This window comes from Panthera tigris, chromosome C2, assembly GCF_018350195.1.
Source record: "Panthera tigris isolate Pti1 chromosome C2, P.tigris_Pti1_mat1.1, whole genome shotgun sequence".
Lineage (NCBI taxonomy): Eukaryota > Metazoa > Chordata > Mammalia > Carnivora > Felidae > Panthera > Panthera tigris.
In genome coordinates, this window is record NC_056668.1 from 119,828,736 (window position 1) to 120,268,193 (window position 439,458).

General features: G+C 36.5%; 4 protein-coding genes, 2 long non-coding RNA genes and 1 pseudogene across 18 annotated transcripts; 3 read left to right on the forward strand and 4 right to left on the reverse strand.

The window, feature by feature from the left end:
* Positions 1 to 263: 263 nt before the first annotated feature.
* Positions 264 to 64,706, reverse strand: TRPC1 (transient receptor potential cation channel subfamily C member 1). 7 transcript variants are annotated; one of them, XM_042999030.1, is made up of 14 exons: positions 64,155 to 64,207; positions 52,775 to 52,972; positions 50,095 to 50,249; positions 43,721 to 43,822; positions 39,108 to 39,310; positions 25,461 to 25,592; positions 22,538 to 22,733; positions 18,563 to 18,899; positions 16,615 to 16,754; positions 14,794 to 14,937; positions 4,180 to 4,355; positions 2,317 to 2,518; positions 1,533 to 1,727; positions 264 to 546 (listed from the first exon to the last, which is right to left on the reverse strand). In XM_042999030.1, exons 2-14 carry the CDS (start codon positions 52,821 to 52,823, stop codon positions 319 to 321), a joined length of 2,259 nt encoding a protein of 752 aa, XP_042854964.1. In that variant the 5' UTR covers positions 52,824 to 52,972; positions 64,155 to 64,207; the 3' UTR covers positions 264 to 318. The 7 variants fall into 7 exon arrangements, with proteins under 7 accessions (XP_042854964.1, XP_042854966.1, XP_042854968.1 ...); XM_042999032.1 differs by lacking the exon at positions 52,775 to 52,972 and having other exon boundaries at positions 64,155 to 64,706; XM_042999034.1 differs by lacking the exons at positions 43,721 to 43,822; positions 52,775 to 52,972 and having other exon boundaries at positions 64,155 to 64,706.
* LOC122242036 lies at positions 64,635 to 93,847 on the forward strand. Its single transcript, XR_006222172.1, has 3 exons — positions 64,635 to 65,011; positions 84,767 to 84,894; positions 93,404 to 93,847. It is a non-coding gene; the product is annotated as an uncharacterized LOC122242036 (long non-coding RNA).
* On the reverse strand, positions 69,395 to 192,134 carry PLS1 (plastin 1). 3 transcript variants are annotated; one of them, XM_042999038.1, is made up of 16 exons: positions 192,012 to 192,134; positions 111,507 to 111,610; positions 108,024 to 108,187; positions 105,584 to 105,713; positions 101,273 to 101,405; positions 99,404 to 99,485; positions 96,457 to 96,622; positions 96,233 to 96,375; positions 93,932 to 94,027; positions 91,395 to 91,590; positions 86,464 to 86,542; positions 83,773 to 83,887; positions 77,812 to 77,945; positions 76,515 to 76,638; positions 70,088 to 70,212; positions 69,395 to 69,618 (listed from the first exon to the last, which is right to left on the reverse strand). In XM_042999038.1, exons 1-16 carry the CDS (start codon positions 192,047 to 192,049, stop codon positions 69,483 to 69,485), a joined length of 1,965 nt encoding a protein of 654 aa, XP_042854972.1. In that variant the 5' UTR covers positions 192,050 to 192,134; the 3' UTR covers positions 69,395 to 69,482. The 3 variants fall into 3 exon arrangements, with proteins under 3 accessions (XP_042854972.1, XP_042854973.1, XP_007086398.1); XM_042999039.1 differs by having other exon boundaries at positions 191,907 to 192,124; XM_007086336.3 differs by lacking the exon at positions 192,012 to 192,134 and adding an exon at positions 171,896 to 171,953.
* Positions 192,135 to 192,338: 204 nt separating this feature from the next.
* On the forward strand, positions 192,339 to 291,903 carry ATR (ATR serine/threonine kinase). Its single transcript, XM_042999215.1, has 47 exons — positions 192,339 to 192,482; positions 201,804 to 201,895; positions 203,296 to 203,442; positions 205,193 to 206,070; positions 206,867 to 207,045; positions 207,519 to 207,710; positions 208,928 to 209,118; positions 209,427 to 209,579; positions 210,232 to 210,424; positions 210,658 to 210,920; positions 212,681 to 212,871; positions 212,955 to 213,055; positions 213,221 to 213,392; positions 216,411 to 216,581; positions 218,401 to 218,595; positions 220,825 to 221,010; positions 225,678 to 225,770; positions 227,619 to 227,749; positions 229,336 to 229,479; positions 231,863 to 231,956; positions 232,395 to 232,520; positions 237,852 to 238,058; positions 239,438 to 239,551; positions 242,590 to 242,705; positions 244,372 to 244,492; positions 245,847 to 245,984; positions 248,175 to 248,385; positions 251,367 to 251,545; positions 254,950 to 255,114; positions 256,158 to 256,249; positions 261,649 to 261,740; positions 261,963 to 262,140; positions 263,408 to 263,587; positions 264,028 to 264,187; positions 266,763 to 266,942; positions 268,702 to 268,844; positions 269,649 to 269,746; positions 270,176 to 270,408; positions 271,345 to 271,479; positions 273,022 to 273,222; positions 275,754 to 275,897; positions 278,458 to 278,608; positions 281,604 to 281,760; positions 281,997 to 282,150; positions 283,332 to 283,483; positions 290,532 to 290,637; positions 291,532 to 291,903. The coding sequence occupies exons 1-47, from the start codon at positions 192,424 to 192,426 to the stop codon at positions 291,703 to 291,705; spliced, it is 7,932 nt and encodes a 2,643-aa protein (XP_042855149.1). The 5' UTR covers positions 192,339 to 192,423; the 3' UTR covers positions 291,706 to 291,903.
* On the reverse strand, positions 224,613 to 224,923 carry LOC102972579 (annotated as a pseudogene).
* A 1,442-nt stretch (positions 291,904 to 293,345) lies between the features above and the next one.
* Positions 293,346 to 413,997, forward strand: XRN1 (5'-3' exoribonuclease 1). 4 transcript variants are annotated; one of them, XM_007086338.3, is made up of 43 exons: positions 293,346 to 293,478; positions 302,151 to 302,383; positions 307,383 to 307,480; positions 308,665 to 308,774; positions 308,864 to 308,974; positions 310,673 to 310,755; positions 313,433 to 313,520; positions 313,605 to 313,773; positions 314,817 to 314,884; positions 315,197 to 315,334; positions 319,623 to 319,689; positions 319,899 to 320,004; positions 322,992 to 323,081; positions 328,071 to 328,227; positions 329,812 to 329,931; positions 334,237 to 334,406; positions 336,032 to 336,152; positions 336,249 to 336,347; positions 340,025 to 340,128; positions 343,254 to 343,385; positions 357,078 to 357,240; positions 360,692 to 360,805; positions 362,520 to 362,618; positions 365,025 to 365,140; positions 365,670 to 365,816; positions 370,602 to 370,691; positions 371,232 to 371,367; positions 374,746 to 374,802; positions 374,936 to 375,068; positions 383,380 to 383,449; positions 385,789 to 385,996; positions 387,289 to 387,384; positions 392,636 to 392,744; positions 397,346 to 397,407; positions 398,907 to 399,017; positions 399,175 to 399,297; positions 399,754 to 399,913; positions 402,061 to 402,242; positions 403,842 to 403,955; positions 404,050 to 404,152; positions 407,589 to 407,627; positions 407,980 to 408,140; positions 409,116 to 413,997. In XM_007086338.3, exons 1-43 carry the CDS (start codon positions 293,404 to 293,406, stop codon positions 409,416 to 409,418), a joined length of 5,235 nt encoding a protein of 1,744 aa, XP_007086400.2. In that variant the 5' UTR covers positions 293,346 to 293,403; the 3' UTR covers positions 409,419 to 413,997. The 4 variants fall into 4 exon arrangements, with proteins under 4 accessions (XP_007086400.2, XP_007086401.2, XP_042813055.1 ...); XM_007086339.3 differs by lacking the exon at positions 407,589 to 407,627; XM_042957119.1 differs by lacking the exons at positions 293,346 to 293,478; positions 302,151 to 302,383 and adding an exon at positions 308,083 to 308,226 and having other exon boundaries at positions 307,413 to 307,480.
* Positions 383,466 to 415,560, reverse strand: LOC122230737. Of its 2 annotated transcripts, XR_006207800.1 has the most exons (6): positions 414,887 to 415,107; positions 412,878 to 413,020; positions 408,006 to 408,147; positions 403,066 to 403,135; positions 385,797 to 385,862; positions 383,466 to 384,133 (listed from the first exon to the last, which is right to left on the reverse strand). It is a non-coding gene; the product is annotated as an uncharacterized LOC122230737 (long non-coding RNA). The 2 variants fall into 2 exon arrangements; XR_006207801.1 differs by lacking the exons at positions 412,878 to 413,020; positions 414,887 to 415,107 and adding an exon at positions 415,172 to 415,560.
* Between the last annotated feature and the right edge of the window lie 23,898 nt (positions 415,561 to 439,458).

Sequence of the window (439,458 nt, forward strand, 5' to 3'; positions counted from 1 at the left end):
AACTGCCCTTCTTAAACATAAAAAGAAAAAAATTTAAAGCACTGTTCAAGTAAGAAAACCAAGCAGCATGCTAACAAAATCTATCTACTTAATCTGTTTTGCACCTGCAAAAAAGCTACTAATAGAGGGTTTTAAAAAACTAATCCTATATACATATTTTACATAATATATTTATGCTATAAATATTTTAAAGAATGGCTTTTACATAATTCTTCATTTTAATTCAATATATATCTAACTGATTTAATTGCAAATTATGCAAATCCAATCTTTCAGATTTATTACTGAAAATTATTCTCTACATGGTTTAGAAAATGGTTAATTTCTTGGGTAAAACATAGCATATTTAGAAGTCCGAAAGCCAAGTAAATCCCTTATTTCATTTCGGAATTTTGAAAGATCTTGGCGTAGTTCATTTAGATTTTCCACGGTTGCCTGATCTGTACTTTGCATCTTCTGTCTCATGGATGTCAAGTAACGATGCACTAGGCAGCACATCACTTTTTGGTAGTTTTCATCTCTCTTTTGTTTCAAATTTCTCCATTCCTTCAAAACAAACAATTATATGATACAATTTTATAAACAATATTTAAATGAGGTGAATTTTTAAGATTTTTCACAGATACAAACACATGTTTTATTGGGCTATATTTTTGGGACTATGTGTTACAAAATAATATTCATCACTTGTTTAAAACAGATACAGCCTGCCTATTTGTTTTATTCATTCACCTATATGCTTCTCTGGATTTAAAAATATTCTTAGGAATCCTCAATTTATAGGAAGGATTAGCAAACTACAACCCACAGGACAAGTACGTCCTGTTTCCTATTTTTTAATGGCCTGTGAGCAAAGAGTGGTTTTTTACAGATGAATATTTATAATTAATTTGATGATAGGGAATACTGATTTTGAGACCCAATTAAACAAAATGTTATTCCCCCCCAAAATGGAATTCCATTCTTTTCATTAGATCTGTATTACAAAAAATTATTAAATTATTACTCAATTAAGGTTACATTTTAAATTTCACCAATAAAAATTTTGTGGAAATTTGTGTTCTTTCTTGTTATATTACTTATTATAGTCATAAAGTATTTTTGATTTTGTCTCAGTCTGCTAAGTCCAAAATATTTACTAATAGGCCCTTTAAAGAAAAGTTTGCCAACCTCTGGTTTATAGCAACATGAACTGAATTATTCATGTAATGAATAACTTTCAAGAAAAACTAGAAAAATGAGATGGCTCCAGTAGTCAATCTTTATCTATGCTGACAGAGTTGGCATTCTAAATATTTCCCATGTTTTAAAACTTGAGACAAGATTTCATCAAAAAAAAAAAAATCATAGCTGTCTCTCTCACATATTGAATCCTTACTTTATGTTAGATACTATGCCATGCATTAGGGATATATGAGTAAAAAAAAAAATCAGACAGTCCCAGGCCTTAAGGAGCCTGCATATTTACACTCTAGGAAACATCAGTGATTAGGAATTGTTAAAATTTCCAAGTTGCAATTTTAATATCTTACCTTTAAACTGTTTTGCCGTTTAACCTTGCCTTTTGATGTATGAGAGCAAATCCACTTACTGAGGCTACTAATCATATAGCAAATAGTCTTTGGTGAAGGAATGATATTGAAAGGTGGGGGTAACGTACATTTGTCATCAAAGTAGCTAAGCCACAACTTTGCTCGAGCAAACTTCCATTCCTTGTCTTCATGATTCTGTAAGAGCCAAATGAAAAAGCAACACAGAATGTGAACACACACACACACACACACACACACACACACACACACACACACACACGGGGTAGGGAAGGGCAAAGGAGAGAGAGATGGGGAGGGGGGGATATCATTTTACATGGTCCAAATGTTTGATGTCCAAATGTTTACACGGCTTGTAGGTAAAAATTTGGTTCAAGAGTTGTAGTTAATATACATTACTTACATTTAAAAAATCTATATTTAGGGGCGCCTGAGTGGCTCAGTTGGTTAAGCATCCAACTTCAGCTCAGGTCATGATCTCGCGATTCAGGAGTTCGAGCCATGTGTCAGGCTCTGTGCTGACAGCTCAGAGCTTAGAGCCTGCTTCAGATTCTGTGTCTCCCTCTCTCTCTAACCTTCCCTCACTTGTGCACTCTCTCTCTCTCTCTCAAAAATAAATAAAAACGTTAAAAAGTTTTTTTTAATCTGTATTTAATTTTAAAATAATACTAATTCTTATTTCTTATAATCTTTGGCTGCCTTATCTACTACATACATTTGGTATGATCTGAAAGAATATAAAGTTTTTACAAGAATGAATACTTACTGCTATCAACTGAAAGCTTTTATGAAGCATTGCCACCAGCAGCTTGGTAAGCACGATCACAACCACGACATTGTATGTCCCAACAATAACAGCTCCAACAAAGGACTGCAATTCTTCTCCATAACTAAATCTTGTGACAAAGATTGCCACATGTGCTAAGGAGAAAATATACCAGAACAAAGCAAAGCAAGTGCCAATGAACCTGTAAAGACAATTACATTTCTGTTTAAAAGAAAATTAAAGCACTTAATTAGCAAAAATGAAGAACTCATTCATATTAACATTCCATAAGTAAAACATTGATAATCCAAGAATACATTTTAAAATGAGTGAGATTGAACCCAACAGTTTACATATGTCTTAAACAAAGAAATACACTTAAAAGGATAAATTATTTTGTTTAACCTCCTACTGCTTTTCTATTATCAACAAAGCAGCCTCTAAGATCCTGTTTGTGCCTAATTAGATGTTGCCACTCCTCTGCTTAAAAACTTCAAATGGCTCTCAATCTCAATAGCCCAAAGTCCTTACAAAGATCACAGATCAACAACATTCTACATGATCCTCATTACCTTTTGGACCCCATCTCTTACAACTTGCTCTCATTCACTACATTCCATCCACACTGGCCTCCTGGTTTTTCCTTGAACAGCCAGCCACACTCCCATCCCAGGGCATTTGCCTTTGCCATTCCTTGGATCGGTGAATGCTCTTCCTCCAACTATCTTCTTCATGGCTTGATCCTTCATCAACTTAGTATCTTTACCTGAATGTCATCTCTTGCGAGGCCTTCCCTAGTCTATTTAAAATTGCAACCTCTAACACATAGGGAGAAGCCTGGCCAAGCTTTGTCTCTTTGGTCCTTTTTATTGTGTAATATATATTTTATTTCTCTTTTTATTGACTATATCACCTCACTGTAATATAAACTCTATGAGGCAGTTTTGCTCACTGGTACTTCATTCATTCAGTACTTTGAACAGTGTCTGTTATATAGAAGGTGTTAAATAAATACTTATTATTCATTTAATCTTAAATAAGATGACATCCAAGTATCTGAAGAATAGTTGGTACATAACAAACACAACAAATACCTAATTCCACACCCCTTCTCCATTATGTTACTTAAAAATGAGGGGAGGTATTTTGTCTGCCTCACAACTGGTTGTTTAAGTTCTTAGGATACAGTAAATTAGAGAAAAAAATTGTTTATGAAGCTCTAATGATTCTCAATTCTATTGACCTCCTACTGAAGTGTTGAAAATATGAGAGATGGTTTTACCTGTAACAATAATGGACAGTTGCTGACATTTAATATGTGAAAAGTATGGGGTGCCTGGGTGGCTCAGTCGGTTAAGCATCCAACTTCGGTTCAGGTCATGATCTCACAATTCGGGATTTCGAGCCCTGAGTTGGGCTCTGTGCTGACAGCTCAGAGCCTAGAGCCTGCTGCAGATGCTGTGTTTCCCTCACTCTTTGCCCCTCCCCTGCTCATGCTCTGTCTCTCAAAAATAAATAAATGTTAAAAAAAATTTTATTAAAAAATATGTGAAGAGCAGAGACATCTTTCAATACGCAGGACTGACAGAAAACTGTCCTGCCCCAAATCCTAACAGTGTACAAAATGCCAAGAACTCCTCTGTTAAGACAAGCAGCAGGGGAAACAATATAATATCGTGGGCCTGTTAATTGCTTAAGATTCTATTTGTGTAAAGAAAACTACAACATGATTAATGAAAAACTAAGTATTTATTAAAAAGGAATATCTTAAAGAAAATTTGAAGTTCTATTTCTATAGGTACTAATTCATATGTAATACAATAGAGAGAAATATATTTACTAAAAATTTAAAAAGACACTCACGAATGGAAGGTATCATTACTTTGCTGTTCACAGAAGATGCCCACACAGTCCTTCTGTTCTTTTGGGGTATAGCCTTTATCATACAGTTGTGTCAGTCCAATTGTGAAAGAAAACAAAACAAGAAGGAACATCCCAAGAAATTTTCCAAAATCTTGTAACATCTGTCCCATTGAAATCTGTGGAATATATTATATAGGTGTTCATTAAAATTATCAGGAAAACAAAATATTAAGTATTAAATGACCAGGCAATAAAAGTAAAACAAACATATGATTCCTTTTATTCCATCTGGTTAAGATAGTTCCATACTTTTAAAACATCAAAAGTCTCACTGACAAACAAAAAGCCATTCTAGGGGCGCCTGTGTGGCTCAGTTGGTTAAGCTACCGACTCTTGATCTCAGCTCAGGTCTTGTTGTCAGGGGTGTGAGTTCAAGCCCACGCTGGGCTTTGTACTAGGTGTGAAGCCTACTTTAAAAAAAAAGAAAAAAAAAAAAAAAGGCTGCCTGGGTGGTTCAGTTGGTTAAGCATCTGACTTCAGCTCAGGTCATGATCTCGCAATTCATGGGTTCTAGCCCCATGTCCGGCTCTGTGCTGACAGCTCAGAACCTGGAGCCTGCTTCAGATTCTGTGTCTCCCTCTCCCTCTGCCCCTCGCCTGCTCACACTGTCTCTCTCTCTTTCTCTCTCTCAAAAATAAATAAACATTAAAAAAAAAAAAAAAAGCCATCCTAATCATGCCAGCACTTTGAGTGTTGGATGGCACATTTCTTGAATCTGGACCAGGTCTGCAGAGGACACTGCTGGGAAGAAATAAGAGGCTGAGACATGGAGATTTAAGAAAAGGCCTAATTTGCAAGGAATAGGGGCGCCTGGGTGGCTCAGTCCGTTGAGCGTCCGACTTCAGCTCAGGTCACGATCTCGCGATCTCACGGTCCGTGAGTTCGAGCCCCGCGTCAGGCTCTGGGCTGATGGCTCAGAGCCTGGAGCCTGCTTCCGATTCTGTGTCTCCCTCTCTCTCTGCTCCTCCCCCGTTCATGCTCTGTCTCTCTCTCTATCTCAAAAATAAATAAACGTTAAAAAAAAAAAATTAAAAAAAAAAAAAGGTTGCCTGGGTGGTTCAGTTGGTTAAGCATCTGACTTCAGCTCAGGTCATGATCTCGCAATTCATGGGTTCTAACCCCATGTCCGGCTCTGTGCTGACAGCTCAGAACCTGGAGCCTGCTTCAGATTCTGTGTCTCCCTCTCTCTCTGCCCCTCGCCTGCTCACACTGTCTCTCTCTCTCTCTCAAAAATAAATAAACATTAAAAAAAAAAAAAGCCATCCTAATCATGCCAGCACTTTGAGTGTTGGATGGCACATTTCTTGAATCTGGACCAGGTCTGCAGAGGACACTGCTGGGAAGAAGTAAGAGGCTGAGACATGGAGATTTAAGAAAAGGCCTAATTTGCAAGGAATAGAAGGAAAATTCCTTGCTCAAGCCTAAAGGGAAATAAACGCTTATGTTTTTTATGGCTTCTTAAAGTTTACAACTATAAAATCATATGACAAAGTATTTAATTTGCTTTTTGTGACCAATTCTAAACCAATTCTCCAAAGATAGCATTTCCTCCTCTAGGACTGCCCTAATCTTTTTTTGCCAAGGTGGTCAATTTTCTTTCATTTTAGGTCAATTATAAGAAAATATGTGTGCAAACCAAATGAATAGGTCTAATTAACATGGGTATCTTTTGTAATGCAGTCACATGTAGTATGTCTGGGAGCTTTATTCAAGCCTAATTTCATTGTCCTCCAATACTCTTTCAAAATCTGGGTGATAGGTAGTTTTCATAAATTCTTGGTATTTAAATTAGCATACAAATTTGGAGAATAATTTGACATTATCCTTTTGACCCAACAATTCTATCCCTTGGCATTTAGCCAATAGATAGGAAATATGCAAAATGCACGTATATACATGGATTTTCACTGCAGCACTGTTAGAGGTCACAAAAAAATTAGAACGTCTTAAATGTTGTTAAAAAGAATGAAGTACATCTATATGTGCTGGTGTAGAAAAATGTCTATAAAATATTAAGTCAAAAAAGCTGGGTATAGAACAGTATTATAACAGATCCCATTTCTATTTCTTTAAAGTATAAATCAGACATATATTTCATATAGATAGGATTTAATACGCACAGTACATTTCTGGAAGTTTACACAAGAGACTGTTTAATAGTGCTTAAATATGGAAGGTAGGACTTGGGGTTGGAAGGCAGACTTTCTTCCTTTGAATTTTCTTTACTGTATGCATTTCTTTCTTTCTTTCTTTCTTTCTTTCTTTCTTTCTTTCTTTCTTTCTTTCTTTCTTTCTTTTTTTCATTTATACTTATAAGATACAAAATATAGGGTTTAAAAATAACCCTTCCTCAAAACTTACCAGATCAATTTTACACAGTTAATTAAATCCAGCTTCAAATAAAATGTCTAAATGCCTCAAACCTACCAAAATAAAATATGCCACTTACCACTGATACAAAATGGTAATGACATTGAGCAAGTGGCCAAACCTCTCTAACCCACTAAAGTGAGCCAGCCAATTAAGTAAAAGAGGGGTGCTAAAATTTTTTAGGCACACCACAGCCTGGTAAACTGGACTCTGCAACAGTGAAGAGGTCCAATATGCATGGCTTGCACATTTGACTAGGCCATGTAGTACCTTTTGAAGTCTTGTGCTTTCCTCACTTCCCACTCCAAAATTTTGAGAGAAGAAATAGGGAGCTTTTAAACTCAGCAAGTTTTACATGTGTGAGAAAGAGAAGAAATACATTTCCTTCTTAATCAATGATAGCTTTATACCGAAGTACCTTGGAAAGAAATCATTTTTAATGTTTATTTTTGAGAGAGAGAGAGAGAGAGAGAGAGAGAGAGAGAGAGAGACACGGAGACAGAGCGGGAGTGGGGGAAGGGCAGAGAGAGAGGGAAACACAGAATCCGAAATAGGCTCTAGGCTCTGAGCTGTCAGCACAGAGCCCGGTACAGGGCTCAGAGACTGACGTGGGGCTCAAACCCACAAACGTGAGATCATGACCTGAGCTGAAGTCAGACACTTAATCCACTGAGCCACTCAGGCGCCCCTACTGGAGATTTATCCTTAGGAGATAATTTAAAAGAGGCAAAGACCCTACATACGGAGCACTGTGTAGAACAGCAAAAACATGCCAAATATCTGATAGGGTGAAGGCTGGTATCGTTAGGGTTCATATCATGTGTTAAATTATAAAACTTGCTGAAAAAATGAAGCAATAATAATGACAACTTCTAGTCATTCTCCTTCCAAATCTTCCTCCAGAAAAAACCAAAATTACCTGTCTAAAAATTCTATCTGATCAAGCCATTCATACTCAAAACCTCCTTTGCATGTATGATAATATTCAAATTCCTGGCACAGAGGCCTTCAGAGTCCAGCCCAGTCTATTTTTTTCAGCCTCATCTTCCCAACTGCCACCCACTGTCCAAATACGAAAGACATCCTGTCTTCTCTAAGCACGCCATGCTTTTATGACTCCATGTTTCTGTACATGTAACTTTGTTCTTTGCCAGGAAAGCTTTTTATCCCTTCAAGGCCCAGATCAAATGTCACCTTTTCTAAGAAGCTGTCCAGATTCTCTCCAAGCACCCCCTCAGTTATGCTCCAAAGTACTTTGTCCATAATCTCTAAAATCATATTTTTCACTTTATACCAATATTTACGTTTGTCTCTTCTAGCAGGCTGTAAGAGCAGCACCATATCAATAAGCTTCAAAGCCCAGCATATTAGTTAAAATGTTGAACACATAGCTACTTTTTATATGCCTTATAACTCTCTACCATTTTCCAAGAGGTATCATGTATTTTTATTTATCCTGTAGGATCAGAAAGGCTAGTATTATCTCTCTTTTTCCAAGTGACAAACTGAAGCTCAAAGAGATTGTGACTTGCTCAGGGTAACAGAATAGATGGCAGAGGTAGAATTCAATTCTTGCTTCTAACTCCTTGCAAGAGCTTTTCTGAAACATCACTTTGTGATTTTTATCTTAGCTCTCCCATTAAAAATTTGGGGCTGTGCCACTCTGGAAAACAGTGCGGACGTTCCTCAAAAAATTAAAAACAGAACTACCCTAAGACCCAGCAATTGCACTACTAGGAATTTAGCCAAGGGATACAGGAGTGCTGATTCATAGGGGCACATGTACCCCAAAGTTTACAGCAGTGCTTTCAACAATACCCAAATTATGGAAAGAGCCTAAATGTCTATCAACTGACAAATGGAAAAAGAAGATGTGGTTTATATATACAATGGAATACTACCTGGCAATGAGAAAGAATGAAATCATGCCATTTGCAGCAACATGGATGAAACTGGAGGGTATTATGCTAAGTGAAATAAGTCAGTCAGAGAAAGACAGGTTATCATATGTTTTCACTCAGATGTGGATCTTGAGCAACCTAACAGAAAACCATGGGGGAAGGAAAGGGGGGAAAATAGTTACAAATAGGGAGGGAGGGAGGCAAACCATAAGAGACTCTTAAATACAGAGAACAAACTCAGGGTTGATGGGAGGGTGGGGGAAAGGGGAAAGTGGGTGATGGGCATTGATGAAGGCACTCGTTGGGATGAGCACTAGGTGATGTATGTAAGCCAATTTGACAATAAATTATATTTAAAAAATTGGGGGCTGTGTGCAATTAAGGAGTTCATTCTCATGTAATGAGCTTATTGAATTAATACATGAATAAATATCCAAAAAAGATGTAACTATTAACATTTTACACCAAGTCTTTTTTTCTAACATTGTGTGACCTGGGCCATAGTTTCCTGACCTATAAAAGGGATGGTCATATGCTACATCAAACTCACTCATCTACATGCTATTAAAACTTGGCCAGATTTTATGCCAATCTATTTAATCAGCATCTCTGAGGGCAGGACTTAGATATACAGATTTTATGTGCAACCCTAGTGATTCTGAGCCTCACCAACCTGGGAACTCCTAGACTAATGACCTCTAAGTTTCCCTCTAAGTGTAACATTTATGCTTCCAAAGAAAAATGTCCATCCCCAGTATACCCTAAAATGCAAGGCACTTTGAAATGAAATCACCCTTTACTCACTGCAAATGACAACAATATGCCATTTATGTGATACAGAACACTAAATTAAATCTATTAATTATTCAGTAAAGCCAAATGATTCACTATGAATAAAGTATGCGTTTATTTGTCAGATGCTACACTTATTTTCCAAGTTTCTTTGTATTATTTTTCAGATTTGCGACAGTTAACTCCACTAACTATAAAGGAAATGAAGAAATGGCTCTAATGATTTATGTAAAGTTCATCATGTGTCAGGAAACCTGCTATGAGATGCATCTTATATATACTGACCCATTTAATCCTCACAACAATGACACAGAACCTGAGACTCACAGAGATGAGTAACAGTAACAGTAAGTTACAGAGCAAAATTTGAACCCAGTTGGTTGGTTCTGTCTTGTTCTTTCTGTCTAATGACCCAACTACAAGTGCTTAATTCATTTGAAACATGTGGATAAATCAGGAAGAATTTTTAAGATCTGTAAATTATTAAAGCCTGCCCAAAGAAGTATTGTACAATAAAAGTTAACGAGGGAATCATATTACTCTGTAGCAATGAAAACAGAGAGGCAAGTTGGCAGATTGGTGAAGATCTTTAGCTCTGGAGCCAAACCACTGGGTTAGAATCCCAGTTTGGCTACTTACCAGCTGTGTGACCTTGTGCAAGTTACTTAATATCTCTATGCCTCAGTTTCTTCCTCTGTAAAATGGAAATAAAAGAGTCTGACTCTTAGAACAACTGTGAGGATTAAATGAGGTAATAAATGTAAATAAAGATCTTAGAATAGTATCCATGGTAAGGGCCCATATGTTAACAGTTATTATTATAATTACCAATTTATTTTTAGATTCTATCTTTACGTCTTTTTTTGTTAAAACGTGTAACATTACTGATTTATGTCCAATCATGACTCTTACATTTGCTGAAGCATATTAGCTAGCATCCTTCTTTTATAAAAGCAGAAGAACTAACTTTGAAGAGCAGGTTGGTCTGTGGATTCAGACAGACTCAGGTTCAGCTCTTGACTACTTCTTTCTAGTTCTGTGAACTACTTAACCTCTCTAAGCCTTAGATCCCCCATTTGTAAAATGGAAATAAAAATAACAAGGGTTGTGATGAGGATGAAATAAGGCGAAAACACTTAGCACAGTGCCTGGCCCACATGAAATGTTAAACAAATGTGGTGGTTGTTATTGTTTTGAATAAGCAGCTCCAGTAACAGGTAGTAGATATAGCCCAACAGCTTTATTCTTCTCACACACCAATCAGCACTTGTCTTTACCCAAGACCATTTAATTTATCAAACAGTAAGTGACTACTATGGCAAGGCAGTAAGTAAAGTGCAGATGAAAAAATAAAGATACAGTCCCTATCCTCAAGGAATTTTTAATTTAGTAGAGACAACACCGTCTATAATTTAAGACAAGCTAAATTTTAATTGTCTTACAATTAAGACAAGCTTTAGGAAGTGCTCATTGGAGGTTCAAAGTACCAAGTTCACTGGATGGAGTTATTCATTAGCAGGGGAGCAAGAGCATAGGAATGGATTTTCCAGAGGCAGGAGCTCTAACACTGGCACATGTTCCCTCTCCCTGGAATGCCTAACCCGCCTCCATTCTACTCATCTTTCAAGGCTTAATTCCAGTGTCATCTCTCCTGGTAAGTGCCTTAAACTGAAGTGAGTGCCCTTTCTATGAGCTGTGCCTATGACAGCAATTACCACTGTAAATGTCATGCTTGCTTGTCACCCTCAGTGTACTTGAGTTCTTTAAGGAGATATTGGAGCATATTAATTTTTTTTTCAGATTTATTTACTTACTTAAAGTAATCTCTATATCCAACACTGAACCCATGATCCCAAGATCAAAGAGTTGCATGGTCTTCTGACTGAGCCAGCTAGGTGCCCCAGAGCTTACTCATTTTAGTACTTTCAGTGTCTAGTACTTACCAGGCACTCAAAAACTGTTTACTGAATGAACAAATAAAATTTTGACAAGTAGAGGAGTGGGTGGGACATTCTAAACAGGGTAATAACATAAACAATGTCATGGAATTGGGATAGCATGGGACATGTGTGAGATTACTGACTGGTCTTGGCCCAGATGGAGAAGTGCTTCAGTAAGGGACAGAGATGAGTTTAGCGACAGATGGCTACAAAGTAAGTAGGGCCAGATGTAGAAAGCCACCTTCCAGAGTCTACCTACGACATAAGTTACAAATTTAATGAGCATAATCATAAAAATGTCAAGTACTAAAATAGAGGATTCAACCACTGCTGAATATAGAACCATTTTATATATTCCACTATATGATATTCCTGTGACCTTGATTTGCCTAGGACAGTCCCAGTTTCCACTTGTTTTCCCAAGTTAGTAATAAATAACATTCCTTTCATTCCCCAAAGTGTCTCCATTTGGATGATAAAATATGGTCACTCTAACCAAGGGAGTAATCTATACCCCTACCACAGGTTATATAACCAGTTAAAATAAAAGTCTGTCAACTTCTGCAAATATTTGGAAGGAAAATATGTTAATGGAGATAATCACAGTAATCACATAAAAACATTATCTGACATAACAGGTTATATATATAAAGGAATAAAGTTGCTCTTTTGCTAAAGTAATTAACTTATTGTCAATATTTTTTTGCATTTTACTTCTAGTTTTACATTCATAACTGGATTACTCCCTTTCAATTGAGTTCCTTACTTATGAACAAAATGGAAGAAAAATGTATTCTAAATTTTCTACAAGAACTTTTTCTAGAATATTTTGGAAGAACTATGCAATACAAATCTGTCATGTTAGTAAGACTACACTGTAACACAAATGTCTTTATTTGAAAACATCTTTAAGTAAAAGCCTGAAAATATGAATCTATAGATTCCTATTCAATATCTATTCTTTGCTCTCTTCCTGACTAACCAGACCTTGATTTTTTGGGGGGCAATTGAAAGTACTCGTCTCCTCAGACTTCCTTGTAGCAACAAATGACCATATGACCAAATTCTGGCCAATGAGTTATAAGTGGAAATATGTGGTAGGGCTCCAGGAAAAATGATTGCTCTCTTGATAAAAAGAGAAAGACAGTTGGCCCATATTTTCTGGCTTTTGCCCTCTGTCTCTCCCCTTCTCTCTGTAGGATACAGACTTGATATAATGACTTGGAACAGGGAGCTTGCAACCATGAGGAACAGTAACACTGTAAAAATTGCAGACAACCTTCTGTCTGGGAAGATTTGCTTTGCAATACTAACTAATTCTATTTGTATTTCCAAATCCTTCAGTTCTGAGACTAGCCTATACCAGACAACAGTGGTCTGGGGTGAGGGTAAGGGGAGTTTTAAATGCAAAAAGGTGTCAAGAAACTTTTTGGGGTGATGCACATGCTAACTTGATTATGGTAGTGATTAAACAAATTTATACTTTTGAAAAACTCATCGAACTATATATTTAAGATGGGTTTATTTTACTGTATGCAAAGCATATCTTGCTAAAGATTATTTATTCTATTTATTTTTTTGAATCTTTCTTTCTTTCTTTTGAGAGAGAGAGGGAATGAGCAGGGGAGGGGGGACAGGGACGGAGAGGGAGAGAGAGGGGGGAAGGAGGTGGGGGGGGGGGAGAGAGAGAGAGAGAGAGAGAGAGAGAGAGAGAGAGAGAGAGAGAATGAATCCCAAGCAGGCTCCATGCTGTCAGTGCAGAGCCCGAGGTGGGGCTTGATCTCACAAGCCTTCAGATCATGACCTGAGCTGCAATCAAGAGTCAGATGTTTAACTGACTGAGCCACCAGGTGCCCCAATAAAGATAATGTTAAAAAATCATTTGCTTAACTAAATCCTAATGTTTAAGCATATATTATGAGTAACCAGCAGACCTTTTTAAAAAAGAGAACACAATAAATATTTGTTGGCTTCACCTAAATCATCTGTCAGTTCTATGGCCATTGCGACAATCTAAATTGTCCTGCTGGAGAAGAAAAACACAACAGCTGAAATGACAAAAACCTACTTATTCAGTATTTGTATACACATCTATATAGTTCTTTGGGGAAGAGATTAAGTCAGAAGACCTGACTCAATAGTTCTAAGAAAAATAGATAATTCATTAAGAAACAGTAGCATACTTTTTCCTTTTTAACTCTTTGTAGAAATATATTAAAAAAAATACAGAAACTTGGTGATACATATAAAAAAAGAAAGAAACTTAGTGATATCATCACCTTTTAGCTAAGAAAAAAATAAAAAAACAACAAAACAACACGCATGTAAAAATACTGTTGACTATTGACTAAAACAGTCATAGAAGATATTAGTGGCAAAATTAAATCAAAATAACAGTCTAAATCAGTGTTTCACATACTATTTTTTGGAGAAAAACAGAGACCTGAACATATCTCATGAAAAATGAGTATCGCATTAAATGAGTTTATGTCATGATAGTTTGAACAAGGTTAAACAAGTTTCTTTATCTCTTTCTCACAAGCTTTAATGTGATAATGTGCACTATGAATTAATCAGGACTTGGTTAAGGAACTCACACTCCAGGAAATACTGTCGCACGATGATAGCACAAGCCAAATCAAACCAAGTTTTTCCTACATATTTTATTTTCATATCTCTATTTGGAGAACATAATTATGCCTTTTCTTTAAAAATATCTCCTTTAAAAATGTTTTTAAAATCTACATTCCTAACAACTTTCGACTCATCAAGAAAAATTGAATAGTGCTCAGATTCTCAGACTCATAACTCACAATATATGTAGAGCTACTCACCTACCAGAGTTGATCCCCTTTCTCTAAAAACAATCACTATTACAATCTGTGGTAAATTCAAACAATTATGAGTCCTTTCTTTAATGTAAAGGGACTTAGCATTTAGTCCTGGACCCTCATGCATAATAACCATTCTACTCTGAACAAATCACCATCTCAAAAGCTCAATTTCTTGAGCTATAAAGTAGTTTAAGGCATAAAGCTGGACTACATGAACTCTATGAAATTTGTTAGCCTAAAAATGTCATTTTCCAACTTATTACATTTAATATTTATTAAACAAAGTGAAAGAGTATTTTAGAAATATAGCTTACATATTTTCAAAATCATCAAGTATGAATTCTTTGTGCACAACACCTCCCTCATATATACTATTTAAAACTTTAAATGTGAGATTCATTTTGTCAAAACACAAGATTTTCATGTTCCTCTACTGTCTTAAGTATAACTACGTTTTAAACACATCTATGTCTATGAACTGAGGGGAGAGGGACAATGGGCCACAGCTTAATAAAGTCTGAATACCTGAAAGCATAGGATTATCATTCAGTCAAAAGCGAATTAGGTGAACATGCAGTGTCCTCTCAATTGTTAATTATTTTCAAAAGCAAAGTTTAACTTTAACATCATGAGAGAACAATGTTCTAGTGGATCAATAGAAAAATATAGTAATAATGACATCTAACAAATATTCTTTAAGAAATATTAATTATTTACCTGTAATGGACCCAATATGGAGCTTGTTGTATACATAAAAAAGAGACGAAGATAACTTAGAACATTTGCAAATGCAAAAAGCCCTTCTGCCACCAGAGTAGGATGGAATGCATCCCAGTCCTTCCGATCAGCAAAATCATGAAACTAAAGTTAGGAACAAAAGGCAAAGATAGATAGCTCTCTCAACTTAGGAAAATAAAAACCAGTATTCTGACTATTGAAAGAAAACTATTTATGTCTATTTTAGGAGATCTCCTTTTATGTTTTATGAGGTTCTCTTCTTTTAATACAAATAGCATTGTTTTAAGTAAATAAAAGATCTCTACATACATGAGGCAATATCACTCTATATAATAAGAGGTTTTCTCAGAAATTCTTGGGTTTTAAAAAATTAAATATTTTTTTTAAAAATGTTATTAAACTTTTTTATGAATGAAATGTTTACTGGTTTTCCTTAAATTTTACAACACAAACTTTAAGCATTAAGTAAAATTTAAGTATGGTTGCTCTCAGTTAATTAGCTATCATATTAAATTAACCCTTAAATTAGCCCTTTAACTCAGGTTTCTAGTATGAACCCTAGAAGTTCTTCTCTCTTCCAAATACCAAGGGAGAGAGAGTGCATTATTATACCCAGACATAGAGTGACCACATGTTCCAATTGTCTGGAATAGTTCCAAATTATATACCAGTTTTCCTGGCATAATCATTAATGCCCCCTTATACTCTCAAAGTGTCCTGGTTTGGATAAAAAGTTATATGAGCACTCCACTTCTAGAACTAAAGAGATCAAAGACACCAATGACCCTCAACCTCTTTATTGAGCCATTTATCTATGTATGATCATTTTTTAATTTTCTTAGTAATTTCACAAATCTGGTCATTGAAAATACGTAATAAACATGTTCCATACTACTGGTCATTTAAAAGTATGCAGTTTTCTTTTAACAAAGTAAAATGATGTGTAAGTGAATCAGTGTTCTTTTTCTATAGTCCATAAATTAGTTCAAAAACAAGAAAATATTATTATCTCTTAGTTCTTGACTGTGACACCCTAGAAGAATTCTAAACTTAGGGCTTAAACAAAGATAATTAAAATCTATTATCTTTTCTGGGCTCGAAGTAGCTTACATCTTGGTAAAATTATAAGATGCATATAAAACTAAATTTTTGTCAAATTCTGAATTTAAAAAGAGGCATCAAAAAATAATCACATTTACATCACTCTTTAATAATCATGATTTGGAATGTGTACAACACTATAATGAATTCTTAAAGATAAAACTTTTTTCTGGCAGGTATAAAGAGGACTAACACTAATCAATTTAAGTATCTTTGTGTTCTCACTTTAAGTAGATACACGTTAATGAGGTAAATGAACCTAACTCAGATATAAGGAATTGGCATTTGGTAGAAAGAAAATGCCTAGACAGACCTGGATTTAAATCCAGTCTTGGTTTCTTACTGTGTGGTCTTGGATAAATTACTTAATATCTCTGAGCTTCCTTTTCCTTACTTGCAAAATGGGGATAAGGACATCTGTCTCATAGAGTCCCTGTGAGGATAAAATGAGATAAAGTATAGCAAGTAGCAACCATGGAGCCTGGCATATAATAGGTAACCAACATTTAAAAGTTATTAACATCCTTTAAACTACTGGAAGGGAGGAAACAACACATACTATTCCCTTACACTGGGATAGTGAAATTAAAATGAAAACACATCAGGTACAGATTTGGGCCAATGTTAACTTTGAGTTATATAGCTACGTTTCCTACACAAACTTCATTTATGTCTCCAATTAACATAGCTAATAGTCACCTTGTTGTGAGCAACCACTTTGAGGGCAAAAGTTGCCAAATAAAGTGAATTCATGACAAAACTGAGTTGATTACGGGATTCTTCTAAAAAGTCTTCCAACCCTTCATACCAGAGTCTTTTAATGTCTGACCAAATCATCCCTAAAAAAAGGAAGAAAAAAAATCAGATAATGTTCTTAATTCAATAATAAACTAAAAAATAATTAAAACTCAAAATATTAAATAAACAGCAACTTACATCAAACTATAGTCTCATCCGGAAGAAAAAATAAGAAGTTTTTAGTGAAAAGTTCTCAAAATTTGAAAGAAAAAAACCTTAAGTTTTATATGACAATATCTTTCCCAGAGATTTTAATAAATGATGCTTGTGAGACAAGCATAAGAAAAATAAGGAAACACACACACACAAACACACCACAATAGCTTAGTTCCTGACTCTTTTCTCTATTATGCTCACTCCTACAGTGACTTTATTCAGTCTAGCCTAATGGCTTTAAATACTATCTGTGGGCAGACTTTCAAATATATACCTCTAAATTTGACCTGTATTTATATAATAAATAATATCTCTAAACCCCTCTTCAAAACTCAACAATGTTCTTGACTGCTCTGCATCACCAACTGAATGTTTTAACATATCCAAGATGTGTATTATTTTTACTTTATCTACCTAATTTTAAACATTAATGCATAATGGATTGAACACCACTAAAAGTAAAAGTTCTGACTGAAATCAAGTTACTTGAAATTAACTAACTTCCAAAAAAAATTAAAGTTCCAAAACATGCAGATTAATTTTATAGCTGAAGGAGAACTAAAAGTTAAAATGATACTTTAATTTTTCTCAACTTATTTATTAAATCAATAAAGAACATACTGATCAACCAATGCTTTATACCATAGAAGACTAAATTTTAACATCCTTTTACTCTATAGCAAATAGTGAAAAGACAGGTGAGAAATGCTGAGTTTAAAAACAAGGCTGAAGATCCAGAGGGAAATAAAGACGTCATTAAAAGACCATAAATAGGGGCTCAGTTGGTTAAGCGTCTGACTCCAGCTCAGGTCATGAACTTGTGGTTTGTTAGTTTGAGCCCCGTGTAGGGCTCTGTGCTGACAGCTCAGAGCCTGGAGCCTACTTCGGAATCTTTGTCTTCCTCTCTCTCTCTGTTCCTCCCCCCCATTCATACTCTGTCTCTCCCTCTCTCTCAAAAATAAATAAAGATTAAAAAAAAAAAAAAAAAAAAGACCATAAATAGACAATGTGATTATACCTCAACTTTCCTCCATTCCCCACAGAAAAGGGCAAGAATTATAAAAACTACAGGTCATTTCAAATTTGTATCATACAGCATAATACTTACAAAAATAATTTTCAGAAAATAAAGTATCTTATATTAAAAACTCTGTCATTTCTAAAGAGATCTGGCTATCATTACAAAGAACTGATTTATATAGAGTGAGTCACCAGGGAAACCTTTAAAGTTAAATTTAAATAATGTTTCTATAACAGATAAAAATGTAACCTCATAAGTTCATGGGTTCTTAAAAGGAAAACTAATGATACAATAAAACAAAATAGTTAACTCTTAAAATGCAACCAAGTATAATATGTATCACATTTCAAAATACCTAAGATTCATACCCTTATACCAAAAAAAGCATTCATCAGCAAAATTTTTCTTTTTTAATGATCATGAACAATTTTAGAGACTGAAAATAAAGAATTTTTAACTTCCATGTAATTAAGTAATAATAAATAAGTTCAGGATCATATAGCATTAGAATAGGGTTAGATAAGTCTTCCATGATCATGAAAGTGTTCGAATTCTTGCTGTATAAACAGTGTAAAATTATAAACCGAACACAGATGTTTATAATGCCACCAAGCAAAGGAGAATTAAATGGTTAAATAAAAGCAGAACTTTCTGGACAAACTTGACACTTACCAATAATCCACAGTATAAGAAGATAGTCTATTCTTTCAAGGGCTGGCCCCATTGTGTTTTTCTTATCCTCATTGTAGACAAGAGAATATAGGTTTAGTAACAGCAGGAATGTGAAATACGATGCTCCATGAATAATAAATTTCATAAAAGGAGTGTGAATGATTCTGCCAAACTGAGATTTGGGAGCTATCAAATAACAAAGTGACAAAACTGGCCAAAAGATACCAACTGTCAAAACAGTCATTATCTTCTTACAGGTGGGCTTACGTCGGTAGCCTGACATCTGTCCAAACCAAACAGTGTTCAGGAACTGCTGGCAGTTAGACTGGGAGACAAACTGAAAATGACACACACACATACAAAAAAAGAAAAAAGAAAACCTCTAAATACAATCTGATAATACCATTATTTGACATTCAAAGTTTTAATAATAGTTTAAAATCAATTCTATATAATCCACATAATTTTTGTTTTTTGTTTTTCTTACATGTAATAAAAGAATGTAGAGATTGAGAGCACAGACTCTGGAGCCAGATTACCTGGATTCAAATCCAGGCTCTGCCATTTAATAATTGACCTGTAGCAAGTCTTTATTTTTTTTTTTATTTAAAAAAAAAAATTTTTTTTTAACATTTATTTATTTTTGAGATAGAGACAGAGCATGAACAGGGGAGGGGCAGAGAGAGAGGGAGACACAGAATCTGAAACAGGCTCCAGGCTCTGAGCAGTCAGCACAGAGCCCGACATGGGGCTCGAACTCCCAGACCGCGAGATCATGACCTGAGCCGAAGTCAGACGCTTAACCGACCGAGCTACCCAGGCGCCCCATGTAGCAAGTCTTTAAACCTCTTTTTTTTTTTTTTTTTAATGTTTATTTATTTTTGAGAGAGAGAGAGAGATAGAGCATGAGCAGGGAAGGGGCAGAGAGAGAGCGGAGACACAGAATCTGAAGCAGGCTCCAGGCTCTGAGCTGTCAGCACAGAGCTCGACAAGGGGCTTAAACTCACAGACTGTGAGATCATGATCTGAGCCAAAGTCAGATGCTTAACCGACTGAGCCACCCAGGCGTCCCAAGTCTCTAAACCTCTTTAAGCCTCAAATTTCCCACCTATTAAATGGTGATAATAGTCTCTGCTCATAAACTTATTAGCAAGGATTAAAAGTAAAGCTCTTAGAATAATAATGCCTGATTCATAGCATGCAGCATATAAGTATTATATTATCACTTACTTAGTCATTACTTAATGATTATTACTAGCCTACTTAGCCATTTTGCAAATTTTAATTTATAGACAGTCTCATAATGTTTGTGAAATTTCAAAGTTAACAAGCACAATCCAAAGAAAAAAACTGATCTCAAAGAACTAATAGGATTTCAATTATAAGAAACCAAGATACGAAGATAGCAATCAAAGTCTAAACATGAGACATATTTACGCTTCACGAAAACATTGAAAACTTCTTAAAATGTATTATACTCTTATATCTGCTTAAGACTGAATTCTATGTAAGGAAAAAAAAGGAAAAATATTGCCAAATAAGAGGGAAATTCTAGTTTAAGTACAGGAATAAATTTACCAAAGTTTACAAAGGCTTCTGAGTTTACAAATTTCAGAAGCAGTATTTTCTCAATATAATGTGCATGCTGTGCAGGACAACACCAGGGTTCTGAACTCTGGACATAATAATGTGATCAGGTTTGAAATTACCAAAGCACAAGAGATCATAATGTCATTCAGATATCTAAATACTAACAGGCCAATCTTCTGTTTTAAAATGATTTACCCTGGGGGCGCCTGGGTGGCTCAGTCGGTTAAGTGTCTGACTTTGACTCAGGTCATGATCTCACTGTTCATGAGTTTGAGCCCCGCATCTGTGCTGACAGCTCAGAGCCCGAAGCCTGCTTCGGATTCTATGTCTCCCTCTCTCTCTGCCCCTCCCCACCCCTCTCTCAACAATAAATAAACATTTTTAAAAATCTTAAAAAAAAATAAATTTCCTAATATACTATACTTGTTTTGGCATTGAAGTCTTATTTCATTCTCCATTCTTCTGCACAGATTGCAGTGCTCTTAGGGAATCTTAATTTGTCTCTAAGATGAAATACTAGGGAGAGAAATAGCTTTTCCTCTCACAAACTATCCAGTTTAGTAGCATCCCAAACTTAGTGGTTTCCCCTTCCCCCAAATATCAAAGCAATCTCAGAACTGATTGCTGTCCTTGTCATCCCTCTCTCTAATGACGATTTAATTAAGAGTAATGTTAAATATGTAATTGGAAGAACAAAATTTCAACTGGAAATGTTTTAAGTTTGTGGTGGTTTTAAAACATTGAAACAAATTTTTTGCTACTCCTCTCATCAAGAGGTGGATTATCAGTGTTTCCTACCCTTCAATTCAACAAGGTTTGATTGCTTTAATCAGCTGGAAGATGTGATGCTATGTGACTTCTGAGGGTAGGTTTCAAAAGGCCATTGAGCTTCCACCTTGTTTGATGAACATTTGCTCTCGGAGCCATTAACAGCCATATAAAGTGTCCTGAAGCTACCATGCTGTGAGGAAGCCTAGGCTACATGCAGGCACTCTGGGCAGCCCTCAGAGGCTTCTCAGACCATCTCCTCATAGTCAACTCACCATCATGGCTATGCCCCTCCATGATTCCAGTAGTAAGTGCTCAGGTGGCCCACCCTCTATGGATCCACCCACCTGAGCACCCAGCCCCTCATGAGTTCCCTGTCTCAGTCCTCAGCTGTTGCTCAGGCACCAGATATTTGAGTGACGAAGACTCCAGATGATTGTAGCCCCCAATCATCTGAGCTATCACCAGCTGAGACCCTAAACATAGAGAAGCAAGGACAAATTATCCATCCTTGCTGTGCCCTTTCCTAATTCCTGGCCCAAACAATCCAAGAGCATAATAAAATGATTATGAAATTATTACAAAAGAGTATGAAATAATGAGTCTTATGTTAAGAATTTACCCAAGGGATACAGGAGTACTGATGCATAGGGGCACTTGTACCCCAATGTTTATAGCAGCACTCTTAACAATAGCCAAATGATGGAAAGAGCCTAAATGTCCATCAACTGATGAATGGATAAAGAAATTGTGGTTTATATACACAATGGAGTACTATGTGGCAATGAGAAAGAACGAAATATGGCTCTTTGTAGCAACGTGGACGGAACTGGAGAGTGTGATGCTAAGTGAAATAAGCCATACAGAGAAAGACAGATACCATATGTTTTCACTCTTATGTGGATCCTGAGAAACTTAACAGGAACCCATGGGGGAGGGGAAGGGAAAAAAAAAAAAAAAGAGAGAGGTTAGAGTGGGAGAGAGCCAAAGCATAAGGGACTCTTAAAAACTGAGAACAAACTGAGGGTTGATGGGGGGTGGGAGGGAAGGGAGGGTAGGTGATGGGCATTGAAGAGGGCATCTTTTGGGATGAGCACTGGGTGTTGTATGGAAACCAATTTGACAATAAATTTCATATATTAAAAAAATGAATAAATAAATAAATAAAAATAAAAATAAAAATGAGTCTTAGAAGAAATATCTTAAAACCACCATTTACCAATACCTCATACTATTAATTGGATATCATTATCTACAAATAAACACTCATTGCTAGTAAATTGTCTCAAAAAATAAAATTTAAAATGCATACCTTCCTTCGTCAAGTTCCTGAATCATGTGTGTGTGTGGATTAGAAATAGGTATTTCCCTTAATAAGAAGGGATGATGCCAGTAGAGCCAGATTCAATTTAGTTATCATATCATGTGCCTCTCCACCTTTGGGTTTCAATGAATTAACAAATAAGAACCAGAAAATATGATATCTGATACTTTATTTTTAAACAGTAAGCCATTATTACTGTAAGTCACAACCTTAATTAATTCTTAAGTAATTGCTCTGAGTCACTCCACTACTGTGGAGGAAATAATTTATGTATATCACAGAAAACCTCATACCTCCTTTTGGTTATATTTGATAGCAAGTTTTAGACGACTTAAATTCATTCTTTCTTCTAGTAATCCCCGTTTGTCAAGAGGTTCATCACTAGATGTATGGTTTAGGATAACTTCCAATTCTCGTGAATTCCGGGCTTGTGCAAGCAAATCTTTAGCAAACATTTTACATTGCCGGGCTAATTCCTCATAATCATTCCTGCAAGATGCAACAGTCTATTATTAGAAATGTCACTTCTAGTCTCTAAGCTGTTTTCAATAGAAAATTATTTACTTGGTAACATTTTAATTCTAATAGGGTCATACAAAATCTGAAGTCATTTTGTGCTGATGGTCAGAAGAATCTACTGGTGCATAAATTCTCCAAAGCTTTGGGGAAAACTGTAACACAATTATACTGCCTGTGCTCACACTGATAATTTTAGATGAGCACAGTATTTCCTTACATATACTGATTTTCTTAGAAGTTCGGATTATAGTTGTCAACCAGTTCTTCACTTAACTCATTTGCTCTTCTTCTCTGTAAGTTTGGTATAAAACTTCCTTTTACATTACTTATCTAAACAATAGATAATAATAAGGCTATCAATAAATATTACTATGTAACGCAACCAGAGGTGCTTTCAATAATAGTCTATAACATGTTCTATGCTACTTCTGATATTAAAATAGTATTCTGATTCACTTTTAAAGTGTTCACTTGAACAAAATTCAAGTTGGGAAGAAAAGACATTGAAATACTCCTACTAAAGAATTTTCTTTCAGAATCACTGTTTCTTGAAACTTAGGATTTAACTGCTGGTTAAAGGCAGGCCTAAATCAACCAATTTGTGAGAAATTAAGTTTTAGCAGATAATCCTCTTTAAAAACATCAAATATATATGAATCAATTAGGGTCAGATTTCAGAAAATAATTTTTATTCAGTTTTTGTTTCCTTAATGGGAGAAGAAGGGAAAATAGAAAAATTTCCCAATGATTACAATAGGATTGTATACAATAGGATTTTCTATGACCAGCTTACAGAAAATCATAACTCAAAGAATTAAAAAATTTCCTCAGAGGCTAACATTTTTCTCATCCACTCTTTGCATTTACTATATAACCAAAACTACATAAGAATACTAATTGGATTTCTTAAACAAATGAAATATTACTGCTTCTTAGTCTAGGAATCTCATTACAGATAGGAATATTCATCAAAAGTGTATGTTGTTACACAGAGGTCCCATCTTTAGGTAAACAGTGACAGACCACTAAATTCAGAGGTAAAACTAATACATTGTATTAATCTAATTTGCTTAATCTTGAACAAATTACTAGAAAACTAGTAAATGGCTGTATAGTTTAGCTGGAAATACAGTAAACAAGAAGCCAAGAGTCCTATGTTCTAGTTACAACTCTGTTCCTAATTAGATGCTGTTATCAGTAAGATATCTAACTTATATAGATCACTTTTCCTGTCTATAAAAACCAGGAGCAAGTAAAACAAGTAAATGATCACTTCTATGATCACTTCAAAACCTAACTTTGTTATCCTATGATTACAGTATAATCTTGGCAATTGCTTTAAATCCTTTTTGGAAGGAGGTGAATAAATTCTATTTTACATGGTAACTCAGAACTCCAATTATAAGACTATAACAGGAAGTCCTTCATATTTAAAAGGAATAATTTACTAACAGCTTCATGTGCTAATAAAGTTAAAAGTACCAACAAGTTACATTTTAATCATGTGTTCATCAAAATATATACTTTATGTAATAACAGGTTTAAATAAATTTTAATTTATCCAAATTGAAATATACTAGTTCCAAACCTGAACACTTATGAACAGGTATATTTAAAAAGTTTCTAGAACGCAGAGCTATCAAGAACACACTGCTTCTTAGTCAAGGACTTAACTGCTATTAAGGCATAAGACAACTGCAAGCTTCTTATTGACCTTCCAGTAAATAAAAGTTTGAATTTTTCCAATCTTGACAAGTCACTAGAGGAGTATAATGCAAGACATGGGGCTCCCACAGCAGCTACACTTAAAAGGAAAGGTAGGGATAGGCATAGCCTGCCCCCCAGAAACCTTACAGCAGGAACTGGCAAGAAATGTTGATCAATTCCTCCTTCTTTGGAGAGCACCAGGGATACTTTAACACAAGGGGAAGTCTCAAAGCTTTTCCTCAAGTCTACAAAATGTAGTTTTCTAAGGACTATTTTTTTTTTAATATTTAAATCAGTAGTTTAATAGGCTGGTTTTTCCAAAGCCTTTTTCTGTACCTCCGATTTAACTATCTGAGAGAAACTGTAACAATGATTCTTTGAGTATACAAAGTGCCAAAATTACATTTAACTCTTTGTTTCAGAAGAAAACTCAGAGTGGCATTCGTCCCTCTTAACCAGTATTATTTTAATGTCTGCATGTTATGTGTCTCCTAATAGAAAATCGCACCAAACGGTGAAAAGGGACTATGTCTGTGTGTGTGGAATGGCCCTGAAACACAGAAAGCATTCTATATGCTTCTGAAAGTGATGAAGGATCAGGCTCCAGGTATGATTACAGAATCTGGGAATGAGGGGAGGTAGAACACAGAGGAGTTATAAATAAATTTGCTCTTGCTTAAGGCTATCACTTCCACTATTCTTTACACTGTCCTAGAATGCCTTTGGCAACATTAAATAAAGGTGGGGGGTGGGGAGCTTAAGGATGGTGCAAGAATGGCAAAGGGCAGGTGGGGAAGGAGTGACCTAAGTAATACCAAGGTCTATTCCATTGAATCTGAAGGTAAATCCCAAATAGGTGGCAGCAAGGTCTGGTTCCCTTGGATCAGAAGTAAATAAAAATAAACATTAATTTGGTCTATGAAAAAAACTCAGGCTGAAGAGATTCTGAAAAAAAAAAAGATGTAATTTACAATTTCCAATCATTCCCACCTGAATTCCACCTCCACAAGGCTTAATTCTTTTAAATCAGCACTAAGTTCAAATGCTCTCAGAATTGGATCCTCCTCTGTTAACATTATTAGAGCTGGACTGGCCAAACAGCGATATATATCAAGACGAAACCTGTGATAAAATTCGATTCCGTAATGTAAAATAAATGTATTATACACATATAATTAGTATTTTTAACCTATGATTTTCATAAATTTGAAGTACTGTAAAATTAAAAGAAAACAACTATAATATACTTATTACAGGATAACCTGCATAAGAAGACTTAAAAAAAATAAGTCTTTGTATTCTACAATCCAATTTAATTAAAAAATTTCTATTCCTGAACCCAATATTATTTTAAATGAAATATGCTAATAACTAATACATTTTGAATATGATGTGAATGATTATTAAATTTTTCTTTCCTCAGTGATGAGACTGCTTTCATATGCTAGATATATGTAACATATGACTTATTCAACCAGGTTATTTTTTTAAAGATATTTTGAATCTTAAGAATGAAATCATTGGGGTGTCTGCGTGGCTCAGTTGGTTAAGTGTCCGACTCTTGATTTCAGCTCAGGGCATGATTTCACAGTGGTGGATGTGGAACCTGCTTAAGGTTCTCTCCCTCTCTCCCTCCCTCCCTCCCTCCCTCTCTCCCTCCCTCCCTCCCTCCCTCCCTCCCTCTCTCTCTCTCCTTCTGTCCCTCCCCCACTAGTGCTCTCTCTCTCCTTTAAAAAAAAAAAAAAAGAACGAAATCATTCATTTATGCACATTCTCTAACAGAAAAGCATGTCCCTTTACCTTCTGTAAACTAATTAGGTTTCATGTTCAATACATAAATAGGAAGCAAAGCAGAAAATTTTTGCTATATATCTTTAATTTGTAAGCATATAATTCTTAATTTCTCAATTTGGTAGATATTATATAATGTGTATTTTCTTTTAAACATAATTAATACATGTTTGTTATTAAAAACAGCAAGCAGTTAGAAACATGATGGTCCCTAATTCTCCTTCCACCACTCTACTCTTCAAAGATGGTCACATTATGGAGAATTGTCAATATCCTTCCTGATATTTTCAATTCACACACAAACATAATCAGACATACTATGTAAAGGAACAACTCTATGTCACTACATATAGAGTCATGTCATTTTTTCCTAAAACTGGATGGTTTTCCATTTGATGGCAGCTCATCAGATCTCCATTAATGGAAATTTCAGTTGCTTCTAATTGTTTACTTCTATAAATAATGCAGCAATGAATATTCTTTAGTTCACATATCTTTTGCATACTAGAATTGCTGGATAAAATGGCATGTGTATTTTAAATTCTAACATGTTTCCAAAGCACTAACAATAAGGAGAGCTCATTTCTCCCTACATCATCATCAATATTTTGCCACTCTCACAGATAAAAACTGGAATTCTAGAGTTGTTTTATTCTGAATTTCTTTATAAGCTTAAGCATCCTTGTATGTTCACTATCCATTATACTTCTTCTGTAAACTGCCTGTTCATTTTCATTAGCCTATTTTTCTGATAATTGTTTTTTTTAATCAATTTGTAAGATCTACATATCAAAGAAATTAGCCCTCTGTCTAGTCAAAGTGTTCTAAATACTTTTTCCCAGTTTCTTGTTTGTCTTTTTCCTTTGTTTGCAATTGAACTTTCCTATGTGGGAATTTAAATTTTTTTAAATGTTTATTTATTTTTGAGAGAGAGAAATATTGCATGCACAGGAGAGGGGCAGAGAGAGATGGGGACAGAGGATATGATGCTAAACCGACTGAGCCACTGAGGTGCCCATAAATTTTTATTTAAACAAACTTATTGAAATATTCCTTATTTACCGTATAGGTTTCAGGTCTTACTTAAGATATAAAAGTAAATTTTGTATAATGCATTTTTAAGAAAACAGTATTTGTGAAATCCAATTATAAGTTAGCTATTCAATAAAACAAGTATAGCTGTCTTAAGGATTTCTAAAGAGATATTTGCCGACAACAAAACTGTCCAAAAACTTGAGAAAAATTTGTATAACTAAGCAACTGTTCGGTTTCTACCAATATTTCTATATTAATTTTATCAGATTATGTCTAAAAAAATGACTTCTGTATTAACCAACATTATCATGTCTCAAAATATATTAAGGATTAATGACAAAATGCACAGCAAGAGTGACAGCTAGTAATGGTGGCAACCAATTGTGTTAGAGTAATAATCAAGTACTGTTGTATAGAAAGTACTTAGATGGAATCTGACAAGTAATGGGGCTGACTCATTTTATAAAATCTATCAATTTGGTATTCAAAATACTATCAAAGTAATGGTGGTGTGAAGAGGTCAATGATTCCACTACACACAAAAAATATGTATACAAATGGATACAATTACAGTTGTCCCTTGAACAACATGGGTTTGACCTCTATGGATTCACTTTTACGTGGGATTTAAAAAAAATTTTTTTTAAGTTTTTGAGAGAGACAAAGCAAGTAGGGGAGGGGTAGAGTGAGAGGGAGACAGAGAATCTCAAGCGGACTCCACACTGCCAGCACAGAGCCCAATGAAGGGCTCAAACCCACAAAACCACGAGATCATGACCTGAGCTGAAACCAAGAGTCAGATGCTAAACCGACTAAGCCACCCAGGCACCTCTGTGGGTTTTTTTGATACAGTACAGTACTATCAATGTATTTTGTCTTCTTTATGATTTTCTTAACAACATTTTCTTTTCTCTAGCTTACTTTATTATAAGAATATAGTACATAATACATATAACATACAAGATATGTGTTGACTGACTGTGCTATCAGTAAGGCTTCCAGTCAACAGTAGACTAATTAGTAGTTAAGCTTCTGCGAAGTCAAAAGTTATACAGGGATTTTTTTGCTGCACAGGGGGTTGGTGCCCCTACCTCCCACAGTGCTCAAGAGTTAACTGTATTTTTAAAAAATCAACCTTTTCAGGGCAGTGGAAATTATCTACTGAGAATCAATTACCGAAAAACTGCTAGAGCTTCAGGTAAGAATGGTTCGAATCTGTGGTCTTCTTGCCTGAGGCTACCTCCATCACCTCTGCCCCCCCGAGTTCCAGCAGGGAGAACTGCAGTTTTCCAGCCTGAGACTGGTAAACCTGTACTTTTGTGCTTAAAGGGGAAAATCAATTTAACTGGAGGCAAAAACCTACAGTTCTGATGGCTGAAAGGGTTGGACTTAGAGGAGATGAACAAGGAAAACCTGCAGTTTTATAAGACCAAGCTTGGAGTCTGAGTAGAAACAAACAGTAGACAAACTAGAAATTTAACAGCGAGATCTTGGAAGTGAAAAAAGCCATAAAATAATTCATACAAGGTCTCCAGAGATCTCTGGCAGACTAACGTATTAGGCATATGTGGAGAACATCAGACAGTTTGGTAAAAAGAAAAGACAAGAACTATTGAGAAATGGCTGCAACTTTGACTAACCCAGAGATTCATCAGGAGACAGCAGAACTCTTATAGGCCCAAAGTGTATTAACATAACTTCTACCAAATTAGTGGCTCACCTACAGAGACCCTAAAATGACCCTTAAGAATCAAAGCTAAGGGGCACCTGGGTGGTTCAGTCAGTTGAGCATCTGACATGATCTCTTGGTTCGGGAGTTTGAGCCTCACATTGGGCTCACTGCTGTCAGCCTGTCAGCATACAGCCTGCTTCACATCCTCTGTCCCCCTCTCTCTGCCCCTCCCTCACTTGTGCTCTCCCAAAAAAATAAATATGAAAAAAAAAGAATCAAAGCTAAAAAATAAAAATAAGAAAAAAAAATAAGCTAAGCACAGAGATCAATGATTGTACCTCACAGGGAGACAAGATTCAGCAGACCAGAAAAATAATTTTTAAAAAACCTTAGAAAAGTAAAAGAGTATTGAGACTTGCTATAATATATACTAGACTATCCAGATTTCAAACAAAGAAATACTAGATGTGCAAGAAAAAGTCAAGCTGTCCCTCACCAAACAGCAACTAAGGGGGAAAATAGATTTCACTAAAATAATCCAGACAGTTGCTAAAAAAATAAAATAAAATAAACAAACAAATAACAGCAATAGGCCCCTGAAAATGGAGGGGACTGGCACACAGAGTTGCTATAATATATTATCTAAAATGTCTAGTTTCCAGTAAAAAATTAAGAGACATGAAAAGAAATAAGAAAACATGTCTCATACCCAAGGAGAAAAAGAAAAAAAAAAAAAACCCAGGTAATGGAAACTGCCTTTGAGAGCAACCAGAAGTCATATTTAACAGAAAAAGATTACAAAGTGGCCATTATAAATATATTCCAAAACTAAAGGAAGTATGATTAAAGAAGTAAAAGAGGGCATGATGACAATGTTGCATCAAACAGAGAATATCAATAAATAGAAATTATGAAAAAGAACAAAATGGAAATTATGGAATTGAAATGTACAATAACTGCATTTTCAATTCATTAGAGGAGCTTGCAATAGGTTGAGATGTGTACCCCTAGAATTCATATGTTGAAGTCTATCCACCAGTATCTCAAAATGTGACCTTATTTGTAGACAGGGTCTTTACAAAGGTAATCAAGTAACAATGAGACATTAAGGTGGGCCTAAATCCAATATAATTAGTGTTTTTATAACAACGTGGGGGGTAGTGTGGAGACAGGTACACATGCAGGGAGAATACTCTCTGAACATGAAGGTGGCCATCTACAAGCCAGTAACAGTGGCCTGGAACAGATCCCTCCTTCAGAGTCCTCCGAATAAATGAATCATACCAATACCTTGACTTTGGATTCATAGGCTACAGAACTGTAAGACAATAAATTTCTGTTAAGTCATCCAATGTGGTATCTTATTATGACAGCCCTAAGCAAAATAATGCAGGACGTAACAGAAAGAACTACAAAACTTGAAGATATATCAATAGAGATTACGCAAGCCAAGGAACAAAGAGGAAAAAAAAAGAATGAAGAAAAATGAACAGAAATTCACAGAGATATGTAATACTTTTAAGTACAACAACATACTCATAATGGGTACACCAGGACACAAGAAAAAGAAGAAAAAAAGTTTTGAAAAAATAACGGCTAACAACTTACCAAAATTTACCAAGTACTGAAAAACAACAACTTGCATGTCTAAGAAACTCAACAAATTCTGAGAAGGATGTATACAAAGAGACTCAAACAGAAATATCATGATAAATATGCTGAAAGTCAAAGGCAAGGAGAAAAATATGAAAACAACAAGATGAAAATGATGAGGCATTTACAAGGGAACCCCAATAAGGCTAACAGCAGACTTCTCAGTAGAAACAATAGAGGGAGCATTCAACATTCAAAACACTCAAAGAAAAAACTACCAAAAATACTATAACCACCCAAATTATTCTTTAAAAGTAAAAGCAAAATAAGAACTTTAACTGAAAAACAAAAACTGATTAAATATGTTCCTAGCAGACCTGCCTTAGAAGAAATACTAAAGAAAGCTCTTAAAAGCAAGTGATCCCAGATGGGTAATACAAGTTCACATGAACAAAGAGCACCAGCAAAATTATATAATTATAAAAGACACTATAAATACAGATTTTTCTCTGTTAACTGATTTTAAAAAGCAATTATATAAAATAATAATGTACTGTTTGGCCTATGATAACACAGAGAAATGTAATACATTTGTAATGTATTCACCAACAGCAGCGCAAAATAAGTGATCAGGACTACAGCTATAATAGACTAAGGAAATGATGACAGTAAAATAATAACAATACACTGCTGGGTTTATAACATTAATAGATGAAAAATGTATAACAATAATACAATTAAAGGGATAGAAAAGAGACTATATATATATATACACACACACACACACACATATATAGCATTCCATATATTAGAATTAAGCTAGTATAAATCTGAAGCTGATTCTGATAAGATGCATATGATAAGCTCTGGGGCAACCAGTAAAAAAAAAAAAAAACCTGAAAACATATAATAAATAATTCATTAATAATATTAAAATGCTACATTACAAAATATACACTCATGGTGCCTCATGGCTCAGTCAACTTAGCACCCGACTCTTGATTTCGGCTCAGGTCATGATCTCATGGTGCATGAGATCAAGCCCCATGCTGGGCTGAGTGCTGACAGCACAGAGCCTACTTGGGATATCCTCTCTCCCTCTCTCTCTCTGCCCCTCTTCCATTCTCTTTCTCACTCTAAAATAAATAAGTAGGGGCACCTGGGTGACTCAGTCGGTTAAGTGTCTGACTTTGGCTCAAGTCATGATCTCATGATTTGTGAGTTCGAGCCCCGCATCAGGCTCTATGCAGATAGCTCAGAGCCTGGAGCTGGCTTCCTATTCTGTGTCTCTGTCTCTCTCAGCCCCTCCCCTGCTTGTGCTCTTTCTCCCTCTCTCCCAAAAATAAATAAAAATTTTAAAAAAACAAAAACAAAACTTTAAAATAAATAAATAAAATATACACTCAATGTAAAAGGAAGCACTAATGAAGGAATAGAGGAACAAGAAAGATATAAGACACATAGAAAACAAAAAAGGAGACATACAGAAAGCAAAAAGAAAAATGACATATGTGAATACAACTATGTTAATAACATTAAATGTGTATGGTTTAAACAATCGAATCAAAAGTAGAAGTTGTCAGACTAGATTTTAAAAAAAAGCATAATCTAACTATATGTTGTCTTAAGATTCAAAGATACAAATAGATTGAAAGTAAAAGTCTGGAAAAAGATATATCATGCAAACAGCAACCACAGGAAAGCTAGAGTAGCCACATTAACATCAGAGTTTAAAACAAACAAAAAAAAACTGTTACTAGTGATAAGACGGACATTTTATAATGATAAAAGGTGAACCTTTTCAAGAAGATACAACATTTATAAACACATTTATAACACTAAGTACTAAAATTATGAAGAAAAAATGAACAGAAACGAAATAGACACTGAACAATAACAATTAGAAATTTTAATACCCCACTTTCAAAAACGGATAGAACAACCAGACAAAAGATATAAAGAAAAAGGAAAGAGAAAAATTAAACAAGACCATTAACCAACTAGACATCTACAGAACACTGCACCTGACAAGGATAAATTATATATTCTGATACATTCTGAGATTTAATATTCCTCTCCCAGAAATTGATAGAATAAATGGATAGAAAACCAGTAGGGATAAGGAAGACTCAAATGCTATGAAAGAATATATGTTCAAACTGATATTTATTGAATGTTTACCCCAAAACAGCAAATATGCATTATTTCAAAAGTACATAGAATATTCTCTATGTTAGACTACAAAGTAGGCCATAGGACTAGTCTTAATACGTTTAAAAAAAAAGAACAAAATCATAAAAAGTGCATTCTCCAAATTAAGCAATGGTATCTTAGCTATAATTTCAAAATTGAGATCAACTGGACTCCACCAAAATATAAGACTTCCATGCTTCAAAGTACACCATCCAGAAAGTAAAAATATAACTGACAGGATCTGAAAAAAGATTTACAAATCATGTATCTGATGAGGGACTTGTATCCAAAATATATAAAGAACTCTTACAATTCAGCCATAAAAAGGCAGATAACCAATTAAAAACTGGGAAAAGGATTTGAACAGACATCTCCAAAGAAGATAAGCAAATGACCAATAAGATGGTCAGCTTGAAAGATCTCACTTATATGAAATATACAGAATAGGCAAACCCACAAGAACAGAAAGTAAATTTAGTGGTTCCAGGAGCTGGGAGAGTAACTGCTAATGAGCATGGTGTTTCTTCTTGAAGTGATAAGATGCTCTGGAATTAGATAATGATGGTCAATGTCCAACTCTGTGCATATTACAGAAGGGTGAATTTTATTATATAAGAATTATACTTCAATAAAGTTATTTACAAATTACAGTAGGGGCACCTGGGTGGCTCAGTAGGTTAAGCGTCCGACTTCAGCTCAGGTCATGATCTCGCAGTTCGTGAGTTCGAGCCCCATGTCAGGCTCTGTGCTCAGAGCTCAGAGCCTGGAGCATACTTCAGATTCTGTGTCTCTCTCTTTCTCTCTGCTCCTCCCCCACTCATGCTCTGTCTCTGTCTCTGTCTCTCTCTCTCAAAAATAAACATTAAAAAAATGCTTTTTTAAATACAGTATATTCTCCAATCAATTAATTACATTAGAAATTAAATTAGAAGTCACCAGTAGAAGGAAATCTGGGAAATCCCCAAATATGTTCAAGTACAACAACACACTTTAAAATAACCCAGGGGGCACCTGGGTGGCTCAGTTGATTAATTGTCCTACTCTTGGTTTTGGCTCAGGTCATAATCTCATGGGTTCCTGAGATCAAGCCCCACGTGGGGCTCTGCACTGACAGAAAGAAGCCTGCTTGGGAGTCTCTCTCTCCTTCTTTCTCTGCCCCTTCCCCGCTTGCATGTGCTAGCTCTCTTTCTCTCTCAAGATAAATAAATAAACATTTAAATAAATAAGATAGATAAATAAACAAATAAATAGACCATGAATGAAGAGAATGAAAAGACAAGGCACAGGCTGAGAGAAATATTTGCAAAAAATATATCTGATAATGGACTCTGTATATAAAGTATACAAAGAACACTTAAAACTCAATAATAAGAAAACAAACAACACAATTAAAAAATAAGCAACAAGGGTGCCTGGGTGGCTCAGTCGGTTAAGCATCTGACTTTGGCTCAGGTGGTGATCCCATGGTTTGTGGGTTTGAGCCCCACGTCGGGCTCTGTGCTGACAGCTCGGAGCCTGGAGCCTGCTTCAGATTCTGTGTCTCCCTCTCTCTCTGCCCCTCCCCCATTCATGCTCTGCCTCTCAATCTCTCTCTCTTAAAAATAAATAAACATTAAAAACATTAAAAAATAAATAAAAAAATAAGCAACAGATCTGAACAGACATCTCACAAAAGAAGATATACAGATGGCAAATAAGTATATAAAGAGATGTACAACATCATATGTCACTAGGGAACTGCAATTAAAGCAACAATGAGTACCATTACATACCAATTAGAAAGGCTAAAATCCAAACCCTAACAATATCAAATGCTGGTAAGGATGTGGAGCAACATCAACTCTCATTCTTTGTTGGTAGGAATGCTGAATGGTGTGGGTACTTTGGAAGATAGTTTCTTGTAAAAGTAAACATATTCTTACCATATGATCCAGCAATCACACTTCTTGGTATTTATCTAATGAATTGAAAACTTATGTCCACACAAAAACCTGTACATGAATGTTTCTAACAGCTTTATTCATAACTGCCAAAATTTGGAAGCAATTAAGATGTCTTTCAGTAGGTGAATGGATAAACTGTAGAAAATTCATACAATAAAATATTGTTCAATATTAAAAAGATATGCACTGTCAAGCCATGAAAACATGTGAGGGAAACTTACATGAGGGAAACTTACGTGTATGACTAAGTGAAAGAATCCAATGTGAAAAGGCTACTTACTATATATGACTCCAATTATATGACATTACAGAAAAGTTAAAACCATTGAGACAATAAAAAAAAAAAAAAAAAAAAATCAGTGGTTGCCAGGGGTTTGAGGTGAGGCAGGGACAAATAGGTGTAATGTAGGGGATTTTTAGGGTAGTAAAACTATTTTCTATGAAACTATGAATGGTGGCTACATGTCCTTATACATTTGTCAAAACCTTTGGAATGTACAACACCAAGAGTAAACCCTAATTATCTGGGTGATAATTATGGGCCAATGTTTGTTCATCTATTGAATCAAAGATATCACACAAGTGAGGAATGCTGATCTTCAGAAAGCTGGGGAGGGAGTGAATTTGGTAGTATGTAGGAACTCTGTACTTTCTGCTCAGTTTTGTTAAACCTAAAACTTCTCTTAAAAATGAAGTATAATAATAATAATATTAATAATCAAAGAAATCACAAAATAATTAGAAAATATCTTGAACATACTTACATTAAAAATAAAGAAAATCTAAAATCAATAAGCTAAATTCTAACTTAAGAAGCTAGAAAAAGAAGAGCAAATCAAACCCAAAATAAATAGAAAGAGATAATAAAAATCCAAGCAGAAGCAATAAAAAAGAAAAACAGCAGAGAAGAATGAAATTAATGTTTCTTGGAAGAGATCAATAAAACTGACAAGCCTTTAGGTAGATTAGGAATCAGCAAACTCATTCTGTAAATGGCTTGATAATAACCATTTTAGGCTTTGAGAAATACTCTACTGTTATATAGTGATAGCAGCAACAGACAATAAATTAACGAATGGTTGGCTATATCTCAATAAAACTTTATTTATAAAAACTGTTGGTGGGCTGGATTTGACCTGAAGACTGTAGCTGGGCAATTTCTGGGCTATAATGACCAATAAAAAAAGAGAAGACACAAATAAGAAAATAAAAAGAGATCCTACAGAAAGGAAAAATATTAAAGGAATATGAGCAACTTTATGCCAAATTAGACAACATAGATGGAATGGAAAAATTTCTAGTCCATCACAAATTATCAAACAGGTTCAAGAATAAGCAGAAAATCCAAAGAACCCTATATTAAGAAAATTGACTTAGAAATTAAAAGCCATCCTGCCAAGAAGGAATCTAGATCCAAATGGCTTCACTGATGAATTCTATCAAACATGTAAGGAAGGAACAAATAGTGTCTGTCCTAAACAATACTGTGTCAGAAAATAGAGGAGGTGGAAATATTTCAAAACTTATTTTATGAGACCAGTGTTCTCCTGATGTCAAAGCAAGACAAGACATAGGAAAAAGATGTTATAGAACACTATCCCTCATGAACATGCACACAAAAATACTTAACATACTAGCACAATGAATTCAGTAACCCCTAAGATGTATTATATAACACAACCAAGTGGAGTTTATCCCAGGAATGCAAGGTTAGTTTGACATCTGAACATAATATAATACATCATATAAATAGAATAAAGAACAAATACCATATGAGCAACTTAATAGATGCAAAAAAGCATTTCGCAAAAATCCCAAATCAATTCTTGATTAAAAAAAAAAAAACCCTCAAAAACTAGAAATATAAAGGAATTTACTTATTCTTATAAAGGAAATCAATGAAAAACTTATAGCTAACATCATACTTAATGTTAAAAGACTGAATTCTTTCCCAAATAGAAAGTCCAGAAAAGGCAAGGATATTCAGTCTTACTTACATTCAACATCACCCTGGATAATAAAGCAAGAAAATGTAAGTGTAATAAAGCAAGAAAAATGAAGGCCCAAAGACTGGAAAAGAAGTAAAACTATCTCTATTTACAGATGATATAATCTTATATGTAAAAAATCCTTGGGAATCTAAAAAGCAAGCAAGCAAACAAACAAAACACCCTATTAGAACTAATAAGTGAGTTTAGTGAGATCACAAGATACAAAACCTGTATACAAAAAATCTGTTTTATTTCTATATACTAGCAATGAACCATCTGCAAATGAAAGTAAGAAAGCAACTCATGTGCAGTATTATCAAAACAGATAAAATACTTAGGAATGAATTGTAAACAAGAAGTATAAGACCTATACAATGAAGACTAGAAAACACTGCTGAGTAATTAGGAAGATCTAATAAAATGGAGAGATATACCATGTTCACAGTTTGAATGATTTAATATTATTAACACGCCAATTCTCTCCAAATTGGTTTAATGCAACTTCTCTTAAAAATTTGGGGTGCCTGGCTGGCTTAGTCAGTAGAGCACATGACTTTTAATCTCAGAGTTATGAGTTTGAGCCCCACGTTGGGTGTGGAGCCTACTTAAAAAAAAAAAAATTCTGGGGCGCCTGGGTGGCTCAGTCGGTTGAGCGTCCGACTTCGGCTCAGGTCACGATCTCACAGTCCATGAGTTCGAGCCCCGCGTCAGGCTCTGGGCTGATGGCTCAGAGCCTGGAGCCTGCTTCCGATTCTGTGTCTCCCTCTCTCTCTGCCCCTCCTCCATTCATGCTCTGTCTCTCTCTGTCTCAAAAATAAATAAATGTTAAAAAAAAAAAAAAAAAAAATTAAAAAAAAAAATTCAAGCAAGTATTTTTATAAAAAATGATAATTCATTCTAAGCTTTATCTACAAATGCAAAGGGCACAGTATAACCAAAAATATTAAAAAAAAACATAAAAGATGAAAGACATTACCTGATTTTATTTCATCTTACTTTATTTTGTTTTGTTTCAAGTTTTAATTTAAATTCCAGTTAGTTAACATATAGTGTAATATTAGTTTCAGGAGTAGAAGTTAGTGATTCATCACTTACATATAATAAACACCCAGCGCTCATTACAAGTGTCCTCCTTAACACCCATCTCCCATTTAACCCATCCCCCCGCCAACCTCCTCTCTGGCAACCCTCAGTATGTTCTCTATAGTTAAGAGTCTGTTTTATGGTTTCCTTTCTCTTTTCTTTCTCTAAAAGATTTCAGAACAAAGCATCCTCCCCGCCTCAAACGAAGCCAGGCTGAGTGTTCTCTCCAGCTCCAACTCCTCTACCCTCAGCTGCTTCAACTACACACCTATCTAACAAGCATACAATCTGGAAATATTTATATTTAATATTAATAAAGGATTTCAAAACTAGAAGAGGCCTTAAAGATCATTTCTGTTGGTCATCTTATAGACTAGTCATTTTAAAACTAAAAAGTAAATGATAAAGCCATAGCTATCAACCTGATCTTATCAAAAAGAAACACAGATCTCACTGTAAATCAACTTGAAAATAAAAAATTTTTCAGCTCAACCTCTGCAAATAAACATTAAATTGATTCCCAGGAGACTTTCTCAATTTATGGATTGTCACTATCTGTCAATCTACCAAAGATCTGTTCTTAAGGTAAGGAAGAAGTAAGGGTGAATACTTTGCATCTTTAAAGCTAATTTCATATACTGTAAGAACAGCTTGTCAACAGGCTTCTTAGGACTTCGAGACCACATTTCCACAGTAAATATTATATGTGATACAATTTCAACTATATTTGATTACTACATAGATGATTTATATATAGGCTTATGCTGAAAATTAGATCTCAAGTCTAGCCCAGAACCTTATACAACATGCCTATGTATGTGATCTTGCTCAACCTGTCCAAAATGGGATACTCTCTTGTTCATTTTCTCCTCAGTTGTTCTTAACATTTTGACTGGGGATAATGGGAAGAGAAAAAAACTTGCATACTGTGTGAAAGGGGAAGTAAGAGGCATAATAAGTTAAATATTTAGTCAGACAGAAAATATTTATTTCCTTATAAATAAGAAGGGGTATCTCCACCCCTTCCATTATTTGAAAATTCTCTTAGATTAATAAACTCTGCTTTCAAAAAGCAAATAGTGTCTTCAAGCCCCACCAGTAGAAGTATGAGGTTAACCTTTCATAATTTGAAGGATTTTGCTAATTATTCATCATTTAGTGAACATTTTTTAAAAATGTAAAACTCATACTAAGCAAAAGAACTAGAAGTTTAGCTTTCATAAGGCATCCCAGCACCATATTTCTTAAAAGCTGCATAGAAAGATAAACAACAAAAATTTCACTGACATACCTTACTGTATCACACACCTATTCATCAAAACCTTAACTTTCTAACCTGGAATGTCGGAGGCTGTCCTTTTTGTTTTTTGCAGAGCACAATGTGCATTCACAGCCAACTGCATGGGGCTTGGGTAGAGATACATCCTGTTTTAACAGCATTGTAAGAATTTCATAGTTGTTACGATGAGCAGCTAAAATGACAGGTGCAACATCCATAGTTGTTGAATACTCAGGATTCTGAATTCGCTCCATTAGTTTCTGAAAAATATTTATATAAATGTCCAAAATTATTATTTATGACTGCAAAACAACACATTTATCTGAAAATGAAATGAAAAAATCAGAATGCACAAAGAACTTAAGAATTATATTAAGAAATATAACATTTTACCAGGACTAAATTTTTTTTGAAACCTGAAAACTCAATTTTAATTAATAAATACAATAAATCATGACAGTCAAAAATCTTCAATAGGATACATTCATACATCTGGAGTTCTATTTTTGTAACAAAGAAGTGAAGATACCTAGAGAAATACTTTAGAAAAAAGTGTTTAATTTTCACAAGATTATGGAAACATGCATGACAATGATAACAAGAATCTTAGAAAAAGAATATAAAGGAAAAACAGAAATGTTAAAAATAGGCAGAGTATAAATGCATGAGAAAAATTTTAAAAATTCCACCTCTATGGCAAATCTTGCCACATTGATAGCAGTGAAGCTGCCTGAAAGGGATAAGTAAATAGGAAGCACTCTTCATTTTGTAGAATTCTCTACATATTCCCAATCAATACCTATACTACTTCCTGTTACAAAGGCACGAAAACACTAACAATCATAACTACTATTAATGAGTCACTCCTGAAACTGTTAGGCACTTTACATTTATCACCTCATTTCATCCCCATATTAGCCCGCAAAATTGAGCATTATAATCCCCATGAAGAAACTGAGGCTCAGAGAAGTTAATGTGCCCAAGCTATGCAACAGAGTGGCAAAATGCAGATCAGAACTCAGGTCTGTATTACACCGGAGCCTTCTTTTATGAATAGTTTCTTTCTGCTTTCACTACATGGGCTCATGGGCCTGGTGATGGCATGACATGAAAAAAGAAACTATGTAAATAAAGAATCAGGGTTAAATAAAATGGTTGATTATTTTATGACTATTGCATACTCTTCCCAATACTTCTCACTTTTTCACACACATTTCCGGGAGAGCTGTTTGATTCCATTGCATAAGCTTATCAAGTTCACAGAATTTTTTTGGAAATTTTTATTAATATCATAAAAGTAATACATACACATTATAAAATATCTGAACAATATAGAAAAGCAGAAAGAATAAAAATTCCCATATTCCTCCAAAGCAACAAACATTTTATAATATCTCCTTCTAGACCTCTATTACACCTCCTTTTAGGGACATCTTTGATATAAGTGATTTGGCATCAATGATTAAAAACAATGGTCCTTGGGGCACTTGGAGTGCTCAGTCTGTTGACCATCTGACTTCGGCTCAGGTCATGATCTCACGGTTCGGTTGGTGAATTTGAGCCCTGCATTGGGCTCTGTGCTGACAGCTTGGAGCCTGGACCGTGTTTTTGCATTCTGTGTCTCCCTCTCTCTGCCCCTCCCCTGTTCACTGTCTCTCTCTCTCAAAAATAAAAAATAAAACATTAAACAAAACAAAACAAAACAATGGTCCTTAATATTTTGAAGTCCAAGGACCCTTTTAATAATCTCATAAAGGTACAGCCCAGGGGCTCCATGATGATTCAGCCAGTTGTCTGACTATTGGTTTCCACTCAGGTCATAATCTCACGGTTCATGGGGTTAAGACCCGCATCAGGCTCCATGCTGACAGCATGGACCCTGCTTGGGATTCTCTCTCTCCCTTTCTCTCTGTCCCTCCCCCATTTGAACTCTCTCTCTCTCTCTCTCACCCTCTGTTAAAAAAAAAAGGTGGGGGGGGGGGCAAAAAAAAGCTACAGCCCAGAATTTCTGGGAAATAAAATTCGTGTATTTAGAATTTAGTATGCAATTTAAGAAAATTCATAGATCTATGCTCAAGATATTTTATTTTCTTTATTTAAACAACCTACCACAAACATCTTTATGAATACAGCTTTTTTGAAATTTAGGATAAACTCATTAACCACAGAACCCCTGAAGTCGAATAATAGGTCTAAAGGCCATGAACAGTTTTGAAGCTTTTGATATATATTACCAAAATTCTTTTCATATTTTACACTGCCAATAATATAGGAATGTACCCATTTCACACTTTAGCTAGGCAGCACTAGGCACAGTCATTCCCAATTTATAACACACAAAAAAAACCTACCATGAAATATTAATTTACTAGTTAAATTTTACTATTTTTTGACATACTTAAGCTGTTTTCCTCTTCTTTTATGAATAGTTTCTTTACGTACTTCCCATTTATTTATTGGGGACTTTAAATTAATGAATTTATTTAAAAATAAGAAAGAAGTCTAAAAATTTAGCCCTTTCTCTCCTTATTACTGGTTATAGAGAAGAAAATTATATTTATTCTCTTAAAAGAAAAATGTCCTCAGTTTTCCTATAAAACATACTTAACATGAAAAACATTATTAGAAGATTAAAATTCATAATTTAATTGCTCATTATACAATCTACATACTACCAAAAAAAAACACCCCACCTGTATTAGAAAGTCAAAATTTATCAATAGACAATTTTGATAAGCCAAGAATACAGAATGAATTCACTGAAATGATAAAAAAAAAAAAGTGTATAAAAATATTTGACATTGCCTGTCAAAAAGTATTAGGGCTGTTAAAATGTGATCCTGCCCTCACTGGAAGTACTCAAGCAAAGGCTGGATAAGCCTTTTGGTTACAGATGAAGTACAAAGTGTTTTTCATGGAGTACAACTCAAGATTCGACTGACAGTGGTAATGGTGATAAAAGAATGCCAGTCAGCTGCTCCAGTACCCTGGCAGGTTACACCCCTACTCCCTGCCAAAAAAGTAAAGGGGTTAAAAGGCTAGAAAGTGGAATAAGTATACCAAAATATAATCATGACTGCAAGACAGGTGACAGAAAATTGAATAGGAGTCTAGATATTTCTGACCCTTTGGACAGGGGCTGTATTCTTGGCCTTTTTTTCTCTGCTCCTGTTGGTCTCTCGCCACAACTTAAACTAGTTGGTACACTCCTCTGGAGAAAGTCATGCTTACACAAACTTTGTAATATCTAAATTAAAGTAAAATATTTCAGTTAATATGTGATAAAGTATGCAATTTAGCAGAGTTTCTCATTGTTCTCAGATAATGGCAGATAATCTGTAACCAAGTTATAATTCTTTTGTAAAACAATATTTTTCTGAGTATAGCCAGTTTACACAACCAGCAATTATTTAAACTGCTTGTCTTACTACCTCCTCACCAATAATGAAGGTTGTAATTGTTAAATTTTGATATATAACAAATATATCATTTTTAAAGTAGAATTTGATTAGTGGCTATCTTCCTAATTACAAAAGCAATAAAGAAAAAAGGAGTAACACAAAAAATACTCTTAATTTAGCAATGAGATGACTGCTGTGAGGTAACATTTTGTTACATTTCATAGTTCCTTGTCTGTGCATGTTTTTAACTTTGGACTATATATTGTATGCCCAGTTTACTATTCTCATTTTTTGACTTCTTATGTGATATTTGTTCAGGTTTGTATATATTCTTTGAAAAATACCATTTTAATATATATATAATTATTACTATTTCCCATCTTTTATTTGGGGGTGTTTAAATTGTGTCATATGGTTTTTTCATTGCTACAAATAAGATCACAATTAACATTTTTGTCCACATTTCTGACCAGCTTCTAGAGAAGGAAGCACTAAAAAATATGAGCATCTTTCTTGTTTATGACACATTCTGCCAAATTGCTTCCCAAAATACCCTACCAATTGTGTGTGAGACTGTACTACTCCCTTGCCATCAATGATCATTATTTTTAAAAATGTTTGCTAATTTGACAAGCAAAAATTAGTATTTCATGTTTTATTAGTAGTAACTTTTAATCTTTTTCTGAGATGTTTTTCATGTCCTTTTCTCATCTTGATATTTTTCATCAATTTGTCAATTATTAAGATTAATTTGTGATATATAGGAAATATATTTTCCAATTATCCATCTGCTTTCTAAATTTTTTCAATGTCTGAATTTCAGAGATCTAACTTCTATACAGCCAATGGTTGTGCCATTGCTTTTTATGATTTTTGTCCTTTGCTTTTAAGTTTACAAAGTCTTTCCACTCCTAATCACTTAAATATTCACCTACATTTTCTTCCAGTTTTATGGTTTCACTGTATATATTTAATTTGTAAATCCATTTGGAAACTAACCTGAATTTTCAACTTTATCTATAGAATGTTCAAAACTAAAAATACTGATCCACACTGACAAAGTTATGGAAATATCACTAACTTTAAAAAGGTTTCCTGAAAGCAATATTAATTATTCTTCAAAGTGTCTACTTACTTTAAGGCAATACCTTACAGTAGAAAAAACTATTTCTTTAGAACAAAATAAATTTGGGGGAAGAAAAAAATGGCAATGGGGCAGATCTATTTTGGTTTAAAAATCCAAATTAATAAATAGTTAAGAGTACTAACTACTATAGTTGGTCTTGATGATCGTTTTGGTCGATGATTAAGTAGTATATCAACAGCTCCCACTACTTCAGAGTCGATTGCCACCAAAAGTGCATCTGCGGACTTCAAAAAAAAAAAAAAGGTTAAAAATGAAAATGGAGGATAAAAAGGTAAACTATTTATTTTTACTAATTCCTAAATAAAACTCTTTAAATTTAAACTGTATTATATACAGTAATATTAAATATTTAAAAATTTAGACTATCCAAATAAATAGTACATTTGCTGGCCTTAGCAGTACTTTTGTGTACCACAACACACACAAATTTCTGTCCTGGTTTCATTGCATAAACTGGTGAAATAATAAATGCTTGAAGAGAAGGGTTTATTAATGGATCCATGCCATATTTAAAGTTGAAAATTTTTTTCAAGATCTTTACTTTTGAACTTTGAACCAAAAGAATCTTAACATTCCAGATGTATTAAAGAAATTGCCAAGGACTATTACTACTGGTACAGGGTATGTTCAGTCTAATAAAAATTACCATCAATGCAACCATGAGGATAAGGGGAGCCCTCTGTTCTCAACTTTAAAACATACATGGCTGACTGAAATGGCACAAATTTGACATTGATATTAGCAATCTTATCAAGTAAAAGCCACAAAAAACTAGGCCACCAATGTCCTTAGAGACAAGATGGAGAAGTGACTTTATAGTTTTAAAAATCCCAAACTATAGTTCATTTTGAAACTCCAACTTTGACTGGAAGAATAAGTAAATAGAAGCTGAGAATAGGGACTTTCCAACACTGCAACAAAGTCTACAGTCCTATTATTATACTTGGCAACTGTGACATCAGGTTTCTGTGTTTCTTTTTGTTTTGTTTTGTTTTGTTTTGTTTTCTTAAAGAAAGCTATAAAGAGAGAAGGGAAACATGGGGATAAATAATGTTTTAATCTTAAAAAATGACTCGATTATTTTCAATTTGTACACTTGAAAAACTGTCATAGTCTTTGACAACCATCTATATCAACATCCTCTCTCTTTTGAAAATGAAACTCTATCAGATCTTTAGTATTCTTTGTAGCCGAAAAGAATAAAACTTCCATTCACTTTCTCTAGATGTCAAAAATAGGACTAAAAATGGAAGACTTTATTTGGATATCTAAAAATAGGACTAAGCACACCAAAGAAAGAATTGGGGGCCACATTCAATCATTAGGAACTGCCTATATATTGCCACAGGAAAACCCCCCCACTCTAATGAGAAATGTAATTATTTTATCCCTTAAAACTTTTAGGGTTCACTGGGCTGTAGCCTATTCTTTGAATTTAACATCATTCTTCTTCTACTTTGCAAACATTTCTCTTCAGTTTTTACCATACTTGGTCAGGTGAAGCAAACAAAAAGAATTATGTATTCATTACTACTAAACATTTCACTTATGATTAATTTTAACCTATAAAGCTAATTATAGTAATGGCACTGCTCTTCAAGTCAAAGTACCAGTCAACTCCAACTATCTGAAACATAGCCATGGATCCAACTGCAAATTTCCAAAATAACTATATTGAGCTGTCACAAACTAACTTCATGGGCATTATTTCCCAGGAGGAATTGCCTCAATCATACTGACTTAAGAGTTGTCTATAAATGAAGGAAAACTGGCTTTCCCAAGTATTCTCCAAGTCTTTACTGAATAAGGAAACAGCTAGGTTAAAACTAACGAAGTAGAAAGAAGTGAAAAAATTGCTAAAAGCTGACCAATGAAAAGATAAAATATCAATATAGCAAAATCGCTATCAATACAGAGCAGTCTGAAGCCATATAATGTAAGGACAAACGTTAATATTTTCAGATTATATAAAGCAAAATAAAACAAATATATTCTCAACGATTCCCACTTATGATGGTAAAGTTAAATTATATTCAGATACACTATTTTGTGAAGAATAAAGAAAGATTCATGTTAAATCTTTCAATGCTTAAAAGGATAAGCTTCAGGAATAAAAACTATTTGTGTAAAAAAAATCATGTAAATAAGGAGTTACGATTAACTTATTCTGCACAAATCATATTTATTTGATAAAGGAAGTTCTGAATGAAAAAGTTTCAAATAATTTTTAAAATATTGTTAGGACAAAAGGTCATTAGTTTTGCTTCCCAATTTCTCACAAATATTTGACCATCCCTCCCTTATACCAATGTATTCAATATGTATACTTATTATGTATTAACGAGGGTGCTTGCTATATTCCTTCCCATCTCAGAATGTCTTTTCAACAATTCCCATACTCTTTCCCCTAAGCTCAAAGTAAGAAGCTTCTTATTTTCTTTCCAAAGCTGTTTTCCACCTTGGTATTCTACTTAATGTTTTTCTGTCTTCTATAGGAACTTGGTCCTTCATTTACAGAAAAAACAGTCCTAGCTCCCATCTCCCAAAACATGAAATACTTCCCCACTCTTTGCTAAGCTGACTTGATCCTGTCTTTCTTTTCACCACTCAAGTTTTCTTTCTCTCACTTTGTCAAATTTCTCAAACCCATGCATATCATGTTCTCTAACTCTACTGATGCCAGTTTCAAAATCCAGTGCCTTTTCTACTCCTTCATTTTCTTTGATTTCTAAGCAACACATTAAAACTCTTTCTTTGGTGTTCACAATGCTGCACTATCCCAAACTCCTTTAATGGAACCCTTTCCTTCTATTGCCTTTATTAGCATAGATGTTCCCTGAGAAAGAATCAGCACGAGCCCTTTGCTCTCCTCGGTAATTTCATCCACTTTCATGATGCAGGTGATCATCCCATGTCCATGACTGCTCTATCTCTCCAGTCTGACCTCTCCCTAGAGATTTAATCTTCATGTGTAACTGTGTATTGGAGACTGCCTGATACCCCCTAAATAAATAGGACTAAAACCAGAATTCACATTTCTCTGCCCCACGCTTGACTTAACTTCTTTCATCCTTCTCCCAGCCACCTATGTTTAACATTTCCAAATCATCCTAGACTTTTTAAATTCTCCCCTCCAAATTTAAATACTAAGTTCTATCAACTCTTCCTTCATAACATCTTTCACATCTGCCATTTTTCCTCCTATTCTTGTAGCTACTATTCTAGTTCAGGCTTTAACCTCTTCATATCTGGATTACTGTAAAAACTGTTCACCCAAGCTATGGCCTTCCCCACTTTCCATTTTTTAATCTATACTGAACACAGCCACTACAATGGTTTTCCTAAAATATTACTGGACACATCACATTCTTCCTCAAAAATCATTTAATGACCCCACTATCTATACACCCAAATTCCTTAGCCTGGCATTCAGGCCCTTTTTATTAGTTTTGTTTTAGTTATTTTTCCAGATATTTCCCACTACCATCCAGCCCAAATAATTTCCTCAGAAGGCTAAATTATCCATTGTCTCAAAAATATACATTGCATGTGTTTTTGTTTACATCCTTTTCCACATCTCCTATTCCAGAGCTATCTGTACATTTTTGAGAGTAGTTTCAGTAGTAGGTAAAAGCATGGACCCTGGAGCCAGAACCTGGGTTCAAATTCCAAGTCTGCCATTTGTGTTGTACCTTTGGGCATGTTACTTAACCTTTTTGTATACTGGTTCTCTCCACTATAATATGGAAATAATAATAGTACCTATCTCATAGGGCTGTGGTGAGGACTAAGGAAGAGAATATATTTAAGATTCCTAGCATACAATAGCACTACATAAATATTGATAATTATTAATGTTTGAAAGCTGAGCTCAAGTGACACTCTTCCATGAAACCTTGATAGCAGATACACAGTGACTTTCTCTTTTCTATGTTTCCAAAACATCTGTTGTAAAGCACAAAAGTTTAACCATAAAACATGGTTTTTCAATAGTGACGTTATTGACATTTGGGGCCCGATAATTCTTTGTTGTGGGGCTGTCTTGTGCACTGCAGGATGTTTAGCTGTATCCCTACCCTCCACCTACCACATGCCAGTGGTGGTCCATCCACCAGATGCGAAACCAAAAATTATCAAATGTCCCCTGGAGAGCAAAATTGTCCAGCTGAGAGCCACTAGCATAACACAAGATAAAATACATAATAGCACTTTTTAACCTCAAAGTAATACACAAGGGTCAAGTATTATAATACACTCAGTACTTATCAAATACACTTCTGCATTATTTAACTGATTAGAAATTCATATGTACAGTTGAAAAATACAGGGGTTAGGTAGGGGTGTCCACCCCCCACATACTCAAAAATCTGCATATAACTTTGACACCCCCAAAATTCAATTACTAATAGCATGTTGACCAAAGCCTCACCAATAACAGTCAATTAACATATATTTTGCATATTATGTGTACTATATACTGTATTCTAACAATAAAGTAAGCTAGAAAAAAGAACGTTATTACAAAAATCATAAGGTAGAGAAAATACATTTACAGTACTACACTGTAAAAAATCCACATATAAATGGACCCATGCAGTTCAAATTTGTATTGTTCAAGGGTCAACTATACTTTCATTGTCCAATTAGTTTTAATATCCTTTAGTACAGACCTCATGTTTTACTTATTCATTTCCACAATCACACCCAACCAAAGGCTTTGGACATCTGTTGATTGATAGGTAAGACGGAGATAACCTGAGACAGAACACAGTGAACTGGAAAGAGCATGGGATTTGCAGTCAGAAGATCAGGTTCAAATCTTGGCTTTCCTCTCACTCACTTTAGAACTTTGGGCAATTCATTAAAGTCTATGAGCCTCAGTTTTCCAGTCTATAAAATATAACAGCTATATAGGCTGGCTATGATGTTCAAATGTGATCAGGAACCATGTATACTGCAGAATTATTATATACACAGGATCATGTATGTAAAAAGATAAAAATGATTATCATACTATAATATTTCTTTTATCCAGAATCATCAGGGTCCTTCTTTATAACTATTTTCTAGGTCACTGAAGCTTATGCCTTTAAGTGTTTCACTTTGAAATTTAAACTATTTTGATGGAAGCTTTCTGCTTTCAGAAGTACTATACATATTCTTCTTTCTTCCAAAACAATAGGTACTGAATATAATTTAACTTTTCCTCACTTATTCTGGGCCATTGTTATAAACATTGATTACCATCCCAACATACAACTTCTTCAGAGATTATCAGATATGTAATGCTTTTGACCTCTTTATTAAAGAGTCAGAGGTACTGTGCCCCATTTTGCTTTTCTGCAGCCCTCATGTCCCTTCTGTTGCCCCTCTAATTCTCTATGGATTAGAAGAGTAAGTATTATAAGTTTGTTAAAGTTGAAGGAGAGCTCCAGTACTCTATTGACTAAAGTTCATAAATGGAAAAATTCACGGCACCTACTGCTCAGAGATGTTTTTTTGTTACTTTCTGGTTCTCAGGGGTGTTCTAGATAACTGGAATTGCTGGGAAGGCAATTTCTTTTTCTACTCCAAATATGCATGTACACTGGAAGTGCCATATATTGTAATGCATATGTATATATACACACAGTAAAAATACACATAAAACTTACTTATATTTTTTAAATTTTCTGTGAGTGCTTCCTGATGCCACTAAAATAAAAAGCCTCATTAATTTGAAGCTCCAACAGAGCAAACAATCATACTATTTGAAAGAAAAAAAAAGAAGTGCAAGAATTCATGTGCTCCCATCATAAGCAAACCCAAAAGAAAAGGAAAATAATATTATTAAATTTCCTTCACAATCTCTTGGCTGAATTCTTTCAAGACTTATATGCATGCCTGCTTTTCTACCTGAATTGATACGAAGACAAACAGAAAGGTCTATATTTTCCAGTTAAAATTTTTTTTTCACTTTTAGTTATAAGCAAACACTAAACTTCAGACAAAAAGGAAAAATTAATAAAATTTAAAAGGACAAAATAAAAGTCAAGTTAAAAATTGCATTGTGAGTCAGGAGCATTTTGTTCTTTTGTTTGTAAATTAAACGGGCCACAGAAAAATCTGTTTCCCTGACACTTCCAGAACATTTGTACTATTTTTAGATATATAATATAAATAGTAATAACATAAGTAATAAAAACAAAGCCATCTTTAATAAGTCATGATAATTTACCTGTCAGATGTTATAAAACATTTATAAGGAAGGAAAAAGTCAAAATTTGGAGGAAAAAGATAAATCAAGTCAAAATACACTTTTTATAAAAAGGCTTTTTCATGGTTTGTTTTTAAAACTTTTAGTGGCTCAAGACCAAATAAAGGGTGAAAGAAAGAAAGAAAAAAAAAAGAAGGAAGAAAGGGAGGGGGGAGTGGAAGAAAACTAGAAAGAAAGAAGAAAATATGGCATATCTAACAGTACTTAGAAGCTACTGGATAGAATTATCTAGCCTTGTACCTGACAACCGTAGTCCAAAAGAAGCTGTAGTATATCCAAGTTTTCGTTTTCAATAGTTATGGTAACAGCATTTCTCCCAAGCACATCTACGCAATTTATGTTCAAGTCACCTGAACTGTTTTCCTCCAAAATCTTTTTAACCATATAATAGTCACCTAAATAACAATATACAAACATAATTTAATATCCAAGACATATTAGATAAGAATGACTGTAAAAACTTAGCCTGGTGATTTCAAAGAAAATTTAAAAATCTAAACTCATTTTGCATATGGAAATGTGCAAAGAAAATGGGAACATTTCCTTGCTGAAAAACTTATATCCTGATAAAATAGTATGCACACCAACTGCAAACATAAGGAGTAAAATTTTAAGTGTGCAGTTTGAAATAAAAGTTGTTAAGTTTAAAATTCATAATTGACTGACTATAAGTAAGGAAAGAAACTTTTAGAAGATATTTAAATAATACAGAATGTCCAAAAGTACAGACTGGAAGCTAGAAAAATAAAAGAAGCTTAACGGATTTAGTTTTACATCTCATATACACATTTACTAGCACATAACAATGGTTAAAAATAAGATCTAACAACAAGCATAGAATATTAAGAAGTGGTTTTACAGGGGAAAACCTAGTTTGGAAAAGCAGTGTGAATGTATACATGCTAGTAGGTATGCATACTAAGAGGAAAGGATGCCAGAGATTCCTATCCTCTTCTCCCCACTCTCCACACACACACACACACACACACACACACACACACACACACACACACACACACTGTACACACACTCACTCACTCACTCACTCACCTCATCATCTGCTTACATGACCAGGGAATGTTCACTTCATAAATTAATAAATAATTAATGCTGGTAAGGGCTGAAGTCAGAATATTTCAAAGTGAAGTTTGACGTGTTGGGAGCATGCAGATTACCTTCCGCCTAACTCCAGCCCACATCAAAACAGTTGACCCAACAGGGTAAATGAGATTATTTATGGAGGTAATCATTTTCACCGAGGGCCCATTATATTTATCTGTTGACTAGCTAGTGCAGTAATATAATAATAAGGTGGAATAAATAAAAAAAAGAAGGGCTAATTAAATAAAGCAAGGTGGGTTTTGTTTAACTTCTGAAACAAAGGAGGAATAAACTATTTTAAGTGACTTGCAAATATAGTTCTTCCTCAAAAGTGTACGAAAAATAAACAGGAAAAGAACAATCAGAATGGAAACCACAAGGAAAAAGAAATGAGTAATTTCATGATACAGAAAGAAAAAATCCTAAAAGTGAACTAAATGAGTGGACAAGAAGGAAAAGTAACAGATTTTTGTTAAAACTTTTCAAAGATTTGCTACTATTTTTAGTCAATGACTTTAAAGTTCCCACACATTTTGGAAGAAGTTGAATGGTAGTTATTTGATGGCATATTTCATTAGATTCCTCAATAAGAAAACTAGTCGCGAAAAGAAATATTTTCCTCATAGCACTGCTAATTAATATTTAGATACTAATGTTCCATGGCAAAAACTTATAAAAAAACTTCACAAAGTGAAGCTCTTAGTCACAAGATGAATAGTGAATATACAGATAGACCAGTGAAAATTTCAGATTGTTACTGGAAAGTAACATCTTAAACCTTATTTAAGGTGAATTTATTTCAATATCTTAGTGGTAGGAAAATGCTACCCATAAAAACTCTATTTTTTTTAGTTTCATGAGGTGTCTAGGGGAGGATTAATTTTTTATTTATCCTGTTAGGGACTCATTAGGCTTGCTGAATCTAAGGACTTCTGCCCTTCATTAATTCTGCAATATTTTCAGCCATTATCTCTTCAAATATTACTTTGTCTCCATATTACTCTGTTTCTATTGGAACTTCCATTAAGCATTATTTTGGAGGGGCATCTGGGTGGCTCAGTTGGTTAAGCGTCAACTTCGGCTCAGGTCATGATCTCATGGTTCATGGGACAATGCAGAGACTGCTTCGGATCCTTGGTCTCCCTCTCTGTGACCCTCCCCCCATCATGTGCGTGCTTTCTCTCTCTCTCTAATAAACATAAAAAACACACACACACACACACACACATTATGTTGGATCATCTCATTCCAATTTGTGTCTCTAAACATTTCTTATTTTTCCTCTTTCTTGCTCTCTCTCTTGCATTCTTGATACTGTGTCCAAATCTCACTTATTCCTTATTCAATCACTTTAACCCATTTATTTTTTTAATGACTTTTTTTTTCTCTAAGTTTTACTGGATTACTTTCCAAATCTTTTGTTTTACTTCCTTATGTTTTCATTTCCTTAAGATTTTAGTCATTTTAAACATACTTATTTTATGGTTTTTATATGATACTTATCAGGTCTTAAGGATTTAATCCTATTTGTTGTGCCTAGTGATTATCAATAATGGGTGACTGTCTCCTGAATTTTTAAATTGAGCATTGCAAACTCATCTTTATGCAGCTTAACTGTGGGAATCCTGGCAACCTAGTTTGAAAGCTTGTCACATCAAGGATGTTTTAAGTTTGCTTCTTCCACATAACTCAGAGGTTTTGCTCCCCTATCAATCCTTTTCATTATTTATTTCTCAGTTTAGGTTTTCATGGACCAAGTAGGTAATATTAAACTCCAAGCCAACAAGAGACAGGACTATATCTGCAGATTCTTACTTACAAGCTTCTCTGTAGTCTCCCAGTGCTGGTGGATGGATTCTTTTCTTCATCTACAGCTTTGCTACAGGTATAGGGTTTTAAGGACACTCCTCTGTTTTTCAGTCTTTTTCTCACTTTTGGATCCTGAGTGTTTCCCTTAATTTCCTGAAAGCTCAACTATTCATTTAAATGGTTGTTTGTTGTATTTTAGCTAGCATTCCTAGGTGATTTGAAGCAAGAGGGTTTTCGGATTATCTAGTCAGCCTTTTGATACAGCCAGAAAAGTATAAAGAATTGTATAAATACAATTCTTACAAAATTTTATAAACTGTAGGTACAGCAAATGGACAGAAACAACTGCTACGTTTTAAAACTTTAGATTGCTGTTTAAAGAGTAATTTATTGCAAATGTCAGATACTCTAGCTTTAAGGTTTCAAAGACTATTTCCATTATACTCAGGGGGCTATACAAGAAAAAGGAAACTTAAAAATCAAAACCAAATCAGTAAATTTCATCCCTAAAGATAATAAAAAGTACCACCTTGAGATAGCTGACACACATATGCAAATGAAATATTACATACTATAGTCACAGAACCTATAGGAAACTATAGTTTAGGTTTCTAAGTATTCCACCTAAGTTTACCTTTGCAAGCCATTTAAAACAATGTGCTATACTGTTAAACCCAGAACAATCCTAAAATTTAGGATGAGCGTATATGTAGAAAACAGATTAGTAAATTCAAAATATATAGGAAGAAGCTAGTTATAGAGCAAGGATTACAATTTAAATGCCTTTTTATGTCAGACAAATATATAAATTTCATTTTATATTAAAGTTGCTTTTAATAATTACATGCATCTTTTATCTTTTAAAATATAATATATAGAAGAAAATGCAACATAATCTGTTTACTTTTTGGCTAGATGGTTCCTTTTTCAGTAAAGGAAAAATAACTTTTCAATCAATTCCACCCATATGCCAATTCAATAGCAAGCCTTCTTAGCCCCCTCTCCAAAATAGTTCCCATACTCATCCCCTTGTATTCATGTATACTGCTACCCTAGTCCAAACCACTATCATCTCTTTCCTGAACTCTGCAATAGATTCTTTATTGATAATAGCTGCTTACACTTCTAATACAAGGGTCAACATACTTTTTCCATAGAGGGCCACAGAGTAAATATTTTAGGCTTTATGGGCAAATACCCCAGTCTGCCTTACTGCAGAAAAGTGATTACAAACTATATGTACACAGGTGAACTCCAATGTGTTCCAACAAAACTTTATTTGTGAACACTTAAGTTCAAACTTTATATAATTTTCATATTATAAAATATTATTCTTCTTTTGCTTCATTCCCAATAACTTGAAATGCAAAGTGTGAAAACTATTCTTAGCTTGCAGGCCTCAGAAAAACAGGTGGTGAGGATTTGGCCTGTGGGCCATTTTGTCCACCTTGTTCTAGCCCCACTCCTTTAATCCACTGTCCACCCAGCAGCCAGAGTTGATCTTTTTAAAATTCCTATCATTCAAATCAAAAATCTTGAGGATTGGGGCACCTGGGTGGCTCAGTCCGTTGAGCTTCTGACTTAGGCTCAGGTCATGATCTCGCGGTCTGTGAGCACAAGCCCCGCGTTGGGCTCTGTGCTGACAGCTCAGAGCCTGGAGCCTGCTTCAGATTCTGTGTCTCCCTCTCTCTCTGCCTTTCCCCCACTCATGCTCTGTCTCTCTGTCAAAAATAAATAAAACATTAAAAATTTTTAGGGGCACCTGGGTGGCTCAGTTAGCTGAGTGTCGGACTTCAGCTCAGGTCATGATCTCACAGTTCGTGAGTTCGAGCCCCCCGTTGGGCTCTGCGCTGACAGCTTGGAGCCTGCTTCAGGTTCTGTGTCTCCCTCTCTCTCTGCTCCTCCCCTATTCACATGCTGTCTCTCTCAAAAATAAATAAATAAATAAATAAATAAATAAATAAATAAATAAATATTTAAAAAAAAATCTTGAGGATTGTCATAATTTTCCATCACACCTAAAATAAGTGCCAAAATCTTTATTGTGGCTTATTAATCCCTATGGGACCTGAGCTTCACAACCATTCTCCATTAACCTTATGCAACTCTCCTGTTTACTCAGTATGATCTTTCTAGACTAATGTTTTCCAAAATGCAGGCTGCAACCCCACCAGCAGTCATAAAAACAATGTAGTGAGTCCTAAATAGCAATTTAAAAAAATAAATACTATTAGGGTGCCTGGGTGTCCCAGTCGGTTAAGCATCCAACTTTGGCTCAGGTCACTATCTCCCAATTCGCCAGCTTGAGCCCCACATTGGGCTCTCCACTATCAGCATGGAGCCTGCTTCAGATCCTCTGTCTCTCTCTCTCCCTGCCCCTCCCCTGCTTGCCTGCACATGCACACATACTCGCTTTCTCTCTAAAAAATAAACATTTAAAAAAATGAAATAGTATTGGGGGCACCTAGCTAGTTCAGTTGGTGGAGCATTTGACTCTTGATCTTGGAGTTGTGAGTTCAAGCCCCACATTGGGTGTAGAGAATAAAAATAAAATCTTTAAAAATAAATAAACAAAATAAATAAATAAATTAAATTAAATAGTATATAAAATACCAAGGTAACTCATGGATCCTTAGCAACAACCAAAGCAGCAGAATATACTTTCTTTTCGAGTGCACATGGAACATTCTCCAAGACAGATCACATACTGGGTCACAAAACAGCCCTCAATAAATATAAAAGAATTGAGATCATACTATGCACACTTTCAGACCACAATGCTATGAAACTTAAATCAACTACAGGAAAAAGTCTGAAACACCTCCAAAAGCATGGAGGTTAAAGAACATCCTGCTAAAGAATGAATGGATCAACCAGGCAATTAGAGAAGAAATTTAAAAATATATGGAAACAAATGAAAATGAAAATACAACAATCTAAACACTTTGGGATGCAGCGAAGGCAGTCCTGAGAGGAAAATACATTGCAATCCAGGCCTATCTCAAGAAACAAGAAAAATCCCAAATACAAAATCTAACAGCACACCTAAAGGAACTAGAAGCAGAACAGCAAAGGCACTCCAAACCCAGCAGAAGAGAAAGAATAAAGATCAGAGCAGAAATAAACAACACAGAGTCCAAAAAAACCAGTAGAACAGATCAATGAAACCAAGAGTTGGCTTTTTGAAAAGATAAACAAAATTGATAAACCTCTAGCCAGGCTTCTCCAAAAGAAAAGAGAGGACCCAAATAGATAAAATCATGAATGAAAATGGATTTATTACAACCAATCCCTCAGAAATACAAGCAATTATCAGGGAATACTATGAAAACTTATATGCCAACAAACTGGACAACCTGGAAGAAATGGACAAATTCCTAAAGACCCACACACTACCAAAACTCAAACAGGAAGAAACAGAAAATTTGAACAGACCCATAACTAGTGAAGAAATTCAATAAGTTATCAAAAATCTCCCAACAAATAAGAGTCCTGGACCAGATGGCTTCCCTGGGGAATTCTACCAGACATTTAAAGCAGAGGTAGTACCTATCCCTCTCAAGCTGTTCCAAAAAATAAAAATGGAAGGAAAACTTCCAGACTCATTCTATGAAGCCAGCATTACTTTGATTCCCAAACCAGAGATCCAGCATAAAGAGAGAAGCACAGGCCAATATCCCTGATGAACATGGATGCAAAAACTCTCAATAAGATACTAGCAAATCGAATTCAACAGCATATAAAAAGAATTATTCACTATGATCAAGTGGGATTCATTCCTGGGCTGCAGGGCTGGTTCACTATTCGCAAATCAATCAATGTGATACATCACGTTATTAAAGGAAAAGAACTAGGAGATCCTGTCAATAGATGCAGAAAAAGCATTTGACAAAATACAGCATCCTTTCTTAATAAAAACCCTCAAGAAAGTTGCGATAGAAGGAATACTTAAACATCATAAAAGCCATTTATGAAAAGCCCACAGCTAATATCATCCTCAATGGGGAAAAACTGAGAACCTTTCCCCCTGAGATCAGGAACACGACAGGGATGTCCACTCTCACCACTGTTGTTTAACATAGTGTTGGAAGTCCTAGCATCAGCAATCGGAAAACAAAATGAAATAAAAGGCATCAAAATTGGCAAAGATGAAGCCAAACTTTCACTTTTTGCAAACAACATGGTACTCTACATGGAAAACCCGACAGACTCCACCAAAAGTCTGCTAGAATTGATACATGAATGCAAAGTTGCAGGGTACAAAATCAACGTACAGAAATTGGTTGCATTTTTATGCACCAATAACGAAGCAACAGAAAGAGAAATAAAGAAACTGATCCCATTCACAACTGCACCAAGAACCATAAAATAGCAAGGAATAAACCTAACCAAAGATGTAAAAGATCTGTATGCTGAAAACTATAGAAAGCTTATGAAGAAAATTGAAGAAGACACAAAGAAATGGAAGAACATTCCATGCTCATGGATTGGAACAACAAATATTGCCAAAATGTCAATACTACCCAAAGCAATCTACACATTCAATGCAATCCCAATCAAAATCGCACCAGCATTCTTCTCAAAGCTAAAGCAAGCAATCCTAAAATTTGTATGGAACCACAAAGACCCCAAATAGCCAAAGTAATAATATTGAAGAAGAAAACCAAAATGGGAGGCATCACAATCCCAGACTTTAGCCTCTACTACGAAGCTGTAATCATCAAGACAGTATAGTATTGGCACAAAAACAGACACACAGACCAATGCAATAGAATAGAGAACCAGAATTGGACCCACAAATGCATTGCCAACTAATCTTTGATAAAGCAGTAAACAGTATCCAATGGAAAGAAGACAGTCTCTTTAACAAATGGTACTGGGAGAACTAGAGAGCCACATGCAGAAGAATGAAATTAGACCACTTTCTTACACTATACACAAAAATAAACTCAAAATGGAGGAAGGACCTGAATGTGAGACAGGAAACCATCAAAACCCTAGAGGAGAAAGCAGGAAAAAAACGTCTTTGACCTCAGCCACAGCAATTTCTTACTTGACACATCTTCAAAGTCAAGGAAATTAAAAGCAAAAATGAACTGTTGGGACCTCATCAAGATAAAAAGCTTCTGCACTGCAAAGGAAACAGTCAACAAAACTAAAAGGCAACCCAAGGAATGGGAAAAGATATTTGCAAATGACATATCGGATAAAGGGTTAGTATCCAAAATATATAAAGAACTCACCAAACTCCACACCCAAAAAACAAATAATCCAGTAAAGAAATGGGCAGAAGACATGAATAGACACTTTTCCAAAGAAGACATCCAGATGGCCAAACAGACACATGAAAAGATGCTCAACGTCACTCACCAGGGAAATAAAAATCAAAACCACACTGAGATATCACCTTACACCTGTCAGAATGGCTAAGATTAACAACTCAGGCAACAAGAGATGTTGGCGAAGATAAGGAGAAAGAGGATCTCTTTTGCATTGCTGGTGGGAATGCAAGCTGGTGCAGCCACTCTGGAAAACAGTACAGAGGTTCCTCAAAAATTAAAAACAGAACTACCTCATGACCCAGCAATAGTACTGCTGGGAATTTACCCAAGGGATACAGGAGTGCTGATGCACAGGGGCGCACATACCCCAATGTTTATAGCAGCACTTTTAACAATAGCCAAATTATGGTAAGAACCTAAATGTCCATCAACTGATGAATGGATAAAGAAGATGTGGTTTATATATACAATGGAATGCTATTTGGCAATGAGAAAGAATGAAATCTGGCCATTTGCAGGAATGTGGATGGAACTGGAAGGTATTATGCTAAGTGAAATAAGTCAGTCATACAAAGACAGATATCGTATGCTTTCACTCATATGTGGATCTTGAGAAACTTAACAGAAGACCATGGGGCAGAGGGAGGGGGAAAAAAAGGTACCCAGAGGGAGGGAAGCAAACCATAAGAGACTCTTAAGGAAGGAGAACAATCTGAGGGTTGATGGCGAGGTGGGGGAGAAGGGAAAGTGGGTGATCAGCATTGAGGAGAGCACTTGTTGGGATAAGCACTGGATGTTGTATGGAAACCAATGTGACAATAAATTATATTAAAAAAATAAATATAAATAAATAAATAAAAATGAAATAGTATATAAATACCAGAGTAATTCATGAATCCTTAGCAACAAATTCACCTTGGCCAACTTAAACTCTTAAGAAAGACAGTGGAGAAAAATTACAATATTAATTAAGAATAGGTGATTCCATTTTTTTCTTCATTAGCACCTCATTTTATTTTCAGGCATATGACAGTAAATTTCAGTATCACTAAAATGGGAGCATTAATGTTGCTCAGTTTAGTTTAATTTTATAGTATCCAAATTTTCAGTTAGTTGTGAAGTATGGGAGAATTTATCAGTCAAAAAAAAATTGTAAAGCTACTGAAACCAAGTTTCTGTAACAAACTTTTTGAGTGTGTCAACCACAGCATTCTTTAAAATTTTTTTTTAATCTTTATTTATTTTTGAGAGAGTGAGACACCGTGTAAGCAGGGGAGAAGCAGAGAGAGAGGGAGACACAGAATCTGAAGCAAGCTCCAGGCTCTGAGCTGTCAGCACAGAGCCTGATGTGGGGCTCGAATTCAAGAAGTGTGAGATCATGACCTGAGCCGAAGTTGGACACTCAACCGACTGAGTCATCCAGGCGTCCCTCAACAGCAGCATTCAAATTGAACTATTAACTGAAGACACTTAAAAGATTTTATTAAAAGGAAAAAAATGACGAAATAAAAAAATACAAAGACATGATCAAATTCAGTTACTGGATCTATAAATACAAATAGTGACAACACCGATTAAAATGTTAACTCTATAGCAAACTTCAAATTAGCTTGAACCAGATCTTAAAAAAATAAAATAAAATACCCACAAGACTTTTACAGTGGAGATGACTTAAAAATGTAGTTTTCCCCAGAAGCACCTGGGTGGCTCATTCAGTTAAGCATCCAACTTCTGCTCAGGTCATGATCTCATGGTCATGGTTCGTGGGCTCGAGCCACAAGTCGGGCTCTATGCTGACAGTGAAGAGCCTGCTTGGGATTCTCTCTCCCTCTCTCTGCCCCTCTACCGCTCAGGCACGTGCACATGCACTCTCTTTCTCTTTCTCTCTAAAAATAAACTTATTTAAAAAATGTAGTTTTACCCAAATGTGCAAACCCCACTATTTATCATAGATGCCCCCCATGTGTTGTAATCATGTTGTTATAAGTGAAACCTTCAAAATTAAAGATACTCATAAATATGGTATGTTTGAATATTTTTAAAAAAGAAATTACTATAATTTCTTAGCCATTTATGACTGTTAATGAAGACTATTAATGATAATGAATATCATCTGGCAAAAAAGATTCAATCTGCTATAGGAAAAAATTACACAGCATAGAAGGTGATACATTTTTTTATAGTAAGTTGATAAATTAAGAATTATTAACAGTATATTCTTGAGTCTATTAGAAAAACAATTAGAAGCAATGTTTACTTTGTAATGAGAGTCTGGTACATGACTTGAGACCCAATTCACAGTGATGCTGCAAGTTGAATAAAACTTTAGTTTATATCCCTTATGAGTTTATATAAAATTTATTTTACATCAAATAGCTAAAAAAAAAAAGCCCCATTAAATATATTAAGGTGTTATTAATACGGCAGCTTGGTATTACTTCTCCCAAAAATGTCACCCATCTTAAAAGCATGCTTAGCCCAAACATATGCAAAGTTCATGTAAGCATTCAGTCATCAAGGAGCCCTCCCACACAATGCAGCAAAATCCTACCACAAAGGTGACCCAAGACTTTAGATTGAGCCCAAGGGCAGCTCTCTCCATCCCTCCTGTGCCCCCATACTGAAATTTCAAGGGCATCCTGACTCATTAATTGCACATAGAATTTCCTGAAAATGCCCTTCATGGGAAGCTGACAGGGAATGAATCCAGACTAAGGTCTTTTCATCACTCCATTTTTCTGCACAAGAACTGATCGTCAGCAAATTAAAGGGTTCATGCTTAGCTCATGAATGCATACTAAAAGCTACCATCCTCTCCAGTTGCGTTAAAAGAGCCTAAACAAATTAACCCTTTCTCCAGCCAGCAGGCCTGAGTAAACCACAGGCTCCACATATAAAAGTGGCTCATTATCACATTAACTCTCAAAGAGAGAGGAAAGGGGCAGGTGATAAGAATCTTGCTTAATATTTCATAAAATAGCCAGCCCTTGTTTCAATTAACTTTCACCTGAGTTGCAGCATTCTGTCTATAAAGAATATGAGTGTGCTTGCTGAGAATTTTACTAGGGACGGGGTGGGGGGGAGGGGAGGGTGAGAACAGACTTAATTTGATGTCACTGGTACAGGAACTTTGACTTTTTCTTCTAAATTTTACACTAAGAACCAATGATACATGCTTCTGACCTACTTTCAAGATAAATAACAGCCACTATTAAGTAGCCACTACCTGATCAGCACTTGCCTGTATCTATTGAGCTCATTTACATAAAAGCCAGCTATACAAACCATAAAATCAAACATAAAATCTTTTTCTTTCCTACGTTTTTTCTTTGCTCTTCAATCTGTACAGACCTTTCAAAAAGCCACCCACCCACTAACGTACACAATGACCACTTTATCTTTTAGGAATTCTCCCTAAGTGGAATATATTATAATCATTTTGTACATGTAGAGTAGGATTGCTAAATGAAAAGGAAGATAAATATAGATATTCTAGAATGGATCTGTTCTAGTGCTATTAAAGCTTTTTACTTTTATTGGATAAATAGAATCCACAGAAACAAGGTTTATAAAACATTCGTAGGAGAGCAAGTTTAATCATTAACTAACAAGTCCAAATTTAGATGTCTTCTCTAATACGAATTATTTTCATTCATTCAGCTACAACTAGATTAATGTAACACAGTGGCTAAGAGCGGAGGCTCAATATAGATCTCAATTCTACCATTTCCTAGCTAATGTAACCTTGGGCAAAGTGATTTTAAAATATTGCTAAGCCTCATTTTCCTCATTTGTAAAATAGGTGTAACAACAGATTTGGCTAATGGGGTTGTCAGGATGAAATGAAATCATCTTTGAAAGTATATGCAATCTACCCTAATGGCTGTTTTAGTAAATGTTTGCCATTTGATTTGGTGAAAGCTCCAACAGTGGAAGCTATAGCTACTTCAGCAAACTTCTCACTTTTAGATTTGGTTCAGGTACACTAAAAAAAGTTTAACACTATTAGTGAATACAAACATGTAAACAAAAAAGTACTGCTATAACTCCAATTTATTTTTCCAATGTAAACATACCATAAATATATGTAATTTAAGCCATTTTTTCCAAATCTAAGCCAAGAATTTAACACACCTGAAACAGAAAATACCTATTTAATTGCACTCATTTAAAAAAATTCTAGGAGTGCCTGGGTGGCTCAGTTGGTTAAGCAGCAGACTCTTGATTTTAGCTCAGGTCATGATCTCACAGTTCCTGGGATCAAGCCTGGCATCGGGCTCTGTGCTGACAGCATGGAGCCTGCTTGGGATAAGCAAAAAAAAAAATTTTTTTTGTCTCTACTATAGAGGGGGGAAAAAAAGCATGCTTATTTACTTTTCACCCCAGCCCCAAAAATCCAAACCTCTCCAAGAATCTTAATGATTTTACAAAATGGGAAACTGACAAAGAATTGGAAGCTATTTCAACTGACACTACTAGATAGGCTTCAAAACTATTATATATTAAAACTTTAATTTGAGGTATACCATGCAATAATTCTAAATATACATATAAGTACCTACTCCAACCACATATGGCATTCCTCTGTCCTCAATTTGACAGCAACATTAAATGCCCTTTCTTGACATACTTTGCTTGCTTTAAAATAACCACAGCTCAGTAAGCTGGGGTAGATGCAGCAGCCACTTACTCATTCTAGTGTAACACAATCTTGTCCCTTCCCCTCTCGGAGAATCCTTGAGGGAAGAGAACTCAGATAACCCACTTCAGTAATACTAAGTAACTTTACATAATCGACAATGACTTTTGTGAGGTTATAAACATATATCCTATGTTTCTTTACATTTCCAAGACTATTCAAAGCTGTGTCCATGGTGGACTTTAACAAAGGCTTTCCTAATTTAATACTATTACATAAGAACGTAAAAGTGTCTGACAACACACATAGGTAGACTTTGTTTACATGTGAATGTGTTTTCAAAAAGTTGTGTAAATAAAATCCTATTTCAAAAGTGGTAAGAAGTTAGAGAGGCTGTGATTTATTAAAAACACGCTCATACATACAGACAAAAAAAAAATCCTCTGTAGTTAATCCTTTCACAGTGTAAGCTGCTCTTTGGGTTTGTTTTGGAAGTTTGCATGATCCTAAACAGTGTGCCTAAGTGAGCATGGCCATTGTAAGGCAACTTAATAAATTTAGAAAGAGAAAAATCACAGCTCTTTCTTACATGTAGGAAATAAAAGCTGTCTTAGGGCAATTTCCCATTCCTATTATTATACGTACCAACAGAAAGCATGCTTAAATGAAGAGATTTTATTATGGCCATAAAAACAATTGATTTCTAGGTTTTTATTTTCTTTTTAAAGAAAACTCATTAAATATATTTCACATTTTTGCCCTGTAACTGTTTTGCACTACCATTTTTCCCCCGAAGACGACTCAGGAGCAATAAACTTTCTTCTCCAATGAAAAGCACGAACAAAGTTCCGTAAATTAAAAAAAAAGTTTGGCACTAACGCATAATTTCTCCACGCCTGCGTTTATCTCCCCCTAGGATATTGACATACCGAATGCCATTCAACAGTCCATGAACACCAAGGCACTGGGTGGCTGAAGCTAATTAATACAAGTATGGCTGAGAGCCCATAAACACGAGGAACCTTAAACAAGGTCATGGAATTTTCGGACTACAAGATCCAAAACTAGACAAACCCTCTGGGCTTCCAGAGAGAAAGAACAGAAGCCCCGAGAGGGAGACCAAGTCATTCAGGGGGTTAGTAGCAGAGGCGGGGGCTAAAACCCTAGGGTCTGGGTTCCCACATCGCTACCTAAATACGGAACCCCACAAAGGGAGGCCACGGCCAGAACCGCCGCCCCAGGTGCGGCGCTCGGAGGGCTGCTCGCCGGCTGCTCCCGCCCGCCAGCTCCACTCTCAGAGGCGGCGCCCGGCGGCCGGGGCGAGACAACGGACGGGGCGAGACAACGGACGCGGCGGGTACAGACGCTCGGCGCGTGAGGAAAGAGTGCCCCAAAGTGAGGCTGGGGAGAGGGCGAAGGGTGTGCAGGGCAGGGGCGCCCTGAAGTGGAGAAAGGGGCCTAGCTCTCACCCTTGTCGCACGCCAGCAAGAAAAGCTTCTCATTCAGGGTGTTCTCCTCCTTCACCTCCCGCACATCCTTCAGCGCCATCACTTCGTTCGGCGACGAAGAGGAGGATGGGGAGGAAGGTAGGGAGGAGGAGGAAGCGCCCGAGAGGTCCGTGCTCGGGTAGAGGGCCGCCATCATCGCGGCCCATGAAGGGGGCAGGCCAGGAGACGGAGGCGGGGCCCCCACCAGCCCCGACCCCGACCCCAGCCCCGCCCCAGGGCTGGAAAAGGGATGAGTCGTTCCCACAGCCGCCTCAGCGCGCGGCCCGTTGGCCCCAAAGGGCGTCGCCTCCCCTCGAAACCAGCACTCGCCCTCCACCGACAGCCCCAGATTGGTGGCGGCGCATGCGCGGCCCCGGGGCCAGCGCCCCCTCCCCAGCCTCCGGCGCCCGGGCCGAGCCGGTCCGCGCCCCTCCGGGGACGACAGAGTGGCGCGCGCCAGGGCGGCAGCCGAGCGCGGGGCCGTGCCAGGAGCCGCAGGGGCCGCGCTGGGGGCGGCCCGGCCCGGGAGGAGGATGAGAGATCTGTGGGAAAGGAGCTCCTAGAGCGATTCTGCGCACGTCGGGCTCCCGGGATGTGGGAACCGCCAGCCCAGCTGCGCCTGGAGATGTTCGCGACTCTCCTCACGTCATCTTCCGCTCCGCTATAGCGACGACAACGGGCCGTTTCGATGGTAGGCGGGGCCTGTTGTGGGGGCGGGGTCTATTGCGTCCCGCCCCCCGTTCCTCGTCTGCCAGCTGCGGCCTCTGAAGGCTTCTAATTGCTAAGGAAAAGGCGAAGCCCCCAGTGCGTCCTCCCCACACCTGGGTTTCTGATTTGAGGTAATTTACCGTCTCCTGCTGCACATAAATACGCATGGGTATGGTTAATTGAGCCTCTGACGACTTAACGTTTAGTCGACCCCGCCTATGGAATTGTCTGAATATTTCGTGTTTGGGTCCTCTGCCTGGCCACGCCACCAGACTTGACCTTGTCTGTGTGTTTGGGCTAGCTATACTCATTTCTAGACTATTTTTTAACAACTTGCCTGTGATATAAAATTGGCATAACATTCCTGATGGTATACCTTTATTCACATGTAATTCAAGTGTACCAACACGTAACCATTGGATAAGCATATTTTTAGGATCTCCTCTAATTACAGTCCTTCCAGAGGTTTGTCTTCACATTTATAAATTTGATTTTATAAATGTGTGTTGAGCAAAAGCTGACTGAAGCGCTAACTGAAATACTACGTACCTGAATAATTATCTTTAAAGCAAAGTTATTTAAAGCAGATTCGAGGCTGGGGGTGGGGGGCTGGCCTGGGTAGCTGTCTGTTAATCGTTGAGCGTCTGACTTCCGCTTAGGTCATGAGATCATGATCTCACTGTTGGTGGGTTTGAGCCCCAAGTCTGGCTTTGGGGTGACAGCGCCCAGCCTGCTTCGGATTCTATGTCTCCCTTTCTCTCTCTCTCTCTGTCCCTCCCCCACTCGTTCTACTCCCCGCCCCCCATCTCTCTCTCTCTCTCTGTCTCTCAAAGATAAACATTAAAAATTCTTCTTAAACTGCTTTGAAAAAGTAGATTTTTTCACCTTTAAAACTAGGGGGTAAAACTACAAATTATATCTCTCGAATAATTCTTATTGCTTCTCACAACAACTATACAAAAATCAAAAATGTGCCCTTGGTGCTTTAGGTTTTTAAAGCCAATACATAAATTTACTTCAGAATATCTTATATTTGAGGGAAGTACTTCCTATTCTATTCAGGTTGATTTGCTCTATATCTGTTCTTGTCAACACTACCAAATTTTCTAAATATAAATCTTTCTTACCATTCAAAGTCTTATTTAGATCTTCCCTAAGAGGCCCTAGGTAGATGACAAGATTGGCCACCTTTCCAAACATTGTCATGTGTTTACTCCAAAATGGCCGATTACCTATTGAATCATTTTAGCTTATCTCTATCACAAATCTCCCCCATTCTATACCGTTTCCAAGTTTGTATATTTGGTGGAATACCAAAATTTTTCAGTGTTAATTTGTGGCCACTGAACACAGAAATACATATGTGGGTTTATATATATGTGCTTACTTACACATTTTGTTTATATATGTCGTTACAGTCTTCATAGTCTAGTAAAATTTTTACTCAGTAGCAGAACAACTCTAACCCTGATCCATCCAAAAGTTCCAGAGTGTTGGAGGGTAAAAATTCAGATGGTTCAAAAGTACAAAAAACATTTTAATCTGGTCTTTTCAAGCTTCTGGGTTTGTGATTTCTCATCCATAAGAACTCTCACAGCAGCTGGATTAGTTTCTTAGATTCAGAGGAATTCCACCCTATGTTCATAGATAATCCTAGGAGGCAAAGTATTCGAGGATTTTTCCTTTTTCAAAGTAAGCCAGTATTGCAAATGCATTCTGTTCCTTAGAAAACTTTTTGAATCATCTCAGATGCAGCATATTTTTCTCTCTTGCCTCACTGGTACATATTTTATGCAGCATAAATTGGAGTATTTTAACATCCCCTATATGATGAGTTTATTGTGCATTGGTGATAGTAAGATCAATAACAGAGTTATGGGGAACAATGGCATGTAAGATTCAGAAGCAACACATTACTTAAAGCAATTCACCAACCTGCAGGTACAAAAGAAGAGCCAACAACTTCAGTTGGAGAAGAGAAAAATCCAGATTCAGAGCTGGTCTTAAAAGTAGGACAGACCAGGGGCGCCTGGGTGGCTCAGCCGGTTAAGCGTCCGACTTCGGCTCAGGTCATGATCTCATGGTCTGTGAGTTCGAGCCCCGAGTCGGGCTCTGTGCTGACAGCTCAGAGCCTGGAGCCTGCTTTAGATTCTGTGTCTCCCTCTCTCTCTGACCCTCCCCCATTCATGCTCTGTCTCTCTCTGTCTCAAGAATAAACATTAAAAAAAATTAAAAAAAAATTAAAAAGTAGGACAGATCCTATCTACGTCTCCAAACTCTGTGCCTCTCCCTCACTCTTCTTAGGCCATATTTACCTATTTCTTTTCCTTAAATGCCTACGACTTTTCCTGGCTCAGAGCCTTTGTATTTTGTTCCCTCTGCTGAACATGTATCACCTGTCTCCTCCTCATTCCTATTTCAGTCAATATCACATCCTCACAGAGACCATTCCTGAGCATCCAAACTAAAGTCTTCACCCCCATTCCCAAGTCAGTCTCTATCACATTACTATTTTATTTACCCTACTGCATTTTATCACTACCTAAAATTCCTATTTATTATCTCTCTCCACTCGGATGCAAGATTTATGAAGTCAGGAAACTGTCTATATTTTTCTCAGCTGAATCCCCATATTTCTAGCATTTTACCTGATTCATAACAAATGTATATTAATGAACTGGTTACCTCAAATTATTTCAGTACAAACTAAATTGTAGTAATAATGCAGTTTTCTTTACTAAAAAACTTCATATTAAAGAACCAGAAGGCAGTATGATTTGGTAAAAAAAAACAAAAACAAAAACAAAACAGAGAACCACCTTCATTCCCCCAAAAAAATCTAATACAAATTTTATTTTACTAATTAAAAAAAGTTATTTTCTTTTCTTGAAAATAAACTTATGATAGATTAATTTTCAAGATTGTATATTCTTTAAATGAAATAAACACTGACACATTTGTACATACACAGAATTTTTATTATTTTAGGAGAAAAAGAACACTCTAAAGTGCCAAATCTCATGTAAATCAGATAACTTAGTAAATATAATGGTGAAAAAAATCAAAAGGGAAAACATTAATTAATTTCTTAGAGCAAGAACATATCTTAATCTTCATGTAAGAAAACAATCACTAAAATATAAAAGGAAAGGAAATCTCTTTTGTAGAAGAATATATTTCAAAGTTCCACTTGTTGATTTCATTTAAAAAATTCTATTCTAAACACATGAGTAGTCTCACTCTTACCAACATGTATGGTTTTCAATGGTAGAAGAGGGATTTAGACTACTCATTCACACTGAGACAAAGTGACAGCATTTCTGTTGCAAAGCAGTATTGCTCACTTACACTAACAGTGGAAGATGGAGAAAATAGATTTCTGAATTCAATTTTTAGCAGCAGAATCTGTCTACTGATAAAAATTCACACAAAAATAGGTCTGAAGGTTAGTTGTTCCCAAGTAACACAAGCAGTAACCAAACACTGCCAATTTGTAGGAGGCTGTGGAAAAAACATTTGAAAATACTCTATGTTCAATATTAGCTTTGTGTTACTTTCTACTAAAGATATTCAGTGGGCATATTCTAAATTAGGGCTTCCTATAGATCAAAATTAACATGTGTAATATGAAGCTAACAGTATAGTGTCAACATGTCTTGAGATGTTCTAGCCAATTTTTTGCTATAAATACGTGGAAGAAGTCAGTTGGAAAATAACTGTATGCACATCCAAAATGAATATTTCTAAAAGAAATCTTCATGTACCAGATATCTACATAATGACAAGTGTTACACACATCGTGGGACTACAATAAACACTTAATGGTTGGCTGACTGACTAGTTTTATATACCATTTAAGAAAACCTGGGTAATTCAGATGCAAAAAATACATATGTACACAGATCTTTCTGTAATAACAATCTACCAACATATATGCTGCATGTCATAGTTAAAGTTCTATTACCAAACTAGCATATGTAGTATCTACAATTAAAATTAAGTTTTAAGTAAAAAGCTCCTGCTACTTCTACAAGAGAATGTACTTTGGGGTTTCTTCAAGAGTTAGTTCTCATATATAAAAAAGTTTAATGTTAATGAACAATACTTGTCACTTAAAAATTTGAGACCATATAGAAATTTACAGAAAAGTTAAGGTTCATATAGTTGGAGGAAAAAATAAAATAAACTGGATTATGACTTTGAATACATTTATGATCAAAATTAACACACACACACACGCACCCACAAACAAAACACAGCAGGACCTGCAAAAAATTTTTGTATTGATCTTTTTGAACCATGAGAAACAATGAATTAGTCTTGCTTTTAATAAGACTTTCAGGAAATGAAAATAATTTAATTATGAAATATCGACTTGATAATGAACATATCAGTATCTACTGGTAAATTAACTGTGTTATCCAAAAAGGTTGAAAGATTCTAACCAGTAGAAACAAGATATTTAATTCATTAATGAATTATACAACTATTTTAAGCATACAAATAATCTCTGGTTTTATACCCACTACATTTCAGAAATCTGTAAACTGTGAGGCATTCAATGTGTTTAATGTGGCAGAAAGTCATATTAAATGTTTCTCATTATTTTATTCTATTCAGTCCTTTTCCCATTAAGCATGCAAACACGGTCATAACCATCTTTGGTTTCACTTCTACGAGGTCATCAGGTAAGGCATATATCCGGGCACCAATCTTTCGAGCAACTGAAATGGCGTATCTTCAAACGACAAGAAAAATATCTTAGTATTTGTTATCTACTATGTTCTCACTTAATATATGTTAATAAAAGAATGAAATATTTTGATAAGATTAACTTTACAAGAATGTTAAGTTTGAAAGTCTTTAATCATATTCCCCATTTAAGTTGTACTTAAAAATGTTATAAAGACATAGTAACCTTATGTGTAAGGATTTAAGAAATTAAAGAGCCACTGTGTTAAACCATAAAAGGCAGGGCGCCTGGGTGGATCAGTTGGATCAGTGCCCAAATCTTGATTTCGGCTCAGGTCACAATCCCAGGATCATGGGATTGAGCCCCAACATCAGGGTCCATGATGAGTGCAAAGCCTGCTTGGGATTCTCTCTCTCCCTTGGCCCCTGTCCCTCTACCCGCCCCCCGCTCTCAAACTAATAACTAACTAAATAAACAAACACACAAGCCAACCAACCAACCATAAAAGGCTTACTTAGCATTGTTTAGCTTGTCTTCTTCAGATAAGTCTTCTCTCTTGATCATTTCTTGACGAACTGCATTTGGTGCGATGGCATCTATTAAGTCTAGGACAGGTAAGCTTGTGCTGATAGATTTGTCCTAGAAAATAAAGAATTGATGAATATTCATAAACATCTTACTTTTAATTTTCCTAAATGGCAGACCAGGTCATAACCATATAACTGAGAGCAACATAAATTTTCTTGATACTGAACGTTCAGCTTTTCTGCAAACAGCACACATCATAAACCATTTAAAATATGCTTTTCCTTCAGTCTTTACAGAGCTTACATGTAGAGTTGTCACCATATCCAAATAAGGCTTGCAGATGTGACAGTTCCTAAAGTATGCTAACTACAGTATCCATTCTGCAAAAAATAAACAACTTTTGAAAGGGAATAGGAGATGAATTTTAAATTAATAGTTTTGCAAGTTCTAGTAATATATATGTCTTAGACCATGAATTCCTAAGTCTTCACTTAAAATTCAGAAACAAAACTGAAAATAGTCGTGGAAAGGAACTAACATTTACAAAGGCATTATTCTTGTTGCTTTACATGTTCAGCTTGTTTAATTCTCCTAACAGCCTGATAATAAAGAAATTATAATCTCTCTTAGAGAGGAATTAAATGTAGTTCACAGAGCTCAAGTGACTTGTTTACACAACCAGTAAGTACAAAACCAATAACCGAACCCATGACTGTCTGACTCTAATGCCCAAGATTCTCTCCATTTTTGAAGTTACCTCCAAGGTGAACTAAAAATGAACAACTGAATTCTAGTGGATAGATTACTGCAGTTCAAATCAGAAATCCTGGTCAATTGATTTTACCACTTACCAGTACTTGAAAAAAAAATTACTTGTTCTGTGTCTCAGCTTGAATAGTGGCCACTGTTGCTTGCTTACCCAGAATTTACTCATTCCTTACTACTTTCTCCATCCTAACAGAACCCACATCCATACCTCCCTCACATGGACATGTGCTTCAAGGAAAGCTGACCCAATCCACAGCTCCAAGGGTGATCCTGAATTAGTCTAGGCCATGCATTCTGGGGGTAGGGTAATAAACTTACTCTTTTTTATGTATAAAGCATAAAGTGTATAAACATACAGTAATATCTATGGCATTAAAATTTCATGGGGAGGAGTATTTAGGGAGAAAACGTCTAAAAAGACTCCTTAGATTAACAAAAACACTAGTCTGAACCAAATAGAGTAATCTCATCTTATTAGCACAGTGATTTAATTTGGGCCTAATTTAATTTCATGTGAGGCCCTTGCTATTTTCTGGAAGAGCTATGGAAAACCAGAAACCTTCCTCTTGGATGTGAATGAGAGGATGAAACCTTTGTCACAACCAGCAGTTATCCTATAACCAAGTGGAAAACCAGCTTTGGGTGAAATTGGCACTGTAAATGGCAAAGCAGAGATGGACAAAAACCTCAGTCCTACATGAAATTCTTCAAATACTGGCTCAACCAACCCTGAAATCTACGATACCTCTGGATTTCTGCTACTCTGTACCTTTCCTTTTGGTTTAAACCACTTTAAATTGGGTTTCTGTTACCTGAAGTCAAAAGCAAGCACCATTGCTTGCTAGGTGTTTGCTAGGCAGCATCCTAATCGCCGCCAAGAGACTGTCACAGGATTCTTGGGACTATTAATATAAGTGAAATCATCTACTATAGTTCCTAGACAAATTAATAAATTTTTTGAAAAAAAACAATTTGAAGCCATGTGAAGAAGGCTACTTTTTTGGGCCCTGATCTATGAGCCACTACATTTATTAATTTTAGAAAAATTTATATTGTTTACTTTCAGGAATGTTCTGTTTTGTGAAACAGATTTTTTTTGGGGGGGGGAATAGAAGTAGAGGGGTAAAAATAATTAGGGTCCTTAAATCTATTTGATGCTGGTAATCTGGATCTGGTTTTTTTGGCATCTTCCTTATTTCTGAAAATTTTTCCTATTTTTGCCTCAATGTGTGGTCTGCAGGCCACCTACATGAAAACCACCTGACACGCTGTTAAAAGCACAAATTTATTCCTATACTCAAATTAATGAGTCAGGTTATCTGTGGATGGGGTTAGGAATCTACATTTTTAATACGATTTCTAGATGACTCTAATGTACACCATTATTCTTCCTAAAATTAAACTTAACATTTATGTCATTCTATAATAAATTTTAATTTTCTGTGTACTTCCTTTTCATATAATATTTCTATGATGATTCAAAAACAGACAATTGGTTTAACTGTGCTGTATTTTGATTAGTTATTTACATATGTGTGAGGTTTTTTGTAAGATTGGGGAAAATTATTTTGTTCTTTTGTTTTTTCAGCTTCATTGAAGTATAATTACCAAATAAAATTGTAAGACATTTAAAGTGTACATCCTGAATATTTGATATACCTATATGTTGTGAAAGGATTACTCCCATTAGTTAATTAACACATCAATCACCTACATATATGTGTGTGTGTGTGTGTGTGTATTTTTTTTTTGTAAAAACATTTAATTTCTATTCTAGCAAATTTCAATTATACTATATAGTGTTAACTATAGTCACCATGTAATACATAAGATCCTCAGACTTTACTCATAGCTGAAAGTATATAATATTTTGTGGTATTTTATTTTATTTTATTTTTTATTTTATTTTGTGGTATTTTAAACATTTCTTCACTTAGATGTAAGGAAACAATGTTTTCATCTATTTCCTTATGGGAAAAACTTTATTGAATTGAATGAAAGATTTAAGTTTCAAGGGTTATATTGGATCCCTTATCTTCCTATTTCCAAGAAAACAGGCCTATCTTTCAACTCTTCTGATCTGTGTATTATCAGTAAAAGACATTTTACTTTTGCAAAGGGGACAGGGCCTATAGTAAAATCCTCAGTTTAGCATATACATTTTCATCATCTTTCCTTAAGTTATTATAAATAAATTACATAAGCAAAAATGTCTAGACTCTCAAAGACAGCCTAGAGTTTGGCTTGATTTTCAAGATAATGAATTGTATCTTAATGTGATACACATTACTATTAGAACATTGCATGTCATTGTTCTTTCTGTCATTATTGAAAATAGAAGTGCAAACACAGTGATGTGGCAGCCAGAGTTCTCGAAATAGCTCAACAGGAAACTCTCCACATATGATGCCCTTTATATATTGCCATACCAGTAGTGTAGTAAACCCTTTTACTGAGCCCTTAATATGTACCAGGTATTGTTGAGCTCTTTATATTCGTTAACTTATTTAGTCTGACACAAACTCAGAAGATAGGTATTATTAATATCTCCATTTTAAATATGGGGAAACTGAGGAATAGAGAAATTAATAACCTGCCCACAGTCACAAAGACACTGAATGGTGAGCCAGAAGTAAATTCAATTTTATTCATCAAGAGGTGTAGTCCAGCTGTTAGTATAAACTACTAAGGTTTTTACGAAACACATGCCCTCTCATGTTCTCCTTACTCCCCTGGTTTTTATAGTATTGCTGACACCCCACACAGTGATTCCTGTTTTCTTATTTGCTTTCTTTACTGAACAGTGAGCACTTTGAGGGCATTATGTAGTCACAGTGACTAGCAAAGCACCTACTACAGGGTAAGCTTTGAATATTTATGAGATGAATGAGCAGTGTGTCACACAACTAATAAGTATCTGAGCTGAAGTCAAATCCAGGGTCATACAACTCTAAAGCCTGGCTTTCAACCTGCAGTTAGATCTGGAAATGAAATCCAGCTTTTCTGCTCAATAGTTGTATGACCGTGGGCAAGTTGTTTAACTTTTCTAAAGTTCTCCTTTTTGCTTATAGAATTATTGAGAGAATTAAAAGAAACTGTGTAAAGTGCTTAGCATGGTGACATAGAGCACTCACTGGTAATTATGATTATTGTTATGGCTGATATTCCACTTACTTATCTTCTTTTATTTGTATTTTATTTTAATTCCAGTGTAGTTTGACACAGTGTTATATTAGTTTCAGGTGTGCAATATAGTGATTCAATAATTCCACATATTACTCAGTGTTCGTACACTTCCTTATCTTCCTGCTGAGGGAAAATTACTTTGCAACTGAAAAGGGTAAATTTGTCTTTTCTAAAATTTCTCAGTATAGCGCTGCCTTGATTATAATTAATAGATTCTTATGAGTACCATTTATGGTAGCCTTCAAATATAATGTCTTCTACAGTTGGAAAAAAAAAAAAAGCCTCCCCACCCCAACTATTTTTTAGCATTTGCTGCCACATTTCTTAACTACAGTCTCTTTAAAGGTTTTATTATTGAGCATCTACTAAATAAATGCCAAGCACATTTGCATTATGTTTCTGTTACCTCGGATCTAAGTACAACTCTCAAGTTTGCCTCTGTGAGTTCTCTCCCTTAAAGGATCTGTGTACTCACATTTTTCAACTATCTCTTCTATTCAACTGATCACCAAGTCTATATTCCCAGTTTTAATATTTCCTTTCATCCAGCTTATTTCCTGAACATTACTTCAAATTCAACAAGCTTAAAATTGAACTCATCACCTTTTCCAGAAAGCAACTGTACCTCCTGACATTCCCATTTGTTAGTGTTACCTGTTTCTCAATTACCCAGGCCTAAAACATCAAGTTTTAACTCCTCTCTCTCCTGTGCTTCCTTAAATCAAGAAGCCAAATCCTACCTGTTCTTTTGCAATAGATAACAAATAGCAAATAACTATCTATTCTTAACATTCCCAGTGCCCACCCTCAACTCCAATCAGATTTTTATCATTTCACACCTGCTTCAGCTTCTTAGGCATTGTCCTAGCATTTACACCTTTCTTAGTCTAATCCATCCTGCCCACCACATTCAGAAGAGTATTTCTAAAAACAGTCACTTTTCTTACATTAGTCCTTATACCAGTACACTTTTATTAAGGCCAGACTCCCCCACAATCTTGACTCAGACTATATCCAGCACTACTCCCTTAGGAACCATCCTCTCCAGCCAAACTATTTCTCCTAACCTTTGAGTTGCCTTTGTTCAAGATGGACCTTCTTCTAGCTTGTTATGAAAATGCCAATTATGAAAATTTTGTTCTTCAAATAAATGGTGAACACTATGAGGGACAAATTAATTTGTTATATTCTGTATCTTTTTCTTTACCTATAAATGTTACTTAATAGTAAAAGCTTAATAAGTATTTGTTTCTAAATATTTTATTATTGTATTTGATTTAATTATATACATGCTTATTTTTCATCAACTAATGTACAATGTGTAAAATTTCATTACAACAACTTTGATAACTATCAATTAGAGAATTTTATACGTCCCCTTTCCTGTTTTACATTTTTAAGTTGTAATTTATGCCTAAAATATATAAAAACATATCATGGACTGAAAATTCTTGTGTTTTTTTTTTTAACAAGCAACAACAAAAACTCAAAGTCATTAGTTCCTTCCAAGATGGCAAAAAGAGAAACACACTTGAATTAGGACTCAGGTAACATCTCTGACTTATTCTAGTTGTCATGTTAAAATCCCTTTGGGGCTCACTATTTAGTAAAGATTGAATTTATCAATTTCTGAAATTTTTTCTGCTCTAAAATGTTGTTAAGCATATAGAACAAAGCCAAAGAAAAAATTAAAGATGGATAGATAACTCTTAGGAGAGCTTAGGGTTTCATCTGTTTGCACTCTTAATCACTAAAAAAAAATTTGCTGATTTTTCACATATTTTTCACATAATAAAAGCACAAACACAAGGCTCACTGAATGAATGTATACAAGCAGACATGCTTAGTTGTAGCTAACATCACCTTGCATGCAAAAGCGAAACACAATGGAAATGCATGAAAATTAGTGGGTATATATGTACAGATTACGTTTTAAGTGCTTTATGAATCATCCACAAATGCTCAAAAGTGAGTGTTAAGTGCCATTATGAAGCCAGATGACAAGATATTTTTTTTCCTACCAGTTTTCTCAATTCCCACTTGAATCGGTTTGGCTGGCTCTGTTATGCCTTGGAAATGATGTCAATACAATTCTGAGACTGCTGCTAGGGAGCACAAAACATTATAGGTCCTATATAAACAATGGTTTTTTTATCTTTCTTTTTCATTTGACAATTGGGTTTTTTGGCTCTATTCTATTTTTTTAAGATTAGATGACCAGAGTTGATAATATTAATCTGCATTTATACTCAATAGGACAACCAGTCAAAAATATAAGAGTTCAAACTATACTTTTGCTTTACACATGCCAAATAACTAGCAGGCCTAAGTTCATAAATTGTGTTTCTGAGATATAATGTTAATGTAATTCTGAGTCTAAACCAATGTAATTTCTAATAAAAATTCCTTCCTACACTTACTTTCTTACAAAAACAAAATTTTAAATAGCTTTTGATTACCTTGAAGCTGGAAATAGAAGTATGTTTTTTTGCACTTTTAAGAGTCTGATTGACCCATTTAATAATAATTTCATCATTTACTTTTTCACCTTCTCCAAGATCTGACAACACATTCAATGTGTACCTATAACAGAAAAGATGTACATTTGACAGGGAAAGGGGAGAGAAAAGAGGTGAAATTTGCTCTCACATCATTTATATCAACATTTAAATATTTAAGAAACATTTTGGTTCTAATAAATATTTCTAATTTTACTCTGCTATTTGCACTTAGTCCCATTCTAAAGTTACAAAGCTCAGTAATCAGAAACAAAAACTACCATATGGTATTTTTAAAAAAACAACCCCTAACAAAGCAGTTTTTAAGAGGAATTAATAAAAGTGATTAGTTTTAGAGACTGACCCACTTAAAAAAATTTTTTTTTTAATTTATTTATTTTTGAGAGAGAGAGAGAGAAACAGAGCTTAAGTGGGGCAGGGGCATGAAGAGAGGGAGGCACAGAAACCAAAGCAGGCTCCAAACTCTGAGCTGTCAGCACAGAGCCCAACGTGGGACTCGAACCCACAGACTGCAAAATCATGAACTGAGACGAAGTCACACACTTAACCGACTGAGCCACCCAGGCACCCCTAGATTGACCCACTTTTATTTCATTTTATTTATTAAAAAAAACCTTTTTAATGTTTATTTTTGAGAGAGAGAGAAAGAGACAGAACATGATGGGGGGAGGGGCAGAGAGAGAGGGAGACACAAAAACGGAAGCAGGCTTGAGGCTCTGAGCTGTCAGCACAGAGCCCCAGGTGGGGCTCGAGCCCACAAACCGTGAAATCATGACCTGAGCCACAGTTGCACATTTAACAGATGGAACCATACAGGCGCTCCTAGACTGAACCACTTTTAAACAAAATATATTATCAACAGTAAGTCATTTAAAAATATATTTTGCATTGTATATTTCTTGTTTGTTACTCTTTTTTAAAATGTTTATTTATTTTTGAGAGAAAGAGAGCATGCAAACATGCAGAGGGGGAGAGGGGTAGAAGGAGAGGTAGAGAGAGAATCCCAAGTGGGCTCCAGGCTGTTAGTACGGAGCCCAGTGCAGGGCTGGATCTCATGAACCAGGACATCATGACCTGAGCCGAAATCAAGAGTCAGCTGCTTAACCGCCTGAGCCACCCACTTAATTGACTGAACCACCCAGGCCCCCCTGTTTTTTATTCTTCAAAAATAGATAAAATACTAGTTCATATGACTTGTTGAAGGAAAAAGTGTTGCTATAAACATATCAGCTTTTACCTTCTCATCAGCTGCCATACCAATGCCAGAGTAAGTGTTGCATTCCCTTCATTTAGGTCCTGCCCAGCAATGCCAACCAAGGAGAATTTAGCCTTATTCTTCCCAAGCTCCACTGCATAGTTACAGTTTTCGATCTACAAATAATAAGTAAAAGTTTTAGTATAAAAACGGGTTTTAAAACTATATCTCTTGAATATGCTAGCCTTGTTCAGTTATCTGAAAAATAATTATGAAGATATCTTTAGTTTATATGACAGAATATCATTTCATAATAACACTGAAATTAAGGAAATAATTATTATTCCCATTTTATAACTATTCCCATTTTATAGCTGAAGATATCAGAGCTCTGAGGAGTATGCATTTTTTTAAAATACAAGGAGACAATAATTTTCAATTCTTTCTTTTTCCTAGTAATCATACTATAGATTTAGTCTACGTAATAAGAAATGTATGCTATAGAAATGCACAGAATTAAAAAGAAATTGGATAGATTCCTAATTTGTAGAAAATAGCATCAAAGTCCTGATTATGTAACAGTGTGAACAGGAGGGAGAAAAACCAACATATTTGCCACTGATACCTGTTTCATCGGGAGAATTTTCTAGCAAATTATAATAATAATCACTTAGGTGTAAAATGTGTTTCAATGAAGGGCCGTCTGTTTTATAGTTAGTTTGACCAAAATTCTTAAGGGAAATGATGGGGAGAAGGGTGCTCAGGGTTACTAGAGGCCTAACATGTTGATTCGACCACAATAAAAGGGTACCTGGAAATGGATGTTACCATTAGGGAAAAGATGTGTTCTATTTTCTGGCAACAGTTGATTCCAAATTGGCAAAACCTCTAAGATCTGGAGAGGTACCAACTAGAGAAAGAGTAAGAAATGCAGCTTTCCTATGTTTATGGTACTACTAAAGACTCTTAAAATGGATCTGCTCTCTGAGGATGTAAATATAGAAAGTTAAGAGCACTGGGCCAAGAACTGAGCCTTGGAAATTCCAGAGGTGTCAGGCTAACACATGAAGAACCTGTGAGAGGTAAGAATAAACACAAAGAAAGCAAGAAAAAATTGGAGAGTGCAGTTTCATGGAGTTAAGGGGAGAAATGATTACCAAGCACTTCAAATGCTTTAGAAACATGAATCTTAGATCATTGGGAAAATGAGAAAAATTACACAATAGGATACAGGGTTCCAAGTGAAAAGAAATACTGAAGAAATAATGAAAAAAGACTATTTAAGTGGCACAACTTTATGAACTTTACAAATGAAGTAAAGTGATGTCTGCTGATGAATGCCCAAAGTCTATAAAATTAGACCCTGTGAGACTGTTAAAAACTGAGAACAAACTGAGGGTTGATGGGGGGTGGGAGGGAGGGGAGGGTGGGTGATGGGTATTGAGGAGGGCACCTTTTGGGATGAGCACTGGGTGTTGTATGGAAACCAATTTGACAATAAATTTCATATATTAAAAAAATAATAATAAAATAAAAAAATAAAAGTAAAAAAAAAATTAGACTCTGTGATACTTTGTTGGGTAGGTACTCCTTCATTTTTTAAACATTTTAAATTTATTACAGGTGTTATGTTTCATTCTATAAGTAGCTAGTATATGGTGAAAGGAAGAATTTTACATAATCACTTGTGACGTCGCATATTTAAAATTCCAGATAAAATGAGTAGTTTGTTTTCCTGTTATATTTTGCATCTGCTTACTCCTAAAGAAACTAGAAAAAGAACAAACATCATAGTTAATAGAAAGAATGAAAATAACCAATTTGACAATAAATTTCATATATTAAAAAAAAAGAATGAAAATAATAAATATCAGAACAGAAATAAATGATATAAGAGAATAAAAACAAAAATAGAAAAGATCAAAGAAACCAAGAGTTGGTCTTTGAAAAGGTAAACACAATTGATAAACCTTAATCCAGACTCTTCAAAAGAGAGAGGAACCAAATAAATAAAGCCAGAAATCAAAGAGAAATAATAACTGACACCACAGAAACACAAAGGATTGTAAGAGACAACTACATAAATCATATGCCAAAAAATTGAACAACCTAGAAAAAATGGATAAATTCCTAGAAATATACAATCTTATATAAACTGAATCAGGAAGAATTCTGAACAAATCAGTTAGTAGTAATAAAATTAAATCAGTAATCAAAAATCCCCCAACAAACAAAAGTCCAGGACCAGATGGATTCACAGGTGAATTCTACCAAACATTTAAAGAAGAGTAATACCTATTTTTCCCAAACTATTCCAAAAAAAAAAAAAAAAAAAATAGAAAAATACAGGAAATAACAAGTGTTGGTTAGGATGTGGAAAAATAGCAATGTTTGTACACAGTCGGTGGGAATGTAAATTGGTGCAGCCACTGTGGAAAATAAGTATGGAGGGTCTTCAAAATATTAAAAATATAAACACCATACAATCCAATAATTCCATTACTGGTATTTACACAAAGACAATGAAAACACCAATTCAAAAAGATCTATGCACTCTTATGTTTATTACAGTTATTATTTACAAAAGCCAAGATATGGAAGTGCCCATCAGTAGATGGTACAAAGAAGATGTGGTACCTATATACAATGGGATATTAGCCATAAAAAAGAATGAGATCTTGCCTTCTGCGACAATATGGACAGACCTAGAGGGTATTATGCTAAATGAAATAAGTCAGCCAGAGAAGACAAATATGATCTCACATATATTTAGACTCTAAAAAACAAGTGAGCAAAAACAAACAAAATAAATGCAAAAACAAAATAAATACAGAGAACTGGTGGTTGTACAGGGGAGGAGGGGGATGGATAAAAAGGGTTAAAGAGAGTAGGTAATACAGGCTTCCTGTTATGGAATGAACTGGTCACCGGGATGAAAGATACAGTATAGGGAATATAATTAATGGGACTGTAATAGCATTGTATGGTGATAGATGGCAATTATACTTGTGGTGAGCATAGTATAGTTGTCTAATCATTATGTTGTACACCTAAAACTACTGTAACATTGTGTGTCAACTATACTTCAATTTAAAAAAAAAAATTGCACCTGACATTTTGATTTTGAAACATTACATAAAATTAGTTAACAAAATTTTCTGAATTCTACTCACAAAAGAATTACAGGCAAATCAAATAACATGTTAACTGTAGGTGGTCCAATCCCTAGAAATACTGAAAAATATAAATATAAATCTCTTATAATTACACTACCCATTTACTTCACTATTATGATATAGTCCCTTTAACAAATAATTTAATTATAAAGTCTATACATACATAGTCATTCTAGAGATTTGAAGAATAGAAGTCCTTTTTGAATGTGTGTGTGTATTTTAAACAAATTTGATTCCTATGTATATATGCAATTTTGTATCCTGTTCATTTCCATGTCACTATTATTAAAACACTAAAAATACTACTACTTTTTAATGGTATATTTTACTTCATCATGTGGGTTTTCTAGTTTTTTTTTTTTTCTCTATAAACATTGCTAAGATAAGCAATTTGGTATACAACTTCTGGTCTGACTGATTATTTCATTAGAAAAGATAATAAGAAGTGAAACCATTAAGTCAAAGGACTTTTTTGGAGATAGCGATCAGTATTACCAAACTGATTCTAGAAAAGTTATATAAATGTAATACTTTCTCTAATATTGGATGCAATGTAATCCAATTGTTTATTTGAATTGCATTTTTAAAAAAATGTTTATTTTTGAGAGAGACAGAGCATGAGCGGGGGAGGGGCAGAGAGAGAAGGAGACACAGAATCTGAAGCAGGCTCCAGGCTCTAAGCTGTCAGCACAGAGCCCAACTCTAGGCTCAAACCCACGAACCTACAGGACCATGACCTGAGCTGAAATCGGATGTTTAGACTGAGCTACCCAGGTGCCCATGAAATTGCATTTCTTTATTGCAGGTACAAAGTTTTCATAAGTGTATTATCCATCATTCTTTTTCTGTGAACTGTTCATTCACATTGTTCAAGTTCACATTTTGCTATTACAATTTTAGTAATAGCAATTGAGTTTCAGTAATTAATTTGTATGGACTACTTACATGTTAAGAATATTAACTACTTACCATAGTTGTTGCAAATAATTTACCAAGTTTATTGTTTTTAATTATGATGTTTATTTTTGCACAGATGTTTTAAATTTATATGTAATCTATTATATCAATTTTTTGTAGTTTTTTAAATCATTCCAAGAGTAATCATTTTTTTATTACATTTAATCCTTTAATTGTTTACCTTAATCCATTTGGAATTCATTCTGTTTGGTTAATGGTGAAGACCACTTTTTCCCCTAACAAAGTAGTTAACTAGTTGTTCTGGCATCATTTTTTGGGTGATCTTTCCTTTCCCTATTATCAAATTTAGCAAGAATCTTGTCATATATTAAGTTCTTATATTTTAGGTTTCTAGACTACTCTATTCTGTTTCATTCTTATATATGTATTAAACTATTTCAGTTATTTTAGCTTTATAATAAAATTATATATTTTTTCTAACACCTCCTGCCTCAATATTCTCAGAAAATGTTCTTGATGTTTTGGGCCTGTTTCTTCTTGCATCGGAATTTTAGAATAACTTTATCAATCCCAACCTGCAACACACGTATATATCCCCATATATACACAAAAGGAGACTTAATGGAATTCTAACTGGAATTATTTTCCACCTATAAATTAATTTGCAAAAATGTAATATCTTCATAAGATTTAATGTTTCTATACAGGAGTATGGTTATATTTCCATTTATTCAACTAGAGATAGTTTTTAAATCATGAGGATGCAGATCAGTTTCAAAATAGCCATACTGATAAATTATAGCAATGTGAGTTCATAATTTGTATTATGTATTCAAATTATTCATACTTTAAAAGATAAAGTTAAAATACAAAAATTTTAAAGTCCTACATAATTTTACTTTAGAAAGCAAATAATCCTGATACAGATGTTAAAAAGGAAAAGCAAAAACAAAACTAAAGTTGAATATTAAAGCAGCAATTCAAGAGGACAGACATGAACATGAAGGACACCACATATCCCCTATTTGAGGAAGAATACTGGAAGACAACCACTTCTCTTTATCATTCATCTGCCACTGATAGTCTCCCACCGACTGTAATCAAGTCACTGTCCTGCCCAAAAATGTTTAATCGCTTCCTATTGTTTCTAGTGTAAAGCACAAGCTCAAGGTTCTCAACATCTGGCTCCAATCAAAATTTTTAGTGTTCATACTTCTTACCTATCGGAATCCTCTGTTATAGCCAACCTATTCTCCCCAATTCCCAGAAACGCATTTTATATTTTCCCATCACTATTCCTTTTCCTCATCCTCAGCCCCTCTCCAGTTCCCTTCTCACAAAATTCTATCCATTTCTCAAACTCGTATCTCAGATTACACCTCCTGCATGAAGCTTCTCATAATAAGCGTGGCCTGTGGCCTTTTCTTCCTTAGAACTCATATTTACTTCTATGTATTCTGCACTATATTGTAGTTGTTTACACACATATCTAATTTTTTAGGCTTCTTGAGGACCATGCCTTGTATTATTCTGTACCCTACACTGCACTGTACAGGTAGTAGGTAATCAATAAATATCTGTTGAAAGATATTAACAAAATAACCAGTAAAGATTTAGCAAGTTCTGATGTTTATAAAACAGGAATGCACTTATGATGTACCTCAAAGAACATTACGTACTATAACCTGTTAAAGATAAAAACAGTAAAAGTGTCTGGCTGAGAGAATTGTCTTCATCTTTCCACACATTTATTAAAGCACACTTATAAAAGGCCTAGTAAGCTTAACACATTTTGGGTTGAATCAGAGTCATGGAGACAGACCACAAATTACCAAGCTTTATGAAACTCCAAATCCTCTGGTTTATATTAGAACAATAATAACACATATTTGGTGATTATCTCATTCACCTTCTTCATGTTCCCTCCAAGAGCAGGATAAGGAGGTTTGTTGACATGGCTCCAGTCGACTGGCACACGGATCATTTCATAGAGCTGAAAGATCACTAAAGCATCTGCAAGGTCACTAAAACAAGAGGAAAAGATGACGAAGGAGGAGGAATTTTATTAAGCACAATGGAGATAGGCTTAGGTCTTCAAAAATACAACAGGGTCATTTAATGCTTAAAAAAAATGACAGGATGTATCATATAACCCAGAACTTCTAATCTAGGAATCTGTCCAAAATTTTTTCTAAATGTTTACAAAGATACATGTACAAAGACATTCATTGCGACAGTATTCATACATTTGGAAGCAACTTAAATGCCTGGCAATAGCGGGCTGTTGAATAAACTATCCATACTATTGACTCCTGGACCACCATGAAAAATAAGGTATATCTCTATGTATGGACATGAAAAGTTTTACAAGACATATTATATTCAAAAAAGCAAGTGGCAGAACACTACATGCAGTTTACTATGTATAAAATTTATTTTCAAAATCGAGAGTATTTAAGTATCTATATGTGCTATGGACTGTTAATAGCAATTACCTCTGGGCAGGAAAAAAGGAATAGAGGAGATATAAAGAAAGTATCAGCATGTTTTATTTTATTCTACATACATACTTCCTGAAACTTGTACAGTGAGAATAAGTGCATGTATTACATATGATTTTCAAAACTTTTTAAAAATTCATAAAAATCGCAATAGCTACAAAGTAGGCAGCTGTTCACGTTAAATAATGAAGGTTAAGAGGAAAGAATTTATGAGCAAGTAGGCGTTCTTAAAGTAAGAATAGTAGTATTTTGGATTCAGAAAAACACATTCTTCTGAAGTGCTCAAAGTATATCCGTTGAGTCTGTTTTCAATTCTGTATGCTAAGGATGTAAAGAAACAGCAATTGATTTTTTTAAATTGCTAGCTCTATGATGTATTGCATGGCTTTTCTCCCTCAACAGCTTGTTCATGGAGTTGTTTTGCTAAGATTCATATGACAGTTTACTTTGCAACTCTGAGCACACACCTATGGCAATGAAGGGGACTGGGCTCTGTGCTGAATGATGGAAGAATAAAGTCTATTATGAAGGTAATTAAGAGCTGACTGGGATATTTATAAAAGCGCACGGAAAATTTTGTATTAAAAAAATTTCTAAAGGGGCACCTGGTTGGCTCAGCCAGTTAAGCACCAACTCTTGATTTTGGCTCAGGTCATGATCTCACAGTTCATGAGTTTGAGCCTCACATTGGTCTCTACACTGACAATGCACAGTCTGCTTGGGATTCTCTCTCTCCCTCTCTCTCTGCCTCTCCCCTGCTCACACTCTCTCTCAAAATAAACAAACATTTAAAAAAAAAAGCTTTTTAAAAATAAATAAATTACTAAAGTATTTGTATTGGTTCTGGACTCTCCTCTATTTCATGAATTTTTCTTTTTTACTTTAAATGAATTCATATTTCTATTTAGTATGGTATCATTATTCATATTTTGCAAATAGGGAAACTGAAGCCCAGACAGTTTGAAATGATTTCCAGAGAATTCAAGATGCTTTCCTGAACCAACTTTTTAAAGTTTATTTATTTATTGAGAGAGAGAGAGAGAGAGAACAAGTAGGGGAGCAGCAGAGAGAATGGGAGAGAGAATCCCAAGCAGGTTCTGTGCTGTCAGCAGGGAGCCCAATGTGGGGCTCGATCCTACAAACTGTGAGATCACATGACCTGAACCAAAATCAAGAGTCAGATGCTCAACCAACTGAGCCACCCAGGCAACCCTCTTTTGCATTTTTAAAGGCAGGCTGGTAGATCCTATAATAAAGAAAGAAGAAAGGTTTCCTCTTATCCAAACCTAGAAAGACACATTGTTAGCACTACCAGAGAGTGTGGGAAATGATTCAGTAAAATATTTTCTTAGTCCTACCAATGTTGATAATGTGTTGTCACTTTTGAAGAAGAAAAGACAAGATAAATTACAATTACTCATAACAAGTTATTTCTATAAATTAAATAAAAATATACACAACAAATTACAGAATAATTGAGGTAGATTTTGGCAAAAATAGAAAGTGAATTATAGTTAAAAATACTGATATAATGATAAGAACAATTTGTAAAACATCACTATTCTGTTACAGTTGAAATAATTTATTATTTTTCTCCTTTTAAAGTTTATTTATTTATTTTGAGACAGAGAGAGTACAAGCCAAGAGAAGAGAGAGGGAGAGAGGGAATCCCAGACAGACTCCACACTGTCAGCATGGAGCCCGATATGGGGCTGGAACTCACAAACCGTGAGATCATGACCTGAGCTAAAATCAAGAGTGGGATGCTTAACCGACTGAGACACATGGGCATCCCTGAAACAATTTATTATTTTTCTCATCAATAATTATGAAAGAGTAAGATGGATTATCTTTACCAAAGGTAAAGTTGGTTGCTTATGTCATCAAAAATTATAACCAATATTGTCATATTCTGGTCTTTTTAAAATAATACTTTCTTCAAATATCCATCGTATTGCCAATCCCTAGCATTCTGAATTTCTAAATGTTGGTTAAAATTCTCGTGATCTTTAGAAAATGTTCTAATGTAAACATACCTGTGGTTTGAAACTAGAAAAGTTGGACTCTGGCCATTAAGCTAAACACAATAAAATATTTACCTGTACAAATGATTAATATATGGGTTGACCCCCAGGGAATTCATCCAGTTCCGAAACGTCCTCTCTTCCTTGCTCTCTCCTAGAGTAGACACAATTTCATACTGATGATTCAGGACAAAAGGCATCAAAGAATATGTTTTAAACCATCCCAGCAGGTTCAAACTAGCAATACATATTTTGCTGTGGTTTCTGTGATACTACAATTTCTTGGGAGTTAGGGGAGGGGGAACCTCTTATTGCCAAAGTCCCTTTTTGCCCTCTGTCTAGAATTCCATTTGCTCTAAATTTCTCTATCTAGAGTCCTAACTTGATGTCTGTGAACTACTGAGTTATGGGTTTCTCTGTCCAGAAAGTAACAGAGAAACTTACATGGTCATATCTGTAGTTATTATATGCAAAAAGAATTGGCTAAAAATTAATGAAACAAAATCTTTTAGCAGTCAAGGCAACATAGCAGTCAAGGCAACAAAAGCTATGCCTTTCCCAATGCAGTGTTTCCAAATTTATATAGGTTTTGGTTTTACACAGAGAAGTTTCTGGACACACAAACCTACATTTTCATCACAACAAACAGCAATAAAGGGGAGAGGCAATTACAGATAATATAAAAATAAGCAGTGAAGTGGGATCCTGGGTGGCTCAGTCAGTTGAGCATCCAACACTTGATTTCGGCTCAGGTCATGGGATCACACCCTGTGCTGAGCGTGGAGCCTGCTTAGATTCTCTCTCTCTCTCTCTCTCTCTCTCTCTCTGCCCCTCTCCCCCACTGGCACATGCTCACTCGCTCTCTCTCAAATAAAAAATTAAATTAAAAAAATAAGCAATGAAGGGATATAACTATTTTACAGGCTTACTGAGTTATTTTAGATTGTCACTACTGAAATTACATGAGGGGCACAGCCCCACACACAGGGTGCTAAGAGAAAGACATCATAGTTAAGTCCCTAGGTCTCAAAGATCACCTCAGTAAGAAACTCCAGCAGGCACTGTTATTTAACCTGTGATTACCTAACCTCCCTGATCATCCCCTTCATAGCAGTGCTCATACCATCTATAAGGAAAACATGAGCTATAGTGTACCACAAAGCGGGCAGACAGCAAGATGGACTCTCCCTGCCATGTCTACACGCTAGTCATCCCCTTAGATTACAAACAGTCCTAAGTGACTATCTGCAATATTATTTGCTTTCAGCAAAGGTAGGGGACAATGCAATGGTCTAACCTGCATCTCATCACTCCTGAAAAGCTAGAACATTTACACCTCTCATCACCTCTAAACCATAGGCAAGTTCAGGTCACTCTCCAGACTTTGACTCATGTGGGATTCCCAGGATGATTTGGCATTCTACATCTATAACTGTCTCAGCTTCAGGGCCCATTCCAGTAGAGCCATCCCTGCAGTCATCTTCAGACTAAGTGCCACAGACAGTACAAACCTGCATACCCAGAAGAGCAACCAAACCTTGTAAATTCTAAAAGATTCTGGGTTGTTTTTTTGTTGTTTTTGTTTTTGTTTTTGTTTTTTTGTGACAGCTGTTCAGGAAATAATCTGTCCACTGTATTTTTATTTGATTTTCTACGTTAATACCTAACAGCTTTCCCAGAATCTACTTTAATTCTTGCCCTATTAAATGATATAGCCATATAATTTCTTAAATTTTGTCTTCTCTGGCCTGCATAAAAGGTAACTGGCCAGTCTGTTGTATCTGCCACTATCACTTTATGATAAATAACCTATGTGAAAATTTTTTTAAAAAGTTAACCAAGTTAAACTAAATATTCCCAGACACCATGCTTGCCTGCTTATAGGAGTTATTAAACAACTGCAAATTAAGTATCTGACTTTCCCTAAAGCGACATAAATATAAACATACCATCATCAACAGTTTGATACATGTGACTTGGATTTACCTTGTAGTTTACCTTTCTTTATTACAATCTATAATAGATTTCTTTCTAGTAATTAGAGGATTTTTGCATTATTTCCTTCTAGGAAAATCCAAGTTCTGTTTTAAAATTACAAACATTGATAGTATAACAACAGTCTAATTTTCAATTGAAACAATATGCAAACTCTGCTGAACCTGATAATACAGCAAATAATATTAAAAAGACACTCATATTTTGACTGAGTTCTGAAACTGTTATAAGCTTCAGGGGTTTGTATTTCTTCCCACTGTTCTCTACTAATTATAGTTATTATTTTAATTTCTTATGCCTGGAAAGTAAAATAGATTATATATGTGAGCATTTATTTATCTAATACCATTTCCAGTTGTCTTGGTAAATAAATGCTCAAAGCCAGAAGCACTATGCATTTGTGCAAGAGCCATGGTAAAGCATTACAAAAACATATGTATTCCAGATTGTAAGGGTTGTCTGTATTGCAGACAACTAAAGCAATCTTAGAAGTAAAATCTTAATTGCTGATATAAAAGATAGAAAGAACTATAAGACATTTCATTTTCAGGGTCAAACTTATCTGCAATTGAAAAAGTTTCAGAAAAACATAATATATTACAAGCAGACTAAGAGGAAAGAAAAGGAACTAACATATATTTAACACTCACTAAATGTGCTAAGTGATATGTTAAGTGTTTTCCTCTTCCCAACCTGACTATTACTGAGCACATACTGTATGCTCAATCCTTTCATTCATGAAAGGTCATTTTAACCTGCTCTGTAATTCTTCAAAATTAGTATTATTAATCTGTTTTTACAGATGAAAAAACCAAGGCTGACAGAAGTCACTCGGATACTAAATGGTGGACCCATAGTTTGAACAAAGTGTAATTCAATGGCCTATATATTTTCTATCACCACCAATGGATTCTGAGATTCAGAATTTGGCTCAATTTAATGTGAAGTTTTTATATTTAGTTGGGCTTTTAATTTTCTCAATTCCATACAAAGTTCTTTGCCAATGAGGACATACTAATATATGAATATGGGATGTGATAAGGTCAAGCTTCAAATTTCATAAGGATCTATAAAAACAAATTTATAGAGGAAAAATTCCAATGACAGTCGAAGTCACATACATTTTTGGCAAATGTATCAGGATATACATATGTTATAAATAAAGATGATTGATAAATATTTCCCATAGTATCTTCTTATATAAATAAATACTAATGGAAATATTTAGCAATCCTATTCACACTGAAAAATTCCAAAAGCATGCTGAACACTAGCAAAAGAATTCAAACATGACAAATAGGAAAGCGAGCAAGTTGGAAAAGATATCTAGCAAGAATTCAGTGACTATAAAAAGCAGATCATATTTAATATGCCACTCTAAACAATGCCTTCTATTGTAAGATACAGAGGGATTTTGAAATTTTCCAGACTTATAAAAACTTAGCAGTCTTCCTTTTTATTTAATTTTTTTAAAGTTCTAATCCCTCACCCTAAATGTCTCTGCTGAAAGATATACACTTTTATCTATGCTCCCTCTCAAGTACAAATCTATGTAAAGAATATAGTCTTTATTTTACGGACCTCAGGAAGAGTGAACTGAATTAATCATATTCCTCAAAGAATATATTTATTAAATCTGAAACTTTTTTCATTAATCAAAAACATGTAATTATAAAGCATCAAGGAAATTGGACCTCTGGTTGCAGCAGTCAGAGAAGAACATGAAACTGATTTCTCAGTCTATCTCCCCAGGGAGGGAAGGGAGTACGGTGGGCAACGTGAGAGAATGAGCACTGCAACATCGAATTCTCCCCACCAAGAATCCCTACTTGAAGACTGCCTTCTCCAAACCAGGGCAACTAGTGAGAATATTTTAGAATCAGTCCCTAGCTCTGAATGTTGCCATTGTTTTTACCTTTAGTTCTGATACTACTGTGGGTTTGGGTGTATCTGTGAGAGTGTGAGAATGAGAGAAGAAGAGAAGAGAGGCTAGGAAACAAAGATGGGGACAAAGAACTAGATGGTGAGAATGTTTTTGTTGTTATGATTCATATACTATAAGCTTCAATGACATTCAAGAAATGTACCATAGCTAAATAATACCAAAAAAAATGTTATAGAACCTAAATAGATCCTTTCAAAGATTACTTGTGTTGAAAGGTAAGTTTGTTTATTCACGGGAGAGGGATAAAGGCTTTACATCATGAAATCCAATTGTCAAAACTGATTTTAAATGTATTTACAACTATAATATCCCAGCATTATAGAAGGCAAATTCGGTGGAGAGTTTACATAATCAAACCTTGCTCTGATATTCTAAGTAAGTTTCATTTGTGTTTCTTCCTTGTCATCATTCTTTAGGCATATTAAGAGAGAAAAAACACAGCATGAACAATGCAAAAAATAAATATCAACTCAGATAGAAAGAATAAATAGTACTAATAAAAAGAATTTCAGAATGAATATATTTAGAGTATAGAAAAGTACTAAATACAGTACCTACATTAGGAGGGGTCAAATCTGCATTTCATGAAGCAAAATAGGAAAGTATTATAAATTATGAGACAGATAACAGTAGCCCACACACGACAAGTAATGAATATTTAAAATTTTTTCATGTACATTAAAAACATTAAAAAGAGAACAATACTGGAGTCAAACTGTAGCTTTCAAAGGAGAAAAAAAGCTACAAAATGATTATTTTTTCCAATAGATAATTCATTGTCCATATTGGTGGTGGAGTTATGTGGTCATTTAAGAGACTATTTTAAACGTATGATAGTTTTCACTAAACTCTTATGCAGAAATGACAGACAAGTAAGATTTACCCCAGCATTCTCTCTGAACCAAAACCAATAACCACTTTCCCTATTTGAACGTTTTAATGGATGCACATGCCTACACACAGTAAACTTCATCTCCCACCATCATTCCCTACCTCTGACACTGAAGCAGGTCAACACTACAAGAAGATACATACAGTGAAGCAATTTAAGGCAAAAAGAACATACCTTCCAATAAATTCATATCGATGTCATTATTATCAGGCTTATGGAGGCATGGGTATGTGTTAAACAGATTAGCTACAAAAGCTAAATTAAGTTTAGGATTGCCTGAAACCACATCTGCAGGAGTAACAAACTGTCTGCAGCCCAGTTTATCTGCTTCTTGAAGCATGAATCCAGCACGCTTCAGGTCATTTTTCTCCTAAATAACAAAATAAGACAAAAATGGTCAAACTTTTGATTGGCATAATTGTTTACTGATATACATATTTATAAGCAATCACGTTTCTGGAAATATATTAAATGATAGGTGAAAATAAGGTCAGAATGTGCAGAAATTCTAAATCAATTTCTCTTGAGTTTTCTTGCTGGGATCAGAGGAATACTTCTCCCTCATTGCTGCAATACTCAACAAAACTCTCAAATATCATATCAAACAGCTCCTACTGGTCAAATTATTGATAATTTGGTCAAGGCCATATACTGGAGTGCCTTTTGGCTAAGAGGCTTAGTTGTCTCACCCATTCTACCCTGAATAATATTTTCAATAAATTCTTTTCTCAATGAAAACCAAGCTGGGATACAAATAAAATCATATTAAAATCAGAAGGACAGCACTTTTCACAAGTGCAAAATCCTGGAAACAAACCAAATACTTGTCAACAGGAAAGCAGATGAATAAACTGTGTTATATGTACACAGTGATATACAACAATATGAGTGACTCTTAGCAATATAATATGTTCAAAATAAGTATTAGTAATTTAAATACAAGATAATAAATTTCATGTGAAGTTAAAAAGTAAAATGAAAAAGGTAATTTTTTAAGGAATATATTTGTTTGAAAGAAAACTATATAAAAAAAAGCAAAAGAACAATGAACATAAGATTCAAGGTGGTGATTATCATATTAAGGTGAGGCAGAAAGATGGAATAGGGAAGTATAGAGCTAAATGTAAGTTAATATCGAGGTCTTAGCTTTCTTGGATTGAGGGTTCATACGGACGGACTTGTTATAATTTTAAAACAAACAACTACAAATAAAGATAAATAAAAAAAGGGACATGAATGGGTCCATGATGAGCATATATTATGACCAAGAATTTTACCTCATTCTATGCATCAGTTACAAAAAAGTAAAAATGTAAACAAAATCAGAGAAAGTGATAGATTCAATGCTATTAAACAACAATAAAAAGTTCCTAATGTAGACATGAACAAATTATAATATGTGGATCTTATTTAGATCTTGATTCAAATAAACTATGAAAAGAAAATCTGACATTTATGAGGCAATTGGAAATGTCAGTGTTGACTAAATATTTTGATAATATTACAGATTATTGTTAATGTTTTAGGTATGATAAGGTATTATGGTTATATCTTTAAAGGTTTTTTTTTTAATCTTTTAGAAATACATATTGAAATACTTATCAATGAAATGATATGATGTCCAGGATTTGATTCAAAAAAACATGGGAGAGGAAGGATAGGTGATAGACAAAAGAAGATTGACCATGAGTTGATACTTGTTGAACCTGGGGCATGAGCACATTATATTGGGTTTATTCATTTTTTATTATGTTTGAAATTTTCCATAGGTTTTTTAATTTCCTAATTTTTTACTCAAACTAATTTGTAAATTTTGCAGTTTTGCAATACTTTCTCAAATGTTTTATTGTAATAATGTAAAGTATGATTAACTTGTAATGGCTCAATTTGCCTTTAAAATGATTATGGATGTTGCACTTAAAGTACTTAATAGATTATCATACAAACTATAGTCTTATCGATTTTATTATTTAGATAGAACCATCCCCAGTATTTACAACTTATGCTAAAAAATGGGATTCCTGGGAAATGTGTTAGATGAGTCAGGAGTTGCATCAGTCCTCCCTACACTGTAAACACTAAGAACAGCCATCTTTTATTTTGTAGATTTCTGAACAGAAGTTGAAAGAACTGATAATCAGTTGCTTAGCAATCTAATAATGGCTTGTTGCTCCCTTTCCTAGGACACGGTGATAGCCACAAAAGCACCCTGGTGAGTTCCGGTTATGTTGCACCAGGAAAATGTGGATGTAGGGTTGATTCCACACATACTCAAGATTAGAATCCTGCAATTCTTTTTCGTCAGTTATGACCGCCAGATGGCTTAGCATGGAGATGTGAAGCCTAAGGCATGAAAAAACTTGAGAAAAGCAAAGGGCCAAGGTTTAATGAAGAGCTAAGGGCTCCACCAGGGAATGCTGCCTATAGAAAATTACACTCTAAATTTGACTGGACTCACTAGTCAAATTCATAGAGATAGAAAGTAGAACAGTGGTTACCAGGGACTTGGGGGAGAAGGGAATAGTTATTGTGTAATGCGTACAGATTTCACTATTGAATGATCAAAGTTTCAGAGATGGACAGTGGTGATGGCTGTACACAATGCAAATGTACTTAATGCCAATGAAATGTACACTTAAAATGGTTAAAATGGTAAATGTTGTTATGTATATTTTATCAAAATAAAAATTTTAATCAAAAACTGTACTTACATTAAATCCTGAAAGATCAATGGTAATGGCAGGTCCATCATCCCGGTCACCTTTAGGTGCAATCTGATTAAGCAGATGAAAATAGGCTCTTGAATCCTTCAAGGGAAGAAATGAAATAGAACTTTTAAAATGAATAAAAGCATCATTTGATTTAGGAAAACAGTACTCAAACTGAAGAAACTGTCCTCATCTTGAAGAATGGAATAACTTTGTAACTTTACTTATAAACTTATATAGGCTCCTGAATACACTATGCTGTTTTGCACCTCAAAGCTTCTAGCAACACTGTTCCCTATACTTGGAATATCCTTCCTCACTTTTTCATTTGTTTACGCTCTGAAGCATCAGCATTGGTTAAGATTAGGGTCAAGCATTATCTTCTGGAACCCTCCAGCCATTAACCCTCCAAGAACCCTGTTGTTCTGAACAACAGAATGCAGTGAAAGTGATATTCTGGGGTTTCCAAGCTCAAGCCTTAATAGCTTCTGCTTCCTCCCTCTTGAAGTTAGCCTCCATGTAGGAAGTCCCAACCATCTGAGACTATCAGACTGTGAGGAAGCCCAGTCTAGCCATGTGGAAAGGCCTCATGGAGACACAGTGAAGCACTACACATGTGCGTGGTGGCCTCGTGCACCCTCCAGACCAGTCCAACTGACAGCTGAATGCCAATGAGTTAGTGATCCCAACCAAAACCATCTGAAGTAGGACCACTCAACCAAGCTGCATGAACCCACAGAATCATGAGAAACAATATTATTTTAAGCTGTTAAGTTTTCTTTTTTAAGGGTAAAGTGAATTCATTTATTTCTGCAGTAGACCTTTGGGCTTCTGTATCATCCTAACCTTTTGAAAGGAAGATACACAGTACATAATATAACTTTATGAGCATCATATTAGACATCATTTGGGTTTATTTCTAGATTCCCTATTTCCAAATAATGCTTCTTAACAGTGTTGACATACTCATTTATTAATTAAGGCATTGAAGAGAAACAGGGGAAAAAACTCCCTATAGGTAAAAACAAAATCCCAAAATAAGTTTTCTGGGTATACCGATAAATATAAAAATTAAGCTATTACATTTTGAGTGGCTTATTATATAGCAATAGATAACTGAAACATCCATCTACTAGTGTGTACCTGCCTGTGTAACTGGTAAGCTTCTCAAGCATCCCCTGTGCCTGGCAGAATACCCCACGGGAGGGGTTTAATAAATATCTGATGAAATGAATTTTAAAATGAGAGCACCCCAAAATAAAATTTTATTTTTTTTCACAGAATATCAGCTCTTTTATAATCATCAAGTGATTAAATTTTAAATAAGCATGTGATAGATGAAAGAGAAATATAATATCATTTCAAAGAAAGAGACTGTCATCTAAGCCCATTATGACAAAAACATAATCTGATTGAAGGTGTTAATATATCTACAGAAAATACAAATAAATGCTAATGCTGATTAGTCTGGGGTTGGAGGGTGGGAAACATAGAGAAGAAGGAGTCACAGGGACCGAGTTTGGCAATGCATGCCAGGGAAGTGACCATGGGAGAGCTGTTAGGCATACTGAATGTTACAGTTTCCTCAACAAGCTCTCCCAGTAGGGAGGGAAGCATTGCAGGCTACTTTGGTTGAGAAACATACCTGAAGAATTCCTTTGGTCTACCGATTCCCTGTGCCCTCAGATATTTGGTCTTCTGTTAGCTGGTTATTGGCAAAGTGGGAGTAAGAGTGTTGGACTGGAGAGGTCCACGAGGGCCTCTCGTCCAGTGAACAGATGAATTTTTAGTTCAAATTAACAGACTGACATCTTCATTATAATTTAGTCTTTCTGTGGCATATGAAATGGGAAAGTACTTTATCTGCTAGCACAGTGCCTTCTCACAGCTAGTTGTATTTCTTCTTAAATATCAATAAACCAATTTTTTTATTGCAAAAAGAGTATTCTGTCCTTTTTATTTTTTAAGCCTTTATTGAAATTCTAGTTAGTTAACATACAGTTAATACTACTTTCAGGTATACAACAACACAACAACCCTAAACCTCCATACAACACCTGGTGCTCATCACCCATTCCCCCATCCTCTTTCTTTCTGGTAACCATCAGTTGAAACTCATTTTTTTTTAAAGAAAAGATTTTGCAATTATAATTGGGAGCTCCACTTCAGACAGAAAAACACAAAGTTTCATTTTCTACACTGTGTCGTTATGAATTACACCTCAAGTTTATGTCTGAACACCTTTTGCGTTTTTACATTCTATGTCCTTGTCTATGTCACAACGTTGAGCATTAAAATATAAACCTTAATGTCGCTGCTGAAGTTGTTGATGGTACGCCATCCTGCATTGGTCAGATGGTAGTTCACCCATCGCAGCAATAATTCCTCTGGAGAAAGCTTCATCAGCTCTTCTAGATCCTCACCCTCATTTAGTAATGCAATTAGAGCTGAGAGGAAAACAATGAAATATAAATTCTTCCCATAGTAAGTAGATGTCAATGAAAAGTAAATATTTTTTATGGTTCTACCTTCATTCCTGGAAATCTCAATATCGGCAAAAAGACCAACTTTGATGATCTGCCAGAGAAGTCCCAAGACCAGGTGAGGTTTTCCTTCTTTGAGATCCTGTGCACCAATGTTGACCACTGTGCAACCAATGGCTGAGGCAGAATTCAAGGCCAGGTTTAAATTTTCCTGAATTGCCACAAGGAAAAATACATGTGAGAAAGTACTTTTCAAGTCTTATCAACTAGTTTTGAAAGTAAATTAGAAACAATAGATTGTGAAAATTCAGATTTTAAAATATACGTAGTATTTACAAAAGCAAAATACCCTAGTCAAGAAAAAAAAAACCTATGGTTTTAACTGTCTCTTTACTACTCAATCTCTCTCCCTTGCACTCATAGATATTATATGTCAATTTCATCCTATCATATTTCTCTTCTTTCATACATCACGATACTACATAAACCCATCATCATGAGGTAAAAAACTAGATTATCGCAACTTTTCAGTCCTTTACAAATTGAATGAGGCTTCTTTGGGATAAAGTTTCATGGGAAACTGGTAGTATCCCAGCAGATCTATTCCCAGAGCTCTAAAATTACTGATTCAATATGACAGATTTAATATCCAAATTAACACTTTGCTCCTTTTCAGAGATCTGTCTTTTCCCATTCTATTTTGGAATACTCTTTCAAGCCTCCTAAAGATCTAGACTATTATCCCCTACTCATATTGGAAGAATGTTATCTCTAAAAATAAAACTGTAAAAGATTTAGGCCTCAGGCCCATCCTGTAGTTATTGCAAAATAGCTAGATAATATTTTTTATTTTCTTTAACACACAGCATACAAATGTTAAAAGTAAAACCAAACAATAAATTTATACAACAGTGAGAAACATTTCAGGGTCAGTGCCATAAAAAATTATGTGACACATGTATTCTATGATATATATGAATATTTTCAGCAATCATTAGATACTAAACAAAGCATCCTGACACAAGATGTGAAAGAAAATAAACTTCTCGGAACTGTAATTGGAAATGGCTTCTTCAAGAATTCCTGCCAGGATTATGCAATATTATTGGCTTATTGGAAAGTGGGAGACAAGAAAGCCATGTTAGTCAACAGTCAATTCAATACTTCTCAAGGATAACAGGAAATGGGAGTACCCCTTAATAATCCAAGATAAACCATGTACCAACTGCCCCAAGGTTGTAGCTTCCTCATAAAAGAGACTAAACAACTTCAGCAGAATCAAGGATTGTATTTGCCAATAGAAATGAAGGATAGAGCTTAGCAGTAGCTCATTTTTAATAGCTGCAGCTGTGGCTAGTGTATTAACTAGTTGCTATTGCTACCATGATACAAGAGTGGCAGTATACCATAGTGATTATAAGGATGGGCTCTAGATCTAGACCACTGGGATCATATCCTGGGTAATTTCTCAGTACCTCAATTTTCTCATCCGTAAAAATGTAGGTATCTTATTTTAAGAGTGCTGGGAAGAGTCAAAGAGGTAATTCATCAGTTTGTTTAGAACAGTGACTGGTAAATAGTACTTAGTAAATACTAATATCTACCACTGCTCTAGAGATTTTGAGGGGAAAAGTGTGGTGACTATAAATTCCTGAGTTCAATAAGACTTGAATGGAGAAGCTGACTACAGAACAATATAGTAAAAAAGAATAACCCAAATTCTGTGAAATAGTAAAACAGGTGGTAAAACTATACAGTACTCTTATTTCAACCAAGAACAACAGTATCAAGCAAATATTTGTTAATAAAAGCAACTTGGGGGCACTTGGGTGGCTCAGTCGGTTAAGCGTCCAACTTTGGCGCAGGTCATGATCTCACAGGTCATGAATTCCAGCCACATGTCAGGCTCTGCGCTGACAGCACGGAGGCTGCTTGGGTTTCTCTCTTTCCCTGTCTCTCTCTGCCTCTCCTCTGCTTGTGTGTGCTTTCTCTCTCTCAAAAATAAGTAAACAAACATTAAAAAGAAAAAAGAAAAAATTGTATTAGAAAAGCAACTCGGGGCATCTGGGTGGCTCAGGCAATTAAGTGTCAAACTCTTGATTTTGGATCCATGGGTTTGTGGGGTAGAGCCCATAGTGCAGACAGCACAGAGCCTGCTTGGGATTCTCTCTCTCCCTGTCTCTCTGCCCTTCCCCTGCTCACATGCATGTGCATGCACTCTCTCTTTCAAAAATAAACTTAAAAAAATAAAAATAAATAAAAACAACTGAATGATTACAATTATATAACTTGAATACTACTACCTTAAGTTCATTCAAAGCACTTTGAATCTTAATTTCATTCAGTACAAAATGCAGCTGAATTTTATTTAATAAAAACCTAGTTTTTATGGAAACTGAAATTACGTTAAATCAAACATTTTACATGAATGGACCTTGAACCCATTATGTTAGGTGAAATAAGTCAGAGAAAGACAAATACTATATGACCTCACTTATATGTGGAATTTAAAACAAAACAAAACAAAAAATACCAAATTCATAGAGAAAGAGATCAGACTTGCAGTGATCAGAGGCAAAGTGTGAGGGGAGGAAAAATTGGAGAAAGGTGGTCAAAAGGTACAAACTTCCAGTTATAAGATAATTAAGCACTAGGGATGTAATGTACAACATGATGACTATAGCTAACACTGCTGTATGATATCCAGGAAAGTTTTTAAGAGAGTAGATCCTCTGAGTTCTCATTGCAAGGAGAAAATTTTTGTCCTTGTTTCTTTTTATTGTATCTCTATGAAAAGATGGATATTAGCTGAACTTATTGTGGTAATCGTTTCACAATATATGTAAGTCAAGCCATCGCAGTAATGTATGTCAATTATTTCTCAATAAAACTGGAGTAAAAAAAGGTTTCACCTGGGCCTAACCACCCATTAATAAAGGCCTTACATTTTACAGCACAGTAACATGATTACTAGCAAAGGACAAATACTTACAGAAATAGTGAAATGGGTGAGTTTTTTCTTATTAATGGCTCTTTCATCAATTGTATCTGGTTCAGATAAGTTGATCATCTTGCTAAAGAGAAAATGACAATAATTTAGTTTAAGACTCCCAGTTTATTTAAGATAAATAATTTAAGTTAAATAATTTAAGACTTTTTAGTTTGTTTTTGCAAGTAGACAAAACAGTTAAATTTTGAAAAGTAATAACAATCCATTTCTTTAAATATTATACTGTGATTCACATCAGGGACTTACTTTTTAAAACTTAAGAAATATTCCCTAACCTAAAAAAAATCCATCACCCACTACAATAGTAATCTTAGCATTTCCTCCTAAGTTTTTAAAACTTGCATTTTCTTTATGTGAGTCCTGTCTTTATGTCATTTAATGACCATCAACATTCAGCAATCTGAAATGTAAAACAAAGAAATCCTCAAAAAGCCACGTTTCATAAAGTGGTATCAACAGTGTCAAAATTACTGTTGCAGAAAGAGCCAGAGACATGGTTTTTCTAAAACTTCAATAATTCAAACATTTAAAAGAAATTAATATAAAATTTATCTCTAGATTTTAGAATCTATTTTACATTTTAAAATACAGATAGGATGGGGCGCTGGGGTGGCTCAGTTGGTTAAGCATCCAACTTCAGCTCAGGTCATGATCTCACAGTTCATGATTTCGAGCCCTGCATCGGGTGGGCTCGAGCCCCGCTTTGGGTGAGCCCCACTTCCCTCTCTCTCTCTCTGCCCCTCGGGATTCTGTCTCTCTCTCTGCCCCTTGCTCACTTGTGCCCTCTTTTTCTCTTAAAAATAAAAAATAAAAATAAACAAAAAATAAAGACAGGAAAATATCCATTCAGCTCATAATAGGAATCTCCTCTGAAGGTCAGAGGAAGATATCAGCATTACAGGTGGAGGTCAAGGTCTATTGTACATATTATATTCTAAAAACTAGTACCTTGTACTTGAGGGTAGGTTGGGTTTTTTTTTCTTTTTAAGTAAAAACACAGAAAAAAGACTGAAAGAAATATGCCAGAATATTAATGATAGATAATTATGGGTAATAAGAATATCTGTGATACTTATTCTCTTCTTTGTAAGTTTTCTCTATTTTTATAAACTTAAAAAAAAAAGACACCTGCTTTGTACAAAGAAGTATGCTGGAACTATAGTTACAGTACACACAACAGAGACAAAGAAATGCTCTGAGAGAGTTTACAGCCTAGTGAGCAGAAACATACTGCAAGGAGCCAAGGATATGACAAGATTGATTTAAAACATTAATTTCATTTAAGCACAAATGAGATCTTTCTTTTACATGTCCTCATGTCCCTGTCCCAGTCAATACTTCCTTATTGAAAGTGAAAAAAAAAAACCCTTTGAACGTTTTTATTTATTTATTTTTTTAATGTTTAGTTTTGAGAGAGAAAGAGACAGAGTATGAATGGGGGAGGGGCAGAGAGAGAGGGAGACAGAGAATCCAAAGCAGGCTCCGGGCTCTGAGCTGTCAGCACGGAGCCCCATATGGGGCAGAACCCGTGAACCACAAGATCATGACCTGAGCCAAGGCTGGATGCTTAACCAACTGAGCCACCCAGGTGCCCCCTGTGAATGTTTTTAAATACATCCGAGGAATAACTCAAAGTTTTCCTGGGATCATTAAGGAAATAGATGGAAAAGTCACCAGAAAAAGAAGACATTGCTTTTGAAGAAAAATGTGGGGACACTTTGGTACTTAATTTTCTATGTAATATGAATTCTTTAATACCTACACACTTGTTCGCAGAACTGTAGTTTTCATGGAATGCTCATCAATGGAGACAGAAAGAACATATCTCCCTGAACCTAAAGTTTGACTCACCAAAGAAGGATGCCATCCGCAAGTGATTTGAAAAGACTGCCATCATGAGGATTCATGGGTAGGAGATGTTTACAGTCAGGGTCATCCTCCAGAGCTTTGTTTATCCAGTTAACAAAAGCCACTTTTTCTTCCTCTGGAAACAGAAAATCTTAGTTATCAAACCTCACTGCACAAAATTAACCATACTACAAAAACATACTTTTTAACTTATGTTCAGAGATAATAAATGCTTATTATTAAAACTCTACTAAAATACTAAAGGGTTTAAGAGGGCATAAGGGCTTAAAGAGAAAGGGGAATTCATTCCACTTTTTCATCTGATATATTAGGGGACAGGAAGATGTATAGCTTAAATGAGCACAATAAATATTCTATTTGATTCTAAAATCTTTACTAATACATATTGTTCCTGAAAGCTAATGAATCAGAAGCTGACTCTCAGAGTTCAGATTACACACACACACACACACACACACACACACACACACACACACACCAGGGTTAAAAATACAAGAAACAAATTTCCACAACAATAAACTCCACAACCCCCACCAAAATTTACAGAGTTGTGATCTGGGGCTTATGACAGAAATATTAATTTCAATCAAGAGTTATTTGAATGAATAAAACAGCTTCATTTCTGTGGAATTCCTACTATAAGAAAGCTGATGCAAGTCTAGATATGAGGATTCTCAGTCATCTGCATCCTCAGCTTCTCAACATATCATTTCTTCTGTGGGTACACTGATCTTTAGACAGAAAATATCGTTGAGCTAAGCAGTGGGAAGAATAGGAAGAAAACTTAAAAGAAAAATGTTCTACTGCTTTATTATTACTCTGTAAATATAAAAATCATTTAACAACATAAATCTTCAAAGAAAATAGTTCCCTTTTTTTAAGGTTTGTTTATTTTGAGACAGAGAACAAGAGTAGAGAGGGAGAGAGAGAGGGAGAGAGAGAATCCCAAGCAGGCTCCATGCTGTCAGTGCAGAGCCCAAGGTGGGACTCAATCCCACAAACCATGATCATGACCCAAGCTGAAATCAAGAGTCAGCTGCTTAACCGACTGAGCCACCCAGGTGCCCCATAATTCCCATTTCTATCACAGAGTAGCATATGGTGACTTGACCTTCCCCAATTCCTAGAATTAGGTAATTTTCCTAAGGGCATATTTGGCAGGCATTCCCAAAATGTTATCTATCACTCACTCACACACACACACACACACAGACGCAGTTACTAATATTTCTCTTTTGTACATATCATAATCTGCCTTTTAAGATTATCTTCTTGCTTCACCATACATACCTCCTCAGAGACTTAGAATATAGGGATTTTTTTTTAATTTTTTTTTTTAACGTTTATTTTTGAGACAGAGAGAGACAGAGCATGAACGGGGGAGGGGCAGAGAGAGAGGGAGACACAGAATTGGAAGCAGGCTCCAGGCTCTGAGCCATCAGCCCAGAGCCCGACGCGGGGCTCGAACCCACAGACCGTGAGATCGTGACCTGAGCTGAAGTTGGACGCTTAACCGACTGAGCCACCCAGGCGCCCCAGAATATAGGGATTTAAACATCAATGGGATATGGTACCTTCCATTTTAGTTCCAGTTGTGGTAACTTTGTATCTTTATGATAAAGATATACAAAGAAATACAACATAAGGGATATAAATACACCACAAGAGAGATATAAGCAATGTTTTAGAGAATTTAAAGAAAGAAAGAATCACTTCCAGTTGGGGTGGTCAAGAAAAGGCTTTATGGAGAAGGTACGATTTGAAAGATGGATTTTAAAGATGGATTTTTAAGATGGACAGGGAAAGGAAAGATGTTCCAGGTATAGGAACTGGGATTGAGAAACTGTTTCACAACTACTAGGATGGCTATAATAAGCAAAATGGACAATCACAAGTGTTGGTGAGAATGTGAAGAATTGGAACTTTTCATACATTGCTAGTGGGAATGCAAAATGGTGCGGCACTTTGTAAAACAGTTTGGTAGCTTTTAAAAATGTTAAACACAGAGTTACCAAAAGACCTAGCAATTCCACTCCTAGGTATTAAGATAAGTTAAAGCATATGTCCACACAAAAATGTGTATACAAATGTTCATACAGCATTATTCATAATAGCCGAGACAACCTGAACGTCTATCAATAGACAAAAGAACAAACTGTGATATCATCCAAAAAACAAAATATTGTACAGCAATAAAAAAATGCCATATAATATATGTCACAACATGGGTGATCCTTGAAAATATTATGCCAGTGAAGGAGCCTGTCAACTCTCAAGTGAAAGGCCACTGCTGTATGATTTCATTTACATGAAATTTCCACAATAGGCAAATCTACAGAAATAGAAACTAGAGTAATGGCTGCCAGAGGCTAGGGGAAGGAGGAATTGGGAGGGACTGCTAATGAGCATAGGGTTTCTCCTTGGGGTAATGAAAGTGTTCTCAAATTAGACAGTGGTGATGACTGTACAACTCTGTGAGTGTGCTAAGAACTAATGAACTGTACACTTTCTTTTTTAAATGTCTATTTATTTATTTTGAGAGAGGGAGAGAGAGTGGGTGGGGGAGGGGCAGGGAGCGAGGAGAATCCCACGCAGGCTCTGCACTGCCTGCACAGACATTCAATCGACTGAGCCACCCAGGCGCCCCTGAACTATACACTTTTAAAGGGTGAATTTCATAGCATCTCAATTATATCTCAATAAAGCTGCTCTTTTTTTTTTAATTTTTTTTTCTTTTTTCAACGTTTTTTATTTATTTTTGGGACAGAGAGAGACAGAGCATGAACGGGGGAGGGGCAGAGAGAGAGGGAGACACAGAATCGGAAACAGGCTCCAGGCTCCGAGCCATCAGCCCAGAGCCTGACACGGGGCTCGAACTCACGGACCGCGAGGTCGTGACCTGGCTGAAGTCGGACGCTTAACCGACTGCGCCACCCAGGCGCCCCAAGCTGCTCTTTTTTAAAAGCTACTAAATACTCCACACCTAGTTCTAGGTAATATTTACATGGGTAATCGTTTACACATGTACATATTCCTATGTAAAAAAAAAATCATCAACCATCAAGCCATATACTTAAAAATAGTACACTGTATGCTCTTACTATGTGCCTCTTATACCACAATAAATGAGAAAAAAATATATATGGTGACAGACATCAGAAAGGTGGTTTCCTCTGGGGAGAAACAGTTCCTGTTCGAGGCATGAAGGAACCAGTGAAAGTGATGAAATGTGTTCTCTTGATCTGGTGGCAGTTACATGGATGTTTACACATGCAAATATTCACTGAGCTGTACGGTAAGATTATAGCACTTTGCTATATGCATATTATATCTCAATAAAAAGATCTTTTAAAATCTTTTAAAATTTGACAACATTTTCATTAGAATGCATAGGTAGAAATGGAATTAAGGACTGAATCCCTATCAAAAAATAGACGTAGCATTTACAGGCCACTGACTTTAACCACACTTCTCTAGTGGGAAAAGGATAGAAAAAAATTACAATGGGTGGGAAAAGTGTGAGTATATTGCTATAGAAAAATCCAGTTAGAAAGGAAACCAATCAAGAGGACAATTAACAGATTCAGATCTCAAAGGAAAAGAGGGAAAAGTTACAATGAGTTTTTGTTAATAATTTAAAAAGCACAGTTCGAATTATACTCCTATGGACAAAAGGAACTGGGCCAAAGGTTCTCAGACATCTCGCCCACGAGAAGTAAGCTTAACATGGGGTAAGACATATCATCTTAAGAGTTAATGTGACTCTGGATTTCCCACCGGGCAACAATCCAGTGATTCTATCAGATTCAGCAAATCAGGTACTGTGCTCTCTAGTCACCCAGTTGCTTGATAATCAGGAATCTCAGGTCCTGGAAAATGGAAGGAAAACGTCCTTGCAATAAACCTCTCCATAAATTCTCAGATCAGGCCTAAAAGCAAACTCAGTTCACCAGTCAAGATGAAAAATCCATTCAGAGGTCATGACTGAACACAGTCAATGCCGAAATGTAAACAATTTTTATTTTGTTCTTTCTAATCTCTTTGCTGTGTGCTGTGTGCTGTGCCTGACACAGTAGGGACCCACTGGTTTCAGTGATTCTACAATTTTTCATCCTGACAGCTCTGAAACTGAGAGGCATGTCAAATTTGATGGCACATTATAGTCTGATTTTCTTTCAATGGTACATAAAACAATGGTGTGAATTACAATGAACGGCATCTTAGATTTGATGAAATACGAGACTCAGTGAATGAGTCAATGAATGAAAGATCAAACTTAGAGTTGGAAGTTACCTGAATAAGAATGCTGTGTGCCCTCACTGGAAATGGATGATGTTCCTCCAATAGCAGTAATCCCTTCCCTCTTGTTAATTATTTTGCGGAACGTCTTACTGATGTCTTTGCTTTTTAACTCTTGCATCAGCTGGAATGGAATATAAGTAAAATTGAGCCTTGGCCAAATCATCATAAAAAACCTTTCAACATGAAGAATTACAAGTTATTTAGACTTCTTTGTTTATTTGGAATGACATCAAAATAAATCCTCATCTGGGATTCTCACCCTTATTGCTTGTGTGCATAGACAGCACTCATGTCATTTTACCCATAACACAAAATGTACAAACGTTTGCACTGCAAGGACTAAAAGAAACTTTGTTATTATTAAGCTTAAATTGAATGCATTGAAATTATTCTCCTACACTTGCCATGATCTTTTGTATTGAAAACTAAAGAATAACTAACTACATGATGAAGATTTTTAAATGCTTTAGTGAAGATATTTGCTTGTCTGAACATTGCAAATGCATACAGGTTAAAATAAATAAGTCAGATGTCATAGGAAATAACGTAGCTTGGACAAACACCCTCTCCCAATCACTCTTGTGACTGGCCAGACTGAATTTAATCAGTACTCTAAGCAGCAGCCAGAGTGAAGTATTTTTGGGTTTTTTGTTTTTTAATTTTAAAAATTTTTTTAAAGTTTATTCATTTGGGGTGGGGGAGGGCATGCATGGGGGTAAGGGTGGAGAGAAGGAGAGAGAGAGAATCCCAAGCAGGCTCTGTGCCAACAGTGTGGAGCCCGACGCAGGGCTCCATCTCATGAACTGTGAAATTATGACCTGAGCAGAGATCAAGAGTCGGGTGCTTAACTAACTGGGCCATGCAGGTGACTCCAGAGTGAGTTTTTAAAATTTCGCATCTGATCATGTCACCTCACACTCTCTTCCTCCTACATCACTGGCTTCCTATTGTACTTACGATAAAAATGAAAATCCTACAAGATCCTGCATGACCTGACCCCAACTTATTTCTCTAGCTGTATTCCTTACCTTCACCATCTCCCCCCATCCACGCTCAACTTGTTTCCAAGTGCTTGAGAGTATCCACCAACCCTGAAGCCAGCCTGTCTCGCACATCGTTCATTTCTCCCACTCAACCCCTTTTACCTGTTTAACATCTTACTTCAGATCTCAGCTCGGTCTTCATAGTTTCCGACACGTTCTCTGCATCCCTGGGATCTCTAGCCTCACCAGCAAGTTCAGCTCCTTCTACTGTGAATTCTCAAGGGACCCATACTGCTCTACCATAGCAATTATCATAGATCTCTTTTAGCCATTTGTGTGACCCTGCTTCCCCACATGTAAAGCCCCTGAAGGCAGGGATCATCTCTCTTTTTGTTCATTGCATTATTCACACACAGTGCCTAGCAGAACCTAGCAAGAAAGGAGCTCAAATCTTTGCTTAGTGAACAAAGGATGCAAAACCAGACAGTTCACATTTCACAAATATTTAATCAATTACATTAATGGTTATATTTTCATATGAAAAATACAGTCATGGCGGTGGTGGTGGTGGAAGGGTGTGGCAGCTCACTCAACTGCTGGCTGGCAATAGCAGTGTGGCCATCTCTCTTGGCCTGAACTTTTGAAACACAACATATTCAATATTCAGTGCTACAATCTACTTTTCTTTTGTCAGTTGAGTCATGTATTATTTTTCATCTTGTTCGGTTCCCTGAGCCTTGAGGTACTTTTTAATAATGACACCATGTATCATAGCCAGCATTGGGATTTACCTGGCGGTATTTGCTGAAACTAAAGATATCACTTAGCATGAGGAAATAACCAGTTTCCAGGAGGTATAGCTTCCATACCTTAGCTATTTCAGTCACACACAAAAATATTCCATTTCTCAAGACCAAGTACTGAGACATTAAAACATTGCATACACACAGATAGTCAATAAGCACTGAACTCAACTGTAGTCTTACTAGCACATGAGCTATTGCTATTTAAATCTGACTTCCAACAACTTGAGAATTTTTTTTCCCTCTGTTTTATGAATTACTTGTGGACACTATTGTTGTTGTCATCCTACTCGTCATTTAAAAAAAATTTTTTTTTTAACATGTATTTATTTTTGAGACAGAGAGAGACAGAGCATGAACGGGGGAGGGTCAGAGAGAGGGAGACACAGAATCTGAAACAGGCTCCAGGCCCTGAGCTGTCAGCACAGAGCCCGACGCGGGGCTCGAACTCACAGACTGCGAGATCATGACCTGAGCCGAAGTGGGCCGCTTAACCGACTGAGCCACCCAGGTGCCCCCCTACTCGTCATTTTAAAGCAGTGTTTTTTTCTGGTCTCTGAAGCCAGATTTGACCAGAGAGCAATGACATTACTAAAACTCTTCTCAAAGCAAAAAGATCAGTAACCAGAAAACTGAATTACTTACTGACACAAATTCTTCAAAACTGATTTTGCCATCTTTGTTGTTGTCAGCCACTGATAGAATTTTCTCCACAATCTCGCGCACCTTGTAGCCAGGCAGAGGAAGGCTTGCTTCCTTAAACAGGTCCTGTAGTTCATAGTCACTAACATACCCACTGTTGTCAATATCTGTAAAGATAAATTACGAATTGTCAAATCTCATTTGCACTCTTTATTCAAGGTGTGCACCCTGAAGGCCTCATGGGAGATTCACAGGCAGGTAGAACCTTTCAGGTTTGTCTCACAAGTGGCAGTAACCTTTTCTCTTGCACCTGAACTGTACAAGGGAGTCTATATACTTTATCAAAATATTCGTAGTAAATGGACTTTATCCCCATAGGTTTAGGACTACCATGTGTATTTTAAGTGCACAGTTTGAACAATGCTCTGACAGATGAAAAACTCAGGTTTAGCAGAACACCCATCCAGACTTTAACCTCACAGAATTTACAAAATGGATCTGCAGGCCCCACATTCTCTATAAAATATGTGCATCATATTAAATACACATAAGGTATCTCTGTTCTACATTTCACTTGGTGGCACTTCTGTTTCATTTGTTAATAATTCATTGCTTCTTCATTATGTATTTATGATACCATTATGTAGGCCGAATCATGTTTGATGGCGTTTTTCCATCAAGTGTTCAAGAAATAATTTCACACCTATATTTGGACTCTTGGAAGGGTTTCCAGGTGTTTTCACGTTATCGCTGAGATTCCCTTCCCTGGGTTTTCCCTAGAGACTAGATAACACTTCTTGACACAGAACAAAGGCAACACAAAACACTTCTGCCCAGAGTTGGCAACATGGCTTTGGACTGTCTGATTAGTTGCCTGGATCCACCTTGTTATATAGGCTTTATTTGTTCATCTGGTAACAGTTGCTGTGTTTCCTGTATTTTACTTTTTCCTTTCAGTAAAAGAGCTGTCCTCACTATACTCAATTAATTATAAAGACAAAAACTTTTAGACTTAATAGTGTGCAGAACAAGTGGAAAGTTTCTAAAATAGAATCTACCAATAACCAAAATACTGCTATAATCTCAAAAGTCAGCTAATAAGCTAAACTACTGGACATTGCAATAAAAATATCACTTTCTTCGAACTTAGAGCAAAATATCATTATTTAGTACAAGTTCAGAATTGTTTCCTATATTTTGAGATAGACAAATGTTGTTCATAGCAACGTTATTTACAGTAGCAAAAAAGTAGAAACAACTCAAGATGTCCTTCAACAGATGAATGGATAAACAAAATGTGGTACAGACATAAAATAGAATGTTATTCATGATGGGGGGTTGGTATTTATTGGGTAGAGAGTTTCAGTTTAGGGAAATGAAAGAGTTCTAAAGATAGAGATAGTGGTATGGTTGCATACAACATGAATGTACTTAATGCCACTGAACTGGACACTTACAAATTCTTAAAATAGTAAATTTTATGTCTATTTTACCATAACTTACAAAGGAAAAAAAAAAAGAAAAAAAGACAAATATTTTCACCTCTCATCTCTCCCTAGAGACCCCAAAATATCCCATCTAGTAAGGTTGGATGGGCATGTCCCTCTGCCTCTGGGAAAGGTTGTTTCGTACAAATTATCAGAGGGAATAGTAGGTTCTTAAGGAACAATTTATCTGGTCAATAAAGCTAGTACATATTATGCGAGTGTTAGCACTGCCTTCATACAGAGTAAATTATCTGGCTGTCAGATTTGTTCCATCAGTGAATTATTTATTCAAAATATCATTAAATAAATATTGCAGGATTATATGTCCATGAGTCATAAAGAGTAAAGTTCATGTACTAAACAAAGAAGAGATTACTAATTCATTCATTTCTACCAAGACCTAGGCAGCACTTTTATTCAAGCTACCAAACTGCACCTATAAAATAACACCAATAGCAGACTAGGGATACATTTTTATTATTTCCTCTGTTTCAACACTCAAAATGAGCAGAATGTCCTAATAATTGCCTAATTTTTGACTTGAAAAGACTCTGGGCACTGCATATAATACTCTATAAAATTTATTATTAAAAATAATCTTTTAGAGGCCATACCATATTCATGCAATGCTCTAATGACAAATATATTGTCCTCAAAAAAACAAAAAACAAAAACAAACAAAAAAAAAACGAGATTAAGGCATTCACTATGAGCCTAATTCAGCCACCACACAGACTGTATTCGGAAGGTTTGAGTTACTCTGGGGATGGCTGTGCAGGGAGAAGTGGAAGGGTCCAGAGATTTGTACAACTCACTTCACTTCATAGCAATAATGTGTAAGTTGTGAGCTTCCTGACAGCTTTACTTTTTCTTTCTGGAGAGGCTTTCTTTTTCAAACTTCGATCTTTCTTTTCTCTTTATATTGGTCTCTAAAATTCTGTACCACATCTCATTTACATGAATTTTAGTCATGATTCACTAGGTTTGTGAGAAATCTAGGCCCAAGATCAACTGTGATCATATGTCCACCCCAGTCTATTATCTGACCGTTTCTCACAGACTGTCTTTTTTTTTTTTTTTTAACGTTTATTTATTTTTGAGAGTGAGAAAGAGTGCAAGTGGGAGAGGGGTAGAGAGAAAGAGGGAGAGACACAGAATCTGAATGTGAGCTGTCAGCACAGAGCCTGGCACGGGGCTCAAACTCACGGACGGAGAGATCATGACCTGAGCTGAAGTCAGATGCTTAACCAACTGAGCTACCCAGGCGCCCCACAGACTGCTCCTCTGTACCAGAGAAGGAGCCTACTATGGGAGGAGCAGGATTGGTGGTGTCACCATTCCAAGATCCTTTCACTGGGCTCGCCTTTCACTTGCATGCGTTTGCAGACTAGAGCAAAAGATATTTATCTTCTTGTTTGCCACAGGTTTCCTAGGAGCAAAGCGCAGAAGAATTGTGATCCAAAAGAGTATGAGGGAATTTTTTTGGAAGAAAAATACAAAGCCATCAAATGATAATGTTATAAAGACAAAACAATGAATGGCTTTAAAAAGTGAAAGAAGAAAAATAAGACACACAGCCCTTAAAAACAATATTCAGATTTTAAAATGTTCTGCGCGAAGTCAGAAAGTGTTACTGTTAGCAACAAACGTGAAGGCCAGAGTTCAGTTTATAAACAAGGAAGTGTTTCTATATTTTCTTTCTGTAATGAGGATATCATGTTAAACGTATTCAGTTACACTGTCATTCATTAACCTGGATTACTCTCAGCAAAGAAATTATCAAAGAATTCAAAGTCCAATTCTCTTAGAAATTCAAGCCAGTCTTAATTTATCTTTCAGAAAGAAAGAATCCAGTGAAACCTAGATGGGGGTGGGGGGGAGAAACAGGATAAAGCTAGGGGTAAATGGGTGGTAGTAAAACCAATAGAGGGTATTCCATTCCTGGAAGTCTGACATCAAGCAGAATAGCAATGTCGTATTTAGTTTTTCTCAAGCATACCTATTTTATTAAATGCTTCCTGTAGCTCTTCCAGCTCTTCCCGAGAAATGGTAGTGGTACTGTTTTCCATCTTCGAAGAAAAGACTACCTTCAGGTCTTTATAGCTAGAAAAAACAATGTTATAAAAAGAACATTAGCCCTTTGAAAACATTTATCTAAGCAATACAGAATACACAGGCAGTAAAATCTCTAGAAGAAATCACCTGAGAAGTCTGCCTGACAAGGAACAAATAGGAACAGATACCCCATAACACTATTTCCCAGCATAGGTGGGCCAGACAATAAGAGAGTCCGCAGAGGGAAGGAATGGAAGGAATGCCTGTCTTTTATGCCTTGTCCTTACACAGGGCATACATGTCTCCCGGTAGCCTGTACAATTTTCATTTACATTTTACCCCACTCCTTCAGTAAAATAAACATTTCAAGTTTGAGAGAAGGGTAGCATTTATAAATGTAAAGGACGTGGTCAGGAAGTAAAATGTTAAGACATGAATAATGTCCACAAAAAGAATAAAGTAAGCACATAATTTTTCAAATAATTTATACATTAACATTTTCACTGATCAGTTAAAAATCGTTTTAAATTGTGTGAAGTCCTCGAAGAGTGTTACGGCTCATTTGTCACTTGTATACATACTTGCTTGGGAATTTGGGGGGGTTCTTCCCCAAATTTCTGTACCTTACAGTTATTCTGGGGCCTGGTTCTAATTAAAGTATAATTAAATCTTTGGGTTTTAAAAAATATACCATTGCCCACTATTTAATTTTTAATTTTTTTGAATGTTTATTTATTTTTGAGAAAGAGAGACACAGCATGAGTGGGGTAGGAGCAGAGTGAGAGGGAGACACAGAATCCAAAGCAGGGTCCAGGCTCTGAGCTGTGAGCACAGAGCCCGACACGGGGCTCGAACCCATACACCATGAGATCATGACCTAAGCTGAAGTCCGACGTTTAACCGACTGAACCACCCAGGTGCCCCTATTTAATTTTTAAATAAATTAAATAGTCATGAGTAACTTTTTCAAGGTGTGAAAGTGAGTAACTCATTGCTTCATCACTAAGCTGTCATCGAACCAAACTGTGTTTCATTCTTGTCTCTAGGTCCGGGTACTCTGCAGTCTCCCAAATATAATGTGGTCACAAGCCATATAAACACATACATATGTATTTGAATAATAATACACATTACTTATGTAATAATATATAAAGTATATATTATATACTTGTGAAATAAAAATTTGCATTTTAAAAGAAAGCTGCCTTTGTAAAATTCTTAGTAAAGTTTCGGAGGAAGAATTCTTGCTAGATCAACTCATATTTACCAGGCACATCATTTGTCAGTCCTGAAACCCTCCAGAAGGCAGTTACTAGAATTCACTTTGCAATTTTAGAAATGAGGAACACAGCATTTAACCAGTTTCCAAACACCTGGCATGGAAGGAGTCCTACCTGGATGCCTGAGACAGCTCAGAAGAGCACAGTATTTCAGAGTCATCTTGAAAGATGCAGCCCAAAGGCAGCCAGGATCACTGACCAGAGACTCACCAACAGGGCAGGTTATGTTGAATTCTATAGACAGATGTATCTTCCCATAGATTTTGTTATGTGCCATATATTTCTTCAGTAATTCCAAAACTGCTTTCCTTCTCCGCTTTGTTTTTTTAGCCCATATAATTTAAAAAACTTTCTTTCACCAATTAAAGTCTTTCTCCCCCCGCTCCTAGTCCTCAAGGGTATCCTGACATAACAAAGTATATATTTAGAAAGTTAAGGAAGTATATTCTAAAAATGAACTTCCCAATTAGATGAAATGGGATCTGATCTTTTATCCTCCCTCAAATTTCTAACTTCCATGAACGTCTAAAAGCTTTACCAAAATTGGGGCACCCGGGTGGCTCAGTCAGTTGAGTGTCTGACTTTGGCTCAGGTCATGATCTCACGGTTTGTTGGGTTCAAGTCCCGCAGCTAGCTCTGTGCTGACAGCTCAGAGCCTGGAGCCTGCTTCCGATTCTGTGTCTCCTTCTCTCCCTCTCTCTGCCCCTCCCCACCCTCAAAAATTTAAAAAAAAAAAAAAATTACAAAAATTTTTAAAAAACTTTACCAAATTAGTCTAAGCAGCCATTTATAATTTATAGGATCTAAAACCCCAGGATCCAGAACAGTTTCAGCGAAAAGGCATTAAGAACAGCCCTTGAGACCAAGAAGATTCTGAAACCTTTCTCCTTTCCCTACCAAACTGTTACTTCATCAGATTTTCTCTAGTTAACTGGAATGTCTACTGACTTTCTAATATAAATATGAACTGGGAGACCACTGACTTTATTAAATATTACACACCAGCCTGACCCCTCTTTGGACAGAGAAAGCTATTAAATGGGTATGACATAATTCACATTTCTCCTGAGCATCCTTCTGCACTGAAAGAACTGAGCTCCATTTTTTTTTATTCATTTTACAAGGGGCAGCTATGCTGGCGAACTTTCCTGATAAGTCATCAACTGGATGGCCAACAAGCCTAAACTGGCAAAATCCCAAACTGTCTTAAAAGGGTAACTGTTATAAAAATGTAACTTTATTCTCAGATAAGCAAAACCAATTGCCTAAGTGCCTGCACAATCGTAGAGACCATAATCAGCACCAATATGAAGAGTTAAGCCAGGTATAACACATCTGTGAGGCAGTGACACTTAGTTCCAAACTAACTCATTTGTGACTTCTTTTTAAAGGGCGGCCTAGCAATCTACAAAAACAAACATGACAAAAAATAATAATATACAGATATCTTAATGTTGGGGATTTTTTCTACTTCAGTTCCAAGGATTAACCATTTCATCAGTCCCCACACCACCTATCTCATGTGCCTTCTGCCCCCTACTCTCCATTCCATGGTCTGCCCGCCACACTCATGTCCTTACCTCCTTCCCACCTGCATTAGCATCATAGCCTGTTTTCACCTTGGCTCTTATATGTTATTCAGCTCACATGCATTAACTTATTCTTGATCATGTACTGCCTTGTGATAGTCACATTTTGTTAATCTCATTCACCTTCCTAAACTCACTTCTTGCTCTATACAGGTAAAAGATGCAGTTTTCTGATTTTTATGTTTTCAATAGCCTTAATGTGTTACACATGTGGGGAAAATTTACTAAAATTCACTAATGGTAATACTTCTCTTCATAGAGCAGGGAGAGTACTAGGTAAAAAGGTGCCAAACAGAACAGTTGTCTGTGCAAAATGTGTCACCAACAGGTGAGTGAAGAGACTGAAAGAATCTCCATACCTCAATCACCGGTTCTCTTCATTCACTCACCCACTTACTCATTATTTATTCACAACTTACGGAGCACCTGTTCACCCTACCCAGTATTAGGGGCACAAAGATGGTATTCAAAATTTTGAGCCCACTTGGCTATATATAGCAGGTGTTTTTTCTAAATCTTTCAAAAATAATTTTTGTCCATTTCCCCCAAATTCCTTTACAAAGGAGTAAATATATATATATATATATATATATATATATATATATATGTATATATGTGAAAAAATATATATATATATATGTATGTATGTAAATACCCTCAATTCTTCCCTGGATGAATCTTTTAAGTGCCAATGCTCTTGTGCAAACACCAGATGTCTAAATAAGGAAATCTGCTGAGCAAAGCAGAAAACAGAGAGGACTTGCCTACATCTTCTCCCCACTCACTGCCTTACTGCATGAGCCACTGCCATGGTCATCTCCATGACCAGCCACAATTATAGTGATAATACTACTGCGCATTTGTACATTTGGGCACTGAGTTTGGTGCTGACCTGAGCATTCATCGGCTGCTAAAGTTGCCACCAAGACCTTTCTGTACCCATTCACTTAAAAGCCTCAATATGTAGCCCATAGTAAGAGAGTTTAAAATCATTTAGTCAAGTATTCAGCAAATACAATTTGAACTAAGCATGAAGGTTTAAAGATTAATAAGAATTAATTTCTTCTAGAACTATACTTTTTTTTTAAAATTTTTTTTTAACGTTTATTTTTGAGACAGGGAGAGACAGAGCATGAACAGGGGAGGGTCAGAGAGAGGGAGACACAGAATATGAAGCAGGCTCCAGGCTCTGAGCTGTCAGCTCAGAGCCCGACGCGGGGCTAGAACTCACGGACCGCAAGATCATGACCTGAGCCGAAGTCGGCCGCCTAACCGACTGAGCCACCCAGGCGCCCCTAGAACTATACTTAATATAATGCTGATTGGGGTCAACTATAAATGCCTAAGTTTAATTAAAACTGATTTTTTGGTAAATGATATAAAGGAATATTATGATTATTTCTCTTTTCATAAACAAATTAGAATTGTCCCCTAATTTGTTTGTTGTTTAAATCTAGATTTAAAGGGACCTCTTTGAATACTATATATTATTTACTGTCAAGCTCATGGAAACTATGTGATTCTAGGTTGGAAGTTTCTGGACTAATTGCAGCCAAGGCAATAGCAGTATATAGAGCAGCAATATGAGAAGGAAGGCTAGAAGGGGGTTGTGCATGCTTGTGCACGTGCAAACCACGCTTAGTAATTTTTCAGTTGAGAAATAGGAAATTGCATTAAACGTATACACAAAAGGTCTAAAGTAGAGTTTACTGATCAAAGTTTAGGTCAAGACTATCCATAGAAGACTGATTGGAACCATTTGGGGATGTGAAAGAAAGGGGAAGACAGGCCCCAGTACCTTCCTGAAGTCTCAAGCTCTAAGTTCAACATTAAGTGAATGCAGCTAACTTGTAAGCTGAGGAAATTACAGTCTATCAAGTGGGAATCAGTTCTTGGGACCTGCTGATCAATGTTGTCCCATGGCCCCAAGCTCAGCAACACTTCTGCCCAGCAGCCCATGAAAAGCCTTCCTGGTTCCTGAAGTCCTGGAGGAGGACGGAGGCCCTTATATCTGACTCCCTAGACTTTAGCCTTTTCCTGATGTGTACATGATGCCAGCCAGGGCTCTGAAAGGGGAAGCTGCTGCTGAGCCACAGTGGACTGCTGCCAACAGGAATCAGGCCCAAGGTCACCACATCTTCTGACTTTTAAAGAAAAGCCAGAAATCCATATTTTTATGTGAAATTTTATTTTCAGTTTTTGCAAACGACGTGAATCCTTTTATAAAACACCATGTGTGTCAGATTAAAACTCTGGTCTATTAATTTTGCTTCTACACCTCCCTAATTCCATGTGACCTCACTTGGTCTCCCAAGGGAACCTGGTAGAACTATGTTTCTCTAGAAACACTCGCAGGGGGCGCCTGGGTGGCTCAGTCGGTTAAGTGGCCGACTTCGGCTCAGGTCATGATCTCACGGTCTGTGAGTTCGAGCCCCGCGTCAGGCTCTGTGCTGACAGCTCAGAGCCTGGAGCCTGTTTCAGATTCTGTGTCTCCCTCTCTCTCTGCCCCTCTCCTGTTCACGCTCTGTCTCTCTCTGTCTCAAAAAATAAATAAACATTAAAAAAAAAAAAATTAAAAAAAAAAAAAAAAAAAAAAAAGAAACACTCGCATAACATTAGCTCAGTCTAAAAGCCCGAAGAACACATTTTGTCCCTTAATGTGTCAAAACCCAACCTCTGCTATGCACCACTCACCACATCCCTGCTCCCAGTAAGGGATATTTCTAAGTGTCAGCTTCTCTGAAAGAAGAGGAGCCAGCAGGTCAGGAGCCCACTAATCACAGATTCCCAGCTCAGGTAACTGGACCTGCCCATCATCCCAGGATCTTTTCCTTCTCGTTTATTATTTATATCCCACCTACTCTCCCCCACTCCCACCTCCACTTTAGAACTTCTCTTTCTGAGAAAATTCACCATAGTAATGTTCCCCAAACTGCTATCATATAATGTTACAATACCATCAATACTTCGAATATCATTTCCCAATGTTTTGTTTTGTTTTCTTCTCCAGTAACCATTTCCCTTCTCCTGGTAACAGCACCAATTTTAGTTTTGGGGTTCCGCTCATTCCATATAATCCACATATAACAGTTGAGTGAAGTTCCAGGTCCAAGCCAATCAATACATCATATTCTCTGCTGGAGGGATTTGGTTTAGGGATAGGCATGCAACACAGTTGGAGCCAATGAGACATTAAGAAAGCTTTTGTGGAACTTTCTGTAATAAGAGTCCCACAAACTCCCCTGGATCAGTTTTCATGAAGAAGTACAGGCCAGAACAGCCACATCAATATTGCCTCCAGAAGGGGAAGACCTGAAGCAGAGAATTAAGCCAAAACCAACATAGCAGAGAGCAGAGCCAGTGGGTGAAGAGAAAACCTGTCTGGGCAGAGTTAAGTGCTAAATCCCACTGGGCTAAAGCCTTTATGTCTTTAGTTACTTGAAACAATTTTTCTTTAAAGCCAGTTAAACTAAGTTTCTATTGCTTGCAACCAAGAGTCCAAACTGATATATGAGGAGTAATAACAGACATAGTTTACAAAAAGAAAATGTAAGGGGGGGGGGGCGTCAATTCCTCAAACAATAGAAAATATTTAAACATTCCGAACTGGGAAAGAAAATTAATCATAATTATATTTTCTAAGTTTACATGTAGATAAGAAGCATAATAGTTTTAAGGTTTTTGTTGTTGTTGTTGTTGTTGTTTGGTTGACACACAATGTTACATTAGTGTCAGGTGCACAGCATAGTGATTCAGCATCTCTATATGTTGTGCTGTGCTCACCACAACTGTAGCTTCCATCTGTCACCACTCAACACTATCACAGTATCATTGGTATTTGTCATAATTTGTATTTTATCACCACCACCACACCTGATCTCAGAAAGCTCAGTGCACTAGTGAAGTACAAAAAAGTTAGATTATGGTTCCTCCCACAGCAATCAGCAGCACTGAAGATTACATTCATAGCCTAAAGGCCCCAGGCTTATGGCTTCTGTGTACCTTTTTTCCCTTCCCTTTATCCAGAAAGATTCTCCTTCCCATTTCTGTTAATTCGTTTCTAGGTAAAGATGAAAAACTCAGGGGAGCCTGGGTGGCTTAGTTGGTTAAGCTGCTGACTTCGGCTCAGGTCATGATCTCTCAGTTCGTGGGTTTGAGCCCCCCATCGGGTTCTGTGCTGACAGCTCAGAGCCTGGAGCCTGCTTTGGATTCTGCATCTCCCTCTCTCTCTGCTGCTCCCCCATTTGCTCCCCCATCTCTCTCTCTCTCTCTCTCTCTCTCTCTCTCTCTCTCAAAAAATGAATAAACATTAAAAAAAATTTTTTTTAAAAGATGACAAACTCAGTAGTAATATATTATGCGGAATGGCAGGCCTTTTTGTTGTGAGGCAGGGCAGGGCAATCCAGCTACAGTAAAAAAACATTCAGAGTCAAGAAATCATTAAAGTCAGGAAATTACTAATGCAGTGCAGGTAACGGGGCGGGTGCGGGGTGGTGGGGAGAGCAACTTACCAAACACCTGACAGTAAAAAAACAGACATCTAAGATGTTTGCAGGTTTATCCAACAGCTCACTGAAAGCAGGTACCCCCAAGTATCAAGACCCTGTAAGTTAGTTCAATTTCCAAAGGGGTACTTCATCTAAACCTCAATGGGACCCACATTATAATTTGCTGCATGGCACAGTAATGTGCTTCCAAAGTACAAAGGGAACAAGGAAGATATATGGCAGACAGGAATTCAGGAATGAATGAAGATGAAAAAACCAAAACTCTCCATCTAGTCTTTTTTTTTTTTAAGTTTATTTATTTATTTTTAAGTAATCTCTACACCAAGTGTGGGGCTCGAACTCATGACCCTGAGATCAAGAGTTGCATGCTCTTCCGACTGAGCCAGTGAGGCATCCCTCCATCTTGCCTTGTAATGGCATTTTTTTTTTTTTACATGATTAGTGGTCTAATGTAGTTACAGATGCTGAAAGAAAGTGGCCTGAAATAAACTTTAAGTAGGAACATTAGAAACAACAGGTTTTTAAATCAAATCTATTTGCTGCTTTTATTGTTGTTTTGGATTCCAGTTTACAATCATTCCATGAGATGTCACTATATCACTATTCGAAATTATACAAGCTGCCTAATTATTCTCTATTTTTAAATTCTAGAAGAAACCATTCCAAAAGCTGATGTCTTCCATAATTCTCTCTCTCTCTCTCTCTCTCTCTTTTTGGTTGTTGTTCCTTAATACTACCATTTCCTTCTTCAGAATATAGCCTCAATAATTTTTGGCTGTAAAACTATGCCTCCAGACTCCAATCCCTCCCTGTTAACAATTCTTCTTTCCCAATCTACCCTGAGAAAGACCTCTTTCTCCCAAGGCCTCTTCCTGGTTGTCCCATAACTTCCCTTCATGTCTTTTCCTGTCCCGAGAAACTCTACTCTTTCACATTCAATTCTTCATGTGCCCTCCAAGCAGAGCTCAAATTCCACCATAAATTTCTCCATTGGCCTCATTGCGTCTCAGCACACTTACTGGAAACATCTAAGGTGCTAGGTGTTGTTCCAAATGTTGGAGGTAATCTACTGGTGACTCACATATGGAACTGGCTCTCAAAGAATTTACAATCTAGTAAGGGAGCCAATAAACCCCAGATGACAGCAATGGCAAGCACATGATACTCCTTCACCCACTGCAGACGTCATTCACCAATCACAGCTCTTTCCCACAAGGCCTTGAGTTGCCTCAGGGTCCCCTTTTCAACATGGCCCCTGACAGAGCCCCTACCAAAGAGTCAGCCCTCAAAATGAGCTAGGATGCCACCTCCAGAACCACAATGCAAGCCAGAATGAAATAAGTAGGAAAGGAAGAATCTTCTGACGGCTTCTAGTCTTCAAAGAAGACTTTACAGAGCAGGTGCCATCTGAGCTGAACCTTGAAACAGGAAAAGGCAAAGAAAGATGAAAATTGCAGCTAAGGAAGAAAATTCTTAGTGGTCTCCCCACAGAGTACTCAGATAACTCCAATTTCTCAGACTTAGTATCTATATTGTATTACAGCACCTTATCACCTTGCAATTTTTAATTTTTTGAGAGCAATGGTGTATCTTCTATTTCTTCTCTAATTAAAAATTTCAAGGTGGTAAAATGATACAATACAATATAAATACTTAAAAACTCTACTTTTAACCTCTTGGTGACAGTGATGGTGAGTGATCTTATTCAAAAGATGTCACTCCTCTGAAAGCCTTTTTCTTAAAAAAAGAAATCCACTTAATATCTTTACTAATTCTATTATTTCTAAATCCTTCCACAAAAGGGTGTTACAGTTCTTCAGTTTATTGCATATATATATATTTTTTTTTTAAGTCAGTCCTAATGTTGAAGTTATAATACAAATTTTTAGTTCCTGGCACTATACCATGAAGCACAATGAAGATCATCTTATTTAAATAAAGCAAGCTTGTCTTTTTGCCTATTGGTAATAGCTACTTCTGACATGAAAAATAACCCCTGCGATCTCCAAAGATGCCTGCATGCTACATCTTCTAATCGGAGCAGGCCAATGCTGGCCAGCCCAAAGATTCTTTCTTTTTCCATTCAAATAGGTCAACAATTCACTCCTTATGCACCTCAGAAAACAACTTACTGTCTCACTGTAAGCCATACTCTCTAAAAAGATATTTTCTATGATTTCCAAGACTTTTGGCTTCACCTGTATCCCCTTACCTATTGACGATGGAAACATTTAATCTTCCTACCTGGTATTTGTGCCAGCTAAGGTATTTTCATTGTAAGCAACAAAGACTGGTAAAATTTGCCCAAAAAGAAACACACTGGAACACTCTGGCTCAAAGAGGAAGGGAGGGCTGAACAAGAAGCCTCTGGAAGGACAGGTGCCAGGCAGTTTTAAGGAGCTCCGCAGTGGAAACTACAATGTGCCACTTTAGAGCTCTGTCTCCAGATGCTTCAACCATCACCAGCTGTGAATGACAGTCTAATCCCCAGGATGTTTGGCAGGGCTCAGGCCACATGCCCAACCCTGTGTTCAGGGGGTATCAAGAAGACCTACAGCTGTAGAGAATCTCTTTGTCCTAGGTTCATTTGCCTTCTGCACAAGCTCTGTGTTTGCATGACGCAAAAAAGCAAGGTTTAATTCTGACTCCCAAGCAAATGCAAGCATGCCATTCTAACAGTCTTCTCCTGACCTGAACTCATCCCACCCAGTTAAGAACATCTGAAGGTCAAATGAACAAGACTCATAAAATCTCCCCCAAACTCTCCATCCAAGAAAACCCCACAAAACACAGCACTCATACACAACAGCAGTCCAAAAAAGGCAAGGGAGACTTCCCCTACCCCTTTGATAGTAATAAACATTCATAGGTGCTCATCATACACCAAACACTGTTCTAAGTAGTACATATATTGTCTCAATCCACACAGCAATTCCCTGAGGTTGGTAATTTTATAATTCCCATTTTACAGTTAGAGAAATTGAGGCCCAAAACTTCCCAGTAAGTGGCAGAGCTGGGATCCACGCCTAGGGAGTTTTCCAAGTCCAGGCCCTTAATTACGTTTCATAGTGGTGGTCTTCATACATCTCTTTCTGCCCCTATATCTCAAGTTATACACCCTGTGATTGTTCTCTATTAGAAGCTGCCCTACAACCTGGCTTTCCAGCATGGTAGCATTAGGGCGAAGTGTGGACAGTGTGATCCGTCTTGCTAAAACGTTAGAGAATGTATGGAAGGATTTAAATGAGTTTTGTGAGAACTGTATGAATTCTTTTACATTACATTTTTTTCTGTCTGTACAAAAGTACCTTGTTCCTATTTTCCATGTATTATTTATTCACTGGAAATTATATATTAGGGAGGTAATTACCCAGACTGTAACCGCCTATGATGCCAAATATTTCATTCAGAATAAATGCCTCAATACAAACACCAGGGAGCTGTCAGAGAAAAGGAAGCTGTGAGTCACTTTCGAGGGCTCTAGAATAATCCAGGCATTACTTCCTAGTTTATAATCCTTTCCCACCATTTCCACCCAAGAATTTCCAAGTAAATGATTCACAGCAACAGACATTCTTGTCCAACTTGTGCCCAAGTGAGCAGAGGAGTCCTATCCAGGGTGTTTCCATGTCAGGGTTTGAGCTTTAGCCTCCAAAACACACATCAGTTTAAACGTGAAGTGTTTCACTTTTTATACCAATAAATTAAAACAGTGTTGTCAGGAGCTGAAACCTGGAGGCACTTCACAACTTGCAGAAACTAACTCTGCCCTCTTTATTAACTGACAAAGGAAGGAATTATCATATATGTGTGTTTTCAAGCACCCATAGAAATCTTTCCTAAAATCCCAAATTTCTATAAATTATGGCTAAAAAGCATTAGTGCCAGAAAATATTTTCCAACAATTGCAAAGGATGCCATATCACGAAGAATTAAAACTATCATCACGGTTTTTTTTAAGAGTACAACAGTTAACACGTCTATGGTTTTCTCATTCTTCTAATAGTCTACATGCTACCACAGAAGGATTCTACTAGCTGACCATAACAGGTTAGGGCCTTTGTTACTCATAAGAGATGGATGCTTCCACAATGCAATTAGATACCTGCCCAAGAACTATGAGGTATCTGTACCCTTTGCTTTGGAGAATGGAAGGAAGCAGTGCCCACTACCAGCTCTGGAAATTTTCTCACACCAGAATCTTGGCATTAGTCAAATTAAACAGTACTTTATATTTATTGAGTATTTTATACTTTCCAAGCATCCATTTTACCTCTTTAACTCATTATTAGACATAGGTCTCCCAACAGAGAAACTGAGACACAGTGAATTTTAATGACTTATAAAATTTATAAAATCTGGTCCACACTCCTCCAAAGATGACAGAACGGGCATCTACACTGAGGAGTAAATGCTATGCTCAGAACTCAAGAACATGTCTTTGGCAATGCTGGTTGAAAGTATTTACAACCAAAGAGGACCTGAAGCAAAAACCACTAACCACAAATGCAGTCAAAATTAAGACACACTGACATCAATGTTTATATGCCATGGGTTGTATAACTTTAGAAATAAAGGAAGAAATTAACAAGAGCACAACTACTATAGGAAATGTTAACTTCTGATAGTTTAATGAGTCAAAAGTAAATAAGGATAAAGAAAATTTGAATAATAAGTTGTAAAGGTATAATTTTTTTTTTTACAACTCTCACATTATAATCCTTATTTTCTTGAATTCAATCAAAGTTAGCTCTAAGGCCTACTCAATACGATTATTTGAGAAGACAAATGCTAGTTGTTATAGAAATCCCTCTCATTCTCTGGGCCAAACCAGAACCCCAGACCTTATAAGAGAAGAGGAACAATGGGGAAGACTCTTCTGTCCAGTGAGCAAGACAGATACATACCCTTCTGGGCTCACGTCATCCATTCAAAATCACTAGCATTCACACCCCCAAATACAAGCCTGGAAACAGTGACTTTTCTTCCCCAGGTCAGTCCCACTCATCTGAGACATCTCCTATGTATGCAGTCTCTCACACTGTAAGACTCAAGGTCATCTTGACGCCACTACCTTCTCCCTGCAAAAACCTGTAACTTACCACCAAATCCTACCTCCAAATTCTGGAATACCCCCTCCTCTCCACCGTCACTTGTCACTGCCTTAGTCCAGCACCCTGGTGTCTTGTCAGGGCTACTTCAGGAGGTCCAGCTCTCCCTGACTCTCCCCATCCAGTACTTGGCTCTTACACTATGCCCATCAGCTTCAACGTATTCTCCAATAGACCCAGCCTAACAAGCATTTAATGAGAAACTTTTTACTTAAGATTTTGTGGAGAGGTGGAGAAGAAAATTGACAATGCATACCATTGGACAAAACTCGGCACATTTTTATTTAATTACCACATCTTTCCCCAAAACTCCTCTCTGAGATAGCACCTCCTTCTGTGCTACAAATCCTGGACCACCCTCTTTAGGTCTCAGCCTCCCTTCCTACAAGGTATTTCTTTCCTTAACCTCCATTCCAACAACTTTTCTTATATTGAGCAATTCAACTCTTTGCTCACCTTCTGCAATTTGCACTCTTTCACCCATCATCCTGTCACCAAACACACCTTCCACCTAAGGATCTGATTTTCTTAGAAGACAGAATGGGAAAAGCAAATAACAAAGAAGGGCAAGTTAGCAGCCACTCTAGCTCCTGAAGACTGAGAAAAAAACTAAACTGAAAAATCACTGACCTACTCAAAATACCCTTTTAAAAGAGCCACTAGGCAGACTTCAAGCTGTATTACACAGCTGTAATCATCAAGACAGCATGGCACTGGCACAAAAACAGACACTCCGATCAATGGAACAGAATAGAGAACCCAGAAATGGACCCACAAACCTATGGCCAACTAATCTTTGACAAAGCAGGAAAGAATATCCAATGGAATAAAGACAGTCTCTTCAGCAAGTGGTGCTGGGAAAACCGGACAGTGACATGCAGAAAAACAAACCTGGACCACTATCGTACACCATACACAAAAATAAGCTCAAAATGGATGAAAGACCTCAATGTAAGACAGGAAGCCATCAAAATCCTCGAGGAGAAAGCAGGCAAAAACCTCTTTGATCTTGGCCGCAGCAACTTCTTACTCAACACATCTCCAGAGGCAAGGGAAACAAAAGCAAACATGAACTATTGGGACCTCATCAAAATAAAAAGCTTCTGCACAGCGAAGCAAACAATCAGCAAAACCAAAAGGCAACCGACAGAATGGGAGAAGACATTTGCAAATGACATATCAGATAAAGGGTTAGTATCCAAAATCTATAAAGAACTTATCACACTCAACACCCAAAACACAAAGAATCCAGTGAAGAAATGGACAAAAGACAGGAATAGACACTTCTCCAAAGAAGACATCCAGATGGCCAACTGACACATGAAAAAATGCTCAACATCACTCATCATCAGGGAAGTAAAATCAAAACCACAATGAGATACCACCTTACACCTGTCAGAATGGCTAACATTAACAACTCAGGCAACAACAGATGTTGGCAAGGATGCGGAGAAAGAGGATCTCTTTTGCATTGCTGGTGGGAATGCAAGCTGGTAGAGTCCACTCTGGAAAATAGTATGGTGGTTCCTCAAAAAATTAAAAATAGAACTACCCTATGACCCAGCAATTGCACTACTAGGCATTTATCCAAGGTATACAGGTATCCTGTTTCCAAGGGACACATGAACACCAATGTTTATAGCAGCACTATCAACAATAGCCAAAGTATGGAAAGAGCCCAAATGTCCACTGATGGATGAATGGATAAAGATGTGGTATATATATATGTGTGTGTGTGTGTGTGTGTGTGTGTGTGTATATATACACACACACACACACACACACACACACACACACACACACACATTCAATAGAGTATTACTCAGCAATCAAAAAGAATGAAATCTTGCCATTTGCAACTACGTGGATGGAACTAGAGAGTATTATGCTAAGCGAAATTAATCAGTCAGAGAAAGACAAATAGCATATGACTTCTTTCACATGAGGACTTTAAGATATACAACAGATGAATATAAGGGAAGGAAAGCAAAAATAATATAAAAACAGGGAGGGGTACAAAACATAAGAGACTCTTAAGTATGGAGAACAAACAGAAGGTTACTGGGAGGGGTTGTAGGAGGGGGGATGGGCTAAATGGGTAAGGGGCATTAAGGAATCTACTCCTGTACAGGTGTGCTGTTTTGAAGGGACACATGCACCCCCATGTTTATAGCAGCACTATCAACAATAGCCAAAGTATGGAAAGAGCCCAAATGTCCATCGATGGATGAATGGATAAAGAAGATGTGGTATATATATACCATGGAGTATTACTCAGCAATCAAAAAGAATGAAATCTTGCCATTTGCAGCTATGTGGATGGAACTGGAGGGTATTATGCTAAGTGAAATTAGTCAGAGAAAGACAAAAACCATTTGACTTCACTCACATGAGGACTTTAAGAGACAAAACAGATGAACATAAGGGAAGGGAAACAAAAATAATATAAAAACAGGGAGGGGGCAAAACAGAAGAGACTCATAAATATGGAGAACAAACTGAGGGCTACTGGAGGGGTTGTGGGAGGGGGAATGGGCTAAATGGGTAAGGGGCACTAAGGAATCTACTCCTGAAATCATTGTGGCACTATATGCTGACTAATTTGCTTGTAAATTAAAAAAAAAATTTTTTAATTAAAAAAATAAAAGGAATCTACTCCTGAAATCATTGTTGCACTTTATGCTAACGGACTTGGAGGTCAATTAAAAAAATAAATTAAAAAAAAATAGTAACAAAATAATAAAAAATAAAACAGCCACGAGGGGTGCCTGGATGGCTCAATCGGTTGCACGTAGGACTTCTGCTCAGGTCACAATCTCACTGTTCGTGAGTTCAAGCCCCACATCGGGTTCTGTGCTGACATCTTGGAGCCTGGAGCCTGCGTTGGATTCTGTGTCTCCTTCTTTCCCCAGCTTGCACTCCTCTCTCTCTCTCTCAAAATAAATAAGCATTAAAAAAGTTTGTTTAAATAAAAATAAAAGTAATGTCCTCAAAGAATATGAGAAAAAACTCACAATATATTATCAGGTTAAAAACAAAGGAGATATCAATATGTGTAATATATTCCCAACTTTGTTTAAAGTCTATATCTGCACAAAGAAAAAGAGTGGACAGCTAAAATGACAGAGGCAATAGGTTAAGTTCCTCCTGCTGCTTCAAACACATAGAAATGTTGGATAAAATATAAATCTTTGCATTTTTTCAATATGTATGTAAGCCTGAGCAAGCAAAAGAAATCTCCTGGTACCAGAAATGAAGTGGGAAATCAAGCAAGAGCAGGTCCTAAGAAACCAATGAAACCACGTGGATCTGGCAAGCAGAAGGAACACTGCCCCATAGGAACACCTGGACTGCCTACAGCATACACCGAACTCCACTAAAGAAAAGAAAATGCTCTGAAGATGAGCTCACAGTTGTAAATCAGGTAAGAACCCATCATCACAGCAGACAGTAAAAGACTTTCAAACTGGAAATCATGAAAGAGACTTTAAGTGTGGCTGAAATATTCAGAGATAAAAGAAAGAATTCATTTATAAGCAAAACAAAAACAAAAACAAAAAAAAAACAGGGCATAATTTTTTTTTTTAATTTTTAAGAGAGAGAGGGAGGGAGCATGAGCAGGAGAGAGGCAGAGAGAGAGGGAGACGCAGAATCCGAAGCAGGCTCCAGCACAGAGCCTGACATGGGGCTCAAACCCATAAATTGTGAGATCATGACCTGAGCTGAAGTCGGATGCTTAATGGACTGAACCACCAGGTGCCCATAATTTTTTAAAAGAAAGAAAGTATTTTTGAACATAAAACTGGTAACAGGAGCTATCTGGGAGGAGAGGGTGGTGAGACTGAGTGATTTATTTCTATATAGTTACCTATTTTCGACAATGATCATATATTACTTTTATAATAGATTCAGAAGTGAAGGAAGGAAAAAAGTAGAGATTCACATTTAACCATTCCTACATAGCAGTTAATAATTTTGAAAACTGGAGGGGATAAACTTGGATGTACTACTAGAATAAATCCAAGCTGGTATCTAATGAAATGTCCCTATACCACAAGATATCACCCTGCCCACACTACATGCCACAGTCATACTGAGCACACCAGCAGATCCTGTACGCATTAGTTCTTCCTTAATACCGACTCTCTGCACATGCCCTTTTCTAAGAATTCTCATCAGCCTTTCTATATCCTGCAGATTCCTGGTAATCATTCCGGATCCAGGTAAATACCATTTCTTGGTGAAGTCTTCCTCACCTCCCTCAGACCAAGCAGCTATGTCCCCTAGCAATGCCAAAGAAACTCATTCAACACTCTGTGGTGAATGCCAGTTTGCACACTGTATCTTCTGTCGATCCTACCTCTACCAAGGACTATGCATTCCTCCGATCATTTCTGAATATGAGTGTCCAATACCTTGCTTACCCATAGATGGTGTTCAATAAAAATTATTTATTTGAATGCAAGTGTAGAAAATCAATAAAATACTACCAAATATATGCTCAGTAGAGTTTTTTTTCCCTTTGCCTCAGAGAAGTGAATTAGAGTCATAGACCCTCTGTTTGCTAACATCCTCTTGAACAACTCACATCATAAATACTACTGGCCAGGTCTTTGATTTTTCTGGCCTTGTATTTATATCCTATCCCTGACATACCATGCATGTAATTACACTCATTTTATCTTCTCTATTCTATAAAATTTTCCCAGTTGATTTTTTAAGCTTTATTTTTTATTTATTATTTTTTTAAGTAATCTTCACATCCGTCATGGAGCTCGAACTCACAACCCCAAGATCAAGAACTGCATATTCAACCAACTGAGCCAGCCAGGTGCCCCTCCTAGCTGATTTGAATCAATACCTTAAGTCATTTGCATGTAGCAGACACGATTGTTCTAGGCTTCCTTGGGCACTAGAAATACATGTAGAAAGAATAACATAAAGGGGCGTCTGGATGGCTCAGTCACTTAAGTATCTGACTCTTGATCTCAGCTCAGGTCTGGATCTCAGCGTCATGAGTTCAAGCCCTGCATTGAGCACCGCACTGGGTGAGAACCCTGCTTAAAAAAAAAAAAAAAAGATAATAGATTTATTCTCTGTACTCAAAAAGTTTAAATCTATTTGTTAATTCAGTCAGTATTTACTGAGAACCAGCTATGCTCTTAGCCCAATGCTAAGAACTGTGAAAAGCATTAAGACATTTAATATCTGGTCTAGGCATTTCAGAAACTTACAAACTAGTTGGGGGAAAGATGTGAGAAACACAAATAGAAAGTTAAATAGCAATGTTAGTATTATGTGTGTAAGCAATAAAATTCAGGAAAAAATGTCAAAAGATGTTAAAATGATGTTACACTCATTTTATCTTATTTTAAGATGTTATTTTTTTTTAATTTAAGATGTTATAAGAAGCATCACAGGGTAGATGGTGTGTTCTGGACACTAAGAATTAACGGATGAGAGAGAGGCTTCTATACACCTAAGTGATTCATAGAGTGTTCCAGGGAGGACCAAGAACTGGGGGGAGAGATGCAATCTCACATATAATGGGGTGAGATTGCTCACTAGTAACTTAACTTACTGTTTTACAATCCCCCTACCCCATACCCTCCACCATTCCACTAATAAGCCAGGTGGATTTGACGAGGATTCAGGATTTTTTTTTTTTAAGATTTTATTTTTAAGTAATCTCCATACCCAGTGTGGGGCTCACACAACCCACACAACCCAAGATTAAAGGTCACGTGCTCTACCAACTGAGCCAGCCAGGTGCCCCAGGGATTCAGGACCTTAATGAAGGGACACCACATGGGCCACAGACCAACTGGTAATTCAGGTATTTCAGCAGATGTCAGCAAAGAGAGACATCCACGTCCAGGGACTATACAGGAGCCTAAGTCTCATCAGAAGCCAATGTCAGAGAAACAACAGTTCTGAACTTAGCTCCTTACCCTCAAACCCATGCCATGACACGATGAAATTTCTGAAAACTTAAATACCACCAGGGAAGAAGACCACCAAGTTTAGCCTTAGATGACTGTTTCACCCTGTATGACTAGAAAAGCATTCCACTATATGGGTACTGATAATAGAAACTGTGTTGTACAAAAATAAAGATATTTTATACACACCTAAATTTTGAGGCCTGAGAATTCATCCTTGTTACAGAGGCTTAAAAAAATCCAATCTATTTGACAAAGCAGGAAAGAATATCCTATGGGAAAAAAAACCAGTCTCTTCAACAAATGCTGTGGGGAAAACTGGTCAGCTACATGCAAGAAAATGAAACTGGACCACTTTCTTATACCAGTGGATTAAAGACCTAAATGGAGACTTAAAACCATAAAAATCCAAGAGGATACAGGCAGTAACTTCTCGGACATCAACCATCGCAACATTGTTCTAAATAGGTACCCCTTAAGCAAGGGAAATAAAAGCAAAAATAAACTATTGAGGCTACATCAAAATAAAAAACTTGTGCACAGTAAAAGAAACAATAAACAAAACTAAAAGGCAACCTATGGAATGGTTGCAAGATATTTGCAAATGGCATATCTGATAATGGGTTAGTATCCAAAACATATAAAGAACTGATACAAGTCCACACCCAAAACAACAAATAATCCAATTAAAAAATGGGCAGAAGACATGAATAGACATTTCTCCAAAGAAGATATCCAGATGGTCAACAGACACATGAAAAGATGCTCAATATCACTCATCACCAGGGAAATGCAAATCAAAACTACAATATCACCTCACACCTGTCAGAATGGCTAAAATCAAAAACACAAGAAAAAGCAGGTGTTGGTGAGGATGTGGAGAAAAAGGAACCCTTGTGCACCATTGATGGGAATGTATAGAGGTGCAGCCACTGTGGAAAACAGTATGGAGGTCCTCAAAAAGTTAAAAATAGAACTACCCTATGATTCAGTAATGGCACCACTGGGTATTTACCCAAAAAATACAAAACACTAAATCAAAGGGATACATGCACCCCCATTTATTGCAGCATTATTTACAACAGCCAAACTATGTAAAGAGCCCAAGTATCTGCTGATAGATGAATGGATAAAGAAGATATTGATACACACACACACACACACACACACACACACACAGAAATATTATTCAGCCATAAATTTCATTTTGTCATTTGCAATGATATGGATGGAGCTAGAAACTATAATGCTACATGAAATTAAGTCAGAGAAAGACAAATATAATATGATTTCACCCGTATGTGAAATTTAAGAAACAAAACAAGTGAGAGGGGTGGGGGCAAACTAAGAAACAGACTCTTAACTATAGAAAACAAACTGTTGGTCACCAGAGGGGAGGGGATGTGGTGGGGGTGGTAGTGAAATATGTGACGGGGATTAAGGAGTATACTTGTGATGAGCACTGAGTGATGTATGAACTTGTTGAATCACTATATTGTACACCTGACACTAATACAATACTGTATGTTAACGATACTGGAATTAAAATAAATAAAACATTTTAAAAAATCTCATACAAGGTAATACATCATTACATTCCAAAATGAGCCTCAAAGACACAGATGCTATGGCTGGATTTTAACACATATACTAAACACCACATCTCAGAAGTCTTTTTAAAGCAGGTATGTTTCTGCCAGCTCTGAAATATTACTGTTGTCCCTATGTTCTAAAGAAAGTGCTCACGGACCAGTTAAGTGGGCCATGGATTGTTGAAGAGGCCAACCTTTCAAGCCAGCATTTCTGCCCTAACTCAGGGTAGCAGCCCAGCCTTCCTTCTCAGCATCCTGTGCCTTCTTGCCTTCCACTGAGCTATAAAACCTGACAAATCTAAGAATCAAGGCTGGATTTACCTCTCACTGCCTATAGACTCTTGGGTACCTGACCTCTCTGGATCTGCCTCGTAATACCGGAAATAATACCTACACCTCACAGGGTTGTCAGGATCAAGTGGAAGAGTGTATGTGAAAGGCCAGGCATTACTTTATCACCTCTTTCAGGAGATTATATGCTTTAAACTACTTTTATAATTTATAGAATAAACAGCTGTATTCTCTTTCTAAAAATTTCAGAGTCTCAGGTGGATTGAACAGAGAGGAAGGCTGGGGGAGAGAGGTCTCCTGGCTCCCATACTCACACTTGGTACGCTAATTGTACCTGATCACATCTGATGAGGCTAGCCAGCCTCTTTGGGAGGAGTGACAGCAGGGGAGTAAGAAGAGGGAAAAGAATGGAGAAAGATAAAGTTTGCATTTAAAACAGCTCCACATTTTATATACGTAGAAATATCTGGAATGATGTTTACCCATGATAAAAAGTAATGGCACAGTGATGGGGTTTTTGGATAACCTTTAACTTTCTGCTTTGTTCTTTTCTATATTTAATTCGTGTACTAAAAATACACACATACCTGAAAACTACAGTTAATTTTTTGGACTATACCTGCATAAGCTTTTCGTAAGCATCATTCATAATAGCTAAGATGACCAAAATGCCTGTCAACCGATGAAATAACAAAATGTGATACTATCCATAGAATGGCGTATTAGTCAGCAATAAGAAGGAATGCAATACAATATATGTCACAACATGAATGATCCTTGAAAATGTTCTGCCAGTAAAAGAGCATAACTTACGCATAAAACTATCCACTTTTTTTGAGAGACAGAGAGAGAGAGAGCGAGGTGAAGAGGGGAAGAGGGAAGCAGACTTAAGATCTAAAGCAGGCTTGGGGCTCCTGGGTGGCTCAGTCGGTCGAGCATCTGACTTCGGCTCAGGTCATGATCTTGCAGTCTGTGAGTTCGAGCACCGCGTCAGGCTCTGTGCTGACAGCTCAGAGCCGGGAGCCTGCTTCAGATTCTGTGTGTGTGTCTCTCTCTCTGCCCCTCCCCCGCTCATGCTCTGTCTCTCTCTGTCAAAAATAAACATTAAAAAAAATTTTTTTTTAAAGATCTGAAGCAGGCTCTGTGCTGACAGCAAAGAGCCCAACATGGGGCCCGAACTCACCAACTGCAAGATCATGACCTGAGCTGAACTCAGATGCTTAACCGACTGAGCCATCCAGGCACCCCACCCCTATCCACATCCTCCCCAATGATCTTACAACTTTTCATGAACAACTTTTCTAAACTATACATTTATTTTTGATAGCTTTATTGAGATATAATTAACAAACACTGAAGTATATATATTTAAAGTACAAGATTTGAAGTTTTGATATACTATCCCCATCACTATAATCAAGACACTGAACATAAGACTCCTGTAAGTTTCCTCACGCTCTTTGTAATACCTCACTCCCATCTCTCCCTGTTCCCAGGCAACCAATAATGGGTTTAATGGCACTACAGATTAGTTTGCATTTTCTAGATTTTCATATAAATAGAATCATGTATACATACTCTTTTCTTCTGACTTCTTTTATTCAGCATAAATATTTTTAGGTTTATCTATGTTGCTGTTTTAACAGTTTATTCCTTTATATTCCTGAGTGGGATTCCTTTGTATGCACAAATCACAGATATTCATGTTGCTTATAGATTTAGACTGCTACATAAGAGCTGCTATGAACATAAGTATAAAAGTCTGACTATGGATATATATTTTCATTTTCCTTTAGTAAATGTTTATTCTTTAGGGGTATTTTTGGTAATTTCTTTGTCTGGCTTTGGATCAGAATCGTTTTGGTCTCGTCAACGAATTGAGAAGTATGCTCTCCTACAAGTCGGAAGAAGTTTGTATAGAATTGTTATTATTTGTTCCTTAAATGTTTGTTTGAAGCTACCTAGGCCTAGAGTTTTCTTTGCAAGCATGTTTTTAATTACAAAGTCAATTTCTTTAATAGATAAAGAGCATATATAGATATCTGTAGAGTCTATAGTGATGTCACTTCTCTCATTCCTTATATTGATATTTGTCTTTTTTATTTAAAAAAAAAATTTTTTTTTTAACGTTTATTTATTTTTGAGACAGAGAGAGACAGAGCATGAACAGGGGAGGGGCAGAGAGAGAGGGAGACACAGAATCGGAAGCAGGCTCCAGGCTCTGAGCCATCAGCCCAGAGCCCGATGCGGGGCTCAAACTCACGACCGTGAGATCGTGACCTGAGCTGAAGTCGGACGCTTAACCGACTGAGCCACCCAGGCGCCCCTTTTATTATTTTTTTTAAATCAGTGTGGCCAGGTGTTTATCAGTTTTATTGATCATCTCAAAAACTAGGTTTTAGGGGCACCTTGGTGGCTCAGTTAGATAAGGGTTCGACTTTGGCTCAGGTCATGATCTTACGGTTGACAAGTTCAAGCCCAGCGTCGGGCTCTGTGTGATGGCTCAAAGCCTGGAGGTTGTTTCATATTCTGTGTCTCCCTCTCTCTCTCTGTCCCTCCTCCACTCACACTGTGTCTCTCTCAAAAATAAACATTAAAAAAATTTTTTTAAACTAGGCTTTAGTTTCATTGATTTTTCTCTATTGTTTTTGTTTTCAATTTTGTTGACATTTGCTCTGATCATTATTTTCTTTACTCTGCTTTTGGATTTATTTTGTTCCCCTTTTACTAGTTTCTATTTTTTTTAAGTTTATTTATTTAAAAAATTTTTTTAATGTTTATTTATTTTTGACAGAGAGAGAGAGAGAGACAGAGACAGAGACAGAGCATGAGCGAGGGAGGGGCAGAGAGAGAGGGAGACACAGAATACGAAGCAGGCTCCAGGCTCTGAGCTGTCAGCACAGAGCCCGACACAGGGCTCGAACTCACAGGATACCTGTATGCCTTGGATAAATGCCTAGTAGTGCAATTGCTGGGTCATAGGGTAGTTCTATTTTTAATTTTTTGAGGAACCACCATACTATTTTCCAGAGTGGACTGTACCAGCTTGCATTCCCAACAGCAATGCAAAAGAGATCCTCTTTCTCCGCATCCTTGCCAACATCTGTTGTTGCCTGAGTTGTTAATGTTAGCCATTCTGACAGGTGTAAGGTGGTATCTCATTGTGGTTTTGATTTGTACTTCCCTGATGATGAGTGATGTTGAGCATTTTTTCATGTGTCGGTTGGCCATCTGGATGTCTTCTTTGGAGAAGTGTCTATTCCTGTCTTTTGTCCATTTCTTCACTGGATTCTTTGTGTTTTGGGTGTTGAGTGTGATAAGTTCTTCATAGATTTTGGATACTAACCCTTTATCTGATATGTCATTTGCAAATGTCTTCTCCCATTCTGTCGGTTGCCTTTTGGTTTTGCTGATTGTTTGCTTCGCTGTGCAGAAGCTTTTTATTTTGATGAGGTCCCAATAGTTCAGGTTTGCTTTTGTTTCCCTTGCCTCTGGAGATGTGTTGAGTAAGAAGTTGCTGCGGCCAAGATCAAAGAGGTTTTTGCCTGCTTTCTCCTCGAGGATTTTGATGGCTTCCTGTCTTACATTGAGGTCTTTCATCCATTTTGAGCTTATTTTTGTGTATGGTGTAAGATAGTGGTCCAGGTTTGTTTTTCTGCATGTCACTGTCCGGTTTTCCCAGCACCACTTGCTGAAGAGACTGTCTTTATTCCATTGGATATTCTTTCCTGCTTTGTCAAAGATTAGTTGGCCATAGGTTTGTGGGTCCATTTCTGGGTTCTCTATTCTGTTCCATTGATCTGAGTGTCTGTTCTTGTGCCACCACACATTTTGGTATGTTGCATTTTCAGTTTTCATTTTCATTCAGGTCAAAATACTTAATTCCCTTTTTAATTTCTTTTTTCATCACTGGGCTATTAAGTGGTTACTCAGTTTCCAAATACTTGTGTATTTCTCTAATTTGATTTTGAATTTAATTCCATTATGGTGAGAGAACATGCTTCATTTGACTTGTATTGAGGATTGTTTTATGGCCTAGCACATGACCTAATTTGGTAAACACTGGGTGTACTTTAAAAGAAAGTATATTCTGCTGCTATTGGGTGGAGTGTTCTATAAATACCAAAAAGGTCCAGCTGGATGATAGCATTAAGTCTTCTATATCCTTACTAAGTTTCTGTCCACTGCTTCTATTCAGTTGAAATCTTCAACTGTAATTGTGGATGTATTTCTTATTGCAGTTGAATCAAGTTATGCTTCATTTATCTTAAAGAGCTGCTATTAAGTAGATAACTAGAATTGACCCCTTTGTCATTACGAAATTACCTTCTTTATCCCTAGAAATAGTCTTTGCTCTGAAATATACTTTGCTTGATGTTAACAGAGCTAGGGTCAGCATTCTTTTGGTTTGTAATATCATGGTGTATTTTTTTCAATCCCATTACGTTTAACCTATCTATGTTTTTATATTTAAAGGGTGTGGCTTCAATGCAACATTTGGCTGGGTCTTGTGTTTTCACCCAATCTGAACTATCTCTGCTTTTTAACTGGGGTGTTCAGACCATTAACCTTATAATGTGATTATTGATATGGTTAGGTTTAAGTCTCTTATCTTGCTATTTGTCCCACCTGTTCTTTGTTTCCTTTCTTCCTCTTTTTCTATTTGCTTTTGGGTTACTCAAATATTATTTATAATTCCATTTTATCTCCTTTCTTGGCTTACCATGGTTGCTTTAGGGTGTGTACTATACATCTTTAACTCATCACAGCTTATCCTCAAGTGCTATTACACCATTCCACACATAGTATAAGGATGTTACAATGATATACTTTCACTTTTCCCCACCAATCCTTTAGGCTATTTTTGCCATGCATTTTACATATGTTACAAACCCCATACTTCACCGTACTATTTTACTTAAATAATCACCTTTTCAATAGATTTAAATAATAAGAAAAAAATCTTATAGTTTACCTATACAGTACCGTTTCTGGTGCTCTTCATTCCTTTGTATAGATCTGTATTTCCTTATGGTATCATTTTCTTTCTGCCTCATGGTCTTCCTATGACCTTTCTGTAGTGAAGGTCTACCCTTGAATTTTTCCACTTTTTACATGTCTGAAAACTCTTTATCTCATTTTTGGTTTTGAAAGATATTTTGTTGGGTGTAGAATTCCAAGTTGACAGTTTTCCTTTCAGTATTTAATAGTGTTCCTCCACTATCTTATGCACATTGTTTCCAATGAGAAATTTACATTATCTTTCTTCCTCTGTATGTAATTATGTAAGTTGTCTTTTTTTTTTTTCTTTGGCTTCTTTTAAGATTTTATCCTTAGCACTGGTTTTAAGCAATTTAATTACAATGTGTTTTGATACAGTTTTCTTCATGTATCTTTTTGCTTTGGTTAACTGAGCTTGTTGGATCTGTAGGTTTATACATTTTGTCAAATTTGGAAAAAAATTTTACCATGATTTCTTCAAATATTTTTTCTGTTTTTCTTCCTCCTGAGGAACTCTAAGTACATGTATATTAGGTCACTTGAAGTCCCACAGATCACTGAGGATATTTTTAATTTTTTTGTAATTTCTTTTCTCTGTTTCATTTTGGATAGTTTCTACTGCTGTGTCTTCAAGAACACTGTTCTTTTCTTCTACAATGTCTAATCTGTCATAAACCATCCAGTGCATTGCTCATCTTACATTTTATAGTTTTCATCTCTAGAAGTTCAATGTAAGTCTTTTAAAGTATTTTCAATGTCTTCACTTAACTCTTTTAAGCATATGGAATACAGTTGTAATAATTGTTTTAATGTCATTATCTGATAATTCTAACATCTATGTCAATTTTAGGTCAGTTTTGGTTGATAGTCCCTATAATTATGGGTCAAATTTTCCTGTTTTGCTCACGTATTTCATGATCAGTATAAAAATCTAACACAACTGCAGTACTTGGAAGGTAGCCTTCTGGACTATTTTAATTTACAAATACTCACGTATACTTAACATACCTAGATACGTGTATGATTTTTTTAATGGGGTTATGCCACAGATTTTAAACATTATTTTAATAACTACATATAATGGAAAAGGCAAATGAAAACAATGACCTAACATTACACCACATTGCTCTCCAAAGCGGTGTATATCTGAAAGAGATGAAGAGCATATTCTACGACCCACAATTCCACTTCTAGAAATTTATCACAGAGAAACTCTTATATAAATAAACCAAAATAAAAGTAAAAGCACAGCCTTGTTAACAGTATCAAAAAAAAATAAAAATAAAAATAAAAAGGAAACCACCCGAATTCCTTCATCAGGTAACTAGATAATTATAGGATACTCACTTAGTGAAATACTACACAACAGTTAAAATGAAGTAGGTATTTGTTTTAACATGAGAGATATAAATGAGAAAAAGTATATAGCAAAGAATTTGTGAAAAATTTTAAAGCATTTAAAATGGTACTTTATATTATTAGTGGAAAAATATAAAAAGACGGGTGGGAAAAATAATTAACATGCCAACTTCAGGACTGTTGGTTTACTGTTGACTCATGGTTTACTCCTTACAGAAAGTAAAGAGCTGATACATTAAATAAATGGCAAATTGCTGACATTCTTGAATCTGGGCAGAGAAAAATGTATGTATATTATATTATTTTCACTATTCTTTTGCACTATTTTATAACTAGAAACATGAAAGAAAACTGAAGTGGAATAATATCACATTAGGGCATATCCTACAACTGTATGTAGTGATCCTTCTTTCTATAACACATTTTACTTTTACTTAACCATCCTCTCCATCTGGTTTTAAGAAAATATAACAGAAAATATGTTTTCAAAGCAAATTAGATAGCAACTCCCCTAAGTTAACATTTCAATTTCTGAATACAGAGGAAAAAGCTTAAGTATGTCAGGCTTTGCTCTTCAGCTTAAGTAAAGAGCACCCAGAATGAAAGGTTAAATGATGAATGGGGTCTAAAACTGACCAGCCTGGACACAGGAATACACAAACCTAGAATTAACATGATAATTTTTTAAGTTAGTAATACTGAACATACGAAGAGAATCTACTGTGTGCAAGGCACTTTAGATAAATTATCTCTAATTCTTGAAACAACCTCCAGAAGTAGAAGTTTATATCCATTTTACAGATAAAGACACTCAAGCTCACTAAGGTCAAGTAACTCACCCAATACCACTCAGCTAATAAGTGCTAGAGTGGTATAATTCAAACAAGAGTGTCAAGGTCCACATTTCTACTTCTCCATATAAGGTTAGGCCCAGGAAGGCACTCGGGAGCTCCCACAGGGTAATTTAATTATTCTGCTTACAGAGTTAGACTGACCCTTACTCAGCTTTTGCAATCTTAGAAAAATCTTACTTTAGTTAATTTCAGTATCTTAAAGTAACATTCATGTTTTTTATTTGTGTGTTTTCATGTGAGTCTGTTTATTCACTTAATATAAGTGTCTCAGGGCAAACTCATTACACGTTTCATTCTTAGCTAATAATAATGACCTAGCTTTGTGAAAGAAAAAATACATTTGAAATGGATTCTTTATGGTGGCCTAAAACCAAAGACTAAGGAAGACCACCATGACATTGTAAGGAACAGGTGCCATTATCAAGAGAAACAGTCTCACATTTAAGTGCTTTCTAATTTATAAAGCACTTTCACATACATGATCACATTTGACCTACGTCAATCTGGTCAGCAGAACTGAAAATACTAATTTTATATGTGATAGTATTATCTGTTTCCCTATATTATTTTACTTCCATTTCACACATAAGGAAACAGATTCCAAGAGGTCAACCTACATAGCATAGCTCATCTGCTGCTCAGGGTCAAAGCTGGTACTGTTGACAGTGTGCTTCAGTCCCAATCCTATATTCCTTTGGATAAACCACAATGAGTTTTGAATGTCCAAGAGCAATGGAGACATGAAATAGTATGTCAGGGAAAGCAGGGAATCATTTTTCCACATGATATTCAAGGAAGATATCTGAGCCTCTTTTATATAGACATTGAAATTAGATGACTTAGCATAGAGGTTTACAAAACAGTTCCATATGTGGTTCTTTTTACTTTCTTCATTCTAATTTAACACCAAATTCTCCTTTTTTTTTAAGAAGTAATATATTCACTTATTACATTCAATAAGAATTATCATTACTAAGTAAGATAATGCCAGGAGTATGCAATTAGTAGGAAATACAGCGTGGCATTTTCAAGGTTATGCTATTAAGTATCGTTATAAATATTGATTTGCATGGTAAGGCCACAAAACGCTGTAGAGAAGTGAAAACATACAAAAGTGATGAAAATCCAGTCAGGAAGTAAATATAAATTTAGATGAAGAGTTTATATTTGAAATGCCTACATTTTCCCTGTGACATTGATTCTTGAATGTCTTTTGATTTTTAGCCTTTATTGATAAAAAGCTATGGGCACTGTGCCCAGAAAAATGCACACAGATCTCAATTTTGCATATGATTTCAGGGGGTCTGTAGAAGCCCATTCATGGACCTCCTAGAGGTTTATAGACTCCCAGATAAGAACTCCAGCCCCAACATTTACCCAAAAAGTTTCCTTGGAAGAAAACATTTTAGAGTAATTTCCTGGAGAACATGTTCTCAACAGCTTTCTTCAACATTTTCAGTGGAAAACAAGAAATGATTCAGCAAGGCTTGCTGATATTGCTGAGCAATAAATAACTGTGCCTCACGAAAGGCAAACATGTACACGTAGAACCATAGTTCACATCTACTGATAAAAATGTACAGACTTATACAGGAGGAAAAAAAGAGGAAGTAAATATGGGTCTGACAAAGATTTTCCTGAGGGGATAATATTTAAACTCAGCAGGACTTGAAGAGTAAGGAGACTTTTAAAGTTATGTTTTGGTGTCACAGATATGTCTAAAGTTTTAACTTAAAAAGCATATCCTAATACTGTCATTTTTATTTCTGAAAATTATTCCTTACAGAAATAACTACCAAGCAGTGACAGTTACTTACTTATGAGGATGAGTTAATAGGCATGTACAAGAAAAAAAAAAGATGAAAAATTAAACGGGATAAAAATCTCAGATAAAAAAACCTTAAAAGTCATCCAGTCCAACCCCTTCAATTTACAGATGAAAAGACTGAGGTGACACCCTTAGCTCCTCAAAAGACACCAAGAACAAAGATCTCCACCAGAGAGCAGGAAATATTAGAAACAAGTATTAGGGATGAAATTAGATTTAGAAATATTTAACATACGTACTTTCACAAGCAGCCTAACTTGGTCCTTACAACACAGGATCCCATGTCACAAATAGTTCAAGAGACACCCCAAGAGAGGAGTGATATTCCACAGAGCAGAAGCTGGACAGCGGGCCATTGCGCCTTTAACCATCTCCAGTATTTCTGACATCCTGAGATTTATGTATGCCTGGGTGAGTGGATTAGTGAATTATATAATTTAGCTGATAGCAAGCCTACCTTCACTAAATGAACAAGTAATTTTAAATGATGCCTGCACAGAAACTGGGTACTGAAAATATATTAAGCATACAAGCGTAAGAAAATGGAGAAGCAGACACCTCCACTCTTAATGAGACTTCACCAGCTACATTAGAAAATAAAACAGAGGCAAATGTGACCACAAGTTGGACAAATGATTCAAAATTATCAAGACTATGTAAAATACAGTTTTACACTGTCACTGACAATAAATAGTACCCTACGTGTATACTGTACCATGAGATATTAGTTATTACAAATATGTTCTTGGAAGTGGCATATATAAAACGTTTTTACTGATGGGAGTAGCACAATGAAAAAAAGGCTGGAGACCACTGTTCCAAGAAGAAAGAGCTCAGTGTCCAGCCTCAACTGGAATAGGTAAAAGGAGAATTCTTCCCACCATTTGCTACTTCTGGTTAATGATAGCATCTCTTCTATCCTGCAAGACTGAGAACTGGGTTAGAAACATTTGGAAGGAAAGAAACAGAAGTAATTCTAAAACCTGAGTTCTGATATAAAGGATGTAGTCAGAAAAGGCCAGTAAACTTTTATAATTCTTAAAGTAGTTCAGGCCTAGACACAATGGGGATTAGAGATTAAAATAACTACTTAGAAAAAACAGGCAGCCAAGCACTCAGTGGACTATTTTCAGGAGTTCGCGATGTATGCTCACAGTGCATACCTAACCCCAAGTGCCACTCTGTTCTCCACAGGCTCATATTCCTGGGGTCTTTAGCAATAGGTCCTTTTATAGCACTGAAAGTAAGTTGGCATGAACTTGGACTTTTTTAATGGCTAGATAAGGCCACGCCATTAGTAACATTTGTAGCTATGCAAAGTAACATAATAAGGGTAATCAAATATCATGCTTTGGGTGGTAAGCTGATCTAAACTAAGGATCATAAAGGAATGTTATCCCCCTCCTCTACAAGAACACAATTGAGCATTTGGCTGGTTCATTACGAAAGGACTGGCACAAGGGCACAGCCTTTGTTGGACTCCGTGCATAATACAGAAAAGGGAATTCTGGCTCCTTAGAAAGCCAGAAAAGGTTTTTTAAGAACTATGTGAAATTTGTCCATGGCACTTACTTTCTAGGACTCACTGGTCATGATGTGTTTGTTTCTCTAAGAAGAGCCGCAGAGTAATTCTATTCTATGATGCATACAAATAAATTTAAGTGGTTGACTCCTTCACAAAGCTGAGCAGATAAGTCTTAACTTACTACTTAGGTTTGAGAGCTCAAGTCACTGCACAAAGGAAACATACTTAACTTTTTAGAAGCTGGCCCCTTTTAAGAAAACTTAAGAGTCTTTAATTCTTCGTCACTAAGAGCTATGCAAACTGCCAGCGGTATCAGTATCCAAGTTTCCTCGACATGCATCATTCAAGACCTTCTCAGCTTTACATGGGCTGGGAACTGCTCATTTTCTGTTTTACTAAGAAAAGAGCTCAGGTGAGGCTGCTAGGGTAAAGATATATGGTTCTCCAGCCAATTTGCAGAAACCATTAAAAATGCTCACAGTGAAAGGCAACAATGCTTATTTGTACACTATATAAGGAAATTTTCTGAAAGCCTTCAGCCTCTTCCCAAATTCTACGAAACAGTGATGGGAAAAAAAGCTTTTAAGTGAGAGCACTATCTCCAAGTACATTCTGGTACTTAAAAATGTAGAAGAGTGAAAATAATGGTAAAGGATTTATTTCAATGAGTTTTTTCAGACTCCATATGGTTAGATATTATCTCACCACATCCCAATACTGGCAACATCTTCTATTACCATTTATTTTACTTATCTGTGGAATTCTTTTAAAAAAAGAAAAGTTTTGTTTATCCATGATTAAACCATAGATTGGAAGAGGTGTTTCATTAGACTGACTCAAGCTTTGAAGCAATTATACATACACATTCTAAAGGGCACAGAAAGAATGTATGTTAGCATATTCCTAAGAATTTATATACATTTCTAAAGGAAAAATTAAAGCCAAATCAAAAAATTACAAACTGAATTTTAACCAACCCTGAATAAACCAAAACAGCAGTTTCTTACCTAACAAGTATTACTTAAGGAAGAAATAGTTTTCAAAACAGAAATATTAAAAGAGAACAAAGAATTATGTGACCCTCACACCAAGGTTACTATTTGCATTGATTATGCAAAGCAATCTAGCATCCCAAAGTAAAAATGCACTAAAACGAAACAAAACATGAGGGATTTATCTCAATTTAACAAATATATCTAAAAAAGCAGTTTCAGAATCTGAAGCCTGATGACTGCTATTAACATAAAGGAAAATTTTGCATACCTGCTTCTGTTGGTCTTATATCTTTAGATTTGGAGATCCAAGAAAACAATCCAGAAGGTTTAAAATTCAGTGTAAGATGTGTCTATCCTTCAATTAATCCTCTGTCAAAGTCAGTGTTTGGCCAAAGAAAATAAGCAAGGCCAAACTGAAGTATTCTGCCTACTACTAAGATTTTAATCTCAAAAGAACTTCGTCTCAAGTAGAAAGGCCAACTTACAACATGGGTGTGGTTTGGAGCTATAAAAAAATCAAGAGGCAAAATGTAGATGTCATCATCACTTGCTTGATTATGAATATGGCTTAAAATATACCAGGATTTTCAGTTTAGTCTTTAGATTCCATTCAAGCAGATCTTCTCCCCATGGAATGGGACTGTCCTGTGAGGTCTTATATCTGCCACTTTAAATTTTGAAATGGCAACTTTGCTTTCACCATGTGAAAAGTCATTAAGCAATGAAGTATACATGGAGAGTATCCTGAAAATAACTAGGAAATTGCATTAAACCTAGAAACAAAACAAATCCTACATCCTACTGAATTTTTTTTATAATCACTGAACTCATTTCAAGGAAATGTACAAAATTTACCTTTGAATACTAACTGGAAGCATTATATAGACATATACATCATTAAAGCTAGAAAGTGCCTCAAAGGTTATAGTCCAGTTCCACTTTAAAAAAAAATGTTTGTTTGTTTATTTATTTATTTAAAGAGAGAGAGAGCTGGAGAGTGGCAGAGAGAGAGTGCCAAACAGGCTCCAAGCTGTCATCACAGAGCCCGAGGCAGGGCTTGAACCCATAAACTATGAGATCTTGACCTGAGCCAAAGTCAAGAGTCGGATGCTTAACTGACTGAGCCACCCAGGCGCCCCACTCCAGTTCCACTTTTAAGTGTGGCAAGAATAGGTTCATTTATAAAATCTATAATCCATTTTTGCTGAATGGTTAATTCCCTGAGGAGGAAGTGTGAGACACATTTTATGATGCCTCCATAAAAGTAAAGAATGGCTGTTATAAAACTGCTTCACAAAGTGAAAGAAAAAGTTAAGGGTTTGTATGGTACCAGCCAGTTTAAAAAAAAAAAAAGTATCTACCGTATGATCCTGTTTATATCAAATTCTAGAAAATGCAAACTAAGCTATGGAGACAGAAATCAGATGAATGGTTGCCTGGAATAGGGGTGGAAGGAGGGACAGACTGCAAAGGGGCATGAAGAAACTTTGGAAGGTAATGAAAACGCTCTGCACCTTGATTGCAGTGATGATTTTGTGAGTGTATACATCTATCAAAACATATCAAATTGTCTGTTCTAAATGGGTGAGGTCTACTATACCTAAATTCTACCCCAGTGATTGTTAAAAACACACTGACATATATTTAAAAGGCACTTACATTGAAGAAGGCTTACTCTTGCTCTACATGGCCACAGAATGGCCGAATTAGAACCATTAGGCCAAAATAGCAAAAAATTTATGCATTGATACAAGGAAATATATGCTGTCCAAGTGGGTCCAGAGCCAACCTGGGCTACCTCTGGAACAGTGAAGTTCTCTTCACTGGGCATGTTCCAACACAGGCTCAAAGTACATTTTGGGGGTACAATGTTCTCTTTAGGGATTCCTACACAGAAAGTTGCATGAAGTAACCACTAATGATTCTCGCATCAAAAAATTACATTATTTTAAGGAGGACTATCTATGGATGTTTGTGACCCTGCTGTTGTTGTGTGGAATCCTGCTAACTTCCTGACTAAAACAAGGATTTGCTGTGTCTGATTTCCCTCAAGGACTTCACTTCACAGGAAAAGTCAGTTACTTGCCCAATGCAGCCTTTTTAAAAAAATGGATCCTATATGGCTATTTTCTGATTTTTGAAAAGTAATTTGTAAAGTGGAAAATACTTGGAAAACAAGAAAATTTAAATTGCTCTCAAGCACACCATTCAGAAACAACCAGGGGGCCAATATATTATGAATTTCTAGTCTTTCTTCTACACACATGTGCGTGAATATATTTTTCTTTTAACAAAGTTCGTATCTTTCAATATATAGTTTTACTTAACGTTACTAAGGCCTTTCCCCTACCATTAAGCATTTTTTTGAAAACATGCCTTTCATGTTTCATTAACAGTCCATGTTATGACTGTACCATGATTTATTTAAGTATTCATGTTGGTAACTAAGGTGGTTTCCAATGTTTTACTTTTAGAAATAATGCTTCAACATCCCTGAACAGAGAAAATGAATGGGCCATGAATAACCCGGAATTAGACTTCTCTAATATTTTATCCATCCATTTTTTTACAAGCAACTTCACTTTCCCTTCTGCTGGGAGGTGCTGTGGGAGACAGTTACGACATGCAGTATGGTGACCGCCACCTTTGCTGACAAGAGTTTTTTCTTGGAGTATCTACTATGAACCTCAGCCAAAATTCCAGAGAGAATATACTGATTTGATCTCAATAAAAACTACTATCGCAGAAAGCGATACAGTGCCAAGACACTGCTCAGGGCCAACAACATGGTGTGCTTTTAACGACTTGTGAATATTCAAGGCAAAAGTGTTGTTGGAACAAATGCAGAATCAATAAATATTGGAAAATAATAACCTGACTCCAAGTTGCTTATGTAACTGAAACTACTTGATAAAGCAAGAACATTTAGAAAAGAATGTACTGTTTTGTGTTACAATGCACCTTCAGGGCAAGAGCCACATTTTTTTACATCTCTAGAAACCCACGTATTCTTACTTGGAGAACTGTTTTCACAATGTAAGAATTTTTTCCTGTATCTTAAAAATAGCTCATTTGTCAAACTTCTCAAATGTCAGGATAATGGTTACTCTTGAGATTAATGATAATTGGAAGGAAGCAGGAGGGTTTGGGGGATGGGGGTAATAATTCCGGTGTCTTGATATAGGTGCTTATTTCATGGGAATATCATTTTGTGAAAACTCATCAAGTTATACATACACTCATGATTTGTACAGTTGTCTGCATGTGTACTGCCTGTCAGTTATAGACTCAGAAATGGACAAAAAACAAAAAGCCCACCCCTCTGCCCCCACTATACTACACTGGGTAATCTGACAGAATAGAAATTAACATAGTCAATAAAAGATGAATTGGAAACCTCACCACTAACAATTCCAGTTCTATTCCTGAAATTAGACATTCTTTAGCAACGTCCTTTTGTTGACAACATGAAATAATAAATGCACATATCTTGCAGAATTTTAGAGTATCGATAATATAAGCAGTCACTAAAGTTTGCTACTTTGAATCAATTCAATAAGTAGTTCAGAGTACCTACTACGTCCAAGATGTTGTAAGGGCATCTTTTAATGCTGTGCAGATTTATGGAAGAAGACATGAGAGAGAATTTAAAATGCCCTTTGAAAGAATGACAGATGACATGGATTCTTTTTATTACTTTAAGTCATCTACTGGGGAAAACGAGTAGATGCCATACAGTCAGCACCTTGGAAAATGTTTTCTAGAATGACTAGGTGTCAAAACCTGTCATACACGGGTATTATTATAGATAAGTGGAAAGAAAAGACAGGAGGGCACACCAGGCAGTTAAGAGGGCATGAACAAAGGTGTGGAAGTATGACAGCATAGGGCATACAATGATGAACTAAAAGCAAATATCCTGGTTGAATGAGTGTCCCTATTTCACATCATAATTTTCCCCTGAATCTAAACTACCCTAGAAACAGGCACAATGTGAATGACTTCCCTTTGTAACACACAGAGAGAAGTGCCACCATAGCTCTCCTTGACTATACAAAAGTCCTGAAATATCCTTTACAAAACTACTTGTTTTGGAATCTGGCCCTGAGATGATTTCAATTTAGAAAAATAGCCAGTTAAATCACATTTTCCCAGACACATCAACATTAATGCCTGTAACCCTGCTGGCAGTGATAACCACTGCTGTCTTATCTGTCAGCAAAGGCATACAATGCTTTGGTCAGTGGCAGGCAGAATAATTCCCCTCAAATTCGCTCATGCCCTAATCCTCAGAACCTGTGAATATGTTACCTTACATGACAAAAGGGATTTTGCAGATGTGCTTAAAGGTATGGGCCTTGGGATGGGGCAAATTATCCTAGATAATTTAGACAGACCAAATCTAATCACATGAATTCATTAAGAGCAGAGAACCTTCCCCTTCAGGGTAAGAAAGGAGGAGGAGGAGGAGGAGGAGGAGGAGGAGGAGGAGGAGGAGGAGGAGGAGGAAGAGTGGGGGGAGGGGGAGGAAGGGGAGGAAGTGGAGGAGCAGGAAGGGGAGGGGGAGGAGGAGGAGAAGGAGGTGGGATTCTAAATGTAAAAAGACTGGATTCTCTAGTGCTGGCTTAGAAGATGGAAGGGGCCATGAGCCAAGGAACACAGGTGGCCTCCAGAAGCTGGGAATGGCCTTCAGTTTATATCCAATTAAAAAAATGAGGATCTCAGGTCTACCACCTCAAGAAACTGAATTCTTCCAAAAATCTGAATGAGCCATGGAAAAGATCCTCCCCCTAGGACCTTCAGAGAGGAACAGACCTCCAACACCTTGATTTTAGCCCGGTGAGGAGACCCATGACTTCCGGCCTACAGAACTGTAAGGTAACAAATGTGTTGTAGAAGTCACTAAATTGGTGGCATCTCACTAGGGGAGCAAAAGAACACTAACACAGGCTCACACGGTCTTATTCAGAACAGGATGTTCTTACCACTTTGGCCTTGGATTACCCACAAGAGAGAACAGCTATCATTTAGGAGAAGCAGAGGGAAAAGAATAGTATGTTCATAAGGAAGGGCCACTGTTGGCTTTAAGACTCTCCTTAAATAAGTATTCCCTTCAATAGGATATACACACATATTGGAATTTAGTCAAATATTTGGTTTAGCAGCTTAAAAAGAAAAACACTACAAAAATGAAAAGATTCAAGATTCTACCAATAATGATGAACAGGGTGCCTTATTCTTAACCCTAATAGACTGGGGCCCAGGGATAACTGCAAACGACAGTAAAGGCCACCCAGTAATTAGGTGCAATGGTTCTCATCAGCAGTCACAAACTCAGCCTGTGGAGCTTATGTTAAATGTAGTTTCCCGGGTCTCCTCCCCAAAGATTATCATTCAGAAGTTTTAGGGTAGGACCTAGAAGTCTGAATAATATCAAAATGCAGAATTTCAAAATTTTGTCCCCTAATGAATGATTAATGCTGCTGAAGTATTCCCATCAACCGTTCTCTCACCAACCACCTAAGATCTCTCCCATTCTGACTGAAGCCCAGTGCAATTCTTGTCAGGAGTTAGCCCAGGAGCGAGCCCATCTAGCCAAGTAGGCAGTTAACAGTATGTACAATTTTGGTACAAACAGACTTAAGACTTGATTTTGCTCTTGCTCTTGCTGACAGAGTGTTCTGGGCAAGTCACTTAAGGTCCCTGAACCTCAGTTTCTTCATCTGTATAAAGGGAATGACAAGGCCTTCCTACCCATAGAGTTGTTACCCCAATTTAGCACAGCTCTTGGAACATAGTAACTATTCAGTTACTGTGATTATTAACACCACCATTAATTCCATTTTTAGATGAAGTCTGCACAAAATATTTATCAGCAGAGGTAATTTTAATTCTTTAGCATTTTTCATTCCTGTAACAGTATCTGGAAAGATTAAATATTCAATGGAAATAAGCTTCCACTCTGGACTGCATGGAATTGAGTGTGTTTAAAAGATGCTGTATTGTTGGTGAGGGGGAATAAATAAGTAAAAGTAACCATAACATCCCTATCTCTTTGAGGCTATATGTACCTAATGAGGCACAATTTTATTTCAAACCTCTAAAAAGCCTGGCTCAAGCAAAACAAAAACAAAAATAAAACAAAACACACACACACACAAAAAAAAAACCACCATTTTTCCCAGCACAAGCAGTTAGGGAATTTATCTCTTTTTCACCTTAGAACATAAAATCCCAACCACATGGATTGTTTGAGACCAGCCCTTGCCAGTGCTGAGTATTTTAATGGCTAACCAGGCCTCCATTCTAATATGAAGACTCTGAACAACCTGTTCAAGGTCACAAAGCAAGTTAAACAGTCTCAACATCCAGGTGAATAAGAACATACACAATCATGTCACTGAACAATATACACAATTCAGTAACATGAAACTGAATAGACACAAACTGGAAGCAAAGAGCCCAGCGTTCTTGAGTCCATGCTGATGACAGATGATACTATCATCATTAAATGGCCTGTAGTTGGGGTCACAACTAGGAAAATAAATCAGAGAGTAAAAACTTAGTAAAATACAGATATATGAAGAGTAAATTGTAAAGAATGATGTTGGAATACAGTACCTATTCCATTACTTTCTTCCTATATATTTTAGTGTTCTCCCTCTCCCTGCTTGTATTCTTTCCTCTGCCTCTCCTTTATTCTTTAGAGAAAAGGTAGGCAATGTTAACAGATGAGAAAAGGGGCATTTAAAGAAAGTCTTCATGCTTGTACCTGCTGGTCCTTCTCAGTCTACAGTCCTCTGGAGAGAAGAGGATTATCAGTTGGGGGGAAGGCCATTCTCCTATCTTCTGTTTCCATAAGGGCCTATTATAAAAGCAGCACTTCTGGCTTCTTCTCTACACTCCTTTCTCACTTTCCTGAGAAGAAAGGGAACTGACTTAGCTCACTGGTGAGAGGGTAAGTGTCTGGGGTCCACTGAAACTTATTTCTCTACTGTAGTGATTCTCATGCTTTAACTGCACCATAATCACAAGGAGGGCTTATTAAAATACAGACTTTTGAGCCCTACACCCCAGAGTCTCTGCTTCAGTTCATCTGGGTTGGAGATCACAGATCTGCATTTCTAACAAGTTTTGAGGCAACGCTGATGCTGCTTGTCTGGGGACCACACTTAGGGAACCCACTGCTTTGCTGAATGAGTTTAAAGTATTCAATGTCATGGTCCTGATGTGCCTTGCCCCTTTTCTCTTTAGCAGTAGCTTGTCCTCAGGACACAAGATCTCCCATCCCTCCATCTGGTAAGCAACCCCAGGGCAAACGTCCAGCAAGTCTGCCTGGAATGAGGTAGACAGAAGTTAAAATTTGGGGATAAAAGGTATGAGGAAGACCATTTGGCCACAGGCTGCAATCATGGTCCAGTTCCATCAGTAATAAAGTGGTATTCTGAACTCCGAGAGGTCTGTATTTATTTCTCAATCAGTTCAGAGAATAAAGACAACAATAGTATGAATTATCAGCCCCTTCAACCTAAGAGCGTTCAGCATTATGATCGTGGCAATGACTAGGAATTCCAAAAGCTGTGCCCTCATTTTGCAAGCAGTGACCCTGTCTTGCCTAAGCCATAATGCTAAAGCCAAATGACACCAAGTGTGCATACTGAATAATGTTCCTGCTCTTGAAGAACATGTAGGTATCACCAAAGTGGAGAAAAGATATAGGGCCTTCAGGAAATTCAGCCTCGATTACTTCTCTGGGTCAATCACCAACAATTGTCCAGACCAGGTTGGCTGGCTTAATAGCTCCCTCCCTACTCACAGCTAAGCAAAGCTCCCCCCAACCCCACCACCCCACTGGGCACTTCCTGATCACCCCTTCTACACATTTTCCATCCTTGGGTCCAGCAGCTCTGATTCTCTGCTATGTCCTGCCCCTCCTGCAGATGATGCTTTTGAGTCTCAACTCTCAAGTGACACCTTGGCTTCAAACCCTAACGTGTAGCTAGTCTTGCCCCATCTGAGTTCAGTTTCACACAGCTCCTGGAGCCCTTAACAGGGCTCAATATCCCCAGTCCCTCTTTATCTAGGAGAGAAATCTGGATAGCAAAAGGTTTTCCTTAAGAAGAGCAGAAAATTAAAACACAGTCTCTCAGCAAACAGAAAAGACAGGAAATAGTGAAACCCATGCCAAGTCTTGCAGGTTATAACCTCACTGCTCCCAGGGAGCCCATCTCAGGGCTTTTGTAACTTCTTTTTCACCAACCTAAAAGGCTCTCCTGGCCGCCGAGAGACAAAATGGCACCCAGGGACCACATCCTGCCTGGATGTGGCTCATTAAGTATCTTTTAAATTTTGGAGTGAACACATAAAATTAGGGATTAACATAAAACTCAGATTTCTATTTTCTCTTTTAGAATCAGGAAGTCTAGCAATACTGAGGCCACATTTCTACCTGGTAGCACTGGGCTAGGCCAGTGACAGCTGCACCCTTTAGATAGGTGTAAACAGCATGCCACAATCCTATGATCCCTGGCTACTCTCATTTCCCATAGAGCATACATAAATGAACAGTGGTTAAGCATAAGCTCTATTACTTGCCATTGTTAATTTCCTGAGCTACCCCTGAACTCAAATTATTAGTACTGTGCTGTTGAGAGACCAAAATACATGCATTTTTTTTTTCCTCCTCAGTTGGTAGTTGCTTCCATTCTCAGTCCTGAAGCCATAATTGTAGGAATCATGAACAAATGGACAAGTACTTACCCCAAAGTGGCACAGGCTCATGGAGGGTGTAGGTGAGGACAAAGAGGGTAAAAGGTCTCAAAATAAAAAGACAACCAATCTCCTTTTCAACATCTCTAGCTCCCTGATAGATAAGGACTCAAGAAAGAAAAAGTAGCCACATCCTGTGTTGTTTAGGGCAGAAATTCCATAATCAAAAGTGACCAAGTATAGAAATTTATAGCAGACTTAATTTTAAATTACATATAAAGCAAATAAAAGTTGTTTTTGGAAAAAGCGTCACCTGGCAACCCTTTCCATTTAGAAATAAGCTAGACCAAAAACAAAAATAAAGAAAGAGACAGACCACTGAGAAAGGAGAATCATTACCTAATTAGGAAATTATCACAGTGAAATAAAAGCATACAAAGATCTTTCTTTGTCTTGAATCATCTGTTATTTGCATGTACAATGAACCAGTTGAAAGTCCTGCTAATCCACCATCAAATGACCACAGTGTCATGGCCAGAGACTTGCCCCAGAGTGGCACAAGTTTGGGTACCTTTTGAATTCTTGGTCTTTGCCCATAAGATTAGATTAGTGGGGGGGCGCCTGGGTGGCTCAGTCGGTTGGGCGTCCGACTTCGGCTCAGGTCATGATCTCACAGTCCGTGAGTTCGAGCCCCGTGTCAGGCTCTGTGCTGTCAGTTCAGAGCCTGGAGCCTGCTTCAGATTCTGTCTCTCTCTCTCTCTTTCCCTCCCCCACTCACGATCTGTCTCCATCAAAAAAATGAATAAACGTTAAAAAAATTAAAAAGAAAAGATTAGATTAGTGGGTCAGTGGTCAAGGGGAATATTTGATTTTTAAAATTCGTCCTTCTCTTTTTCACTTCTCTCCTTCCAAGGCCAGCACTTCAGTGGGAAAATAAAATATATTATAACTACTTCGCTTTTTGTCTTAGAGACTTTCCAGGACAAGAATGGATTCCACAGTGCTTTTCCTCCTAGTTCAACATAAAACAGATCCAAAAGTGAATCAGGAGAAATTTTCAGTAGTCTACTAGGAATCTCTCACAGGTTGTGTTCACTTTGGGATCTAACTTTTCCATGGATCCACCTGAAGAAACAATGCAAGGAGGACTAATACTGTATCTACAGTGGAATAGCCAGCCCACTGTGAATACTAACAAGATCCCTTGGGAATATAATTACAGAGGGCTTCCACATAATGTGTCACATGCAGGAGGGTGTTTTGTAAACTCTATACACAAATATAAAGTATCTATGGTTTTTTGAGCTGGACATGATACAACACTCTGTAAATCTGGTATTGCCCTGATTCTCAGTGAAGATTCAGTTCAGAAGAGAAGATCTCAGCGCACTGTTTATCCCAGATTAGAATCTGAGTTGATTAACTTTGCTCACAGACAGAAGCAAGTAAAATTAAATCAGTGAAAACTATTAGAATACTTGCTTCCTAAATGTTTCTTTTTTCAATTATATACTTACTTCTTAGGAAAAATAGTTTTTTTTTAATGTTCATTTATTTTTGGGAGACAAAGAAACAGAGCATGAGAGGGGGAACACCAGAGAGGGAGGAAGACACAGAATCCGAAGCAGGCTCCAGGCTCCCAACTGTCAGCACAGAGCCCCACGCAGGGCTGGAACCCATGAACCATGAGATCATGACCTGAGCCGAAGTCAGACGCTTAACTGAATGAGCCACACAGGTGCCCAGGAAAAATAGTTTTTTAATTTTAGTCACCGTTTCTATTTTCTTACACTGTAATAATTAAAAAAAAAAAAGTTTAATTTAGTAAAGATATTTCAGTCCCCAAAAAGCCATAAGAGAGCATTAGGAGCCCTGACTCTTTGGGAATGAATATAGACTCTGCTTTTCATTAATTATATCACTTTGGGCAAGTTGTTCTGAGACTTGGTTTTCAGAGCCAAAAAATTAAGACAATGAGAATAATACCAACCTCATGGAGTTTAGGGAAGGATTAATAAATAGCAAAGGGCTTAAGAAAGGGCCTGACATTTTGGTAAGGGCCCAACAGATCCTAGGTATTATTTTAAATGTTAGTGATTCATGATTTTCATAAAATCAGCAGTCCCAAAAGTAATATATGTGGGGATGCCTGGGTAGTTCAGTTGGTTAAGCATCCAACTTCGGCTCAGATCATGATCTCACCATCCGTGGGTTCAAGCCCCGCATCAGACTCTGTGCAGACAGCTTGGAGCCTGGAGCCTCCTTCAAATTCTGTGTCCACTCTCTGCTCCTCCCCTGCTTACGCACTCTCTCTCTCTCAAAAATAATGAATAAACATTAAAAAAAATGTTAAGTAATATATGTGTGTGCACACTGCATATTATATGTATATTATAGGCATATAATTTTAATTTGCAGAAATGACATTCACCAATAACTGATGGGAGAGTTGTTTATTAAATAAATGCCTAGATGAGGTTAATTATGTTCAAACACTGAATTTGAATAATTTAAGTAATCAATGAAGCAGTTCACTATCTATTTGTAAGACTAAAACCATACAGAGCTGGTTCAGCCCAAGAGTAAATAAATTCAGGTTACTCATCAAGGGTTTTTTTAAACACAGATATGGCCCACTGCCTGCTTGCATACAACCTTGACCTCTAAATGGTTTTCATGTATTTAAACAGTTGAAAAAATCAAAAGAATAATTTGTGACATGAAAATTACAGTAATTATTATTTTAGCACCCATAAATAAACTTCATTGGAGCACAAACAAGCTTATTCATTTACTATTGTCTATGGCTGCTTTCTTGCTACAAGAGCAGAGTAAGGTAGTTGAAACAGAGACCACATGACCCACAAAACCTAAAATATTTGTTATCTGGCCCTTTATAGGAAAAGTTTCCCAACCCTTGGTCTAGACTGTCATTTCTATGAGGGTAGAAACTGCTGGAACCTATCTCAATGTCTGACCTAAACTATTTTCAGTAAATATCTGATGAATAAATATGATATCAACATGAAGGTGGAGCTCCTCCTATATCTTAAGGATAGTTGTTCTCAAACAACAAAGAGCCTTTTTCAAACAGAGACCAAGAGAGGACTGCTCCAGTCCATACAGCCCAACTAGGGTCTTTGTTATCCTATACTTTTAATGGTGGAATTTTAGGCTACACCTAATAACAAGGTCAGATCATAAAGACAAACTAACACAGGAGTTCTGCATTCATCAGTAGTATATTTTTTAATTTTTATTTGAGAGAGAGAGGAAAAAAAACACCAGTGGGGGAGGGGCAGAGAGAAAGAGGGAGAGAGGGGAGAGAGGGGAGAGAGGGGAGAGAGGGGAGAGAGGGGAGAGAGAGAGAGAGAGAGAGAGAGAGAGAGAGAGAGAGAGAGAATCCCAAGCAGGCTCCTAGCTGTCAGCAGAGTCTGACGTGGAGCTCAATCTCACAAACTGTGAGATCATGAACTGAGCTGAAATCAAGAGTCTGATGCTCAACCAACTGAGCCACCCAGATGCCCTAGTAGTATATTTTTAAGAAAAGGAAAAAATGGCATCACAAAGTCACAACTGAGGAGAATTCATTTGGAGAAAAAAAAACATTTATAAAAAAAAATTCCTATGGGCTTACTTCACTACAAACTTATTTCTAAATATGGCTATAAAAAGTTTGCAGGAGAGGCACCTGGGTGGCTGAGTGGGTTAAGCGTCCTACTCTTGATTTCACCTCAGCTCATGATCTCCTGGTCATGAGATCAAGCCCCGTCTCAGCCATGGAACCTGCTAAGATTCTCTCTTTCCTGTCCCTGATCAGGTGCTCTCTCTCTCTTGCTCTCAAAAAAAAGAAAAATTGTTAAGGGGCACCTGGGTGGCTCAGTAGGTTATGCATGTGACTTCGGCTCAGGTCATGATTCTCAAAGTTCATGGGTTCGGGCCCCACATCGGGCTCCATGCTCAGAGCCTGGAACCCGCTTTGGATTCTGTGTCTCCCTCACTGTCTGCTCCTTCCCTGATCATACTCTGTGTCTCGAAAAATAAATAAACATTAAAACAATGTTTTTATGTTAAAAAAAATAAGGGTTTGCAGGTGTGTTGACTGGCTCAAACAGTTCAGTCTCCCTCCAATTCTTGATTTTGGCTCAGGTCATGATCTCAGGACCATGGGATCTGGCTCCACACTCAGTGTGGAGCCTACTTAAGATATTCTCTCTCTCTCTCTCTCTCTCTCTCTCTCTCTCTCCCTCCCTCCCTCCCTCCCTCCCTCTCCCTCTGCCCCTCTCCCCCAGTCACACTCCCCCTCCCCTAAAATTATTTTTTTAAGTCTGCAAAGTCTAAAGTGGCAAAAACAAGTATAAATCCAAATCACAGTAAATATTGGATCTCACTGCAATCTATGTTAGTCTGACAACATCCAGAGTGCCACCTTCAATCTAGGGAGCATCAACTATAAAAGTATAGTGACAACCTGGTTTCTAGAGGAAAGCTATCAGCATGGTGATGGGTCTAATCTAGGCATCATTTCAAACAAGGCAAGTTGCTGGAACTGGAGAATATTTATCATGGACATGAAATCACAGTCCTCAATCTGAATTATTTAATTCATGTAAAACATTTAATAGAATACCTCAATAAATATAAGCTTTAATCATCATCACCTGAAGAATTATAATGTAAAAAAGCAAATTTTTCTTATAAGTTTTTCTTTATTCCCTTAGAAGATTCAACCTTGATATACACAAATGTATATCAAGTTACTGAATCAGCCATACCTAAATTATTATTAATTTGTTAGTTTATGTCAAAGTTCATTTGGAATTTAGTATCAAGTAATTATCTATATTTTTCTCTCTTTACTAGAGTTTTTTGGGGTTTTTTGGGGGGGTGGGTTAGGTTTTGGGGGTTTTTTTGTTTTGTTTTGTTGTCAAACTGACGAATTCTCTTGCTCTAAAGAAGACAAAGCAAAGACATTTACTGTTCATGAAGAGTCATGTGTTTGTCACTTCCAGCAGGAATGTGATTAGTTCTATCCAATGGGTTGTGAGTAGAAGTGATGTATGTCACTCTAAGCCAAAGCAATTCAGAGCTATTATGTGACCCTCTAGCTCCTCTTCCCCTGCTAAGATGGTTTGGAAGCCCCCTGTTAAAACAGCAAAATCACAAAAATCGCAGCAGCCTGGGTCTCTGAGTCACTGCATATAGAACAGCTAGCTGTTCCGGAAAACAGCCAGAGCACACTGACATTTGTGTAACAAGAAATCAATGGAGATTTCAGGGTCATTTGTCACTGCAATATAGCCTACCCTATCTTAACTCACACAGAAAATCTGTGCAGAAGGAAAACTTGTGTCAGTCTGTGATCAACCAATTTGGGCCATTTACAAGGATTAGTTGAATCAAGTAGGGAAATTTCCCAAACCTTCCTCAGATTTTCTGTGCATCTTTATTATTTCATTTCAAGTGCATTTAAAGGTTATTACCACACCTACCCTTTTTCAAAGGTAAGTATTTAAGACCAAATTCTCTGTGTTATTCACTTATTACTAAAACTCAAGATCTTACTGAGACATACAATAAGCGATGTACATTGAGTAATGTAACCACTGACAAATCTTAGCTGAATATATTGTTCTCCCACGTGGTTCTTTTCCTGTTTTATGACCCTCAGGCTTCATTTCAGGAGACACATGTGGCAGTGGAACTACTAGGCCACAGGCAGACAAGATGGCGTAGTGACCTGAGCAAAACTGGCTCAGTTCTCCTTTGTTAGCAAGCAATCAACAAGTATGCTGTTAATTGGACAGACTGATTTCAATGGGGCCGTGAACACAGAGACATGCTATCTCCTCCAGCTGGCAGTAAAAATATCCAGTAAGATAAGGACTCAAGCCTATGTCCTTCAATACATTCCTGATTTAAAACCACTGGAAATTCTGGAGCCTGGCCCGGACAACAGTAAGGTATAAACTTCTACAGTCCTGGGTTCAAATCTCAGCTCAACTACTGACAGCTGTGTGACTCAGGCCAAGAGACACAGCCTCCCTATTCCTCAGTTCCCTGCCCCCTTCACAGAGCCTCTGAGAGGATTTACTGGAATTGATGGTGGTCGGAATAGTCATTATACATTATACCCTTGTTGCCTCAGAACCATGGAATTTTTAAAGTCAATCTGAATTTCTATTAACTTTGTGTTTTATTACAAGCAAAACGTTATTCTTCGGTACATATAAGGCAGTGAAAAATATATCTTTGGCTTTACCCTTAGATTAGATGCTGTCTAATGACTATCACAATGATAAATTCTATCACTTTATCTAATCATCTTCCAATGTGATCAAGTCCTTGCCAGAAAAAAAAATATCTGGAGTTAAATGTCTGTTCATTCCCCAGAGGAAACTGAATTTTTTGAATTCCTAAGAATTTCCTATTAATTATATACTTTTGCCGCTTTCCAATTCTGATTATGTATTTTTATACTCCAAGTACACTCCCCCATGTAATAATTTTTATACTAAAAACCAATATCAATGCAGCCTAATCACAAAAAATAAAATTCAGACAAATTCCAACAGAGGGGCATGTTACAACCTACCTGACTACTACTCAAAACTCTGAAGGTCATCAGAAAAAAAACAAAGAAAAGCAGAGAAACTATCACAGCCAAGAGGAGCCTAAGAAATGTTAATTAAATGTAATGTGCTATCCTCAATGGGATCCTGGAATGGAAACAGGATTTTATATAAAAACTAAGGAAATATAAATACAGAGTTTCGCTAATAATGATGTAACAATATTGGTTCATTAATTATAACAAATGTACCACACTAGTATAAGACCTTAATAGGGTAATCCATGTGTCAGTGTGGGGCACGTGGAAAGTCTCTGTACCATCTACCTAATTTCTCTGTAAATCTAAAACTGGACTGAAAAATAAAGTTTATTAATTTAAAAAAATGTTACCACAATTAGATACCATTTTCACATCAAAATGGACGTAATCAAAAACAAATTGCAATTGCTGGTGAGGATCAGACACTGGAACTCTCATACATTGCTGGTAGGAATGTAAAATGGTGCTGTCACTTTGGAAAACAGTCTGGTGGTTCCTCAAAATGTTAAACAAATTACCATATGACCCAGAAATTCCACTTCTAGATATATGCCCAAGATAAATGAAAACAAATGCCCCCCAAAATACTTGTTCACAAATATTCATAGCAGCAATGTTCATAATAGCCAAAATGTGGTAACCACTCAGATGCCCATCAACTGATCAATAAATGTGGTAGGAACCACACAATGGACTATTATTCAGCCATAAAGAGTGAAATTTTGATGCTACAACATGGATGAACCTTGAAAACAATATGCTAAGAGAAATAAGCCAGACACAAGAGGCAACATATTGTATGACTCCATTTATATGAAATTTCAAGAATATGCAAATCTACAGGGAAAGAAAGTAGATTTGCCATTGCCTAAGCAGGGGATGGGTATGAAATGAGGAGTGTTAATGGATATAGTAAAATATCCTAAAATGGATTTATACTTTAAATGAGTGAATTGAATGGTATGTAAATTAAACCTCAATAAAGCTGTCATGTTAAAAAAAAAAAAAGGCAACGTCATCATGAGCACCAAGAACACTGATGGAACACTGTTTAATCCTAGTCAAGGCAAAGGTTTTAACAATGTCCGGTTAATATGAAAACTTTAATTTCCCTGAGAAGTCTTGCTGCTTGATTTTGTAATACCCTTAGTAAAATGCCTAAGGGCATAACATAATGGAAAGAACCTATGCACACAGAAGGCATGAATGAGTCTTTTTAGATTAAATGAACAATATCTTTAACATAAGGCCTTCCTAAAGTGTGCCTGAGATGTGAAATAGGATGCAAAAGAATATTCCCACTGATATTTAATAAATTAACTTGCAAAAACGAGTATCATGGTCCACTCTATCAGTACACTACCTTAGAATGCAGTCATTTCCTCTGAATTACTAGAAAATTACAATGTTTTTAGTCTCCCATTAATTGTCCCAGTCCTATGAGAAATTGAATACTAACCTTGCAGAAAACTTCAATTAAGGTTTTGTCGCCCACAGCACAATACATAACACACAGGGAGAATATAACTCAGTAAAAATTCAGCAACATGAATTTTTTTTATCCTACACATTTCAGATTTATATTAACAGGAAATACAATAATTTCAAAAACCAAACTACTTTGTTCAAAATTAAAAAGATGAATTTTTGCCCATATTAATCAAGTCTAATTTCATGAATCAAGAACTGAATTACAATTGACCCTTGAACAACAGAGGTTTGAACTGCATGGGTCCACTTATAGGCAGATTTTTTTTGTCGATACAGTACAGTACTGTAAATGTATTTTCTCTTCCTTGTAATTTACTTAATAACATTTTCTTTTCTCTACCTTATTCTTCTGTAAGAATATAGCATTATAATACATATAACCTCCAAAATATGTGTTCACTAACAGTTCATGTGATCAGTAAGACTTTATTTTATTTATTTTTTTTTAAGTTTTATTTGGTTATTTCGTGAGTGAGAGAGAGCATGCATGAAGGGGGGCTGGGGGAGGAGCAAAGAGAGAGGGGGAGAGAGAGTATCCCAGGTAGGCTCTGCACTGTCAGCACAAGCCTGATGACGATGATGTAGGGCTCAAAGCCATGACCATGAGATCATGACCTGAGCCAAAATCAAGAGTCGGATGCTTAATCAACTGAGCCACCCAGGCGCCCCTCAGTAAGGCTATTATGTTATCAGTAAGGTTTCTGGTCAACAGTAGGCTATCATCAGTAAAGTTTTTGGGAATTCAGAAGTTATATGTGGATTTTCCACTGCAGGGGAGAATGAGAGAATAGGTAGGCATCCCTAACCTCCAAGTTGTTTAAGGGTCAACTGTACTGTTAACATTAGACAAACTGTGAAACTCAGGTAGAATAAAGTTACTTACGGTTCTTGTTTCATTGACCTGCAGGAAAAACAGGCATCCAAGTCTCTAGTAGATCAGTGTATTAATATACATTTCTTTGAGCATCTTTATAAGCCACTCTCTTACTCCTAATTTGATTCCTTGTAAAACAATATAAAGTAGTTCAAAAGGAATATAACTTCAACTTATATGTGTCAGTTTATTTTAGAGGTAAAATGAGTTTTATATAATCTACAAGTAAAACATTATTATATATTATTATTTAATTCATTTCTGGAATTAGTTCAGAATTCATGTGAATCTACAAAGATCCTTATATTTTAACTCAAGCTATGCATCTGTCTCCTGAAAACGGACAGGGTATCTCTCAAGATTTACGGTCAGTAAAACACAGACAAGGGGTTAGCAGTCTAAAAATAAGGCACCAGGGGGTGCCTTGTTGGCTTATTCAGTAGAACATGGGACTCTGGATCTTGAGGTCATGAATTTGAGCCCCACATTTGGTGTAGAGCTTGATATCTAGATAGATATCTAGATAGATAGATAGATAGATAGATAAAATAAGGCACCATAGATTTTAAGTCTCTATAAGCAAGTAGAAGCTAGAAAGTACTAAATATGTAGTGGGGAGGCTGTGGGTATAGATTCATCCATTCATTAATTCCTTTTTATCTTATATTCATTCAACAACTTATCAAGTTCTGACTATGCATTAGGCAATGGAGACACAAAGTTAGATATAACCTTGTCCTCAAGAAGCTTACACTCAAAAAGAAAAAAAAAAAAAAAAAGCGGCAGCAGTTCACATTCTACATGGCCATCCACATCTGTGGCCCCAAGAACTTAAAATAAATCTTAGTGTTATTAGATTTTATTTTTAAAAAAAGTTACATTCTTTTTTGTTTAATTATTTATTTATTTATTCATTTAAATAATCTCTAAACCCAACATGGGGCTCGAACTCATGACCCCAAGATTAAGCGAGACATGCCCTCTTGATTAAGCCACCCAGGAGCCCCTATTAGAAGATTTTAATCTAAAATGTGTATGATACCTTTCAATTTAACTATTTAATCTTATTTAATTCACAGCAAAATACAAACCACCACCACCACCACCAAGGTTCAAATGGGCTGCGTTACTCCCCCACCTAGTGTACCTCTTAGCTGTAGATTGTAGGCAAAGGGGAGTCAGTTAGCTCTGTCCCACTCACTATGCTGCTTCTTTTATCAGTCAGCTAGCAAGTGGTAGCACCAGGGTAGCAACTTCTACTCACAAATCCACATTTTTTTGCTTTTCCAAGAACAATGTAGTTCTCAGGACAGGATACTTTTTAGGGGATACACACGGAAGATTCTCAAAATCTCCAATGAGACATAAATGTCTTTCCCATTTGTGAGTATCCCCCAGAAAGATGAACAAAAGGGACCACATGGTCTTAGTGCTCTTTAACGCCCAGACACAAGCTCTTCTAAACCAGTACTAAACCAGTAGACATTGCCCCATTTATAGCTAAAGCAATTCTGAAGAGACACCACATTGTCATTTACCCTAATCTTTCAGCACTTGAAGTCAGCTTCAAAGTATCTGCTGAGGACACCATACTGATATCTTTAGCCTTAACTTTTGAATTCCCTTGTCTTCCCAGAACAATCCAGAACAAGTACTACAATCACTAGACCTAGCAATTTATTTATTTTTGTTTCATTTTTATCATCTGTCTCAGAAATTCAAACCAGTTGACCTTTTACATTTTACATATTTTTTGAAAGACATTAATGATAATTTTTGCAAATCCAAAAGATGACCTATTAAAATCAAAACCAAGGAAAAGTATTTTTAGGTATTTATCTAAGAGAGTATGAACTATAGATTAATGCACTGTAAGAAAGAGGGTTCCTCCTCTTCTGATGTGTTTGGGGGTTAGGAGGGAACTGACAGAGTAAGCCAAGGTAAGTCTATGACCCAACACTGCCTGAAGACTGAAGTCCAAATCCCGATAACCTCATACTCAAAATGCTCCACAACATTCCCTAAATGCCTTTCCAGTCTTATCACCCTGCACTTCCCCAAAGTGAACCAGAGTATTCATCCCCAACTGGACCTGCACTTCCCTGCTACACCTCCATTCTGAGGTTCAGTCACCCCTTGTCTGGAATGCCTCTTCCTCTCCCTGCTGACCATTCTCTCCCTGGTGAGCATCTGCCAACCTTCAATGACCACCCACTTCAAATGCCCCCTCCTTCATTATTTGCTATATGTAGACTAATGCTCCCTCATTTCAGCTGGCTTTCAAAGATGCATAAAACATCAGAAGATGGCATAAATCATCACTCCCTCAACTCTGTCCTGCCTCCCCTACTTGTTACAATGGAAAGAGAGCCTTCCTTCATCTCAGCCCCATCACTCTTGGCTTCGATCATTCCTACAGCACGTGGCACCAGCTGCCCTGTACTGGAGCCATGAATTCATGCATCTCAACTCTCCTATAAGACTACACATTTTCTAAGGGCAGGGAAGGAACTTTTTGCAATTGTGTACATCCCACCTCTTAGCTCAGAGCTTACAAACTATTCCAATAATACTTGCTGAATAAAGTTTAACATTATATCCAGATTAGCAAAAATAAAACCCAAGTATGTACCCCTTGAATATACCAGTGGTCCATACTTGGTTTGGGATTCACTCCTAACATCATCTAGCTGATACTGGCTGTTCAGCTTTCCATGGTGGAATGGCCATACTGACTAAACAGAAGTTATTTAAAAATATGTGATATAAGAAAAGGACTGGGGCGCCTGGGTGGCGCAGTCGGTTAAGCGTCCGACTTCAGCCAGGTCACAATCTCGCGGTCCGTGAGTTCGAGCCCCGCGTCAGGCTCTGGGCTGATGGCTCGGAGCCTGGAGCCTGTTTCCGATTCTGTGTCTCCCTCTCTCTCTGCCCCTCCCCCGTTCATGCTCTGTCTCTCTCTGTCCCAAAAATAAATAAAAAACGTTGAAAAAAAAATTTTTATAAAAAAAGAAAAGGACTGATTTCTAGCGAGAACTGGGTAGTGGGGGTCTAGAGTGGATAAGGAACTTCTAGAGGACAGACAGCAAGGGGCACAAGGCACTTGGTAAACGAGACTAAAAAACAAAACAAAAAAAAAAAACTTGAAACATCAATTTTGTGAAGGCAGTACAGTCTCAAAAGAAAACTATTTTTTCCCTAGCTCATCTATTTCACACTTCCTTTATTCCAGCCCATTGTTTCTCAAAGTGTGGTTCCCAGATTATCAGCCTTACTTGGGAACTTGCAGAAATGAAATTCTCCAACCCCATCACAGACCCAAAGAATAAGCAACTCTAGAGATGGGACCTAGCAGTCTGTTTTTCAACATGCTCTCCAGGCGATTCTTACGCATGCTTACATTTTAGAACACATTCAAGTACCTGCAGTTTCCCAAAGAGGTCAGCTCTTTCTTGTCTCCACGCTTTTGCTCCTGCTGTCACTGCTCCACGGAATGCTTTTTCCTCCATCTATTCTCAATAGACTGAACTTGTGTTTTCAAGGCTCAGCTCAAAAGTCTTGACACCTTCCTCAACCCAGTGAACAGAATTAATGGCTCTCCCAAAGCTTCATTCTGCCCTTCCTCCTGGTGTTTACTCCTGTCACAGGCTGTCCCTGTGTCTGCTTCCTCCATCTGACTGCAAACACATGAGTACAAAGGACATGTCTCACTGACAGCTCTGCCCCCAACTCACCTTCCTTTATTCAACTGCAGCCCTTTGATTTGGTAGAGGAAAGAAAATTATTCTTCTGCAATAAGCCTCTGATTGACAATGAGCAGCCTGCTGAGAGTCATCCAAGCCCTCTAGCCCTAATGAAGATTAATAAATATCCTTATCAAGGAACATCTGAAGTCCAGGAGGCAGTTGTTGAAGGCCCCTCTGGCAATGGAGAAATCTCTTGAAGAGCACCATAGTCAAGGCTTAGCCACAAACATATTTAGGATTTTATAAAAAATATAAATTTCATTGAGAAATTATTCCCTCTGCTCAGTAAAATATGGATTGGTTGGATGAGCACTGGATTTGGAGTTAGATGAAGCCCCAGGAGGACAGGGCCTTGTATCTGTCTTGGCTAGCACTATGGTCCCATGCTGAGCTCAGACATTTTGTCAGATGCTGAAATTAGAAGACACAGATAGGAGTTCCATCTTTGTCCCTTTTAACTAGGTACCCTCAAGCAGGCAAGTCAATCTCACAGTCTTGGCCATTTATCAGTGAAAGACTAGGTACCCTCAAGCAGGCAAGTCAATCTCACAGTCTTGGCCATTTATCAGTGAAAGACAGCAAAGTCAGAAAATTATTACAACTATCAATGAATACCTTACCTCCTTATCTTATAGTTTACTAATTGCTTTCACATTCACTGCCTTGTTTGATCATTAAACTAGAAGGCCTCCCTTCTCATCAGGTCAGACTTTGCCTCTTCATCCACAGCCCTGAACACAAGCCAAATGATTTCAGGTATCGAAACTTTAAATTACCCGAAGGAGCTCATTCTGATTAACCATTATGCATTCAGAGATTCTCAGATTACCTTTCTCCAGTGACAGTGATCTTTTTTTTTTTTAATTTGTTTATGTTTTGAGAGAGAGGGAGAAAGTGGGCGCACAACCACGAGCACACGAGGAGGGAAGGGGCAAAGAGAGAGGGAGAGAGAGAGAATCCCAAGCAGGCTCCATGCTGTCACCACAGAGCGTGACTCGGGGCTCAAACCCACAAACTATGAGATCATGACCTGATCCGAAATCAAGAGTTGGACGCTTAACCAACCGAGCCACCCGGGCACCCCTCCATTCATAGTGATCTTGAGTTTAACTTGGGCTATTTGAGGATAAGAAAAGGGATAAAACAAATTGCTATTATTGTTGTTTTTCCAAAATTAGTTCACTTGCATGACAACTTTGCTAAAAAAAACATCATTGAATTTATGTGAGCTGTGTTTCATGGCTGACACCTTACTGACCTGATAACACTTAAACTCTACAAGAACTAAGCCACTCTTGAAAATACCACCTGGACCAAAAGAATGTCCCAATGAACCTAAACCTGAGGACAGAGAAAGGAAAAAGGGACACTTCACCAGAATAAAATGCTAAGAGAGCCTTCAGATGAAAGATTCAGGAGTATGAAAATTTTGGGTTTGTTCCCAAAGGTTATAAATACTAACTTGATATTGAGCTAAAGGTTCAATTATGTACTAACTTGGTACTGTCTTTCCACCAAATTATTGATGAATAGCATTAAAACCTAAGCAGAGGCTCATTTATCAAACCTCAAAATTCTGTTTTGCATTGATTTTTATCTATAAACAGTACACTTTGAGCATGTATCATCAAGGACAAAAAAAAGAGGAACCAATATAGCTACAAAGGATGGCATTTAAGATGACAAAGTGAAATGAGACAAAAAGTCTACTTGTGACTTTGATCATTCACTGGAAATGAGCTGGTTCTGAACCTGCTTTTCTTTCATTTCAACAGTTTAATCTAGATTCTGAGCACCAGCTATGGGAACAATGTGTGAATGCAGCTGGTACTTTCTAGCTAAGGCATTCAAATTGCTTGATCAACATCAGTTTGAGGTCACAGATTGTCATGCATCACTTTGGATTTTACAACTGTGATCTGTGGGGTAGGTTTACTCTTTTATTCATAGAGTGCAGAGGGCCCCAACTGGGAATTTGTTGTAGGGAATAAGGTTTAGACAAGTAGACCTTGGTCCAATGCTTAATTACCATTCCTGGTCCTCTTACACACATTTACCAATGTTTTAAACTCAAATTCAACCCAAATTCTATTATGACGGCAACTGCTAAAATCACTTGTTTCTTGGTTCTCCAGCAAATTGAAGGGGATTTTCATCACTTTTTAACTTAGAAAAAAAAGGTGTTATTTCTTGGATCTTTAAACTATTTATTGAATTTATCAATAATAAAGTAAATAAATGTCAACTATTTCCCCAAAAACCTTTTGCTTTTTATCATGAAGAAGGCACCCTACAAACCTTCCATCTTACAAAGACCATCCATCCACCTCACCATTGGAAAAGACAGTTTCTCATGTTTCCTCTGTGGTTGGCTTAGATTTTTTGAAGGAGGCATGTCTGTGTGCAGTGAGTTATCATTCAAATATTCTTGTAGCTTTATAGCTCTGAATTGCTTAAAAGTAAATAAAAATTTAGTTTCTTATCAAGTCTAAAGTTCTTTCACAATTGGGCTTTATGAGCAAACTATCTGTAACTCTACTGAAAGATAAAATACCTTCTGATGAAACAAGTGTTTTAAATAAGAAACTCCCCAATCATCACTCTAACATGTGCCCTTTCTGTGCTCATGGTATTACTAAAAAGCAACTTGCTTTTACAGAAGCCATGTTACATGCTTCTCACCAAAAACAGGCAATAAGTAGTTTGAGACAGAATAGTACAGAAAAGATCATTAAAGCCGAAAGACCCTCACATCCTGTGATCTTTTATGTCAGCAAAATTTCCAGCAATCAAGCTTGTGTAACCATTTTATAACCCATAAACTTGCACATAGTACAAAGGCCTCTTTCTCATTCTCCTTGATTTTCATCATCATCAAGAAGAAATGTGGAATTGGATCTTTGTTCAGGGAAAGAGCTGGGTGATAATGATGACTTCTTGGATGTTGTGATGGGTTGAAATGGATGGAGGCCAAAAGCTAGGGGCCTTTCCTTTCATATCCATACCACATGCCCTGGGAAAGCACAAACGAGGAGAAAGTGAAACAGAAGCGAGAATTGACAGGACTCAGCACAGAGAGGGGAAGAATGCTTTCAGTTGGATTCCATGTTGAGACTCCCATGAGAGAGTAATTAGGTTCATCAAGGAGGTGGATGGGAGGCATTTTCTCAAGGGCAACTCACTGGTCAAATTTGGGGACTGCCAGTTCTGACTCTAAACTATTGTCTCTGGGGGCACCTGGGTAGCTCAGTTGGTTACGTGCCTGATTCTTGATTTCAGCTCAGGTATGATCTCACAGTTAGTAGGATTGTCTCTCTCTCTCTCTCTCTCTCTCTCTCTCACTCTCTGGCCCTCCCCTGCTCGAGTGTGTGCGCACACATGCACTCTCTCTCAAAACAAACATTATTTTTAAAAAGTAAATTGTTATCTCTTACCTGGGGGCCTTCCCTGAGGTATCTATGCTCACCTCCAACCACAACAAGTCCACACTGACATCAATTTTGACTGATGTCATAATAAAAAAAAGAGAAGTAATCCCTCTATACTTGGCCAAACCTCCCCCTCTACCCTGGTAAATCATCTCTCAAGCTCTGTCCTCTCAGCTGCTCTCTCTTCTTAACTGCTTTGTAAGAATAAGCATCACTACCAGTTGAAGACGGTGATCAACTACATTATGAATGTCAGTGGAAGAGATGTGCCATCAACAACTCCCTCAATGCTGTGTGCACAATGAAAAGGCTGTGTTTTGATTTGCAAAATGGCTATTTGCAACATCTGTTCCAAGTAAACAAATATTTCAAACCACCTTTTGAACTGAGATTTTGAATTCAGAACCACTGCCTTCTGTCTTGTTTTTCCAAGTAGACAGTCTGATCACAATTCTCTCTTAAACCTACTCCCACAGTCATCACCTTCCACCTCGTGGTAGTGTAAAATATATCTCCCCAATACACTCAGTCCAAGGTCTTCTGCCCCAGAGAAGCGAGGCTACCATATTCTTTCCAGACTCAACTCCATTGTGTGCAGACTCTCAGGACTGCAGCCTGACCCCTCCTCACTCTGTGTACTCAACCTGGAAACGGCCATTTATGGCTTGTGTCTTATCTCTTCTGATGATGCAGACACCCTCCCAGTGGCCACCAAGTTCCCCCATACCTCCTTTTACATTGTTCTCTGAGGTTTTTTGATCCAAAGAACATCTCAAACTGGAGTGCCCTGCTGCCAACTCAAATTAAACTTGAGTCTAATAACCGCAAAAAGTTAATGAAATGAGCTAATAGTGAGGAGATGTGAACAGAGGCTCTGCCTACACCACCAACTAGCTTATTAGTTAAGCATAACTCATTTTCTCTTCTTATAATAAGGGAATGGTCTAGATAAAGTAAGTAGGATAGGTCTATGATTTTAAATGCCTACCTTTGCTTCCGATTCTGTGTCTCCCTCTCTCTCTGCCCCTCCCCCGTTCATGCTCTGTCTCTCTCTGTCTCAAAAATAAATAAAACCTTAAAAAAAAAATTTAAATGCCTACCTTCCCCAAGCCAAAATACACTTATTTATTCATGTAATAACTACTGTCTAATATTGCAAAGCTATTTGCCTAGCATTGTGAAGAGTTAACCATTCCCCAAAGAGCTTATCATCTAGAATGGGAAACAACCATATCAATAACTATAAGAAACAGAAAGAGATAATGTCACAACTGGAGGTATTTATAAGATAAAAACATTACAAGCCCATTACCAACACACCAAGCCTGAAACTCATTTTCAGTAGATCTTTTCTCCTCTGCATCTAGTCTTTTACCAAACCTTTTTCCGGAGTGCCTGAGTGGCTCAGTCAGTTAAGCATCTTACCTTTGATTTGGGCTCAGGTCATGACCTCACGCTTGGTGAGACTGAGCCCTGCATTGGGGTCTGCACTGACAGTGTGGAACCTGCTTGGGATTCTCTCTCTCTCTCTCTCTGCCCCTCCTCTGCTTGTGCACATGCTCCCTCTCTCAAAATAAATAAACTTTTAAAAAATGTTCAAAAAAAAAAAAAAAAAGAGCCAACATGCTTAAATGCAGGCCTGGGCAACTCTCCCCTATTATGATTTTACCCCTTCCCCAGCACTCTCCAAACTGATCCATAATCTGTCATCAGAATATGAGAATCACCCAATAGGCTGGTTTGACTTGGCCACTGTCTTGCTACAGGTCTAAGGTGGCCTCCTCCATATTATACAATATCCACATCAAATCACTTTACAAAATGGTCCATACTTCAACTCCCTCCCACAAATGGTGGCTGAGAACATACTTAGTGCTGGATGAGATGTCGAAGTCATAGGCTTTAAGCTCTAAAAGCTTACAAACTGTTGGGAAGTTGGAACACATGCTAATATACAATAATCAGGGATACTAAAGATGAGGGGGACACTAGCAGCACAGACAACAGTAATAAATGCTATAGGGTTCAGAAGAGGGAGAGCTACTTTCTGGCTGCAGTAATCAAGAAAGGCTTCTAAGACAAGATCACACGTGACCTACACCTTGCAGTATGGGCAGGACTTCAGGGAAGGAGGCAAAAAGACATTCTGGGCCAAAGGCCCAATGTGACTGAGGCAAGAAAAGGAGGGAGGTTTCAAAACCACCAAATTGTTAGGTGGGGCCTGAGTGAGAGGGCATTTTTTGAAAGGTGTTTACAAGGTACTATCAAGCTTCGTAATAAGCAATGACTAATTTTCTGCTTCAACTAGACTACATGTAAGAAGGTAGAAGAGAAAAATAAAGTTTAATAATCTACCCAAACTGGGAAGAGAGTATCAGCAGGGTTAAAAGAGCCCTAAAATCAGAAAACCTGGGCCCAAGGCCCAGCTTTTGCCAAGGAGGGGCTCTAGCAGCAACAGCAAGTCATTTAACCTCATAGGTCTCGGTTTTCTTATTTGTAAACTGAAGCAGCTGAACTGGCTGACCTCGATGGTCTCTATAGTCCAAAACTAAACCAACTGTATATTATTTCTGTATTAAAACATTCATCATGGGAAAGGGGGGGGAGTGAAGGGAAAGGAAAGTATCTGTATTCCCTTTCCATATAGGTTTCTCTTCCTGAACTAAAAATTTCTTTTTCTTAAACTCATTAATTCTATGTATATGTCTCCCACATCATAAATGTAATACTTTACCTAAATAATGTTCAGTGTGTGCCCCCTTACCTAAAATTCTGTGGCTCATGAGTTATCCAACAAATTTGTGCAGCAGGGCCTTAGCTTCCTACAAGTGTATCCAATACCGCAGCTCCAGGGTAAAATATCTCTGGATGAGCCATAAGATGTGACCGGATAAATAAAGGACAGAAAAGTGAGAACTCGTTACTCACCTAAAAGAGCACTTCGTTTTAATAGCACTAAATGAAGCCTGAAACAGAAGTAATGGAGAAAAAGTAAGGGGTGGGGGGAGTCTTATCTTTCATTAAGTTTCTACTTTAAAATGCAGCTGAAATGCTTGAAGTGTCTGGCACGGAAATTCGCTGAAAGTTGACATTTTTTGTACTGCATCCAGGGGCCCCTTGCTCCAGGAACGGCACCAAAACCAGAAACCACGGATGCGATTTCACTCCAGCCCTATTGATCTTATGCACCAAAAGGCCAAAGGCAAATAAACCACTCGCAGAATTGAAGTGAAACAGGCTGGATCAGAAAGCCTCGTCAAGCAGCCACCCAAAGTTTAAGAGACAGAGAGGAATATAGAAAAGTTAACAAAATGCCTAACTTCAAGCAGGGAATCATAATTCAATTCTCAGGGTTACTGTGTAAGCAGCATAAATACATGATTTAACACCTGCCCGCACTCCAGGCTGCCGGACTGGGCAGGTGCACACCCGGAGGTCTGCTGGCGCCGCACTGCACAGCCGGGCGCGGGGAGCCGCCTCTCGAGCGAGGGAAACCGGAGAGACTCCCCTCGAGCGGCTGTGCTACAGAGAAAAAGTGAAACTTTGGTTTCTGCCTATTCTTCCAGCCTTCCTCTCGGACCCCACCACCGCGCCCCGTACCTGCCGCAGGCGTCGAGCGCGCAGCTCCCGCTCGGTATCCAAACACTCCCGGCTCCACTCTGCGGATACCACGCCGGGGCCACCTAGCTGCTGCGCTCGCACCACTACGCATGCCCGGCCGGCACCCAAGCCAGCAAACTCTAAATCCACTTGCCGGGTTTTAGCTGCGGTTCCTAGGGGAGAGGACCAGAACCCGGGAGCCGGAGTTCTGCCCGGGAGTGGAAGAGGAGTTGCAGGTGCTGGGAGAGGTGAATGGGCGCTGCTGCAACGTTATCCCTATTGCCCACAGTTACCCAGAAAGTACCCTGCTCCAAGCCTAAAGCTGACCGTCTACACATTTGGAAAGAGCTTAGTAGAGTGGTCCTCAAACTTGAGCATGAATCAGAATCAGCCGGAGGGCTTGGTAAAGCATAGATCACACATCCAGAATTTCAGATTCAGTTGGTCTATAGTGAGGCCCAACAATGTACATTTCTAACACTTTCTAGGGTAAACTGATGCTACTAGTCCTGGTACCGCTCTTTGCGAACCCTTGGTCTAGAGAAAAGATATTTGGTATTAAAACAGGGAAGTTTTCTCACCACCAAACCCCCTTTTAGGATTTCACATAACACTTCCTCTTCATTTAACAGCCACACCTGCTTTAAAAATAAATAAATAACTACAGCTCACACTCAAACAAAGGTGGGATATTTCCTCTAGCATGTGAGCCAAGTAAATGGGATGCAGCCTCAGGAGTTTGGGCATACTTTGCCTGTAGCATAATCTACAGCTTTGATCCCTCCAGTTCTGTCCAGGCAACACGAGGGGTCCCTATTTTGTTGCCTCTTTAACTCAAAGTCCTATGTGGTCCCTTAGTGTCTAGTGCAGTACTGGGTACAAAATAGGTACACAAGAAATCCTGAAATGGTATCAGCAGGGCTGGAGAGACGAAGAAGAAGGCTGTTGAAATCATTTTAGGAACCCAAAGTAAGTGATAAGCAATTAAATATGGAAATAAATGGGCTGATAAGGATTTCTACTTGCCTTCCACCTAGAGAAATCAGTGGATTTAGTATCCTTATCTGAGCCCAGATACACAGGAAGACTTGAGTACATAAGTTCTCACAAAATATTTCTTAAAAAATTAAACACACCTCTGCCATGTAACTCAGCCATTCCACTCATAGGTATTACCCAAGAGAAATTAAAACGAATATTTACACAAAGACTTAAACACCAATGTTCATAGCAGCTTTGTTTCACAATAGCCCCAAACCAGAAGGAACCCAACAGGTGAATGGCTAAACAAACTGTGGTATATCTATGCAATACAATACTACTCCACAAAAAAGGAAAGAATTACTCATAGAGTCTTCAATATAGATAAATCTCAAAATTATTACACTAAGTGGAAGAATCCAGAGACAAAAGTATGATTGATTCCATTTACATGAAGTCCCAACTAACCTATAGTGACAAAAAGCAAATCAATATTCCCCTGCAGCCACGGATGGAGGGAGGGATGAGCTGTAAAATGGCAGTAAAAATCTTTTGGAGATGATGGAAATCTTGTCTTAATTGTAGTGGAGATTTCAAAGGAATATACAACTGTCAAAACTAAATTGGGCATTTTAAATTTATGAAACTTATTTTACATAAATTATTCCCTAATAAAGATAAGAATATAATTAATCAAATATTCCTATGAGTCTTTACTTGGTGGGAATATTGACCAAGATAAGTTCATGAGGAAGTATAGAACTCAGATATGGTGTAATCTGATTTGAAAGGAAAACAAAACAAAAAAAAAAAAAAACAAGAAAGAAAGAAAGAAAGAGAACTCATCCTCTGTGGAAGAAGAAAAAATAATCAGTATAAACTATCTGAAACAACCCATCTCTAAAAGTAAACAACCCCAAGATGTGATTTGCAAATGTATTGCTGATTAAAGTATTTCCCAAGAGTATCTACAAACATAAAATAGCAAATAAAGTATATCATTAGAAATGCACAACCAGGGCATAATAACTATAAAGAAAACCATTATCTGCTGAGCTGATTATATCTCTAACAATAAGAAATAAAGTTTTCAAACTGTGTTTCTGGAGCCTGAGGTATCATGGAGATGATAAATAGGCAGGGCTGTGGGTCAAGGACTACAGTTCCAAGAACCCACTATCATTCTCATATTGAGGTATTCTCTGAGATTTTATTTGATAAAAGAGTTCCCCTGATAATTAAAAAAGCAATAGTTTGAAATCAACATACTTCAGATTGATCAAAAATCAACAGAAATAATGGCATCAGGTAGGAAGAATTTACAGAGAAGATGCTATAATTGGTGGGCACAAGTATTATTATGATCATCAAAAATATATACTCTAGTTATAATAGCCATATGTCCCAATTTTTTCATAATAGTCCCAATTTTAATATTTTTTTATCATGTGAATTTATGTCCAATCATGTGTTCCAACTTTTGGTTGAAAAAAAAAAGCACCAACATAAATCAAAATAGGGATAGTTTTCTGTCTCTTCTACAGTGTATATAAAATATTAGTAATATATTAATATTAATAATAACATAGCGAAGTTATTGTGCTCTTAATATGTGCCAGTCCCTGTTTTAAGCACTTTATAATGTTTTCTCATTGAATATCCATGACAACCTTAATAAGCTATCCTCATTTTATAGGTGAGAAAACAGAGGCACAAAATAGTAATTATTTTTCTTGAAATAAAGACAACTAAATGAAAATTAAATAAAAATTAAATTGAAAATTGTACTTTATTTAAAGACCATCTTTGCTGATTCCACATTTCCCAAGGAGCCTCTGGATTATTAATTTATTTTCCAGGCTTATTGATACTGGGAAGGAGACCAGAAAGAGCAGAAATTTACCACCACCATCATCTTCACCACCATCTCTAATGCCTGTTCCATGTTTTCTATGTGCTAGCTGCTCCAAGAACCTTTTGTTCTTCACCACATTTTAATGCTCACAAGGACAAAAGTGGAGATTCAGAAATATTGAGTAACAGAGTGTGAACAAACAGTGAAGAAAGGATTCCAGCTCGAATCCTACTCCAAATATGTGTTATTATCACAAGTAATCCCTCCAAGTTATAATATATCCCAAACTCTAAATGGAAAAAAAAAAACCCACCAAGAATTCTGGGTTATAAAGTGAGTCTATGTGAATGTGGTCAGTGTTAGTTCCCTAGAGCCTGAGAGTTTCTGAAATGTTTATGACGATAATACCCAACTGCTACCCAGCCCTGATCCTAATCGAGGACTACTTATGGGTACCAATTTTACCTCCCATTTCAGGAAAAGTAGGTGTGTTTTGAATGACCCTGGGTAATACCAGGAAGTATGTAGGAACATATTTACTTTATTTGACCCCCCCCCCTTTTTTTTCCTAGAATAAGGGACTAGAGAAGAAAACTATATGTGAAAAGGGCTAATATTCAGTTCATCTCTGGCTTTATTATTATTTTTTTACATCATTGGGAGGAAAAAGAATAATCTGATAAATAAAACAGAAAATAATGCAAATCTCCCCCCCCCCTCTCTCTCTCTTCCTGTCTCTCTCTCTCTCTCTCTCTCTCTCTCTCTCTCTCTCTCTCTCACACACACACACACACACACACACACACACAAACACAACTTAAAATAGATTGGATCAAAATAGTTAACCAAGCACATACATCTATATCCTACTTACCATATAAAAACCTTTGAAAATTAGAGAAGATACCTTTTATTTTTATTTTTTTTTAATGTTTATTTATTTTTGAGAGAGAGAGAGTGCTGGCAGGGGAGGGGCAGAGAGCAACTGAAGCGGGCTCCAGGCTCCAAGCTGTCAGCACAGAACCTGATGTGGGGCTCAAACTCATGAACCATGAGATCATGATCTGAGTTGAAGTCAGATGCTTAACTGACTGAGCCACCCAGGCACCCCAAGAAGATAACTTTTAAAAGTAAAAAATATCCTAGGAAAAGAATAAAAACTGCCATCAGCAAACCAGCAATGTTGAGAAAAGACAGTCTACAGATAGGGTCATATCTCAGTAAAAGGAAGGGAAATTCATCTCAAATCTTATTGAGGAGTCCAGAGCAAAGGAAGAAGCAGTGAGGGGAAGGCTGTGCACTCTCAAAATTAACAGATCAAGAATTGAGGGGCAGGCACTGAGGAACTCATTAGAGACAGAAATCAGGGAAAGAGGCTTAGAGTAGGTCAGCTAGTCAACAACTTTCACCTCCCCAACTGGTTCTAAATGGTGACCAAGGTACCTACAGACTTCCAGGAAGAACATGAGTCTCTCACACCTTAAAGATAAACTGCCATCGTATCCTTACTTCTCCAGTGCTCTTCCTTACACCAAACTGGCAGAGGACAGCTATAGTTAACCAAAAGGCAAAGTGAACAGAGATTCTAAAATATAAAACTGAACAGATAACTAAATATTACCACACATTTGGCAGGAAGGATCAACATAAGAGAGACACCATTTGTATATTTCTACTACTAATATTAGAGAAAACAGAGCTAGAGATCAGAAGACATTTGAAAAGTATAATTAATACCACTAGAGAAACACGAGATGTTGCATGTACAAAAAGTGTAACTAGATATTTAGGAATTTAAAATTTTGATGACTGAGATAAAAAAATTAAATGGATGGTCAAGATATCAGAACAAAGACGATCAGAAATTAAAAATTGATAAAGATCAAGCTGAGTAATTATCCCAGAATGAAGTTAGCCTAACAGGCATTGGAAAAAACAGCTTGAGTGCATAGAAGGATGATCAGGGGCAGCTCACTACCTTCCCCATCCTCCCCCGACACCTTGACCATCCTTACCTGAAAAAAATAAAATCATGTACAACATCAACTGAAGAGATAGAAAATGGGAAAAAGAGTTTTGGAATTTGGCAGAGACTACTGACTGTCCCCAAATATATTTTCATCTATGAAGACAAGGGCACACAGATTAATGAGAAATTACGGATCAGTCAGTAACATATTAACAGATTCTGTGGATTGCCCCAACTCTCTTCTTGGATACCTTCCTGGAAAGCCAGACTCTACATTTCCCACATGCATCTGTAGATAGGGTTCCAGATATGATTTAGGTTCCACCAAGTCATATAAGGCATTGGTTGAAAATAAATTGTATGAGAAGAGAGGCAAGCACCATCTTTTAGCAGCCTTCCTGATCCTTTCAGAGTTAGTGCTGCCTGATAGGCAATTTGGGGAGTACTTGTATCCTCATGATGAAGTCCCAAAGATTCTGTAAATTATCTATATCTCTTAACAAACCTCTTTATTCTTAAACTAGCAAAAGAGACTTCAATCCTGACGAATGCACTATCCATCTGTTTAACAAGTTGTCTTTCTCAACATTGATCAGTAAATCAGTAAATAAATGAGAAAACGAATACTACGGAATTAAAGTAAAAAGTACAGAAAAACACGTTTAACTATGAGGTTAACCTTCCTAAGCAAGACTCAAAACCCAGAAGATATAAAAGAAGATATATTTGATATAATAAAAATTAAAGTTTCTGTGACAAGAACCAAGTGACAGACTGAGAGTAAATATTCTCAGAATATAAATCAGAAAATAGTTAATATCTATAATACATTAAAATGTTTCTATAAATCAATAAAAAGACACAACCAAGTTAAAAACACATACAGTCCTGAGTAGGTAATTTAGAGAAAAAGAAATCCAAATGACAATAGACATACAACCAGATGCTTGAACTTGCTGATAACTAGAGAAATGCATATAAATATATACCTAAGTACCTTACCCTAAACCAATCAAATCAAAATCTCTGGAAGTGCCCAAATACTTTTTAAAAGCTTCCCACCCACATAATTTCAATGTGTAGTCAAGGTTGAGAACCACTGCTCTAACACAGTGCTAACTCAAAGTGTGGTCTACGGACAAGCAGCATCAGCATCATGTGAAAGCAAAATTACTGAGTTCCCTTTCAGACCCACTGAATCAGAATCTCTGGAGCTGAGACTCAGGAATCCATTTTAATAAGCCCTCCAGGTGATTCTAAAGCATGCCCAAGCTGGAGAACTCAGAATCTGCTTCCTTCTGGCTTTATTTACATTATAATTTTTTTTAATGTTTATTTATTTTTGAGAGAGATAGAGTGTGAGCAGGGGAGGGGCAGAGAGAGAGAGACACACACACACAGAATCCGAGGCAGGCTCCAGGCTCTGAAGTGTCAGCACAGATCCCAACATGGGGCTCAAACCCATGAACCATGAGATCATGACCTGAACTGAAGTCGGACGCTCAACTGACTGAGCCACCCAGGTGCCCCATATTTACATTAAAGAATTAGTGGGAGGATAATGACATTTGTAACAGATAAAAGTATATTGAGAAAAGTAAAAGTGATGACTGCAAATACAAATAATCACTACCTGCACAGGGCACCTGGGTGGCTGAGGTGGTTAAGCGTCTGACTCTTGATCTCAGTTCAGGTCTTGATCTCAGGGTTGTGAGTTCAAGCCCTGTATTGGGCTCCATGCTGGGCATGGAGCCTACTTAAAAATTAAATTAAAAAAACAAAAAACCCCAAATAATCACTATCACTCAAACAAATTTGATATAATCTTAAGGTCATACTTAAGAGTTTAGCAATAAAAATGATAACAATTCATTACTGAGATAAAGATATCCTTGATACATGAGAAAGTATTCCATGGCTTTATTTCTGAATCATCTCCAAATACACTAGTTCTATTATATAGCCTTAGTAGATGTGAGATTGCCACAATGATAGAAAGACAAACAGCTTTACGCTTAAGTTTTTTAAATATTGTAAGTTCCTCTGTGAGAACTAGATGGTTTTTGTAATTTGTTTTTTTCAGTGTTTCTACTAAATGGGACAAGTCTGTTAATGCAGTTTGGCTGTACAGGATCATTCACTCTGAGTTATTAAGTTTCAGAATGTTGACCTGCTATGTCAATGTAGGCTTTATCCTATTACAACCAATAGATATGTGCCCCCTTTTACCCATCAATCTGTCTGACAATATTCAACACATATTGTCAAAATTATTTTTGAAGCAGGGGAATGGCATAATCGTATTTTGGTTGTAAAAGTGTGCTCTGTCTGCTGTGTAAAACAACTCCAGGGGCACCTGGGTGGCTCGGCTGGTTGAGTGTCTGACTCTCGATTTAGGCTCAGGTCATGATCTCACTGTTCATGAGATCAAACCCTGAGTCAGGCTCTGTGCTGACAGTGAGGAGCCTGCATGGGATTCTCTCTCTCCCTCCCTCTCTGCTCCCCACCAGCTCCTACTCTCTCTCTCTCTCCCAAAATAAATAAATAAACTTAAAAGAAATAAAAATTGGGATGCCTGGATGGTTCAGTTGGTTGAGTGTCTGACTCTTGATTTTGGCTCAGGTCATGATCCCAGGGTCATGGGATCGAGCCCAGTGTGTGGCTCTGTGCTGAGCGTGGAGTCTGCTTAAGATTCTCTCTTCCTCTGTCCCTCTCCCCCACTCATGCATGCTCTCTCTGTCTAAAATAAAACTAAATGAAGTATTGATTAAAAGAATAATAAATTAAAATAAAATAAAATGAAAATGAAAATTATTAGAGTGATGTCACTAAGATAGCAACATAAGTTGTTCCTGACACCGTTCCCCTTCACAAGAAGAGCAACCAACATTCTATTCAAGAACAAGACACCATTGAGAGAATCCTAGAACACAGGGGTTAGGCTGAAACACCCTCATGCACCTCAGAGACCAAGACAGACTGCATTAGAAAAGAGAAGCAGCTACACGTTGAATGCATTGCCACTCGGGAAAGTCCAGCACCATGTGGTGCAGCCTCTCCTGACCTTTCAGTTCTTCCAATGGGAAAAGAAAGCCCCAAGGGAAAACCAGCCTTCCCCAGCACTGTGGGTCACTTTTGGGGAGTCCCTACTCTGATCTTACACCACAGGAATTACAGGGAAATCTGTGGGGCCCAGCACGGGGAATATGACTGTGATGAAGAAGGAGGAAGGGCTTGCAACAACCAGCACATGGATCTTGGCAAACCATGTCCGTAACTGCTGTGCCCAGGTAGTAATCCCAACCAGTGGATTTGCTCATCTGCAGAACCAAGTCAGGAACATGCTGACCAGGGAACCTCGTGAAGTACAGACCTGCCTGATTTGGATCCTCAAATGAGGAGTTTTGCTGGCCCTAGAACCCAATTTGTCATGCCCAAGAAAGGAGATGAGCCACAGCCCTACCCACTTTGGAGAGTGACTCCCAGCCCCATTTGACCAGAAGGTCTAGTGAAAACACCTGAAAGCTGTGTGGCCCAGGGGCACTCAAGCAGAGAGAGAGGCAAACAAAGCTGACAATTTGCAGAGCAAAGCTAATAGCACTATTTAGCCAGAGAACATGGGGTATAGGTTGCCTTGATCTGGGACAACAAACAAAGAGCTTTACCAGTTTTAGAGCTTCTGCTGCCCTCTGGGCAGGAAATCTAATTCATAGCCCTGCTCATTGCTGATTACAGCTTTCAACCTGTCTGATCAGGAAGCTTAACCGGAGCACACAGGAAGCTGCACAGCCCATTTAACAGCCCTACATACAGTGGCGCATGAATAATGAGCACAGCCCATGACTTCCTCATCTGCACAGCAAAAACGGCCTTCTCACCTGACCAGGGAATTCACAGCATACTCAGGCCTGATTTGAGCCCCCAAACAATGAAGTACACAGGCCCTGGGCTCTGGCCTGCTACTCTGCCAGGGCAGGGAAGCTAATTCATAGCCCTATCTACTACTGAATATACCCAACCATTTAATTAGCCTGGCTAGAGAATTTAGGCATCCTCAGAACCCATCCTGCAACCTTACTTGGTTAGAGAGCCAAGCCTGCAATCCTACCCAACTGTTCTCAGTCAGTGGCATACACCCCCTTCCTCATCCTTAGAGCTCAAACACTTGCCTTCTTCCAAACTATACTGTAATAGCCGGCCCCATCCACCCAGACATCACAAGCAGATATACCCAGAAACCAAACTGAGCTAGTGAAGAGAACTGTTTCTGCCAAAGCAAACCTGAGAAGTCTAGAAGGGGAGCCCCATCTCTCAAATGCAGAGATACAATGTAAGGAATCAAAGATCACAAAAAATCATCTATATACAATACCAGCAAGGAAATCAATAAAGGTCCAATAATTGACCCTAAAGAAATGGAGATTTATGAGCTGTAAGACAAAGAATTCAGAATAATCCTCTTAAGGATGTTTTGTGAACTACAGGAAAACACAGATAACTAAACAAAATTAGAAAAACTATGCGTGAACAAAGCAAGAGAATTGACAAAAAATAGCAACCATTAAACAAACAAACAAAAAACACAGAAATCCTAAAGCTGAAAAATACAATAACTGAATTGAAAAATTTAATAGTTTCAAAAATAGACTTGACCATAGAGAAGAAAGAATCAGTGACCCAGAGGATAGGACATTTGAAATAACTCAGAGGAGGGGGAAAAAAAAAAGAATGAAAAAGAGTAAAGAAAGCCTATGGCAATTATGGGACACAATGAAAAGAAACAACATTCACATTATGGGAATTCTAGAAGAAGAAGAGAAAGAGAAAGGGACAGGAAGTATATTTAAAACAATAATGATGGAAAACCTCCTGAACCTGAGGAGAGAAATGAACATCTAGATTCATGAGGCCCAAAGGATTCCAAATATGTTGACCCTGAATAAAGTTAACAATGAGACATTATAATTAAAGTGTCAAAAGTCAAAGACAAAGAATTTTAAGAGCAGCAAGAGAAAAAAGGATGTGACATATAAGGAAACTCCATAAGACTGTAGGTGGGTTTCTCAACAGAAACTTTTCAGGCCAGGAAGAGAATGGGATGACATATTCAAAAATTGAAAGAAAGTAACTGTTAACCAAGACTTCTCTAACTAGAGGTGCCTGGATGGCTCAGTCAGTTGAGCGTAAGACTTCAGCTTAGGTCATGATCTCTTGATTTGTGAGTTAGAGCCTCACACTGGGCTCTGCACTAACAGCTCACAGCCTGGAGTCTGCTTTGGATTCTGTCTCCCTCTGTATCTGCCCCTTCCCTGCTTGTGCACGTGCTCTCTCTCTCTCTCTCTCTCTCCCCCCCTTCTCTCTCTCTCAAAAGTAAATAAAAACATTTAAAAAAAAGAATTCTCTAAACAGTAAAGTTGTCCTTCAGAAATGAAGTAGGGACAAAGTCTTTCCTAAACAAACAAAAGCTGAAAAAATTCATTACCACCAGACCTGCCCTACAAGAAATGCTAAAGGGAGTTTTTTGAATAGAAGTAAAATAACACTATTAACATCATAAAAACACAAATAGGTAGCATAAATCTCACTGGTAATGGTAAATACAAAAGCATAGTTAGATTCTATAATATGGTAATAGTGGTACATAACTCACAACTCTAGTTTAAAAGTTAAAAAAATGAACTTAGAGAAAATAACCATAAATACAATAATCTATTCTTAATTACACAATATAAAAAATATAAATTGTCATAGCAATAACTTAAAAGATGAGGGGGACAAGAAGTGTCAAGTATATAAATTCTATTAAAATTAAGTTGTTACAAATTTAAACATAGGTGTTAAAAGTTTAAGATATTTTATGTAAGCTTCATAGTACCCACAAGGGAAATCTTGTAGTAATCACACAAAAGAACACAATAAAAAAGTCAGAGCATACTGATACCAAAAGACTTCAAAACACACACAAAAAACAAAGCATGATAAGGAACAAGGAACAACAGATCTGGAAAACGACTGGAAAAACAACAAAATGTCAATAATAAGCCCCTACCTATCAATAATTACTTTAAACAAATGGATGAACTCTCTACTCAAAAGACATAGAATGGTTGAATGGATTTAAATAAACAACAAGAAAAGATCCAACAACATGCTACCTACAAAAGACTCACTTTAGCCTTAAAGACATATAGACTAAGAGTGAAATTATGGAAAAAGCCATTTTAAGCAAAAATAGCCAAAAAGGCAGGGGTAGCTATACTTATATCAGAAACAGTACACTTTACAGTACAAATGGTAAAGAGACAAAGAAGATCATTACATAATAATGGAGGTTAATACATCATGAAAATATAATAATTGTAAATATTTATATGCCCAACATCAGAGCACCTAAATACATAAAGCAAAATCTAACAGAGCTAAAAGGAGAAATAAACAATAATATAATAATAGTTGAGGACTTTAATATCCCACTTTCTACAATGGATAGATCATCCAGACAGAGAATCAATAAGGAAAAGTGTATTTGAACAATGCTATTGACCAAGTGGAACTAACAAACACATATACAGAACATTCTATCCAACAAAAGCAGAATATATATTCTTCTCAAGCACACATGGAACATTTTCTAGGAATGACCATATGTCAGGTCACAAAATTCAAGAAGACTGAAATCATACCAAGTATCTTCCCTGACCACAATGACATGAAAACAGAAATCAATAAGAAAATTGGAAATTCACAAACACAAGAAAACTAAACAACACTCTCTTGAACAACAAATGGATGAAAGAAGGAATTAAAGAGAAAATAAAACAGTAAGAAAAATGGAACCATAACATACCAGAACTGCTGGGATGCAGCAAAACCAGTTAACAATATACACCTACATTAAGAAGCAAGAAAAGATCCCAAATAAACAACCTAACTCTATGCCTTCAGGAACTAGAAAAAGAACAAACTGAGCCCAAAGTTGGCAGAGGAAAGGGCATAATAAATATGAATGCAGGAAAGAAAGAAAGAAAGAAAGAAAGAAAGAAAGAAAGAAAGAAAGAAAAGAAAAGAAAAATAACAGAAAAGATTAACCAAACTAAGAATTGGTTCTTTGAAAAGATAAACCTGACAAACCCCTAGCTAGATTAATGAAAAGAAAAAAAAAAAAAAAAAAAGAGAGAGAGAGAGAGAGAGAGAGAGAAAGGACCCAAATCAACAAAACTATAAATGAAAAATAATACATTACAATTGATACCACAGAAATTCAAAGAATAAGAGGCTACTATAAATAACCAAATACCAACGAACTGGACAACTTAGAAGAAATGCAAATATTCTTTGAAACACACAACTTACCAAGACTGAATCAGGAAGAAATAGACAATATGAATAGGCGAATTACTAGTTAGAAGATTAAGTCAGTAATAAAAAAATCTCCCAACAAAGAAAAGCCCAGGACCAGATGGCTTCAAAGGTGAATTTTACCAAATATTAAAAGAAAAATTAACACCAATACTTCTCAAACTCTTCCAAAAAATTGAAGAGGAAGGAACACCACTCCCAAACTCATTTTATAAAGGCAAAATTATCCTGATACCAAAACCAGGAAAAATACTACTAGAAAAGAAAACTACAAGCCAATATCCCTCATGAATATAGATGACGAAGTTCCCAATAAAATACTAGTAAACTCAGCATTACATTAAATGAATCATTCACCATGATCAAGTGGAATTTATCCTTGGGATGCAAGAATGGTTCAACATATGCATATCAATAAGCTATTTCATATTAATAGACTGAAAGAATCAAATGATCACGTTAATAAATACAGATAAAGCACTTGACAAAATTCAACATCCATTTGTGATAAAAGCTCTTAACAAATGAGGCATACAAAGAACATATCTCAATGTAATAAAATCCATATATGACAAGCCCACAGCTAACATCATACTCAATGGTGAAAGGATGAAAGCTTTTCTTCTAAGAGCAGGAACAGGACAGGGTGTCCACTCTCACCATTCAACATGGTACTGGAAGTCCTAGCTGGAGCAATTAGGCAAGAAAAAGAAATAAAAGGAATCAGAATTAGAAAGGAAGAGGGAGAATTGTCTCTATTTGCAGATGACATGATTTTGTACAGATAAAGTCCTAAAAACTCAACCAAAACCTGTTAGATTTAATCAATGAATTCAGTAAAGTTGCAGGATACCAAATTAACATACAAAAATCAGTAGCATTTCTATGCACTGACAACAAAATTTCTGAAAAAGAAATCAAGAAATAGATCCCAGTTATAATAGCATCAAAAACAGTAAAATACTTCAGAATAAATGTAACTAAGGAGGAAATGATTTCTACACTGAAAACTATGACATTGACAAAAGAAATTGAAGAAGACACAAAGAAATAGAAAGGCATCCTGTGTTCACGGATTAGAAGAATTAATATTGTTAAATGTCAGTGCTACCAAGAGCCATCTATAGATTCAATGCAACCCTTACCAAGATTCCAGTGGCATTTTTTACAGAAGTAAACAAACAAACAAACCTAAAACTTATATGGAACCACCAAAGACCTTGAATAACCAATAAAAAATCCTGAGAAAGAACAAATCGGGAGGTATCACTTCCTGATTTCAAGCTATAACTAAAACTATAGTCATCCAAACAGAATGGTACTGGCATAAAAACAAATAGACCAATAGAACAGAATCAAGAGCCCAGAAATAGACCCCTGAGCATATATATTAAACTAATATTCAACAAGGAAGCCAAGAATACTCAATGGAGAAAAAATAGTCTCTTCAGTAAATGATGCTGGAATAATTGGATATTCACATGTAAAAGAATGAAACTGGACCCATATCTTATACCCTTTACAAAAATTAACTTGAAATGAATTAAAGATTTATATGAAAAACTTTAAACCATAAACTTCTAGACGAAAACATAGAAAGAAAGAAAGAAAGAAAGCAAGAAAGAACATAGAAACAAATCTCTTTAATATGGGTCATGGTCATGATTTTTGGATATGACATCTTAACCACAAGCAACAAAATAGAAAATAAATAAGTGAGATTACATCAAACTAAAAAGCTTTTGCACAGCAAAAAATAAAAAATAAATAAAATAAAAATAAAATCATCAACAAAATGAAAGACAATCTATTATTTGGGAAAACATTTTTGCAAACCATATACCTGATAAGGGGTTGGTATCCAAAATATAGAAAGAGCTCATACAGGGCACTTGGGTGACTCAGTCAGTTAAGGGTCCAACTTTGGCTCAGGTCATGATTTCACAGTTAGTGGGTTCAAGCCCCACATCAGGCTCTGCACTGACAGCTCAGGACCTGAAGCCCAATTTGGATTCTGTGTCTCCCTCTCTCTCTCTGCCCCTCCTGCGCTTGTGCTCTCTCTCTCTCTCTCTCAAAAATAAGTTAATAAACTTAAAAGAAAAGAAAGAGATCATAGAATTCAACAACAAGAAAACAAATAACCCAATTAAAAAATGGGTGGGAACACCTGGGTGGCTCAATAGGTTAAGCAGTCGACCCTTGATTTGGGCTCAGGTCATGATCTCTGATCTCAAAGTCATAAGATCAAGCCCCGCATAGGGCTCTGCACTGAGTGTGGAGCTTGCTTTAGATTCTCTCTCTCTCTCCCTCTGCCCATCTCCCTCTGCCTCTTTCTCTCAAAAAAAAAAAAAAAAAAAAAAAAAGGAAGAAAGAAAGAAAGAAAGAAAGAAAGTGGAAAAAATGGGTAAAAGACCTGAATAAACATTGCGCCAAAGAAGATACATCTAGGGCCAACTGGTACCTGAAAAGATGCTCAACATCACTAGTAACTAGGGAAATGCAAATTAAAACCACAGTGAGATATCACTTCACTCCTGTTAGCATGGCCATTATCAAAAAGACAAGAGACAACAAATATTGGCATGGATATGGAGAAAAGGGCAGCCTTGTGCACTGTCGTCGGGATCGTAAATTGGTACAGTTATTATGAAAGAGTACAGAGGATTCTCATAAAATTAAAAATAGAGCTACCATATGATCCAGCAATTCCACTTCTGGGAATATATCCTGAGGTAATGAAAACACTAACTTGAAAAGATATCTGCACTCCTATGTTCATAGCAGCATTATTTACAGAGGAAAGATATCCTACCATTTCTGACAACATGGATGTATCTTGAAGGCATCATGCTAAATGAAATATGTCAGAGAAAGACAAATACTATATGATCTCACTTACATGTAGAATTTAAAACAAACAAAATCCCACCAAATTCACAGGAAAAGAGATCATATTTGTGGTTAGCAGAGGCAGGGGGTAATAATAGGGGAAATAGAGGAAGGTAGCCAAAAGTTACAAACTACCAGTAAGATAAATAAGTACTAGGAATATAATGTACAACATGATGACTATAGCTAATACTGCTGTATGGTATATAGGGAAGTTGTTAACAGAGTAAATCCTAAGAGTTCTCATCGCAGGGAGAAAATATTTTTTTCTTTTATTATTCTTTCTTTTCTTTTTATTGTATCTATTTTTTTTTTATTATTTAATGTTTATTTATCTTTGAGAGAGAGAGACAGAGCACAAGCAGGGGAGGGGCAGAGAGGGAAACACAGAATCTGAAGCAGGGTCCAGGCTCTGAACAGAGCCCAACGCAGAGCTCGAACTCTTGAACCGCAAGATCATGACCTGAGCCAAAGTCAGACAATTAATCAACTGAGCCACCCAGGTGCCCCTCTTCTTATTGTATCTGTATGTTAAGATGATGTTAGCTGACCATAGTATATGTACATAAAACCATTATGTGGTATGCCTTAAACTTACACAGTAAATGTGTCAGTTATTTTTCAATAAAATTGGGAAAAAACGAAAATTATTAAAAATTATTTAAAATGCAAATTTCAAGTAGCATGTACCAAGGAAGTGTATATTGAAGTCCATTCCAGTGTAGAAATCAACTTGTAAAATTGTTTGTATTTTTATCTCATTTCCTTAAGATTTCTATTTTAGCGTATATTTTATGATGTGAATTATTCAGTAAAATCCTGACATAATACCATAAACGGAGTAAAAAAAAAAAAAAAGTGCAACACATTATGATGGAACTTGCAGAGCAGCCAGGAGTTTGGACTTCTGAGAACCAAGTCCATTTTGCTCACACTTGGGTTCTGGTGCCACCTGGTGGTCATTTTCCTCCCTAGTTTTAATCATCAAAGGGGACAATTCTATACACATATGGGCTGAAACTTCTAAGACATTGGTTGGTGCCCCCCTGTCAACCTGAATGAAACACTGGGCTTAGGAAATACCAAGGTCTCAAGGACAGGATTCACCTACGTCATCCTCTCTGCTTCCTGACTCACTCTCCCCATCCCCACATTCCACTCCCCTAAGAATAAAAGGGGGGGGGTAGAAGAATGCAGACACCCAGGCACCCCTAGTCCTTATCTTTAAGAGATGCAAACTGAAGTATCTGTAGATAAATTAATTAGATACTGGAGATTTTCTTTAAAATAATACAATTAGGGAGGGGGGAAATGGGAGGGGTGGTGATGGATGAAACAAAGACTGGCCATTTGTGACAATTGTCGAAGTTGGGTGGTTCCTTACTCTATTCCCTCTACTTTTGTATATATTTGAAACCTTCCATATTAAAAAGTTAAACACAAAAAAAAGGACCTAGGGGACACCTGGGTGGCTCAGCCGGTTAAGCATCCAACTCTTGATTTCAGCTTAGGTCATGTTCTCATGGTTTGTGAGCCTGAGCCCCATTTTGGGCTCTGCGCTGACAGCACAGAGCTTGCTTGGGATTCTCTCTCTTCCTCTCTCTCTCTCTGCCCCTTTCTTGCTAGTGCTATCTCTCAAAATAAATACATAAACTTAAAAAAAAAAGCACCAGAGAAAAATTCAAGATGAAAAATCCAGTACAAAGTTAGGCATATGAAATAGAAAGCTCAGAGAGAGATCTAAATTTGGGAGTAATAAGCAGGTGGAAAACTAACTGAAGTCTGAAAAGTGAATGAGGTCACGTAGGAATAAAAAGAGAAAGGAAGTTAAGTTAGAATCCTGAGGAATAACAGCAGTTGAATGGCAAAGTAAGCATTGCTAACAAGAGAGTAACATAGGCCAAAGGGAGAAAGTGTCCTAAGATAAAGGCACTCATCTACACTGTCAAACGCTGCTGAGGGGTCACGAAAGGAAAAGACTGATTAACATCTTTTAAGTTTTATTTATTTAGGTAATCTCTGCACCCAGTGTGGGGCTTGAACTCATGATCCTGAGACCAAGAGTTACATGCTCTTCTAACTGAGTCAGCCAGGTACCTGATCAACATCTTTTGAAGGAAGCTGTATGAAAGTCACTGTGACTTTGGTGAGAAGCATTTAAGAGAAGCGAATAAGGCAGAGGGAATAGTTCATATAGGTTTAGGATTTGAGTGGGAGGTGAAGAAATAGAATTAGCTTGTATGAAAAACTCAAAAAGTGTGCTGGGGGAGAGAAATATATGAGTACCTTAAGGGAGGATGTCTGCTTATAATGACAATTGCTCATTTCTTGATCTACTGCTAAAAAGCTTGATTTCTTGATCTGCTACTGTCCTTTTGTTGTGTCCTGCACCCTTCTGCCTGATTTGAGTGTATCTTTGACTGTCACTTTATATAAAATCTTCCAGTGCCTCTCCAGAGCTTACTGAGATTTGTACAAGTATTTCATTTGGGCCACTCTAAATGTTCCCTAACATCAGCTGAACTGGATCACTAGTCTCTCCCTCCATATGCTTTTTGTTCATACCGCTGCCTCTTACTAGAAAATATTCTTCTCCAATCTTTGCCTCTTCATATCCTGTTTATTCTTCATGTCCCATCTCAGATATGGTGCCACATTCTCCTTGAGCAACTTCCTGGTCCACTTCCTCTCTAGAGTATACTTAATCTCTTCCTCTTCTATTTTTCCAGTACATGTTGTTTTTATTTCTTGTGGCATTCATCAGATTCTGCTTTACTTCTAATTTTCTGAGTTCATATGATGCCCTTATATATCTAAAGTTTGCACACTATTTGAGACTGACTTTATTGTCCTCCTCTTTGTGTCACAGAAGTATCCAACAAAATATCTTGCCTAAAAATAACTTTTTGAGGGGCGCCTGGGTGGCTTGATCGGTTAAGCGTCCGACTTTGGCTCAGGTCATGATCTCATGGTCCGTGAGTTCGAGCCCCGCGTCGGGCTCTATGCTGACAGCTCAGAGCCTGGAGCCCGTTTCAGATTCTGTGTCTCCCTCTCTCTCTGCCCTCCCCTGTTCATGCTCTGTCTCTCTCTGTCTCAAAAATAAATAAACGTTAAAAAAATTTTTAAAAAAAAATAACTTTTTGAATTAAACTGGATTCTCAAAGCTCTATTGTTTCTAATATATACTCTTTCGGAATCCTAATGCTATTCAGTTGTTGTCTTCCATATAACGTTATAATTTTTATAATCTTTCTTCATATGATCTAAAAATAATATCTAACATTTGCTACTTTTTCGTTGATAAACCTTTCCTATGTATAATCTAATCCAAGCTTTAAAAAAGTATATTTACTTTTTAAAAATTTTGGAGTATCATAACCATACAGATACAAATAGTAATATAACACCCACGCAAATACAACAAATGTTAAATTTTCCATGATTTTTTTAAAATTTAATGTTTATTTATTTTGAGAGAGAAGTGCAAGCGGGGGAGAGGCAGAGACAGAGGGAGACACAGAGTCTGAAGCAGGCTCCAGGCTCTGAACTGTCAGCACAGGGCCTGATGGGGGGGCTCCAACTCACAAGCCGGGAGATCATGACCTGAGCCGAAGTCGGACGTTCAACCGACAGAGCCACCCAGGCGCCCCTAAATTTGCCATGATTAATTCAGATCCTATTAAAAGAAAATCCTCACAGATAAGTTGAAACGTCATCATTTCACTCCCCTCTCTCTCTCTCTCTCTCTCTCTCTCTCTAGGGGTACAACTCTCCTAGAGTTGATATATACCCTTCTCAGCCATGTTTTTATAGTTTTGTTATATATGTATGTATACGCACCTTGTGCAAAGTCTTATTTTGTGGTTTTAAAATGACATATAATACAATACTATTATGTATCCCTTTGCAATTTGCTTTTTTCACTCGTTACTGTCAAGATTCATCTTTGTTGGCATATACTGTATATCTCCCTTACTTTACTAAGAAAAGGGTCTTAGTAAAGGGTCTGTGGGTAATAGGGTAATAGGGTCTGTGACTCTATTACCTCTATTACCTGTTATTTAATCTTGACCATAATCTTGTCAGGTAGATATTATTAATCCTATTTGATAGATGAAAAACTGAAGTGCAGAGAGGTTAAATAATTTTACTGAGGTCATATAATTTCTAGCAGATGGCATAAGAGCTTGTGCAGAGCCTCTAACTCCTAATCCCATGTTCTTTTCACTCTAGCATTCAACTATTTAATAAATACTTACTGAACACTATGTGCCAGGCACTATTCTAGGTCGTGGGTATCTAAGCAGTGAATAAGACAAGATACTGCTCTCAGGAGTTTATTGTCTAATTGGAGGAGGCAGTCAATAAATAATATGTAATGTATAATTTGGTTCTAAGGGCTTTGAAGAAAAATAAAGCAGAATGGAGTGGAAAAGAGAGTGTAAGTGTGCTATATACTATATGAGGCTCTCCGGTGACATTTCAGCAAACATCTGAAAAGGAGTGACGAAAGAGAGGAGTGTTCAAGATTAGGGCAGAAGGTACAGCAAATGCAAAATCCCTGAGGCAGGAGCATATTTGGCTGTCATTCCATCACTTTGATGTTTCTTTTCAGCTACTGTACCAACAATTATCCTCTTGTACCATAGATCAAATGTAAACACATTGCATAGCTTTGCCTGATTAAATACATAATTTTGACATGTTAAGTCTCTTCTAATGGCCATTTTTCAAATAAACAAATTGGGCCGGACTAAAAAAGTCTACAGCCCAAATCCACTGATTTACTTTAAAAATTAAATCATGGATAATTGACGCCCATAACGGTGACATAAATTATACACAGTACTGCTGGTGATTTGATGAAGACACCTGCAAAAACGTTCAACCCCCTTTTTAAATATTAAAGGTAGGTAATATCCTCAAGGAAGCTTGAGTGACTTCAAGCGGAAAAACACCTGCTGAAACAGGACAGGGAGGAGGCTCTTATCTTTCATCAGAAAGGATGCCTGGAGAGTGGTAGGAACCTGAGGGCTTTCAACCACGGGGAGATCAATTCTCACGTTTGTGATGCGAGGGAGGCAAGGCTGGTGCCCGTCATGCCTATATCTTCCCTAGAACCAGGGGTCTTGCCTCGGTGAGCCTCCCAGGCTAGGAGTAGCAAAAGAGGGCGCTGAAAACTAAAACTCGCCACGAATCTCGCCCGCCCCGCCTTCCTCCCTACGTCGGACACACGGTAGGAAACCAAACCTGAGCGCGCTCAGCCTGGTTGCCCCACCCCCTTTCGGCTTCCGGGCCTCCCCCGGGTCCTACGCAGAAAGAGCGGCGCCTGGCGAGCTCCACCAGCAGTGGCTTCCGGGAGGAGTTTTGGGCCCGGCGAGCCACCGTCGGATATCGCGCCTTCCCACCAGAGGTAGCTGTGGAGACGCCGGGAGCCCGTGTCGGCGTCGTTGAGGAGTGCGGCGCATCCTCAACATGGGCGACCACGGCCTGGAGCTGGCGTCTATGATCCCCGCGCTGCGGGAGTTGGGAAGGTAGGGTCAGGCTCGGCCGCTCTGGGTCCCGCGTCCTCCTCCGACGGGCCTGGCCGGAATCTCACGTGTTCTCCCTCCCCTGCGGCGCGCGTGCCTGCCCCGAACCCGTCAACCCCGGCCCTTGTAGATGTGTTCCGCGACTGATTTGAGCGCTTCTCCCTTAGGCGGTTAAAGATATGCGGGTCGTCGCCGCAGACCTTCAGAAAGCCGGTCCAGGGGAGGAGAGGCGCTTGCTGACCGCACTAGAGCGGCGCCCCGGAGCTTGTCCCCAACCCGGGGTTGCCCTCTGCAGCTGGAAGGAACGGTCCCTTCTGACCACTTTTTGGCCACTTTCTGTACTTATTTGCTTCCCAGAAACCTATGTCCATAGATGAGGGACTTGACCCACGAACTTTCCCCAATTTCTATTTTTTGTGATCGCTCGTGGAGGAATTGGGTTTTTAGCTTTACGTTTTGACACAAATTGCTTCTTTTAGAAGAAAAATCACCAGTTCTCTTTTTGTGCAAAGAAGGCCAATTGCTAGAAAAGGCAGTTGGTTTCTTTCTTCAAAGTGAAACCATAGGGCGTTCTGAAGATGTGACTCCTATATTTGATCAGTCAGCCCCCAATCTGTTATTTTAGTCAGAAAACCCAGGGACCTTGCCACAACGTCCACAAAATATAAACGTGTACAGAATGTTTCCAAAGTTTGGAAATAATTTAATATATTAAATTTTTATTTTATTTGCAAAAGCCTGTTTCTGTAAACAGAAGAGTAAAATCAGGTAAACCAGTGCTCTACCTGAAGAGAAGGGTAGGATGTTGATGGCTGCCATCCCCCTTCAGCACACTGGCAACCTTCCCTCAACCAGGCCTGAAAGAAGGCAGGGTTGTTGTTTTGTTTGCCTTTTTTTTTTTTTTTTTTTTTTTTAAATTGTAACCCACTGCTTGTGGGCTTGTACCACTACTGCACTTGAACTATCAGCTGGAATTTTTTAGGCTGTTTGAAAACTTACAACACGAAGTCAAAACTGATACAAAGCCCATAGGATATTTAATTCTTTTCTGTGGTTCAGTTGTGTTCATCTCTACTTGTTGGTCATACAAGGATATTTAGTTTTCCTCAATCACATAAGAGGATAAATGAAGGAACCACACGTCTTAACTGAATTATCCTGGTTTTGTGTGTGTTATTTCACTTTGCATGAATGTTGCAAGCATATTCTGTGTTAACATTTTATAAAGTAGCATGAATATAAGTGCTTGTTTTAAGAAATTGATGCACAGATTTCATGTTTAGGCTCAATGTGAAGTTCAGGATTTTTTCTCCACCTTGTTTTAATGTAGAATTAACTGATTAATACTTTTCTTCCCTCTTTTTTCTTCCTTTAAGAGATTGTTAATACAAGTAATAGTATCTTGAATTTATTTATAGCCTCTTACATCAACAGAGCTTAAGTTACCTTTCGTTTCATTCAATTGTAGCCATTCTAAGTGAAAGAATAGAAAAACTGACCGATAGAGAATTGTATAACAATAGTTTTTAATTTTCATGACCTTCTCATTGCAACTGCTTCATTCATGCTTACTCAGTCTCACCGAATCTCCCTGATATAGAATGGACTAAATATTATCACTATTCAGTGAGAAACTGAGTCACAGAAGGGTACCTGGTGGCTCAGTCGGTTAAATGTCCAACTTTGGCTCGGGTCATGATCTCACGGTTCATGGATTTGAGCCCCACCTCGGGCTCTGTGCTGACAACTCAGACCTGGAGCCTGCTTCAGATTCTGTGTCTCCCTCTCTCTCTGCCCCTCCACTGCTCGTGCTCTATCTCTCTGTCTCAAAAATAAGATAAAAACATTAAAAAAAAAAAAAAAAGAAAAAGAAACTGAGTCACAGAAATTGAAGAAGCAAAATCGAAAAGATAACAGTTCTTCATTAAATAAAGTAAGCATTGTTATTAATAAAGTAATAAAAATGGGGGCCTGATCCACGTATGCCTTTTTCTTTCACTACCCCCAAGCTAAGGAGCATCTAGTTTCCAACTGTAGTTTCTGTATCCAAATCTCTAATAAATGTGTTGTGTCGGTAGAGTTTGATTTGTACCATAATAGGATTAATTGATTTTGGTCAAGTCTTCACATAAAGAAGGATTTCTTCACTTTTAACACAAGTTAGAAGTTATATCCCATTTACTTAAATGAGTGATTTGTATTCCAAAGCAACCTAATGTAGATAGTGTTTAATTTACTGAATGTTGAGATTTAAACACTGAAGTTTCTGTTCAAACTATGAGTTGTGTTCTGACTTTGTGAGAAGTTTTAATTATATATTTGAAATGAAAATATGTTCTGACTAAACAAATACTGCCTTAGGAATTATCTACTTAGATTTATAATAACTGTTCCAATTACAATTATTTTATATTTCAAAGTATACTGAGATAGTTAAAGAGTAACAGGCCTTTTTAAGGCAGTATTAAAAATCTGAAACAATGAAAAAAAGTTTCAGAGCTGAGTTTCAGATTCCAACCAAAAGGGCCTTTTCTTCTCCCCCCCCTTTTTTTCATTAATTGACTGGCAATTCTATTTCTGAAAAAAGTGAGGTGTCACTGTTTTAATATGTGGGCTTTTCTATCTCAGGGATAAATTTTGCTTCACTGTTTTTTCTTATTAGCACTCTTTTCTCTACATAGTCTTTCTGGGTGATCTCATCCACTCCTGCCTTCAACTATCCATCTGCTATTTTATGATTCCAAATGTGTTTCTCCAAATCATATCTATCACCTATAGAGCTATTTAAACAACTGTATACTGGCAGTTTTAGCTGGGTGTGCTATGTGCAGTTAAGACTCAACATAGTCAATACATGGGATACACATATCCCAACTACTTCCCCCCCCCCCATTCACTGAGGTAGGGATATCTCAGTAAATCATACCATATTCACTCGTTTTTTCCAAACCAGGAATGTAGGAATCATTCTTGACTCCCCATGTCCTTTTGCTACATCTTTGGTCCTTTTTTCATCTTTACTCTTCCCTAAATAACTTCATCTAGTTCCATAGCTTTAAATACCATCTATATTCTGATAACTCCCAAATTTATATCTCTAGCCCAGAAATATTATTAGATTGCATACTGTTGAACATCTATATCCAGTATGAACATTTGCATATCCAAAGCAGAACTCTTGACTTATTTTCCTTAAACTTGTTCCTTCCCTATGTTATTGTAAATGTACTGTCCAAAAGCCTAGGAGTTATTCTGGATTCTTTCCCTTATCCCTTAATAATCTATTAGCACATCCTGCCAACCCTATCTTTAAAATATACTTTTTGGAGCGCCTAGGTGGCTCAGTCAGTTAAGTGTCCCAACTCCTGATTTTGGCTCAGGTCATGATCTAACAGTTCGTCAGTTCAAGCCTAGCATTGGGCTCTGCGCTAACAGTGCTGATTTGCATGGGATTCTCTCTCTCCCTCCCTTCCTCCTCCCCACCCCCCCCCCCACTGCCCCTGCCCCGCTAGTTGCCTATCCCAAAATAAATAAATAAACTTAAAAATAAAGTAAAATATATTTCTCGCCATTTCCACTGCTATTCTTACAATTTCTTATCTAGGCTATTGTAATTTCTCAGCTAATCTCTTCATTTCCATTTTACCCACTTATAATGGATTTCTTAGCAACCAAAGTAAATGTAAATGGTTAAAACCTTCCATTAGTTATCTAGCACACTTAGAATAAAATCCAAACTTCCTCCCAAGGCTTCTAAGGTTCTGCATTTTCTGGCCTCTGCCTGCCTCTGACCTCGTGGCCACATACCCTTCCCTTACTCTGCTCCAATATCATTGGCCTTGTTTTTCCTTATGCACCAAGGTCATTCCAGCCTTCAGTCTTTTGCACTTTGCTGTTTCTTCTCTCTGAACAGACTGGTTCTGTTCAGATGTCATTTTGGAGAGGCCTTCTCTGACCTTCCTGCTTAAAATTATAATCACAAGATATTTTCAGACAGTGATAGTTGCCATTAAAATATTAAATGGGCAGTGGGAGGGAGATGAAAGTCTGGGGAGCAGCAACATTAGCCACTAAGAGGAGATTTGAATGATAAGAAGCCAGTATCTGAAATGGAATGGGAAGTATAAGGGTCTCTAAGTGGGAATGAGCAAAAGAATAGGAAGAAGGGTGAAACACAGGAAGCAAAGAGGGGACTGGTGTGAGAGTTAAGGGTGGAGGAGTAGCCAGGGGCCAGATCCTTTAGTACCTTACAGGTCAGAATAAGAGTTATATTTTAAGGGCAATGGGAAGCCATTGGAATGCTTTAAACAGGGAAATAATGTAATTAAATTCAAGTTTTAAAAACATGGGGCACCTGGATGGCTCGATTGGTTAAATGCCCAGCTTTTGATTTTGACTCAGGTCATGATCCCAGAGTCATGGGGTCCAGCCCCAAGTCAGCATGATATGCTGAGTGTGGAGCCTGTTTAAGATTTTCTCTCTCCCTCTCTCCCTCCCTCCTTCTCCCCCCTTTCCCTCCCTTCTCTCCCTGCTTGTGTGTGCACGCACATGCGTTCTCTCTCTCTCAAAAAAATTACAAAACACGTTGACTCTTCACTCCTACTTAGAACCTTTTGATGTCTCATTGCCTTCAGTACAAAATCCAACCTCTTTAGTTTGTTCTTTGAACTTTGACCTTATAGTCGCTCTTCAGCTTTATCTATTTACTGTCTCCCTCTTCTTTGGCCATATAGAACCTCTTAATAGCTTTTAGAGCATCCTGTGTTCATTCTTAACTACTGAGCATTTGCTCGTGCTGTTTCTTTTGCTTGGAATACTCCTCCTTTCCCTTATTTTACCTGCCTAGCCCCTTAGGGACTTAGGTTTGTATCACTTCCTTCAGGGAGCTTTGACTGATAGGCTCTGCTCAGAGCCAAGTGACCCTCTTGTGTTCTATCTTGGCTCTATTAATACAACCATGCTGTGTTAAAATTACCTGTTTACTTTTTTAAACTTTTTTTTTTTAAGTTTATTTATTTTGAGAGAGCGAGTGGGAGAGAGGGGCAGAGAGATAGGGAGAATTCCAAGCAGTCTCCGCACATGGTGGCCACAGAGCCTGATGCAGGGCTCAAACAAAACAATGGGATCATGACCCTCAGGTTAAGAGTCAGATGCTCAACTGACTGAGCCACTGACGTGCCCCTACTTTTTTGAAAAAGGTATACCCTCTTAGCTCCATTCCAAGGTAGAGGTTGTATAATAAGTGCTCACTCTCCCATGAGTCATTATTCTAATAGTACATCTAATGAATGATAATCAATTCACCTTTTTAAAAAACTGACCAAAAATGACACAAATAATAGGAATGATCTTTATACAAAATTAAACTTCGTAGAAAACTCAACCACCACCTAGGGTCCTGATTCCTCTCCTGACACACCTCCTCATTCACATTTCTAAATGATACTTGCTAAATTACACTTAGTTTATAAAGACAAACTCATTTGATTTTGTCTAAAACAATTCATGTTACCTTTTAATTTCAGACTTTATAAATTTTTGTTATATTTAAATCTGTGATGTCATATAATATGGTAGCCACTACAGCTGGTCTAAGTTGAGAAGAATTTCAAAGACTTAGTACAAAAAAAACAAAGGTAAAACAATCACTTTAGTAATTTCAGGGCACCTGAGCAGTTCATTTGGTTGAGCATCCAACTCTTGATTTCAGCTCAGGTTGTGGATTGGAGCCCCATGTTGGTCTCCATGCTGAGCAAGGAGTCAGCTTGAGATTCTCATTCTCTCTCACTCGCTCTCTCCCCCCCACTCTCCCCCCCTCCCCCGTCCGTCTCTCCCCCCTCCCTCTCTCTCTCTGCCCCTTTCCCCTGCTTGCACGCTCTCTCTATATATATAAATTTTTTTTTAAATTTTAATATCAGTTACAGTTCAAATAATATTTTGGATATATTATGAAGAAAACTATTGTTTGTTTCTCTCTTTTTTAAATTTTTTAATGTTTATTTTTGGGAGAGAAAGAGCATGAGCAGGGGAGGGGCAGAGAAAGGGGACACAGAATCTGAAGCAGGCTTCAGGCTCTGAGCTGTCAGCACACAGCCTAATGTGGGGCTTGAACTCACAAACTGTGAGATCATGACCTGAGCCGATGCTCAACCGACTGAGCCACCCAGGTACCCTCCCTTTTTTTTTTTTTAAGGAGGCTTCATGCCCAGTGCAAGGCCTAATGTGGGGCAGGAACTCACGACCCTAAGATCACAAGACCTGAGCTGAGATCAAGAGTTGGACACTTAACCTACTGAGCCACCCACATGGCTTTCTATTCTTAATGTGGCTACTAGAAAAATTTGAAGTGCACATGTGACTTGCATTGTTTCCATTGGCCAAGGCTGGTTTAAATAATAAGATAAACGGTACCAAGTTTTTTTCACTTTCATGTAAAAATAAAACTACTTGGTCTTTGAGTCTATATACCTAAGGTTATGTGTAAATACTGGTAATTTCAGTAACTTAGTAGTTTCAATTTGGGAAGATAAAAATTCTGGAGATGGTGGTGATAGCGTAGAATAATGAGAACATAATGCCATGGAACTGTACACTTAAAATGGTTAAAATAAATGTTAAGTATATTTGACCATAATAAAAAATAATTCAAAGGACATTTTAACAAACTAATTTAATTTGATACTGTTGATAGCTCCCTCCTTGAAATTCTAACTTTGTTTCTAGAATATACCTCATAACATTTTTCTTTTTATTTCTCTGGTTCTTTCCCTTTCTTCTTCGTGGCTCCTTTAACTTAAAGTTCTCTCTTTGGCTTTCTTATTACTTCTTACTCTGCACTAATTTTCAGGGCTTCCACTACTACTAGCTGTAGTGGTGGTAGATTATATAAATCTCCATGAATGTCAGGCTCCTCATATGCAAATTAGAGTTTAATGTCCCTAACTTATTTCTTGTGAAGTATGTAATAATGCAGATAATGTTTAGCCTTGTTTAATAGATGTTATTATATAATGATAATTTAATCTATATATCTAGGCTAGATATTTCTTGAGGATTAGAGCTTTAATTTTCCCCCCCCCCTAGTAAACTCTGTGCCCAACTTGGGACTTGAATTCATGACCCTGAGACCAAACCTCACATTCTCTACTGACTGAGCCAGCCAGGTGCCCCTTAAGGACCAGAACTTTAATTCTAACAATCTTTTGTACATCCCATTTAGTTGTTCTCTTGAGACCTTAAATTCAGTGTTTCTAAAACTGGTTTTGTTTTTTCTCCCCGGACCTGTGCTTCCTCATGTGTTAACTCTTTTGGTGAATGGCCTCACAGTCCACCCTGGATAGAGGCCTAGGTTGACTTATCAGTCTCCTCCACTAACCTGTCACCTCTCCCAGAGATTGTTTTTGGTGTGTACTGTGGCACATTATAGGTGCTCATTAAATGTTTATTGATTATATGAATGACTAGAATTCCTCATCCTATGTGGTAGAATACAGACTTTGTACTATATTCTTACATGCTGTTTTGTGCTGGTTTGTACCAAATCATGGAATTCAAGTTTAATTCATTGATTCTAGGATACTATTGCTCTGCTTAATTATTGTATCTCCTCTTAATATTTATTTTTCTTGATTGGTCCTAATACTCATGTATGTAATTTTCCCTAATATTTTATTGAATTTTCATTGTGGAAAATTTCAAGCATACAAAAGAAGAAAAATAGTATATCATTTGCCCATTTTACCCAACAACTATCAATTCATGCCCTTCTTTCTCTCAACTCATACTACTTTGAAGCAAATTCCAGGTAGTTCCTTTTTTTTTTTTTTTTAAGATTTTACTTTTAAGTAATCTCTACACCAAATGTGGGGCTTGAACTCATAACCCCGAAATCAAGAGTCACATGCTCTACCAACTGAGCCAACCAGGTGCTCCAACTTTGAAGCAAATTCTAGACATCATTTCATCCATAAATATCAGCATTTATCTGTAAAGCATAAAGACTTTTAAAATATATCACAGTACCATTATTGCACCTAAAAATATGTATTCTTTTAAATTAAAAAATTTTGGGGGTGCCTGGGTGGCTCAGTCAGTTAAGCATCTGACTTTGGCTCAGGTCATGATCTTGGGTTTCGTGAGTCTGAACTCCATGTTGGGCTCTGTGCTGACAGCTTAGAGCCTGGAGCCTCTTTGGGTTCTGTGACTCCCTCTCTCTCTGCCCCTCCCCTGCTCACACTCTTGTCTCTCTCTGTCTCAAAAAAGAAATAAATGTTTAAAAAATTTTTTTAATAAAAAAATAAATTTTTTAGACTTTTTATTTTTTGTATTTTAGAGAGAGAGTGCACACTTGAGTGGGGGAGAGGCATGGGGGGAGAGAGAAGGGAGAGAGAGAGAGAGAGAGAGAGAGAGAGAGAGAGAGAGAGATTGGGAGAGAATCTCAAGCAGGCTCCATGCCCAGTGCGACCCTGGGATCACGATCTGAGCTGAAACCGAGAGTCAGATGCTCAACTGACTTAGTCACCCAGACACCCCCAAAGTAATTTCTTAATAACATCAGATATCTAGTCTGTGTTTAAACTTTCCCAGTTTGTCATATACAGTTTGTTAATAGTTTTTATTTTTGTTTTTTTGGGGGGTTTCGTTTTGTTTAATCAGAATCCATTGCAGGATCATAGATTATCATTGATTGATAGGGCTCTTAAGTCTCGATTATAGGTTTTTCCTTTTCCTTTCCCTCCTTTTTTTTGCCTTTGGAATTTATTTGTTGAAGACACTGTTCTGTAGCCAAGACTAGATCAACACTGCTCAATAGAAATAAAATGCAAGCCACATGTAGAATTTAAAATTTTCCAGTAGCGACATTACATAAAGTAAAAAGAAATAGGTGAAATTAATTTTTAATAATATATTTTAACTCAGTATATCTAGATATTGTCATTTCTACATATAATTAATATAATGTTATTAATGGATATATATTTTCTGGTACCAAATATTCAAAATCTGATGTATATTTTTTACTTAAAGCACGTATCAATTTGGACTAACCAGATTTCAAGTGTTCAATAGCTACATCAATAATGGCTACCGTATTGGGCAGGGCAGGTCTAGATTTTGCATATTGGATACCTGTGGTGTCATTTAGCATGTTTTTTCCCTTTTAAATCAGTAACATGTATTTAGATTTTTCTTTCATTTTTAAACAGAAGGATACAATGAATGTCAACATTAAAACTAAACACATTTGATAAATTCAACTTTAGAGAGTTTTTTACGAATGAAATTGTCTCTTTAAGGGTTAAAAACTCTTTATTTGTGTTTTAGTGCCAGTCCAGAGGAATATAATACAGTTGTACAGAAGCCAAGACAAATTCTATGTCAGTTCATTGACCGAATACTTACAGATGTAAACGTTGGTAAGAAACAGTTATTTCTTATAGAAGTTTTATAAATTGTTTTCTTTTTCATATATACATTATGCTAGCATTTTTGTCCGTGTAGTTTTAAATGTAGAGTTAGTATCTATGATAGTTACTATTTTCAAACAAATTACTTACAACATTAACTTTTTTTTTTTGAGACTATATGCACTATGTATACACGGGGAGGGAGAGGGAGAATCTTAAGCGGGCTACACCCGGTGCAGAACCCAACATGGGGCTCAGTCCTGTGATCCTGGAATCATGACTTGAGCCAAAATCATGACTCGAGCCAAAATCATGACTCAGAGGCTTAATCAGCTGAGCCACCCAGGCCCCCCTACAATATTAACTTAGTACATAATATGACTTAAGCATTTAAAGTAATTCTAGTTTTTAGGCACCTGGGTGGCTCAGTCGCTTAAAGTAATTCTATTTTCCTGCTTTTCCTACATTTTCTGCTACTTGCTATGGAGTTCTTTGATATATGGTATTATAATAGATAAAAAATAGTTGGCCATTTCTAATCATGTGCACCCTATTTTAGCTAGGTCTTTCACTAGTGGTTGAGAAACAAATGCCATTTAAATATTCTTTACAAGTTAGTGACTTTGTGGGAGGTAAGAGGTTCCAGTGAGTTGTTGAAATAACTATTTCCTGTTTGTGGCAGTGTAGAAAACAAATATTACCAACCTGGCAAGGTGGTGTCCCATTGGTCACATCTGTTAAAATTACACAGAAGGGGTAATATAAAGTAGCATTTGGCTAATGGTTTATAAATTTAATTTCAAATTTGGCACAGATTTAATGACTTAATAATAGTCATTTAGCCTTTCTTTTTTCAGTCAATAAAATTACGAGTTGCTGAAAAACAACGAAGGGCTACTAACTACTTGCATAATGTATTTTCATGTAGTACTCCCTTCCCTCTCTTTAGATCACTTGCCCTTCACCTCTCTGACCAACTTTTCATCATCTAGGAATCTAATCCTTCACAGCATCTTCCCAGACACTCACTTCCTGCACGGTGGATTAGTGCAGTTAACATACTATATTATAACTATCAGCTTATTTATCTGATTCCCTCACCTGTTCAGGTAAAGTTTTTTTTCCCCCTCAGATTTTGGTACAGTGCCAGGCATATTGTAGGCCTGTAATATATATTTGGTGAATGGATGTATACTAGATGAATGTGCCTGGTTTTTAAACATTTAAAATTAGAAAGATAGGACCATGGAGTTTAGCCCCATCAGTTTATCCTGAGCACTGTATTGGACACAATTCTGGTCAACAAAGTCTAGTTTTTTAACAACTGGTCACCAAAGTCTAGTTTTTTAACAAAAGAACTGTCATTTCATTTGTCACGCCTCTTTAAGATGAATTTTTTATTATTTTAGTTGCTCTAGAACTTGTAAAGAAAACTGACTCCCAGCCAACCTCTGTGATGTTGCTTGATTTCATCCAGCATATAATGAAGTCCTCCCCACTTATGTTTGTAAATGTGAATGGAAGCCAAGGGCAAAATGAGGTCAAAGACAGTATTGGTGAGTCCTACTATTTGTGCATTCATTTGCAACTGGTTTTATGAAATTTACCCTCTTCTGCTCTTCTAAATTATAACATACATTTTATACATATTCTGGTCAAATTTGCTATAAACGTGAAGGAGCAAAATGGTAATTGTTAATTTTGTTTTGTGCATCCTTATTGTTTTCTTTAGTTTTAAACTAGATACCCAGGATGGAACAGAAATAACCAAATTTGTTTATTTGCCATTGGACACTTAAGCAGTTTTCTTTTTTCCGTTTTTGATAAGCTCTTTCTTCTAGATCAGGAATTAGCAAACCATGGCCCACAGGCCTCCTGCCTGTGTTTGTAAACAAAGTTTTATTGCAAAAGCCATGTTTTTACTTAATATTTACTTACTGTATATTACTGTATATATATCTACTGTAACTACTAGAAAGGCAGCATTGAGTAGTTGACATGGAAGCCATAAAGCCCTCAAGCCTAAAATATTTCCTATCTAGCCCTTTAAGAACAACTCCTAGATGTTGAAACTTTTTTCCAGGCTTTATCCTTATTGTTCCTACTACTTTTGCCCCTTTATTGGCCTCCTTATAAAAAGATGTAAAGCTATCATCTCTTTTTCTGTACAATGCATAGAGTATTAAAAATGTTTTTTAACTTTTTTTAATGTTTTTATTTCTGAGAGAGAGAGAGAGAGAGAGAGAGAGTGTGTGCACGCAAGTGGGGGAGGGGCAGAGAGAGAGGGAGACACTGAATCCAAAGCCGGCTCTAAGCTCTGAGCTGTCAGCACAGAGCCCGACACAGGGCTCGAACTCAAGTACCGGGATATCATGACCTGAGCTGAGGTCAGCACTTAACTGACTGAGCCATCCAGGCATCCCTGTCTATATTCTTTACTACACTTTTTTAAATAACAGGTCACAACCCATTAATAGGTTATGAAGATAAAATGTAATTCGAAAATATCATAATACATTGCATGTAATAAATACTGTTTCATGAAACTTTTGTTTCATATATTTAAATAAAATAAATATGCATATGTAAACTGGGTCATGATATAAAATGTATCTTAGTTGTGATCAAAAAGTTTTAGAAACTGTATTACAGGAATCAGGAGGACTGTGACTGATTTGTTTTTGTGCACCTGGGACAGAGTTGGCACTCAATAAATATTTGTTGAAGGAGTGATAATAGTAACCATTTGTTGAACTTCAAGCACTATGCTGAGAATTTCACATATATCATCTTACTTCATTCTCATGGTAACCCTTATGACTCCCTTCTTACAGATGAAGTTACAGAGGTTCAGAGAGATGAAAAGTTCACACAACCAATAAGTGAAAAGCTAGGACTTAGACTTGAAAATTGGTATTCTAAATTACTGTTCAGTATTTCCATTGTGTAAGGAATGTTTTAGACTATTTTGTTAGTGAAGTTTATACTTTAAAAATGAATCATTAGGGGCACCTGGATGACTCAGTCAGTAAGCGTCTGACTTCAGATCAGGTCATGATCTCACGGTTTGTGGGTTCACGCTCCCTTTGGGCACTGTGCTGACAGCTCAGACCTGGAGCTTGCTTCAGATTCTGTGTCTCCTCTCTGCTCCTCCCCTGCTCTCGCTCTCGCTCTCTCTCTCTATTTCTCTGTCTCTGTGTCTCCAAAATAAATAAACATTAAAATTTTTTTTTAATGAATCATCAAGCAGTTAGCAAATTAATTAACATTTCTGATGGACTTATTTAATATTTTTTTATTTCAAAGAATTCAGTAATTGGATCATAACAAGACTTCTGCGGATTGCAGCAACTCCATCCTGTCATACGTTACACAAGAAAATCTGTGAAGTTATCTGCTCATTATTATTTCTTTTTAAAAGCAAGAGTCCTGCAATTTTTGGAGTACTAACAAAGGAATTACTGCATCTTTTTGAAGATGTGATTTGCCTCCATAAAAGAAATGCAGTGGGACACTTTGTGGAATGGCCAGTGGTAGTTAGCCGATTTTTAAGTCAATTAGATGAACGTGTGGGATATTTACAACCAGCTCCTTTGCAATTCATGAACATGCAAAATTTAGAATTTATTGAAGTCACCTTATTAACAGTTCTTATTCGTATTATTGCAATTGTGTTTTTTAGAAGGCAAGAACTCTTACTTTGGCAGATAGGTTGTATGCTGCTAGAGTATGGTAGTCCAAAAATTAAATCCTTAGCAATTAGCCTTTTAACTGAACTCTTTGAGCTTGGAGGATTACCAGCACAACCAGCCAGCACTTTTTTCCGGTCATTTTTGGAATTATTAAAACATCTTGTAGAAATGGATGCTGACCAGTTGAAACTCTGTGAAGAGCCATTATCAAAGCTGATAAAAACACTATTTCCCTTTGAAGCAGAAGCTTATAGAAATATTGAACCTGTCTATTTAAATATGCTGCTGGAAAAACTCTGTGTCATGTTTGAAGATGGTGTGCTTATGCGGCTTAAGTCTGATTTGCTAAAAGCAGCTTTGTGCCACTTACTGCAGTATTTCCTTAAATATGTGCCAGCTGGGTATGAATCTGCTCTACAAGTCAGGAAGGTTTATGTGAGAAACATTTGTAAAGTTCTTGTGGATGTGCTTGGATTTCAGGTAGATGCAGAGGTAAGTCATTTTTAAGTGTATTTAATAAGTATGTATTTTGTTTATAACTTAAGCATATATGTCAGATGTATTAGTGAGAAAATAGATTGTCTTTAATAATGTATATTCAGAATGGAATGATTTTCACAATCCACTTTGGCTCCTTATTCTGAATTTTTACTTTGATTTGAGAAAGATTTGTTCACTAAGTTGGTAATGAACTGCCAATAGGGTAGCAGGTTTTAAAGTAGGCTTTGTGAAGTGTAAGCATGTTTAGTGCATTATTAAAAGGGGGCCAGTTATCAACTTAATTACAAAAACTTTGAGCACTCACCTAGATTTTATCTTTGGCATGTTATAATCAATCACTTGTAGGAAACCTATGATTACATAGTACTAATCATGCCAAAATATGCCTTTTTTCTTATTTGGACTGTGAGAGACAGGCAGTACAATAAAATGTGCAGTAACTTGAGTAAATACTTTATCTAAAAGTCTTGCTGGATTTGTAGTATGAAAGAGTTTAGTAATTCCCTTATAGAATTTTTCTTTGTAGTATTTTGATGGAAGGAAAAACAGATGAGAGAATTTATGTTAAGACTTTTAAGACTGTACAACCATAATTGTAGGTACAGAACCACATATATGTCTATTTATAGGTTGTGAAATTATATAGATTAACTTAGGTCTTTGTTTTACCTGATGAGACTCTGAAAATAGTTTACCTTATTAAAAAACTTACAACCTAATTAATTTTTGCAGTCTGTTAATAACATTTTCTAAGAGATAGTTTTTGAAATTATTTTTACTTTCTCAGTATTTGTTGGGCCCACTTTATGCCGCCTTAAAAATGGAAAGTATGGAAATCATTGAGGAGGTTCAGTGCCAAATTCAACAGGAAAACCTCAGCAGTAATAGTGATGTAATATCATCCAAAAGACGTCGACTCAGCTCATCTCTAAACTCTTCCAAAAGACCACCAAAACAGACTGAGGAGTATGACCTTCATTCAGTTTGTATTTAGTGATTTAATAAAACTTTATTCACTTTTAAAAATCATCTTTAGTTAAGTGCTTTGACTTAAATACATACCATTGTTCTTTCTAAAGGTAGTCAAAGGAATGCTTGAAATATTTTAATACTTGTAGCCCATTCAAGTATGAAAGATAACATGGCTACATAAGGTTACTTAAAAGATTTTTTAAGTTATTACTTGCCTGTCTAATTTAACTTTTTAGTATCTGAAAAATCTCTGAGATTGCATATCTGTCAGCAGTTTAAAATACATTAACAAACTTTTTGTATAATGTGATCAAAGAATTCCCATATTGCAGTTAGCCCTGAAAGTTGTTTTAAATACATTGTACTATAAATTTCAGTAGTTGGCATTACATGTTATGTTTTGTTTTAAATATTTTTCACATTTGAACCAATGAATATCTTTACACTGTGGTTATAATAAATTACAGAATTAAACATGTGGATATGAACAAAAAGAGCATATTATGGAGTACACTGAAACAGAAAGCTGAATCCCTTCAGATTTCCCTTGAATGTGGTAGTCTAAAGAATCCTGTTATCGAGACTTTAGAAGGAATCACGGTTATCCTACAACTGACTGCTCTGTGTACTGTTCATTGTTCTCATCAAAACATGGACTGGTAAAACAACTTGTATTTTCTGGGTGGGTTTTCTGTAATAAATTTGGATGTATTGTTTTAGGAGACCTCATTATTCACTCAATTTGTGTGACCTGAGAACATACATTTTTTAGTGAAATGGAAAGGTAATTTGTTTTTTATTGAGCACCTGCTAAATGCTAGGTACTGTATTAAGTACTATACATATAATATTTAATCTTTACAACAGTTCTATAAGGTAAATGCTGTTATGCCTACTTTACAAATTGGAGATTGAGGTTTAGAGAAATTGAGACTAAGTCATGTGTTCAGTCCAGATGGTCTCAACAACACCTTACTTTCTCCAGGCTCTTTCTTTGGAACAGCTCCCACTATGAGACCAGTAGGTAGAGTATATATTCTAAGGACAGGAGAAGAAGGGGTGAGGAGCCTCTGATGTTCTGGGTCCAGCTCGAGGGTAACCTGGTGTTCCAGTTCCTCTTAATTACTTCCTCTAACAAGACTCTTTGTCTGAACTTTCCTGCGCACATATAATTAGAAAGTAGCAGAGCACATTTTTATATAACTCAAAACTCATTGTTCTTTTAGTCAAACATTTAGCCAAAAGAACATTTCCTTTTGATAATAAGAGTAGGGATTTAGAACTCCTTGGAAGTATATTTTCAGTTTAGTACTTTTAAGATGGTTAATTATTCTATCAGAAAAAGCAAGTGTGAATCATCTCTGAAGATGTAGTCTTATTTTTACTGCCAAGTTATAGACTGAAACTCTTTGTTAACTTTTTACATGGTCATTTATTCTGTATTTTCTGACTCTTAATTAGCCAATAAAAAGTTATGAAAGAGATTTTAGAGAAACTATATTACCTCAGATTGTATTACATTTAGAATTTGAAACAACTTGAAGGAATAGCTAATTAGACTGCAGTCTACTCTTCTATAATTAAGGGTTTACCAAGCCAGTTAATAATTATGCAGGGATATCTTCTGTCATTTTTTAGGCCTGGGATACTGCATTTAAATATTGTAGATTATTTTAATTACCAAATCCTAGGACTGATGTAAAGAGACTAAGCTTAAAATAATAATGGCATATTAATTGACTTGCATATTTACTTTGAATTGGTTTAAACTTGTGTTAGTTTTATACTCACAATTTCTTTTGACTTAACTGCAATATTAGGTTGGACTATAACAAATTTATTGTAATTCTGTTTCTTAAAAATGTATTAACTGCAGCCATAATTTCAAGGACTGTCAACAGAAATGTAAGAAGAAACCTTCAGTAGTGGTAACTTGGATGTCTTTGGATTTTTACACAAAAGCGCTTAAGAGCTGTAGGAGTTTGTTGGAATCTGTTCAGAAACCTGACCTGGAGGTAGTTATTGATAAAGTGGTGAAAATATATGATGCTCTAATTTATATTCACGGTGAGTATAAATAAACAGTAGAAAAAAACAACCTTTAAAGGTCATCAGTGTAGAATATAACTATTAACTTTTTTTATTTGAGAATTTCTGAAGAATGCTGAGAAAATGCATGGATGCGTGTCTTTGTAAAGTCACGTTTAATTTCTTTGGGTTACAGACCTCAGAACATCATCTCTATGTTAAGAATCTTTGTTTATTGAATGCTGTAATTCCACTTGATGTTTAGAACATCTATTTTTATTGAGCAACAAGACACAGTTAAATATGATTAAGGAAAAATTATAATCACCTGTTGTGTGTTTCTGTAGTAAAAACTTCATTTGAAGATCATATACTGGAAGATTTATGTGGAATGCTTTCACTTCCATGGATTCATTCCCATTCTGATGATGGCTCTTTAAAGTTGACTACATTTGCTACTAATCTTCTAGCGTTAAGCCAGAGGATTTCTGATAGCTGCTGTAAGTGGTCACAAAATTCTGTGTGTGTGGTTTAACTCATGTCTATATGGGACTTCTAACACATTGCTGTTTTTTTTTCATTAATTTAAAAAGTACATTTTTACCAATTCAAAAAGTAATTAGACATCTAAAAAGTAACAAATTGAAAAAATTATAGGATTTGCACACCCCAAGTATTCTGCCACATTGTTCTCCAAAGATGCCATTCCAGTTTACATTCCTTTTATTAGCAAAATAGGAGAGAATTTCTATTGTCTCACATCCTCACTTTGTCAGACTAAAATGTTTGCTGTCAAAAAAAAGAAAAAAATGGTAAGGAGGTAACTAAAAGAATTTTTTTTTTTTTTTTAACTATCTGATGGATGTGATTTTTAGTTGCATTTCTCTGGTTATATGTAGTAGGATTGTACGTAGATGTTTTTCAGTGCATGTGCTTTATTTTTTAAAAAGGAGCTTTTAATTAAATATATATATTTGAGATGTTACTTGAATTTATGACAATGGATATATATATATAAATGTGTATGATGTATATAAATATATATGTGTATAAATATAAATGTGTATAAATATATATAAATGTGTATATTGATATGTATATAAGTTAAAATTAATATTTAGAAATAGTTTTTAATAGACTTAATTTTTTCAGCACCACAGGCACAGTCACGGTGTGTGTTTCTTCTAACTTTATTTCCAAGAAGAATATTCCTTGAATGGAGAACAGCAGTTTATAGCTGGGCCCTACAGAGCTCCCATGAAGTAATCCGGGCTAGTTGTGTTAATGGATTTTTTATCTTGTTGCAGCAGCAGAATTCTTGTAACAGAGTTCCCAAGATTCTTATGTATGTATTAATGTTTTAATTTGAATATATAACTTGCTTGGAAAGATCATAGTGTATGCAAATATATGTATATTGCTGAGTGTATGCAACAAATGTTGCTTTTTATTTTGAAATTTAAGTTTTCTTCCTTTTAGGCTTTGTCTTACCATTACTTTTTCCCCAAATTAAGCAAGACTATTTAGACCACAAAATTAAGCAAGGTTTAGTTAGTGTATTTTCTTTTTTCTCCCCAGAGATAAAGTCAAAGATGATTCCGACTTTGTCAAGAAAGAATTTGCCTCTATTCTTGGTCAACTTGTCTGTACGCTTCATGGCATGTTTCATTTGACAAATTCTTTAACAGAACCTTTCTCTGAACATGGACATATTGACCTATTCTGTAAGAGCCTAAAAGTCACTTCTCAACATGAATGTTCATCTTCTCAACTAAAAGCTTCTGTTTGCAAGCCATTCCTTTTTCTACTGAAAAAAAAAACACCTAGTACAGTGAAACTTGGTGAGTGATTTGTTATGAATGTTTTAACATTTTTTTTTTTTTAACTTTATTTATTTTTGAGAGAAATTGAGCACAAGTGGGGGAGGGACAGAGAGAGGGAGAGAATCCCAAGCAGGCTCCGCAGTGTCAGCACATAGCCAGATGTGAGGGTCTGGAACTCACGAACCGTGAAATCATGACCTGAGCTGAAATCAAGAGATGGACGCTTTACCAACTGAGTCACCCAGGTGCCCCTGATTTATTTAACATTTTAAAACCTTTTCTGGGCGCCTGGGTGGCTCAGTCAGTTGAGCGTCTGACTTTGGCTCGGGTCATGTTCTCATGGGTTTAGGCCCCATGTTGGGTTCTGTGCTGATAGCAGAGAGCCCGATGTGGGGCTCAAACTCACAAACTGTGAGATCATGACATGAGCCAAAGTCAAATGCTTAACCGACTGAGCCACCCAGGTGCCCCTAAACTCTCTTTTTTAAATCATTAATAGAATTAGCCTGAAGCCTTAAGAAATTAGACTTACTTGATAGATTCAATGGTCATGTAATGGTAATTTATAAATGGGTTGTCTGGCATTAGACCGCATCACAGAACTAACAAGGGTAGTAATTTTTGGATTTTTAAATATTCATGTGATTTGCCAACTTGGGCATACCTGGTGTTTGGTCCAATATCGTGAGGTTCAGTATTCCCTATGCTTTTTAGGGAGACTGGGGAAGCTTCTTAATATGTCTGCTGCCACTATCTTGGACCTTTGGAACTCCAAATAATTAGAAGCTTTGCCCTACTGAGGACTATCTGTAGATTGTATCTTCTTAGTCACTTTTCCAGTGGCAATGTTGTATGAGTTTGTTGGAAGCATGAGATTTACACAAATACTTAGAAGATCCATTTGTTTGGGTAGAAAGTTGCAACTTGTTCTCAAGTTTTAAAAATAATTTATAATAGGTAGTTTCCAGGACTCCCTAAATCTTGTAATACAGGATTAACAGTAAAGCTAATGGTTCACAGATCTTTAGATTAGTGAAATGTGCTTTTTAAGTCTATCTCAGTAAAATATAATGATGTACAAAGTCTTAAGTGAGTAGTCATTTTATAACTTAAAAAAATTCTAGGGGCCCCTGGGTGGCTCAGTCAGTTGAGCATCTGACTTGGGCTCAGGTCATGATCTTGAAGGTTGGTGAGCTCAAGCTCCACATCGGGCTTGCTGCTGTCAGCCTGTCAAGCCCACTTCCAATCCTCTGCCCCCTCTCCCTGCCCCTTCCCCGCTTACATGCTCCCCAAAATAAATAAATAATTTTTAGAAGTGAGGCACCTGGGTGGCTTATTGGGTTGAGTATCTGCCTTCAGCTCAGGTTATCATCGTGGTTTATGAGTTCAAGCCCCATACCAGGCTCTTTGCTGATAGACCCTGCTTCAGATTCTATCTCCCTTTCTCTCTGCCCCTCCCCCACTCACACTGTCTGTCTGTCTGTCTCTCTCTCTCTCTCTCTCTCTCTCTCTGTCTCTCCCTCTCTCCTCAAAAATGAATAAATGTTAAAAAAAATTTTAATTCTAGAATTTTAGATTTAAATTATTTATAACTGTTATTAAGTATAAAGTAAATTTTAATCTGTAAACATTCATTTTAGTCTTCCACAATTTCTACTAATTGAAACTGACATTATAAGCAAGTTAGAATTCTTTGTATATTTATTAATAATATTTTTACTGTAAAACTTTGATATTTGAAGTGTTAATATTAGGTATTATATGCTCTCGCCCTTTAGCTTTCATAGATAATTTATATCATCTTTGTAAGCACCTTGATTTTAGAGAAGATGAAACAGATGTAAAAACAGTTCTTGGAACTTTATTAAATTTAATGGAAGATCCAGACAAGGATGTTAGAGTGGCTTTTAGTGGAAATATCAAGCATATATTGGAATCCTTGGACTCTGAAGATGGATTTATAAAAGAGGTTGATATTTTTTATTTTTAAACATTTGTGTCTTCATTAATCTGGCTCTAAACTAATTTAACTGATTAATTTTATTATTCTAGCTTTTTGTCTTAAGAATGAAGGAAGCATATACACATGCTCAAATCTCAAGAAATAATGAGTTGAAGGATACCTTGATTCTTACAACAGGGGATATTGGAAGGTATATTTGGCAGTGTTTGTATACTTCCTTTTTTATTTGCCAGGTGTTAAAAATGGTAATATGAGAGATGTGAAATTATAGAAAAAAAATATATCAACATGAATTTTTTTATGGATTTCCATTTATATTTGAGATATTGATGATAACCTTTTTTAAATTTTTTAGGGCAGCAAAAGGAGATTTGGTACCTTTTGCCCTTTTGCACTTATTGCATTGTTTATTATCCAAGTCAGCATCTGTCTCTGGAGCAGCATACACAGAAATCAGAGCTCTGGTTGCAGCTAAGAGTGTTAAACTGCAGAACTTTTTCAGCCAGTATAAGAAACCCATCTGTCAGGTGAGAGTCAGCACTGGTCTTGACTACAGTAAATAGCAATACTTTGCAAGAGTTAAAAAACAACAACAACAACAACAAACAAAAAACCATTTATACGTTTTATTTGTCTTGCTTTAAAGGGTATATTTTTAAAGGATGTATTCAGTTTATTTAAGAGAACCTAAAACTTACAAGTTTTATATTTTATGATCTTGCTCTAAAGATGTATATTATGAATGGGAGAGGGGAATATCTTTTAGTAATATATTGAATTACTATGCTTTCTTGTTAATCTGTTAAATGCTTTTTGGGGGGAGCCTGGGTGGCTTAGTCGGTTAAGCGTCCAACTCTTGTTTTCAGCTCAGCTCATGATCTCACGCTTCCATGAGATTGAGCCTCACATTGGACTCTGTGCTGACAGCATCGAGCTGGCTTGGGATTCTCTCTCTGTCCCATCCTAGGTGGAATGTGTGCTAGTGTACATGTGCATGTGCACGCTCTCTCAAAATAAATAAATAAAACTTTAAAGAAAAGAAATGCTTTTCTTTTTGGGGTGCCTAGTTGGCCCAGTTGGGTAAGCATCTGACCTTTGATTTCAGCTCAGGTCATGAACTCACGGTCTTGAGATTGAGCCTTGAGTCAGGCTCTGTATTGACAGCTCGAGGCCTGCTTGGGATTTTCTGCCCCTCTCCCCCCCCCCCCCCCCAAATAAATAAATTTTAAAAAAATGCTTTTCTTTTTTAGCCTTTATTCTACTGATAAACTTTGTTATGGCTTGATGTTATGTAGAAGGCACTTTAGTTTCTATGTAAGTGATGAATTGCTAAATTCTACTCCTGAAATCGTTGTTACATTATATGTAACTTGTTTTAAATAAAATTAAAATGTATATGTATATAAAAAAAGAAATCTTTTAAAAATCATTGAGTTAAGTTTTGTGAATAGTATAACATAGAGGTTCAGTTTCTTCTTTCTTTGTTTTGGGGGGGGTGCAAGTGAGCAAGGGCAGAGAAAGAGAATCCCACAGAGGGGCAGAGAGAGAAGTGGGGCTCACCCAAAGTGGGGCTCATGTTTTTACCTGAAGCAGGGCTTCTCTTCACCCGAAGTGGTGCTTGAGCTCACCTGATATGGGGCTGGAGCTCACCCGATGCAGAACTTGAACTCAGGAACCATGAGATCATGACCTGAGCTGAAGTTAGATGCTTCACCAACTGAGATACCCAGGCACCCTAGAAGTTCAGTTTCAGTTTCCTTCATGTGATTATCCAGTTTTCCCAACATCATTTATTGAAGAGATTATCCTTATTAAGTATTCTTAGCTCCCTTGTCCAATATTAGTTGATAGTATATGCAAGGGTTTATTTCTGGGTTCTTGATAATGTTCCATTGTTCTATATACCCGTTTTTATGACAGTACCATACTGTTTTGGTTACTGCAGCTTTTGTAGCATAGTTTAAAATTTAGAAAGTGTGATGCTTCCTGCTTTGTTCTTTCTGAGGATTGCTTTGGCTATTTAGAGCCTTTTGAAATTCAGTACAAATTGTAGAATTTTTTTTTCTTTTTCTGTGAAAAATGCCATTAAAATTTTGATAGGGAATTCACTGAATATCCAAAATTCCGCATTGGATCTCCATAGGGATTACACTAGCATATTTAGATGACTTTGGTAGTATGGATCTTTTATCGATATTCTCTCCCTGTCCTTGAACACAGGATGTCTTTCCATTTATTGTGTTTTCAGTTTCTTTCATCAAAGTCTTACACTTTTTATGCTATAGGTCTTTCAACTCTTGGTTAAATTTATTCCTATATATTTTATTAGTTTTTATGTTATGTTATTAAAATGGGATTGTTTTCTTCATTTCTTTTTTGGATATTTTGTTAGTGTATAGATATGCAACTGATTTTTGTATGTTGTTTTTGTGTCCTGCCACTTTACTGAATTTATTAATTACTTTTAATTTTTTTTTTTAACGTTTATTCATTTTTGAGACAGAGAGAGAGCATGAATGGGGGAAGGTCAGAGAGAGAGGGAGACACAGAATCTGAAACAGGCTCCAGGCTCTGAGCTGTCAGCACAGAGCCCAACGCGGTGCTCAAACTCACGGACTGCAAGATCATGACCTGAGCCGAAGTCGGACGCCCGACTGAGCCACCCAGGCATCTCTATTAATTACTTCTTTATCCACATAACTTTTTGGTGGAGTCTCTAGGATTTTTTCTATATATCATCTTGTCAGCAAATAAAGACAATTTTATTTAAGAACTAAAAAATACATAAATAAAAAAGGTTGATTCAACTCGTGGCTGAAAAGTTAGGGATATGTTAAAATACTGGCTTTGCCCTGTTTGGAGTGTGATCCTTAACAAGATACTTAAATTTCTTAACTAAACCTGGTTGCTCCATTTGTAACCACATCATCTACTTCTTGAAGGTTGTTACAAAAATCAAGTAAGCTAATTCAGGTAATATGTTTAGGGCATTGATACTATCCTTTATGTTAGCTTAGAAAGTAGTCTTTAAATTTTATTCCTTGTGTGTTGGGGCGCCTGGGTGGCTCAGTTGGGTGTCCAACTTCAGCTCAGGTCATGTTCTCACCATTTGCGGGTTCAAGCCCCGCATCAGGCTCTGTGCTGACAGCTCAGAGCCTGGAGCCTGCTTTGGATTCTGTCTCCCTCTCTGACACTCCCCTACTCACACTCTGTCTTTCTCTGTCTCTCTCTGTCTCTCTCTCTCAAAAATAAACATTAAAAAAATTAAAAAAAAAATTTTTTTTTAATGTTTTATTTATTTCTGAGACAGAGAGAGAGCATAAGCAGGGGAGGGGCAGAGAGAGAGGGAGACACAGAATCCGAAGCAGGCTCCAGGCTCCGAGCTGTCAGCACAGAGTCTGATGCGGGGCTCGAACTCACGAACCGCAAGATCGTGACCTGAGCTGAAGTTGGAGGCTTAACTGACTGAGCCACCCAGGCACCCCTAAATATTTTTTTTAAATTTCTTCTTTGTGTGAAAAAATTAACAAATTGTTTTGCTCTAGTTTTTAGTAGAATCTCTCCACTCCAGTCAGATGACAGCACTTCCTAGTACTCCATGCCAGAATGCTGAGATGCGGAAACAAGATGTGGCTCACCAGAGAGAAATGGCTTTAAATACCTTGTCTGAAATTGCCAATGTTTTTGACTTTCCTGATCTTAATCGTTTCCTTACTGTAAGTTGCAAAGTGTGATTGACTTAACTGTTTTCAATTCAGTATTTTGTGTTTATTCCATTCTAGTCTTATTTTAAAGAAAATCTGGAGCATGTAGATCCTGTATTTTCAAATATGTATGTTTTCTTTTGACTTTGATATGATGTTACTTATGTTATAAAATTTAAGTTCGTGTTAGAGTTATTTCTCTATATGGTTTGCTATCCTGAAAATTTAATACTAATTGATTAATGCTAACTAATTCAGCTGACTGAACCCTTATGTCTTTAGTGCTATGATTGGTTCCATTGGTAATGCACAGTCTAATATCATTTTTACCTCTAAGGAGTTAGAGCAATATAGTACAAAATTATTGGTATATATGATCCTGTGTGAATTCAGATGACAGAGTTTATGGTAGGGAGTGGTTTGGGAAGTCTTTGAAATGTCATTATGGTTGAGGGTTGAAAGATGGAGTAGGTTGTCTTCTTACCTTTTCCCAAAGACAAAGTTATCATTACTCTTCGTGAATTGTAATAGTGATCCATACTATTAGGACTGAGTATTTTTCCCTACAACATTATTATATTTTAACAAACTTAAGTTGCTTGTAAATTGGTCAAATCCTGCAAGGAAATATGATAGTATACAGTAAGGATTATAAAGATATTCTTATCTTTTCATTCAGTAATTTCCCTCTGGGAACCAAAAAGTACAGATGTTTATTGCAGCATTTTCGAAGTACAAAATTACACAAAATGCTGAAAAGAAATGTCTAACATTTGGGCTATAGACCATTGTGGAACCCTTAATATAATAATTGTTAATACTTTGTAGATTATTTTATAATGTTATATTAGTCTTACAGAATTAATATTAAGTTCAAAGGCATAACACAAGTAAGGTGTAAGCATCTCTGAGGGGAGGGGCCTGAGTCTTGTTTATTTTTATATCTCTAGTACCTATGATGATTTTTTTTTCAACGTTTTTTATTTATTTTTGGGACAGAGAGAGACAGAGCATGAACAGGGGAGGGGCAGAGAGAGAGGGAGACACAGAATCTGAAACAGGCTCCAGGCTCCAAGCCATCAGCCCAGAGCCTGACGCGGGGCTCGAACTCACAGACCGCGAGATCGTGACCTGGCTGAAGTCGGACGCTTAACCGACTGCGCCACCCAGGCGCCCCTAGTACCTATGATGATTGACATGTAGTAGGTGTTCTTTAGATACATGTTGAAGGGAATAAATGAAAGGCCAACAATTTTGTGTTTGGAATTGTGTATTTGTTTAATGAGTAAGATCTTAAAGGAAATAGACCAAAGTCAAAATAGATTTGTTGCCATTTGAGGATGGTGAGTGCATTAAAATGTTTTTATTTAATATTGCAGCACTTTTAATTTTTTTCAGCTTTTTAATTAAAAAAAACTTAAAATATTGTATTTATGGTTACTGTTGCTTGTCAAAATCCAAATTAACTCAAATAAAAAATCAAACTTGGAACTTCTGCCTTTAGAGCATGAGTATATTTTAACACATACTCATGAGAAATTTTCTTCTCTACTTATGTATTGGCTTATACTTCTACATTAGCTGTAATGTGAACTCTGTGCCATCAGAGACCTTGCCTATTTTTTTGCGGCTTCATCCGTAGTGTCTGAATCATAGTAGATGCTTGGTACATATCTGTTGAATGCATAAATGGTAAATTCTGAAATTATATAGATCACATATGGACTCCAAATTTGTTTGGTATTTTAAAATATTTTTGTACACAACTTATGTGAATATGTTATTACCTGGACAAATGTACTTTTTAGTAATTATAGTGTTTCTTTTTCAGAGGACATTACAAGTTCTGCTCCCTGACCTTGCTGCCAAAGCAAGCCCTGCAGCCTCTGCTCTCATTCGAACTTTAGGAAAACAGTTAAATGTCAATCGTAGAGAAATTTTAATAAATAACTTCAAATATATTTTTTCTCATTTGGTCTGTTCCTGTTCCAAGGATGAATTAGAACGTGCCCTTCATTATCTGAAGGTAATTGAATAATTGTGTGTTTTACTCTTTCGTTTAAATTAGCATTATAGGAAAGCTTTTCTCACGTTCTTGTAGGGAGAAGAGTAAATAATTTAGAGCTTATTCTAGAGTAATATAAGTCCAAATGGTATCATGTAAATAAGCTTTGTTTGGGGCCTAGAGGATCATATTAAATAGGAATATTCTTTTATTTTTTTGGTCATTTCACCATAATGGCATGTGATGATCATCCATTCATGGATCAGGTTCTCAACTCATTTCATTTTAGAATTTTTTTTTAAAGTTTATTTATTTTGACAGAGACCCCCTGTATGCACATGCAAGCAGGGAAGAGGCAGAGAGAGAGGGAGAGAAAATCCCAGGCAGGCTTCATGCTGTCCGTGCAGAGCCTAACATAGGGCTTGATCTGAGATCATTACCAGAGCTGAACTCAAGTCAGACATTTAACTGGCTGAGCCACTGAGGCTCCCTTAGAAATTTTTTTAAGTTTATTTTTTCATTTTTTTTGTAATCTCTGTACCCAGGTGGGGCTTGAACTCACAACCCCAAGATCAAGAGTCACATGCCCTTTCAACTGAGTCAGCCAGGTGCCCCATATTTTTGAATTTTTAATTAATTGGAGCTCTAAGTTGACTAATTATATGCAAGTAATTATATTTATAGGAAGAGGCAATCTCAACTGTGGCATAATGTTAGTGTATTGCTTAGTTTTTTAGTGCTCTGATTATATTTGACTCAGTATTTTGCTAGTTTTTTTAGATTTAAAATTATAGCTTATATGTCTTTTTGGGTATCACACTAGCAATGGTATCTTTCAAAAAATATGAAACTATTGGAGTAGGAGAAACCGTCAGATATGCATATGTGACTACTGTTTTCTCTGATTTTAATTATTTCATGTGTTTCATGATATGGCAGCAATAGATTCCTTTCTGCATGAGAATTACTGAATATTGAGTATTTTTATTCATTTTGAGAAAGAAAATCTGTATTGTAGAGATAGAATGACAATAGAGTGTTTTCCTGTAGAGATAGAATGATAATAATAGAGTATTTTCCTGCATGTCAGAAGTTACTAAAGAATTTATATGGATCATTTCAGTCCTTATAGTTATCCAATGAGATAAAGATGCTATTATTTTTCCATTTTATAGATGAGAAAACCAAAACAGGGAGAGGTCAGATTAGGTAACTTGTCCAGGTCACAACACAACTAATAAGTGACAAAACTGGAATTTAAGGGGCACCTGGGTGGCTCAGTCAGAGTCTGACTCAGGTCATGATCAAGCCCTGCATCGGGGGCCCTGCATTGACAGTGCAGAGCCTGCTTGGTATTCTCTGTCTCCCTCTCCTTCTGCCCCTCCCCTGTTCACGCTCTGTCTGTCTCTCTCAAAATTAAAAAATGATAATAAAACAAACAAACCTGGAATTTAAATTCAGGCAGTCTGACCAGAAAGACTGTTCTAAGCCACTATATTATATTTTCTCCTAGGGGTTATGTGTCTATGAATAATGAGTTGATGATATTTTAAGAAAACTGACTTTTTGAAATTTTATTTGAAAGTGAAGTTTAATTACTTTCCTCATTACCTGTACCCCATGGGAGATGTACCTGGAGAAATCGAGATTAGAATCCCTTTTTCTTTTTTTTTTTTAATTTAAATTTATTTATTTTTGAGAGAGAGAACAAGCGTTTGTGAGCATGAGCGCGAGTGGGGGAGGGACAGAGGGAAAGGGGGAGAGAGAGACAATCCTAAGCAGGCTCTGCACTGTCAGCACATAGCCCCATGTGGGGCTTGAACTCATGAACTATGAGATCATGGCCTGAGCTGAAATCAAGAGTTGGATGCTTAACAACTGAGCCACCCAGGTGCCCCTAGAATCACTTTCCAATACCTTTTAAAATTACCATCAATAGGAGTACCTGGATGGCTCAGTTGGTTAAGCATCTGACTTCAGCTTAGGTCATGATCTCACAGTTCGTGAATTCGAGCCCCACATCAGGCTCTGTGCTGTCAGTGCAGAGCCCACTTGGGATACTCTGTCCCCCTCTGTCTTCCCCTCCCCCATGCGCACTCTCACTCTCTCGAAAATGAACAAACATTAAAAAAGAAAAAACAAAATTTAAATACCATAAGTAAATTTTGTCACATGATCTAGAGCTCCTGATTTACTAATATACTTATTTCCAAAATCTTTTTTTTTTTTTTAAATGTGTCTTTGGATTAGAATGAAACAGAAATTGAATTGGGAAGCCTATTGAGACAAGATTTCCAAGGACTGCATAATGAATTATTGCTACGTATTGGAGAACACTATCAACAGGTTTTCAATGGTTTGTCAATACTTGCATCATTTGCATCTAGTGATGATCCATATCAGGGCCCCAGAGAGATCGCATCTCCCGAATTAATGGTAAGGAATATGTTATATGAGTTTTTGTTTGTTTCTTGCCTTTTTGTAGCTTAATTGTGAGATTGGAGAAATAGATATTTTATGCATTTTCCAGATGCTAGAGATTTGTTTAAATTTCAGGCTGAGATTTTTATTTTAGAAAGGTTGAGGATTTAAATTATGGTCATACAAGGTATTAACAAAATATATTAGTGTTGAAAAATATGTTTCCAAATGATTATAGGTTTTATTTTTTCACAGGGTAAAAATGTTCAAATTAATTTTTATTCACTACTTTTTAACTATAGATTGGAATACATTTGTGCCCCCCTTCCCCTACCTCCAACTACCTCTTTGGCACAACATACTAATTTTGTCAATTCTATTTTTAAAATCCATTGTTATATTTAAGGGAAAGTTGGAACACATGTTATCCCCTCTTTCCCTCTCTTAAATTTTTATGTTCAGTCACTTTACTTCATGTGAAAAAATATGTATGTATCCTATTTTTTCTTTTGATTGCCCTCATTCCTTCAAGAGACTCCAAGGTCTATCAGCAAAATATCTTCAGAGATTTCTATGTTTGCTTTCTCATTTCCCATTCATTCTTTAGTTCATTTTAATCTGTTTTTGTTCTCACTATTCTACTGAAATTCTTGTCCATGTCAGAAACAGTCTCCCTAATGTCAAATCCAATGGTCACTTCTCTTCCTATCTTATTTCACCTTTCAGTGGTATTCAGTACAACTGACCATCCCTTCTCATATGGCATCTCTTATACTATACTTTTTTTATTTTCTTTTTTTTCCCCACTGTCTACTTATTCATTCTTAGTCTTTACTGGCTCTTTTCCTCTACTTTATCCTCTAAATGTTAGATTGATTCAGGACTATGTAATTGGGTCTTTTTGTCTATTCCTTCCTTAAATGAGAGAGAATCTGGTCTCATCTGGTACTTTGCTTGATTTGATTTATATTTTGATGATTTCATTGTTGAAATTCCAATCCTGACCTCTCCTGAGCTTTGGACTTGTGGATTTATATAAGTTAGGTCCTGGCAGGAAACCTATGGCACACACAAAAATGTTTAACCGAAAATAGTTTCATGAAGGGCTATTTTCATTGTCTTGGGCAAGGTTAAGAGAACCAGCAGGAAATGTTAAGGAATATAGGGACTAGGAATAGCAGAAAATTTATGCTCCCCATAGTCCTGGCCAAGAAGAAGAAATGTTATTGACAGAACCTGGTTGAAAGCTTAGAGCCATGGTTCAGGGAGAAGGTTGTCACTGTAGAGTGTAGACAGTTCCAGAACCACCTCAAAACCCAGAGGGAGCAGGAATTTTAAACCCCTTGCTCTTTTCTCCTAATCCCTGTTCCCCTGTGGTGCTTCCTGTTGACTGAATTCATTGGGAAGCCAGATGAAAGGGATCTTGAGTAATGAAATCTGGTTAGCTTCTCAAGCACAGAACAGGCCAGAGAATGGATCTGGAGAGAGGATGGCAAACAGCCTCTCCAGCTTCCTTTTTGTCATCTCTACTTGTCTATCTTAGTAAACATCTAAAGTCCAAACGTAACGTGTCTGTTAGAAATCTTCATTTTCCCTCCCCTAACCTGTTTCTGTCCTAGTCTTTTCTTTCTTTTTTTTTTCCTTTTTAAAATTTTATTTTTTAAAATTACATCCAAATTAGCATAAAGTGCAACAATGATTTCAGGAGTAGATTCCTTAGTGCCCTTACCCATTTAGCCCATCCCCCCTCCCACAACCCCTCCAGTAACCCTCAGTTTGTTCCATATTTATGAGTCTCTTCTGTTTTGTCCCCCTCCCTGTTTTTATATTATTTTTGTTTCCCTTCCCTTATGTTCATCTGTTTTGTCTCTTAAAGTCCTCATATGAGTGAAGTCATATGATACTTGTCTTTCTCTGACTAATTTCACTTAGCATAATACCCTCCAGTTCCATCCACGTAGTTGCAAATGGCAATATTTCATTCTTTTTGATTGCCAAGTAATACTCCATGGTATATATATACCACATCTTCTTTCTCCATTCATCCATCGATGGACATTTGGGCTCTTTCCATGCTTTGGCTATTGTTGATAGTGCTGCTATAAACATGGGGGTGCATATGTCCCTTCGAAACAGCACACCTGTATCCCGTGGATAAATGCCTAGTAGTGCAATTGCTGGGTCATAGGGTAGTTCTATTTTTAGTTTTTTGAGGAACTTCCATACTGTTTGCCAGAGTTGGCTGCACCAGCTTGCATTCCTATCTCCTGGTCTTTTCTATTTCAGGAAATGGTACCACTGTCTACCTAGTTGCTCAGATCATAACTTGGGAAGCATTCATGAGCCCTCCAGTTTCTTCATCCTTCATAATTAAGTGTTAGCAAACCCTAGCAAGTCTATCTCTAAAGTATATTTTTCATTCTCTGCTGCCACTATCCTCTTATAAGTGACTATCATCTTTCTTGGAGACAACTACAAAAACCTCGTAACTGTTCTCTCCTTTCACTCTTCCCTCCTTACGTCTTTAGTCACTTATTTACACAGCATTGATACGCTCTTTTTGTACGTAATACAAATTCATATCATTCCCCTGTCTAAATTCCTTTTATGGTTTTTGTTGCTCTTAAAATGAAATCTATAAAGCTTTATGTGATTGACGTACCTTTCCACCCTCATATTATGCAACACTTTTCTTCCTTTCTTGTTTGTTTTGTTGTGGTTTTTAAAAATATCAAGATTTTCCCTGTGTCAGAGCCTTTGCCTTAGTCTCTTTATTTGGAATAATCTTCCTCATTCTTTAGCTCTCAGAGTTTTCTGATCACCCTACCTAAACTCCCACATCCCAATTCTTCTCTATCATGTGATAAGGGTGTTTTTCCCTTAGCACTTATCTCAACCTTATTTATATATTTATTGAATGTCTTCCACTCGTATTAGTCTCCCATGTAAGCTAATAGGAGGAAAGTGACTTTGCTGATCTTGCCACCTATACCTGGCACCATATTCTAGACATACGTAATACATATTTAGTGAGTGGCAGATTAATGAATTATTGTCTAAATGCAAGAGCTTTACAATTAGAATGTTGGCAGACTGTGAGTGCCATCTATATCTGCTTTTCATTTAAGAAGCATGGGCTGGATCCATGTGATTGGTGAATTGTGGCTTATTAAGCCTAAACTGAGTCTTAATCCAAATCAGAAGTTTGCAAATTAAGTGTAATTTGGATTGACAAACAGATGATTCTCTGTGCTTGGCAAGAAAAAAGTTTGTCCTAATATCTAATCTGGAGAGACATGATCAACACCTAACTTTCTACTATGTGCTAGTACACATCCACCTACCCCTCTCTCCTCTTGGCATTGTATGTAATCTGTAGATACCTAAATCAGGTGCCTCAACATCAACCAATGCAACTTGTGGAGTTGGAAAATGCTTTGCCACTCCTCTCCTGCTTTTTCTGCCCCCTTCCTTGCCCATTTATAAATATTTTAATATTCTTTGCAGGGTACTTGCATTCCCAGTTTGTAATAATATTAACAACTTAAATGTAACACTTTACTATATTCTTTTTTTTTTCCCCAAAAAAGGCTTTATTACGTACAGAGGAGAGGGGTTCAGTCCTTCTTGGCTGCTGCATTCCTCATGGCTGCCAGGACGTTGCTCAGCTCCTCTCTCTTCCTCTTGGTACAGATGTGTGTGTGTCCCTACCCTTTTCTTGATGAACTTGAAATTGCACTTGTCCTTGGAAACCTTGAGCAGCTCCATTGCACAGGGTGAAGCCACACACCTCTCAGATCACGTGCCACACAAACTTGGTGTGGTTGATGAGGCGCCTGCAGCAGCTGCTACACCTCAGTTTGTTCATGCTCTTAGTCACCTTGTCGCTCTCGTTGAGGCCAATGGCCAGAGGGTAGAGCAGAGCCATGGCTGCTGCTCCCCATAATGGCTCCTGCTGCAGAAGCAACACTTTACTATATTCTTAGTGCTTAATGCATGTTATCTTATTTAATCTCTATTACAACTCTGTGCAATAGGTGTTCTCATTTTACAGACTCAGAGGAGTTAAGTAACTTATCCAGCATCACACACTAGGTAGGGCAAAATTGGGATTCAAACCCAGGTTTGGCTGACTTAAAGCCCATACCCTTTCCTCCAGGATCCTCTTTCAAGAAAAAATTAATCCTATTCCCTTTTTACCAGTGTTACGTCAGATGATACTGACCTCTGTTTCAGACCGATGTTCTAGCAGCTTATTTTTTCCTTATTCAAGTACTTTTTTTTTCTGTCTTAGCTCTAAATGTTCTAGATAAGGACACTTAGTCTTTTTCCATTCTTATAACAATTAAATATCCTCTCCACTCTGGGTCCTTGTGTGAGTCACATCCTGAGGATCCCACCCCAGCACACTCCATAATTCAAAAGCTCACAGGTTTTTTATCGTAGAGTACTGTTTAATCATATTTTATCTTGGTGATTATAGATCAGCTTTACTAATTTTTAAAATACTAGATGTGAAAATATATATTTTTAGAGAAAATTCGCCAAGTGCTTACTTCCAGTACTCTAACATAGTTAGGTAATATAGAAATGATGTTGAATAAATTGTTACTGATTTATGAAATTTGATCTGTATAAAACTTACATAAAATCTGTTTTATGTGTTTCTTTTTTTTCATTAGGCTGATTACTTGCAACCTAAGTTGTTGGGAATTTTGGCCTTTTTTAACATGCAGTTACTGAGCTCCAGTGTTGGCATTGAAGATAAGAAAATGGTAGGTAGTGATAGTTAAGTTGCAAAGTTCTGGAATTCATATAGAATATATAGGAGATATGACTTTGGCTTGTAGCTACAAACATTCAAAGATGATAAATAAACATGACATTCTGAATCCTTATATCCCTTTATAGGCTTTTAGGGACTCTAAAAAGAGGAATTATATTGTTCATAGTTCTTTTGTTTATAAAGGACCAAAAACCCGACCCAAACTGGCTTAAAAGAATTTATTGGCTCTGTGACTAAAAGTGTAAGAATAATATAGCTTTGGGCATAACTTAGCTTTGGATACAGTGTTCTCAGAATTCATCTCTTAGCTCAAATTCCCCTGGATTGACTTTGTACATAAGTTCCAGGTGATGACCCCAATGGCATCAGGCTCATGACCTCACCCCGTCTAGCTCAGTGGGAAGAAAAGAGACCAGCAGTCTCTGATAGCTCAAACAAAAGTTGCATAATTGAGTTCATTGGTCCAAATTGGTGTGTTATGAGTTATGGCCCATGGTGTTTTTGAAAACTGAAAATTGTTAAATTATGTAAAGTTAAGTAACTTCAGTATCTATTGATTTATGTTTAAATGTGTTTGGCACAGGGCACCTTGGTGGCTCAGTAAGTTGGGCATCCGAGTCTTGATTTCAACTCAGATCATGATCCCACAGTCGGGAGATCAAGCCCCAGGTCAGGCTCTGTGCTAAGTGTGTAGTCTGCTTGGGATTCTCTTTCTCCCTCTCCCCCACATGCATGCTTGTTCTCTCAAAAAATAAATAAATGCATTTGACACAGTGAAGTTTCAGTATGACTGCTCTAACAGTTGGTCACAACTGGAAATTTTTGTTCCTAGATTGAGTTAGAATTTTAGTACTGATTAAATTTCCCTTTTTATTGTTTTCCATCTTTGCAGTCAGTAAAATTACAGTAAAAAAATCTGAGTGGAAGCTTTTATTTCAGTCTCTACTCTTCTCTTAATAACCTTGAGGAACCAGGAAAGACATGATACAATATTAAATTCTAATTCAGCAGCCAGTACTTACTCTGTTGGTGTCAACTGGTAAATTTAATCCCCTAGGTAACTTCTGTTCTGTCTCCGTGGAGTCTTTTTTTTATTTTAAGAGAGAGAGAGCACGTGTGAGTGTGGGGGAGGGGTGGAGAGAAGGAGAGGGAGAGAGAGAGACAAAATCCTAAGCAGGCTCTGTGCTGTCAGCACTGAGCCAGATGTGGGGCCTAATCCCACGACCCTGGGATCATGACCTGAGCCGAAATCAAGAGTCCAACAATGCTCAACCAACTGAACCACCCAGGTGAAGCTTGTATGTTTTGGCACAGAGGTAAGGTTTACTAGAGAGTTTCTTTACCCTTTCATTAGAACCTGGAGCTGTTGATACAAGTCCCAATTCTGTGTTCCACATACAGTAAAATGTGTACATTATTTTGGGGGTATGTCATCAGTTACTTGTTTATTTTACTAAATTCAGAGTATGTTGAAATTAGTACCATTAGGACAGAAATGCATGTGCCGCATAGGAATTTGGGATGAACAGGAAGAAAATTAAACAATAGGTATTGATGTTCTTAATAAATTTGAAAATTACGGTTCTAAAGGACCACCAGGACAGAAGTCACAAATTACCTTCACAAGAGAAAAAAAACACCAGAACTCAGCTTGTATTTTTCAAGTTCATTACTTACATAAGAATTTGAACAGAATGAACTGACCAACATTTAGACATTGTGTTGCCAGAAATAGGTACTACTCTGAGATGTGTGTGGGATGCACTTTACCTTAGGGCTCATCTGCTCCTGTGGACTTGTTTATAGGCTTTACTTTAAATCCCTGCTTACTTTATAGGCTCTGAATAGTTTGATGTCTTTGATGAAGTTGATGGGACCAAAACATGTCAGTTCTGTGAGGGTGAAGATGATGACCACGCTAAGAACTGGCCTGAGATTCAAGGATGATTTTCCTGAATTGTGTTGCAGGTAAATGACTGCCTGAGTTCATTAGAGTATTTGCATTTCCCAGTAGCACTAACTTGAATTCTTATCTCTTTGAGGGATTCAGACTGTGAGTAATAAAGATGGAAAGAATACTTGTATTGAAAGGGAATATGTTTACTTCTTTAAAGATACACTAGTGTGCAATCTTTTAACATACTGGGAAATAGTATAATGAACCCCTCCATACCTATTTCCCAACCTCAGCAGTTATCAACATTACTAATCTTACTTAACTGACCACCTCCACCTATTGTTAGTTGGAATGATTTAAAGAGAACCCCAGTATCAAATCACTGTACTTAGAAATACCTCTGATGTATCTAATGGGTAAAGCATTAAAAAAAAAAAAAAAATACAACCATCGTGAATTATTACACTTAGCAGAATTAATAGGAATTCCTTAATATCATCTAAAACTCAGTCCATATTTAGATTTCCCCAAATGTCTCAAAGATTGTTTTCCCAAAGGTGTTGGTTTGTTTGAATAAGAATCCAAATAAGGTGCATGTGTCACACATGTGGTTGTTTGGCCCCTTAAATATCTTAAAAATAGATTCACTCCTTAAGACCCTTTCCCACACTTTTTTCAGGCCGTGGAGATTTTGGCATATGGGATTTCTAATTTAATTTGACTTAATATCATTTCAGTGTTACTACTAACAGACTACTCAGTGCAGTTTAAGCTTTTTGAAGGTCCTTTTTTCCTTTATTTGTTTGTTTCTTTCTTACATATGGATTTTTGTTTTTTTCAGAGGTCCTTTTGTCCTTAAGACTGTGCCTATTGGAGGTGGAGAGTCTGAATAATACGTTTTAAAGTCATGTGAAGCAGTTCTCTTCTGTGTACATATGCCACCCACTTGATATTAAGTTAGGTTTAGTTTTAGTTTGTTTAAAATTTTTAGAAGTGCTTTTTTCCCCTTTAAATTCATGTAAAACATAAACATTGTCTGAAATTCAAATTTGTGAATCTAGCTTTAATTTCTGACCATGATAAGTATCTATTTTTCTTAATTTTTGTATAATTCTCCTCTTTTTAACAGTATAAACCATGGGGCGCCTGGGTGGCGCAGTCGGTTAAGTGTCCGACTTCAGCCAGGTCTCGATCTCATGGTCCCTGAGTTCGAGCCCCGCGTCAGGCTCTGGGCTGATGGCTCAGAGCCTGGAGCCTGTTTCCGATTCTGTGTCTCCCTCTCTCTCTGCCCCTCCCCCGTTCATGCTCTGTCTCTCTCTGTCCCAAAAATAAATAAAAAAACGTTGAAAAAAACAAAATTAAAAAAAAAAAAAAGTATAAACCAAATGCACACACACTCACACCCTTATTTTTCTATGAACCCTGCCCCAAAAGGGAGCATATTATAAGCACTATTTTTACCTTGCTTTTTTGACTTGATGCATTAAAGAAATCACTGTTTGCATATATAGTACTGATCTTTATTCCATTTTTACAGCTGCCTTGTAATCTTAATATTTGTATGTATCATTGTTTGCCCAGCTAATAACTCATTGATGGAGATTTACTAATAATAAAAATAATGTGATTTTTAACTTTTATTTATTTTTTCACATAGAGCTTGGGATTGCTTTGTTCATTGCCTGGACCATGCTTATCTTGGTTCCCTTCTCAGTCATGTGATAGTAGCTTTGTTGCCTCTCATACACATCCAGCCTAAAGAAACTGCAGCTATATTTCACTACCTCATAATTGAAAACAGGTATTTATTGTAATAGAAATTAATAGTAAAGATTACAACTTTTTATTACTGTATATTTATGTCTCAGGATATTAGGATTGCTACTGGTAATGTGGAATTGGTCACATTCTTTTTAATTGAGAGTCCATCAGACAAAAATAATTGACACGCTTTAAAAAAAAAATTGACATGCGTTAAGTCAGTGCATATCGAACTGATACTATTTCAGTTGTGACATTGATTCATTATAGTATTTAAAACATTAGTAGATCAACAAGTCAAAATTATTTTCATCACTTTTGAAAGAAGTGAGGCTAAATTTACCTTTCTTCTCATGCTTAAAAGTTGAATATGAAAAAGGTTAAGAGGAATGTTCACCTACTTTCTATAACTTTCCTTAGTTGAAACTCTTATTACTTCATTGCATTAGTCTCTTAACCAGCCTCCCTTCCTTTAGGCTTTTATCCCATTTCTTCATATTGTTCATATTTAAAAACATCTCTTTTATCAATTTATTCCAGCATATGGAGACATTTTGTGATTCTCCCACTTACTAATTGATGAATTTCAAATTGCTTATCTTGATGTTCAAGGCTTTCCAAAATCTGGTCACATCTTATTTCTTAAAACCTTTTCTCAAGATTTTCCAAAACAGACTGTGCTGTAGCTTACCTGTATGAAGAAAGTACATTACTCCCATTTTTGTATTTCAAACCAGCTGCTAATTTAGCCTAGAATTTGTTTGTATGCATTTTGAAGTTGTTTCTGTGTTTGCATTTACTGTTACATGTTGTAGTTTTTTGTTTCTGAAAAGGGTTTAAGTATTACTTATTTACCTGCTTACCCACCCACACACATGCTACTGCTATTCCCATTAATCATTTTCAATAACTGTCTAAGCAGGGAAAAGGTACAGAAGAAAAGATTAATGTAGGGATTTTTTCAATAAAGTGCTTTTGATATTTTGAGTATGATAGAACAACATAAACACTGATGTAGATCACCTTTCAAATACTTTTGGATTATTATATAAATAGTGTATCAGTGCTTTTTATTATGCAGCAGTTATTTCTCTACCTTTTCATATAAAAAAATCTCTCCTTGGGGCGCCTGGGTGGCTCAGTCGGTTAAGTGTCCGACTTCAGCTCGGGTCATGATCTCACGGTCCGTGAGTTCGAGCCCTGCGTCGGGCTCTGTGCTGACAGCTCAGAGCCTGGAGCCCATTTCAGATTCTGTGTCTCCCTCTCTCTCTGCCCCTACCCTGTTCATACTCTGTCTCTCTGTGTCTCAAAAATAAAATAAAATGTTAAAAAAAAAAAAAATTAAAAAAAAAATCTCTCCTTCATTTCGTGCTAGTTAGAACACCTTAAGTTCCCTGAATAAAGAAATTTTTTTCAGCTTCCTTTATTTTTATATCACTAGTGTCCAACACATAGTGGCATATGATAGTTACTTGATATGTATTTGTGGCATAAGTGAATGAAGACTAGAATTTAGAAATCTATTATTGGGATTCAGATAGATTAGAGTATTATATTTGATGCAAATTAAAAATTGTAGCCTCAATAAGATTTATATGTTTTTTTCAAATTCTTTATGAGAATTTGTGTTTTAAGGTTGGGTTTGGCTATCTATTGCTGCACTATGAACCGCTCTAAGATCAAGTGTCTTAAAGTGACAAGCATTTTTATTTACTCATAATTTTGCAATCTGGACTGGGTTCAGCAATAGATTCTTTGGTTGGTCTTGCCAGTAGTCACTGGTGTGGCTGCAGTCAGCCAGCAGGTAGACTTGACTGAGTTTCTGTCTCTTTCCATGTACTCTTGGAGCCTCTCTTTTTTCATGTAGCTTGTCCATGCTGGTGACCTTATATGGTGACTTAGGTCTCTGATGGGCACCAAACCAGAAGTTGCCAAACCTTTTTAACACATCGGCCTTAAGTTGGCACAGCGTTTATTTTGCCACATTTTGTTTGTTAAAGCAAGTCACACAGCTAGCCTAAATTGAAGAGGAAGTGACTGTGAAGAAGTAGAGTTTATTTTGGGCCACCAACATAACCTACTACAACAGGGTGATTTTCTTAGATTTGATTATTTGCCACTATTAACCACTAGACATGGTTAGGAAGAATATTTTGCACATCACTAATCCACTAGCACTTTTTTTTTTAAAGATTTTTTTGTTTTATTTTTAAGTAATCTCTACACACACACACCCTTACTGGGGCTTGAACTCATGACCCCAAGATCAAGAGTCACATACCCTACTGACTGAGCCAGCCAGGCACCCCCACTAGCACTTTTCAGTGTGACTTAAATTGGCTATAGTTTCAACCTCTGCTTTATTTTTTTTTACTAATCATACTCTTTGCATATAATTTTTTTGTTTTCCAATTAACTATTAGGGATGCTGTGCAAGATTTTCTTCATGAAATATATTTTTTACCTGATCATCCAGAATTAAAAAAGATAAAAGCAGTTCTACAGGAATACAGAAAGGTATTTAATTTTTAATTTATGTCTTAGGGCAAAATTGTTCCCAAATTCCAATACATTGAACAGAGGTTCTGTAGAATCACATCTAGGAATAATATAGTCATATTCCAGTGGCTATTTTTATGATTAGATAATCCTATCACAGCTATGATACTTTTTTTAGAAGGGAATTTCAGTATTTAGGTCAAAGACGTTATTGGATTACATAGATTTTTACATAGAAAGCAAATAATACAGTACTTGTGCCCTTACTTCCCAGATTACTATGTCCCTACTTACAGTCCCCCAAAGAAGAAGCTGCCATAGCTTCATGCCCTGAAAAGCTGTGGGAGGATTCTAGTTATGTTGTGCTACAAACTATGGTATGAAATTGTCATGGCATGAAATTGTAGTTTTTGAAGTCATTAACTGATAAGGTGTATCTCTGTGTTCTTTATATAGGAGACCTCTGAGAGTACTGATCTTCAGACAACTCTTCAACTATCCATGAGAGCAATTCAACATGAAAATGTAGATGTTCGTATTCATGCTCTTACGAGCTTGAAGGAAACTTTGTATAAAAATCAGGTATACTAAAATAATTAAAAAGCTATAGAAATGTAGGAAGCTCAAAGAAAAGATGACAGGTTGGCATATTTGCTTGAGTTTCAGTAGATTCAATGAAAGAAGTAATTCTTATTTTACCAAGATTATCAGATCTTAGAATTACTAATCCATGAGATCCCTTTTGAGGTTGAATACTGGGGATTTGCAGAGTTTTTTGTTGTTGTTTTGAAGGGTCATAATTTGACAGTTGTCTTTTGGTTACTGCATCTTCCTGAGTAAGAGTGTGTGTGTACACAATAGCAGCAGTTCGTGTGTCTTCTCATATAATTTCCTATAGATACTCGTCATATGAAATCTCAGTAATTTTGCCATTTTACATTTTGACTGAATTAACTTCTTGTTTTAAAGAAACTAAATTTTTAAGTTTACTCTTTTATGATGCCAGTGAAGTTTATTCTTTTCTTGGGCAACATACTGTAGATTGGCTCTAACCTTGATGACCGTGAGAACTGGTGTTTAAAGTACTAGATCACTGTAAGGCTATAAAATAGACAAAAATTAACTGAGGTACTCATTTTTGCATATCAAGAGTTTATAAGATGTGAAAGCCTAACACTCTCATGAGTTAGGGGATTAAACCAGGTTATGTTTGTTTTCATGATAAAAGGAAGCATTTAAGTTACTTAGGACGAAAGATATACATGATGGTGGGCTGCCTGGGTGGTTCTGTCAGTTCAGTGTCCAACTTCAACTCAGGTCATGATCTCATGGTTTGTGAGTTCGAGCCCCATGTCAGACTCTGTGCTGACAGCTCAGAGCCTAGAGCCCACTTCAGATTCTGTGTCTCCCTCTCTCTCTGCCCCTATCCCACTCATGCTCTCCTTTTCTCTCTCTCTATCTCTCTCTTTCTCTCTCTTTCTCTCTTTCTGACTTCTGGGTCAGTGAACTTGTGTGACCAATGTGGGTAGCAGCTTATGTGGAAATGGTCCTACCATAGGTGAGGAGCCTTGAATCTCCTTGAATGTAGGTTTTATACTCGCCTAACTGAATCCACATTGCCAATTACAGGGCATGTAATTACTTCATTCCCTGCCCTGCACTTACTTCATCAAAACTACTCTGTGCTTACACCTTGCCCCAAACCTCTACCTGGGTTTCAGGTAATTTAAAGGGCTTTTAGCTTTTTATTTTATATAGGGATTTATGAATAGCAGAGGATTTCTCCTCTTGGCCTAGAGGTTTCCTAGTTTAGGTTGTTTCTAAGTGGATGATATGGTCCTGGTCAAATATTAGGAAACTTTGTATGGATTATCACTTCTTAGATGTAAATGACTAAATCTGAGAACTTAAGGAAATTGCTTATATTCTTAGGGAAAAGCCGCAGCTGCCCAACTTTTCCACCTGTGTCACAAAACAAAAATCATACGTGGTAATACCCTAACAAGCCTTCCTTCAATGTAAAGCCCCAGTGCTAATAGATTAGCTAGGCATAGTAAGAACGTAAATGTACTTACAAGAGCCTTGAAGGTCACATAAAGTAGTGTGAGTAAGATGTAATGTCCATAGATTGTTATTGGGTATTTTTAAGTACAGGTTAATTTAGTTTAGAATCAATTTATAGCTGGATAAATTTACTTTAGGTTAGTAAGAAAACTAAAGATAATGGCTTGGAGGAACCAGCGAAGATAAGAAAAGAAGGGAAGGAATCCAGAGATACATGTCTTTGTAGCCGTATCCCCACTGGCCTAAAACACCTACAAAAAAAGAGAGAAGGAAGTGGGTTTTTTCCCCCCACCTATGACAAGAAAGTAACATCAGTGTTGAAAGCAATTCAGATAAGTTCTAGAATAGTGCTATCCAAAAGAATTTTCTATGAGGATGGAAATGTTCTGTATCTGCACTGTCCAGTTATAGCTGCTAGCCACATGTGGCTCTCCTGAGCACTTAAAGTGTATGATAAGGAACTAGGTATTTAATTTTATTTAATTTTTCTTAGTTTAAATTTAAATAGCCTCATGTGGATGGTGGCTATCATATTGGACATTGCAGCTCTAGAGGATGGCTGAACCTGTAGCAATACCTGAACAAGAAACTGATATAAGAAAACAGGGTTCGAAGTCAAAGAGTCTTTGTAGTAGATGCTGTGAGAGTCCATGAGAGAGCAAATGCAAAAGATATTCTTATAAAAGTTCAGTTCTTAACCAGAGGGAGAGGAAAAGATACTTCAGGAATATGTTGAAAGGAGGTGCTTTAAATAAATAGAGCTAAAATTGTGGTAAAACTGGCTAAACAAACAATTGGGTATAATGTAATGAAAAAGGAAACCATAAAAGATGCTATGACAGTTGATAGGATGGCTGCTGTAGCCTTCTATACTTGACCTTTTTGATGGACTGACCCTGAAAAAGCTTTGTTCTAAATTTATTTTTTTATTTATTTTAATGTTTGTTTATTTTTGAGAGAGAGAGACACAGCATGAGCAGGGGAGGGGCAGAGAGAGAAGGAGACACAGAATCCAAAGCAGGCTCCAAGCTCTGAGCCATCAGCACAGAGCCCAATGTGGGGCTTGAACCCATGAACTGTGATCATGACCTGAGCTGAAGTCAGTTACTCAACCAACTGAGCCACACAGGCGCCCCTGCAAAAGCCTTGTTTTAATGGGTAGCCCCCAGAGGGTCATTGACATTAAAGAAATGACAGTTTATGCTTCTTACTTGTAAGGAAGAATCCGTTTTTGAGGGATATAAAGGATACCTAAGGTCAGTGGATAGCAGGGAATTTTTTCTTCTATGTTAGAAAAATCAGACTATAGATAAAACTGAACAACCATCTAAGATCTTTCTGATCACTGATGGTACTCAGGTTGAAGTGATTTTCTGTGGTAAAATCCCAGAAGGACATATGTTGGGCAGATGATATGCTATTATAGTTGAAAAACTATAGGGAATTATCAATAAAACTACTCAGATGAGAAAGCTAATTCAGTAAGGTAGGATATAAAATCAACATATAAAAAATAACTTTTATATAATAAGCAATAACTAGGTGGAAGATTTGTTGGAAGACCCAATTTACAACAGTAACAGAAAAAGATAATATGCTTAGTAATAAGCATAATGAGAAATGGATAAACCAATAAAGAAAAACCCTGAAAGACACAAAAAGGTAGTAGGTTTAAGCAAATGGAAACTATCCCTTATTTATCTGTTAGGTTGACTCAATATTACAAAGATTTCAGTTCTCTCTAGATTAATTTATAAATTTAATGCTATCCCAAAAGAATGCCAACAAGTTGCTTGTTTTTGTTAACTAGAAAAGTTCAGACTAGGGGTGCCCAGCTGGGTCACTCGGTTAAGCATCTGACTTCAGCTCAGGTCATAATCTCATAGTTCATGGGTTCAAGCCCCACATTGGGCTCTGTGCTGACAGCTCAGAGCCTGGAGCCTACTTCAGATTCCGTATCTCTCTTTGTCTTCTGCCCCTCTCCTGATTGTGCTCTCTGTCTCTTAAAAATAAATAGACATTAAAAAAAATTTAGAAAAACAAAAGTTCATACCAATGCTTATATGGGAAAATCAACATAAAAATAGCTAAGAAAACTCTGAGGGGAAAAAGTAACCATGAGGGTTTAGTATCTCTACCAGACATTACCATACTCTACAGCCTCTATAGTTAATACAATATGATTCTGGTGCATGAATAAACACACCAGCGGGAAAGAATAGAAAGTTCAAATGTAGACCTTTATGTAAATGGACATTTAGGATATGATAAAAATGGTATTTCAAATAATTAGAGCAAACAGATTTCTTTTAACAACTCATTAGGCATTTGGAAAATAATAAAATTGGGTCTGAATGTTAAAAAGCATTTTTATTTTTATTTTTTTATTTATTTATTTTTTCATTATATGAAGTTTATTGTCAAATTGGTTTCCATACAACACCCAGTGCTCATCCCAAAAGGTGCCCTCCTCAATACCCATCACCCACCCTCCCCTCCCTCCCACCCCACATCAACCCTCAGTTTGTTCTCAGTTTTTAAGAGTCTCTTATGCTTTGACTCTCTTCCACTCTAACCTCTTTTTTTTTTTTTTCCTTCCCCTCTCCCATGGGTTTCTGTTAAATTTCTCAGGATCCACATAAGAGTGAAACCATATGGTATCTGTCTCTGTATGGCTTATTTCAAAAAGCATTTTTAAATAGAGGCAGTGAACACACACTCATTTTTAAAACTCTTTTGGAATTCAGTATCTTTGCTGAAAAATAAAAATCAATTTAACCTAAAAGTGAAGTGAAAACATTTTTAAGTACATAGGAGATAAGTGTATTTTCTTTTCATTTAGTGTTTCATAACATGTATTACATTGAACTGCATTTATCTCTGCCAAATAAAGTGACCTTATATTTTCTAGTTTTAGCAAGTGAGTAAATGTTTATAATTTCATATATTAGTTTTGCTATTTTTATTATGAGCTCATTTTTCAGGTATTTATGCCTGAATTAACCTATAATGTTATTTAAGTGATAGACTGCCGAAGACTGTGGAAGAGTTAAAATGGCTTTTCATTTTTCTTTTGAAGTGATTACTCTAATTTGAACCATAGTTTCAACATGAAGTTTGAGATGTTCACGTATGCTTTACTTTTGCGAGAGAGAAAATACTATAAAAGAAGTAGTTCCTAAGTGGTTACACGAGTACAGTATGTGAATTTCCATTGGCTTGAAAATAGTCTCTTCTTACTTGACAGGTTTTCAGCATCCTCAGGAGATTGATGAAAAAAGATTACATGGACCAACATATTGTTTTATCACCACCACTGAACCATTTCCCCATTTTTGGTCCTTCTCTACCTAGTTTTTTAATATACTTTTCAGTCTTCTTGTTTTACCTAATAGCTCTTCCTTGTTGACTTACGTGAATATCTGTCCACTGTCCTTGAAAAGTTATTCTGAGTTCTTTTTCATCTTCTTTATTGCTTCCTTTCCTTCTAAATGTATTTGCTATTATACATATCATATGGTATTTTAATTACTTATTTGCACATCTATTTTCCCCTTAGACTGTGAACTCATTGGGATAAGTCTGTGTCTTATTTATTTTTGTATACTAGTATAATAATAGGAACTGTTTAATGGATTAAGGATTAAAAATTTCTAAAACAATGTTCCTACAGAATATGTTGTGAACTATGTTATGTGAACTCATCAAAAACTAGCTGAAAATACTGCAGATACAGGAATTTAATTTTGTCAGTGTTTATGTCAGGTATTCCTTAATATTTTTAAGCTTTCTAGTTAGGAAAATATACTAGTTTGTGAAAATTATGTACAATTTTCTTTCTACTTTTAGGAAAAACTGATAAAATATGCAACAGATAGTGAAACAGTGGAACCTGTTATCTCCCAGCTGGTAACGGTGCTTTTGAAAGGTTGCCAGGATGCAAACTCTCAAGCTCGGTTGCTCTGTGGGGAATGTTTAGGGGAATTGGGGGCAGTAGATCCAGGTCGACTAGATTTCTCAACAACTGAAAGCCAAGGAAAAGATTTTACATTTGTGGTAAGTAATGATAATTTGGGATGACAAGAAGAGTTCTCTGTCCTATTCAAATTTCTATATTTCATTTACAAAGAACTGTTCAGGTTATCCTTAGTGGCACCATGATCTAAACTAGACAATTTAGGTAACTTCTAAATTTTTTCCTTAATACTATTACAGAGATCTAGAGCCAAAAACTGTAATCAAGTAGGAGTCCAGACTAGTGTGCTGTGTTCTTTTTAAAAAGCTTCCCAACCTAGGGGTGCCTGGTTGGTTGAGTGCCCTACTCTTGATTTCAGCTCAGATCATGATCCCAGGGTCATGGGATCAAGCCCACATTGGGCTCCACGCTGAGTATGGAGCCTACTTGGGCTTCTCTCTCCCTCTCTCTGTCTCTCCCTCTCCCTCTCCCTCCCCTTCCCTCTCTCCCTCTCTCCCTCTCTCCCTCTGCCTCTCTACTCTGCTTGTGTGCGTGCACTCTTTCTCTCAAAAATTAATAAATAAATAAAATGAATAAATAAAAAAGCTTCCAATCTAATGATAATAGTTAAAACCTAATTGATTATTTAAATATTAAAATTTCAACACTGTTGCTAAGTGTTTTCATGGGAAACTAATTTCCCAGTGTGTCCTAATAGTGTATAAAAAGTTGCCATGGTCAAATGAGTTTGGGAAATCCTCTAAAACCAAATCAAACAGAGCATCTGTATCACTTAGTATGCACACTGTCAGTCTCCAAGAGGAGGGTTTGTTAAAATTATTTCTTGGAGTGTCTCAAATGACTGGGCTTCTACAAAATGCAATTGAGGAAATGCTTTATATATAATTTTCTGGGGTTTTTTGTTGTTTTCTTACTTGAGAGAGAGCGTGCACAAGCTGGGGAGAGGGACAGAGGGAGAGAACCTTAAGTGCAGCCTTCACACTTGCGTGGAGCCCACTGTGGGCTCAGTCTCCTAACCCTGGGATCATGACTTGAGCCAAAACCAAGAGTTGGGCACTCAACCAACTGAACCACCCAGGTGCCCCTGCAGTTTTCTTTTTAAGGATTAAAATGCAACGCTTGATCTTGGGGTCATTAGTTCAAGGCTCACATTGGGTGTAGCTATTACTTAAAAATAAAATCTTCAACAACAACAGTAAAACAAAAAATGAAACTTGGAGCTTTGCAAAAGTTGAATGATTCAAATGCCCTTTATTAATAGCCTAAACAGCCTTAGGTTGGGCTTCTTGGCCACAGATTATGTTTTAGCCTTGGTACCACACTTAGTTTGACTCTTAATGTCCTTTCCTTTTCTAAGTTAAATTCACTTAGGTAACTAAGTTAAATTAATTACATAAGGCACGGTACAGTGTAAAAAATTGATACACCTTACCTTTGTTTTTTTCTTGTTTTTATTGAGACTGGAGTAGAAGATTCAAACTTTGCCTATGGATTATTGATGGAACTTACAAGAGCTTACCTTGCATATGCCGATAACAGTCGGGCTCAAGATTCAGCTGCTTATGCCATTCAGGTAAGAATGTGTATAGTCAGTACTGGTTTTACATTACTGAATTCTGATAAGTTGTAAATGTATACTTTGGAAACTTATTTTTGTAAACTGTCATTTTCATTATCAAAGTTCAAAATTATCATAAGTTCATGATAAAATTTCACAGTACAGAAATGTACCCTCTTAACAGATTATTATAGGTACTTTGGAAAATTTTCTATATATTTATTTAACAAATCTATATGTCTTCACCAAACAAAGAGATCATATTACTTCATGTTCTGTAACTTGATTTTCTTTTGTGTTCAAAAGTCTGTCTTGGGTTATTTTCCATGTCAGTACATAGATCTCTAATTCATTCTTTCCAGTGACTTAATATTCAATATGGATGTACCATAATTATGGTACATCCATATTGAATATTAAGTCACTGGAAAGAAATTTATTTAACAAATTTAAGAAATTTATTTAACACATTTAGGATATATTCAGTGTTTTGCTTTTGAGAGAAATGCTTCAGCGAGCACTTGAGTGAATATATCAATAATATAAACATCTAGAGGTTAAAATATGTCTGAGAGCAAACACAGAATTTACATTTGATAAATTTTATCAAAAAAAGTTTTACCAGTTTATGCTTCCTTGACAAACCTGCATTGTATCAAAATTTTACATCTTTGTCAATGTGACAGATTTATTTGTATATAATAGAAGTTAACCCTTTGTCAGTCACACACATCATAAATATTTTTCCAGTTTGATGTTCCTTGTCTTTTTTCATGGTATTTTTTTCAATTAAAAATGTCTTTGTTTTGTTAGATATTCAGTTCTGGAATTCATGGTGAGTGGTCTGAGTTTCAGATATAAATTTGGAGGTATTCATTGTAGAGATGGTATCTAAAATTATCCTGGATGTGTTCTTGGAGGGAGTACAGGTGAAAAGATTCTGGTAATTGAGCCCTGGACATTGAGAGGTCAGTGAGAAGAGGAGGGAACAAGTAAGAAAACTGAGAAGGAGCTGTCAGTAAGGTAGGAGAATGTGGTGTTCCAGAAGACAAGAAAGTGTCTATAAAGGAGAGTGGAAGAATGAGATAGTAGCTGGGAAGGAAGGAGGAATGCAGATAGGAAAAATAACAGATGTTTATATGTTGCTTGGGAACAATTCAGCAGAGTAGAGAATATGATAATGTAGGGAGAGAATTGATCGAATACTTTTTTTTCCGTTTTTTTAAAATTTATTATTTTTTTAATATGAAATTTATTGTCAAATTGGTTTCCATACAACACCCAGTGCTCATCCCAACAAGTGCCCTCCTCAGTGCCATCACCCACTTTCCCTTCCCTCCCACCCCCCCATCAACCCTCAGTTTATTCTCAGTTTTTAAGAGTCTCTTATGAATGGATAAAGAAATTGTGGTTTATATACACAATGGAATACTACTTGGCAATGAGAAAGAATGAAATAAGGCCTTTTGTAGCAACGTGGATGGCACTGGAGAGTGTTGTGCTAAGTGAAATAAGTCATACTTATACAGATACCATATGTTTTCACTCTTATGTGGATCCTGAGAAACTTAACAGAAGACCATGGGGAAGGGGAAGGAAAAAAAAAGTTAGAGAGGGTGGAATACTATTTTTAATAGGCAAAGAGTTGTGGAGTATAGTTTGCAAGTGGAAGGGGTAGCCTTAATTAAAAACAAAAGCAAGTCATCTGTAGTAAGAGGAGAGAAAGTGTATGGGCTCTGCTGCTGATAATGCCAGGCTGGATAGGTATGTGGGTGGAAGTTGTGGAGGTCTTTTTGGATTGCTTCTGTGTTTTTCAATTAAATATGAAGCAAAGTCTACAACTGTAAGTATATTGATCTTTTTGAAAGTATAAATGGTGACCCCCAAAAAGAATTGCTGATCTCCCTAATTAAAAGAGGCTTTTTATTAACTAGAGTGACTTTGCCAAACATCAAAAAAAGCTGGCTTCAAACAAAATTTTAATAATATTTAAAAAAAACTTTTTAACATTTATTTATTTTTGAGAGACAGACAGATCATGAGCAGGGGAGGGGCAGAGAGAGAGGGAGACACAGAATCCAAAGCAGGCTCCAGGCTCTGAGCTTTTAGCATGAGATCATGCCCTGAGCCGAAGTCGGATGCTTAACCAACTGAGCCACCCAGCCGCCTCTAAAAATATTTTAAAATTAAATGAAAATGGGTTCTGGATATTTCTGTATTTGAATTTTTCATATACTTCCTTACTTTTACTAAAATACACTAATATAAGTATAAAGTACATATTTTGCTAGACAGTTCTTATAGTACATCTATTACATATGGTCATTTTCAGTGGAATTGAAAGGGCTCAGGTGATAGAAGATATAATATCCTAACATATTTGTTTTGTTTTGAATATTGATACTAGAGCCAAAGATTTTTTTTTCTTCATTTATAAAATATCGTTTGTTTTATTTTCAGGAAAGTAAAATATAACCATTTAATTTGAGGGCTTGAATAGTAAAGTGGTCTTTAACGTTTGCATTTTTTCACAATTTTTTTTTAAGTAAACTCTACCCCCAATGTGGGTTTTGAACTCTCAACCTTGAAATCAAGAGTCGCAGGTTCTGCGGACTGAGCCAGCCAATTCACAGTTTTGAGCTCGGTATTTTATACCTAGAATTTGAGATACCTTGAATTTTTAAAACTATTTTGGATTTGTAGTGGCTTTCATTAAAATTCAGAAAAGATTAAATTCTAAAAATTATACTTCTGCAAATATAGACATTTCCAGTATTTCCTCCAAATAGTTCTTAAAATCTTATTTCTCGTATATATTACATATATAGAACACAAACTTCCTTCATGTTCAAGTACTACCACAGCTTTGGGACCTTTACTAAGTTACCTAAATGGTTTTAAGCATTGAAATACATGTCCTAAGCAAGTTCACAACTTTTATAATTCTATATATTTTTAAATTATTTTTGTAACTATTATGTGTAGAATGTTGATGATCAGAAAGGTTTATCTACTTCACTGAAGATTTACAAATGTAAAATATGTATTTGTAGGAGTTACTTTCTATTTATGACTGCAGAGAGATGCAGACTGATGGCCCAGGTCACCAGTTGTGGAGGAGATTTCCTGAGCATGTTCGGGAAATCCTGGAACCTCATCTAAATACTAGGTCTGTACACTCGTTAAAACAATTTTTATAAAATTGTTTTTAACATTATAAAATTAATGTTATTTTTGATGTAACTTTTTACCATTAAAAGTATTTTCAGTATGTCTAATAATGTATTTTCCACTGTGAATATGCCTATAATCTTGTCAAAAACTACAGTTTGCGCATTGGTTAAATTCTATAATTTTAATTATTTAAAATTTATTAAAGCTAAAAGGATTGATTTTTCTGTTTCAGTCAGTAATACTTTGAAAATCTACTTTAAATTAAATATGAGTTTAAGTTCTTGATAGGTGTAATTAATATAGAAACTTAAAAATTTAAAGCTAGTTCCAAAGTCATTAGTAAACCCCAGTTAGAGATTAGATTTTCACCCTTCACCTCCTCATGAAGATATTTTCTCCCTCTACTTTTTAAAAAAGTATATTATAATCTCTTTAAATTTTAATAATTTTGTTAACACTGATTGAATCTATAAAATTATAAATTAATTTTAGTTAGAAATTATGATTTGAAGTATACTAGGTCACATGCTTATCAGATATGTGACCATGTATAAATTATTTTACTTCTTTGAGCATTGGTACAGTGCCTGGCCTTGTTTGCTAGTTACCTCTTTATATTTAGAAACTTTTTTTTTTTTTTTTTTTTTTTTTTTTTTAAGTCAGACAGCCCAAGCAGCAGCAGGGTAGGAGAGGGGCAGTGAGAGAGAGAATCATAAGCAGGCTCCATGCTCAGCACAGAGCCTAGTGTTGGGGGGCTTGATCCCATGACCCTGGGATGCTCAACTGACTGAGCCACCCAGGCACCCCATAAAACCTTTTAAATTTAGAGCTTTTATATGTAGAAACAGAGGGATGTAGCTGGTAAAGATAGTAGGGCAAAGGAGTGGGTAGAGAATATTAATGAGAGTTCTTGAAGTGAAGGACCATAAAGACCAAGCTGGTTAAGGAAAGAGGTAATGAAAGGAAGGTGTTACAGATCAAGAGAGTTTTGCACGGTCAAGGGACAGAAGATCTCAGTGATGAAGAGCCAATGTGTTAGCATAACTGGGTGAATGGGAAATTTAGGAGGAAACTAGGGCTATAGAGTAAGATATCTAAATAGTTCATTTTGGAAGTGAAGAAGTTTCTTTGTATTGACAAGGGAGCCCTGATAAAGAAGTAGAGGAGAAAGTTGTTGAGAAGGTTTGAGTTTGATTAGATGGTATAGACAGACACTGAAGTCACTCAGGGTGGTAGACTTTGGAAAGAAAGAAAACACTGAGAGATGTACTAAAGCTATCAGTGAGTTTGATTATCACTGAGTTTGGTGAATGCCCATAATGAAGAGCAGAGAATGATATGTCTGGGTGTCTTGAACCTCAAAGGAACAAGTCATTATTACACAAGAATGAAATTGGAAGGATCTAAAAGGAGCATTGAGAGGTAGGAGGAGACACACTCAAATACTTGGAAGTACTTGGGGTATGCAAGAATGATCTCCTACCCCATTATTAAGGATATAGGAAAAGTAGTGTCTTTAACCATATTTCAATAAAGGCAAGGCAGTAGTGGGGTAGTCAGTGAAGGAGTTGAAATAGTTTCTTAGATGTTTTATACTAAAGTTCTAAACAGGTGGATATATATTTATATACTTTTTAATAAACAAATTTTCAAAATTACAGATATAAGAGTTCTCAGAAGTCAACAGATTGGTCTGGAGTAAAGAAGCCAATTTACTTAAGTAAATTAGGTAATAACTTTGCAGAATGGTCAGCATCTTGGGCAGGTTATCTTATAACAAAGGTAAGAGAACTCTGATCAGAATTAGTTAACTGAACAGAAATTCTAAAGGAAACCAGAACATCTATCTGAATATATGTAGCACAAATAGTAGGCATTGAAGTATTTGTGCTGATAGTGATAGACATTTTTGTAGAAAGCATTCACTAATAGAAAGTAACAGTTTCTCTACTGTTACTAGTTTCTGGGTAAAATGGTAATTATTTTATCAAGCACATTACTATGATTTTTTGCAAAATGTCTATTATGTCTGTTCATTTTACATTGTGAAACGATACTGTTTAAACGATGTAAATGGATTTTGAAGGCTTATTACATAATAAAAAGGTTTTTTTATATAATAAAAAGATATATCATCCCTTTGTGGCTTCTTCTAAAAGAGGATACATTATCTGAACTTCATCCAAAATAAAAATAAACATTTATAAGAAATGAAACTTCATGAAAAAGTAGAGGTATATTTCTGATGTTTTCCTAATATGAGATTTTTACATGCCTGATAGAAAGGTTCTGTGTGTTCCAAGAAATGCTTAAGGCATATTTAAAATTTACAACTTTAGTTTTTAATTCATATTTCTATTTTTTAAAATATTATTATAATAATTTTTATCTGATAATTTCAAGAAAGTTTTTCATGTTTTTATGAACATACTGACCATATATTATGTGAAATGTAGAATACCATTGCATTAATTACTTCCAGATCTGGAATCTTTAATTTAGCTTAGGTTGTTGTTGTTGTTAAGTGAGGTGTTTATATTTGAGAAGGAAAAAAATCTTTAAATTTTATAAGAGACCAGTAATGTTGGCAAATCTAAGGTTAGAGCATACCAATAAAACTTTATTGTAATCCCAAGTAATTTAGTTTTGTTTCTTTCATTTTTTTTCCTGTAGTTAATCACTGTTTATTACTTATTAAAAATGCGAGTCTTATACTTAATGTACTGACCCAGAGTATACATTTTGGTTACTCATGTGTGTGTTCAAGGAGTTAATATGCTGAATGTAATGTTAGCTAAATAAAATATACTGTAATTAGGGAGGTTAATCTGTAACAAAACATGATGCATCCATAAATTAACGGTTGGCGGGGAAGGCCATTTATTTTGAAGTGGTTGACATTGTCTGTAGGGGTCGCAGCAGTTCAGGCACTTTGAGTTAAATAGAGTGACCAAATAGGTGGTCGTCTGAAATTCTCTATGCCTCTAAATAAGAGAATACCCACTCTGCAATGATAAATTATCTCGTGTGTGTGTGTGTGTGTGTGTGTGTGTGTGTGTGTGTGTGTGTTTACATTAATCAATAGAATAAAATGTATAAAATTACTTAACTGTCCCTAAACCATTTGGGTTTACAGGTTCGGCATGATCTTGCCAGTAAAATCTTCACCTGCTGTAGCATTATGATGAAACACGATTTCAAAGTGACTATCTATCTTCTTCCACATATTCTAGTGTATGTCTTGTTGGGTTGTAATCAAGAAGATCAACAGGAGGTGAGAGATGCCTTCTATTTGGTTTCTGTTCGTCTAAACATTTGTCTGATGTAATTAGTATTAGAAAAGCTACATATTAGGAAATGTATATCAGTATATGGCTATGTATGTACATGTCTAAATGCCTGAAATCTTTTTTAACCTTTTATTGATCAAAGAATTATATAATGCTTAGTGTAGAAAATTTGTATATATTGTAGGGGCACCTGTCAGTTAAGTGTCCTACTTTGGCTCAGGTCATGATCTCACGGTTCCTGAGTTTGAGCCCTGCAGTCGGTGCAGAGCCTGCTTCAGGCACTCTGTCTCCCTCTCTCTTTCTGCCCCTCCCCAGCTCACACACTCTCTCTCTCTCAAAAATAAACATTAAAAAATATATACATATTAATATGCCCCAGTATACATACAACTTTTTGACAAAAGAGTACATAAGAAATTACTGATAGTGTTTTACTGACATAAGAAATTACTGATAGTAAACAGTAATGTGGATTAGGATAGGGAAAGGAGAATATTTTACTACTGGTTTTATTTTTTTTTAATTTTTTTAAAATGTTTATTTTTGAGAGAGAGAGACAGAGCATGAGCAGGGGAAGGAAAGAGAGAGAGGAACACACAGAATCCGAAGCAGGCTCCATGTTCTGAGCTGTCAATGCAGAGCCTCACACAGAGCTTGAACTCATGAACCACCAGATCATGACCTGAGCTGAAGTCATGCTTAACCGACTGAGCCACCTAGGCATCTCTACTTTTTGTTTTATGATATTTTGTAAAGTTTAATTTTTTAACCACATACATATAGCAGTTTTTTAAATTATTATTTTTAATGGCATAAAGAGCATATTACTATGTTCTTAATGTAAAAATTGAATTATACAAGTAAAAGTGTGCCTTTGACTACCATTCCTGATCCCATATTTCCAGAAGTCATCACTGATATTAATTTGATGTGTATATTTTTATTTTTGAGAGAGAGAGAAGGAGAGAGAGAGAGAGGCAGAGAGAGGGAGACACAGAATCCGAAGCAGGCTCCAGGCTCTGAGCTGTCAGCACAGAGCTAGCTGCGGGACTTGAACCCACGAACTGTGAGATCATGACCTGAGCCAAAGTCGGACACTTAACCGACTGAGCCACCCAGGCACCCCAATGTGTATATTTTTAGACCTTTTTTATTTTTTATTTATTTTTATTTATTTTTTTATTTTTTAATTTTTACATTTATTTATTTTTGAGAGACAGAGCACAAGTGGGGGAGGGGCAGAGAGAGAATGAGACAAAATCCGAAGCAGGCTCGAGGCTTTGAGCGATCAGCGCAGAGCCCGATGTGGGGCTCGAACTCAAACCGCAAGATCATGACCTGAGCTGAAGTCGGACACCTAACCGACTGAGCCACCCAGGTGCCCCACGACATTTTTATTTTTCAATGCAATTGGTTCTGTTTTGGTTTTTTTTTTTTTATTCTATATTGTGTTTTATTTTATATATATATATATATATATATATATATATATATATATATATATATATAATTGTCAAATTGGTTTACATACAATATCCAGTGCTCATCTCAACAAGTGCCCTCCTCAATGCCCATCACCCACTTTCCTTTCTCCCCCACCCCCCATCAACCCTCAGTTTGTTCTCAGTATTTAAGAGTCTCTTATGGTTTGCCTCCTTCCCTCTCTGTAACTCCCCCCCGCCGCTTCCCCTCCCCCTGGTCTTCTATTAAGTTTCTCAGGATCCACATAAGAGTGGTTTTGGTTTTCTTTTATGGCATCATTGTAGATAATTGTTCTGTAACTTGCTTGTTTTCTTTTTTTATTTACCAATATATATTTATTGAACCACCCTTTTTAAAATTAATGCTGTATAATATAGTACTTCCATTTTACACTTGTACCATTGTTTATTGCCATAATAATGATTATTTCCAAGTTTTTGTTTTTACAATGCCATGGTGAGCATTATGGCAGTTCTTACTTGTGAAAGAGTTTTGTGTATGTGTGTTGAGGGTATATTCCAAAAAATAGAATTGTTGGGTTATATGGTAGGTACATTTAAAATTTTATTAGAGACTATAAAATTACCAATACTGACTTACAGTTGCCTTAGAGTACTTTGTCTTATAAGTTAGATAGTAGTAAAATGATAGTATATAGGCCTATTATTAACCATAAAATGAGTTCTTCTTAGGTTTATGCAGAAATTATGGCAGTTCTAAAGCATGATGATCAGCATACCATAAATACCCAAGACAGTGCATCTGATCTGTGTCAACTCAGTACACAGACTGTGTTCTCCATGCTTGACCATCTCACACAATGGGCAAGACACAAATTTCAGGCACTGAATGCAGAGAAATTTCCACAAAGCAAATCAAACAGAGATAAGGTAGACTCAATAGGTGAGTCATAACATGTGTTTATTTTATTCACTTAATTATTAACCAATTAACTCCTTCCTGTATCAGTTCTTTAATTTAAGCATTAGCTTTTTAAAGACCTGTGTTTTCTTGTACACCTTTTTTCATCCTAAGGTAGCCTTTTCACTGAGAAAAAGAGAATTTATAGTCAGAAAACCTCTTTAAATTCTACTCTCACTTCCTTAGAAAGACACGTGCCTAATTTTTCATTGTATAATATAGGATTAATATTATCTCATTTAGAAGACTGAGGATTAAATGAAATGATGAATGTATATATTGTACACTGTGAAATAAATGACATGTTAATATTGTTAGTAACTGACTCCTCACTGCTAACCCATTTACTCTGTCTTCTCAGTGTATTGGGTGTATTTACTCTGTGTCCCTTCAGTGTACTGTGTATGTATACACATACATATATATACATACACATATACATACATGTACGTATATGTGGTAAAGTGTTTGTTATCCTTTTTCACTTGTGAAATACTCTTTGCAGTTTTTTTCACATGTTTTAAATTTCAAGAGAGATTTAATTTCATTTTATGGCCTATTTCTGTTTTCCATTTTTTATTCATTTCATTCATTTTATTTTTTTGTTTTTCCTGTCTCTGGTAGTGTTTGGTATTCAGTGAACTCTCCAAATATGCTTGATACGCATTACTACATCACACCCTGCTATATACCAAACGTGCAGTTTTTTCCCTGTGATATTACAGCTCCCACTAAGGTGGAATTTCATTAGAGTTAAAAATAACACCTACCCCTAGGATAGAAGCATTTGCTGAGAAGAATTAGATTCATTCTACTTCTGAATACCTCAGCAATTTTAATAGAAATGTCATGTTTTACCTCCTACATTTTGAGGGTAATTGAAAAAATTGACCAACAGTCCTTAAAGAGACCTTCACTTATGCAGTCCTCAGTTTGTGAGCATCTCCCTCTTGTTCATATACCTGTGGAAACCACGTACATTCCTGTTGTTAAGCACAAGAATTTGTTATTTTTCTAACAGTTTTTGGACTTTCAAACAAATATCTGTGGGATTGTTTCTCTGAGGACTATGGCTAGTTATTAATATATTTTCCATTGTTTTTTTTTTTTTTTAATTTTTTAACGTTTATTTATTTTTGAGACAGAGAGAGACAGAGCATGAATGGGGGAGGGGCAGAGAGAGAGGGAGACACAGAATCAGAAGCAGGCTCCAGGCTCTGAGCCATCAGCCCAGAGCCCGATGCGGGGCTCGAACTCATGGACCGCGAGATCGTGACCTGAGCTGAAGTCGGACGCTTAACCGACTGAGCCACCCAGGCGCCCCTATTTTCCATTGGTTTAACAGTTACGTGTTCATTCCTGTTTCTGCACATGAAAATGTCACTGGAAAACTAAGTCTGAACTTTATCACTATTCCTACTAACATTGCAAGGGAAATACTAGCTTTTAAGAATAACATTTGTAATGGTTCAAAAGTACAATATCTTTGGAGTCCCTGGGTGGCTCAGTCAGTTAAGCGTGCGACTCTTGATTTTGACTCAGGTCATGATCTTGTGGTCATGAGATTAAGCCCCCATGTAGCACTGGGTACTGGACTTGGAGCCTGCTTAAGATTCTCTCTCTCTCTCTCTCTCTCTCTCTCTCTCTCTCTCTCTCTCTCTCTCTCTCTCTCCCCCCCTCCCCCTCTCTCTCTCTCTCTCCCCCTCTCTCTCCCTCTCTCTCCCTCTCTCTCCCTCTCTCCCTCTCCCTCCCTCCCTCCCTCCCTCCCTCTCTCTCTCTCTCTCTCTCTCTGTCCCTCCCCCTTTCCCCCTGCCCCTCCCCCCCAAAACAAAAACAAAAGTACAATATTTTTAACATCTCTCATAATTTGAATGATCTACAGATTTTGATGGAATCAAGGACTTATTTTACGTATAACTTCTTTTAAATTCACCATCTTGATTCTCTAAATTTTGAAGAAATTTATAAGTGTTAAAGTGTTTTACTTTGAATTTTCATTAAAGTAGTTGCTGTTGTATACATGGCAACATAGGAAAAAATAGCCTGTTAACAATTCTAAACTTTATTTTTTTTCCCAATATATGAAATTTATTGTCAAATTGGTTTCCATACAACACCCAGTGCTCATCCCAAAAGGTGCCCTCCTCAATACCCATCACCCACCTTCCCCTCCCTCCCACCCCAACAATTCTAAACTTTAAAAAGAAAGCTATTTCTATAATTCTGCTGTTTCCCTACTGTTATACACTATTAGTGGTTTTATAATTATCATTAATAAATAACTCATTTTTGTATCTTTTGTATCATCTTTGTATCTTTTCAGTATTTAGTACATTTGTTTAGTTTTTTGGGTTTTTTTAAGTTTTATTTAAATTCCAGTTACAACATACAAGGTAATATTAGTTTCAGGTGTACAGTAGAGTGATACAGTACCTCCATACATTGGTGCTCATCATAAGTGCACTCCTTAATCTTCATCACCTCTTTCACCCATCACCGTCTCACCTCCTCTCTAGTAACCATCAGATTCTTCTCTATAGTTAGGAGTTTTGTGGTTTGCCTCTCTTTTTTTTTGTCCTTTGCTCATTTCTTTTGTTTCTTAAATTCCACATATGAATGAAATCATATGGTATAATACAGATTTACATTTAATCCTCACAACAACATTGTAAAGAAGGAAGGACAATTCTAATATTTCCCTTATATATATGGGGAAATAGAAGCTCAAATAAGTTAAATAACTGTCCAAGGTAAGGTAAGAAATAATGGTGGGAGTTGGAGCAAGAATCCTTTGAGCAATCATCCTACTGGTAGATACATTCTAAGCATGATATTCTTAATACATTTCTGTTAACTTATTTAGTGAATGAAATTGAATTTAAAATGAATAAATAGGAATTTAAATCGACACTTTTAAAATTTCATGTTATAAGTCTTTACTCAATTGTCTTTTTATAATCTAGTATCTACTGCGGATTATGAAGACTATCAGAGTGTAACTCGTTTTCTAGACCTCATACCTCAGGATACTCTGGCAGTAGCTTCCTTTCGCTCCAAAGCATATACACGAGCTGTAATGCACTTTGAATCATTTATTACAGAAAAGAAACAAAATATTCAGGAGCATCTTGGATTTTTACAGGTTTGAAATTAATACATTAAACTTAATGTTGTTTAATATTGCTGATCTTTTATGTTTATATCATTCATTTTATTGAACATTTTATTGAGTGTTTTAGATGCTGTGCTAGGTACTAGATATTTATAAGCACTTTAGAAGCTTGCGGATTAGTGGGGAGAGATAAACATCAGTTTGGTGTAATACTAGATGTGCCCTGAGGAAAGGCACTTATGTGTGGGGTGGGGCGGGGTGGGAGATGGAAATATGTGAGCAAGGAATTAGTACAGGCTCTTTGGAGATCTTGTCTAAGCTGGGTCTTAAAGAATGGATGGTAGATATGTAAAAGAAGGGGTCAAGATATTTCAAACAGAGGCATCCATATGGAGTTGGCAAAAGTGTGGAGTTGGGAAAGAACGTGGTGTATGGTAAAGAGTAAAGTGTCAGTTTGGGAATGGCAGAAGAACGATAAAGATTTGGGCAGAGGAAAGATAAAACATAGAGGACCTTTTAAGTTGTCCAAAATTCTTAGGTGATTTGAACCAGGGAAGTGCAATGGAAGAAATGACTATGGCATTCATGGAGGGAGGGTTTGAAAGAGCCATGATGCAACGGAAGCAAGCCATTGTTATTCTCATGAGAAATGTGGGCCTGAATTTGGGGGTGAGTGGGAAGGGGGATGTGCTGGTTGTAACAGGAATTGGGCATGACAGTGCTAGTGAAATAATGGTTTAGGTGATAAAATTTTGATTGTGTAGGGAAAGGGGAGAAAAAAGGCAGATGGGGCTAAAAAGGCAGTGGGATTAAAAAAGAGGCCAAAATGAGGGGCACCTGGGTGGCTCAGTATGTTGAGCATCTGACTCTTGATTTTGGCTCAGGTCATGAGCCCAAGGTAATGGGATCCAGCCCCATGTCAGGCTCCATGTTCAGCTTGGGATTCTCTCTCTCTGCATCTCTCCCCTGCTCATGCTCTCTCTCTCTCCCTGTTAAAAAAAAAAAAGAAAAAGTCAAAATTGATAGACTTTTTTCAAGTTGAAAAGCAAAAGGTAGTGAGAAACTGAAAAATTAGTAGCTTGTAGTCTTTTTTTTTTTTTAAGTTATTCATTTTAAGTAATCTCCACGCCCAGCGTGGGGCTTGAACTCAAAACCCTAAGATCAAGAGTCACATGCTCCTCCAACTAAGCCAGCCAGGTACCCCAGTACTTTGTAGTATTTGGATGAATATTAGCCTCCTCCTGTCTATTTTTCTCCTTGTCTAGCTTTGAGTCTATTTTCATTATTAAATTCATTCCCTTACAAAGATGTTTAACTCCCTTGTCTTTTCACCCACTGTGTGATACTCACTTTGTAAAATACCATCCCTGGATAAACTCAAGCCATCTGCTTTCTCAGTGTCTGCGTTTAAGCAATTGAACATTGCTGGAGAAAAATCACACAGTGGGTTTTGAACTACTTTTGCTTTAAGTTTATAATCTGAGATTTCAGCAGTACTCTTTAACACTGCCTTCAGTCCTGTGTTTCTTTAATAGCCTACCTTCCTGCTCTTCAAGTTGATTATTTCTTATCTTCTCATTTCTCTGTTTCCTCACCTACACTTAACTGGTAATCTTGCTTATTGTCATTAAGAAAATGAAGCCAGAGGCACCTGGGTGGCTCAGTCAGTTAAGCATCTGACTCTTGGTTTCAGCTTAGGTCACAATATCACTGTTTCATGAGTTTGAGTCAGAATCTGTGCTGACCTTGCCGAGCCTGCTTGGGATTCTCTCTCTCTCTTTTTCTCTTTCTGCCCCTCCCCTGCTCACGCTGTCTCTGTCTCTCTCAAAGTAAATAAATAAACTTAAAAAAAAAGAAAAGAAGATGAAGCCAGATGTCTACCAAATTTGAAAATACACTGACTTCTGCACCATAATCGTTTTTTTTTTCTCTTCTGTTATTCTTGAAGAAGGATCCCTTCCTGTCAAAATTCAATCCTTCTACTTGTGCTCTTTATTTCAGTCCTTCAGATATTCCTGCTTTCTCTAAAATCAGTAATTTATCTTCCTCAACCCGAGTATATAGACATACTCTGGTATCTTCCCTTAATTTTTTTTTTCCTCACATGCCTACAAGTGACGCCTACAAGAGAGGGGGAGGGACAGAAACAGAGGGAGACAGAGAATCTTAAGCAGTCTTCACTCCCAGCCCTAGACAGAGCTTGATCTCACAACCATGAGCCAAAATCGAGAATCAGATGATTGACTGAGCCACCCAGGCGCCCCCATCTTAATTTTTAATAATTCCCTTGGTCTTACATTCCCCTTCAGATACTTCCCATCTCTCTGTTTCTCTACATAGCCAGTTTTAAAAGAACTGTTTATCTTCCCTATAGTTACTTTACTTTCCATTCATTTTTTGACCATCCCAACATGACTTCTATCTCCATTCCACTGATAGCTACTCTTACTCAGAAAATCAGTGTCCTCTATATTGCCAAATCCAATAAATGCTTCTTAGTTCTCATTTTCTTAATTTCACAGAATCATTTGCTCACTCCTTTTTCATTAAGACATTTGCTTTTATTTCATGGCTTCTGGGATATCACATTGCCCAGGTTTCTTTAAACTAATCTGTTTTCTCGGGGCGCCTGGGTGGCTCAGTCGGTTGAGCTTTCGACTTCCGCTCAGGTGATGATCTCGCGGTTCGTGAATTTGAGCCTGCGTCCGGCTCTGTGCTGACAGCTCAGAGCCTGGAGCCTGCTTCAGACTCTGTGTCTCCCTCTCTCTCTGCCCCTCCCCCGCTCATGCTCGCTTGTGTGCGCTGTCAAAAATAAATAAACATTAAAAAAAAATGTTAAAAAAAAATTCTGCTTTCTCTTCTCAGTTTTATTTGCTAGTTCTTTGCCTAGTAATATAGTAGTACTCCCGTCTCCTACCCTGACCCTTTCTCTTCTTTCTATTCATTTCCTAGAGCATGCCATCTTTTCCCTTGCCTTTAAAGGACATCTTTGTGCTAAGTGCTCCCAAATTTTTATCTTCAACCTGAATATCTCCTTCGAACTCAGATTTGAGTCATCTCCCTATCAGTATATTAAAATACTTGTTTAAAAATTTTATAAATTTTAAAATGCAAACACTTATAAACTGTATTCAACAGAATTTATCATAAGTTGTATTTAAAGAGAGTTCAGAACCTTAAAGTTCTTTGTAACTCTCATCAATAGCAATTACTAATGTAGATTTATATTTTAAGTGGAACAAGAGTGTTAAGATAATAAAATGTCTGTAAATAAGTTTATAATTTTACTGTGAAATCTGCCTTGAAGCAAATACTTACTGTTGCTTTGAGAAAAATTCTCATGTGCTCTATTCACATAAACTGGTGGTTTTACAATTTTAGTTCCAGTTGTGTTTTTTTCTCTTATTTGATTGTTTTTTAATGGTTGAACAAAGAAATTGTATGCTGCTATGCATGAACCTGATGGAGTGGCTGGAGTAAGCGCAATTCGAAAGGCAGAACCATCTCTGAAAGAACAGATCCTTGAACATGAAAGCATTGGCTTACTGAGGGATGCCACTGCTTGTTATGACAGAGCTATTCAGCTAGAACCAGACCAGGTAAGATAATAAATGAAAGGCAACATAATGAAAAGAGCCCTGAACAAGGAACTCTGGAAACCTTTGTTTCAATACTGTCTCTACTAGTGTCTGGAAAATATTTAATCATCTCGGAGCTTGAGTTTCCTGATTGATGGAATTAGACATGTGCTAGAGGATCTCAAAAATCTCTTCCCATGCCAAATTTCTGTGACCTTAGAAATCCCCCAAATGAATGATGTGTGTCGAGGAGTATATTTATATTAATGTGTGCTCATTTGCTTTAAAATTTATACAATTTTTGTTTGCAATTAAAAGTATCAATTTGACATACATTTTTTAATAACAATTATTCCCTACAGTCTAGGAAACATTTTCAGATTTTACATGCCCCCTACCAGCCCTTATGAATTTCTGAAATGGTCCCTTAGAAATACTAAGCTATAATTAAAATGGGGGTGTGTTAACATATCTCCTGTTTACTGGGACAGGAAGGGAATTTAGAATTCTTGATTTATGATCTTGGCTTAGATTCTCTCTAATCTTACAGTATTGCTTTTTGTTGTATTTTACATGTTCATTTTCTCAGAAGCTCATACAGGATCCTTATTTTTCACAATCTTGTTTTCAATTTTAAAGAATATTATATAATCCTATATAACTCTTTAGTTACTACAGCCCTAAATCTATTTTAATGTTATTATGAGCTTTGAGTTTTAATTTTTGTGTGAGAAATAGTATGGTAAATAATCTTTAAACAAAATATTAAAGAGTACTCATTACATTTATATTTGATTTGCACCAAAAATTAAACCAAATCTGGAAAAAATAATAAATTCACTGTGAGAATTTTTTAGGTTGTCTGTGTATTCTTTTAATACTCACATATATTAGGACATTATTGGGGGCTTTACCATTACACCATGAAAATCAATTGCTGAACTAAGAAGAGTAGGTTTAGTGAGGCAAATAGTACTTTTTATTGAATATCAGTTAAACAGTTTTTGTTTTCCATGATATATTTGAAGTGATTATTGCTATTTTAAATATTTTTAAATTTCTAGATTATTCATTATCATGGTGTAGTGAAGTCCATGTTAGGTCTTGGACAGCTGTCTACTGTAATCACTCAGGTGAATGGAGTGCATGCTAACAGGTAATTTTTATTTTTTTATTTTTTTTAAGTTTATTTATTTTGAGAGAAAGAGTAGTGGGGAGGGTCAAGAAAGGGAGGGAGATAGACTCCAAGCAGGTTTCACGCTGTCAGTGCAGAGCATGTTGTGGGACTTGAACCCATAATCATGACCTGAGCCGAAATCTAGAGTTGGATGCTTAACCGAATAAGTCACCCAGGCACCCCACAGGTAATATTTTTTTTAAAGAATGATTGTATTTTGGGATACCTCAGTGGCTCAGTCAGTTAAGCTTCCACCTTTGGCTCAGGTCATGATCTCGTGGTTTGTGGGTTTGGGCCCCGAGTTGGGCTCTCTGGTTTCAAGCAGAGCCCACTTTGGATCTTCAGTCACCCTTTCTCTCTGTCCCTCCCTCCCTTGTGCAGGCACGCTCATTCTCTTTCAAAAATAAATCTTAAAAAAAAAGAACGGGGGCTTCTGGGTGGCTCAGTCGGTTAAGCATCTGACTTCAGCCTAGGTCATGATCTCGCCGTTCCCAAGTTTAAGCCCCGCATTGGGCTCTGTGCTGACGGCTCAGAGCCTGGAGCCTGTTTCAGATTCTGTGTCTCCCTCTCTGTCTCTGCCCCTCCTCCACTCGCACTGTCTCTATCTCTCAAAAATAAGTAAACATTAAAAAATTTTTAAAATTGATTTTCTTTTGTTATTGTATCTGAATCAAAAAATTTTAATCAGTGAATTGAGTTGACATAACATTTAGCAGAGAAATGAAATCTTATGTTTTCATGGTGCTGGAGATAGGCAACAAAAACTTTTTTTTTCTACTTTGTCGTAAGCTGATTTGGCACTTAACAGCTTACCTTTTTTTTGGTACCAAATGTCTTTATTTATTTTATATATACATATATATATATTTAAATATATTTAAATATATATATGTATATATATATTTATATATATATATATATACATATATATATATATTTTTTTTTTAATTTAGACCCAAGCTAGTTAACATATAGTGTAGTAATGGTTTCAGGAGTAGAATTTAGTGATTTATCACTTACGTATAGTACCCATTGCTCATTACAACAAGTGTCCTCCTTAATGCCCCTCATCCATTTAGCCCATCCCCCACCCAGCACCCCTCCAGCAACCCTCAGTTTGTTCTCTGTATTTAGGAGTCTCTTATGTTTTGTCTCCCTCTCTGTTTTTATCTTATTTTTGCTTCCCTTCCCTTATGTTCATCTGTTTTGTGTCTTAAATTCCACATATGAGTGAAATCATGATACTTGTCATTCTCTAATTTTGCTTAGCATAATACATTCTAGTTCCATTCATGTTGTGGCAAATAGCAGGATTTCATTCTTTTTGACTGCTGAGTAATACTCCGTTGTGTGTGTGTGTGTGTGTGTGTGTGTGTGTGTGTGTGTGTGTGTGTGTATACCACATCTTCTTTATCCATTCAGCAGTTGATGGACATTTGGGCTCTTTCCATACTTTGGCTCTTGTGCTAGTGCTGGTATAAACATTGGGGTGCATGTGCCCCTTCAAATCAGCACTTCTGTATCTCTTGGATAAATACCTAGTAGTGCAATTGCTGGGTTGTAGGGTAGTTATATTTTTAATTTTTTGAGGGACCTCCATACTGTTTTCCAGAGTGGCTGCACCAGTTTGCATTCCCACCAGCAGTGTAAAAGGGATCCTCTTTCTCCACATCCTTGCCAACATCTATTGTTGCCGGAGTTGTTAACTAGCTATTCTGACAGGTGTGAGGTGGTATCTCATTGTGGCTTTGATTTGTATTTCCCTCATGATGATGAGTTATGTTGAGCATTTTTTTCATGTGTCTTAACAGCTTATCTTCTGTCCCAAGAGTCCTCCTTGAATTATATTTGCTTTAAGACAGAAACCTTGTAGAGCTCACCTGCTATTGGTGAGGCTCATACAAACATATCCAAAAAGTATCTAAGCTCTGTCTACATTATTAGCACCAGTTATTTTCTGTGTTGGGGAAGAGGAAATTTTGTGACTGGTTTACAGAAAACCACTCTAGACTGTCTGTGTTTTTTCCGTAAAGGATTGATAAAAATGAAAGCTGCCTTCCGTTCCTAAAGAAAGTGGGTTTGTTATAGCAAGAAAATGATGCAAAAAAGTAGTATGTATGTGTGACAAAGATTAAGGCTGCATAGTTCTTCTGGTCTGGGGAGTAACTGGAGGTTTGTGCTGCTCTCGAAGCTGCATTGTTTGGAGAGCTAAAGTACTTATTTCTTGATGTATTTGCCAGATGCCAACTGACTATTCTGGGCAGTGAGATCTGATCAAAAGGGTTGGTATCTTAGTTGATCAGAGAGCACACAGGCCACTATTTTTAGTTAGGACTGTCAAAGCAGTTCTGCTAAGTATAGTTTCTATAAATTCCCAATTGTAATTTGCAAAGACTTCAAGTCTATAATGTTTGAGAGCAGAGAAGTTCACTGTTAATCAGATGGTTTCACAGTAATGAAATTTATGAAACAAGGGAAGAAACTTTGCAGAAGCAGATAAAGAATGGTTGTATGTTTTAGATGTTTCTCTAAATTAGTTGAAAGACTTGACAAGTAAAGTAATTTGGGAAGGTTCGTCATGGCTCAAACCTAGGTGTCAAGGTTCGTTATTACACATGCTGTAGAGTTAGACTCCTCTTCTCTTTGGATGTGGGATACATAGAGGCTTCTGATCTATCATATATAGACAACAAACAGAGTTGATAGAGGGAAGGGGTGGGGGATGGGCTAGATGTGTGATGGGTATTAAGGAAGGCCCTTGTTATGATGAACAGTGGGTATTGTATGTAACTGTTGAATCACTGAATTCTACTCCTGAAACCAATATTGCCCTATATGTTAACTAACTAGAATTTATTTATTTTAATGTTTATTTATTTTTGAGAGACAGAGCTCAATCAGGGTAAGGGCAGAGAGAGAGGGAGACACAGAATCCGAAGCAGGCTCCAGGCTCTGAGCTGTCAGCACAGAGCCCGAACAAGGCTCGAACCCACAGAACCATGATACCATGACCTGAGTTGAAGTTGAACCCCTAACCAACTGAGCCACCCAGGCGCCCCATCTAACTAGAATTTAAATAAAAATTTGGAAGAAAAAAAAAGATTGCTCTATCATATTGGAGCAAGTGGTCATAGAGAGGATGTGTTTTCTTTGGGGAGAATATTTGCATTTTTTTAAAAAGTTTTATTTATTTATTTAGAGAGTGTATGTGTAATAAGGGGAGGAGCAGAGAGAGAGAATCCCAAGCAGGCTCCATATTGCTAGTACAGAGTCCAATGCAGGGCCCATGAACCTGAGTGGAGATCAAGAGTCAGATGCTCAACTGATGGAGCCACCCAGGCTCCCCAAGAATATTTGCATTTAAACAAATATTCCTCCAAAATTATTGAATGTACTTGACCTACACAATTACTCTTTTTAGTGAACCTATTTATCGGGATAAGTTCTCACAGCCTGGTCCTCATTACCTTTTGGTACTTCTTGGTATAATACTTGGTATGACACATCCCCTCTAGATAGCAAATCCTGCTAATTCTACTCAGATTTTGATCTTAAAATTTTGATATTTTAGCATCTGGTGATAAGCTTGTAAAGTTATTTACAACTGGACTTTTTGAAAACTACATTTCTTTTTTTTAATATTATTTTTAAGTAACTTCTATGCCCAACGTGGTGCTCAAATTCATGACCCTGAGATTGGGAGTCACATGCTCTACTGACTGAGCCAGCAAGGTGCCCCAAACTACATTCTATTGTATTTCTTTTAGCCTTGTTCTAAATTGTTTTTGGTGGAGTTTGTATTTAGAAATTAGAGGATGTTCCATATTTATACTGCTATTTTAGATTTTTTTTAATAAAAAAATCACTGTTTTACATTTTTTAAATGTATTTTTACTACAGAAAGAGCAAGGAGGGCTTTTTATGGCATTGATCCTAACCTCTCTGATTCTGTTACCTTATTTATACTATGAGAATATGTGTGCCTTTCTGTGTTGTTAGATAATTAAATGGAAAAATGTGCTCAGTGCAGGGTCTAGCATATATCAGATATTCAAATGGTATGATAAATAAAGAGGAAATATGGGGGTGCCTGGGTGGCTCAGTTGGTTAAGCTGACAGCTCAGAGCCTGGAGCTTGCTTTGGATTCTGTGTCTCTCTCTGCCCCTCACCCACTCACACTCTGTCTCTCTTTTTCTCAAAAATAAATAAACATTATTAAAGAGGAAATATTGGGAAAGTCTAGCTTCTATATAGTTATGATCCAAAATATCATTATCTATCTTAGTGTCATATAAGTAGAATGTTTAGAAAAAATAATTACCTATATCATACTTGTTTTACAAATCCAAATTTTTTTTAAATGTTATTTATTTTGAGAGAGAGGGGGAGAATCCCAGGTAGGCTCTGTGCTGTGAGCACAGAGCCTGACACAGGGCTTGAACTCATGAACTGTGAGATCATGAGTCTGAGCTGAAATCAAGAGTCAGACACTTAACTGACCAAGCCACCCAGGCACCTCTACAAATCCAAATTTTAAAGTAACTCAAAATAGTTTAAGAATAGATATATAATTTAAGTAGCTTATTTCATATCCTTTGTTATGCCATTGACACGTCATTTGTAACTTTCTTAAGCCCTTTTATTGAGTGACCTTATGCACCCTGAGCTGCTCCTGACCTAGTACCCACAAGCTCCTCTATTTTTGCCTTAAACTTAATTCAAAATCCCAAGTTCTTAGAATTGCTTACCTCTGAATGTGTATATGTTCAGTTGGCTCTTTTTCCTCCCTGCCCTTTGTTCAAGTTAAGCACACAGCTAATCTTAAAACTGCACTTTGTAATTATCCAGGCATTAATTCTGTTCTAATATATGGCGCAATTTAATTTGTTGGTCAATGGCATTTTTAAATTGCCCCTTTAGAAGTAGTTATTGAGGGGCGCCTGGGTGGCTCAGTCCATTTAGCATCCAACTCTTGATTTCGGGTCAGGTCATGATCTCACAGTTTGTGAGTTTGAGCCCCACAGCGGGCTCTGCACTGAAAGAGTTCTGACAGTGCAGAGTCTGCTTGAGATTCTCTCTCTCTCTCTCTCTCTCTCTCTCTCTCTCTGCTCTTCCCAACTTTCTCTCTCTTCCTCTCAAAATAAATAAATATACTTGAAAAAAAGAACAAGAAGTAATTATTGCAAAAATGTTTTTTAGGGGAATGGAAACATTAAAAATCAAGGGGTTTTTTTTGAGCAGAGATTATCATTTTGTATTTAAGTACAAAGTACAACACAATACAAATACAGTAAATAGAATAAATAGAGTAAAACAATGAAAAAATCTCTAAATGCCACTTTAAATAAAGTTTAGTTGATACTGGCTTCTTTTAATAGGTCTGAATGGACAGATGAATTAAACACATACAGAGTGGAAGCAGCTTGGAAATTGTCACAGTGGGATTTGGTGGAAAACTATTTGGCAGCAGGTAAAATTACTTCTTAAAGTATAAGCAGTTTTAATACACTATAAATATTCAGACTTAAGTAGCTGAGTACCATCTATAATCTTTCAGCTTGTTTTATAATTGCCTTCTTGTTCAAAGTAGAATGAAACCATCTGTTCAGTATTTCTGCTGACCATTTTACACATGAAGTAAACCTTGTTTTGGGGCCCCATGGCATTCCTTGACTCTACATTTATTTTTCAGATGGGAAATCTACAACATGGAGTGTCAGACTGGGACAGCTATTATTATCAGCCAAAAAAAGAGATGTCACAGCTTTTTATGACACACTGAAACTAGTGAGAGCAGAACAAATTGTACCTCTTTCAGCTGCAAGCTTTGAAAGAGGCTCTTATCAACGAGGATATGAATATATTGTGAGGTATTTGTGGGGGAGGGTCCATTTTATATTCCTGGTTTGTAAGTGTCTTTTGATAGATTTGGAATGTTTTGATTAGTAAATAACTGATGGTATGTTTGGTATCATGTGTATCTACATACAATGGCTCTTTCACTCCTTTATCTTATGGTCACCCTATAGTTTTTTTGTTTTGGTTGGTTTTGGTTTGATTTTTTTTTTTTTTTTTTTAAGTAATCTCTGTGCCCAACATGGAGCTTGAACTCATGGCCCTGAGATCAAGAGTCACATGCTTTACCACCTGAGCCAGCCAGGCACCCCTCACCCTATAATTTTTTTTTTTAATATTCTAATGTATATCCTTTTCATTGGAAAAGCAATTACGAGATTTCTAAAAATAAGAAAAACATATTTGTCCTGTTGTAATGTCATATTGTCTAGACATTTACTGTGCCTGGCACTTTGGTGCTCAGTACTTGTTAGTTTCCTCTTCTTCTCACTTAGAAATACATTTGACATTTCTCTCCCCCAAAATGTAGGCCTTACACTATGAGGAAGGAAAATTAACTTTTAGAGGTAAGGAAGAAAATGATGGAAAACATTTCAGGTCTGTTAGTTCACCTGAGAAAAATAATACATGTTATCATTGAAAAGATAAGTTAAGAACTTTTTTTTTTGTTTTCAGTTAAAAGAATTTGCTATAATTTGTATCAGCCCATTTGGAAACCATTTAATGAAACCATAGATTGCACCACTGAGATTCTGTTCTGTAGCTACTCATCTGCATCCTCGAGCACTGAGTCATAGACACTGCATATTATATATGGAAAAAAACTTCTGTGAATGTGTCATGAGGGTTTCTATCATTCTTAGAAAAAATTAAAATTGTATTCATTTCACAGTTATTTACTGTCAGCTATGTCAGGCATATGCAAATATTTATGTTGATTCATAATGGATCTGTATTTTCTTTTATCTTCATATAGGCAATAAAATTTGATTTTCATATACTTGAATTTAGTTTTATATACCCTTCTCCAATTTACTTAACAGGAAATCAGGGACCATAGCAAAGCACTAAACATTTAAATCAACATAATTGGTGTTTAATACCTAATTTAAAAAGATAAAAATGTTACTGTTTATATACCAAGAATATATAAAATTAAAGTTCTTCCAAAGAAAACTGTACATTTTAGATTCTTCATGGCTAATTTAAGTACATGCTTTGTGTATGACATTAAGGAGCTGAATATGATAACATTTTAATATAGGCTCTATCTGTCTTCAGATTGCACATGTTGTGTGAATTGGAGCATAGCATCAAACCACTTTTTCAACAGTCTCCAGGTGATACCTCTCAAGAAGATTCTCTAAACTGGGTAGCTCGACTAGAAATGACCCAGAATTCCTACAGAGCCAAGGAGCCCATCCTGGCTCTCCGGAGAGCTTTGTTAAGCCTCAACAAAAGGTGTTTGACACTTTTTTTTTTATGTCAGTTATCATGAATTTGTTATTATACTTGCATATCCTTTGGGAGTATTTATCTTTCTTGATTTTCTCTCTGAATCTGTGTTTTTCTGTTATCAATTGTATAGTCAAAATCTGTATAGTTGAAATGAACCTAGTACTTAAGAATTACTTTTGTATGTACTGTATCTTGTTTTTTTTTTAATGTCCAAAACATATCTGGCAGAGGTACAGATAAAAGTTAGTATTAAAGTTTTCATAGACTTGTAATTGACAAAAATTGACCACCCTGGGAAAATTAAAATTAGTTTTTTAACAAATCAAATTTCTTTGATTTCTTTGAAATAGTATATTAACAAGGTTCCGTGTTAAGAGATATTTTTAAATTGTTGAATATACTTAAAAATTCTCTTTCCGTCTGTTTTTGTCATACTCATTTAGACCAGATTATAATGAAATGGTTGGAGGATGCTGGCTACAGAGTGCCAGAGTAGCTAGGAAGGCTGGTCACCACCAAACAGCCTACAATGCTCTCCTAAATGCTGGAGAATCACGACTTGCTGAACTGTATGTGGAAAGAGCAAAGTGGCTATGGTCCAAGGTATGGCCAAGGGAACGTCAGCATGTGTGTGTGTGTGTGTGTGTGTGTGTATATATGATATCATCATATATATGATGTTGTAGATTATGTATGTCTTACCAAGGCCTAAGAGATGATCCTTAATCCCAATTCAGACTCTTTTCCTGTCGCCTTTCTTCATCATTCTACCATAATCTAGAAGAAACCATTTTTCTTTCCTGAAGTCCCCAAATGGCTTTCCATTCAAGCTGAAAGTGCAGTTCTTTGTTTTCATCTGCCCTCCTTTTTTTTCTTGAGGGAAGCAGCCAATTTTTACTTTGTTTTTACCCTCTCTATATATAGACAGAGTATGTGCAGTAGGCACTCAAAAACTTATTTGTTAAATGAAAATAATACTGTTCCCTACTTATATCCTTGGCAGATAATTAGTTCTGGGTAGACTTGCCATTTTCACTCAAGATTAATTTCTAATCTAGCCTATCAGGAAGGGTTTAGCATAAGAACAAAAGTGCCCAGCAATCCCCAGATAAAAGCAATGGTAATGAGAAAGAAGCTTTTTGAGTATCTGAACTACTTGCAAAGGTTATGCCACAGATTTAAATGGCTGTTATTTATATATTTCCTTATGCTTGCCACCAGTCTAGAATTAGTAGTAAGCATAGCATGTTCTGAAAATTGACATTTAGCAGCTATAGCTGATGCCATCTGTTATTGTGGAGGCGAAAGTAATGACTCAGCCTGTATTTGTCATTACCTGATCATTTTCTGAGCTAGTGCTAGTCTGTATTGTAATGCCTTAAATTCACTGTGTTCAAAATGCAATTCATCATCTACCAGTCAATAACTGCTTCTCCTATATTCTCTATTTTTCTACATAGACTCTATTGAATCCTCTCATCTAAGACAGAAATCTGGGCATCATCTTGAACTTCTTCCTCTCCTTCATTTTCCACATACAATTGGAGATTAAATCTACCTTAGAAACATCTTTTGATTTTTTTTTTTAAGTAGACTCTACCTGTAGACATGGGGCTTGAATTCATGACCCTGAAATCAAGAGTTGCATGCTCTACCAACTGAGCCAGCCAAGTACCCCACTTTGGATTTTTAAAAAAAATTTTAATGTTTTTGTTTTTGAGAGAGAGAGAGAGAGAGAGAGAGAGAGAGAGAGAGAGAACAAGCAGGGGAGGGGCAGAGGGAGAGGGAGTCACAGAATCCAAAGCAGGCTCCAGGCTCCGAGCTGTCAGCACAGAGCCTGATGTGGGGCTCATGAGATCATGACCTGAGCTAAAGTCGGACGCTCAACTGACTGAGCCACCCAGGCACCCTGAATTTTTTTTTAATGTTTATTTATGTTTGAGATAAATAAATGAAAACTCACAGTGTGTGTGAGTTGGGGGAGGGGCAGAGAGAGAGGGAGACAGAAGCTCTGAAGCAGGTTCTGTGCTGACAGCAGAAAGCCTGATGTGGGGCTCAAACTCACAAACCGTGAGATCATAACCCGAACCAAAGTCAGATGCTTAACTGACTGAGCCACTCAGGCACCCCATCTTTTGATATTTTGATACATACTTCCAGTTATAAAATAGAAAAGTCATGGGGGTGTAATGTACAGCATGGTGGTGACTATAGTTAATAATACCATATTGTATATTTGAAAGTTAAAAAAGAAACATCTTTTGAATCGTCTCCGTCTTGTTTATCTCTGTTGCTTTCATGCATGCCTTTTAACATTTACAGCCTCTAATAATATTAATAGCCTTTTTTTTAATTTGCCTATTCCTCTGTGCCCATTACTGCAGTCTGTGATCTTTCTAAAATGCACATTGAATCATGTAGCTCCTCTGATAAATCTTCTGAAGTATTCTTCATACATTTATTATGAAGTCTGACCCCTAGAAAGTACACAAGGCTTTTCCTGATCGAGTTCCACTCTCCCTCTTCAGCTTCACCTGTCACTATCTCATAGACCCTTTAGGCGTCAGGTAAAACCAGATTACTTACCTTTTCCAGTAAAATTTTTATTCCTCCTTCTACCAAGAATGTCCTTCACTGAATACATTTCAAGAAAATTGCTATTTATTATTTAAGACCTAATTTAAATTATCTTCATTTGGTAACCTTTCCTGACTGTTGCTCTCCTCCATTTTCCTGTACCTTCATGTAGATTTAGAAGCGTCCCTTCTCTGTCCTTAATTATACCCATATATATTCCTCTGTTAATAGAACTTCACATCGTGTTGCTATTTTATATAGTCTATTTCTTCACTTGACTATGAACTTTTTTAAGCCAGAGATTTTGATTTATTCGTGTTTATCCCTAGTCATCTACATATGTGTTCAGTTTCTTGTACTTTGATTGACTGTAAGAATGAATGAGTGAATTAATGAATGAATTTGAGCTCTATGTGATTTGAAGCAATGCTTCCTTTTTAGGATTTTACTTTCACAGGAGGGAAATGAGACATGAACATGAAATTACAAAGATTTATACATAAAACATACTTAATGGTCTTTAAATGCTAACAGTTTTGTTTTTCAAAAACAGAAATATGTTTTTAAATTAAAAGGCTTATTGTTTCCTTTTTCCTTTTAGGGTGATGTTCACCAGGCACTAATTGTTCTTCAGAAGGGTGTTGAATTATGTTTTCCTGAAAATAAAACCCCAACCGAGAGTAAGAACATGTTAATCCATGGTCGAGCTATGCTGCTAGTGGGCCGATTTATGGAAGAAACAGCTAACTTTGAAAGCAATGCAGTTATGAAAAAATATAAGGCAAGTATATGTATAATGCAGTTTCATTAAGAGTTCAGTCTTTTTTTGTTTTTGCAAATGGATAAAATGATTTCAAAGTCTATATGGAAAAACACATGTATAAAAATACCCAGGAAACTTTGTGACTTTTTAGTAGTGTAGATAGCATAAGAAGAATTATCATGAAGCAAATACACTCAAGAAACCATCACCCAGGTCAAGAAGTAGAATATTATTAGTACTCTATGACCCACCCTTTCACCCTCCTAAAGGTAATCACATTGCATCCTGCAATTTTTTGAACAAACACAATGTATACCTTCCTTACTAAGTGTTAAGCTTTACATTGGTGGTATTATGAGAGAGCTACTTCCCAATAACCCATGAATCAAAGAAGAAATTGCAGTGGAAATTTAAAAATTATCTATAATAATAAACTAAATGATAATAAAAATACAACCTATCAAAACCTATAGGATTGGGGGGGCACATGGCTGGCTTAGTTGGAAGAGCATTTTTTTTTTTTTAAGTTTATTTATTTATTGTGAGAACAAGAGGTGGGAGAGCACAAGTAGGGTAGGGGCAGAGAGAGAAGCCCAAGCATTTTCTAATCCTGAAATTTTTTAAGCCTGAAAATTTTTGTATATTTCCTTCATTCTCTTTGCTTCAGTGACTACATGGGGAAGGGACACTGGCAGCCTCGTCCCTGTGGCTGGTTGGGCATATGAATCCAGCATTTGTTCCATACATCTAGTCATGTCATTCTCTCCTCTATCCACAGGCAGGTTGCCATCTATAAATTTTTAAGAATAGATTCAAGGTAAACTCAAGATTTAAGGTTCCTGGTTCAAACTATGTTCTCAAACTTGCTTGAATTAAGAGTGGAACTTCATTTAAAAGGTTTTTTTGTTTTGTTTTGTTTTTTTGTAGTCACCCATCCTATGTATTTTCCATCACATTTCAAATAATGTTATTTTAAAATAAATACACAAGGCAGGAAAAGGGAAATGAAATGATAATAGGGGACAAAGTAAGAGTGACCAGAAAGGTTGGAAAAAACTTGGAAGATTGTGGCCTCACAGAAGTCAAGGGAGAAAGTGTTTCCAAGAGGAAATGGTGAGGATAACAGAAACAGATGCTGAAGAGAGTTCAAATGAGACCAGAATTGGAAAGGATCTTTTAGATTTAAGGATCTGCTTTAGTGGAATACTGAAGACTGAAACCGTGAAGAAACAGTTTGAGGAGTGTGTGACGTGAATTCTTAGAAACCGGATTATGAAGTTGAGAGGGAGGGCAATTATCTGTGACAGATCTTGGAGAAAAATAAGATGTAATTTTTTTTTTTTTTTTTAGCCATATTTTTATGCTTTTAAACCCTGTCCTCCTCAGGGCTTTGATATTCTCCTTTCACTGAGATTTTTTTTAATAAAAAAATATATATGCACACATTCATAAAACACTTTAATCCATCTGGAAATTATTTTGATATATCATATAAAGTGGCCATGTAAATGGAGTTTTCTTTTCCTAAATAGCTGATTATTCTGACACTATCTCATGTTGGCCAGTGGACAACCCACCAGAACCAACCAGCTATCCTAAGAAAACCTTTTTAAGAAAACAGCTATTCTTTATCCAAATCAAAGAATCATTGTTCCTTTGACTTTGCTCTGCCTCCATGTGGGTCTCATACTTTTGATCCCTAATCATCTATTCGTACTTTATTTCCCAGCATAGTTTGGGGGTTTCTTATGTGAACATCTGGTATTCTCTTTTACAGGATGTGACCTTGTTCCTGCCAGAGTGGGAAGATGGGCATTTTTATCTTGCCAAGTACTATGACAAATTGATGCCCATGGTCACAGATAACAAGATGGAAAAGCAGGGTGATCTCATTCGGTATATAGTTCTTCATTTTGGCAGGTAAGTGTGAGAACTGTATGTGTGCTGATTAAATATGTCAGAGTGCCTCTTTTATCACAGATCTTAATGTGTTCAGGACGTTTTCTGTTTCACCACTGATTCAGTCTTTAACCTTAGATAAGATATGTTTTTTCTTTATATCATTCTTTCTTCCTTTTAAAAACTAAACTTTATTAGTGGAAAAAGTAGTGTGTGTGTATGTGTGTGTGTGTGTACATTTTTTTTTAATTCAGCAGTGCCAGTATTATACAATGAAAATTAAGTGCCCTTCCCATTCCAGACCCTCAGCTTCTGAGTCTCCCTCCCTAGAATTTTAGAAGACTCTTAATGTAATATATTTAGTGGTTATAATTAATTACCAATGGAATGTCTCCTTCCTGCCCATTCTGCTAAGAAATACATATGAAAATCATTTTGACATTAGACTTGTAGGAAGAGCTTATCTCTTAGACTAGATAACAGGTGAAATATAACTTGATTTTATATATATCATTGTATTATAATCAAATAGTGTATTGTCTCATGCCTACTGTTTATATTTTCACATATTATTTCCTAAGAAGTAATAATGACATTCCATTCATTCTTCTTGGCATAGGCAATGTGGAGCTTAGTGAAGAATATAGTAACAAAAAGAGATAAGGGAGTCGAAGATAACCTCTACTAAGAAGAAATACTGACAACATAATTTTTGTCAGAAGGCTATGCAAAATTCAAGTGGTAGTTTAAGTCTTTACATTTTAATCTACATAATGTAAAAAAAGAGCACTGTGTTAATAACGTTTTTTTTCTGTAAAATTGCAGATCTCTACAATATGGGAACCAATTCATATATCAGTCAATGCCACGAATGTTATCACTATGGCTTGATTTTGGTGCTAAGGCATATGAATGGGAAAAAGGTATAATTTTTTTATGTAAAAATTTCAAGGGATAAGAATTTTAACTTTAGCATAAAGTCACATTTGGCTTGGCAATCTAACTTACAAAAAGCTAGAAATAAATTTGATAATTAAGATTGCATGTAAGTGTAAGAAACTAAAGTTAAGAAAAGAGGAAATGCGTGGACTTAGTTGTTAGTCCATGGACTAAACGCATGGACTTAGTTGTTGCAGTTCACAGCCTGCAAATGAGAATCTTCTCATTCATTCAACAACCCAACACATATTGAGAGGAACTAGTTTAAACCAAATAAGTTATCCTAAAAATTATAATGAACTGTGGCTTGTTCTGTGTTTCTAGTGAAAATTAATTGCCCTTGAGTTTTTCAGTGACCCTGAATATTTTAACTGTTTTTTCTTCACTGTTTTTTTAACTTTGTTTTTTTCCAGCTGGCCGTTCTGATCGTGTACAAATGAGAAATGATTTAGCTAAAATAAACAAGGTTATTACAGAGCACACAAATCACTTAGCACCGTATCAGTTTTTGACTGCTTTTTCACAGTTGATCTCCCGAATTTGTCATTCTCACGATGAAGTTTTTGTTGTCTTGATGGAAATTATAGCCAAAGTGTTTCTGGCCTATCCTCAACAAGCAATGTGGATGATGACAGCTGTGTCAAAGGTAATGTAATAGTCACTACAGTGTCATTTTCCATTTTATATGGCATTGATTATTTAATGTTAATATGAAGATGTAAGTTCCATTGTTTCTTTCTTAGATTAGTAGTAAAACATTGATTTTAAATACTTGAAAAAAGAGAAAGTAAAGCATTATATGTCATTTTAAAGTTCAGGAATATGTACCATATCAAATGAAAGGACAGGTACGTTAAGGTCAAAGAATTCAGCATCCTGTTTCTCTGTGAAGTCTAATAAACTTTAGTGCATGGTATAAAAATGGTAGCCTACTTTTTTCGAAGTGTTTTATCTGAAGTACCTAAACTTTTAATAATAGAAAAGCTTTATTGCATTATTAATAAGCATTTATAAGGTGGCAAATATATTTAATTATAAATATTTTGGAGAATTTGGAAAATACACAGAGATCTAAAAAGGAAAACTAAAATTCACTAATTCTACCATTAATATTCTTCCGTATTTTTGTATGTATATTTTCTATGCATATTTTAATGCTAAATTTGGATTATAGAGATAGAGAATTTGATATTTTTCACCTACAATTGTTACCATAAGCATGTTCGTATGAATTCAATATTCTTTGAAGACGCAGTTTTAATAATTATATAAAATTCTATAGTAATTTATTTTCTGTAATTTATTTAACTGTTGGTTTTCCATAGTTTTACTCTTGTAATACATCTAGACACATCTGTATTCTCATTTCTGATTATTCTACCAGGATAAATTCTAAGAATGGAATTCATAAGATAACAGCATTTTTATGGCTGTTGAAAGCATTGCCGAATTGATTACCAGGAAATTTGAATAGTATAAATTCTCATCATCATCATGAATACTTTTTAAGTTGATTTGTGTCAAAATTTTGTTATTTTTTAAAAATCTTTTATAAAACTACATTTAATTTTTTTTATGACAGTCTTCTTATCCCATGCGTGTGAACAGATGCAAGGAAATCCTAAATAAAGCTATTCATATGAAAAAATCCTTAGAAAAGTTTGTTGGAGATGCAACTCGCCTAACAGATAAGCTTCTAGAATTGTGCAATAAACCGGTATGATCATAAATCTCACTACGTATAGACCAGTACTGGATAATTTATACAAAACTTCTGTATGATTTTAGCTGGTTGTCTTTCATTTGATTAGTTAAGTGAAAATTCTAATAAATGAGTGTACACATACATCAAAATTCATCAGATTGTGTACTTAACCTCAATAAAGCTGTTTTTAAATTTTCTAACCTGTCCCTCTCTCAGATATACTCAAAAATTTCTAAAAGCTCTTTTTAATGTAGATTATTCAGAGAGTAAATTATCCATATCTATTAGAAATAATTTAAGTAGAAGGATATGAAATAGGCTCTAAAAATATAAATATGTAAAATACTCATAGTTATCTCTGTTATTATTTTGTGTCATATCTTTAAAGTTTCAAAACTTACATGTTAACCTACAGATATGAGAGGAAAGAAGATTGGAGTTTTGATTTTCATTTCATTTCATTCTTTCAGTACACATTTATTTCATTGCCTCTGAGGGAACAGGCACTATGCTGAAACAAAGATAAATAAGACATGTTCTGCTGCCTTGAGGAGTTGATAGAATCATAGGGAAGAAAGGAGATGATTATCATCTAGTTTAATGACTACTTTTTTCAGTATATTTCTGTAATGAACATGCTTAAGGGGTAACCCACTCTTTTACCCAAGGAATTGGAAAAGTACCCTAAAGAATACCTAGAAAAGGTAAAAGTAGGGAATGAGGATAGTTATAAGGAGGGAGAGAGAGACTCTTTATAAGTAAATAGCTAGATTTCACTTTACATACATATTCAGTCTATTCGCTCTTTATAGATAAGAAAATACAGACTATTCTATGTCTCACCTTCCCTTCATCAATAAACACCTTGAAAGAAAAATATGTTTTTGCTATCTGCATTAGTCCTATTTGACCTTTGATGTACTTGGCATTATCAAAGACAGTGTTATGATAATGGTAAACATTTACTATGCACTGGCACTTTTCTAAATGCTACACATGTATAAGTTTTCAGTTCTTTATCTGAAATTTTTGTAGCCAGCTACATTTAGGAATTCAGAATTTTTCACATTTTTAAAGGTAATGCAGTGTATGTACTTAATATTGAGTATCCCTACTGCAGTTATTCTGTTAAAATGTCCCATAATCGGTTACATAACTGTTTCTGCAGTAAAACATACTAATCTTTGTTCTAAGTGAGAAGTTCAGGTATCATTTTGCTGCCAAATGAGATTTAGTACTGAATAAAAGGTTTGATTTACACAACTTTTTGGATTTTGTAATAGGGGATAATAGACTATATGCCTCTATTATCTCCTTTATTATCTCCTTTAGTCATTAAACAGCCCTGTGGTATAGGTACTATTACTGATGCAGTGAAAGAATACAGAGTAGGTAAAATGAGATGTATAAAAAATTTTTAGAAAACCACTGACTGCTTAACCATTGTGATTAAAATACTGTAGAAATGGAATTTTTGTTTTGGTTGAAATTAAGCATTCTACAATTCAAGGTAAACACAGAGTAATTAAAACGTACTGTTTTTTTTTCCCCCAGGTGGATGGAAGTAGTTCTACATTAAGTATGAGCACTCATTTTAAAATGCTTAAAAAGCTGGTAGAAGAACCAACATTTAGTGAAATCCTCATTCCTTTACAGTCAGTCATGATACCTACTCTTCCATCAATTCCGGGTGCTCATGCCAACCACGAGCCATTTCCTGGGCATTGGGCCTATATTGCCAGCTTTGATGATACGGTAAACTTCAATGTTACATAACTAACTACAATTTTAAAATTTAGTAAAGTTAGAAACGGCAAAGTAAGTTTAAAGGTGTCTTTCTCAGAAAGTAAGTAAATTGTATTTACAAAGAAAAAAATGATTAGAAGTACAGAAAAGTAAAACTTTATACCAGTGGGACAAAATTAAATGTTAAAAATGTTCCCAAGATCTATGACCCACAAAAATATCCATATGGAGAAGACTGGTACTTTTCTAATGTGTATTATGATGAACAAGAGCCATGCATCTTAAATAGCATACTAGGGGAGATGGTTCCTTCAGAATTTTTAGCTTTTTATGTCCTCCCTTGAACACATTTTCTCTTCTCAACTTTTCTAGTACATATTGCTAACATTACATGTCTTTTTCTAATCATGTGCTACCTTTGTTTCGTCAGCTTTTCAATCATATACATGTTATCTTCCCTTGTGCATTGTAAGATATACACACACAATATTTAGACTTATTTTCCTTTTAATCATGTATAACCCCTAGGACAGTGTCCTTAAAATAATGATTGAGTATTTTGATTTTTTAGATGTTCATATTTGTTTTAGTTTGAGTATAATTTTTATTTTCCACAATTTGACTTTTCCATACTTTCTTTTGTCCTAAAAATGGAGAAAAAAATGAGAACAAAATATAGTTTTTGTTTATACTTTGGAAGGACACAAAATTCAGCTAAGAAGAACTTGATTTTTTTTTTTGAAGTATAATATGTAACTATAAATGTAACTTTTATTTTTTTATTTTATTTTAATGTTCATTTATTTTTGAGAGAGAGAGCAAGAGAGAGCTGCATGTGTGTGAGTGGGGGGGGAGGAGCAGAGAGAGAAGGAGACACAGAATCCAAAGCAGGCTCCAGGCTCTGAGCTGTCAGCACAGAGCCTGATGCAGGGCTCGAACCCACAAACCACGAGATCGTGACTCGAGCCAAAGCTGGGTGCTTAACTGACTGAGCCACCTAGGTACCTAAATATATGACTATTTTAAAGAAATGGTACTAGAGCATTTCTAAGTGAATTTTTTTTAATGTTTATTTAATTTTCAGGGAGAGAATGGGTGAGTGGCAGAGAGAGGGTGGGGATAGAGGATCTGAAGGGGGCTTTGTACTGACAGTAGAGAGGCCAACATAGGGCTCACATGCTTGCACTCATGAACCATGAGATCATGATCTGAGCCGATTTCAGATGCTCAACTGACTGAGCCATCCAGGCGCCCCCTAAGTAAATACTTTTCATAACTGTGTTTGTTCCAGCAAGTCTATAGATCAAAACATTTAATTGCTTCATAGCCAGATACTAAACCATATAATGAAATCATTCTTACTTATAATCAGGTTTTGTTTTTAACTTAAGAATAATACTCAGCTTATTGACTCACCTTATTAGGTAGACTTGATTTTGGAAAGAGTTTCTTTTTTCAAAAATCAAGTTACTTTAAATTGATAATCATTTCTTACTCTAAAGACATTTAGGGGCACCTGGGTGGCTCAGTTCGTTTAGCGTCCGACTTTGGCTCAGGTCATGATCTCACTGCTCGTGAGTTTGAGCCCTGCATCGTGCTCTGTGCTGACAGATTAGAGCCTGGACCCTGCTTCGGATTCTGTGTCTCCCTCTCTCTCTCTCTCTACCCCTCCCCTGCTTGTGCTCTGTCTTTTCCCTCTCTCAAAAATAAATAACCATTAAAAATAAAATTTAAAAACAGTGCCTACAGGCTCTGAAGACAGGCTCTGAAAAATGTTTCAAAAGTCATTTAAACATTGTGACTGTTCTGAAGAGAATACCTAAGTTTAGATGTATAAGCAGTTACATTACTGATAAAGTAATCCTTTTACTTTATATCCACTCCTAATGGGTGAAAGTGGGTCTCTATTCATGGGCAACCCATTCTTTTCATAGATGATAGGTGATTACGATCAAAGACATCTTTAAAGGGGCACCTGGGTGGCTCAGTTTGTTAAGCGTCTGACTTCATCTCAGGTCATGATCTCGCATTTCGTGGGTTTGAGACCCATGTCAGGCTCTGTACTGACATCTCGGAACCTGGAGCCTGCTTCGGATTCTGTGTCTCCCTCCCTTTCTGCCCCTCCCCTGCTCATGCTCTGTCTCTCTCAAAAATAAATAAACATTAAAAAAAAAAAGAAATCATTAAAATAATAAACTTACCACACAATATAGGTTATTATATTCTTTTTGTTAGGTAGCACAATTTTTAAATATAAAAGTTTAAATGGGGGTGCCAGGGTGGCTCAGTTGGTTAAGCGGCAGACTCTTGACTTCGGCTCAGGTCATGATCTCATGGTCCTGAGATTGAGCCCTGCATCAGGTGCGCGTACGCACTCTCTCCCTCCCTCCCTCTTTCTCTCTCTCTTTCTCTTTTTCTATTGTTCCCCCTCTCCCTCTGCCCCTCTCCCCTACTAACACACACTCTCTCTCAAAAAAAATAAAAAATAAAAAATTTAAAGAATCTTGACCTTAACTTCTATATAATTCATCATCTTTTAGGTGGAAATTCTTGCATCCCTTCAGAAACCAAAGAAGATCTCTTTAAAAGGATCAGATGGAAAGTTCTACATCATGATGTGTAAGCCTAAAGATGACCTGAGAAAGGATTGTAGACTGATGGAATTTAATTCCTTGATTAATAAGGTTTGGAGATAGTTTGCTTTAATTTTAGAATTACAGTAATTACTATCATTGTGATAGGAACTTTTCCGTATGCAAATAGATCATTCTTTTTTTTTTAAATTTTTTTTAACGTTTATTTATTTTTGAGACAGAGAGAGACAGAGCATGAACGGGGGAGGGTCAGAGAGAGGGAGACACAGAATCTGAAACAGGCTCCAGGCTCTGAGCTGTCAGCACAGAGCCCGACGTGGGGCTCGAACTCACGGACCGCGAGATCATGACCTGAGCCGAAGTCGGCCGCTTAACCGACTGAGCCACCCAGACGCCCCAGATCATTCTTAAAAAGAGAATGAAATGTACTACCTTTTTTGTTTTCACTTAATTTTTTTTAATTGGGATAAAATTTACCATTTTAACCATTTTGAACTGTTCAGTTAGTGACATTAAGTACATACACATTGTTGTGCAACCATCCCCACCATCCCTCTCCAGAACTTTTGCCATCTTTTCATACCAAAACTCTGTATCCAGTAAACAATAACTCCTCATTCCTCTTCCTCCCCAGCCTCTGGTAACCACCATTCTACTTTCTATCTCTATGAATTTGACTACTCTAGGTACCTTGTAGAAGTGGAATCATATAGTTTTGGGCCTTTTTTACCGGCTTTTTCACTTGGTATTGTCTTCAGGTTTCATCCATGTTACAATGTGTCAGAATTTTTTTCCCTTATAAGGCTGAATAATATACCATTGTATGTGTATATTGCATTTTGTTTATTCATTCATCTATCAAGGGACACTTAGAATGTTTCTACCTTTTGCTATTGTGAATAATGCTGCCATGAACATAGGTATATAAATAACTCTGAATTCCTGCATTCAGTCTTTTGAGTGTGTATACAGAAGTGGAATTGCTGGGTTCATGTAACTTTTTAAAAAATTAGATTACCTTTATTATGTTGAGAAAAATGTGTAAGACCTGTTAATGAGGGAAAATATTATCTATTGAATGTTTTTTTTTTTTAATGTTTATTACGTTTTTTGAGAGAGAGAGAGAGAGAGAGAGCACAAGTACAGGAGGGGCAGAGAGAGAGGGAGAGACAGAATCTGAAGTAGGCTCCAGGCTCCAAGCTGTCAGCACAGAGCCCAACACAGGGCTTGAACTCACAAACAGCGAGATCATAACCTGAGTTGAAGTTAGATGCTTAATTGAGTGAGCCACCCAATCGCCCTTCCCAAACATTTTAAATAAATTTTTAAAAAAGTCCTTCATTTCATATTGCCTTTGAAATGGGCTTTTAATGTGGTATAAAGTTTTGTTTTGTTTTCTTAATATTCTTATTTATTTTTGAGAGATAGCATGAGCAGGGAAGGGTCAGAGAAGGAGGGAGACACAGAGTCCAAAGCAGGGTCCAGGCTCCGAGCTGTCAGCACAGAGCCCGATGTGGGACTTGAAATCGGGAACCGTGAGATCATGACCTGAGCCGAAGTCGGACGCTCAATCGACTGAACCACCCAGGCGCCCCTAAAAAACTTTTTTTAAATGTTTGGTAAATTGGTAACTTAATTCACTGACTGTTAAACCAATTAGTATGTTCATCCGAAGCTCCCTTGAGTGTTTTTCTGGTTAGGAGTATTAGATGGCCTGGCTTTAGTTTATAAATGTATCTTTTTCAGTTTTGTTACTGATTAATTTATTTCGTTACTGTTCTCCTCATTGCCATGGTCAGATACAGTAGCCTGATTTTCAAAAACTACAGTCTGTGTTTGTCTAGGAGACCACAAACTGATCTTTACATGTAAATTCTAATACTATACTGTTTGGCTGACATTTATGTAGCCTACTTATTCCTGGCATTTAAAATATGTTTTTGGTTAGTGGTTGTGCTTTTGAATTGGACAAATTGCAATTATACTTATATGCTTAGTCTGTTTGTGTCCTACAGTTCCAGAATTAAACAAAATACTGTTTATCCTTTCCTAAATTAATTCAGAATTAATCAAATGAGATGTAAAAAGCTTTCTTCTGCTAGGAGATAGTTTTTCAAATGAAGCTGTAATATCAAGCTGCAAGAATAAAAATAAAATTTTTATACAATATATAAAATAAAAATTTTAAGGATATCATAAAACTCATACTTTTTTGTTTATAAATTTTTGAGATAATCAAAATTAAATAGCAGTCTTTGTACCTAAGGACTTAACATTTCAGTAATATCTATAAAGCAATAAACAGTGAAAGAACATTTTGTCATTGAATATACAACTTTAATACTTTCAACACAGTATTCTCACGTTAATAATTAAAAAAGTGAATGGGTTGCCCATGAATAGTGAATAATTCTCAGTGAATAATTAAAAAAGAGGGACTTGCCCAAGGCATTTTTAATGATTTGGAAAAAGAGGATGGATACTATCCTAGTAGTATCCTTTCCTACCATTCTGAAGAATTATTCATCTATACCACAGAGTAAACTTTCACTGACATTCTTTTGCTATGAAATGAATAATTTTTAGATATATTTGACATGACATGTAGAATTCTGAATTTTTAAGTTTATGTGTTGTTTTTTTTTAATAGTGCTTGAGAAAAGATGCAGAATCTCGCCGAAGAGAACTTCATATCCGAACATACGCAGTTATTCCCCTGAATGATGAATGTGGGATTATTGAATGGGTTAACAACACTGCTGGCTTGAGACCTATTCTGACCAAACTATATAAGGAAAAGGGTACTAAAATGAATTCTTAAAGTACAAATATATAATGAGTATAAAATCTAACATGTATAATTGTTATTAACGTATCTCATTGTACCTCTTTTTTAATAAGCCATAGTAGAATTTCTAGGTCAAATGATAGTCTATATACAGAAGTACTAAGGTGTTTGTCTTTACACCTTCCTTCTCTATCTTTATCCCGAAAAATTTGATGTAGCTTACAAAAATGTACATGAAAATTTGTTTTTCACAGAGGTTTTGGTTAGCAATTCTGAAACTACTTTACATGTATACTCAACTTTATTTTTTATTTATTTATTTTTAATGTTTATTTATTTTTGAGAGAGAAAGAGAGAGCATGAGCAGGGGAGGGACAGAGACTGAGGGAGATGCAGAATCAGAAGTAGGCTCCAGGCTCTGAGCTGTCAGCACAGAGCCTGACACAGAGCTCGAACCCATGAGCTGTGAGATCATGACCTGAGCTGAAGTTGGATGCCTAACCGGCTGAGCCACCCAAGCACCCCTGTATACTCAACTTTAGCAAATAAATAAATATATTGTGGATAATGAGAGCTAGTTTTCTTCCACTGTCAGAGGAAGAAAAGGAGAAAGAAGGTTTGAATAAAGCCAAAAGTATTAGATTGGAATTAGAGACTCCAACTGGCCAAGCCTCAGATAATTTGAGCAAGAAAATAAATAATGATAGTATAGATTATAACTCATGGAATAAAATTGACATGAGTCCACACTGATGTAAATAAATGCTTCAATAAATAAGTAGGGAAGTAGGAACAGTTCTTCCTTACAATACATAATAGATCTTCCTTGTAGTTAATGAATGTAGAGGAAATTATGGAAATAGAAAATCACCAATTAGCAAGTACCACAATAATAATTATTGCAGGCAGCGATTATCAATGGATGTTGAAATTAATGGGCAAAAGGTTATTTGTAGGGTCTCAAAGTATCTCCCCATAAGCTACTTCTTAATTAAAAAGGAAGAAAAGTAGTAACTTTACAGTGGAGAAACAAAAATATGACTGGTTAGAACTCTTAGAAAATTTCAAGGTAATCAAAAACAAAGACAAAAATTACTCACATTTGAGGACATTAAGGAGATAATGACAGCTGAGTGTAATAAGGGATCCTGATTGGATCCTGGCCCAGACAAAGGATAGTAGTGGGACATTTGGTGAAATTTGATAAGGTCTAAAGGTTAGTTAATAATATTGTAACAATATTGAGTTCCTTAGGTAATTGTACTATTGTTATAAAAGATACAGACATTAAGAATAGCTAGATGAAGAACATATGGGATGATAGATGAAGTTATCAGAATAAGGTAGAAAATAAGTTATTCTCTTCCCTAGGGCCACTGTAACAAAGTGCTACAAACAACAGAAATGTATTCTTTCACAATTTGGGAATTGTGAATCCAAAATCTTGGTGTCAGTAGGGCCATCTCTCTGCAAGCTCTAGCAGAGAAACTTCCATGCATTTCTGTCAGCTTCTGCTCTCTTCAGCAATATTTGATGTTACTTAGCTTATAGACTCATCACTTTACTCGCTCTATTCTCCGTCATCGTACAGTGTTGTCCCTAAGTCTATATGTCTGTTTTCTTATACAGTATTTTATACACAGTCATAGTGTATTAAGGGCCCACCATAATGACCTCATCTTAAATTTATTATATGGGCAGCAACCCTACTTTCAGTTAAGGTCACATTCACAGGTACCAGGGATTAGGACTTAAACACATTTTTTTAGGGTACAATTTAACCCATAACAATAAGTAACATTTATAAGTTACTGTATCATTGTGCTAAGTATGTTATATGCCTTGTTTTTTATTGTTAAGTGATTATTCCTATTTTATGTACAGTACAGAGGTTAAGTAACTTCCCCACGTTCACAAAGCTGATAAGTTGCAGAGCTGAAACTCACACACTGGACTCTTATTCCAAGGAATTTACTATTGACTATTTTATTGGAAGGATGAAATAAAGTTTTAGTTATTGTTATTGGATTTTTTTTTAATATTAAAAAAAACTTTTTTAAATACCGTGAACACATGGGAATTATGTAACATTTGAGACTGAAAACATCAAATCTCAAACTTATCCTTAAAACTTTGGCTCTGCCTTGGGTGTAAAAAGCACCAAACTGAGGTGCCTGAGTGGCTCAGTCAGTTGAGTATCTTACTCTTGATTGCAGCTCCAATCATGATCCCAGGGTTGTGGGATTGAGCCCTATATCAGGCTCTATGCTGAGCATGGAGCCTGATTGAGATATTTTCTCTCTCTCTCTCTCTCTCTCTCTCTCTCTCTCTCTTCCTCTCTCCCCACCTTTCCTTCTCACTGCCTCTCTCCCCTTTTCCCTCTGCCCCTATCCCCCATTCGTACTTTCTCTCTTAAAAAAAAAAAGTATCTAAACCAAGGTGGGCCTGAAAGGCACTTTATAGACTGTAGTCATATAAGCTCACCAGTATATCAGAAGGAAAATTTCTTGTTTTTCTCCAGATGATTTGCATTGTACAAGATTAGCTCAAGAATCAGCTATACTATGAATCTTACAGGCTAGCCTTCACACAGTAAATTATTTCAAAGCGCCATTGTAGGTTTTTAAATAATGATTCAGTGTGGACCTATACTACATGCTGATTAACAGAGAGATTAGTACAATTTTAGTGAGGACTACAGCATTTTACAATTCCAGGGGTACTCCTCACGTTGGATTTATTCTGAGTAATATCTTCTGGAATCAGTTGATTCCACATTAGTTTTAGTTGACATTTATTTTCATAAACAAGAAGCTTCACTTTGGATAATTACAAGGGAACATACATAATGCGTTTTATTATTTTATTATAATATCAGAAGGTAAGTTTATGAAAAATTTTCCATTCTTTTAATTAACAATTTGAATAAAAATGGATGTTTTCTGTCCAATAAAAAAATTGCCCCTTATTTGGCTTGTGTGATTAATGAAAACCACTCTACCTTGTAGGAGTTTATATGACAGGAAAAGAACTTCGCCAGTGTATGCTACCAAAAGCCGCAGCTTTGTCTGAAAAACTCAAAGTATTCCAAGAATTTCTCCTACCCAGGCATCCTCCTGTTTTTCATGAGTGGTTTCTGAGGACATTCCCTGATCCTACATCATGGTAAATTAAACAGAAAATAATACATTATTATGGTTAGATGTTTTAAAAAATATCTTAGGGGTGCCTGTCTGGCTCAGTCACTAGAGTGTGTGATTGTTCTCGAGGTTGTGAGTTTGAGACCCACATTGGGGCTAGAGATTACTTAAAAAAATTTTTTTTTTAATTCTAAATTTAAAATTAAATCTAAATTAAATCAGTGGCATAAGGATATGTGATAGGCATTGTGTTTTCTTTAGGTACAGTAGCAGGTCAGCATACTGTCGTTCCACTGCAGTTATGTCAATGGTTGGTTATATCCTGGGGCTTGGAGACCGTCATGGTGAAAACATCCTCTTTGATTCTTTGACTGGTGAATGTGTACATGTGGATTTCAACTGTCTCTTCAATAAGGTAAGTGATGTGACTCATTCTAGTTAATTGTATGTTTTCTCCCAATTGCCTTTTTTAACAACTGTTCTTCCTAGATATACCCGTTGGTAGCAGTTATCATCACAGTTGAGTCACACTGAGAGTTTTTTTGACTGGTTTTGATCAGTGGATCCCAGAGTCCTCAGTAAAGCAACTTAGGATGAAGAGAACTCAAAAAAATGATATAGGAAAACTAGCACTGAACTTGAAATCCAAAGATTCAAGTTCTGACTCAGTTCTTAATTATGTGATATGGGCAGATCAGTTCATTTTACTGAGACTCAGTTCTAAAGAGACAGTACTTTAATGTGATGGTTTCCAAACCTGGCAGCATATCAGAATCATCCAGGAATTTAAACAAAATACACAGATCTTGGCAGACATCCCAGAAAATTCTTTAGGTCCAGAGGGGCTTAAGAATAAATTAAGCTAGTTGGACTGAGGTCCCTCAGCCCCCCTCTAATTTTCCAGTGTCCTGGAAGGCATACTAGTAGATTAACCCCCTATTTTCATATCCCCAGTATTGATTGCCGTCTGCTGTCACAGGAACTAAGACAGGTTACAGATACAAATAAGATTAAATCAAAAGATAAACCACTGGTATTTGTTAAATCATATAAGAAACTGAGTCAATAAATTTGGGGATGAAAAGGCCCTATGAAAGGCAGGTTGAGAATGGTAGAAAATAAATGAACTGGACTTCATTATATTATATGTTGTATACTCTCATCAATATGAGCATCTAACATTTGGTTATTTCTTTTCCCTCCCTGCTTTAAAGTGAAACTCTTAAAAAAAAAAAAAGAAAAATATGAGAATATTTGTTTTTATTTTATATTACTCAAGAAGGACATTAAGGAAGTTAATAAGAGATTAAATATTGAATGCATAAAAATTTCTCTATAGTAATATTCACTATAATAATTCAGTGATAGGTGAATCCATCCATCCATTAGATCAAAGGTAGAGATGCAGGCTCCTTCATGATATAGGCCTTTAATGTGGTTACAAATATTTTTATATTTACATATTATAAAAATATAAATATTTTGAAGGTATCTCTGCACTTTGCTTAAAGAGTCTAGACTTGAAGTTCTAATTTTTTTTTGCACAAAGATTTTAAAATTCTAATACTACTTTTTAATAAAATGCCTTGTTTTAAGGGGGAAACCTTTGAAGTTCCAGAAATTGTTCCATTTCGGCTGACTCATAATATGGTTAATGGAATGGGTCCTATGGGAACAGAAGGTCTTTTTCGAAGAGCTTGTGAAGTTACAATGAGGCTGATGCGAGATCAAAGAGAGCCTTTAATGAGGTAATTATTTATGTTATGTAAACAATTTAACAGTAATCTTGAGTGTAATTATTGGTTCCTAAATATGTTTTTTAAATAATAGAAGCCACTTTGCATTGGTTGAAGTGAATTTTTTTATTTTATTGTATTGTATTAAAAAAAAAATTTTTTTTTAATGTTTATTTATTGTTGAGAGACAGAGCATGAGCATGGGAGGGGAAGTGAGAGGGAAAGACACAGAATCCGAAGCAGGCTCCATGCTCTGAGCTGTCAGCACAGAGCCTGACGTGGGGCTCAAACTCACAAACCACAAGATATGACCTGAGCTGAAGTTGGATGCTCAACCAACTGAGCCACCCAGGTGCCCCGAAGTGAATTTTTTTAAATAAAGCTTTATTAAGGTATAACTTACAGTTCATTGCAGCATTATTTATAATAGCCAAGACATGGAAGCAACCTGAGTGTCCATTGATGGATGAATGGGTAAAAAAAGTCTGATGTATGTATATATATATGTGTATACACACACACACATACACACACACATATACATACACAGTGGAATATTATTCAGCCATAAAAAGAAGGAAATCTTGCCATTTGTGACAACATAGATAGACCTTGAAGGCATGTATGCCAAGTGAAAATAAGACCCAAGTGTATGAGATCACTTATATGTGGAGTCTTAAAAAGAAAAAAATAGAACTACCTTATGATCCACGAGCTGCACTACTAGGCACTTACAAAAGAATGCAAGAACACTAATCCAAAGAGATACATACACCTTGATGTCTATAGCAGCATTATTTCTAATAGCCAAGATAATGGAAGCAGCCCAAGTGTCTATTGATTGATGAATGGGTAAAGAAGATATGGTATAGTTTTCAACATAGTACTGGAAGTCCTAGCCTCAGCAATCAGACAACAAAAAGAAATAAAAGGCATACAAATTGACAAGCCAGACTTTCATTCTTCACAGGTGACATGATATTCTACATAGAAAACCCAAAAGACTTCACCAAAAAAACTGCTAGAACTGATATATGAATTCAGCAAAGTTGCAAGATATAAAATCAACGTACAGAAATCAGTTGCATTTCTATATACCAGTGAAGCAGCAGAAAGAGAAATCAAGGAATCGATCCCATTTACAATTGCACCAAAAACCATAAAATACCTAGGAATAAACCTAATTAAAGAGGTAAAAGATCTGTATGCTGAACACTACAGAAAGCTTATGAAAGAAATTGAAAAAGATACAAGGAAATGGAAAAATATTCCATCCTCATGGATTGGAAGAATAAATATTGTTAAAATGTCTATATTACCCAAAGCAATCTACACATTCAATGCCATCCCTATCAAAATACCACCAGGATTCTTCACATAGCTAGAACAAACAATCCTAAAATTTGTATGGAACCACAAAAGACCCTGAATAGCCAAAGTAATGTTGAAAAAGAAAACCAAAGCTGGAGGCATCACAGTTCCAGACTTTAGCCTGGATTACATCAAGACAGTATGATGTTGGCATAAAAATGGAGACCTAGATCAATGAAATAGAATAGAGAACCCAGAAATAGACCCACAAATGTATGGCCAGTGAATCTTCGACAAAGCAGGAAGAGTATCCAGTGGAAAAAAGACAGTCTCTTTAACAAATGGTGCTGGGAGAATTGGACAGTGACATTTAGAAGAATCAAACCGGACCACTTTCTTACACCATACATAAGAATAAATTCAAAATGGATGAAAGACCTAAATGTGAGACAGGAAACCATCAAAATCCTAGAGGAGAAAACAGGCAGAAACCTCTTTGACCTTGGCCACAGCACGTGTCTCCAGAGGCAAGGGAAATAAAAGCAAAAATCACCTATTGGGTCCTCGTCAGGATAAAAACTTCTGCACAGTGAAGGAAACAATCAACAAAACTAAAAGACAACTGATGGAATAGGAGAAGATATTTGCAAATGGCATATCAGATAAAAGGTTAGTATCCAAAATACATAAAGAATTTATCTTTATAGATTTTGTTATCAAACTGAACACCCAAAAAAACTATCCAGTGAAGAAATGGGCATAAGACATGAATAAACACTTTTCCAAAGAAGACATCCAGATGACCAATAGACACATGAAAAAATGCTCAACATTGCTCATTATCAGGGAAATACATATCAAAACCACATTGAGATACCACCTCACATCTTCAGAATGGCTAAAATTAACAACTCAGGAAACAACAGATGTTGGCGAGGATGCAGAGAAAGGGGAACCCTCTTATACTGTTGGTGAGAAGGCAAACTGGTGCAGCCACTCTGGAAAACAGTATGGAGGTTCCTCAAAAAATTAAAAATAGAACTACTGTATGACCCAGCAATTGCACCACTAGGTATTTATCCAAAGGATACAAAAATGCTGATTCGAAGGGGCACATGCACCCCAATGTTTATAGCAGCACTATCAATAATAGTCAAAGTATGGAAAGAGCCCTAATGTCCATCAACTGCTGAATGGATAAAGAAGATGTATGTATATACACACACGCACACACACACACACGCACACGCACATATACACATACATACATACACACAGTGGAATATTGCTCAGTGATCAAAAAGAATGAAATCTTGCCATTTGCAACAACATGGATGGACCTAGAGTGTATTATGCTAAGCTAAATAATCAGCCAGAGAAAGACAGATATCCTATGATATCCCTCATGTGGAATTTAAGCAATGTAACAGATAAACATAGGGGAAGGGAAGGAAAAATAAGATAAAAACATAAGAGACTCTTAAATACAAAGAACAAACTGAGGGTTGCTGGAGGGGAGGTGGGTTGTAGGGGGATGGGCTAAACGGGTGGTGGGCATTAAGGAGGGTACTTGTTGGGATGAGTACTGGATGTTGTATGTAAGTGATGAATCACGGGGTTCTACTCCTGAAACCAATACTACACTGTATGTTAACTAACTTGAATTTAAACAAATAAATTTAAGGGAAAAAAAGACTTGGTAATGTATGTACACACACACACACACACACACACACACACACACACAATAGGATATTATTCAATTATAAAAAAGGATGTAATTTTGCCATTTGCAATGACATGGATGGAGCTAAAAAGTATACTAAGTGAAATAAGTCAATCAAAGAAAGACAAATACCATATGATTTCACTCATATGTGGAATTTAAGAAATAAAACAAGCAAGCAAAGGTGAAAAAATAGAGCAAGATACAAACTCTTATTATAGTGAACAATCTGATGGTTATTACCAAGGTGGAGTGGAGGGATGGTTAAATAGGTGATGGGAACTAAGGATTACACTTGTCATGATGCGCACAGGGTAATGTATGGAACTGTTGAATTACTTTATTGTACATCTGAAACTAACATAACACTATGTTAATGGAAATTAAAATTAAAAATTAAGTAAAAAAAGAAAAACAAAAACTGAGCTCATAAAAAACAGACTGGTGGTGGCCAGAGGGTGGGGGTGGAGGATAGACAATGGATGAAGGTGATCAAAAGGTATAAACTTTTCGTTATGAAATAAATTAAGTCGTGGAAATATTTTGTGCAACATGGTGACTATAGTTAATAATACCGTATTGTGTATTTGAAAGTTGCTAAGAGAGTAAATATTAAAAGTCCGTGTCCGAAGGGGGTGCCTGATGGTTCAGGTGGAAGAACATGAGACTCTTGATCCCAGGCTTGTGAGTTCAAGCCCCATGTTGGGTATAGAGATTAGTTAAGTGAATAAATAATTTAAATAAGCAAACAAATAAATGTTCTCATCACAAGAAAAAACATTTGTAACTATGTATGTTTATGGATATTAGCTAGATTTCTTGTGATGATCATTCTGCAATATATACAAATAGCAAGTTATGTACACCTGAAACTAATGTTGTACGTCCATTATATCTCAGTTTTTTAAAAGATGTAATTTACATACCGTAAAATTAACTGTTTCAAAGTGTACTGTAGTGGTTTTTAGCATATTCCCAAGATTGTGCAACCATCACTGGTATCTAATTATAAAACATTTTTATCACCCCCAAAAGAAATTAGCAGGTACTCTCCATCCCTACTCCCCTGCCATTGTCTAGCAACCACTAACCTACTTTCTGTCTCAATGGATTTGACTATTCTGAACATTTCATATATAAATGGAATCCTACAACATGTGGCATTTTATGTGTTCTTTCACTTAACATGGTGTTTTTAGGGTTTATCCATGTTGTAGCCTGTATTAGTAATTCATTCTTTCTTATTGCCAAATATTCTATTGTATATCACATTTTGTTTATCCGTTTATCAACTAATGGACAATGGATTGTTTACACCTTTTGACTATTGTGAAAAGTGTGGCTGTGAACATTTGTGTACAAGTTTTATGTGGATATACGTTTTCAGTTTTCTTGGGTATGGTGTAGAATTACTGGGTTACATGTTAACTCTAAGCTTAACATTTTGAGGTAATACGTTAGAATCCCAATGGCAAGGTATGAGGGTTCCAATTTCTCCACATTCTTACCAACACTTGTTGTTTACCTGTCTTTTTTACTTTACCCATCCTAGTGGGTGGTATACCTAATGGTATCTCGTTATGGTTTTAGCTTGCATTTCCCTAATGATCAGTTATGTTGAGCATCTCTTCATGCACTTATTGGTCAGTTGTATATCATCTTTGGACAAATAACTATTCAAATCCTTTCCATTTTTTTTTAAATTGAATTATTTGTCTTTTTATTGTTGCGTTGTAAGACTTCTTTACATATTGTGGGTAGTAGATCCTTAAGAGATACATAATTTGAAAATATTTTCTCCCATATGTGGATTGTCTTTTTTGCTTTCTTGATGATGTCCTTTTTAGCATTTAAGTTTTTAGTTTTGATGAAGTCCAATTTATCTATTTTTATTGTTGTTTGTGCTTTTGGTGTCATTTAAGAAACTATTGCATAATCCAAATCATGAACAGTTACGCCTCTGTTTTCTTTTAAGTGTTTTGTAGTTTCAGCTCTTATATTTAGATCTATGGTCATTTTCAGTTATTTTGTGTTTCTGGTGTGAGGTAGGGGTCCATATTTATTCTTTTGAGTGTGCAGATCCAGTTTTCCTCACACTACTTTTTGAAAATATTATTCTCCATTTAATTGTCTTGGCACTTCTATGAAAAATCAGTTGAGCATATATGTAAGACTTTATTTCTGGACTCTTCAATTTTGTTCTCTTGATCTGTATGTCTAACCATATGCCTACAACACATTATCTTGATCACTGTAGCTTTGTAGTAAATTTTGAAATTTGGAATTGTGAGTGCTCCAACTTTTTCTTTTTCAAGATTGTTTGGCTATTCTTTGCATTTCCGTAATTTTAAGGTCATCTTGTCAACTTCTGCAAAAAGCCAACCTGGATGTTAATAAGAATGACATTGAATCTGTTAGTTTGTGGAGTATTGTCATTCAAAAATGTTGAGTCTTCTGAACCATGAACATTGGATGTCTTTTCATTTATTTAATTCTTCTGTAATTTCTTTCAATAGTGTTTTATAATTTTTAGTTTTCAAGTCTTGTATTTTTTTAAATGTGCTTCTATGTGTTTTTTAAATACTATGCTAAATGGAATTTCTTCTTTATTTCATTTTTGTATTCATTTTTTGTGTTAGATTTTTGTATATTTATCCCTATCTTGCAAATTTTGCTGAACTCATTTATTAGTTCTAATAGTTATTTTGTAGGTACCTTAAGATTTTTCTCTCTATAACAGCACATTGTCTGCAGATAAAAATTGTTTTACTTTTTCCTTTCCAATCTCATGCCTTTTTTTTCTTGCCTAATTGCCCTAGCAAAATGAATGTCAGATAGACAAGGTGAGAAGTCCACATCTTTATCTTGTTCCTAATCTTGGGGGTATAGAAGTTTCACCATTAAATATGTTAGCTGTAGTATGTAGTTTTTAAAAGGACTTTTAAAGCTCATGTATCCACCTTCTTTCTTTAAAGCTGTTTACCATACATTTTGGTATAACATACTGGTTAGTTAGACATAGGAGAAGGCAAATTCTCTGAAAGAGGAAGTATAGTATCTTGTGAAATACTAAGAGCTCCTATCCCAATTGGAGGAAGTCAGGAAATAATTTCTGGAGGAAGTAGCTGAAACCTTAAAGATAAATGGAATTGACCGTCAAACGGGAAGAGTATTCTGAGTGATAGAAATATCAAGGCAAGTGAAGGCATGGACTGCCTAAGAAATATAATTTTGTTTTCTAGAGGGTAGACTTTGAGTAGATGGTGCTATGATCATGGTGCCTAGATGAGCAGGGCTAGATTATGAAAAGTCCACATGGGGCTGGTTTACACGTTTAAACTTTTAAGAAGAAATTTTAAAAAGAGAAAATGAAATCAGATTTTGCACTGTAGAAAAATTACAGTTGCAGTTTGGGCTAGAGACCAGAAAACCAGTTAGAGGACTATTAGAGTAACTCAGAGAAAAATGATGGTGCATTGGATGAGGTAGTGACAGTAGAAATGAAGGCAAGTAGAAGGGTTCTAAAGGGCTTTAGGAGGTAGAATTGAGTGTTAAGAGGAGGATTGATGATTCTAGGATGATTCCTAGATTTTTGTTCAGAGCAAATGAGTGAATGATGTTCTTTACTGATTTGGGGAATACACGTTAAATAGTTTGAGAAAGGGTAATGAGTTTTGTTTTGGACATACTGCCTATAAGAAAACTGAGTGGGTTTTTCCATAGGTAGTTGTATTTGAAGTTCACAGTATGCATTTAGAAATGGCACACAGAACTCAACTTAACTCTACTCTCCAAGAATACCTCAGATCCTTCTCTGCCTTCTCTCTTCCCTCTCTCTTTCCTTTCAGTCCCTCACCCCAAAACAGTAAGTTCACAGATGTTACTGATGCAGTAGTAATGTGTGTTGTAAGAGTATTACCATTAGCTTCTCATCCTTCACTTACTTTTCACCTAGGTGCTGACTTTAGAGAGACTTCTTTTTACAAAAATAACATCATGTTACCACATTTGTTTACATTTTAGTGTCTTAAAAACTTTTCTACATGATCCTCTGGTGGAATGGAGTAAACCAGTGAAAGGGCATTCCAAAGCACCACTGAATGAAACCGGGGAAGTTGTCAATGAAAAGGTTAGTAGAAGGTGTAGCTTGATATGAGCTGACATTCTGTGTCTCTATAAATGAGAATTGATTCTAAATGCTGTCAGTGACTGACCATTGAATACTCTGAGCTCTAGTTCTTGTTTAACTATAGATAGCTCACAATAATGAGATATAGTGGGAAAAACTTGGAACACAGATTACCTGAACTTACAAAGCTTTAATGTGTAGTAATTCACTCTGTACTAATATTAATTGAAGTCTCAGAGTTTGCAGATAATAATTTTTAATAAGTGAGAATAGATTGAGGATTATTATTGTAATAACGTCATTCTGACTTTTGCATTTTGATATTCTTTTGTTATTGAGAGAAATGTGTACCATTCCAAGTAGCTTAGAAGTCCCATTTACTCATAGTAATGTAATCTAAATATTAGGCTTTTAGAGTATTGTTGCTATTATTATTCATTCACATATTTAAGTCCTAACATTTTCAGAGTCGATTTTAAATTATTATTTTTCTAGAACTGTAATGTAGAAGAAATTCCCTGGTATTTTACATAGTCCAGAAACATGTCCATATCAGTTGATGTTAGATTAATGTTGCAAGCCTTTGTGGTACCTGGCTGGCTCAGCTGGTAGAGTATGCGACTCTTGATCTCAGGGTTGTGAATTCAAGGCCCACCTTGGGTGTAGAGATAACTTTAAAAAGAAATAAAATCATAACTAACATTGCAAGCTTCAAAATCAGTATCTCATGTAGTATTTGTTTCATTTCTTTTGTCTTTGATTTTACAAAAAGGGTAATGATCCATAAAAGGATATAAACATTTGTTAAATAACAGAAAAGTAGTAATTTCAAGTGATCATCATCCACTTGTTATTGGGGTCTTAGCACTTACGATTTTTAATTTCTTCTTATAGGCCAAGACCCATGTTCTTGACATCGAGCAGCGACTGCAAGGTGTAATCAAGACCCGAAATAGAGTGACAGGGCTGCCGTTATCTATTGAAGGACATGTGCATTACCTTATACAAGAAGCTACTGATGAAAACTTACTATGCCAGATGTACCTTGGTTGGACTCCATATATGTGAAATGAAATTACTTCAAAGAATATGTTAATTATCTAATATTAATGCATTTGGTATTAATCTGTGATTATATCAATTCATTTCCAAAGTACAACATAAATAAGTTTCTTTATGTTCTCAGAGCAACTGGTATTAACTCCCTTATTGTTAATAATATTTAAAATAATATATGTTGTTATTAAGAAATAAACTTTGTTTTAAAAAAAATTTTAATGTTTTTGGAGTGTGAGTGGGGTAGGAGCAGAGAGAGAGAAAACTGCTTTCTTAATATATGTTCATTATAACTGGAGAAATGTAACATCTTGGGTTTTTATGCTCTAAAAAGATGTATTTAAACAAGCCAGTCTCACTGCATTTTACAACTCTGATTTTAAGTACTAGCTAGCATAAGGATTCATTTGAGTGGTGCCTGACTGGCATGTGATCCTTGATCTCAGGGTTGTGAGTTGGAGCCCCATGTTAGGTGTGGAGATTACTTAAAAAAAATAAATAAAACTTTAAAAAATGTTTTTCAAAAAGCATTCATTTGAACAAAAAAAAAATTATTGAATAAATACTATGGACAAAGCACTATGCTAGATTTATGCACCAAGCTACCTCCCCTGCCTCTAGGAACTGACTGTCCAGTCTAGTGAAACATAAACATAAAGCACACATCAAGTTCACTTAATAAGACTCTTTTTTTTTGTATGGTTGAAAATGTAATAGGAAAAAAAAGAGTATGACTATGAAAACTAAATAATGTAATTTTAAAGATGCTGCCATACTGAGAGTTTACCAGAATACAGAATCTAGTGGTCTTAGAAGACAGTTAAAATTTCGTTAATATTTTAAAATTAAAGATATTTTAATGTTAATTTTTTGTAAATTTTCTTTCAGGAGATTTAAAATAATTCACAATACTTAAAAGTAATGAGGTTATTACATTCAAATGGAAAATTCACCATAACAGAATTTTACTTAAGTTCGCTTGATAGAATTATGCTTCACTATACAGTTTAGAGTGTGATGGGGGAAAAACACGATAAACCAGGAGACATGAATGTGAAAATAAGTATATATAATTACGTTTGGGGGCCTAACGGTGAGTTGAGGAAGCTGGCTGGGGGTTAGGAGAGGAGTTAGGAAATTTTTTCAAATAATTCGGAAAAAAAGCGTTTTTAAAAGAGACTTTGTTATAGAGTTATATTCCTCAAAGGAAAAAACCTCTCCCTCGCCAAACAAAACTAAACCAATTCCTCGGAGAAACGCTTCACCCGTCGCCAAACTAAACCAAATCACCAGATCTTCCTAAATCTGTGTTGAAAAATACTGAGATTAGTAATCCCAGGACACAAGCAATCAGGACAAAAATCAGCGTTCCAAAAATCTTCCAGCAGGCTCGTGAGGTTTTCACAGCACTTCCACGTCTATTTATAAAGCACAGTTCCACCAACCGGCATTTCCAGAACAAAGTTTCACGCACCAAAACACCGCCTTGCTCTTGAACGTAACCACCGCCGTTCGGCGGCGGCTAGGATTAGAGCCCCGCCCCGGGGATGCGGCCTCGAATCGGCCGCTCTAGGCCCGGCGAGCGCTCTCTATGGTCGGGCGAGCGGTGTGTTGTCATCGGCGGAGCGACGGCCGGAGGCTGCGGCGTAGGCCCCGGCGGGGCGTTTGGTTTCGGTTTGGCCCTGATTGGAATTAGTGTTGACGGTCAAGATGGGAGTCCCCAAGTTTTACCGATGGATCTCGGAGCGGTATCCCTGCCTCAGTGAAGTGGTGAAAGAGCATCAGGTGGGTGAGCGAGGGGGCAGCGGCTCAGAAGGCCCAGAACCCGGGGCCCCGCGGCCCTCTCCACCCTGGGACTGGGCTCCCCAGCCTCCTCTTTCTGCTCGTCGTCTGCGGGATGAGCGGCAAAGAGAGGGGAAGAGAAGGTTTGAGGATATCCTGATGCTCTGAATGGGGCGAAGACGCAGGTTTCGTTTCTTTGGGCAGTCACGGGGATCGCGGCAGTTGTGACACTGACAGCTTTGCTGCCGGGCAGGGCCTTCCGCGATTCCGAAATTAAATCCTGGGGAGGAACGCTGTAGTGAATTCTTTCCTTTTCTGCTCAAGGAGCTGCGTCTTCCCTTATAGAGACAGCAAAGCCCGTGCGGGTGTCCTGAGTACCTCCCAACCCCCCACCCCAAAGCAACAGACCCACGTACCAACGATAATAACTTCCTCCGCAGTTGAGTCACCTTGTTTACTTTCCTTTATCAGGACCTGCATCCCACCCCACCCCCAACGCCTAGACGCTTTGACCTGGCTGATGGTTCATATTTATGATACCTTTTGTTACTCTTTTTCGATCATCCCAAAGGCCGTACGAATCCCGAGTTCCAAAAGAAACAAAATACACTTGGACCGGCAGCGGCAGTTAATTGGAGGCTTCACTGTGCGAATGTGCGTGTGTGTGCGCGCGTGTGAGAGAGAGAGGAGAAAAAGAAATGGATTGCTAGAGCACTGATAGTAGTAATAGTAGTGTCTGGTTTATAATCCGGCATGTAATAATATCCCAGTGCGACGTTTTTTGTGTAGATTCCAGAAGTGTTTATATAGTGGAACTGTGAAAAGAAATAGCAAACAGTTAACTATTAGGTAAACTAGGCTTTGGGTGATGTATTCGTGTTTATCACATTTAATGATTTGGGTAGATTTCTTGTCCATTTTATATTTTCCAGGAAAAAAGTTTTGATATTTGTGTAGCTGATTGAATCAGTAATGATGGATAACATTGTGTTAATAGTGGGGGGAAATAATCCAGCCCAAACCATCATGCTGTTTATTAAATTATGGGTTAATCTTTTTACAAGTACTATAAGCATAAAGAGAGGCTTAAACTTCCAGAAGGGATTCTTTGTTGTTGGATTCGAGTCAGTTTTGGTATATGAAGAAAAACTTAAAGAATTCCAAAACAATAGTTTATTTTTCATTTATTTGAAACATGGATTGAGTGAGATTTAGGGAGACATTTCTTTCCAGACAAGAGGGTTAAAAAGGGTTACTAAGTACATTGCTGAAATGGAGACAACCAGCTTTGGCTTTTCCTGGGTCATTCATTCAACAAATAGCTGAGTGCCTGCCGTGCATCAGTCACTTTATCTCCGAAGTGAAGAAATGTGATTGTTATTCAGATTGGCTTAATAACATAATTTGTTCAATAGTATTTTTACTCTGTACTCTTTGGTACAGAATTTGGTTTGATGAAACTGTCTTTGATTCTTACCATCTTGAGGAATTTTTTTTTTTTTTACTGAAGAACAAAAAATAATCTCTTAAAGGCAATTTTATGATAGATTTAAAAAGGCTTAAAACTTGGCTTATCAAAGTGCTGTCTTTCACAGATGTTTGATTTGTGTAGTTAACAACAACAACAACAAAAAGAGCAAATGTTCTAAAGAGTTACCAGCTACTCTCTTAAGCAGTATTTAAAAGATGGTAAGACTAAGTAAGTCACAGTGATTCAAAAGCTAGTCCTGGGAGGAAGGGGTTGGGAAGAGGAATAGGTTGTGGGAAGATGGTGGTGGTGGTGATGATAACAGCATAGTTTTGGTCTCTCTGAATCCACACATAAAAACAAATGAAGTAGGTAGCAAAGTTTGAAATCTACGGAACATTTATGACAAAACCACATAACATCGTATCCATATGAACCCAAATATAAGTAGGTGAGGACAAAATACCAATAGTTTCTAGCCCCAGTTGGTGTTGGCATCCCTGCAAGAGAAAAAAGGAAGTAATGAGGCAACAGCTGATGGACCTGAGAACAGGAGAACTGCAGAATATTCACTAAAAGACTGTGTAGGCCAATTACATAGGAGTATTTGTAACTAAGGGGTTTTAAAGGATAGGACTATTTGGCCTCCTGTGAATTCTCGTAACTGACTTGCCAAGGCATCATTCTGAGGCAAATACAGTAAAAGAGAAAACAGATATGCCCCCTATACAAGAGCAGACTCTTTAAAATGGAAATGTCAGCTTATGTTTCCTTCTATGCAATTTATAGCAAATGCATAGAAGCTTGGCTTTAAAATTGCAGGCTCTAGCATAACAATGTGCATGCACTTAACACTACTGAACTGTGCGCTTAAAAATGGTTAAGATGGGGGCGCCTGGGTGGCTCAGTTGGTTAGGCATTTGACCCTTGATTTTGGCTCAGGTCATGATCTCATGGTTCCTGAGTTCAGGCCCCACTTTGGGCTCTGTACCGACAGTCCAGAGCCTGCTTGGGAGTGTCTCTCTCTCTCTCTCTCTCTCTCTCTGTCCTCCCCCACTTGCGCACTCTTTGTCTCTCTCAAAATAAGTAAACTTAAAAAAAATGGTTAAGATGGCAAATTTTATGTTACATATATTTTACCACAGTTTTAAAAATTGAAGGCACTGGAGTATGCATTATGAACAGGAACAAGGGAACCAAAATTGTTGAGAGGGTGGAACTTTATATATTAAAGTGCCTTAGTATGTGAACAGATAATACAGTATGTCTGTGGTATTAAAATTCCATTGGAAGATATTGATTAAGAAAAAACAAGTATTAAGAACTACCTGGAAGAAGAGCAATAATGAAAGAAAGATTAAGAAACACTGCTCTAATGCAGTTCAGCTTGGTTTAAAATTTAGCTCCAACATTTCACTAGCTATGGGTGAGTGACTCAGTCTTCTTGTGACTCAGTTTTCTCAACTACAAAATGGAGATAATAATACTAGGATTGCTATGATTACATAAGTGAATGCACATACAGTTGATTCTTGAAAATGGGATTGAGAGCACCGGCCCCCTCCAAGCCCCCACACAGTTGAAAATCCAAGTATAACTTTGACTCCCCCCAAAATTAACTACTAATAGCCTACTGTTCACTGGAAGCCTTACTAATAACATAAACAGTCAATTAACACATATTTTATATGTTAAATGTATTATATACTGTATTCTTACAATAAAATAAGCTAGAGAAAAGAAAATGTTAAGAAAATCATAAGGAAAATACATTTACAGTATTGTACTGTATTTATTGAAAAAAGTCCACATATAAGTAGACCTGTTAAATTCAAACGCATGTTGTTCAAGGGTTAACTGTAAAGCATTTAAATCTGTCTAGTACATGGCAAGTGCTTAACAGATCTTAGCTATTATAATAGCACTGTACTAGATTGTAATCACAAAGAGAACTGCGTATGTTCCAAGAGTTTATAATCTTGGTTGTATGACCTTTGTTTTGTAAGGGTTAAGTTTTCATCATTATATATATGTTCCTCATTACAACTTCATCTTTTGTAGTACATAATAGATCTTAAGTAAGTTTATTGAGTGAATGAACTTATTAACTCTAGCATATTATATAACCTATAAAGAATACATAGTATATAAAAACATTGCATATTAAAATATATGTTGTATATTTAGTACGTTTTAAAACATACATATTAAAAAATGAAGCAACAAAATCTTGGGATTGTTTAAGATAAATAGGATTAAAGAACTGAGAAAAAAGAATTGCTAACAGCTCTTTTGAAAAGTAAATTTTATATTGTCTTTATGAAAAAGGCATTTTGTAGCAGTGCTAAACAGGATACAAAGTTATACTAACAAAAAGAAACTACTGTTTTGAGAATAGTAGATACTAAAATGTGAATACTTAACCACAATTTAAAGCAGTGTGAATGAAGTGAGTGTGGGGTACCTGGGTGGCTCATTCAGTTCCACTCAGGTCATTGATGCCAGGGTCAATGCCATGATCAAGCCCTATGTTGGGCTCCAGGCTGAACATGGAGCCTGCTTACGATTCTCTCTCCCTCTCCCTCTCCCTCTCCCTCTCCCTCTCCCTCTCCCTCTCCCTCTCCCTCTCCCTCTCCCTCTCCCTCTCCCTCTCCCTCTCCCTCCCCCTCCCCCTCCCCCTCCCCCTCCCCCTCCCCCTCCCCCTCCCTCCCCCTGCCCCTCTCCCCAACTCACACTTTCTTTCTTTCTGTCTCTCTCTAAAATTAAAAAAAAAAAAGTGAGTGTTACACATGTGCTGTCACATTCAATAAAGGCAGAGCTTCATTTTTTGATTATTAAATATTTTTTATTTGCTACTCTGTGTCAGGCAGTGTGCCAAGAGTTCTAAACATGACCAAATGCTTAAGTATAATGTCCTTTCCTGCTAGCAGGACATTACATTAAGCATTCAACAAGAATGTATAGCGCATGTAAATGTATGTGCCTGGCATTCTTGTATGCATTGGGAACACAAAAATAAGATATGACATAGAGAAAGAAGCATCGTTTCCCCTTAGGTAAGTAGGGGAAAGCTTTCAGACAAAGATATTTACTTACGCTGGATTGCACCTGTGTGGCTTAGTTGGTTAAGCTTCCGACTTCAGCTCAGAGCATGATCTCGCAGTTCGTGGGTTCGAGCCCCTTGTCAGGCTCTGTACTAACAGCTCAGAGCCTGGAGCCTACTTCAGATTCCGTGTCTCCCTCTCTCACTACCCCTTCCCCTGCTCATGCTCAGTCTCTGTCTCTCAAAAATAAGTGCTAAAAAAAATTTTTTTTTAAGATGCCTGAGCTGGATCTTGAAAGTTGAGTCAAAATCTACAAGAGCAGCAGAAGAAAGAGCAAAAGGAAAGAAAAGTGTTTCAGGAAGTAGGAGCAGCATCTGTAACATCACAGGGGTTTTAAACAGCCCAGTACATTTAGGGCTTTCTAAGGAATGTACTGTGTGTAGTTAGCTTGTGGAATATATATGGAAACAGGAAAGAATATGGAATTGGTGGGAGAGAGAACAGCCAAATTATACAGAACCTTTTGTGGCATTAAAGGTTTAAGGTATCATGTGGGTTTAAGTAAGGAAGCAACATGATCAGATTGTTTTGGAAAAATGGCCACGCTGTGATGAGAGAAAAAACTAAGCAAGCAGTCCAGTTGGAAAACTGAGGGCTTGAACTAAGGCAGGCGATCTGGGGATGGAGAAAATGATGAGATTGCCCAAGACAACGGGAATGATTAGGAGAGCAAGATGATAGGAACATTTCGGAAGTTAAATTTAAAAAACAAAACCTCAGTGATTAATTAGATACAAGGGTGAGGAGAGGTGAAAGTATAAGATAACCTCAGAACTTCTAATTTACAGATGTAACAACTCAGTATTATGTCTTTTTCCCCCAAGTTTTATTTAAATTCCTGTTAGTTAACATACTGTGCAGTATTAGTTTCAGGTGTAAAAATTACTTCCATACAACACCTGGTGCTCATCACAAGTGCACTCCTTAATCCCCATCACCTGTTTCACACATCCCCCCCCCCCCCCCACACACACACCTACCTCCCCTCTGGTAACCCTTAGTTTGTTCTCTATAGTTAAGAGTCTTTTTCTTGGATTTCTCTCTCTCTTTCTCTCTGTCTCTCTGTCTCTGTCTCTCTCTCCCCCTCCCTCCATCCCTCCCTCTTCTAGTATTATGTATTTTTGAAGGAGCAAAATTCTATTGCATGTTCTCATTTTCTTCACTGCGAATTAGCCAGTGATTACTCAATCATTATGTATTTTTTTTTTTTTTACTAATCTGAAACCTAAGAGAATTTAAAAAATTTTTTTTCTAAAAGGACGATTACAGGTTTTTTTGCAGATTATAAAGGTTGTGCCCATTATGTAAATATAATACAGAAAGATGTAAAAGCTGTTACATCGTCCAAAGGAAAATAAAAAACAACTGAAGGGCACCTAGGTGGCTCAGTCACTTGAGCGTCTGACTCTTGATTTCAACTCGGGTCAAAGCCCTGGGGTCGTGGGATCGAGTCTCACATTGAGCTGAGCGTGGAGTTTGCTTGGGATATTCTCTCTCTCTCTCTCTCTCTCTCTCTCTCTCTCTCTCTCTCTCTCTCTCTCTCCCCCTCCCTCCCTCCCTCCCTCCCTCTCTCCCTCTCCCCCTCCCCCTCCCCCTCTCCCCGTCTCCTCCTCTCCCCCTCCCTCTCTCCATCTCCCCCTCTCCCCCTCTCCCCCACTCGTGCATTCTCTCTCTCTCTCTCAAATTAAAAATTTTAAAAACCCTGAAATCCCATCATCTAAGGTTAACTATCAGTAACATCTTGTTTCTATATACTCCTAACCTTTATATGCAGATACACATGTAGATAAATATTTTCTATAAATAGGATAATGTACCTGCTGTTTTATAACCTACTTTTATCATTTGACCATCTGTATTATACATACTAATGTCAAATATGAATCTGTATCATAATTTATAATTGCTGTGTTATATTCCATTGTGTGGATGGATGTACCATCATCAGTTTCCTGTTATTAGGTGTTTTAATTTCTTTTTTTATCTTTTCCAAACAGTACTGTCATTAATATTCTTATGCTTACATTTTTGTGCATATTTTTTATTATTTCTCAGAATAAATTTCCAGTAGTAGAAATCCTGGGTCAAAGATGTATATGCTTCAAATTTTGATATATACTTTTGTATTAGTTACACTAATTTATATTCCCATCTAGACTACTGGATGTAAATGCCATTTCTCTCTCTCTTTTCTAGCCCTTTGATTTTCTTCTTCTGTAAAATGGGGAATTTAAATATTTCTCTTTTATTATATCATAATTTAGTGAGATAATGAATGTAAATATTTGGCCCAACTTTTGGCACCTAATAAGTGCTTAATAAATGCCAGGTATTACTTTTAATAACATGAAATATCCATTTCCCCACAACCTGCCAATAACTGGGTAACGTCATTCTTTCTAATCTTTGCTAACATGATCGGGAAGATGACATATGTTTTTTAATGTTTATTTTTGAGAGACAAAAAGAGCATGAGCAGGGGAGGGGCAGAGAGAGACAGAGACACAGAATCTGAAGCAGGCGCCAGTCTCTGGGCTGTCAGCATAGAGCCCGACGCGGGACTCAAACCCACAGACTATGAGTTCATGACCTGAGCTGAAGTCCGACACTCAACTAACCCAGGCACCCCGGAAAAATGATACATTATTTTAATTTGAAATTTTGGGATGTTAAACAATTTTTCATGTGTTTATCACACTTTAGTGTCTCTTCTTTTTTGAATTGCTATGCATTTTCCATGCTTTTAAAATTTGCTCTTTTTCTTATTTACATTTGAGAAATTTTTGTATATTGGGAATGTGGACCTTATCCTGATTGATAAGCATTTCCCTGCATTCTGTCATTTTCAGTTGATCTTGTTTATGGCACTTTTTTTTTTTTTAACCTTATAGAGGTAAAAATACATTTTTAGATTGCCAACTTCACCATTTGGTTTATGATATCTGGCTTTCTCCACCCTAAAATTACCAAAATTTTTGTATATAGTTTTTTTACTTATATTTCTCACATTAAAATTTTTAATCCTTCTGTAATTTATTCTGTTATAAGATGAAATACATCTTATATTTCCAACTGTTTTATTTCCAAATTGTTAGTTAGGTGCCCCATCCCTTTCTTTCACTGGTTTAAGATGCTTCTTATATACTACATTTCTGTATACACTTGGACTGCTTCTAAACTATTTGGTTCAATCAAACCTTCATAATTCTTAATATATAAAGCAGATTTCCTTCATTACTTTTTAATGTTTATTTTTGAGAGAGAGAGACAGAGTACAAGCAGGGGAGGGGCAGAGAGAGGGAGACACAGAATCTGAAGCAGGCTCCAGGCCCTGAGCTGTCAGCATAGAGTCCGATGTGGGGCTCAAACCCTCGAACCATGAGATCATGACCTGAGCCAAAGTCAGACACTTAACTGACTGAGCCACCCAGGCACCCCTCCTTCATTACTTTTTAATATTCTTCCTTGCTTGTTTATTCTCCTAAGGAAAGTGGAATCACTTTGTAAAGTACCCCCACCCTCTCAAAAAAATCCTCTTGAGATTTTGATCCAGGTTTTCAGATTTCTTGAAGCAAACAGTAAATCTTGAATGTACTTTTATTTTATTTTATTTTACTTTATTTTATTTTATTTCTTTCTATAATTTATTTATTTTTATAGTTTACATCTAAGTTAGCACATGGAGCAGCAACGATTTGAGGAGTAGATTCCTTAAGCTCCTTGCCCATTTAGCCCATCCCCCCCTCCCACAACTCCTCCAGCAACCCTCTATTTGTTCTCCATATTTAAGAGCCTCTTATGTTTTATCCCCCTCCCTGTTTTTATATTTTTTGCTTCCCTTCCCTTGTTCATCTGTTTTGTCTCGTAAAGTCCTCATATGAGTGAAGTCATATGATTTTTGTCTTTCTCTGACTGAGAAATTTCGCTTAGCATAATACCCTCTAGTTCCATCCACGTAGTTGCAAATGACAAGATTTCATTCTTTTTAATTGCCGAGTAATACTTAATACTCCATTGTGTGTGTGTGTGTGTGTGTGTGTGTGTATACTTAGATATCCATAGTTGGTTATAGTAATGATTTCTATCATTTTTCTGTTTTTTAGATTCCTGAATTTGACAACTTGTACCTGGACATGAATGGAATCATACATCAATGTTCCCATCCTAATGATGATGATGTTCACTTCAGAATTTCAGACGATAAAATCTTTACTGATATTTTTCACTACTTGGAAGTGTTGTTTCGCATCATTAAACCTAGGAAAGTGTTCTTTATGGCTGTTGATGGTGTGGCTCCTCGAGCAAAGATGAACCAACAGCGTGGGAGGCGTTTTAGGTAAAGCATTTGTGGTTTATTTGAGAATACTCTTTAGATTAATAAAATGTATTATTTTAAAGATAATTGGCTTAATGCAATGCATCTTCTTTTCATGTTTCTTTTCTGCCTAAAGTCCCCCAGAAATGGAAATAACTGATTATGTCACATTATATCAGTCAAGTAAACAAATTAGTAACTGAAGTGAAGTGTCATTCTCAAAGCTGTGTTGGGCTGTGTAAAGTTACTATTGTTTTCATTCGTAAATTTTTAAACTTCTCCTTGATAATAGTGGTACAATTGACCCTTGAATGCAGTGGTCGGGGGCACCAATCCCCGCGCATATAAAATGTGCATATAACTTGATTCCCCCAGAACTTAACTACTAATAGTCTGCTATTAACTGGAATCCTTAGCAATAACATAAGCAATAAACACATATTTGGTATGTTATGTGTATTATATACTGTATTCTTACAATAAAGTAAGCTTAGAGAAAAGAAAATGTTATTAGAAAAATCATAAGGAAGGGAAAATAGATTTATAGTACTAAACCATATTTACTGAAAAAAAATCAGCGGGGGCGCCTGGATGGCTCAGTTGGTTAAGCATCTGATTTCGGCTCAGGGCATGATATAACCGTTCATGAATTCAAGCCCTACATTGGGCTCTCTGCTGTCAGCATGGAGCCTGCCTCAGATCCTCTGTCTCCCTCTTTCTTCCCCTCTCTACCTCACTCATGTGCACTTTCTCTCTCTCTCTCTCTCTCTCTCTCTCTCTCTCAAAAATAGACATTAAAAAAAAAATCTGTATACAAGTGGACCCACAGAGTTCAAACCTGTGTTGTTCAAGGGTCAATTGTAGTAGAGAAAACTCCACTAGTAGTCTGCCCTGAACCAGAGAACTACAAAGTGAAATGAGAGATTGTTCTAATGGAAACATCATTGACAATTTAATTCAACAAACATTTGTTAAATGCCTAGACTGTGGGCTAGATGCTGACTCTGATTGAGCATTGGTCCAAATTGGTTAGAAAGGCAAGTGAGACTAGAAAATGATTGGTGGAGTATGAGAAGAGAGCTGAGTTAGGACATTTGAGGTATTATCCACCCCAGTGTGTGAGGTGAACAGTAGGAAAAGTAAAAATGAGAAGAGGTACATAGAGTTTTAAAGTCAAAATCCTGGACATGTGAAATAGTTTTTAAAAACAATGAGATCATGTTGTGTCCTTATTTACGAGTAGGATAAGTAAAGTTAAGAAGGATGTTAGAATTGATGGAAAGAAACCCTGAGTTCTGTGTGTTTGATGGGTTGTTAGCATAATGAATCCTTTCATTACAACAGCAGGTAACGGAGTGGAAAGGGCACCTGTGAGTAAAATATGGAAATGATCAAGGAAGGTAGGAATGCACCTTGGAGAAGGCTAGCAGTGAGAATGGGAAAAGGATGGAAAAAAATACTGATTTAAATATCAAAAGAGGAAAGATCTTGAAGATACTGGAACACCTGTGAAAAAATTTTTTTTAATGTTTACTTATTTATTTTGAGAGAGAGAGAGAGAGAGAGACAGCATGGTGCATGTGGGATGGGGAGGGGCAGAGAGAAGGAAAGAGAATCCTGAGCAAGCTCAGTGCCGACAGCACAAACCGTGAGATCCTGACCCAAGCCAAAATCAAAAGTCTAGACGCTTAACTGAATGAGCCACCCAGACACCCACTGTGAAATCTTTTTTTTTTTTTTAAGTTTATTTACTTATTTTCAGAGAGAGACAGAGAGAGAGAGAGAGAGAGAGGCAGAGAATCCCAAGCAGGCTCTGCTGTCAGTGCAGAGCCCGACACAGGGCTCGAACCCTTGAACCATGAGATCATGACCCAAGCCGAAACCAAGAGTCGGACACTCAACCAACTGAGCCACCCAGGCGCCCCATCTGTGAGATCTTTAAAGACAAGTACCATCTCTTGGTAAATTTAGAGTCTCAGGTACCAACCTAGACTTACTTAATTTGAATCTCTAAAAATTGGGCCCTGGAAACCATTTTTACCAGATTCCCCTGGTATTTGTTAAACTAATTTGGGGGAGCTATTGGACTAGAAAATCTAGTATTGAGAAAGGATTATATAAGCCCACTGTGTTCAGTTGCAGAAATAGAAACCTGGCTATTTTAAGCAGAAGGGGATATAATGCAAAGAATTAGGTGCTTATAAAAATCATTTTAAGAGCCAAAAGGATGGGAATTTAGGTGAGCCTTCAAGAGTGACTTCAGAACAGCACTATAGAAGTGAACCCACAGTGGCACTATTACTACAGCATTCAGGAAGGTGAGGAGTTCACAGGCCCCCACCAGAAGAGGTGGTTCCAGGAATGTATTCCTTTATCTGTGATCCAGGGATTAAGAAGGTACTACCTGAACTATTGGCTCCAAAAATAAATCACTTTAGTTGTAATTCAGCAATCAGGAAGCCACCATTGTATCTGTTAGCTCCAGAGCCCCAGTGTATCTGGTAGATCTGCCCTGCCCCTTGCTTCTCAGCACCTATGAAACTACTGAATATTGGGAACTCTTCTATTATTGATAAAATACACAAATCCTATAAACCCAGTGCCTCAACAATCATATACACTTCAGCACACAACACTTCCACCTTCCAAATCTTTTATGGAGGTATCTGACTGACGGAATCTAAGTTATATCCTTTCACCTAGCTGCAAGGAAGCCTCAGAATTTAATTTTTTAGCTTTCTAACCTCTCCCCTATCAGAAGACAAACTAGGAGAATGAAATGGATGTTGAGGGCCAATCCACCATAGCCATTGAAAGCATTTACTAAATATTGTGCTGACACAATATTGAGTGACATTGAATCCTCCAGTCAGCTTTTTCTCATTTTCCACAGAGACTATATTATCCATTCATAATCTTTTAATTACTTATAATCTTTCTGCATCTCTTACTCATTTTAAAATCTGCTGCTGTCTGGCTTTCATCCCTACCACTAAAACTCCCTTACAAGATTACAAATAGACTTTGTATGGCTAGAATTCTCTCTGTATATTACTTCATTTATTTATAGTTTTTAACAATGTTGACCATTCTTTCTTTCTTGAACTTCCTTTCCTTGACCTTTATGTAACCACACTCTCTCTGACTGCACCTTCTTGATCTCCCTGTTATCTTCTCTTCCTCTGCCTTTTTCTTAAATACTGATTTTTCTTAAGGTCCTGTCCTTGGTCCTGAGAGATCCTATCCAGTGGTTTTAATTACCGTGTCTATACTGATGACTCCCAGATTTATCTTCTTGGTGGATATCTCTCTCTACAACTCCTGTATATCCAAATGTCTCCTAAATATCTCCTTTTAGATACCATAGATACATTTCAGGCTTAACATGTTCAGAACTGAACTCCCATTTCAAAACTGCCTTCCGTTTTCTATTGCAGTGAATAATAACACCATGCAAATAGCTGCTCAGCCAGAAAGTCTCAAGAGCAATTTGGACGACTTCTTCCTCATTCTCTATACCTACCTCCTGTTTATCCATTCTCTTAAATTTGTCATATATATTTCCTTCTTTTCATCTTTACTGCTACTGTCTCAGCCTAGGCTACCGTAATCTTCCACCTGGATTGCTTCAATAGTCTTTCCTTGTCCCTGTCCCACACATTCTGTATATTGCAGCCACATTAAACATTAGGGCTGTTAACTTTTCTGTCTCCCCACTAGAGTGTAAGCTCTGTGAAAATAGGAATCCTTTCTGTTATATCTCCAAAACTTGTCACATAGTAACATTGAGTAATTGTTTGTCCAGTCAAAGGAAGGAAGGAGAGAAGAGAGCAAAGAATGGCTTCTATTGGAGAAATTACAAATAAGTTGATATCTTCAGAGTTTTTGCTATCTTGAGGGGGTTGGTAAGAGAGAGAAGTTACATATGAAGAAGAGTTATTTATCATAGAAATGCAGTTCGGCAGGCACAGTAGATAGAGCTAGTATCAAGTACATAAAGCAGAGCTTCCTAATGTAAATGCCACATGGTATACAGTGTGCCACAGACGGGTTACAGGAGAAGCAGAACATTGGGAATTGGGATGCCTATTTTCAAACCTAGGTCCATCTGACTCTAAAACTCACGTTTCTTTCTAGTAAATCCTGTTGCTTCAATAGTGACACAATTTTGGCAAATCATGATGGCATTAATGTTACTAGGCTTTGATTTTAAATGTTTTTTATGTACCTTCTTAGTGCAGCGGGCAGCGCTTCAGTCTCATGAATGTTTTTTATGAGGAAACGCAAATTGTGCTCAATTGCAATTACAATTTTACAATTATTTTTATGTAATATTCTTAGAGATCATTTTAATAATGTGCTTCCTGTTTGATATTATTAGTCAGTGTAGAATGTATATATAATGAATGCTTAATGCTCTACTTTTGAACTTATTTGTAGAATCGATTTGCTATATAGTTAAGAGAATTATAAGTATTTATATTGTTCTGGGTCAGTTTTAAAAGATTACTTTGGGGCACGAGGGTGGCTCAGTCGGTTAAGTGTCCAGCTTCAACTCATGATCTCACGGCTCAGGGGTTTCAGCCCCGAATAGGGCTCTGTGCTATTCAGCTCAGAGCCTGATGCCTGCTTCAGATTCTATGTACCTCTCTCATTCTGCCCCTCCCCCACTCATGCTCACGCACTCGCTCTCTCTCAAGAATAAATAAACATTAAAAAAAAATTTTTTTAAAGAATTACTTTATAAGTATTTGTAATTTTCTGTATCAATTTTATACTGTTGTAATGTTCTCCTTCTATAGTTATCTGAAAAACTCAATTCTTTAAATAAATAAAAACAAACAATTCTGAGGCTCATCTTTATCAATTATAATCATTTCAAAACTTGTGTTATGTTTTGAACCTCAAATTGGTTAATTAATATTTTAGTTACAAAAGCATCTAAATAACAGTTTACTTTATGTAAAGATCTGTACTTTTCCCCAAAAACCTTAAGATATTTTTTCCCTTAACATTTAAGGTCAGCAAAGGAGGCAGAAGACAAAATAAAGAAGGCATTAGAAAAAGGAGAAACTCTTCCTACAGAGGCCAGATTTGATTCCAACTGTATTACACCAGGTAAATTCACTGAAAGAAAAATTTTGAGAGATTTAAATGTAAATGTAAATATTTTTTCAGATGTTTTTTTTCTGGTCTCTATTTTGTCCTTAAGATTCCATTTGCGGTTTTCCCAGTTGTGTCTTCTCATGAGATATCTTGATCACCTTGATTATAAGTGCTCCTATGAAGACCCACTATACGGATTTACAGATGTTGATAAGAGCAGCTGTGGATAGGACTCTCCCAGATCCAGACTTCTAAACCTAGAAGGATCTTACAAGATCCGTCCTACTCCCACCATTTGTTTGTATGAAAACTCACTCAGTGAGGTTGAGTCACATCCATGGAACTAGCCTGTTACGTAGGATAAGAAACCCATTCTCCTAGTCCGGAGCACTTACTATCACGTTTCTTAAAGGCAGTTAAAATTCTGTGACTTTAAGAGTAAATTAATTTATTAGTATTACAACTTTAAATTAGTTTTATATGCAACAACATACTCTGTACTTACTAGAGCTTTGTCTAACATCATTATAATCTTTTACTTTGAAAAAAACTTAAAATCTTATTTTTTTTCATGACTTCTTTACTAACTATGGTAATTTTGTCTTTCACTTAAGTGTTCTTATCATACATTGGTTGATTTAATGACCAGTTTTATCCTGATGTGGTTTAAGACCGTGTTGCCTTTGACTATTGACCCTCTGGACTTTTCCTGAAACATAATCACTGTAAATTCAGTTTCCAGAATAATAATTTTCCAGGTAAACAGTAATAATAATAATAGTTGTTGTTGTTGTTGTTGTTGTTGTTAGTAATCTGATTATAGCTACAGGCCTTAAAAAACATTCAGAAGCCAGCAGAGGAAATAAAAGATTGAGATTCATTAGAGTTGAAACTCTGCCCTTGTGTGAAGATACTGAAGCATAGTTCTCAGGCAGTAGTAATATTTCTTGATTTAGCTACATGAAATTAACTTCATTTTAGGGTGAGCAGTGAAATGAGAAACATTGTAATATTTGCTAGGGAAAGGCATGAGGGCTTTTCCTCTGGAGGAATACCTAGCTATTCCTACCCAGCTGGATACTCAGATCCAATTTCATGTTGTTTCTGGGAACTCATTCTTTTTTATGTCTCTCTCAGATTAAATTTTTTATTTTTATTTTTTTCAGATTAAACTTGTTAAAACTTTTTATTTATAGGGACTGAATTCATGGCCAGGTTACATGAACATCTGAAGTATTTTGTAAATATGAAAATTTCTACAGATAAATCGTGGCAAGGAGTTACCATCTACTTCTCAGGCCATGAGGTTATTATCTTTTTTTATTTAAAGATATTTTTAAATTTAATATTCTAACGCACAGCATATTACCACATTTTTTTTTAACATGTATTTAGACTCCCGGAGAAGGAGAACATAAAATCATGGAATTTATCAGATCTGAGAAAGCAAAGCCAGATCATGATCCAAACACCAGACATTGTCTTTATGGTTTAGATGCTGACTTGGTAGGTATAACATTTATTTTTATTACAACCTTATGCCATTTTAGTTAAATATCTAAGAGACTTTCATAAGAAGCTTTCTGGCTGTAGAAACAAATATTGGAAACATAATAATGGTTGCTACTTCTGCCATTAGCACAGTTCAAAACAATTAGAAAATGAACTCTTTTGGGGCATCTGGGTGGCTCAGTCAGTTAAGCGTCCAACTCTTGGTTTTGGCTTAGTCATGATCCCACAGTTCAAGCGTTCAAGTCCGCATCAGGCCCTGTGCTGACAGTGCAGACCTGCTTAGGATTCTCTCTCTCTCTCCCCTCTTTCTGTCTCCCCCCAGCTCATGCACACGGTCTCTCTCAAAATACATAAATAAAATTTTTTAAAAAAAGAAAACTCTTGCCATAATTTATGATTAGCGGGTCTCTGTAGTTAGTGTTCACACTTGACTGATCCTTGTGCTATGAATACTCTGCCGTGGTCAGGGTAGAGGGGGCTTTTTAATCTCATGCTTGATACATAACTTTTAATAATACCTGATCTGATAACTCTATGACCTAAATAACTTTACTATACTTTTTTCACTTAAACTTTTTATTACAGAAATTTTCAAACATAAAGTAGAGAAGTTATAAAATGATGAAACTTCCTATAGGCTTTATCCACCTTAAATAATTTTCAACCTAAAATAAATACTCTAAATATTAAATTACTTTCCTTTTCTTATCCCTAACCATCTATCTCCTTTCTCCTACTTCCCTTGACTCTTGAAGTGTATCCCAGACATTATATCATTTAATCTTTCTCTAAAGAAGGGTTGTTTGAAATAAATAACCATAATGCCATTATCATACATAAAACAAAAATTAATAATCACTGTTTAATATACAAATAACCATTTAGTATTCACATTTTCCTGATTGCTTCAGAAATGTTTCATCTTGTTTTGTATGAATTAGGTCGAAATAAACAATATATGTTGCAGTTGGTTGATATGTCTCACTAGACTATTTGAATGACTTACTTTGGACATTAGAATACTATGTGAGAAGGGCTCATGGGTGACTCATTTGATTCAGCGTTCCATTCTTGATTTCAACTCCAGTTGTGATCTCAGGGTTGTGAGATTGAGCCCGCATTGGGCTCAGTGCTTGCACAGAGTCTGTCTTAAGATTCTCTCTCTCCCTGTCTGTCCCTACCTTGCTTGTGCACGCACTCTCTTTCTCTAAAATAGAAAAGGAAAGGAAAGAATACTATATGAGAAAATTAAATGAAGATGACCTTTTCTAGTTTTTTGTTTGTTTGTTTAATTTTCACATAGTAGAGGTATTCTGGCCTCCAGAAGAGTCTTAACATTCCTCTATCATAGAAAAGCTGCAACCTCCAGTTTTTTACCCATTTCCCCCATGGTGGATGGAAAGGTGTGAAAACCTAGAGAAGGTTTTGGGGATTTTTGTGGAGGGTGGGCAGGGTGGTAGTTACAACGGTGATGTGAGTCTAAGGTAAACATTTTTTCTTAGAAAAGTGCATTCATTTTACACCATTCATAACTTATGAGTGGATCAGATTTTGATATTTATATAATGTGATGTTTTTATTAAATAAGCCTCTTTTTTTCTACATAGAAATGTTTTTAATTTAATTGTTTTTATGAACCTGATACTATAAAAAATGAGAGAATAGAAACATTTTTTAATCATTTTTCAACAGATTATGCTTGGATTAACAAGTCATGAGGCACATTTCTCTCTTTTAAGAGAAGAGGTTCGGTTTGGTGGCAAAAAGACACAAAGGTAAATCATACTGCATATATGTTAGAAGAAAGAAGAGCAATTAAATTAAGAATAGTGACCATTTAACAGATACATGATCTGTAAAGATTTTCTCCCATTCGTTTTTATTCTGCTGATAGTGTCATTTGATGCACAAAATTTTTAATTGTGACGATGTCCATTCTTTTGTTGCTTGTTACTTTTAGTGTAATATCCAAGAAATTGCCAAATCTAATGTTGTAAAATGTTTTCCCATTTTAAGAGTTTTGCAGTTTTAACCCTTACATTTAGGGTTTTGATCCATGTTGTTAATTATCATATTTGGTATGAGGTAAGGGTGGACTTCATGCTTTTGCATGTGGATATCCAGTTTTCGCAAAATCATTTGTTGAAAAGACTGTCTTTTTCCCCTTCAGTGGTCTTGGCACCGTGGTTGAAAATCATTTGACCATATATGCAGGGGTTTTTCCTGGGCTCTGTATTCTATTCAGTTGATCTCTGTGTTTTTCTTTATGCCATTACCACGGTATTTTGATTACTGAAACTTTGTAGTAAGTTTTGAAATCAGAAAGGATGAGACCTCCAACTTTGTTCCCCTTTGTGAGGATTATTTTGGCTGTTTGGAGTCTCATGAGATTAATCATTTTTAGGATGGATTTTTTGTTTGTGTAAAAAATGTCATTGGGATTTTTTGTTTGTGTGAAAAACCTGACTGGGATGGCATTGAATGTGTACATCCATTTGGGTACTATTTACAGTTTCATAGTAAGTCTTCCAGTTCATCAATACAGAATGTTTTACAATCATTGTGTCTTCTTTAATTTCTTTTGACAGTGTTTTGTAGTTTTGGTGTGTAAGTCTTTTACTGTTGTTTTTTTTTTTCTTATTTGTTTTCCCTTTTATTTAAAAAGAATTTTTTAATGTAGTCACCATGCTGTACATTATATCTCCAGGACATATTTATCGTATAACTGGAAGTTTTCACCTTTTGCCACCTTCACCCATTTTGCCCAGCCCTCACTCCTCTACCTCTGGGAACCATCTGTCATTCTCTGTGTCTATGATTTCAGTTTTTTGCCTTTGATTTTTTTCTTTTGCCTCTTTGGTCAAGTTTGTTCCTAAGTTTTTTACTCTTTTGGGTGGTATTCTAAATAGAATTGTTTCTTAATTTCTTTTTTGGATTGTTTGTTGCTGGTATGTAGACACAGCTGATTTTTATGTGTTGATCTTGTATCCTACAATTTTGGGAGATTCTATGGGATTTTCTGTATATGGAATCATGACATCTGTAAATAGAGATAGTTTTGCTTCTTATTTTTCAGTTTGTATGCCTCTTATTTCTTTGCTTGCCTAATTGCCCTGGCTAGGACTTCCAGTATAATGTTGAATAGCTATAGTGAAAACGGGCATCCTTGATCTTAGGAGGAAAGCTTTCAGTCTTCTAACATGGAATATGATATTAGATGTTTGTTTTTCATAAATTCATTTTTTCATGTTTAGGAAGTTTCCTTCTATTCTTACTTGGCTAAGTACTTTTATCTTGGAAGGTATTGAATTTGACAAATGTTTTCTTTGCTAGTTAATTGTATGGTGATTTTCCTTTGTTTATTAATGTAACTTATTACATTGATTTATTTTTTTACATTGAGCCATCCTTGCATTCCTGGGATAGATCCACTTGCTCATGATACATAATCCTTTTAAAATGCTGTTGTCAGTTTAGGGACAACTGGCTGGCTCAGTCAATTAAGCGTCATACTTCAGCTTAGGTCATGATCGCCCAGTTTGTGGTTTCAAGCCCCACATCATTCTCTGTGCTGACAGCTCAGAGCCTGGAGCCTGCTTCAGATTCTGTGTCTCCCTGTCTCTCTGCCCCTCCCGTGCTCATACTCTGTCTCTCTCCCTCTCTCTCTCTCAAAAATAAATAAACATTAAAAAAAATTTTAAATGCTATTGTCAGTTTATATTCTTACTTCTGGTTAAGCTTGAAGTATTGACCAATAGCTAGGAATATAGGCCCCTATACCAAGCCAGGGAAAGATAAGAAGAAAGAAATGATGGAGCCTCATCATTGAAGCTTTTGTCTGTACTGCAGTAGGCAGAAAAGTGTATATACTCAATTATATGTATGCTTTCTGCTCGTGGCCAGCCTTAAATGGGCCAGAAACCACTGGTTTCTTAAATCTGTTATCTATTATTTAGGCTTTCTTAATTCTGAGAATCTTTCCAAAAAAAGCATAAGGCAGACCAATTATTTGAACTTGATTATAATTATACTTTTATCTTTTATCTTTATCTTTAGCAACCCTACAGCTTTCCTATAAATTACATGCCTGGATTATAAGAATTAATTATCTTCTAATGATAAGTTTTATTTTAAGCTTTGCTGCATTTTTAAAATTTTATTTTTAATCTTTATTTATTTTTGAGAGAGAGAGAGAGAGAGAGAGAGAGAGAGAGAGCAAGTGGGGGAGGAACAGAGAGATAGGGAGACACAGAATCCCAAGCAGGCTCCAGGCTCCGAGTTGTCAGCACAAAGCCCGATGGGGCTCAAACTCACAAACCACAAGTTCATGATCTGAGCTGAAGTCTGACATCTAACCAACTGAGCCACCCAGGCTCCCCATCCTCGCTGCATTTTTAAACTTGAACCTTAAAGACACAACTAACTCTGTGTTGATCATCTCATTAATTACAGGGTATGCGCACCAGAAGAAACCACATTTCACCTCCTACACTTATCTTTAATGAGAGAGTATATTGACTATGAGTTTTCAGTATTGAAAGTAAGTATTAATATAGCTGTGGTACAAAGGAACTGTGTAAGTAGAATTTCCGTACAAGTTGACTTTTTCTCCATTTTGCTATAGGACAAGATCACATTTAAATATGATATTGAAAGGATAATAGATGATTGGATTTTGATGGGATTTCTTGTTGGCAATGATTTTATCCCTCATCTACCTCATTTACATATTAATCATGATGCACTGCCTCTTCTTTATGGAACATATATTACCATCCTGCCAGAACTTGGTGGTAAGAAAAGTTTAATATTTTTTTTGAGGCTACTTTAATTTAGCACTCACTCACCTAACCGTAAAAATGTGACTCATTTATTAGATTATTGCATGCACAGCTAAAGTAGGAAAAAAATTGGGGGTTTCTTTTGGTCTAAGACACTAAGCTCTGAGGTTATAATGTTCAGTGGTTCACAAGCAAAGAAAATGACAAGAGTTAAGCAGCCTCATTTACTGATACCTAACTAATCTCTGCCTTTGATTATTTAAGAAAGCCAGTACAAGATATAAAATGAGGGAAAGAGGGATGCCTGGGTGGCTCAGTCGGTTAAGCGTCCAACTTCATGAGTTGAACTTAATATCTATTATAATTTATACTTTTCTTTTATCTTTATCTTTAGCTACCCTAAAGCTTTCATATAAATTACATGCCTAGATTATAAGAATTAATTATCTTCTAATGATAAGTTTTATTTTAAGCTTCGCTGCATTTTTAAAATTTTATTTTTAATCTTTATTTATTTTTGAGAGAGAGAGCAAGTAGGGGAGGAACAGAAAGACAAGGAGACACAGAATCTGAAGCAGCCTTCAGTCTCCGAACTGTCAGCACAGATCCCGACGACAGGGCTTAAACTCAAAAACCACAAGTTCATGACCCTGAGCTGAAGTCTGACACCTAACCAACTGAGCCACCCAGGCGCCCCATTCTCGCTGCATTTTTAAACTTGAACCTTAAAGACATAACTAACTCTGCGTTGATAATCTGATTAATTACAGGGTATGCTCACCAGAAGAAACCACATTTCACCTCCTACACTTGTTGGAAATGTAGGAGGATTATTATGTGAACCTGGAATTTATTTTGCTTCAGTTCTTACATATTTTATATTACTGTCACATGAGTGTCTTAGAAACTAGCACCAGTTATATTGCCCAACACTTGAGTGTTTTTCTTGATTAGTAGAATGTCAACATTCAACATTTTGTAAAAAGAATTTTGTGGAATTGTTTTGAAAAAATAATGTTAGCTTTTAGTACAAATTTAGTTTTTGTTCCTTTTAGGTTATATTAATGAAAATGGCCATCTCAACTTACCTCGATTTGAGAAATACCTTGTGAAACTATCAGATGTAAGTAACTAGGTATTATTTTCCTGTCCCAGGGTAGCTATAAATGGTCACAAACCAATTACATAATACTTAAAGAAAAAGTTTTGGTACTTCTACTCCAATTGATCATTCTGTATAATTTCACCTATTATTTTTATTTTTAATGCTTTTTGATTTTAACTTTCATAATAGTAGATGAGGTTCCCATGTACATAAAAAAGTAACATTCTTTGATATCCTATGCCCCATAAGTAGCAACTATTAAAAGTTTCATTTGTATTCTTTCAGACATACTTCAGTTATTTTTAAATGAATTTAAATATTTTTGTATAGTTTGATCGGGAACACTTCAGTGAAGTTTTTGTGGACCTAAAGTGGTTTGAAAGCAAAGTTGGTAACAAGTACCTCAATGAAGCAGCAGGTGTCGCAGCAGAAGAAGCCAAGAACTACAAGGAAAAGAAAAAATCAAAGGTGTCTGTTTTTTTAGGTGTCCTTTCATTTTTTTAGCTGTTAAGGTAAAACTGGTATTCCATGCTTCTCACTTTTCTTCTTATGATTTTTGTAGTTGCCTCATTTCATTTTCATTTTTTATTTTCTTCCATGGAACATTTAAAAAAAAAACTGGTTTCTTCTCTATTAGATCCTATCATTTAAATCTGATCTTTAAAAATCAACTTCTTTTTTTTTTTTTAATGTTTATTTTATTTTTGAGAGAGAGAGAGAAAGAGACAGAGCTGAGCAGGGGCAGGGCAGAGAGAGAGGGAGACACAGAATCTGAAGCAGGCTCCAGGCTCTGAGCTGTCAGCACAGAGCCCGACGTGGGGCTCAAACTCACAAGCTGTGAGATCATGACCAGAGCCAAAGTTGGACTTTTAACCGACAAAGCCACTCAGGTACCCCTAAAAATCAACTTCTTTTTAACCCTTGAAGAATATTCTCTTTTCTTTGCTCATCCATTCTACTAATAAGTATAGCAAAACTTCTAAATATAAGTGCCCAGAAAATCAGTTATCTTTTGTAAAATGTGGGTATTTATATAACATTTAATATTGATATGTTAACTAGATCAGTGATTTTTCTATAGAAATAATTTATATATAAAATATACCAATAGGCTTGGTAAGAGTAATATAGCACAATATCTAATAAATGTTAGGTGCTCAGTAAATGAATAATAGAATCATTCACAATATGCTAATATCGTACAAAGCATTAATAATAAACTCTAAAAAATGTCTTATATGTATTAGCTTGGAAAATAAACTTCTTCTGAAGTTTTCTGTATTTCTGAAGTTTTGGGGTTCTGATAAAACTGAGGAGTTTGCTGTACTCTCCTTGCTATACTGGTTCTATTTAGGCTTAAGCCAAGTAACTCTTGCTCCAGGAAGAGCAGTTACCCTGATTTTCTCTAGTGTAGTCCTAATTGGTTAGCTTTCCTTATTGGAACTTAGGAGCAGTCAGTTTGCATTCTACTGTGTTATTTCTCTTAAGAAAACAGGCTCAGCAACTTCTTGGGAACGTGTACTCAAAAAATTATACATCAGTAATCCCTGGCTGTACCCATCTCAGCTCCTTCCTTAAGCTTCCCAAGTCTTCAGGCATATATAGTTAATGTTAGAGACACTGGCAAAATGAGAAGAACTAGAAGAGCCCAAGCGCTAGCAGAGGCCCTAGTTTGGATGAACAAAAGGAAATGGAGATAAGGGAATAGGAAGAACTAATGAGAGTCACTGGCAGTAGATAGGCAATCAGAAAATAAAAGAAAAGTTAAGATCACTGGGAGGAAAAACAGATGAGCAGGATGTGAAGAATGTGATGAGATGAGAGAACTATAGAAAAGCAAATGAGTCACATGAGAGAAAAATTTGGAAGTGGAGAATATAACAAAGTTATAAAAATGACAGAATCCAGGGGCGTCTGGATGGCTCAGTTGGTTAAGCCTCAGACTTCGGCTCAGGTCATGATCTCACGGTTTGTGAGTTCCAGCCCCACATCAGGCGCTGTGCTGACAGCTCGGAGCCTGGAGCCTGCTTTGGATTCTGTGTCTCCCTCTCTGCTCCACCCCACTTGTGTTCTGTCTCTCAAAAAAAAATAATAAACATTAAAAAAATTAAAACAAGGGGCACCTGGGTGGCTCAGTCGGTTGAGCGTCCGACTTCGGCTCAGGTCATGATCTCGCGGTCTGTGAGTTCGAGCCCCGCATCGGGCTCTGTGCTGGCAGCTCAGAGCCTGGAGCCTGCTTTTGATTCTGTGTCTCCCTCTCTCTCTGCCCTTCCCCTGCTCATGCTCTGTCTCTCTCTCTGTCAAAAATAAATAATCATTAAAAAATTAAAACAAGAAGAATGACGGAATCCAGGGATATGGAAAATATGTACTATCTATAATTGTAGGAATCAATTATAAATAAATAGATTATGTTAACACAATAGATGAGAATTACCCATTACATATTTTTGAGAAATTCAACATAATAAAGACTTAGCGAACAAGTGATACAAAACCAAAAACATTTACACAGTATTTGAGGATTATTTTTATTTATTTACTTTTTATTTTGAGAGAGATCACATGCAGATATGCACTGGCAGGGGAGGGGCAGAGGGAGAGAGAGAATCTTAAGCAGGCTTCACACCAGCGGAGAGCCCAAAGCAGGGCTCGATCTCAAAATAGTGAGATCATGACTTGAGCCAAAATCTGAAGTTGAATACTTAGCCAACTGAGCTACCCAGGCACCCTGAGGATTATTTTTTAAATGAACTTTTACAGTGTATCACTAAAGGGTCATTCAGTTCTTTTAAATATTTTTTAAATCTTCCTGTTAAATGTCTTACTTTGAAATATATCTTGATATATTGATTTATAGGTATAATTAATTATAAGTGTGATATTATAATTAATTATTATATATGTTTATAATTATATAATTATAATTATGTTAATAATAATTATATTGATTTATAATTTTTTTAGGGCCAGGAAAGCTCCTCCATATGTTGGGCTGCTTTATTTATTTTTTATTTTTTTCGCTTAACAGATTTTTATTTAATTATTTTTTAATATGAAATTTATTGTCAATTGGTTTCCATACAACACCCAGTGCTCATCCCAACAGGTGCCCTCCTCAACACCCCTCACCCACCCTCCCCTCCCTCCCACCCCCTATCAACCCTCAGTTTATTGTCAGTTTTTAACAGTCTCTTATGGTTTGGCTCCCTCCCTCTCTTTTTTTTCCTTCCCTTCCCCCATAGTCTTCTGTTAAATTTCTCAGGATCCGCGTAAGAGTGAAAACATATGGTATCTGTCTTTCTCTGTATGACTTACTTCACTTAGCATAACATTCTCCACTTCCATCCATGTTGCTACAAAAGGCCATATTTCATTCTTTCTCATTGCCAAGTAATATTCCATTGTGTATATAAACTACAATTTCTTTATCCATTCATCAGTTGATGGACATTAGGCTCTTTCCATAATTTGGCTATTGTTGAAAGTGCTGCTATAAACATTGGGGTACAAGTGCCCCTATGCATCAGCACTCCTGTATCCCTTGGGTAAATTCCTAGCAGTGCTGTTGCTGGGTCATAGGGCAGATCTATTTTTAATTTTTTGAGGAACCTCCACACTGTTTTCCAGAGTGGCTGCACCAGTTTGCATTCCCACCAACAGTGCAAGAGGGTTCCCGTTTCTCCACATCCTCTCCAGCATCTGTAGTCTCCTGACTTGTTCATTTTAGCCACTCTGACTGGCGTGAGGTGGTGTCTGAGTGTGGTTTTGATTTGTATTTCCCTGATGAGGAGTGATGTTGAGCATCTTTTCATGTGCCTGTTGGCCATCCGAATGTCTTCTTTAGAGAAGTGTCTATTCATGTTTTCTGCCCATTTCTTCACTGGATTATTTGTTTTTCGGTGTGGAATTTGGTGAGTTCTTTATAGATTTTGGATACTAGCCCTTTGTCCGACATGTCATTTGCAAATATCTTTTCCCATTCCGTTGGTTGCCTTTTAGTTATGTTGATTGTTTCTTTTGCAGTGCACAAGCTTTTTATCTTCATGAGGTCGCAATAGTTCATTTTTGCTTTTAATTCCCTTGCCTTCGAAGACGTGTCAAGTAAGAAATTGCTGCGGCTGAGGTCAGAGAGGTCTTTTCCTGCTTTCTCCTCTAGGGTTTTGATGGTTTCCTGTCTCACATTCAGGTCCTTTATCCATTCTGAGTTTATTTTTGTGAATGGTGTAAGAAAGTGGTCTAGTTTCATCCTTCTGCATGTTGCTGTCCAGCTCTCCCGGCACCATTTGTTAAAGAGACTGTCTTTTTTCCATTGGATATTTGTTCCTGCTTTGTCAAAGATTCGTTGGCCATACTTTTGTGGGTCCAATTCTGGAGTCTCTATTCTATTCCATTGGTCTATGTGTCTGTTTTTGTGCCAATACCATGCTGTCTTGATGATGACAGCTTTGTAGTAGAGGCTACAGTCTGGGATTGTGATGCCTCCCGCTTTGGTGGTCTTCTTCAGTATTACTTTGGCTGTTCGGGGTCTTTTGTGGTTCCATACAAATTTTAGGATTGCTTGTTCTAGCTTTAAGAAGGATGCTGGTGCAATTTTGATTGGGATTGCATTCAGTGTGTAGATTGCTTTGGGTGGTATTGACATTTTAACAATATTTATTCTTCCAATCCATGAGCATGGAATGTAATTATTATATATATGTTTATAAATTATAATTATATTAATAATTATTATATTGATTTATAATTCTTGTAGGGCCAGGAAGGCTCCTCCATATGTTGGGCTGCTTTAGACAAAAATGGAGAAGTGGTAACTTCTAAAGGTGAGCACAAACTCTGTATTCAGTATATGTTATTTTTTTGACAGAATAGTTACTATATCTTTCCTTAGCTAGTACTAATTCAATAATATTGGATAAAACAGATTTCTGTGATAGCATATAAGCATCTGCTTTGATATGTATTTATCAAAGCATTAGATGGAAAAACAGAATATTCATAATTGTCAGCCACTCTCTTTCCTTTTTTCCAGATAATTTAGAAGATGAGACTGAAGATGATGACCTATTTGAAACTGAGTTTAGACAATATAAAAGAACATATTACATGACGAAGATGGGAGTTGATGTAGTATCTGAGTACGTTTTTGCCAATGTTTTTACTTTAAAATAGAAAAAAATCATATTTTGCATTTCTTCAGAAAACAGCATAATTTTAATAGTTAAGGTAGTGGGAAAGGAGAATTCTTTGGCTATGTAAATTATTGTAGTGTCAATCTTTCAACTACTATGGTTTTGGAGGTGATATTAACTGATGTGTTATATTCCAGTGATAAAATTTGTCAAGTAGAAAATGGTTAGTTTTGTTTTTGCTTTCCATATTCCATTTGCACATCACACTTACTTCAAAGGCTATCTGGCTTGGCCCCAGGTTAATTACCTAGTCCAAAAGTTCCTTAAGAACTTGACCTCTATAATGGTGGCTTTCACACTTTTAAACTGTAGCTCACAGTATGAACTACACGTTTGTATTTTATTTAACAAAATTTTATAAAGTGCTTACCAAGTACCAGGAGCTATTCTAAGCATTTTAAAATATGGACTTATTTAATTTTAACAATTCTGTAAGGTAAGTAAAATATTACTATTTTACAACAGAAATTAAGGAATTGAGAGGCTTTTTTTTGTTTTAAAGTGGATTCATTTGTTTTTTAGAGAGTTCATTTTTAAGTAATCTCTGCATCCAATATGGGGCTTGAACTTACAACCCCAAGATTAACAGTCGCATGCTCTATTGACTGAGCTAGCCAGACACCCTAAGGAATCGAGAGGCTTAAAATGACTTGTCCAAGGTGACAGTCAGTGAGTGGCAGAGCCAGGATTTGAACACAGGCTGTCTGGCTCCAGATTTAATACTCTCTCTCTCTTTTTTTTTTGTTTTTTTTTTGTTTGTTTATTTTTTAGTAATCTCTATACCCAGCATGAAGCTCACACTCATAACCCTGAGATCAAGAGTCACATGTTCTTCCGACTGAGTAGCCAGGCACCCCCAGAGTTTATATTCTTAACCACTAGATGAGACTGCTTCTTTATAAGTGAAATAAGAGCTTCATGAAATGCCATGTACCTTTTTTCATACTTACATGTTATACTTAGATATTTTCTATACTGTTATTTTTTTAATATAATAAAGTACTATTAGATTTTTTCCTGAGTCTGCCCAGAGATAGACCCAGGCCTTCAGATGTTGCTTTATGTACTCTCAGACTGTCTTCTAGGCTAGACATAGTCTTTCTCATCTATATTCATACTGACCTCCAGTAACTAGAGGTATAGGAATTCTAGTACAAGTCACCGGATCATTTGAAGCTTTGTCAACTACTATTATCATGCAAGACTTTTGAGACTTGAGAAATAAAATATTAAAAATAGTTATGCTTCTAACCCTTTATTTAGTCCTTATCTTTCCTTGATTATAGTTATATAGTGCTATAATACCTGCTGTTGGCATTAAATGCTTAATTTGATAGCTAATGAATCTGTTTTATTTTCCTTTTCTTTTATATATTAAACTATAGACTTATTAAAAATGTGATACCGTTTATTTGCCTAGCAAATAAGCAAATCTTTTAAAATTGTTATATTTGATGTATAGAACATCAGGAGAGATGGTAGTGTTCTTCCTTAATTACTGATGGGGCTATAAACTGGTAAAATTATTTGGAAAGTACATGTCCAAAAAGTTAAATTATTTATCCCTTTGACTCAATAATTCTAATTATTAATCTGTTTAAAAATATAAACTTAAACACAGAAGATCCTTATATACACAAGGATGTTTATTACACAGTTTTTTATAATAGTACAGAATTAGAAATGATCTACATGTCATCATAATCATGTCCATCTCCTCTTTGTGACAGTCACCATCTTGCCATAACACTGTCTCCAGAATCTGTAGAACTGCTAAACTGGTACTTATAAAAAGTTCATAATAATTTAAAAATTTTTTTTTCAACGTTTTTTATTTATTTTTGGGACAGAGAGAGACAGAGCATGAATGGGGGAGGGGCAGAGAGAGAGGGAGACACAGAATTGGAAATAGGCTCCAGGCTCCGAGCCATCAGCCCAGAGCCTGATGCGGGGCTCGAACTCACGGACCGCGAGATCGTGACCTGGCTGAAGTCGGACGCTTAACCGACTGTGCCACCCAGGCGCCCCAAGTTCATAATAATTTAAAAAGATACTTATAGTATATTATTAAATACAAATTTCAAAAGCAGGACACAAAATCATATACACAGTATACTCTCATTACAATAAAAAAAAAAAAAAAACCTGGGCACGGAAAAAAGACTGAAAAGAAATATACCAAAATGTAATAGTAATTGCTGTTAGGTGATAAAAATGCTTTTCTTCATTAATAATGAGAAAATTTTCATTTTCAAAAGTGTGCTTTCCAGAAATATTGATATCTGGAATTTCTAATTGCGTCTGTACCTAAATTTTGATAACAGACACTAATAAGGTTTATGGCTATTTTTTGGTTTTAGCCCAAGGTGTGTGTGTCTGTCTGTCTGTCTGTGTCTGTGTGTAGAAATATTTTCCCTTAAATTATGGTTGAGAAAGAAATGATTAGAGGGAATTTTGTTCAGTGGGGATAGCACTTTTCAATGTATCTTCTAGTTGCTATAACCAGATTCTACAGTCTTCCTGATTTCCTCCTGTGATTTTCTCAGGCATCCTCACTGATAGTTTCCCATCCCTGTATCCCATTGCACCCTGACTATTTAGGAGTGGTAGTGACACTTCTTAGAAAACTTCCTTGGCCATATCCTCAAACTTTAAATCACAGGTATAGTACACTGACTGAATAAATATGCACAGTAGGTTTAAGTCTTCTAATAATCGCTTTAGGAAAACTATATGGCAAAACTTTAATCTGACAGAATGGAATTTGTTTTAAATAATATTTTGGAATTTTTCTGATTGCAGTTTTTAACTTATTCAGTGATTATATAAAACATATGTGAGGCAGGGTGTATCAGCAGATATTGTGCTCTAAAGATAAATGACCTGTCTTCAAAAATTAATGTTATAATTAAAATATGCTTTTCTGTTTTTAGTGACTTCCTGGCTGATCAAGCTGCATGTTATGTTCAGGCAATACAGTGGATTTTGCACTATTACTATCATGGAGTTCAGTCCTGGAGCTGGTGAGGGAATAAAAGAAAAATAAAGTTTTGATTTTTTTTTTTTTTTTTTTTTAAATAATGATTCATTACTATAATCTCATTTGGGATTCTCTTCTCTCTTTATTCCTATTTATGGTGCATTTTTAAAAAGGCACATATGGCCAAGTTTAAATGAAATACGAGTAATCTTTTCTTATATGAAAATAGTTTTTAAAGACTTTTGTGTAACAAAGATGCTTCCAGCCCTAGCAAATGGCCAATAATGAAAGCTCTTTAAATCTAAGGATTTAAAATTTTCTATCATGAGGAATTAGCTGTGACAAAGTCTTGATAATTATTGGGTCTGAGTGATGGTTATATAGGGTTGTTCATTATATTCTTTGCTACATTATTGTATACTTGAAAAAATTGTTCTAGTGAGTAATTATTAAAGAATGGGTTATTTCAATGTTAGACTGGGAAGGGTAAAAAAGAAATGAGAAAGGAATTATTTGCTTTTCCTGGAAATAGTAATAATAATCATGCTTCCTCTTCCAGCAAGTTCCATCTACATTTCCAAACCATCCACCAAAATAGAAAAATAACAAACCCAGGGAAAAGTAGAGACTTTTAGGAGATGAGATAGTTTATGTTGTTTTGATAGCACCTTTGCTAGGCTTTGTTTTAAAGCACCACACAGCAGCACTTCCAAAACTCAAACAGGAAGAAATAGAAAACTTCAACAGACCCATAACCAGCAAAGAAATTGAATCAGTTATCAAAAATCTCCCAACAAATAAGAGTCCAGGACCAGATGGCTTCCCTAGGGAATTCTACCAGACATTTAAAGCAGAGATAATACCTATCCTTCTCAAGCTATTCCAAAAAATAGAAAGGGAAGGAAAACTTCCAGATTCATTCTATGAAGCCAGTATAACTTTGATTCCTAAACCAGACAGAGACCCATTAAAAAAAGAGAACTATAGGCCAATATCCCTGATGAATATGGATGCAAAAATTCTCAACAAGATACTAGCAAATCGAATTCAACAGCATATAAAAAAAATTCTTCACCATGATCAAGTGGGATTCATTCCTGGGCTGCAGGGCTGGTTCAACATTCACAAATCAATCAGCATGATACATCACATTAATAAAAGAAATGATAAGAACCGTATGATTCTGTCATTTGATGCAGAAAAAGTATTTGACAAAATTCAGCATCCTTTCTTCATAAAGACCCCCGAGAAAGCCAGGATAGAAGGAACATACTTAAACATCATAAAAGACATTTATGAAAAGCCCACAGCTAATATCATCCTCAATGGGGAAAAACTGAGAGCTTTCCCCCTGAGATCAGGAACAAGACAGGGATGTCCACTCTCACCGCTTGTGTTTAACATAGTGTTGGAAGTACTAGCATCAGCAATCAGACAACAAAAGGAAATCAAAGGCATCAAAATTGACAAAGATGAAATCAAGTTTTCACTTTTTGCAGATGACATGATATTATACATGGAAAACCCAATAGACTCCACCAAAATTCTGCTGGAACTGATACATGAATTCAGCATAGTCGCAGGATACAAAATGAATGTACAGAAATCAGTTGCATTCTTATACACTAACAATGAAGCAACAGAAAGAAAAATAAAGAAACTGATCCCATTCACAATTGCACCAAGAAGCATAAAATACCTAGGAATAAACCTGACCAAAGATGTAAAAGATCTGTATGCTGAAAACTATAGAAAGCTTATGAAGGAAATTGAAGAAGATATAAAGAAATGGAAAAACATTCTGTGCTCATGGATTGGAAGAATAAATATTGTTAAAATGTCAGTACCACCCAAAGCAATCTACACACTGAATGCAATCCCAATCAAAATTGCACCAGCATCCTTCTTAAAGCTAGAACAAGCAATCCTAAAATTTGTATGGAACCACAAAAGACCCCGAACAGCCAAAGTAATACTGAAGAAGACCACCAAAGCGGGAGGCATCACAATCCCAGACTGTAGCCTCTACTACAAAGCTGTCATCATCAAGACAGCATGGTATTGGCACAAAAACAGACACATAGACCAATGGAATAGAATAGAGACTCCAGAATTGGACCCACAAAAGTATGGCCAACGAATCTTTGACAAAGCAGGAACAAATATCCAATGGAAAAAAGACAGTCTCTTTAACAAATGGTGCCGGGAGAGCTGGACAGCAACATGCAGAAGGATGAAACTAGACCACTTTCTTACACCATTCACAAAAATAAACTCAGAATGGATAAAGGACCTGAATGTGAGACAGGAAACCATCAAAACCCTAGAGGAGAAAGCAGGAAAAGACCTCTCTGACCTCAGCCGCAGCAATTTCTTACTTGACACGTCTTCGAAGGCAAGGGAATTAAAAGCAAAAATGAACTATTGCGACCTCATGAAGATAAAAAGCTTGTGCACTGCAAAAGAAACAATCAACATAACTAAAAGGCAACCAACGGAATGGGAAAAGATATTTGCAAATGACATGTCGGACAAAGGGCTAGTATCCAAAATCTATAAAGAACTCACCAAATTCCACACCGAAAAACAAATAATCCAGTGAAGAAATGGGCAGAAAACATGAATAGACACTTCTCTAAAGAAGACATTCGGATGGCCAACAGGCACATGAAAAGATGCTCAACATCACTCCTCATCAGGGAAATACAAATCAAAACCACACTCAGACACCACCTCACGCCAGTCAGAGTGGCTAAAATGAACAAGTCAGGAGACTACAGATGCTGGAGAGGATGTGGAGAAACGGGAACCCTCTTGCACTGTTGGTGGGAATGCAAACTGGTGCAGCCACTCTGGAAAACAGTGTGGAGGTTCCTCAAAAAATTAAAAATAGATCTGCCCTATGACCCAGCAACAGCACTGCTAGGAATTTACCCAAGGGATACAGGAGTGCTGATGCATAGGGGCACTTGTACCCCAATGTTTATAGCAGCACTTTCAACAATAGCCAAATTATGGAAAGAGCCTAATGTCCATCAACTGATGAATGGATAAAGAAATTGTAGTTTATATACACAATGGAATATTACTTGGCAATGAGAAAGAATGAAATATGGCCTTTTGTAGCAACATGGATGGAAGTGGAGAATGTTATGCTAAGTGAAGTAAGTCATACAGAGAAAGACAGATACCATATGTTTTCACTCTTACGCGGATCCTGAGAAATTTAACAGAAGACTATGGGGGAAGGGAAGGAAAAAAAAGAGAGGGAGGGAGCCAAACCATAAGAGACTGTTAAAAACTGACAATAAACTGAGGGTTGATAGGGGGTGGGAGGGAGGGGAGGGTGGGTGAGGGGTGTTGAGGAGGGCACCTGTTGGGATGAGCACTGGGTGTTGTTTGGAAACCAATTGACAATAAATTTCATATTTAAAAAAAAAAAAAACACCACACAGCAAAACAAAAGCAATACAAATTATGTGTATTAGTTGCGGTTTCACTTAATAACCTTTTAAAAAAATCTTTGCAATAACTAACTTAATTCTGAGGACGTCTCTGAAGAGCATCCTAATGATGAAAATCCTTGATTTTCCATTTTTTAATAGGGTGCTTATAAGCTGTTCCTATTATTTATCAGACATTAAGGCCAGGTGCTTGAAAAGCATATTCTCATATAATCCTCACCACTATATAAAGTATTGTTGTCTGACTTTTACAGATGATGTTCAGTTATCTTTATTACTTTAGAAAGGAATCTTTTTTTTAATGTTTTATTTTATTTTTGAGAGATAGAGGGAACAGAAGCAGGGGAGGGGCAGAGAGAGAGGGAGAAGCAGAATTTGAAGCAGGCTCCAGTCTCTGAGTTGTCAACAAAGAGCCTGACGTGGGGCTCGAACTCACACACCACGATATCATGACCTGAGCCAAAGTCGGACACTTAACCAACTGAGCCACCCAGGTGCCCCTAGAAAGTAATATTTTTAAAGTCATATACCCAAAAATCAAGTAAGCCTGATTCCAAAGTTTATACATTTTCCATTCTGCATACCATTCTACCTCCTGAATTTTCTCATCCTTTTGAAATGTCATAATTATGGAATATAAAAATATTTCTTTATTTTTGTAGTATACTTAGTCAAATATTAAGATTATAATTTTTGAAAAATTGTGTGTTCAAGGCTTTGTAAAAATATCTATACCTGTAGTTAGAAATAGTGTGTATGATTGTTAAATGGTTTAATCCTATCACAAACATGATAATATATACCAGTTCAAAGATAAACATTCTTAGGGCTGACTAGTAACAGCCACATGAGCTCAGACTCTGTTCTCTCTACCCTCTTGAGAGAGGCTCCAGCTCATGTGTGCTATAACTGAAATAAAAGTCTTCTGGCTACCTCATTACTTCATTCCAAGAATGATTCACACTCAATATTCACACTCAATATAAAAGAACCATTATATATATTTATATTTATATATTAATATATATATATACACACACAGACATATATGTGTATATATATACATGTATGTCTATATATATGTGTATTTATATGTGTATATATATTTAGTATATGTATTTATATATGTTTAAATATATAGTATATGTGTACATATATGTATACGTATATACATATGTGTATATATATGTATATGTATATATGTTTAAATATATAGTATATATATTTATGTATATGTATTTATATTTATATGTATATACATACATGTATATATATTTATTTATTGCATATATATGTATATAGATGTATCCTTCAATTACATGATACATCCCAATTTTGAAATTGTAAAATTATACTTTGAAAATTAAGGTAATATAACTTTTGTTGCCACCACTTGACCTAAATTTTCTAACACTGCTGATTTCTTAAATCAAGTGATAAAATTATGGGTGGTAATTTTTTTCCTTTAGAGTTATTGCTGTGTTGTTAAATAAGGAAAAGTATATATTTAATATATTGATCTGTTTCATAAAGTTGCCAATTGTTTAAAACTCAGTTTTATTTTACAGGTATTATCCCTACCATTATGCACCTTTCCTATCTGATATCCGCAACATCAGCACACTCAAAATCCATTTTGAACTAGGAAAACCTTTTAAGCCATTTGAACAGCTTCTTGCTGTACTTCCAGCAGCTAGCAAAAATTTACTTCCTGCATGCTACCAGGTGGGTTTTAAACTAAAATGTTTTTATGTCCCTTTTGATACTTAGGAGCTCTTCATCCAAGCCTAGAAATGTAATATCCAAACTTCTTTAATAGCTAAATATATTGACTTCCAGTTTCAAATACAATATTTCTTACACAGATGTTTTGAAAAATAACCCCTTGATTTAGCGTTAGCTTAAAACAAAGTTAGCTTTGTTTTAAAAATGCATACAATTTTCGTAAACCATTCAGAGCATGACTTCTTTATTTTCAGCACCTTTAAGTACATTTTCAGTTTGTCTCTGCACTGATGAAAGTAAACTATGACAGGCAAAATGTGAAGCCATTTACTTTGTCCAAACAATTATAGATTAATTCCTGTTCTTTTACCCTTTATTTATTAGAATAGGGATGGTTCTACTGAGTCCTTTATCTCGACAGAAGTATTATCTCAGTTTATATTTAGGTCTTAAGCATTTAGTTTATCAAATTGTGGAATGAAAGGCTTTTCTCTGGTTAATATAGTTTGCATAACGGGAGGAAGATATTTTAGGAGTATTTGGGTCACCACAGTTACACTAAGCCTACTAAACTGATTCTGAGGGCAAACTTCATTTAGTTCTTTTAGGATATCAATCTTTTCTTCTAATTCTGTGGTCTGGTCCCAAGAATTAAAGTATACACACATAGACACACTTGCACACAAGAAGTGGAGTGTACACACACACACACACCTTTTGTTATTTGACTGTCAGGGTCCATTCTTCATCTTCCTAAAACATTATCTGTCCATCATCCTGGCCTCTGACCTCCCTTTCCTCTTAAGTTTGATGCCTTTTTCCCTACGTTCAGATACATTAAGAATTGATATTCAACTACTCTTGACCGGTTTAATCATGCAGGTGTTTTACAGCCACATCTGTTGATTGTTCTGTGCCCATGCCATACTGGTTATTAAATATTTTGAGTATTACTCTGAGAAATATGCTACTTTATTTCTTTAAAAAATATTATACCATAATCTTTCATATTCATTTCCTAGAAGATATCCTTATGCTTCTTTCATCTACTCTAAGATCTCTAATAAGAACATCTTTTTATTGGACTTTTTATCTTTGCTATTAGTGGTGAAGAGATTCTTGGATTTTAGGATTTTTTTCTTTTTAAATTATCTTAGATACCGTCCTTACATTACTTAACAAAATCAATTGATTAGGACACAAAAATAAACTGTTTAAGGTTAAAAATAGAGGACTGTTGGCAGCCTGTGAAATGAAGTCTGAAAATAGAATTTAAGTGAGCCTTGTAAAGTGGTAAGACAACAAAAGATAGAAAAGGGAAAGTTGAAATTCAGAGTAAAGATGGTTTTACTATATAACTAGGACATTGGAATGGCAAAGTGATGAGTAGCAGTAAAATTAGAAGTCGTATAGTTGAAAATCAAAATATAGCAAGTATATTGCAATATTTCCAAGATGCAAAAATTTAGTTTTGCCTTGCTTAGAAATTTTAAACTGTAACATGAGCAAATACTGTAAATATATTAACAAAAAGTTATATTGATATTAGTTCTTTTATATCTGTTCCTCTTTATCTTTCCATAGCACTTGATGACCAGTGAAGACTCACCAATTATAGAATATTATCCGCCTGATTTTAAAACTGACCTAAATGGGAAACAACAGGAGTGGGAAGCTGTGGTCCTAATCCCTTTTATTGATGAGGTCAGTGCCCGCAATAGTTATATGTACACACATATATTCTTTTTTTTTTTTTCCCTTCAAGTTTTTGTTTAAATTCCAGGTAGTTAACATATAGTGTAAAATTAGTTTCAGGTGCAGAATTTAGTGGTTCATCACTTACATACAACACCTGGTGCTCATCACAACTGGTGTCCTCTTTAATCCCCATCACCTATTTAACTTCTCTCCACACTGCCCCCTGCCCAGTCCACCCTTTCTCTAGGAACCATCAGTTTGTTCTCTGTGGTTAAGACTCTTTTTCTTGGTTTGCCTCTTTTTTATTCCCCTTTTGTTCATTTGTTTTGTTTCTTAAATTCCACAAATGAATGAAATCATATGGTATTTGTTTTTCTCTGACTTATTTTGGTTAGTATAATACTCTCTAGGTCTATCCATGTCATTGCAAAAAAAAAAAAAAAAAAACAGAAAAGAAAAGGAAAAGGTTTTACAATAAATTATCTAAGCTTCCTACCACAAAAAGCTAAAAAAAACGAGAAATTAAACCCAGACCAAGCAGAATGAAGGAAAAAATAAAAATAGGAACAGAAATCCACAGAAAATGAGCAAACAGTAGATAAAAATGAGTGTAACCAAAAGCTGGTTCTTTAAAAAGGTGAATAAAATTGATAAAATCCTAGCTAGACTGATCAAGATCAGGGGAAGGGGACAAGAGGGAGGGAAAAAGAAATCAGACGAATTGCCAATATCAGGAATGGAAAAGGAGGTATCCTATAGATTTTACATATATTCAAAGGACAGTTAAAGAATATTGTGAACAACATTATGTGAACAAATTCAACAGTCTAAATGAAATGAACACATTTCTTTGAAGACACAATTCAGCAAAACTAACAAAAAATTTTTAATCTGAATAGTCCTGTATCTTTTAAAGACATTTAATTCATAATTTAAAACCTTCCCACAGAGAAAATTCTCAACTCAGATGTGTTTACTTGTGAATTCTAGCAAACATTAAAGGAAGAAATGATACCACTTTTACACAAACTTGGAAAATAGAAGAGGGAAAGTCACTCTCCAATATATTTTAAATAGGGCGACTGTATTTTTTTCACATCTTTTTTTTTTTTAAAGTAAGCTCTACACACAACGTTGAGCTCAAACTCATAAGCCCAAGATCAAGTGTCACATACTCTACTGACTGAGCCAGCCAGGCGCCCCTTTAAACATATTTGATTAGACCAGCATAACCCAGATGCCCAAACTAGACAGTCTGCTAGTCTGCCCTTGGGCCAAAATTCACATCCTGTCCAAATACAAAACTCACTGACCTCTCCCAAAAATCTCATCTCATTACACATTAAACTCAAAGTCTAGGATTTGATCCTTAAAATTTTTATTTTATAATTTTTTCCGGATTTTGCTACTTCTTTACTCTTCATACCACTTTTTCTATAAATGCTTCGAAAATGTCATAGACAATTACCGGACTAAAAGTCTAGGAGGCCACTCTGGAAAATAGTTCAGTAGTTTCTTATAAAGTTAAACATACATTTACTCTTCAATCCAGCAGTCACACTCCTGGATATTTGTCTTAGAAAAAATGAACACTGTCTTCACACAAAAGCCTGTACACAAATATTCAGAGCAACTTACTTGTAATAACCCAAATTGGAAAAAATTCATATGTCCTTTAATGAGAGAGTAGATAAACAAAAGGTAGTATATCCATTTAGTAGAATATTACTCAGCAATATAAAGAGCTATTTGATATAAGCAACTTGGATGAAAAAAAATTCACTTGAGTGAAAAAAGTCAGAATGTTAGGTATTATATGGTTCCATTTATATAATATTCTTTTTTTTTCCTATGGAGATAGAAGTTTAGTGAATACATGGGGTGCCTGGGTGGCGCAGTCGGTTAAGCGTCCGACTTCAGCCAGGTCACGATCTCGCGGTCCGTGAGTTCGAGCCCCGCGTCAGGCTCTGGGCTGATGGCTCGGAGCCTGGAGCCTGTTTCCGATTCTGTGTCTCCTCTCTCTCTGACCCTCCCCCGTTCATGCTCTGTCTCTCTCTGTCCCAAAAATAAATAAAAAACGTTGAAAAAAAAATTAAAAAAAAAAAAAAAAAAAAAAAGAAGTTTAGTGAATACAGCCCAAGGGAGTCACCCAGGCTGGACAACAGAGGAGAGGCTGTTTGCCTATAATATACTTGAAATGACAAAATGATTGTGATGTAAAACATGCAGCAGTTGTTAGGGGTGAAGATTGGGGATAGGGTGACAAAACAGATGAACATAAAGGAAGGGAAACAAAAATAATACAAAAACAGGGAGGGGGACAACACAAAAGAGGCTCATAAATATGGAGAACAAACAGGGTTGCTGGAGGGGTTGTGGGAGGGGGGATGGGCTAAATGGGTAAGGGGCATTAAGGAATCTACTCCTGAAATCATTGCTTCACTATATACTAACTAATTTGGATATAAATTTTAAAAAATAAAAAGTAAAGTCAAATTACAAATTTAAAAAAATAATTACAAAATAAAAAAAATAAAAAATAAATTTAAAAACTAAAAAAAATTTTTAAGATTGGGGATAGGGTGTGATTATAAAGGAGCAACAAGGAGTTTCTTCATGATGATTTAACAGTTGTTTATTCTAGTTTTAGTGGTGGTTATATGAATCCATACATATGATAAAAATTTTGTAGCACTGTACATGTAAAAAATCACATACAAAAACCGGTGAAATCTGAGTAAGTCTTTAGTTAAAAGTGTTGTACTAACGTCATTATCCTGGTTTTGATAATGTACTTGAGGCTGTGTGTATGATGTTATCATTAGGAAAACCTGGATGAAACGTACATAGGAACACTCTGTACTAATTTTCCAGCAGCTTGTGAATCTTCATCTTTTTTGCCACTATACATAATATTTGCTGTGATAAAAGTAGCTATGTATTTATGTATTTGTTTGTTTGTCTATGCAGTCCTAGGTGCTGGAGATTTTATTTTTTTAAGATAGATTCCCAAAAGTGGGATAGCTTGGTTAATGGGAATGTATGTTTATTTTTTTTTATATTTTTTTTCAAAAAGACTAGTCTAATTCACCAATGTTTAGTCCCTACTCTGCCTCTCCAGACCTGGATATTATTGCTTCATTTAATTTTTGGCCAATCTGTTGATGATGGGTGCCATTTTATCATTATTCAAATTTGCTTTTCTCTGATCCCTAATTTGAATGTATTTTTATATATGTGCTTGCCCTTTGCATTTTCTTTCTGTAAATTGCCTGTTTATATCCTTTCCCTCATTTTCCTTTCTTTTTTTTTAGAAAAAGAATTAAAAAAAGAATTAAAAAAAAGAATTTTTATCAATTCTTTTTGTGTTAGGAATATTCTTTTCTAACATGGCATTTGTCTCTTGATTTGCTGATAAATCTTCTGTCACATGCATTATGTATTGTTTAAAAAGGTCTAGGGTAACCTGGGTGGCTCAGTCGGTTAAGCGTCCGACTGCGGCTCAGGTCATGATCTCACGGTTCATGAGTTCGAGCTCCGCCTCAGGCTCTGTGCTGACAGCTTGGAGCCTGGAGCCTGCTTCTGATTCTGTGTCTCCCTCTCTCTCTGCCCCTCCCCTGCTCATGCTCTGTCTCTCTCTGTCTCTCAAAAATAAATATAAAAAAAAAAAATTAAAAAAAAAATGTCTTGAGCCACTTAGGTGGCTCAGTTAGTTGAGAGTCCAATTTCGGCTTAGCTCATGATATTCTGGTTCATGAGTTTGAGCCCCGTGTCAGGCTGTCTGCTGTTAGCACAGAGCCCACTTGGATCCTCCGTCCCCCTCTCTCTCTCTGCCCCTCCCCTGCTTATGTGTGTGCATGCCCTCTCTTTCTCTCTCAAAAAGAAACATTTAAAAAAATTATTTTTTTAATTAAAAAAAAAGTCTTTTCCCTTAAGACTGTTAGGTTTTCTCCAATCTTACTTAAATAAGAATTTATCACCTCAAATTACTAATACTCTCCTAGATTTTCTTCTAATACTTTTATTGTCGTATTACTCTAATACATATTTTTGTATATAGTAGGAAGTTGGGAGTGTATGTGCTTTTTCTTCCAGCTGGATAGGTAGTTGTAACAGCCCCATTATTTTATTTTATTTTATTTTATTTTATTTTATTTTATTTTATTTTATTCTATTTTTTGAGAGAGAGAGTTAAGATTTTTGTTTTTCAAGAACACAAATAATGAATCTGTGTACTGAGGGAAAAGATCTGTATGTTGAAATTACATAATCTTTATACTTTTAACCCCTGTCTTTAATCTTTAAATTTAGAAACGATTGTTGGAAGCCATGGAAACATGTAATCACTCCCTCAAAAAGGAAGAGAGGAAAAGAAACCAACATAGTGAGTGCCTAATGTGCTGGTATGATAGAGACACAGAGTTCACCTACCCCTCACCATGGCCAGAAAAGTTCCCTGCCATAGAACATTGTTGCACAAGGTAATGTTATTTGGTAATTTTTCAACAACAGCAAGAAGCAGCTCCCCCTGGGGCCTGGGGGAAGCTTTTGAATATCTATTGGGAGAATTAACAAATAAGTTATGATAGTTATAGTCAGTTGATAATGAATTACACCCAACTTGCAAAAGATCATACCATCTCCCTTTCAGAATTGTTTCTGTGGTTCTCTGCTTTGGTCAGATTCTGCTTCTCCCTTTCTGTCTTCTGTTAAACTTGAGGTTTTTTAGTTTTTTTGGTTTTAATTTTTCCTCTCTAGAATTTATCTGTACTCCTACCTCAAGAGGAGATACGAATTTTTGTTTCCACTGTCAGTGTCTACTTTGATATGTTATGACTTTGCCTTTTATATTCCCAACCACCCAACTGGAAAGAAGAAAAAAAATAATAAAAGTGTTCCTATATTTTCTTGCCTGAAACTCATTTCTTCTTTTTCTTCCTCATTAAAATGTCTTTGTTGTTTTTTTTTTTCTTTTCTCTCATTTTCCCTGCAAATCATTTACCCAGATGGCAGCTAAAGTGAATATCTCCCAGTTATGCTTTTCCCTTTTTTTTGGAACATAACCTCAAGATTTTATTGTCTTCATAATGTAACATAATATGAAGCTTAGAACTGGATCATTTTGGCCCTTTCTCTTCTTATCTCCTCCCAGTTCAAAATGCTTGCATCTCTTAGGGGCGCCTGGGTGGCTTAGTCAGTTAAGCGTCTGACTCTTGACTTCAGCCCAGGTCATTATCTCAAGGTTCGTGGTTTTGAGCCCCATGTCAGGCTCTTCACTGACAGCATGGAACCTGCTTAAGATTCTCAGTTTTTCTCTTACCCTCCCCTAGTGCCACACATGTGTTCTCTCTGCCCCCCACCCCCGCCCGTGCCCCCCTCACTTAATATAAGTAAATAAACTTTTAAAAAAATGCTCACATCTCTTAATATTCAGCATTCTCTTAGATCTGCAGTTGGGCTCAACACATTCAGGCCTCAGCACAATCTTTGTAGTTTTAACCTTTTCCTGGAAAATTGGCTTAGTTTGCCCACTATAGCCACTCTACTTCCTGTCATAACACCACTCTCCATGGGCATAAAGAGAATCTTTGCCTTTCTTATGCTGTGTCATTTTGTGGGGTTGGGGCTTGCCACATTTCTTGCAGCAAGTCCAGCAGGTTTTAGGAACGTTCACCATCGTTGCAAGAGTGCTATTGGCATGGAAAGCATTTTTCCCTTTTGTTAAAGCAAAGAGAAAGATGAAATAGATATTATGAAATGTTTATTTTCCATCTGGGTTTTAGAACATGGAAGATACGGAGATTTGTAATGTGCTTAATATGTCCCTTTGTTTCTAAATTAAATATATAAAAATATATACATAAATATATATATGTTTTAATGGGGAAAACTTCCATTCAGTAATCTATAGGCATATTTAGGTCTAGATCAATAACAACAAAGAATCTGGGTTGTTCTGCTGTATATTTTCTTTGTCTTAAAAGACAAATTGTCATTCCCTTGCTTAAAAGCAAGGATGACTCTTGCAAAAAATTCTAGGGAATACTGAAAAACTGTGATTGCTTGTAATTTGTATGAATGTTAAATGCCTTGATTTATTTTCTAGGTATAAAATAATATCACTAGATGCTTGGCGTGTAGACATAAGCAAGAACAAAATAACCAGGGTTGACCAGAAGGCATTATATTTCTGTGGATTTCCTACTCTGAAACACATCAAACACAAAGTCAGTGGCTGTTTAGTTCAGAATTTTTTCACCTTATTGAATGTAAAGTGATTATGGAGAAAGAATTAAAATTAAATTCTCTGAATTCTTTTAAAGTTTTTTTTGAAGAAAAATGGGGTTCAAGTATTCCAACAAAGTAGTCGTGGAGAAAACATGATGTTAGAAATCTTACTGAGTGCAGAATCAGATGAACTTGTAAGTATTTTCTTTATTGTATATTATTAGGTGCTTATTATGCATAAAACTGTTCTAGCTTCAGAGTGTTTATCAAAGAGGTATAACATGTAGTAACTCCAAAAGTTCATAGTAAATAAAGAAACCTTTACCCAGATTTTAAAGAACACATGTAATTGTGATCTAATGAGCAAAGAATGCTCTACAAATTTTGAAAAGGAGATAAGCTGTGTGAGTTAAGTACAGGCTTGTAGATGAGACTAGGCTTGAGCTGAGTGCTATGAGAAAGATTGCCACAGAGCGAAGAAAAGGAGGGAAAGGGTATTCCAGTTGAAAGGAATAACTTAAGCTGGAAATTTTGGTCAAAAATAAATATGTGATACATTATCATATTTTTTTTTACCTTTTTGTATGTCTGAAATTTTTCTTAATACTTTTTCCTTTTTTAGAATAAATGTGATATATTTGAGGAGAAGAACTAGGTAAACCTGACTGAAGCAGAGGACTTGTGTTGGGAAATAATAGAATATAAGGTTGAAAAAAACAGATTGAAGCCAGATTATGGAGGACCTTCAATACTAGGCTAAAAGGAGTTTGGACTTTCCCCCCCCCCCCCATAACTGTTATCTTGAAATCATATTCTCATAAGGATTAATTTGGTGACAATATAATAGACTAAACTGCACAAAAGAGAAATGGAAGAAACAAAAAAGCCAGAAAGTTCAGAGGTTGTGGTTACAGAAGCGTTAGGTGTTAAGGACAAAAACTGTGGAAACAGTAATAGATCTGGATGAACAAGACTAATAAAATTGACAAGTTTCATCATTTGTTCATATAACATAGGGGATGAAAAGAGGAAGAAAATACTAAATACGACTCTCAGATATCCAGCCTAATTAACTAGAAAATAATTGTTGTTTTCCAAATAAAGAAGTTAAAGTGGGAAGTCTCTGGTTTGAGGGGATTAATGATAAATAATGATGAAATTTTAAGGCAATGCTAGGACATTTAACTGGAGCTGCCCTGCCAGTCTTTCTCAGTAAGAGTTCTATTAAGAGATCTAAGACCGGATGCCCTAAGTCATCCATTTGAATGTGGTAGATTAATTTATCTTCTGTACATTTAGAGTGGGATTAGCTGTGTACCGTTCTTGGGAGAATTGAGAAAATAGTCAAATTATGTTTTGTGTTCTGTGGTTCAGGTGAAAAAAACCTCAGCCCAGAAAGGCTGCGATTTAATACCTGGAGCTGGAGCTTGGAGGGAGATAAGGATATAAGGTCATCAGCAAGGAGATGATGGCTTGGGCCTTGGAGCTCATTTTCCTGAAGAAAATAGACTCTGAGGGTTTAAGATGTGAGCTTTAAGAAATACCCATAGTTATAAAGGGTGGAAAAGGGACCAGTGAAAACGATAATAACATACAGAGAGTTGAGAGAGAATGACTTCCAAGTTAAGTAATATCACAGAAATATGGAGTAGATACTACATACAGTGCAAGAAGAATAAAACAAGGTCTGTGAATTTGTCCTTCAGGCACCATTATTGGCCTTTGAGGATTTCATTCCAGTAGATTTCATTCCTAACTTCTAATCCGGGGACTAGGTAGGTGGAAATTAGACATAGCAGGTATTAGGCCCTCAGTTAAGATTATCATTGAAAGAGGTCTAGAAACATAACTGTAGGTAGAGAACAGACAGTTTAGCAAGCTAAATCCATGTTAAAAGAAGAGAGGTAGAGCTAATGGAGAAAGGAGGTCTTAAAGATAGTGTAGAGGGAAGGGATGTTTATGATAAGAAGACCCCATGTGAGGTATTAAGGAGTCTCATCTTGGCCTTAAGTGAAAGGATTAACCTGAGAAACTGACAACTTTTCCCTTGAAAACTAAAGGGGAGAAGTGGGAGAATGAAAATAGAAATAGATGTATAGAGGAGAAAAGGATAATTATGGGATCCTAATTTTAATGTTGAAACTTGTTTTATTTATCAGAAACCATTGTTTTGTTTTATATGTTGACATTAAGAAATGTCTGAATATAATTAAAAGTTAATGCAGAAGTCTAAAACTGGTCATCTCTAATTGTTAAACATTTGCTAATAATAATTAAGCATAATAAACAGAAAAGAACTGAATGAAAATTTGTAGTTAAACTTCATTTTCTACCAAAAAGTTGTTTAATAATCATAATAATAATAATAATATTTCCTTTTAAAACTAGAATTTTACCTAGCATATTTTTTCATACAGAGTATTTACATAGCATTTTATAGTTTATAAAGGCTTTTGTGTATGTTATTTTATCACCAAATAAGCATTGTGAGGTAGATATTATTTCTTATTCTCATAGAAGAAAACTGTGTCTCAGTGGGGTTTAAATGATTTGCCTAAGATTCTATAGCTGGAAAGAGGTGGAACGCAAATTTGGACCAATGATTCCTAATTTTAAGTCTAGGGTTCTTATTTCATTATACCAACTACAGACTGAAATGAAATCAGATTTCTTAGATTCTATTATCTGATTATATGGTATGAAACAATGAATAATAGCCCTTTTCTCACTTCTGCTGCCTTTTCACTTTTCTGTTTCCATGAGAAAATCATGGAATTATACATGATATTATTATCATGAGAATAATAGAATCATAGAATTTTACAACTATATAGAATTTTGTAAAGCATCTGTTCCAACTCATTACTTTTACAAATTAAGAAACTTAAATGGAGATTAGAAAAGGGACCATTAGCAGACCTAAGAACCTAGGTTTCTTGCTAAACATTATTTCTAGTAATGTTGGCCATTATTATGGACAGTAATACATTATATGTCAGTGCTCTTCTGTTTAATTTCACTGAAACCTATTTTCTCACCAAGTAATTTCATTCAGGATTAAAATTAAAATTTACTAGTAACTACTATTGCTGTTGAGAAAATGAGGAGGAGACGAGCTTCCTGGTGTCATAATGTTTATACTGCAGAAAAGTACTTTAAGTTGGTCATAGTGCCTCTCTAACAAGAAGAGATTGGTAGAGGGGAAGATAAACTTGGTCACCTTTAACAGATTCATACTAAAATAAAGGGTAAAGAAAGGCACATGGTTAAAAACAACTTAAAAATATATTTTAAAATAAAAGGAAAAAAAACTAAACAGAAATCATAGAAATGTACTAGAAAGAAAAAAAGTAGTTAGCAATAAAGGTACAACTTAGAGAAGACAAATTAAGAGAACTAATGGGAGCCGCCTGGGTGGCTCAGTCGGCTAAGTGTCCAACTTTGGCTCAGGTCATGATCTCGCAGTTTGTGAGTTCGAGCCCTGCGTCGGGCTCTGTGCTGACAGCTCAGAGCCTGGAGCCTGTTTCAGGTTCTGTGTCTCCCTCTCTGTCTGCCCCTCCCCCACTCACGCTCCTCTCTGTCTCCCAATAATAAATAAACATTTAAAAAAAAATTTTTTTAAAAAGAGAACTAACTGAATTCAAGTAGATGGAAAAGTTGAAAAGAGCAGGAAAGGTTGAAAAGAGCATAGGGAATAAATGACACAAGTGAGTAAATGGTATTTGATACCTGTTTTAATTATTAAGGTGAGTCTTTATTGATTTTAAAGATAGTTATAAATGCAAGCTAGTTTTTAATTATTTAATTTTGCCTTTGTAAAATTTTCTCCTGGACCTGAAACATGAGTGAACTTTTCTGCTTTTACTTTAAGAGTATAGAAAATATAGCTTCTTCAGTGCTTGGAAAATCTGTCTTTGTTAATTGGCCTCATCTTGAAGAAGCTAGAGTTGTTGGTGTATCAGACGGAGAAACTAAGTAAGTAAGATTTGACGTATACATTGTAGATTTATATTTGTTTTGCTTACTTGATGGCTTTTATTGATCCTTTTTAAAACTGATGTAATTATTATAAAAATATTTACACTCTAGTGAAATTAGTCTTCTAATCACATCACTCGATGTTTAACCACAATACATCCCTGAGATATTTTAGATGCATTTATTATTTGTTCTCTTTCACTTTCTTTTCCTTTTAATAACTTAAAAGTTCTATATCCTAATTTTTGCTAGCAGTTATTATATTATTTAGTAAATGTATTTCTCTGACAAGAATCAATAGCGTATATAACCTTACTTTTACCATGCCTCTCCCAGGTTTTATTTAAATAATACATTAATTTTTAAAAATACAGGTCATCTATTTAAGGAGTAATTTCTTATTTTACTCGAGTTCTCAATCATTGTGTCAGTGATTATTTAGTTATTCTTTTATCATTGTTTATCTTTATTTCACATAAATTTGATTTGATTGATGTTAGTTTTCATGCATCTAGAACTTTCAAAAGTAACTTTTTTTCAGAGAAAATTTTACATTTTCTGAGTTAAAACATATCCAAAAGATCGTTTTTGTTTTCCTCATACTTAGGTTTAGAATTGTGGAGGCCCAGTCCTTTTTCCCTTAGTTTTCTGCAAACCTACTTCAGTTGTGTTCTGTCATATAATGTTGTTGATGAGAGGTCAATGCCAGTGTGAATTTTTTTCCTCTGTAGGTATCTGCTTTTATTGAGGATATAAGAAATCTTGAGTATTCTTTTAATCCTCAGAATTCAGTTCCCCTACCTTTCTGATATAGTCCAGTTTATCACTTTTTTCTTTTACCTATCATGCTTTTAGTCAGAACTCCTTACCTAGCTCTAGGTCCAAGAGATTTTCTCCTATATTTTCTTCAAAAAGTTTTGCTTACTCGATAATTTTACCTCATCCTTTTACGTTTAAATATATGATCTACTGTGAATTAAGTTTTATATTTGGTATGAGGTTTAGGTCAAAGTTCATATATTTGTCTATGAATGAATGTTCTTTTTTCTTCTTCTTCTTTCATGAAGATAGAAGTGTTCCATTTATATGGAAGCATATGGAAAGTGCCATATACTTTTTATTTTGCTTCCCAGATTTTATTTCAAGTTAGTTAACATACAGTGTAGTATTGGTTTCAGGAGTAGAATTTAATGATTCAGCACTTACATGTAACACCCAGTGCTCATCCCAACAAGTGCCCTCCTTAATGCTCATCACCCATTTAGCCCATTCCCCCTCCTACCCACCTCCCCTCCAGCAGTCCTCAGTTCTTTTTAGTTAACAGTCTCTTATGGTTTGCCTCCCTCTGTTTTTTCATCTTATTTTTTTACTCCTTCTCTTCCCCTACAAAAGGTTTATTTGAACAAATTATAGCTGAGAACTTCCCTAATCTGGGGAAGGAAACAGGCATTCAGGTCCAAGAAGCACAGAGAACTCCCCTTTTCAAAATCAACAAAAACAGGTCATATCAGTAGTGAAACTTGGAAAATACAAAGATAAAGAGAGAATTCTGAAAGCAGCTAGGACAAAAGATCCTTAACCTACAAGTGTAGATACATAAGGTTAGCAGCAGACGTCTCCACAGAAATAGGAATGAAGAGTCAGTTGCTCCAGCACCATTTGTTGAAAAGATGGCCTTCCTTCATTACATTGCCTTTCCACCTTTGTCAAAAATCAGTTGAGTACATTTGTGTGGGTCTGCTTCTCAGTTTTCCATTTTGTTCCATTTATCTGTATGTCTGTTTTTATCCCAGTACCACACTGTCTTATTTCTGTAGCTCTGTAGTAAGTCTGACGTTGGGTAAAAATCTCACAAATTATATATAGGATCTGTATGCTGAAGAAAGCAAAAGTATGCTGATGAAAGAAATCAAAGATTGAAATAAATGGAGATCCATTTGGATCAGAAAACAGAACATAGTAAAGATAACAAATCTCCCCAAATTAATTTATAGGTTTAGAGCAATTCCTATCAAAATCTCTCCCAGATTTTGATAGATACAGAACAGTATATTCTAAAATTTTTATGGAAAGGCAAAGAACAAAAATATCTAAAATAACTGAGAAAAATAAAAATAATACAGAAGGGGGATGCCTGGGTGGCTCAGTCGCTTAAGTGTCTGACTCTTGATTTTAGCTCAAACCATGATCTCACAGTTCATGGGTTTGAGCCCCATGTTGGGCTCTGTGCTGACAGCTCAGAGCCTCCTTGGGATTCTCTCTCCCTCTCTCTATCAAAATAAATAAATAAACATTTTAAAAAATAAAGCAGAAGGAATCACTCTGCTTAAATTATTTTGGAGCAGCTGTAAATGATATTATGTTTTAAATGTCACTTTCCCAAGGTAATATCTAGAAATATGACTGATTTCTGTATGTTGATTTTATATCCTGGGACCTGGCTAAACTAACTTCCTTGCCTCTTTACTTGAAGAGTCCAGGTCAGTTATTTTGTAGAATTCTGAATGTACTTGATTGTCTCTTCATAGTGTCATTTAAGTTGGTCCTCCATCCCATATATTTCCTGTTAACTGATAGTTAAGTATAGTGGTTTGATCAGAATCAAGTTAAGCTTTTTAGTAAAAATACTTTATTGCATTTGAGAGTATTTTTTAATTCTATAAAAATTTATATTTTATAAAGTATTTTTATTTTTATGTTTTTTCATGTTTATTTTTGAGAGAGATCATGAGTTGGGGAGGGGTAGAGAGAGGGAGACACAGAATCCAAAGCAGGTTCTAGGCTCTGAGCTATCCACACAGAGCCTGACACAGCTCAAACTCACGAACTGTGAGATCATGACCTAAGCCGAAATCAGAGACTCAACTGACTGAGCCACCCAAGTGCCTCTGTGTTTAGTCTTTTTTTTAAGAGAAAGAGTAATAATTCTTATATTTTGATTGAAAATTTTTACAAGTCCATGTCCTGAAATTTATATTACAGTTTAAAAAAAGGGAGGCTTGGTTTTTTGCTATTATAACCATGTAGAAACCTTTTCACTTTGAAGACTCATACTACTAGAACACTATATTAAACCACAAATTTGGGGGTAATACATTTTAATTTTATTTTAATCTTTTAAGATTTTACTTGGAAGAACCTCCAGGAACACAGAAGCTTTATTTAGGAAGAACTGCCCCACCATCTAAAGTGGTCCATCTTGGAGACAAAGAACAATCTAACTGGACAAAAGAAGTACAAGGAATTTCAGAATAGTGAGTGTCATAAAATATATTTAATGTTGTAAAAGTAGAATGTGATTTAATGCACTTGTCCTCTGACTTATTTTCTGCTTAACATAGTAATCACTCTGAATACTGACTACATCTTCATTTTATGTTCTAAAGAAAATAATGAGTTCTAGTTTAAAATAATACCTGGTTAGCAGCAGTTACAGCCTTGCCCAGTTTGTCACTAAAATACTTGATGATATACAAAAGAAAAAAAGACAGAATCACATAATACTGGGAATAATAGTTAAGGTTGGCTGAATTTGAGAGTTATTTTTACTAATCATAAGGCCATTGAATTTTTTGGCCATATGTAGTAATGAAAATAGGAAGGAAAATTGTCCTTTTTTCGTCACCCTTACTCCCTGCTCACTCTCCTACCTTTCCTACATCTAAGTCCCATATGCCCTGAATTTAGAAATGCAAGGTCTATACCAACCAAATAACTAAGAAGCTGGCCCTCCTCCATGATCCTACCATAACAGTACTTCCCATTCTTCATCCAAATACTAGAATCCTCTAAACCAAAACAGAATAATAGAGGCTGGCAGTGGCACATGGAATGGTGTTATAAATGTATATCCATCACCCTTCCTATTAAAACTATAATAGCATTCACTGATCAATGGGGAATTTGAGGAGACGCCTCTTACACAATTTTGGAGCTAATAGGCCGTAATATGCTTATTCAAAGATGCATAAACAGGGAAAATGTAAAAAGATTATAAAAAACCATCCCAGTGTCTATGTGCCAAATGTGGAAGCACCCAAATATATAAATCAATTAATCACAAACATAAAGAAACTCATCAATAGTAATACCATAATAGTAGGAGACTTCAACATCCCACCCACAGCAATAGACAGATCATCTAATCAAAAAATCAACAAGGAAACAATGACTTTGAATGACACATTGGATGGACCAGATGGACTTAACAGATATATTCAGAACATTTCATCCTAAAGCAGCAGAGTATACATTCTTCTCCAGTGCACATGGAACATTCTCCAGAATAGACCATGTACTGGGACACAAATCAGCCCTAAGTAAGTTCAAAAAGATTGAGATCATACCATGCATATTTTCAGACCACAATGCTATGAAACTCGAAATCAACCACAAGAAAAAATTTGTAAAGGTAGCAAATACTTGGAGACTGAAGAACATCCTATTAAAGAATGTATGGGCTAACCAAGCAGTTAAAGAAGAAATTAAAAAGTGTATAGAAGTCAATGAAAATGATAGCACCACAACCCAAAACCTCTGGGACACAGCAAAGGCGGTCATAAAAGGAAAGTATATAGCAATCCAGGCCTTCGTAAAGAAGGAAGAAAGATCTCAGATACACAACTTACACCTTAAGGAGCTGGAAAAAGAACAGCAAATAAAACCCAAAACTAGCAGAAGACAGGAAAAAATAAAGATTAGAGCAGAAATTAATGCTATTGAAACCAAAAAAAACAGTAGAACAGATCAATGAAACCAGAAGCTGGTTCTTTGAAAGAATTAACAAAATCGATAAACCACTAGCCAGTTTGATCAAGAAGAAAAAGGAAAGGACCCAAATAAGTAAAATCAAGAATGAAAGAGGAGAAATCACAACCAACGCAACAGAAATAAAAACAATAATAAGAGAATATTATGAGCAATTATATGCCAATAAAATGGGCAGTCTGGAAAAATGGACAAATTCCTAGAAACATATACACTACCAAAACTGAAAGAGAAAGAAATAGAAAATTTGAAAAGACTGATAACCAGTAAGGAAACTGAATTAGTAATAAAAAATCTGCCAAAAAAACGAGAGTCCAGGGCCAGATGGCTTTCCAGGGGAATTCTACCAAACATTTAAGGAAGAGTTAACACCTATTCTCTTGAAGCTGTTCCAAAAAATAGAAATGGAAGGAAAACTTCTAAACTCTTTCTATGAGGCCAGCATTACCTTGATTCCAAAACCAGACAGAGACCCCACTAAAAAGGAGAACTATAGACCAATTTCCCTGATGAACATGGATGCAAAAATCCTCAACAAGATATTAGCCAACCGGATCCAACAATACATTAAAAAAATTATTCACCATGACCAAGTGGGATTTATACCTGTGATGCAGGGCTGGCTCAATATCCACAAAACAATCAGTGTGGTTCATCACACCAATAAAAGAAAGGACAAGAACCATATGATCCTCTCAATAGATGCAGAGAAAGCATTTGACAAAATAGAGTAGCCTTTCTTGATAAAAACCATCAAGAAAGTAGGGATAGAAGGATCATACCTCAAGATGACAAAAAGCCATATATGAGTGACCCAATGCTAGTATCATCCTCATTGGGGAAAAACTGAGAGCTTTCCACCTAAGGTCAGGAACAAGACAGGGATGTCCACTCTCGCCACTGTTACTCAACATAGTATGGGAAGTCTTAGCCTCTGCAATCTGACAACACAAAGAAATAAAAGCCATCCACATCGGCCAGGAGGAGGTCAAACTTTCACTCTTCACAGATGACATGATACTCTATACGGAATACCCACAAGATTCCACCAAAAAACTGCTAGAACTGATTCATGAATTCAGCAAAGTTGCAGGATATAAAATCAATGCACAGAAATTGGTTGCATTCCTATACACCAACACTGAAGCAACACAAAGAGAAATCAAGGAATCGATCCCATATATAGTTGCACAAAAAACCATAAGATACCTAGGAATAAATCTAACCAGAGAGGTGAAAAATCTATACATTGAAAACTATAGAAAGCTTGTGAAAGAAATTGAAGAAGACACAAAGAAATGGAAAAAGATTCCATGCTCCTGGATAGGAAGAACAAGTATTGTTAAAATGTCGATACTACCCAAAGCAATCTACATATTCAACGCAATCCCTATCAAAGTAACACCAGCATTCTTCACAGAGCTAGAATAATCCTAAAATTTGTATGGAACCAGAAAAGACCCCGAATAGCCAAAGCAGTCTTGAAAAAGAAAACCAAAGCAGGAGGCATCACAATCCCAGACTTCAAGCTATACTACAAAGCTGTAATCATCAAGACAGTATGGTACTGGCACAAGAACAGACACTCAGATCAATGGAATAGAATAGAGAACCCAGAAATGGGCCTACAAACGTATGGCCAACTAATCTTTGACAAAGCAGGAAAGAATATCCAATGGAATAAAGACAGTCTCTTCAGCAAGTGATGCTGGGAAAACTGGACGGCGACATGCAGAAGAATGAACATGGACCACTATCTTACACCATACACAAAAATAAACTCAAAGTGGATGAAAGACCTCAATGTAAGACAGGAAGCCATCAAAATCCTTGAGGAGAAAGCAGGCAAAAACCTCTTTGATCTTGGCTGCAGCAAGTTCTTACTCAACACATCTGCGGAGGCAAAGGAAACAAAAGCAAAAATGAACTACTGGGACCTCATCAAAATAAAAAGCTTCTGCACAGCGAAGGAAACAATCAGCAAAACTAAAAGGCAACTGACAGAATGGGAAAAGATATTTGCAAATGACATATCAGATAAAGGGTTAGTATCCAAAATCTACAAAGAACTTATCAAACTCAACACCCAAAACACAAAGAATCCAGTGAGGAAATGGGCAAAAGACATGAATAAACACTTCTCCAAAGAAGACATCCAGATGGCCAAGTGACACATGAGAAAATGCTCAACATCACTCATCATCAGGGAAATACAAATCAAAACCACAATGAGATACCACCTCACACCTGTCAGAATGGCTAACATTAACAACTCAGACAATTAAAGATGTTGGTGAGGATGCAGAGAAAGAGGATCTCTTTTGCATTGTTGGTGGGAATGCAAGCTGGTACAGGCCACTCTGGAAAACAGTATGGACGTTCCTCAAAAAACTAAAACCAGAACTACCCTACGACCCAGCACTTGCACTATTAGGCATTTATCCAAGGGATACAGGTGTGCTGTTTCAAAGGGACACATGCACCCCCATGTTTATAGCAGCACTATCAACAATAGCCAAAGTATGGAAAGAGCCCAAATGTCCATCGATGGATGAATGGAGAAAGAACATGTGGTATATATATACAGTGGAGTGTTACTCGGCAATCAAAAAGAATGAAATCTTGCCATTTGCAACTACGTGGATGGAACTGGAGGGTATTATGCTAAGTGAAATTAGTCAGAGAGAGACAAAAATCATATGACTTCACTCATATGAGGACTTTAAGAGACAAAACAGATGAACATAAGGGAAGGGAAACAAAAATAATATAAAAACAGGGAGGGGGACAAAACAAGAGACTCATAAATATGGAGAACAAACTGAGGGTTGCTGGAGGGGTTGTGGGAGGGGGGATGGGCTAAATGGGTAAAGGGCATTAAGGAATCTACTCCTGAAATTATTGCTTCACTATATACTAATTTGGATGTAAATTTAAAAAATAAAAAATAAAGCTAAATTACAAACAAAACAAAACAAAAACATCCCAGTGTCAAAGAAGGAGATAGCTCTCAGGAGGTAGAGTGTATTTTTGCCTTCTCACAGTAATTAGATACTCCTGTCTTGGTTGATAATATACTGAATTTTGTTTTACAGTGCATAAATCACAATAATAAACTTATTTGTGTGATTACTTTAAGGACTTTTTCCCGAGATATTATGCTAAGGGTAGGGAACATATCTATTTTTTCATTACTATTCTCATTCCTTGACTAATGCACTAGGCAGTCAATAAATGTTAGTTTGAATGAATAGAGATTGCTTTATTCAACTCCTTTGTTTGAAAAGAAAGTCATTCAAAATACTGTAAGAGTTTAGATATTTGTTTATGTACTCAACAATTATTTACTGATACCTACTAGGTATAGAAATTAGGAACTGCAGATACCATAGGGAATAAAATCACAGTCCCTATACTTATGAAACTTACGTCTCGCAGATGAAAGATAGACATTAATGTCTTGTGTAAATTTTTGATAAAACTGCAATTATGATACTTGCTTTGAAGGAGTAGTACTCTGAGACTACATAATAGAGGAGTTTGACCTAGTAAGGAAACATTTGTCTTAGAGAAAACTTTCCTAAGGAAAATATTGATTAAACTAGTATCTGAATGTAGGAGGGTAAGAGTTAGGCAAAGAATGAAAAGGGAGTAGGTTTCAAGATGACGTAAAAGGTACATACAAAGTCCCTGTGCCAGGAGAAAAAGTAGCATATATACCATTAATTATAATGGCCAATGTGGCTGGATTGTTGGAATTAAGAAGGAACCCTAAATGAGGAAGATGAGGCAACAAACAAAAAAGAACGAGGCATTCTGAGAGGTGGGAGAACAGCCAGGAAAGTGTTATATCATGAAAATCAAAGAAAAAAGAGTGTTTCAAGAATAAGCGAGTAAGCCATGTTAGATGTTATAAAGAAAGTAGAGTAAGACCTATTTTTTTTGGTTGTGGGGGAACCTGGGTGGCTCAGTTGGTTAATCATCCGACTTCAGCTCAGGCCATGATCTCACGTTTCCTGAGTTGGAGCCCTGCATCAGGCTGTCTGCTGTCAGCATGGAGCCTACTTCGGATCCTCTGTCTCCCTCACCCTGTGCCCCTTCTCCACTTGTTCTCTCTCTCTCAAAAATAAACAAATAAACTTTTTAAAACTCTTTTTATAAAACTTTTTTTAAAATTTATATTCAAATTAGTTAATGTATAGGGTAGTCTTGGCTTCAGGAGTAGAACCCACTGATTCATCTCTTACATATGACACCCACTGCTCATCCTGAAAAGTGCCCCCTTAATGAAGTAAAAGCTATTTTGATTGAGCAGTGGGGCTGTAAGCCAGACTAGTATGGGTGAGGAATGATTGACAGTAACAGAAATGGAGATATAATAGGAGTAAATAAACACCTCCAAAAACTTTATTTGTGAAGTAAACCAAAAGCTCTTGACCCCTTGTTCTACCTGTTCTTTCCCATATGGATGGACTTGATCTTCTGTGATGGCAGCAAAGAGCAGAAAGAACAATCAAGGCAACAGAGTACTGAAGTTGACGGCAATTGGATGCTGGTTCACACAAGAGAATAATTTTTAGTCCCTGCCAGTTCAGGATCTTTTGTTAACCAAGTAGGGTAGATAAGGCTATGTGGATTCATAGGCCTTTAGGTTTATCTATTCTGGTCACCATTTTCTTAGACTGCTTTTCTTTACTACCATATTCCTCCCTCATATCACCTCACATTTTGTCCCCTCCTCCCAAACATCCCAAAGCCTTCTATAATCTGTCTTCTAAGGTGAAATTCATAAGGCCACTCATACTCTGCTCTTGAGGGTTTACTTCACTTACTTGTAAGTTTGCACGTTATATCAGCATGAAAATCTCATGGCTCTAACGATTAGTAGTAACGTTTATACAGAGTATCCCTAAGACTTATACAACAAGAATATAGAACCTATCATTTATTTCAGTTATAGCTCCATATATCCAAGACATGTTCTCCTAAATTCAGTACATCCCTTTTTTGTGAACATAACACATGAAATACTTCCATGAGTACCAAAATACATGATTTCATTTTTAGAAACTTTCTAAGTACATATGACATGACTGAAACATTTCTGTATTTTTGTGTAACACATGTCCTTTCTAATGAAAACTACCATTAAGACATATCTGAAGAAGGATATAGAATTGAGTGGACTTGGTTTTTGGTTGATTCAGAGAGATAGGATTATGTGTAAAAATAAATGAGAAGAGAGGTGCAATTCAAAAGAAAGAAAACAATATATTTGATGATGGAAAAAGATAGGTTCTTAAAAAGGATAAAAGATAGCTCCTCTATTGTAACAGTGTAGTATACAACTATAGGTTGGTTTGTGTTTGGCATGGGGGCAGATGAGGAGCTCTCATTGGATGCCTACTGTTTTCTTTGTAAAGTAAATGTTGAATTCAACTATTGAGGACAGAGACAGGGGAAGGGAGGTTGGTCTTAAATTTGAGTAAAGTAGAAGAGGTTTGAAAATAGTCCTTGGGGAAAATGGAAGAGTATCAGTTGATCAAAAAAACGTGGTTGAATTATAAGACGATATTGAGGGCCCATTTTGAAGTTCAATGTCATAAATTTGTAATATAACAGTCCACCCTGTCTTTTGGTATTAGAGCTCAGCTGATCAGTAACCGGCTTAGAAAAACCAGCCTTGGATTTTGCCAGATGGATACAATGAAAAGCCAAAGAGGCAAGGAAGTTTAGGATGTTAGTAGGAATATTACTGAAATAGTGGACAATGGAATCTAAGTGGGATAGAAAGAGAAGTGAAGAAAGTAGAAGATTAATAGTTTGAAAGTAGAAGGATCAGTGGATTGGAGATCCCAAATTAAGATAATCATAAACAAAAGTAGTTGAACAAGCAAGTTGGATGGACAAGTTTTTAGACAACAAAATATTGGGATTAATGATTTTGGAGGTGAAACCATTATGGATGATGTCATGACCCAAGTCACAGCTGTGGGAGTAGATGGCTGAACTAGAATGGAAGAGAAGTTTATTGGAGATAGGGAGATTGTGAAACAGTGTCTGTGGTATTGGGGAGATTATTATGTAAACATTGAAGGCACTCTGGATAATGGTAGACATAAGGGTAGAATGGAAGAGTAGGGTAGTTTACTATGAAGGATGTCACAGTGGGAACACCAACCCTCTCTCCTAGTCCATACACAGTATGAAAACAAATAGCTACTACTACTGGAGAGAGATAACAGAGGGAACTGATGATACCTTCAGTTAAAGAGGTACATATTGAGGATATAATGGAGTGGCGAGGATTAGGAATTGGAGAAGGACAGAAGACTGGAAGAAAAGAACAAGGACATTCTTTATGGAATGCTATGGAGAAGATGATGTACTTGGAAGATTTGCAGAAGAGTTCCAAAACCTTGTACCTCAAACAGGCAAGAGATGAATCAACCAAAAAAAAGTGGTGTTACCAAAGGATTGGTGATAAACAACAATTATTAATAAGTTATTAAAAATATAGAACTAATTTTTAAGTACTATCATTTTACATAAGGGAAAGTTAAAAGATAGTTTTGTTGGGGCACCTGGGTGGCTCAGTCGGTTAAGCATCTGACTTCTGCTCAGGTCATGATCTCACAGTTCGTGAGCTTAAGCCCTGCATCAAGCGAACTCAAGCCCTGCTTCGGGTGAGTCCAAGCCCCTTTTCAGTCAGCGTGGAGCCTGTGTGGGATTCTCTCTCTCCCTCTCTCTCTGCCCCTTGCTCAATCACGCCCTCTCTCTCAATAAAAAAAAAAAAAAAAAAAAGATAGTTTTGTTTATAACTTAGAAGAGATATATTAAGTATTTTTAAAAATTTTAATGGCCCACTATCACTTACCTTAACCCTCAGGACCTGAACTAGAGAGACAAGCCCCGAAACATCTGGCTTTGAAAAACAACAGGGCTTGTATCCAGGAGAAACATAGAGCTGTAGGAAATGGAGATTCTCCTCTTTTTTTTTTTTTTAATGTTTATTTATTTTCGAGGGAAGGAAAGAATATGAGTGGGGAGGGACAGAGAGAGAGGGAGACACAGAATTTGAATCAGGCTCCAGGCTCTGAGCTGTCAGCACAGAGGCCAATGTGGGGCTCAAACCCATAAGCTGTGAGATCATGACCTGAGTCGAAGTCAGACGCTTAACCTACCTAGCCACCCAGGTGCTCCTGAGATTCTCCTCTTAAAGAGCTCATACACAGACTCACTTATCCCAGGACCCAGGTAGGGTAAAAGCAGCAGTTTGAAAATCTAGACCTTAGGGGAAGAAAATTCATTTGCTAACAACCTTAAGGTAACTGTTGGGAGGGACAGAGGCCTGTTGGGATTCTCTCTAGGGACTGAGGCATTGAATTGACAGGTGCCATTTTTACATTCTTCCTCTACCCTACTAGTACCAAAGCTAGCAGATGCCATTTTTGTATCTCCCTGTGTAGTAATACTAACACTAATACAATGTTGTATGTCAATTACACTTCAGTTAAAAAACAAAGGGACACGCCTGGGTGGCTCAATTGGTTAAGCCTCCAACTTTGGCTCAGGTCATGATCTCGCGGTTCATGAATTTGAGCCCTACGTCAGGCTCTGCGCTCACAGCTCAGAGCCTGGAGCCTGCTTCAGATTATGTGTCTCCCTCTCTCTCTCTGTGCCCCTCCCTTGCTTGTGTTCTCTCTCTCTCTAAAATAAATAAACACCTAAAAAACATTCTTTAAAAATAAAAAAAATAGGGGTGCCTGGGTGGCTCAGTCGATTGAGTGACCGACTTCGGCTCAGGTCATGATCTCACGGTTTGTGAGTTCGAACCTCGCGTCGGGCTCTCTGCTGCCAGCTCAGAGCCTGGAGCCTGCTTCTGATTCTGTGTCTCCCTCTCTCTCTGACCTTCCCCCACTTATGCTCTGTCTCTCTCTGCCTCAGAAATAAATAAACATTAAAAAAAATTTTTTTTAAAAATAAAAATAATAATAAAAGAAAGAACACAGACTAGGGGTGCCTGGCTTGTTCAATGAGTAGAGCATGCAACTTTTAGATCTCAGGGTTATGAGTTCAAGCCCCACATTGGGATAAAGTTTACTTAAAAATAAAAATTAAAAAAAAAAATTCAGGTGTTAAAAAAATATATATGGACCACAAAACTGACCCAAAAGCAATAAAAGCGTAAAGTAAAAGGAAAATAGAAAGAAAATCTCCCTACCACTTGAAAATTTAAAGATATTGTTCTGAATTACTATTTGGGTTTTTTTTCTAATAGAAAGTTTTTATTGAAGTATATATACATACATAGAAAAGAATATATGCAAATCATAAGTGTATAAACTTGGTAAGTTTTCACATGCATGAACAGAATACAAGTCACAAAATAGAACCAACAGAAAAGTTGCCATAATCCCACAAAGTCCCTTAAACCCTCTTCCAGCCATTAACATTCACTTCTCTCTTCCAAATATAACCCTAGAGATTAGTTTTTCCTATTTTTGAACTTTGTATGAATCACACAGAATGTATTCTTTTTTAACCTGACCTCTTTGGCTCAATACTGTGATTCCCATATTCATCTGTGTTGTTATGTATCGTTTAGTTCGTTCATTTTCACTAATGATTAAATTATGTTGTATGAATATAGGATAATTTATTTCTCCATTCTATTGTAGACAGACAATTGAGTCGTTTCTGGTTTGGGGTTTTTGGTGAATATGCATTACTGTTAGGTACATATCTAAGAGTGGAATTATTGCTTCATAGGATAATGCTTAAGCTCAGCTTTAGTAGATAACACCAAAAAGATTTGTAAAGTGATTATATTGGGGCGCCTGGGTGGCTCATTCAGTTAAGTGTCCAACACTTGATTTCAGCTCAAGTCATGATCTCATGGTTTGTAGGATCAAGCCCCACACGGGGCTCTGTGCTATCAGCGCTGATAGCGCAGAGCCTGCTTGGGTTCTCTCTCTCCCTGCCCCTCCCCTGCTCATGTCTATGCACACACTATCAAAATAAATAAATTTAAAAATAATTTTTTTTTTAAGTGATTGTATTGGGGCACCTGGGTGGCTCAGTCAGTTAAACGCTGACTTCAGCTCCGGTCATGATCTCGCGGTTTGTGAGATCGAGCCCCGCGTCAGGCTCTGTGCTGACAGCTTGGAGCCTGGAGCCTGCTTCGGATTCTGTGTCTCCCTCTCTCTCTTTCCCTTCCCCACTCATGCGCGCTCTCTCTCTCTCTCTCTCTCTCTCTGTCTCTCTGTCTCTCTGTCTCTCAAAAATACAATAAACATTAAAAAAAATAAATAATAAAGTGATTGTATCAATTTACATTCTTCCAGCAATTTATAAGAATATCTTTTATCTGTGCCATCACCAATACTTATTAGTGTCTCTTCCATTTTAGCCATTCTAATACAGTGATATTTCATTTTGGTTTAATTTGCATTTCCTTGATGGCTGTTTCATATTTGCCAGCCATTTGAATGTGCTCTTTTGGGCAATGCTTGATCAGATTTTTTTTTTTTTTGATATGTATTTTATTTTTCAGAGAGAGAGAGAGAGAACACGAATGGGGGAGGGATAGAGAGAGAGAGAGGGACTGAGGATCTGAAGCAGGCTGTGTGCTGACAGCAGATAGCCCAATGGCAGGGCTTGAACTCACAAACTTTGGGATCGTGACCTGACCCAAAGTTGGACGCTTAACCAACTGAGCCACCCAGGTGCCCCCTGTTCAGATATTTTGCCCTTTTTTGTGACTGATTTGATGACCTTTCTCATATTTGTAATTTTTGTTATAAATTTGTGGTATTATTCTCAATTTCAGGGAAAGGCCTTAAACGATTCACTGTTAAATATGATGGTTGCTGTAGAGGCTTTTTTTAATCAATATTCTTTATCCAATTAAGGAAATTTCCTTCTGTTACTAGTTAGTTGAAAGTTTATATCATTAATTGATAGTGATTTTGTCAGGTTTTTTTTCCTGCATCTATCAAAATGATCATATGATTTTTAAAATTGTAATCTGGTGAATTACATTGATTGAATTTTTGTTTAATTTTTTTTAATGTTTATTTTTTAAAAGAGACAACGTGAACCAGGAGAGGGACAGAGAGAGAGTGGGAGGCACAGAATCTGAAGCAGGCTCCAGGCTCTGAGCTGTTGGCACAGAGCCCAAAGTGGGGCTTGAACCCACGGGCTGTGAAATCATGACCTGAGCTGAAGTCGGACTCTTAACTGACTGAGCCACCCAGGCACCCCAGTGTTGATTGAATATAAAATACAAATCGACCCCACGGGGTGCCTGGATGGCTCAGTCGGTTGGGCAACCGATTTCGGCTCAGGTCATGATCTCACAGTTCGTGAGTTCAAGCCCTACATCAGGCTCTGTGCTGACAGCTCAGAGCCTAGAGCCTGTTTCATATTCTGTGTTTCCCTCTCTCTCTGCTTCTCCCCAACTCACACTCTGTCTCTGTCTCTCTCTCAAAAATAAACATTAAAAAAATAAATAAAAAAAATACAAATCTACCCCTCAATTCGTGGAGTAAATCCCCTTAGACTATGATGTATTATCTGTTTTATATGTAACTGGATTCAATTTGTTACATTATGTTTAGGATTTTTGCATTTACTTTCATGAGAGAGATAGGTAGATAATTTTCCTTTCTTGTGATATACTTGTCCTATTGGTAGCAAGATTACTGGCTAAATAACTTTTAAGTGAAGTAGTAGGAAAAAAAATCCCACTGAATTTTTAGAAAATGGTAGTAGAATGCTACATTTCAAAAATTTGTTGGAAAACTTTTTTCAGATGGCGTGGCTTATTTCAGACCAGCCCTACCACCATTGAGAAGTGTAAGCTGCTATGAAAAAAACATATATACAATAATGTTATCCAACTATATACTATTTATACTTATAATATATATCATATGATATATATATTTATATAAAAACACAAATATAAAAATTTAAATTATGATACTGTGAACTCAGTATATGGCCTGAATAGTAATATAGGCATACTAAAAATTGAATCTGTGAGCTAAAAGATAAAGCTGAGGGATTTCTTCAACATACAGTACAAAAGCATGAAGAGATGAAAAAATATATAGTCAGAATTGCTTTTTTTTTTTTAATATTTTTCTAATAGGAGTTCTAGAAATAGGAAATGGAAAGGAGATAGGAAAATATCCTTGGATGGAGAATGATTGTATCATCAGATCAGAGGTCAGCAAATTTTTTCTGTAAAGGCCAGAGAGTAAATATTTTAGGCTTTGTAGACCTTACAGCGTTTGTCACAACTACTCACCTATGCTGTTGTAACACAAAAGCTATCATAGACAGTAAATAAATGGATGACTATGTTTCAGTAAAATTTTACTTACAAGAACTGGAGGCAGTCTGGATTTGGCTCATGACTATAGTTTGCCAACCTCTACTTTAGATTGAAAAAGCCCACTGAATGCCCCTGTCAACCTCCTTCTCTCTTTCTAGATCCACCTGTCCTGGTAAATGGAACACATATAGCATGTGGCCTTTTGTGTCTAACTTCTTACACTCAGCATATTTTTAAAATTTGTAGCATGTATCAGTACTTCTTTCTTTTTATGGCCAGATATTTTGTTGTATGGATATACCACCTTTTGCTAGTCATCTGTTGGAGGACATTTGGATTCTTGCTACATTTTTGCTATAGTGAGTAATGCTGCTATGCATTCATTTATAAATATTTAATTGAGTATCTTTCCAGTCCTTCGTGTATTTACCTAGAAATGGAATTGCTAGACTTTTTAAAGAACTGTCAAACTGTTTCACAGTGGCTGTACCATTTTACATTCCCACAGCAATGTGCATGTGTTCCACTTTCTCCATATCCTTTCCAACACTTGCTGTTTTCACTTTTTTTTTCTTATCCCCTTCTAGTGATTATGAAATACAAGAATTTCTTACACATCTTAATTGAGTTCTTATTTAATCAGACAGCTATTGGGAGAGGTATCCGTAGACTAAAAAAATTAATGCAAAAAATCTTAAGTTAGGTACTCAGAACTGCTAGCATATTTATTTAAAAAATTTTTAAGCACTTGATAATGAGTTAGTAGTTTTACTAACATCCTAGAATACATACACAATCATTCATATCTACATTTCTTTTTCATACTTTCTTTTAGCTACCTAAGAAGAAAAGGAATAATAATAAATGAAACATCTGCAGTTGTGTATGTTCAGTTACTCACAGGTCGTAAATACCAAATAAATCAAAATGGTGAAGTTCGTCTTGAGAAACAGTGGTCAAAACAAGTTCTTCCTTTTGTTTATCAAACTATTGTCAAGGTAAGTCTCCATCAGTTCTCAACTGTATCTTAATGTACATTATTTCACACTGTATAAAGAAAAGAGTGTATCATATTAATATTTATTTGTAAATAGATTAATGCAGCAGTGTAAAGTAGAAATTTTTTTTTAATATTTGAATTTTATGTTAATCCGAGTTAGTTAACATATAGTGTAATAATGATTTCAGGAGTAGAATTTAGTGATTCATCACTTACATGTAATACCTAGTGCTCATCCCAACAGGTGCCCTCCATAATGCCCATTCCCCCACCCTAAACCCCTCCAGAAACTCTCATTTCATTTTCTGTATTTAAGAGTCTCTTATTGTTTGCCTCCCTCTCTTTTTATCTTATTTTTCTTTCTCTTCCCCTATGTTCATATGTTTTGTTTCTTAAATTCCACATATGAGTGAAATAATATATTTGTCTTTCTCTTCTTTGTGACTTGTTAGCATAATACCCTCTAGTTCCATCCACATTGTTGCAAATGGCAAGATTTCATTCTTTGTGATCACTCAGTAATATTCCATTGTATATATATATACCACATCTTCTTTATCCATTCCTCAGTTGATGGACATTTGGGCTCTTTCCATTATTTGGCTATTGTTGATAGTGCTGCTATAAACATTGGGGTGCCTGTGCCACTTTAAATCAACATTTTTGTATCCTTTGTATAAATACCTAGTGCAATTGCTAGGTCATAGGGTAGTTTTGTTTTTAATTTTTTTGAGGAACCTCCATACTGGAAAACAGTATGGAGATTATTATTTAATATAATTTGAAAAAAACTATAGTTTTTTTACTTAGGTATAATTGACATGTAACATTATATTGGCTTCAGGTGTACTATAGGATTGAATATATGTATACATTGCCAAATGATCACCAATATAAGTCTAGTTACCATCTGTCATTATAAAGTTTTTGTTATAAAGTTACAAAAATTTTTTCTCATGAGAACTTTTAAGATGTACTATTTTAGCAACTTTCAAGTTTTGCAGTGCATTATTATTGACATAGTCACTATGCTGTACTTTACATCACTATGATTTATTTATTTTATAACTCTTAGTTTTTAACTTATAAACCCCTTTACCCATTTCACCCATCCCCCTAAAACCCCTTCCCTCTGGCAGCCACCAGTTGTTTCTCTGTATCTGTTAGTTGTGTTGCATTTTGGGTTTTTTTGTTTGTTTGTTTGTTTTTTGTTTTTTTGTTTTGTTTCTTTCATATATCTGCACAAGTTTATTGGTTGAATAGATATTTCTGGAGTGTCCATTATGTGGCAGATACAATACTGTCTGCTTCAGGGGCGCCTGGGTGGCGCAGTCGGTTAAGCGTCCGACTTCAGCCAGGTCACGATCTCGCGGTCCGTGAGTTCGAGCCCAGCGTCAGGCTCTGGGCTGATGGCTCGGAGCCTGGAGCCTGTTTCCGATTCTGTGTCTCCCTCTCTCTCTGACCCTCCCCCGTTCATGCTCTGTCTCTCTCTGTCCCAAAAATAAATAAAAAACGTTGAAAAAAAAAAATTTAAAAAAAAAAAAAAAAAAAAAATACTGTCTGCTTCAAATACAAAGATAAACAGCATCTAGTCCCCTCCTGTAAGTTAAGGTTCCTCAGTGCCATGACTTTTGACTTTTTGGGCCAATACTTCTTTGGGGGTTTTTTTTGTTGTTGTTGTTGTTTTTTTAATATGAAATTTATTGTCAAATTGGTTTCCATACAACACCCAGTACTCATCCCAACAGGTGCCCTCCTCAATGCCCATCAACCACTTTCCCCTCCCTCCCACCCCCCATCAACCCTCAGTTTATTCTCAGTTTTTGTTTTGTTTTTTAGAGTCCATATTAAGTGAAGTCATATTGTACTTGTCTTTCTCTGACTTCTTTCATCTTGCATAATACCCTCATGGTCCATCCATGTTGTTGCAAATAGCAAGACTTTCATTCTTTTTTATGGCTGAGTAGTATTCCTGTATGTGTGTGTGTGTGTGTGTATGTGTAGAGAAAGACCACATATATACATGGGGGTGGGGTGTGCCTTCCAGCTTTAGCAGGGCTGTAAGGCATACCTGCCAGTGCTTCTGTTCCCAGAAAAAGTCCCAACAGGCCCCTGCCCCTCTTGCAGACACTTTAAGGTTAGCAGATGAATCATTTCCCATATGGTCTAGGTGCTTTCAAATTGCCATTTTGACCGTGGGTCTCAGGGCAAGTAGATCTGCACACAAGCCTTTTAAAAGCAGAATCTCATTTCCCTATAGCCCTTTGAGTCTCCCGTACATAAGCCACATTGGTTTGCAAGCCAGACATTTTGGGGGCCTATTTCTCTAGTGTAGTTCCCAAGAGTTGGGGTACCTCCTCAGGAAGATAGGGCACCTCCTCAGGAAGAAGCTCCATATTTGTGAGATCACTCCTGATTGTGGGTCTCCACATCAGGGCTGGGGTTTTTGGCAACAGTATGTCTCTGCCTCTCGTATCCTTATTGATGTGTACATTTTATCTTTTGTTGTGGAGGAGCTGGGCTAGTTTTCAGGTCTTTCTCAGAGGGAACTAATTGTTCTAGATGTAGCTGAAGATTTGCTCTGTCCATAGGAGGAGATGAGTTCAGGATCTTCCTATGCTGCCATCTTGAACCGCCTCAAAAACTATAGTCTTTATAGGATTATTTTATGCTCAGTCACTCATTCTGTGTATGATTAAGGAGCTTGTCTTATTTATTTACATATTTATTTATTTATTAAACTTCATCTCTAATGAAAAATCCTAGCATTAGCTTAACACAGTTTTAAATTAAAAAAATTTTTATTCTCCAAAAAGTGTTTGCCTCAAATAAATTAATGGGGGGAAAAAGGGCATTTGGTTTTGTGTTTGTAATCTTGGTGTGATAAGACAAAAAAATTTTTTTTAAGTTTTGTTTATTTTGAGAGAGAGAGAGTGGAGAAGGGGCAGAGAGAAAGGGAGAGAGAGAATCAGAAGCAGGTTCTGCCCACTCAGCACACAAGCTGAAGTGGGGCTTGAACTCACGAACTCATGAGATCATGACTTGAGTCGTAACCAAGAGTTAGACACTTAACTGACTGAGCCACCCAGGCGCCCTGAGACAAAAATTTTTTAAAGCATGTATTGATACTGTAATCTTGCAAAACAGTTTCTTAGGAAAGATTTTATCACCTTTCTGTGCCTTACTTTCCTCAGGTATAAAGTGAGGCTAAATAATCTGTGCTACAGAGTGTTGTCTTGAAAATGAAATGAACTAATAAATGTGTGAAATACCTAGAAGAGTGGCATATAAAGTCAATACATTTTAGTTACTAGTACTGTTACATAGAAAATCTTTACATTTCACATTTGCAGACAGCGTAGTTCTAACTCCACAGGAAGAAAAATTTGATGTGCAATCCATAGAAATTTTGATTATAATAATTTACTTTTATATTTCATTCTACATAGGACATCCGAGCTTTTGACTCCCGTTTCTCCAGTATCAAAACATTGGATGACTTGTTTCCTCTTAGAAGTATGGTCTTTATGCTGGGAACCCCCTATTATGGCTGCACTGGAGAAGTTAGTTTCTGTTCTTGTTACTAATTACATTTCTTTCTTGTTTCAAGTTAGTAGAGTTATTTAACTCTCTTCATTTAAGTATAAAATAAAATGTAATACTGAAGGAGGGAAAAATAATTCATTTGTCTAACTTAGGAACACAGCATTTGGCTTTATATCTTTAGTCTTGAGCAGGTTGTGGTCAGGAGGCAGGGAAAAAAGAATTCAAATCCTAATCTTACAGAGCAGGTTTGTTTATTGTGGTGGTATGGAAAAAGCAATTCTGAAATTATTGTAGATGTATTATTGGGTTGATGAACTTGTAAATGTGTTGATGTTTGAGGAACTCCAGTTCTCACATGGAAAAAGATATATGCATATATGAAATGGAAGAATGCAAGAAAGAATCTATGGGGACAGATTAAACTTGGAGGTATTGATGTGAACTCATGATTTTTAAAATATGTGTGTATCATATGTATATAGGCACATGTATATGGATATATATGTATATATACATACATACATACATACATACATACATACATACATATATTTTCTAGCTCTGTTTGCTTAAAAGGATTACAAAGCAAAGACACCCTGGTAACAGTAAACATACATAATCTCCAGGTTTTGACTTCTAATAACATACCCCACCAAAAGCTTTTCAGAGAAATGGCCCATTACAGGGCTAGGTCAGGTTAGGTACAAGATGAGCCTGGAAACACTTGTTAGGCCAGAAAGTAAGGAAGTGCTCAAATGACTAATGAGAGCATATTACATAAACACAGGAACCAGATTCAAGGGACTCCTACTGGCCAAATCTAGGACAGTTTGAATACTGAAATAATAAGTTGGGAAAATAGGAATTAATGATTCCACAGCAGTATTAAATAGGGAATGGAAGGGCTCTTGATTATAGTATCATGTCAAGAATAAACGTGGAGAGAGTGCTAAAGTTGGAAAACTATCTTTTTATAAGCATTGTGATAAATATTAAATGTGGCAACAATCATCATTGGAAACTAAATCTAGGGGGAATTTGTTATCTGAGTGTAGGATACTTTCTAAGACCATGAAAATATTTCCATGAAAAATTTTCATGGTCTTAGAAAATATCTTCCCACGGACAGTTAATTAGTTGCAAGTGGAAGAAAAAAAACTATAATTGGACAGTGAAGAAATTGAGCAGTATCTTTGGTATGATCAAAGTTAATAAATATCACAGTGAGAGACAGATGAACATCATGTACATCATAAAATATCCTTCTTAGGAAATATACGCCAAAATATTAAGGGGTAACAGACATGATATGTATAATATACCTTCAAAAAGTTCAGAAAAATAATTATGTGTATGTAACTGTACACAGAGCACAAATGTTAAAACAGATGTTTAAACAAATGTTAACATTAGGTGAATCTAGGTAAATGTTTTACAAGTGATCTTTGACCTGGTTTTTTTGCAACTTTTTGGTAGTTTAAAGTTATTTGCAAATAAAAAGGTTAATTTAAAGACAAAAAAAGACTAACAGCTATTAAAGCAAGGTACAATGACTCAAATTTACAATATAATCACATTCATTTATAAATTCTAAGAGAATCTCCCATAGCCACCTTTACTGTTTTACTGTATTTCAGAAATAATAAACCCTTCAAATAAGTAGAAAAGTAAGTACATAAAATATAGTGAAAGAGACTATAAAACATATTGTGATTTTTTTTTTCCTCCAAGGTTCAGGATTCGGGAGATGTGATTACAGAAGGTAGGATTCGTGTGGTTTTCAGCATTCCATGTGAACCCAATCTTGATGCTTTAATACAGAACCAGCATGTGAGTACTATAGTCCATATTGTTTAATTTAGAACTGATGAACTTTGAAAGTGTTAGAAGCATATTTTTTACCACCTTCTTTGAATGTATTATAAATATTTTATTTAATAGTGATTAAATTCCCTCACAGTTGCATCTAGGATTATTTAAAAATAAGTGTGGAATGTATGCTCGAACTTCATGCAAATCTTTGGGGGGGGGGGATCACTGACATCCCATTATTGATCTATAACAGTTATTAGGGGTTATCGTGTTCAAGCTTAGAAGGGGCACATTTTTTACCATACCCTTTGGGAATAGACTTAGATTTTTTTTTTAACTTTTCATAATTAATCAAAGCCTACATTTTTTAGTTACAAGTGACAAATGGCCTTACTGCAGTCACAGGAGAAAATTGGGGAAACTGCATTTAAATTCACAGCCCTTTTTTCAGGACCTTTTTCTCCAGAGATGTTCACTGGGCTCCTTTTAGTTTTCCCTGCTACAATGGGAGGAGGATCCTGATATCTGTCATATATATTCTTATTGATTCATTGGATAATTAACTTAACTGAAATTAATTCACAGTCAGCTATTGCTACTTACACTTTTATTTTTCTCTAATAGTAAATTCTAAAGCTTTATATCCTATAAAATGAATTCAAGGCATTGGGCATCAGCATACACTTGAGAAAACATTACGGAAGGCAAATAAGTCTGTTTTGGAGAAAGAATTCAGAAAGCACAGTCAGGAAACCAGGAGAGTGGCCCATTTGATAAAAATGCTGGAGGTCTCTATTCTGGGAGTTAGTAGAAGAACATCTATTTTCCTCCATCCCTAGCTTTTTCTAGATATGAATGAGCCTGTCCACTTCTAGTATACAGTGTTGCTAGGCATGCCTTCTCTATCCACTGTGCTCTCTTTCTCTTTACATACCTTTTTCAACTTTTACTCAAGCCTTCTTCTTCTCTACTCCAATGTTCTCTCCTTTTTTAAAATTTTAATGTTTGTTTATTTTGAGAGAGAGAGCGAGAAAAAGCAGGGAAGGGTCAGAGGGAGAGGCAGAGAGAGAATCCCAAGCAGGCTCCACACTGTCAGCACAGAGTCCAGTGTGGGGCTCAATCCCACGAACTGTGAGATCATGACGTGAGCCGAACCAAGAGTCAGATGCTTAACCAACTGAGCCACCCAGGCCCCCCTTTGCTTTTTATTTTACATTTTCTAGAATATTTGTGATGATCTTCATCAATGTTAATTGTACCATAACTGAATATTTCTCAAAAGGACTACTATTGGTATTTTAGATGAGACAACTATGTGTAAAATAGGACTCCTGTATATGACAGCACAGTTGACATTTTTGACCCTTAGACAGTAAGTGCTAGTAGCCTGTGCCAATTACTATAACTGAATGCCCCTATATATTTCCAAATACTTATTAGAAAAATTAAGTGATATTACCTGTGATAGAGAACTACTACCTTAACTCTTCCTGTCTATTTTAGAAAGCATACTTGATTCATCTGTATTATTTCTAAACCTAATAATGCACTTGATGGAGAAACTATATTGTGTTCTTTACCAGCATATTAACATATTTTAATAATTTATATATTTCATGCAACTAAAAAATGTATCCATTTGGGGACTATTATAGACATATAAAATGTGAATAAAATTCATATAAATATAGAATGTGAAATCCACATAAAATATGTGTTATTATTATGTATGTTAGGATTAAATGGTAGCTTAGGAACTAGATTTGTAATTGCTTCCTGGTTAAAAAGTATATGATCTAATACTTTTTTTTAAATTTGATAATCTTTATAGTTTCTTAAGTGCACAAATTAAGGTTACATTTCATTGACTGTATTAGCTATAAATCTATACATACTTCTTACTTTTATATGATAGTAAGTATTAGAGGAAGTGAATATCACTTATGTCCATATATGAAGGATATTTTAAATTTGCTCAGTAGCAACACTTTTGATGACATACTCATGTTTTAATTCAGTGTAATAATCATCAAGGCTTCATTATGTCCCAGGTATTTTACTAGGCCCTAATTGGAATATGAAAATTAATGTTTAAGAAATAGTTCCTGCCTACAGAATTTGCAGTAGAGTCTATTTACAGTAGAGTTTATTTCTTGAGACAGTTTCACAAATTGTATATTTCCTCCCCCTTTCATTCATCCTTGGGAATTCTGTCCTTTAAGGAGAGAGAGGAGCAGAAAAATTCTGCCTACAGATCCTTTCAAAAAAAAAAAAGGGAAATGGATCACTTACTTTTGAGAATCCTTATATTGCCACATTCCAATGGTTAGTGATGTCTTGATTATCTCCAGATTTTTAAGGTAAAGAAATAACATTTGATGCTTTGTGTTTCCATAATTGACCTTTTTGTTTTTATATTTAAAGAAATATTCTATAAAGTACAACCCAGGATATGTGTTGGCCAGTCGTCTTGGAGTGAGTGGATACCTTGTTTCAAGGTTTACAGGAAGTATTTTTATTGGAAGAGGATCTAGGAGAAAGTAAGTTTATGTTAGAGAAATTTACTTAAAGTGGCAGAAAAAAACTAAATGATAAAGATAAACTGGTTATGTTAGTATTTATTTTCTTTTATTAATTGCTCTGAATTTTCTTTAAAAATTATGCATAAATTCCTCTGATGGTGATCTTTCATCTAAATGGCACATGTTGTAGGTGTTTGGAAAGACAGTTCTTATTTTTAGCAGCTAACAAATTGAACCTTGAAAAAAGGTATCAGAAGGTGTGTGTGAATCTCAATAATATATTTCCCTGCATTTTCTTATTTCATTCTCTTCTCTAATTACATAATCTATTTATATGCTTTGTTACCTTGGGTTTTGAAGCCTTTCCTCTAGTTTTTCAATTACTGCTTTGGAAATAACCATGAAAACTATAGAAGAACAATCAAAACTAAGTATTTCTAAGAATTGAAAGCTAAACGTATTCTTTGAACAAAATTTAAAATGTGCGTGTGTGTGTGTGTGTGTGTGTGTGTGTGTGTGTGTGTGTGTATGTGTGGTTTACATTCAGCCCTCATGGAGACCATAAAGCAAATGTGGGTTTGAATCTCAAATTCAACAAAAAAAATGAGGAGGTACCTGGATACACTAAGAAAGTTGGAAGTGAATGGATGTATTCATCTGCAGCAGAACAACTTCTTGCAGAGTACTTAGAGAGGTAAGTGCCTAATAAGGTCCTATTAGGCATCCAAAGATGTGGGAATGTCATAACTATTTTGCCTTTCTGATATTAATTTTAGACTAAAAATATTTCCTTTGGTATGATGGGACATGTATTACATGTAAACCTAATTTTATATCATGGAGCACCATAGCTATTAGCTAAAAAATACTGTACTTATTTATTTAAAATGAAAAAGAATGATGATAATTGGCCTCCTTTTATTTTTATTTTTCTATTTTTAAAGATTTTTTTTTTTTTTAAGTAATCTCTACACCCAATGTGGGCCTGAAACCTACAACACCAAAATCAGGAGTTGTATGGTCCACCAACTGAGCCAGCAAGGCACCCCTTGGCCTCCTTTTAATTAAAATTTTCCTCAATTTGCTATCATAAATAATTCACTACTTTGTATGTTTGTGTTAGTAATAAGAAGATTGGTATGGGTGAACAAAACAGCTCTTCACGCAGTAGATTTTCCTGAGTCTTAAAACTCCAGCTGGATAATAGATTACTGTCCTAAAATTATAGAATTTTATGCTGAAATGGTCTAAGAAATCAGTAAATCTCAGCTCCTCATGATAAAAATGACAAAACTGTATACCAAGGTTACTTGAATTACTCAGTCACAAAGATTTGGAGGAAATACCTTTACTTCTGATTCCTAATTGAATGTTCTTTCCATTGTTCCACCAGTTTCTAACCTTGTATTTAGGATCCTCTTACTAGTTTACTAGGGCTGCCGTAACTAAGTACCACAAACTAGGAGGCTTAAAACAACAGAAATTTATTGTCTCACATTTCTGAAGACCAGAAGTCCAAAATCAAGGTGTTTGGTAGGGCCGTGCTTCCTCTGAAGATGCTAGGAAAGGAACCATTCAATGCCTCTCTGCTAGCTTCTTGTGGCCTCACACATTTGATCTTAACTTGTAGATGTGTTACTCCCGTCCTCCATCTTCACATGTGTTTTCCCAGTACGTCTTCACGCCATCTTTCCTCTGTGCACGTCTGTCTCTGTGACCATATTCCCGTTTTCATAAAGACATGGTCATGTTGGATTGGAGCCCACCCTAAAGACCTCATTTTTATTTTATAACCTCTATAAAAACCCTGTTTTCAATTGAAGTCACATTCTGAAGGTAGTAGGAGTGGTACTGGAATCTTTTTGGGGGAGGGAACACAATTCAATCTCATATTGCCATCTGAAAATGTAATTATTTCTTCTGTTCACTTCTGTATTTCTTTAAAGCATTGTATATACCCTACTTTTCATGATTTTCAACTTAACATATGCCTTGAGTTCCTACCATGAAAGATGAAACTTTAGCTCTCTTTTACTACCTCCCCTTTCTATTTCCTGACCTCCCTACACACATGTATATTTATTTCCCCTTTCATTATAGTTTAATAAATCTGTATTTATGGTTTACCTGATTAAGGTGATGTAAATGGTCACAGCTGGACCTTGTAGAGTTTTATGGTTGCATTCCCTTGTACACATTTTTGATTTCCACATCTTGTTTAATCATTTGCTTATTGTCTGTGTTCTTATAACTAATTCGGCCCTAAACTGTGTGTCATAATTGGAAAACTTGATATGGTCAGACAGATCAGGAGATCTCTTGGTTCCATTTTCTTTTTGTAGACTTCCTCCTAAAACCTTCTGTCTTCCTGCCTCAACGTAAACTAATTGCTTTCTAGGGCTATCACACAGCTCTTGTTCTAGACTTTCTCTTTACTGCCATTCTAGGAATTTCCCTCACCATTCTTCTATGTAGGATTCCTTTATTTCCTGGCTTTCATATCTTACTTTTTTCTGGTTTGTCTCCATTTTGATGGAGCACTTACTCCAGCAGCTTCCTGAGAAAGCTTGCATGTCTGAAAATGTCTTTATTCTTCCCTGAGAAGACTTGATTAATAGCTGGCCTGGGTGTAGAATCCTAGTTGAGAGATTATTTTCCCTCAGAATTTGAAAAGCTCTTGTTTCCTTTGCTGGTGAGAAGTCCTGTGCCATTCTGATTCTGAATCTTTGTGTGTGATCTATTTTCAGTTTCTGAAATCTTTTTTGCATCTTCCCTTTACCAGTGCTGTTTTAATAATGTGATGATGTGTTGGGGCACCTGATGGGCTCAGTCAGTTGAGCCCCTGACTCTTGATTTCAGCTCAGGTCATGATCTCACAGTTCATGAGTTTGAACCCTGCATCAGAGTCTGCACTGTCAACGTGGAGCCTCCTTGGGATTCTCTCTCCTTCTCTCTCTCCCCCTCCCCCACATGTACACGTGCTCTCTCTCTCTGTCTCAAAATAAGTAAGTCAACGTGAAAAAAACCTTCTCTAATGTGATGAAGTGTGCCTTGGTATGTATCTTCTTTCTTTTCTCTGTTCAGTCCTTTCAGACTTGAAACCGATGCCCTTCCATTCTGAGAAAATTTCTAATATTTATTTGATAATTGCCTCCTTTCCATTTTTTCTATTCTTTCTGAGACTTCTGTTAGATGATAGACTTCTGGATTAATCCTCTTAATTTTTTTATCTCTTCTCACCCATTTTCTTTATTGCTATACTTCTACTCTGTGGGAGATTTTCTTCAACTTTATCATATCATTTTTATTTCTATTTGATTTATTTTTAGTTTCTAAAAGTTCATCCTTAATTCTCTGACATTCCTTTTTTATAGTATCTTGTTCTTATAATGAATGAAATGTTTTATTTCTCTGAAGATGGTAGTTTTAGTTTTTCTTCTTCTATTCTCTATATTTTGTTTTCTCTGAATTGCTCTTTTTTTTTTTAACTTGTCCAGTGGTTCTTTGGTGTCTAATCATATTTAAGAGTGAGGCACCAAAAAGCTGATTGAAAATGTAATGTGCTTTGGTGGGCCTTTTCAGGTGGGACGTTGCTATTTCTGCAGAGGACCTCCAAATATCACTACCTATATGTGTGTCTTTTCTCTTGGGTTGGCTAGTTTTCCTAGAGAAGTGTCTTCCAGCCTTTTCTTTGGAGGACAGATGTGAGGAACAAAACTGACTTCCAGTGTTTTGGAAATTAAGCAGGGAAAAAGGATCTTATTATGTAGTAGATACTATGATATACTCTCCAAACCTCCCTTTAAGACTAAAGGACCTATTTATTTGGCAGCTGGAATGCTGCTGTCTGCCAGCTCTCAGTTGTGAGCTCTCTTCAGGAATTGCCTTGCAGAAGAGAACTGCCTCAACCTGAAGTTACATCCCCTTCCCACAACACCCACAGATCCAACACCTGATCTACAAGGAGGTGTAAAGACCCAGCCAACCTCATTGCCCCAGTTTAGGACAATCCTTAAGGGCCATCCTAGTTTGACATCTCTGTAGGACTGACCAAGGAGTTTTTTAACAATGGATCACAGCCTAACTTTTCCCTGTACCCAGTGATGCTTCATTCCTTTTTTCCTTTCCCTTCTACTTGTGTTGATTCCACAAGAGCTCTCTGATAAACTTTCTGCATGCTTATGTCCAGTCTCAGGGTCTGCTTCTTAAAGAAGTTACACTTCCTAGCCTGCTTCCTAGCAACACATTGTATAGTAGTTACACTCCCATTAATGCCCTCTCATCTCCTCATCTCCTCATCTCCTCATCTCCTCATCCCCCATCTACCCATCCATCTCCTTGTGCCTTGCATATCTAAAGCTAGAGCATCCCCTGTTCAGCCTCTCTAAAAGATAAACTACAGACAGGTCTTGTGCTGGGGTGAAGGTGAGTAATCACATAATCATCTAGCTGCTTATTATACAAAATATTCACCTAAAAGCTTACTTAACTTCAACCCTCCCATACTGCACCATTAAAATGTACCTAGAGGGGCGCCTGGGTGGCTCATTTGGTTGAGCGTGTGACTTCGGCTCAAATTATGATCTCACAGTTAATGGGTTCAAGCCCCGCATCAGGCTCTGTGCTGACCGCTTGCTCAGAGCCTGGAGCCTGCTTCAGATTCTATGTCTCCTTCTCTCTCTCTGCCCCTCCCCCGCTCATGCTTTGTCTCACTCTGTTTCTCAAAAATAAATAAATGTAAAAAAATAAATAAATAAATAAAAATGTACCTAGAGCACATAATTCCTGAGCTTTTGCAGACTTGCACAGTTTAAATCATCTAGCTTTTTGACTTCTCACACTGGGGGTTAGGGTACAGCTTTCCCTATGTTTCAGACCAGTTGATACTTACCCATCCAGTTTCCAGTTTCTAAAATTTTGTTAACAATTCATATATGCTATCAGACTCTCCACTTCCCTTTTTCATGCCTTTCTGGGTCTATGTCCTTTTTTATACTTTACTCTTGTAATAGGTTGGGCAGTGAGCAAAAATTAAGCACATGTATTCAATCTGCTATGTATTTAAAAGTCCTGCAATATTCAGGAAGCAATGAAGTTTTGAGGAATATCAAGAAACTTTTAATGTATTTTAATTTTCTTATTATGGGATGCTTCAGTTTTGTTATGAAAATTAGAAAATGAACCTGTAGATTTTTGTTTTGTCCACTTATCACCTGTCATTAGGATCTAAGAACAGTTAGAGTCGGTAATTAAAGTTTGTAAGTAACTAAAGTTTATTACAGTTTAGTAATCATTTAGTCTTCATTTACTAAATCATTTACTAAATCATTTAGTCTCTATTCTTTATTAATAATCTGTGTAATAATCAACTCTCAGTGTATTTTATATGTCTCCTTAAGATCCAAAATCAAATAATAGGAAGTTTATGTGGAGTTAGCCATATATATATTTTAAGTAGTATTTTTGTTTGTTTGGCTAGAGCTCCAGAACTATTTAGTTATATAGCCAAAAACAGCCAAGAGGATGTGTTCTATGAAGATGATATTTGGCCTGGAGAAAATGAGAATGGGTAAGCAAAATTTGTGGTTATTTATTGCCTCATAGTTCAACTTAGTGGTTCCAGTGAAATGTACAGCAGCTAGTTGATCAAGAATTTTATTACTTTTGTGGGAAGGATTTTATATTTATAGATATATTTTTGTTTGTTTTAAGATCTTCATATAATTTTTTTATCCCTTATATCAGTAAAGTACTTTTAAATTAATTTTGTGATAATTTTATTTTATTTTACTTCACTTTAAGTTTTATTTATGTAAGTAGTCTCCACACCCAACATGGGGTTGGAACTCACGACCCTGAGATTAAGAGTTGCATGCTCTCCTAACTGAGCCAGGCAGGTGCCCCAAATTTTGTGTTTTTTTTTAAATTACTGAGAAGTAATATGACCATGTTTATATTAGATTTATAATCCCAATTAATTTTAGTGATCATTAATTATGTATTTGATGTCTTTTATAATTCACGGCCTTCAGAAAATTTATATTAGGCTCTTTGTATAAACCCTCAGAAAGTTTTAATCAATGTGAAAAAATTATTGTTTTTAATGTAGTGCCGAGAAAGTTCAAGAAATTATTACTTGGCTAAAGGGACATCCTGTCAGTACTCTGTCTCGTTCTTCTTGTGATTTACAAATTCTGGATGCAGCTATTGTTGAGAAAATTGAGGAAGAAGTCGAAAAGTGCAAGGTACTAATTTTTAGTAACCAAGATGATTGATGAGATTTGAAATTAAATGGACTGTATATCATTCTACAAATAATTCATTTGTGTTTCAACCAAATAAAACGTGAACTCAGTGATTCTAATTTATGTCTGATTATATTCCTTTTTTTTAACTTTTGATTTTATTTTCCACACATTTGCCTTTTTATTAAAATGATGTTGTTTTGCTAACAAATTACTCTTGATAGCAGAGTAAGTTTAGAAATGGGCTCTGAAACCATCTTCCCCCATTCCTCTTTCGATACTTACAACCTGAGACAAGATACTTAACCTTTCCATGCCTCTACTACCTCATTGGTAAAATGAGAATAAAATAGTACCTACTTCATAGGGTCGTCAAAAGGATTAACTAAGTTAGGACATGTAAACTCCTTCTAATATTGCCTATTTTTAATGCCTAAATGATGCTTGGCTATTATTATTTGAATTCTTTTATCACATACTCAAGAGCTGTGAAGACAGTCTAGAAAATGACTACTGGATGACACTTTTTCTCTTTACGAAGAAAATATAAGGCTTAAAGCCACGAGTTTGAGTTTTTGAAAGGTCATTCACACTCAGATATCTAAGGATAGAAACCTGCATTTCTTTTTTAACCTGTATTTTTAAAAAATTATCTTTCATCCTAAGATAAAATATATTTGCACAGCATTGTATTTGAAATGAGTTTTCTACCTAGTAAAGGTTAATTACTTTAAGCCCCCAAATTTTATTTTAATCCATTTGGATGCAGAACTTTCGAAAATGCTTTACACATTTTCCCCTTACTTTACAAACAAAAGATGTATATACAAATTTATAGTCTATTGTTTGGTTGCAACACTTTTTAGATGTGTGTGCATATAGTTTAAGACAGGAATTTTTTTAAAACCAGTTAATGTGTTAAGGAGGTGCTGTCAAGGAGTGGCTTTTTTTTCTTTTTAGTGTTATAATGTTATTAGGATAATAGAGAAAAGGAGAAAAAAGCTAAAAAAATAAATAGAACATTCTGAACATAATTAAACTTTTTCTTTATAATGTAGGATCTTCATTAGAATTATCAGTAGTTTTCTTATTGGGCAGTGGTTCCCAAACTCAGCTAATTATCAAAATTACTAAAGGATCTTTTTAACAAGTGTATTCTGGATTCCACCCCTACAGCAATACTTCTCATACTTTAGTGTGCAAATGAGTCACTGGAGGATTTGTTAAAACACAGATTCTGTTTCACTAGTTCTATGATGAGGCTTGAGATTCTGCATTTCTGACGAGTTCCCAAGTAATCACATTTTGAGTAGCCAGACCCCAGAACTTTTCATTTAGCAGCTGTGGTTGGAGCCTATTGTGAAAATTCCTGTTTAAAATTTGCCTGATGAATCAGGTTTGATTGCCATGTCCTCTAATCAGTGCTTAGAGGTATTAGAGTGTTTAGAGTGCTTAGAGTGTTTTTTTTTTTTTTTTTTTCACATGCAGTACTCTAGGCCCAGGATTGGTGTCTGCTTTTTTAAATTACTTTAAATTTCTTTTATTTTGGGGGTACTTGGGTGGCTCAGTCATTTAAGCGCCTGACTTCAGCTCAGGTCATAATCTCACAGTTTGTGAGATCAAGCCCCACATCAGGCTCTGCACTGACAGTGTGAAGCCTGCTTGGGATTCTCTTTCCCTCTCTCTCTCTGCCCCTCCCCCTGCTCATGCTCTCAATCTCTCTCTCTCTCTCTCTCTCTCTCTCTCTCTCTCAAAAAAACAAAAAACAAAAAAAACACCACACCTTAAATAAATAAATTTATTTTTTTCTCCTTTTGCTGTTGTCAGTGGGCATAACTTGTACCCTATTAGTCTTAGTGTGCTGTGGTCTGGAAGCATAGACATCTTGTCTGTACTGCCTTCATTATTCATTCTAGTTTGTTTGTTTTTAATGTTAGTTATTTTTGAGAGAGCATGAGCAGGGAAGGGGCAGAGAGAGATAGAGGGAGACACAGAATCCAAAACAGGCTCCAGGCTGTGAACTGTCAGCACAGAGCCTGACTCAGGGCTCCAATTCATGAACTAAACCATGAGGTCATGACCTGAGCCGAAGTCAGACACTTAACTGACTGAGCCACCCAGGCGCCCCTATTCATTCTGTTTAAAATCGTGACCTCTCTACACACTGCTGATCCCCTTTACCTGCTTTATTTTTCTCTGTGCTTTCTACCATCAAACATACTATATATTTTCCTTATTTTATTTCTTGTATGTCTCTCTAAGTAGACTAAAGGAATAGGTCACAGTTTTATCCTTAGCACCCAGATTAATACATGGCGTGTAAATGGAACTCAGTAAAGATTCATTTGAAAGAATAAATCAAATATCTTTGTAATAAAAGATAACAGGCTCCATTTAAAGGCTTGAGCATTTTACAATATATAAATACATGAACTCTACTGTATGGCCTCTAGCTTGGAGCTGTTTTATGCCTTTTTGTGCTTATTTCCATAAACTATGTTCTAAAGATAGGGGCTGCCGTATAAGTAAACTGCTGCCATTTTTCTTAGTAGATGAGAATTCATTTAAAAAATATTTAATGTGAATGGTAGTTATGGATTGCAATGGATATAAACTATGATAGAACAGGTAATAATATTTCTATCTTACAGTAAAAGGAAGCTGATGCTTAATTTGAGTGTGAGTTCACAAAATTAACAAGGAGTAAAGATGGGACAAAAGTCTTCTTCAGGCATTTGTCAGATGATCAAAAAATTCAAACATCAAAGCCAATGTCATGAAAGATTCCAAAAGCAAGGACTTTGTTAAATGAATGCCACCTTAATTTTAATAAGTAGCCAGAAAACCCACAGTAATGTCATAGATCAGTACTTCATACCTTTTTTTCCTTTAATATAAATCTTCATTGGCCATCAGATATAATTCTTTTTAGAGTAAAAAAGTATTTGAGTAGGATAACATTTACATAAAGTTCCAAAAGATAAATCTAATCTTTTGTGTTAGAAACAAGGTTATTTTGGGGAATGGTAGTTTAACTGGGAGGGAATACAGGAGTTCTTATGTTGTGCTTACTAATGTTCTCTCTTGAACTCAGTATGGTTATACATAGATAAGCTCATAAAAATTCACAGGCTGTATGCATACAACTTTGCATTTTTCTGTGTCTTATACTTCAACAAAAATTTAATTAAAAAAAATTTTTAAGTATGTATTATTCCTCCTTGCTGCATCTGAAGAACTTCAAATATTCTTTTACTCGTTTGGCTTTTTAAATATAATCATGTCCAAATGAATAATAATTTTATATTTTTAATATAAAGTCAAATAACAATTTTATAATTTTATGTTTTTAAATATTTAAACATTTTTTTTCTTCAGCAAAGAAAGAATAATAAGAAGGTACGAGTGACAGTGAAGCCCCATTTGCTGTACAGAGTAAGTTTCCTATCAAAGAATTCAAAGTTGTTTTTACTTTGAAAGTGTAGAAAGAACACAATGTTTTTGTTATAGTAATAGAAAAACTATTTCAAATTAGAGTTAATAATAATTAAAGCTTTCTTCTCTTCAGCCTTTAGAACAGCAACATGGAGTCATTCCTGATCGAGATGCAGAATTTCGTCTTTTTGACCGTGTGGTAAATGTGAGAGAGAACTTTTCAGTTCCAGTTGGCCTTCGGGGCACCATCATAGGAATTAAAGGGGGTAATATCTCAGTACTTGGTGTGTCTTCAACTGCATCTGTATTGTAAAGTAAAACACAAATTAAGTGTCTTATATCTAAGCAGAGAGCAATAATGTACATAGTTAACTGTATTGCACACTTAAAAATCATTAAGATGGTAAATTTTATGTCGTGTATTTTTAATTAAAAAGAAAAATATGAGAAAATGGAGGGAAAAAGGAAGAAGCAACTAAGGATCTAAATGTGCCTCAGAGGGATGCCTGGCATGAGCTGCTTTGCAGCATAGATTCCAAAAAAAATCAAAGTAGCATGAAGCAACATATCAGGTGCCAAGGGGTCAGGGTGTTGGCAGCACTGTCCTTTCTTGTCTCAGGCACTCAACCTTGGTGTGATTGTTTGGGCGAGGAATGGTAAGGGTCAGATGGGTGTGATGAAACAAGCCCCTGCTGCTATCTGCTCAACCCCATGCATCAGCTGTTCAAATACTGAGCTTATTGGATTGTTTTCTAGTCAAGTTGTCTTGGGACCCTGATAACGTAGAAGTTTCCTTTCTTCTGACCACTCCTATCCGTAATAGTGACTGCTTGGGATTTTGTCTTGAGAAGGATTTTAAAACTGTATCTATGCTGAGTGGGAAAGAGCTTTGTCATTGATTTTTAACTATGTCTGCCATGGACATGGAATAAAAAGGGGAGTATTTGTCATTACTGTCCTCAGCTGAGACCTCATCTCCATAGTCATCTTTACTAGAGGGAGTGAACAATCCTCATATCTTTTACAATCTTAATAATCTTCTGAGAAATGGCCCCTCCCTCAGATGGGGAATGGGAACCTAGAAGGTGAGCTTTAAGCCTTCAGAGGAGAAACTCCTGCCTCTCATTGAGCCTCACTTTCTTGAGTTTAGATTTCAAGTAAAAGGGTCAGGTTAAAGGGTACAGCTGGATGTTGGACACTGGATGAGCTCTGCAGACTTGGTTTTGGCTGGGCAGTAAAGGATCTGTCTTACTGCCAGACCTTCAAAACTGCAAACTCCAAAGGCCCCAATAGTTCATTTTTGCCTAGTCCTTTTTAATAAAAAATACAGACATCCCTCCACTCCTACCACAGGCTAGGATATTATCAGATATTATGTTAGGGTTTTCCAGAAAAACAGAACCAATAAAGTGGAAAGGAGTAGGGGAAGGGTGGAGAGAAAAAAAGAGAGGGAGATGGAGGGGAGTGGGAGGGTTAGTCAATTCTCAAGTAATGTGACTGTATTATTAATTTGGGCTTAGAGTTCAAAACGTTATTATAGCTAATTATTTCACTTTACCTTGGCATTTTGGATAAATTTAATCTTGCCAGATATATCTCATCAGCCTCTCTGCCAAATGTATTCTCCTCTGTTCCTGTCTAAATTTATTGCAATCTTTCTCATGTGTCTCATATCTCAGTTATGACATCCATAATCGACCAAGTCATCTCAGCCAGAACCTTGGAGTCATCTTTGGTGTCTCCATCCTTTTTATCTACGCAGGTCACAGACCCCTGCCAATTCTATCTAATAATATTTCTGTTCTCTCCATTCTCTACCTTTTATTAAATAAACTACGATGTTTTCAGATCTTTGTCATCTTTTATCTGTCTTACTGCAAGGCCTTCCAAAACTGCAAACTCCAAAGGCCCCAATAGTTCATTTTTGCTTTTGTTTCCCTTGCCTCCAGAGACATGTCTAGTAAGAAGTTGCTGCAGCCAAGGTCAAAGAGGTCTTTGCCTGCTTTCTCCTCTAGGATTTGGATGGTTTCATGTCTCACATTTAGGTCTTTCATCCATTTTGAATTTATCTTTGTGTATGGTGTAAGAAAGTGGTCCAGTTTCATTCTTCTAAATGTCACTGTCCAGTTTTTCCAGCACCATTTGCTGAAGATACTGTCTTTTTTCCATTAGATACTCTTTGCTGCTTTGTGAAAGATCAGTTGGCCATACATTTGTGGGTCCATTTCTGGGTTCTCTATTCTATTTTATTGTTCTATGTGTCTGTTTTTGTGCCAATACCATACTGTCTTGATGACTACAGCTTTGTAGCAGAGGCTAAAGTCTGGGATTGCGATGCCTCCCACTTTGGTTTTCTTCTTCAATATTACTTTGGCTATTCAGGGTCTTTTGTGGTTCCATACAAATTTAAGGATTGTTTGTTCTAGCTTTGAGAAGAATGCTGGTGCAATTTTGATTGATATTGCATTGAATGTGTAGATTGCTTTGGGTAGTATTGACATTTTGACAATATTTATTCTTCCAATCCATGAACATGGAATGCTTTTCCATTTTTTTGTGTCTTCTTCAATTTCCTTCATAAGCTTTCTATAGTTTTCAGCATACAGGTCTTTTACATCTTTGGTTAGGTTTATTCCCAGGTATCTTATGGTTCTTGGTGCGATTGTAAATGGGATCAGTTTCTTTATTTCTCTTTGTGTTGCTTCATTATTGGTGTATAAAAATGCAACCGATTTCTGTACATTGATTTTGTACCCTGCGACTATGCTGAATTCATGTATCAGTTCTGGAAGTCTTTTAGTCAGTCTTTCGGGTTTTCCATGTTGTCTGCGAAAAGTGAAAGTTTGACTTCTTCTTTGCCAATTTTGATGGCCTTTTATTCTATTTTGTTGTCTGATTGCTGGTGCTAGGGTTTTCAATACTATGTTAAACAACAGTGGTGAGAGTGGACATCCCTGTCGTGTTCCTGATCTCAGCAGGAAAGCTCTCAGTTTTTCCCCATTGAGGATGATATTAGCTGCTGGCTTTTCATATATGGCTTTTATGATGTTTAAGTATGTTCGTTCTATCCCGAATTTCTTGAGGGTTTTTATTAAACGTTGTTGTATTTTGTCAAATGGTTTTTCTACATCTGTTGACAGGATTATATGGTTCTTATCCTTTCTTTTATTAATGTGATGTATCACATTGATTGATTTGCAAATATTGAACCAGCCCTGCAGCCCAAGAATGAATCCCACTTGATCATGATGAAGAATTCTTTTTATATGTTGTTGAATTCAGTTTGCTAGTATCTTGTTGAGAATTTTTGCATCCATGTTCATCAGGGATATTGGCCTGTAGTTCTCCTTTTTTTGTGGGATCTCTCTCAGGTTTAGGAATCAAGGTAATGTGGGCTTCATAGAATGAGTCCATAAGTTTTCCTTCCATTTCTATTTTTTGGAATAGCTTGAGAAAGATAGGTATTATCTCTGCTTTAAATGTCTGGTAGAATTCCTCAGGGAAGCCATCTGGTCCAGGACTCTTATTTGTTGGGAGATGTTTTGTTTTGTTTTGTTTTTAATTAATTTTTTTGTTTTAACATTTATTTATATTTGAGAGAAAGAGACAGAGCATGAGCAGGAGAGGGGCAGAGAAAAAGGGAGACACAGATTGGAAGCAGGCTCCATGCTCCGAGCTGTCAGCACAAAGCCCAGGGTGGGGCTCAAACTCACAAGCCGTGAGATCATGACCTGAGCTGAAGTGAGAAGCTTAACTGAGTGAGTCACCCAGGTGCCCCCGTTGGGAGATTTTTGATAACTGATTCAATTTCTTCACTAGTTATGGGTCTGTTCAAATTTTCTATTTCTTCCCATTTGAGTTTTGGTAGTGTGTGGGTGTCTAGGAATTTGTCCATTTCTTCCAGGTTGTCCTGTTTTTTGGCATATAATTTTTCATAGTATTCTCTGATCATTGCTTGTATTTCTGAGGGGTTGGTAGTGATAAATCCATTTTCATTCATGATTTTATTTATTTGGGTCATCTCTCTTTTTGAGAAGTCTGGCTAGGGGTTTATCAATTTTGTTTATTTTTTCAAAAAAAAATAACTCTTCATTGATCTTTTCTACTGTGGTTTTTTTTTTTTTTGTTTTGTTTTGTGGTTTTTTTGGATTCTATATTATTTATTTCTGCTCTGATCTTTATTCTTTCTCTTTTGCTGGGTTTGGGATTTCTTTATTGTTCTGCTTCTAATTCCTTTAGGTGTGCTGTTAGATTTTGTATTTGGGATTTTTCTTGTTTCTTGAGGTAGGCTTGGATTGCAGTGTATTTTCCCCTTAGGACTACCTTTGCTGCATCCCAAAGGGTTTGGAGTGTTGTATTGTCATTTTCATTTGTTTACATATATTTTCAAATGTCTTCTTTAATTGCCTGGTTGACCCATTCATCCTTTAGTAGGATGTTCTTTAACTTTCATGCATTTGGAGGTTTTCCAAACTTTTTCCTGTGGTTGATTTCAAGTTTCATAGCATTGTCATCTGAAAGTATGCATGGTATGATCTCAGTTCTTTTGTATTTGTTGAGGGTTGTTTTGTGACCCAGTATGTGATCTATCTTGGAGAATATTCCTTGTGCACTTGAGAAGAATGTATATTCTGCTGCTTTAGGATGAAAAGTTCTAAGTATATCTGTCAAGTCCATCTGGTCCAGTATATCATTCAGAGCCATTGTTTCTTTATTGATTTTCTGTCTAGATGATCTATCCATTGTTGTAAATGGAGTATTAAAGTCCCCTGTAATTACCACATTTTTATCAATAAGATTGCTTATGTTTATGATTAATTTTTTTATGTATTTGGGTGATTCCAAATTTGGTGCATAAATATTTATAATTGTTAGCTCTTCTTTATGGATAGACCCCTTAATTATTATATAATGCCCTTCTTCATCTCTTGTTACAGTCTTTAGTTTAAAATCTAGTTTGTCTGTTCCTCAGAAAATTAAAAATAGACCTACACTATGACCCAGCAATAGCACTGCTAGGAATTTACCCAAGGGATACAGGAGTACTGATGCATAGGGGCACTTGTACCCCAATGTTTATAGCAGCACTCTCAACAATAGCCAAATTGTGGAAAGAGCCTAAATGTCCATCAGCTGATGAATGGATAAAGAAATTGTGGTTTATATACACAATGGAGTACTACATGGCAATGAGAAAGAACGAAATATGGCCCTTTGTAGCAACGTGGATGGAACTGGAGAGTGTGATGTTAAGTGAAATAAGCCATACAGAGAAAGACAGATACCATATGTTTTCACTCTTATGTGGATCCTGAGAAACTTAACAGAAACCCATGGGGGAGGGGAAGGAAAAAAAAAAAAAAAAAGAGGTTAGAGTGGGAGAGAGCCAAAGCATAAGAGACTCTTAAAAACCGAGAACAAACTGAGTGCTGATGGAGGGTGGGAGGGAGGGGGGGGGTGGATGATGGGTATTGAGGAGGGCACCTTTTGGGATGAGCACTGGGTGTTGTATGGAAACCAATTTGACAATAAATTTCATATATTGAAAAAATAAAATAAAATAAAATCTAGTTTGTCTGATATAAGTATGGCTACTCCAGCTTTCTTTTGACTTCCAGTAGCATGATAGATGGTTCTCCATCCCCTCACTTTCAACCTGAAGGTGTCCTCAGGTCTAAAATGGATCTCTTGGAGACAGCAAATAGTTGGGTCTTATTTTTTTTATCCATTCTGATACCCTGTGTCTTTTGATTGGAGCATTTAGTCCATTTACATTCAGTGTTATTATTAAAAGATACGGGTTTAGAGTCTTGTGTTGTCTGTAGGTTTTGTGCTTGTAGTGATGGCTCTGGTCCTTGGTGGTCTTTGCAATACTCACAGAGTCCCCCTTAGGATCTCTTGTAGTGCTGGTTTAGTGGTGATGAATTCCTTCAGTTTTTGTTTGGGAAAACCTTTATCTCTTCTTCTATTCTGAGTGACAGACTTGCTGGATAGAGGATTCTTGGCTGCATGTTTTTCCTATTCATCACATTGAAAATTTCCTGCCACTCCTTTCTGGCCTGCCAAGTTTCAGTAGATAGGTCTGCTACTACCCTTATGTCTACCCTTGTAAGTTAAGGCCCATTTATCCCTAGCTGCTTTCAGAATTCTCTCTTTGTCTTTGTATTTTGCCAGTTTCACTGTGATATGTTGTGCAGAAGATCAATTCAAGTTACATCTAAAGGGAGTTCTCTGTGCCTCCTGGATTTCAATGTCTGTTTCCTTCCCCAGATTGGGGAAGTTCTCAGCTATGATTTGTTCAAGCACACCTTTGGCCCCTTTCTCTCTTCTTCTTCTGGAACTCCTATGATATAGATATTGTTCTATTTCATTGAATCACTTAGTTCTCTAATTCTCCCTTCATGATCCAGAATTTTTTTATCTCTCTTTCTCAGCTTCATCTTTTTCCATAATTTTATCTTCTATTTCACCTATTCTCCCCTCTGCCTCATCATTTCTCACTGTCACCTCCTGTAGTTTATTTTGCACCTCATTTACAACATTTTTTAATTTATCATGACTATTTTTCAGTTCCTTGATCTCTGTAGCAATAGATTCTCTCCTGTCTTCTATGTTTTTTTCAAGTCCAGCAATTAATCTTATGACTATTATTCTAAATTCTTGTTCACATATATTGTTTATATCTGTTTTGAGAAATTCTTTAGCTGTCATTTCTTCCTGGAATTTCTTTTGAGAATTTTTCCATTTTGTCATTTTGGCTAGTTTTTTGTCCTTTATGTGTGTGTTTTAAAAGCTTGTTATGTGTCCTGCACCTGCAAACACTACCATATTAAAGAGGGGTCATACATTGTCCAGGGCTTGGCCCTGTAGAAGATGTTTTTTTGGAGAGTGTTACTTGCTCTCTGTTGTTGTGACTTTGGTTACTTTATCTCCCTGTCCGTAGTGATGTTTTGAACCCTCCACCAGGTGTGCTTTGATTTGTTCGTTAAAGTAGCCCTGGAAAGGAAAACAAAAACAAACAGAAAACAAAAACAAACAAGCACACAAATAAACAAAAAACCCAAAAACAAAAAGCCAGAAACACCAGCTACAAGTAAACAACATGATGGAAGCGGTGCTGATAGAAGAGGCCTTATCCCATACAAAGAAATGACAGGGGTGGGGAAAAAGAAAAAATAAAAGTTGACCAGAGAAACTATATAGCTTAATCCAGAGAGAGAGAGAGAAAGGAAAATAAAGGAGGAAATGGGGGAAAAAGAAAATAAAATTGTCCAGACAGAAACTATATGGCTTAATTCAGAGAGAGAGAAAAGAGAATAAAGGAGGTGTGGAACATGTATCAAGAGAATGGATTAAATATGTCTGCTTAAACACACCAATAACCAGAGTAACCAGACTAGAGGAGGGAAGAGATAAGAAGGAGAAAAGGAAGGAAGAACATATCTATAAATAAGAATTGTCTGAGAATTAAACCAGGCAGTGCAAGAGCACTGGTCTGGAGGAGGGGCTGTTTGGTGCTGTCTGTCAGCGTCAATCCCGCTCCAGCAGATATGCAGTTACCAGGTGCAGAGGAGTGTGGTTTGGTTTAGGCAGGTCACATCTCCACTGTGGGCCCTACGGCCGATGCCTGAAGCCCCACCTTGTTGGTAATGGGGAGAAAAATGACAACGCCCCAGTCTCTCCTCCACAGACCAGGTGTCCCAAACCATTCTGTTTAAGCCGTCCTCACTGTGCCATGGGTGCAACCAAGGCGGTTTGTCCTGCCCGGCCGACTCCTGTGCCCTGGCGCTTGCCTGGGATTCAAACTCCTGCTCCATGTGCCCTGGTACTGGGGGAGTGCCACTCTCTGACTGGCGGAGGCAGGCAGGCTTTGTCCTGTCCCACAGCACTCCAGGGAGAGGATCACTTTCTCCCACTGTGGACTGTGCCCCTGACCTAGCCACCGAACCTGGGGCTGACTCCCCTCCTGCCCAGGTGCGTGATCCAGGCAGCCAGCCCAGTCCAGAGAAAGCCCCTCAATTAGAGATTGGCCCTTTCTGTGTCCAGGTCCATGGTTTTTCTCTTGTCCAGATACAGTCCTATGCTTCCCCAGCCTCTCTTTCTTGTCCTTTGTCTCTCTGCAGAAGGGGATCCCTCCCCTCCGTTCAATTTATCTCTCCCAGTTCTCAGTCACACACCTCTGGCCCATCAGGTTGTCCTGGTGGTTTCCTGGAAGCTACTGTCTCTTTGCCTCCCAGACTCTTGGAGTTCAAAGTCCTTTAGCTTCAACCTTGCTCTGTTTGAGAGAGGAGGGAACTTCAGATCCCCCTACTTCTCTGCCATGTTGGCCCCTCCCCTTATTATGAATAATTTCAAACATAGACAAAAGCAGAGAGAAAAACATAATTAATCTTCCCAAAGCGTATAATTTAGAATATTATTTTGCTTTAAATTAATACCGGTAAAGTAATCTGTATTTTTTCATTTGTGTATTCCCCTGCACTACTTTTTGATAATTGTAATTAATGTTTCTCACAGTTCAAAAACTTATAAGCTGATTTTTCATTATATGATTTTTAAATCTATTTTTTTTCACAGCTAACAGAGAAGCTGATGTACTATTTGAAGTATTATTTGATGAAGAATTTCCCGGAGGCTTAACAATAAGGTTTGTATTTCCTGATGATAATTATACTTTGTGAATATGAACATGTGACCAGTGACTTTACTTATTTGTCCACGTTTTGAATTCCTCTTATATGCAAGACATCATACTTGCTACCAGGGAAGGTAGCAATGAGTAAGACAGACATGCTTTCTACTTTCACAGAGCTTTCATTTTAGTGGAGGAGATAATTGTGTAACTGATTATAATATTAGTTATTTAGTTAAAATGTGAGAAGTGCTGGGAAGGAAAAGTTCAGGTTTCTGTAAGAGTATAACTTGTCCTGAGAATCCTAGAAAGCCTTCTTGACAAGTATTTAAGATGAGACTTAAAGAATGAATAATAGCTAACTGGAGGGAGAGGGAAGAAGAATGGTAAGTGGTCATGAAGAAGAAATAACAACATACAACAAAGGACCTATTCAGTCATTCAAAAAAAAAAAAAAATGCAAGTGTGTCTGAACTTTAACAAGATTAGAGTAAAAGAGAAAAGCAAGAACCACACTGCAGGAACTTGTAAGCCAACTTTGAGGACATGTTAAGATTTTGGTATCTTGATCTTCATCCTTAAAGCAATGTGAAGTCATCAAAATCAAAGCTGTGACATGATCAGATTTGCATTTTAGTGTAATTGTGGATGCTGAAGCCAGACTCCGGTGGTTTGAGGAGGCAGGAAATTGAGCTGACCCTTGAGAAGTTTGACCATGAAGGAGAGAAAAGATAACTGGAGGTTAGCAGGTTTAAAGGAAGAGAATTGGATTTTTTGTTTAAATTAATATGGGTGAGTTTTATTTATTTGGGGGAAGCACTGATAGAAAATGTACAGGAAAAAGGATTATGATAGAATGAAAGTTACATGGAATGGGTACTCTCACTTATTCTTTGAGTTACCTTGAGTAGGTAGTTAAAAGCATTCTGACCCTCAATTTCCTCATTTATAATGAAGATACATACTTCACTAGATTCTTGTGAGGATTAAATGAAGTCCTTTCCAGTTTCCTGTCTCCCTTCTAGAAACTAGCTGGAAAGCTAAACTGAATTTAGCTTAGTTTCTTTTTCTCCTCTATTTTGATTAGTGACTAATTAAATAAAAAATTGATTACTCTGGTTTAGTCTCTTTTCTTTTTAAAAGTAGGCTCCACACCCAGCATGGAGCCCAAGACAGGGCTTGAACTCATGACCCTGAGATCTGAGCCAAGATCTAGAGTCGAACACTTAACCAACTGAGCCACCCAGGCACCCCTTGTTTAGCTTATTTGCATAAAATCACTATTGTCAGTCCTTTTCCAAGTAACCCTCAGAATGCTATTACTGTTGTTTTACAACTCAAATGTGCCTGTTACCGAAAGACTTTAACTGTCTACAATCTTCAAATGCAGCAGCAGAGTCTGGATCTCATATCTGATTTTATTTTTCATGAAAATGTTTGATCACCAGTAACCTTAGCCCAGTAACTTAGAAGATACATTTTTAAGATGATTAACTTTTTTCTCAGTGTCTTTTTTTTCACTCCTAGGTAGAGGCACTGGATTTCTTTACTGATAGAGAGCTATGTAAAAGATTACCTGTACATTCATTTCTATAATGCAGAATCTTTAAGTATAGTTCTCATGAACATATTTTCTACAAATCATATAAAGATCTGTCATAAAATAATTCTACTCCATCATCTCTTCATATAAGAGGATTATATTCTTAGAAAAAGTGCATAATAGAGTTAAGAACTTTTGACAAGAGAAGATTTATTTTAATATCTAATTTTTGTTAAGGCTAGGAAGGAAGGAAATCACAAATACTTGTCTATTAAGCCTTCCTGGGTCCATAACTTTAAGATGGGAAGGTGAGGATAAAAAAGGGCTAGACTCAGCAATTGATCAGGAGACAAATGTGATCAAAGTTAACATTTACCCTACTGTGTAGGGAGAGGTCCACTGAGAACAGTGCCGCATTTGAGTATCTCCTGGTCTTTCATAAACCAAACTGTACAACCCAGTTTTTAAAAGAAGCTTGACATTTAATTCATAAATTTTTAGTTATACTCAGATATTTTGTTGCCAGCCTTCTGAGAGCAAACTAACACATACACACATCCCTTGCACACTACACCTGTAGAAGAGTTGTTCCCCCACTTGGTAGCACTGAGTAGTCTATTCAGAAACTTTTCAGAAATGTATCCTCTTATAAATTGAGATCTTTCTATGATTTCAGGTTCCTCTGCTGAATTTAAGAGTAACGTTTATTAATTCAGATTATGGACTGACAGTCCACCCAAAAATAATTTGATTTGTCTGCTCCCTAACACATTTAGTATTATTTCCCCCTGAAATAACTGTTTACTTTTAGGTGCTCACCTGGTAGAGGTTATCGACTGCCAACAAGTGCCTTGGTGAATCTTTCTCATGGGAGTCGCTCTGAAACTGGAAATCAGAAGTTGACAGCCATTGTGAAACCACAACCAGCTGTGAATCACTATAGCTCAAATTCATCAATTTCCTCTGGGCATTTGGGAGGCCTGAACCATTCCCCGCAATCACTTTTTGTTCCTACTCAAGTAAGGCACTTAGTCTCATTTCTTTCTGCCCCTTACAAATCACAGGCAGACTTTGTAAGTGGAAACATAATTTGACTTAGTTTTTAAAAAAATTTTAGTTCAAATCAATTTCAGATTTATTTTAAGTTAATGGACTAGTAAAGAGTGCTACTGATAGCATTCTACCTCTGTTATAAAATTAATTATATTAAAGAAGAAACACATTTTTTAAATAGCTTGAGAATGTTTTGTTTTCATATATTTACCTTTGAAACTAACGTTTCCATTTTTTTCTTATATAACTCAAATGTTATGTCTACTACGAAATAACATGAATTTGAAACGTTAACAGGGAGAGAATTAAATTTATTGAAAGTTATTTACAAGTTTCTACTATGCAACTCATGGGTGATTTTATTTTATCTTTCTGGGGACAAAATTGAATTGTTTTGTGAGAGACACTTAACCTTATTCCATGTCCCCAAATCTTAATCACATTTTTTTTTATCTTAACCTCACTTTAATCCAAGTAATATGTGTTCATTATAGACTAATTAGAAAACACAGATAAGGAGATAAGAGCAAAGGAAACAGAAGCAAAAATATTCTCAAATTTCATAGGTAACCACTATTAAATTTTGGTGCATATTTTTTCAGAGTTTAATCTGCACAAAATCAGTTCCCCATAAGTAATAGGTGATTTTTAATCTATTAGATGCTTTTGTGTAAGAGGAAGATTTTAAGAATAAAATCATTAGATACTAGTTTGAATGAGATAATATATCAGTACATTGGAAGGCAAAAAAAATATTTTCATAGGGATATTGATTTAGTATAACCCATAGCATTTGTCATGCTTTAAATATTTTTCAATTGGGGCACCTGGGTGGCTCAGCCAGTTAAGCGTCTGACTTTGGCTCAGGTCATGATCTCACAGTTCGTGACTTCAAGCCCCACATCAGGCTCTGTGCTGACAGCTCAGAGCCTGGAGCCTATTTCGGATTCTGTGTCTCCCTTTCTCGGTCTGCCCCTACCCCATTTGTGCTCTCTTTGTCTCGCAAAAATAAGGAAATAAACATTTTACTTTTCAGTAAAACCATTCGAAACTAGTTACATATGATGAAGGCCATTTTCACTCCAATAGAATATTTTTATGATTACTGAGCTCCAGAAAAAAGAACTGAGATTTCAGATAACGGAAGTGAAGATCCTGTCTACTGCTAATTAACTTTAGTGAATTAATTTTATTTTTTAATATGAATCTTAATTTTTTTGTGTTTCACTTCCTTAAGAAATTTTTTGTGCTTTGCCAGGTACCTAGTAAAGATGATGATGAATTTTGCAACATTTGGCAGTCCTTACAGGGATCTGGAAAGGTTCAGCACTTTCAGCCAACTCTACAAGAGAAGGTTAGTATACCTTGTTTGATGGACATTTAATTTAAAAAAACAACAACAACAGAGTGCCTAGGTGGCTCAGTCAGTTAAGTGACCAACTCTTGATTTCAACTCAAGTCGTGATCTCATGGTTCATAGGATCGAGCCCCGCGTGGGGCTCAGTGCTGACAGCGTGGAACCTGCTTAGGATTCTTTCTCCTCCTCTCCCTTTCCTCTCCCATGATCTCTCCTCTTTCTCCCCCTTCCTCTCTCTACCTCTCCCATGATCTCTCTCTCTCTCCCTCTCAAAATAAATAAACTTTAAAAACAGCAACAACAAGATTTACATTTCTCTTTTGGGTATGCGATGACTAGTTTTCTTCAGAAATCTCATAAAAGAGAAATAATGCTTTTAATCACGAATGTTCAGAATTCTCTTCAGCCATATATAAAAGTTTTTGGACTCATAAGTGGGAATACAGATAATTTTTCTTTTAAATCAGTTTTGGATTTTATGTTAGTTGTTTGCAAAATCATAATAACTGTATTTTAAATTCAGGAGAGGCCTTGGGGTGCCTCGGTGGCTCAGTCAGTTAAGCGTCCAGTTTCAGCACAGGTCATGATCTCACGGTTGTGGGTTCGATCCCTGCATCGGGCTCTGTGCTGACAGCTTGGAGCCTGGAGCCTGCTTCGAATTCTGTGTGTGTGTCTCCCTCTCTGCCTCTCCCCCACTCGTGTTCTATTTCTCAAAAATAAATAAACATTAAAAAAAGTTTTTTTTAAATAAGTTCAGCAGAGGCCTTAATGGCACTTATTAACTTACTCATTTTCACTTGCATGTATAGCTTTATTCTGACAGTTGGTTGTCTTAAATGTGAATGAGCAAATTCATATTCCCTAATAGAGATTAAGAAGAAAAGAAATTCTGCTAACAAAAAAAAAAAAAAATGTTGACTCAGACAAAAAAATAATAATAATAATAGTAATACATTCCTACAACACAACTCTTCTTGCCAAGCTACTGACCTATCTTCTCAGCTTAGGTCAAGAGGGAATGTTCTCTCAGGTTTATAAACCAGTAGCCTACACCATGAAGGCCTCTTTTGTTCTAATGTCCTCCAATAATGGTGGCATTATCAGAGTTTATCACAGTAGAGAGGAGAAAATATCAAGGGAAATGATGATAAAATAAACATAAAAAGTGAGAGGGACAAAATACACAGGTCTTCTCTGCCAATAGCTATTATAAATTTTGCTTATCAACCATAAATCCTTTCTACCTAAATATAATCTATATCCAGATTTTCAAACCCTCTTTTCCTCTCTAATTTATTTGATTCTGCTAACTACTCATTCTTTAGAAGTACTGTATTATCATTCATTCTTTCATTACTTCATTCAACATGTATTTGATTGCCTACCATGTACATTGTTCTATACAATGAGACATAGCTGTAAGCAAAACAAAAACTCTGACCCTCAAACAATCGGTATCCTTGGGAGGAGAGGACAATAAATAAGTAAATTATATGGCATATTGGTAATACAAAAGTTTAAGGAAAAGTTCAGGGAAGGAGGATAAAAAATGTTGGCAGGAGACGTAGAGGCAAGGTTTTGCAGTTTTAAATAGAATTATCAGGTAACATTTGAGTAAAGATTTGAATGAAATGAGGACTAGGGCATGTAGATGTGTGAGGGGAGAGTATTCCAGACAAATTCAAAGACCCTGGTAGGAATCCAGGTGTACTCAAGGTAGAGAAAAAAGACTTATGGTTCTCATTCAGTAGGGTGAGTTGTAATTAGAGAGGTGATATATCGATACAATGCAGGATCCTCTGGGTCATTAATAATGACATTGGTTTTTACCCAGTGAGATAAGGAATCAGTGAATGGTTTTGAGAAACAGAATGACATCTAATTTATATTTTAATGGGATCATTCTTTCTGCTATCTTGGGAATAGAATGTATAGGAGCCAGGGTAGAAACAGATTAGTTAGGAGACTACTAGAACCATCAAGGTACAGTTGATAGTGACTTGGACCAAGGTAGTAGGGGGTTGTGAGAAGTGATCAAATTCTAGTCATATATGGAAGGGATTGCCATCTAATGACAAATTGGATATGGGGTTAAAAGAAAAAAAATGAATTAAAGAGTGTAACTCTTAAGGTCTTAGTAACTAAAAGGATAGAGGGGCTGTTACCTGAAATGGATAAGATAGCAGGTCAAGTAGGTTTGTGGAGGAAGATATAGAGTTCAGTTTTGGTCATGGTAAATTTGAGGTATATATTAAACATCTAAGGGAAGATTAAGAGTTAGAAATTTGAGTGGAGATGCAGAGTCAGTGTCTCTGATAGTTACGGAGGAGAGAGAAATTTGGCATGTATTTGTTTATCTATATGTTTATATCTATGTATATCCAAGGAAGTGGATGTAGATAGAGAAGAGGTCTAATAACTTAGCCTTAGAGAATTCCATCCTTAACGAGTCAGAGAGATTAGGTGAATCTGACAAAGAGGACTGAGAAGGAATGGCCAATGAGATAGGAAGAAAACCAGTAAAGTGTGGTGTTCTAGATGCCAAGTGAAGAATGGATGTCAAGTAGAATAATCAACTGTGTCAAATGCTGGTGATGGATCAATTAAAATGAAAACTGAGAATTAATCATAGAGTTTTTGCATCTGAGGTCATTAGGAATCTTGGCAAGAATGGTTTCAAGTAGGGTGGTAAGAGTGAAATACCAAGAAGAGTGGGTTTAAGAGAGAAGAGGAGAAGAAAAAATAGAGGCAGAAAATATAGGCAGCTACTTCGAAGGAGTTACACTCTAAAAGGAAACATTACCCTGACTCCCTTCTTGGTCTTCTGCCATGTGTTCACCTTCTTTCTTAACCTCTATTTTTCCAACCATTCACTGGGCACTGCTCCCTAAAACTGGACAACAAATTTTTTTTTTTCTTCCCCCTTTTGCCTTACTGTTTGGTGACATTTGCTCTTGCCTCACTGCTAATTACCACTCAATCTATGTGATCCATACCTCTCAATCAAGATCTAAGCCAGTATCTCCAACTTTTTAGAAGATGGGTATAGATGGATACCCCACCATCATCTCAACCTCAAGATGTTTTAGAATTGACCTCACCTAGTTTCCTCTCTTATCCTTATTTCTAACACTACCATTTTCCACGGTATATAATCTGATGAGCATGGAGTAAAAACTTTTTCCTTTTTTTCCTCTTTTTTTGTTTTTTTTTGTTTTTTTTTTTTTTTGCAGTGAGACTCCAAATCTTTTTATTTCCTTTCGGTTCCCACAACTGGACCTTAGAGTGTTATCCTAAGCCTAGGTTAACCTCCTACCTGTGCTTCCTGCTTCTTATCTCTTTCCTTTTTGGTCCTTCTTACGCAGTGCTGCTTGATGCATCTTTCCTAATGATCTTTCCTTATGATCCTTTCACAAAACTGTGTGGACCCAGTGGCATAATTGGGCAAAATGTCTAATAAGAGCTCCTAGGTTTGAAGTCAGTTTATTCCCTGAGGCACTGTGGTGTGATAAATCTGGTACCAGACTAGAAATCAGGAAATCAGATTTGGTGACTCAAATTGAGCAACTCTAACTTCCTTGGTCCTCTGGGGCCTTGTGTGTAAAATTAAGGCACTGGAGTTAGATGACCTCTTTTCCAGCCGTAAAACAATATTATTCAAATATTCTAGAATGTACAGGGCTCCCTCTTCAGTACTAATGGAATTCATTAGTTTCAACTGAAACTAATAGCTAGACCTTTTATAATCTAACTCTACCTAATTCTTATATAAAGTATATCCAAATATTTGATAAGATGGTCTGTTTTAGTAAGTTTGGTCTCTTTCCTTTCGCACAAGTAGATAATTCCCACTTCAGGTTATGTGTTCTTACTGTTCCTTCCACATTCCTCTCTCACTACCAAAATTCCCCTAGATCTCAGTCTACTAGTCATTTTACTACCTATTTCCTTGAGATAGAACTCAACATTTGATACTATATTTCTTCAGAATCGTCTGCATGCTGCTCCTGTTATTGGGTGCTATTTCATTATTTATACCAGCTAAACACTTTCATATTTCCAAGAAACAAGAGATCCCATGTATATCACTTACATCCATGAAGCATTAATAAGCAGCCTAATTTTCATCTGATGACCAAATTCTAGACAGCTCAACATGATTTTTAAAAAAGTATTCAGGGCACCTTGGTGGCTCACTCAGTTAAGCATCTGACTCTTGATCTCCGCTCAGGTTGTGAATTCAAGCCCTGCATTGGACTCCACACTGGGCATGAAGCCTACTTAAAAAAATTATTTTGTGGGGGTGTCGGGGTGGCGCAGTCGGTTAAGCATCTGACTTTGGCTCAGGTCATGATCTCATGGTTCACAAGTTTGAGCCTCCCATCAGACTCTGTGCTGACAGCTTAGAGCCTGGAGCCTGTTTCAGATCCTGTATCTCCCTCTCTCTCTGCCCCTCCCTTGCTCTCTCTCTCTCTCAAAAATAAAATATTTTAAAATTTGTTGTTTAGTTTTTTTTTTTAAGTATTCAAGCTTCTGGAAAAAGCAAAACTATGGAGACAGTGAAAGATCAGTAGTTGCCAAGGGGTTAGGGGGAAAGGATCAGTAGGCAGAGCACAGAAAATTTTTTAGGGCACTGAAAATAATCCGTATAATGGTGGATACATACCATTATACATTTGTCCAAACACACAGAATGTAACACCCAAGAGTGAACCCAGTGTAAACTATAGACTTTAAGTAATAATGAAATGTATGCAATTTAGGTTCATTAGTTGTAACAAATGTACCACTCTGGTCGGGGATGTTGACAATGGGGAATGCTATACATGTGTGGAGACCAAAGGTTTATGAAATGTCTCCGTACCTTTCTCTCAGCTTCATTTTGTACCTAAAGCTGCTTTTTAAAAAGTCTTTACAAAATATAAAATAAAAATAAAATTTTAAATATCTTTAAAAAATATTTAGGCCTTTATTGGAAAAATATGAGTAACACATAGCTTTATGTAGATATCAAATAGAACAACCCAAAAAACTATACCCAAAACTAGAATATTTTCTAATTAAACTTATGGCATACTTTTTCTTTGAAACAGTACTGTGAACATGGGTTTTAGAGTTAGAGCTCAAATATCAGCTCTCCTATTATTGAGTTCTACAATTTTTCTATCACTTTGAACCTCACTTTGAGGAAAAGTAGTTATAATATTAAAAGTTTGCTTAAATCATTTATAAGAATTTTAACTTTCAGATTGCAGTTCTACCTCAAGAAATAAGTCAAGTAACTCAACATCATAAAGCCGCCTTTACTGACAACACTGTTAAATGTCAGCAAAGAAAACATGAGCCTCACAAAAAATGTAAGTTTAAAGTTCAGAATAAACAAACTTATGATGCTAACTGCTTTTTTTTATTAATAAGTTTTATTGAGTTACAATTCACATACTATAAAATTCAGTCTTTTGAAGTATTTACAGTGATTTTTTTGGTGTTTTCACAAAGTTGTACAACGTATGCCACTATCTAAATTTAGAACATTTTATCACCCCAAAAAGAAACACCATACCTTTTTACAATCATTCCTCCAGCACCTGGAAACCATTAATTTACTTTCTACCTCTGTGGATTGACCTATCTGGACATTTCATATAATGGAATCATAACATTTGTGATTTTTTGTGACTGGCCTCTTTCACTTGGCATAATGAACATAAAGTGCATCTGTGTTGTAGTGTGTATAAATACTTCATTCCTTTCTTTTTTTAATTTTTACATTCCTTTTTATGGCTGAATAATATTCCATTGTATGAATACTACATTTTGTTTATCCATTCATCCATTGATGGACAGTCGGGTTGCTTCCACTTTGGGGTAAAATGAATAATGCTGCTGTGAATATCCATCTACAAGTTTTTTGTGTGAACATATGTTTGCAGTTCTCTTGGGCATATACCCAATTGAAGTGAACTACTGAGTCGTATGTTAACTCTATGTTTAACTTTTTGTGGAGCTACCAAACTGTTTTCCAAAGTGGCTGTACCATTTACATTCCCACCACCAATATATGGGAGTCCAGTTTTTCTGCATCCTCCATAATACTTGTTATTGCTCATCTTTTTTATTCTAGCCATCCTGGTAGGTATAAAGTGAAATCTTTGTGGTTTTCATTTGTGATTCATTAATGACTAATAAAATTGAGGATCTTTTCATGTCCCTATTGGCAGTTTGTATATTTTCTTTGGAGAAATGTCTACTCAAATCCTTTGCTCATTTTTTTATTCATTTATTTATTTATTTATTTATTTTGAGAGAGAGAGCATGAGCAAGCAAGCTGGGAGGAGCAGAGAGAGAGAGAGAGAGAGAGAGAGAGAGAATTCCAAATAGGCTCCATGCTCATTGTGGAGCCTGATACGGGGCTCAATCTCATGACTGTGAGATCGTGACCTAAGCTGAAATCAAGAGTCAGACACTCAAGTGACTGAGCCACCCAGGCACTTCACCTTTGCTGATTTTAAAACTGAGTTACTTTTCTTTTCATCCTTGAGTTGTGTGAGTCCTTTATCAAATCTGTATACTAAATGCTTATTCAGATATTTGATTTGCAGATATGTGCTGTCATTCTGTAGGTTGTCTTTTTAACTTTATAGTGTCCTTGAAACACAGAAGTTTGTAGTTTTGATCAATTCTAATTGATCTATCTTTTCTACTTTTCTTTGGTTGCTTGTGCTTTAAGTGTCCTATCTAAGAAACCATTGCATAATCTAAGGTCACAAAGATTTACACTCATCTTTTCTCCTAAGAGATTTGTAGTTGTAGCTCTTATTTTAGGTCTTTATTAGTGTCTGTATATGGTATGAGGTAGGGGTCCATATTCCTTCTTTTGCATGTGGATATCCAGTTGTCTCAGCATCATTTGCTGAGAGACTATTCTTTTCCCATTGAATTCTTCTGGCACCCATTGAATTTTCTTGGCCCCCTTGTTAAAAATCAATTGACTATAGATGAATGGGTTTATTTCTGGCCTATTAATTCTGTTCCACAGATGTATATACCATCTTTATGCAAAGAATACCCTTTTCTTGTCTTGATCTTTTGGGTAAGCTTTCAGTCTTTCAGCTTAAGTGTAATGTTAGCTGTGGGGTTTTGGTAAATGCCCTTTATTAAATGAGGAAGTTCTCTCCTATTCCTAGGTTGTTGATTTCCACCACCACCCCCCCTTGGAGGGAGGGATAATGGATTTTGTCAGTTGCTATTTCTGTGCTTAATTAATATGATATATTCCATTTATTGTTTTCTCTGTGGTGAACCAACCTTGCATTCTTGGGATAAATCCCCCTAGGTCACAGTGTATAATCTTTTTATATGCTATAAGATTTGATTTGCTAGTATTTTATTGAGGATTTTGGCATAGAATTATAGAGTGGGGATTGAGACTAGGGCAAGTTAAAAAGCCCCTAAGCTCACTGTTCTGAGAGTCCGACTTTTTCCTTGAATAAATACTCCCCGGATTGCTAAAAGCCTTTGATTCATTTCCATAGTTCTGAAAATTTGGATTCTGGTAATTTGTGCCCATTTTCTTGCTGCTTTTATGGAGGAGAGAACTTTTAGAAGTCCTTACTCTGACATTTTTGCTGATGTCTCCTTACTACTTTTTGAGATAAATTTTATTTAGCATACTCCAGTTACTTTTCTGTGTATAAACATTTGCTTATTAAATTACTCCAACCTATATTACAATTTTTTATTAAAAATATGTATTAGGCACCTGCGTGATTCAATTGGGTAAACATCGGACTTTGGCTCAGATCATGATCTCACAGTTTGTGAGTTTGAGCCCTGTATCAGCTGAGCTTGAGCCCCACTACTGGTGAACTCAAGCCCCACTTCGGGTGAGCACAAGCCCTGTTACGGGTGAGCTCAAGCTCCGCTTCAGGTGAGGTCGAGCCCCACCTTGGGTGAGCACAAGCTCCACTTCGAGTGAGCCCTGCTTGTCTCTCTGTCCCTTTCTCTGTCTCCCTCTCTGCCCCTTGTGGGATTCTCTCTCTCTCTCTATCCCTCTCTCTCTGCCCCTCACTCACTTGTGCCCTCTCTCTCTAAAAAAATAAAATAAAAATAAAATCTTAATAAATAAAAATATGTATACTGTGTTGCAGTATTCTCTTAACATAATTTATACATTTTTATTTTTTTCATTCCTTCAGTAGTGTTTTCTGTGTTCCAGGCACAGTAGGGAATGTAGATGCAGAGATAAGAATCTTCATCTTGCAGTTACTTTTTCTCTTCTCTTGATCAGAATATTCCCAAATTGCTGAAAATTGCTCTTTATGTTCAAAATATGACTCAGTTGTTATTCATTCATTTATTTATTCAGCTGCTACTGATTGAGCTGTTATGTGCAAGGTACTGTTTTAGGTGCAAGGGATATATGAGTGAACAAGATAGACAAGTTTTTCAGCCTAATGGACATTACATTCTAAGGCAGAGACCGGTAATAGACAAAAAAAACCTATTCAATAAATTTCATAATCTGTAGTAATTATAAGTGCTATGATGAAAAATAAAGCAGATTAAAAGTATAGATAGGGGTGGTATTTTAAGTAGAGTGGTCAAGGGTTGCCTCTCTGAGGACATAAGTTTTGAGCAGAAACACCAATAAAAGGGAGTGAAATGGGGTAAGTTACGCAGAACGTTTGAAGAGCTTTCCAGCAGAGGAAATATCAAGTGTGGAGTCCTGAGTCTAATTTATTATATTTGATGTATGCATGTATCGTGTGTGTGTATGTGTGTGTGTGTGTGTGTGTGTGTGTGTGTGTGTATCTTACATATATTATAATGGTCTTTTAAAATATTTTTTTTAAAAGCTATTTTCAAAAAAATTGTGTGGTTTTATAACTTTGGTTCAGTTTGACAACCGTTTTGCACCAGTATCTATATGTTATTTTTGTTTCATTTACATTTTTAAATTAAATATAGATTGATACCCTATAAATCTGATAAATATAGCTTAAAGGTTCTATATTTAATTGGAATGCATTGTGATTTTTCTTCAAATTATTATTTACATGAATGCATGTAACTACATTATTTAGAATTCCAGTTTTGTTGTGTGTGTCTCAACAAAGGCTTAATGTCAGTACATGTTAACTTGCTTTTTCTTCTCCTCATTTTTGCAAGATTACTTCCTTCCCTTCTTTTCCTTACCTCCCTTTCCTCCTCTCCCCTCCTCTATTTCCCCTCTTCTGTTCCCTGTCTTCCTATTTTTGCTCATTTCTTACCACCTCCTTTCATCTCCCCTTCACCCTCCTTCCCTTCCCTTCTCCCTCCTTCTTTTCTCACCCTCTCTTTCCTCCTTTGTCCCTTCCTCCCTCTTTTCCTCTTTTTTCCTTTACTCCTTCATCTTCTAATTTATCCGTTTCATTTTTCTTACCATTCTCCCAATTTACCCTTAACAGAAATACTAAAATAGCTTCCTAGTTTTTCTCTTACTCTTTATGCCACTGCCATATTTTAATCTTCCTACGGCACAATTCTGATGAGATCACTACTTGCTCAAAACCTTTCTGTCATTGGTTGCCCACTGCTTACCGGATTAGCTCCATTATATTCCTTGATCTCCAGTGGAACTAGTCTAGTAAGAGTTCCATAAATACATTCCTTGCTTTCTGCTTCCATTTCTGTTCTCCTGTTATTTCCTTTGCCTGAAATGTTTAGCCTCCCTTTGCAAACCTACATACTTCAAGGCTCATTTACATGTCACACCTTTCCTTTTCTCTTGTTGTTATCTGTGAGTATATCTTCTTCCGCTCATCCAAATTAAAAGTTTTTCAAGGTCTGGGCCTTTGTCTTCTTAGAATTCTGTGAATTTTCAATACAGAGTCTTGCTGTGGTAGATATTTGGTAAATTTAACTAGTTTGCAGCAATACTTTTCACTTACCAAAATTCCTATTTTCTTGTCTCTAGTTAAAGAAGAGTGTAAGAGTCCTAAAACTGAGAGCCGGTCACAAAAAATGTCAAATAAGCAGGTAAGCTTTCTTAAATCAAATTTCTAGTAGCCAGCTTTTTATTACAGTGGGTAGCTGTGTGGCATCTGAATTTTGCTGCCCAAATCCATAAGTTGCCCAAATCCGTAATCACTTGGATGGGAAGTTACACAGCTAGAGTCAGGATTTGGAACTAGAGATACTTATACACACATACATATATATAAATACATAAACAGATATGTATTTAATAGTTGGGTGGCTTTGAGCAACTCACTACACCTCTTATAGCCTCAATTTCTTCATCTTTTCTTTTTTTAGAGAGAGCACGAACAGAGGAGAGAGGCAGGGGGAAGAGAGAGAATTTTAAGCAAGCTCCACGTTTAGCGCTGAGCCCAACATGGGGCTCGATCCCACAACCCTGGAATCACAACCTAAGCCAAAATTGAGAGTCGGTCGCTGAACCAACTGAGCCACAAAGGTGCCCCCTTAATTTCTTCATCTTTAAAATGCAGGGTTGCCTGAATGGTTCAGTCAGTTAAGCATCCAGCTCTTGATCTCAGCTCAGGTCTTAATCTTGGGGTCGTGAGTTGGAACCCCACGTTGGGTTCAGCACTAGGCTTGGAGCCTACTTTTATAAAGTAAATAAATAAATAAAAATTAATTAAATGGAGATAAATATAGATTTATCTCACTTGATACATTTAGTCTGTATATACATACATACAAGCATACCTATGTACATAAATGTATGTATGTATGTATAAAATCTGTGGAAATATGTGTATATTCAATGATTCATTTAGGATCAACATGGCAAAGTTAATGATTAAATCATTGTGTGGAGTAGCTTGGTGTGGGAGGAAGCTGAGGTTATTTATGTTTGCCTTTGTGTAGTCTCTGCTGATTGATAAGGAGAGTATATGCATTTTATGATCAAAGAATAACAAATTTTTACTCTAAAAACATTCGACACATATACTTATGGTATATGTACTTTCTATATGCATATTTTTTAATTTTTTAAGAATTTGATCTCTTATAAGTTAGTCATATATCAAATATATAAAAGGCACCTTAGCAGAATATTTGGCACATGCCAGGTTATCAGCAAATGGAACCCATTAATATTTAGATACCAGTAATGATTGACTTTTAAGGCCCTCTTTTTCTGAAATTCTTATGCTATAATTTCCTTTCTTCTAGGAAGGGATTTATAAACTTTGTTATGGGTTCTTTCTCAAAATAGTGTTTTTAATGCTAAAATACTTAAGATTTGAAAGACAATTAATTGTATTGAAATGCAATTAGAATCACCACTATTGCTTCATTGAAGGAATATTCATAATTGAAGGAAATGCTAAATCTCATTTAGAAGTTAATGAAGATGCAGATCTAAGTTTTTTCCTCATCCAAGTTTACAAGCCCCATTCTTAAGATATAAAAGAAAATGGCACTTAAAAAAATTTGCAGTAATTTATTTAGAACACTATTAAATGGCAGCTATTTGCACAAAAAGCTCATTCTTAACTCTTTTATAGACATTTGGAGGGCCTGCCAAATGTAATATTAAGCTATTGAAGAGAAATGAAAGTGCAGAAGTCTCAGAAAACCAGAAGGTTCTGACTGGTTACCCAAGTGCTGTTGATAAGGTAAAAGACCATTTATTCAATTTCTGTTGCCAAACTTTAGCAGCTGGGAAGATGATTGGGTGAAAATTCAAATGATCGTAATTTTGTACCTAAAATTCTTAGCTTTTTCCGTATCCTCATATTTTCATCTTCATGCACAAAATATTTATTCTTTTAGCCTAACCCTGGAATTGAGAACTTTTTAGCATCCTTGAATATCTCCAAAGAAAATGAAGTACAGTCATCTCATCATGAAGAGCCTCCAAGTGAAGAACTTTTGTCACCACAGTCATTTGCTATGGTTTGTGTTCTGTAGGAGCTTTTGTACTGTAGTAATTTTACTATTGTGGCGCATGCGTACATACCCCATGCAACTGTTACAACACTTTTATGTCCTGTGGACTGGTATGTTGCATCATTATTGTCATCTTGTAGGGAAAACCAGGCTTCCCTGGGCATTTTAGTTATCCGTATGTTTGGGTTTTTTAGACCTGTATGTTTGCTTTTCAAACATTACCACCAGGTAATTTGGTCAAGTTAAGCAGAAGAATAAGTACTGTTTCTGTGGCAGGAAATGTGGACATTTTGTTTCAACTCTAGACTGTTGATTTTGCTCATTCCTTACCTGGATGTAATTATCATCTTAATTTTTAACACTAGAACTCACTAAAAGAAAGGTTAATAAGCTCTGTAACTCTAAGGTTAACTTTTCTCCACCTACCCCCACCATCTCCATACCAATTATTTTCAAAAACAGAAAGGAACTCGGATGCTTAAAGAAATACTAAAAATTGATGCCTCTGATACTGTGGACCATAAGAACGAAACGAAGCAGTTTGGTAATGAAGCCACTGTTCCCTCTAATAGAAGAGATGAATATGGACCTTCTTCACAGCCTCAACAAAATAAGAAATTAAGTACGTGAACAAAGTACTAGTACTAGTAACCAATATCATTTCAGATGTTCCGTTCGTTTGGGTTGTTTTATCATGTGCTTTTGAAGATAAAACTTCTTGTAGTTTTAAAAGAGTATAATGAGGAGTAACAAATAAGAATGTAATTTTTATGCTGTGTCATTAAATAATAATATAACTCTGTAACTAATAGCTCTATAGCCCCTAAATGTCTTCTTATGATTACTTAAATTGTGCTTTTGCAGATACTCATTCGGTAGTGCCCAAACCTAGACAAGTTTTCACATTCTAGCTTTTTTTCCCTCAGTAATTTAAAAATAGTTTTGTGACTTAAATACATTATTTAACTTTACTAAGATTTTAAGGGTTTTTTTCATATTTATAAAATGAGAATAACATTGTAAAGGACTCTTGCAGTAACTATATGATACATACAAAGCAGCTTGCACTGTGTCTGGCATATTACAGGTACCAATATACCTATAATTGATATAGCATTATGTTATAATAGCTGGGCCAATAGAAGAAGCTACAAAATCAATTATAAATAATTAATGGAGGTAGACACTGTAAAGTGGGTGCTTGCCTTAAAATTTTGAAGCCTATAGCATGCCATCTGGCAAATACATAGCCAGATTGGTTTTTTTAAGTTTATTTATTTATTTTGAGAGAGAGACTGACTGAGCACAGGAGGGGCAGAGAGAATCCCAAACAGGCTCCACACTGTCAGCACAGAGCTGGATGTGGGGCTCAAGCCCACGAACCGCGAGATTATGACCTGAACCGAAACCAAGAGTCACACTCTTAAACGAACTTAGCCACCCAGGTGCCCCATAGCCAGATTTTAGTACACATCCATATTTGCCCCTACTGTCTCTGTCCCCTATACTTCAGTATTTTGTCTGTATAATTATCTGCAAAAGCCTACCAGGAAGAATGACTCATGCAAAAGTACATGGGGACAGAAATTTCTCAGGTAAAACAAACAAACAAACATCAGTTTGAAATAAGCAGAACTGACTTCATTAAGCATCAAAATCTGGAACAGAATCAGAGCCTAGCTTCATTTATTTTATATTCCAGTGAATAATAAGATAAATAATCAATTTAAAATTTGAGTAGCTATTAGGAAACTATCCTGGTGACAGACATGCTCTTGGAATAACAAAACTGGAAAAAGATGGTCTTGCTGTCAAAAAACAAGTAACTTTTATTTCGGAATAATGAAGAATATATCTCTTAAGAGTCGAGAGCTCAGAATCCAGCCCAAGTAACAGAGTTTGCAAGTTGTGTGGCTTCAGGCTAGCAACTTAACCTTTTTTTTTTTTTTTAAATCTATAACGTGACAGGTTTAGGTTCATTCTTCACTGGGGTATGCTCTTGTTCTATTAGTTTGTTCATCCTAAAGAATGTGAACTCTTAGAATGTTTTAATCATCTGTAAAAGCACTTGAAAGGGTTACTTTTAGAAAAACTTTTAAGCAGCTTCATTTTGGAGCAATAAGACCATTTATCTATGTGTCTCAGAATGTAGGATGGAATTTTGACAAGACTGAACCCAAAGCCTCAAAACTTAAGAATTAATTGTAAGGTGCCTGGGTGGCTCAGTCCTCTGAGCGTCCGACTTCGGCTCAGGTCATGATCTCACAGCTTGTGGGTTCAAGCCCCGCGTCAGGCTCTGTACTGACAGCTCAGCGCCTGGATCCTGCTTCAGATTCTGTGTCTCCCTGTCTCTCTGCCCCCTCCTCTGCTCATGCCATGTCTCTCTCCGTCTCTCAAAAATAAATAAACTTAAAAAAAAAAAAAAAAGAATTGTAAATCAGCTCAAAAAAAAACTATTTGCTTATTCAAATTTTGCTTTGCTCAAAAATAACTATGTAGTCATTAATCTCTCAAGATGTCAGTTTTTGAGCTACTTACCATGTTTTAAAATCTTCAACATGAATCATTAATCAGTTACAGTCATTTAAAAATCTGTATTGAATTCTTGGTAATTTTAGGCAGTACTAGATAGTTCTTCTATTTGCTTCGTGGGAGATTCCTCTTTTCACCTTTTAACAATTTTTTGCTTGCTATCTGTAAAACCCTACAATAACTGCATAGTTCAGTATATCATTTAATATAGATATATTCTTTTCTCTTTTTTGGTAGCATCTTACATGAATAAGCCTCACAGTACTAGCGAATACCATAATGTTCAGCCTATGGACCATGTGTGTTGGCCTGCTCCCAGCCATATCCCTCCTGTGTCCACACCAGTAACTGAACTTTCTCGAATTTGTTCCCTTATTGGAATGCCACAACCAGATTTCTCCTTTCTTAGAACACCACAGGTATAGTATACTACTGTTCCATTTATTTAAGTTCTTTAACACTGATCTTAAATAGATTAACTGAAAATCTTTGGCTAAAAATAATATAATGGAGCTGAGTTTTTGTACTTTATGAGCAACATAGATTTATACTTCCCACTATGGCTCACTCATATTTATGCCAGAGCCCTCAGAGATGCTGACAGAGAGGAATCTGGGCAGCACGTAGTCTTGGACAGATTGATAGAGCTAGGGATCTTGGTCTATAGCAGCAATTTTCAAAGCTTTGGCCTAATAAACTCCCACCTTTTTTTTTTGAGGACCCCAAAGGATTTTTGCTTACTTGTTTTATATCTATATTAACTGTATTAGAAATTAAAACTGAAAAAGTTAAAAGCATTATTTATTAAAAATACCTTTCAAAAATTTTAATGAGTGGCACTCCTCTACACTTTTACAAATCTTTTCCATCTCTAGCTTAATGGAATGAGCTAGATTCTCATATCTGCTTCTTACTATCAATCTCTTATGATTTGTTTTGGTTAAAATACATGAAGAAAATCTGGCCCCAGACAGACTGATAGTTAGAGAAAAGGAGGGAATTCTAATAGCCTTTGCAGATAGTAGATATTTTTTGATACTACATTAAAATATGGTATTTTCTTAGAAGTTAGTTGCAGTGTAGAATCTAAAGCTATATCAATGAATTTTTTGTCCTCTATATACTTGTGAGAAACTGAGAGTGGAAAAGACAAATAGCACCTTAATATCATTATTAAAATAGTTTGGACCTCAAAGACCTCCTGAAAGAGTTTCGGGGACCCCCAGGGGCCCCAGACTGTACCTTGAGAACCACGGACGATAGGAAAGGTTATTTGATCCTCTTTATATCCAAGTTGTTAATATATTCTCACCTAAAACAGAAAGCAGGCTTAAACTCACAACATCACATAAAAATGACTACCTTTTAAAAAAGTAGAATTTTTAAAAAAATTTTTTTATAAAAGAAAAAATGTGTAATAAAGAGTTGTAACTTCTATGTGAACATAAAATTGGACATGACCTCTAAGTCTTTTAGATTTTGGCAGTTAATTCATATTAATGAAGTATCTGCTAATTGGAGGATGGTGTAAAGCAGGAGTTAGAATTTTTTTTTTTCCCAAGGGCCAGATAGTAAGTATTTTAGGCCTTCTGGGCCATATGGTCTCTGTCACAGCTACTCAGCTGGGCAGTTATAGTATGAAAACAGTCTTAGGCAATACATGAAAGAAGGGACTTGGCTGTGTTGCAAACACAACCCTTATTTATAAAAATAAGCAGAAGGCCTAGTTTCCCAACCCTTGGTATAAGGAAAAAATTTTGTTGGCTTTCATTTACATTAGGATGCCTGACCCTTCAGCTAGCTTAAAGAGCATTTTATTTTGTAAACATGGCAAGATAAGGAAACAATTCTAAAATTTTGCAGGGCAACCCAAAACTTAAAATGATTGTCCTTTGTTGAATTTTTGAATTCTTTTTTATAGAATGCCACATGAAAGTATTCTACTTGTTTAAGCTTGAGGGGAGAAGGTTAACCTCCTAGACAGATAACTTCATAGACATTCATGTTCTCTTTTTTAGACGATGACAGTTTGCCAGGTGAAATTATCTAATGGCTTACTGGTACATGGGCCACAGTGCCATTCTGAAAATGAAGCCAAGGAAAAAGCTGCACTTTTTGCGTTACAACAGTTGGTAAGAATTAATCATGACTTCTCTACTAAACTTTTAATTAATCTCTATAGATGTTTTTGTTGCATTGTCTTCTAACTTTTAAATACTTGCTTAGGGCTCCTTAGGAGTGAATTTCCCTTTTCCTCCACCAATATTTCCGAATTATCCTCCTGCTGTACCACCTGGAACCATTCCTCCAGTTTTTCCTCAACCTACTGGTAAGATACTTGGCCTTTTTAAATATTTGTTACTGAGTTTCTGTTTTTAGAAAGTTCTTTTAAGAAACATCATTTTGAGGAAACCAAAAATGTATTTAAATATCTAGGGAATGTAAGAAGGAATTGTGAGAAAAATAAGACTGGAACTAGAGATTGCAGATTTATCTAGAAATACCATTCCCCTCTATAGCCTCCAGTCTAGCTGAAGTAGGACTGTTCTTTGTACTAGGCAGTCCCTTATTCCCCAGTAGCTGCCGACAGATGAATTTAGGTTTAAGTTAGACATCAAAACAGAGGTGGGAAAGGGGGAAGGAAAACAAGTGGAGGGAATAAAGAACAGATAAGGCTTTGAAGCTGTGGATGTGAAAGAAACTGCCCTTGATGATGAAGCTTCAAAATGAAGAATGAGGAGTTTCTAAGTTTACTGTGTGTCTCTTAATATTCTCTCATAACTGTCTTCCTCTTTCAAATGTAGAGCCTGAGTTATCAAGCAGGTAGCTCCCTGCTTCCTGTAGCCATTTGGGATCTTCCTAGTGTTCTGAGGGAATAAAATGGTCACTCTGGAATCAGAACTCTTTTTGTCCAGGGTCTTTTACTGCCTGACTTTGCAAAAATCATGTAACTTCTTTGGGAATCCATTTTCTTATTTATGCTAGACTGTGTCCAGGATTTCTTTGAGACTACCATTTTATAATTTTATGATTCTGAATCTTAAGCTTATTAAACTTTTCTTTTATCACCCCTTTTTCCTAATAGCAGTTGGCTTCTTTATATCCTACTCATTATATTGTAAAACCAATCATTTGTTTGTTTCAGGTTTAGAAATTTTATTTTCTTAGATATTAGTGTAGGAGCTCTACACAGCTAATCTTCACTAAAAACATTAGAAAACTTAATAATGCATATTAAACAAAGTATCTCTTCTCTTGGCCCAAACTACATGAAACTGAACAATAAATTATTTTAAAAGTGTAAACCTTTTACACTTATAAGGACAGAGAGCTAAAAGAAGAAATATCAGCAGATTAGAGATTTGAAAAGAGTTCATGATGAGAAAAGCAATTCACAGAGTAATAACTAATTTAGCAGAGCAGGGATAAGCTACCCTAAAGTATCTGTAGAAGACAATCCAAATGAGATGATGAGCATCTCTCGTCCCTCATAAATCCTAAAAGTTTCAGAGCTTGAAAGTATCAGAAGCTATCAGAGCTTCCAATGAGGCATGGGCTGAAAAAAGGGGGATTGTTTCAAAGTCTGTATGTGGAGGGATGGGACTCCTCAGATACCACCCCACACAGCCCCTTCAGGCAAAGCGCTGGAAGTATATTCTCCAGAGGACTCTCTAGATTCGGGAACACCAGGCACAGAGTACAAATATTTGGCTGAAAACTGAGATTAAGGTAAAGTTCCTTTTCCTTATCCTGTTCTCAGTTTGTAGCCAGCCATAGCTCATGTAGGAAGTTGGAAGATGGTTCTTTTCAGAAATTCACTGAACTATAAAGAAAATACCTGCTGACTTTTGGAGAATAAATATATATAGTAAAAGTAAAAGCCAAGAGATTTCTTTTTTTTTTTTTAAGTTTATTTATTTTTGACAGAGAGAGACAGAGACAGAGCATAAGTGGGGGAGGGGCAGAGAGAGGGAGACACAGAATCTGAAGCAGGCTCCAGGCTCTGAGCTGTCAGCACAGAGCCCAACGCGGGGCTCAAACTCACAGACCACGAGATCATGACCTGATCCTTAGACACTTAACCGACTGAGCCACCCAGGTGCCCCAGAAAAGCCAAGATATTTAAATGTTAATCAGGAGAAAAAACTTCAGCATCAGATTAACATTTTTAAGTTATTTTATAGATTCCTACTTTATGATATGAAAAAGTCCCAGTGGAAAAAAATGGAGGAAAGTGTATTTTATGTTTAGAACAATGATTCATTGGGGAAATTGTGGAGTTGATCTATGCATAAGATTACTATAGCATCTTTTAGGGGCACCTGGATGGCTCAGTCAGTTATGCTCCCAACTCTTGATTTCAGCTCAGGTCATGATCTCACAGTCGTGAGGTCAAGCCCCAAGTTGGGTTCTAAGCTATACATGGAGCCTGCTTAAGATGCTCTCTCTCCCTCTCCCTGTACCGCTGCCCTGCTTACACACGTGCTCCCTCTCTCTCTCTTCCTCAAAAAAAAAAAAAAAAAAACACAACAATATAGCACCTTTTAAATAGATCTTCTTAACATTATGACAGACACCAGAGTTGCTTATAGGTAGTATCAAGGCCTAATTTTATAAATATTTTTAGCATTTTTCATATTAAAAGTTTTTTTCATGCAAGAATTTGTACATGTTTAATTCAGAATACTAAAATACATTATGATTCTTTTCTCCTGATCCAAAACTTTTTTAAGTGGCTGAATTATCAAACTATCCTATCTTATAGGTCTGGCTGCCTTTTTACTTCTCTGAAAAGAAATTATGAACACAGTACATATCTTCCTTCAGTGGCAATGTGCTGGTGTCTCACTTGTCATTGTTTAATGTAGTAGTTCCCATATGCTGCACTGGTACTAACTGAGTAAGAATCCACCTGTGGAGCCCAGGTGGGCTGGGCTGAGGAATCTGAGGAATACAGATTCCTTGGGTTCCTCAAAAAATTAAGAATAGAGATACCATATGATCCAGCAATTCCACTTCTGTGTATCTACCCAAAGAAAACAAAAACACTAATTCAGAAAGATGTATGCACCCTTATGTTCATTGTAGTATTACTTACAATAGCCAAGATATGGAAGAAACCTAAGTGTCCATCAAGGTACAACAGAGAAAGACAGATATCGTATGATTTCTTCTGTATGTGGAATCTAAAAACAAACAAAACAGAAACGGACTCATAAAAAGAGATTGAACTGGTAGTTGCCAGAGGAGAGGGAGTTGGAGGATGGGCACAAGAGGTGAAGGGAACTAAAAAATACAAACTTTCAGTTTTGTACTGATCAAGTCAGGGAGATGAAAAAGTACAGCAGAGGGAATGTATTCAGTAATATTTTAATAACTTTGTATAGTGACAGGTAGTTACTACACTTGTCATGGTGAGCATTTTGCAATGCATATAAATATCAAGTCAGTATGTTGTACACGTGAATCTCATATAATCCTGTATGCCAACTGTGCTTCAAAAAATACAGATTCCTGGGCCTCTGTGAGTCTGGTTTACTAGGTCTGAGGCCTTGCCTAGGAATCTGTATTTCACAAGCTCCCCAAATACTCAGATATAGAAATCAGGCTTGGAAACCACTGGTTCAGTGTGCTTTTAATATGAAACAAAACGTAATCTTTTAAATCCTTGAATTACAAATATTAGAATAGGGAAAAGAAAGATTCTACATGTCATATGAAAGTGATCAGATTTCAAGACTTGAGTTTTTTTGGTTTTTTTGTAGGCTGGGATCACTATGGAAGCAACTTAGCACTGGGGGCAGGTGAGATCCTTAAGATTTCTCTCTTTTTCTCCCCCAAGGGACAGTTTGATGATCCTTTTATTATTTTTTTAAATAGTATTACAAATATTCCTGAAGTTCATATTAGTATATGATACCATTGGCCTTTGTAGGCCAGACAGCATGATAAGCTGACTCCTATAGATGGCTTATGGTCCTAAGGGGGTGTCCCGAGGTGTAATGTTATAAGCAAGATTAATCATAAGTTAAGTGTATATATGCCCTTTGCCAAAATGATAAAAGCCAAAAAAAGGGTAGCGGAAGGAGGTCTTAAATTTCAGGGTTTTGATGGTACTATTTTACTGAAAAAGAACTTTTCCATGATTTTTAACAGCTAATATAATGCCTTCATCATCTCACCTCTTTGGCTCAATGCCATGGGGACCACCAGTGCCAGTTCCTGGGAAGCCTTTTCATCATGCTTCATATTCTGGGACCATGCCCATGGCTGGGGGAATGCCCAGTGGTGTACACAATCAGTTCATACCTCTACAGGTGAGACCTGAAAAGAGAATTAATATGTGTGTGTGTGTGTGTGTGTGTGTGTGTGTGTGTGTGTGTGTCATATATGACATATGTATACATATGACACATGTGTACATATAAATGTATACATATATACATATGTATATGTATACATACATATACATATGTATACGTATACATAAATACATGTGTGTGTGTGTGTGTGTGTGTATTACATTTTATTTATTTTTGATAGAGACAGAGCACAAGTGGGGGAGGGGCAGAGAGAGACAGAGACACAGAATCCGAAGCAGGCTCCAGGCTCTGAGCTGTGAGCACAGAGCCCGATGCAAGGCTTGAACTCACAAACCACGACATAATGACCTGAGCCAAAGTCGGACACTTAACTGACTGAGCCACCCAGGTGCCCCAAGAATTACTATATTTTTAAGAGAGTTCATTTTTTAATGCTCAAGGACTATTGAGAAAAATTTGTTTATTTAATAATTACTGATTCAAGGCCAACTAGAAGTCCAGTACTGGTCTGGATGCTAAGAATATATATTATGACCATTAGTCGGGGCAGCTGGCTCAGTTGGTAGAGCATGTGACTCTTGATCTTGGAGTCGTGAGTTTGAGCCCTACATTGGATGTAGAGATTACTTTTAAAAAATTAAAAATAATTTTTTTAGAAAAAATAATACATTTTGACCAGTGGTGATCAATCTGACCTGGTTCCTGCTATCTTGAGTTTGTGTTCTAATAATTAATAATTGCAGCAAGTAACATTTTTTTCTAGCACAAGTGATTTTAAAATCAGGAATATAAATTTTCTTTAAGTTATAGAGAATTTTTAAATATTTAAATGCCTTTAATTGAAGTCTGGTTTGGAGATTATAAGTAGAAATCACAAGTCAGCATTATTGACAGATATTAGCAACATGCTTAATGACACTAGTTTTTTCTGTCTGCATTGTTAATTAATGATGCTTTTATTCCTTAAAGGTTACTAAGAAAAGGGTTGCAAACAAAAAGAACTTTGAGAGTAAGGAGGCCCAGAGTGCTCCAGCTACCCCACTGCAGACTAGCCAGCCAACATCTTCCAATGTCACCAAAGTGATTCCACAGGAGACTTCATCAGCTTCCTTAAAGTCCTCTCAAATTACTCAACCTGCTTCTTCTTTTCAAGTTGAAGGCGCCTCCCAAGGCCACAGTATGTCTCACCACAAGTCAACACCAAGCTCTTCTTCAAGAAGAAAATCAAGAAAACTGGCTGTCAATTTTGGTGTTCCTAAACCATCTGAATAAATTTGGTACTTGGAATTAAATTAATTTCTTTTCTTTCCAGCCAGCTTTTTAGAAATACATATCTGTGTCTCATAAAAAATTGGAATGTGCTATTTTAAAATAATATGTTTCAATTAAAATTTTTGATTTGTTGTCAGGCACTTTTCATGCTATATCAAATTGTGCATCTTAAACATGTACAGTTTGTTTTACATCAATTATACCTCAGTAAAGCTGTAAAAAAGAAAAAAAGCTAAATTAAACCTTGTGTTAAAATAGTATCAGTGGACTACGCATTAAAATGTACCACTCTAACTATTGGCCTCATCATTAGAAGCATCCTAAACTATGACGTAGACATCATAGTGCAATAATAATAAATTTTGACACTCTTGAGGGATAATTAAATGGAGTGTGAAAATCGGGCCTCAAGTATAATTTACCAAGTGTGGATTTTATTTCTCTTTTTAATGATGTAACAAGTTTATCAGGAGAATGGCTCTTATTTATAAGTATTTTAACTTAGGTTTTGTTGTCTCTGAGGGTCCTTTATACCTGCTGTGAAACGATCACACTTGTGGTGGTGCTGCCAGTTTTGCTTTATTCTAGATTTTGTACCAAAGCAAGTTTAGAATATTGGTCAGAGTATTTCATTTAACTGCTTAGAACTATAAATAGCAATCTAGATTTGAGCAAGTAATTACAATTTTTTAGATTACTCAAAAACCAGCATTAGTAATTTCTAATAAAATTAAGTTTCAAAATCTACAGGGTACAATGACCACAAATTAACCTTCTAACAGAGTAAAGTAAAATCTATTAATCATGTTGTTAGTTGAAATAAATTGTGTACTCTTTTGTATAGCTTTTTACCTGCTTACCTAAACATATGTGAGAGCTCCACTGTTGATCCTTGTAGTGCTTCTTGGGACTGATGAAATTCTAATTTTTTAAAAAATTCTAAGGTGTGCTATAATACAGGCACAATCAGTTTGTGGTGTACTTAATTTACATGACAAATGCCTGTCTCATTCTGTTCCCACATTTTTAGCTTTATGCTGAACTGTTCAGTGACGCTGGCATTTTGTCTTTGCATGTCATGTGTGGGTGTGTAGTGTTCAAGCTATGGCTGTTGAAATTATTTTAGAATTTATGAAAACTTCTCAGTGGTACCAGGGCCTGAGTTTTTATATATATATTTATCCTTTAGTTTTTGTGATATGCTTATATTTTTAAGGAAGTAAGTTATCATACTTTTTTAAGAGTAGAAACCATAATGTTTATATGGAGCTGCTTATTATATCCAGTTTCACTGAACTCATTAAAAACTCTGCCATGAGTCTTAAAGTAGTCTATTTGTTTTTTAATGCTGGCATTGAACTAAATGGATTCCTTTCTCTAACTGCTGATTTCAGAGTTTCTCTATATGTTAGTAGGATATTTGTATATTAGTAGTGCCTTTAGTATAAGAGATAAATGTTCATTATCTGGCATTTATTATAGTCATGTGAGTTTCTGTGATTTTATTTTCTGTTAATTTTCCAGAGTCAAGTGTTCATTGGTTCCCAGCATTCCCTTGTTGGGAATGTTTATCTGTCGTGGGATATTGAATAATGAGGCTGAAATAATTCTCAATGTTTGTCCTCATTATCTCACAGACTCTCTATTTATTTTAAAAGGAAACATCTATTACAGGAATACAATACAAAAAATTGAAATTATGACAGTAATTTTCTGTCAACCTCTACTACTTTAAAGTGTGTAATATTTTTCACCTTATGTACCTGTACAAACCAGCAGTCAAGAATTGTGTCACTCATCCTTGCTGTGTGACCCCTCTAAAAATAGTGCACAACCCACATCTTTTTTAGAGTACAGAGCATGTGCCATCTTCTGAAAACTCCAAGAAAAGTTCCAACAGGCATATTGCCACTGAACTCATAAAGATATTTCCCGTGTTTGAACAAAGTGAGCTGATAATTCTCCATGCGTAGGCAGTAAAAGTGTTTTCTTTTTGTTCTTTCCTCCCTTTTTTAAAAAACATAGTATTCTAAGGGTCAAGATTAAAGAGAGATTAAAATAGGAAAGCGCTTGATAGTGACTAGATAGTGGTCACGCCTTCATGTCTTTTCCTTTCCCCCTTGTAGACCTATTCCAGATGTGGGCATGAGGTCAATAGATCAACAGGACTTGTGCCTCCCTGTGGAGGCTGTGAGAAGTAGAGGCTGTTTTTATCTCATGATAATCTTGAGGAGACTAGTATGGGAAACTTACAATTTTTCCCTTTTGGATGGGGCAAACTCAAACCAGCTCAAAGTATAGAAATATGCCCATTTGTTGAATCTGTTATAAACGTTCAGTGAAAGCTGTGGTCTGTATAGGGCACGGAAGAACAGAGTCCCCAAATGCTTCATGCTTCCACATAACTACAGCAGTTAAATCTAAATATTCTTATTCAATAATTTTTTTTTTTTGAGCGCATTAAGTGAATTTTGAAGATTGATTTTTCTAGTCTCATCATACCTTGTTACCGTTTCCTGCATTACCTGATCATTACCTGAGTTTTATAATTTGACAGAATGTAATTGCTTTAAACATCATGTAGACTTAAGTCTTAAACGACAGTTGCATGGAAAATTATTTTTGCCACTGTGTGTACCTTGGTTTCAAGTTAAGACTTCCTTGCTTTTCAGAGGGATAAGTAGTTCCTTTAGAACTGTGAAAAGATAAGGTGTTGTTGTTTTTTTTTTTCTGTTGGTGGGAGAAATAACTCTTAATGCAGGTTTTTTGTTGTTTATTTCCTCTTCTGTGATCAGGTGATCAGGTATTTGCTTTGGTTTTAGACTGATATTTCCAAACTAATCCAAATTCTTCGTTTCAGGGGGAGGGTCAGTGAAGAGGTAGAAGAAGCAATCTAATTAAATAAGATACCAGTCACTGCATTTTCAGACTATATTTCTAGCTCAAGGAAATAGATAAGCTGCAGGGGCTTTTTTATTCACTCACTTTTTAATCATCTGTTCTATTTGTATTAATGAATCATACATTTTTATAATGGTAGTCTAATTTTTACATTAAGTAAATAGAACTGTCCAGATCTCCATTGAAATTAGGCCTAATGTGCTTTGTCTCATCGTTCAGAGCATCTTTTTTAAAGCAACTGTGTACACTTCCACAACTTTTTGAGCTTGCTATCTTTCTTAGGATCATCTTGCTTTCAAATTGCATTTTTACTGTAGAGGACAATTAACGTATTGGAAAGAAATAACTGTGACAGGCATTCTCTACTCAAAAAAAAAAAAAAAAATCACAGAAGTTCCTTTATCATTTTTCTAGAGATAGTGATAGTACTCAAACTGGCAGTGTTCTTTACATATATTTTGTAAGCTTTGTCAGTGGAATAGTCTTTTTCATGGGAGCTTCCTTTTCCTAGTCAGGATAAGGCTTAAAATTCCAGAAATGAATATTTTTCAAACTGACCTGGTTCGTATTTCCATCAGACTTCTCCATCTTCCACCAGGGGGCAGTAAGAGACAGTGTTGAAACAGAGAGACAACAGTGCTGAGTCAGCAGGCGTGTGGAAGTGTCAATGTTACAACACTGAGTTAAAAGCTCAGACGGCACTGATTTTTTTTTTTTTAAGAGGGAAAAAATGTATAAAATAGTTTTAGTAATGAAGAATATCAGGAATATAGCTGCTTTTGTATTTGTGTGTATGTCAGTGAACCAACAATTATGCCTTGCTCAATCAATGCATTCAGCCATCTCAAGTGCAATTTGTGATGGAGACTCTGGTTTCCAATAGATAGTTTTACGTAGTTAAACCTGTAAAAATTAATTTTTTTCCAGAAGTACACCCATTGCTGTTGATTTCGGCAGTTGGTATACTATTAAATTGCCTAGGCCAAATAATTAAGCTTCTATAGATATTTTAGTATTGTGAAGCTAAATTCTCATACTGTTTCTCATGAAATAATAGGACTGAGAATTTGGTCCACAGTTTGCTTTAAGTTATTTTATTCCTTTCCCTTTACAGCTAAGGGGCTTTTTCCTTTGTTTTGGGGTTTGTTTTTTTTGTTGTTTTGTTTTGTTGCCTCAGGTCTCTTACATTTTCTTTTGCTTGCACCCAGTTGCTTCTCTGAGGGTTTTCATCTATTTTGATATATGAGTAATAAATGGTGTGCTGTATAATTAAAGTGTTCAACATTCTGTTCATTTAAACAATATAATTCATACATATGTATCTTAACTCATTTCTTTTCTCACATAGCTATTTTATAAGTAATTGGAATTTTTCATTAGATCTTATACAGAGCAGTATTTTATTAAAAATTCAAAAGGGAAGACTTTTATGTGCTCATTTTGTAGTTTTTGTTTTTTAAATATCTTTACATTGTCTGCAATTAAAGTGTTTTAAACTTGCATTGGAATGGACTCCGAATGTATTTTTGTGTTAAGTTGTACATTTGTAGATTTCTAGCATGAAGTTAGCCTCAAAATGTTGTGCAGAAGGATTTTAAAATACGAGAGTCATTGAAAGAGTTACAACATCTATACATGTTAAATGCTATATGGATTTTAATTAAACCCTTGAGAATGATTTCATAAGCTGTTTTTTCTTGTATATTTACATTAGTATCAAAAATAGAAACATTACAGTATTCACTTAAACCCTATATCTTTTTATATCTGTATCTTGAATCTATGTCATTTAAACTGAGACAGCATGGTTAGTGGAGAAAGTCTGAAGACTGTAGATTCAGATGGCCACTGTTCAGATCCTTTCTCTACTTATTACTAGTTGTAAATAAGTCATTATATTAGCTTTGGCAAGTTACATAAGGTATAAGCCTCAGTTTCTTCATCTTCTAAAAGGAAGAAAACATTCTTCGTGTTGTTAATATGTATAAAGCACTATGTACATACTAGGTGTATTACAAATGTTAGTAAATAAGGATTTATCCTTTGTATATGAAGATCTATCCCAAATATACAGTCCTCTGAATGGTGCCAAATGCCTTTATGCTTTTCCCACTGAGTCACTCTCCAGTATCCAGTTTGTAGAGTCCTTGTGCCTGACCTGGCCATCTGGGAGACTCTTCTCTCTCTGTTCTTTTTTCCTGTCATGATCCCCTGTATCTTTTCTACCATGCAAGGGAAGGTTCTTACAGAGCTACATAGAAAGAGGCTCTCATTTCTACTCATAAGACTGGGGAATCTACCAAGACTCACATCTTGCTGATATTACCCATGTCTCACAATGCATTATTTTACCAAAATCTTCCCATGGTATGGGTGGGAAGGAGTTGGAAAGAAGGGCTTAAGGAGGGAAGAACATCTCTTCCTACTGTATCTGCTCCCAGTCTGCCTGATAAACCTCAGACTGCCTCTAGTGAGACTAGACTTCACTCAAGACTCTAAAGAGCAATCACATCCTGATATAGTATGTGGCCCCCTGATCCAGCAGGAGGCCTGTGGTCTACACTTACCAATGGAAACTTAGCTATTTTCCCACTCCATACCCCTAGACTTCCAGCTCCTCATATTGAGATCCATAGTAACCACTCCTCTTCACCCCAACTCTATAGCATCATTGGACTTCTCTCCAATCTTGGTACCAATCTTTTGACTTGAGCATCAAAACTAAATAAACCAAAACCCATTCAAGCTAGCTTAAGGAAAGGAAATTTGTTGCAAGAAATTGGGGCAATCTTACAGAATACAATCCAGGAAGTACAATCAAGGTTCTCAGGACCTGAACCTTAGGGGGTTACCTTCCAGTGCACTCTGTCTCCTCTCCATGGGGCTATGAGGTCTGTGGTCTCTGTGACTCTGTAGGTCGGGTCACTCATCTGTAATAGTGGTGAGAGGGGAGGGGAAGGCAGGTCATCTTGAGCTGCTCCTACCGGCCTGTGAGTTGACAAGGAAATGCTGACCTGTCTAAGTCAGGCTCTTAAGCAACAACCACATCCTGGTCTAGCAGTTCTTACAGTTTTTACATAAAAGAAGGCCTGCAAAACAGCTTTATCCTGATAGTAACCAAAGCTCACTGTATGATGTGCCTGTAAACAGCTCTCATAAAAGGGCCATCCCAGTTAAACCCCTTCAACTTGGCAAATGGTTGCCTTTAGAATATTCCAGTGCTTGGGGCGCCTGGGTGGCTCAAACATCCGACTTTGGCTCAGGTCATGATCTGGCGGTCTGTGAGTTCGAGCCCCGCGTCGGGCTCTGTGCTGACAGCTCAGGGCCTGGAACCTGCTTCTGATTCTGTGTGTGTCTCTCTGCCCCTTCCCCACTCGTGCTCTGTCTTTCTCTCTCTCTCTCTCTCAAAAATGAATAAATGTTAAAAGAAAATTAAGAATTTTCCAATGCTTTATGGAGCCCCTGATTCCTACAATTGTAGGAGTGTTAGCCATGTTTCACTGAGTTCCTAGATAATCAATCAATAAATAAGTCTACTGATTACTAAGTGCCTAATATCCCAGGCCAATATTATAAATGGTTTACACAGATTATACCCTTTAATCCTCATAACCCTATCATGTAAATAGGTTTTACCTATGCAGTAGTCTGACTTCAAAACCTACACTCTTAACCACCTTGCTATACTATAAGGTTCAGGTTTCATAATCTAGTTTTCACATCAACACTGTGTAGTTTTGTTAAAAATATACTCTCATTTTATTTGTTGTTTATTGGTATCTTTTAAGGACTTAGTACAAGCACAGCAGTAACAAATAGGAATAATGGGGCACCTGGGTGGCTCAGTTAAATGTCCAACTTCAGCTCGGGTTATGATCTCGTGGTTCGTGTATTCAAGCCCCACATCTGGCTGTCTGCTGTCAGTGCGGAGCCTGCTTCAGATCCTCCGTCCCCTTCTGTCTCTGCCCCTCACCCCATCTCAAAAATAAACATTAAAAAAAATAGGAATAAGACCTAGTCTTGACTATCCATAAAGTCAGTAGAAGAAGGACAAGTAAACACGAGGCACAACACCAGTATAACAAGTCCACAAGAAAGGGGAACCTCATAGGCTGGGAAAGTATCAGGGTCTCTTTTCTGATCCAGCAGGAGGCCTGTGGTCTATGCTTCAAGGATTCAAGTGAGGGAGGAGACTGATCAGGGCTGAATTGTATGGTGCCAATTTAGACAGGTAAGAGGTAAAATGGAGGTGAACGTAGACACTAGGTCATAAAGAGCATTACAGACCACGTTAAAGTGTTTTAATTTCATCGTGAAGGCTATCTTAGTCAAAGCAGCTTTGGGCATAACAAAATCCCACTTAAAGTAGCTCAAGAAGGGGCACCTGGGTAGCTCAGTCAGTTGAGCTTCTGACTTTGGCTTGGGTCACCATCTCATGCTCTGTGAGTTCAAGCCCCGCTTCGGGCTCTGTGCTGACAGCTCAGAGCCTGGAGCTGCTTCAGATTCTGTGTCTCCCTCTCTCTCTGCCCCTCCCCCACTCATGCTCTGTCCCTCTGTCTGTCAAAAATAAATAAATATCAAAAAAAAAATTTTTAAGTAGCTCAAGAAAAAATAAAATAAGGGTGGGGGGTAGAAGATTTATCATATGGATGCAGGAAAATTACCTAGAATCCAAGAGCAAGAACATAGCGGGGCTTCAAAGGGGCCTGGACCAAGAACAAAAAAGCCATCCAGAACATGGATATCTTACCTTTCCTACTCTCATCTCTGCCTATTGAACACTCCTGGCTTCCATGTTCCAGCTATACATTGCCTCAGTTCCAGCAACCAGCCTAGGGCTAGCATGTCTCCATCTCAACTCCAGATGGGTGGAATTGTGTCAGGTGTCCACCTCTGCCCAGGCAAGTAAGGTCAGCCAACTAATACAAACATGTCTGCTGTGGCCCATTCTTGTGGAGCAGCATGCTTTAGAGCAAGAGTCGGGATGGGAAGATATCCCCAGAATGCTCTTCTGTTAGTATTAACATGATTTTAAGAAGGGGCTATTTGTTTTCAAAATGAAAACTGGTGACATTATAGAGACTCGAATAGAGACAGGAAATCATAGAATGCTGCTTCAGTTATCCACTGAATTGGTACCAATGAGGCAGCTGCACCAATTCTTGGGAGCTCTTCTATTGTTCCATATGTTGGATATCAAAGTGAAAGAAGAAATGTGGAATCAGAGTTTCCACAATCAGACACTCAGGCTAACCCATTAATATTTTAACAGAGATCCTCTCTGGTGTACTTCCATTCGAATGTTAAGTATTGACTTCTGCAACCACATTCACAGATTATCAAGAGTATAAACTATTTCTTGCCCAAAATGTATCACTGAGTCAGAGCACTGTCAACCAGAAGGTCATGGATGGTAGTGAGGTTCTTTGCTTATTACATTAGCACACCATGTTCTACAAAACACAACTGGGCACAGATTGATGGAGCAACCCCTTATATTATGCCTTACGCTGGGCACTACTCCACTGTGATGGCTGCAAGGCATTACAGTTTGTATTATCCAAAGGTGCAAGTCACTTATTAAAACATTAATTGTGTCTCCATGAAGATAGCCCTGAAGTTCTGTCCTGAAGGCTCAGTACTAATAACAGTTGCCATTGATGGGGTGTCCACTAGGTGCCAGTCATTTTATATAACACTTTCATCCTCAAAACAATAATTATATAAAAATAGTACTAAATCGCTTATCAAATAAGAAAATTAAGACAAAAAGAGGTTAATGCATCCAAAGATATAGTACATAACTGAGCTGGAATTCAAAAGAGATCTCTCGGATCTCCAAACCCACTTTCTTTTTTTTTTTAATTAAATTTTAATTATACAAGTAATACATGGCTACATTTCCTCCAAATTTTTAAAGCATGATGGGTAAGAGTAACACCTTGGTGACCACCTTCTAGATTCCTGTGAGAGTATGGTGTATATTCTTCTGGCCTTTTTTCATACTGCACACACTATCTGCACATATTAACTACTTACAATCGTTCTTTGGTTTTAATTTTACATAAATGGCATCATGCTTTACGCATTATTCTTAAATTTGGCTTTTTCCCTCAACAAGTATCTCTGAGATTTGGCCTGCTCTGCCACTCACTGCTATTCCCCTTCCTAGGCTCCCTGCTTCTCTAAAAACCTGGCAGAAAAGAGCTCGTGCCGAACACCTCAGCACCAGACACCCTTACTGGAATTTGTCTTTTTTCCAACATTTCATTACCAAACGTTTCCTTTTTTCTTTTTAATTTTATTTATTTGAGAGCTCTAGAGACAGTAGGCACACATGCGAGGGATGGGCAGAGGGAGAGGGAGACAAAGAGAATCCCAAGCAGGGTCCCCAGTGCCAGCGCAGAATCCAACATGGGGCTCAATCCCATGAACCGCAAGATCAGGACCGGAACCGAAATCAAGAGTCAGACGCTTAACCAACTGAGCCACCCCTCATTACAAAAATTTCCTAAAAAATGCAGTTTAAAATATTATACATCTACAGATACTCACCACCTAGATTCTACCATCAACCCTTTACCCGCTTTATTATATATCCATCTATCCAGGAATTTTAGTGTTAGAAGAGCTCCCTGAAGCACCTCGCTAAGTCATCCACTCTGCTTAGGTTGTCGAATGACCAATATTATGCCTAGTTGGGAGCAGTAGTAAAACGACCTGTGGAATCCGGTTTGTCATGTGTCAGCAGAGGTCGCTAACCTGGAAAGGATGTGTTTTAATGGAAAATGACCTATCATTCAGGATATCCAAGACCATTTGACTGAAGAAATCACTCAGAATGGTCTAGAATTGTACCTCGGGTTGTAAAGATCGTAAGGTGGACTACATGTTAGACTGCCAAAGCAAACTGTCCTGAATCCCTGCTTTTCTAGAGGGAGGCACCAAAAGAGCTCCATCAGGAATCCAGATTGACTTCAAGGAAGCCATCAGGGTGGATAGCTTCCCCAGGTAAATCAATGTCTTTTCCTATTCAACTCAAACTTCTGGAGTAACAGCACTGAGGCAGCTGTTTGCAGCACCAAGATGGCAGTGACCGCCTTATAAAACAGTATGTCTATCTTTATTTCCTTTGACCTGGAGGAATTTGACCTGGTCAGGATCCTTATTGTGACTAAATCTGTAGTTGAACAGGCTGAAAAGACAGTACAGATCTCTAGGTACAAGGTTGCCAGGTATTCTATCTCTCCTTGTCTGATTTTTTTTTTAACGGAACGTGACGGGAAATGAATGAATAAAACAATGTTTTAAAAAGAGGATTCTCTCAAAGCTGGTGTTGACAACTTGCAGCAAAACTTAAGCATGTATCATTCTGTTTGCAGTTTTGTCTGTAGGGATTCTTCAGTTATGTTCATTCCAAGAACATGTTCCCACTCCAATGATTCGTGTTGTTGGACCCGTGATACGTAATAGCAGACAGGCCAATGTCTGCATTCCCCACACACATCTGGGGCAGAAATCTTCTGCAAAGAAAGCAAGAGGTGACATAGTATTAGGAGAAGAGAGCTTTCTGGCACAGGGAAAGAAAATGATGGAGGACGTGCCAGCGGGGACCAGGGGTAGATTTAGTGGGGCTGGGAGGGCAGAAGGGAGAACCCCAACACTGCTTGAAGGATATACTTTGAAATAATATGTTCCACGTGTATTAGCTGAGGACCTACCATGTGCCAGGCACTGCCAGGAAGTTCAGGTTTTCGGGGAAGGACTCCAAAGGAGGGGGAAGAGAAACTGGGGCTGAGCCAGCCTACAGACTGTGTTCCCTTCATATAGAAATGACTGTGTATTTATAACACAATGCTCCTACCTCATTCAGCATCCTAAAAAGCAATTTTCTTTCTTTCTTCTTTAATCAGAACATTAAAAAGTAAGCTGGCATGATTTCCAGACAAAGAGGGACTTTTGTTAGGGAATTTTGCTCTTTTACTTTGCTGCAAAACAATATATTTTCTCTTCTGGGGAAGGAGCACACAGTCCATGGTTAAGAATGGTAGATGTTAGTCACAGCTCATTGTCTTTATCTAGTCCTCTCTGCAAAGGAAAAATCATTACGGGGTGCTATCAGAGAGTCCTCATAAGGGGACGTGACAGAGAATAGGATGCAGAGTCCGAATTAGCAGTATCAGACAGATGCTCGTGTCCATAGCAAGGAGCCCAGGAACTGAAACCCCAGGATATGTATACACAGCAGCACCAGCTATGGGACAAACATTAATGCAGTTTTTGTGACCTTTTCTTTCTTTCTTTTTTTTTTTTTTTTTACTGGAGTCCATCACTGCTAAATAATAAATCTTTTCTGATTCAGCACACACAAACCACTTTCCCCACTTCACCTTAATCAAACACCAGCAGAGCCTTAACTAGTATCTCTGGGGTAATCGGGTGATGCTTTCCCAATGATACTTCCTTAGGGCCACTAAGTGAAGAAGGAAATCATTATTTTTGTATGTTTGCTATAATGTCATCATGTGGTATTTCTACACTTATTACTAGCAAAGAATATAGATCACAAACACGAGGCGTGTTTGATTCCTCCCCCGCCACACCCAGTTGGTTCTCAAGTCCTGGTGCAATGTCATCCCCCGTATCTGCCACCGTCCTCATGACTACTGCCTTAATGCAACTCCACTTCCTCTCACACTTGGCCTCTTGCAACGGTCCCTTATTTTCCCTGCTTCCAGTCTTGGACCACTCCAGGCTCTTAAAAAAAAGTGGGAGCGGGATGCCTGCATGGCTCAGTCAGTATCCAAGTCTTGATTTCCACTCAGGTCATGACCTCACAGTTCATGAGTTCGAATACTTCAAAATACTGAGAGGAAATAATTTCTTTTTTTTTTTTAATGTTTATTTATTTTTGAGAGAGAGAGACAGACAGACAGACAGTGAGTGGGGGAGGGGCAAAGAGGGAGGGAAACTCAGAAACTGAAGCAGGCTCTAGTCTCTGAGCTGTCAGCACAGAGCCCGATGTGGGGTTCGAACTCGTGGACCACGAGATCATGACCTGAGCCGAAATCACTTAACCGACTGAACCACCCAGGCGCCCTGGAAATAATTTCTAACATAGAATTCTATACCTAGCCAAATAGCAATAAAATGTTAAGATAAAATAAAGACATTTTCTTTTTTTTTCTTTAAAAAAATGTTTTTTGATGTTTATTTATTTTTGAGAGAGACAGAGAGACAGAGCATGAGTCGGGGAGAGGGAGGGGTGGAGAAAGGGAGACACAGAACCCCAAGCAGGCTGCAGGCTGTGAGCACAGAGCCCAATGCCCAGCACAAGGCTCAAACCCACAAACTGTGAGATCATGACCTGAGCCGAAGTCAAAAGCTCAACTGACTGAGCCAACCAGGCCCCCAAGACATTTTCTAATATAAAAGTCTCAAATAGGGGCACCTGGGTGGCTCAGTTAGTTAAGCATTCAACTCTTAATTTTTGCTTAGGTCATGATCACACAGTTCTGGGATCCAGCCCCATGTCCGGCTACATGCTGAGTATGAAGCCTGCTTAGGATTCTCTCTCTCTCTCCCTTGGCTCCTTTCCCCTGTTCGTGCTCTCTTTCTCTCTCTAAAAATAAAAAGTCTCAAATAATTTACCTTGTAAGTATCCCTTCTCAGGAAACTACTAGATGACATGCACTAATAGAGTGGGAATGTAAGCCAAGACTGAAGATTTAAACCAAATGGAAAGAGGTTACTATTCACATGCGAAGATAATTTCCATAATGATACAAAGGCAGATCCCCATATGAAAGCTGTCCATTAGGCCTAGAGGCTGACCAGCACAAACTAGAAAAAGTTAGAGAGCTCCAGAAAAGAATGTCTTTAAAAGCATGAATTTTGAGAGGGGTGTCCGGGTGGCTCAGTCAGTTAAGTGTCTGGTTCTTGATCTTGGCTCAGGTCATGATCGCATGGTTCATGAGTTCAAACCCCGTGTGGGGCTCTGTGCTGACAGTGTGGAGCCTGCCTGGATTTCTCTCTCCCTGACCGCCCCCCTCCTTTCAATAAATAAACTAAAAAAAAAAAAAAAAAAATGGATTTTGAGAAAATTTCTGATGTTTCTGAACATTTTCAGAGATTTAGAAAAGCATAAAAGGTATTCGGGTTGAATTAATAAGTTCAATAAGAAAGATCAGATCACATATTAATTCCAGAGAAAATAGAAAAGTTTTGCAGACAAGGAAAATAATCATACCATGTCCAGCAAAAAAAAAATAGATGGCATAATTCAGGAGATTTTAATAAAGAGACTAATAATTTTTGGGTACAGGCAGATTTGCCCAAACTTTAAAAAGACTAATAACAACATAGGAACTATTACCACTCCAGGCCTGAAGAGGCAAGAAGAACATGGCATTGCTTGGCCCAAAGAGGCCATTATATAGAGCGTTGCCTGACAAGAACTGAGGCCTTTTACAGAACAAAGCAATTAACTCATGGCAACCTCGTAGGGAGGAAAGCTGGGGAACAAATACTAGGACCTCATTTTGTCTTCCCTTCAATATTCTGCTCGTGCCCTTTATTGATCAAACCCAACTGGGTAACCATGGTATAAGGGACACCTATGATGGAGTCCATGCATATCAGCCTCCCAAGACACCGTGCAGAATGAAGGGGTGGAGAGGGAACTGGATGGGCAAACGGAAGATACACAGTATAGTATTGATACATTAGGCCACTGTGGATTTTTAAATGGTTATGATAATGGAAACACCAGACAGTGATCCAAACAAAATCATGTTATAACTGTGTTAGGAAGATGGAAAGGATGCAGATAGGCGGTGGTGGTGGGTGGAAATGTGTGTGTACTTTTCCATGGTGAAAATCAATAGATTGTGCCCAAAACTGGAGGGGAAAGAAAATGTATGTTACCTACGGAGAGAAATACAAAGAGATTTAATGCGACTGTCTAAAATAAAAGGAAATAAAACAATAAAGCAATTGGAGAAGGTCTCTCACTTTCTTCTCAGTCCTACCCTATTATCTCATGGTCCTTGGGCGGAAAATGGTACTTTTGACTCGTGAAACCTCTACCTCCAGAACAATTCAGAAATCCAAAATCTGTAAATCAGGTGTTCTCACAGTCTCAAGATATTTCTCTGTGGGTGACTTAAGTACAAAGGAGAGAGCACACCTTCACAGCGTGACACCTGGTGGTCACTCTCCTGGGCGAGCGGTCAAGCCTGGCACACGGGCATCCCTCTTTTTGAAAGTCCCATCCTGCCACTTTGTTTTCGTGAAAGACCTAATTAGTATCTGCTTTTGCTAACTAAAAGAAATCCAAAGAGCTTGTTCCCTTTTACTAAGAAAGGCTAAAAGCACAAATGGCATCCAGGCTTGCGTTGCAGCCAGCCCAGCCGTGGTAGAGGCAGCGCGCAGGGAGGAGCAAGAGGGGCCGCGCCCAGCTCCTTCCTGGGGCGGATACTCAGCATCTCAGCATCAAGCCGCCTCAGCTTTGAACTCTGTGAGCATCCGTGTTTATCTCCATTTATTTTGTGCATCTGTCAGCAAGCTGTGTCCTAAGGTATCACAAAAGCCTAAGAGAGGTTATTTTGAGGGTCTGGGGATGTGCAAAACTTTTTCCACATAGTTAATGGTAATTGCTTCTTCACTTTCTGCCATTTCAGCTTACAAAAGTTTTCACACACATGGTGTTTGGATCGCGGGGGAACCTGTAGTTGCCAAGAGTAGTAGGGGACTGATGACATTCTCTGGTTCTTGCTGTGATGCAAGGGGAAAGACACAACAGCTACAATGTGGTGTTCTTGCCAAAAATGTCTGTCCTGACTCTAATGAACAGAAACGGTCAAAAAATATGGGATTTATGGAACTGGAACAAATCCAGTCCAGGCAACTGGCCTGATCTCTTCCGAGGAAGACTGGGGACAGGAGCTGTTGGGAGAGATTCAAGAAACCTAACACTCAAAAACAATGTGTGAACTTTGACTGGATCTAGGTTAGGAAAAAACAAAAACAAAAAACAACAAACAAACAAAAAAACTCATTGATAAGACATTTTGTGGAACAATGGGTATCTTTGAGTATGGGCAATATTATTGAATGGGTTTTCTCAGGTATAGCAATGACAGAATTATGTAGGAGATATTCTTGATCTTGGAAGATGCACACTGACGTATTTAGGAGTGAAATGTCATACATCTGTCTCCCACTTTCAGATGGTCTGGCATTAAGGAAACATAGAAAAAGATGGAAGCAGTGTTGTAAGAAGGCAACAACAGCCCTTCAGGTGAGAACAATTCAAGTATGACTATCTAAATACTTTCAACTCCTCGTGCAGTTTCAAAAAAAAATTTTTTTAAGTGTTTCTGAGGACAGATAAATGTGGGGATGGGTGTGCTGCTGGGTTTTTTTTTTCATAGTAAGCCTTGTTGAGTGTTTGATTCTATAAACTACATACATGTTTAACTTTGATAAGAGTAAAAATGAATACAATTAAATGTCAAGGCTAATTGGAGAAATGTTACAATATTGAGAAACGTGTAGTAAGGAAATCAGTACTCGTAGGAGATCAGCACTTTCAAAACTTGGCCATTGAATCTTAGGGCTGGAATTTACCTTGAAGAACCTCTCAGCCTGCCTCCTCCATTGCAGTGATTAATAAAATGAAGTTCAGGGGAGTTAAGTGACTTGCCTGAGGTCAAGTCCCTATTATGTAGCAGCAGAGCCAGATTTAGAGCCCAGATCTCCTCACTTTCATTCCAAAATCTTTTCTTTATAATGCCACGGATTGTTCATTTGCTATTGTGTAACACTATTGCATAGTGTGTACATGGCTGGCTCTTTTCTTAAGAAATATCATGACAACAGTGGGTGAAAGGGTAGGAGTAAAGGAAAAACACAAGCCAAGAAGAGCACAGTTGGATATCTGCTGGGAAGGGAAATTGAGACTGACATTGCAGAGTGGTTACTCTCAGGCAATAAAGAATTCATTCTCCTGAATTAGAGGGTTTCATCTGCTCACACTGTAATTGGCTATTAGAGCTTAGTAATTGATACTAAGAAGCTTGCAAGCCTTTGGCTCCCAACACTTGGCCCAGCTGTCAAAAGTCAGCACAGTCAAGATGGACAAAAAAGCTTTGTTGCTGTTCCTGGTGATCGCGGAGATTTTTAGACAAAGAAAAATTGTTTCTTAGAATTTGAGGTACGTGGCTTGTTTTAAAAAATATCTGTCCAATTTCCTTGAGAAGTTTTAAGACCACAAACAATAAGAAGGGTGGGTTTGGTGATGTATATTATTTATTATTTATTTTCTCCTATATTTTATTATAAAATTTTTTCAATACACATAAAAGGTGAAAAAAATTACTTGAGTTGCCATTCATATACACACCACCTAAATTCTACCATTAATATTTTATTTTTCTCACTCTATCAAATATCTAGCCATCTACCCATCTCTCTTTCCATTTAACAATCCGTCTTCCTTTTGTATGCATTTCAAAGTCAGTTGCAGACATCAGGGTACTTTCCCCCAAATATTTCAGCATTCAGCATGCATGTCATTATTTCAGTATTTTAGTGGTTATTTTTTGTTTCTTTTTTTTTTAAGATTATTTATTTATTTTGAGAGAGAGGGAGAGAGCGCGCACGCAGGAGGGGCAGAAAGAGAGGGAGAGAGAGAGAATCCCAAGCAGGCTTCTCACTGTCAGCTCAGAGCCCCTTGTGGGTCTCAAACTGACCAACCACGAGATCATGACCTGAGCCAAAACCAAGAGTCAGATGCTTAGCTGACTGAGCCACCTAGGTGCCTCCTTTTCTGTTTCTTTAAAGGTAAAATTTACATAAAATGAAACGCACAGATCTTAGGTGTTCAGTTCCATAAGTTCCAGCAAATATATGCATGTGTGCAAACTAAATCATTACCAAGACACAGAACTTAAACATTACACACAGAAAAGTTCCTCATACCCTCTTCCAATAAATATCTACCCCCAAACACTCAGAGACAACCACTATTCTAAACTTGTTCACCAAAAATTAATTTGGCCATTTCTAGCACTTCGTATCCATGGGAAAATGCAGTTACGCACTCTTCATGCAAGGTTTCTTTTATTCAATACAGTGTTTTAGAATTCATTCATGCTGTGTGTATCAGTAGTTTGTTTCTCTTTATTTCTGAATAGCAGTCCATTGTGCGAAGGACATAGCGTGTGATTTATTCCCCAGCTGATGAACAGCTGAGCTGTTTCCAGTTTGGGGCTCTTATGAATAATGCTGCTCTGGACGTTTTTATATAAGTCTGTTGGGGGACATTTGTTTTTCATTTATCTTGGGTAAATACCTAGGATTGGAATTTGTGGATCATAGGATATGCATATATTTAGTTTCATGTAGAAACCATTAGCCTTTTAGCCTTTTTTCAAAGTGGTTGTACTGTCTTATGTTCCACCACCAAAGTAGGATAATTTGTCCCGGTTGTCTTTAATGTTAGCCATTCTGTTAGTATGTAGAGTATTTTTTTTTTTTTTTGATAAACGCATTTAATCCAATCAAAGTCAGTCTATTTTTAGAAAAAATAGGTTACCAATGCTTAGAGAAGTTGACAAGACTTTGTCATCTTGTACTCATAGGAAACCAGGATACTTTAAAACACATACGTGCAGTCTTTATTTTTAGACCTTGTCTTATCTTATTTTATTTTTTGCCTTGTAGCTTTGTTGTTATTGTTTACTGTGGTAAAATACACATAGAAAAATTTACCGTCTTAGCAGCTTTATTGTGTACAACACAGTGGTACTAAGCACGTTCATGATGTTGTGTGACCATAACCACTAGCTAGTTGAAGAACTTTCTCATCACCCCAAATGGAAACTCCACTTGTCACTTCCCATTCTGCTTCCTCCTAGCCCTTGGCAACCACAAGTCTGATTTTTGTTTCTATGTCTTTTCTTTTCTTTTCTTTTCTTTTCTTTTCTTTTCTTTTCTTTTCTTTTGATGTTTATTTATTTGAGAGAGAGAGCATGAGATGGGAGGAGCATAGACAGAGGGAGATAGAGAATCCCACATCTCGATCTCACGTGACCTGAGCCGTAATCAAAGAGTCAGACGCTTAACTGACTGAGCCAGCCAGGCGCCCCTATGGATTTTCTTATTCTGGGTATTTCATATAAGTAGAATAACATGTTAGTTGTTTTATATTACATGATATTAGGTATAATTATAGATTCCTTGGATGACAGAACACACAAACTGGAGAGACGTGTTTGTTATTGATAGCTCCAAATGAAAGAAGGAAGCCTCACAGGGCCATACAGGGAGATGCACCTTGGAACAAGGTAACAATAAGCTGGAAGTCCAACTTGTTGGAGGCAGTTTATGAGTGACAAGCAGGGTGGGATTAGAGAGGTTTTGTGAGCTTCCTGAGAACCAAGTATTTTGAATAATTCTGTGGGTCCAAGCAAGAAGAAGCCACCCCTGGGTGTTAGTTACCTAGGGGCCTCTAGCAGCTGGAAATATGTGTCAAAACCCAGGAGTGTCAGAGCCCAAAAAGGAAGTAGTTAGGGTGGAATGTTCTTAGCAAATTACCCACAAAGGGGCAGGGGAAATGAAAATTTTAACCATGACTTCAAAACTGGCTCAAGACAGCACTTGTGAAATGTTGTGTTACAGCAGCTTTTTGGGTCAGACTTCTGTCACTTGGCATAGTGCTTAAGTTTCATTCATGCTACAGCATGTATCACTTCAGTCCTTGTCATGGCTGACTATTATTCCCTTGTCAGGATGTGCCACATGTTGTTTATTCATTCATCCATTTGATGGGCATTTGCATTGTTTCCACCTTTTGGCTGTTACTAATAGTGCTGCCGTAAACATTCAGGCACAAGTTTTTATTCCCACACTTGTTTTCACCTCTTTAGAACATTTACCTAGGAGAGGAATTGCTGGCTGATATTAGGCTCCTGAAGAATCACCAAACTGTTTTCCACAATGGCTGCCCCATCTTAAAATGTAAGATGCAATGGATGAAGGTTCCGATTTCTTTACATCTTCACCAACAGTTGTTATTTTCCATTTAAAAAAAAATTATGACCAGGGCACCTGGGTAGTTCAGTTGGTTAAGGTCCAACTTCGGCTCAGGTCATGATCTCATGGTTTGTGGGTTCGAGACTCGTGTCGGGCTCTGTTGACAGTTCAGAGCCTGGAGCCTGCTTTGGATTCTGTGTCTCCCTCTCTCTGTGCCCCTCCCTGCTCATGCTCTGTCTCTCTCTTTCTCTCAAAAATAAACAAACATTAAACAAGAATTATGACCACCATTTCATTTGATTTGCATTTCCCTAATGACTTAATGACGTTGAGCAACTTTTAACCTATGACCTTTTATAATATAACTTTATGGCGTTTTATGGCAACCTTAGGGCCATTTATAATATATCTCCTTTTGAGAGATGTCTATTCGTCAAGTCCTTTGCCTATTCTTTTTGTTTACTTTTTTTTTTTTTTTTTTAAGAGAGAGAGAGTAGGGGAGGGGGAGAGGGAGAGAGAAAATCTTAAGCAGGTTTCATGCCAAGCACAAGCCCAACTAGGGGCTCAATCTCACAAGCCGGACTTGAGGCTCGACCGTGACCTGAGCCAAAATCAAGATTCAGACACTCAACCAACTGAGCCACCCAGGTGCCCCAAGTCCTTTGCCTGTTCTGAAATTGGGTTGTGTGTCTTTTTTTGCATGAAGTCTATTTTAATTCCAGAAAGCAGCCTTCTTTTTCCAAATAATTTCCTCTTATTTTCAATATTGTAATTTTAATTTAATAGATTAAGGTTTGTTTATTCCAACAGGTGACATTTTTAAAAACATGGTTAAACAAAATGTGTGCATTGTTTACGTGAAAGGATCAACTTCCAGATGACTCTATTCCAGTTTTCAGAAAAGAATTGAATATCCTGATTAAGAGGCATTAGGTTAAACTGAAATTCAAGTCTCAAAATCCTATTATCGGAAAAGGTGGCAAAAACCCTGTTCTTGTAACCAGAGATGTTAAATAGAATGGAAAAATGATGAGTCTCATTAACCCTCCAAAATAATATTTTAATTGTGGGCAAAAGTTCGTCAAGCTATAGTAAGAAAAACTAAATTTTAATACTATTAAAAATAAGAAGAGGTCTTGGCCTTTGTAGTTCTAGGCAGTTTTTTTGGCCTACATTAGGCAAACTGTATCATGACCAGGAAAATCATAGCCAACATGACCAATTGAGGGATTTTACCTTTCATGTGTATATCGGAATACATATATACATATGAAGAAAGGTATATATACCAAAATGTAAACACCCAAGAGTCATGGGACAAACAAAAACTAATTCTTATTAAGTATTATTTGGTTTTGGGGGGTTTATTTTTTAAGTTTATTTATTTGTGAGAGAGAGAAAGACTGTATGCGAGCGGAGGAGGGGCAGAGAGAGGGAGAGAGAGGATCCCAAGCAGGCTCTGCGTTGTCATTGCAGAGCCCAAATGTGGGGCGCAATCTCAAGAACTGTGAGATCTTGACCTGAGCTGAAATCAAGAGTCAGACGGCTAGCCAACAGCCACCCAAGCACCCCTTAATAAGTACTATTTGAATTCAACCCAGTTAGTAACTATAATTTCTCTAAATGGAAAAACAGGCCAACGCATCCCACTAAACTTTTTTTTCAAGTGCTAAATAAGTGGACAGAAAACACATGAACAAAGATAAAATCTATTTAGTCTAACAAAGAGAGTGTGACCAGGCTTTACACTAAAATCTCTTTTTTTTAAAAAGGGTCCTTGGCTTTAGGGGAAATTTATCGGGAGAACTGCCTTACAGATAAGAAACAGGACCAGAATAAACACACTCCTCTCATACTGAAGATTTTGATCTCAGGAATCAGAGTGAACCCTTGTTTCATTTAACATTTTGGTACTCAATCTGGGTGAGGAAGTTCACAGTGACATACTTAGGTTGTTTGATGAACAAACTGTCGTGTTATAAAAATGTCAATCACAGGAGCAGCTCGTAGTAGGAAGTCAATGCCAGGAGCTCACTGGCAAGGTCTGAAAATGGGAATGGTTTCCAAAAGGGCTTAGCTAAACTCCGAGATTGTTGCTTCCTTCTTTGGTCTATTCGACAAGCATTTATTTCACCTCTGCTATACAGTTGGTGGTGGTACTACAAAGATGAAAGAAACTGAGTCCCTGCCCTCAGGAGGGTCTCTATCCAGGGAAAGGAGTGTGGGACCCAAGGTATTTAACAAAAATTCCCTACCCCTGGACAAGCAGAGCAAGACTAACTCCATTTTGTGCTACACCCACCATCTCATGTATAACCCCCACATGACCTGCTTATTGCTTTAAGACACTCCCCCACTCTAGTCAAGCCGCTGAGCACACCCTACTGGAAACCGGCTCATATAGGAATGCGGAACCCCTAACCGCCAAAGAATGCAAACCCCGCCTTTTGCCCGCCAAACTTGCGTGCCAATTCTTAAACCCCGCCTTTTGCCCGCCAAACTTGTGCGGCAATTCTGACCAGAGTGATAGGCTAGTTCAAACAGTTACTACAGGGTAAATTGTAATTCAATTGGCCACCTGCGTGTGGACTGACATGACTATGCAACATTCTGTGTGTATTACAATCTCATTGGCCACTGGCCCCTATAAAACTGCTACGCCTCTTAACCTAGGGGTCCAAGTCCCTGCTCCGCTGTGTCGGGTATACTTGGGCCCAAGCTCGAGCTTGCAAATAAACCCATGTGCATTTGCATCGGTATCGGCTCCTTGGTGGTCTCTTGGATTCTAAATCCGGGGCGTTACAGGAGTGGGTGCAGAAGATTAACTGGCTGTATGCTTTGATAGAAGTATCTATAGGGCCCTGTGGAATACAGCAAAGAGAGTGTTCAAATCTATCAGAAAGAGCTTCATAAGTGAAGGTACAAATGTGTTGAGCATTTCCCCCCAACTCCTCATTTTAGAAACTTTCAAACAGAGGGGCGCCTGGGTGGCTCAGTAGGTTGAGCATCCAACTTCGGCTAGGTCATGATCTCACGGTTCATGGGTTCGAGCTCCACCTCAGGCTCTGTGCTGACAGCTTGGAACCTGGAGCCTACTTCAGATTCTGTGTCTCCCTTTCTCTCTGCCCCTCCCCTGCTTGCATTCTCTCTCTCTCTCTTTCTCTCCCTCAAAAATAAATAAAATATTAAAAACTTTCAAACAGGGGAGCCTAGGTGCCTCAATAGGTTAAGTGCCTGACTTCAGTTCAGGTCATGATCTCATAGTTCATGGGTTCAAACCCCACATCAGGGGGCACCTGGGTGGCTCAGTCGGTTAAGCGGCCGACTTTGGCTCAGGTCATGATCTCGCGGTCTGTGAGTTCGAGCCCCGCATCGGGCTCTGTGCTGACAGCTCAGAGCCTGGAGCCTGTTTCAGATTCTGTGTCTCCCTCTCTCTCTGACCCTCCCTTGTTCATGCTCTCTCTCTGTCTCAAAAATAAATAAATGAAAAAAAAAAAAAACAAAACCCACATCAGACTCTCTGCTGTCAGCACAGAGCCCACTTTGGATCCTCTGTCCTCCATTTTCTGTGCCCCTCCCCTCTTCGTGTTTTCTCTCTCTCTCTCTCTCCTTCAAAATAAGTAAATAAACTTAAAAAATGATAAATAAAAAATTTCAAACCTATAGGAAAGTTGCAAAGATTGTATAATGGACATCTACATACCTATCACCCAGGTTCCCCAGTCATTGACATTTCTGCCCCATTTATTCTTTATCTTTCTCCCTTTCTGATCCTTTACCTCAAAATTCTTAAGCATATATTTCCCAGGAGCAAGGACATTCTCCTACAAAAACACAAATTATCACAATGAGGAATTTTAACGTGAATAGAATTCTATAGCTAATATACAGGTCATATGCAAATTTCCAGGATATTAAAACCACTCCCCACCCCCCAATCTAAGATCCAATTAGGATTGCACATTGAATTTAGTTGTCACCTCCCTTTAATTTACCTTAATATAAATGAAATTCTCAGCTTTTTTTTCTTTTCCTATCTCTCACAACATTGATATTTTGAAGGTTCCAGGCTGGTTATGCAGAATATCTTTTAGTCTGGATTTGTCCAATTGTTTTCTATTATATTTTCTGTTATGATTACACTCAGGGTAAACACTTGAGACAGGGGTCTGACATTGGTAGTACTGCATGGACATTGGCAAATAGTGGCAGGTTTGGTTGGGATCTATACTCCGAACAGCTTAAGAAAGGAAATAGACACTTAATAACTGGCATTTGGCAAGGAGGAAGCACTGAGTCATACAGAAGCTTGTCTGTTTCCACTCCCAGTCAAATCAATAGACATTCTGATTAATACTTAGTTAGCAACAGCAACCAAAAAATATTTTATATACTGTCATGCTTGAAACCAAGAAAAGCAATTCTCAGTGTTCTTAAGGTTAGAGCAGTGAGTTCCTGCTCAGGTGGGAAAAGTGACTTTGTGTTGGGAGATTCTCCATGGCATTTCTATATGTCTTGTGACAACTTTTATCCTACACTCTTCAAGGATGTTTATATACCAAACAGATGTGGGGATTAGAGAAGGTATCTCCCTCTGGATCTGAGGGCAGGTTTATTTCCTGATAAGGCTAATAATGATAACGTTGTCCTCAGGGGCAAAGGTTGGGGACATTTGCCAGCAGCCCCTTCAAAAGATGGGGGTTGTTCTTAAGTTCGGTGCTTCTCAGCTATGACACGGACTCACCGTGTGCATAGCATCCACCTGGGCCTCAGGGGCAAGAAGACCCAATGTACACAAGAAGTCATGCTGCCTGCTGTGCTAAATCCATTTGGGTTTTTCTCCACGGTAGCTGAATACATGGAAGTGTGGCAAGCTGACTTTGAGCTCTAGGAATCACTGCTGCTTGACTGCTTGACCCTATGCCACCCACCAGCAAGTGCTGGGTCTGAATTCACAATACTCGCATTTGGTGGGAGCTCCAACCAGGTAAATTAACATAGAAACTCATCTGAGGGCTGCCTGGGTGGCTCAGTTGGTTGATTGTCCAATTCCTGGCTTTGGCTCAGGTCATGGTCTCATTGGCTCATGAGTTTGAGCCCTGTAATGGGTTCTGTGCTGGCAGTGTGGAGCCTGGTTGGGATTCTGTCTGTCTGTCTCTCTCTACCCCTCCCCTTCTTCCTCTCAATCTCTCTTTTAGGCCCTGGCCGAGGCAAACTTGAAAGTGCTTTATAAGAGTGCTTTCATAACCCACAACATAAAGAATTTCCATTGCAGAGAACCTCTCCATGTATTATCTCACAATTTAAGAGAGAACAGCTCCCCAGAAGAAACTGTACCACTGGAAATGTGGGAGAACATATGTAGCTACTGGGAGTATTTGCGCTTCAAGACGAATAGATAAGACAGCAGTCTGAAACAGACTTTCAAGAAGTATGTTTAAAATATACAAACAAATGGGAAGAAGGGAAAATTGCCCTGACCATAGAAAGGCAACTAATAAATGTAGAAAGAATGAGGGAATGAAAAAAAAAAATTGGCAACCACCTTAGTAATTTTTTAAAAACTGTTTTTTCTTTTTTTTTTTGAGAGAGAGAGCACAAACTGGGGAGGGGAAAATAGATGCGGGGGAGAGAAGATCCGAAGCAGGCTCTGCACTGACAGGCTGACAGCAGTGAGCCTAATGTGGGGCTTGAACCCACAAACCGTGAGATCATGACCCACGTGCCAAAGTTGGATGCTCAGTCGACTGAGCAACCCAAGGGCCTCCACCTTAATAATTGCTTAGGGCAAGAGTCACCAACGGATGCTAAAATTACTGGGCAAAAATTTGAAAAGTGATAGGATATTTATATAATCTCGAAGTATCTCCTTATAACACATTTATTTTTTTTTTTAATGTTGATTTATTTTTGAGAGAGAGCATGAATAGGGGAAGGGCAGAGAGAGAGGGAGATAAAGGGTCCAAAGCAGGTCCCCACACTGACAGCAGCGAGGCCAATGTGGGGCTCAAACCCAAGAACCACGAGATCATGACCTGAGCAGAAGTCAGATGCTCAACTGACTGTGTCACCCTGGCACCCCAAGACATTTCTTAATTACAAAAAAAAAAAAAAAGTTATAGTAACTGCACAATGAAGTAAGCTGGCTGAATGTACTTTATTTAACATAGTGTCCAACAGATATCACATTGAACCAACAATAACACATATCTCCTAATACCATGTATTGAGAAACAGGCCTGGGACTAGGGTGAGGCAAGCTAGGCACTTAGGGCTGATTCTGTACTTGAGAATGAACATCTCCGTAAATTCTGCATATTAAGTACCTACCCTCTGGCTTACTCTAGTCCCACCCCTGCTGAGAATAGCCCAACATCACGTGGGTGCTACTCTGACCCAGGTACCTAACCTGAACCTAATCATGAGGAAACATCAGATGAACTCAAAATGAAAGACATTCTACAAAATAACTGCCCGATACTCTTCAAAAATGTCAATGTCACAAAAGACAAAGAAAGATTGAGCAATGGTCCCAAATAAAAGGAGACTTAAAAAAAAAAAAAAAAAAAACCAAAAAAAACAAGACAACTGATTACAACACATGATCTGGGATTTTCTTTTTCTGTAAGGGGCATTATTGTGGCAATTGGTGAAATCTGAATAAGCTCTCTAGATTAGCTAATAGTATTGTGTATGATGATTATGTAAGAGAATATATTTGTTTTTAGAAAACTCTGACTCAGGTACTTAGGAGTAAATGGCGTTGTGCCTACAACTTACTTTCAAATGCTTCAAAAAAAAGGGCACATGGTTAAATAGAAAAAGACGAAATGTGGCAAAATATTAACATTTGGTAAATCTGGGTAGAAGGGATATGGGAGTTCTTTGTGATACCCTGCAACTTTTTTGTACATCTAAAATTGTGTCAGAATAAGTTTTTTCAAATCAAATATCTGATGAGAGCTCCCTAAGAAGACAATAGAGAGAATGGGAAGAGGCAATGTGCACAAAGCAAACCATTTTCCAGAACTGAAGACCTATGTCCTCCAACTGACAGGTCACAACAGGATGTTCCCAGTAGAATAAATCAAAAACTAAAATTGACAACACAAGGAACAACAAGCAGTGGTGAGGATGTGGAGAAAAGGGACCTTCCTGCACTGTCGGTAGGAATGCAAACTGGTGTAGCCACGGTGGAAAACAGTATGGAGGTTCCTCAAAAAGTTAAAAACACAACTATCCTACCATCCAGCAATCAAACTACTACGTTTTTACCCAAAGAACACAAAAACACTAATTCAAAGGGATACATGAACCCTATCTATTTATAGCAGCATTATTTACAATAGCCAAGATATGGAAGCAGTGCCCATCAATTGATGAATGGGTAAAGAAGATGTGGTAGATACACAGTGGAATATTATTCAGCCATAAAAAAGAATGAGGTCTTGCCATTTGCAACAGCATGGATGGAGCTAGAGAGTATTCTGCTAAGTGAAATAAGTTAGTCAGAGAAAGACAAATATGATATAATTTCACTTACCTGTGGAATTTAAGAAACAAAACAAATGAGCACAGCAGAAAAAAAGAGAAAGAATAAATAAAAAATAAGTCCACCTCTAGGAAGATCAGAACATTAAATCTGAATAGAAAACTTTAAAGATACCAGAGAGAAAAGACAGAGTACACACAAAAGACAAAGAATCAGACCAGCAGCAAACTTACTTGAGATGACAATGCTAGAAGCCAATGCAACAGTATTTTCAAAGTGCAGAAAGAAAATAACCATTCAGCAGTGCCTGGATGGCTCAGTCCGTTAAGTGTCTGACTCTTGGTTTCAGCTCAGGCATGACCGCATGGTTTGTGAGTTCAAGCCCCACATTGAGCTCCATGCTGACAGTGTGGAGCCTGCTTGGGATTCTCTCTCTCCCTCTCTCTGTCTGCTCCTCCCCTGCTCACTCTCTCTCTCTCTCTCTCTCTCAAAAATAAATAAGTAAACTTAAAAGATATTTAAAAATTTTTTTAAAAAAGAGAATAACTGTCCAACTAACTAGAATTCTTTACCAAGCTGAACTGTCTTTTGAAAGTAAGGATATACTATTTTCAGATATTCAGAAATAAAGGAAGTTTATTACTCAAAAATCCTCACTGGGGGCGCCTGGGTGGCGCAGTCGGTTAAGCGTCCGACTTCAGCCAGGTCACGATCTCGCGGTCCGTGAGTTCGAGCCCCGCGTCAGGCTCTGGGCTGATGGCTCGGAGCCTGGAGCCTGTTTCCGATTCTGTGTCTCCCTCTCTCTCTGCCCCTCCCCCGTTCATGCTCTGTCTCTCTCTGTCCCAAAAATAAATTAAAAACGTTGAAAAAAAAATTAAAAAAAAAAATTAAAAAAAATCCTCACTGAAAGAACTACTTCTTCAAATATAAGCTAAGAAAAAGAAATCGACCTAGAAAGATGGAAATTGAATGAGGTATGAAAAGCAATGCTGAGCAAATAGACCGATAAGCACATTGTTAAATCTATATACAACAGATTTAAAAGAGAGAGAGACAGGGACAGAGACAGATGTGCACACTCATCAAAGCAACATTCTGCTTTCTTGTTTCAGCTCTTATACTGTAAACAGATGTTCTTTGTAATATTTAGTGCCACTGTTTTCACATCTGTGCTTTTTATTCGTGATTTTGCGGTTAGAAGGGCTCCTAAGTGTGTAGTGAAATGCTGCATAGTGTCCCTAAGCATAAGAAGGTTGTGATGTGCCCTACAGAGAGAATACATGTGTTAGATAAGCTTCATTCAGGCATAAATTATAGTACTTTGGTTGTGAGTTCAATGTTAATAAATCAACAATATATAACTAATAAATAAGATATCTTTAAAGAGAAACACACATAAAACAAGGTTATGTATTGAGTCATTGATGGAGGTGCCCATCCTGTATTGCCTCCAGGAGAAATAGTTCACTGTTTGCTAACTCAGTTTTGGTGATGTCTTTACAGAACATAATTGCTGTAAATAATGAGACTTGACTGTACTTTTTTTCAGTTAAAGTCTAGTTTATTATTATTGGTTCCTTATTTCTTTCTTTCCAGTGTGTTCCGAATTAGATTTTATTCTAAGTTTCATCTATTTTACAATACTAAAGCATGATATACTTCCAATTCCTCCCTCCCTTCCTTCCTTCTTTGTTTCTTTGTTTCTTTCTTTTGTGTGACTGATACATGATATTGCACTAGTTTCAGGTGTACAGTTTAATGAATCAGCAACTCCATATGTTACGCTAAGCTCACCACAGGTATAAATACCATCTGTCTTCATACAACGTTATTACAATATCAAGGACTATATTCATTATGTTGTACCTTTTATTCCCATGACTTATTCATTCCATACACTGGAAGCCTGTATCTCCCATTTCTCTTCACCATTTTGCCCCCTCCACCGCAATTGCCTCCCCTCAGGCAAACACCAGTGTGTTCTCTGTAGTTATAGGTCTGATTCCATTTTTTGTTTGCTTATTTGTTTTGTTACTTAGATTCCACATAAAAGTGAAATCATATGGTATTTGTCTTTCTCTGATTTATCTCACTTAGCCTAGGTTGTAGTAACTACATTGCAAAGCAGGGTTTTTCTTTCTTTGACAACATAAAATGTAAACATGCCTACTAAATTGTCCTCATTGCTAACAATCATATCAAATAGTTTGGATTTACTCAAGTCATACAAATGAACCCAGAATTGTAACTTACTATGCTTAGCTTTACACAAGTATGTTATTTGGTGAAAACCCATAGGTCAACACATCTTGCCCATGCGTCATAGGATGGGCTCATTTAAAGTCAGTCTGGAAACTGTAACTTCTTGTAATGGGCTGAAACTAAAATGACTGAGATCAATCTGCTAAAGTCAAGAATTCTGAGCTATGTTTGCAGATGATATTATCACCTTATGCTCATGGTAAATGATTCAGAGTGCTGTGTGCAAAGGGAGTTTTCACAGGTGATGGAAATATTTTCTATCTCAGTGGTGGTGGTGGTTACACAGATGTATACATCAAAATTCATGGAACTGTATATCTCAATAAACCTGGCTTTAAAAAATGAGAATCTTATGGTGTTAGGGAAGAAAACAGTGACAACAGTAGCTGAGCAATATGTGAAAAGAAATTTCCTTTTTTTATTTTGGCTTCTTAGCCAAAAAGCAGAGATAGAAATCTTTATTATTGAAAGCTTAGCAGTAATTTCCCACATTTTCTTATGCAGGACCACTCTTTACTTTGGATTTTTAATTGCCTTATACAGAACTTCTAAATTTTTCCTCAAAAAACAAAGTTTTATTTGTATCTATGAATTAAACAAAAATTTTTTAGCCATTTTCTAATGTGGTTTTTATCTTAACTCACAGAACTCATTCATTGGAGATTTGATAATGTCCATAGTTGAATAAAAGGCTTCTGACCATGAGCGAAACAGGATGATTGAAATCAGAAGGGGAGGTAGAATACTCCTCTTAAGCAATGCCCTCTCTTTAGAACTTTCCAGACACTGGATGATCATAAACATAAAAGGCATGTTCCCAAACCTGTGCATTATAAAGCTCTTTCCCTTCCCACAACATACACAGATAAGTGAGTGAATGAAAAGATTTTCTGTCACTTAATACACTTCAGGTGGGGAGAATTTAAGAGAAGGAGGAATGAGCCTTCTCATGTTTCTGACACAGGATGCCTCTTAAGAGTGTGGAGATGGGCAGATACCTGGGCAGGTATGGCAGGTGTGACTGTGGTTTCCTTTATATTAGATGGTAACCCTTTCTGAGACTGTCAGCAGCTCAGCCGTGAAAAGAGGCCACTATTTCTGCAGGGTCCCCTCAAGGTTTGGACAGAAAATGTACCTATTCACTTCTCTCTCTGAAGGCTGGAAGAAGGCTTCCACACATCGTGGCAATGATGCTGTGGGGTTTGTACAGACATACCTATCAGGTGGAGGAGTAGTTCTCATTGCTGACCTCTGGAACAGTTGATGTTTCAGGTGCACTGAAGAATCACAGTACAGGGGGAGAATCCTGGGTTCATCATGGACTAACCATGCAAGTTCACACTGACC

Bases quoted from the DNA above. Each gene is read 5' to 3' on its own strand.
- TRPC1 (XM_042999032.1), bottom strand. From the start codon at position 64,329: ATGATGGCGGCCCTCTACCCGAGCACGGACCTCTCGGGCGCTTCCTCC. The intron at 43,823-50,094 runs GTACAAGGCTAG...TTTTTTTTGAAG, and splicing joins TTTTGGACTACGGTTGTCAG to TCCGCAGATGCACTTTTGGT. The intron at 16,755-18,562 runs GTAAGTGTCAAG...TCCTTTTTTTAG, and splicing joins TCTTATACTGTGGATTATTG to GGATGATTTGGTCAGACATT.
- PLS1 (XM_042999038.1), bottom strand. From the start codon at position 192,049: ATGACGGGCACCAGCCTTGCCTCCCTCGCATCACAAAC. The intron at 86,543-91,394 runs GTATGTTCTTTT...TGTCTACTCTAG, and splicing joins CGATATGAATTTATTGGAAG to GAGAGAGCAAGGAAGAGAGG. The intron at 70,213-76,514 runs GTAATCAAAAGC...TTTATTTTCTAG, and splicing joins CTTCTATTTCCAGCTTCAAG to GACAAATCTATCAGCACAAG.
- ATR (XM_042999215.1), top strand. From the start codon at position 192,424: ATGGGCGACCACGGCCTGGAGCTGGCGTCTATGATCCCCGCGCTGCGG. The intron at 203,443-205,192 runs GTGAGTCCTACT...TTTATTTCAAAG, and splicing joins TGAGGTCAAAGACAGTATTG to AATTCAGTAATTGGATCATA. The intron at 218,596-220,824 runs GTAATTGAATAA...TCTTTGGATTAG, and splicing joins GTGCCCTTCATTATCTGAAG to AATGAAACAGAAATTGAATT.
- XRN1 (XM_007086338.3), top strand. From the start codon at position 293,404: ATGGGAGTCCCCAAGTTTTACCGATGGATCTCGGAGCGGTATCCCTGC. The intron at 320,005-322,991 runs GTACGTTTTTGC...TTCTGTTTTTAG, and splicing joins GGAGTTGATGTAGTATCTGA to TGACTTCCTGGCTGATCAAG. The intron at 360,806-362,519 runs GTTAGTTTCTGT...TTTTCCTCCAAG, and splicing joins ATTATGGCTGCACTGGAGAA to GTTCAGGATTCGGGAGATGT.